The sequence below is a fragment of the Chlorocebus sabaeus genome, chromosome 12, assembly GCF_047675955.1.
Source record: "Chlorocebus sabaeus isolate Y175 chromosome 12, mChlSab1.0.hap1, whole genome shotgun sequence".
Taxonomy (NCBI): domain Eukaryota; kingdom Metazoa; phylum Chordata; class Mammalia; order Primates; family Cercopithecidae; genus Chlorocebus; species Chlorocebus sabaeus.
In genome coordinates, this window is record NC_132915.1 from 69907526 (window position 1) to 70398448 (window position 490923).

Consider the following 490923-nt stretch of genomic DNA (forward strand, 5'->3'; position numbering starts at 1 on the left):
GTTGAATGTTTGTGAATTTCCATGCTGACCTTCACAGATCTGGTCCATCATCTAACCTGAAGACCATAACTCTAACTTCATTCAACTTACTGGCTAAAAGCAATGAGGATAACAGAACTAAGGCGCAACCTCTAGAAAGGTCCATCCTACTTTCTTATTCACAATCTGGTACAATACACTAAAATATACCCCTTATCACCTTATTAACATTTATTATTTTCAATAAAACTATGGAAACTATGGATAAATCATGTATCACTAGGAATTATAAGCTGGTTTTTAAAAAAATCATTAAATATCCATTATAAATATTTTATTTTAAAACAATTGGAAGATGTTACATATATTACATACTACATATAATGGCACATGTCAGCCTTTTAAGCTTAAAAATAATCTTTTCCCAAACTGGGATTGATTTATACCCAAGTATAAAATGACCCTTGGCCTATAGCACCAACCCGGGCCCAGAGGAAAAGCCAATTTTGAGCCTGTCTGTCCTCTGGCATTGGGCTTCCTGATATGACACTGAGGGTCCTCTCCCTCTGGTTTTATTCCCTGGCAGTATTGAGGCCTGGCACAGGGACCCATCTTACTGTATGCTGCAGGCCTGGGAAATCAGGGAATCTAGAGGGGGTAAGGTCCTCTAACCATTTTACAATGGAAAGAAAAGTTAAATATGTTGCTTATTCTGTGTTTTTAATTTACACAACTATAACAAGACTCTACAAGACAGAAGGAGGTTTAAATTACCGAAATACAATTTCTCTGCTGGTTCTTCTCTTTGGAAATTGAAGTCTCATAATAGGAGTAGCGTTAAAACTCATCTAGTTCTGACTGGTAACCTGTTCCACTGTCACCTCCCTTTCCCAGATTTAGGTATAATTCATTCAAAGTTTTAAATGCCATCCATATGCCACATTTTTAGACAAACACAGAAGCTTAATAATACTTTTCATTTTCTTTTTCTTGGTTCATAAGGACAATTCCTGCCAAATGTTCTGTCTTATGACTCTCCTCCGCTTCAAAGTATGTTTAAGTTACACATTAAGAATCCAAAAAAATACCACTATGGAATTTTCATAAGCAATATCCAACCAATCAGTAAAACACAGTACACAGTGTGAAAATTTTAATTTATTCCCCTCCCAAGTATCCAGAATGTATATCTCTTTAGCTTTGAGAAATGAGATACTGAAAATACCAACAGAATTGATCATATGAAAGAAAGAAAAGCACATACGACACAGGAAACATCCCTAAGTCCTCCCTACCGTAGTAGTGCAAGTTCATGGTAAGTTTCTGGCAATGTCACCTTTCTTTACATGACAGATTTAAAGTGGAGATAGGCCTCTGATTTTTATTTTTAAATCCTAGCAGGTTTTTGTTTTTTTTTTTTTTTTTTTTTTTGAGGCTATATTAAATGACAATGCATTTTGAGTCGGGGAGAAAAAAAATTAAAAACCCAAAACTTCTTTCAGTTTATTCAAAATAAAAATACACATAGAATTATGAAAATATAGGTTTACTATTTCCACCACGTAGGTTGATGCTGCTGTTGAAAGGCTTACAAACTGTTTTTCAAGTTTTTAAAGCTCATCTCGATCCCTCAATAGAGTATACCTATATTCACTGGGTGCTAGTTTCTGGAAGGAGCTCTCAGGTGGACTGCTTGCTACATCTTGGGCTTGCTACAAAAGAAAGAATAAAACATTTTTATACCAATATAGTTTATAGTGCTATAATATTTTAATAAGAGTATTTGATGAATGGTAGTTCCCCTATAATTATTTGCTTATTAATCAATAAAAACAACTGTGTGCCAAAGCAAGAGATTTAAATGTGAAATCTTGCTTTCCTCATTTCAAATGCTCTTACTCAGATTCTCCAGGGCAAGGTTGCCACAGGGCCATTAACTGTGGGCTTGTTTTACATTTGCTGAGGTGTGGTGGAAGGGACCAAAATACCTGACACCTGGGTGCTTTCCAGACTAGTCTACAGAGGCAACACAACCCTAGGTTGGCTCAAACCCTTCCTTTGTGCATGACCGCTAAGAGAATTAACAGCATCCACTATGTAGATATTATCTTAGTTATCAATTACCAGGATACCAGAAATTATTACAACTTAGCTGAAATAAAGAGGAAAGCAAACATTTCAATACTGAAAGAAATTAATTTCTGTAGTTTACTTGTGTACCAAGAGTAGACAAAAATACACAGTGAAACAAGAGCTACTTCCAAGAATTTTAAAGAAAAGGCAGTGCAGTCCATTGTCTATTTCCAAACTGTGAGCTCAAGAGCAGGCCTGATTGTTCTCATTTTAATATCCCCTGTAGTTGACATAGGCACACAGTGCATATATTACATACTATATATAATGGCACATTAATTCTAACAGGAAGCAATGTGTCTATAAACTTATCATTTGACTTTATCATGTGCCTCTTTCCCAATACATTTTAAATTTTTTCAGTGAGATATATGTTTGGATTAAGCTGAAATTATATTACTATAAAACAAACATTTATTTGGTGCCCTCTGTTAGTACACAAAGATGAACAAATATAAGTTCACTGTCTAATAAGGAAATTGAAACAAGTCAGGATAATACAATAATGGTAAATGACATCTTTTCCTAATCTGATAAAATACTATGCAGGCCTTCTTTTCTGAGGAAAATAATCACCTTTGGGTTATAGCCGACAAGTTTGCCTCCTATAGTTGCTTAATTATCAAAAATCTGACCTCATTTTTAAAGGAAAAAGCATGTTTTTGGATTCCTATAGGGAATTCTTGCCTCTGAACCTAATCTGACTCTTAAATAAAGAAAAACTCAGTTTTTATTTTCCTTTTATAAATAGAGGTTTTACAGGCAAAATAATGGATTTAAGTTCTGAACATATGAAATAGAGGATTTTGGTACATATCATCTTCCCTCTCGGTATCATGGTAATAGGCATGATAGAAATAATTATCTATCAAAATGCAAATTTAGGGCTGTTTAGTACAATAGGAACATAGAAATTACTTGTAACAGAAGTTACAAGGTGGAAACAGTAAAATTCTCAGGTAGAAAAAAAAATAAGAGAACATAAAATTTTGATAAAACAGTTGTCAAGTATTCTAAATCACAAATGGGAAAGCTGCATTAAACTGTAAAGTTTTGAGCATTATGAATAGTGTATTTGTGAAAGCTCTTAGAATGATTTAGCAGAATAACCAATCATTACTTTCTTTATAGTGTGGTCAATCTTCCAGCCACAGAGGAAGGCTTGGAATTACTGGAATCCACTGATTTCTTCACTGATTTATCTGTTTTAGATTCCTATTTCCTATTTCCATTTGAAGCCAACTGTATTTAAATCTGTTATAGCCATATTCCACAGAGGTCACATTCAGAACACTTTATACAATCAAGAAACTAGGTTATAATATCCTTTCAACTTTTCTGAAGACCTGAAACTAAAAATTAATTTAAAAGGATAATTTCTACTCAGAATTTCTCTACACAAATATTCAGAAGCTGAAGCTCAAGCCGATGCAAGAACTTCAGACTCTCTTTGAGGCTAACTGAAAAACGAAAAAAAAAGAGTTCCCATTGAAAAATAAACAGGAGTCCTACCTCTCCTGGGGCTATATCGGTTGGGTCAGGTCCATGATGGAATTCTCTGTGCAGTTTTCCAGAATGTAAGTCAAATACAAATTGCTTGAGTTTTCCAGGAATTCTGAAACCATAGTCAAATAAAATTTAAACTGTTAAAATGGACTTATCTCTATTTTACCAACTTCACAGTATTAAAAAAGTTTTGCTAACCTACAATCCCACCCTCCTACGACAACTATTGTAGACCAGGTATGTGTCAAACATTTTTACACAATTGTAAGCATAGTACCCAGATACTCAGTTTGGTATTCTAATTCCTGTACTTGTTTCATAGAAAATTTTCCATGCTTATCATTGAGGCACATTATAATCTACCACGACACTGTACCGCAAATTCTTAACCATTTTAAATTAATGGGCACTTTATATATTTTCCTAAATTACATATATGTAACTAAAAATACCTTTGTTCTGCAACATCACACTAAAAATAACAGGGCTCAAAGGAAAAAGAGTTAGGGGCTAACCACTTAAAACTATACAGCTTTGTAACCAAAGCACTATTATCAAGCTGTAATAAAAATATTAGCACCATCCAACATCCACCACCATTTAAACCTAGTGTCAACCAGGTGATCCTCTGCAGCCTTAACATAAAGGTTGTGAGCCCACTTTTGAGGTCCAGGTCCTTGAGGGCATTCACTAGACAGTAAAAACCAATTTCATCAAATTAACCTGAACCAGGACATAGTATTTTCATGTTTTTTTCCCTAAACATAGGGGGAAATGTCTTCATAACTTCTTTAAACCATACATGCAACTTCATTGGATAACTTAACATTATGAAAAGCAAAGCACTTCTCAAGATCATTAAACTAGCTTTTATTTACACTAAGAAAGGCACTTCCTCAGGATTTTCAGCTGTTTAGTTTTGGAGGTCTTCATATACCCCTATGGCATTCTCTTTATGAAAAAGCTTATTCTCGGTGGCTCACGCCTGTAATCCCAGCACTTTGGGAGGCCAAGGCGGGCGGATCACGAGGTCAGGAGATCAAGACCATTCTGGCTAACACGGTGAAACCCCGTCTCTACTAAAAATACAAAAAAATTAGCCTGGTGTGGTGGCGGGCGCCTGTAGTCCCAGCTACTCGGGAGGCTGAGGCAGGAGAATGGTGGGAACCCGGGAGGTGGAGCTTGCAGTGAGCCGAGATCCCGCCACTGCACTCCAGCCTGGGCGACAGAACGAGACTCTGTCCCCCCTCCCCCCCAAAAAAAGAAAAAGAAAAATCTTATTCTGATGGCTTCAGGACATTCTGAGAATAATGATATATGAACCGACACAACTTCATTTTCTATGGACGTTATTCTCTTAATTACCAGTCATGTATGAGCAAATCTGCAGCACAGAAACAATGCACTGTAGCAGATAACACCATATTGAGCTAAGCAAATTTATATATCAAGCTTTCTTCTTTGTAATATTTCCTTGAGTTATATACAATAAAGTAGGATTACTGGGTTAACAAATAAGAGCTTTTGACCAAGTGTGAGCAAATTATACCTATAAAACCTCAGTTGGTTTTTACTGTTTGTTCTTTAAAGTCTTGCCAGCATGTCTGTCTTTTTAAAATTAAAATTGGTTTTGCTAATTTGATAAGTAAAAGATACCTGCATTTTAATTTACATTTCTTCACAAATTAAAAAAAAAATTTTTTTTTTAAAAATTTAAAGCATTTTTTCATTGCTTCTCTGAATTTACATTTCTGCTCATATGAATTGTCTGCCTTCTAGCTGAGATCTTGGTGCTTTAAAAAATTAATTATATATTTTAAATAGAAATACTTTTTCATTCTGTTACAAGAATTAAAATGCAGGTCCACATACACTTTAATTCCTTGGGTAGAACTGATTGACTTTTAAAATCATTATTTTTTTGGTAGCAAACAATAGCTGGCTTGTAGTTAATATTACCAGTTTCTTTTTCTTTTTATCCTCTCCTGAGGTCCTGGAAGTGCTGTTTCTTCCCTTCAATAACTCCCACTGAGCTGTACCAACCAATAACTTCATTGTATACCCATTTTGGCTCCCCACTAGCTCCAATGCAACAGAGACCAGCAGGTGCCAAATGCACAGTTTACAAATACAAATGACTGTCAGGTAGCTATATTGACAGAATGCCTCTGAAAGGTTCTCTGGTGCTGAAGTAATTGCACATGTACCAGAGATAAACATTGAGAGGAGATCAATTTAAATTTAATCTGACATCATCTACTGTCACCCACAGCAAGTGCTAAAATATATCCATTCAATCCATAGCATTGCAAATGGTCTATAATGTTTAAGATAAAGCCTCTGCTAGTTTGTTTTATGAGGTCCAAAGATTATCAAAACTAATACAGTGTGAACTGCTTCTGCTAGTCAAGAAATAATTTATGATTAAATCTTAAATGTGACAAATTCATTGAAAACACTCAAAACACATTTTTCCAAGTTAATTTTTTTCCCTTGTCAACAGATGAAAGAAAAAATTGTGTGCAAAATGAAAAGACGAGAGATAGGATGAATCTGAATTGCTGCAGTAGAAAAACAGATTATAAAAGAGCTTTATCTAGCTTGTGGCCAGAAACTATCCATCATTATTAAGAAGTAACATTCAGTGAATCAACAATAAATTGTCAAGAAAACAGACAACATGCTAATCTCCTAAACAGGAAAATAAATGGGCCCTTGCCATAATAAATAAAATTATATACATCATGCTTTAGGGCAAAATTGTTTTAATTAGAACACCTAAGTGTTTCCCATCCTCCAGTTACTTTTTTGTTTATTTACAATTCTTTATTTTTAGGTGAGACAAAATTTTGACATAGTGAAATGCACAAATGTTAAGTGTATGAACAAACTTTAACAAATGAATACAAGGTAATATGTATTTTTATTATTTCTTAAAATTTAGATACAGCAGAATTCACTTTTTTAGGCTTAACTTTTGAGTTTTAACATGTGCATAGCATTTTGCTACCCGCTCCACAGGTACAGAACAATTCCAACACCCTTTTTAAGTCGGACTCTCCCCTTTCCCACAACCCCTGGCAAACTGTTGACCTTCTATGATTGTCATTTGTACAAAATCATACAACATGTAATTATAAGAATGGCTTTTTTTTCACTTAGCATATTGTATTTGAGATTCATTCATCCATTTTTGTATATATAAAAAGATATGTTCCTGTATCCACTGCAGAATAGTATGTCCCATTGAGTAGATATACAATTAGTTTATCCATTCTTCTATTCAAGGACATTCAAGTTCTTCCCAGATTTTGGTGATTATGCACAATACTGCTACAAACATTTGTGCACAAGTGTTTGTGAATTTTGTCTAGAACAAATACCAGGTTATATGGTAGGTGTATCTCTAACTTTTAAAGAAACTGTAAACTGTTTTCTACAGTGGCTGTATCATGTTGTAACCCACCAGCAATGTATGAAACTTCTAGTTGTTCCACATCCTCATGAACACCTTGTATTATCAGCATTTTAATTTAGGCATTCTAAAATATATATACTGACTAATGATGCTGAGCACCTTGCACATGCGTTTATCTGCTATCCCTATATCTTCTTTACATTCTATCAGTATCTTTCACAGAATAAAAGTTTTTAATTTGATGAAGACCAATTTATACATGATTTCCTTTTATGGATAGTGCTTTTGATACTCTAAGAACTCTCTGTGAAACCCCAGGTCATAAAGAGTTTCTCCTATGTTTGCTTCTAAGAGTTTTCTAGTTTTATCTTACATATAGGTGCATGATAAATTCTAAGTTAATTTTTCATAGAAGGAAATTCTTTTTTGGATGAGTACATTCAGTTGGTCTAGCACCATCTGTTGAAAAGACTATCCTTTCTCCACTGAATTGCCTTAGCACCTTTAAAAAAATCTATTACTGAGATTACCCTTCCAAGATGGCTGAATAGGAACAGCTCCGCTCTGCAGCTCCCAGCATGATCAACACAGAAGATGGGTGATTTCTGCATTTCCAATTGAGGTACCTGGTTCATCTCATTGGGACTGGTTGGACAGTGGGTGGTGCATCCCACAGAGGGTGAGCTGAAGCAGGGTGGGCTATCACCTCACTCAGGAAGCACAAGGGGTTGGAGGATTTCCCTTTCCTAGCCAAGGGAAGCTGTGACAGACGGTACCAGAAAAACGGGACATTTCTGCCCAAATACTGCACTTTTCCAACAATCTTAGCAAACAGCATACCAAGAGATTATATCCCACACCTGGCTCAGCGGCTTCCATGCCCATGCAACCTTACTCACGCTAGCTAGCGCAGCAGTCCAAGATCGAATTGCGAGGTGGCAGTCAGAAGGTGGAGGGGCACCTGCTATTGCTGAGGCTTGACTAGGTAAACAAAGTGGCCAGGAAGCTTGAACTGGGTGGAGCCCTCTGCAGCTCAACAAGGCCTCCTTGCCTCTATATACTCCACCTCTGGGGGCAGGGCATAGCTGAACAAAAGCCAGCAGAAACTTCTGCAGACTTAAATGTCCCTATCTGACAGCTCTGAAGAGAGCAGTGGTTCTCCCAGTACAGTGTTTGAGCTCTGCGAATGGACAGAATGCCTCCTCAAGTGGGTCCCTGAACCCCGTGTAGCCTAACTGGGAGACACCTCCCAGTAGGGGCCAACTGACACCTCATACAGCTGGGTGCCCCTCTGAGACGAAGCTTCCAGAGGAAGGATCAGATAGCAATATTTGTTGTTCTACAATATTTGCTGTTGTGACGCCCAGGCAAACAGGGTCTGGAGTGGACCTCCAGCAAACTCCAACAGACCTGCAGCTGAGGGACCTGACTGTTGGAAGGAAAACTAACAAACAGAAAGGAATAGCATCAAAATCAACAAGAAGGACGTTCACACAAAAACCCCATCTGTAGGTCACCATCATCAAAGACCAAAGGTAGATAAAACCACAAAGATGGGGAGAAACAGAGCAAAAAACCTGAAAATTCGAAAAACCAGAGCACCTCTTCTCCGAAGGATTGCAGCTCCTCGCCAGCAATGGAACAAAGCTGGACGGAGAATAACTTTGACGAGTTGACAGAAGTAGACTTCAGAAGGTAGGTAATAACAAACTTCTCCAAGTTAAAGGAGGATGTTCGAATTCATCACAAGGAAGCCAAAAACTTTGAAAAAAGATGAATGGCTAACTAGAATAAACAGTGTAGAGAAGATCTTAAATGACCTGATGGAGCTGAAAACGATGGCACAAGAACTACGTGATGCATGCACAAGCTTCAGTAGCTGATTTGATCAACTGGAAAAAAGAGTATCAGTGATTGAAGATAAAATTAATGAAATGAAGCGAGAAGTTTAGAGAAAAAAGAGTAAAAAGAAATGAACAAAACCTCCAAGAAATATGGGACTATGTGAAAAGACCAAATGTACGTTTGATTGGTGTACCTGAAACTGACGGGGAGAATGGAACCAGGCTGGAAAACACTCTTCAGGATATTATCCAGGAGAACTTCCCCAACCTAGCAAGGCAGGCCAACATTCAAATTCAGAAAATACAGAGACCACCACAAAGATCTCCTCAAGAAGAGCAACCCCAAGACACATAATTGTCAGTTTCACCAAGGTTGAAATGAAGGAAAAAATGTTAAGTGCAGCCGGAGAGAAAGGTCCGGTTACCCACAAAGAGAAGCCCATCAGACTAACGGTGGATCTCTCAAGCAGAAACGCTATAAGCCAGAAGACAGTGGGGGTCAATATTCAACATTCTCAAAGAAAAGAATTTTCAACCCAGAATTTCATATCCAGCCAAACTAAGCTTCGTAAGTGAAGGAGAAAAAAAATCCTTTACAGACAAGCAAATGCTGAGAGATTTTGTCACCACCAGGCCTGAAGGAAGCACTAAACATGGAAAGGAACAATCAGTACCAGGCACTGCAAAAACATGTCAAATTGTAAAGACCACTGATGCTAGGAAGAAACTGCATCAATTAACAGGCAAAATAACCAGCTAACTTCATAATGACAGGATCAAATTCACACATAACCATATTAACCTTAAATGTAAATGGGCTAAATGCCCCAATTAAAAGACACAGACTGGCAAATTGGATAATGAGTCAAGATGTGCTGTATTCAGAGACCCATCTCACGTGCAGAACACACAAAGACTCAAAATAAAGGGATGGAGGAAGATCTACCAAGCAAATGGAAAGCAAAAAAAAGCAAGGGATGTAATCCTAGTCTCTGATAAAATAGACTTTAAACCAACAAAGATCAAAAGAGACAAGGCCATTACATAATGGTAAAGGGATCAATTCAACAAGAAGAGCTAACCTAAATATATATGCACCCAATACAGGAGCACCCAGATTCATAAAGCAACTCCTTAGAGATCCACAAGGAGACTTAGACTCCCACACAATAATAATGGGAGACTTCAACATCCCACTGTCAACATTAGACAGATCAACAAGACAGAAAGTTAATACGGATATCCAGGACTTGAACTCAGCTCCACACCAAGCAGACCTAATAGACATCTACACAACTCTCCACCCCAAATCAACAGAATATACATTCCTCTCAGCACCACATCACGTTTATTCCAAAATTGACCACATAGTTGGAAGTAAAGCACTCCTCAGCAAATGTAAAAGAACAGAAATCACAACGAGCTGTCTCTCAGACCACAGTGCAATCAAATTAAAACTCAGGATTAAGAAACTCACTCAAACCACACAACTACATGGAAACTGAACAACCTGCTCCTGAATGACTACTGGGTACATAACAAAATGAAGGCAGAAATCAAGATGTTCTTTGAAACCAATGAGAACAAAGATATAACATACCAGAATCTCTGGGACACATTTAAAGCAGTGTGTAGAGGGAAATTTATAGCACTAAATGCCCACAAGAGAAAGCAGAAAAGATCTAAAACTGACACCCTAACATAACAATTAAAAGAACTAGAGAAGCAAGAGCAAACTAATTCAAAAGCAAGCGGAAGGCAAGAAATAACTAAGATCAGAGCAGAACTGAAGGAGATAGAGACACAAAAAACCCTTCAAAAAATCATCCAGGAGCTGTTTATTTGAAAAGATCAACAAAACTGAGAAACCGATAGCAAGACTAATAAAGAAGAAAAGAGAGAAGAATCAAATAGACGCAATAAAAAATGATAAAGGTGATATCACCACCGATCCCACAGAAATACAAACTAACATCACAGAATACTATAAACACTTCTATGCAAATTAACTAGAAAATCTAGAAGAAATAGATAAATTCCTGGACAAATACACCCTCCCAAGACAAAACCAGGAAGATGTTGAATCCCTGAATAGACCAATAACAGACTCTGAAATTGAGGCAATAATTAACAGCCTATCAACCAAAAAAAGTCCAGGACCAGATGGATTCACAGCTGAATTCTACCAGAGGTACAAAGAGGAGCTGGTACCATTCCTTCTGAAACTACTCCAATCAATACAAAAAGAGGGAATCCTCCCTAACTCATTTTATGAGGTCAGCATCATCCTGATACCAAAGCTTGGGCAGAGACACAACAAAAAAAGAGAATTTTAGACCAATATCCCTGATGAACATGGATGCAAAATCCTCAATAAAATACTCGCAAACCAAATCTAGCAGCATATCAAAAAGCTTATCCACCAAGATCAAGCTGGCTTCATACCTGGGATGCAAGGCTGGTTCAACATATGCAAATCAATAAGTGTAATCCATTACATAAACAGAACCAATGACAAAAACCACATGATTATCTCAATAGATGCAGGAGAGGCCTTCGACAAAATTCAGCCCTTCATGCTAAAAACTCTCAATAAACTAGGTATTGCTGGAACGTATCTCAAAATAATAAGAGCTATTTATGACAAACCCACAGCCAGTATCATACTGAATGGGCAAAAACTGGAAGCAGTCCCTTTGAAAACCGGCACAAGACAGGGAGGTCCTCTCTCACCACTCCTATTCAACATAATGTGGAAGTTCTGGCCAGGGCAATCAGGCAAGAGAAGGAAATAAAGGGTATTCAATTAGGAAAAGAGGGAGTCAAATTGTCCCTGTTTGCAGATGACATGATTGTATATTTAGAAAATCCATAGTCTCAGCCCCAAATCTCCTTAAGCTGATAAGCAACTTCAGCAAAGTCTCAGCATACAAAATCAATGTACAAAAATCACAAGCACTCCTATATACCAATAACAGACAGAGAGCCAAATCATGAGTGAACTCCCATTCACAATTGCTACAAAGAGAATAAAATACATAGGAATCCAACTTACAAGGGATGTGAAGGACCTCTTCAAGGAGAACTACAAACCACTGCTCGACGAAATAAAAGAACACAAATAAATGGAAGAACATTCCATGCTCATGGATAGAAAGAATCAATATCATGAAAATGGCCATACTGCCCAAGGTAATTTATAGATTCAATGCCATCCGCATCAAGCTACCAATGACTTTTCTTCACAGAATTGGAAAAAACTACTTTAAACTTCATATGGAACCAAAAAAGAGCCCACATTGCCAAGACAATCCTAAGCAGAAAAAAAAAGCTGGAGGCATCACGCTACCTGACTTCAAACTATACAGGCTACAGTAACCAAAACAGCATGGTACTGGTACCAAAACAGAGATACAGACCAATGGAACAGAACAGAGGCCTCAGAAATAACACCACACATCTACAACCATCTGGTATTTGACAAACCTGACAAAAACAAGAAATGGGGACAGGATTCCCTATTTAATAAACGGTGCTGGGAAAACTGGCTAGCCATATGTAGAAAGCTGAAACTGGATCCCTTCCTTACATTACATACAAAAATTAATTCAAGATGGATTAAAGACTTAAATGCTAGACCTAAAACCATAAATACCCTAGAAGAAAACCTAAGCAATACCATTCAGGACACAGGCATGGGCAAGGACTTCATAGCTAAAACACCAAAAGCAATGGCAACAAAAGCCAAAAATGACAAATGGGATCTAGTTAAACTAAAGAGCTTCTGCACACCAAAAGAAACTACCATCAGAGTGACCAGGCAACCTACAGAATGGGAGAACATTTTTGCAATTTACCCATCTGACAAAGGGCTAATATTGAGAATCTACAAAGAACTTAAATTTACAAGAAAAAATCAAACCCATTAAAAAGTGGGCAAAGGATATGAACAGACACGTCTCAAAATAAGACATTTAAGCAGCCAACAGACACATGAAAAAATGCTCATCATCACTGATCATCAGAGAAATGCAAATCAAAACAACAATGAGATGCCATCTCACACCAGTTAGAATGGCAATCATTAAAAAATCAGGAAACAACAAGTGCTGGAGAGGATGTGGAGAAATATGAACACTTTTACACTGTTGGTGAGAGTGCAAACTAGTTCAACCACTGTGGAAGACAGTGTGGCGATTCCTCAAGGATCTAGAACTAGAAATACCATTTGACCCAGCCATCCCATTACTGGGTATATACCCAAAGGATTATAAATCATGCTGCTATGAAGACACATGCACACATATGTTTATTGCGGCACTATACACAATAGCAAAGACTTGGAACCAACCCAAATGTCCATCAATGATAGACTGAATTAAGAAAATGTGGCATATATACACCATAGAATACTACGCAGCCACAAAAAAAAGATGAGTTCATGTCCTTTATAGGGACATGGATAAAGCTGGAAACCATCATCCTGAGCAAACTATCCCAAGGACAGAAAACCAAACACCGTGTGTTCTCACTCATAGGTGGGAATTGAACAATGAGAACACTTGGACACAGGACAGGGAACATCACACACCGGCACCTGGCGTGGGGTGGGGGGAGGGGGGAGGGATAGCATTAGGAGAAATACCTAATGTAAATGATGAGTTAATGGGTGCAGCAAACCAACATGGCACATATATACATATGTAACAAACCTGCACGTTGTGCACATGTACCCTAGAAGTTAAATTATAATTAAAAAAAAATCTATTACTATATTTGTATGTCTATTTCTGGACTCCCTCTCTTCTCTTCCATGGCTCTATGTACATACTCTTTCACCAAAACTGCACTGTATTAATTACCTTAGATGTATATTGTGTCTTAAAACTAGGTAATGTGAATCCTCCAACTTTCTTTTTCAAAACAGTTTTAGCTATTCTGGTTTAAACTTTCCATATAAATTTTAGAATCTGGTTGTCTATATCAATGAATCTAGCTGAGATTTTGACTGGGATCACATTAAATTTATAGGTCAAGTTGACTGTATTGAGTGTTGTAATCCATGAACACAGTATGCTTCCTTGTTTATTTTGGTTGTCTTGGATTTCCTTCAGCAGCATTTTGTAACTTTCAACATACAGATCCTGCACATGTTTTGTTTGATTTATATCTAGGTAGTTTTTTTTTTTTTTCCTCCTTTTGGAGCTATTATAAATGGAACTTAAAACAAAATCCTGGTTTCCAATTGTTCATTGTCTTTGTATAGAAATATAAGTGATGTTTTAAAAAGTTAACCTGTATACTGCTCAAATCACTTATTAGTTCTAGGAGCTTTTTAACAGATTTGTTGGTAATTTCTACACAGACAATCATGTTATATACAAAGAAAGTTACTTTTATTTCTTTCTTTCAGGTCTGAATGCCTTTCATTTATTTTCTAGTTCTATTGTACTTGCTAGGATTTCCAGTACAATACTAAAAGAAGTGGTGAGATTGAACATCTTTGCCTAGTTCTCTATCATACAGGAAAAGCATTTGGTTCTTTATCATTAGATATGACATTAGCTGTAGGTCCTTTATAGATGCCCTTTAAAAGACTGAAGTTTCCTTTTATAAAAATCTCCCCAATCCCCATAATCCCCAGCCTCTGGTAACAACCATTCTACACTCTACCTCTATGAGTTCAACTTTTAACATTCTGCATATGAGTGAGATCATGCAGTATTTGTCTTTCTGTGCTTGACTTCTTATTCCACTTAATGTACTGTTCACTCCTGGTTCATTCATGTTGTTACAAATGACAGAATCTCATTCTTTTTTAAGGCTAAATAGTATCCCATTGTGTATATATAGCACCTTTTCTTTATCCATGCATCTGTAGACAGACGCTTACATTGATTGCATATCTTGCCTATTGTGAACAATGCTGCAATGAACATAGGAGTGCAGATACTTCTTCAACAGACTGATTTCCTATTTTTTGGATAGATACCCAGTAGTGGGGTTGCTGGATCACAGGGTAGTTCTATTTTTATTTTTTTGAGGAAACTCCATACTGTTTTCCATAATGACTATACTAATCTACATTTCCACCAACAATGTGAAGGATTCCCTTTTTTCACACATCCTCACCACCACTTTTGTCTCTTTTATAATAATCATCTTCTATGCTTTGCATATGGTTGGTTTGTCTCCACCAAATCTTATTTTGAAATTTTATCCCCAACATGGAGGTGCTGGTAGGTGTGGCCTAATGAGAGGTGTTTGGGTCATGGAGGCAGATCCCTCATGAATGGCTTGGTGCCATTCTCATGGTAGCTGAGTTCTTGCTCTAGTGAGATAGGATTAGTTTTGCTGGGATTGAATCAGATCCTGTGAGAATGGGTTGTTACAAAGTCAGGTAGCCCCTCAGGTTTGGTCCCTCTTTGCATGTGCCCACTTCCACTTTGACTTTCTCTGCCACGTTTTAAGGCAGCATAAAAGCCCTCAGCAGAAGCTACACAGATGCAGGTGTCATGCTTCTTGTACAGCCTGTAGAACTATAAGCTAAATAAACCACTTTTCTTTATAAATTACCCAGCCTCAGGTATTCCTTTATAGCAAGACAAAACAAAGACGCCATTATTCTTTTTTTTCCCCATTGGTTATCGGGTTACAGGTGGTATTTGGTTACATTAGTAAGTTCTTTAGTGGTGACTTGTGAGATTTTGGTGCACCCATCACCCGAGCAGTATACACTACACCCTATTTGTAGTCTTTTATCCCTCACCCACCTCCCACCCTTCCCCACAAGTCCCCAAAGTCCACTGTATCATTCTTAAGCCTTTATGTCCTCATAGCACAGCTTAGCTCTCACATATCAGTAAGAACATATAATGTTTGGTTTCCATTCCTGAGTTACTTCACTTAGAATAATAGTCTCCAATCTCATCCAGGTCACTATAAATGCTGTTAATTCATTCCTTTTTATGGCTCAGCAGTATTCCATCATACATACATACACACACACACACACACACACACACACACACACCACAGTTTCTTTATCCACTTGTTGACTGATGGGCATTTGGGTTGGTTCCATGATCTTGCAATTGTGAATTGTGCTGCTATAAACATGCGTGCGAAGTATCTTTTTCATATAATGACTTCCTTTCCTCTGAGTAGATACCCAGTAGTGGGATTGCTGGATCAAATGGTAGTTCTACTTTCAGTTCTTAAAGGAATCTCCACACTGTTTTCCATAGTGGCTGTACTAGTTTACATTCCTACCAGCAATGTGGAAGTGTTCCCTGATCACCACATCCACACCAACATCATTTTTTTTATTATGGCCATTCTTGCAGAAGTAAGGTGGTTATTGCATTGTAGTTTTGATTTGCATTTCCCTGACCATTAGTGATGTTGAGCATTTTAAACAAAATTTTTATTTAATAAATGGTTAAAATCGCAGTGCCAAAAATACATTAACATTTAATAATTTCACTGAAAGGAAGAAATTGTAGAATGCACGGTTTCAGAAAGCTATTTTCAGTTATTTACAAATAAAGTGTCTAAAACTCAAAGACAGGCTCTATATGCTATACCTAGTTTATCCCTTCCCGAACAAAATTTCTGTTATTTGGGCAAATTCTTAAACGATGATTTAAACCATAACGGTTACAAACCACAAATGCATCCTTCCAAAGACTGTGAAACCATTTTCATCTAGTCAGTGGCAAAACTGTTGAAAGGGCAATAGTTGAAGCTGCTGAGTTTTACATAGTGTGAACTGTGGTATATATTCCTACCAGGACTAAAACACAGCACACTTTGCAGGCATGGCTGACTCACAAAGGTTGTAACAAACAACTGCTCTTTACTCGACACCACGGCTTGGAGGCCACAGAGAAGCACAAGAGACTGACAGCTCTTCTGCTTACAAACAAATGAAACCCAAAGTGGATGTCTTTCTCAGAGCACTGAAAGTGCTTCAGGACTCGCACTGATCCAATACTAACTTTCTTCCCTATTTTACACACATTTTTCTACTGTCCAATGGAAATCATTTTCTGGTCTGGCTAAACAACAAATACTAGTTTATAACAGGAATGGTAAAATCCGTGAGAATTCTGTTCAATGTAAGACTTGACACTACTTTCTTTAGAATGGTTTCTGTATGTTTCTATGTCACCCTCTCTATTTTTAGCTTCCAGCTTCCTGGTAAGGAGTAAGTTCTCCTTTCCCGTCACACTCGGGGTCATTTACATGTTTCTGGGATGCCCTCACTAGTTCATGGAGGCCAGGTGCGCGCAGTGACTCACTCTGCCTCTTCCTCCACTCTTCTCAGGACCAGTCCCCGAACCTTCTGCCTTGCAGTTCCTCCCGCTTCCACCACACTCTCGTGCTCGGAAGCAAGCTCCCGGATCATACAGCCGCAAGGCCGGCTGGTCCTTGTTTGCCAGTCGCTCCTTTCTGGGTGCCAGACCGTCCTCACACCTCTGAGCTCTTCCCGGTCTCTCCACAGCCTCCCCAGGAGCCCCGCTGTCCTGGCTCCCCTTCTTCCCTCTGTCTTGGCCAGGTTCTTTACCCCATGTCTGCTCATCTTCACTCCTGCTGGAAAGCCGGTCAGGCTCGTGGTGAGATCTGTGCCTCCTGCTGTCATCCACATGGTGTCTTTGTGCTTCAGATTCTTTTTCTTGAGATGTCTCCACATCCCTGTGCTCTTTATCACTGCCGCCGTGTGACCTTAACCCTTACTTCTTTCTCTGCAATTTTCTTTTTTGTTTTGCATCTTCTTCTTTTTCCTCTTCCCGCAAACGGGAACTTTTCCCGCAAACGCAAACTTTTCTAACTCTCTCCTCCTCCGTTCTTAATCGCTTCTCTTCCCGAATTCTCTGCTTCTCTAATTTTCTATTTTTAATATATTCCAAAACAGGTGTAGTTCTTCTAGCAATGAGCTCTCTTGTCTTCGCCTCCATCTCCCCCAGCAGTCTCAGGGTTGACACTGGTCTTCTCTTTCTCCACACAGTAGGTTTCTAAAAACTTCTTATATTCTGCATCCCAAGTTGGCGGCGAAAAACTCGAAGTAGTTGTGCGCGGGCAGCGGGTGCAGCTGCTCCTCCAGCAGCTCCTTGGGGGAGGCCCATGGACAGGTGGCAAATGACCACCTGCGGGGAGCGCGAGGAAGTTCCCACCGCAGCGTGGCGTGGACATCGAGCTCGGGAGGCACCGCCTACAGTGCTAGAAGGCCCGGGCCCCACCCCTCCAGCCCCCGCCCCTCCCCCTCCGCTCAGGGCCGTCCTCTGGATGTTGAGCATTTTTTCATGTTTGTTGGCCATTTGTGTATCTTTTGAGAATTATCTGTTCATGTCCTTAGCCCACTTTTTGATGGGATTGTTTTTTTCTTACTGATTTGAGTTCATTGTCGATTCTGGATATTAGTCCTTTGTCAGATGTATAGATTGTGAAGATTTTCTCCCACTCTGTGGGTTGTCAAAGACACCATTCTAACATCTCTGATGATTAGTGATGTTCAGCACTTTTTCATATACCTATTGGCTACTTGCATGTCTTATTTTGAGAAATGTTTATTCAGATGCCTTACCCATTTTCAATCAGGTTGTTTTCTTACTATTGACTTGTTTGAATTCTTTATATATTTTTAGTATTAACCCCTCATCAGATGTATGGTTTGCAAATCCTTTTTCCCATTCTGTAGATTGTTTTTTTCACTTTGTAGATTTCCTTCAGTGTGCAGAAGCTTTTTAGTTTGATGTAATCCAATTTTTCTATTTTTGCTTTTGTTGCCTGTGCTTTTGGGGTCATATCCAAAATTTGTGGCCCAGACTAATGTCATGAAGCTTTCCCCTGTTTTCTTCAGTACTCTTAAATAATTTCAGATCTTATGTTAATGTCTTTAATCTATTTTGAGATGATATTTGTATATGGGGTGAGATGAGGGTCTAATTTCATTCTTCTGCATGTGGATATCCAGTTTCCCCCCACTCTTCCTAGCACAATTTATTGAAAAGACTCTCTTTTCTCTCTCTTTTTGATGCTGGGAAAAGTGCACCTTTTGCACCTTTGTCAAAAATCAATTGACCGTAACCAGGGTCTCTAGTTTGCTAGGATTTTGTTGAGGACTTTTGCATCTATGTTCATCAAGGATATTACCCTGTAATTTTCTTTTCTTATAGTGTCCTAGTCTGACTTTGAATGTGTTTAAAAGTGCTCTCCCAGGCTGGTGCAGTGGCTCATGTCTCTAATCCCAGTGTTTTGGAAGGCCATAAGTAGGAGGATCACTTGAGGCCAGGCCAGGAACTTGAAACCAGCCTTGGAAAACAGCAAGAATCTGTCTCTACAAAAGCAAAAACAAATTAGCTGGGCATGGTGGCCCATGTCTGTAATCCCACCTACTCGGGAGGCTTGAGGTGGGATTACTTGAGCCCAGGAATTTGAGGCTGCAGTGAGTTATGATTGCACCACTGCACGCCAGCCTGAGCGATAAAGCAAGATCCCGTATCAAAAAAAAAGAAAAAGAAAAAAAAAAAGGTTTCTCCCTTCTTCAATTTTTTGGTAGTTTTAGAAAGAATGGTCATCAGGTCCTGGGCTTTTCTTTGATGGGAGACTTTTCATTACTGATTCAATTTCTTATTTGTTATTGGTTGCTGTTGGTCTGTTCAGATTTTCTGTTTCATGATTCAGCCTTGGTAGATTGTATGTGTCTAGTATTTTCTTCTAGGTTATTAATTTGTTGACACATAATTATTGATAGTAGCCTCTTATTCTTTTGTATTTCTGTGGTATCACTTGTAATGTCTCCTCTTTCATTTTTTATTTTATTTTTTGAGCCTTCTCTCTTTTCTTCTAGCTACAAGTTTTTAAATTTTATCTTTTTAAAAAACCAACTCATAGTTTTGTTGCTCTTTTCTATTGTTTTTCTAATCTCAATTTCATTTATTTCTTCTGATCTTTATTATTTTCTTCCTTCTACTAAATTTGAGCTTGGTTTGTTCTTTTTCTAGTTCCTTGAGATACAATGTTAGGTTTGAGATCTTTCTTGTTTTCTGATGTAGGTGTTTATTGCTGTAAAACTAACTTCCTAAAACTATTTTTGCTGCTTCCCATAAGTTTTGTTTGGTATGTTGTATTTCCATTTCCATTTTTCACAAGATATTTTAAAATTTCCCTTTTAATTTCTTCTTTGTTCCACTGGTTATTCAGGAACATGTTTGATTTCTATGTATTTGTGAATTTTCCAATTTACTCCCAGTTATTGATTTCTAGCTTCTACCATTGTGGTCAGAAAAGATATTTGATACAATTTTAATCTTCTTAAATTTGATAAGACTTGTTTGTGGCCTAACATATGATCTATCCTGAAGAATGTTCCATGGGCACTTGGAAGAATGTGTATCTTGCTTCAGCTGAATAGAATGTTCTATATAAGTCTGTTAGGTCCATTTGAGCTAAAACTGTGGAAATCCAAACTTTCCCTATTTTTCCATCTGGATGATGTGGCCCTTGCTGAAAGTAGGGTATTGAAGTCCCCTATTATTACTGTATTATAGTCTCCTTTCAGATCTATTAATCTTTTCTTTATATATTTTGGTGTTCCAATGTTGCATGCATATATATTTTAATTATTATATCCTCTTGCTGAATTGACCCCTTTATCATTATATAATGACCTTGTTTTACAGTTTTTGACCTAAATGCTATATAATTATAGCTACCCTGCTCTCTTTTGGTTTCCATGTCCAGAATATCTTTTTACCTCCCTTCACTTTTAGTCTACCTGTGTCCCTTATAGGTGAAGTGAATCTCTTGTAGGCAGTTTATACTAGGGTATTGGTTTTTTATCCATTCAGTCACTCTATGTCTTTTGATTGGAGATTTTAAGCCATTAACATTCAAAATAATTATTGATGGGTAAAGACTTACTACTGCCATTTTGTTCATTGTTCACTGGTTGTTTTGTAGATCCTTTGTTGCTTTCTTCCTCTCTTCTTGTCTGCCTTTGTGCTTAGGTGATTTTCTCTAGTGGTATGCTTTATTCCTTAATTTTTATCTTTTGTGTATTTACTAAAGTTTTTTTGCTTTGTGGTCACCATGAGATTTACATAAAATATAATTATAATAGGGTATTAATTTTTATTTTATTTTGTATATTTCTTCACTATGTCCTGTGCTCATAACAGGCTATTTTAAGCTGATAAAAACTTTATTCACACACACACACAAAAACTACACTTTTACTCTACCCTCCTCACATTTTAAATTTCTGGTGTCATAATTTACATATTTTTATACTGTGTATCCCTAAAATTATTGTAGCTATTACTAATTTTAATAGTTCTTTTATCCTTCATACCAAAGCTATAAGTGATTTATATACCACAATTACAGGCTTAGAGTATTCTGAATTTGACTGTATACTTACTTTCACCATTGAGTTTTATACTTTCATGTTTTCATGTTAGTACTTACTGTCCTTTTCTTTCAGCCTGAAGAACTCCCTTTTAGCATTCCTTTTAAGACAGGTCTGATGAAACTCCCTCAGCTTTTGTTCATCTGGGAAAGTCTTTAGCTCTCTTTCATTTCTGAAGGACAGCTTTGCTAGGTATTAATATAATATTGCTGGTTGGCAGTTTTCTTCCTTAAGTACTTTTGAACATATCATCTCACTCTCTTCTGGTCTATAAGGATTCTGCTGAGAGAACTGCTGCTAGCTGTACTGGAACTCCTTTACATGTCATTTGCTCTTCTCTTACTGCTTTCAGAATCTCTCTTTGTCCTTGATTTTCAACAGTTTATGTGTTGGTGTAGTCTTTGAACTAAAGCTGATTGGAGTTCTTTGACCTTCCTGTACCTAGATACTTATACCTTTCCTCAGATTTGCAAAGCTTTTCTCATTTTAAATAACTTTTCTACCCCTTTGTTTCTCCTTTCTCCTTCATTTACTCCTATAACTTGAATATTTACTCTTTTGGTGCTGTCCCATTAATTCCATAAACTTTCTTCATTCTTTTTTTCTTCTTTCACTGTATGTTTTCAAATAACCTGTATATTCAGGTTTAAATTCTTCTAATTGTTCAATTCTGTTGGCGATGCTGTTACATTTTCTTTTCATTCATTGTGTTCTTCAGCTCTATAATTTGTTTAATTTTTAAGAAATATATAATTTCAATCTCTCTGGTAAACTTCTCATTTTGGTAACTTGTTTTCCTGATTTCATTGAATTCTCAGTATTTTCTTGAAGTTCATAGATGTTACTTTTTAAAACAATGATTTTGAATTCTTTGTCAGGCAGTTCATACATCTCCATTTCTTTGGGTCAGCTTCTGGGAGATTATTGTGCTCTTTGGGTGATGTTATGTTTATGTCTCCTTGGTTTTTCATTTCTTATTGCCTTACATTGATGTCTGGGCATTTGAAGATGTAGAGACTTTAGTCTTTGACTTGCTTTGTCTGGGAAAGCCCTTCACTAGTCAGTCCATTCAGGGATTCTAGTCCAGCTGCCTGGTATGGTTCATTGGTTGGCTTGCTCTTAAGTGTCTTCACACTGGCTGGCCCGGTGCCTGGGTCAGCAAGGGGGTGAGCTCGGTGCCTGGTTCCATGGAGTTAAGCCTGAAACTTGGGTCCACTGGAGTGGAGCTGTTGACTGGTTCTGTGGAATGGGCCTGCATCTAACAGGGTGGGCCTGAAGCCTGGGTCCACTAGAGCTAACCTGGCACTGGGGTGGGCCTTGAGCCTGAGTCTACAGGGGCCAGCCAGGCACCGGGATGAGCCTGGTGCTTAGGTCCACTGGGATAGGCTGAGTCTATGGGAGTGGGTCTGGGTCAAGAGTCCACAGGGGACTGGCCTGGAGCCTGGGTCTGCAGAGGTAGTCCTGGAGCCTCTGTCTGTGGAGACTGGCCTAGAACCAGGGCCTACTAGGGTGAACTTGGACTCTGTATTTACTGGAGCAAACCTAGATCTTAGGTCTTTGGAACCTGCAGTTGACCTAGTGTTGGGGCAGGTGTGGAATCAGGATCTATGGCAGCTTGTCTGGAGTGTAGGATCATGGTTGCTGGCCTGGTATCTGAAGCCACTGAGGCTGGCTGAAAGCCTAGGGCTTTGGAGTCTGGCTAGAGCCTGGGACTATTTGCGTTGGCCTGGAGGCTGAGTGTGCAGGTGCTGGCCTGGAGTCAGGTCTGCAAAATCTAGCCTGGGTCCTGGGGCTTCAGGGGCCAGTCTGAAACCTGGATCCACAAGTATGTTCCTAGAACTTGGGTCCATGGAGGCTGGTGCATCACTGGAGTCTACTAGGATAAGCCTAAACCCTGGGTCTGTGGGTGCTAGCCTGATGATTAGGGCTGTGGGCAGCTTGTCTGGAGCCTGGAGTCACTGGGATTGGCCTGGTGCTGAAGTAGATCCAGAGACTGAGTCTGCTGGGCAGGCCTGGGGCCTGCAGCTTTGGAATCTAACCTGGGGCTTTGAGATCTAGCCTGGCACCACGGTGGGACTAAATGCTCGGTCCATGGGTACCAGCCTGGAGTCTGGGGCTACAGAAGCCTTTCTGGCACTGAGTTTTACCAAGACAAGCCAAGTGTTAGGGTCTGAGGAAAAGTTTAGTGCTAACTTCCTTCTCCTTTCCCCACATGAAGGGTATCTCTCTCCATACTGTGCTGCCTGGGGTTGGGTGAGGGGTGGTGCAAGTAGTATAAAACTGTCCTTTTTAGACTCTTCAATGCATCATTTCTTTACTACACTCAGGTACTATAATCTCTGACCTGGTTTCCTTAGCTCTTGTAAAGGTATTTTTGTGCATGGATGTATGTTCAACTTGATGTTTCTGTGTGAGAGGAACATGGAAAGTCCTTTTCTGTCATTTTGCTGATGTCCACTGAGACTAACTTTCATAATCAACTCTTGACTAGATTACTGAACAGTCACCTAGATTTTATTTTGACCCCCTCTAATCTATTCTCCAGATTGCAGCCAGAGTAATCTTTAAAAAACAATCTGATTATGTCACTCCCTGATTAAAACCTTTCATTAGCTCTTCATGGTTTTCAGGATAAAGTCAAAATTCCTTAACACAGCATGTAAGGACTTCCATGAATTAGTTCTCTTGACCTCATTCCTCAGCATTCACCTTTCCACTTATATTCACCAACAGCGCTTGAACTTGTTCCTGCCAATGTCACCTTTCTCTAAGCCCTGTCTCCTTCTCACCTCCTGGATAAACTTCTACAAAACTTTATACCTACCTTGGGCATCAATATCGCCAGAAATCCTGGATCAGGTACTACTCTGTTGATCTCTGTCAGAGCACTTATCCCTTAATAAAACATAATTGCCTGTTAACATGGTTGTCCCTTTCCTCCACTTGGTTATGAGTTCTCTGAGGGCAGGGACCCAGTCTTAGTAAAAACCCTTGGTTCTTAGCACAATGTCTGTCATACAGAAGAGATAGCTAAATATTTAATGAATTGATAGGTTGAATGGTATCTTTCTGAGCATAGATTAAGAACAACTAAGATTTGTTACTACTTTATGGTTTATAACATAATCATTATCTCTCATCAATTTTTATAACAATCCCATTAGGTAGGTGGTATCATTAACCATTTTTTATATATGAAGAAACAAGAACAGAGAAGTTAAGTGACTTTCCCAAGGTAGGACTCAAATCTAGGCTTCCTAGATAATTTTAGGATTGGGAATCTTCTACCAAACAACCACATCTCCACTGAAATATTTAGAACTGAGTGGGGTAATTCATTCTGCCATAGGACTACAAATCATCCTCTAACTGTGTAATTTAATCTTTTGAGATAAAAATGGCATTTAAATGAATTTTCAAAATAAAATGTCTAATTTGAATACCTGTATTGCTTAAACTTTTCCTATAAAAAAATCTACATTTTTAACCACTGTATTTAACACCTCACAAAGCTGATAAAAATTCAGTATCTGTAGTACCTACAAGGCTTATACATATATTAATACTCTAAATATCTGAGAATTGAGTCAGAAAGCTTACCTATTCTTGGAACAGTTCATAGCTATATGCCATTAGAAATGCCTAGTAATAGCAAGATTCATAAATACTACTAATGTTCTTGCTAGGTGCAGTCACGAATGAACAGCACTATTACACAATTTCCTTTACCCTGCCCGAAGGTTATAAGCTATTTTTCTTGATGTGCTTGGCAAAGACCAAACTCAGTGAAGAGCTAATTTCTCACAAGACAAAAATGTTCTTTGAGAGATTGATTCCCAAGCATTAATCATTAATCATCCAAGCATTCATTATCAATCCTAATCACTTAATGCTGGTATTTCTACAAGGGTATATCATAATGTTCATAATTATACCACACCCTATAGTGAAAAAAAAGCAGCAGTCACCCAAACCTCTCCCATCCAGTTAACAGAGTCCTACTGTTCCAACATAGGATTATTTAAAATATTCAAACAACTATTTTAAGTTCATTTTTGAGACACATCTCAGTAATTTTTAAACAACAAAATGAATACTTACAATACATCTTTGAAGTCTCCAAACACATACATATGCCTAAAGCTGTCAATAGCGATTACAGGACAATCTGCTGGAGTTTTCTGTATGTGCAGAAGAGGATGTCTAAATTTGTCACAATCGGCATGTAAAAAGTTTATTGTACCTTTTAAAAACAAAAGAATTTTGAGAGGTAAATTCAAATTTTCTTGATTATATTTTCATAAGATTGCAAGCTCACAAAAAGTGACATACTAAAAAAGCACCCCAACATTCTTAAGATTAATATAGATCAGAAAAACTAAAACCTAAATATCTAACACTTAAAATAGGTAGGCTTTTAGTTCTTAGGGCACGAAGTATAACTTCTTTAGAAATCATATTGACTTAGCCCAAATTTGAAGGCTATAATGAATGTTTTACTCTCCTTAAATGGGCAATCATTTACTTTGCAGATTACCAGGTTCTAGGCAGGAAGCTCAAATTGATATATGAGCCATTCTCATGGGACCATTTTCATACCAGCCTGGTTGATTTTTAGTGGAATTCAACCTGCAAGATCGTATGTGACTAAAATGGGCAGCTCTATACAGTAACTTTAGTTTATTTTGTTTGACTTTCTTCCCCAACTACAGAGGAAAAGCTGGTGATACCTCAAATTCCATTAAATGCTTTGGAGAAATCCACAGACAACTACTCAACTTTCTTTCATTTAGAAATAAATGCTAATCAGACTGTGTAAGCTCTCTCAGTAATATCTCTGGGAATGTCCATCGGAAAAGGAGTCAGACAAGCAATGAAAGAAAGTGCCCAGAACTAATGCTCATTCATGACCCTGCTTTTCATGAACTTTGATTTTTCTCTCCAAAATAGTAATGGTTAGAAGACAAACAAAAAACACTACTTCATATTATTGCTCTACTAATGCCTCCTTACTGTCACATTTGAATGCACTAAAATAAGGTTTTAACCCAAATATGTTTATGTGATTTGAAAGTAATGGGAGGGGAGACGATGAAAGGGGGAAAAAAAAAGAGAGAAAGAAATGATGAAAATAAACACCTTAATCTGTCTACCTTTTTCACTTATTAATTGCCGAGCTACTTCATTCTGGAATATTTCTAAACTTTCTGTATCTTCTTTCATGTGAAAGAGTATGAGAAAAGGCAGTCCTTCTTCTGTCAATTCCTGTAGAGAGAAGCATTCAATGAGAATTATCAGGCTTCTCCATTCAGTTGTAGCTATTTTCTAGGTAGGAACAATTTTGAACCCGACCCATGTAATAGTTGTAATATCCCAGGGGGGAAAAAAGGCTCAGTGGTGTGAATAAACATTAGCCTGAACAGAAGACTGAATTCACTCCCCTCCCCACCTCAAGTACCCAGGCAGTCAGAGGATCCACATGCCCTGCTTTGCTGCAGAAACTGATCTGCCTTAAAGGAACCACTGTCTGTCAGCCAGTATGGGATACGAGGCCTCAGGGTTAGGCTGTTGAACTCATGACATATAGAGGTGAACTATGCTGGTTCTTTACCAAGGCATTAATTTTAGGTAGGGTAAACATGACCAGTATTATCAGTCTTCACAAGTAACACTAAAAATTGAGTATATCAGCAATAAATAAATATGACTTGCAAAGTTTTTTGTATTCTAAGGTTGCGAAAACCATTACACTTATATATAAAACTTAACCAAAGCTGAAGTGTTTTATCCAGGGTAAAAGACAAAAACTCCATTATTTACTAATTTTCAACCAATACAATTATTAATAAATACCTGCCCCTATATATTTTTACATATCTCTTTATACACATACAAAAGCACCTTGAAAATTATAAAATGCTATTAAAATTTTTATTGTTGTAATTGGAGAATACTACAATGGGTAGTCATGATTAAATGAAATGTGATACGTAGATAGATTTAATCATTTATTCTCCCCAACAAATGCTAAGTTCTGAGTCATCAGAAAAAGTCCAGAAAGGGTTTCAAAACAAAATTATTTTCATCAACTATCCTTTTGAGGATCTCTCCATAAATTTAGGAACTACCTCACCAGAAAGTACAAATGTCCTTTATTTAAAAAAAAAACAAAAAACTGAAACTGGGACCTATTTTACAAGATTAAAAGTTTTCTTCTGGTTCTCATCTCCATATTTAAGCCTGTTTCACTTGTATATAAGATCAATTATTAAGCCTCTTGTTACACTTATTTTTAAAAAAACTGAGATACAATTAGCATACCATAAATTTCACCACTGTTTTTTGGAGACAAGGTCTCACTCTGTCACCCAGGCTGGAGTACAGCCTCAACCTCCCCAGGCTCAGGTGATCCTCCCACCTCAGCCTCCCAAATAGTGAGGACTACAAACATGCATGACCATGCCCAGTTCATTTTTGTTATTTTTTGTAGAGATGGGATTTCGCCATGTTGCCCAGGTTGGTCTCAAACTCCTGGGCTCAAGCAATCTGCCTGCCTCAGCCTCCCAAAGTGCTGGAATTACAGGTATGAGGCCACACACCTAGTCCATCATTTTTAAGTGTACAATTTTGTGGTTTTAACTATATTCACAAGTTGTGCAAACATCACCACTAATTCCAGAGTTCTCTTTTTTTTTTTCGAGACGGCGTCTCACTCTGTAGCCCAAGCTGGAGTGCAGTGGCGCGATCTCAGCTCACTGTAACCTCTGCTTCCCATGTTCAAGTGATTCTCCTGCCTCAGCCTCCTGAGTAGCTGGGACAACAGGCGTACACCACAATGCCCAGCTAATTTTTTTGTATTTTTAGTAGAGAAAGGGTTTCACCATTTTGGCCAGGATGGTCTTGATCTCCTCACCTCATGATCTGTCCCCCTCGGCCTCCCAAAGTGCTAGGATTACAGGCATGAGCCACTGCGCCCACCCTAGAACATTTTTTATCACTTCAAAAATAAACTACATACCCATTAGTACTGATTCCCATTTCCCCTCTCCCCACCCCCTGGCATCACATTAATCTTTTAGTAAGCTGATTTTTTTTTTTTCCTCATCTTTTATCTCTTGGATTCTCATTTTTTATTCCACCATCCATTAACTGATGCTGGTCTCAATGGTTGTCTTTGGACTTCTCTGGTCTAGCATGACAACTTCATGTAGTTCAACAGTTTCGATCACTACTTCTGATCACTTATCTGTGTCTACAAGCCCAGCTCCAGCACAGAATCCAAGCCTAGGTTTCCATCTGCCTGCTTAACATCTCCATTTCAAATTCTAAACAAGTACCTTAAATACTCAAACTACTGCCTAGTCCCCTCCTGTCTAACCTCCTTCTCCTATCTCCCCATTTTCTTTAGTAGTTCTACTTCTCTCTTAGTACTTTTCTTTTCAGGATGTAGTGCCTCTTCTCTAAAGCCATCTCTCATTCCACCCCATCCCTGTCAAAGGAAAATTCTTTTTTCTAAACTCCAAGAGCATTTTAACAGCGCAAAATTCTTTCTTCTAATCTCCAAGAGCATTTTATCAGTGCCCCTCATGTGGAATGGGGCATGACTTTGTGTTATATTATCTGTACATATGAAATATTAAACTGAAAACCCCTTGAAGACAATCTTACTTCATTTCTGTTTTGCTCACAATCAACATATGTCAATAAATAAACAAATGCTTCTAAACACGTGGTAATGTATGCTGCTTAGGCTTCCAAGTTTACCTATGTCCATACAAGCATATTTTTTACCAAACAAATGTTAAAAGATTAAGGAGAAGAATAGTAAGATAACCAGATTTACAGGAAACAGATATTTCCCCCACAGATTAAATGATTAAATGGTTGGTTAAATGGTTAAATGGTTGGTTACCACATAACAAATCTCAAGAAGTATTAAATGTGCTGACAACCACGGGGAAGGGTGCTACCCTGTTTCATTGTTTAAGATTTTCCAGGTCTATACCTTTAAATCTGGTTTTAAAAATTATCCCTGAAAGAACTGCCAGAGCAGGCGAATAGTCATGACAAATTCTTAAATTTTCCTGGGCCTCTGAGGACTAAATGAGTGAATGCAAATTGTCTAAAAAATGTAAGTAATCCAACTAAACATACCTGAGGCCTACAGAAGTAAGAAAACCAGGGACAGGCTGGGCGCGATGGCTCACACCTGTAATCCCAGCACTTTAGGAGGCTGAGGCGAGTGGGTCACCTGAGGTCAGGAGTTCAAGACGAGCCTGACCAACATGGTGAAACCCTGTCTCTACTAAAAATATATATATTAGTTGGGCGTGGTGGCAGGCACCTGTACTACCAGCTACTCCTTCAAGGCTGAGGCAGGAGAATCCCTTGACCCTGGGAGGTGGAGGTTACAGTGAGCCGAGATCGCACCATTGCAGGCTAGCCTGAGTGACAAGAGCGAAACTGGGGGGCTAGGACATTCATTTGATAAACTGTAAGCAGAAAGAGTCTAATCCATGCTCTCTTTCAAAACTAAGTTTAAGATCAAAATGGAAAACACTAACAATTCAAATACAAATAAATATTTTTTAAATGTTTACTTTCTTAAAGTTTGATTTAAAGTACCTCAAACATTCTGCTTTACAATTGCTTGTCTTAACTATTCTATTAATAAATTCTAAGTTGTTTTTTGTTTTTTTTTTAAATTAGTATGAATGTGCGTTAAAAAGCAGAGGGAGCTTAAATCCCAATCTCTTCTAGGCTGCTGGTACTATAAAACTATGACACACCACTGACACCTTGTGGCCAAACACTCAAATTGTAGGAGCAGTATTTTGAATTCCGTGAAATGTCTTACAGTCCACTTTAAAATGCTATTAATGATAGGAAAGAGATGGAAGCAAGACAAGATTATGTGTGCTACATCCAATCTATATATCCAGTATTAAAAAGAAAAGAATACAAAATTGAGTGCATTGCACACAGAAGGGTATTATTCAATGAAAAATAAGAATTATGTATATTCTAGTGAAAATTTTTTACTTTGCCCTGCAATGAGAAATGGTTTGAAAGCCGCTATTTGATCCAAACATTTGAATTCCTGTACCTAAGCATTTAGTGTGTCATGAGGGGTAATGACACATGATTAAAGATTGAAAGACACCCAATCTGAGCATATTTATTCAAACCTTCTCAAAAAACTACAATAACTTAAGATGCGTCTTAACAATATGAATTACTCAGAACCCAGGAAAATACTACTTTGAGAAGAAGGTTCAAAAATAACACTGAAAGAAGCAACAGAACATTACGGAACAAAAAAATACTCTGGTCACTAAGAATGGCCTCCAAGTGCCAAGCTGTCACACAGAAATAAAGATTGAGTATCTCTTATTCAAAATGCCTGGGATTGGAAGTGTTTGGATTTTGAAATATTTGCATTATTCTTAACGCTTCAGCATCCCTAATCTAAAAATATAAAGTGCTCCAAGAGTGTCATGGAGGTACTCAAAAAATTTTGGAATTTGGAGCATTTCAGATTTCAGATTTTCAAAATAGGAATACTCTCTGAAATTCTAAAAAACTAGGGAAAAGGAAGTAGAATCAAAGAATTGCAGGAACAAAAGAAACCAGAAAACTTGGTAAAGCAACTTCTTTAAACCAAAAAAAGAGACTTTGCAAGAAAAGGCTTGTGTTAGAATTTTCACTCAAAAGTCTTCTATAATTCAAAATTCCAAAATATTTTATAATATGGCATTGCATTAAGATAATAACCAGTGCAATAGAGCCTGATAAGTTTATGATATTTAAGCTTGCAGGATTAAAATATATTAATCGCATTTCATTAGAAACCATTTTTAGAACTTTGATTTGAGAAATAGCTATTATAAACAAGTAGGATGTCCCAGTGGGAGTATTCTTACATGTTAAACTGGATCCTGGCAGCACTAATCCTCTTTCTATGAAACACTCAGCAAAGAGCCAATGTAAGATGATTTAGGCTTGCAATGATCTGTCCAAGCAGACACATAGAGAATCTCATACAAACATTCATACATTTGACTTGAAATTGCTACAAACTTAATAAGAATTAAATATTATTTTATGGTGGAAAAGGTACACCAAAAATGTACCATGCTGACATAAAAATACTAACTTATTTTTATGTACTAAAATGCAAAGGCAACATTTAAATCAGGTAAAAAAAAAATCTTATAATGAGTTTTTAAATGCTGTTGGCATAGACTTCTGCTTCCAGAAAGATGAAGTAGACACTTTTCTCTATTTCTCCCAGGAAGTTCAGCTAAAAATCCTGGACATTATATAAACAAACATAAGGCCCTGAAAAGTGAATAAAACAAAGCAGACTGGCTAAGGACTTAAGGACCTAAGAAATGGCACTCAGTTCCTTGAGTTTTCTTTTTGCCTTATACATCTCAGTCTAAGTGTTGGAAATGCCAATGGACACAGATCAGAAATACCCCAAGAATGCATTCTCAAGACGAAGAGGGGGCAAAGAGCATTCTGGTTTGCTCACAATGGCCAGTCCCAAAAGTTAAGTGTTGCTCTCTCTTCCCCAAGAAAAGGGGAAAGAGATACTAAGATCTAAGAGCTGGAAGCCTCTGGAAAGACTCAGGGAGAGTTTCAGGGAATCTTGGAGAGTTCACATATATTATCTCCAAATCTTAAAGCACTTACCAATATACATACACCTTAGTAACAGAAAGCATCAAATCTGAGATTATATTCTTCCTTAAGAACTCCAGGTTTTGTTGTATTACACTTAGGTTAAGCTACAGTGCTAAAAATTACATTCTGAAGTAATAATGGATGTACTTTGGACTAATCTTACTACTGGGAAAATTAGAAAAACCAGGGTAATAATAATAAGAATAAACCACCTTTTTGAAAGCATCTAAAAGTTAAAAAAAAAAAAAAAAAAAGGAAAGAATTATGGGCCAAGACTGGAATAGAAGGAAACCCAGAACATTAAGCATTGCATTTGAAGCTGCTTTTCTGCTAGGACCATCTGTCTTTCCAGAAAAGGCAACTGATAGTGCTCAATCCCACTGATCATCAGGGAAATACAAATTAAAACCACAATGAAACTCTACTACACATACACCAAAATAGATTAAAAATGTAAATAGCTGATACAAATGTGGGTAAGGATGTGGAGCAATGTGAACTTTGATACACTACTGGTAGGAATGTAAACTGCTAAAACCACTTTGGAAAAACTGGTTATCATACACTGAAATTGAATGTATATATGCCCTATGACTTGGCAATTCTATTCATAGGTATATATATCCAGTAGAAATCTGTGCATATATTCACCAAAAGACATAATAAGAATGTTCATAGCAGCATTATTCACAGGAGTCAAAATCTGGAAGCAGTCTAAATGTCCACCAATAGTAGAATGGATACATTGTGTTATATTTATATAGGGAATTATATTCAGCATGAAAATGAATGAACTGCAGCTTCATGCAATATGAATGAATTCCATAAATATAAAGTTGAGTGAAAGAAGCCAGACACAAAAGACATGATTCTATTTTAGGTTCAAAAACAGGAAAAACTTCCTATAGTCCTATTCAAAATAAGTGGTGATTATGAAGATGGTAAATGGGGGTAATGATTGAGAAGGAAGACAAGGGGTTTGGAAATATTTTATTTCTTGACTTAGCTCAGGGATTGACAAATTATAGCCATGGGTCAAATCTGACTCGTTGCCTGATTCTGTTAGGTCCATAAGCTATAACTGGTCTTTAACTGTTTGGTTTGGTTTTTTTTTTTTTTTTGAGGCAGGGTCTCACTCTGTCGCCCAGGCTGGAGTGCAGTGGTGGATCCCAGCTCACTGCAACCTCTGCCTCCCAGATTCAAGTGATTCTCCTGCCTCAGCCTCCCAAGTAGCTGCGATTACAGGCGCCTGCCACTATGGCCGGCTAACTTTGCATTTTTAGTAGAGATAGGGTTTCACCATGTTAGTTAGCCAGGCTGGTCTCGAACTCCTGACCTCAGGTGACCCACCCACCTTGGCTTCCCAAAGTGCTGGGATTACAGGCATGAGCCATGGCACAGGGCCCTCCCTGGTCTTTATATTTTTAAATAATTGGGGAAAATTTTAAAAATATTTCATGGCACGTGAAAAGTATGTGTCCAGAAATAAAGGTTTATTGAAACACAGTCACACACATTTGTTTACGTATTGTCTAAGGTTACTTTTGTGCTACAACCGAAAAGTTGAGTAGCTGCCACAGAGATTATATGAACTGCAAAGCCTAACATACTTATTACCTGACTCTTTGTTGAAAAAAATTGTCTACCCTCTCTTAGTTTGAGCTGCTATATTAAAGTACCATAAACTGGGTGGCTTGTAAATTAACAGAAATTCATTTCTTATCATTCTGGAGGCCGGAAATCGAAAATCAGGGTGCCAGCATGGCCAGTTCTAGTGAGAGCTGTCTTCTAGGTTGCAGACTGCCTACTTCTCATTGTATCCTCACATGGCAGAAAGACAGCTACATAACTCTCTGAGGTCTCTTTTATGAGGTCACTAATCCCGTTCATGAGGACTCCATCTCATGAATGGAGGATTCATTCCCTAATACTATCACATTGGGGATTAGGATTTCAACATATGAATATTAGGACACACAAATATTTGTTCCATACCACTGTAAGTAGTGATTATATGGGTATGTTTACTCTGTGATAATTTTGGGGGACCAGATATTTAAACTGTGATTTATACACTTACAATTCTTTGAAGTGTATATGCATACACAAAGTTTTTAAAAACTGTACCTAATACAAAGTTTTTAAAAACTTGCATTCTTAGGCCATTGATTTTAAAAACAAAAGACCTGGAGTGAAAGATATGTCTTACATAAAGTATAGAAAGGACAGAGGTCCTTACAGACATAACTCTTTGTACTTGTTCCTCCAGCCTCTTAGGTTTTTAAGTTTTGTTTTGGTGGGAGTTGAAAGAATTTTGATGGACTTGATTTCAGACACATGAGATGACTGAGGTCAGTTACATGATCACTGCTAACTGCTTTCATTATTTATAATGAAAAAGACAACATTAACTGCTTTACAAAAAACAGAAGAATCTTTTAATGGCAAAGGATTATTCATTATATAGAAATAATTGTAACTAAAATCTGCAAAGCACTGCTCCTAAAGCAGCAGTCCCCAACCTTTTTAGCACCAGGGCCCAGTTTCCACTGATCGGGGTGGGGGATGATGATTTCGGGATGAAACTGTTCCACCTCAGATCATCAGGCATTAGTTAGATTCTCATAAGGAGAATGCAACCTAGATCCCTCACATGCACAGTTCACAACAGAGTTCACATTCGTATGAGAATCTAATGGTGCCGCTGATCTGACAGGAGGCAGAGCTCAGGCTGTAATGCTCTCTCGCTGGGCAGCCCTCTTCCTAGCAGGCCATGGCTGGGGACCCTTGTTCTAAAGGACATCCACCCAAACAGGGATCCTCAACCAACAGATGGGCATCAGAATCACCTGAAAGGCATTTTCAAACTCATTTTCAAGGTTATGGTGAACTACTACTATTACTGGAAATGTAAGAGGGGTTCTGGGACAGCAAAGGTGAAGAATCACTGGCTTATATTACAGAAACAGCTATGATATAGTTATGTTCACTATATGATTCTCACAACTGATAACTCTGTTAACATAGTAAGACAGGTGGAGGAAGCTTGTGGTTTCAGACATTTGAATTTAAAGTAACAATACACAGTAGAAAGCCCATACCTCTCCATTTTCAAATGTTATTTCTCGGACAAGAGGAACACATTTATCTTGAATCCAATTGTAAGTCACATCAAAATTTGTCATAGCTCCCAAGTACACCATATCCGGAGCAGAATGCTATTACAAAACAGAAAAAAAAAAAAAAAATTAAATCTAAACTGTGCTGGCAAAAGTATATTCTTTTTTTTTTTTTTTTTTTTTTTTTTTTTTTAAAGCAAAGTCTCACTCTGTCACCCACGCTGGAGTACAGTGACATGATCATGGCTCACTGCAGCCTTGACCTCCTGGGCTCAAGCAATTCTCCTACCTCAGCCTCCAGAGTAGCTGGGACTACAGGTGCGTGCCACCATGCCAAGCTAATTATTTTATTTTATGCAGAGATGTGGTCTTGTTCTGTTGCCCAGGCTAAAAAGTACATTCTTAAATCCATCCATGAACCCAGAAAATCTACCGGTGTTAGAAAAGAAACATAAATCATGGAACTTCCAAGAAAGAGGGCCATGGGTGGTAAAAAGCAGGTAATTCTGTGATTACCAGTGAGCTAATAATCTAACCTGTGACACCCAAGCCTATTGCTTTTTCTTGGATTTAGGTCAATTAACTCTTTTTCAGTATCCTCACCAAAGGCAGGAAGGCATTGTGAAAAGAAGAATTCTCCAAATGAATTAATTTAGCTATTCCTTAGAGCTGAAAATTTTAGAAATTACTTCTTTTAGAAGAAAATATGGATAGTGAAAAAGCCTTGAAAAATACAAGATGCTATATGGATGTAAGGCAAGACTATTTCATTTTATTATTATCTCCATATCTGTTTCCACATTAACTCAAAATCAATTATCTATGAAGTGTCTAAAATGATAAAAATAATAGCTAATATTAATCGATAAACTTACTGTGTCTAGGCATGATTGTGAACATTTTATATGTGTTGATTCATTCAATCCTCCCAACATCCCTATAAAGCAAGTACTGCTATTATCATCCCATTTTTACTAATTAAGAAACTGAAGCGTGGGGAAGCGAAGAAACTTTCCCAGAGTAACATACCTAAGAAGGTGGCACATTTGACATTCAAACCCAGTCTGATACCACCAGAGCCCATGCTCTGAACAACCACACTACCACTGGGAGATATGTACTGCATTCTGATAATCTAGGGATGATGATACTAAGTAAGCTACTCAAAGAAATGTACTTGCAAAAAACATAAGCAAACACCTATGTGAATTTAAAATAGAAACTTTCTAAGCAAGAAATTCATTTATCTGCACAAAAATTTAAAATCTCAGTGTAAAAACACTGTAAACAACATTAAAATGAAAACTACAAATTGAAAAAATATCCATAAATTTTTTTTTTTTTTTTTTTTTTGGCCATTGCAATGGCAGGCCCTTGGTGAATTTGGGATAACACATGCTATGATTTTTGCCTCTTAGTTATGGCTACCATCACCTGGTAGGGCCTAAGCAGCTACTTAAAACTTCTTACCCTACAGGTTAAAAACAACCTAGCTGCTCCTTATTACCTGGCAGGTACTGAGTAAATTTATACCCCAGGAGATTTGGGAGTTTGGCTAGTACAATACTAGCCAAATACAACAGGTAGAAATGACAATCACAGGCAACTAGAGCATTTTAAAAATTTGGCTCCCACACTGAATGCCAGAGAGGTAGAAAAGGCCTGAGAGTCAGGGGATCCCTAAGGCCAGCTCTGCTACTCTAATGCCTGTGTGACCTTAGGCTTCTGTGGTCCAATCTTCGTTTTGAAGGGTTTAGATCAGCACAAGATGATGCTTCAAAGTTCCTTTCAATTCTAAAGTTCTATGATTCTATGAACATTAACACATATAAAACTACATTTTATACATGTTATTTAAATTATATCTTATCATACAACATTAAGAAATAGCAACTTACCCCTGGTGGTTTGTAGATTATGTTGTCTCCACTATATCTTTCTGGTTTTGAAACATCCCTATAGGAAGGGAGAAGCAGTAATAAACCTGAATGACAGGATTCTGCAATGTAGGAATTACAGACTTGAAATACATACTTATCCATCATAGTCCCTATTATAAGACTATGCAATACCAAGAAAAGCATATGTTTAAAGAAAACATTTAATATGAGGCAGACTTTTTAAAGGAAAATTTTAGTTGGTTGTTTTTGTGTTTTGTTTAAGTTTAGATTGGGAGTTTTAGCACTAAAAGGTTGTTTTTGACCCCAGACTGTTTTCTAGCAACTAGGGATCAATGTCATCGGTTTGGTCACAAGGACTGGAAAAAACAAAAAAAACAAAAAAAACCCCCGAAGTAACCCACATCACTAAAATATAGTTCCATAAATAAGTAATTTTTTGTTTATGTGTCCATTGTTGTTTCCTGAACCTAGTACAGTATCTGGCACATAAAAGTTGTTCAATAAAAATATGTAGAGTGAATACTACAACAAATTACTTTTGTAATCAATTATTTTTAGATTAATTGAATATTGATTTATCTCTAGTTTCTAATTACAGTAGTCCAGGAGACAGGGGCAAGGGGTGCTAACCTAGACTGATAACAGTGAGAACAGAAAAAATGTGTTCCATTAATTAATTAATTCAATAACTATTTACTATGTGCTTCCTTTATACCAGCTATGCCTTGACATTGGGTAAACAGGAGTGAACAAAACTAACAAAACTCTCTCTCTCTCATGGAGTTTACATTTTGGTGAGTAGAGATAGACTAACAAGTAGATATATTTATCTTTGGTGGTTACAAAAAAATGCTATGAAGAAAATAAGTGGAATAAGTAGATAAACAACGACAAATTAAATGATGGTAGTGCTCCTTTATATAAAGTTATCAGGCAAAGACTTTCTGATGAGATGACATCTGGGAGGAGTACTTTCAGATACAGGCTCTGCTGCAGAAGTGTGCTTGCAGCATTTAATGAATACGGGTTGGGCACAGTGGCTCATGCCTATAATCCCAGCGCTTTTGGAGGCGGAGGCAGGAGGATCACTTGAGGCCAGGAGTTCAAGACCATCCTGGGCAACATGTGAGACCTCATCGCTTAAAAAACAAAAAACAAAAAACTAATAATGCACACAATAAAACATACAAACAAAATCTTACAAAAGCATTAAAGCAAGGACAAACAATAAAGGTCAAAAAATGAAGAGGATGTATTGTGCCAGACATCCAGGCTCCACTCAAGATAGCTACTACAATTGAGCCTAACAGTCATGAGCCAATGAAAAGAAATAATACTGCATGGAAGTCAAAGGATGGTTGAGATAACCTCCAATGAGGAGAGAGGGTCAAGAACAGAACCACAAAAATGATTCCATCTTGAGAAAAAGAAAAAAAAAAGGAGATAAAGTCAGAGAATTCAGACAGGTAGGGGCCAAACCAGGGGGATTCAATGTAAGTGTTGACACAGCAGAAAAAGAAAAAGGTAGTTGAACATCACACCCTTCAGAGGAATTGACAAGGATTAAGAAGTTTAAAAGACCACTCAATCTGGTAATTAAGAAGTCATTTTGTGAATGTGTAGAGACAAGTTTCATTAGAGCAATGGAGGTGAAAGTTAGCTTCCAAAAGGTTAAGTTTTTTACTGGTTAGAATTTGAGAAAATCAAGGTAGCCAGGCATAAACTATTCTTTGAAAAAAAAAAAAAAAAAAAGAATAAAAAGAAAGATGGTATTATATCTTAAGAGAAGAGGCAGGTCAGGAAAGAAAGAAGCATGTTTTCAGAAAAGGAAAGCAGTTCTTGAAAAGGGTCAGGTTGAAAACACAAGAAAGCAGGAACAACTGGTGGATCAAAGCCCCAGAGGAGTTTGAAAGGACAGTTACAAGGATACCAGAGAACAGGTTAGCCTTAGAAAGAATTGTTCCTCTGAGACAGGGAAGATATAAGAAAAGGTGGTGGAGAGATGGAGATGAATGAAGAGATAAAACTCATGCTTCTTAACAAGAAAGACAGTGTGTTGTTTCACTGTGGTAACCCCACAGATTAGCATTTTGTCTAACATAGGATAAGAATTAGTAAATGAGTTCAATAAAAGCATGAATGAGTTAATTGTTAACTTGTCCATTTTTTCCTGCTTGCCCACATTCTGAAACAGATAATACTATAGAAAGAAAAACAGAGTTTTAAAACCTTAAAAAGAATTCAGAGACAGGCATAAACACTGTTTGGTGATTTTAAAAGGACTGAGATCATTTTTGGAGAGATCACCTTCAGAAATTGACCAAATACAACAGGAATTTAACATGGCAGCCAAACCAACCCACTAACACACTTTTAAATAAGATACTTACCCAAATGCAGAAAGAAAGGCACAGTCATCATGCAAAATATTCGCTACTCGTTCAAAAACTCTATAGTTGTCCGAGTCCTTTTGCTCAAAATATCCAATGATATTTCTTTTGCTGCGCTGTAAAATAAAGTATGTAATTATTTTGCAAACAAACATAGTTTTATAAACATGTTATTTCATTTACCCCTTATCTTTGTCTAGTTATTGTTCAAATGAAGTATGACTATAAATGCATATTTAGTTTTTAACACCTAGTCCAAAACTATTAAAGATTACATTGGGTTGAAAACAATCTTAACTATAATAAATATAATCATAAACATTTCCTTCTAGCATTTAAAATTTTTAAGAAATAGATAACTATTTGATCAGTGACAATCTTTTCCTAAGTAAGGGGACTAATACTAAAATGTGCTAAAACAATGTATCAGTCATAACTTGTGACTGCTGGAGAGACTCCTCCATGGCTCTCTCACACTCCTACCCATCTTACTGGGTCTACCAAAAAATGCAAGACTCTGACTACTCTTTATCCAGGCCATTTCTCAGAGTTGTGCTTGCAGCGAGCAACACTGATACGAGGGAATGCCTCCAGCCAGGACAAATGCAGGGTTACTGCTTGCTCTGAAATAGTGAGTTCCCCAAGCCCAGTGTCCCTCTCCTGTGACATAACCCACTGCATGTGCAAGTATCCATCTGGGGAGTCCTCTGTATTGCCTCCATAGGATTTGGAGGGCAAGGAAACAAATGCAAACATGCTCACACTACTTGCTGTGATGTGAGCAATAAAGTCCTTTGTCTCTGACCCAGCAGTCTTGTGTCTTCTAACAGAATCCATGAAATGGTAATTGGTTAGCTTAGCTTGCAAGTAGGATAAAATCAAATCTCAAACCTGACAGTGATGATTGGTGATTGTGATAGAGCCCAAACTCAATTGTTTTTGCTTTTGTTGTTGTTGTCTTTAAAACACTACCCAGTGTACAAAGAAAGGGGTGTGCTAAACTTATTGTTAAGCAGAGGCTATTTTAGAGGACATTAAAACTCATAAAAAGAGCTCACACAAGGGCGATTAGAGCAGACACCCTGAAGGTCTCCACAAGAAAAATACAGAAGCTCTGGTTGTATATACTTGACTTTAACTTCCATTTCTTTATAATTGAGGCTTTCATATGTGCTCAATTCACATTAGTACAGCTTTACTGTATGCTATATTTTTCATCCAGAAGTTCAGTATAACGTATTTCCCGTGAGATTAATTCAAAAAAATTCAACTCATTAAGTATATGTATGTCAAATCCACTGCAATAAACTATAGGAGAATGTCCAGATTTTTTGTTTGCATTAGAATTTGTTTACGTTAATCAGGGAATGTTCATTTAATCTAGCAAAAGTTACAACTTACATCAAGAGTGGTGATTTCTGTTAAGTCCCGAATTTCTTGAATGGGGTTACTTTTTTGTTGCCTGATGTAATCTGCCAGTGCTTTCACTGATCGCTGACCCCTGTATTCTCTCTTCATCATCATCCCATTACGAAACAATTTGAGGGTTGGGTATTTGCTTATCCTGTATCTCTGGGCTATGTCAGCTAAAAGAATGAAAAAAAATTATTTACCCTCATATGTAGTCAGGGTGAGCCCATTAGCCTAATGGTCAAAAATCTTACAATTGCTTAGTGAGAACTTTTTGATTCAAGACATTATTTTTCAGTGAGAGAGAAAAAAATAGTAATAATCAGGACTTGAGTTTACACTAGTTAAGAGACCAGGTTCTGGACTGGGTTTAAATCCTAATTTGCGACTTACTGGCCATGTGAACTTGTAAAATGCATAAACTCTCCATGCCTTAGTTCTCATCTATTATATAAGGATAATCATTTCTGCCACGTAAGATTGTCTTAAGCATCAAATTAAATAATACAACAGATGCCACAGTAAGCATGGCACATGAATAATGACTATAATAATAGCAATAATAATAATGCCTTATGGGGTTCGACAGACGTTAAAATACCTGACAGCAGCATATAAGCTGGGGAGGGAGGGTAAGCAGGAGGAAAATTATGCTAAATATTCTAAAGTCTTTGCATGGTCCAGGAAGAGGCAAAAGTACTTATAATATTTTGTTTAGTCGAGGTTGTACTTTATTCTCTCTACTACAGACAATCAAAAATACTAAAAGTATATTAGAGGTTAAAATGGAATATGAGCTCTCAGAAGGGGGGCTGGAGAAAAGATATAACACTTTGGCAAACTAAGTAACTAAGATTATATAATACTTTGGCAAACTCCACGTGGATTTATGAAGTAGAAATCATGATTGATTACTAAAATTCTTTAAACAGAAGACACATATGAATAAACAACGGGAACAACTGGTCATACTGAGACTGAAAAGAATGCTTTATTCATCAAATCACAGAAATCTGAAGTAAGACATTTTAATTTATACATAATTAACATAGACAATAATCTGTCTGCTTTAGGAGTTGGTACTTCCTTGAAGCAGATGAGTAATAGATACATATCAACTACATGCCCCTTTTCAACCTGATAAACTACAAGGAGAGACTATGTCTTTGGGGTGTTATAAAGATGATGGGTCCTATTACCTGAGCAAGGACTTAATGAGATTAAATTGGTACTACAAATTGAGAAATGAGAGAGCGGTACCATAAACAAGTAGAAGTCTTTTAAATAAAATAAAGACAACTGTAATAAAGTAAAAGCCACAAAGACTTGAGCTTATCCTACTTACAATGATAAATAACCTAAGAAATCATAAAAATAAAAAAAAAAGAAACTTTGATTTTTTTTTTCTTTTTGAAGACAGGGTCTTGCTCCGTCACCCAGGCTGGAGTGCAGTGGCACGATCTCAGCTCACTGCGACCTTAACTTCCTGGACTTAAGCAATCATCCCACTTCAGCCTCCAGAGTAGCTGGGACAACAGGTGTGTGCCACCATGCCTGGCAAATCTTCTTAAATTTTTTTAATTTTTAAATTTTTTTTTTAGAGATGAGGTCTCACTATGTTGCCCAGGTCAGTCTTGAACTCCTGAACTGAAGCAATCCTACCGCCTCAGCCTCCCAAAGCTGGGATTACAGTTGTGAGCCACTGTGCCTGGCTATAAAATGAATTTTTGCATGATGTATAAACAAAAAGTGTTTTAAAAATTAGATCAAATAGTTCTAATGGCCAACACTACAGTGTTGTAGTCTTGAGAATGGAAAATGCCTTTTTAAAAGTTAGTATTTTGGCCAGGCCCAGGGGCTCATGCCTGTAATCCCAGAACTTTGGGAGGCTGAGGTAGGTGGATCACTTGAGGTCAAGATTTTGAGACCAGCCTGGCCAACATGGCAAGACCCTGTCTCTACTAAAAATACAAAAATTAACCAGGCCTGTTGGCGCACGCCTGTAATCCCAGCTACCCGGTGGCCGAGGCACAAGAATCTCTTGAAACTGGGAGGTGGAGGTTGCAGTGAACCAAGTTCGTGCCAGTGCACTTCAGACTGGGCGACAGAGTGAAACCTGTCTCAACAACAACAACAACAAAAAGTTACTATTTCTCCAAATGCTTATCAATAGGAGACTGGCTGAATAAAGTATGGTACCCATATAATGAAGTACTAGGCTGTAATATAAAGAAATAAAAAAGATCTCTGTTTGCTGCTAAGGAGCAATCTTCAAGATAAGTTAAAAAAAAAAAAAAAAAAAAAAAAAAAAAGGCCAGATGCAGAAGAGCATGTACAGGTCAAATATTTTGTATAAGAAATAGGGAGAAGAAACTTGGGGAAGAAATATAAATACATGTGTATATACATGCACACATATTTACATGCCTATATATGCTTGCTTATATAGTTGTCTTTCCTCTACCCACAAAAAAAACACCAATGGGAGAAAATGGATGGAGAGGTCTAGGATAAATTCCCTGACTATACTTTGGTTTTACAGTTTTGACTTTGGAACCATGGAAATGTTTAACATTAAAACAAAATAAAAATTTTTAAAAATTTAGTACTGGCATTGTTATTTTGAAATTAAATACATACACATATATTACCGATAAAGCACATGAGTAATCATGTTAATGCCATTAAGAATCAAGATTTTCAACATAAGGAAAAAATATATAAAACTGAGTAATTAAGTAAAAACCCTATAATAATTTGAATTGGAAGTACTGGTATGACCTCATGTTTTTCTCTTTCAAAAAAAATACTTCTAAGATCCTTCCACTGATAGCTATTATCAGTAAGTTAATTCCAATAAGTTTGATGATTCAAATAACTCCCATGAAAATATAACTTATTGAAACTGACACTAGAAGAAACAGAAGATATAAATTATCCTAAAATTATTGCCAGGTATAGTGACACATGCCCACAGCCCCAAGACAGGAGGTTTGCTTGAGCCCAGGAGTTCAAGACTAGACTGGGCAACACAGCAAGACCCCATCTCAAAAAAGAATCCTACAATTATTAAAGAACCCAAATCTAATTCAAAGCCTTTCCACAAATGAAACTCCATTCCCAGCCATCTTCACCAGTAAATTCTGCCAAACATTTAAGGAGCCAATAATGGCAAGTTTACACAAACTATTCCAGAGAATACAAAAACAGGGAACACTTCCCAACTAGTTTTCGAGGTCAACGTAATCTTTATGGGAATCCTGATAAGAAAATTATGAGGAAAAAAAAGTATTTGTTAATCTTAAGAACACAGATGCAAAACTTGAATAGAAATATTAAAGGCCGGGTGCGGTGGCTCAAGCCTGTAATCCCAGCACTTTGGGAGGCCGAGACGGGCGGATCACGAGGTCAGGAGATCGAGACCATCCTGGCTAACACGGTGAAACCCCGTCTCTACTAAAAAGAATACAAAAACTAGCCGGGTGAGGTGGCGGGCGCCTGTAGTCCCAGCTACTCGGGAGGCTGAGGCAGGAGAACAGCGGGAACCCGGGAGGCAGAGCTTGCAGTGAGCCCAGATCACGCCACTGCACTCCAGCCTGGGCGACAGAGCGAGACTCCGTCTCAAAAAAAAAAAGAAATATTAAGAAACTAAGCACTACATACAAAGGATAATACATCACAAGAAAGCTAGATTTAGTTTAGCACTTCAGTTTAGATAAATATTTGAAAACCAATTAATGTACAGCACACTGACAGAATAAAAGAGAAAAATTTTGTTATCTCTCAAAAGCAGAAAAGCATTTGATAAAAATCTATATCCATTCATGCTTAAACACTTTCAGTAAACTAGGAAGAGAACTTCCTTAACTGAAAAAAGGATAAATAAACAAGTAACAAACAACTGAATGGTGATATACTAAAAGCTTTCAAGTTGAGATCAAAAAAGAAAAAAGATGCCTGCTATCACTTCTATGAAACACTGATTTGGAGTTCTTGATCAAAATAATAATAATTAAAAAAAGACTGGAAAGGAAGAGATGTCATTATTTGCAGATGTTTTTATTGAGTTCACAGAAAATCCAAAAGGGAATCTACAAATGGATTTCCACTTGCAAGCAGGGTGTAGTGGGTAGCAGAAATGTATTGGTCCTACTGCAACAACTAGAAAAAACTTTGTATCATATTTTTAAGATATCAGAAATCATGAAAGCAATGAAGACTAAAGGAACTGACATTCCAGGAAGGGAAGAACCATTCCTAGGGTAAGCAAAGATCACTAGCCATTTTCTTTCCTATAGGTTTCCTGTGTAATTCGTTTTGGAAATTAAGTCTGCAGTTGCAGATTTAGGGCTGAGAATTATACCTGCATAGGCAAAAGAAATGTCTCCAGAGGACATCTGCTAAGTGCTGGGGTGATACAGGAACCTGCAGAGTTGGGTCACAAATATGAAAAATCTCCAACGGCCTCCTGGTACTTAGGAGACAGCATCTACTTTGAAAAGGACCTGCAACCCTGTATCAAGACCACATGCAGCCAAGACAATTGCCAGATTTTGAAGCCAACAAGGCCAGGAAGCATCTAGACATTTTTAAAAAACCATGAATTTTTAAGACAGACAGGAAGAAAGGTACTTGTGACATGTACTAGAGACAACTGATTAGTATTCAGAATATAAAAAGAATGAACTAAAAAAAGATTACCAAAAAGATAAGTGAGCTAAAGCTATCAGTGTATGAAAGAAATACAGATTGCCAATAAACATATTACATATGTTCAGTTGTAATCAGAAAGTTACAAATTAAAACTCCCATATAACATTTTGTCTTTCATACTGGCAAAAAATCAATAATAATAAAAATTTTTAAGACTAAAATTCAATAATATGAAACCCTATGAAAGTAAAATATTCCTAGTAGGTTTCATTTAGGTTCAATATTCAATGTTAATAAAGGTAAACTAGCCTAGCTGGTGCCTACTTTGTCAACAAGAAGTCAAGGAATCTTTTTTAATACCCAAAGACTTTTTAATATCCAAAGGATCTGGCAGAGAGGATATGAGATGGACTCAGAAGCAAAGAAACTAGTCTAATAGAAAACATCTATTTTCCATCTGTGTCCTAAGTATCAGTATGAAAATGGACAGCAAGATGCACTACAGGAGACAATATAATGCTTTTAACTTTCTAAACCTGATGAATTAGTGGGCACAATGAGAAAGCAGTGTGCTAATAGCAAGTTTGCATAAACTAGGAGTAGAATAAATAAGGTTAGAGACAGACTCTAGAGGGTCTTAAGCACTAAGCTGATGGAGTTTGAATTTTATCCTGTTTGTGATAAGCAGCCACTGAGCTGTAGAGCTGGGCTTTCAAAAAATTCACCTGGCAGTAGTAGAGAACCAGGGAGACTAGTAAGGAAGCTGCCATAATAGTTGTGGCAAAAATCACAAGAGTCTATTAACAAAAATTACAACCTTTAGGTTGCTTTAGAATTCTGGTTATAGAGATAAAAAGATTTAAAATATTTGAAAACTATTAGGGGATTAGATACTCATTTGATTCATTCTCAAACATCCTGTGGCAGCAGGCATGCTGCATGATGCTGTGGCGTTTAATTATTAAGAAGCAAAAAACTTAAAATTACATTGATCAATAATCTCAGACATAATGCTGACTTTTTTTTTTTTAACAAGCTTCGGCCAAAAGTGATTTTAAGATAATTAGAATGTGACACTTTGACAATATAACAAAGAATGACTTAAGGAGTATAATAAATGGGTTTTTAAAATTAACTGGATAGAGCAAATGTTAAAATGGATGTCAGAGAAATTATAAATCCCAGAAGGTTAACAGCTCACTGATTGAAAAATTAGCATGTATTTTTGCTCCAATGGTCACTTACTTTTCCTTGATGGGTCCTGCCTGCCTGCCTGCCTCACTAATGCCCAGCAGGGTTCCAAATGGGGAAACTGCCTCATACTCTTGTTTCAGCAACGTCTCTCCCTGCAATGGTTATCCATGGCAGAAAATACAAAGAGGCAGATCATTTCAACAGGAAAGTCTTATTGTTCTTCTGGTCCCAGGAGAAGGACCACTGCTGCCTATATACCTCTTCCCATTCCCAAACTGTACCCCTCAAAACAAACAACAACAAAAAAACCCAGAAAGACAAATATCCTCAAAAAACAAAACAAAACAAAAGACCTCAACAGAAAACTGATAAGCAAAGCCTAGAAGTTGACTCAGAACTCAGGCTTAACTGCTCATCCAAATTCTGTTCTATGCACATAAATTCTTCACTTCATATTTTCTTGTTCTTATTATGGTACTTATACATAGTTCCTATAAAAGAACAGAAAACCAAACACCGCATGCTCTCACTCATAGGCGGGAACTGAACAATGAGATCACTTGGACTCGGGAAGGGGAACATCACACACCGGGGCCTATCATGGGGAGGGGGGAGGGGGGAGAGATTGCATTGGGAGTTATACCTGATGTAAATGACGAGTTGATGGGTGCAGCACACCAACATGGCACAAGTATACATATGTAGCAAATCTGCACGTTGTACACATGTACCCTACAACTTAAAGTTTAATAATAAATAAATTAAAAAAAAAAAAAAAAAAAAAAACAAAAGCATCTCAATTTCCAATAAGTAAGGTCCTAGTTGCACTGGAAGACAGACAGGTAAGAGTAACTCAGGTATATGGGCGCGTGTGCTACCTAATCAAGGTACAATTACAAATTACTTTCCTAAAAACGTGAGTGTGGGTCTGTTCTGCACTGACCAGCAAACATATGAACGCCTCTTGCTTAGTGCCATACAGCCCAAGGCCACCGGAGGTCAGCAGAGAACCTGGTCCCACCAGGGGCTGACTGATGGGACTTTCTACATCCCAGGCAGCAAGCATGACCACCAAGGAGAATAATGAATTCTACTCCTGAATTCCCCAAATGATAAGACTGCAGAAGATGAGACGTGATGATGATCCACAGTTGAAGCAAGGCCATGTTTTAACTGTGTGCATGTGTACATGCATGTGTACACATGTGTCTACGTGTGTTTATAAATTTTGGAAAGCAGAAAATTATAAAGAAGAAAATAAGAACCACTTCCAACCACCACTGGAGAAAACCACTATCAACATTTTTGTTTATATTTTGGTAACTTTGAAGAAAAGTTGCTTAACTAGCAGAGATATATTTCAATTCAGAAAAAATAAACTCTGGGGTTAGTCAAATAGTAAAGTGATAGCATCAATACTTGCAGAATGGGTTTTGGCAGCTTGGAAGAAATTCCCAGAGAGGGTAGAGAATTACCAACACTCTTAATGTCATGAAGGCCAATATTATGTTTAAAAAAAAAAAAAACTCGACTCAGTTGAGAAATGATGCACAAGAGTCAGACTCTGAATGTAAAGTTGTTTCAGAATAACTTGAACAAATTTATTCTCCTTTTAAGGCACACACATTAATGACACAATTTTAAAAATCTATTTCTAACTGAGTCTAAGATAGTTTTTACAATAGGTATAAAAAAATTCTAAGTGCCCTCATCTCTCACCATAAACAAAAATCAACTCAAAATGAATTAAAGGCATAAATCTAAGACCCGAAACTATAAAGCCAATAGAAGAAAACATAGGCGAAATGCTTCTGGACATTGGTCTGGGCAAAAATTTTATGGATACGGCTTTAAATGCACAGGCAAAAAAAAGCAAAAACAGACAAATGGGATTTTATCAAACTAAAAAGCTTCAGGAGGGCAAGGGAAACACAACAGAGTGAAGAGGCAACCTGAGAATTAGTGGAAATATCTGTAAACTAAACATCTGATAACGGATTAACATTCAGAATATACAAGAAACACAAGCAACAACAACAACAAAATCCAATTTTAAAAAGGGCATAGCATCTCAACAGACATTTCTCAAAAGACATACAAATGGCCAAAGGGCATATGAAAAAAAATCGTCAGTTTCACTAATCATGTGGTTATATACAAATCGAAACCACAATAAGGTATCATCTCACCCCAGTTAGAATGGTTATTAACAAAAACATGAAAAAAATTAATACTGAAGAGGATTTGGAGAAAGGGAAACATTCATATGTTGTTGATGAGACAGTAAAGTAGCACAGCCACTATGGAAAACAGAATGGAGGTTCCTCAAAAACTAAAAATAGAACTACCACATGATCCAGCAATTCCATTACTGGGTATTTATCCAAAGAAATGGAAATCAGTATAGCAAGGACATATCACACCCCCGTGTTTACTGCAGCACTATTTACAATAGTCAAAATATGAAATCAACCTAAGTGGCCACCAACAGATGAATGGATAAAGAAAATGTGGGGCCGGGCGCAGTGGCTCACACCTATAATCCCAGCACTTTGGGAGACCAAGGCGGGTGGATCAAGAGATCGAGACCATCCTGGTCAACATGGTGAAACCCCGTCTCTACTAAAAACACAAAAATTAGCTGGGCGTGGTGGTGTGCGCCTGTAGTTCCAGCTACCCGGGAGGCTGAGGCCTCCTTGAACCCCGGAGGCAGAGGTTGCAGTGAGCCAAGATCGTGCCACTGCACTCCAGCCCCTGGTGACAGAGCGAGAGTCCGTCTCAAAAAAATAAAAAAAGCACATATTCAAGCTCTAACAGCCTGGGATTCCCTGGGAAAAACAGAGGAGGCACTACAGACCTGTTTTGGGAAAAACCTCTGTTTTCCTCATAAACCCGAGAAACAATCTAAGGCTCTGTTCTGTTTTGCATTGAGTTATCTGACATTTTTTACTTTGAAAGGTATCAGAAATTACTTTGAATTATGAGAGAACTAGGTAGGAAATGTACCTTTGGGCATGCTTAATGGCAGTTATGGTTAATACTTGACTCTGCACTTTTGGATTAGAGAAACATGCTCTTGGCCCCCTAGAAGGTATGGAAATGTCCCCACACCCCACTGAGAGATAAGACTCCAAGGGAGATGAGCTGGCTCCCTCTTTTTCTGGGATGCAGGATCTGGTATAAAAATAGGACCCTTAATTTGGGGGATCTGTTTTGCATTCCAGCTATGCCTGCTTATTAGGCTGTAGAAACTGCATGCTTTCCTGGTACTGTTCCTCCAATGGCTCCACCCTGAAGCCAGTAATCTAATTAAAAAACTGGGAAGTAAAAAATCTTACAACTACTGGATCTTCTGTCTGTGTATTTACATATGTTGTGTGTGATGTAAAAAAAGCTTCTATTGGTTTAAAACTAATAAGTGCTTAAATCAAGTTATAAATTATATCTTTTCTGACCTAATTAATCTCTTAGATATTAGGTCCCCTGAGTCAAAAAATGACATATTTGGCTTATTTGGTATAAACATCACACAGGAAGCACTGCCAAATATGAGATGGTATTTGGCTTTCTTTGGGCTGTATTTGTATAAATATGTTACTGGTATGTGTTTTAAAATTATGAGAAACTCCTATTATTCTGAAATGACAGTCTATGTTATTAATAATTATAATTGATATGTAAAATTGCTATATGGCACAGAAGCAAAATTAACTTGTCAATTGTGGTGTTAATAGTGGCTGTCCTAAGACTTTTGTCATCCACAGACAATTGTTGTCTTGTATTGATCCTCTTCAGACAGTCGTTTTAAAATCAACTATAGAACTCTAACAGGTATTCTTGAATGCAGGCTTCTGATAACTCTGGAGATTCTGACTTCAGAGGAAAAAGCATTCAGGACTCATGGAGAGCTGAAATGTTCATGACTATTAAGCAAGACAGGCATTAACTGCATGGACCTAACTAATAGAGGACTAAAATAATCTTTTTTTGACTTTTTGCTTAAAATGTTGCTGATCATTTGTTTTGTTTTTAAGAATCAAGGAAACTTTTGAGTGATTAACAGCTTTTAATAATTGAGTAAAGTATACTCCTGTGAACCAAATTTGGAGCATATTTGTTTCTATCTGATTTTTCCAGAATTAGGAAACTATTTGTAAGTATTCTTAACTTATAGCAATACAATTATTTGCATAAGTGGAATAAGAATGTTTTCTTTTGCAACATGACACAATCGGAATAATTTGTTATTTTACCAAGGCTTTGACTAGAATGGTGTGCTTTCCTTTAAGGAATCAATCTTGACTTATAGAGCCAATAAAAGTCCCTTGGGAAAACTGGTCTCACACCTTGTCTACACAGTCCCTGTACATGGTTTCTGACCTCTGGTAAGTAAAAAATGTCACTTTCTGATAGGCCCAAGAGCCCAAGTTATCTTGGGACCTCCAGAGGAAAGGAATTTACTAAACTCATAGGTATTTGAGGATATAAACCCATTGCTGGGCTCGACTTTTTGAAAAAAGTCTAACCTGAGATTCCTTTTATAAAAAAAAGTTCCATCAAAGCCAATTAAGAAAGCCTATGTGAAAAATAATTATTCTTGTTGCACTTTATACAAATAACCAGGCCAAGTATAATAAAGCAAACAGCCTGGGACTCCCATGTCTTACCAATCAGTCTTACCATGATTTGTCATTAGTAAAAATGAGGACTGGAGAGAGAACTATGGTACACCTGTCTCATCAGTTGTTTTTGAGTTTTTTTCTGCAATTGAGACTGACTCTGCTTATTCCTGTGAATCAACCACTCATCTCTGGCTAGTACTCAGAAGAAGCAAGAGGGATGGATATCAACTTTTGTTAGAACTCAGAGTTATGAATGGCCCTTGACATACCAATGCTTTCTGACTCAGCTCCTCTCTACCCTGAATAAAAGAGACCTTAATAGTTAGGCAGGAATATCATTGCCCCTATTCAGGCTCAAGTTACAGAATATGGATCGTTGTCCCTCTACCATCCTTAGGATTAAGGGTTCCCTTGTAAAAGAGAGAGGGGAAATATGCCAGAGGCCACTGAACCAGGGCAACTCTGTCAGAGGCATTCAAACCAGAGTGACTCCATGCTGAATAGGGGCTGGGTAAAATAAGGACTGAGGCTTACTGAGCTGCATTCCCAGGAGGTTAGGCATTCCAAATCATAGGATGAGACAGGAGGTCGGCACAAGATACAGGTCACAAAAACCTTGCAGGTTGCAGTAAAGAAACTGGCCAAAACCCAACAAAGCCAAGATGACAAATCATGAAAGTGACCTCTAGTCATTCTCAGTGCTTATTATGTGCTAATTATCATGCTTAAAAAAAAAAAAAACACTCCTAGCAGCACCATGACAGTTTAGAAATGACATGGCAATGTCAGGAAGTTACCTTACATGATCTGAAAAGGGAAGTTCCAGGAATTGCCCACCACTTCCCTGGAAAACTCATAAATAATCCACCGCTTGTTTAGCATATAATCAAGAAGTAACCATAAAAATAGCCAGCCAGCAGCCCTTGCAGCTGCTCTGCCTATGGAGCAGCCATTTTTTTAATTCCCTTGCTTTCCTAATAAACTTGCTTTAACAAAAAAAAAAAGAAAAGAAAAGAAAAGAAAAGAAAAAGAAAATAAATATGACCCAGCCAGTGAAAAAGAGAATGACAGGAATAGTACTGATCTATAAATTGTTTTGGGCAGTATGGCCACTTTAACGATATAAATTCATTTCCACAGAATTAGAAAAAACTGTTGTAAATTCATACAGAACCAAAAAAGAGCCTGAATAGCCAAAGCAAACCTAAGCAAAAAGAACAAAGCCAGAGGCATCATATTACTGAACTTCAAACTATACTACAAGGCTATGATAACCAGAACAGTATGATACTAGTACAAAAACAGACGCACAGAATAATGAAACAGAACAGAGAACTCAGAAATAAAGCCACACACTTAAAACCACCTGATCTGCCACAAAATCAACAAAAATAAGCAATGGAAGAAGACTCCCTGTTCAATAAGTGGTATTGGAATAGCTGGCTATCCACATGCAAAAGAATGAAACTGGACCTCTACATATCATTATATACAAAACTTAAGTCAAAACGGAATAAAGACTTAAACGTACAACATCAGACGATAAAAATCCTGTAAGAAAACCTAGGAAATACCCTGCTCGACACTGGCCTTGGCAAAAAATGTATGGCTAAGACACCAAAAGCAATTACAACAAAAACAAAAACTGGTAAGTGGGACCTAATTAAACTAAAGAGCCTCTGAACTGCAAGAGAAACTATCAAGGAAGCAAACAGACAACCTACAGTATGGAAGAAAATATTTGCAAATGATGCATTCAACAAAGGTCTACTATATAGAATCCATAAGGAACCTATTAAATCAATAAACAAAACACAAATAACCCCATTAAAAAGTAGGCAAAGGGCCAGGTGCGGTGGCTCAAGCCTGTAATCCCAGCACTTTGGGAGGCCGAGACAGGCGGATCACGAGGTCAGGAGATCGAGACCATCCTGGCTAACACGGTGAAACTCCGTCTCTACTAAAAAATACAAAAAAACTAGCCAGGCGAGGTGGCGGGCGCCTGTAGTCCCAGCTACTCGGGAGGCTGAGGCAGGAGAATGGCGTAAACCCGGGAGGCGGAGCTTGCAGTGAGCTGAGATCCCGCCACTGCACTCCAGCCTGGGCGACAGAGCGAGACTCCGTCTCCAAAAAAAAAAAAAGGAGGCAAAGGCCTGTAATCCCAGCACTTTGGGAGGCTAAAGTGGATGGATTACCTGAGGGGAGGTGTTCGAGACCAGCCTAGGCAACACGGTGAAACCCCATCTCTACTAAAAATACAAAATTAGCCGGGCATGGTGGCGTGTGCCTGTAGTCCCAGCTATTTGGGAGGCTAAGGCAGGAGAATCACTTGAACCCAGTGGCAGAGGTTGCAGTGAGCTGAGAGTGTGCCATTGCACTCGAGCCTGGGCAACAAGAGTGAAACTCTGTCTCAAAAAAATAAAAATAAAAATAAATAAAAAAACAAAAAGTGGACAAATGATGTGAACAGACACTTTTCAAAAGAAGACATACAAGCAGCCAACAAACGTATGAAAAAATGCTCATCATCACTAATCATCAAAGAAATGCAAATCAAAACCACAATGAGATACCACCCCACGCCAGTCAGAATAGCTTTTGTTAAAAACTCTAAAAAGAACAGATGGTGGCAAGGCTGCAGAGAAAATGAAACACTTAAACAACTGTTGATCGGAAAGTAAACTACTCCAACTGTGGAGAGCAGTGTGGAGATTTCACAAAGAACTAAGAGTTGAACTACCATTCAACCCAGCAATCTCATTACTGGGGATATACCCAAGGGAAAATAAATTGTCCTACCAAAAGGACACAAGCATGCATATGTTCCTCGCAGCACTATTCACAACAGCAAAACCACAGAACCAACGTAGGTATCCATCAACAGTGGACTCGATAAAGAAAATGTGGTACATATCCACAACTGATTACTATGCAGCCATAAAAATCAACAAAATCATGTCCTCTGCAGGTGTCCATCAATGGCAGACTGAAAAAGAAAATGTGGTACATATATGCCATGGTACACTATGCAGCCACATATAAGAATGAAATCATGTCCTTTGCAGCAACATAGATGCAGCTGGAGGCCATTATCCTAAGTGAACTAACACAGAAATAGAAAACAAAATACTGCATGTTCTTACTTTTAAATGGGAGCAAAATATCAGGTATACATGGACATAAAGATGTGAACAACAGACACTGTGGACTACTAGAGAGAGGCAAGAGCAAGTGGGACAAGGACTAAAAAGCTACCTATTGGGTACTATGCTTACAGCAGGTTGACAGGTGCAGTTATACCCCAAATCTCAAAACCATGCAATATGCCTCTGTAATAATCCTGCACATGTACCCCCATGTATCCCCTGATTCTAAAATAAAAGCTGATAAATGAACAAAAAAGGATGAAATCCTGTCATTCATGGCAACATAAATGGACTGGAGGACATTACGTTAAGTGAAATAAGCCAGGCACAGAAAAATAAATACTGCATGTTCTCATTCATATGTGGGAGCTAAGAGAGTTGAGCTCATATAAGTAGAGAGTAGAATTGTGGTTATTAGAGGGTGGGAAGGGTAGGGGGAGGGGAGGATAGGGAGAGATTGCTTAACAGATAAAAAAAAAATTACCTCTAGAGAGAGGGGCAGAGCAAGATGGTGGAACAGAAAGCTCCACCAATTGTCCCTCCTGGAAAGACACCAATTTAACAACTATCTACACAAAATAAGCACCCACCTTCATAACAACCAAAAACAGATGAACACTCACACTACTTGTTTTTAACTTCATTTCACTGAAAGAGGAAGTGAGAAGGTAGAAAAAACTCTCTTGAATCACCAACACCACCTCTCACTCAACCCCTGGCAGCAGCTGCACAGTACAATAAACTGTGTTTGGGAGAAGGAGAGCACAGCAATTGTGAGACATTGCCTTGAACTCAGGGCTTCCCTGTTATAGCAGAAAGCAAAATTGAACAGAACTCAGCTGATGCCCACACGTGGAGGGAGTATTTAGCCCAAGCCAGAGGAAAATCACCCATTTCAGCAGTCAGAACTTGAGTTCTGGCAAACATCACCATCTTGGGCTACAGTGCTCTGGGCCTCTAAATAAACTTGAAAGGCAGTGTAGGCCACAAGAACTGCAACTTCTGGGCAAGTCTTAGGGCTGAACTGGGCTCAGAGCCAGACGCCAGGCAGGATGGTTTAAGGGGCTGCTGGCATCACCCCTCCATTAACCCCAGACTGCAAAGCTCACAGCTCCAAAAGAGAATCCTTCCTTCTGCTCAAGGCGAGGAGAGGGAAGAGTGGGGAGGACTTTGTCTTGCATCTGGGATACCAGCTCAGTCACAGCAAGACAGGGCACCAGATAGAGTCGTGAAGCACCCTTTCCAGGCCCTAGCTCCTGGATGACATTTCTAGATACACCCTGGGCTAGAAGAGAACCTGCTGCTTTGAAAAGAAGGACCCACTCTTGACAGGATTCATCACCTGCTTACTGAAGAGTCCTTGGGCCTGAATAACCAGCAGCATGAGAAAAGAAAAAAATAACATATAATGGAGCTCCAATAGGTCTGGCAGCAGACTTTTCAGTGGAAACCTTACAGGCCAGAAGAAGGTGGCATGATATATTCAAACAGCTGAAGGAAAAAGACTTTTATCCCAGAATAGTGTACCCAGCAAAAACATCCTTCAAATATGAAAGAGAAATAAAGACTCCCACACAAACAAAACCTGAGGAACTTCATCAACATCAACATCAGATGTGTCCTACAAGAAATGTTAACGGGAGTACATTAATGAGAAAGAAAAGGACATTAATAAACAATAAATCATCTGAAAGTACTGAAGTCACAGAAAATAGAAAGTACACAGACAAATAGAAAATATTGTAACACTAATTGTGGTGTGTCAACTACTCTTAAGTAGAAAGACTAAATGAGGGACCAATCAAAAAATAATAACCACAACAACTTTTCAAGACATAAAAAGAATAAAAAGACATAAACAGAAACAACAAAAAGTTAAAAAGTAGGGAGATGAAGTTAAAGTGTACAGTTTTTATTGGTTATCTTTTTGCTTGTTCGTTTGTTTATGCAGTGTTGTTATCAGCTTAAAATAATGAGTTATAAGATAGTATTTGGAAGTCACATGGCAACCTCAAGTCAAACACACAACAGATATATAAAAAATAAAAAGAAATGAAATCATATCACCAGCGAAAATCACCTTCACTAAAAAGGAAGACAGCAAGGAAGGAAAGAAGGAAGAGAAGACCACAAAACAACGAGAAAACAAATAACAAAATGGAAGAAATATGCCTTTACTTATCAATAACAACACCGAATATAAATGAACTAAACTCTTCAATCAAAAGACATAGACTGGTGGAATGGATTTAAAAAAAACCAAGACCCAAAGATCTGTTGCTTACAAAAAACACACTCTACCTGTAAAGACATGCATAAAATAAAGAAATGGAAAAAGATATTCCACGCCAGTGGAAACCAAAAAAGAGCAAGATCACTATACTTACATCAGACAAAATAGATTTCAAGACAACTATAAGAGACAAAGAAGGTCACTATATAATGACAAAGGGGTCAATTCAACAAGAGGATATAACAATTGTAAACACAATGCATATACATATGTAATGCATATAATACAACGTAAATACATATGCACCCAACACTGGAACACCCAGATATATAAAACAAGTATTATTATAGCTAAAGAGAGACCCCAACATAGTAATAGCTGGAGACTTAAATACCTGACTTTCAGCCTTGGACAGATCTTCCAGACAGAAAATCAACAAGGAAACATCACAGTTAACCTGCACTATAAACCAAATGGACCTAACAGATATTTACAGAACATTTCATCCAATGGCTGCCGAATACACATTATTTTCCTCATCACATGGCTCATTCTCAAGGACAGACTACATGTTAGGTTACAAAAGTCTTAAAACATTCAAAAAAAATTGAAATTATCTCAAGCATCTTCTCTGATGACAATGGAATAAAACTAGAAATAGATAACAAGAGAAATCTTGGAAATTATACAAGTACATGGAAATTAAACAATATGCTCTTGAATGACCAGTGGTCAATGAACAAGTTCAGAAGGAAATTGAAAATCTTCTTGAAATAAATAATGATGGAAATACAACATACCAAAACATATAGGATTCAGCAAAAGTAGAACTAAGAGAGAAGTTTATGGCTATAAATGCCTACGTCAAAAAATAAGAAAAAACTTCCAATAAACAACCTAATGATACCTCTTAAAGAATTAGAAAAGCAAGATCAAACCAAACCCAACATTAGTAGAAGAAAAGAAATAAAGATCACAGCAGAAATAAATGAAATTGAAATGAAAAAGGCAATACAAAAGCACAAGTAACAAAAAGTTGTTTTTCTGGGAAGTTTTACAAAATTGACAAACCTTTAGCCAGACTATGAAAAAAAGAGAGAAGACTGAAACAAATAAAAACAGAAATGAAAAAGGAGACATTACAACTGATAGCACAGAAATTCTAAGGATCATTAGCAGCAACTGTGTGCAACTATCTGCCAATAAATTGGAAAATCTAGAAGAAACTGACACATTCCTAGACACATACAACCTACCACGATTGAGCCATGAAGAAATTCAAAACCTGAACAGACCAATAACAAATAGTGAGATCGAAGCCATAATAAGAAAGCTTCCAGCAAAGAAAAGTCCAGGACCTGATGGCTTCACTGCTGAATCCTCCCAAACATTTAAGGAAGAACTGATACCAATCCTACTCAAACTACTCCAAAAAACAAAGGAAGAGGGAATACTTCCAGACTGATTCTATGAGAACAGCATTATCCTAACACGAAAACTGGAAAAAGACACATCCACAAAAGGAAAACTACAGGCCAATAACCCAATATTGATGCAAAAATCCTCCACAAAATACTAGCAAACCAAATTCAACAGTACATTAGAAAGATCATTAATCATGACCAAGTGGGATTTATCTCTAGGATGCAAGGATGATGGTTCAACATATGCAAATCAATCAATGTGATACATTGTATCAAGAAAATGAAGGATAAAAAACATATGATCATTTCAATTGATGCTGAAAAAGCATTTGATAAAATTCAACATTCCTTCACGACAAACACCCCCAAGAAACCATGCAGAGAAGGAACACATTTCAACTTAATAAAGACCATGTACAATAAATCCACAGCTAGTATCATACTGAATGGGGAAAAACTGAAAGCCTTTCCTCTAAGATTTGGACTACAAGGATGCCCACTGTCACTATTATTCAACATAGTACTGAAAGTCCTTGCTACAGCAGTCAGATGAGAGAAACATATAACGGACATCCAAATTAGAAAGGAAAAAGTCAAAATATCTTTGTTTGTAAATAATATGATCTTATATTTTGAAAAACCTAAAGACCACCGAAAAACTATAAGAACTGACAAACAAATTCAATAAAGTTGCAGGATACAAAATTAACTTACAAAAATCAGTAGCATTTTTATATGCCAACAGTGAACAATCTAAAAAAGAAATAAAAATGTAATCCCATTTACAATAGCTACAAATAAAATACCTAGGAATCAACCAAAGAAATGAAAGATCTCTACAATGATAATTATAAAAGATCGATGGAAGAAACTGAAAAGGACAAAAAAAGGAAAGAAATTCTATGTTTATGGATTGGAAGAATCGATACTGTGAAAATGTTATTACTACCGAAAGCAATCTACATATTCAATGCAATCCCTATCAAAATACCAATAACATTCTTCACAGAAATAGAAAAACAATCCTAAGGTTTATATGGAACCACAAAAGATGGCAGAATAGCCAAAGTTATCTTAAGCTAAAAGAACAAAACTGGAGGAATCCCATGACCTGACTTCAAATTACACTACAGAGGTACAGTGTTAGGTCGGCACAAAAGTAATTGCGGTTTTTTTGCCATTAAAAAAAAAAAAAAAAAAAAAAACCGGCAAAAATCGCAATTACTTTTGCACCAACCTATAACCAAAACAGCATAATACTGGCATAAAAAACAGACACAGGCTGGGTGCAGTGGCTCACACCTGTAATCTCAACACTTTGGGAGGCCGAGGCCGGCGGATCATGAAGTCAAAAGATCGAGACCATCCTGGCCAACATGGTGAAACCCCATCTCTACCAAAAATACAAGAATTAGTTGGGTACGGTGGCAAGTGCCTATAGTCCCAGTTACTCGGGAGGTTGAGGCAGGAGAATCGCTTGAACCCGGGAAGCGGAGGTTGCAGTGAGCCAAGATCGTGCCACTGCACTCCAGCCTGGCAACAGAGCAAGACTCCATCTCAAAAAAAAAAAAAAAAAAAAAAAACAGACATGTGTATCAGTGCAACAGAAAACCCAGAAATAAATCCATATATCTACAGTGAACACATTTTTGACAAAGGTTCCAAGAACATACATTGGGGAAAGGACAGTCTCTTCAATAAATGGTACTGGAAGAACTGGATATCCATATGCAGAAGAATGAAACTAGACCCCTATCTCTTGCCATACGCAAAAAATCAAATCAAAATGGATTAACCACTTAAATCTCAGACTTCAAACTACGAAACTACTACAAGAGAACATTGGGGAAACTCTCCAGGACACTGGAGTGGGCAAAGACTTCTTTAGCAATCCCCCACAGGCACAGGCAACCAAAGTAAATAAATGGACAAATGGGATCACTTCAAGTTAAACAGCTTTTGCACAGCAAAGGAAACAATCAACAAAGTGAAGAGACAACCCACAGAACAGGAGAAAATATTTGCCAACTATCCATTTGACAAGGGATTAATAACGAAAATATATAAGGAACTCAAACAACTCTATACTCAAAAATGTAATAATCTGATTAAATAATGGGAAAAATATTTGAATAGACATTTCTCAAATGAAAACATACAAATGGGAAACAGGTATATAAAAACGTGCACAACATCACTGATCGTCAAAGAAATGCAAAATCAAAACTGCAGTGAGATACCATCTCACTCCAGTTAAAATAGCTTTTATTCAAAAGACAGGCAATAACAAATGCTGATGAGTATAAGGTGAAAAGGGAACCCTTTTGCCCTGTTGGTAGGAAGGTATATTAGTTCAAATGCTATGGAGAACAGTTTGGAGTGACTCAAAAAAACTAAAAATAGAATGACCATATGATCCAACAAACCCAATGCTAGGTGTACTAAGGAAAGGAAATCAGTATATGCAAGAGACATCTGCACTCCCATGTTCATTGCAGCACTATTCAGAATAAGCTAGATTTGGAAGCAACCTAAGTGTCCACTAACAAACAAATGGATAGAGAAAATATGGTACATACATATAATGGAGTACTACTAATCCATAAAAAAAGAATGAGATCCCGTCACTTGCAACAACATGGATGGAACTGGAGGTTACTAGGTTAAGTGAAATAAGCCAGGCACAGGAAAACATTGCATGTTCTCACTTAAATGTGGGAGCTAAAACAAAACAACTGAAATCATGGAGATAGAGCATAGAAGGATGGTTACCAGAGAGTGGAAAGGGTAGTCGAGGGTCAAGGAGGGATGGTGAATGGGTACAAAAAAGTAGTTAGAATAAATAGGCTGGGCGCGGTGGCTCACACCTGTAATCCCAGCACTTTGGGAGGCCGAGGCAGGAGGTCAGGAGATAGAGACCATCCTGGCTAACATGGTGAAACCCCATCTCTACTAAAAATACAAAAAATTAGCCAGGCGTGGTGGCGGCCGCCTGTAGTCTCAGCTACTCGGGAGGCTGAGGCAGGAGAATGGCGTGAACCCGGGAGGCGAGCTTGCAGTGAGCCGAGATGGCGCCACTGCACTCCAGCCTGGGTGACAGAGCAAGACTCCACCTCAAAAAAAAAAAAAAAAAAAAAAAAAAGAATAAATAAGACATAGTGTTTGCTAGCACAACAGGGTGTTGTGTAAAAAAAAATTTATTTGTACTTTAAAAAATAAACAGTATGATTCGATCTCAATCGTTCTAAAGATAAACAATAAATGCTTGAGGTCATGGATACCCTGATGTAACTATTATGGACTTCAAAATATCTCTTGGCCGGGCACAGTGGCTCACGCCTATAGTCCCAGAACTTTGGGAGGTTGAGATGGGTGGACCACTTGAGGTCAGGAGTTCAAGACCGGCCTGGTCAACATGGTGAGACCGTGTCTCTACTAAATCTACAAAAATTAGCGGCTGCGGTGGCGCACACCTGTAATCCCAGCTACTCAGGTGGCTGAGGCACAAGAATCACTTGAACACTGGAGGCAAAGGTTGCAGTGAGCCGAGAACGTACCAATGTACTCCAGCCTGGGAGACAGACAGCAAGACTCTGTCTCCAGAAAAAAAATTAAACTCTTGTGGTCCATAAAAATGTACACCCTACTATGTATCTACAAAAATTTAATAAAAATAAATTCTCTCTAGACAGGAGAAATAAGTTCTAGTGTTGTTCTACAGCACTGTAGGGTGACTGTAATTAATAATAATTTATTATATACTTTTGAGTACTAGAAGAGAGGATTATCCTCATGTAACCATTAAACACGATATACATGTATTGAAATATTACTCTGTATCTCATAAATATGTTTATCACATGTGAATTTAGAAAAATCTAAGTGATAAGAAAGCTTTGTGTTATAGTTCATTTTTTCTTTTTCAATTGCACATAAAATTTTGCCTTACAATCAGTGATGAGTTAGACTGGGTGAACTATGGCAGTAAATATTTATTCTATTGTTGGGAAAATAATGAGATAACTGTAGTGCCTACAAAACACTTCATAAATGCTGGTACTGTTTATTATTCATTTATCTATCCACCTGTTCAACAATTACAACTGAACACCTACTATGTGCTAGATACCATTCCAGTGCTAGGAACAGAAGGGTAAAAACATAAGGTCTCTACTCTCATGCAGCCATTTTATCATTATTATTGTCATTATTAAGATCACTGCTGCTGCTGCTACTACTTCTACTTGTTTCCACAGGCTAGAATATTAAATGAAATTCTTTTTCTTAATGGACAGAACAGTATGAACATATCAAATGAAATTCTTAAATGAATGAAAATGAAAAACTCAGGACAACCACACAGAGAACTGTGGGTCAGTTTCTAGAAGCCATCAAATAGCTCAGCTCTAAGCATTCCTCAAAATGCTGGCAAAAGCCTATTCAAAGAAAGTTTTTAAAAATTCAATAATTGTGTTGAAGGTCATTTATTACAGTGAAAATAAGCAAATTACAATTAACAGTATCACAATACCCCTGTACAACGCAGTTTTCTAGCTTCTTATCCACATTTTTGCGAAAACTCTAAGGCAGTAAGGTGCTCCTACCTTTTTCCTTAATCAATGACAAACTATAGGTTCAGGACTTTTAAAATACCAAGTTCCTAAAAATTTGTAAAATTTCAACCTTACCAAAAAATTGCAATTGCATTTTGATTTATATAATGTCCCATTGCAGACTATTTAAACAGACTATTTTATAATCTATAATAGGACATTTTAAGTTGTTTGTATTCAGAAATGGGTGAATTCTCCATTTCTATGGTGAATTCAATTTAAACTACCTTATTCTGACTTTCAAATAGCATAGTTAACTGATAAAAGCTGTATCGTCCTGGGTTCCAGTCTGGCTCCCTCCATTTACTATGCAACCTTGGGAAATCACTTAGCCTCTCTGTATCTTTCAGTCTCTTCATCAGTAAAATGGTAACACAGTCCAACTCTCTGAAAGGTCAGTGTTCCTTTCCACCTCAGAAACTTTGTATTTACTGCTACTTCCATCTAAAACACTCTTCTTCCCCTACTTCACTTGAAAATTCCTACTCTTCCTTCACTTTTTATCATTTCCTCAAAAATGTCTTCCCTATCCCTGCAGACTAAGTCAGACTCATCATTTCGTAGCATTCAATACCTTCCCGTTAGAATAGATATCACAATATGTGATCGTGTATTGATCTCTCTTGCCTTTCTAGGTGTGTTTAGTTCATTGCTGTAGTTATAGAACCTTCCACATAGCATTACATAAGGTAGGCATACATTTTTTTTGTTGTTAAATGAATGAATAATACTACTTAACTAGAGGAGTAATGAGTCGCGGTAAAGATAACTAAAATATCTGAAAGAACATGTCTAAATTCAAGTAAGCACTCAATAAGTAGCAGGGTTTTTTCCCAGGCAATGTGACTACAAACTTTTTACAGGAACTTTTCAAGAAATCATACTATGACTTCGGATAAAAGGTCTCAGCGAAAAAGTGAGTCGGAAGCAAGGCAGACAGACTGAAGTACTCAAGGGCAGGACAGAGTAGGTTAACATAATACCAGACAAGTGAACGATATGAACAAGATATATGTGGGCATGATGATATCTTGATTCTGAGGCCATCTTCTGTCCTTGCTAGGAAGCTTCTTACAGATCTTCTGCCTAACAAAAACTAATCCTAATAGCAACAAATAGATACACTTGGTTGGAAAGAATACTGTAACAAAATACAGACCACAAGAAGTAAAGCTTTTTATTTGCAAACAAACCTAATTGTCTAAGTAGAAAATCCTATGGACTCTATTTATAAAACTTATTAGAACTAGTAAGTTTTAGTATACAGGGTCAATATAAGAAATCAATCTTATTTCTATAAACTAGCAACAAAAACACTAAAAATTAAAATTTAACAATCAATGCCATTTATAACAGCACCCCCAAATAAGAAATACTTACTGAGAGATCTCACAACAGATGTCCAAAACATGAGAAAAAAATACCAGGCAAGCCCAAAATGAAGGACATTCTACAAAATTCTTAACGAATACTACTCAAAACTGTCAAGGTTGTGAAAAATGAAGCCTGAGAAACAAACAGATCAAAGGTAATCAGGAAGACATTATGCCTAAAAGTGATATCCTAGAAAAACAACAACAAAAAGACCTAAGTGGAAGAGGGATAAAATCCAAACAAAATCCATAGTTTAATTAATAGTAGTGTACCAATTTTAGTTTCTTAGGCTTTGACAAATGTGCCATAGTAATATAAGATACTGATGTTAAGGTAAAATACATAAGGCATATAAGGGAACTCTCTGTATTATTTTTGCAACTATAATCTATGTATAATCTACAATTATTCCAGAAATGAAGTTTATTCTTAAAATATCATTTAAAATAGCATCAAAAAAATAAATAAATACTTAGGAATAAATCTGACAAAGCTATCCAAGACATGTAGGCTGAAAAACTGCAAAACATTGCTGGAAGAAACTGAAAATGCCTAAATAAATGGACAGATAACAATCTTCGTGGATTCGAAGACTCAGTATCATTAAAATAACAATTTTCCATAAATTGCCCTGAGGATTCAAAGTAACCCCAGTTAAAATCCCAGTAGCCTGGCCAGGCGTGGTGGCTCACGCCTGTAATCCCAGCACTTTGGGAGGCCGAGGCGGGCAGATCACGAGGTCAGGAGATCGAGACCATCCTGGCTAACACGGTGAAACCCCATCTCTACTAAAAATGCAAAAAATTAGCTGGGCTAATTTTGGGCACCTGTAGTCCCAGCTACTCGGGAGACTGAGGCAGGAGAACGGCTTGAACTCGGGAGGCGGAGCTTGCAGTGAGCGGAGATCATGCCACCGCACTCCAGCTTGGGCGACAGAGGAGACTCTGTCTCAAAAAAAAAAACCAAAAAAAAAAAAAAACAACAACTCAGTAGCCTTTTGTCATTAAAAATTAACAAACTGATTCTAAAAGTTAAATGGAAATCTAAATCAACCAGAACTGCCAAACAACTCTGAAAAAAAAGTACAAAGTTGAAAGTTTTACCTGACCAGACTTCAAGACTCGTTATAAGCTATAGTAATCTACAAAGTACTGGTATAAGCACAAACGGATCAACAGTATAGAACAGAGAGAACAGAAATAGACCCACATATACAGTGTCAGTTTATTTCAGCAAAGATGCAACAACAGTGAAGAAAGGATAGTCTTTTCAACAAATAATGCCAGAACCATATGCAAAAAAATGAACTCCAATTCATACACTGTGCCACATGTAAAAATTAATTCCAAATGGATTACAGACATAAGTATAAACCTGCATACTACCACATTTATAAAGAAAACATAGCAGAAAATCTTTGTGATCCTGTGTGAGGCAAATACTTCTTAGATACAACATCAAAAGTGTAATTCATTTTAAAAACTGATAGTAAGACTGCACCAACATTAAGAATATCTGCTCTTCAAAATACACTCTTCAAGCTGGAGGTCTCATACTTCTTGATTTCAAACATACTACAAGACTACAGTAATCAAAAAGTGTGGAACTGGCATAAAAACAGACACACAGACCATGGTACAGACTACAGGGTCCAGAAATAACCCCTCAAATATATAGTAAAATGATTTTCGATGAGGATGCTAAGACCATTCAATGGGGAAAGAACAGTCTATTCAATAAATGATGCTGGAAAACCTAAAAGTACACATGCAAAATAATAAAGCTGGGCCCTTACCTTGTTCCATACACAAAAATTAACTCAAAATAAATGAAAGACCTGAACATAAGACCTAACACTCTTCAACTCTCTAAACACTCTAAGACTCTTAGAAGAAAACATAGGAGAGTAAACCTTCATGACATTAGATTGCAATTATTTCCTGGATATAACACCTAAAGCACAGTCAACCAATGTAAAAATTCATAAGATAGACTACATTACAATTAAAAATTTCTATGAATCAAAAGACACAATCAACAGAGTGAAAAGGCAACCGACAGAACAGGAGAATTTATTTGCAAATCATATATATGAGGGGTGAATATCCAGAATATACAAAGAACTCCTACAACTTAACATCAACAACAAAATCCTAAATAACCTGATTTTAAAATGGGCGAAGGAGTTGAAAAAATATTTCTCCAAGGAAGATATACAAATGACCAATAAACATGTGAAAAAATACTGAACATCACTAATTATTAGGGAAATGCAAACCAACACCACAATGAGATACCATCTCACACCCATTTGTATGGCTGCTATAAATAAACAAACAAACAAACAAAACAGAAAATAGAGCCCACATGATCACACACACCATAGTCCCAGCTACTCAGGAGGCTGGATGGGAGGATCCCTTGAGCCCAGGAGTTCCAGACCAGCCTAAGCAACATAGTGAGACCTTGTCTCTATTAAAACAACAACAATAACAAAGAGAAAATAAGAAGTGTAGGTGAGCGTGTGGAGAAACTGCAACCCTTAGGTACTCCTAATGAAAATGTAAAATGATACAGCTGCTATGAAAGACTGTATGATGTTTCCTCAAAAATTACAAACTACCATATGTTCTAGCAATTCCACTGCTGGATGTATATCAAAAACAAACAAACAAAAAAAATGCGTACTTTCTTTAAAGGTCTCAAAGAGATATTTGTACACTCATGTTCACGGCACCATTATTTACAACAGCCGATGGCAGAATCAACCCGTGTTCTCGATGGATGATAAACAAATCATGGTATACACATACCAAGAAATATTATTCAGCCTTAAAAAGCAGGGAAATTCTGATGCATGCTACAACATGAATGAGCCTTGCAGACATTATGCTAAGTGAAATATGCCAGTCACAAAAAGACAGACACTGTATGATTCCACTTATTTGGAGTACGTAGAGTAATCGCATTCACAGAAAAAGAAGGTAGAAAGGAAGTTGCTAGGGGCTGGGGAGAAGGGGCAATGGGAAGCTATTGTTTAATAGGTGTAGAGTTTCAGTTTTGCAAGATGAAGAACGGGAGACTGGTTGCACAACAATGTGAATACATTTAACAGTATTAAAATGTACAATTTAAAATGGTAAGATAGTAATTGTATGTGTATATTACAATTTTTTTAAAAAAATACAAAGGTAGAATGGGAGAAAATATTTGCAAATTACACGTGAAAAAAGACTTGTACTCAAAATATATAAAAAACTCTCAAAACTCAGTAAGAGGGTAGGGCACAGTGGCTCATGCTTGTAATCCCAGCACTTTCAGAAGCCGAGGCATAACAATCACTTTAGCCCAGGAGTTTCAGACCAGCCTGGGCAACATAGGGAGACCTGTCTCTAAAAAAATTTTTTTAAATTAGCCGCGTGTGGTGGCACATGCTACTTGGGAGGCTGTGGTGGAAAAGTCACTGGGGTCCGAAAGGTCGAGGCTCCAGTGAGCCGAGATTGTGCCACCGCACTACAGCCTAGGCGACACAGTAAGACCCTGTCGCAAATAAATAAATAAACAAATTTCAATAAGAATATAAACAATCTAATAAAAAATGTGTAATATTTGAACAGACACATCATCACAGATACATGAATGTCATATAAACATGTGAGAATATTCTCAACATCATTAATTATTAGAAAAATACAAATTAAACCACAAGGAGATACCACTTTACACATATTGGAATATGTAACATTTAAAATAGACTATCCACTCCAAGTTTTGACAAGAATATGGAACAACTGGAACTCTCATGTACTATTAATGGATATATAAAATAGAACAAATACTTTGGAAAATAGTTTGGCAGTTTCTTAAAAAGTTTAACATAGACCTACCACATGACCTAGCATTTCACATCTAGGTATTTGCTCAGGAAAAATGAAAACATATGCATAAAGATTTATATCTGAATGCTCATAACAGCTTTATTTGTAATAGCCAGCAAGACGAAACAACCCAAATGTCTATCAGGAATTGAACAGACAAACAAATTGTGGTATACAGCCACACAATAGAATGCCACTAAATGATAAGAAATAATATATGCAACATGAAACAACCTCAAAATAAACATACTGAGTCAAAAAAAAAAAACCCAGACCAAAAAAAAACCTCATACTGTATATAAAATTCTAGAACCAACACCACTTATATAAAATTCTAGAAAATGCAAACTAATCTCCAGTGATGGAAAGCAGATGCTCCTTAAGGATAATGGAGGTAGGCGATAGAAGGGACAGACAGGGACCACAAAGGGGCACAAGGAAAATTTTGGGGAATGACAGCTATGCTCAACATCTTGACTGTAGTGATGGTTTCATGGATACACATATGTATCAAAACCTATAAAATTATAAAATTTAAATGTGTATAATGCATTATATGTCACTTATACCTCAATAAATCTCTTTTAAAAACTGCTTTAGGATTGAACAATTTATTTTTTGAAGCACTGATACATATATGAGTATATAAATTAAAATTGTTCAAATGGTTAGGAAAAAAAAAATTCGACCACAGAATAATCTGCCTAAAAGGCATTTCTCTTTAGAACACAGAATTCTTAAGGTTCTTCCAGTTCAAAACCTCTACAATCTAATCGGCATGTAAGAGGTTAACAAAACTACAATTTGTCTTACAATCTCTAAAGACACTGTGGAAAATGTAAATACATTAATCAATAAGGGTTTCATAACATCATTTCTTTAAAAGAATTACATAGAAGAGAAAAAATATTCAGAGAGATGCATAATACCTCATAATATGCATAATACTTCAGATAACTTGCTGGTGGACTGAAAAGCATCTGAACTGTGCTATTTGCTCCCATAAAAAGAAAGCTTACTAGCAATGATGTCAGATTTTCTTCAAAAGTTATCAGTTTAAAAGATGGAATAAATGATATTTATGGTTTAAGGATATAAGTATTAAATTTTCTTCCCAATGAATGTAAGCTTTAGAGCATAATTTCCAATTTTATGGTTCAAATTCAGTAAAAGTAGGAACTCCTATCTGCACTGTAACATCTAATTAAATACATAAAGAATAGAAAGATTTGAAATGAGAACCCACACCAAAAACATCATGCTCTCTGTCAGCGAAAGGTCGGAGAAAAGATCTGGAAAGCAGTGCGAAAATGTAGCCCATGCCTGTGCTGACAACCTTTTATTGCTCCCTTCATCCTATCTAGTTACGAATTTCAGCAGACAGAAATACTGGGTGGGGCTTAGAAGACTGTGAAATGATTTCCTGTTGGAAAATGCCTTGCTGCTTAGCACAAAGCTATATCAATAACTCCCCAAAATGTTTGAACAGAAAAGAGCAAATGAAGGCATTTGGTCAGAAGATCAGGATTCAAATTCCAGCTTGACCAGACATTGAGCTATGTAACATTGATTAAGCCACTTCATATTCATTTCCTCATCAGTAAAATGAAAAGTTAGGTGTGTGTACACACATACTAATTTTAATCAGTAGGTTAAGTATAAAAAGTAGAAAACTTGAAGAATGGGAGACAGTTCTGTATTCACACCAACTTAACCAATAATGCAATAGCTTTTTGTGAGCAGTCTCTGTCTCCCAGAAACTGTCAGATGCTTGAGACAGAGATTAATAAGTGGTTTGGTCTCCTCTTAAAAGCGAGCATTAAAAAAAAGAAAGAAAAAAAAAATTCCTGCCTTGATGAACAGACAATGCAGCTGATAAGACAACTAAGACAAACAGAACTATCAAATACAATGAGTTTAGTACGATGAGAGAAGAAAGTTCAAGTATAATGGGAGCACACAGGAGTGGGAGCACACAGGAGGAAACATCACTAGCTAGATTACTAGTTCAAGTTAGAGAAATCCATCATGTATACGAAAAACCATGGGGATTTCATAGAGAATGCTCCACCAGGACAAGCAAAACGCAAGAGGTGGGATTTTAAGAGCTTAAACTAAGTTTCTTAATACTCTTAATAATTATAATCAGTTGCTACAGCTAATTAGACCTCAAAAATAGTCTAAACCAATCTTCACAGAATCTTTACAAAAACAGAAACACACAAAAATCTCAGACTATCTTATTTGAAATGACTATAAATGGTATTTTCACATGATTCTAAAATAACAGGAATCCATTTTTTCTTCTAATACCATATTTCAATTTTATTTACGATTTTGGTATTTGCTTTGGTAGAAAACACTGCTAATTTTGATCCCTATGCTTGACCTACTGTAATTTTTAAAATAACAACAAAAAAACCTTCACACAAGCCAAATGGAAAGTAGTGTTATAAGTACATAAAAATTAAATAGTAACAATTTAACCAAGGTCACTAGAACCTTTTCGGTTTGTTCTCCACTTAAAAGCAGAGCATTTAAAAAAAAGAAAAGGAAAAAAAAGAAAAGAAAAACTATGCATGTGTGCCTGTGTTTGGGATGGGACAGTTTCTTTTAGACTTCCTATTGAGGTACTTACAGTGCTGATCACAATCAACTCTGGCAAACACTACTTGATTTTCATTTGGAAATTCTTCCTTAATGACATCAGAAGCTTCCTCAAAAATTGGATGCAACATCTGACTGAAACGACACCTATACACAGAGAAGGATGCCAATTAGAAATGAAAAGCAGAAGTAATAAAATCTTATTTCAGTTATTGCCCGTTGACATTTGATATAGGCACAATGAACAACTCTGCGAGATAATCACACACTTAATTTAATCATGGACCCTGACGTTGCTTAATGGAGATGAAGACAATTTTGAATTCAAAGACTGTATAACAATTCTAAGAATGTCTAATAGATTTTGGTTTTATTCATCTTAAGATAATTGCCAGTACTATGGAGCACACAGCTAAGGATCTCTTGCAGAGGTCATAAAACAAGTCTGAAATAAGCCCTCTAAGAAGTACTACTAGGATTTGCAACTACTGAGGCTTGAACATTTATGAAAGAAATTAGCTTTCTCTATTTTATTTAATTTTTTTTGAGACAGGATCTCATTCTGTTGCCCAGGTTGGAGGGCAGGGGCACAATCTCAGCTCACTGCACCCTCCAACTCCAGGGCTCAAGTGATCCTCCCACCTCAAAATAATAAAATTTTAGACTACTGTGTAAAATATTTTAACTGTATTGTAGATATTAGACTGCTCCACCTGGCTAGTTCTATCAAATCTCACAGGCAAGTTAGCATACCAAATAAATAAGTTATATTAAAAGAATATATGGTATATAATGAACTATTTCCCCTCAAAATTCACCCCTTGTTAAAATGGGCTTTTACATCTGTAAACATACTAAATACAGTAAGTCTAGAAGCAAGTATCTTAAATTTCTAACCAAGACTTCCTGTCTATATTTTCTTTTTTCTTTTACTTTAAACACAAGGCACAAACCCCACAACAGTCTATAAACTTGTTACTTCTAACTGTCCCTTAATCAAGTCAAACATTTCACAAATACAGTCATGTGGTGTTTAACAACAGGCATACACTCTGAGAAATACACCATTAGGTGATTTCTTCATTGTGCAAACATCATAAAGTATACTTACACAAACCTAGATGGTATAGCCTAGCATGCACCTACACTATATGGTATACAGCCTCCTATTGCTCCTAGGCTACAAACCTGTACCACATGTTAATATACTAACTACTGTAAGCAACTGTAACACAACAGCACTTGTGTATCTAAACGTATCTAAACATAGAAAAGGTACAGTAAAAATACGGTATTATACATGGGACTTCTGTCATTGACCTAAACATCATTATGTCATGGATGACTTATGTTCTAGGTCATTAAAGGGACCCAATAAGAAGGGGAAGAATCAGAATTAGTAACCAGCTGAGTTTGAATGGTCTTTCTCTTACAGAAGAAGTATTAAGGATATGTAAACAAACTACAGTTGCTACTCTTGCTTCCGGAGCCCTTTTCCACCAAATAATTTACTCAAATGATGTCAGTGAACAGTTTAATCCACATGTAATTAGGTCATACATATTAGCTTTCATACAATAAAAATATTGGAAAGCCTGTGAAAGGATGCAAACAATATACTTCCTCCCTATCTCTTCTTGTGTGTATATATATATCTCTTCTAGCCCACTCACCTGACTTCCTAAGGAGATGTCCTAGAATATACCAAGGAGACACATCTGTATCTTCAATCTCTTGCTTTCAAGTGGCTCTTTCCTCTTTTAGCATTCTTAAATCTCTCCCATCAGGGATAAGTGGGTGGGGTCTGTGGACATCATGGACTGTGTCTTATTTGACTATGTAGTCTAATAAGCATTCAATATATGTGTATTAAATGAATAAATAGACAGAATGGAGTGGCTAGGACCCCAGGTTTGCAGGTTCTTACTGTCTGTAGAAAATAAGGTAGCTGGAGGACAGGGGAGGCAGGGAGTCCCATTAATCAGGGGCTGATTAATGGTTTCTTGAAAAATTTAGATCTGACCTAGTGAAGAAAGAGCGGGCAAGCCTCTTTATGGCTTAAGGGCAACGTAAAAAAACACACCAAGGGCTTCTTTTCTCTAGATTGTCCAGTTTGCCACCCAGTAAGTATTTAAGCATGGTTCATGTTTAAAATAGGACCTGTCTTAATACAGGTTGAATGTCCCTAATCCGAAAATTCAAAATGCTTCAAAATCTAAAACTGTTTGAGCACTGACAAGATGCTCAAAGGAAATGCTCATTAAAGCATTTTGTATTTCATATTTTTGGGGTTAGTGATGTTGAACCAGTAAGTATAATGCAAATATTCCCAAACCTGAAAAAATCCAAAATCTGAAACACTTCTGGTCCCAAGTATTTCAGATAAGGGATACTCAACCTGTACCAAAAGATGAAAAGGGAAAATGAAATAAAATGTTACGTTTATAAAAGGAACATCACAAAAGCAATGGATCTATTAAAAGGGCCTAACGGTCATCTAAACCTAATCTCCAATCTAGTACTTAAATCAATCCTTAACAAATCTACCAAATAGATGAGTCTTTGCAGAGACATTCTGAGGGCACTTACTAATATGATCTAGTTAGAGAAAGAAATAAGCTTTGCAGTCAGGCATACCTGAATTTAAATCCCAGTTCCACCACTTACTAGCCATATGACCTTTCTGAGCCTCAATTCCTCAACCTAAAAGGAAATTATAATACCTACCTGCAGAGTAGTTCTGAGCATTTAAAACAACCTATGTAAAGAGTCTGGATGGGAATGGTTAATGGGTACAAAAATATAGTTAGAATGAATAAGATCTAGTAGGATGACTACAGTAAACAGAAATGTATTGTACATTTTTAAATAAAAGAGTAAAACTGGAATGTTTGTAACATAAATGATGAATCCTTGAAGTGATGAATACTCCATTTACCCTGATGTGTGTTTTTTTTGTTTTTGTTTTGAGACAGAGTCTCACTCTGTCACTCAGGCTGGAGTGCAACAGCGTGATCTCAGCTCACTGCAACCTCCACCTCCTGTGTTCAAGCAATTCTCCTGTCTCAGCCTCCCAAGTAGCTGGGATTACAGGTGCCCACCACATCCGGCTTTTTGTATTTTTAGTAAAGACGGGGTTTCACCATGTTCGTCAGGCTAGTCTTGAACTCCTGACCTCAGGTGATCCGCCCGCCTTGGCCTTCCAAAGTGCTGGGATTACAGGTGTGAGCCACTGCGCCCGGCCATGTGATTATCATACTTTGTACACCTCTATCAAAATATCTCATGTACCCCATAAATATATATACCTACTATGTACCCATAAATATTAGGTAATCTATAATAGTCTGGCACAAAACAGCATTATTAACCACCTACTACAGTATTACTCGAGGAGCTGCAGTATTTTTAAGCACCTCTATTACAGAATTATTAAACTGTGCCACATCCATAACTTCCAGAAGGAACTCAGAGTCTAGACTTTGAGGCCACATAGTATTAAGTCTATGTCCTACAGCCAATTACCCAAGCTTTTTCAGCTGTATAAAAGAGTATTAATTCATTAACAACTTAAGGTATTCTTGAGGTAATGTTTTCCCAAATAACTTAGTCCACGTTTCCAATTCAGTTTTTTTTTTTTTTTTCCAAAAGATCCCAGCAGCATGTTCTATTACTCTTTCTTGCAACATACAAAATCTCTCAGTCAGGAGAAAGTCACTCTAGTTTTTCTTCAGACATCATCTAGTTGGGTAACCTTGGGAAAGTACTTCACTCCCCCGGATTTCAGTTTTCTTATTTTAAAATGGATTAGACTACATAATCTTCTGCCAAATTTTGTGGCTATTAATACATCCTGACAACCCTAATTTACCTTGAAAAATGCTACCTTTGTTACATATTTTATAAATAGCATTTCCTCTGTGTATCTTCAACTTTTTTAAACTGAAGTTTTTAAAATAATCATACCATATATACATTCATTTAGTAGACATTATGTACTTATCAGCCACATATTAAGCAAAGTGCTTGGGGATTAAAGTTGAAAATAAAACTATGGTATGTATTTTCACAGAGCAAACAATGTAGCAGGGAGTCACCAACTGGATTACAGCCTACAAGTGTTATGACTGGGTAAGTATGGGTGTTACGGGAAATAACAGAAGGGCTCCTAATCAGAGTCAAGAGTAGGGGGAGGTGTATTGATCCAGAAGGATAACCTGGAGAAAGTGGCAACTAATCTAAGACTTGAAAGATTAGAAGTTAACTAAGTAAAGAAATGGGTGACAGAAGAATGATCCATCCAGGAAGGGGAAATATCATGCCTAACAGTCCAGTGATGAAATACAGAATTTTACAGGAATTGAAAGCAGCTTAGTTTAACTGGAGCAGAATGTGGAAGTGGAGAGAGGCCAGACATAACAGCCACAGAGGGAATAAGGGACCAGTTCGTAAGGGGCCTTCTGTAAAGGATTTAAATTTTAACCCAAAGGTAATGGAAACATTTTAAGGGTTTTAAGAAGGGGTATATACTAATCTTATTTACACTGTAAGAAAGAGAACTCTGGCTTACATTGTAGAGAACATAACGGAGATACGTAAGCCTAGAGGCACAGAAAAGAAATGAGGAGACTGTAGCATGAATTCTAAGTAAATGACAGGACTGTGACCTGGAGTAGGGCAGTCATAGCTAGTAGGTAGTAAGCCTTAAAGGGTCAGATAATATACAGAGTGTCTAGTGATAAAGATTATGCCAGTGTTTCAGACTCTTTCCAGCTAAATCTCCCTTGTGTTTCAGAATCTTTCTAGCTAAATCTCCCTTCTTCCTGTCTCTATGCCATATTCTGTAACATCTACTATACAACATGTTGTTCTAGATGCTGGGAATACTGAGTATGCCATTATCTCTGCCCTCAAAGTTTGTTTGCTAGGGCACAAACAAATAAGAAAAGACAAAACACTTAGTAAGAAAAAGAAAGTGGTACATAGAGTACTATATAAACACAAAAGACAGGCTCTGATTCAGCCAGGGGAAGGAGTAAAGGTATCCTAGAAGAGGCAGCAGATTGTATAAATTTTAAAATGTCAACATTATTTTTCCTTCTAAACTTGCCATACCCAAATCATGACTTACAAACACTACCCTCCTTCCACAGTCAGGACAAATACAGAATTGCAATATGTGTTCCCTTTGAGTGGGGGGTGGAGAGAGTCATATTTAAGTTATGTGTTACCTGTTTTAAGATATGTGATAACAGAATCAGCTCTATTTCTTTCTTAAAACAGAAATCCTTACCAAATTAAACTACTTCCTTTGTGGATGAAACTTAATTGACTTTATGTATGGAATACTGTCTTGAAATAGTAAAAGCCTTCCCTTCCCCTTTCTAGCAAAGAAAAATTAACCTTTAGCAAGTAAAAACAAACCCAAACCCAAACAATAAGATTACTTACCAGTCAGCATAAAAATTTACTAAAGCAACATCAGCATTGTCTGAAATTGAAAGACAAAACCAAATAAACTAAGTTATTTGTAATAATTTTTACATAATTAAAGATACAGTTTCATTATGATCTTTGTCCAATATAAGGGTCCACTTAAAAAAACACAGTAACTATTATCTCTCACTCAGAAACCTAGAGTCATGGACAGCTTATAGAATTTATGGGAAACTTTGTCTCTTTTCTCTGTATGCCTTATAAGTTCACTGCATCTTTTATTTTAAGGAGACTGGGTCTTACTCTATTGCCCAGGCTGGAGTGCAGTGGCAGGATCAAAACCCAGTGCAGCCTCAAACTCCTGGGTTGACGTGATCCTCCCACCTCACCCTCCCAAGTAGCTAGGACTACAGGCAACCACCACCACACCTGGCTAACTTTTTTTTTTTTTTTTTTTTGAGACGGAGTCTTGCTCTGTCCCCCTGGCTGGAGTGCAGTGGCGCGATCTTGGCTCACTGCAAGCTCCGCCTCCCAGGTTCACGCCATTCTCCTGCCTCAGCCTCCTGAGTAGCTGGGACTACAGGCGCCCGCCACCGCGCCCGGCTAATTTTTTGTATTTTTAGTAGAGATGGGGTTTCACCGCGGTCGCGATCTCCTGACCTTGTGATCCGCCCGCCACAGCCTCCCAAAGTGCTGGGATTACAGGCGTGAGCCACCGCGCCCGGCCTTTTTTTTTTTTTTTTTTTTTTTGAGACAGAGTCTCACTCTGTTGCCCAGGTTGGAGTGCAGTAGCGTGATCTCGGCTCACTGCAAGCTCTGCCTCCCGGGTTCACACCATTCTCCTGCCTCAGCCTCCCGAGTAGCTGGGACTACAAGCGCCTGCCACCACGCTCGGCTAATTTTTTTTGTATTTTTAGTAGAGACGGGGTTTCACCACAATAGCCAGGATGGTCTTGATCTCCTGACCTTGTGATCTGCCCGCCTCGGCCTCACCTGGCTAATTTTCGAATTTTTTTGTAGAGACAGGATCTGGTTATATTGCCCAGGCTGGTCTTGAACTCCTGGCCTCAAGCAACCTCCCACCTTAACCTTCCAAAGTGCTGGGATTACAGACATAAGCCATCACACCGGGCTCCGTTCATTGCATCTTAAATGAATTTAAAGCAAATGGGAAATTAAGCCCAGATAAGGCAAGTAAGCTACTATCATAAAAAGTGGAATGATCTGTATTTTATTTTTTGATCTTCCATATTCACAACTGAGAATTAGTTCTGCAAATAAAATCCCACATCACAGAAAAGACCTGTATAACTAAGTTATTTCTAAACCTCACATATCCCACCTAGTTGCAACAAGTAATCTACAACTGTGTTGCACAAGATGCCAATTTTTTGGTTCCTATCCATTTAACAGTTATTCCCTCCTACAAAAATAACAGCATCATTTGCATATCAGGATGTAAAGACATGAGAAAGATGTAGCGCTTTTTGCCTAACCCTAATTCAGAGAAACTTAAACTCCTCAAGCACTCATGAAAAAAACAAAGATATTCTAGAATTTGAAAGATGACAGAAGTGAGAATGATATGTGAGTTTCAATTCCTTTCTTCCCTTTTTACCATCAAGTTACTTTTTATATACTTGCTTATTTGCTCTAAAGCAACGATTCACAAACTGTGGTTCCTGGACCAGAAACACCAACATCACCTGGGAACTCACAGAAATGCAAATCCTTAGGTAGGGGTCTAGCAGTTTCCTAGCAGTATAGATATTAAAAAGTGTTCCAAGTGATTCTGATACGTGCTAAAGTTTATGGAACCACTCCTCTAAAGAGACTCCATAAGACAGGAGTAGACTTTTAGCATTTAAAGTTCCAGGAACATAATATATTACACTCTATGAATGTTGTAACTCCTTTTGCCTCTATTATATGCGTAAGATGGACGGTTAAAAAAAGAAATTATTTATGCACACTGTACATTTTCTTAAAGCTCCTAAATTATTATTTTCTATCAACCACATCTTCACCTTTCCTTTACTATTTTTAAAAAACAAGAAATGGTTTCTCAAGTTAATTATATCCATAACCACATTGTCAGCAAACAAACCATTCAGCAAAAATCTTATCAGGCCAAGTGTGGTGGTTCATGCCTGTAATCCCAGCACTTTGGGAGGTCAAGATGAGAGGACTGCTTGAGGCCAGGAGTTCGAGACCAGCCTGGGCAACATAGCGAGACCATGTCTCTACAAGAAAAATTTAAAATTAGCTAGGTGCAGTGGAGCACACCTGTAGTCCTAGCTAACTTGGAAGGTTGAGGAAAGAGGATTGCTTGAGCCCAGGAGGTCAAGGCTGAAGAGAGCTATAATATTATCATGCTACTGCACTCCAGTCTGGGTGACAAAGCAAGACCATTTCTCTAAAACAAAAAATAAAAATAGTACTGAACTTAACTGGACCAATAACAATAAAAGAGATCAGAGTAGGCAATCTAATTAAAGAGAAAAAAGAAAAAAGTCTAGACTGTGTCCCAAGGTCATTAACATTTAGTACTATACAGCGAGAACTATTGGTCTCTAAGTAGGATAATCAAAACATTTCATGAATTTGTTAAGAATGGTATCTACATCAAGTCAAAGAAATAAAAAAGACGAAAAGTAACCAAAAGTGCTTTGATAATTCAGAAAGTCATGGAATTAATCAGAATGCCAGCTCTTGATCTGTGCTAGCTGAGATTTTATTGTGTGTTTTTTTTTTAGAGAGAGAGTTGTAAACTAACTCTCTATAGAGAAGAGTACACTTAAAAAATATTGAGGTACTTACTTAAAATTTCATCTATATTCTCTGTATCAAGACTTGTTATTTCAGTTGTTACAGGAGTAAAAACCCAAGTTACCTGAAAATTTAAAAAATGAGAAATTAATAAATGTGTCCACAAAAGGCAAATACGTAAAAGCGGAAAGTCTAAAAATAAATAAAGTTGATTCCACCTGTTCCTTAGAAAATTATATATCAACTGAATTGAATCTTTATTATCTAGTCTAATCTTTCACTAGATAAATGAAATAGAAATACTAGCTTCTCAAACCTAGAAATTGATCAAATAAAACTTTCTATACTTGCAAATATACAAAATAGCTTCTAAAGAATTAGAAAAACTGAGAATATACATATCTTTTCAAATTAATACTTTCAAGAACTTTAGCGCCACAAGAAAAAACGTGTGAGATTATCAGTGTTTCAAGTATAAATATAAAAACCAACGCTAAGTCTGCTGATTCTATCCTGCCATGTTTCCAAGACAGAAGAAAATAATGAAGAATGCAAGAAAGACTTTTGCAAGTTGTAAACCAAAAGCCCTTCCTGTATAATTTTCACTTATTGGTGATAACAATGTGTTACATGAGAGGCTGTTAAAAAGAAAATAAGAATGTTTTTGCACTTTAATGAACCTGAAATCCAAAATTCAAGTTTATCAAAGAAAATCTTAGCCTACCATCTGCAAAACAAAGAAAATATAAAATTTTAAACTAAACTAGCAAACGTTTACTTATTTTAAAAAGTAAAATTTAGTGTATTTTATTTTTAGTTTCTAACTTTAATCACTTGGTGTTTGCTGCCTGGAGAGTTTTTTGTTTGAAATAGAGTTTGTGTATGGAAATTGACTTACTAAATCACTGCTTTTTACTGAATGACAACTAACTAGTCAGGCTCTCATCAAAGTGCTGAAGACTATTCCTTTGCCCACCCATTTCCTGAATACTTCAGCACTTACAACAGACTTAAAACTTTTATAATTCACCAACAATTCAATCTAAATGCTATAAAGAGATACAATGATGCTAGTATATAAATAAGCCCAGCTAAATTTTAAAAATATTTCTGGGCTGGGTGCGGTGGCTCATGCCTGTAATCCCAGAACTTTGTGAGGCCAAGGCAGGCAGATCACGAGGTCAAGAGATTGAGACCATCCTGGCCAACATGGTGAAACCATATATATATGTATATTCTATATAAATTATTATATAATTATATAATTATTATATATAATATATATATAAATTATATAATATAATTATATAATGTATTATATATAATTATATATTATATAGATATTTCTATAGACTTATTCTTTTCTTAGGAAAGGCCTAAGGATAACACTAAGTCTTATTTTTAAATTACTGTAACGGTGTAGCCAATAACTATCATGTCTGTTAGCAACCAATAAATTATACTCTCCTAAAAGTAGGCTAAATAATTGCAAATCTCTAAATATTTGACTTATAAAACTAATTTCATTATTTTCAGTGCCTCAAACATTAACTGTAAAGATCAGACTTCCCTCACTAGTCATTAGTTACTACTGATAGGGTTTAGGACACATTACTCCAAAATACGGCACGTTGGCATTTGAGGAAACAGAAGCAAAAAGGTCTCCCTGACCTTCTCCTGCCCTTCTCCCCTAAACAGGTCATAAAATAATTCTCTGACATTTCTTTAAAGTAGGTCTTAAGACTCCCCCTAAGAGACATATCCTCTAGACCCTGAGAAAAGGAATATCCCAATCTCTGAGGACACAGAGATGCCAAGAAGAATCTGAACTAACAGTTCCCTCAGTTTCTTACTATTAGATCATAACCGCTTTGTCCAGTCGTATGTCTGTACAACTGTTCACTCTTCATCAACCTATGAATTTTTAAAGTTTTCCCCACTTCTTTGGGTTGTAATTTCTGAAGGCTCCCATGTTATGTAAAACTTATATTAAATAAATTTGTATGCTTTTCTCTTGTTAGTCTACCTTTTATTACAGGAGTCTCAGATATGACCTAGAGACGGGTAAGAAATCTTTTCTACTCTACATTATCAATGTCTTCATAACAGATCCTGCCTTCATAGGTATCTGACCAGTTCTACATAACTGTGGATCCCAATAATATTGGTAACAGCAAGATTTTACACTTGTGTGCTAAAGAAAAACTCAAGAAGGCAGAAAAATATTATCATAGAACAATGAAGTTGGCATTATCAAAGTCAAGTCATTAAATAATTCAATAATATTTACAGTGTCTACTAGGTACTGAGGGCACAAATGCATAGAGCATGGTGTGTGCTGCCTCGAATCTGGGTAAGTGGGATATCCATTGCTCAAACATCTATCATTTCTTTGTGTTGGGCTCCAAATCTACTCTTTTGGTTATTCTGAAATATTTTTGAAGAGTTAATTATCATCTATCAAAATATGTAGAGAGAATGAATATACGTTTAAAATCTAAAGTTAATAGTTTTTTACTAGCTGGGCACAGTGGCTCATGCCTATAATCCCAGCACTTCGGGAGGCCAAGGCAGGAGGACCCCTTGAGGCCAGAAGTTCAAGACCAGCCTAGGCAACATAGCAAGACCCTGTCTCTACAAAAAAACTTAAAAAATTAGCCAGGCATGGTGGCACATGCCTGCATTCCTAGCTACTGGGGAGGCTAAGGCCACTGGGTCACTTGAACCCAGAAGTTCGAGTTTGCAGTGAGCTATGATTGTGCCACTGCACTCCAGCCTAGATGACAGAACGGGACCCTGTCTCACAAAAAAAAAAAAAAAAAGAGAGAGAGAGAGAGACAGGGAAATAGTATTTTATCTTGAAACACTTACATGGGAAAAACATTTACATGCTAAGTAATGGCAAAAATGAGGCAATGATCAATTTGGCTGTATTAAATAGATAACTATTACTTTAAACACACTGTGCTAATAAATATGCAAGTGGTAAGATTGGTATTTTGCTAACAGTTGTGTTTGTTAAGAGGGCCCAAAGCAAGAAAACTCTCTGACCCAGTAATCTCTGCTCCCTGTAGGGAGTAAAGGAGGCATTTTCCTGTTAGCTTATCATTAACATTTCTACTAATATGCAGTATGAAGGGAAAGACGTGTTGTTTATTTGAACTGTTAGTAAGCTTCACTAGTCTGACAAATTGTTTCTTTTCATGTCAGCCCTGGGCAGTAACAAGATTCTCCCAGGAAAACATCTTCATGTGTCAAATGCTATAGTGCTTAAGTAAAATAAAGTATAACTCCAGACCATAAAGCTTTTGATAGGGATCATTAATATTTTTTTCAATTTAGACTTGAATAAAACTTCTAAATTTATGTTAAAAACAAAAACATATGGAAATTTTCATAGATCTCAATAGTTATGAAGAATATAGTCTCTAATGATGAAATATTTAGACAACATATACAAATATACAGATATGAACTTAGGAAGTATTTTACAACTTGGTCATTCTTTCCAGTTTATTAGCTCATTTTCTTGCCAAGAAAGCAGAGCAGAGTGGCATCTTTAATCATCTCCCATAATTCATTAGATAAGTCCTCCATGCATTTACTATACCAACTATTACATTTCAGCCTAGTGACGGGATCTTATATAAAAAGGCATACGAGTAAAATGGCAAATACCATACCCAAATGCACTTAAAAGACTAATAAAATTGAAAGGCTAGCTTTCAATAACAGGAGCTTCTTCAGCAAGGAAAGAATATTTTCTTCTGTTAGATGGTTATTAAAAATTTGGATCCCTCCTCGCTCTGAAAACTGAGAGCAGTTTCTATAGGGTGTAATTATTCTGTCTTAAAGAAACACATTAATTCCATCCTTAAATCAGTTATTTGTGCTGGTGTCTTACTTCCTCCAACAGACTGGGAGTACCTTGAAAGTAGAGACCACTTTATTCAATTTTGTATCCCACAGATCACTGTACCCTGTTTGTACACAAGAAACATTCAAATATGTACTAAATGAATAACTAGACGGATGAATAGGTAGATGATGTTAACACACTAAGAATTTAGAGAGACGATATTGGATATGAGAAGTAGGAGGAAAAGGTCCCGAAATGGAAATTGAGAACAAACATTTTAATATGTTTGAGGAAAATGAGGTTATCAAATAAAAATAAAGTCTATACTATAATTTGGTTTTAATTATATAATAGCAAAAAGCACACCACTTGGTGATGACTCACAGACTTAGAAGGAATCTCACAAAGGATCTTCCCACCTATTGCAGAAACCCCTCTTCATCACTACGTAACAGTTGCCATAAACCCCTAGTAATTTCTTCTGGTTCCCCCAGCTGTTCTTTGATATGATTTCCAGACACTTCAGCACATACTGTCACACTGCATAACAATGTTTTGGTTAATGAGAGGCTACATATATGACAGTGGTCTCATAAGATTATAATGAAGCTGAAAAATTCCTGGAGCCTCTTGACGTCTTGATAATCCTGACCCTGTGTAGGTCTAGGCTAATGTGTGTGCTTTTGTCTTGGTTTTCAACAAAAAAGCTAAAAAGAAAAAAATATTTTAATAAAAAAAGCAAACAGAATGAGGTTATAAAGAAAGATGCTTTTGTACAGCTATGTAATGTGCTGGTATTTTAACCTCCATATTATTATAAAAGAGTCAGAAGTTAAAAATTAAAACATATAGTTAAAAAGTTACAGTAAGCTAAAGTTAATTTAGTATTAAAGAAAAAAGATATTTTAAAATAAGTTTAGTATTACCTAAGTTTATGAAGGCTACAGTAACGTACAGTAATAACCTAGGCCTTCTCATTCACTCATCACTCACTGACTCACCCACAGCAACTTCCAGTCCTGCAAGTTTCATTCATGTTAAGTGCCCTATACATGTATATAACTTTTTTTATCTTTTATACTATATTTTTACTGTGTCTTTTCTACATTTAGATACACAAATACCATTGTATTACAATTGTCTACAATATTTAGTAACATACTATACAAGTAGCCTAAGAGTAATAGGCTATTCCATATAGCCCAGATGTGTAGTAGGCCATACCATCTAGGTTTGTGTAAGTATATTCTATAACATTTGCACAATGATGAAATTACCTAATGACACATTTCTCAGAACATATCCCTGTCATCAAGCCATGCGTTACTGTACTATGTACTTGAAAACTGCTAAGAGATTCTATAATAAATATTCTCACAACAAAAAAAAATATGTGAGGTGATAGATATGGTAATTAGCTTGACGTAATCATTTAACAATATATACACATCAAAATATCTCATTGTACATCATAAATATACACAATTTTTGTCAATTATACCCTAATAAAGCTGGGCAGTAGAAGAAAGCAAATCATCCATAAACTACCACAAAACAGAAGAAGAGTTATATTACATTAGTGGATAAAAATTTGACACTTGTATGGTATTATAATTTGAGGTTGTTAATTCAGTCATGAAAATAAATGATTTGAGACTTTCAGGACTAGAAGCTAATAAAACGCCAGGTAAAACAGGTTATCAAATACTACTTCTGTTAATAAGATTTCTAATTCATAGAAGCATTAGCTAGGCGTCAAGTGTAATTTCTTAGAATATCCTAGTAAACGAGTTTAGAAAACAAGAAGTATTTCTAGCGAGTTTGTTTATTTAAAGCTCAATATCTTAAAACCTTGATATTTCAAGTTTGGTCTCTGAAACTGCCACACTGGTATCACCTACGAGCTTGTGAGAAATAGAGAATACTAGGCCCCACTCCAGACCTACTGAATGAGAAGCTCTATTCCAGTAAGATGCCCAGTTGATTCCTATGCACACTAAAGTTCAGGAACACTGTTTTGGAAAGAAATTTTTTTTACTCTAGGAGCAAGCGTGTAAATTCATTTTAAACTCTGTACGATGTTTTTGATCCTCAAATACGAACACAAGTACAAGTAAGACTCATCTGTGACAATGCATTGACATGCAAATTGCTGTGCTTTTAGAAAAATGTAGAATGAATCTATAACCTATCAGAGACGTACATAGATGTTAATTTTTTAAAGTATACTGTCTTCTGCTCAAAAAAAATAGCTTAAACAGATATTTCTGCATGAAATCACTGTCATAAAATAGAAGCTTCGATAGGGGATATTTCTTTCCCTGTGGCATTACTGTTCTCAGTTGGCAGTACATCTGCTAGGCATTCTGCTGCAATAGCTTAGTGTATTTTTGCTAAATCTTTCACTGACTTGCCTTTCTGTTGGGAGATTCTCAGAGCCCTTTCTTTACAAACTATGTCTCTCCTATAGCAAAAAACAAGCAATGGACCAGACAACAGTTATCTTCCATTTCTAATCCAGATTGACAAGTCAGCCTACCATCTGCCAAGTCCCAATGCCCTGAGACCTAGGCTGCTTTTCCTCCCTGGGGGCCACTTCTCTGACTCCAATCAGTCCACTCTTACTTTCAGTTTTGCATTAAGCTGGCAGGCAAGAGAAGTATAAAGGTTTCCAGTTGGCTTCAAGGAGCAGGAGATGTTGAAATGTCCCTGGAGAAAAGAAGTTGAGGCTGACAGGAACTATAAGGGCCTTGAAGTTGGGTATCAATCAAGGCACATCTCACACTATTCACATTCCCAGAAGCATTATAATGAACTAGAAGTTCAAAGAGAGGGGAAAAATAGGACTAAATATAGAATAACACTGGGAAGCTACTTTAACCCTTAAATTGTTCAGCAGTACAACCTTACTATAGCATCGGTGCAACCCATCTTGGTCATGTGAGAACCAATCTGCATTTATAAAGAAACACTAGAAGAATTACAAGATTTCTTCGTTAAATAAGTCAAAATATGATGCAGAAATTTGAGAAAACAAATACCATACCCCCAAAAAGTTCAAATATAGATAATACAAACCCTTAATCTCAAATCCTGCCAATAAAAACAATCATGGACAAATAAAAAGAAACAAAATCTGTTGCAATTCATACTTTTCTTGAATTTTAGTTATTTGATCATGCATGAATTTCCATTAAAAACTGATGTTATCTGTGTTTCGTTCTTCAGTGTATTTAAAATTGAGATTAACTAATTTACCTGGAATAGACAATGTATTTTTCTCTGACCTTCGAAGAGGATATTTTTGTTACAAAAAGCTTTTCAGAGCTGGGGGTGAACTTCTCAATGTGTGGAAAAAATTATTCTCTTAAAATCACCACATTTTGCTCTTCTAAAACTCAAACTTCTAGCAATGGCAGTACTAACAAAGCATGGGAATTGAAGAGAAGTCAAGATAAGAATTGTGACCATTCTACTTTGTGCTGCACTGTAATTCTTACCCAGGATACTTGATGAGAGAATGTTACCTTAAGAGAATCTACATACACGTTGGTACATACATCTTTTGTTCACTTACTCATTCCACAAATATTTCACTGAGTCATCACAGTGTCAACATGCTAGACACTGTGAAAAACGTAATTTGTACATGGTTACATTAATCTTATGAACTTCATTTTCTACATTAAAATTAAGAGAGAGAAAGAAGGTTCTCTCATTCAAATATTTTAAGAGTCATCCACAATTCCTGCAAAGTCATTATATACTCTCTAAAGAAGATAACTGCTGGGCATTAAACCATGAGATTACCTGTATGTCAGTACTCTCTTTTTGCCTGGGCTTTCATGAAGCTTTGAATTAATTTTAGTGCAGAATGAATGTGTATCCACACTGTTACTGAACAATCTTTTAACATCACTAAAAGTGGGACAACCAAGTATTCTGCTTCTTGATGGGATGCAAATATAAAACAGAAAGCACCACTTGTAAATATTCTTAACAACAACCAATTTGAACATTATCTCAATCTAATCGAGTCCAAGAAGCTAGTGCATAAGAAACACTGGCTACGGAGAAACATTTTGTGAAATGACACCATGAGGATGCAAGCTGCCATATCAGATGACAGGAAATTTTACAGAAAACAATGATAGCCTATCTTCATTTGGCCTCCCCACAGAAGTAGACTCTGAGACAAGGAGTTAAGTACAAGGAGTCAAGTATTTGGGAGATAAAGGAGGAATAGAGAAGCAAGACAGGGACAGAAACTCAGGCAATATACTATAGCAGGTGAGCTATAGTATTGGTATACTAAACTTTGGAAATACCAATGTTTTCAATAACTTTTAAACAATTTTTCAAAGTTTATACTCAACAGATTGTGGTACCTCCTAAATTATATAATTTTTTTTTTTTGAGACAAGATCTTGCTTTGTCACCTAGGCTGGAGTGCAGTGGCATGATCTCGGCTCACTGCGACCTCCACCTCCTGGGCTCTAGCAATCCTCCCACCTCAGCCTCCCAAGTAGCTGGGACTACAGGCATGTGCCACCACATCCAGGTAACATATAACAATCTTTAGCCCTTTTACTAGCTGTTGCTGTTGGCACACACATTTCTATACTTCAAAGTATGAGGAAATATCTCCTATATGTCAAAGAATGCCTTTATTTCATTACTAAACATGTGGCCCTGACTGTTTTTGGGTGAGTAAATGGCCTTTAAGGAAAAACTGTCTTCAGTGAAACCTTGGGTTACTTATTTTCCATTCACTTAGTTCCAGAATTACTCTAAGACTTCCTAGTTTCTTATTCTTAAGTAGAGTACTGTACATATTCTTAGGTAAAAATATTTTCATTACCAAATCCCCTAATGATTCTATTACTATATATATCCCAAGTATTAATTCACTGCTGACTTTAAAGATCTGTATTTTTTGGCTGGGCACAGTAGCTCACACCTGTAATCCCAGCACTTTGGGAGGCCGAGGCAGGCAGATCACCTGAGGTCAGGAGTTCGAGAGCAGCCTGGCCAACATGGTGAAAACCTGTCTCTACTAAAAATACAAAACATTAGCCAGGCATGGATGCGGATGCCTGTCATCCTAGCTACTTGGGATGATGAAGCAGGAGAATCACTGGAACCTGGGAGGCGGAGGTTGCTGTGAGCTGAGATTGTGCCATTGCACTCCAGCCTGGGCAACAAGAGTGAAACTCCTGTCTCCAAAAAAAATAATAAACCTCTGTGTGTTAAAAATTACATCGTTACTTCTAACCAAACTAATTCTAAATATCAATCAGAAGTAGTCCTTGAGAGGTCATATACTTGTTGAGGTGCCTATCCTAATTAATGATCATTAGAAGAATCTTTAATGCTGCCCCATCTGCCACATACTGTTTTAACTAGCTTTGTAAAGCAAACAGATTTATCTCTCATTTAGTCTAAAATACCCCCGGTGACAGTTTCAAAGCTTTCTTACATATTAAGGGTCACTAAGGTTGATTTTCATCACTACCACGTAGTAGTTCAGCTTTCTAAGCACTTTTACCAAAAAGCTAATCAGAGAATGACCTTGGTGTGTTAAAAGGAAATCTGAATTTAGGAATCTATCTCCTTTGCTCACATCTGTCCTCACTTTTGTACTTGCTGTGAGATTGAGGTACAGAAAGAAGAAATACGCATTGGCACAATTAGGAATATACTGTTTACTTTAATCCTCAAGACCATTTAGGAGGTAGAGAGATAAGACCAACAAGCAGGGACAAAGGAAGAGAACTCATTTTTCTAAAAAACAGAACTGAAAAACAAAAAAAGTTCTCTTGCTCTCTCTTTTCTTCTTTTGAGATAGAGTTTTGCTCTTGCTGTCCAAGCTGGAGTGCAATGGCGCCATCTTGGCTCACTGCAACCTTCGCCTCCCAGGTTCAAGGGATTCTCCTGCTTTGGCCTCCCAAGTAGCTGGGATTACAAGTGTGCACCACCACGTCTGGCTAATTTTTGTATTTTTAGTACAGACGAGGTTTCACCATGTTGGCCAGGCTAGTCTCAAACTCCTGACCTCAGGTGATCTGCCCACCTCTGCCTCCCAAAGCGCTAGGATTACAAAAAGTTCTCTAACTCTCTATCTTCTGGAGCTTTGAGGCAGTCAATCAACCTTAGAGGTAAGAAGGGGCAATCTTCCAAGTCCCTGAGTCATCCACAGCCTTAAAACCTTGAATCCTTCTGATTTTTAGATTTTTACAACATGTATTAATTAAAGTAATGGGGTATAGGATGTCCTTAATTTCCTAATGTTTGAACTTCATGCTAATTCTTTGAAACTGCCCACTGAATATATGCTCTGTTTGGGCTTTAATGAAGAGGTTGACAAACATTTCAAGCAATTTTAAGTGGTGATTTGGATCTGGTAACAGTTCATTTCAGCCAAGAGGCAAATGATTTAAAAATAAGTCCCCTGTAACAAACTCAAAACTTCCCAAGTATGGTTTCAAAGAGAGTATATGCTTATGTAATTCAAATTAAAAACTTCACATTCTACAGCCAAAGAGAATTTTAAAAGTAATGCATGATCAAGTTTTTTTAAAAAAAAAAAAAAAACAAACTAAACAATTTGTCATTATTTCTGAATGTGAACCCTCATAAAAGCTTGTTTTTATAACTGTTACATACAATTAGCTGAGATTATTGTTAGGCAGGAACCTAGACCCAACATGGCAGTATCACCCAATATGACAGGTCCTTTGTTAGGACTTCCCACCCTTCACTTTCTGCTAAGACTTTCAGCTTACGAAAAAAGCCCGGGCCCGCCAAAAACCCCTCGCTCTGCGCAAACTCCTGGACATGTCATTCCTCAGAAATCGAAACCTAACTCAGGAAACCGAAACCTACAGACTCCGCCTACCTCACCCTATAAAAGGCCCCTGATACCTGCCCCGCACGCGACTTCCTCGGCCCTCCTCCTAGAGGACTGGTGAACCTCGCCCGCGAGCCCAATAAAGGCTACTTCAGCTACCTCAGTTCTCATCTGCCTCGTGTCTTCTTGCTTGGCTCCCCATTACGTTACATTGGTGCCAAAAACCCAGGAGGAGACCCCTTCCCGGACCCCTGCCGGTTCGGGCAGGCTCTCCTCTCCCCGAGCCAGGACCTCCTCTCCGAGCCGGGAGCCCTTTCACCAAATCCAAGACTCAATTCTATCACTGCTGGGTACGTTTTCCCCCATCCTGCAGGCTCTGGGAGTCCGTGCCCGAAAACACAGCCGCGTCAGGGCTTCCCCCGTCTGCCCCCGTCCGTCACTTGTGACCTCAGCACCAGGGACTAGGAGATGTCCAACTTCCCCAGAAGCCACATACCCCACACTTCGCGTGGCAGTGGGAGGATGCTCCCGTTGCCTCCGGACTGCCCGCCTCAGGATCATGGGGGCTGCCCAGTCCAAACCAGACCGAAAATCCCCTCTGGGGTGCCTCTTGGCTAATCTCCAGACTTTAGGTCCTCGGCCCTCCTAGAGGACCAGTGAACCTCACCCACGAGCCCAATAAAGGCTACCTCAGTTCTCATCTGCCTCGTGTCTTCTTGCTCGGCTCCCCATTACAATTATGATTAAACTACAATTGACCTTCTGCAGTCTATGAGTTGGGAGTCAAGAGACCTAAGTTTTGGTACCAGCTCTACCACTCACAGTGTCAACTTAGGCATGCATTTCTCTACCTTCTGACCTCAGATTTCTATTTGTCCATAAATAAGCTGAACTAATAATCTAAGGCTGCTTTTGATTCTGATGTTCTAAGATTCAGGAGAGATGCAGATGTGCCTTCTTTCTGTGGAATTTGTCTTCCATTGAAGAGAAGCATTAAAATCATTACTGGACTTTTTTGACAAATACATAGCAACAGAAATTTTCAATTACATTTTACATAGGTGAGACTACCTATACTAACCTCTAAGAAGTTAATATCCAAATGTGTGTTATCATCTAACAGCAGATGCTTTTCAAACTTTTTTTGACCATGATTCACAGCAAGAAATACACTTTACACCATAGTCTAGTAAACAGAAACACAAATAAAAGTTTCTCAAAACTACCTATCCTTACTACATTCAATGCACAGTAATATTTTCTATTCTTATCCTTTTAATTACTGTTGAATGTAAGCCCAAAATGTATCCCAGTTTGCAGTTCCAAAAATACTGCTCTAAAGACTATTATACACTTATTCAAACAATACTGCTCAAAATATTTTGGAGAGAGAGTCTCCTTTGGAAATCCCTTAAAAAGCCATGATCCATGCTTTTCAACACACTCCATCATTACAAAGCTAAGACTTTCGGGGATTAATCTTTCTGAAAAGGTAAATTGCACTAGAGCTAAATGTACAAAGTGGGTTATCACAGGGGTCCCCAAACCCAAGGCTGCAGACCAGTACTAGTCCGCAGTTTTGTCCTGAAACTATCCTCCCCACCCCCATCAGTCTTCCACAAAACCAGTGCCTGGTGCCAAAAACGTTCAAGACTGCTGGATTATCACACTGAATAACACTATTCAGAATAGTCTGACTCATGTAGAGCTCTGGCATTGGCTAATTAATCACGGTGTTACCAGGAGTGAAAATGATAGGAAGCCTACTGTATTCCTACTTAATTTATATAAGGAAAAAACTTGTAGGTCGAATGGACAAAAGACTAATTTGAATTATAAACCGAGAATCATGGCCCCTCAATCAATTTCCAGACTTGAGCCAGTTTATAGACCCAGAATCCCTTGAATGAAGGGGAGGCTGGGTCCCTTTGAGGAAGGACCCCACTACACCACCAACAATTTATGCAGTGAATCTTTCTCCCATCCTTCCCCAAGGAGACCTCCGGCCTTTTACCAGGGGAACTGTGCACTGGGGAAAGGGAAATGATCAGACATTTTGGGGACTACTGGACACTGGATCTGAGCTGACGTTGATTCCAGGGGACCCAAAATGTCATCATGGTCCGCCAGTTAAAGCAAGGGCTTATGGAGGTCAGGTTAATGGACTTTTAGCTCAGGTCTGACTTATAGTGGGTCCAGTGGGTCCCTGGACTCATCCTGTAGTCATTTTCCAGGTGCCAGAATGCCTAATTGGCAGAGACATACTTAGTAGCTGGCAGAACCCTCACATTGGCTCCCTGACTGGTAGAGTGAGGGCAACGATGGTGGGAAAGGCCAAATGGAAGCCATTAGGGCTGCCTCTACCTAGAAAAATGGTAAGTCAAAAACAATATCGCATCCTTGGAGGGACTACAGAGATTAGTGTCACCATCGAGGACTTGAAAGATGCAGGGGTGGTGATTCCCAGCACATCCCTATCTGGCCTGTGCAGAAGGCAGATGGATCTTGGAGAATGACAGTGGATTATCGTAAGCTTAACCAAGTGGTAACTACAACTGCAGCGGCTGTACCAGATGTGGTTTCATTGCTTGCAAACTAACACATCTCCCGGTACCCAGTATGCAGCCATTGATTTCACAAATGCTTTTTTTCTCTATTCCTGTCCATAAGGCCCACCAGAAGCAATTTGCCTTCAGCTGGCAAGGCCAGCAATATACCTTTACTGTCCCACCTCAGGGGTATATCAACTCTCCAGCTTTGTGTCATAATCTTCTTCGGAGAGACCTTGATCACTTTTCACTTCCACAGATATCACACTGGTCCATCACATTGATGACATTATGTTAACTGGATCCAGAAAGCAAGAAGTAGCAAACACACTGGACTTATTGGTGAGACATTTGCATGCCAGAGGATGAGAAATAAATTCAACTAAAATTCAGGGAACTTCTACCTCAGTAAAATTTCTAGGATTCCAGTGGTGTGGGGCCTGTCAAGATATTCCTTCTAAGGTAAAGGATAAGTTGCTGCATTTGGCCCCTCCTACAATCAAGAAACAGGCACAACGCCTAGTGGGCCTATTTGGATTCTGGAGGCAACACATTCCTCATTTGAGTGTGTTACTCTGGCCCATTTATTGAGTGACTCAAAAGGCTGCCAGTTTTGAGTGGAGTCAAGAACAGAAGACGGCTCTGCAACAGGTCCAGTCTGCTGTGCAAGCTGTTCTGCCACTTGGGCCATGTAACCCAGCAGATCCAATGATGCTTGAGGTCTCAGTGGCAGATAGGGATGCTGTCTGCAGCCTTTGTCAGGCCCCTATAGGTGAATCACAGTGGAGGCCTCTAGGATTTTGGAGCAAGGCCCTGCCATCTTTTGCAGATAACTACTCTCCTTTTGAGAGACAGCTCTTGGCCTGTTACTGAGCTTTGGTGGAAAGTTACGTTTGACTATAGGTCCTCAAGTCACTATGTGACGTGAGCTGCCTATCATGAACTGGGTGCTTTCTGACCCATTTAGCCATAAAGTGGGTGGTGCACAGCAGCATTCCATCATTAAATGGAAGTGGTACATACATCATCAGGCTCAAGCAGGTCCTGAAGGCACAAATAAGTTACATGAGGAAGTGGTTCAAATGTCCATGGTTTCCACTCCTGCCACCCTACCTTCTCGTCCCCAACCTGCACCGATGGCCTCATGGGGAGTTCCCTATGATCAGTTGACAGAGGAAGAGAAGATTAGGGCCTGGTTCACAGATGGTTCTGCACGACATGCAGGCACCACCCAAAAGTAGATAGCTGCAGCACCACAGCCCCTTTCTAGGACATCCCTAAAGGAGAGCATGAAGGGAAATCTTCCCAGCGGGCAGAACTTCAAGCAGTGTAACTGGCTGTGCACTTTGCATGGAAGGTGAAATGGCCAGATATGGGATTATATACTGATTCATGGGCTGTAGCCAATGATTTGGCTGGATGGTCAGTGACTTAGAAGAAGCATGATTGGAAAATTGGTGACAAGGAAATTGGGGGAAGAGGTATGTAGATGGACCTCTCTGAGTGGTCAAAAATTGTGAAGATATTTGTATCCCATGTGAGTGCTCACCAATGGGTGACCTCAGCAGAGGAGGATTTTAATAACCAAGTGGATAGGATGATCCATTCTGTGGATACCACTAAGCCTCTTTCCCCAACCACCCCTATCATTGCCCAGTGGGCCCCATGAACAAAGTAGCCATGGTGGCAGGGATGGAGGTTACACATGGGCTCAGCAACATGGACTTCCACTCACCCAGGCTGACCCACTGCTGAGTGCCCAATTTGCCAGCAGCAGAGACCAACACTGAGCCCTCAATAAGGCACTATTCCTTGGGGTGATCAGCCAGCTACCTGGTGGCAGGTTGATTATACTGGACCTCTTCTATCATGGAAAGGGCAGAGGTTTGTCCTCACTGGAATAGACACTCCAGATATGGGTTTGCCTATCCTGCACACAATGCTTCTGGCTTCTGCCAAGACTACCATCTGTGGACTCATGGAATGCCTTATCCACTGTTACGGTATTCCACACAGCATTGCCTCTGACCAAGGTGCTCACTTTACGACTAAAGAAGTGTGGCAGTGGGCTCTTGCTTATGAAATTCACTGGTGTTAGCATGTTCTCATCATCCTGAAGCAGCTGGATTGACAGAACGGTGGAATGGCCTTTGAAGTCACAATTACAATGTCAACTAGGTGACAATACTTTGCAGGCCTCGGGCAAAGTTCTCCAGAAGGTCATGTATGCTCTGAATCAGCATCCAATATATGGTGCTATTTCTCCCATAGCCAGGATTCACAGGTCCAGGAATCAAGGGGTGGAAGTGGCACCACTCACCATCACCCCTAGTGATCCACTGGCAAAATTTTTGCTTCGTGTTCCTACAACATTACATTCTGCTGGCCTAGAGGTCTAAGTTCCAGAGGGAGGAATGACACAACAACAATTCCATTAAAGTGGAAGTTCAGGTTGCCAGCTGGACACTTTGGGCTCCTCCTACCTTTAAGCCAACAGGCTAAGAAGGGAGGTACAATGTTGGCTGGGGTGACTGACTCAGACTATGAAGATGCAATCGGTCTACTACTCCATAACAGAGGTAAGGAAAAGTATACATGGAATACAGGAGATCTGTTAGGGTATCTCTTAGTATTACTATGCCTTGTGATAAATCACAACAGCCCAATTCAGGCAGGACTACAAATGGCCCAGACACTTCAGGAATGAAGGTTTGGGTCACTCCACCAGGAAAAAAATAAAAAACACAACCACCAGGAAAAAAAACCCATAACCTGCTAAGGTGCTTGTTGAAGGCAAAGGAAATACAGAATGGGTAGAAGAAGGCAGTCATCAATACCAATTACGACCACATGGCCAGTTGCAGAAATGAGGACTGTAATTGTCATGAGTATTTCCTCCTTCTTTTGTTAAAAACATCTTTGTGCATGTATACACTTGTACTAAGAAAATATCTTCAGACCAGGCATGGTGGCTCATGCCTGTAATCCCAGTACTTTGGGAGGCCAAGGCGGGCGGATCATCTGAGATCACGAGTTCAAGACCAGCCTGGCCAACATGGTGAAACCCTGTCTCTACCAAACGTACAAAAACTAGCTGGGCGTGGTGGCGGGCGCCTGTAATCCCAGCTACTAAGGAGGCTGAGGCAGGAGAATGGCTGAAACCTCAGAGGTGGAGGTTGCAGTGAGCTGAGATTGCCCCACTGCACTCCAGCCTGGGTGACAGAGCAAGACTCTATCTAAAAAAAAAAAGAAAAAAAAAAGGCCAGGTGCAGTGGCTCACGCCTATAATGCCAGCACTTTGGGAGGTAGTGGCGGGTGGATCGCCTGAGGTCAGGGGTTTGAGACCAGCCTGACCAACATGGCGAAACCCCGTCTCTACTAAAAATATAAAAATTAGCTGGGTGTGGTGGTGCATGCCTGTAATCCCAGCTACTTGGGAGGCTGAGGCAGGAGAATCCCTTGAACCCAGGAAGCAGAGGCTGCAGTGAGCCAAGATCATGCTATTGCAATCCAGCCTGGGTGACAAGAGCAAGACTTCATCTCAAAAAAAAAAAGAAAAAGAAAAAAAAATCTTCATTTTATTTCCTTTATCACGTGACATAAGATTTATTGACTTCATATCAGCATTTAAGTATTGTTAACTTGATGTAGTAGTATTTGGGTTGGGGACTGGTACGTTTCCGGTTGTATGAAGGATAGTTGTATCATGTTAGGCATAATTATGACCTTATCATTGTCTTTATTTAAAGATTATGTATGATCTCAGGAGATGTATATGGTTCAAGTTGACAAGGGGTGGATTTGTGATGGTTAACACTGACTATCAACTTGATTGGCTTGAAGGATGCAAAGTATTAATCTTGGGTATGTCTGTGAGGGTGCTGCCAAAGGAGATTAACATCTGAGTCAGTGGGCTGGGAAAGGCAGACCCACCCTTAATCTGGGTGGGCACCATTTAATCAGCTGCCAGCATGGCCAGGATATAAAGCAGGCAGAAAAACGTGAAAAAGCTAGACTGGTTTAGCTTCCCTGCCTACATCCTTCTCCAGTGTTGGATGCTTCCTGTCCTCAAACAACTGACTCCAAGTTCTTCAGCTTTGGCATTCAGACTGGTTCTCCTTGCTCCTCAGCTTGCAGACAGCCTATTGTGGGACCTTGTGATTGTATGAGTTAATATTCCTTAATAAACTCCCCTTTACACACACACACAGACAACCCTATTAGTTCTGCTTTTCTAGAGAACCCTAATACAAACATATTGTTCACTGCCACCATGCCTGGCTGACACTCTTCTTAACAGGACTCTTTCAGTAGTCTAAGAAATGATCAAACGTGAAAGTCATAAAAATATATATTATAAGTTTTAATTTTGTTTATATCATGAGATGTAAAGAGAGCACTGGAAAATAGAATCAGGTCAGGCAGTGACTCATGCCTGTAATTCCAGCACTTTGGGAGGCAGAGGCAGGAGGATCTTGAGGCCAGGAGTTAGAGACCAGCCTTGTTAGCATGGCAAGACCCCTCTCTCACTGCAAAAATAAAAAATTAACAGGGCATAGTGGTACATGCCTATAGTCCTAGCTTCTTGGGAGGCTGAGGCAGGAAAATCACTTGAGCCCAGGAGTTCTAGGTTACAGTGTACTATGATCGCACCACTGCACTCTAGCCTGGGTGACAGAGTGAGTGCTGTCTTTAAAACAAACAAACAAACAAAAAACAGAATCATCAACTTCAAAGATTATTCAGTTATATATAAAGCGTATTATTGTTTAATTTCCTATCATATTATCATTGTCAATTCCTCAATTCCCATATTAAATAAATAAATCCTCTATGGTTTCTCCTTTATTTAGGTCAAAATCGTAGGTATTCAGAAATACAAAGATAAAGCGAGCCCTGGTTTACCTAATTTTAGAATACTCTTTCCCTTTCACTTCTCCTTCTCCTTAACAGCACCCCCAGCAGAATGGCCATTTACCCTACAATTGAATGTTTGCTATGACAGAGAGCTTACAGGAAAATCCAATCCATTGTAAAGTAATGCCGCTAGAAGGTTTTCCTTACAGGACTGAACATCTGCTCACCTTTCTCTTCTACACATTGATGAAAATTCTATCATATACAGCTCATCAAGAACATATCCACCTACTCTTCCACAAGCTCATGGCAGTCCTCAGATGAAAACCTATGAAGATGAAAGCACTGCACCAGGTAAGGTCTGCAGGAAATTCAAGATACATTCTGTCCTACAAGAGCCTACAATTCACTTAGGGAGATTTTCATGATCAAGTATAAAAAGTACATAATATGTATGATGCATGTACTGTAAGGCTAATAGAAAGCATACTAGAAAAATTTACAGAGAGGTTCAAAAAAAGGCAGGGAGCACTGCATGGGTTGGATGAACAGAGCAGTTTCTATGGATGAAGAGAGTAGTGAATCCTGCCTATGGAAGTTCATGTAGGGCCTCATTAGAAGATAAAGACGGAAGGTTAGTTTGGGGCAAGACTGTAAAGAGCTATGGACTTGATCCTCCAATGAGCTGCCTTGCAAATGTGGGTATAGGAAACTAACATAATACAGCATCTTAATAAACATAATTATCCTGCCAGTATGTAGAATGGCACACATTGAGGAACATAAGATTTAATTATTGTGATTACCAATATAAGAAAAAAAAGCTTCCTATATATGAAAAGAACTACTTTTCAAAATAAACAAAAAACCTAGATTGCATAGTAAAATATATTTAGAAAAACTGAAAAAATAATATGAAAATCAAGACTAAATACATCTATATCAGTAATTATAAAAGAATTTATATCAGTAATTATAAAAGGTTTAACTGATCTATTAAAAGTTTTCACAGTAGGTCATAAAGTAAAACCCAACTCTATTCTGAAAAATAAGAGATATACCTATAAAAGAAAGTAATTCCAAAAGGTTGGAAACTAAAAAATAAATAAAGTAATACTAGCAAATATAAATAATGGAAAAGCTGGGGGGTACCCATCTCTAGTTACTAAACAAAGTGGAATGGGGCCGAAAAGCATTTACTAAGACAAAAAGGAAAGGGCACTTTCAAAGGCTAACAGCACCATTTGCAATGACAATGTAACAGTTGTAAATATCTATATATGAAATAGCACAGCAGCAACATCGGTAAAGCAGAAATTATGGGAGATACATGTAGAAAAAGAAATGAATCTGTAATATAAATTTTAATTACTTATCTCAGTCCAGTGACAGATCAAGTAAAATAAATAAATATTAACAAAAATGACCTAAGTGACATTTACTAATGTTAAATCTGATATAATCATCTCAATAGATGCTAAAAAGATATTTGACAAAGTCCAACAGCATTCTTGATTTAAAATGCTACTCACTTAACAGAAAAAATATACATCTGTCTTAGCCCAAAGCCATAATCACGTCTATTGGGGAAATACTAAAGGCATTATTACTAAATTTAGAACAAGACAAGGAATGTCATTAAGAACACTATTATTTAACATTCATTTAACATTTTTGGAGGTACAAGACAAAGTAATTAGGAAAAAAGTTGTAGGTATAACAATGAGAAAGGAGGAGATAAAATTGCCACTCACTGCAAATGACATAACTGAATACATGACAACCAAAAACAAATTAACTAAAATAATACCACAAATAATCAGAGACTGTGTAAGATATTAGATATAAGATTAATATACAAAATTAATAATATACACACACACAAAACAATCAAAGTATATAATGGAAGAGGAAAAATGCCTATTTATAATGCAACAAAAAAGGAACCAAAAGTCTAGGAATAAACAAACAAAATGTAAAAACAAAAAAACTTTTAAATTGTCCCAAAGGACCTAAAAGGACACTTGAGTTTGTAGAAATACATACCATCTTCATGAACAGGAAACATCATAGAGCAGTCAAGCCTCCCTCAGTTAAAATATACATGCAATGTAATGAATAAAATACCAAAAGGTTTTTTTAAACCAAAAAAGCCCATTCTAAAATATAAGCAGAAAACCACCATGGCACATGTATACCTATGTAACAAACCTGCACATTCAGCACATGTATCCCAGAACTTAAAGTGAAATATAAAAAAAATATATATATATACATATATATATGCAGAAAAAAGAAACTGAAGATAAAGTCCACTAATAAACCCAAATAAAGAGGTGTTATATACCACAAGTTAGAGAGAAAAGATAGGCACTTCAATAAACTGGTTTGGAACAAACAGGCAGTCACCTGAAAAAATATATACAGTCGTCCCTGGGTACCTACAGGAGATTGGTACCAGGACACTCCACCAAAATCCGTGCATGCTCAAGACCCACAATTAGCCCTGTGGAACCCACAGATACAAAAAGTTGGTCCTCCATATCCTTGGGTTTCACATTCTATGAATACAGTATTTTAGATCTGCATTTGGTTGTAGACATGAAACTTGCCGGATATGGAGGGCCTATGTGAAACTTGCTTGAAACGGAGGGCCTACTGTAGGAAAAAAAAAAAAATCCACGTACAAGTAGATCCATGTAGTTCAAACCTATGTTGTTCAAGGTGTTAACTATATATTTAAAAGCATGCTCTAAATCCTCATGAGAATGTATTTCAAATAAATCTAAAGATTTACATATTTCCAGTGAAACCACAAAAGTAGCCAAAGAAAATACATGAGAATTACTTTCAAATCTTGGAATAGAGAAGGCATTTCTAATTATGAATCATAATCCAAAGCCATAAAAGATTGATTAAACTACAAACACAAGCCCACTTATTACACAAAAGAACCATATAACAAATAATAGAAAGAATGAACCAACAAAAAAAAGAGAAAAGAAACTGAGAAAACATAAAAAGAATTTCCCTAAATTATAAAAAGCTCCTGGAAATGGGTAAGGAAAAGACAACATCCCAATAAAAAAAAAAAAATGAACAAAGATGATGAACATATAATGTTATTCACTGTAATATTATTTGTAATAGCAAAAGATTAGAAACAACCTGAATATTCATCAGAGAGTGGATAAATTACAATGCATCAATACAATGGAATTCTATGCCACTATGAAAATAAAAATGAGGACATTCTTGACGTACTAATGGAAAGATCTCCAAAATACATTATTAAAGGAAAAAAGCAAGGTGTATATAAAATAGACCACAGACAGCCAGATAGGGGGGTTGATATCAGCTATAGCAAAAAATAAAAAGCCATGAGAAGGGTTGAAAGTACAATGAGTCAAAAAGTGTAAGACTTCAAACCTAGGTGACTGAGAACTGAAAGGGAAGACTATTTGAGAGAAAAGAATTTCTGTGCAGTCACAGATCTATTTCAATTTCACTAGTACATGCCTTCCTCTAGTCAATGGGAAAACAGCTGTCAGAAGATGAGTTACCTTCTACCAACTAGCATGGGAAATTTGTAAATTGTGTTTGACTACCTTTTACACCCAGGACTAATGCACCAAGAAAGTAACACTGCCCAAGGCACTAACAGAAGCACTAACAGGCTCCCAGCTACTCCAATCTATAGAGATACAATAATAAAATTGAATAGTGGATAGGAATTAAAATGACTGGATATCAAGATGCAATAGGATGGGAGAAAAGCTCTAAGATAGTACATTAGAGAGTATCCAAGATAGTACATTAGAGAGTATCCACATCTATCTCCTTATGGTCTTCTGTCCCCTAAATGTAGATATTTTTCCCTTTCCACCTAGTGAAAAAGCAAGAGAAAACAGTCAGATACAGACAGAGAGAGAGACAGACAGACAGACAGACAGACAGATGGAACTACTGGAGCATAAAAGAACCAGAGAAAACAGCATAACAGGGAAGAATGGGGTAGTTAATGGTAGGAAATGCTCTAAGAGTCTTCCAGTAGAAGACTTGCCAAAGAATATTACAATTTGTAATTAGGAAGCTACTCCAACCTAGGGAATATACCACAGTCACTTAAAAAAAGTTAAATAATGTATGATAGCCTCCAGTACGTCAGACAACAGGCTCTTCTATTTATAATCTTTCTATCTACAAACTTAAAAGTTTTCACAGATGCAAATCAAGCAAAACCACATTGACTCTGCCTGTCACCAACAGATAAAATTAGCCATCCCTTATATGATGTGCTACACTGGACTTACGCACAAGGGCATTAACAAACACCATTTCAGAAACTAAACATGAAGAGGATGACTGTGTGTACTTTTAAATGATTTCCATCCAAATTTGTTTTGCTTTAATGATACTGGTTTTAATTACCTAAAATATCTGATATGAATTACCTCAGTAACTGACAATGGGTTAATAAACTGATAATAATTCAAGAGTCCATAACTCTCTTTAAAGAAATTGTGCCCTGAAGACACCCTTGTTGCTTCTTTAAACTAAAAACTATTTAAACAACCTGAATAAAAGTGCATTTAAAGCCACTAAGAAAACATCTTTTATCCTATTTTTACAATATTACAGAATATTTATTAACTAATACTTCAAAGTAATATTCAAAAATAAGTCACAGACTATTGGAAAATTGTATCATACGGAACTATGGAAAAGCTTCCTGCTTATTTCCTTAAATACCACAATCCATTTTGCACTAGAAGTAAGAGCTAAAGATAATCCAGAGACACTAGATACAACTGTAGAAAGCGTATTCCCCAAATAAAGTAAGCTAAGAAAGGCATCAACCACAAAAAGCTAAGGCAACAAACATAACAGCCTGACCACAATTAGCTACTTCAGTCATACTAGCCAGGTGGTTTCTCTTGCCTCATGGTACAAATGGAGAAGAAATCAGAACCCTCTGATTATTTTGCTACAGGATAATGGATACTTCTCAGAATTAAAAGTTACAAAATTTATTGAGGGCTAGGTTATTATATATTTTAAAGCACTTTTTTATTCAAGACAATAACTAGTGTGTATCAAGGAAGTCTTTATAATATTACTTATTGTTGTAGAAAGGAAAATACAATTTACCCCTCCTCTTTTAACCAACTCTCCACCTTTCCAATGGTAGGTATAGATCAGAAAAGCAAGACCATATAATGAGCTTTTCTTGATCCCAAATTAAAATATCCATCATAATCTACTTTATCTGCCAACAGGTTCTCACCAAATACCTTCATTATAGTATCTAAATTTAAATAGATTTGTTAAATCCCCAGTTTCATCAAGTCTATAAACAGATTTAGCTTAAGGGCCAAAACTTACTAAAAGTAGTAAATATTACATATGCTTTTGTGTAAAAAACTATATCCCAATGGAAGCAATATTCCAGACCACAGAACTATGGTAACTATGGTGTATGTAAGTTAAGCTTACAGGAGCAAATGAAACTGCATAACTAGCAATTTGAAATCTTCCACACTGGCTGGGTGCAGTGGCTCACGCCTATAATCCCAGCACTTTGGGAGGCCGAGGCAGGTGGATCACCTGAGATCAGCAGTTTGAGACCAGCCTGGCCAACATGGTGAAACCTTACCTCTACTAAAAATATAAAATTAGCTTGGCATGGTGGCACATGCCTGTAATCTCAGCTACTTGGGAGGCTGAGGCAGGAGAACTGCTTGAACCTGGGAGGCAGAAGTTGCAGTGAGTCGAGATCACACCATGGCACTCCAGCCTGGGCAACAAGAGCGAAACTCTGTCTCAAAAACTAAACAAAAAAAACTTCCACTTAAACAGAATTTTTATTTTTTCATATTTTCAGTAATGAGAAATCTGCAGTATAATCTACTCTTGTCTCACTAAATTCAACTAGAGAAAGATTATATATTTCTAAAGAATCATCATCATTTTCCACATACCTAGTTAACTACAAGAGTCAGAGATATATTTTTTGAATGATTTTGAATGTTCAAGGTAATAGAAATGATGTTTTTCTATATAGAGCAAATGATACCTTTCAAACAGCAGGGCATAAAGCATGCTTCCTCACTTTCATTTATACCACTTACAGGAATTTATTTGCTTTTGTATTAAAAGCTGAAATGTATATCAAGTTAGATTTTTTATTTCTATCAATCATATTTGTCACTATTTTGATAAGGCTATGTCATAACTTACCAAAGGAAAGAGATAAGTTAACAAATACTCTAAGAAACCACTAATATCTAGACTTGACTTTTAAAATTAAAAGCCTCCCCCATTTACTCATTTCAGAGGGTCAAAAGATCACATAATCACAGAAAGATGTCAGCACAAGCACTATCCTCTTCTAAGGTGCTTTCTCCATTTCACAACGACTCCATTCACTTAACAACATTTCCTTTTCTACTATTACCTTAGAAACAAGCATCTCCTACATGCCAGACATCATACAATGTCTTTCACATACATTATATCTTAATCTCACAATCTTGCAGAATAATTATTCCCACTTTTAGAAAAAATTGATACTCACAAAGATAAGAAATTTATCTTTAAATTTATCTTTAAAGCCTACTATCACAACAGCTAAAAAGAGAGGGAGCTAGGAATGAAGCAGGTCTTTTTAGCTTTGAAGTCACTCTACCTTCTAGTACTCTCAGTTATCCCAGAAATCCAGACCATAGAACTACTTCCATAATTGATCAACTCTCCCTGAAAGGGAAATAAATTGCACACCTAGCCTTCTGGGGAAAGAATCCACATAACAAACAAATGTTTGAAGCATTCACGAATATTTTAATCTAACAGTATCTTCTGTTTACAGTTTACAAACATGTATAGTATCTCTTTAAATCATCGCAGCAACTCTGAACATGAAATAGGAATTACATTATCCCTATTTTATAAATGAAAAAAAAAAACTTTGCAGTCTCTGGTATACAGTAAAAGGGAAAATATTTATTAAATGAATAAGATTCAAATAAGCTAAGTGATGTGTCCAAATTAATGGCAGAACAGGATTCAAACCCTGATCTCCTTTAATTCTAAAACCAATGGACTATAGAACAAAACACAGCTCCGTCCATAAGCTTTTTTCAAAATAATATAACAAATTTATGTATAATACTAATTAAAATACAGTTATAAAACAGAGCTAAGCTGATAACTTATTCACTCAATAGTCACATTTTTAAGCTGTTTTTGTTGGCATAATGACAATGTAATTATTAGGATAAGAAGACCACAGACCACAGGGGCCGGAAGCTGGTCATATGAACTCATTGCATCAGTGCACACAATTTTAATACCATTGGACAGACAACTTGAAAGTTTCAAAACAAGGGTACCTATTTAGTCATTCATTCATTCACTCAGTCCCTCATCTTAACATTTATTGAGCACCTGTTATGTGGCAAAAACCAGAAGAGTTTAGGTTCGCACTACAAACACATTCAGTCTCATCAGTTATCCCAGAACTAAGGGGGAGAGGTCTTTATCTCTATCTGATATGTAAGAAAATGGAAACTCGGAAAGGTTAAACGACTTTTTGAAGTTACGTGGTCAAGCTAGGAGTTATTTCCAAGTGGTAGAATACATCTACGCATGTGGGTATCTTTTCTTTCTATATTTCTATGAACCAGTAGTCTACCACTCTACACCAGGATTAAACAAAAAGAGTCTAATCTTACATTGTTAAAAATATACATATTACTATTAAAAATCCATACACATATGCACAGAACAAAACTGAAAGGAAATATGCTTAAATGTTATCAGTGGTTGGTGTATGCATTTTTTTCTTCATTATGCTTTTCTGTACCATGAAAGTGTTATCACTTTCAGGAATCAAAAAATATGTCAGGAAATCTTTTGGTTTAACATTTTAAGTTACTACAACAGTATTTTTCACAATGCAAGTTGGGACCACTTCTGTAACACAGAGAGAATCAAAATAATCAAGGTTACTCCCAACAGAGGCAAATGGAGCAAGGCGGGGTCAGCCACCCAGTTAGGAAGTTCTTCCCTACTGAGTGAGATCAGCAATTTTTAAAAAATAAAATAAAGCACAAAATAGAAAAAGAAAAACAATTATCAGTAAAAAACATACATAGTAAGGGTAAGTACAGTTTTGCAAAATATGTTTTTTGCTAAATGACTTCATTTTCTTTTTGAGATGGAGTCTCACTCTGTCACCCAGGCTGGAGTGCACTGGCACGGTCTCGGCTCACTGCAAGCTCCACCTCCAGGGTTCACACCATTCTCCTGCCTCGGCCTCCCGAGTAGCTGGGACTACAGGTGCCTACCACCACGCCCAGCTAACTTTTTGTATTTTTAGTAGAGGCGGGGTTTTACCGTGTTAGCCAGGATGGTCTCGATCTCCTGACCTCGTGATCCACCAGCTTGGGCCTCCCAAAGTGCTGGGATTACACGCGTGAGGCACCGCACCCGGCTGACTTCATTTTCTAATATGCTGTATCTTATTCACTATATGACAACCACACTGCTCTCCTTGCTATTTCTTGAATATGCCTGGGACACTCCCACATTAGGTGCTTTGCACTGACTAATGGCCCTGCCTGGAAGGTTATTCCTCCAGAAAATTCAAATGACTAACTCCCTCACTTGCTTCAAGGCTCACCTGTCCAGTGATGCTTACAAACTACAACTCCTCTAATACACTCCTGATCCTCCTCAGGTAAGCCCTACCTTTTCTTTTCCCACAGTACTTAAATTGTTATTAAACACTTACTCTGTAATAAGGCATTGGACAAGAAACTGAGATCTAAGAATGAGAAAAGGTGATACCTTTCACCACTTTTGTTTCATAAAATCATAATAGTAGCCTGGAATACCATCACCACTTAGGAGTCAGACATAATACCAGTATTATTCCTCAGAAGTTAATAGGAAAATAGAGATGTTAAGAAGAAACAAGGGTGGTGAGTAGCAGATCCAAGATTTGGGCCCAAATCCCTGATCCCTAAACTAAACATTCTTCTAAAAATTTTCTCTTTAGTCTATATACATTCAAGTGATCATTAAGGGAAACAAATGCTTCAACTCTTCCAGAATATATCCTAAAACTAGAGTATAGGTACAAATAAACAAACTGGATGATTTCTGAAACGAATAAGAACACATGCTTTAAAATTGTAGCACAGTCTTTATATTAGTCCCCTTTATCCAATCATGATCTGAAAACATTAAATGGAAAATTCCAGAAATAAACACTTTATAAGTTTTAAATTGCATGCAGTTCTAAGTAGTGTGATGAAATCTCACACCATCTTGCTTCAAATTAGGTGGTATGTGAATCATCCTTTTGTCCAGCATATCCCCACTGCAGACACAACCTGACCCTTATCAACTGTAGTGGTATTGGAATCACGATACTTGTGTTCAAGAAACCCTTACTTTACTTAATAATGTCTCCAAAGCACAAGAGTAGTGATGTTGGCAATTAAGATAGGCCAAAGAGAGGCCAGGCACAGCGGCTCATGCCTGTAATCCGAGCACTTTGGGGGGCAGACGCAGGTGGATCACTTTAGGTCAGGAGTTCGAGACCCACTGAACCAGCATGGCAAAACCCCAACTCTACTAACAATACAAAACTTAGCTGGGTGTAGTGGCGGGCGCCTGTAATCTCAGCTACTTGGGAGGCTGAGGCCGAAGAATCGCTTGAACCCAGGAGGCAGAGGTTGCAATGAACCAATATCACACCACTGCACTCCAGCCTGGGCGACAGAGTGAGACTCCGTCTCAAAAAAAAAAAAAAAAAAAGATATGCCAAAGAGAAGCCATAAAGTGCTTCCTTAAGTGAAAAGATGAAAGCTCTTGACTTTATATGGAAAGAAAATAAATCATATGCTGAGGTGGCTAAGATCTAGATTAAGGATAAATCTTCCGTAAAGAAACTGTGAACAGTATATTTTATTATGAGTTACTATTGTTGATCTCTTACTGTGCCTAACTTATAAAGGAAATTTTATCATAAGCATGTATGAATAAGAAAAAACATAGTATATATAGGGTTCAGTATAATCCACAATTTCAGGCAGACCCTGAGCATCTTGGAACATTATCTCCTGTGGATAAGATGGGAATACTGAAACTCTAAAGCAAAATTAGGGTCTCTGAAACTGTTCATTTCATTCAAAGGTTAAACTAACAAAGAACTAAGTATTTTATGACATTGTAATACTTTTGTTGTTAGCACACTACAAGACTTCCTGTAAGGAAATAATATCCATTCCTATAGTAAAAACTCCTACTATTTAAAAAGTTTGAGGAATGAGTCCATTTGAGTAGCTGTTTTCTAAGAAATCATTTTGACTAGCAAAAAAAAAAAGTAGCTCTTCTTTATTCTCAGCCCTTTCAGAGGTGAAATCATTACAGAAGTGTAAGCTTATCACTGGCTGACATTTTACTGTACTTGGGCCAGAACTCCAGTAATAAGTCAAAGGAACTGAAAATGTGAAGGTTTCTTCTCTCAAGGTAACACCAATGACAATACATATCTTACACTTGCAGCTGTTCTGTAAGCAAAGAGATAGACTTCAGTGATGTGTTGGTAATTTTTAAAAGCTGGCATTTCCCCCTACATTATTTAAAACTTCAAATACAACAAAACAGGCCTGGCAAAGTGGCTCATACCTGTAATCCTAATACTTTGGGAGGCTGAGGTAGGTGGATCAACTGAGGTCAGGAGTTCGAGACCAGCCAGGCCAACATGGTGAAACCCTGTCTCTGCTAAAAATACAAAAATTAGCCGGGCATGGAGGCAGGCGCCTGTAATCCCAGCTAGCTGGGAGGCTGAGGCAGGAGAATCATTAGAACCCGGGAGGCGGAGGCTGCAGTGAGCCGAGACCACGCCACTGCACTCCAGCCTGGGCGACAGAGTGAGACGCTGTTTCAAAAAAAAATACAAGAAAACAGCTAAAGAGCAGGCTTGCAAATATGAGTGCATCTTGTCTATAGGACAAGAAATTTTAACTCTAACATTTTATTTTGTAGATGCATTCATAATCTGTATTCCTAATGACCTCTTTTCTTTCTTAATTTTTTAAAATTTATTTTTCCCTGAAGAATGTCAAGCAAGATCTAACAACCTTTTTCTAAAATCTCTTAAATCCATTCACCAAAGGTCCCACTACCAGACTATAATAAGGAAGAAATGTAAAAAGTATTGGCATTCTACTATTCAGCCTACGGTTTTCTTTAGCTCATATACTACTACGATGTTTTTCTGAGATAGTTTTCTTCTGCTTTTTCATTGCTTTTCTCTACTATATTAGTAATGTTCATGTCTACAAATTCAGGTGACTTAAAATTAGAATCCAATATAATGCTCAAAGTTCTACATAATGATGAAATCTCAGGTTTGTAGGAATTGCAGAGATGAATGTGGTGACCACAACATCATCAAGGACTCCCAAAGCAGTTAGAATTTGATTTCAATATTTACAAGAACCAAGACCCACAGCATTACAGAAGGGACTTCTCCAAAGTGGCATTTGTATTCCTCTTCGCTCTTGAATGGACTAATCTGAATGCCAGTTAGAATCCACTAAAGATCATGATTTTTATTTTTGCTAAGTTGATAACAAACTGTTTTAATGAAGTTGGCCAAAGGGTTTGCCAGCTTCTTTAGGGCCAATTCTGACATTTGGCCACGTCAGCCAACCAGACAACAAGACTTGTTAAAAACAAAACAAAACGATTTAAAAAAAAAAAAAAAAAAAGGTATTCAATGGATAGAAAAGATTTACTACATTATTGAGAGGCACAGCCCTTTTTCTTCATTCCATTCAGGACTGAAAATAAGCTGATCCATTTAACTATTCAAGTCAATATTCAAATTCATCTTTTTCCAAGACTACTCTGATTCCTCCATTGAGAAATAATTTGTTTCTTCCAAACATCCATGGCAGTACTTCTCAAACTTTTATGTGCATATGAATCATCTCGGTATAAGTTCTTAAAGAAAAGGTTCTGATTCAGTAGTTCTGAGGTGAGGTGATGTAAAAGGTCTCATATGATGCTGATGCCTGGGCTCACAACCACACTTCTGAGTAGCAGGATCTATAACCCACCTCTACAAACACCTTTGGCATCCATTACTTTCCTTTTGGTATTCTAATTATTTACATATATATCTTCTCTCCTCATCTGAATTACTAATTTCTTGAAGGCATGATATGCGTCTCAATGATCTTTCTCTCCTCCATAGCAGATTGCAAATAGACTTTCAAATGATAGGCAGAAAAGAAAAATAATAACAAAGACACAGATTAAGTTCCTGCAGCCTGGGCCATAGATGAGTTCCTCTCTATGGAATCAGTTAGGCTAAAAATCAATAAATCTTGCAAAAAGTCAAACTGTTTTTAACCACTCCCTTGGTTAGAAGAAATAGAGTACAGCCAACAGTCAATATCAGAAAAGCTGTGACAAAAGCATGCTAAGCATGCCTCATACACACTTGCAACATGCTGACAAGCTAGCAGATTTTTAAAGGAACTATCCAATCAAATAATAAGTCTATAATCAGTAGGAGCTAAAGGAATACGCTTTTGTAGTGTATCTTGAAAATAAGATAGACTACACAAAGAATCACTAAATCATCAAATCGATGTGCTTACCCTATAGACAAGAAAAATAAGTAATTTAACCAAGGTTATGATGGTTAAGTAAATGGAAGAGTTGGATCTCATATAGATGCCATGACATCTACTTTTGAATTACCCTGCCTTTTGAGTGGAGACTCAAAAGAGTAATGCCTTCCACTGTTCATAAACTCTATCTTGTGAGTACATTTATTCTGAATTACTGGAAGAAGAGTAAGCAATTTTTTGAAAAGAAGACACATAACAAGAACTCATAATACAAACATGCACACACAAAAAACAAATTATCAATAAATATGAAAAAAATTCAACTTTAGTTGTAATCAAAGAAATGTAAATTTAAATTGCGATGCCACTTTTGGTCTACTAAATTAGCACAGATTACAAAAACACCCACTATTGATAAGAGTGTGAGGAAGTGGGCATAGTCACACCCTGTTAGTAAGAATACACATTGGTACAAATTTTCAGTGGGGCAATTTAGTACAACATATCAGAAATTCTAAATATAAGATATACTATATAACCCAAAAAATGTAATTCTAGAAAAGTATCCCGAGGATGTATCTGGACATTTGCAGTGAACATCATTGTATGCATGCCTTTTGTACATTTTTTAATAACTGAAAAACTGGAAATAACCAGTAACCAAAATGTCTTAACAAATAATGAAGTAAGCGAGTGTATTTAAAGGTTGAGCCAGTATAAGGCTATTAAAAATCACAGTATACAGTTTAGAAAAAGTTTTCAATAACTAAGCAATTAAACATCTCCAAGAGTTTTACAAATTTTAACCTATCAGACATATGACTGTATATTCCAGTGCTTCTCAACCCTGTGAGCATCATCACAGAATCAACTAAGGATATAAAGCATTAAGAACTCTGTGTGGGCTGGGCACAGCGGGTCAGGCCTATAATACCAGAACTTTGGGAGGCCAAGGCGGGTGAATCGCTTGAGCCTAGGAGCTCAAGACCAGTCTGGGCAACAAGGCAAAACCCCATCTCTACTAAACATACAAAGATTAACTGGGTGTGGTAGCTTGTGCCTGTAGTCCCAGCTACTTGGGAGGCTAAGGTGGGAGCATCACATGACCTGGGAGGTTGAGGCTACGGTGAGCCAAGATCAGGCCACTGTATTCCAGCCTGGGCTACACTGCAAGACCCTGTCTGGGGGGGGAAAAAAAAAAGAACTCTGTGTTTGTCTATGTCTGTATAGTCTAGAAATAGAAGACCAACAATTCTACAGAAAACCAGGCTAGACAGGAAGACAGTTCACACAAAAAGAAATGCAAATGACTTTTACACATAAGAAGCTTTATCACGCTCATATTAAAGAGAGGCAAATTAAAATACATTGAGATACCATTTCTCACCCATCAGACTGACAAATATCCAATAATTTGACATTATACTTTTTTTTTTTTTTTTTTTTTTTTTTTGAGACGGAGTCTCGCTCTGTCGCCCAGGCTGGAGTGCAGTGGCAGGATCTCAGCTCACTGCAAGCTCCGCCTTCCGGGTTTTCGCCATTCTCCTGCCTCAGCCTCCCGAGTAGCTGGGACTACAGGCGCCCGCCACCTGGCCCGGCTAGTTTTTTGTATTTTTTTTAGTAGAGATGGGGTTTCACCGCGTTAGCCAGGAGACATTATACTTTTTTAACCAAGGCTACAGGGAAACTATTACATTGTTAGTGAGGTCATAAAATGGCCTAACCCCTATAGGGAGAGTAATTTCAAATATATAGCAATACCTACAAAGCTACATATACATTTACCTTTTGCCCTAGCAACTTCATGTACAGAAATCTATCTCAAAGATACACTATCAGAATTATGTAAGCATAAGCTATTGTTTGCAGAGCTATTTGTAATAGCAAAGGAATGGTAACAACAGTGAATTGGTATCTATCCAGTGAAGCACAAGCAGTTAAAAAGAAACAGGCAAAATTTCTATCCCCACCTCCAGAATAAAATTTTAAGTTAATAAAATTTTAAGTTAAAAAAAAGGTGGGGGAAAAGTGTGACTAATATGCTACAATTTAATCCAGGTGGAGGGAGAAACAAATATATACCAAAATAAATACAAATAGCTTGCACATTTGGGAAAAAAAAAAAGGAAGAAAGGAACATAAACTTGAAAACGTTTTTTTAAAAAGTTTTCCAGGCTGGGCGTGGTGGCTCATGCCCATAATCTCAGCACTTTGGGAGGCCAACGCGGATTATCTCAGATCAGGAGTTTGAGACCAGCCTGGCCAACATAGTGAAACCCCATCTCTACTAAAAATATAAAAATTAGCCAGGCACAGTGGCGGGTGCCTATAATCCCAGCTACTGGGGAGGCTGAGGCAGGAGAATCACTTGAACCCAGGAGGCGGAGGTTGCAATGAGTCAAGATGGCGCCATTGTACTGCAGCCTGGGCAACAGAGTGAGACTCTAACTCAAAAAAATTTTTTTTTAAAAATTTTCCTAGGTCTGGCACAGTGGCTCATTCCTATAATCCCAGCACTTTGGAAGGGAGGCGGATCAGTTGAGCCAGGAGTTCAAGACCAACCTGGGAAATATAGTGAGACCCTTGTCTCTACAAAAACTAAAAAAAAATAGCCAGGTGTGGTAGCACACACCTGTAGTCCCAGAGTTCCAGCTACTCAGGAGGCTGAGGTGAGAGGATTGCTTCAGCCTTAGAGGTTGGGGCTGCAGTGAGCTGTGATCAGTCCACTGCACTCCAGCCTAGGTGACAGAGCTAGACTCTGCCTCGAGAAAAAAAAAAAAGGGTTCTTTAATTAGGAGGGGGAGATAAGACAGTAAAAGATACAAATCAGACTTATCCAAATACAGTTAGCTTTATAGATTTAGCTTTGGAAGAGATTTTATATAATTATAAAATAAAAGGTAAATTTTTTAAAACTAAAAATTGAAAGATAAATGAAACAAATGAACCTAGCAATATATATGCAGCTGGTGGTTAAGACCACATAAATTGAATTACAAATGTACAGGAAACACAAGGAACAGAGAAACATAAAACCCTACCACAAGGATGTAATCAGCAATATCCAGAATGTGGCAAATGCTACAGGACAGAGGATCAGTTTCCTAAACAAATTACAAGGAAAACAATGAGATGAAGAGAGAACCTATGGGTTTAAAAAGTTTTATAAGCGACATATGAACCAATTGGAATAGACAGACTTTATATAGCCTTTGCTTTGAACAATGTTGTTTTTTTTTAAAAAAAAAAAAAAAAAAGGGAAACAATCAGGAAAACCCAAACACTGACCAGATATCTGATGATATGAAGGAATTTCTATTTTTCCAGATGTGACAATGGTATTGTGGTTTTTATTTAATTCTTACCTTTTTGAGGGACATACTTTAGTATGTCACCTGGGAAATTTTTTTTTAACTAATTTCTGGGGCTCACAGATATAACTGACCTAGTATAGGGTCCCGATATCATTTCATTAAAACAGCCACAGATGATTCTAATGAGCAGCCAGGCTTTGTAAACTATTGATCTAGGGCAAGTTAAATCAACAAAATAAATAAAACTCACCTAGTTATCAATCAAACTGCATGCCTACAAAAGTACTCTTCCTGAAGACTGAAATCTGCATATATTATTAACACTAAAGGATAAAATTGACATCTCTGAATTCTACTGTGCTTATTTTTAAGGTACTTGTAATGACTAAATAAATGTTTACTTAGCTCTCTAATTTACATAGCTTCCTAAACTAAGTAAACTTTTCTTGGCTTCCTATATATATTGAACAAACCAAGAACAACAATGGCAAAACCCTTAGGTGTTCACGTGCGGGACAATTACGACTAGTAACAATTATGATCTATAAACATACTTATCAAGAGATTAACGAGAATACATCTTCAATAAAACAAATGGACTGGAGTGCTACAAATCTGAACTACAGAAGAGGTTACTTAGGGTGCATGAGACAACTTCTTTCCAATTTAGTCTTATTTCTCTTATCTCGCCTTTTCAAAACTTGTACACAACCAATACAGGAAGAACAGGCAACATTTCTATCCCCCTTGCTGATCATTTTCCCAGGGGAAAACCCTGAATAAACCCACCTTAGATAGGAAGATAAGCAGAAAAGAGCTAATTAAATCTATTGATCGAAATATATGTAAATAAAAATCTATATATATGCAAATAAAAAAATATATATATAATATATATATAAGCTCAGGAAAAAAAGTTATCACATTGAGCTTTTGTGTTTAGTTACCCATCCAGAAAGGTTTTGTGGCACAGTGATATATTCCAAAATGCTTTGAGATCAGGGAAAAGATAGCTGCTTGCCTCCAGAAGTTTGGGATTATGTTTAGGCAGTTATCTTATATGGACACCACTAAATTTGAACAGGTCTAGTTCTTTAGGGTTGAGGTACAAAGTGCCTGAAGGAAATTATTATAGTAAGAGAAGACATAGCTTTTTAGAGGAGGCTATTTAAGGGAAAAATGATGACCTCAGCTAAACAGGAACTTGGCTTTTCTACATCTGTATGTGAGAAGGAATAAACTTGAGGTCTGAGAGAGAAAGTTGGAGGAGTAGGAAAAAAGTACACAGGGGAACAAAGAGGACAAATTATTAGACAGCGAGAATACTGAGTAAGCAGTTTCCATCAGTAGGAGAGAATTACCAATTAAGTAAGCAACTCAAAGTTGTGATTAGACAGGATGGATGTTTTACAAATATTTGCTAACTAGCATATGAGTATTAAAACTAGGTAAACACTGTATTCCAATTAAATCTAGTTTGACCTGTAATTCTAGTTTATTAAACCTTTTCTGGGGCTTTATTTTTCAGCCTTTTCATATCTACAGGTATTCTCTAACATATTTTCCAGATTTTCATGCCTTTACATTTGCTTAGAAAGATAATTATACAAAATGCTTAGATTTTAGTTAAATCTAGATTGTATTTGGGAAAAAACTCACATTTAACAAGATTAGATTTTTCTATAAAAAGCATGAGTTATTCCAAAATAAATTATTTCTTCTTCATAACTTAGCTTTACAACCAAACATACCACTTGAGGAAAGTGCATCTGATATAGTTTGCCTGCTCAGTGTCTCAACTTTCCTTTCCAATGTCTTAAGATTTTGCCCTTTTTTTCTGATACCCTAAAAGTGCACACAATTCATAACTTAAGCCATTTAGTGGATAAGAAAAAGATTAGTATCCAGTCTTAAGGAGAGAGTGGTCTCTAATAATAGTATTATTCCAACACTTCTAGAAGGAAAAATGTATTACAGTGTATAATGAAATCACCAAGAAATAGCACTATACAGAATATTTTCCTCGATACATAAGTCATTTACTATTGTATACTTGTAAGAAGTGGCAATAAGACACTCTATCATTTAATATTACAGTGTTTATATACAACTTTTTGTTCTCAAAAGTACTTTGACATTCCATTTAGTTTTTTACAGTGCTTTTTCTGAAAAGGTGCAAGTGACAAAAGAAAAGAAAGAACTATTTCAAACACAAATATTTAACATTTAATGGGATATGGCGGAATAAGCACTGCAAATCAAGAGACCTGTTTCTAATCCCAGCTTTGCCTGTAACTAGCTATGTGACTTCATATGAGTCACTAAATTGTTTTTTAAACTGTAAAGAAAGTAGTTTAGTGTTTAAATCTGAATTTCTAAAAATCCACTACAATTAAGGTATTTTCAAATATTACATTATAATAACAGCCCAACTAAATGTAAGACATTTTGCCATATGTGTTTAGTCCTTCACTTTTGTCTCAATTTGACCTGAAGCCCGGATCACTTAGCCTGCGCACTCAAGACGCACTCTGGAGCAAGAGGGACTAGGGAAAGATTCTTTTAAGATGGGATGATGCTGAGCAGGTTAGGCAGTTAGGAATGAATGCATATTCAAATAAGGCACAATGAAGAAGAAACCTGCTTCGATGGGGAAATACATTGCAACAAGATTTGAGGGAGACCTTGCGCTCAGACTGTCAGGTAACCACACCTTCCACCCTTCAAACTCTATTCTCCCAGTGGAATCCAAAGGAGTCTCCAGTTCCGGGTTCCCAACCAATCGCATCAAGCCACAACAGAGGGTTCTGCCAACCTGGGCACCGCTTCAGGGATTTAGATAGAGTGAGATTCACACAACCCTAGCACCTGTCGACCTCACACTCTTCCCAAATGGAGAGGGTGGGAAGGAACGCTAGGTCTATGCTTGGTCTTTTCCGATTCAAGCTACCACCAGGTGCACTAGCCGTCGAAACTGAAAACCCTGGACTTTGGGGAGAAGGGGAAGCTCCTACGCCGTGACCCTCCCACATATCACTCCCTCAGGGCTAATTCTCCCGTTCTCCCCTGACCCTGGTTTTTCAGGCCTCGGGGACCCAGTGCCTGGAAGCTGACAGACGGATGGCGAGAGTGAAGGCAGCGGGGGAAGGTGCACTCCAAAACACTGGAGGAAAAAACGGGAAAGCAGGGGCAGGGGTAGCAGTGTTCCCCCCGGGCGAGGGCGGGAGGCCGTTCGTGAGTCTGTCGATGGGTCTGTCATTCCCTCACTCACCAGGAGCAGAAGGGAGCATCTGAGGTCGGGTAAGGATAGGAAGACGGCTGGATGCATGGTAACGCTGGGCTCCGCGGCAGGGACAGGCGCTGGCGGCTGGGACTGGGCTGGGTTGGGTTGGGTTAGGAAAGGGCTGGGCTCCAGGAGCCGGCGGCAGCGGTGGATTCTCCAGGCAGCGGCACCTCGTCCTCTCGACCCGGGCTCCAGCGGCGAACACCCGGGACAACTTCCAGAGAGGCCTCTCACACCCTCACTTCCGGGTCCTGCCCACCTCGGTGCACTCCGGGAAATGTAGTCCTGCACTAGCCTCACCCCGCACGCCGTAGGTCATCTAGAACTTCCTTTCCCATTGGGCTCTCGGCCCAGGTCCACCGAGTCCTCTACGCGCGGGGGCCTGTGGGATAGAAGGGCTGAGGGCGGGTGTACGCAGTGCTTCAGAGGATGGGAACTACAATTCCCAGAAGGGTGTGCGGCCGAAAGCTTTGGGCGGCCTTCTGAGGGGCTCCGCTAGCTTCAGCGCCGTGGGGTCTGACCTGGCTGGGTGTAGTGTCCCGGCCTGGCAGGAGGGGCGGCCCGGTCCGGGTCGCACCTCCTGGAGCCGTCCCCGGGACGTCAGTCCTGGAGGAGGCGAGGGTGAGTAGGAGGGGGCCTGGCTGGGGAGGCTCGGATCGATCGGTCTGCACCGCCTTGGCCTTTGCTGCAGACTCACGGCCTTCCTGGCCTAGGCTGTGGCCTGAGCCTCCATCATTGGCCTCCTCGCCCGCTACCTCTTCTTTCTGCTCTAATTCCTGCATTATAAAGTCAGAGCCACCACTCGGGGCCTCAGTTGAATGAGTCAATGACTTATCCCTAATTGTCTCTGAGGGCTCCTGTAAGGAGTAGGTGTGGTAAGGGATGGGATAGCACGTCGTAAACTGGAAAACTGCGTGAGTGATTGCTGCTAAGGCGTGGATCGCTCCTCCAGTATAATTACGAAATTCCTTAGCAAAGCAGTCGAGGATCTTAACCTGGCCCCAGGTAGCTCTGCGATTCTTCTGCAAACACCTGAGGTCCAGGAGCCCACGCGATCTCTTCTTAGTACCCAGGAGGCACACTGTGCTTTTGTGATTCTACCCACTCCTGCCTTTGCTCCAGCTTTCTTGCTGCCTGGAATTGCCTTACCGCGTTCTCTCTCTGGAATGCTATCTTAAATGTTACCATCTCTGAGAACTTCCCGACCAACCCACCCTTTAGTCCTAATCAAAATTACTGTTCCTATGAATGTGACTACAGTACCTCTAGTTTTGTACGGTTACAATTAGAGCCTTTATTACACGAGCTTGTATAATTAGGCAAGGTTGATGACACTTTTGCATTTGATAGCACTTTAACAGAGTGGTTTTGATTTTTATCTATAAAAAATGATTTATATTTTTTTAAAGGAGCAAAAAATACATTTTTTCTTAAGAAAAAAAAAAAACCTAGATAAGGCTTTCTCAGGGTAACAAAATATAGACAGTGGCAGAACTAATACTCTTACCAAGGTTGCCTGACTCCTAGGCTAGTGCTCCTATCTCTTGTCCACGCCCCTGACAGAGTCCAAAGAATGTTGAAATGGGAAATTTTAAAAGAGCAGAGACTCATAAGTATGAACTCATTATTCAAGAAATTAAACTTTGATCCTGCTCACTTTTTGGACTTAGCACTCAGCCTGTGACCTTTCATCCAACAAACATCTACTGAGTACCTGTTATATACCTGTTACTGTGCTAAGAATTATGAAGTAAAAAGTGTTTATGTATATATATATACACACACACACACACACGTATAGAAAACAGAGATCACATTTTTAGTGTGTTTTTCAAAGGATGTAAAGAAATATTTTTGTGGTTCTGATGTGCCTAAAACTGATCACTTAGAATGAAAAATGACAGGTCTTAGAGTTTAGAACAGTGCCTAGCACATAGTTGTCACTCAGCTTGTGGAATGAACAAATGTGAACGTGGTCCACCCTTATTATTTTTTGCATTTTACAGAAACCCAGAAAGCTGATGTAGCCTGGGGACACACTGCTGATTATCAATATAACTGGGCCTAGAACCCAAGTACGGTTACTCCCCTCCCATGTTTTCACCTCCACCTCTATTTTGTAGCTTCTCTCAAGTACCCTTAATGTAATCCTGGATATGACAGTAGTTCTTCTGACATGACTGTTACATTCATACATGACTGAGGTGTCTCACAACACCCTCTTCCTTCGTATTTTCTGCCAGTACCTTAACTCAAATCGTCAGCAAAATAAAGACATAGAGAGCTGTCCTTTACCATAATTAAGAAAGTATTAATATGTTCTCTCAAGGGCAGAATTTGAACCAATAATCCTTGTCAATGACAGGACAAATACCAGCTCATCCATTATAAATTTATCTTAGAAAACTCCCAGATCCTCAGGAGTAACAGTGATTGGCGTGACCTGCTTTTTGGTGAAACCAGAAAAGCACTTGCATACCCTCATGGCAGCAATTAACTGGAACTGGTTAACAGCTGCTCCCTTTAGATAAGTACATATGCTCGAGTTTACCGTGATTCTGACTGCCTATGTTTCTAACAGTTGTTACCTCTCTGGTCCTTGTAGGCATTCAACTTTGGAACTTTGATAAAGCAGCTTTAGGAGTTTAGGAAGGATGTTTAAGATCACTGATGCAACTATTCCTGTTTCCTATCAGATATTTGAATTCTTGCTGCATTTCTGTCATAGTCCAGTCTCTGCTTTCTTAAACACTCCTGTGATAGGGATCTCACTATCTTCCTATGCAGCTGATACTTTTTTTTGTTGTTGTTGAGACAGGGTGTCCCTCTGTCACCCAGGCTGGAGTTCACTGGCACGATCTTGGCTCACTGCAACCTCCATCCACCTCCCAGGTTCAAGCAATTCTCCCATTTCAGCCTCCTGAGTAGCTAGGATTACAGGTGTGTGCCACCACAGCCCAGCTAATTTTTGTATCTTCAGTAGGCACGGGGTTTCACCATATTGGTCAGGCTGGTTTCTCAAACTCCTGTTATATGTTTTTAAAAGGTTCTTACGAGCTCCATAAGATTACCAGTCAGAACAAAATTGTCCTTATTGAAATGTGGTTCATCTTAGTGATATGATGTTCCAAGCAAGATCTTATGGTTAAGACCTCAATCTAGGTATATTTTCCTGGTGGACCAAGGAGAGAACAAATAAAAATTTCACTTTTTGTGGGAATGAGGGAAAGAACTAGGTACCTTTTAATTTAGTACTCAGCCAGGTGTGATGGCACATCCTTGAAGTCCCAGCTATTCAGGTGGCTAAGGAGGGAGGATTGCTTAACTCAGGAGTTTCAGGCTGTAGTGCGCTATGCCATTCGGGTGTCCACTTTAAGTTTGGCATCAATATAGTGATCTCCCAGGAGTGGAAGACCACCAGGATGCCTAAGAAGGAGTGAACTGGTCCAGGTCAAAACTCCTATGCTGATCGTAGTGGGATTGCGCCTGTGAATAGCCACTGCCCTCCAGCCTAGGTAACATAGCGAGATCCCATCTCTTTAAAAAAATTTTTTTTACTAATTTTTTTTTTTCAGATGGAGCCTTGCTCTGTTGCCCAGGCTGGAGTGCAATGGCACGATCTCGGCTCACTGCAGCCTCCACCTCCGAGGTCCAAGCGATTCTCTTGCCTCAGCCTCCTGAATAGCTGGGATTACGGGCACGCACCACCACGCCCAGCTAATTTTTGTATTTTTAGTAGAGACAGGGTTTTGCCATGTTGGCCACGCTGGTCTCAAACTCCTGACCTCGGGTGATCTGCCTGCCTTGGCCTCCCAAAGTGCTGGGATTACAGGCATGAGCCACCACACCCGGCCTTAGCTAATTTTTTAATTTTTTTCTGAGACAGGGTCTCAACCTGTCGCCCAGTCTGGAGTGCAATGGTGTGATCTCAGCTCACTGCAAACTCTGTTTCTCAGGTTCAAGCGAAACTCCCACCTCAGCCTCCCGAGTAGCTAGGATTACAGTGTGTGCACCATGCTCTGCTGATTTTTAAAAACTTTTGGTAGGCAGGGCATGGTGATCTCATGCCTGTAATTCCAGCACTTTGGGATGCCAAGGTGGGCGGATCACTTGAGGTCAAGAGTTCGAGACCAGCCTGGCCAACATGGTGAAACCCCATCTCTACTAAAAAATACAAAAATTAGCCGGGTGTGGTGGCAGGTGCCTATAATCCCAGCTACTGAGGAGGCTGAGGCAGGAGAATTGCTTAAGCCCTGGAGGCAGAGGGTGCAATGAGCTGACATCGCACCACTGCACTCTAGCCTGGGTGACAGAACAAGACTCTGTCTCGAAAAGACTAGAGGGGAGGAAAGGGGAGGGGAAGAAAGGGGAGGCGAGGGGAGGGAACGGGAGGGGAGGGGTGATGAGGGAAGGGGACGGGATGGGGTTTGTAGAAATGAGGTCTCACTATATTGCCCAGGCTGGTCTCAAACTCCTGGGCTCAAGAAATTCTCCTGTCTTGGCCTCACAAAGTGCTGGGATTACAGGCATGAGTCACCATGCCCAGCCCTAATTAATTTTTTTTAAGTTTATTTAGTGCTTAAATCCAGCTAATTCTGACTTCACAATTAAGTTTATGTTATACTCTTTTTTGTGGATCAGGCTCACTTTTATTCCCAATATCAATTCTAATGTTTAATATTATGTGGCATCATATTACTTGTATTAACTTAGATTGTGTGGCATCATATTGCTTGTGTCACTGTAACCGAGCCCTGTGCCTAATGTTAATTATTGTCTTTGTTTTTTTCCTCAGATAGTCCCTAAGAAGAGTCCTAGAAGCACCTACCCTCTCATTTTACAGATGAGCAGATGAGCAACTTGTACAGAGATCACCTAATTTGCCACCTAATACCAATTCTAGGACTAGGACTGTAGCTTTTTTTCTTTTGAGACAGGTCTCAATAAGATAGACAGCCTCACTATCTTGCCCAGGCTGGTCTCAAACTTCTGGCCTCAAGCAATCCTCCTGTGTTGGCCTCCCAAACCGCTAGTATTAAAGACATGTGCCACTACACCCAGCCAGGACTATAGATTTTTCTAATCCTAGTCAAATATTTCTAGTAAACCATATTTATAAAATATCCACTTGAAACTGATGAGACAGGTTTCAGAAATGTTTGCTCCCTGCGCTCATTGTCTGAATCATTGTTTCAGGTTGCTCCAGTTGCTAAGAAAACTATGAATAAGTCAGAGAACCTGCTGTTTGCTGGTTCCTCATTAGCATCACAAGTCCATGCTGCTGCCGTTAACGGAGATAAGGGTGCTCTACAGAGGCTCATCGCAGGTAAGCAGTCCCCTTAAGTACAGAAACTTTAAAAGCAACTGTTTGTCCTGAGGAAGTTTGTTAATGTTATTTTTAATTTGCAGTGTTCTCATACATTTTAATGGAAATATGTTATTATATATATTTTCTTCCAACACATGAACAAGAAAGAAATTAAGTCCTAAAACTTAAAAATATGGGTTAGGATTAGGTGAAAAGTACTTTAGAAATTTCTATGTATTTAGCACTAAATCTAGATAGGTATTCTAAAGTACTAAGGGAACGAATTCATCTTTATGTTGACAGAGATCTAGAATGAGACAGTGGATAATCTTTTAACATTTAATATATACCCAAAGTATTAAAGTTTAAAAATAATTTAATTTTTAATGATTTAAAATTGATTCAATATTTCCCCTGTCATTTGCGTGTATAAATGATATATAGACAGGTCCAATGTAAGAGTTCTAGAAGAGAGAACAAAGAATGGTTAAGAATTTTCTAGAACTTTAGCTTCCTGCTAAAACAGAGCAAAGATCTGTCTTTCTATCATAAATCCAGATATTCACAAGTTGCAAATCCCAAAGAGAATACAATAAAAATATATTATTTGTAATCTTTATTCACACTAGTGTCTGGTGACATCATGATTGACAACTCGGGCTACCAAATAAAGTCCAAATTACTTGAACTTTCATACCTGTTCCTTCAGACTTTTTTACCCTACATTTGCAGTTTCTCCAGGAACTACTTCTGGTGTACCGTAACCTCTGGCTAAGCTAAAGATTGCTTCTATTTCCCAATAAACCATGAATTTTGTCTCATTTTCTCTATATGTTGTGTTCCTCTACCTCTTTTCTATCTGCCACTCTGTTACCTTCTTCCGTGCTAAACAAACTCCACTCATCTTTAAAGACAAAACTATTTTATCACACGCTCTGTGAAGATTTCTCTTCCTCTGCTTATCCTTACTTTACCTCAGCTATTTACATTCACTCGAACTTGACATTTTCTACCACCTCCAAATCACTCAAACAATTCTACCATTCAACTAAAACTCCTTTATTTTCAGCTCACTTGCTGATGACAAACAACAATTTTCCATGCTCACTGAGACCTCCAATCCACTAGCTTCTCTAGTTTTGACCATCAGTTTTCCTTCTGCCTTTTCCTTCCTCACTACTCAGTCTTGATTCTATGTGTGTTATTAAAATCCTTCTCTTGGAAAAATTACTTTTTTTTTTGCCTTCTGTTGTACTTGACTGTTGCAATCCCAACTCTGGATGTACCAAACCTATCTTGCTAAGAGCAGTTGAATCCAGCTGAAAGACTGATAGCACCCCAAATTCATGATTACCCACTTCAAATAGGTACTCAGCACTTACTGCTTATCATACCACATTTTTTCCGTAATGAATGTTTCATACCTCTCACTCTACCGAATCCTCTGACTGCCAGTTCCCCCTCCTTTCATTCTCTTTAATGCACAAGGCTTACTAGAGGAAATGAAGACATTAAGTAGGAACTCCCTTGTCTTTCAGCATGATATCTACAAATCTACCTCCATCTGTACCCATCTTCTCTCTTCATCTTGCTGCTAAAACAGAGCAAAGATCCGTCTTTCTGTTAAAGGCTAGTTCTTCCACACCTGCTGTGTATTCCATCCCTTCCTGTCTTCTCAGGGACATTGCTTCTTTTTTTCTCCCTCTGACTACTATATCTTCAACCTTTCTTCTATGCTAAATTCTTTCCATCAACACTTAAATGTGCTTAATTGTTTCCATTATTTAAAAATCCCATCTCTGTTTCTTCAACTCCCTCTAGGTACTGCCATTCTCAACTTTCCCTCATGACTGCATTAGTGCACAGGCTAAACTGATACAACCATGACTTAAATAAGATAGAAGTATATTTCATTTTCATAATATTGCAATCCCAACTCTGGATGGACCAAACCTGTCTTCCTGGCAACTACTAAGCAGTTGAACCCAGCTGTGTAATAGTACACAGCTATGTGGGCAGTCTAGGTTAGATAGATATCTCCATTTTACAAAACCATCAGGTATGCTGCTGGTCCTTGGCTCTTCCATTCTCAACATGATGCTTCTATTTCTGGGTCAAAGGCAGATATGTTCATTATAGTGATAGCCCAGTCAGCAGGAAGGGGAAAGAGAGAGCACAGGGAAAGCAATTTGTCATTAAGGAGGTAGACTAGACTTAGACCACAAAGCCACACCTAGAACAAAAGAAGCTGGAAAAAAAAAAAAGTCTTGCCCTGGATGGTATCATGCCCAGCTAAAACTCACAGTGCTCAATTTCTTTTTTTTTGTTTTTTAATTATACTTTAAGTTCTAGGGTACATGTGCACATCTGCAGGTTTGTTACATATGTATACATGTGCCATGTTGGTGTGCTGCACCCTTCAACTCGTCAGCACCCATCAACTTGTCATTTACATCAGGTATAACTCCCAATGCCATCCCTCCCCCCTCCCCTCTCCTCACAATAGGCCCCGGTGTGTGATGTTCCCCTTCCTGTGTCCAAGTGATCTCATTGTTCAATTCCCACCTATGAGTGAGAACATGCGGTGTTTGGTTTTCTGTTCTTGAGATAGTTTGTTGAGAATGATGGTTTCCAGCTGCATCCATGTCCCTACAAAGGACATGAACTCATCCTTTTTTATGGCTGCATAGTATTGCATGGTGTATATGTGTCACATTTTCTTAATCCAGTCTGTCACTGATGGACATTTGGGTTGGTTCCAAGTCTTTGCTATTGTGAATAGTGCTGCAATAAACATACATGTGCATGTGTCTTTATAGCAGCATGATTTATAATCCTTTGGGTATATACCCAGTAATGGGATGGCTGGGTCATATGGTATTTCTAGTTCTAGATCCTTAAGGAATCGCCACACTGTTTTCCACAATGGTTGAAATAGTTTACAGTCCCACCAACAGTGTAAAAGTATTCCTATTTCTCTACATCCTCTCCAGCACCTGTTGTTTCCTGACTTTTTAATGATTGCCATTCTAACTGGTGTGAGGTGGTATCTCATTGTGGTTTTGATTTGCATTTCTCTGATGGCCAGCGATGATGAGCATTTTTTCATGTGTCTGTTGGCTGTATGAATGTCTTCTTTTGAGAAGTGTCTGTTCATATCCTTTGCCCACTTTGTGATGGGATTGTTTGTTTTGTTCTTGTAAATTTGTTTGAGTTCTTTGTAGGTTCTGGATATTAGTCCTTTGTCAGATGAGTAGATTGCAAAAATTTTTTCCCACAGTGCTCAATTTCTAAAAAGAAGAATGAAAGAATGAATGGGGGGCAAATATTGCTGTCTGTCACCAAAGCCAAGATTCTTGGGCCACCTGTACCCATTATCCACACTTATTTACCTTAATTCACTCTTTTATTAAAACAAAATATACTTTCTTATTTTGAAGTATAGATATAGAGAAGTGCATACAACTTATATGTACAATTTAACAAATAACCATAAAGCAAACACCCACTTAAACCACCTAGGTTAAGGAACAGCACATTGTCAGTAACCCCAGAAGCCCCTAATGCATCCTTCTCTCCCCACTAGGGTAATAGGCTATCTTGACTTTTATAGTAATCATTACATTGTGGTTTTACCACGTACATATACATCCCTTAAACACTTTAATTTTGCCATTTTTGACTTTTTGCTAAATGTTCCATGTTCACTTGAACTAAAAAAATGTATGTATATTACACTTTTGTCATTTTCCTGCTCAAAACTCTTTCATTGTTCCCATTATACTTGGAATAAAATGTAACAGATTACTTGTATCTCTTTACCTGTCCATCCTCACGTTTTACCCCTCCCTTACAAGAAAAACTTGCCTTCTTTCAGTGTCTCACACCTGCCAAGCCCTTTTTCATCTCAGGGCTTTTGCCTGAAATGCTGTTCTCCCCATTGTCTGTCTGAATAACTCTTAGTCATCCTTGAGGTTTCAGTTTTAAGGTCACTTCTTTAAAAAGGCCCTCGAACCATCCAGTCTCAATGAAATCTGTTCGTTGTATTCCCTCTTGGCCCTCTGTAGTTTTTCTTCATAGAACTTGTTTCAGATTATCACTGTATATTTATGTGTATGACTATTTTAACATCTCTCTCCTCCATAAGCTAGTGGCCTTCATGAAAGTAGACTGGGTCTGTTTAATTCATCACTAAATCCACAAAATCCAGCACAGTACTTGGCACATAGTAAGCACATAAGAAATACATTTGTTGAAGGAATGAATAAATATTATAATCATTCTTTAAGTATCTTTTCTCCCAAGTAGTCTATAATCATCTTGAGGGCCAGGACTAAAAATGAATTAAGTTGAATGAAATTGAATTGAGGAGCAGGTTGAGACTAAATTCCATGAGAAAAAAAAATTTAAATCAGGATGTATCAAGAAAAAGTACCATGTAAAATGAATTATTTATTGCTTTAATTAAAAGTATAACCTTCAAAGAAAAAAAGTGCAGTATGTTATAAATTAAAAACACTTATATTTTTATGGCTCAGTCATACAGATTAATTAATGTGTTATTATTAAAACTTGAAGCCTTGAAAATCCCCAAAGAGAAAATCCTTAAAAACCAAAAAGTAATCATGATGTGAAGCCAGTATATAGCTAATAAACTTATTTATAAATTGTTTTTCTGTTTTCTATCATCTTGTTTGAGGAACTTCTTATTAATTACTGACTGAGGGTGCCACTCCTCATCTTTTAAGAATTGTGCCATTATGTTTTCTGTGCACCTTTGCTCTGGAGTATTTTCCAGCATTTATATATTTGTACAAAAATAACGTTTCATCTTAAATTTCAATGTAATTTTTTTCTATGCCTATGAATGCCAGGTCATAATTTCAGTGTATTTTAAACATCTTTTTATGTATCACATATTTGATGATCTCTAAATATATGCTATTTCTCTTTTCTAAACTAGTGACATAGTACTACAGATGAATTTTTTTTCTTGCATCTTTGTTCACCAACTGCTCAGTGAATTCATTCACTTTAGCATTTTCTGTTTTCCCCTCTCTGTTTCCATGGAGAAGTATGTCAGTGATGTGTTTGACTCCATGGAAACAGATGAGTGTCTCTTTCTACATACACAACTAATTAAATCGAACACTTTCTGTGCTGCCCATTGTCCTGGAGGAGGACTGAAGAGGCCTTCTCTGAATGAAACATCATTTCAGTAGCAATTCTTAGTGTTTAACCTAATACAGTGGATTAATGTTTTACCATAACTCACCGCTTCCTAGATTCAGATGTATTAGGGCTTACTTCTGAGCCTGAAAAGCATAAACACACATAGTAAAATCTTTATATGCTATGGTTATCATTTATAGATATTTAACTTTTTCTCAACACCGAACGCAAATAATTTGAATGAATACTAGAAATGTAATTGAGAATAGAATTTAGTAGATTCATTTTAATACTATCCAATGTCATATTGGTAGAAAAAGGTATAGATTTTAGAGTCAGATAAACCTGAGTTTTAAATTCTGTTATTTATTAGTAGTATTATCTTGGCTAAGGCATTTAATTTTTTTTTTTTTTTTTTTTTGAGAAGGAGTCTCGCTCTGTCGCCCAGGCTGGAGTGCAGTGGCGCCATCTGGGCTCATTGCAACCTCCGCCTCCCAGGTTCACGCCATTCTCCTGCCTCAGCCTCCCGAGTAGCTAGGACTACAGGCGCCCGCCACCTCGCCCGGCTAATTTTTTGTATTTTTAGTAGAAATGAGGTTTCACTGTGTTAGCCAGGATGGTCTCAATCCCCTGATCTCGTGATCTGCCCGCCTCAGCCTCCCAAAGTGCTGGGATTACAGGCGTGAACTACCGCACCCAGCCAGCCATTTAATTTTTAAGCAACAGTTTCCTCATCCATAAACTATAGATTACAATATTTCACTTGTGTGAGAATTAAATGAAATAACGACAGTAAAATATCCAGCATGATACTTGACACATAGTAGACAGTAAATTAATATCCTATTACTGTTATTATTACATCAGCTTGGACTAAAATAATCAAGTTTTTCATAGCTTCAGAAATGTCTCAAGTTGAAAGAGCACTAAATGCAACAAAGATTAATATTGTGGGTTTTTGTGAAAACTAAACAAAATAATTAGTAAATATGCATGGTGTGTAATGATCAATGTTGTCATTGCTACTGATAATATTTGAGGTTGTGTGCAGTGGTATCCTGACCAGGAAGCACCATTCTGATTCTACTACAACTTCTGTTTCGCTGTCCGTGTTCTGAGCAAGCATAATCTCTCTAAATCATTTCTTCTACTTGTTTATTTATTTATTTGTTTATTTTGAGTCGGAGTTTCACTCTTGTTGCCCAGGCTGGACTGCAATGGCACAATCTCGGCTCACCACAACCTCCGCCTCCCTGGTTTAAGCGATTCTCCTGCCTAAGCCTTCCAAGTAGCTGGGATTACAGGCATGTGCCACCACGCCCAGCTAATTTGTTGTAATTTTAGTAGAGATGGAGTTTCTCTATGTTGGTCAGACTGGTCTCAAACTCCCGACCTCAGGTGATCCGCCCACCTCGGCCTCCCAAAGTGCTGGGACTACAGGGGTGAGCCACCTTGCCTGGCCTCCTCTACTTGTTTTTAACATCTTCTGACACAGTATTTAGATATGGAAGTGAGCCTCATAAATGATAGAGTAGAGGTACTATTTCGGGTAACTTCTTCCCTTACCTCAATCGCTACCTTAAATGTTAGGGTCATTTTTTTTTTTTTTTTTTTTTTTTGAGACGGAGTCTCGCTCTCTCACCCAGGCTGGAGTGCAGTGGCCGGATCTCAGCTCACTACAAGCTCCGCCTCCCGGGTTTACGCCATTCTCCGGCCTCAGCCTCCCTAGTAGCTGGGACTACAGGCGCCCGCCACCTCGCCCGGCTAGTTTTTTGTATTTTTTTTTAATAGAGACGGGGTTTCACCGTGTTAGCCAGAATGGTCTCGATCTCCTGACCTCGTGATCCACCCGTCTCGGCCTCCCAAAGTGCTGGGATTACAGGCTTGAGCCACCGCGCCCGGCCTATGTTAGGGTCATTAAATGTTTTTAAAATGCTTGCCTACATGCAAATGTGTTTATAAATATATTTACATGTTCATACATCCATACTAATAATAGTAATAAAATTAGCTAACATTTATAAAGTTATGTTTTATGTGCCAGCCGCTGTATTGTTTGGCAACTCATTAACTTAACAGTGAAGTAATATGAAGAGTTTGGGGTATTCGTATTACCCTCATTTTTAAATAAGGAAATTGAGATGCAGAGAGGTTAAGTAACTTGTCTAAGAAGTAGCAGAACTGAGATTGAAGCCAAGAAGTCTGATTCCAGAGTCCATTCTTTTAACTGCTAAATTATGGGACCTCAATGTATGGGTAGATTTTTTTGTACACAGGTGCACTTTCCTATGTATAAATAGGAATGAGAAAGATAAGAAAGAACCGATTAGGTCTGAACCTTAAATGATTAAATGAATGATTATCTAGATGGGATTTTTCTTAACATTTTTGTGCTGTAGGCCCTTCTGGCAATCTGGTAAGCTTCTGGACTCCTCAGAAAAAAAATATTTTTAAGAGCTGAAATGCAATATAGAGAATTACAATGGAAACCAGTTGTATTGAAATATCAATTGTTTTTAAATTGAGACATAGCAATATTCTGCCATAATTTTTAATGAACATGTTAAATAGCGAGGTGTAGGGGCAAGTCTTACAGCTATGATAATTTTGAAATAGCAGTGAGTGAAAATGATATTTTAAGATACCTGCACAGATTATAAGTTACAGAAATATTTTATAAAATCTCAAGTCCTCTCAAAATACAATATGTCTCATGTTATTATTCTCATTTTGCATGGTAGGACACTGAGACTCAGAAGTTGAGAAATTTAGTTGCACAGTTAATAACTGGCAAAGTTGAGCCTCAAACCAAGTTATTTGATGATGAATCCTATGTTCTTTCCATTGTTCCCATGTTGTCACTCTATAACAATAAGCAAATATTTTTTAATGACAGAAAAATGCTTTCCCAAGATTATAACAGTATCAAATATATAAAGTAAGAAATGGGTGAAATCAGATGAAATAAATATGTCTTGGATGCCATGCAAATATAACATTTTAGAACAAGCAAATAAGATATAAATAGAGACTGTTCTTGTTACTTGTATTGGGCATTGTGTTGCTGTAGCTATTGTGCAGACTAGCACAACTATAACTGCAAGTGACAGTCATTTCCTCTAACTGCTAGAGTTGGCACTCTGGTTTCTGCACATACCAGCCCATTAACCATACGTACTCTTATGCTTCAACAAGCCTTGAAATAACTGAATGCGGTAGAGCAGTGGCTTTCCAGTCGTGCTTCCAGCTCAGCTTTCTGGACTGTGTTGAGACAGAGCACATGCAGAATGCCAGCCCCAGTTGAGCAGGCACCAACTGGTCATGGATTAGAGGCCATCTCCACAGTTGCCAGAATAATTAGCACAACACAGCACAGTAGCCAGCTGCTTTCTATATTAACTGTTCCTGACAGGAATGCAAATTTAAATGCACTGCCATCCAGTCAATATTAGTTTACATTATAAGCTCTATGTTTCTATAACATGTTACAATTACCAAATATTTCCAAACAATACATTCTTTTATTGGATCATCAAACAAGTTACGGTGTAGATTGGACAAGTATTAGCTGAATGTTATAAGTGAGGAAACTAAGGAAGAGAGTAGGGTGGATAGATAAAGGCACAGACCTCGCTCAGTTACTGGTCAGGAAGCCCAGAACATAATGGTACCCTCATTATTCAGAAACTAGCCATGAAGCCACTGTCCCCCTAGAGCTACTCAAGACAGTACCTAAGTGAGGTTGAATGCTGCTTTTTCTAATCATTTAGGGGATATATACTTTCTTTTTTTTTTTTTTTTTGAGACAGAGTCTCACTTTGTCACCCAGGCTGGATTGCAGCAGTGCGATCTCAGCTCACTGAAACCTCTGCCTTCTGGGTTCAAGTGATTCTCCTGCCTCAGCCTCCCGAGTACCTGGGACTACAAGTACATGCCACTATGCTCAGCTAATTTTTGTATTTTAGTAGAGACAGGGTTTTGCCTTGTTGGCCAGACTGGTCTTGAACTCCTGACCTCAGGTGATCCACCCACATCAGCTTCCCAAAGTGCTGGGATTACAGGCATGAACCACCATGCCCAGCCAGGGGATATATACTTTCAATTTCCTCAAATCGACAAATTTTGCCTTATAGGCACAAAATATTGGATCATGGTGACATAACCCAATAACATCTCTTCTGGGAAATACATATACCAGTTACACAGAAACAATGTATGTCAGGGAGCAAAGAGAAGGCTTGAAGTTTCCCTGTGTCTTACATAAGACTTTGGAAGAGGATAGGATTGGCCTAAAGTTCTGTGTCCTAGAAGGTGCGTTACCTATTAACCCCATGATGCTGACTCTGCTTTGGCCCTGAGGAGTCTAATCAGTTAGGACAGGGGTGTTCAGGCTTTTGGCTGCCCTGGGTATTGCAAGAAGAATTGTCTTGGGCTACACATAAAATACACTAACACTAACAATAGCTGATGAGCTAAAAAAAAAAAAAATCGCAAAAAAAAAAAACTCAATGTTTTAAGAAAAATTATGAATTTGTGTTGTGCAGCATTAAAAGCCTTCTCGGGCCACATGTGGGCCACAGGCCACGGGTTGGACAAGCTCAAGTTAGGATTATCCCAGAATGTGAGATGGCCTCCGTTTCTCAGCACTTATTCTTGTGACCATAGTTCCTAATCTTCTCCCTTACTAAAACTTCCAAGGAGGAATGTCTCTCTAGGCAGAAAGTGTAAATAAATTACTGTTATCTTACTAATACTAGCTACTACTATCTCTGCTTAACCTAACAAGATGCCAGTAGAGACTGTCCTTTAATCATGAAAGACAACTAGAGACTAGTCTTATTATGGCGTATTCTCTGTAAGGATCACTTCGACTCCAGAAGGACTCAAACTGATCAAAGGTTTTGTACTTTGTAGTTCTTGTACTACATATTAGTTCTGTTAATGAGTTTCAGTTTAAATTAATCTTTTTCTATAAATACAGTGATAGAATCTTTGGAATCTTCTAGATTAGATATTGGAGGCTCTAGTACAAAGAATGTACTGTTGTACCACACAGAGCCTTGTGCATAAGGGCTTCTGTTATCAGATGTGTTGAATCCAATGCAAAATTTGCCTCCATCTTCAAAAAAGGTTCTGAAAAAGAATACCTGCCTCCTCTAAGAGTTACACATTACCTGAAAACATCTGTAAGGTTCTTTTACATTTCCAGAGCAATGACCTTTCTTGCTTTTTACCAGTATACATGGAAGCATGGATTAGTGAAGTAAATTGCTGAGAAGCTAGGAAGTCTTTCTGGGTCCCAGCGTGTCCAAGATTAAAATATATGTTGAAGTATTTCAAACTAAAAACAGTAGCTTAGTTTCATGCCCAAAACAACCCAGGCATTTATCTGGGTTTTGTTGTTGTTGTTGTTGTTGTTTTTAGTTTTAATTGATACATACTGATTGTATGTGTTTATGGGGGTGGAGTGTGATGTTATAATATATGTATACATTGTGTAATGACCAAATGATGGTATTTAGCATGTGCATTAACTCAGACATTTACCATTTCTCTGTGGTGAGAGCATTCAAAATTCTAGCTATTTTAAAATATGCAATACAGTATTGTTAACTATAGTCACCCTACTGTGCAATAGAACACCAAAATTTATTCCTTATATCTAACTGTACCCATTGACATTTCTAGCATTTATATTTTCCAAAGAAAACATTTTATTTTGTCAACTCACTTCCTCCATTAGCACAGTTCAGGCCAAAATACCTTAGAAGTAACTGGCTTCCCTCTTGTTCAACCCAGATGTAATTACCCTCAGCTAGTAAGAGATGAATACTTGATGATTACCTGTAACAAAAGTAGCAACATTTTTTTCACTTACGGTACATGGCTGGAGCCATGGCATCTTTTGTAGTTATTGTTTTTAACTAAAATTTATTAAGGTATATAATACAGTAAATTTCACCCTCGTTCATATACAGTTATTTAATTTTGACAAATAAATAATCATGTCATCACCATGACCATCAAGATATAGAACAGTTCTATCATGCCCCAAAATTTTAGAACTGTATCCTTTTATAGCCAGTTTCTCCCCACATTCCACATATTCCAGTCCCTGGTAACCACTGGTCTGTTTTCTGTCTCTATAGTTTTAACTTTTCCATAATCCCATGCCAATGTGTCACATGATATATATACCCTTTGAGGCAGATTTCATTCTTTCTTTTTTTTTTTTTTTTTTTTGAGACAGAGTCTCACTTTGTCTCCCAGGCTGGAGTGCAGTGGTACAATCATGGCTCTCTGCAGCCTTAACCTCCCAGGCTCAAGTGATCCTCCCACCTCAGCCTCCTAAGTAGCTGGGACTACAGGCATGTTCCACCACTCCCAGCTAAGAGAGTGTGTGTGTGTGTGTGTGTGTGTGTGCGCGCGCGCACGCGTGTGTGTGTTTTGTAGAGATGGGGTTTCGCCATGTTGCCCAGGCTGGTCTCAAACTCCAGACTTCAAGGGATCCTCCCCACTCAGCCTCCCAAAGTGCTGGGATTATGGGTGTGAGCCCCTGTGCCTGGTGAAGTGGATTTCTTTCACTTGACATAAGGCATTTGAGAGTTTTCCACGTTGTTGAGTGGATCAGTGGTTCATTCCTTTTTATTAGTGAGCTATATTCCATTGTATGGATGTACTGCAGATTATTTTCTCATTTTCCAGTTGAAGGACAATTGGGATGTTTCCAGTGTTTAGCAATTGTGAATAAAGCTGCTGTAAATATTCACATACAAGTTGTTTTTTTTTTTTTTTTTTTTTTTTTTTTTTTTTTTTTTTTTTTTGAGGCGGAGTCTCGCTCTGTCGCCCAGGCTGGAGTGCAGTGGCCGGATCTCAGCTCACTGCAAGCTCCGCCTCCCGGGTTCACGCCATTCTCCTGCCTCAGCCTCCCGAGTAGCTGGGACTACAGGCGCCGCCACCACGCCCGGCTAATTTTTGTATTTTTTAGTAGAGACGGGGTTTCACCGTGTGAGCCAGGATGGTCTCGATCTCCTGACCTCGTGATCCACCTGTCTCGGCCTCCCAAAGTGCTGGGATTACAGGCTTGAGCCACCGTGCCCGGCCTCACATACAAGTTTTTATATGAACTTAACTTTCATGCTTTTATTTCTCCTGAGTAAACACTTAGGTGAAAAGTTATTAGGCCATATTTATTATGCTACAGTTTTAATAGTAGCTATACCATTTTGCATTTCTACCAACAATGGCTGAGAGTTCTATTAATGTAGTTCTACAACTAGGTTCTACATCCTTAACAGCATTTGGTATTGTGAAGTTTGCTTTTGATTGTTTTCATTTTCGCCATTCTAATAGATGTGCAGTGGTATCGCATTATAGGTTAAGTTTACATTTCCCTGTATATTAATGATGTTGAGAGTCTTTTCATATGCTTATTTAGTGAAATGTCTATTAAAACCTTTTGCCCACCTTTTAATTTCTTTTTTTTCTTTTTTTTTTTTTTTTTTTTTTTTTGAGACAGGGTCATACTCTGTCACCCAGGCTAGAATGCAGTGGTGCAATCTGGGCTCCCTGCAACCTCCGCCTCCCAGGGTTCTCATGCCTCAGCCTCCCAAGTAGCTGGGATTACAGGCATGAGTCCAGCCACTGCACCTGGCTAATTTTTGTATTTTTACTAGAGATGGGGTTTTGCCATGTTGCCTAGGCTGGTCTCAAACTCCTAGACTCAAGCAATCCACCCGCCTCTGCCTCCCAAAGTGCTGGGATTACAGGTGTGAGCCACTGCACACAGCCTGAGTGTCATTATCCATCTAATTATTCTATTGTAAGATTTTTTATTTATTCTAGAATAAAAGGCCTTATCAAATATGTGTTTTGCAAATATTTCCTCCCAATATGTGACTTTTTAAAAATTTTTCTTAATTGTGTTTTCAAATACAATTTCTTTATTTGGATGAAATCTAATTTACTAATTTTTATGGATTATTCTTTTGTACCATATCTAAGAAATCTCTGCCTAACACAAAATCATTAAGATTTTCACCTTCAATTGCTTCTAAAAGTTTTATGTAGTTATAGGTTTTATTTATTTTTTATTTTTTTTGACAGGCTTAATTCACTTTATTTTTCTTGTTTAAAACCCTATGTTGTAGCCACAGCTGGAGCCTGGGTCCGGTGCACGGAAACTCTGGTGTGGGTCTTGACGAGGTGGTCAGTGAATTCCTGTTAGGGAGACTTGGTAAATACAGTCCTTCCAGAGATCAGGGGTCAGGTAGCTGTAGGTCTTAGAGATGGCATCAAAGGCAGCCTTGGCGAAGTTGCCCAGGGTGACAGTGCAGCCCCGGGCTGAGATGTAGCAGTCATCGATACCAGCCATCAAGAGCAACTTCTTGGGCATAGGCGCCAAGACGATGCCAGTGCCCCTGGGTGCAGGGATGAGGCGCACCAGCATAGAGTCACAGCGGCCTGTCACCTTGCAAGGGACGGTGTGGGGCTTGCCAATCTTGTTCCCCCAGTAGCCTCTGTGCATGGGGACAATGGAGAGCTTGGCCAGGATGATGCCCTCATGGATGGCAGTGGCCACCTCCTTGGAGCACTTAACACCCAGACCGACGTGGCCATTGTAGACCCCATAGCAACAAACGCCTTGAATCTGGTGCACCGGCCAGCATGGGTCTGCTTCTGCACCGGCATAATCTTCAAAACCTCGTCCTTGAGAGAGGCCCCCAGGAAAAAGTCAGTCATCTCAGATTCATTAATGGCCAGGGAGAAGAGGTAGATTTCCTCCAGGGACTTGATCTTCATGTTCTTGACCAAGCGGCCCAGCTTGGTGAGAGGCACCCACTCCTTATCCTCAGCTTTGCCTCATGAGCTCTGCGGCCTCAGCCCTGGCCCCATCCGTGGCCACGACCCCGGCCCCGGATGCCACTGCCAAAACCTCGGCGGAAGCCACTGCAGTTCCCCTTCCCAGGGCCACCAGGGCCTCCGGGCCCCCCGCCGGCGCTACACTGGCATCATCCATCATTTGGTGTTTTCTCAAAGAAGCAGTTATAGGTTTTAGATTTAAGTTTATGATTCATTTTGAGGTAATTTTTATATATGGTGCTATTATGGACTGAATATTTGTATTCCTCCAAAATTCATGTTTGAAACCCTAACCGCCAATGTGATGATATTAAGAGGTGGGGCCTTTGGGAGATAATTTAAGTCATGAGGGTTCAGCCTTCCTCAATGGAGTTAGCACACTTATAAAAGGAACCCCAGAAAGCTCTCAAGCCTTCTTTTTCATGTGAGGATATCAGAAGTCAGCAGTCTGCAACTCAGAAGAGAGGCCTCACCAGAACTTTATCATGCTGGCATCCTGATCGCAGACTTCTAGCTTCCAGAACTGCTAGGCACAGGTGCATACCTGTGAGATTTTTTTCTTTCTTTCTTTTTTTAGATACGGAGTCTTGCTATGTTGGCCATGCTGGTCTTGAACCCCTGGCCTCACGTGATCCTCATGCCTCAACCTCCCAAAGTGCTGGGCTTACAGGCAGGAGTCACCATGCCCAGCCAATTTTTGTTTTGTTTTGTTTTGTTTTGTTGAGACAGTCTCACTTCATTGCCCAGGCTGGAGTGCAGTGACGATATCTCAGCTCACTGCAACCTCCACCTCCTGGGTTCAAGCGATTCTCTTGCCTCAACCTCCTGAGTAGCTGGGATTACAGGCTCCCGCCACCACGCCTTGCTAATTTTTGTATTTTTAGTAGAGATGGGGTTTCACCATATTGGCCAGACTGGTCTCGAACTCCTGGCCTCAAGTGATCTGCCCACCTCAGCCGCTCAAAGTGCTGGGATTACAGGCATAAGCCACCACACCCAGCCCCAATTTTTGTGTTTTATAAGCCTCCCAGGCTATATGGTACTTTGTTATAGCAGCTTGAACTGACTAACGTACAAAATATAGGTTGAAGGCTTTGGGTTTGTTTTTGTTTTCATATATGAATGCCAAATTTTTCCAGGACCATTTATTATTATTATTATTCACTCTTGTCGCCCAGAATGGAGTGCAATGGCTTGATCTCGGCTCACTGCAACCTCTGCCTCCCAGGTTCAAGCGATTCTCCTGCCTCAGCCTCCTGAGTAGCTGGAATTACAGGTGTCCACCACACCTGGCTAATTTTTGTACTTTTAGTAGAGATGGGGTTTCATCATGTTGGCCAGGCTGGTCTCGACCTCAGGTGATCCACCCACTTTGGCTTCCCAAAGTGCTCGGATTACTGGCATGAGCCACCGTGCCTGGCCTTTCCAGCACCATTTATTTAAAAGATTATCTATTGGTTTGCCTTGCATCTTTGTCAGAGTCAGTTGATCATGTCTGTGTGTGTCTATGTACACACTCTCAAATCTGTTCTATTGGTCTATGAGTCTATTTATTTGCCATTACCACATTCTCTTCATTACTGTGGGTTTACAATATGCCTTGATATCATACAATGTGAGTTCTCCAACCTTGTTCTTTTTTTCAAAAACTTTTTATTCTTCTACTTCTTTTACCTTTCCATGACAATTTTGAAACTGCACATTCATTTCTACAAAGATTGCTCTGGGAAGTTTTTAACAAATTATTCTTAGTAGTACTTTATAGTGGGGATTAACTATGAATTTAATTTTTTAATAAATAAAGTACTATATTAGGTTTTTATTGCTGTATAACAAATTAACACAAACTTAGCTTACACGCAACAAACATTTATTACTTCACAATTTCCGTATGTCAGGAATCTAGACACTGCTCAAGCTGAGGCTTTTGCTCATGGTGTCACAAGACTGCAGTCAAAGCATCAGCCAGGGCTAAGGTCTCATCTGAGATTTAGGATTCTCTCCCCACCGCACATTGGCAGAATTCTTTTTTTTTTTTTTTTTGAGAGGGAGTCTCGCTCTGTCACCCAGGCTGGAGTGCAGTAGTGCGATCTCGGCCTCACTGCAAGCTCCACCTCCCGGGTTCACGCCATTTTCCTGCCTCAGGCTCTCGAGTAGCTGGGACTACAGGCGCCTGCCACCACACCTGGCTAATTTTTTTGTATTTTTAGTAGAGACAGGGTTTCACCATGTTAGCCAGAATGGTCTCGATCTCCTGATCTGGTGATTTGCCTGCCTCGGCCTCCCAAAGTAAGTGCTGGAATCACAGGCATGAGCCACCGCACCTGGCCCAGAATTCACTTTTTTAAAGGTATTTAAATATGTCAACTTTATTGTTTATATGCATATTTATTTGTTACTGAATATTGAAAAAATAACGTGTTAGAATTTCCTTTTAATATAATTCAAATTTTTAAAAACCAGAAAATCTAATTAGTTATGCTCTAGTCAAACTGCTCAATGTTTTCTTTTCATTCTTTCCATACAAGTTACCTTGCTTCAAATTCTAGATGTTGGGATTCATCTCACTGACTTAGGTTCTAAAACATATGGGAGCCCTGTATGATGGCTTATGCCTGTAATCCCAGCACTTTGGGAGGCGGAGGCAGATAGATCACTTGAGCTTAAGAGTTCGAGACCAGCCCGGACAACATGACAAAACCCTGTCTTTGCAAAAAAAAATGCAAAAATTAGCCAATGCAGTGCATATGCCTGTAGTCCTAGCTACTCAGGAGGCTGAGACAGAAGAACTGCTTCAGCCCAGGAGGCACAGGCTGCAATGAGCCGAGATCACAATATTGCACTCCAGCCTGGGCAACAGGAGTGAAACTCTATCTCAAAAAATTAATTAATTAATTGATAAAAATAAAACACGTGAGAATACTTCAGACTTATTGGTGCTGCTTTGGGTTCAAATCAAAAAGTAGAGCTAAAGTATATTCAAAACATTCAAACTTACACAGATTCCTTATAAATTACTGCTATCAAGAAGGAAAAGATACAAGAAGAAGAAGACATCACTCATCATAGGTTATCAAAATTATTGGTATACAGTCTACCCTAGCATAGACTGCTGCATAAAAATGCCAGCAAGAAAGAAAAGTGCAAGAATAAAGTTTATGACTAAATCAGCTCATTGTCATAATTTCCTATTCTAGCATTCTCAGAAGGCTCCCATCTATGATACATGTGGAAACTGCAGCCACATTTGAATGGTTCAATTCTTGATTCATTCTGAACCCTCTTAGGCCCAATATTTGTTAGCTCTCATTTAAGCTGAGAAAAATCTGTTGAGTAACAGGTATCCCAGTTTTACCATCCTTTCTTTCCACACAGATAACAATGTCCTTATTCCTCTTCTCCTGTAAGGCAAACCATCTCTGATGTCCTAGAAGGTCTTGACTTTTCTTTCCTGTTGTTGGGGTGAACCTTCCAGTGGAGGGGAAGGGAATGTTTTTCTTTCCTGTTGTTGGGGTGAACCTTCCAGTGGAGGGAAAGGGAATTTGGTACCTGGGTGGAGAATCAAGTTATCAAGGTTCTTTATTAACGTTTTGGAGCAGAAGTTATGAGAGGCCTCTGAATTATCCTGGGACTCTTTCGTTGGTGAGCATGTGTGAAGACTCTGGGATCAAGGTGCACATTTGTGATGAGTCAATCAATGGTCTAGTCATAGCTCTAAGCTCCTCCTGGATCTTGAGTCCCAGCAGAATGTGTTGCTGAACTCTCAAATTGCTATAAGGTACCCTGGAAAGAACTATGTAGCCCAGAAAGAGCCTGAAAACCTAAACTCCAACAAATAGAGGTGCACGAGTTGACTACGGTTTTTGTATGTGTATACAATTTTAAAATTCATGGCACTTTGCTTCTCCAAGGCCAGCAGGAAAGTGTCTCTGCTGCTTCAAATCTTTCCAGTTTCTACCTCTGACCTCTAGACGCTCTTTTGAAAGGCTCACCTGGTTAGGTCAAAGCAACCCAAACTAATCTCTCTTGATTAACTTGAAGTTAAATGATTAAGAGACAATTACATCTGCAAAATCCCTTCACATTTGCCACATAACAAAACCTAATCATGGGAGTGACATCGTAGTTCTGCCCACACTCAAGAGGAGGGGGCCATACAGGGCATGTATACCAGGGGCTGGAAGTCTTGGATGCCATCTTAGAATTATCCTACCACAAGTACTGTTGAGAGTATCTACATCTTAAACGGATTTTGAAGGAGTATGTCTTCCAAGGAATTTGTCCATTTCACTTAAATTGTGAGTTTATAGCTTATGACATTCTCTTATTTGCCTTTTAATATCTGCGGGCTTTGTAGTGATATCATTCTTGATATTGGGAATTTATGTCTGCTCTGTTTTTAATGATCAGTCTGATTAGAGATTTATTAATTTAATTTTCCAAGAACCAACTTTTAGCTTCATTGATTTTCTCTGTTTTTTTTTCTGATTTTAATGTAATTGCTCTCTGTTCTTATTTTTCTTATGTACTTCCTTCTGCTTGTTTTGGGTTAAATTTGCTCTTCTGTTTTAGTGTTCTAAGGTACAAGCATAGATAATTGATTTGAAACTATTCTTCTCTTCTAATTAAAAGCATTCATTACTATATATTTCCTTCTAAGCTTCCTTCATGTGTGGTTCAAGAACCTTACAACAATATGTTTTTATTAATCATGCTTTTTAATTTCCCTTGAGATTTTCTCTCTAACCTATGGATTATCTTAAATATTTTCTATTTCCTGTTATCATTCTGTTATTGATTTCTAGTTTAATTACATTGTCATCAGATAATACACTTTGTATGACTTTCGTTCTTTAAATCTGTTGGTATTCATTTATGACCCAGTATATTGTATATTTTGGTGAAGGTCCCATGGGTGTTTTGAAAGACTGTATTCCTGGCTGTCATTAGATGAAGTGTTAAATAAATAACAGTTAGATCCTGTTGCTTTATTTCAGTGTTCAGTTCTTCTGTGTCCTTACTGATTTTCATTTTAGTGATTCTAGCAATTACTGAGAGAAGAGTGTTGAAGTTACCAATTATAATTGTGTTTTCAAGTGTTTCTATTCTATCAGTTTTTGCTGCCTGTGTTTTGAAGCTCCATGATTTAGTACATATACATTTAGGAATTTTATGTATTCTTGGTAAATTGACCCTTTTATTGTTATATAATATCTCTATTTGTTTCTGGTAATTGTCTTTTCTCTAAAGTTTACCTTATTAGCTATTAATATACTTAACTCCAGCTTTCATTTCGTTAATATTTGTTTATTACAGTTTTGCTCATTCTTTTACTTTTAACCTCCTATGTTATTGTATTTTAAGTGACTTTTTTTATAAATAGCATATAATTGAGTCTTCTTTTTTATCTCAGCCTTTTTATTGGTGTGTTTACACCATTTACATTTAATGTAATTATGAATGTTAAGATTTAAGATTTCTAATTTATTGTGTTGAATACTGCATGTTCCTTCTATTTTTCATTCCTGTCCTTTCCATTTCTTGAATATTTTTAGTATTCCATTTTAATTTATATATGGTAGAGTTTTTTGTAATGCTTTATTAAGATATAATTCACATACCCTATAATTCAAAATTTAAAGTGTACAACTGAGTGATTTTGTATATTCAGTGTTGGGCAAACATCACCACAAATGATATTAGAACACTTTCATTACCCCACAAAGAAACCCTTCACCCTTTGGCTGTTACTCTTCAAATTTGTGCCCAACCCCCAGTCCTAGGCAACTACTCGTCTACTTTCTGTCTCTGTAGATATGCCAGTGCCAGATATTTCACATAAATATATAATATGTGGTATTTTTTGACTGGCTTCTTTCACTTAGCATGTTTTCAAGGTTCATCTATGTTGAGCATATATTAGACCTTCATTCCTTTTGCTGAATAATATTCCACTGTAGAGATATACAACATTTTGTTTAGCCATTCGTTAGTTGATGAACAACTTATGGATACTTGCATTATTTCCACCTTTTGGCTGTCATGAATAATACTGCAATGGATATTTGTGTACCAGTTTTTGTGTGGACGTATGTCTTCATTTCTCTTGGGTATATACTTGGGAGTGGAATTGCTGGGTCAAATGGTTACTTAATGTTTTGAGGAACTTCCAGAATATTTTCCAAAGTGACTGCACCATTTTAGATTCCCACCAGTAGTATATGAGGGTTTTGATTTCTCCATATTCTCATTAATACTTGTTATTATGTATCTTTTTTATTATAACCATCCTCGTGTATGTGAAGTGGTATCTTATATTGTGGTTTTTGTTCTGTTATCCAGGCTGGGATGTAGTGGCACAATCTCAGCTCACTGCAACCTCCACCTCCTGGGTTCAAGTGATTCTCATGCCTCAGCCTCCCAAGTAGCTGGTATTATAGGCATGTGCCACCACCACACCCAGCTAATTTTTGTGTTTTTAGTAGAGACCGGTTTTTGGCATGTTGGCCAGGCTGGTCTCCAACTCCAGGCCTCAAGTGAACCACCCATGTCGGCCTCTCAAAATGTTGGAATTATAGGCATGAGACACCCTGCTGGGTCTGTATTGTGTTTTTAAATAAATCTCTTTGTATAGTTTGTCTTTGTTGGAGGTTTTTTGTTTACTTGTTTCTAAGTGTGTGTGTGTGTGTGTGTGTGTGTGTGTATGATCTGGTATTAGAATATGTATAGTTATTTTATCACAGTCTGTGTTTTCCACTTCGAGTGCAATATAGAAGCCTTATCACTAATTAGGTCCCTTTACCCTTCTTTTTAATATAGTTATTTTAAAAATCACCTCTGCATAAACTGAGAACCACGTCATACAGCAAGGTTATTTTTGCTTTCAATCATGGAAACATAATTCTAAAAATTAAAGAGGGTAAGCCAGGCATGCATTGTAGCCCCAACTACTCAGGAGGCTGAGGCAGAGAGGATTGCTTGAGCCGAGTCCAGGAGTTCAAGACCAGCCTGGGCAACACAGTGGGACTCTCATTAAAAAAAAAAACAAAGCTAAAGAGGATAAAAACACTGTATTATTTTTCTCAGATATTTACATTCTGCTGCTCTTTTTTCATTCCTAATGTTCTATTTGTTTCATGAGTGTTCATAGTTGATTGTTGGAGCATTTTTATGAGAGTTGTTTTAAAATTCTTGTCACATAATTCTAATATATCTGTGTCATTACAGTGTCAGTGCCTGTTGATTGTCTTTTCTTGTTTACATTAATATTTTCCAAACTTTTGAGTTGTTTCATAATTTGGTATTATATCTTTGACATTTTCTGTATTATGAGACTCTGGATCTTATTTTAGTAAATGGACAATCTGTCAAGGTTTAGAATGAACATTCTCTTTCGAATTTGTGGTTTCATTTTCAAGTTCGTTTTCAGAGATCTTGCAGGGCTCTTCTGGTTTGCCCCACCTCTGGGCTGCTCAGGCCCATTTAGAACCAAGGCAGTAATCTAACTATAGTTCAATTCTCAGAGCTTTTGCTATCTTGATTCTTACCAGTTTCACACATGGGCTGCTCAAAAGTGTCCTGACTTTTTATACCAAAGTGTCCTGACTTTTTATACCAATTTAAAGAGTTACTTCCTCCAACTTTGTCCTCTCTATACTCCTACTCTCCTACTCTCTAGTTGGAAAGGGGTAAAATACTACCTCATTGATATCCTTTGCTTAATTCGGGGCATGGTAATTTGACAGGGCTCCTCCCAACAGTCTCTATAGTGTCCAGTGGGGAAAAGAGGTACAGTTTCTTTTATTGTATGTGTTTTGAGTACAGCGTAGTCAAATGGTTCACTCGGCAGAGTTACCTGCCTGCCAGTCTTTTTACTAGAGAGAGTAGACTTCTCTCGAGACATTTGGCATCTGCATGCTTTGGTGCTTCTGGATTATAGGCTACTCTAGCCTATAATTTACTATAGATTGGAGGCAAAAGCAAACGAGCAAACAAAAAATGCTTCAGGGAACTTACCACAGGTTGTCTCTCAAATTTCAAAGTTCCTAGTCAAGGCTGCCTTCCCTTCTCCGCCTGTCATTTATTTTGCCTTTTGCCCTAGGGATTTTAGTTGTAATTAGTAGGAGGATGAGGATACTGTGTACTTGCTCTAGCTTGTCATCTTGACTAGAAAGGGAAATCAACCGTGACTTTTTTTTTTTTCTCTGAGATGGAGTTTTGCTCTCGTTGTCTAGGCTGGAGTTCAACGGCACGATCTTGGTTCACTACAACCTCCACCTCCTGGGTTTAAGCAATTCTCCTGCCTCAGCCTCCTGAATAGCTGGGATTACAGGCATCTGCCACCACGCCTGGCTAATTTTTGTATTTTTAGTAGAGACAGGGTTTCACCATGTTGGTCAGACTGGTCTCGAACTCCTGACCTCAGGTGATCTGCCCACCTCGGCCTCCCAGAGTGCTGGGATTACAGGTGTGAGCCACCATGCCTGGCCTATGATTCATTTTTGTATCACTCATAAAGCATACCACAATGCCTAGTGTACAGTTGGCATTAATTAAATATTTGTTTCAAAAGACAAGAGTGAGTGAGGGAGGAACATAAGTAGCTCTGTATCTCAAAATGTTCGTTCAGCATAATATGATTGAGTCATCAGTTTAAATTCTAGCCCCACCTGCTTTCAGTGTGAACATAGACTGGTTACTTAACTACTTTGAGCCTCAGTTTCATATAATATGACAATGGTAATATCTACTTCATAGGATAAGTAAAAATAAGATGATATATTTAATGCATTTAGCACAATGCTTGATAATAAACAGCAAATATAGTTCCTACTTATATTAGTAATAACAATTATCAAATATCACTATCTGTTTCTTGTCCTCATAGGAAACTCTGCTCTTAAAGACAAAGAAGATCAATTTGGGAGAACACCACTTATGTATTGCGTGTTGGCTGACAGATTGGATTGTGCAGATGCTCTCCTGAAGGCAGGAGCAGATGTGAATAAAACTGACCATAGCCAGAGAACAGCCCTCCATCTTGCAGCCCAGAAGGTGAGAAGTAAAATTTCTTTGAAGAGTAAATGTTTTGTGTGATGTCTGCTAGTTGATTAGTGGAACTATGCAATGGACAGATAATAAAGTCTCAAGTGCATGACTCATAGATTTTATATATTTTCTCTAAAAGCTGTCGTTAAGCTACAGAGAGTAAAAGCACAGATAACCATCAGCAGCTGCATTCCAGGTTCCTTGAACAGTAGAATTTATTCTATGATCTAAAGTTTATTGGAAAAAAAGTGATCAAATTTATATAGACAATGTGATCAAACTATGTTACCAGTCTGTGTATAGGGAAAAAATAGAGACCAAAAAGAAGTACTCAAAGATATTAATAGTGGTTAGGTTTAAATTTGGGGAACATATGTGGAATTTTTTTCCTTTTCACGGTTTAAAATTTTTTCCTTAATGAGTGTTACTTTTACTGTAAAAAGTCGAAATCCCAGCCTGGGCAACATAGCGAGACCACATCCCTACAAAAAATTTAAAAATTAGCTAGGCATGGTGGCACACACCTGCAGTCCCAGCTACTTGTGGAGCTCAGGTGGGAGGATCACTTGAACCTGGAAGGTTGAGGCTGCAGTGAACTGAGTTCACATCACTGTACTCCATCCTCAATGACAGGGCAAGACCCTGTCTCTAATTAATTTAATTTAATTTAATTTAATTTAATTTAATTTAATTTAATTTAAAAGATTGAAATGTCTCTTGAAATATGTGGCATTAAGAGGCATAAAATAAATTTATTTTCTGAATGTATTTTCAACTTTTAAAAATCTAAAACTATGTTGCCAATATCAATGATTTCACACTTTTAAATGTATTATTAAGAGCTCAGATTTTTAAGATTAAAGCCATCAAACAGATAAAATAGGAAGCTTCTACATTTATTTAAAGACTTATTCACCTAAAAACTGTTTTTCCTCCATAAAATTTTGTTCTATAAAATAGATTTCCAGTCCTGGTATTTTTCTTTTTGTTATTTTAGATTTCTGAATTGTTTGAATAAAAAGCAATTAAAATGAGTTAGATCCAGCAGGAACTGTTAGAGTTATTTTCTATTTAAAAATGTGAATCAGATATAGCTAATTAATTAAGGGGTTAGAAAAATACCTTTCATTAGTTGAATGCATAAAAAGAGGCTGACATTGAGTTATACTACTGAATATGCTAGTTATATGCGCTTCTGAGGTCTGCAGGTTATTTCCAAAGTTACTTCTCTTGAATTTGGTTTTTATTATAGTAATTTTAAAAAAATCTCCCTCATTTTCAATCTCAGTTTTAACTACTGCTCGGATATTTATAACCTTTCATTTGGGCTCGTCAGCTGATGAAATTATTCACTCGAGAAAGGTTAACTCCATTTAACTTGTTATCATAAAAGAGCAAACAGTTCAGATTGGGAATAGCCACAAAATTAAGACTTTGATACCCTTCAGATTTTTCATTATGATTGATTTAGGTGTAAAACTCAGCTTCAAAAATGTGAAGTGAAGGAACCTAGCTTAACAGCAAGCAGATTACATGGAACAAGTGAGGATTTCAGTTGATGATCCAACAGTATAACATCCTGTAGAAGTATTATATGACCAAGATGGTTGAAAGAAGAGCAATGTAAAACCAGACTTGTTAGCTGTAATCTTTTCATCAGATACCATGCATTGTTTTCTTTTGTTTTTTTGTTTCTACTTTGATTTTTTTAATTATGTTTTTCATAGTATCAAAGAATTAATAGAACTATGATTTATATGGCAGTATTTGCATAGTTGATTTCATAACAGATTTCACGTTCTTTCAAGTATCTGATAATTACGCATTTTCTTCCTTTCTCTGTGTTGCTGTTTGTTTTTACATGCTTGCCAAAAGCAGTAATGGATCTGAATTTCCAGCAAAGGATAGTAATAATTCTTTAGTATTCTCCTGTGTCCAATTAAATCTGGGCATTGTGTTCGTTCATTTGTGCTTTATACAAAGCACCAGCATTCAGAAATCAAAGATAGTATGTACTATCTTTGATTAAGGAATAAGATAGTAAATGATCTACAAATAATTTTCAAAGAATAATTGGAGATAATATGTCCCAAGGCTGTAATACTCCTTGCCTCCAAACAGACGCAAGCACAAATTCTCTTTAGAGAAAACATCTTCACCTTAAACTTCCAGGATTTTCCCATATTAAATAAACCAAACATGAACTGACAATGAAAGATCACCAAACACATAAGGGAGCAATCTACTATGAATAAGAGTCAGCAGAAACAACAAACAGATTTAGTCTATGAAAAACATCAGTGATTGGCATCATTAGAGACACAATATAAAATAATCACTGATGGAATGTTTAAAGATATGAAAGAAGAAATCAGCCAATCACAGTGGCTCACACCTGTAATTTCAGCACTTTAGAAAGGCCAGGCAAAAAGGCTGTCTTGAGGCTAGGAGTTTGAGCCCAGCCAGGGCAACATAGAGGGACTCTATTTATTTAAAACAAAAAAATATTAGCTGGGTGTAGTGGTACACACCTGTAGTCCTAGCTCCTTGGGAGGCTGAGGTGGAAGGATTGCTTGAGCCCTGGAGTTTCAGACCAGCCAGGACAACAAAGTGAGACCCCATCTCAAAAAATATCTATTTTATTTAACATTATAATTAAAAGAAGGAATCTGGCAGGGCGTGGTGGCTCACACCTGTAATCCTAGGACCTTAGGGGGTCAAGATGGGTGGATCACTTGAGGGCAGGAGTTTGAGACCAGCCTGGGCAACATGACAAAGCCCTGTCTCTACTAAATACACACACACACACACGCAAATTAGTTGGGCATGGTAGTGAGCACGTGTACTAGCTACTTAGGAGGCTGAGGTGGGAGGATCGCTTGAGCCCAGGAAGTCTGCAGCGGGGAGAGATCACACCACTGCACTTCAGCCTGGGGGACTGGAGTGAGACCCTGCCTCAAAAAAAAAATGTAAATACATTAAAAAAAAATTTAAAAAACAAGGAATCAGAAAAATGAGAAACCAACAAGACAGTTTCATAACTAGGCATCAATTCTGGCCATAATGGCTTATTTTAAACTAACTTGCCTATCAAAAAAAATCTGTAAAAACTGAATAAAATACTGTATACACTGTTTGAAGGCATTGAGAACAATCAGCACAGGCAGGATCTAAGAGACTATAATCATTCAAAGACAAGAAACACATGAAGTGAGCACCACATTCATCCTGGCCTTTTCTTTATGGCATTTTCCAAATTGGAATGCAAAAGAATACAACCCTAACAGGATGCAGCAGTCTTACTGGGCTGAAGAAACTGAGGCAGAGTTTGGAGATAATAGTGGCTATAACTTGAAGGTCAAAATCCTGGAGAGGAGGGAATTGCAGAGAAGGAATGCAAGAATCTGGATACAAATTCCTCGCAAGTTTTTAGCAGATTGCTAAACTGTGCTTGTATACGGTGGTGCTCTAAGAAACCTAGTATTAAACAACAGCTGGGAGACTAGAGAGCTGAGTAGAGATTATTTTAAATTATCCTATATTTTCTTTTATGTTTAAATCTCTTACTATATAACATTGATTTTTGTATAGGGATCCATTCTCACTTTAAAGCATATGGATAACTAATTTTCCCAACACAACCTAGTTCATTAATTTTTGGCCATTTAGCATCTGCTCTGTGTCAGTTCCAGGCTTTTGTACTATGAACTGCCTATGCATTTCTTTTTTTTTTTTTTTTTTTTTTTTAATGAGGGATCCTGAATACTAGGGAGCCTTTTGGGAAATTTGAAAATAAAAGTTACATGATCAGTGTATTTTAGGGGGACTAATATGGCAACTAAAGCTACTTTGGAAGCGAAAGAGTGGAGATCCATAGATTGCTATAATAGTTCAGGCCAATAGAGAGGAGTTGAGTTTAAGAGATATATTATGGAGATAGAAGTGTTCATTCAACAAGCATTTGTTGAATATCTACTATGTAGTCATAATTATACAACTAGAGAGAATATGAAAAAAATGAATCACATATGTTAACTTATAGATAGGTGCTCTCAGTACCCATCCCTATTAAACTTCATTTCCCTTTGCTTAGTGAACCTTCTGATATATTGGATATCAAATATCCTTTCCAAATATTGTCTGTCCCACTCAATTCTGGTATCCATGAATGCAGAAGTGTGCTATTTTTGTCATTATGAACACTCATGTATATGTGTATACATTCATTCATTCAACATGTGTTAAAACTATTATGTAACAGGCATCGTGTTGGGCCTTGGAACACAAAGGTGGACAACATGATTCCTGCTCTTAAGTTGCTTACAAAGATCATGGGTGAAGATATTAAATGATAATTAAAGCTGATTGATCTACCTTGTAATACATAAGTGTTTTATAAAATATCTATACCCATAATATATAGTCATTGTTATTACTGACGTGAGAAGACCAAACATTCTCATACATTATTTATTATGTTTTTAGTATTTGTGTGTGTGTGATAGTGAACTATATTATGTTATCCTTTCTTGGGTTCATTAGTGGGAAAAGCTCATATTTCCAAAGTGTTTTGCTCCCATCTCTATTTGAGCCCCATTACCTTATATTGTAATTATTGCTTATTGGTCTCTTTTCTACTAGGCTGGAGCCCCAGGCAAGTAGCTCTTTTTGTTTGTTTTTGAATCTGTCTGAATCTAGTAGGTTCTGACATGTCTTGGTTGAATGGATTTTATTTTACTTTTATAGAAAGTCATTACTAATACAAATGCGGGACCTTTTGTTTATTGGAAACATTTATCTACTTTATATATATGTGTGTGGAAAAACTTATTGAACTGTGCTGCTTGGCTTAGTTATTTTGGCACATGTTCACTTCTCTGGAAACAAATTACTGTTAGTCCAAGAAACTGAAGAAATGGTTTACCCATGAGAATAAAATTAATCTCAATATACTGAACATCTGCACCTAATTTGTTTTTCATTTAGAACCATCAGTTTAATCCAAGAAAGCAATTGATCATGGCTTTTCTGGGCTTCTCACAAAAGATATCTAATTGTTAGAAATGTTTTGCTCCAGGGAGGCTGCTATTTCTCTGACTTCTACAGATACATTTGTTAATAAGGATAAAAAAACTTTAGAAATATTATTATATGTTAATAGTTATGCATGTTTAATCTTCCAATAGGTTATTCATTTGGCTTCAAGAAGATTAACCCTACCCACTTTGAAAAATTATATCACAGTAAACACAAAAATTAAAGAACCTTCTGGTTGTGGCTGCATTGTCCTTTTTTAAAATTCATAAACAATTCTCAGTTCATCTATGAAAATTGAATGTTAATTTTCAGTTTTCAAGATATGCTATTTCCATATTAATGATTTACAAAAAGGAAAAAGAATACCTCTGAAACTTTTCAGGAACACTTATACCAGGTAACACTATTAGGTTTTCTTATTTTGCACATGCACACACAAACACAACAAACAATCCACACCCCAGTCCCCTTCAACTCTATATTCCCCCTCAGTACATATATAGCTCTACCGTAACTCATCACCACAGTTTATTGGAGATTTTGCTTATCTAGATCTCACCCCCAGTAAAACTATTTGAAGGCAGTGACCATGTCTTATTTGATTTCATAGTTACAGTCCTAGCATAACTTCTGCCACTTAATAAAGACATTAATTTGTTTAGGGAATACATTAATGAATGAATGAATGAATGAGTAAATGTGAATATCAAATAGTTTTAATATGAAGGGCATGGCCTTCAAAACTGTTGAAATTTAAATGAGTAATTATATTTATTCTTTTTCAGTATCTACTCCCCGCCTTTACAATTTTGCAATCAGGAATTTTAAAGATTTTCTGTGAGCTTAATTTCTCCATAAATAATACTCTTGTATGCTTCAATTTCTTCATCTATAAAATGGAATAATACATCCTATCATTCTATGTAAGGATGATGAGTCCTTAGCTATAAAGCATTCTGTTTGTTGGAGAAATTTATTCTCAAGGACTATATTATCAATATTGTTGCTATTAGTCACACTACAATATAGGTGCAAACATCAAATTACTATTTAGAGATCATTAGATGTCAGAGATAGAAAGGCTCTTTGGGATCTTCTTGTCCAGTTTGTCCTTGGATGAGGAAACTGAACTCTACTCCTTTTACATCTCTTCTTTTTATAAATTACTGTACTCACTTTCTCTTTGCCTTTGCGTATGCCTGGATTTTTTTTTTTTTTTTAAATTATCTTAAGCATAGAGATAAGAAAGGAGAACAGGGCCTGGTGCAGTGGCTCACGCCTGTAATCTCAGCACATTGGGAGGATGAGGCAGGGGGATCACCTGAGGTCAGGAATTTGAGACCAGCCTGGCCAACATGGTGAAACCCCATCTCTACTAAAAATACAAAAATTAGCTGGGCGTGATGGCGCACCTGTAATCCCAGCTACTCGGGAGGCTGAGGCAGAAGAATCGCTTGAACCTAGGAGGTGGAAGTTGCAGTGAGCTGATGATATTGCACCACTGCTCTCCAGCCTGGGCAACAGAGTGAGACTCCATCTCAAAAAAATAAAAACAAACAAAAAACAATGGAGAACAGAAAAAACGTTAGGTACCTAATAGCTAGAAGAGATCAAACTGAGCATTTCTTATTTTTGCTTCAGAATTTTTAAACGAAACTATAGATTCACTTGAAAGCTTCCATTTATCTTCCAATACCCTTCTTTCCCTGTCTCCTCAGTCTGCCTTGATTTTGGTGGTTTCAATTCCCATGCATATGTTTCTACCTTTGTGTGTGTGTGTATGTGTACATGTGCACATACACTATTATGCATAAACCATATTATTTTACATCTTTAAATTAATAGTATTATACTGTGTGCCATTTACCAGCTTGCTTTTTCAACTTAATATTATGTATTTGAAACTTATTCATGTTGAAACATGTAGCCCTAGTTCGTAAAAGATTATATCCAGATGCCTAAAAGACACATGAGAAGGTATACAACATCATTACTAATCAGAAGCAAATTAAAACTACAATGAGATACCACTACATGACCAGTGGAATGTGTAAAGTAAAAAAGTCTGGCAATCAGTATTGATTGGTGGTGAAGATATGGAACAACTGGAGCTCTCCAACATTTTTGTTGAGAATGTAAATTGGTACATTCACTCTCACAAATTATCTGACTATATCTGCCAAAGCTGAACACACACACACATACACACACCCCTCATCTCAATTCATGCTCCCAGCCTGGTTGTAATACCTAAGAAAAATAAGTGCCTCCTTCTACCAGAAGACATGTATGAGAATTACATGATAGTTTTATTTAGAAAAGCAGACATTCCTTTTTTTAAATTCTATTTTTCCATAAGTTATTGGGGGTAAAAGTAGTATTTGGTTGCATGAGTAAGTTCTCTAGTGAAGATTTGTGAGAACCTGGTGCACCCATTTGTGAGAACCATGGTGCAGCCTATGGTATACTGCACCATATTTGTTGTCTTTTATCCCTTGCCCCCCTCCCACTTTTCCCCCCAAGTCCCCAAAGTCCATTGTGTCATTCTTATGCCTTTGCATCCTCATAGCTTAGCTCCCACATATCAGTGAGAACATATGATGTTTGATTTTCCATTCCTGAGTTACTTTACTTAGAATAATAGTTTCTAGTCTCATCCAGGTCATTGCAAATGCTGTTAATTCATTCCTTTTTAAGGCTGAGTAGTATTCCATTGTGTATATCTATACACCAGAGTTTCTTTATCCACTGGTTGATTGATGGGCATTTGGGTTGGTTCCACAATTTTGCTATTGTGAATTGTGCTGCTATAAACATGTATGAGCAAGTATCTTTTTCGTATAATGACTTCTTTTCCTCTGGGTAGATACCCAGTAGTGGGATTGCTGGATCAAATTGTAGTTCTACTTTTAGTTCCTTAAGGAATCTCCACACTGTTTTCCATAGCGGCTGTACTAGTTTACATTCCCACCAGCATTGTAGAAGTGTTCCCTGATCACCACATCCACACCAACATCTACTGTTTTTTTATTCTTTGATTACGGCCATTCTTAAAGGAGTAAGATGGTATTGCATTGTGGTTTTGATTTGCATTTCCCTGATTATTAGTGATGCTGAGCATTTTTTCATGTTTGTTGGCCATTTGTGTCTCTTCTTTATAGAAGCAAATATTCTTAATAATGCAAACAACCCAAATACGTACCAACAGGTGAATGGGTAGCTAAATTGTGATGTATTCCTACAATGGAACACTACATGAATGAATTGCTGACATGTTCAGCCACATAAGTGAATTTCATAGACATTATGTTGAGTGGAACAAGTCAGACACTTATAAAAAATTTATTTGCTGTTCATATGAATCTCAGGAGCAAGAAAAACTAATCTATGGTGATTCAAATCAGATTTGTGGTTACCTAAAAGATGGGTAATGACTGAGAAGAATATGACTAAGCTTTCAGGGGTGCTGAAAATGTTCTATATGTGTGTGTGTGTTGGTTACATTAAAAGGTATCAGTCTGTGTGTTTAAGATTTATGCACTTTACTATATATGTTATATTCTCAATGTTTAAAGTGTTATTTAAAAAATGATAAAATGTTCAGAACTTGGTAGACATTATTTGTAGGGTAGGTAAGGGAGGATGGAGTCAAGAATGGTTCCTGACCTAGACAGTTAAGCACTCAGGTCAAATTTCCCCCATCCTTAGCCTCAGGAGCTACATGAAAGCCCTGTGTCTATGCTCTTTTCCAGGGGTTCTCAGATAAACATGCAGCAGAATCACTTGGAGGACTTGTTAAAACATAGACGTCTGGGCCCCACCACCAGTGTTTTTAATTCAGCAGGGCTGGTGTGGGGCCAGAGAATTTGCTTATCTTAACAAGTTCCCAGGTGATGATGATGATGTAGGCAACACATTTTGAGAATCACTGCTCTATTCTGCTTATACCATTTGTCTTTGCTGCATTTTCAATACTATTGGCTCCATAACCTCTAGATATCTATCCTGTTTTACTACTGAACCTTTTGATTGGTATTCCTAGCTCTTAATGACATGACTCATAGAGGTAGGATATACTAGTCAAGGTAGAATTTTGAGAGGAAATTATCGAGTTCAGTTGTGAAAAATGGAATTTTAGGCTTCGGTGGTAATGACTAGCATGAATTGTGATATACTCATTTGCATCTCCAAAGTGAGGTCTTGGCTGGAGTTATTAGTATACATATAGAAACCATAGAAGTAGGTGAAGTGCTCAGGTGTGGTTTATAGATGGGAAGAGGATCAGAAATAGAAAGCACCAATATTTAAGGTTTATTTACAGAAAATAAACTTACAAAGGAGACAGTAAAAGATAAGAGAACTAGATCAGAGTGGTGTTATGGGGCCAGAGGAACAGGTTTCAAGCAGAAGAGGATCCATTTGTTTCATCTTTTTTACTATGATGCTAAGATTTGAATAGTTCCTTTTCCAGTAAATGACTCAATAAATGGATGGATATAAATATGATAAAAATTAAAAGGCTTTCATTGGATTTTTCAGTTAGAAAGTGACCTTAGGAAGAGCAATGGTATTTAGTGGACATACAAGCTGGCTATATATCACTGTTGATTAAACAGGAAATGAGGATATGGAGACAGTATGAGTGATTGATTAATGGGGTTATTGATCAGGAAAAGTATTAACAGAAGAAATTGTGGTGGGAAAATTTTTAATAAATAATAATGAATCTCTCCTAGTATAATCATCACCCACTTTCTATAAATATTAATTCATAAACTTCTTTCTGTAGACTCCAACCAAACTGTTTTATTATATATTCTATTATTTCATCCATAAATATTTCAGTTTATATTCAGTATATATATAATTCATATATCCCCACAATATCATTGTACCAAAAAAAATTAGTGATAATTCTGTAATATTATTACTAATCAGTGTTCAAATTTTCCTGATTATATCTTAAACTTTTTTTTACAGTTGATTTATTCAAATCAGGACCTAAACAAGGTCTGTACATTGCATTTGGTTGATAGGTCTTTTAAGTCTCTTGTAATCTAATAGATGAGAGGTATTTGAACATGTTTAAATGTTAAGGAAAAGGAGACACCAAAAATTTAGGAGAAAGAATGGATTATTGATGGATCAAAGTCACTGGGGAGATGGGAACAGAAAGGACAGTTGGGTCTGGGCGCGGTAGCTCAGGCGTGTAATCCCAGTGCTTTGGGAGGCTGAGGTGGGCAGATCACCTGAGGTCAGAAGTTCAAGACCAGCCTGGCCAACATGGTGAAACCCCATCTCTACTAAAAATACAAAAATTGGCCAGGCATGGTGGCACGCGCGTGTAATCCCAGCTGCACGGGAGGCTGAGGCAGGAGAATCACTTGAAGTCGGGAGGCAGTAGTTGCAGTGAGTCGTGATCACGCCACTGCACTACAGCCTGGTCAGCAGAGGGAGATTCCATCTCAAAAAAAAAAAAAAAAAAAAAAAGCAAAAGGACAGTTGGAAAATTTAGATATACACAGTAGGAAGGTTTCTTCAATGAATGAATATGCCATGAACTTAGAATGTATGTGAATATTCTTGACAATCACTTATAAAATATGAAAATTGGAAGGGCCCTTGGAAATTACTCTTATTTTACAGATGGGAAAACAAGGATCTGTAGGTTTTCTTTTGATTAGAGGGAGATGTTTTGGCCCTAAAGTAGGGGAGACTGGATAGGAAAGGACACCTGAGGGATATAGGGGACTACTGCTGCTCCTCTCACACCTCCCCAGACCAGTACTTTGGGAGACTGAGGCAGGTGGATCACCTGAGGTCAGAAGTTCGAGACCAGCCTGGCCAACATGGTGAAACCCCATTTCTACTAAAATATAAAAATTAGCTTGGTGTGGTGGCATGTGCCTGTAATCCCAGCTACTCAGGAGGCTGAGGCAGGAGATTCGCTTGAACCCAAAGGGTGGAGGTTACAGTGAGCCGAGATCATGCCATTGCACTGCAGCCTGGGTGACAAGAGTAACATTACGTCTAAAAGAAAAACATATATATATATATCCTTATACATTTAACCCTCAGAGCAACATCTTTTTATTCTTTAATTGGAAATATTATATTTCAGTTGAAGAAACATTATCATATACTTCAACCATTAATGTTTCTGTACCCAGTTCCTACCCTTTCCAGCTCTGTCATTTGCTCAAACAAATCTGTTTTATTTAAATCAAAAGGGATGCATATAGGCCTAGATCCTAGTTAGATACTTTTGATAAAGAGTCTTTAACCTTGTAATTTTATTGATTTCAACTTTTGTTTTTAAATTACTTTTATTAATGGTTTGCTTTTTTTTTTTTTTTTTTTTGAGACAGAGTCTCGTGCTGTTGCCCAGGCTGGAGTGCAGTGGCCAGATCTCAGCTCACTGCAAGCTCCACCTCCCGGGTTTGCGCCATTCTCCTGCCTCAGCCTCCCGAGTAGCTGGGACTACAGGCGCCCACCACCTCGCCTGGCTATGTTTTTGTATTTTTTAGTAGAGACGGGGTTTCACCGTGTTAGCCAGGATGGACTCGATCTCCTGACCTCGTGATCCGCCCGTCTCAGCCTCCCAAAGTGCTGGGATTACAGGCTTGAGCCACCGCGCCTGGCCAATGGTTTGCTTTTTTTTTTTTTTCTTTCGAGACAGAGTCTTGCTCTGTCGCCCAGGCTGGAGTGCAGCAGCGTGATCTCGGCTCCCTGCAACCTCCGCCTCCTGGGTTCAAGCGATTCTCCTGCCTCAGCCTCCAGAGTAGCAGGGATTACAGGGGCCTGCTACCACGCCTGGCTAATTTTTGTATTTTTAGTAGAGACGGGGTTTCATCATGTTGGTCAGGCTGGTCTTAAACACCTGACCTCAAGCAATCCACCCACCTCAGCCTCCCAAAGTGCTGGGATTACAGGCGTGAGCACCATGCCCAGGCTTATTGATAGTTTTCCTTGTCGAAACATTATTTAATCAAAACAGATGAAAATATGTAGGGAGAGATTTCTTTTACAAACATATTTTGTGCTGCTTTGTTTTATATTATAGGGTACAGAAATTTGTTGTTGTTTTCATGATGCGCAATGTGACCTAATTTACCAAGGCTTACTCCTTTCTTAGTTCTTGTACTTCTGTATTTCTCTGATTCATTGATATATTGACCACTTGTTCATTTCAGAATTTTCTCTGGACTTTGATACTGCAGTAACTTATTTTTCTCCTACTCATTTGATAGTTCATTGTTTTCTTTATTAACTCTTTTCCTTTAGCTCCCATTTCTGCACCAAGATAAAAGTCTTTCTATATATTCTACCTGTCAGAGGTCTCATCTACTTCTGTAACTTTCAGCCATTTTCCCTCAAATATTTGTCTCTACCCCTAGCCTCTCCCGTAATTCCAGACTTATATTTCCAGCTATCTTCTAGAAATCTCTGCCTGGATATCTTCCCAAAATCTCAATTTCAACATATCTGAAACAAGACCTTACGTTTTTACCTGTAATCAGTCCCGTCATCTGATTTTAAAAAAAAATTTATTGAGGTGAAATACACATAGTATAAAATTAACCCCTTTTTTGGGGGGAGGGGGGAGATAGAGTCTCACTTTGTCACCCAGGCTGGAGTGCAGTGGCGTGATCAGGGCTCACTACAGCCTCAACCTCCCGGGTTCAAGTGATCCTCCTGCCTCAGCCCCCCAAGTAGCTGGAACTACAGGCACGTGCCACTATGCCCGGCTGATTTTTGTATTTTTTGTAGAGACGGGTTCTGCCTTATTGCCCAGGCTGGTCTCAAACTCCTGAGCTCAAGCTATCAGCCTGCCTTGGCCCACTAAAATGCTAGGATTACAGGCGTGAGCCACTACACCCAGCCAAAATAACCATTTTAAAGTGAGCAATTCGGGGAAATTTTGTACATTCATAATGTTGTGCAACCACTACCTCTATCTAGTTCCAAAGCATTTCCATCACTCTAAAGTAAAACCTCTTATCCATTAAACAGTTTGTCTCCATTGCCCTGTCTTCCTAGCCCCTGGCAACCACCAACATGCATTCTGTTTCTATGGATTTATAGATATTTCATGTAAGAAGGAATCATATATGACCTTTGTGTCTGGCTTTTTTTCACTTAGGATAATGTTTTTGAGGTTCATCCAAGCTGTCACATGTATCAGTACTTCATTCATTTTTATGGATGAATAGTATTTTCTGTCTTTTATAAAACCAATGACACTGTATTTATTAACTTTTTTAAATGAGTCTAGAGTTTAAAAGACAGTTTCTTAGGTGAAATCAAGTGATTTAGAAGGGAAAGAGAAAATAACAGAGATAGTGTCTTAGAATAAGCTTCCAGTTGACAGTATATAGCTAACTTATTGATGAATAATATTTTCTATTCATCGATAATAAATAATAAATAAACTGTGGTATATACACTATTGTGTGTATATACCACAGTTTATTTATTCATTCATGTAAGTGCTGTTTCCACTATTGTGAATAGTGCTTCTGTGAACATAGGTGTACATGTACTTGTTTGAGTACCTGTTTTCAATTCCTTCCTTTGATTGTCCTTCATCAGTTTATGATACTGTGTTCTTTTAGTCACTTGGGTTTAAAAACTGCATGGCACATAGTAGGTGCTAAATATATGTTAGTTGAATGGATTTGTTAAATTATTGTGTTGAATTAGTTATCATTCTATTCTTTCCCCTTTACCTCTTCTGTCTAATCACATATTAACTCAATTATAGACTTAACTCTGCCACGAATTGTATGACATTGGGCAAAACACAACTATATGCTTAGTTTTATATGCCTAGTCTTCTGTAGACCTGTACAGGACCTCTACTTACTCAGTCTTCTGTAAAATGACTTTCTTGAACCACAAACATAAAGCCAAAGACAACCTGGAAAATACATCTTCACTTACAACAGTGGGCAAATATGAATTGCTCCTTGGAATTGATAAGCAGCCTAGAGAAAAATCAGCGGTCTGTTTACATTAAAAGAAATTAAAATGACTCTCAAGCATATGAAAATATGTTCAAATATACATATAAAAGTCATGCAAATTAAAACTATGTTAAGATTTTTTTCCCACCTATCGCCTCATTTTGTTGGTGAGGCCGTGGATAAATAAGTTTTTTCATACTCTGCTCCTAGGATAGTTATCTAAATTGCAAATGCATATACCCTTTGACCAGGCAATTCCATTTCTGGTAATTTATCCTAAAGATAAGCCTGCACAAGTAAGAAGTGATATATGTGGAAGTTTTTTATGGCAGCAATATTTACAAAAACAAGGTTGGAAGCAACCCAAATGCCCATCAATAGGAATCTGGTTTAAAAAATGTGGTACATTTATACAATGGAAAACTAGGAAACTGTGAAAAGAATGGCGATGGTGTCTGTCTATTAAAATGGAAATACCTTCAAGATGTATTAAGTGAATAAGAGATGGGTTAAAAATAAGACTATGTAAAATTAAGACTATAAATTGCAAAGAAAATTAAAAAATAAAATAAACAATACCAGGTGTCGTGGCTTATGCCTATAATCCCAGCACTTTGGGAGACCAAAACAGGAGGATTGTTTGCATTAGCCAGGAGTTTGAGACCAGTCTGGGCAACGAAGCAAGACCCTGTCTCTAAAAAAAAAAAAAAAATTTAAATTAGCTGGGCAAGGCCACGTGCACCTGTAATCCCAGCTTCTCAAGAGGTCAAGTCTGGAGAATCAGCTTGAGCCCAGGCGTTTGAGGCTGTAGTAAGCTATGATTGTGCCACTACACTCTAGCCTGGACAACAGAGTGAGTCCTTGTCTCTAAAAAAAAAAAAAAAAAAGAAACAAACAAACAAAAAAACACCAAAAAGATTAAGAATGTAAAACCTTTCTAAAGACATATAAGAAACTAGTAAAATGATTTATCCAGAGTGAGGGTAGAGGAAGGAATGGGGCAGATTAGAGCAGAGGTGGGAGAAAGCTTTTATTATGTACCTTTTTGTATTATTTTTTGAACCATCTGAATGCAGTTTATGCAAAAATTTTAAGGTAAAAGTAAGTTATTTCTAAAATGATGACAGCAAAAAGGTTAATAGAAATAGATATGTTTGAGCAGACTGGGAAATGGCAGAAAATTCCAAGGGAAAGAGATAGACATAAGGTAACTGCAAGTTTACAAAGGATATAATGCCATAGGCAACAAGCACCAGACAAATTACTCTAGTGCAAAGAAAAGTAATTAAACTGTGCAGCAACATTTAAACAGCTGAAGCATAAGTAAAATATTAGCACAGGAAAAGAGGCAGTAGAAGAATTAGATTTTATGTTTAACACATTAAAATGAAAAGATTTTAATTAAAGCTGTTATTTAAAGCTGCAAAATATTTTAAATGAAGAATCTATATTATAAATCGCCTCCATTCTTTATACATTCTCAACCTCTATTTCAGTCCTTCTATAAACCCAACACATATACATTCCATCCATGTCAAGAAAAGTCATTTTTTATCTTGGTGACTTACATGGTACAGCATATGTATGAAAACAACTTTAGATCTGGGATTTGACTGTGTTATGTAAATGAACTAATATTGTTAAAGTGACAGTAGAACTCCCATAATCTTGTCTGAAGGTAACAGACTGCCATGTTTCAAATATTGTCATTGTTTTTCTTCAACTCTTTTTGTTATATGGATAAGACATGTTCATTGCAGCCAAAAAAAAAAAAAAAAAAAAAAAATTTGGGTTTTGTGCCATTACTCATACCTTTTGCTTTAGTTAGTTAAACATTTTCAGTGGATACTACTAGGCATCTCTGTGGCTGTATCCACTCATTAGTCCATTTTAAAACGATTTAATAAGTGCCCATTCTACCACAAGCTATGTAGCAAATGGGTATCTGAAGAGTAAGCAATTAGTGATAGTTTGTGAGTTTTTGGCTGTTGGTATGCTTCCGAAAAAAGGCACCAAAAGACATTTGTAATGTGATGCCCACATTACTTAGAAATGTAGGAAAATCTTAGTATTTGAAACTCTTATGTCCTAGAATCTTTTTTTTTTTTTTTGAGACGGAGTGTCGCTCTGTCGCCCAGGCTGGAGTGCAGTGGCGCGATCTCCACTCACTGCGAGCTCCGCCTCCCGAGTTCACGCCATTCTCCTGCCTCAGACTCCCGTGTAGCTGGGACTACAGGTGCCCGCCACCGCGCCCGGCTAATTTTGGTATTTTTAGTAGAGACGGCGTTTCACCGTGTTAGTCAGGATGGTCTCGATCTCCTGACCTCGTGATCCTCCCATCTCGGCCTCCCAAAGTGCTGGGATTACAGGCGTGAGCCGAGATCACGCCACTGCACTCCAGCCTGGGCGACAGAGCGGGACTCCGACTCAAAAAAACAAAAAAACAAAAAAACAAAAAGAAACAAAACAAAAAAAACCAGAGTTGAAATAAAAACCTGTCTGTCCTTTAACACTTTGATTATAGTTTATCTACTTCTGTTTACATGGGTAAAATTTAGTCACAAGGAATAACATGTCAGCACATTCTGACTGAAATCGCAACTTTGAATTTTTCTAACGGGGTTCTAGTATGAAAAAAAAAACTTCATTTAGCTTCATAGTAGCTTCATAGCAGTTGGAATAGTTGTATATTATGTGTTTTCTATATAAATAAACTGAGGTATAGTTTGAAAAAGTTCTTCAAGGTCACCTTGTCACTTGCAGAGTGACGAATTATCCTGATTTTCTGATTCTCATCTTAATGTTCCTGATACTGCTGCACTGGGAGAAAATTTACATACTTTGCTAAAGGTTCCTTTCTCAGACTTCTTGTTCTTCTGGTCATGAGTAATTCCCAGATCCAGTTTTCCTGTCAAATCTCCAAAGAAGTACTGAAGGGTTTCTTTCTCATAGGTCAGAACTCAGGATTTGAACCCAAAGCTTCTTTCTTTAAATCCAGTGTTTTTTTTTTCTTGATAGCTCTCAAACACAGTAGAGCAGCCTTGAAGATTTCGTTTTAAAATCTACATGGCTGTGGAATTTTGTTTTAAATATGATTATGTTTCCTACAATCATATTCATTTTCTAATCATATTCATCTCTTCTCTGACTCCCATTTTTACCAAGTCATGAAAATACAAGCATCTGCTTTCCATGAATAGATTCAGAGATCTAACAAGCCTAGATTCCCATGGAAACCAATCAAAAACTAAAAGGAAAAGAAAGAGTATATATTGAATTTCCATGAAACCTACAGCTTGTTTTTCATTAGACTCATGCTGGTTTCTTTTAAACTCTGGGCACAGGGCCAGCGAATATTTTTATGACTGGTAAAAAGGGACTTCACATCCATTTACTTTCATTTAACCTTTTAAAAATTAATTTTGTATATGCCATAAATTCTAAAGAAAATTTGAGCATTAATTTTCTAATTACCTTATGTCATGGGGCCATATTTGTTTACATAATTTCCTCTTGTTTTTTTTTTTCCTACTCATAGTTTATAACTCAAAAAAAGGATGAGAGGGAATCCGGATGATTATTATTCCTATAGTATTAATATTGTCAACTCTTAGGCACAACATTTTTCCTATGACAAATCACAGGACCAATAAAGGAGGTCTCTTTGTACCTCCTTTAGCTGTTAAGCTTTTACAAGGTGCAGATGATCATTTACAAATATGACAACAGATTATAACTAAAATGCCAAAGTGAGGGGGATTAAGAGAACCAGGGAGGGGGTAGCTGGGGAGGAAAGGTTGTAATTTTAGGTTAAGCAATCAAAATAGTATTCATTGAGATGGTGACATTTGAAGCAAGACTTAAAGGAGGTGAGAATGTTAGCCATGTGAACAGCTGAGGGAAGAGCATTCATTCCAGGCAGAAGGAGCAGTCAGAATAAAGGCCTTCAGATGGGAGCATGCATAGAATTTTTTCAAAATAACAAGAAAATTAGTATAAATTAGTCTTCATGCCTGTAATCTCGGCACTTTGGGAGACCAAGGCGGGAGATCACTTGAGCCCAGGAGTTTGAGACCAGCCTGGGCAACATAGGGAGACTCCATCGCTACAAAAAAAAAAATGTTTTAAATTGGCCAGTCATGGTGGTGCATGCCTGTGGTCCTAGCCACTTGGGGGACTGAGATGGGAGTATCACTTGAGCCCAGGAGGTTGAGGCTGCAGTAAGCCATGATCACACCACTGCATTCCAGCCTGGACAACAGAGTGAGACACTGTCTGAAATAATAATAATAAATATATATATGCCTTATAATGAATGACCAAAAGGAAAGCGGTAGGAGATGAGGAAAGAGAAAGAACAGTAGCCTGATCCTGTAGGCCTTATAGGCCATTGTCAAGAATGTATTTTCACTCTGAATGAGATGAGAAGGTTTTGAGGAAAGGAGTGACATCGTCTGACTTATGTATTTATAAAAGAATCATTCTGGCCAAGTGAAGAAATTTTCTTCCAGTTTTAGTACTATCTGTTCCTTCACCCATTCTTCATATAATATGCTTTCAAGTCTCCTTCTCATCCTGATCGCTTTCACCAGATATGCACATATTTGTCTAAATTCCCTTGAAAATGTGGTACTTACAACAGAATACAATGCCAGTCTGATGAGCTCAGAGTGTTACATGACTATCACTGTTGACATTTTAGCAATGAAATACAGTTGATTCATATTTAAGATTTTTCAAATAAAAGCTCTAAATCTGCTTTATACTTAAAACTGCCTAAACTACATCCTATATTAATATGGCTGTGATTTTTGGACCCAAATGCAGCATCTTATTGTATCCACATTTTGAACTTTCCCAGGCATACTTAGGTAAAATTGACCATTCTATCCTTTGTTCCTCCAGTACCTTGTGTACTCAACCACTGTTATACCACCTATGATACTGAAATATATTTATTTGTTTACACATTTTATTTCTCCGCAGATGATGAGCATCTTAATATGGAAGAGTGTCTTAGTCATCTTTTTTATTTCCAATGTCTAGTAGTACTTAACGACACTCAATCAATGCTTGCTGAATTGAATTGGGTTCATCATGTAACCTACCCAGGTCCTCTTGATTCTTAGTTGGCCATTCAGTATAGTTGTCATCTCTCCCACTTATGAGTCACCAGGATTCTCATCCTAATCCTTGGTATTAAAATAGATCCTGCTCATAGAAAACCTTAATCATTGAAACACTAGTACTAAATAAACTTCACTAATTTAAAAAGTTGTTTTATTCTTTTACTATACTTGTCTAAATTATGTCATCAGTATTAACTCAGCCTCTTGAAAAATGTTATATAATCTATCAGAATCCACTTGTTCACCTTTCCAATTCTGATGGGTATGTCATTCATTTATTTTTTCATTTATTTGTTCAACAGATAAATTTTTAGTATTTAATATGTATCAGGCATTACACTATATCTCAAAGTATTTTAAATTCAACCTGTGTCTAAATATGTGGTGTTTTAGATTTTATAATAGTAAAATTAACATTTCACCAACATAACTACTCATTTTCAGGCAGTTTATTAGACATATACTCATAGTTTATCTTAATTATAGATTTCAGAAGACATGGTTTGGGTCCTTTTATTCAAGTCTTTCCTGTCACTTTGTCATTCATCTCTTTTCAAGTCATTTTCTTTTAAGGAATTTGGGCTAAAATATTAGACTGTAGTTTGAAGTAATGACTGTAAACTTCATGTATGTAACTTTGGTTATTTCAATGTTGTATAGATTGTAAACTAAGTGTGTGTGTGTGTGTGTATTCAGGTGCACACAGGTGCATGCTTTAAATTGTTATTTAATTGAATTGTAAGGCTTATACATATTATAAAATGTTAAAGACACCAAGAAGGTTTGCAGTGAAGAATCTGGGTGTAAGGAAAACTTTCTATCTGTGAGTCAAAATATAGAAGTGATAGGAAAAAGATTAATAAATATGACTACATAGTGATAAGAAAGACTTTTTCCTTCCAGAAAATGTGGCAAGCAAAGTTTAAAAAAAAAGACAAATTGGAAACAATATTTGCAAATTATATCATTATCAAAGGTTTAATACTCCTCATATATAAAGTAGAGAAGAAAAAGACCAATGACCCTATAAAAATGAGCAAGAGTATATCTAGATAGTTCACAGAAAATATGCTCAATGTTGTTCATCATAAAAGAAATAAAAATTAAAATCACAAAGACATAACATGCTTTATGTCTCAGATTGACGAAACTCCGAAAGTTTGACAACATGTTCTGATGGCAAAACTGTAGGGAAATGAGCATTCACATATTCCTGAATCAAATGGAAATGGTTTCCTTAGCCTGTTTTGTGTTGCAACAACAGAATACCACAGACTGGGTAATTTATAAGGAAGGAAATTTATTTCCCCCAATTCTGGAGACTGGGAAGTCCAATATCAAGGTATCAGCATCTGCTGAGGGACTTCAAGCTGTGTCATTCCACAGTGGAAAGTAGAAGGGCAAAAGAGGGCAAGAACAAGTGAAGGAAAAGGGGGACCAAACTCACTTTTATCAGGAACTCACTCCCATGAAAACAGCAGTAATCCATTCATAAGGGCAGAGCCCCTATGGCCAAATCACCTGTTAGGGATCCCACCTCGATACTGACATAACGACGATTAAATTTCAACGTGAATTTTGGAGGGACATTCAAACCATAGCATTGGTACAACCCTTATGGAGGGAAACATAACAATATCCAGCAAAATTAACCAGAATATGCATTTACCTTTGATCTAACATTGTCACTTCTGGGAATCTATTCTATACACGTGGTAAAAATAAGAAATGTATGCACAAGGTTATTTAATTGCAGCATTATTTGTAGTAGAGAAAGCTTGAAAGCAAATGCACTTTTTTTGTTGTTGTTGTTTTGAGACAGGATCTCACTGTGTGACCCAGACTGAAGTGCAGTGGCACAATCATGGCTCACTGCAGCCTCGACCTTTTTAGGCTTAGGGAATCCTCCTACCTCAGGCTCCTGAGTAGCTGGGATTATAGATGTGTGCCACCGCAACTGGCTAATTTTTTTTTTTTTTTTTTTTTGGTGGAGATGGGGTTTCACCAAGTTGCCCAGGCTAGTCTCAAACTTGGGCTCAAGCCATCTGCTCTCTTCAGCCTCCCAAAGTGCTGGGATTACAGGTGTGACCATCGTGCCCTGCCTGCAAATACACTTTTAGAGGGCTGGCTACATAAACAAGAGTATATTCACACAATGGAATGCTATGCATCTGTAGGAAGTAATGATAAATATTTTTATATAATGTTATAAAATGATCTGGAATAAAAAAAGCAAGCGCAGAATATTGTGTATGATATTCTCTATTTTATATATAGCTATGAAGTGGCCGCCAGGTTTATTGTTAAGAGAAAAAAGTAAAGTGCTAAAGAGTATAGGTAACCTTTTTTCTGGGAAAGAGGAGAAAAATATTTTCTTATATTTTTAAAATATAGAAGAGTAAATGAAAAATGAATAAAGACTCTTACATAAAGGGAGAAGGAGATAATGTAGAGGAGACAGGGATGGAAGCTAGTCTTATCTGAGTATATCTTGTTCTATAGTTTTGATTTTGAAACTTCATAAATTATTTCCATAATTATAAAAAATTTAAGTGTCTATAGGCTGGGCGCAGTGGCTCATGCCTGTAATCCCAGCACTTTGGGAGGTCAAGGTAGGAGGATCACTTGAGGTAAGAGTTCAAGACCAGCCTGGCCAACATGGTAAAACCCCATCTCTACTAAAAATACAAAAATTAGCAACCAGGCCTGGTGGCACACGCCTGTAATCCTAGCTACTCAGGAGGCTGAGGCATGAAAATCGCTTGAACCTGGGGGGCAGAGGTTACAGAGAGCCGAGATAGTGCCATTGCACTCCAGCCTGGGCGACAGAGTGAGACGCTATCTCAAAAAAAAAAAAAAAAAATTTAAGTGTCTACAATGAGCAGTCCTTAAAGATTGATAGCCAAATTAAACAAAGACACCTGTGTATTAAGTTGGTAGCTTAACTGCAGAGTGAATTTTTCAAGTGACTTTATTATTTTTTATTTATATTTTTTATATTTTGAGATGGAGTCTCGCTCTCTCATCCCGGCTGGAGTGCAGTGGTGCAATCTTGGCTCACCACAACCTCCACCTCCCAGGATCAAGTGATTTTCCTGCCTGTACCTCCCAAGTAGCTGGAATTACAGGCACGCACCACCGCTCCTGGCTAATTTTTTGTATTTTTAGTAGAGATGGGGTTTTACCATGTTGGCCAGGCTGGTCTCAAACTCTTGACCTCAAGTGATCCTCCTACCTTGACCTCCCAAAGTGCTGGGATTATAGGCGTCAGCCACTGCGCCCAGCCCAACTGACTTTAAAGCATAGTAATTTTGACTCTGCAGTCATAGTAGGATACATCCTAAGGACAAAGAGAGCTACAAAGAAATCCTAAACTGTATTCAGTAAACATACTGTTATTATTAATACTGTTACTGTTATTTTGACACAACACAAATAAATGGATCACTATGTAAAGGTAAGATGAAGCAAGTGAATATGTCAATTTCATTAGTAACTAAGATTTTCAGTATAAGAAGTATACAAATATAAACTGGTGGTATACTTGTCTGCTAAAAATTTATATTTCTGAATTTCATAGCACTGTCTACTGAAAAAGCCTAAAAGTAATGACTAACCCCATGAAGGATCACCTTCATCACCCAGATTGTGTCTCTCAATACCACTAAAAGGAACCAGAACTCCTTAGAGAAGTGGCAGCTTAGAAATTGGGACAAGTAATATACGAAATGAGTCTGGCTCATCTGGTCGTGCTGGATGGCAAGGTGTCTAACAAAGCATACTGGAGTCATGTCAAAGGGCCACAGAAGCCGTGTTAAAGGAGCTTCCAAAGATGGACAATTTGAGTAGCAAAAAGACAGTTACTTCAATGGAAACAAACATGTTAAAACTCCATGAGTTACGAATACTTTTTTTTTTTTTTTTTTGAGACAGGATCTCACTCTGTCTCCCAGTCTGGAGTGCAGTGGTGCGATTTCGGCTCACTACTACCTCCATCTCCTGGGTTCAAGCAATTCTCGAGCCTAAGCCTCCCAAAGTAGCTGGGGTTAAAGGCCTGAGCCATTGCACCTGGCTGTTTTTGTTTTTGTTTTTTGTTTTTTTGTGTTATTTTTAATGGAGATGGGGTTTTGCCATGTTGCCCAGCTGGTCTCTAACTCCTGGCCTCAAGTGATCTGCCTGCCTCAGCCTCCCAAGGTGCTGGTGTATTTAAAATACAGTTGTTTTTATATGTTTCAGTTTAATTTCCCTTCCTTCCCATCCTTATTGAGTTAACTTTTTCAAATGTTGAAACTACATGGAAAAGTAGGTTTAGACAAATTTCAGTCAGTCCCATGTCCTTTCTGTCTTATTTTCCCTGCTTTTGATGACAATCAACTATATTGATTTCTGGTTTACCCTTCATATGTTTCATATATGTATGTTTCCTTATTTCCTCTTTTTCTTCTAATATGTGCTCTTTTGTGCTTCAGATAGTATTAAGATTTTTAAACCAAACAAAAAGGTAGAAAAAAAGCAGTAAAAATTTACATGTTCTTTAACTCTAGATTCTGCAACTATAAATGTGCCTTATAAAACACTCAAACTAATACATATATATTTATATATACACACACACAGGGGATATTCATTCATCATTGTTTATAATGGCAAAATACAGGTAAATTAATCATTAGTTGTTAAATATAATCTATTTTTCATACAGTAGAATACTTTTTAGCCTCTTTAAAACATGTAATTAATCTATATGTACTGTCATGGAAAGATGTCCAGGGCATACTGTTAACTGAAAAAAAAGTAGCTGCAGAAGGATATGTGTAGTAGAAACCGTTTTTATAAATAAATAATTTAAAAAATAACCACAGTTATACATATGTATCATATACGTTGCAAAGATTTAAAGAAATAGTAGAAATTTCTTTTTTTTTTTTTTTTTTTTTTTGAGACGGAGTCTCGCACTGTTTCCCAGGCTGGAGTGCAGTGGCGCGATCTTGGCTCACTGCAAGCTCCGCCTCCTGGGTTCATGCCATTCTTCCGCCTCAGCCTCCTAAGTAGCTGGGGCTATAGGCGCCCGCCACCACGTCCGGCTAATTTTTTGTATTTTTAGTGGAGACGGGGTTTCACCGTGTTAACCAGGATGGTCTTGATCTCCTGACCTCGTGATCCACCCGCGTTGGCCTCCCAGAGTGCTGGGATTAAGGCATGAGCCACCGTGCCCGGCCAAGAGATAGTAGAAATTTCTTATAGTGGTATTATGAGAACACTCATGGTTTAAATTATGGGAAAACATTTTCACAAGAGGCATGCATTATTATTGTCTGAAAAAAGTTCAAAAACAGACTTTCAAAAAATTCTAAATTTTATTTTGAGCCAGACTTTTTGCCAACCTTTAATGGTGACAATTCCTTGCAATTCCTGCAGTTCCTTAAATGTTTTATTTTCTTTGTAATTTAACTGAGTTTCAGATCTTTGACTTCAAAAAGGGTACTAAATCCTGTTTTCCTTCATTTCCCAAATCATTTTTCATTATCTCCTACAATAAAATGCTACCTTTTCTGGCACTTTTATGGTCTCCTTTTAAATGTTTCTAATGCAGAAGAAGCTTACTTGTTCTCACCTCCCATTTTTAAAATTTATTTTCATATTTCTTAGTATTTCTTAACATGGTATATATCACAGAGCATTTGTCACTCAATAAGGGCATAGCATATCCAATTTTTCATTCCAGTTTGTATTATTCTGCCATCTGTATTGCTTTTATTTGGGAAGTTTCCTATCTATTTGTAAAGAATGATAGCTTTTCTTTCATCTTAGTAGATCTATCTTGTTATATTCTTATATTTAGTGAAGACCTCATAGGATATATTTTAGCTGATCCAGGGGAATCCTTTCATGTCTTTTCTGTACCATAACTATTGCATTCCGTTCTTAAAATATTGATTTGACTGGTAATGCAAAAAGCTTTAGCACTTCAGAAAAAAAATCTTTATATTTCCACTTATAACTTTCAATGACAACAGAGTTCTTATTACACTTCAATTCTCTAAGTATATTGAATAAAGAGTAGAGAATAGTTCTTGGAGTTGGACCTATATTGATTCTAGTCCCTGTTCATTTATTTATTAACTCTGTGACATCTCTTTAATTCTGAGTTTCCTCATCTGAAAAATGGGGATAATAATGATACCTAAACTACCACATTCCTATGAGAATGAAATGAACTGATGCCCACAAACTTCTTACTTAGTTCAGTTCCTGGCACCAAAATAGTGCCCAATGAATATTAACTATTATAATTATCATCTGGTCCATGCTCTGGACTAAATACTGTGGGGAATACAAAGGTAAGCAAAATTAACTCTAATGGAGTAGATGAGCTGTATTTATGCTATAGTTTGAATATTTGTCCCCTCCAAATCTTGTGTTGAAATTTGATCCCCGGTGGTTGGAAGAGGGGCCTAATGGGAGGTGTTTAGGTCGTAGGAGCAGATCCCTCATGAATGGCTTGATGCCAGAGGTAATGACTGAATTCTCACTCTATTAGTTCATGTGATAGCTGTTTAGAAGAGCCCGGCACCCTTCCCCACTCTCTCTCTCTCTCTTGCCCTCTCTCTCGCCCTCTCTCTGGCCTTGTGACATAGCTGCTGCTCCTTCACCATCCCCCATGATTAGAAGCTTCCTGAGGTCCTTATTAGAAGCAGATACTGGCACCATGCATTTAGTAGAGCCTGCAGAACCATGAGCCAAATAAACCTGTTTTTTAAATAAATTGCCCAGCCTCAGGTATTCCTTTGTAAAAACACAAATGGGCTAAGATAATCTACAAAAAAATCAAGTATAAGGTAGAATGCATATGTACTAGAAAAGAATACAAACAAAATGGTATGGAAAGATAGAGGAAGGGAATATTCAATGAGGAGAAGTTTTAGGGAAGGTTTCATGAAGGAGAGATAATTTGAACTAGATATTGAAAAATCAGAATTAATTTTCCAAAACTTGGAGATAAATGGTATATTCTGCAGAGATAACCAAGTAAATGACATACTGACATACAGATAGTCGGCCCAGAGTGGCTCTACTAGCTACATTCTTTTATGTTAATAGGTTTTTTACTTTTTTCAGAGAAAATTATATCCAGCGTTTTTAATCTTTGGACTAGTAACACCAGATAGACACAAAGCTATTCCTGGAACATTATTATAGATAGGAATTCCATAAGAATTACCTCCTATTTGCTAGAACACACTAACACAAATACATAAAAAATACAGACTAAACTATAACAGAAGGCAGTTTTCTCTGGTATTCATAGCACCCCTCTTCTGGTAATATCTTCATCAGTAATATCTTCATCTAGAAAATATCTTCATCACTGAGGATGCCTCCTATTAAAATGTTATATCTGAGTTATACTAATAACTATGAAATTGCCCAGTGTCTCTGCTTGAGTAGTTGGAATTAATTTTTTTGCCTCATAACTCTGGAGCCTTCTCAGAAGTGTAGCTAAAGGTTTATTCATCAAAATCCCCTTCTAATGAATCGAAGCTAATGATTCTGCTGTTGTCAGAATGGATGTGCTAGGAGGATGTCATCACACTTGACCACAATGAACGTGCTACCATGGATCATCTCCCCAAACTATGTGTCCTCAGTATTGTGGGAGGAACCCACTTCATGATTTCTAACCAGGGTAGCCTCTGGAAGTACAAATGATTGCTGTAAAATTATGAACAGAGCAGCATCAGGCTTTGCTCTGATGTATCTTATGAAGCCTTTGCTACTTCCAAATGAAGATGGTCAAGAGAACCTTGAAACAATGCCCTTCTGGGAGCTCATTCAGCAAGCATATTCTGAGGGCATATTCTGTTCCACTCTCTATAAGCTGAGGGCATATTCTGTTCCACTCTCTATGCACGGAGGATTCTTGAGGTGAGAAAGATATTTTTCATTGATTTTAAAGATCTCGCCATTTAGCACAGTCAACCACTGAGGCAGGACTGCTAGATAACTATACAGGTTATGCATTGCACCATTTGTACACCTTTACAACCCTATGAGGTAGTCCTCAGGGTTCAAAAGGGATGCATCTGTATCTTGAATACAGAGTGATATATATAATAACAAGAAATCCTGGATGTCTAATTGACTGTCTTTCCAAACAGCATAGCAGATTACCTTTTTGGTCTCATCATTTATGTGCAGATTATGAAACACACACATTTATCAGTCAATAGAGTCCTTTCCTGCATTTATATTTTCTCCCCAGAACTCAGTTGTTCTACTTCACTTCGATAAGACTGACTTGCAAGTCTGAATTTACAGTTGTGCTCTCTTTCCTAAATTTAGTTCAGTTAGTTATCTCCCTCCATAATTTACATTTAAATATCCCACTGTAACCTAAAACATAGCTTCCTTTGTCAATTTCCCCATTGTTATGAAGAAAAGTATTATTCCTCAGTAATTTGGACTCAAAATATTACCCTAATCTTTAACTCCTTCTGACTTCCTCAGTCCCAAGACACATCAAATTCTATTGATCAAAATTAGCTGGGCATGGTGGCGGGCACCTGTAATCCCAGCTACTCAGGAGGCTGAGGCAGGAAAATCGCTTGAACCCTAAAGGCAGAGGTTGCAGTGAGCTGAGATCATGCCACTACACTCCAGCCTCGGTGACAGAGTGAGACTCTGTCTCAAAAAAAAAAAAAAAAAAAAAAAAAAAAAAAAAAAAAAAAGGTTCTGTTGATCTTGTTTGTCAATCATCCCATATTTATCCTTTTCTTCTCATTCCCTCTACTACCATTTAGTCTAGGCAGTTGTCTTCTTATGACAAAAATTTCATAAATTGGCTGGGCATGGTGGCTTATGCCTGTGAACCCAGCACTTTGGGAGGCTGAGTTGGGCGGATCACCTGCAATAGAGTTTGAGACCAGTCTGACCAACATGGTGAAACTATCTGTACCCAAAATACAAAAATTAGCTGTGTGTTGTGGCGGGCTCATGTAGTCCCAGCTACTCAGGAGACTGAGGCAAGATAATTGCTTAAACTCAGGAGACGGAGGTTGCATTAGCCAAGATTGCACCACTGCATTCCATCCCAGCCTGGGTAACAAGGTGAGACTCCCATTCCAAAAAAAAAAGAAAAAAAAAAAAAAAAACTCGTAAATTGAGTGTTGTACTCCAAAAGAATTTGAATATGATCTACTTTAATTTTGTCAGTCTGCCAGAAGTGAGCCTTATAATTCATTCCTTAGGAGAACTCACAAAAGGAAGGAAATTGAGGTGCTAGGAAATTGAGGAAATTTGGGTGTTAGGAAGGTTTTGAAGTTAGTTTACAAAGAACATAATTGGAGCTCCAGTGACTAAGACCATAATGCTGTTGAATGGCTGGGTGGATGGATGGATGGATGGATGGGTGGATGGACATCAATTTTCCAGACCTTAGGGCGCAAGGTTAGGATTGGTTTGCAGGAGCAAGACAGAAAACTGAATTACATTATCTGGTCAGGCTTCGCTTAGGTTGATTTGACTCTTGCTAATCTCACTAATGAGTTAGACTTAAATCTTGCCTTGATTAGAGTCAAGGTAAGCCCCAAAACTGAGGGAAGGAGAGCATAACCTACAGATAGAGAACTTCAACTGGCAAAATTGGAAGGTCACAAGGACCCCAGAAGATAATTAGTAATCCCATTCATTGTTTGTCAACTAAAAAAACTTCAAACTAAAACTTCCAGAGTAATAAACAGTTAGACTTCCTGCAAAGATCATCTCACACAGCAAATAGAGCCTGGAAGAAAAGGCTGGGAACTGACATGAAGCACCATGTAGGCCTCAAAAAGGAGCCGGAAATAATAGACTAAATGGTATAATAAGAAGTAATGGGCCGGTAGCACAATCAACTAGAGTTCAGAAATGCAGTCTGTGCTTTAACTGATTTCCTTTCCTGAAATATTTCATATTTGCTTGGGTGGCTCTATAGTCATTTGGGTCCATCATGGAAATTTATATCATTAATGCACATTTTCTGTTAATACAAATAACATAAAAGTGGCTTAGATGACAAGCACATCTGTTATTTTACACATCAAGCAGTCTTACATAACAAGAGGTAATATCCAGGGTTGGTTAACTCAGTGGCTCAATGATGTTAGCAAGGACCTGGGTTTTTATATCTTTATCCTCTGCTATAATCAGGATGTTGGCTTGTACTTTAGGCTAGCTTTCCTTGGAGTTAATTTCAAGGTGGCTGCCTAAATTTCAGGCATTGCATGTAGACCACAATATCGAGAAGCAGAAAAATTGAATGCCCATATCTTATTTACCTTTTGAACGTGGAAAATCTTCTCAGGAGCCCTGTGGCAGATGCTCTTTCCATTCCTTTGATTCACAGGCCTAATCCCATCCCTTGGCAAGGAAAATGAAAACTTCCCGATTGCTATGTCATTCAGAGTCACCTTGGTGGGCACCAGTAATCCCAGCTATTCAGGAGGCTGAGGCAGAGAATTGCTTGAACCTGGGAAGTGGAGGTTGCAGTGAGCCGAGATCATGCCACTGCACTTCAGCCTGGATGACAGAGCGAGATGCCGTCTCAAAACAAAAACAAAAACAAAAACAGAAAAACAAAGTCACCTTCTGAGTTTGGCAAGGACCCAGTCTTCTCTGAAGTACGTATTTACTTAAAAGGAGAACAACCAAAATCAGGGTTCTGTTGGCCTAGAAGCCTAGAAGAGGATGGGCATATATATTAGCCAGGCAATCCATGGTGTCAGCCACAATTTCTATTGGACACTTACAGAACCTTGTGAACCTAACTACTTTCAAAAGCAATGGCCATAGGCTGTAGGTCACCTTCATGGAATTCCATCTAGTGGCATTGCCTTTTAGCTCTAGGCTACAAGAAAACCAGCTCTACATACTCTTCTTGCCACTGGGGTGACCCTAACCTTTACCCTACCTTGATGTCCTTTGTTTTTTGGTTGTTTTTTTTTTTTTTCAGCGAATGTGGATATTTCCTCCCAAAGGCTCCCAAATGAGGAAATGGTCAAATCACTTAGCTGTTTCAGTAACAAACACAGGCACCACCTCACATGTTGTTACCCCACAAACTTAATTGAGAAGTGTAGTGATAAAAAGCAATGATCTAGTCTCTGAATTCAGAATTTAAAAAGCAATGATCTGAAAATTGAAAGAATTCATTTAATAACAGATATTTAGCACCTACTAATCATGAGGTACTGCTCTATATATGTGGGATATAGCAGTGAACAACAAAACAAAAATCCCTGACTTCAAGGATCTTACATTTTGTGGGTGGGAAACAAACCAATAAACAAGTGAATACATTTTTGAAGTATATATAGTATTATGTCAGATAGGGATACATGCTATGGAAAAAAAATAAGACAGGTGAGGGTGATAGGGAGTGTAGAGGTTTGCAAATGTAAATAGGGTGATCAGGGTAGACCTCACTTAAGAAAGTAATATTTAAGCAAATACTTAAAGATTATGAAGGAACAAACCTTTCTGGGAGAGAATATGCCAAGTGCAAGGTCCAGAAATGGGCACATGCTTTGTATTTACAAGAAACATTTAGCAAGGAGGCCACTGTGGCTCTAGTTGAGTAAGGACTGCAGGCCTGTATACTATTTAATGATTCTACTTTTACATTGCACAAGAGGGTAAAGTTATTGAAGTGTTTGGGCACGGAAAATATGATCTAGCTTATATTTTGAAAGATTCATTCTAACTGCTGTGTTGAGGATAGACTGTCAAAGGATGAAAGCAGAAGAGAGATTAATTAAGAAGCTGAGAGTTGATGTTGGCTTGGACCAGAGTGGTAGTGGCAGAGGTGGTAAGAAGTCCAATTTTATTTTTTTCCAATGTATATATTTTAATTGACAAAAATTGTATATATTTATGGTGTACAACATGATGTTTTGAAATATGTATACATTGTGAATTGGCTAAATTAATTACGAGGTAGTACATAACATCTTTACTACCTCATGTTTATACATGGTGTCAACACTTAAAATCTACTCTGTTAGCAATTTTCAAGCATATAATACATTATTATTAACTATAGTCACCGTGTTGTAGCCAATATTAAATATATCTTGAATTTTCTGCAAATTACAGATGGGAAAGAAAGAGTCAGTGACTTTGACACTAAGTTTTTTTTTAAGCCTCATTTTTTAAAATGTTTTCTTAAGGAGAACTGCAAACATATTCAAAAATAGAATAGTAAAATGACCCTCTATGTGTCATCACTCAGCTTCAGTAATTACCAGGTCATGCTAATCTTATTTCCTGTATTCCTTCATTAACTTCTCCCCTTCCCATGTTGAAGCAAATCTCAGATATTGCAGTGATATCATTATATCAATATGTATTTCTTTTTTTTTTTTATGCTTTAAGTTCTAGGTATATCAATATGTATTTCTAAGAGGAAATGACCTTTTAAAATAGAATCATGATAATACTTTTCAAAAAATGTAGCAAGAATCACTTAATATCATAGTATCATAAAGCGGCCCATTGATGTTCAAATTTCCATTGTCTCATAAATGTCATAAATGTTTTTGTTTATTTACACATGTTTGAAATGGATTCCAAATAAGGGCTATATATTGTGATTGGCTGGTATGTCAAGTCTTTTTTAATCTATAGATTCACTCTCCATCTCTCTTTGTTTCTTTTGGCTTTTTTTGTTTGTTTGTTTATAATTTTTTGGCTATTGTGGCTTAACCCCTGACCTAACTTGATGTCTTAGTCTAGACTGATTATCTCAGTAAGATGATTCTCCCTTCAGGTGGGATAAACCTATTCCTCAGACCTGTGTATTTCCTGTAAGTTAGCTGTTGGATCTAAAGACTTGATCTGATTATTGTTCATTTTTTTTTCTTTTTTCTTTTTTAAAATTTCTCATTTTTATGGGTATTTAGTAGGTATATATATTTATGGGGTACATGTAATGTTTCAATACAGACATACAATGTGTCATAGTCATATCAGGGTAAGTGGAGTATTCATCACCTCAAGCATTTATCATTTGTGTTAGAATTACAGTTCAATTTTTGGCAAACTGTTTTATTATTATGGTACATTCATTCTTAGGAGGGACATAATGTTTCATTGTGTCTATTTTTATGATGTTAACACTTAGTGATGCTCAGTGCCTAGAGCCCATTGTTCATTAGGAGTTGCAAAATGATGATATTCTAATTCTAACATCTATCCTACCGTTATTACCTGGAATAATTCATTAAAGAGAAACTTCCCCTTGTCTACTATTAGATTACTGAATGGTACAGTTCATATAGGAAAGGAAGGATGAATGCTTGATTCTCCCTCTTTATTTACCAATTTTTAAAATAATAAATTGGTTTCCTGGCATCCTCCTAGAATTATCAATTAATTTTTTCATTTTTAGCATCATTATGAACAAGGCCTAGAATTTTTTAGTATGATTTTAATATATTTGCTATATCAATCCATTGGAGTTATTATCCTTAATTAGTATTCAAATTACTCTATTTCTGGCCTGTGGGCGGCCCTTCAAGTAGACTTCTGGATCCATTTGACATGAGCCTAGTATTTGATAGCTCACTTGCTATCTGCTATGTCCAAATATTCCAGATTCATTTCTATATTTTTTGCTTCAGACCTGGAATCAGCTATTTCACCAATAGCTTTACTTTTAGTAGGAAAAAGTATTTGGAGAACACAATCTAGGATCTAGGGTGCTTACTACTACCAGGTTGGTGATTGTTTCTAGGCTTTTATAGTGGACAGAGCTTGGGGATTTTTTAAGCAATAAAAATATTATTTGATCACCTCCTATTCTAATTCTGGGCTAAAAGGAAACTTAACCTCTTCTTACATCTCTACTCCTTTTGCTCACCCAGTCAAGAATGATAGAATATCACATTGTCTAGATGAAAAACCTGAGACTCAAGAGCTTTAGTAATTTGTCATTAAGTGGCAGAACCAGGCTTCAAACACATATCTGTTTGACTCCAAAGTCTGTGCTTAAAGTCAAAGTCATCTTTAGAAAATTTGTGTTTCACCAGAGCTCCTTTGGGAAACCTAGGCAGGATGATTGGGTTGAACCCAGGAGTTCAATACCAGCCCTGGCAACATAGCAAGACCCCATCTCCACAAATAACAACAAAAACAAAACAAGACGAAAACTAGCCAGGCATGGTGGCACATGCTTGTAGTCCCAGCTACTCAGGAAGCTGAGGTGGAAGGATCACTTGAGCCTGGGAGGTCACGGCTGCTGGGAGCCATGCTCACACCACTGTACTCCAGCCTGGGCAACAGAGTAAGACCCTGTCTAAGAAAAAAGAAGCCACAGATCCCTTACTGCAAGGCATAGCATTTTAAACAGAACTGCCAGGTAGAGAATTCAATTCAACTAACACACGTTGAGCACCTATTAATATTTTTATACAAAGTCCTTTTCACCTGTATGATACTGGTGTCTATAAACAAATTTGATTTGTTGATTTATCTACAAATCTATATTTATCCAGAATGCAACCACTTTTCTCAACATTCCCTCTACCACCACTTTGGTCCTAGCCACCATCACGTTGGCTTAGATTATTATAGTAATCTTGCTTGGATAATTATAATAGTGTCCTAACTGGTCTCCTGGTTTCTGCTCTTGCCCCCTGCAGTCTGTGCCCAACATATCAACCAGAATTATCCTTTAAAACTTAAATCAAAGCGTGTCACTCCTCTGCTCCAGATCCTTTAAAGGATTTTACAGTCGAGCACAGTGGCTTACACCAGAACTTTGGGAAACCAAGGCAGTCAGATCACTTGAGGTTAGGAGTTCAAAACCAGCCTGGCCAACATGGCAAAACCCCATCTCTGCTAAAAATACAAAACTTAGCCAGGCATGGTGTTACGTGCCTGTAGTCCCAGCTACACCGGAGGCCGGGGTACAAGAATCATTTGAACCCAGGAGTCGGAGTTTGCAGTGAGCCAAGATCACGCCACTGCACTCCAGCCTGGGTGGTAGAGGGAGACTCTGTCTCAAAAAAAAAAAAAAAAAAAGATTTTCCATCTCAGAGTAAAAGACTAAGTATTTCCTGTGACCTATCAAGCCTTTTATTTCATGTTCTGAATTCTGTTGTTTGTATGACCTTATTTCTAATCTTTCCCGTATTTCCTCCACGTACACCACTCTGACCTCAGTGCTGTTCCTCTAGTAGGTGAGTCAAACTCTCACCACAGGTTTTTGCATTTGTTCTTCCCTCTCCTAGGAATGCCGTTCCAGTAGGAATCTCTGTGTTGAACTCCCTTGCTTTCATCAGTTTCTTATTCAAAAGTCACTGTCTCAGTGAACCCTTTTCTGGCAATCCTGTCTAATACCTGCCTCACCTCACACATTGTATTCTCCCTATTCTGCTTTATGTCTTTTCTTAGCAGTTAACACTATCTAAAATACTATATATTTTACTTATTTATCTTGCTTATTATCTTTTGCCCCACTAGAATATAAACTCCATGAAGTTAGGGATTTATTTTTGGTCTGTCTATTCACTAATTTATCCCCATTGCCTAGGACAAGTAGTTGGTGCTCAAAAAATATTTGTTGAATGAATGAGTGTACTTCTAAAGTTATAGCTTTATTAATTCTCCCAAGTGATCCAGGATTTCTTACATGAGGCATATATTGTGGGCAAAAACATATTATGAGATTCCAGTTGTCTAATATTAGAATATTTTTAAAGGAAGAATAGTCCTGTTTTGCTATCTTTCTTTTTCTCATACAATCCTTCTTCCCCACCCCAGCGACTCCTGCTTGTACTTCATAGAATACTTCCTCTCTTGGGACTAGATATTTCTTTCTCTTTTCTTTATTTTTTTTCTTCTGGCCAAATAGCCACAGATTGTCCATTTGGGCTGACTCTTGCTGGAAAGTGAGTCAGTGCAGCCTAGTGGAGAGCAGAGGCCGGAGCATTTGCATCTCCAGAATGTTTGTATTGACAAATGGCAGTCAGTTATTGACATTTTTGTCCCTTGGTGATACTTCAATTGGCTTATCTTTGCTGGTCAAATGCCTTAATTGTTCTGGCCTTTAATTCAGTCAAAGTTGGAGCTAGAGCAGAGGGGAAAGAGAAGGAGCCAGACTAACAGAACATCAAGCTTGAGCTTGGAGGCTGCTGGCAACGATCAGCCTGTCATAATGTTATGATTTGTTCATTTTTATACCATTTATTAGCCTTTACTTGTTGTGCCATTTGGCCTCCAGGGCAGATAAAGTGCTGTCTAATTTGGTAGGTTTGCTTCTGTCAGAGCAGCCTCGACAGGGAAGGTGTTAGCTGCAGTGACAAATAATCAATAGCTGTCGTTGTCATGAGGAACGTGAGCAGTTGGGCCTTTCATCTGGAGGATTAGAGGTCTAATTGGATTGAGAATAGGGAGGGTGGGCTGTTGGGTAACCCTGTCAGCCTTGTGAAGCTGTCAAATGTCGGCCTTATTCATGGTGAAGGGAATAAGGAACCTTGTGCTTTCAGAATTGAGGAGAAAGGAATGTGAAAGCCCTTTATACAAAGGAATAGATCCTAAAGTTGATTCAGCTAACATATGCTCCCTTTTAAACTTAATTAAATATCCCTTTAGATAATAAATCTATGGAACTTTAAATGATATTTTTAAGGTTGAATGTGTAATATACACACACATTCACACATACGCTATACAAATCCAGGTTGGTTCTTTTGTCTTTGGTCATGCCAGAAGATAAACCACTTGAATGAAGGTGAAAAATGAAACTTTATGAGAGAAATTGCATAAGTTGTCATCTCATTGTCAGAATTAACAAGTGATAAGTATTTTTAATACTATTAATAGAAAAAATAAGTGAGACATTAAATTAAAAGGATAGATGAGTTAATAATAAAGTATGGATATGTGACAGTTATTTTTCTCCCCTGCTCATTTAGAAGTGTGGTTTCTTATAAAACAAAATCTTTCATTTATTGCAACCTGAACTAATCCAAAAAATGAAGAATTATGCATTGGCTAAATTGCTTCTTCAACGGAATGCCTAATTTTTTCTTCCTTAGCAAGTGACAGGATTGCATTTAAGTGATACCAATGGTATCATATCCAGTTCAGTCCCAAAATGTTTTTTGTATATCCCTACGTACTTATGCTGTACTCCTTTATATTTATGCTATAATGCCATCATTTGGAGTATGAATGGAGAAGATATTTGAGAAAAATCAGTTAGCTTGTTCTCTAATCTATAGAGCTCTTAATACTACCTCTGCAAGGCCAAGTAAGTGACTTTAAATTCCACTAAATTTCATAGAAAATGAACAAATTTAATAATGATAAATGTTAAACACAATTTTATTTAAAAAGTTTATAAACTTGTTTTTGAATCCATTCTCTATGTACAAATTAAATTCAGTGCATTGCTGTTGTCCAAAAGCATGCATAATTTTTTTTAAATGTTTTTATAATATGGTAGGTACTAAGAGCATTTGTAAGCATCATCCCTACAGTATATCTTTATGAAAGCCTTGAATAAAGGTGGATTGACAGTAATGCCAAGAGTGTGTGAATAGGCATTTCTCACTTACAGATTATATACTTAGTCCATCTCTATAACCCCATGGTCCCTTTTCTATAGTCATTCAAAGCCCAGCTAACCAATTTGAAATAACTCCAAAAAATACTCCAAAAGAACTAGATGCATATACAAAAGACACTAGATGGATGAACCTGGTTATCTCATTGGGCCCTTCAAATCCTGAGGTCCATACTATTTATTACCATTACAAATATTTCATTAAGTTCTTCCTATATCAGTGCTGGCTTGAAAATTCTATGATTTTTTTTAAAATTTATTTATTATTATTATACTTTAAGTTGTAGGGTACATGTGCACAACGTGCAGGTTTGTTACATATGTATACTTGTGCCATGTTGGTGTGCTGCACCCATCAACTCGTCATTTACATCAGGTATAACTCCCAATGCAATCCCTCCCCCCTCCCCCCTCCCCATGATAGGCCCCGGTGTGTGATGTTCCCCTTCCCGAGTCCAAGTGATCTCATTGTTCAGTTCCCACCTATGAGTGAGAACATGCGGTGTTTGGTTTTCTGTTCTTGTGATAGTTTGCTAAGAATGATGGTTTCCAGCTACATCCATGTCCCTATAAAGGACAACAAACTCATCCTTTTTTATGCCTGCATAGTATTCCATGGTGTATATGTGCCACATTTTCTTAATCCAATCTGTCACTGATGGACATTTGGGTTGATTCCAAGTCTTTGCTATTGTGAATAGTGCTGCAATAAACATACGTGTGCATGTGTCTTTATAGCAGCATAATTTATAATCCTTTGGGTATATACCCAGTAATGGGATGGCTGGGTCATATGGTACATCTAGTTCTAGATCCTTGAGGAATCGCCATACTGTTTTCGAAAATTCTATGATTTTACTCACTTGTGTAATCCACAGTGAAGATCAGCAAAATTCTCAATACTAAGAATTTAGAATTATGGTTATCTAAAGTACTTGCTTTGCTTGATCTAAGCTAGAAGTATTTAAAATTTCAAACAATTATTCATGATTACAGAAATCTCTCAGATTTCATGCAGTTCTTCTAAAACTGTAGCTATGGAACTATAATTGTGAGTACATTTATACTTAAGCAGAATTACTCATAGGAAATGGTAAGGTCAGCCAAACACAGTGGCTCACATCTGTAATTCCAGCACTCTGGGAGACCAAGGCCAGAGGATCACTTGAGCCCAGGAGTTTGAGACTAGCCTGAGAAACATAGTGAGACCCTGTCTGTATAAATAAATAAATAAATAAATAAATAAATAAATAAAATTTAATTAACAGTCATGGTAGCTCACAGCTGTGGTCCCAGCTACTCGGGAAGCTGAGAGGAAGGATTGCTTGAGCCCAGGAGGTCGAGGCTGCAGTAAGCTGTCATCACACCACTGCCCTCCAGCTTGGGTGACAGAACAAGACTCTGTCTCAAAAAATAAAAATAAAAAAGGAAATGGTAAGATCAGATTTGATATCCTTGCAAAAGAAGTTCAAAGTTTAAATAGGTTTATTTAGTTTTGTGTTTGGGGTTTTGATCAGAATACGCTTTCTATGACCTATAAACAAAATTGTTGCTCTTGAGGTTAGATTAGAGTATTTTGTTGCTTTGAAACTCCTTATAATCCTTATTATTCACTCAACAAATATTTGTGCAAAAGCTACTGTGCTAAGTTATGGAAACACAACCATGACAGGGACTATCCTGCCCTCAAAGAAGCTAAATTGGTAATTAACATATAATATTTCTGTATTAAATGCTAGAAAAGGAGTAAGCTTAGGTATATCATGGGAAAAATGTAAGAGGGGCATTTAAGCCATCCTGGGGTGTTGTAGTCAAGAATGGCTTCCTTCAATAGATAGCAACTATGCTAAGTAGAGAGGAGAAAAGAGATGGGAAGCCCATTCTCTCCATTCTCTTGGAGTATTCTCAAGGTGGGAAAGAATATGTACAGTCACGTGCCACATAATGACATTTTGTTTAACTTCAGACCACATATACAATGGTGGTCCCATGAGCCATCACACCCAGCCTATTTTTTATCTTTCATAGCATGTTTTTACTGTACTTTTTCTATGTTTAGATATGTTTAGATTCATGAATACTTACCATTATGTTATATTTACCTAGAGTATTCAATACAGTAATATACTATACAGGTTTGTAGTCTAGGAGCAACAGGTTATACCATATAGCCTAGGTGTGTAATAAGTTGTAACATCTGGGTTTGTGTATACTATGATGTTCACACAATGACAAAATCACCTAATGACACATTTTGCAGAACATGTTCCCACTGTTAAGCAACATGTAACTATAGCTCAATATGTATGGATTATTGACTATGAGGTAGAAAATATGGAGAGATGATATTGGACAAGTAAAGTGGGATCAGACCATGAAGTGTCTGTCCTACATGGAGGACAATAAATAAATTTGAATATTTACTGAAGAGTTAGATTTAAAACTTGAATATTGATTAATTGGACTAAATGAAAGAGATTTGCAACTAACTCACCACTGCCCTTATGATGACCAAATTCATACACCTTTCCTACTTCCTCATACCTCTTGACAAAATTGGTACATTTTACCTTCTTTATAACTTTCTCCATGCATCTCTTTCTTTTCTCTGATGTATATCAGGTATAACATTAGCAAAAGCATTGGGCTGATAAAAATCAGAAGACCTAGAGTCATGATTTAGGCTCTGCTTCTTTCTAACAGAGTGATTTTAGGCAAGTATTAAGTTTAAACACTCCAGACTTCTGTTTCCTATTTTTTAAATTTGTGGCAATGCTTAGGTTCTTACAGGAGTTATCTAAATTAATAGATTTGAAAGGACTCTAAAACTTTTGATTATGTTAAAGAACACATAGTCTAAAGAGTCCTGACTTAGATCACAAAATGATAAGGCCCTTGAGCATGTAAAAAAAAAAAAAAATGTATTAAAACAGATTGATGTTAAAATTAAGAAATGTCAACCAAAACACTTAGGTAACAATTCTAGGAATAACGTTGGACCCTTACTTATGAATCTTAACCCCTTTTATCCCATAATTATTCATGAACAAATTTACCCCTGTTATTCTATGAGTTTCTAGAATACAGAATCCTATCAAATTTATCTTTGTATCTTCCTACAATGCCTTGCACAAAATAGGTACTAAATAAATATCTTCAAGGAATGAAACAATGAATTCTTGTAGTGTCAGAATTTGTTCTGGATACAGTTTAATATCTAACAGCCTTGGATCATTTTGTTTTCTATTTTTCAGTTTTGCAGAGATGTTTAAAAAGACCACTAGTTCTCTAAAATCTTTTATTGTTCCAACTTTGGAATCTATTAATGAGATATAGCATTTAACTCAGTGAGAAAAGACAGAAGCTTGGTACTGGTCTCATCTATTTGGACAAGGAAAGCTCTAAGAGAAGCTGGTTACAGAGGTTCAGCAGGAGGGGACATTGAGCTGCATAAATATTACAGTTTATCTGTAATCAAGGGCAGCTATTGTTAGCACAAGATTTAAAAACAAGTAGATAGAGAGTCAGATAATACTTGTGAATCCACTACAGGTAGGCAGTGGGCAACTTGAAATTCTGTCCAAGAGTAGGAGGGTTCCAATCACCAGCCAGAATAGAGCTTAAGATTGAGTGGCTGTTCCACCCAGTGAGTCAAATTATTAGTTCAATAGAGTGAATTGGCTGCTTGGGGGAAAATATGAAAGCCCAGTGATGATCACTAGATTTGAAATCACTAGATACCAAGTCCCAGGTTATAATAGTTGAATGAGTGGCTCAAGATATATGCTTTCTTAGTGGTCAGTGCAGGGCTACCATTGTCTTAGATTAACTTAGAAGGATAAGGATGATTGAGATGGCCTAAGTACTTCTCACATCATTGAGATTGATAGAGCAGTACTCAACCATCTAGAAAGCCTTTCGAAGTAGCAATGGCTTTTGAAAATGGCATAGTAGCTCCTATTGGATCAGCCCTCCAGTAGATAACATTTATAAATTCTGAACAAAATATAAAAGCAACTATCTGGAGGAATTGAAGAGTGACCAAGGAGGCAGAAATTGTAGTGTAATCAGCCCTTGGAAGACTGTGAGAGTAACACTGGGTGAGTTTCCACTTTTATAACAGGGCCTACTCAGTTCTTCAAAGAGAATGAAGACTGAAAAGAAATCTGCATTCTTACTTTTTGAAGAATCAAAGGACAGCATTTGGGGCAATGGCTGTAAGTCAGAAGAGATGTTTCAGGCTGGGCGCAGTTGCTCACGCCTGTAATCCCAGCACTTTGGGAGGCCAAGGCAGGTGGACCAGTTGAGGTACGGAGTTCAAGACTGGCTTGGCCAACATGGTGAAACTCCATCTCTACTAAAAATACAAAAAATTACCCGGGTGTGGTGGTGCATGCCTGTAGTCCCAGCTACTCAGGAGGCTGAGACAGGAGAATCACTTGAACCCAGGAGGCAGAGGTTGCAGTGAGCCACGATTGTGCCATTGCACTCCAGCCCGGGTGACAGAGTGAGACTTCGTCTCAAAAAAAAGAAAAAAGAAAAAAAGAAAAAAGGAAGAGATGTTCCAGAACAGAGAAAATCATATAAAGGAAGGCCTAACCTCTACATATAAACTGCCAAAATCTCTGACTAACCCCTAACCTAAACATAGATGGGGAAAACTTCAGGCAACCAAACTAAGGCTAAAATAGTTCATCAGCGATTTAGCTGCTGCCTGCCTATGCAGGCAAAACATAATTTGGAGTTTGGGTTCAGCCAAGATATCTGCCTGCTAAAACAAAAATTGAATAGTCTTCAGCATAACATAACAGAATCCAGAATCTCTACAACACATCATTTTCAATGTTTAAGATTTTCTCAACTATTGCTAGACATGAGGACAAACAGTAAACTGTGTTCCATACTCAAGAGAAAAAGTAACAATGGAGAACAACCATCATTGTTGTTCCAGATTTTTATGAGCAGACAAGGAATTTAAAGCAAGTCTTTTAACTCTGCTTAATGATGCAAAGAAAAATATGTTCATAATGAATAAACAGATAGGATGTTTTGCAGAAAAATAGAAACTCTATAAAAAGAACTAAATGGAAGTTCTAGAACTGAAAAATACAGTATCTAAAGATTCACTAGAAGGGCTTATCAGCAGATTGGAGATAAAGAAGAGTCAGTGAACTTGAAGATAGATCAATAAAAATTAAGCAATCTTAAAAAAAAAAGAAGAAGCAAATATACTAAGAAAAAAATGAGTCTTACTGATTTGTAGGACAATATTGAAAGACCAAACTGTTTGTAATTACAAAGATAGGAGAGAGAAATGGGGCAGAACAATAATTAAGAAAATGATGGCCAAAAATTGCCCAAACTTGGTGAAAGACATACGTTTAAATATTCAAGAAACGTAATGAACTCCAATAAGATAAATACAAAGAAAATCTTGGCCCAGCGTGGTGGCTCATGCCTGTAATCCTGCACTTTGGGAGGCCACGGCGGGCAGACCACCTGATGTCTGGAGTTGGAGATCAGCCTGGCTAACATGGTGTAACCCCGTCTCTACTAAAAATACAAAAGTAACTGGGCATGGTGGTGTGCACCTGTAATCCCAGCTATGCAGGAGGCTCAGGCAGGAGAATCGCTTGAACCCAGGAGGCAGAGGTTGCAGTGAGCCAGAATCGCACCACTGCACTCTGGCCTGGGTGACAGAGTGAGACGCTATCTTCAAAAAAAAGAAAATCTCACCTGAAAATACTATAATCAAATTGCTGAAAACCAAAGATGAAGAGAAACTTAAAAGCAGCCAAAGGGCTGAACTGAGCTGGTTGCCTTCTGTTACTGTGGGGGAACTCACTTCATCCTAACTTCTTCATACTTTCACTTCTGGAGGTCATATTCCTCTGACATCTTCCAGGAAAAAAAGTCTTAAAGCATTAGCCTTTTTTACAGTCCAGCTCTTAAGTTTTTTCCTTCCCTTTTTCAATAATAACATGAGTGTGCATCCAGCTTGTCCCCAAAGCCTGCCTTGCTCTGAAGCATCCAACTGTAAAGACTCTTCACCAATGTCTGTGGTTTGTGGGCCTGAAACAAACTATCCGTCCTTGCATATATCTTCTGCTGAGATGCCTCACACAGAGTCTGGACAGCCCTAATTCTTTCACTAGTCCCAAAGGCAGACAACTCACTTCTACAGAGAAGAGCACTGCAAAAAAGGAAGACAAAGTCCTGGTCAAGAAACAGATGACCAGAGCTGTGTTCTCTTCCACCCAGCTATGTGTACTCAGTGATAGATTTCAGAGACAGAAATACCTCAGTCTCCAGCAGATGCAAGAACTTTACAACATCCTGAATCTTAGCTACAAATAGGTTAAGACTTGGTTCCAGAACCAGAGAATAAAATATAAGAGGTGGCAGAAAAACAACTGCCCAAAGAGTGGTGTGACTCCAAAGGCCTGAGCACCTACCTACCCCAGCCTCTATTCTTCCTGCCCCCAAGGATGCTTGGCGAGCACATCTGGGAACTTTCAATGCGGAGCAACTAAACCTGGAGCAATTCAGCCTGGAGCAGCAGACCTGGAACAGCCAGTCCTAGAGCAGCCATTCCTGGAACACTCAGACCTGGTGCACCCAATCCTGGAACATTCAGGCCTGAAACAATCGCTTCTATAGCTATGGAGAGGAATCTCTGCAAGTCCTGCATGCAGTTCCAGCAAAATTCTTCTCTCAGTTACTTGGAGACTGCCTTGGAAACTGCTGAGGAAAGCTACAGTGGAATACAGGAGACCACTAGGTATTTTAGTACTCCACAAACCATGAATTTATTCCTAACCTATTCCAAGAACATGCAGCCTGAAGATATGTAAAGATGAGTGAAATTGATATTACTCAATTTCAGTCTGGGCACTGGCTGAATCATTCCTCTCCCCTCCTGCCTCCCTCATAGGATTTTTCTTGTTTGGAAACCACGTGTTCTGCCTTCATATCTTTGTTTCCTTTATGCCTATCAAGTCGATGTTGTGGAGGGTGGGGTATGATTGGAGCCAAATCAGAGAGGTTTCTTTTTTTCCTATGGGATCATTCTGGAGAAAAAAGGTTTTAATAACCTTGGCTGCTAAGGACAACGTGATAGAAGCTGTCTCTGGCTATAGATAAGTAGATATAATACTAGTTTGAACATCTTTAGGATTTAGAACCTAGCCTCAAGAATAGGAAGTAAAAGTACAAATTGGTGTGGTGAAGGTATATTCCTATTTTCTGTGATTGGGAGGCTTTACTTATTTTTATATTTATTTATTTAATTAATTTATTTATTTAGAGATGGAGTCTCACACTGCCGCCCGGGCTATAGTGCAGTGGCATAATCTCGGGTCACTGCAACCTCCGCCTCCCAGGTTGACGTGATTCTCCTGCCTCAGCCTCCCAAGTAGCTGGGATTACAGGCGCACACCACCACACACCCAGCTATTTTGCTGTATTTTCAGTAGAGACTGGGTTTCACTATGTTGGCCAGACTGGTCTTAAACTCCTGACCTTGAGATCCACCCGCCTCCGCCTCCCAAGGTGCTTGGATTACAGGCCTGAGCCACCATGCCTGGACTTACTTATTGTTAAAAACCCAATTATTAAGGTAAAGGATTAAGCTGTAACATACTTCATTAATTTCGTCAGCCCCTCTGGCTCTGTGTTTTACTATAGCCCCTAATTGGTTGATTATGCTAATATTTATAGACAGTGGTCTTCTATTTGCTGCATCATAGTGACATCAGTACTAGTTTGCTTGGTTTAAGTAGAAATGAATAAAACAACCATACCACCTTTAAAAAAAAAAAAAAAGTAGCCAAAGAAAAAGACATGATGATCCCCTAACCAAGGGAAGCTGCGAGGGACTGTGCTGTGAGGGACTGTGCCGTAAGGGACTGTGCCATGAGGGACTGTGCCATGAGGAATAGTGCATTCTGGTCCAGATACTATGCTTTTCCCACAATCTTTGCAACCCACAGACCAGGAGATTCCCTTGGGTGCCTACACCACCAGGGCCCTGGGTTTCAAGCAAAAAAAATGAGTGGCCATTTAGGCAGACACCAACCAAGCTAGCTGTGGGAGTTTTTTTTTTTTTCATACTCCAGTGGTGCCTGGAATGTCAACGAGAGAGAACTGTTCACTCCCCTGGAAAGGAGGCTGAAGCCAGGGGCCAAGTGGTCTAGCTCAGCGGATCCCACTCCCATGGAGCCCAGCAAGCTAAGATCCACTGACTCGAAATTCTTGCAGCCAGCACAGCAGTCTGAAGTCGAACTGGGAAACTCTAGCTTGCTGGAGGGAGGGACGTCCCCCATTACTGAGGCTTCAGTAGGCAGTTTTCCCCTCACAATGTAAACAGCTACCAGGAAGTTTGAACTGGGCAAAGCTCACCACAATGCAGCAAAGCTGCTGTAGCCAGACTGCCTCTCTAGATTCCTCCTCTCTGGGCAGGGCATCTCTGAAAGAAAGTCAGAAGCCCCAGTCAGGGGCTTATAGATAAAATTCCCATCTGCCTCGGACAGAGCACCTGGGGGAAGGGGCAGCAGTGGATGCAGCTTCAGCATACTTAAATGTTGCTGCCTGCTGGCTCTGAAGAGAGCAGCAGATCTCCCAGCAGAGCACTCGAGCTCTGCTAAGGGAAAGACTGCCTCTTCAAGTGGGTCCCTGATTCCCTTGCCTCCTGACTGGGAGACACCTCCCAGCAGGGGCCAACAGACACCTCATACAGGACAGCTCTGGCTGGCATCTGGCAAGTGCCCCTCTGGAATGAAGCTTCCAGAGGAAGGAACAGGCAGCAACCTTTGCTGTTCTGCAGCCTCTGCTGATGATACCCAGGCAAGCAGGGTCTGGAGTAGACCTCCATCAAACTCCAGCAGACCTATAGAATAGGGGCCTGACTGTTAGAAGGAAAACTAACAAAAATAAAAGAATAACATCAACATCAACAAAAAGGCTGTCCACACAGAAACCCCATCCAAAGGTCACCAACATAGACCAAAGGTAGATAAATCCACGAAGATGAGGAAAAACCAGAGCAAAAAGGCTGAAAATTCCAAAAACCAGAACACCTCTTCTTCTGCAAAGGATCACAACTCCTCACCAGCAAGGGAACAAAACTGGACAGAGAATAAGTTTGATGAATTGACAGAAGTAGGGTTAGGGTTAGAAAGTGGGCAATAACAAACTCCTCTGAGCTTGTTCTGTAAAGGAGCATGTTCTAACCCAATGCAAGAAAGCTAAGAACCTTGGGAAAAGGTTAGAGGAATTGCTAACTAGAATAACCAGTTTAGAGAAGAACATAAATAACCTGATGGAGCTGAAAAACACAGAGGAGAATTTCGTGAAGCATACAGAAGTATCAATAGCTGAATCGATCAAGTGGAAAAAATATCAGAGATTGAAGATCAACTTAATGAAATAAAGTGTGAAGACAAGATTAGAGGAAAAAAAAGAATGAAAAGGAATGAACGAAGACTCCAAGAAATATCGGACTATATGAAAAGACCAAATCTATGTTTGATTGGTGTACCTGAAAGTGACGGAGAGAATGGAACCAAGCTGGAAAACACACTTGAAGATATTATCCAGGAGAACTTCCCCAACCTGGCAAGAGACCAACATTCAAATTCAGGAAATACTGAGAACACCACTACGATACTCCTCAAGAAGAGCAACTCCAAGACACATAATCAGATTCACCAAAGTGAAATGAAGGGAAAAATGTTAAGTGCACTAATAAAGAAGAAAAGAGAGAATTAAATAGACACAATAAAAAATGGTATAGGGGATATTACCACTGACCCCACAGAAATACAAACTACCATCAGAGAATACTATAAACACTTCCACGCAAATAAACTAGAAAATCTAGAAGAAATGGATAAATTCCTGGACACATACACCCTCCCAAGACTAAACCAGGAAGAAGTTGAATCCCTGAATAGACCAATAACAAGTTCTGAAATTGAGGCAGTAATTAATAGCCTAGCAACCTCCAAAAGCCCAGGACCAGACAGATTCATAGCCGAATCCTACCATAGGTACAAAAAGGAGCTGGTACCATTCCTTCTGAAACTATTCCAAACAACAGAAAAAGAGGGACTCCTCCCTAACTCATTTTATGAGGCCAGCATCATCCTAACACCAAAACCTGGCAGAGACACAACAAAAAAAGAAAATTTCAGGCCAATATCCCTGATGAACATCGATGCAAAAATCCTCAATAGAATACTGGCAAACCGAATCCAGCAGCACATCAAAAAGCTTATGCACCATGATCAAGTGAGCTTCACCCCTGAGATGTAAGGCTGGTTCAACATACACAAATCAATAAATGTAACCCATCACATAAACAGAACCAATGAGAAAAAACACATGATTATCTCAGTAGATGCAGAAAAGGCCTTCAATAAAATTCAGCACCCTTCATACTAAAAACTCTCAAACTAGGTATTGATGGAATGTATCTCAAAATAATAAGAGCTATTTATGACAAACCCACAGCCAATATCATATTGAATGGGTGAAAGCTGGAAGCATTCCCTTTGAAAACTGGCACATGACAAAGATGCCCTCTCTCACCACTCCTGTTCAACATAGTATTGGAAGTTCTGGCCAGGGCAATCAGGCAAAAGAAAGAAATAAAGGGTATTCAAATAGGAAGAGAGGAAGCCAAATTGTTTCTGTTTGCAGATGACATGATTGTATATTTAGAAAATCCCGTCATCTCAACCCAAAATCTCCTTAAGCTGATAAGAAGCTTCAGCAAAGTCTCAGGATGCAAAATCAATGTGCAAAACTCCCAAGCATTCCTATACACCAGTAATAGACAAAACAGAGAGCCAAATCATGAGTGAACTCCCATTCACAATTGCTACAAAGAGAATAAAATACCTAGGAATACAACTAACAAGGGATGTGAAAGACCTCTTCAAGGAGAACTCAAACCACTGCTCAAGGAAATAAGAGATGACACAAACAAATAGAAAAACATTCCATGGTCATAGATAGGAAGAATCAATATGATGAAAATGGCCATACTGCCCAAAGCAATTTATAGATTCAATGCTATCCCCATCCAGCTACCATTGACTTTCTTCACAGAATTTGAAAAAACCACTTTAAATTTCATATGAAACCAAAAAAGAGCCCATATAACCAAGACAATCCTAAGCCAAAAGAACAAAGCTGGAGACATCATGCTACCTGACTTCAAACTATACTGCAAGGCTACAGTAACCAAAACAGCATGATACTGGTACCAAAACAGAGAGATAGACCAATAGAACAGAACAGAGGCCTCAGAAATAACCCAACACATCTACAACCATCTAATCTTTCACAAACCTGACAGAAATAAGCAATGGGGATAGGATTCCCTATTTAGTAAATGGTGTTGGGAAAACTGGCTAGCCATATGCAGAAAACTGAAATTGGACCCCTTCCTTATACCTTACACAAAAATTAACTCAAGATGGATTAAATACTTAAACGTAAGACCTAAAACCATAAAAACGCTAGAAGAAAACCTAGACAATACCATTCAGGACAGAGGCATGGGCAAAGACTTCATGACTAAAACACCAAAAGCAATGGCAACAAAAGCCAAAATTGACAAGTGGGATCTAATTAAACTAAAGAGCTTCTGCACAGCAAAGGAAACTACCAGCAGAGTGAACAAGCAACCTACAGAATGGGAGAAAATGTTTGCAATCTATCCATCTGACAAGGCGCTAATATCCAGAATGTACAAGGAACTTAAACTTACAAGAAAAAAACAACCCCATCAAAAAGTGAACAAAGTATATAAACAGACACTTCTCAAAAAACAGACACTGTCTTCAAAAGAAGACATTTATGCGGCCAACAAACACATGAAACAAAGCTCATCATCACTGGTCATTAGAGAAATGCAAATCAAAACCACAATGAGATACCATCTCACTCCAGTTAGAATGGCGATCATTAAAAAGTCAGGAAACAACAGGTGCTGGAGAGGATGTGGAGAAATGGGAACACTTTTACACTGTTGGTGGAGTGTAAATTAGTTCAACCATTGTGAAGACAGTGTGGCGATTCCTCAAGGATCTAGAACCAGAAATACCATTTGACCCAGTAATCCCATTACTGGGCATATGCCCAAAGGATTATAAATCACTCTACGATAAAGACACATGCACACATATGTTTATTGCAGCACTATTCACAATAGCAAAGACTTGGAACCAACCCAAATGCCCATCAATGATAGACTGGATAAAGAAAATGTTGCACATATACACCATGGAATACTATGCAGCCATAAAAAATGATGAGTTCATATCCTTTCCAGGGACATGGATGAAACTGGAAACCATCATTCTCAGCAAACTAACACAGGAACAGAAAACCAAACACCGCATGTTCTCACTCATAAGTGGGAGTTGAACAGGGAGAACACATGGACAAAGGGAGGGGAACATCACACACCAGGGCCTGTCAGGGGTTGGGGGCTAGGGAAGGCATAGCATTAGGAGAAATACCTAATGTAGATGACAGGTTGATGGGTGCACCAAACCACCATGGCACATGTATACCTGTGTAACCAACCTGCATGTTCTACACGTGTATCTCAAAACTTTAATAAAAAAAGAAAAAGAAAAAAAGTGATCCAATATAGTAAAGCATGAATACGGGTGACAGCATACTTTTCAGTAACAATAGGCACAAGCAGACAGTAAAATAATCGCTTTAAAATGCTGAAAGGAAAAACTGTCAATCTAGAATTCTGTATCTGGTCGAACTATCTTTCCATAATAAAACTGAAATAAGGACAAACAAAACTAAGAGAATTTATCCCAAACAAACCTATATTACAAGAAATAATGGTCGGGCGCAGTGGCTTACACCTGTAATCCCAGCACTTTGGGAGGCTGAGGAGGGCAGATAACCTGAGCTTAGCAGTTCGAGACTGCCCTGGGAAACATGGTGAAACTTCGTCTCTACTAAAATACAAAACATTAGCTGGGTATGGTGATGCGCCTGTAGTCCCAGCTACTCGGGAGGCTGAGGCATGAGAATTGCTTGAGTCCAGGAGGCAGAGGTTGCAGTGAGCCGAGATCGCACCACTGCACTCCAGCCTGGGCAACAGAGTGAAACTCTGTCTCAGAAATAAAAAAAAAAAAAAAAAAAGTGCACCAGAAAAGATAAATAGGTAGCTAAAGATAAACAATTAGTTTTTCTTACTTTAAAATTAATATTAATTATAAAACTGTATTGTGGTATGGTAAATGTAGGTATAATACATATATGATATCTACAGCATAAAGTATGGGGTGGGGATTATACGACTATACAATTGCAAGGGTCTTGCATTTTGTATAAAGTGATACAACATTAACTCTAAATTGACTTTGTAAAGTTATGCATATGAACTGTAATACTTGGAGGAAATACTGAAATAATAATGCAATGAAGTGTTGCTTATTTTTAATTCAAGAGAAAAAAGTTTAAAGGAATTCGTAAAAATTGCTTGGGTTTCACTTCCCAAGATTCTAACTCAATTGGTCTGAGGTAGAAACCAGACAGTAATACTTTTTAAAAGCTCCTCACCTGATTCTAATATGTTTAAAACGCCAGTGTGGGGAATGTTTCTAACAGTGCTAAATCAAAGTTATTGGATGTAGTTGTATAAGAGAGAAGAGTCCTTGCGTTAACAGAGAGTATGTGTTGCTGGAAGAACCATGCAGATCACCAGAGCAGTTTTACCCCATTGAAAAGCATTAGTTCCTGTGTATCCGCAGACCACTTGCTTCCTGTTGATGACATAAAGTCTTCACCATTTTGTAAAAAAAGGAAGACAAGATCATTGTAGTATTTAACATATATAGATTTGTGTAGTATTTAACATATATAGGTTTGTGTATGTCTGTGCACCTATAGTCTGTATGTAATAAGTCTGTCTTCCTGTTACTGCAGTTCTTGAAAATAGTTGGGTGGCCTTTTGCTACATAGGAAAGACATATTTAGAATAATATGACTTCATATATAGGCTACATGGTGTACAAAAAAATGCATGTGGGGGAAAGTAAGGGGAGCACTCAAAGATCTTCCAGAGCATCTCAAACAGAGATTCAATAAGAGGCCTATTTAAGAGGTCATTGGAAGGGAGATGCCATAATTCTTAAAGACATGCAGAAAAAAACAGTGATTTTAAGTATTTGCCACAAATGGAAAATGATCGGAGTAGATACTCAAGTTACAATTAATTTGTGATCACTTGCTATAAAGCTGCTTTTTACCTGGGTGATTCTGTGTAATGCATGCCATAGATTTATCGATTGTCAATTATTAATGATTTTCCTCAGGCACAAAAGATGTAAATAGATATTGGTGAAAAGCTACCAGCTGTCCTTTCAGGAAGGACAGTCCTTTATTTCTTTTTTGAGGGCTTACACTTTTTTATGAAATAATATTCGTAATAGATTTACTTTCTAAAATAAACTTAGATTGCAAAAATGTAAACTTTATACTGTCATCTTTATATTCATTCCAATAATATTTTTAATGATTATTATTATTGAGTTAAAATGTGCATACAAGAATGTACAGAAAAATATACAATAGATACGTATAATAAATGTACCCACTCACATCACCACCACCACAATCAGGACGTAAAACATTTTGGCAACACCAGAAAGTTCCTATTTTCCCCACTTTCAGCCAGTCTCCACCTCCATGGTTAACCACCGTTATGATTTTTAACACAAAAGATTAGTTTTGCCTGTTCTTGAACTTTTTATAAATAGAATTTTTTTTGCTGTCCACAAGAGACACACTTTATTTTGTATATGCATAGAAATATATATATATTCATTTTAATAGTTTTTATAGTGCAAATAGTTTTTGGTTACGTGGATGAATTGTGTAGTGCTGAAGTCTAAGATTTTAGCGCACTCGTCACCTGAATAGTGTATGTTGTACCCAATATGTAGCTTTTTATTCCTCTGCCCACTCTCACCCTTCTCCTTTCTGAGTCCCCAAAGTACATTATACCCCTCTGTATGCCTTTGCATAACCATAGCTTACCTTCCATTTATAAGTGAGAACATGTGGTATTTGATGTTCCATTCCTGAGTTGCTTCACTTAGAATAATGGCCTCCAGCTCCATCCAAGTTGCTACAGGGACATTATTTCCTCCTTTTTATGGCTGAGTAGTATTCCATTGTATATATGTACCACATTTTCTTTATCACTCATCAGTTGATGGGCACTTAGGTTGATTGCACATCTATGCAATTGTGAATTGTGCTGCAATATACGTATGCACGTGGATGTCTTTTTAATGACTTACGTTCATTTGGGCAAATACCCAGTAGTGGAATTGCTGGATCAAATGGATCAAATGGTAGATCTACTTTTCGTGCCTTGAGAAATTTTCACATTGTTTTCCATACGGGTTGTACTAATTTTTTTTTTTTTTTTTTTTTTTTGAGATGCAGTTTTGCTCTCTCGTCCAGGCTGGAGTGCAGTAGTGCAATCTTGGCTCACTGCATCCTCCGCCTCCTGGGTTTTAAGCAATTCTCTGCCTCAGCCTCCTGAGTAGCTGGGATTATAGGCACCCATCACCATGCCCGGCTAATTTTTTTTTTTTTTTTTTTTTTTGTAAAGACAGGGTTTCACCAACTTGACCAGGCTGATCTTGAACTCATGACCTCATGATCCACCCACCTTGGCCTCCCAAAGTGCTGAGATTACAGGTGTGAACCACCGCACCCGGCCAGGTTGTACTAACTTACATTCCCACAGCAGCGTATAAAGTGTTCCCCTTTCACCCCATTCATGCCAACATCTATTGTTTTTTGACTGTTTAATAATGGCTGTTCTGGCTGGGCTATGGTGATACTATCTCATTGTGGTTTTAATTTACATTTCCTGATGATTAGTGATGTTTAGCATTTTTTTCAGATGTTGGCCATTTGTATATCTTTTTTCAAAAATATCTATTCATGTCATTTGCCTACTTTTTAATGGGATTATTTGGGTTTTTTTCTTCCTGATTTGAGTTTCTCGTAGATTCTGGTTATTAGTTCTTTGTCAGATGCATAGTTTGGAAATATTTTCTTCCATTTTGTGGGTTGTCTGTTTACTCTGATAATTATTTCTTCCACTGCACAGAATCTTTTTAGTTTTATTAGGTCTCATTTATTTTTGTTTTTGTTAAATTTGCTTTGGGGTCTAAATCATAAATTTTTGCCTAGACCATTGTCCGAAAGAGTTTTTCCTAGGTTTTCTTCTATAATTTTTATGGTTTCAGGTCTTAGATTTCAGGCATTCATCCATCTTGAGTTGATTTTTGTATATGGTGAGAAATAGGGATCCAGTTTCTTTTCTCTACACGTGCATATCCATTTTTCCCAGCATTTTATTGAATAGGGTGTTTTTTCCCCAATTTATGTTTTGGTATGCTTTGTCAAAGATCAGTTGTAAGTATTTGACTTTATTTCTGGGTTCTCTGTTCTGTTCCATTGGTCTATACATCTACTTTTATACCAGTACCATGCTGTATTAATTACTATAGCCTTGTAGTATAATTTGAAGTCAGGTAATTGTGATGCCTCCAGATTTGTTCTTTTTGCTGAGGGTTACTTTGGCTGTCCAGGCTCTTTTTTGGTTCCATATGAATTTCAGGATTGTTTCTTATTCTGTGAAAAATGATGTTTGTATTTTTATTGGAATTACATTGAATCTGTAGATTGCTTTGGGCAGTATGGTCGTTTTTACAATACTGATTCTTCCAGTCAATGAGCGTGGGATGTGTTTCCATTTGTTTGTATCATCTATGATTTCTTTTTTTTTTGAGACGGAGTCTCACTCTGTCGCCCAGGCTGGAGGGCAGTGGTGTGATCTCAGCTCACTGCAACCTCCACCTCCCAGGTTCAAGTGATTCTCCTGCCTCAACCTCCCGAGTAGCTGGGATTACAGGTGTGTGCCACCATGCCCAGCTAATTTTTGTATTTTTAGTAGAGATGAGGTTTCACCATGTTGTCCAGGCTGGTCTCAAACTCCTGAACTCAGGTGATCCACCCGCCTCAGCCTCCCAAAGTGCTGGGATTACAGGCATGAGTCACTGCAACCAGCCTCATCTATGATTTCTTTAAGCAGTGTTTTATAGTTCATCTTGTAGAGATCTTTCATCTTTCTAGTTAAGTGTATTCCTAGGTTTTTGTTTGGTTTTGTTGTTTTTGTTGTTTTGCAGCTATTTTAAAAGGGACTGAGTTCATGATTTGATTCTCTGCATGGTCACTGTTGGTGTATAGCAGTGCTACTAATTTGTGTACATTGATTTTGTAACCTGAGACTTAATTGGATTCATTTATCAAATCTAGGATTCTTTTGGAGGAGTCTTCAGGGTTTTCTAGGTGTATAATCATGTCATTGGCAAAGAGAGATAGTTTAACCTTCTCATTTCCAATTTGGATGTCCTTTCTTTCTTTCTCTTGCTGATTGCTCTGGTTAGGACTTCCAGTACTATGCTGAATAGAAATGATGAAAGTAGGCATCCTTGTCTTGTTCCAGTTCTTACAGGGAATGCTTTCTACTTTTTCTGATTTGTTAAAATATACGTTGTGGGTTTGTCATATGTGGCTTCCTTCTATACTTAGATGGAACGTACCTCAAAATAATAATGTGTTGAGGGTTTTTATTATAAAGGAATGCTGGATTTTATTAAATGCTTGTTCTGTGTCTACTGAGATGATCGTATGGTTTTTATTTTTAATTCCATTTATGTGATGAATTGTACTTATTGACTTGCATATGTTAAAGCATCCCTGCAGCCCTGGATGAAACCCAGGGTGAATTATCTTTTTGATATGCTGTTGGATTCAGTTTGCTTTTATTTTGCTGAGGATTTTTGCATCTATGTTCTTCAGGGTGATTGGTCTGTAGTTTCTTTCTTTTGTTTTTTGTTTTTTTCTGTTAGATCCTTTCCTGGTCTTGGTATCAGGGTGATACTGGCTTCATAGAATGAGTTAGGGAGGATTACCTCTTTCTCAATCTTTTGGAATAGTTTCAGTAATATTGATACCAATTTTTCTTTGAATATCTGGTAGAATTTGGCTGTGACTCCATCTGACCTTAGGCATTTTTTTTTGTTATTGGCAATTTTTTAAATTACTGAGTCAATCTCACTGCTTGTTATTGGTTTGTTCAGGATTTCTGTTTCTTCCTAGTCGAAGATGGGGGGCTGTATATTTCCAGGAATTTATCCATTTCCTCTAGATTTTCTACTTTGTGTGCAGAGAGGTGTTCAAAGTAGTCTCAAATGATCTTTTGTATATCTGTGATGTCCTTTTGTATTTCTGTGTTACAGACATTGCTGTTGTAATGTCTCCATGTTCATTTTTAATTGAACTTATTTGAATCTTCTTTATTTTTTTCTTGGTTAATATAGCTAATGGTCTATCAATCTTGTCTACCTTGTCAAAAACTCAGCTTTTTGTTTCATTGGTCTTTTATATTGTTTATGTTTGTTTGTTTCAGTTTCATTTGATTCTGCTCTGATCTTTGTTATTTCTTTTCTTTTACTAGTTTGGAGTTTTGTTTGTTCTTGTTTCTTTACTTCCTTGAAGTGTGACAATAGGTTGTCAATTTGTGATCTTTCAGACTTTTTGATATAGGCATTTAGCACTATAAAGTTTCCTCTTACTACTGCTTTTGCTGTATCTTGCAGGTTTTAATAACTGTCACTGTTATCATTCATTTCAAATAATTTTTAAATTTCCATCTTGATTTCATTGCTAACTCAAAAATAATTCAGGAGAAGATTGTTTAATTTTCATTACTTGTATAATTCTGAAAGGTCCTTTTGGAGTTGATTTCTAGTTTTTCTCCACTATGGTCTGAAAAGATAACTGTTTACCTTATTGATAGTTGATTACCTTTGATATGATTTTGATTTTTAAAAATTTATTGAGACTTATTTTGTTGCCTATCATATGTTCTATCTTGGAGAATGTTCTATTTGCTGATAAGAAATGTGTGTATTCTTTTTTCTTTTATTTATTTATTTATTTATTTATTTATTTATTTATTTATTTATTTTTTTAATAGACGGGGTCTTGCCATGTCAGCCAGGTTGGTCTTGAACTCCTGGTTTCAAGCAATCTGCCTGCCTCACCCTCCCAAAGTGCTAGGATTACAGGTGTGAGCCACTGTGCCCAGCAAAGTATGTATATTCTATAGTTTTGGGGTAGAATTTTCTGTATTGGTTAGGTCCATTTGTGGTAGAGTGCAGTTTAAGTCCAGTGTTTCTTTGTTGACTTTCTGCCTTGATGATCTGTCTAACACTGTCAGTGGAGTGTTCTAGATTCCCACTATTATTGTGTTTCTGCCCATCTCTGGGATCTCCAGAGTTAGGTGCATATGTATTTAGGATTGTAATATCTTCTTGTTGAATTGATCCTTTTATCATTATATAATGACTTTCTTTGTCTTTTTTTTTTTAACCATTGTTGCTTTAAAGTCTGTTTTGTTAACATCAGAATAGCTACTCTTGCCTGCTTTTGGTTTCCATTTGCTTGGAATATCTTTTTCCATCGTTTACCTTGAGTCTATAAGAATCTTTATATGTTAAATGAGTCTCTTGAATACAGCAGATATTTAGTTTGTAATTTTTCAACCATTCTGTCAGTAGAGGATATAGACCATTTACATTTAACATTAAATGTAACATTAAATGAGATGTGAAGTACTATTTCAGTCATCATTGTTGACTGTTACCTACTTTGTTTTCTTCATGTGTTATTGTTTTATAGGCTTTGTGAGTTTTATGCTTTCAAGATGTTCTATTCTGGTGCATATCGACCATTTGTTTCAAGATTTAGAGCTCCTTTTAGCATTTCTTATAGAGTTGGTCTGGTAGTGACAAATTCTCTCAGTATTTGCTCATCTGAAAAAAAAAAACAACTTTTTTTCTCCTTCATTTATGAAACGTAGTTTTGCTGGATACAAAATTCTTGGCCGACAATTATTCTGTTGAAGGAGACTAAAGATAGGACGCTAATTCTTTCTGGCTTGTAAGGTTTCTGCCAAGAAAGCTGTTGTTAGTCTAGTAAGTTTTCCTTTATAGGTTACCTGATGCTTTTGTCTTACTGCTTTTATAATTCTTTCCTTCATGTTGATTTTAGATAGCCTGATAATTATATGCCTTGGTGATGTCCTTTTTGTTTTCTTTTTTTTTTTCTTCTGAGACAGAGTCTCACTCTTGTCACCCATGCTGGAATGCAGTGGCATGATCTTGGCTTACTGCAGCCTTGACCTCCTGGGCTCAAGCAATCCTCCCACCTTACCCTCCCAAGTAACTGGGACTATAGGCATATGCCACCACATCAGGCTAATTTTTAAATTTTTTTGTAGAGATAGGCTCTCTCTATGTTGCCCAGGCTGGTCTCAAACTCCTAGTCTCAAGTAGTCCTCCCACCTCGGCCTCCCAAAGTGGTATTACAGGCATTAGCTACTGTATCCAGCTGGTGATATCCTTTTTCTAATGAATCTCCAAGGAGTTATTTCAGTTTCTCGTGTTTGGTTATCTAAATCTCTAGCAAGGTCAGGGAAGTTTTCCTCAATTATTCCCTCAGATAACTTTTCCAAATTTTTTGTTTCTCTTCTCCCTCAGGAACACTAGTGATTCTTTGGTTTGGCGATTTTACATAATCCCATACTTCTTGGAGACTTTGTTCATTTCTTTTAATTATATTTTCTTTATTCTTGTCTGATTGGGTTAATTCAAAAGCTTTGTCTCCAAGCTCTGAAATTTTTTCTTCTGCTTGGTCTAGTCTATTGTTAAAACTTTCCAGTGCATTTTTAAATTCTCTAAATGTGTCTTTCATTTTCAAAAGTTCTGATTGGTTTTTCTTTAAAATAACTATCTCTAGAAAATTTATCATTCATATCCTGAATTTTTTTTTTTTAACTTCACTATGTTGGTTTTCACCTTCCTCTTGCATCTCCTTGAGTAGCTTAACAATCGACCTTTTGGATTCTTCATCTGGTATTTCAAAGATTTCACCTTGGTTTGGATCCATTGCTGGAGAGTTAGTGTGATCTTTTGTGGGTACTGTAGAACCCTGTTTTGTCATATTTTCAGAATTATTTTTCTGGTTCCTTCTCACTTGGGTAGACTATTTCTTCTAGTATTTTTGAGTTTATTTTTCATTCAACTGTGTTTTTTAATTTTTTAATTCCCCCTTAAGGATGTAACTTTAATGTTTACAGTTTATTATAGCCTAATTTGACTCTTGATGATTTCCGGTGTGAAGACTCTGAGTTCCTTGGTTATAGAGAATCTTTGTATGATGGCTTTCTCAGATGCTGTTTGTAATAGCAGTGTGCTTGGTATCTGAGCAGGTTCACTGTCTAAGTTTTCCATCTGGCTCACAGTGTAGACTGCAGCCCACCATTTCTTTCAGAGGGTCTGTGGGTTCTTTCAGTTTTCCTGTTAAGTTCCTGTGTTGCTTCTTGAACAAAAAGTTCACAGTAATCTCTACACACTCTTTTGTCTTTTCAAGTGGGGGAGGCATGCTAACAATGATTTCAGTCCACCATCTTGGAGAAAAAAGTGAGAGAGAGAGAGAGAGAGACAGAGAGAGAGACAGAGAAAATGGAATAATGCAGTAAGTATTCTTCTGTGTCTAGGATCTTTCACTCAACATAATATTTTCGAGATTTATCCATATTGTTGCACATATCATAGCTTATTCTTTCTCTGCTGCTGAATTGTATTCTATTGCACAAGTATATCATAATTTGTTTGTACATTCATGTGATGAAGAACATTTGGGTTGGTTACAGCCTTTAGCTGTTATGAGAGAATCTTATGAATAAATTGAAAAAATTAACATTCTTGTACAGGTCTTTTTGTGGACATTTGTAGTCATCAAATAAATACCTAAAAGTGCAATGTTCTTTAATAGTTCCTACATATTTTTTGCTTTAGTAGATACTGCCTAATGGTTTTCCAAAATGTTGCTACCACTTTACACTCTGACCAACAACACAGTATGTGAGAGTTTCAGATGCCATACATCTTGGGCAGTATTTGGTTTTGTCAGTCCTTTTACTTTTAGCATTTCTAGTTTGTATCTCATTTTTGTTTTAATTTGCATTTACCTAATCACTAATGAAGTTGAGTACTTTTCATAAGCTTAATAGTCATTTGTATATTTTCTTTTGTGAAGTTGTGTGCTCAAGTCCTTTACTCATTTTTTTCTGTATTATTTTTAGATGCTACTACAATAAGACACTATCCAAAGTTTTTAAATAAGATTTCAGATTAGATTACCTATGATAGCAATGTCTTTTTTATTTTTATTTTTTTGATACAGAGTTTTACTCTGTCACCCACACTGAAGTGCAGTGGTACAAGCCTAGCTCACTGCAGCCTTGAATTCCTGAGTTCAAGCATTCCTCCCACCTCAGCCTCCTGAGTAGCTGGGACTACAGGCATATGCCACCATACCCAGCTAATTTTTAAAATTTTTTTGTAGAGATGAGGTGTCGCTGTGTTGCCCAGGCTGGTCTCATATTGCTGGCCATGAACAATCCTCCCACCTTGGCTGGCCAAAGTGGATTACATGCATCAGCCATTGCGCCCAGCCAGCAATATATTTTGATTGATTTTTTAAATCTCTTTTGCATAGATTCTTTATAAAAATTTTGCCAGAATATACATAACATAAAATTTGCCACTTTAACCATTTTTGAGTGTACTATTCAGTGGCATTAAGCACATTCACAATGTTGTGCCACCATCCCCACTATTCCTTCTGTATATTTAGTAATTTCTTGAATGTAATTGACATGTAACAAATTACGTATATCTCAGATGTGTAATTTGATAAGTTGTGCCATATTTACAAATCTTCAAAAGTTTCCTAATGACCATTTGTTATCCCTTCTCCCAACCACTCTCTGCCTCCACCCTCCCTCCCCAAGCAACCAGTGATCTATTTTCTCTCACGAGAGATTGATTTGCATTTTCAAGAATTTTATATAAGTGAAATCATATAAAACTATTCTTTTTGCCTAGCTTCTTTCACTTAGTGTAATTATTTTGAAATTCATTTATGTTATTATTGCATATATCAATGATTTATATATTGTCATTATTCAGTATTATTCTATTGTATGGATATATTACAAATTATTTTCAAGCTCCTGGTCTCAAGTGATCCTCCTGACTCAGCCTCCTAAAGTGCTGGGATTGCAAGCATGTACAAGGTAAAAGTTTAAAGTTTATAGGCGTAAGCCATAGCACCTAGCCTTGCATATACTACAGATTGTTTAGCCATTTCCCTGTTGGTGGACATTTGGGTTGTTTTCTGTTTTGGACTGTTACTAATGAAGATGGTAAGAACATTCATCTGTAAGCATATGCTTTCATTTCTCTTGGGCAAATCATTAGAAATGGAATGGCTGGGTCATATAGCAGTTGTACGTTTAACTTTTAAGAAAATGCTGAACAGTTTTCCAAAGTGCTTGTACTATTTTACTTTCCCAGTGATAGTGAATGAACGTTCCATTTCCTTCATGCCCTCACTTGCTTATGAGGATACTTTGTATAGTCAGTCTTTTTCATTTGAGCCATTCTAAATATAGCCATTTATTCCATTTAAGTGTGTAGTGGTATTAATTTGCATTTCTCTAATGACAAATGACGCTGAGATCTTTTCATGTGCTTGTCATTTGTAGGTCTTTGATCTTTTTGCATTGATCTTGTTTCTGCAAACTTGCTAAAGTTCCTTATTCATTTTATTAGTTGTTTCATAGATTTTTTAGACTCCTACATAAACAACCATGTCATATGTGAATTAAAATGAGGTTTTTTTTTTTTTTTCAAATCTTTATGCCTTCCCTTCCTCCCTTCTTTCCTTTCTTCCTTCTTTCCTTTTTTTCAGCCTTATTTTACTGGCTAACACCTCCATTACAAATTTAAATAGAAGTGATTAGAGTAGACATCCTTGCCTTATTTCTGATCTTAGGAAGAAAGCATGTAGTATTTCACCACTAAACATGAAATTAATTTCAATTTTTAAAAGACGTCCTTGAGCTAAAGAATACAGGAATAACAAATGTAGGGGGAAGCTACTACTTCTGAGGCTTAGAGAGAGTATCCAAGACAGGAACAAACTTGGAAGCTGAGATTCAGGCCTTATAGGAATGAGTGTGGCTGTGCCCCTGGATGGTGAAGTTCACTGATATGCCAAGGGCCAGAGCTAGAGAGCTGGGGCTGATGAGCAGAAAGTTGCCCACTGAGGTAGTGGTGAAACTTACTGGAGTGTGAGACCCACTGAGTCTCCTGTAGACCTCCGACATCTGCATCATAGGAGCAAGAAGAGCACATTGGAACCAGTGTGAAGAGCCCCTTCCTCTGCTATTACTTGCAGTGTCCCTGCTGCACCCACTACAGATAAAGTCAAATATTGTGGCAACTGGCAAAGGAGAAATGTTCACAGGGTCTAGTCTCACAAAACAGGGTAAAGAAGCTAATTTGGAGCTGAGAGGCAAAAAACCGATAAATAATACACTGATCGAGGAAACTTTCTTTTGATTCTAGTTTGCTGACAATTTAAACCAAGAGTTGGTGTTGAATATTGTCAAATGCCTTTTCTACATCTATTGGAATTATCATATAGTTGTTGTTCTTTATTTATTTTGCTCGTTATATCAATTGTTTAAAAAAAATTTTAGAGATGAAGTCTCACTGTGTTGCCCAGGCTAGACTTGAACTCCTAGGCTCAAGCAATCCTCCCACCTCAATCTCCCGAGTACCTGGGACTACAGGCACGCCCTACCACATGCAACACATCAATTGATTTTTTTTTTTTTTTTTGAGACAGAGTCTCGCTTTGTTGCTCGAGCTGGAGTGCAGTGGTGTGATCTCGGCTCACTGCAGCCTCCACCTTCCAGGTTCAAGCAATTCTCCTGCCTCAGCCTCCTGAGTGGTTGGGACTACAGCTGTGCACCACCACACCTGGCTAATTTTTATATTTTTAGTAGATACAGCATTCCACCATGTTGGCCAGGCTAGTCTCGAGCTCCTAACCTCAAGTGATCTGCCCTCCTTGGCCTCCCAAAGTGCTGGGATTACAGGCGTGAGCCACCATACCCGGCCACATCAATTGATTTTAAAATATGAAACTAACCTTGCACTTCTGGGATTAAGTCCTACTTTTTATGTATTGCTCAATTTAATTTGCTAATACATTAAGGATTTTTACAACAGTGTTAAAAGGAATATTAGTCTATAGTTTAAGGTTTTTTTTTTCCTTGTAATGTCTTTGTCAGGTTTTCCTATCAGGATTTGCAGACTTCGTAAAATAAGCTGGGAAACTGTCTCATCTTCTTCTATTATTTATAAAGTTGAGTAAGATTGGTAAATTGGAATTATTTCTTTCTTAAGTTTTTTATAGAATTTACCAGTGAAACTACCTAGTCCTGCTGGAGTTTTTTCTTTTCAATTCAGTAAGAAGGTTTTTTGGCAACAAACCTACTTTCTTTTATGTATTTAGACTTTTCAGATTTTATTTCTTCTTATCTCCATTTTAGTATGTTGTTTTTTTCAATGATTTCTCCAAGGCCCCTCAGGAAGGAATTTAGAACAAAAAATGATGGTCAGAATTCAATCCTCAGTTCTCCTTTATCTGAGGCCTGTGTGATAGCTTTTGGCATTTTTCATCTGGTGGGAGTTTCTGACAAACAACTCAAGAACATATGTTAAGATGTTATCTTTTACTTTCCATGGGACACCAAAATACCTTGTGTCTCTGGCTTGCTTGGGAAACTGTTTTTACTATCTTCTTGCTTATCAGGTAACTCATTTACTTTTCAAGGCTAGCTGGGTGCCTGGACCTTCCCTCAAAGGGACTCAAAATGGTTCCTTTATTTCCATGTTGAGGGGAGCCCAGCAGGCCCTTGAAAGGGGTCGCTGTTCTATCTCAATCTTTTTCTAGCTTCTTATGCTAGAATCTTAGGTCAATGATTTTATAAATCATTATTATGATAAAATTGTTATAAAATATTATATATTTGTATGTAATATATAAATATATTATTTATAATTACCTAATTGTATATGTAGTTTTCTTAAATACATATAATTATTTAAGTCTGTGAAATTTTCCTAACCACTGCTTTAGCTGCAACTCACAAGTTTTGTTATGTTGCATTTTCTTCAAGTTTGAAATTCTGAGGGGAGAAAACACACTCCACATGTTTGGGTTTTTTTCTGTTCTCTCATTCAACACAGCAATCGACACAGAAGACTTCAGTGACCAAATATATGGAGACCTCTCCACCAGCAAGCAAGCAGTCAGTTCTGTAGCAGATACCCAGCTGGATATCCCCTAATTCAATTCTAACACTATCTACCCAGAGATGGTATCAGATCCCACAGATTGAGGGCTCAGTCTCCAGACTGCCTCATGCTTCAGACACCAGTTACAAGTCAAGGTCCCCTGAACTTCTGACCAAACTGGCTTCAAGTTGGGGTTCCTATGACTCCCTGTTTAGTTTCAATTACTTTGCTAGAGTGGCTCACAGAACTCAGGGAAACATGTTTACTAGTTTATTACAAAGGATATATTAAAAGATACAAACAAACAGCCAGTTGAAGAGATACATGGGCTGGGTACCATAGCTCATGCCTGTAATCCCAGCACTTTGCGAAGTTGAGGCAAGAGGATCTCTTGATCCCAGGAGTTAGAGACCAGCCTGGGCAATATTGAGAAACCTGACTCTATCAAAATAAATAAATAAAATAGAAAAAAGAAAAGATAAGCTACATAATGCAAGGTATAGAAGGGTCCCAAGCACAGAGCTTCTATCTCTGTGGAGTGGGGTGCACCACTCTCCCAGCATGTGGATGAATTTCTTGTTCACCTTCCTATAAGCCTCCACATGTTCAGCTATCCTGTACCGCATCCTTTTGGGCCTTTTATGGAGACTTCATTGGATAGGCATGATTAACAACCATGTAGAAATGTGATTGAGCCAAAAAGGTGTGATCTAATTGTAACAGACTGAGGGGGGAAACCCATTAAGGCCTGTCTGTTCAGATTCATGTTGGCCTCTCTGTGCAGCATTCCTTCCTCCAGGGTATGGGGCAAAAACTCTTTTGAAACAGAGGTCTTGTAACATACAGTCAGACAAGGTAGGTCAGAGAATTTCTTTATGACCAGAGGCGGAGGAAGAGTAGAGTATATTTTTAGTTTCTGAGGTCTGCCTTGGAGAGAAAAGGGAGCAGATGAAAGGAAAGCAGGAGAAGGTCAGAGAGAGATTGTTTTCTGAGGCCTGTTTCTGAGGCCTAAAGCACCCAACATTTTAACAAAAGACCGTAACAAGGTCCGTGGGAGTTAAGAGCCAGAAACCATGGACAAAAATCTGTATCTATATCTATATCACCATCAAAATCAGATAATTAACTTTTATACAATACTATCCTCAGACCCTATTATTATCCCAAAAATATCCTTAGGTGTTAAGTTCGAATCACACATTGCCTTTGTCAAACCTATTTAGTCTCCTTCAATCTAGAAAAGTTTCTTAATCTTTCCTCAACTTTAATGGTGTTGACACATTTGAAGATTAAGGGCTAGATTTTTTTTTTTTTTTGAGATAGAGTTTTGCTCTTCTTATCCAGGCTGGAGTGCAATGGTGCAATCTCGGCTCACCGCAATCTTTGCCTCCCAGGTTCAAGCGATTTTCCTGCCTCCAGAGTAGCTGGGATTACAGGCATGCACCACCACGTCCCGCTAATTTGGTATTTTTAGTAGAGACAGGGTTTCTCCATGTTGGTCAGGCTGGTCTTGAACTCCCGACTTCAGGTGATCCACCCTCCTCAGCCTCCCAAAGTACTGGGATTAGACGTGAAGATGTGAGCCACCGCCGCCCGGCCATTTTTTTTTTTTTTGGAGACAGAGTCTTGCTTTGTCACCAGGCTGGAGTACAGTGGCACAATCTCGGCTCACTGCAACCTCCACCTCTGGGGTTCAAGCAATTCTTCTCCCTTAGCCTCCCAAGTAGCTGGGACTACAGGCGTGTACCATCACGCCCAGATAATTTTTGTGTTTTTAGTAGAGACAGGGTTTCACCATGTTAGCCAGGATGGTCTCGATCTCCTGACCTCGTGAGCTGCCTGCCTCGGCCTCCCAAAGTGCTGGGATTACAGGTGGAAGCCACCACGCCTGGCCCTGGCTACATATTTTATATAATGTCCCTCAATCTGGGTTTGTTAGGTATCTTCTCATGATTAGATTTGTGTTATTCATATTGGCAGAGACATCATAGAAGTAATGCTGTGTTCTTCTTATTGAATCCTATTTTGTGTCACAAAATTTTGATGTTTTTCATCACTAATTACGTTCACTTGCTCAATTAAGGTACTTGTCGGCTTTTTATCTTTATAATCAGTAAATATTTTGAGGGACAGTACTTTGAAACTATGTAAATATCTTATTGTTTACTTTATCTGCTGCTAATGTAGCCACTCCAACTTTCTTATCACTCATTTCAGGCAAATGTTTTTCTATTATTACTTTCAACCTGTCTGTGTCTTTATATTTAAAGTGTATCTCTTGTAGCCAACATAAGCATCTCTAATAGACTTTCTTTTTTATCTAGTCAGACAATATATGCATTTTAATTGAAATATTAGTCCATTTACATTTATTGAATTCTTGATATGGTTGATTTTAAGTTTTTCATCTTACTATTTTTATTTTGAGCCAACTGTTATTGTTCCTTTCAATCTGTTTTCTTTTTCTCGTTTGGATTAATCAAATTTTTAGTTTTTAATTTTAGTTCTTCAATTGGCTCTTTCCCTATACCTATGTATTATTTTTAAGAGGTTGCTTTAGGGTTTACAGTATGCATCTTTCACTTACTGCATTGGAATATTATCCTCTGCCTCATAAACCTTAACTAGATCATGTTATTGTTTTCCGGTAGCCATCGGTTCCGATGAGAAGTACACCATCATCCCTGTTGTTCCTATGTGTATAATGGTGGTGGTTGTTTTTCTGACTTCTTTCAATGTTTTCTTTTTTAGCTTTGATTTTCAACAATTTCCCTGTCATGTGCATAGAGGTAGTTTTCTTTATATTAACCATGCTTTGGATTCACTGAGATTCTTGGACATAAAAGTTGATATTTTTACCAAATTTAAATCATTTCTCAAATACTCTTATCTGTTCCATTCTCTCTTCTTCTGGGACAAAATTACACATAATGTTAGATTTTTCTATATTGTCCTACAAGTCATTGAGGTTTTATTGATTTTTGAAAAATCTCTTCCTTGTCCTCACATTTAATTATTTCTATTGATCTAAACTGAAATTTATTGGCCTGTTCTTCTGTTTTTCAGTCTACTATTAAGTCTATGCTATGATTTTTACATTTCTGATATAGTAGTTTCCAATTCTAGAATTTCCAGTTGGTTCTTTTTGTGTAATTTTTCTCTGCTGAGATTCCCTCATTTGCTTGGTAATTATGACCATCTTTTTCTGTTAAGTCTTTTACCGTATTTATAAAGCTATTGTAAATTCTTTGTGTGCTAATTCCAACATCTGGGTTATCTTAAGATCTATTTATTTTGTTTTATCTCTTAAAATTGAGTCCTGTTTTTCTGTTTGTTTGCACATGTAGTAATTTTTTATAGTTTACTCAGAATTGTGGATGATACCTTGTAGGGACTCTTGATTCTGTTATCTTCCTCTAAAGAATGTTGACTTTTTGTTTTGTAAAAGTTAAAGCTGACTAATTACACTGAACTTGTTGAATGTCTCGGTTTTTCCCTTAGTCTAGTTGAATCTATTAGACCAGGTCCACAGTCCTGGTACATAGTTGATACTTCTAAGGCATGGCCCTTCTGAGATTTCAGTGGGAAATCTGAACTCCAAATTCTACCCCTGTGCTTTGGGTAGTAGCTGAAATCTCTGATCAGCTCTTCAACTTTCCTTTTGTGGGTTTCTGCAGACATCTTGGAGTCTCCCATACATTGTCAATTCAGGGATCAGCCAAGGATTTTAAGGGAGTCTATATGCATATATGGGGCTTCACCTCTTTGGCTCTTTTTTTTTTTTTTTTTTTTTTTTTTTGAGACGGAGTCTCACTCTGTTGCCCAGGCTGGAGTGCAGTGGCCGGATCTCAGCTCACTGCAAGCTCCACCTCCCGGATTTATGCCATTCTCCTGCCTCAGCCTCCCGAGTAGCTGGGACTATAGGCGCCCGCCACCTCACCCGGCTAATTTTTTGTAATTTTTAGTAGAGACGGGGTTTCACCGTGTTAGCCAAGATGGTCTCGATCTCCTGACCTCGTGATCCGCCCGTCTCGGCCTCCCAAAGTGCTGGGATTACAGGCTTGAGCCACCGCGCCCGGCCCCCTCTTTGACTCTTTTACCCATCTCTTTTATTCCATCATTCTAATCTGATTTACCACATCTAATGTCTAATCAACTGAAGTAACCTACCAATCTTCCTGATTCAAGCCTTTGCCCTCTTCAAACCATTCTTCACACTGCCGCCAGAGTTCATTCACTCATTTATTCATTTAACAAATAGTCAATGAGTGCTTTCCTAAAAGATAATACTGTCAAGCAGTCAAGCTACTGCAGCTGCTAGGCTGGCTTGCCACATAGATTCAGCTGGTAAAAAGACCATAAGTCCAAATTGATTTAGACAGTTTATTGCTTATGGCACAGCAGGCAGCATGAGCTTCATGTTTGCATTGGTTCTCCTTGCCCCCAAGTCCCATAAGGGTGGTATGGACCCTTTGCAGGTCCAGATAGATGCTGCAAAGGCAGAGGGTCAGTGTCATACCTGAGGAAACTTGAACTTAAAAAACCTCCAATCTTACATCAAGGCTGTGAGCAAACCTGCCTATCCTTTGCCACCAAATGAAACATTATCTTTATTATCCTGGTTAGCAAACAAATCTGTCCTCTAACCTGAAGGGAGGTACCATTTCTAGCTTCCAAAGCAACTAGTTATGCAGACATCTTTGAAAAGATAGTCCAAATTACCAGATATGCAGAAACGTGATGGAGAGTTGCTTCCAAACAAGTACAAGGAGAAAGCAAACCACTTAGGTCAAGTTTTGAGATTGATTTAAGAGATATCAGAAATGCGTGCATCTGCTCCCCAACCCCAGTTATCATTCTCCTTTCCATCTGCAAAGGTAAAAGAATCTCAACCACTTGCTAATTATAGACATAAATTTCCACGAAAGATTTTAAATATTTCATCCCACAACAAGATATAAGACTGGAAACCAGAATTACCTTGGAAGTGTTGGGCTAGCACTCCTTTACACTAAACTGGAAAGGTATAGACTGCAAAAGCAGGCATTACCTGTTTATAATTAGCAATTTATGTGTGCTTTAAACAACTATCCAAAGGAATTGAGTTAGGTATAATCAGAAGAGGAAGAGACTAGAGATATGCACTACTATGGTTCTAGCTACAAGGGCCTTACACCCAAGATAAGGAGAATGGGCACATATACTTAAAGAGGGCATAATCTTTCATGCCAGTGTTAGTATGCTGAGTGTCCCACACAAGCGAGTCTGGCCATAGTGCTCATATTCAGAGGTGGGAACAATCATTAGGGGATGCTTTTCTAGAACATTTCAGTTTCCATTATTCTTCTGACTGGGTGTTGAAAAGCAGTTATTACAATAGTTTTTTTTTTTTTATTTTGACTTCCTGATGCATCTGCAGATGTGCACTGAACTTAATACTGTAGTCACAATGATGGCTTTACATCATTCAAGGAGTCATTCCTTAAGCCTAGCTAGAGTCCTTCCACTTACTTTATAAGTACATAATTCCCTGTATTAAAGTCTTTCCTGCCTAAAATACCTAAATGGCTTCTGTTTCCTGTACTGAACCTGCCTAATACATGGAGGAATTGAAATTTCAGGTGGGTCTTAAAGAAATGGTCAACTTTTGACATAGAATGAGAACCCAGAGAGAACTTCAGGCAGAGGGAATAGAGTGAGCAAAGATTAAAAGGCAGAAATGGCCATGACATTTTTGAGAACCATTGAGGAAGCTGATTACAGAAGAGAATGATAGAGTTTCCTATTATACAAATTACTTTATTTCCTATTGAATCCTAAATTTTTTCATCTCTTTTCCTTTTCCACTTCCTTTTTTTCTTTCTCTCTTCCCTCTCCTTTCTTTCCGTGTATCACTTGTCTACCCCTTTAACCTTCCATGTCACACAGTAGCATTCATAGACATTGCTTACTTATTTTGGTGGTTAAGTTGCTGTACCTCCAAAGTTTTTGTTCTTTCCACTGAATATTCCACTATTAGGTCAGAAGGCTCATTCTTGAACTTGGCTCTATTACTAAGCAGACTCATTCATAAATTTAGTCTCCTTAGACTAACTAGATTTATTGTGGGCTACCAGAAATCCTAGATGTGCATGACTGCACTTGGAAGCTTTGAGCTTTACAGCCCTGTTTACTGCCACCTGATTCTAACCAGAGCAATATCTCTTATCCATTGGCAGAAAAGAGTTAAGGATGTGATAGGGAATTTGAGTTAGTGGTGGGCATGAAAGTAATGTGATGGGCTTGTAGAAGATGAGTGCAAGGCATGTTGGAGGCAATAACATAGATATTTCACCGTAGCTCTCAGAAAATTGTATCTCCTGAGGTACAAAACATAAAATCCAACATACATTTGATGTTTAGCATCTATAGCATTTGGTGAGCCATTGTGAAGCACATGCCAGTTACTTTTGATAAAGTAGCTTGAAAGAAGTCTTGATTTTTTTAAAAATTCTTGCTTCACACATACCATGTAATTTTGTTTTCCTGCCCCATTTTCTGTTATTCATTCTCAATGTTTTATATTGCCTGTTACTCAGTAGCTTAACTTCTTGTTGTTAATAACTGTAGTCTCAGGTAACTTTTTCTTTGGCTTTGTGAACATTTTTTTCTCAAGTTTATTTTATCCAGGCTAGGTATTTAGCAGCTCTGTGTTTCTTATAAAAAGAAATACAAATTATAAAAGCTAAAATGAACCTTGAAAAGCATTTAGTGCAGCATTTCCCAAAGCTTACCTTTTTTTTTTTTTTTTTTTTTTTTTTGGGACAAGTCTCACTCTGTCATCTAGGCTGGAGTGCATTGGCACGGTCTGGGCTCACTGTAACCTCCGCTTCCCAGTTCAAGCGATTCTCCTGCCTCAGCCTCCCAAGTAGCTGGGATTACAGGCATGCACCACCATGCCCAGCTAATTTTTGTATTTTTAGTAGAGACAGGGTTTTACCATGTTGGCCAGGTTGGTCTTAACTCCTGACCTCAGGTGATCTGCCCGCCTCAGCCTCCCAAAGTGCTGGGATTACAGGTGTGAGCCACTGCGCCCAGCCCCAAAACTTTTTTCTTAAAGTAATATTCCCATGTATGTTGTGTAAAAAAAGAAAAGGGTTCCATGGTCAGAGAAGTGTAGGAAATACTGCATGGTTCCTCCTTGAAAATTTAGCATGTATAAGCATTCTAGAAACTCTGAGAAGTTGCACAGTAACGAAACCCATTAATTTTTTAAGTCTAAAATTTCTCATAATCATTTGATCCCAATACCTTTTTTTTCAGCATAAACTAACAGTACTTAAGGAAACAGTGATCTGTAAAACACTTTGATAAATAAAATACTAGTTTATAACTTAATTGAATTTCCTCATTTCACAATTGAGGAAACTGAGGCCCAGAAAGTTGTTACTCATCACATCTAAAAACAATGCCTTACACAAAGTAGGTACTCTGTAATTGTTTGATAAATTGAATGATATATTTATGTTTAGATAACTAGTTAGAGCCAGGACAAAAACCCAGCTGTCCTGACAAGTTAGACCTATAGCATTTAATAATGATAATGCAGTTCATTTCTATTCACTGCTATTTAAGCTGATGACAAAAACATTTTATAATTGCTATTTTTAAAAAGCATCATATGCTGGTTTAAAAGGCAAACTAAAGTTGAATAGTTGGCTGATGTTTTAAATCGATGTAGACAACAGTTATCTATCTCTTTAGTTTTTAACAGTGTCAAATACTGGTCTCTTGATATTGTTCAGAGCACTCTGGGTTTTGAAAAACCAGTTCAAGTATGTGCTAAGGCATCTGAAAGGGGAATTTTCTGAAGCTTTTTCTATTCCCATGATTCTCACAAAATTCTTCAATTCATTCTAGTCTAGAAAGTAATGGATCTTCCATAAAGATGTGCTAATCCCAAGGTGATCACAAAAAAACAGATTTTCCCACCTCTGAACAGGTTTCCTTTTTTGTTGTTGTTTCGCTACTTTTTTTTAAAGTATGCTTTATGCGTTATACCCAAAATAATGTTTCTTTTTTATATAAAATATTGTGCTATATATAAGAAATACTTCAGGATTTCTGTGTTTTGGGACTCCATTTTGGCATGATATTTTTTGGTCGTTACCTACTTAGCTATGTCATATTTTAATATCACCAAAGAAAATATCTTAAAATGAAATTCTTGAATTGCGCTTGACCTTTCTGGTTGACAGTCAGCTTAAATTATATAGTGTCTCCCATTATCTCACAACAGATGTCATCTCTTAGGAATGCTTCCTTTCGTTGAAGAAGACACTGTGACAATAGGAAAGGGATGTGGGGTGAAAAAAAAAAGTCCTGTATCTTTTGTTTATCTGCAAGTCTGTGCATAGTTTTTATTGCTGAAAATAAACATGTATCATGATTGGTGTATGGGGGTTCACATTAGTATCAGAAGTTTTTATGGCCACTCTGCTGGTGACCCAGTATATTGTGCTGTGTTTTCTCAACTGCCTTTGTAAACACAGTAGCCTTAATAGATCATTTTGAAAGAAGCTGCCATCCTGCTGCATCTGTTGGTAGCCTTTCTCAGGTTTCTGACATATCCTTAATCTGATGCTCAGCCTTGTCATTTGGATCAATAGTAAACTAGATAAGATGTCTTCTACTTGCAGGCTATGGCTATAAAAGGTATTTGAAAAATAAATTCACTTTTTATGTCCATGCCACAAACCTGGGGAGTACTAATTTGTCATTTGTCTCTCCATCTGTCTGTAAACAGTCAGTTAAATTGGTTATTGATGAGAATAAGGTGAATTATACTTGAAACAAGAGTAATATAGAAATAAACTTCATAGTAAATGTCTTAGATTCGTACAAAAATGTGACATATTTTGGCTGTTGTCTTAACTTTAATCTCTAATTTAGAATAATGAGCAATTTGTTTTATATTTTCTATTCCAAATCATCAATAATAATAATAATGAATTATAATTATAAATTATACTTTACAAACCACTCACATATAGTATTTAATCCTGATAACCTCTATAACTATCCATTTTACAATTTGTAAAGCATTTGTTATTTATTCAAAAATGTTTATCTAGTGCCTACTATAAATGAGGCACTGTGCTAGGCACTACAAATTCTCTGTACAAAAAAAAATTGTGATGATAGAACATGTTAGAATTGTAGCATTTTAATGTTAGAAGGAATCCTAGAAATCATCTACTATTAACTTCTCGTTTTACAGGAAGCTAGATCATAGACAGTTTGTGAATCATGCTCAACCAGCTATTTAGTGACTTTTTTTCTATTATAGGATATAAACAGATAATCTTTTAAAAGTAAACCCATAGTTTAATCTTTTTGAATTTATATTTCCTCATCTAAGTAGTGAGAATAATTCTGGCTTTCACAACAAGAATACTGTGAATATTAAGTAAGGCATAATTAGGGAGCATTTTGAAATGTAAATGTAATCTAAGGATAAGAAACAACTCCTAGACAAGAGACAGGAAAAGAGTATGTAGAAATGTAAACTGCAGTTACCTCAGGTTTAAGAGGTGCAGGCTGATCATTGTTTTCTTCTTTATACTTTATTTTTGAAATTGCTTTAATGGACATGTTATTATTTTTATAATAAAAATTTAAAGTTATTTTTCTTTTTTTCTAACTTTATGTTTTGACATAATCTCAAATTTACAGAGAAGTTTCAAGAACGGTGCAAAGAATTTTCATATACTCTCAAATTCCCCAAAAAGTGCACATTTTGACACGTGTGCTTTATCCTTCTCTCTACTTTCCCTTGATATATGGGAATGTGTAGATATTGCCTTCTGAATCATTTGGGGTAAGTTGCAGGTACGATACTTCTTTGCCTCTAAATCTTCAGTGCATAGTTCCTAAAAACAAGGATGTTCTCTTATATAACCACAGCTCAATTATCACAATCAGGCAGTTAACATAAATAACATTATGTCATCCAAAAATCTTACTTAGATTTTGCCCATTGTCCCAACAATGTCGTCTATTACAAAAAAAAAATCCAGGATCAGGCATTGCATTCAATCATTATGTCTTTTTAATCTTCATTAATCTGCAACAGTTTCTCAGTTTTTTGTGTATGTACATGTATATATGATATTCACATGTTCTAAGTATACAGGCCAATTAAATTGTACAGTAGCCTTCCTTTTTAATTTATCTGATATTTCCTTATAATTAGGTTCAGTTTATGCACTTTTGGTAAGAATACCACAAGAGTGATGTTGTGTTCCTCTCAATGCCTCTTATCAGGAAGCATGTGTCATCAATTTGTCCCAGTAATGGTGTTAACTTTGGATTATTCACTTGAATAAAGCAGCTCTTGCCAGGTTCCTCTGCTGTGACATCACTATTTTTTCCGTTGTAACTATAAATAATAGGTATCTTGTGGGAGCTAATTTGAAACTATGTAAATATCCTGGGACCCCTCAAACCCACTCTATTGTTAGCATCGTTTGACCACTCGCACCTGAGTTGGTTATTATGATGATGGCTGCCACATGAGTTATTTATTTATTTATTCATTCATTCATTCTTTTTTTATTTTTTGTTTATTTATTTATTTTTGAGGCAGAGTCTCACTCTGTCACCCAGGCTGGAATGCAGTGACACAATCTCGGCTCACTGCAACTGCTGCCTCCTAGATTCAAGCGACTCTCATGCCTCAGCCTCCTGAGTAGCTGGGAATACAGGCATGCACCACCATGCCTGCTAATATTTTTCTTTTTAGTGGAAACGGGGTTTCATCATGTTGGCCAGGCTAATTTCAAACTCCTGACCTCAGGTGATTCACCCGCCTCAGCCTCCCAAAGTGCTGGGATTATTGGCGTGACCCACTGTGCACAGCACACAACTTATTTTTAAAACCACTGCTTATTTAAGATATACAGTTAGATGTATACTTTGATGAAAACTATAAAAATCCCCTCTCTTGTTAAACAAAAAAACTAAAAAGGGTTAGAAGAGTTTTCACAGAAGTGCTAGCAGAGCTTGTGTTAGGCTTAGGGTAATAAAATTGCCGGTAAACTTTTTTCTTACTTTGTTTTCCCAAATTTTAATAGCTTTTCGAAATTTTCAATATATGCAAAATGTATAATTTCTAATTTTTGATTGGGTTTCTAAAATGTATGTTTGTTTATTTCCATTTGGTCCACAAAGAGTTTGAGGGAGATACTAAAACTTTGATTTCAGAATTGTAGTGTGCTTGCACTTGGAAGAACAGTTAGATTAGAGTTAAAACATAGCTATACCAAACAGGACATCTACCCTGGCATAAATTACAAATTGACACACCTAAAATAGTCTTTCATCTGCAAATCTTTATTTTTCACTTCAGCCACTAAGCTGTAGCATTATGCTTTCTCAACTCAGTTGCTTCTCTTAGTTTCAAATAAAAAGGTCTAGAATGGTGGCAGACAGATGAGGAGCAGTATAGAGTTCAGGGATTGATTTGCAGATGGAGGTATGTTTTGATATAATTTTTTAAAGATGGCTAAATTGGAGACTAGAAGATAACAGTTTTGAATTCAAGCATCATCACTGTGAGGATTTAGGCTACCATTTTGAAAATGGATAATAGTTACTAAGTCAGATTACTAGTTATGCTCAGCATTTGATTAAACCCTTTAATGAATGGCCTGAATGAGGTTCAGTAAAGGTTTTTTCGTATAATTGAATTTACTTATACATTTGTCTGTATATTTGTCTCTTTCCACCATCTAAGAAATCCCATCCATAGTATGGAACTGAAGTAGAGAATGCAACAGATGGATTCAATCAGTTGTTTGAAACAGTTCCCCCAAAGGCACACATCTTCACAGAGTAGGTGAATTGATTTTTCTAAACTGCATGCTAGGATCAATAAAACTAAGGTACATTGTTGGAAAACTAAAGATGGAGCCTACAAGACTTGGGGTGCTTCAAAGGAACCAGGAATTAGAAAAGATTTATTGCATTTAGCTTCTGAGTTTAATATTAAAACATGATATTTTAATAACTTGCTTGCAGTGTTACTGAGAAGGCTGGTCAGGGTCAGTAAAGAGAACAGGCTACACAGATTATCATGCACATCAAACAATGAGAACATTAGGAGCAAATGAAAGCTATTTTGTTTACAGAGACTACTTTATGATGAGAGGAGAGCAATTACGGTATCTGAGAAAGAAACCAATATTTGTTGAGTACTCGTTGTGCACTAGTCACTTTTTTTCTTTTTTGCCAATGGGAAATCTGAGGCTTTGAGAAGTAGATTGCTCACAGTTATTAATAATATAGCCAATGAAGTACCCAGATCTGACTGGTTCCAAAATCTATTCTCTTTTTATCACACCATACTGCCTCCCTATGGGGTAGCATTTCTGGATCTCCTAAAGCGAACATCAATATGCTAGGAAAATGAATTACTTGTACAGTATTGGGGAAAAGGAAATGGATGTAAAAACTATTACCCTGTGGTTAAGGAAAATAAAAACTATTAGAAATTAAGTCATTGTTGTGTCAGTTAGAATAAAAAACATTTAGTTTTGAAGTAACTATAGGAGTGGATCTTCTGCCTTTTAGAATCATAAAGTCAAAGAACATTAAGCTGGGTGGGCTTTAGATCATAATCCACCCTCCTTATTTTTCATGTGGGAGGAAACGGAGGCTAGGAAAAATTCAGTGATTTGCCTTTGGGTGTGGAGGTGTTCTGGCTGAGACCTCTCTCATGTCACTCCCTTGCTTAAATCCTTCAGTACTACTTCAGAAGACTGAAAGGAAAACCCAAACTCCTTGACCCTGCACTTCTCATCATCGAGTTCTTGCTTATCTTTTTGGCTTCAGCGTCCTGTGTCCCCAGTTCTACTCTATCCTCAGACATACTGTGTATTTAAAGCTTTCATTCTAGTCACCTTTTTTTCATCCTCCACACACAATATTCTTGCACATTCAGCTTCCTTCCTACTTTAAGCTGACTTAATTGCATATACTTTCAACATGCAGCTCAGGCACTGTTTTCTCCAAGAAGCTTCTACTGACCCCTCAAAGCTGGGTTAGGTGCCCCTCTAAAGAGTTCTTACGACCATGTGTCTTTACCTCTATCATAGAACTGATCTCATTGTACAACAGCAGTGAATAGCATTGCATATGGTTTCACTTTCTATTATGGTCAAAGTGAGGGATAGTGTGGGAGTTATTGGAGCGTGTAATAAGTGGATCTAAGAGACGTGATATACACAACTTACTAATGTTGGCTTCAGAATATCCATATAGGAGGAGCTTATGGGGACAAATTGATTGGAAGGGGTGGGAGTAACATTTGAAGCTGTCTTTATATAGCACTTTATATAAAATTCAGAAAATACTTATTGCCCTCCATATCAAAGAAATTGGGAGCAGGAACAAGATGGAGACATCGAGGAGTGCCAAAGTGTTAGTGATCCTAAGTTAAGATCCTGTTCAACTGCCATCTCTTTCATGAAGTCATCCTGTTCTAACCCCTTCCCTTCTTCACAAGGACATCTTGGGGAGTTCACAAGGAATGACTTTTAAGTGCATCCTCTATCCTGTCTCTGTGGTCTGTTTTTGTACCCTTTTTATGCATTCACCCTTCCTTGCTTATAATATTGCATTGCATACGAGCATACATCTGTATAAAGCTTCCCCAACCCTTAGCATAGAGTCTGATACAGACTAATTACATCAAAAATAACCATTGAATGTTGAATTAATGGTTTAATTAGGTCAGTGCTTCTCAATGCCAGTTGCATTTTTTAATCACCTACTGAAAATTTAAGAAATATTAATTCCAAAGTCCCAGAAATTCTGATTTTATTGATCTAGCATGGGAACAGACTTTTTTATTTTAAGCTCCTAAGGACTGAGAACTCCTAGATTAGGTTCTTTGTTTCAATAGTGGTTCTCAAAGTTTAGGATTCTAGACCAGCGACACCAGAAACTTGCTACAAATGCAGATTCTTGGTCCCCCCACCAGGCCTAGTGAATGAGAAACTCTGGGGGAGGGCCTCTGTATTTTCAAGGCCTCCAGATGATCTTGATGCATGCTAGAGTTTGAGAACTACTTTTGCTAGAGTTTAAGACCAAAAAAAAAGTTGTCCTTAAATAAAATACCAACTGTGAGAAACCAAATATACTTTATAATCATCCCAAAAGGTTGTACCAATTTAAAGCACCACTCTAAATAAATGAGAGCACCTCACAAGCACAACAGAATTATCCTTGTGGAAATAAGCATCCCAGCATTTTATAACTTTTTTCAGTATGTATTTTTGGTTAGTTTCCTATATGTAAAAGGCTCTCCAATGAAGGGATTAATTTTCATAATAATCTAAATAGGCTATATTAGGAAGAGCACATGAAAAATCTGGCATTGGATAAGGAAGCCTCAGAGTCAAGAATACCTTTCCATAATTTCCTCTCATAGAGAAAAGCCTTTTTTTGACAGTAACAGTTTCTCCTCCTTTCATTTGTGCTGTTTGACTACGTGCCACTTGATAGCTCTGTCTATTCCTATGGAAACCAAGTTAGTGGATGGAGCCAAGGCTTGGAGAAGGCATTGGGGGAAAATATTAGAAGAGTTCAGCCACAGAGCAACTAAAGATGTTGCCTTTCCCTCAGTCAAATCTTCTTTGAGAGCCAGAACCTATTTCAAGCCAGAGAGATGTTCTTGGCTGAGGTATTGTCTAGCTGCTCTGCCAGATGGATGAACATCTTAAACTTGGAAAATAGCAAATAAAGCTCCTATTCTGTCTTTGGAGCACATTCTTAGCCTTTGCTTAGAGAATTATCAAATAACTAAAAAATATATTTTTAAAGGTTCGCTTAAGATGGCAGGTTAGTGATGTAGTTCTCATCATATTTGTTAAGTACTTAGAAATTTTAGCAATAAAACACAGAATTAAGCCTTGACAATCAGAAGTTTAAGTAAAGAGGAAGAATGCCAGTCACTGGAAAAAGCAATGCAGATTTCGTTTCATTTCTGTAGCTCAGTGAATTTATGTCTTTCATGAGTTGATTGCTGTAATTGTTTGCTTCCCTATAAAATCACTTTAAAGACTAAGAAACCAGAGTACAAACAGACATCTAAATCAACTGAGATAAGAAAATTATCTAAGCATACAAGAAGGCACTCTCCTTTCTAATCCATTTCTACTCCACATTTTATATGGCAGTGGTAACTAACTCATGATCGCATTGTACTGAGCCATTTATGTGGATATTTATATTATGTTTGTATTTCAAGAAGGGTGTAGAGATTCATATTTCCAGTTTATATTCTTTGATTTATGTCACAAAATTAATGTCTTCTGAGAAAACAATGGAGGCAACTATTAATATAGATGCCTCATAAATCTATATCTTGAATCTAGCCATCTCTTCTAATCTTCAGATCTATATATATCTGCCCCCTACTCCCAACCTTTTCTTTTTGCTAGACCTCTCTGCATAGATTCCCTTCAGGTGCCTCAAACTCCACTTTAGGAAAAAAAAAAAAAAAAAAAAAAAAAAAACAGAACTCAAAAATTTTCATCCCTAACCCTATTTTTTCTTCCATCTCTTCAGTTGTTGGCAACACTCTCCATCTGGTAGCCATTCAGGAATCTTCTTATGTATTTCACTGATCTGTTCCCTTATTTCTATTTAACTCTCAACATTTCTATTTTGGATTGCTGTAATAACCCACTTACTGCTCTGCTTGGCCTAAAGATTTGTTCCCCTCAAATCAGTGCTTCACATAACCTCCAGTGTCTTTTCTAAAAACCCAAATCAAGTCATGTCATTTCCTTCATAAATCTTCCCTTTTTCCTGTCTTAATTTGCTTGGGCTTCTATAACAAAAATACTTTAGACTGGATAGCTGGAACAACAGACATTTATTTCTCACAGTTCTGGAGGCTGGAGAGTCCAAGATCAAGGCACCAGCAGATTCTGTGTCTTGTGAGTGCCTGCTTCCTGCTTCATAGATGGCTGTCTTCTTGCTGTATCCTCATATGACAGAAGGGAGTGAAAGAACTCTCTGAGGTCTCTTTTTAGGGGTACTAATCCCATTTATGAGCTCCACCCTCATGATGTAATCATCTTCCAAATGTCCTGTATCCTAATACCATCACATTGACAGTTAGAATTTCAACACATGAATTGGTGGGGTGGGGGTTGAGGGGACATATATTCAGTCTATAGCACTCCTTTTCACCAATATGATCAACTTTAGGCTCCTTATCATAACATATTAGACTATCCATTTTATAACCCCTGCTCACCTCTTCGATCTTACTTTTTACTTCTTCTTACAGTGCATTTCTTTTCTTTTTTCTTTTTTTGAATTAGAGAAAGGGTCTCACTATGTGGCTCAGGCTGGTTTCTAACTCCTGGGCTCAAGCAATCTGCCCACCTCGGCCTCCCAGAGTGCTGGTTTACAGGCATGAGCCACCATACCTGGCCCTTACAATGCATTTCATATTACAATGATATTGAATTATTTGCAGAGTTTGAGGTGTGATTTTACCCTAAATATAAGCTAAGAAGTTAGTCTGTTACTGTTTCATGGATGCTGACAATAGATATGAGACTCTGGGGTCAGAGACAAAGTTGTTTATTACTTACAACACAGCAAAAAGAATGAGCACCACCTCTATGCTTCCCTTGCCCCCAGAGAACATGTGGAAGTTGCAGAGGCTGCACACAGTGGGTTTTATTCACAAATGAGGAACACCAAGCTTCAGGAAGCTGCCACTTTTATAGTAAGCACTTAGTAAACCCAGAGGAAGACATTATCTCCTCTCTCCAGTTGCTTGTTGCAAACACAACCCTGAAAAATTACCTAAGTAAAGAGTGGCCAAGACTTTGCATTCTTGGCATGCCCAGTAAGAACATTTAGGAATGCTTCAGGCCCATGGTAGATTGACTTTTCCAACAACTCACCCCTCAGCCCAGCATTGTCTTGACATGAATATGCCACTACATCAGCTACTCTTATTAATCTTACCAAGAGAGACAAGGACCATCACTTTAATTTGTCTCATACAGCACTTAACAAGACTCCAAGTAGCAAGATAAAAACATCCTGTAATACTGGCTTCAACTATGTCCCTCAGTATCTTGGACTAAATCAACTGTAAATAAGCCCCAGAGGAGAAAGTAGATCTTACTTTATACAACTAGGATGTAATCTAAGGCTGGTCTATCATTTATTGTGACCCATACAAGGGAATTTAGACTGACATGCTAATCTTTGGCCTCACTGCAGATAGTTACAGGAGGTGCTATATTACAGGGGCCAAAAAGCAACCCCCAAACTCAAAGGTGGAATATACCATGGCCTACTCTTTCCTACATACAAACATACAGCCTGAAGAGGCACAATTCACTTTATTTCAGGATTTGACATTAAACTGGGATCACCATTACATTGATTTGTCTAAGCCACATGGGCAATATCACCAATAGTTGTTGCTTCAGTTGCCATGCATGGCATAATCCAAAGCTTCTTGCATGTCAGAAGAAGCGTATGGATTTGTATACATCAGGTTAAAATAAGGTTGTGCCAGTCCCTCTACTTCCATGTATACAAGAGGGTCCACATTCAGGAGCTATCATTGATGGTATCAAGCACAACAAAAGAATTAAGAACCACCAATGCCCATGTGAATTTTTCTGTTTCATAGCAAGCACATGGTCAGAGATGACATAGGAGCAGGTCAGATGGCTGGCCTCAGCTGCTGTTTGATTCAGGTAGCTAACTGTATCTTTGTTTTGCCAGGATGCACTTGTGGATCCAGAGGACAAAGAAAGTATTAATTGTCCTCCCCATCCCTGTACCTCTGAGGTCTCACATGTTCCCTTCCTAGGGAATGAAGTTGTTGCTTTCCTTCTTTGGCCACAGAGTTAATGTGTCCCATTCCCTTAGATATAACTTCGCCTTTTCTCCAACTGCCCTTACTTGCGCCCATACCTTGTAGAAGGGTAAGACTGCATATGGGACAAATGTAGAAACCTATTATGTCTTCCATTTTGGCCTATGTGGACCACTATAGAAGGACTCAGTGAGCAGGGCACTCAATCAGATGATCATTATGGATATGTATGATCTGGGACCATATCAGTTGAACAAAATGAATCCAGGTGGGTAAACCAGAATTAGGCTTGAATCTCTAAGCCCCCTTTTGGCTGGCTGCCACCCAAGGGATATATGAAACAAACCAGCCTAAGATTGCTTTTGGGAAAATGAAAGAAGCATGATGACCAGGGTTGGGACAGGTAGAATCCCAAATTTTCAAAATAGATGTATATAATCCCCCACTCCTTTTGTACTGATTATTTCCCAGGAGGCTACAAGGATGAAATGAACCCTTTCTGAAGGTGGCCACAGTTAGTAAGCAAACTGCTTCATACAAGAGTGTTGGACCAGGAGGAGGTAAGAGAGGTGGAACCAGAAATCTTTTTGAGTTGATTTTCAAGAAGACCATTCCAAGCGCTCAACAATTCCAAATACCTGAGGATGGTAGGGAGCATGGAATGTCCGTTAAATACATAACTATTGGCTCATTGTTAGGCATATCATGGTCAGACTATAGAAGATCTAGGAACCCCGAAACATGGTCCTCAGTGCTATGGCTTGAATAGGCTAATCAGACTGGAGCAGTGACTCCATGTGGTGCAGCAGCAACACCATAACCTGAAAAATGTCTATGGTGGAAAGGCACGAGGTGAGCCCAAGAGGAGGTGACAGAGGTCCCTGCTGGGAAGGGGCAAGGGCAATCCTCCATGTAATGTGGACTCCTTCACCACAAGAAAACTAGGCCAGCTTAGCAAGATACATAAGTCTGGTATGCAGTGGTATCTTCTGCATGAAAAACATACCTTTTACTTTGTATCCAGTCTATTGTGGTGGATTCATTGCCTTTTCTAGTGCGATGATGGATCCTAGTGGCAAATTCCAGTGACCAGGCAATGCAGACTTGTTCAGCAACTTGATTCCAGTTGGTCTTATCAGAAAGCAGGCCCTTACTGTTACTGTGGGTATCTACGTGAGTGACCCAAAGTGTCTGACTGGCCACAATTTGTTTCTAGTTTGTGGCCCCAAACAGGAATATCTTTAATTTACCAACTGTAGTCTTCCAAGTGGCAGACTAGGTAACTACAGTACTGTTAGCAGACCAAGAATCAGTAAAAATATGGCTAGTCTTTGGGAGTATTGCCTAAGGTAAGGGTGATGGCTTTTCATTTCAGCCCACTGGGCTAACTGGTCATTACCACTCTGTCTCCTGGAGCTGTCGTTGATGTTGGACAGCTACTGCCCCCTACTGGACACCATCAGGTTTTAACTTAGCCAAAGCATCAGTAAACCAGGCCGAGGCATTTAAGGGACCATTAAGCAGCCAGCAGCTTTGCTTCAGACAGTGGCCACCTCTATACCCAGTGTTTTGTCCTCACTGCCAAATAAGTCAGGCTGCAGTGGGAATCAGATACATAGGACAGTTGACTCTGTCCTATTAGGCAAGGTTTTGCATTCACATTCACTTTTGAGCAGCTGCTCACTCATGTCTCAACCAAATGAACTTCTGATATTTTCAGCCCACCTAAAGTTCCATGTCAAATAGCAAGATCTTCATTGTTCTCTCCATTTATTTCTGTTTTGGAGATTTCTTGACCCAGCAGCCACAACCACATGGTCTTTCAGCTTGCTGCCCCCATGGTCATGTACTATTCCTTCTTTTGCCTGCCCAGAGGAATGTGAGCAAAGACAAAGGCAGTATTTGGGTGGCTTGCTTTAATCCCACCTCTCACCATTCAGACTCATTAACAGAGAGAATATTGGGGTCACTTGCCCCTTAACCTTGCCCACCACCTGGGCATGGTCTCAGGGGTTCTTCTCATCCTTGAACCTGAGTATACCTGAGAATGGGCCTCTAGGGTTCTTGTCCTTACTCCTCAAGAAAACTGTGTCTCTCCAGCCAGGCACAGTGGCTCACGCCTGTAATCCCAGCACTTTGAGAGGCCGAGATGAGTAGATCACTTGAGGTCAGGAGTTCGTGACCAGCCTGGCCAACATGGTGAAACCCCATCTCTACTAAAAATACAAAAATTAGCCAGGTGTGAGGGCACACACCTATAATCACAGCTACTTAGGAGGCTGAGGCACAAGAATTGCTTGAACCCGGGAGGCAGAAGTTGCAGTGAGCTGAGATCGCGCCACTGCATTCCAGCCTGGGCGACAGAGTGAGACTCTGTCTCAAAAAAAAAAAAAGAAAAAGAAAAAAGAAAGGAAAACTATGTCCCTGTCAGCATCCTATCATCTTTTACTGTCTTGTCAGTTCTGGCATTTAATTAACCCTATTTACAAGGTAATAAGTTAGCTGCAGATGCTGGCAGAAGACACAAGAGACTCCCATCAGAGACAAAAAGTATTATTACTAATGGCATAGCTAGGAGTACTTATCTGTTTGCATCAGTTTCCCTCCCCTCCAAGGATTATGGGGGCAATATAGAGGACTCGGATGGGCCCAGCACACAGTGGGTTTGCATGACATCTAAAGACTGCTAAATTTTGGGAATCTCCAGCTTTTAGTAAATAGAGTAGTAAGCAAGCCTGCTTCTTCTCTGCCCCAGTGGGTGACATTACCTCATCACTCAAGATTGCTCACTGCAAACCCCACTCTGAAAAATGGTCCCAGTAAAGAAGAGTCAAGCTTTTGCTTCATTGGCATACCCAATTAGTACGTTCAGGGACACTCAAGGCTCAGGGCAGATTGCCTCTCCCAACACTATTGTGGTATTTCCAAAACTCATTTGTGTCTGCAACCACTACAGAAAAGTTTGATATAATGAAATTACTGATATTTGTGACCTATATACTTCCTAGGGATAGTAATTGTTTTTAAAAATTAATACAGTAAATGCCTTGAGTTTATAAATACATAATTATATAGCTATCATTAGAATTAATATCAAATCATGTTTCTATTTTTCCATTTCAATTTTAAGTAATGTATTTTGGGTATATAATATAGTTAGGATTTAAAATGAACTATGACAGAGTACCTACTTTAAATTTGTGTGTGCCATTATAAATATAGTTATTTTTCTAGGCCAAAATTATATACCAATTTGTAAATGAACAAAAAAATATGGTGAACATTTGTATACATAGTGAGCATTTCTTTTTCTCTCCAAGTACAGTGACAGAAAATATAAGCACTGGGGACACAGAGAGAACAAGAATGCAAAGAAATTAATTGGAAAACATGTAGGTCTCAAAGTATTGGTTTTGGGAAAACATCTGGCCTTTTCAGTACTCCAGTGGGGAGAGAGGTCACTGTAGGCAGTTTTAGTCAAGTCTTGGGCATTGAAGTCTGCTAAAGTAATTATCTCAGCTGAAGAGGAAGCAAATAGCAAAGGCCCCAGGGAGATAGATATAGAAAATATGGTAGCCATTTTGGGAAAAAATGTAGAGGTAGGATCCAGAATATTTTGAGGATCAGCTGCCAATTGTCTAGAAGTTAATAATAAAAGCACTTACTGGGAATAACATCAGTCCTGTAGAATATGATTTCGGAATAGGGTTCAGGAAGATGCCTCCTTCCTTTTCACTGATTAAAAGGTGGTCATTTTTGTGCAAAGGGCAAGAAAATTCTTAGAATTTTGGGATATTCTTTCCCTCACTATGAGGCTACAACCTTAGAGGAGGCTGTTTGTCTAGAGAAATGGCAGAAACAAGACACCATCCAAGCCTCAGGTCAGGAAGCTACTCACTAGCTCACTGATAGTAATTGTGACATCCCTAATATCACTGGAGACAGGGCTCCAGGAGATCCGTGTAAGACCAGATTATTATAATAGACTAGGAGCTGGGTGGAAGATGCTGTATGTGTCAACAAGGAGAAAAAAGGAAAACAAAGCAAACAAATGAAAAGCAAAAATGAACCTGCAGACACAATTTCAAAATATTTGAAGAAATCTAATGCTAACAAAGCAAACAATATTATTCAGATTATGAATTCATTGCTAGTAGGAGAGCATAAAGAAAGCAAAAAGATAAGCCACACAGAGAAAATATTTGCAAAACCAACCAAGAATTAGTATCCAGAATACATAAAGAACTCCTGTAGATCAGTAAGAAAAAAACAAATAGCCGGCTGGGCGCGGTGGCTCAAGCCTGTAATCCCAGCACTTTGGGAGGCCGAGACGGGCAGATCACAAGGTCAGGAGATCGAGACCATACTGGCTAACACGGTGAAACCCCGTCTCTACTAAAAAAATACAAAAAACTAGGCGGGCAAGGTGGCGGGCGCCTGTAGTCCCAGCTACTCGGGAGGCTGAGGCAGGAGAATGGTGTAAACCTGGGAGGCAGAGCTTGCAGTGAGCTGAGATCCGGCCACTGCACTCCAGTCCGGGCGACAGAGCGAGACTCCGTCTCAAAAAAAAAAAAAAAAAAAAAAAAAATAGCCAAGTTCAGAAATGAGTTAGAACACAAGAAGGCTATTTACAAAAGAAACAAATATCCAACGAACATATAAAAACGTTCCACCTCAATTCGGGAAATGCACATCAAAACCCAACTGTAAGCCAGGCACAGAGTGGTGCACACCTGTAGCCCCAGCTACTTGAGAGGCTGAGGTGGTAGGATCGCTTGAGCCCAAGAGTTGAGTCCAGCCTGGGCAAGCTATAGCAAGAACCCTTCTATTAAAACACAAAACAAAAAACTATAACCATCAGATTGGCAAAAATTAGCAAGTTTGACAAAACAAAGTATGCTGAGGATGTGGAGAAACAGGAACTCATACATTATTGTTACGAATGTTAACTTGGAGTAGCTATTTTAGAGAGCAATCTCAACCCAGAAGTTTCAGAAATTCTTATGTACTTACCAGGAGATATGTATGAGGATATTCGTTACAATATTGTTTATAATTGTGAAAAATGAGAAACATGCTAAATATTCCTCTAGAAAAGGATAAATATATTATTTTCATATGATAGCATACTTATTCCAGTGAAAATGTATGAACCCAGGCAACATGAATAAATCTGAAAAATACTGCCTTGAGTAAAAAATGACACAATTCTTGCAATACCATTTATACAAAGATTGAAAATATGTAAAACAATACTATGTCATTTATGGATATATATGTGTTTGTATTAAATAGAAGTGGAAAAACATTCATTGGAATGATAAACACCCAATTCAGGATAGTAGTCTCCAAAGAGGGAGAGAAGATAATGGAATTGGGGACACAAAAGAAGTATTAACTTTATCTGTTAGATTTTATTACTTAAAAATGAAAAATCTAAAGCAAAATACCAAAATATTTTGCTCAAAATCTCCATGTCATTGTTATTACCATTAGATAACTATATGCTTTTTAAAAAAAAAAAAAAAAAAAAAAGGAGTTCATCTTAAGAGAACTGGACAGACACAAATATAAAGTTAAAATTCACATTTTGGGCTAATTTGTTTCCCAGATTCATTTCAAGTGCTATTCTCTGGGTCGGAGAACTTTTCATTCTCTTTCACCCTTTTCATACATTTGGAGAATGTCATTTGGAAAGTGTCATAATCTTTCTGTGACCGACAAAAGAAGCTCTTGGTGTTAATTACAGGAAGATTTAGATGAAAATTATGACCACCTAATGAAAAAAAAAAATTATTCACTGTTTCAGAGATATTAGGAAATGTTTTCACATTTCAGAAGCATGATGGACCTGATCATAGCAGCGTAATATCCTTTTAAATGACTAAATCAAGACCGTCCTGTAACTTCAGCTCCCTTACTTCTGCTTACCTACCATCAGAATTTTCTTAAGCATATATACTCTTTTGATCTATGATTTCCTTCACCCTATACTATTTCCACTCCAAAATTATAAAAGCAGACCCTAAAGCAAACAGTCCTCCCAACAGGATCAGTTTCTGTATAGCTCTAACAGGTTATATTAAATGATTAACTTCCAGGCCAGGCTCAGTGGCTCACACCTGTAATCCCAGCACTTTCGGAGGCCAAGGCAGGCACATCACCTGAGGTCAGGAGTTTGAGACCAGCCTGGCCAACATGACGAAACCCTGATTTACCAGGCATGGTGGCAGGCACCTGTAATCTCAGCTATTCAGGAAACTGAGGCAGGAGAATTGCTTCAACTCTGGAGGCATAGGTTGCAGTGAGCTGAGATTGTGCTACTGCACTCCAGCTAGGCGACAGAGCGAGACTCTGTCCCCCCCACCCAAAAAAATAGATTAACTTCCAAATCCTCCAGAAAGTATTCGCATTATAAGAATATTCTCAAAAAACATGAGAATTCCTCAGTTCAAGAAATATTGAGGAAGTATTTAGACTTTCTATAATGAGTAGGTTTTACAGGAAGCAAAGTAGCCTGTAACATGGGTCTGAAGGGTCACACAACCTTCAGAGCGTTGTCAAATTAGCGTGCTGCCTCAAACTAGTATCTTCCTCTGTTCCACTGATACTAGAAATATTCTCCTGATTTTAGCACTTAAAGTTCTCTGTCCCTTCTGCTCATTCCCAAAGACTGAATTTGCATACAATGGGCTTTTTTTTTTCTTTCTTTTTTTGAGACAAGGTCTTCTCTGATACCCAGGCCAGGGCGCAGTGGCGTAATTATGGCTCACTGCAGCTTTGACCTCCTGGGCAGAAGTGATCTTCCCACTCCGGCCTCCCAAAGTGCTAGGATTACAGGTGTGAGCCACTGTGTCCAACCAGTTGCTTGTTTAGGAGAACAAACAGGTTGGCCTTGGTCCAGGTAAATTATATTGTTTCTAGTCCAGTCTTCATAGGTAATATCTGATGGGTCTCTGTCATTTGAAATAGGAGATGCTGGCCTTATCATATAGCTGACTCCTCCCCAGGGTACCTGCTAAATTCCTATTGGCTATGCCTTTGTTGGTCCTGTATCATCATTATCTGTAAGCGGAATATAGACATCTTTCTCAGTGTAAAAAAAAATCAGAAAAACCAGTACTGTGATTCCCCATTATCCATGGTTTTGCTTTCTGTGATTTCATTTACTGTGGTCAACCACGGTCTAAAAATACTATGGTATTTTGAGAAAAAGAGACCACATTCACATAACTTTTCTTACAGTATATTATTATAATTGTTCTATTTTATTATTATTGTTAATCTTTTACTGTGCCTAATTTATAAATTAAACTTTACCATAGATATGTGTGTATAGGAAAAAAAAATAGTGTATATAGAGGGTTTGGTGCTATCTGCAGTTTCATATATTCACTGGGGATCTTGGAATGTATCCCCAGCAGATAAAGGGGAACTACTCTATTTATAACCTTCTAACTATTTTTACTTTTACCTTTTCATAATCTTGGTTCTTAATCACCAGCTGAACTGTGTATATTACAATCAGATCTTTCTATCTGCATGCCCTTTATCATGGGCTATTCTTGGTTCTATCTGACCATCTATGTTTTGTTGAATACTCCACACTGGAAAACTATTTATAATAATAGCAAACATCTGAGCATTTGCTTTGTGCACTGTTCTAAGAACTTTTACAAATATCATTTATCTCATTTCATATGCATAATAATTTCAGGTACCATTATTACCCCTGTTTTATATATAAGAAAATAGAGGCATAGGAGGATAGTTTATTTAATCTGTGAAAATTTTCGATGATACTTCTGTGAGAAACAAAGATGAAATTATGTTAAAGAGCTTCGTAGTAAGTAAAACGAAGTACAAACATTGTACTGTTATCTGCTTCATAACAAGGCTCAATGAATGTTTGTTGAATGAATGAATGGATAAATATCATTACTGGGTTGCACTGTGTCTTGTGAGGGTAGAGTCCTCAGAATAATGTAAAGTGTAAATACGCCAAGTACTGTGTCTGTAACTCAGTCGTTACCCCCACCAACATATACTAGTTTCCTCCTTCTCCTTCCCTTTTCCTGTAATTTCACAATCAAAATGACTGTCTGATTGAGTATCTTTAAAAGGTCGTGATGAATTATTCTGTAATATTTGAAATGTTATGTTCAGAAAGGTCAAACTTTATTTTTCAGTATGAAGTGTCACACGGATTTGTTTTTCCTGGACACTTTTTTTTCAAAGAAAAGATGGCAAGAAATTTAGAGCAGGGTGCCCTCTTGAGGAAATTTTAGCATCTTCCTTCTCAAGAACTGACATCAAATGAAATGAGAAGTCCAGATAAATGATGTACACTATTAATGAAGCTCAGAAAAATGAAACATTAAAAAGTAAGAATAACCAAATACCAGGTATTTGAGAATTAAGATTCTTAACTGTTATGATCTAATATAGCAACTGTAAATAAGAATTTTTATTATTATTTATTTATTTATTTTTAATTCTTTTTTTGAGACAGAGTGTCACTCTGTCACCCAGGCTGGAGTGCAGTGGTGCAATCTCAGCTCACTGGAACCTCCACTTCCTGGGTTCAAGATTCTCATGCCTCACCCTCTCGAGTAGCTGGGACCACAGGCTTGCACCACCACACACAGCTAATTTTTTTTGTATTTTTAGTAGAGACAGGATTTCACCATATTGGCCAGGCTGGTCTGAAACTCCTGTGATCTGCTCGTCTCGGCCACCCAAAGTGCCGGAATTACAGGCATGAGCCACCATGACCAGGCTTGTAAATAAGAATTTTTAAATGAAAACAAAAACCTCTAGAAGATATTTCATTTCTTCTTATTTACTCATTTCTTCAAGTAATATTTATTAGGCACCTATTCTGTGCCAGGAACTATGCTGGGCACAGGGATCAATAAAAGATGATCTCTGCCTTCATGGAGCTTACAGTTTGTGAGGGAGCTCACACAGAAGAGAAACAAACAAATATATATGTAGTTACAAACTGAGAAAAGTACTGTGAAGGAAATGAATAGGTACTAGAATAAAGAATAACAAAGTATTTAGGGTCGTCAAGGGAAGCCTCTCTGAGAGGAAATATCCAGTAGAGTCCGTTGGCTTTTCCACCTATTCTAAGTCTTCCCATCTAATATAGACAGTCTACAGATCCTCTTTCCTAGCCATGGTCTTTCTTATCTTCTCTTATCTCTGCCCCTGTGGTGGACTGAGTCAGTCCCATCTCTGCCCCTGTGGGCAAGCAGTTAGTTCTCAGTAGTCCTTGTGCACCTCACTGTCACTCTAGTAATCTTGCCTTACAGCAGGGATGTCCAATCTTTTGGCTTCCCTGGGCCACACTGGAAGAAGAATTGTCTTTGGCTACACATAAAATACACTAGCACTAACAATAACTGATGAGGGAAAAAAAAAAAAAAACGCAAAAAATCTTATAATGTTTTAAGAAACTTTACGAATTTTTTTGGGCCACATTCAAAGCCATTCTGGGCCGCATGCAACGCGGGTGCCACGGTTTGGACAAGCTTGCTGTAGAGCTGCACATTCTTCACAGTGGGTGGTCTGCTTGATTAAAAAATGTCTTCCAGGCCGGGCGCGGTGGCTCACGCCTGTAATCCCAGCACTTTGGGAGGCTGAGGCGGGCAGATCATGAGGTCAGGAGATCGAGACCATCCTGGCTAACACAGTGAAACCCCGCCTCTACTAAAAAATACAAAAAATTAGCCGGGCATGGTAGCGGGCACCTGTAGTCCCAGCTACTCGGGAGGCTGAGGCAGGAGAATGGCGTGAACCTGGGAGGCTGAGCTTGCAGTAAACCGAGATCACGCCCCTGCCCTCCAGCCTGGGCGACAGAGCGAGACTCCGTCTCAAAAAAAAAAAAAGTCTTCCTTACTGATATTGATAGTCCCTCATAGGAGAACATCAATGCATTATCATGCTAAAAGGGCCCACTTCTAACAAGGTTAAGGATGACAAATGGACAAATAATCCTGCCTGCCATTATCCTCTGAATAGGGAGAGATAAATAGGCACGAAGTAGGCCGAGAACTTGATCAAGCAATACTGTTTGGTCCCACTGCCCTTGAAATATCTGAGGTACCAAGCACATAGAAACCTCCAACTGGAAGTAAAAATGAGGAACTAGACTTGAGAAAAGAGCCCAGAAGAACAATTTTTAGAGTCTTACTTTGTTCAAAGCTCCCATGTTACACAAACTTACTATGTAACGGTTGGCCTGGCTCATTAACACTCTTGCTGTGGCCCTTGTAGCTAAGCTTCTTTCTTTCTTTCTTTCTTTTTTTTTTTTTTTGAGACGGAGTCCGCTCTGTCACCCAGGCTGGAGTACAGTGGTGCGCTCGACTCACTGCAACCTCTGCCTCCTGGGTTCAAGCAATTCTCTGCCTCAGCCTCTGGAGTAGCTGGGATTACAGGGGCCTGCCACCACTCCTGGCTAATTTTTATATTTTTAGTAGAGACAGGGTTTCACCATGTTGTCCAGGCTAGTCTTGAACTCCTGACCTCGTGATCCACTCACCTCAGCCTCCCAAAGTGCTGGGATTACAGGCATGAGCCACCGCGCCTGGCCTGCTTCTTTCTTGAGGTGGGTTGATTCTACCAGATTGGAGGCTTTAACTGACGTAGAGAGTACTGCCTGCAAGTGGATGGGCCTGCCATGACTTCTGAGTTGGCATTTAGGTGACCATATGAGTCTGGTATCCAAACTTTGAATAAGCTGCTTCTACCTTAGTTGTACCCATAAATAGCTCTCTTTAAGAAAACTAATCATCCTTCCCTTATTAACCAGAGGGCCCTGAACAAAACATTTAACTTCTTTGAATCTCAATTTCCTCACCTGTAAATTGGGATTTAACATCTCTGCTTATTTCACATTGTTATATTTTGAGTATAAATAATAGGTAGTATGTTGGTCAAAATGTGCTGAAACTAATACACCTACACATTGCTGCTGTTAGATAGCAATTTGGAAAATACACCAAATGCTGTAAAATGTGCAAACGTCTTTGACCCAACAATTTGGTTCCTGATAATTTATTCTTGTGAAAAAATTAAGAAAAAAAATATGAAAAAAGATGTACATTGAAGCATTTTCTACAAAATAAAATATTAAAATATTCTAGATGTTAACAATAATAGACTGGTTAAATAAAACATGTTGCTTTTGTTTGCAATAAAATGTTGACCGGCCACTATGTGAATTATATTCATGAAGAAAGTTCTTGGAAGGAAAATGAAAAAAATAAAACAATTGATATCTGAGTATAGTGGAATTACAAGCATTTTTCTTTATCAATTTCTCTGAATGATATTACTCTAGGAGATTAATTAACATACTTAAAACATTTTAAAATCAAAAAAAAAAAATTTTGACCCCATAGTACATTTGTTTCTTATCATATCTTGTTTTTTATTTAGGGAAATTATCGTTTCGTGAAACTCTTACTTACACGCAGAGCAAATTGGATGCAAAAGGATCTGGAAGAGATGACTCCTTTGCACTTGACTACCCGGCACAGGAGCCCTAAGTGTTTGGCACTTCTGCTGAAGTTTATGGCACCAGGAGAAGTGGATACACAGGATAAAAACAAGGTAATGGATACTCAAAATTGAACACTAATAAGACCAGAAAGCAAATGCTTCCTTTTATGATGTGAAATTTCAAGGAAGAAGGCCTAAATTACCACATATATACATGGTAGAACAATTCCAAATCTCCATACATCTCAGGGAAGTGTTTCACTTCAATTCTGTCGTTTAATCCTCTCAGCAACCATGTGTGTTAGGTAGTATCATCTCCTTTTTACAGATGGAAAAACTGAAGCTCAGGAAGATTAAAATTTTTCCCAAGATGTGAGTGGCAGAACTAGACTTCAGATCTAGTCCTGTCAGCCAGGCACATTGGCTCATGCCTGTAATCACAGCACTCTGGGAGGCCAAGGCAAGTGGATCACCTGAGGTCAGGAGTTCAAGACTGGCCTGGCCAACATAGTGAAACCTTGTCTCTACTAAAACTACAAAAATTAGCCGGGCATGGTGGTGTGCACTTGTAATCCCAGCTACTCAGGAAGCTGAGGAATGAGAATCACTTGAACCTGGGAGGCAGAGGTTGCAGTGAGCCCAGATAGCGCCACTGAATTCCAGCCTGGGTGACAGAGTGAGACTCTGTCTCAAGAAAAAAAAAAGTCCAGTCCTGCCTTAACTCCAAAACCCAACATTTGACAGGGAGTCATAATAGTTACTATAAGTGGTTAGACTCATGATGGCCAAATGCCCATGGCAATGTCCTAAGTGCATAATGGTTTAGTGGCCTACACTTTGGTATCAAACTTCCTGGATTTCAACCCAGAATCCACCACTTAACTTGTTCTGTATCCTTGGGCAAATTGCTTAACTCCTCTGTGCCCCAGTTTTTATATGAATGGAAAAAGGATAATAGGATTACTGTTAGGTTCAGCATAGTATTAAATTTTAGTAAATAGAATCAACAAGTATAACATAGGAAAAGAAAGGAATTACATGTTGTTTATTGAAGATGTGGTTATAGGCAGGTAGTACATGCTATTATACTTGCGGCTTTTTAAAAATCTGCAGTTGTTAGTAAGCAAAAGTAATAGGTTAAATAGTGACTGTTCATATTAAATGCCTATAGGTACATCTTGAAGGAATACCAGGTATGTCAGTTTCTAAAGTTTTTAATGTGACATGTGGGCTTGGTTCCTGCTCATTAAATTATCTAATTGTAGATTGGATTGCTGACAGTGCTACTCATGAGGGCTGATAAAAATTTAAACAGTTCTTACATTTTTTCTTAATAATTCCTCTAATAGGGAAGCCAGTCTTATAGAAGTATGTTGATGAGAACAGCAGAAGAGATTTTAAAGCAACTTCAACAAGTTCAAGATGATCATTTTTAACTTTTATCTGAAATAAAGTGTGAACATTGTCAAAATCAAAATGGAGTTCTTTCTGTTTAAAACAACAACAACAAAACCTGACAGAGCCAGGGAAGGCCATAAAGAGAGGATTCTCGTGCTTGTAAGTCTGATTAAAAAAAAAAAAAAAAAAAATCACACACTGTGCAAAAACCACAGCCTTGCACAAAGGCCATCATAACCTTACACAAAAATTAATTCTTCAAAGACATTTGCCCAGCAACTGCCCTTCCAACCTTGCACTGGCATTATCTTTGTGATTGATCTTTGTAGCCAAGGATCATCATTTGAAAACAATTATGTAATCCTCCTCCTTTTTCTTTTAAAAACTTTTGTCTTCCTTTACTTGAGTACACAGTTTAACAACGTCCTACTACCAGATACCAAATAAACGTGATTTTCTTTCTTTTTTTTCTTTTTCTATCGCCCAGGCTGGTATGTAGTGTTATGATCTCAGCTTACTGAAACCTCCACCTCCTGGGTTCAAGCGATTCTCATGCTTCAGCCTCCTGAGTAGCTGGAATTACAGGCGTGCACCACCACACCCGACTAATTTTTGTATTTTTAGTAGAGAAGGGGTTTCACCATGTTGACCCGGCTGGTCTCGAACTCCTGACCTCAAGTGATCCACCCGCCTCGATCTCCCAAAGTGCTGAGATTATAGGCATGAGCCACTGCACCTGGCCAAACATTATTTTCTTTTAGAGAGACGTTGTTATTTAGGTTGACAAAAGCAAGTACTGCTGTATTTTCAAAATGTATCTTTTCAGCAATAATTTATCCTCTAAAATTGTAGTTAAATTAAAATGTATCTTCTGATATATGGAATGGGTTCCAGATGCATATGCATGGATTTTTTATAGATATTAAAATTCAAAACATCCTATCAAGTTCTTAAGGTCCTTGGTGATAACCAGATGTACATTATCAAGATCATCACTTACTTTGTTGATGATTATTTCTAAATGACTGGGCCGCTTTCTCTTTCTCTGTGTTATCAGTACCAGATGAACTAAATAACTGTCATGACTAAGAGGTCAGATTCTGGAGTCAGACTGCCAGGGTTAAAATCTCAGTTCAGCCACTTACTTCCTTTATGTCCCTGAGCAGATTACTTAGGTTCCATGTGCTGCTTCCTCATCAATCACATGCAAATTTAAAAACATACTTGTCTCCCAGGAATAGTAAGATGACTGCATGCAATTAAATAGACAATAGTCTCCCTTGTTCAAAGGAAATATATTCCAACACCCCCAATGGATACTTGAAACTGCAGATAGTGTCAAACCCAATTCCTGTCAATAGGAACACATTTCTGTTCATGTCTTCCACCCACAAATTTAGTACTTTTTCCATCTTAACTAAGCACTTATCAGACACTATGGCCATAATTTTTGCAGTTTGGTATGCAACAGCAAAATCATGAATTTCTCCTTCCTTCTTTACAGTTTCACAGATAAATTTGTTCTTACCACAGAGCTTAGCAAACTCAACAAATTTTTCTTATGGAGAGCTTTAACCTTTTCACTTAAAGGAAACACTTTATAGCTGCTCTTTGGCATATCTGAATCACCAGTATCAATAATTGTGAGCTTTGGGGCCATTAAGTAAAAGAAGGATGACTTGAACACAAGCACTGTGAATCTAGTATCGTGACAATGAATGGGATACCTGAGTTGGCTGCTAGGTGACTAACTGGCAGGGAATGTCTACAGTGGGGATGTGCTGAACAAGGAAAGATTTGTGTCCCAGGTAGAATGGGATGGGATGAAGCACTCTTTCATCATGTTATTTAGAATGGCACACAATGTAAAACTTATAAATTGTTTATTTCTGGAATGTTCTATTTAATATTTTTAGACTTTGGTTGAACACAGAGACCTGAAATCATGAAAAGTGAAACCAAAGATACAGGGGAACTACTGTATAAAACTCTTGTAACAGTGCCTGTCCCATAGTAAAAGCTTGGGGAAAGTTAGTTGTTGTTACTGTTGTTATTCTGAGAACCTCTCGATTTTGCAGCAAACAGCTCTGCATTGGAGTGCCTACTACAATAACCCTGAGCACGTGAAACTGCTCATCAAGCATGATTCTAACATTGGAATTCCTGATGTTGAAGGCAAGATCCCACTTCACTGGGCAGCCAACCATAAAGATCCAAGTGCTGTTCACACAGTGAGATGCATTCTGGTGAGTTGAATGGTACTGCTAGACCTGAATGGCCTTTTTAAGAAAAATTTTTATTATGAATTATTCAATATATACAAAAGCATGTATTTGACATACAAGTAAATTATTAAGCAAAAGAATACAACAGACATATGGACCCATCCCCCAAGAAGTAGAACATTTCAGTACCACTATTTAAGACCACATAGAGGTTTCCTATGTCCCACTTTTTAAATGCATTCATTCCACCTATGCCATGCTCATTCCTGTACCCCAGCAACTACTTCCCTGAATTTATAGTTATTTCCTTACTTCGTTTCATACTGTTTTTATTAAACGGTGAATAGATATAAGTATCAGCAAAATACATGTAAAATATAAATAATAATGAAACAACAAATACTTATGTACTCACTATCAAGTTTAAGAAAAAGTATATTACCAGGCTGGGTGTGGTGGCTCATGCCTGTAATCCTAGCACTTTGGGAGGCCGAGGCAGGTGGATCACAAGGTCAGGAGATTGAGACCATCCTGGCTAACACGGTGAAACCCCGTCTCTACTAAAAATACAAAAAATTAGCCGGGCGTGGTGGCGGGCGCCTGTAGTCCCAGCTACTCGGGAGGCTGAGGCAGGAGAATGGCGTGAACCCGGGAGGTGGAGCTTGCAGTGAGCCAAGATCGTGCCACTGCACTCCAGCCTAGGCGACAGAGCAAGACTCCATCTCAAAAAAAAAAAAAAAAAAAAAAAGAAAAAGTATATTACCATTACCTTTTAGGTCCTCTGAGTGGAGTACCTCTCAGTCTCATTCTACTCTCTCCTTTCACAGAGGCAACAACTGTCTTCAGTCTTGTGTTTATCATTCCCCTGATTTCCATTACCACGTTTATTTGTATCCTTAAACAATATATTGCTCAGTTTTTAACGTTTTTGAATTTGATATACAAGGAATTATGTTGCATGTTTTTGTTTTTGTTTTGTTTTGTTTTTTGCAATACCCTTTTGTCGCTCAACCTTATGCTGGTGAATTTTTTTTTTTTTTTTTTTTTTTTTGAGACGGAGTCTTGCTCTGTCACCCAGGCTGGAGTACAATGGCATGATCTTGGCTCACTGCAGCCTCTGTCTCCCAGGTTTAAGCAATTCTCCTGCCTCAACATCCTAGGTAGCTGGGACTGCAGGCGTGCGCCACCATGCCTGGCTCATTTCTGTATTTTTAGTAGAGATGGGGTTTCACCATGTTGGCAAGGATGGTCTCGACCTCCTGACCTTGTGATCCACCTGCCTCGGCCTCCCAAAGTGTTGGGATTACAGGCGTGAGCCACCGTGCCTGACCACTGATGATTTTATCTATGTTGCTGCATGTAAAAGTGATATTTTAATTTTTACTGCTATATAGGATTCCATCTTATGAATAAGCCACACAATATTCATTCTGTTATTGACAGATACTTTGTTTCCAGTTTTTTGTTATTTACAAACAGTGCTGCACTGACATTTTTGAACATATCTAGGATATATATTTAACTGGTTGTTATAGGTGTATAGGAATGCAGTTGATATTTTTTATCATTGATTATGTATCTAACTAATTCGCTAAACTCCTTATTTATTTTGAATATTTATCAGTTGATTCTTTGAGATTTTCTACTTCTTCTGTCTCAGCTTCTAAGTTACATGTTTTTGTAGTCCAATAGTTAGTCATATTTGTTTTTAACACACAAACTATACTTTAAAGTATTTTTTAATCGTTTTTTACAACCTCTGATGCTAAAAGTATTATTATTTTGTATATGCAATGCTTAACTCTGCATTTTTTTGTGTCTGAAATTTTCCTTCTAAAGCTATTATTTTACATCCTGAAATATAGTTCTTAGATTCTTTTTTAAAATTATTCTATAAGTTCTGGGATACAGGTACAAAACATTCAGGTTGGTTACATAGGTATACATATACCATGGTGGTTCGCTGCACCCATCAACCTGTCATTTACATTAGATATTTCTCCTAATGCTATCCCTCCCCTTGTCCCCCACCCCCCAACAGACCCAGTGTGTGATGTTCCCCTCCCTGTGTCCATGTGTTCTCATTGTTTAACTCCCACTTATGAGTGAGAACATGCAGTGTTTGGTTTTCTGTTCTTGTGTTAGTTTGCTGAGAATGATGGTTTCCAGCTTCATCCATGAGTTCTGCAAAGAACATGAACTCCTTCTTTTTTATGGCTGCATAGTATTCGATGGTATATATGTGCCACATTTTCTTTATCCAGTCTATCATTGATGGGCATTTGGGTTGGTTCCATGACTTCGTTATTGTAAATAATACTGCAATAGACATATGTGTGTTTGTGTCTTTATAGTAGAATGATTTATAATCCTTTGGGTATATACCCAGTAATAGGATTCCTGGGTCAAATGGTATTTCTCGTTCTAGATCCTTGAGGAATCGCCACACTGTCTTCCACAATGGTTGAACTAATTTACACTCCACCAACAGTATGAAAGCATTCGTATTTCTCCACATCCTCTCCAGCATCTGTTGTTTCCTGACTTTTTAATGATTGCCATTCTAACTGGCATGAGATGGTATCTCATTGTGGTTTTGATTTGCATTTCTCTAATGATCGGTGATGATGAGCTTTTGTTCATATGTTTATTGGCTGCATAAATGTCTTCTTTTGAGAAGTACCTGTTCATATCCTTTGCCCACTTTTTGATGGAGTTGTTTTTTCTCTTGTAAATTTGTTTAAGTACCTTGTACATTCTGGATGTTAGTCCTTTATCAGATGGATAGGTTGCAAAAAATATTCTCCCATTCTGTAGGTTGCGTGTTCTGTCTATAGTTCCTGTAGGTCCCATTCTGTCTGTCTGTAGGTCCCTGTAGGTCCCATGTCTATAGGGACCTGTAAGTCCCATTCTGTAGGTTGCCTCTTCTATCACTCTGATGATAGTTTCTTTTGCTGTGCAGAAGCTCTTTAGTTGAATTAGATCCCATTTGCCAATTTTGGCTTTTGTTACCATTGCTTTTGGTGTTTTAGTCATGAAGTCTTTGCCCATGCCTATGTCCTGAATGGTATTGCCTAGGTTTTCTTCTAGTGTTTTTATGGTTTTAGGTCTTATGTTTAAGTTTTTAATCCATCTTGAGTTAATTTTTGTATAAGATATAAGGAAGGGGTCCCGTTTCAGTTTTCCAAACACCATTTATGAAATAGGGAATCCTTTCCCCATTGCTTGTTTTTCAAGTTTGTCAAAGATCAAATGGTTGTAGATGTGTGGCATTATTTCTGAGGCCTCTGTTCTGTTCCATTGGTCTATATATCTGTTTTGGTACAAGTACCATGCTGTTTTGGTTACTGTAGCCTTGTATTATAGTTTGAAGTCAGGTAGCATGATGCCTCCACCTTTGTTCTTTTTGCTTAGGATTGTCTTGGCTATACGGTCTCTTTTTTGGTTACATACGAAATTTAAAATAGTTTTTTTCTAATTCTGTGAAGAAAGTCAATGGTAGCTTGATGGAAATAGCATTGAATCTATATATTACTTTGGGCCGTATGGCCATTTTCACAATATTGATTCTTCCTGTCCATGAGCGTGGAATGTTTTTCCGTTTGTTTGTGTCCTCTCTTATTTCTTTGAGCAGTAGTTTGTAGTTCTCCTTCAGGGAACTACAACATGAAGAAGTCCTTTACATCCCTTGTAAGTTGTATTCCTAGATATTTTATTTCTCTTTGTGGCAATTGTGAATGGGAGTTCACTCATGATTTGCTCTCTGTCTGCTATTGGTGTATAGGAATGCTTGTGATGTTTGCACATTGATTTTGTATCCTGAGACTTTACTCAAGCTGCTTATCAGCTTAAGGAGTTTCTGGGCTGAGATGATGGGGTTATTTAAATATACAATCATGTCATCTACAAACAGAGACAATTTGACTTTCTCTCTTCCTATTCGAATAACCTTTATTTCTCTTACCTGATTGCCCTGGCCAGAACTTCCAATACTATATTGAATAGGAGTGGTGAGAGAGGGTATCCTTGTCATGTGCCAGTTTTAAAAGGGAATGCTTCCAGCTTTTGCCCATTCATTATGATATTGGCTGTGGATTTGTCATGAATAGCTCTTATTATTTTTAGATATGTTCCTTCAATACCTAATTTATTGAGTGGTTTTAGCATGAAGGGGTGTTGAATGTTATCGAAGGCCTTTTCTGCATCTATTGAGATAATGTGGTTTTTGTCATGGGTTCTGTTTATGTGATGGATTACATTTATTGATTTGCATATGTTGAACCAGCCTTGTATCCCAGGGATGAAGCCAACTTGATCGTGGTAGATAAGCTTTTTGATATGCTGCTGGTTTCGGTTTACCAGTATTTTATTGAGGATTTTTGCATTGACGTTCACAAGGGATATTGGCCTGAAATTTCCTTTTTTTCTTGTGTATCTGCCGGTTTTGGTTTCAGGATGATGCTGTCCTCATAAAATGAGTTAGGGAGGAGTCCCTCTTTTTCTATTGATTGGAATAGTTTCAGAAGGAATGGTACCAGCTCCTCTTTGTACCTCTGGTAAAATTCAGCTGTGAATCTGTCTGGTCCTGGACTTTTATTGGTTGGTAGGCTATTAATTACTGCCTCAATTTCAGAACCTGTTATTGGTCTATTCAGGGATTCAACTTCTTCCTGGTTTAGTCTTGGGAGAGTGTATGTGTCCAGGAATTTATCCATTTCTTCAAGATTTTCCAGTTTATTTGTGTGGAAGTGTTTATAGTATTCTCTGATGGTAGTTTGTATTTCTGTGGGGTCAGTGATGATATCCCCTATACCATTTTTTATTGTGTCTATTTAATTCTCTTTTCTTCTTTATTAGTGGTCTATTTTGTTAGTCTTTTCAAAAAACCAGCTCCTGAATTCATTGATTTTTTGAAGGGTTTTTCGTGTTTCTATCTCCTTCAGTACTGCTCTGATCTTAGTTAGCTCTTGGTTTTTGTTAGATTTTGAATGTGTTTGCTCTTGTTTCTCTACTTATTTTAATTGTGATGTTAGGGTGTCAATTTTAGATCTTTCCCATTTTGTCCTGTGGGCATTTAGTGCTGTAAATTTCCCTCTAACCACTTCTTTAGCTGTGTCCCACAGATTCTGGTACCTTGTGTCTTTTTTCTCATTGGTTTCAAAGAAGTTATTTATTTCTGCTTTAATTTCATTATTTGCTCAGTAGTCATTCAGGAGCAGGTTGTTCAGTTTCCATGTAGTCGTGTGGTTTTGAGTGAGTTTCTTAATCCTGAGTTCTAATTTGATTGAACTGTGGTCTAAGAGACTATTTGTTATGATTTCCATTATTTTACATTTGCTGAGGAGGTTTTACTTCCAATTATGTGGTCAATTTTAGAAAAAGTGTGATGTGGTGCTGAGAAGAATGTATATTCTGTTGATTTGGGGTGGAGAGTTCTGTAGATGTTTATTAGGTCCACTTGATCCATAGTGGAGTTCAAGTGCTGAATATCCTCATTAATTTTATGTTGCGTTGATCTGTCTAATATTGTCAGTGGAGTGTTAAAGTGTCCCGCTATTATTGTGTGGGAGTGTAAGTCTTTTTGTAGGTCTCGAAGAACTTACTTTATGAATCTGGGTGCTCCTATATTGGATGCATATAAATTTAGGATAGTTAGCTCTTCTTGTTATATTGGTCCCTTTACCTTTATGGAATTCCCTTCTTTGTCTTTTTGATCTTTGTTGGTTGAAAGTCTGTTTTATCAGAGATTAGGATTGCAACCCCTGCTTTTTTTTTTTTCTTTCCATTTGCTTGGTAAATCTTCCTTCATCCCTTTATTTTAAGCCTATGTGTGTCTTTGCACACACGTGTGTCTTTGCACATGAGATGGGTCTCCTGAATACAGCACACCAGTGGGTCTTGACTTTTTATCCAGTTTGCCAGCCTTTGTCTTTTAATTGGAGCATTTAGCCCATTTACATTTATGGTTAATATTGTTATGTATGAATTTGATCCTGTCATCATGATGCTAGCTGCTTATTTTGTATATTAGTTGATAGTTTCTTCATAATATTGTTGGTCTTTATATTTTGGTATCTCTTTGCAGTGGCTGGTACCAGGTTTTCCTTCCCATATTTAGTGCTTCCTTCAGGAGCTCTTGTGAGGCAGACCTGGTGGTGACAAAAATCCCTCAGCATGTGCTTATCTGTATAGGATTTTATTTCTCCTGCACTTATGAAACTTAGTTTGGCTGGATATGAAATTCTGAGTTGAAAATTCTTTTCTTTAAGAATGTTGAATATTGACCCCTACTCTCTTCTGGCTTGTAGGGTTTCTGCAGAGAGATCTGCTGTTAGTCTGATGAGTTTCCCTTTCAAGGTAACCTGATTTTTCTCTCTGGCTGCGCTTAACATTTTTTTTCTTCATTTGAACCTTGGTGAATCTGATGATTATGTATCTTGGGGTTGCTCTTCTTGAGGAGTATCTTAGTGGTGTTCTCTGTGTTTCCTGAATTTGGATGTTGGCCTGTCTTGCTAGATTGGGGAAGTTCTCCTGTATAATATCCTCAATTGTGTTTTCCAACTTGGTTCCATTCTCCTCGTCACTTTCAGGTACACCAACATAGGTTTGGTCTTTTCACATAGTCCCATATTTCTTGGAGGCTTTGTTCATTCCTTTTCATTCTTTTTTCTCTAACCTTGTCTTCATGCTTTATTTCATTAAGTTGATCTTCAATTTCTGATATCCTTTCCTCCACTTGATCGATTCGGCTATTGATACTTGTGTATGCTTCATGAAGTACTCGTGCTGTGTTTTTCAGTTCCATCAGGTCATTTATGTTCTTATACAAAATAGATATTCTAGTTAGCAGTTCCTATAATCTTTTATCAAGGTTCTTAGCTTGCTTGCATTGGGTTAGAACATGCTCCTTTAGCTTGGAGGAGTTTGTTATTACCCACCTTCTGAAGCCTGCTTCTGTCAATTCCTCAAACTCATTCTCTGGCCATTTTTGTTCCCTTGCTGGCAAGGACTTGTGATCTTTTGGAGGAGAAGAGGCATTCTGGTTTTTGGAATTTTCAGCATTTTTGCACAGGTTTCCCCTCATCTTCATGGATTTATCTACCTTTGATCTTTGATGCTGATGACCTTTGGATGGGATTTTTGTGTGGGTATGCTTTTTGTTGATGTTAATGTTATTGCTTTCTGTTTGTTAGTTTTCCTCTCTTCTAGAGGTCTGCTGGAGTTCACTGGAAGTCCACTCCAGACCCTGTTTGCATGGGTATCACTAGCAGAGGCTGCAGAACAGTAAAGATTGCTGCCTGTTCTTTCCTCTGGAAGCTTCGTCCCAGAGGGGCACCTGCTGGATTCCAGCCAGGGCTTTCCTCTCTGAGGTGTCTGCTGACCCATGCTGGGAGGTGTCTCCCAGAGAGGAGGCACAGGGGTCAGGGACCCACTTGAGGAGGCAGTCTTTCCCTTAGCAGAGCTTGAGCACTCTGTTGGGAGATCTGCTGCTTTCTTCAGAGCAGGCAGGCAGGAACATTTAAGTCTGCTGAAGCTGTGCCCACAGCCACCCCTTCCCTGGTGCTCTGTCCCAGGGAGATGGGAGTTTTATCTCTAAGCCCCTAACTGGAACTGCTGCCTTTCTTTCAGAGATGCCCTGCCCAGAAAGGAAGAATCTAGAGAGCCAGTCTGGCTATAGTGGTTTGCCGTGCTGTGGTGGGCTTTGCCCAGTTCAAACTTCCTGGAGGCTTTGTTTACCCTGTGAGGGGAAAACAGCCTACTCAAGCCTCAGTAATGGTGACGCCCCTCCGCCCACCAAGCTCAGGCATCCCAGGTTGACTTCACACTGCTGTGCTGGCAGTGAGAATTTCAAGCTAGTGGATCTTAGCTTTCTGGGCTCCGGGGAGATGGGACCTGCTGAGCAAAACCACTTGGCTCCCTGGCTTCAGCCCCCTTTCCAGAGGAGTGAACAGTTTTATCTCCCTGGGGTTCCAGGCGCCACTGGGGTATGAAAAAGAACTCCTGAAGCTAGCTCAGTGTCTGCCCAAACGGCCACCCAGTTTGGTGCTTGAAACCCAGGGCCCTGGTGCTGTAGGCACCCTAGGGAATCTCCTAGTCTGCTGGTTCCAAACACCATGAAAAAAGTGTAGTATCTGGGCTGGATAGCACAGTCCTTTATGGCACTGTCCTTCACGGCTTCCCTTGACTAGGGGAGGGAGTTCCCTGATACTTTGCACTTCCCAGGTGAGGCAATGCCCTACCCTGCTTCTGCTCACTATCTGTGGGCTGCACCCACTGTCTAACCAGTCCCAATGAGATGAACTGGACACCACAGTTAGAAATGCAGAAATCACCCGCCTTCTGCATTGGCCTCACTGGGAGCTGCAGACCAGAGCTGTTCCTATTCAGCCATCTTGCTGAGTTATCCTCTTGACTCTCTTTAGTATAGATCTTTCGGTGGTCAGCTGTCTCTGGTTTTGTTTGTTTGTTTGTTTTTAGTTTTTTGTTTTTTTGGGACAGAGTCTTGTGCTGTCACAGGCTGGAGTGCAGTGGTGTGATCTCAGCTCACTGCAACCTCCGCATCCTGGATTCAAGTGATTCTCCTGCCTCATCCTCCTGAGTAGCTGGGACTACAGGCGCACGCCACACTGCACAGATAATTTTTATATTTTTAGTAGAGACAGAGTTTCACCATGTTGGCCAGACTGGTTTCGAACTCTTGTCCTCAAGTGATCCACCTGCCTCAGCCTCCCAAAGTGCTGGGATTACAGGCGTGAGCCACAACTCCCAGCCAACTCTCTCTTTTTAATTGTTAAGAATGTATGCCTCTTGAAAAAAAAAATGATTATCCTGTATACATAGTCCTGGGAATCTATTTTTCTCAGCTCTTTCAGCATAGTATTTTGCTACTTTCTGCCTTTTATTATTGTTCTTAAGGAGTCTGTTATTGGTATGTCATTTCTTTATGCATGATGTATCTTTTCTCTCAGGCTGCTTTTACATTTTACTCTTTGTTTGGCATTCTACAGTTTTACTACAGTGTGTCTAGGTGTGACCTTTTAAAAAATCCTGTTTGGTATGCATTCTAATTATTGTATCTCAGTTCTGTCAAACATTTATAGCTGTTATCCTTAAATATCACCTCTCCTTCATTCTCTTTACTCTTGCCTTTAGGGTCTCCAATTATATATATTTTAAGGCATTTTATCTAATCCTCCATGTCTTTTAACTTCTCTTTTATGTTCTCATCTCCTTGTCTCTTTCTGCTGCATTCTGGGTAATAACATCAGATCTGCCTTCCAGTTTTCTAAGTCTTCAAATAAGTCCAAATAAGTCCTGTTGTTTACCCTATCCATTGAACCTTTAATCTTAGTGATTAAATTTTTCACTTCTAAAAGTTCTATTTGGTTCCTTTTCAAATCTGCCTGGTAATTTTCATAATGCCTGCTACAGAGATCCAGTTGAAAAATTAATTAACGTTTTGAACTGTCCATTTACAGACATATCAAACTGAATCACTAATAAACACATGATTGAAAAATCTCAACCCCATTCATAAATGAACTGCAAGTTAAAATAGCAGTGAAATGTCTTTCATAACCATAAGGGAAAAATGCAATAGGCTTGATAATACCAAATGATTAATTTGTGCCAGCATGTAGGGAAATAAAAACTTTTACATATTGTCATGGCAGTGTTAATTGGTAAGACCATTTGGAGAGTGATGTGACAATTTGAAGGTATTTGAAGATATCCTTCACCCCAGCAGTTCCCCTTCTAGGTATCTAGCCTGTGGGAAAATCTCACACATGTGCTACAAGTGACATGTAAAGGAAACATTAATTGCAGCATTATCTGTAGTAGTGAAAAAAATGGGAATAGTCTAAATGTCCCTCAATAGGAAAATAGATAACTAAATCGTGGTTTATTCAAGCACCTCAGTAACTAAACTAGTACCAACATAGATATCCAAAGTATAGTGTTGAAAGAAAGAATTTCCAAAGGATACAGGTCCATTGCCATAATGTGAATATTGAAAACACGCATACAAAATTTATGTATTGTTTATGGATACATACATATATACAAAAGTATAAAACATACATCTCTAGTTGAACCATAACAGAAGCAAAAGCATATCAGGCAAAATGTTGACACCTTTTTAATCTAGATAATCAGTATGTAATGGTTATATTCTTTTCTGTACTTTTTATAATTAAATACGAAAATAATTTTTTAAAGATTTAGACTTTGTACTTTTTCCATGATTTATCACTTGTGCTGAGAGAGAATGTAGAGATCTTATTTTGAAAATTCCTCAGTTAATTCTTGTGCCAGGCTGGGCACAGTGACTCACACCATAATCCCAGCATTTTAGGAGGCTGAGGTAGGAGAATTGCTTGAGCCCAGGAATTAAAGACCAGCCTGAGCAACATGGCAAAACCCCATCTCTACAAAAAACACAAAAATTAGCCAGGTGTGGTGGGGTGTGCCTGTAGTCCCAGCTACTTGGGAAGCTGAGACAGGAGGATTGCTTGAGCCCAGGAGTTTGAGGGTGCAGTGAGCTGTGATCATGCCACTGTACTCCAACCTGGGTGACAGAATGAGACCCTGTCTCTAAAAAAGAAAGAAAGAAAAAAATACTTACACCAAATGTGATTTATTGAGGATTCCATGTATGTCTGAAGTCTCTGGTTCCTTCAAATCAGGATGCTGCTCCAACGGAGTCTTTACTGAACTGGCAAGACTACGAGGGTCGAACTCCTCTTCACTTTGCAGTTGCTGATGGGAATGTGACCGTGGTTGATGTCTTGACCTCATATGAAAGCTGCAATATAACGTCTTATGATAACTTATTTCGAACCCCACTGCACTGGGCAGCTTTATTAGGTATGTGACTCAAAGGATCAACAGTAGATGAAACTGCATGAGTATAGGAATATTTCTAAGCCTTCCCTTCCACTGTTCGCTCCCAACTCGTAGTTAATTATTTTGATTTCTAACTGATATGTTGCATTGTTTTATAAACTAAATTATAGTAATATAAATTTATTTTCTGTTAAATATTAGTTTGAATTTCAACATGTCTTAACTTTAAATTTTTGTTATAAAAGTAATTCATGTTTATTGACAACATGTAAATGTAACATAAACCTCTTTTCATATTCAGCGCCTATATTTTTGGGGAGGAGGGCTTTAATTTTATGTTTGTGCTAATACTATGATATTTGAGTTTTTTTCTTTATATTTTCCTGAAATGCCTTTTACTTAACCTTTTTGAAGATCACTTTTATAGATGAGAGAGGGTATATATGTGTATGTTTTATGTGTATGTTGGATTTTTGTGTGTGTGGAGTCAATCTGAGAGTCTTTCTCTTTCAGTGAAGGAGTTTTACCCATTAGTAGTCATTGTTATAAGATAAATAATCAGGACTTTTTTTTTCCTGCTATCCTGGTATTATTAGTGTTTTCAGTTTAACATTTTTTATTTGTTTGTTTGTTTTGTTTTGTTTCCTGTTTCCTTTACTTTCTACTCTTTGGTATATGGATTAGATTTGTTGTTGCTATTTGGTTTTGAATTGCCTAATGTTTTAGAAGGATTTAGGTTCTATTAGTGGTTACTTTTAAATTTATCAAAAACTTTTTAAAGCCTGAATCAGAGTCAAGAGCAAAAATGCGTCTATTGACTCCCACCTATTTGAGGCAGAAAATTTAGCACAGATACTCATCACTCTTTTAGTACTTGTTAATATAATCTGAGATTTCCCCCTAATTATTATAATCTTGATCTTAATTTTTAAATTACACATTATCTTTTTTTAAAAAATGGCGTTTATGTGTGCACCCACTTTTATTGCCAGATTTATAATTATTAGTCAGATTTCATCTTACATCCCTTTTTCTTTTTCCTCTGGATTCTGGGCTTACTTGGCAAATTTGTCTCCACATAACTAAATTGACTTTTTGTTCTGTAAGTTTTGCTTTCTTTCTGCCTCCTATATAGATTGTATTTTGGGTTATATTTTTATTTCCTTGTCTTACCTATATTTATTTTTATCTCATTTCATTTCCTTTTAACTTCCTTCCATTACTTTTTCATTTCACTCTGTTTTCTTCTTAGAATACCCTGTTTCTGTTTCGTAGAAGCCATCTCTTTTTGCACTAAGTCGAGGATACCAGTTTCCTGAAATTTTCCTCTGGATCCTTCTCTAGATCATTTTCAGAGGTATGCTGTTTATCTTTCTGACAGTGCTTCTTTTTCACTTTCCTGTAGTATGTTTTTATGTAGTCTTTACTGAATTTTTCCCTTTATTTCTCAAACAAAATGAAATGTGTTTAGAGTAACTATGTGGTACAGATTGTCTTTGATCCCACATTTATATTATGGAGAACTCCATCTTAGACCACTTCTGGAGAGCAGATAGATGAGCACAACTTCCACTCAAATTACTTTTTTCTGCCTGGCTTTTATGCAGTATATCCTTGCTCTGCTAATGGGGCATCTTCTTCATTCTCCAATATCTGAAAGCAATAGAGTATATAAAATTTCAGGTTTCCTATATATACTACTACCAGGTTTGTTCATTTTTTAGTATTTTCTATAGCTCTTCACTTGTGGAGATCACATCCACCAGAATGCACTATATTATCTTCATTGCTGCCTCATCATGCCTGCCCACTTGTTTTCTGAGATTTGAAATCACTGCCTAGATGTTATAAAATATAAATATAATAAAAGATTGTGGGAAGGAGAATATAGGGATGGGAGGCCTCAGAGATAGAAGAGGTTGTATTATAGTTTGTCCACCTGAATAGAAGACAACAGCTATGCAGTTCTGTTTGGTTGGGCAATGGAACCTTGAGAGTAGGAGCAGTGAAGGCTAAGAGAGCTTGGTTCTAAAGCACCTTCCCCTCTTTTGCTTTAGGCAGCTTTATAAAGTGAAGGGAATGCGATGAGGTGATGCCTAATATAGTTTTTTCTCAGTCTGATAAGTATACTTAATTCATTCCTACCTGATTGAAGCATTAAGTTTTTAGTAAGTTTTCATTCTGTTCTACCTCATATTAATATGTTAGTGAGAAGTTAGAAGAGGCTGCATTGGGGGCTGCTGTTCAGAAACCATTGTGAATGCTGTATTGTGTGTCAGTGAATTTTCTTACCTTTTTCATTTAAATAGATTATAAATTAATTAACGTCCTTTATAAGTGATAATTACCTTTTTGTGTCTTTTCTCAGGCCATGCACAGATTGTCCATCTCCTTTTAGAAAGAAATAAGTCTGGAACTATCCCATCTGACAGCCAAGGAGCCACACCTTTGCACTATGCTGCTCAGAGTAACTTTGCTGTGAGTAAAACAAGACAATGCTCTTTTTTTCTTAGTGAAAATTTTTATTTTTATATAATCACAGATTCATATGTAGTTGTAGGAAATAATACAACAAGATTTCATGTACCCTTCACCTAGTTCACTCTTTTTTTTTTTCTTTATTTTTCCAATAAGCTTTTTGCACTCCTACACCTAATTCACTCTAACAGTAACATCCAATACAATATCATAAACAGGAAATTGACAGTGATACAATCCACTGATCTTATTCAGCTTTTCCCAGATTTACTTAGACTCATTTGTCTGTTTTTATGTATCAGTTACCTTTTAACAATGGTTCATGCTGTTCACTCTGTGATGCAAGTGATAGTCTAAGGTTTTTTTTGTTTTTTTTGTTGTTAGTCACATCTGAAGTTTTATACAGTTTTTATTTTAATGTTAAGCGTAACATTTTACTTTACAGTAAGAGTACTTCATCTTTGTATTACTTTTATAGCACTAAGAACATCTTAGTGTTCAGCCATGTGTAATTGTCCTTAAAGCAGTGTGGCAAGGCTTTGGAACTAGAACAATCTCAGCTAGAATCCTGTCTGTGCAGTTTGCTAAACTGCATTATTACCTTACACAAGTTTCTTAATCTTAGTTTCTTCATATGTAAGATGAGGATAATTATACCTTTTCTTTCAGGATTGTTGTAAAGATTAGAGAAAATTTATGACAAGTGCCTGCTGTATACCTTGGCATAGAGCACGTACTCAAGAAATAGAATGTACTCTCATTACTGTTAGTGTAGATAATTATGTATATTATACATCTGAGAATGCAAAAATGAATTATTTCCAAAAATACTTAATATTATTCATAGTTCTTCCCCTCCCCTTTCTCATCCATTATGTCCCCAGTCCACCCCGCAACATGATAGTGTCTAGGCTACTTCAGCTTCCTGAGTATGAATGGCCATCAAGAACCAGATTCATCCAAGAATGCACACGTTAAAACAGATTTTGCTGCCTTCTACATGGATATGCATAGTGAAACCCTTAGTTTCATTAAATTATAATAATACTATCAGGTCAGGCATGGTAGCTCACACCTGTAATCCCAGCACTTTGGGAGGCCGAGATGGGCAGATCGCCTAAGGTCTGGAGTTGGAGAACAACCTGGCCAACATGGTGGAAACACTGTTTCTACTAAACATACAAAAATTAGCCAGGCAAGGTGGCTGGTGCCTGTAGTCCCAGCTACTTGGGAGGCTGAGGGAGGAGAATCGCTTGAACCTGGGAGGCGGAGGTTGCAGTGAGCCAAGATAGTGCCACTGCACTCCAGCCTGGGTGACAGAGCAAGACTTCATCTCAAAAATAAATAAATAAATAAATAAATAATACTATCATCAAGCATAGTATAATTTCATCTTCGTGACCTCTCCAAATGCTCTGTTAAATACTCAGATCTCTAAAATATCTTATCTTCACACTCTTCCCGACTCTGGTATCCAGAACAACTATTCCTCTAATCCTTGCTTCTTGGTATTCCTAACAACTTATTCAATTTACCACCTAGAGGTTTGACAAATCATTATCTGTTATCACCTAACAAAGCAGTATTTTTGGAGAAGGTTTTTTTTTTATTACAAATAGGTAGGAAATTAACTTGACCCAGCCTAGTCAATCTATGGAAATCACAGCTCAACCCATAAATCAACACAAGGCTATTAGATGTGTTATCCCCTGTTTATAGAAAACAAAACAAAACAAAGCAAGGTTCCATGAGATTAAATGACTTGCTCATGGGCTTTAACCCAAAACTTAGACTCCAAATTTAATATATATACAGACACCAATAATTAAATAGGTATGCTAATGGAAACAAGAAAGAATGGTAGAACATTATTCTTTATGATGATTCAATAATATGATATAATAATTTTATTCAAAGAAATATTTTGTTGGATAATCTGCCAATTCCAGAGTTGATTTTTAATAATTATATAAATTATGTAAGCTCAGTTTCAAGTCCCTTGATCTCATTGTCGTCTAATAACTGACGAGAAATTACAACTTGCTCCTTGAAAAATATGGACACATTCCCCTACACATACAGAGCCCTGTAAACATTCATCATTAAGTAAAAACATACTCAGCAAAGAAATGTTTGCAAATTAGTAAAAGAAAACAAAGCAAAAAATCACAAACTTTTAAAATTCATTTCTTGACTCAAATATATTTAATATGCTTAATAAACATATACATTAGACTTTAGGAACAGTAAGTTATTATACCTCAGTAACTCAACAAATAGTCTTAAAAGTAGAAAGCAGTGTGTGATGCTGTGGAAGGAGTGCTGTTATTTAACCCTGGATTCTTCCTTTATCTGCCACCAATATTTATATGACCTTGGAACCTAAATTTCTTCATCTGTAAAATAAGGAACTGGATTAGATGAGCTCTTGAATTCTTCTTTCTGTAAAATACTGAGAGTCAACATTTTATACATTTTTCATCAGCTCATAGCCTCCAGCATTTTTTGTCTGAAACTCTTTTACTTCAATTCAATCAAAAGTTTCTATGGTCTTTCTAAAAGTTTATATGAGTCTGAGTTCTGAGGAAAGAAGCAATTTTTTTTTTTTTTTTTTTTTTTTTTTTGAGACGGAGTCTCGCTCTGTCGCCCAGGCTGGAGTGCAGTGGCCGGATCTCAGCTCACTGCAAGCTCCGCCTCCCGGGTTTACGCCATTCTCCTGCCTCAGCCTTCCCGAGTAGCTGGGACTACAAGCGCCCGCCACCGCGCCCGGCTAGTTTTTTGTATTTTTTAGTAGAGACGGGGTTTCACCGTGTTAGCCAGGATGGTCTCGATCTCCTGACCTCGTGATCCGCCCGTCTCGGCCTCCCAAAGTGCTGGGATTACAGGCTTGAGCCACCGCGCCCGGCCTGGAAAGAAGCAATTTAAAATGCTGGAATATTAACCCCCATTAAAATTGTGAGGCACCAATAGAATTGTCAAAGGTCCTAATTTTTGTTGTTGTTGTTGTTTTTGGTTTTTTTTGGTTTTGTTTTTGTTTTTATTTGAGATGGAGTCTCACTCTGTTGCCTAGGCTGGAGTGCAAGGATGTGATCTCGGCTCACTGCAACCTCCGTCTCCCAAGTTCAATCAATTCCCCTGCCTCAACCTCCCAAGTAGCTGGGACTACAGGCACGTGCCACCGTGCCTGGCTAATTTTGTTATATTTTAGTAGAGACAGGGTTTCACCATGTTGGCCAGGATGCTTTCAATCTCCTGACCTTGTGATCCGCCCGCCTCAGCCTCCCAAAGTGCAGGGATTACAGGTGTGAGCCACTGCATACGGGCCAGTCCTAATTTTTGTGTGATTCCATAGAAGAAGGACAATTCAGTAATAAAGGAATTGCTGAATAAATATTTGTTTTAATGAATTGAGCACTGCATTTCTCAGTAACCATCAATCACTATTCAATAAATGCATTAACTATTTAAAAAATGTTTAGTAACTAATCACATAATTCCAGTTTGTTCCTGGATTTAAGGCAAAAGCAAACAAACAAAAAACAGTGAGAGAATGCAGAACCTTCTCTGGAGGCATGCCTGAATAGATGGGTCTCATGTAAAATGTCCAAGAAAACATGTGTTTTATGGCCGAGTACAGTGGTTCATGCCTGTAATTCCAGCACTTTGGGAGGCCAAGATGGACGGACCACTTGAGGTCAGAAGTTCAAGACCAGCTGGGCCAACATGGTAAAACCCCATCTCTACTAATAATACAAAAATTAACCAGGTGCGGTGACACTCAGCTACTCAGGAGGCTAAGGCAGGAGAGTTGCTTGAATGCAAGAGGCGGAGGTTGCAGTGAGCCGAGATTGCACCACTGCACTCCAACCTGGGCAACAGAGTGAGACTCCCTCAAGAAAGAAAGAAAGAAACAAAGAAAGAAAGAAACAATGAAAGAACAAAAGAAGGAAGGAAGGAAGGGAGGGAGGGAGGGAAGAGAAGAGAAGAGAAGGGAAGAGAGAAGAGAGAAATAGAAAGAAAGAAAATATTTAAATTTTGTTCATTAATAAATAAAACACTGAATAATTCTGAGTTTTGCAACTGTCACTCAAACAATGACCTATAAAGTTTCCAAGCTTGATTGAAGATGATTACTTTCCATTTTGAGGATGTTGAATGGGAGAGAGAGGTTATGTTTGTGAAGTGTTACAGACACTACAACTAATTTGTAAGGACAGAGGTTATCTTCGATGAAAATTGTAGTTCTGTCATTAATAAAAAGATAATTTAATTTAATTCAAAAGCAAGGGGAAAATGCTTTGCTTCTTAATGGAAGTCACATATTATTATATGACTTTATTACCATAGAAAATACTACTGTTTTGTCTCCATTTTTTAAATCAAGTTTTCTTACAGGAAACAGTTAAAGTGTTTTTAAAACACCCTTCAGTGAAAGATGATTCAGACCTAGAAGGAAGAACATCCTTTATGTGGGCAGCTGGCAAAGGCAGTGATGATGTCCTTAGGACTATGCTGAGTTTAAAATCGGACATTGATATTAACATGGCTGACAAATATGGAGGTACAGGTGAGAACTGGTAGACACATTCAATTTGCTTTCATTCAGGTTCCAAAGTGTAGATGTTGCTATAAAACTTGTAAAATAGCAACTTGAAATCTTTGTTCCTAATCTAATATTGTTTGACTTTGGTCTTCAGTTTTAAGTTTGGGTTTGCCAGAATATCACTCCAAAGACTTTATTTCTTCAGTATTATGGCTAAGATTAAAATATGTTTCTACCAAATGAATGGTTGCATTTGGTTGCTCCTTAGACATGATTATGGGGACTCTTCTGATCATTTATCTTTTTGTAAAAAAAACAAAACCTATACTTTAAAACTATCCATATTTCATTGTCATTAATTATATTTTCAAAAATTTAGAATTATATTTAAGGAATGCACACATCTAAGTGTATTCTCAGCAGTCTCCTTTACTGTGCTCTTTTCTCAGGTTTGAATAGCATTACCACATCCTGAATCTCCCATTTTTAGAGATTACCCTCCATGGCTCTAGAAGCTTCAAAGCTTCAAATCAACCTTGCTTGAAAAACTCTTACTAGATGCTTATTTTAATTTCTTTCTCTAATAGGAGAGGCCTTTACCTATGTGTTGGTTAATGAAAGGTAAAGTTTTTCAGCCTCAGTGTCAACTTGGAGGTCTCTTCCTTGTGTACTGTATCCTACTTACAACTCAGAAAGAGAAGGAGAAATTACATACTACTACAATAGCACTGAATAGAATAAAAAATCAGTGATGGGCTTCTCCACGTTATGTTTTTTTATTTGTAGAAACATGCTACAGCCATTTGCATCTACTGTTATCCTGAATAAGATTTTTCTTGGCCACCAAAACTACTGATGCAACAGTAGGGAGAGAGAAGGGAGGGGAGTTGCTTTACTTAAAATCTCCCTCCCTGTACGAAGACAACCGCAGCCTCAAAAAAAATATTTTAAGAAGACAATTCAATTTTATGATAAAGACTTTAACTTTCAAAAGTATTTCTCTATCAAAGCCTTACAGCAGATCTTAAATTTCTTTTTTTTTTTAATGGAGTTTCACTCTGTCACCCAGGCTGGAGTGCAGTGGCATGATCTTGGCTCACTGCAACCTCTGCCTCCCAAGTTCAAGCAAGTCTCCTGCCTCAGCCTCCCAACTAGCTGGGACTATAGGCACATGCCACCAAACCTGGCTAATTTTTTTTTCTTTTTGTATTTTAGTAGAAACGAGGTTTCACTGTGTTGCCCAGGCTGGTCTCGAACTTCTGAGCTCAAGCAATCTACCTGCCTCAGCCTCCCAAAGTGCTGGGATTACGGGTGTGAGCCACCATGCCCGGCCAGCAGATCTTAAATTTCTTAAGGGGCATAGTGCAGACACATAGGATGTTGACTTTATAAATGATCTGAACATTTAATTTTTTGTCAGATTTCCATTATATATTCTTCCACTTTATCACTAGCTTTGATTTTAGTTTAACTTTTTCAGGTATTTGAATAAGGTATGGGCAAGGATACTTGCACTCTTTGACCAAAAGTATCTTTCTCATTATGCACCATGGTTGAAGTTCAGACATAAATTCTTCTCAGATTCATTAATTTGCTGGTTTCTTTCTTCTGTGGGGATTTTATTATATCAGAGATGCCTTCCTGACATTTCTTTTCTGTGAAAGTGAGTTCTTCTCTATCATCCCTCTACAAGGATTTTTTTTTCCTTCCCATTAAAAAGAGGTGTTACCAATAGCAATATATGGACATTATTTGGATCCTGACTCAAATAAATAAACTATAAAAAATGTTACAGCCATCAGGAAAATGTCAATATTATTGAACATTACAGAATTTCTGTTAGTATTTTTTAGGTGTGATAACAGCATTATGGTTTTACCAGTGATCAAGCTATTGTCTCTCAGCTTTGTGTTTATCCTTTTGTCCTTTCTTTGCAGCGCTGGGCCTGGGGCTCTGCAAATCACATTTCCCCTTTGCCACAGGTACTCTTTTAGAGTCCACCAATAGGGAGCATTGGAGGGAGACTGGAAGACTGGAAAAGGGACAAGGGATTACATCTTTCTGTTTGCGTCCTGCTCTTTTTTCTTGTTTTCTTTTTTTAGGGAAAAAAAAAAAAATAATAATAATAATAATAATAGATGGGATCTCACTATGTTGCCCAGGCTGGTCTCAAACTCCTGGGCTCAAGCAATCCTCCCACCTCAGCTTCCCAAAGTGCTTGGATTACAGGTGTGAGCCACTCGTCCGGCCTGTTGTTGTTTTTATTTCCTGCTATGGTCAGCATCACCCTAGTAATGCTTCTTCAACACAGCAATACTTTATTTCAGCAAAAACAGTTAATTTCACTCTGCAGGTTTCCAACATTCACAGTGTCAGCCTCAGCACACCCTTGTCAGACACAACAGCACCAGCCAAGCAGAGCCATTCCTCAGAGGTTGAGTTTTCATTCTTCAGGGCTCTTCTAAGCTTTTAGGTTTCAGTAATTTCATCCTCTTCTTTATGTACTCCCAGTGCCAGGATTGGTAGCTATTTCTTGCATTTGCTACCCCCGTGGTACCTTAGTGTTTTCTTTCTGCCTTTTCATTTCTTCAATACAAAGCCAGCAATTATTTATACTGAATTCCATCTATTGTATCTGGTATGGTTTCCGTCTTCTGACTGGATCCTAACTGATACAGTGAGGTGTTTAAAAAAAGAATCCTTGTTTTTCAAAGATACTAAAATATTTACAGATGAAAGGATATGACTCTAGAATTTTTTTCAAAACAGTCAGAAGTAGAGGAAATGAATCGTGGTTAAATAAAACAAGATTAGCCACGTACTGATAATTGTTGAAGCTGGGTGATAGCTATATTGAGTTCACTGGACAATTGTCTGCTTTTGAATATGTTTGAAGGTTTCCGTAATATAAAGTTACATTTTAAAAAAATTAAGTTTCTATATAAACTTGCAGTACTTTTCAAAGAAGGAGTAATGCTTGACCTAAGGTTATTTTTAAATAAAGAAAATTCAGGCCAGGTGCAGTGGCTCACATCTGTAATCCCAGCACTTTGGGAGGCCGAGGTGGGTAGATCATTTGAGGTCAGGAGTTCGAGACTAGCCTGGCCAACATGGTGAAACCCCACCTGTACTAAAAATACAAAAACTAGCTGGGCATAGTGGTGGGCATCTGTAGTCCCAGCTACTCGGGAGGCTGAGACAGGAGAATCACTTGAACCCGGGAGGTGGAGGTTGCAGTGAGCCAAGATCATGCCACTACACTCCAGCTTGGGCAACAGAGTAAGACTCTGTCTCAAATAAATAAATAAATATAAAGTAAATTCAAATAGTTATAAATGGGGATTTCTTTTAATATGATCATTAATTTTAACTGTTACTTAACTGAAATTTTATCTTTTTAAAAAATTTGATATTGATGTTATCTATAGAGTATATTTCATACTGGATGCCACATCACAGAATTGTAGCATTTCAGAATTAGAAGTCACCTTAAAACTAAATCTAGCCCAGGGTTTTCCAAACCATGTTCTTCATAACAACGGTTTTCTATAGAGGTACCTGAAATACTTAGCTGAGGGAATAGACAGTCGAGTGGGTAATGCTCCACTTCTGATTTAGTCAGAACCACTCAACTCTTACTTGTTTTATATATTAGGTGTTTTATAAATTTTCATTTGGGGGAAAAGGGTTCTTATGCTCTTAAAATGTGAAATCACTGAAATATCACAGATATTATATGTTGCTTTCATCTGCTTTATGATATTCTCAGCAGTGGTCTTTCAGCCTCTTGTTGAACAGCTCCAATATAGAAAACCCACTACTGCCATCTTAACTCTATTAGAATGTTCTTCCTTATACTGAGCCAAAATTTGTCAAACTGAATGTTCTACCCTGTGCTGTCTTCCATGTGATAGCACTTCAGATATTTGAAGTTACTCATGCCTGTCTGAATCTTGTCTAGGTCAAACTAACATTTAGCCATTTAGGTCAATGGTTCCCAAATTCAAGAATGGCATAAGAATTACTAGAGGTGTTTGTTTAAATTCAGATTCCCAGGCTACATGGACAGAGATTCTATGTCAAATCCTGTAGCAAGTCCTGTTGACTCCACCTCCAAAACATGTTCTAAATCATTCTGTTTCTCTCCATCTCCATTCCAACCACCCTAGTCAGACCACTATCATTTTTCACTCAGTCTACTGCCGAAATGTTTACTGGTCTCCCTGCTTATATTTTAATCTACTACAAATACATTCTCCTTAGAACAGCTAGAGTCATCTGTTTAAAGCATAAATCAGATAATATCACTCCACTACATAAAGCCCTTCAAATGTCTTCCATCACTGGCCAATAGGACCATTTGTGATCTGGCCTTTTCTACCTTTCTGACTTACTCCACTGTCACTTACTGTGCTGCAACTACCCTTCCTTCCTTAAACACACACAGTCGTTCCTGTCCTGTACTAACTCTTCCTTTGCTCAATAAATAAATAAAACAAGATTAGCCATGTATTGATAATTGTTGAAGCTGGGTGATAGCTATATTGAGTTCACTGGACCATTGTCTACTTTTGAATATGTTTGAAGGTTTCCGTAATATAAAATTACATTAAAAAATTAAGTTTCTATAGAAACTTGCACCACTTTTCAAAGTGGGAGTAACAATAGTTAAGTTCAAGGTTATTTTTATTTTATTTTATATTTTATTTTATTTTTTGAGACGGAGTCTCACTCTGTCTTTTTCATGGTTCAGGTCTCAGCTTAAACATCCACTCTTATGCAAAGCTATCTGTAACCACCAATCAAAAGTAGTCCCTCAGTGATTCTACATATCAAAACAGTTTTTATTACTTTAATTATACCAATTTTCATTATATAATACTTTATTGATGGAGAATTGTTTTGTTTTGCTTTCCTTCCTAGAATGTAACCTTATCTATTGTATTCTATGCTAAACATCCAGCATTATAATACTACTCAGCCCAAAAATCTGCATCCCAGGTTTGCTCCATGGATCACCCTTTATGAAAAAGACACTGTTCTAGGCCTTATAGAGCCGTAATACTTCGAACTGGCCCAGGCATCTGAAGTGTTATTTTGGCTAATTCAAACCTATAGAGGGATGACATAAGCCAAGCATTACAGTGGAGTAACATAGGCAGGAGTCAGTGTAACATGAAACACATTTAATCAAAATTACTCTTTAACATAGGTAGGAGTCAGTGTAACATGAAACACATTTAATCAAAATTACTCTTTAAAACCTCTGGAAGGCACAAGAGAGGAGGCCATATTCCATCTCAGTTTTTCTCCAGTGAAGCAAATTCCTGTTTCTTTTCTTTTTTTGAGATGAGGTCTTCCTATTTTCTCCAGACTGGTCTGGACCTCTTGGGTTCCAGCAGTCCTCCTGCCTCAGCCTCCCAAGTAGCTGGGACTATAGACATGTGCCACCTCGCTGTTTCTTAAATTGAGCCCTGGGGAAGTAGCTGGCTTGTATTTGGAGTGATATTGTATTAAAAATGCACTCAATGCAGCAAGATGTACATGCTTTTCAGTACCACTGGGGTACGCAAGCCAATTGAAGGAACAGCACATTTAACCAATGGAAGGAACAGTCTATTGATGTCTCCAGTCACATGATCCCTTAGGGACATGTGCTTATTGAGTGGGTTGTTGGGCAGAATTGTGTACATCATTTAAATCATTTATCTTTGCATTGTTTTCTTGCTGTCTTGAAAGAGAAAAAGAGAAAACCAATAGCTGAAAAGAGAAAACTAGTAGCTTAGAAGGGGATACCATTTCAGACCAACAGGACGGAAAGGAAGAAAATAGCAAGAAGAGAAAGGTAGAAGGAAAGGGGAAAGTGTGAGTGATACATATACATAGGGAGGAAGGCACAATCTAAAAAAGCAAAAAATAAATTAGGGAATCCTTAAAATTGAGATTGCATTTATTCAAAATGATGGGGAAATCAAGAGAAGAAAGGACATATAATAATTTAAAAGGTGAAGTTGTTATTGACTAATTCATCACTTTCTTTTGGTTCCCTTTTAGCTTTGCATGCTGCTGCCCTTTCTGGCCATGTCAGCACCGTGAAGTTATTACTGGAAAATAACGCTCAAGTGGATGCTACTGACGTTATGAAACATACTCCACTTTTCCGAGCCTGTGAGATGGGACACAAAGATGTGATTCAGACACTCATTAAAGGTGGGTTAATAACAGTACTCCTAATAAGTCTCTCTTAATAGGTAGGAATTCTTGCATACTCTGTTTGAGATAAAGCTTTCCTTACCAGAAAGCTGCACAAGTACAAGGATGAAGGGATGATCACCCAACATGGCGTGAGGAACCTCAAGTTCTACTCCTAGCTCCACTTGTTGGGAGTTGCTTGATATAGGAAAAGTCACTTCACCTGCCTGATCCTCAATTTTATTTTATATAAAGCGGGAGTGATTCCTAGCCAGTCCAATTTACAAGCTTATTGTGAAAATCTGAAGTAGACAATGTATGTGGAAGCATTTCCACAAGAATAAAGCATTTAAGGAACAATTCTTATTATTTTACTCTATTCATTTTAATAAATGCATTTAAGGAAGAATTGTGGTTTTTTTACTTCTATTCATTTTAATAAATGCTATTTCTATTAGACATTTTCATTATATTTGTGCTTTTCTAGGTGGAGCAAGAGTAGATCTAGTTGACCAAGATGGACATTCTCTTCTACATTGGGCAGCACTGGGAGGAAATGCTGATGTTTGCCAAATATTAATAGAAAATAAGATCAATCCAAATGTTCAGGATTATGCAGGAAGAACCCCTCTGCAGTGTGCTGCATATGGAGGCTATATCAACTGCATGGCAGTTCTCATGGAAAATAATGCAGACCCTAATATTCAAGACAAAGAGGTAGAAATTCTATGTCTTTTCTATATTAAGTTTGCTCCAAAGAATTTAGAGTATTTCTTCTTTGTTGTAAACATAAGTAAAACAACAGTTTACAAGATGAAGAGATCACCCACAAATCCATCTGTTAATCAAGACTATTATTTGTCCATGTTCTCGTCCAGTATTTTTATATATATATAATTTAACATAGTTATAATATACACTTGAAATAATTTTATGACTTTTATAAAAGATTGCATGGTATACACATGTATGCATGTATAAAAATAAATATATTACATGATTTTCTTTTTCTTTTTTTTAATTATACTTTAAGTTCCAGGGTACATGTGCACAATTTGCAGGTTTGTTACATATGTATACATGTGCCATGTGGGTGTGCTGCACCCATCAACTCATCATTTACATTAGGTGTGTATCTCCTAATGCTATCCCTCCCTGCTCCCCACATCGTGTGTCCAAGTGTTCTCATTGTTCAATTCCCACCTATGAGTGAGAACACACGGTGTTTGGTTTTCTGTCCTTGCAATAGTTTGCTGAGAATGATGGTTTCCAGCTGCATTCCCTACGAAGAACATGAACTCATCCTTTTTTATGGCTGCATAGTATTCCATGGTGTATACGTGCCACATTTTCTTGATCCAGTCTATCATTGATGGACATTTGGGTTGGTTCCAGGTCTTTGTTATTGTGCATAATGCCACAATAAACATACATGTGCATGTGTCTTTATAGCAGCATGATTTATAATCCTTTGGGTATATACCCAGTAATGGGATGGCTGGGTCAAATGGTATTTCTAGTTCTAGATCCTTGAGGAATCGCCACACTGTCTTCCACAATGGTTGAACTAGTTTACAGTCCCACCAACAGTGTAAAAATGTTCCTATTTCTCCACATCCTCTCCAGCATCTGTTGTTTCCTGACTTTTTAATGATTGCCATTCTAACTGCTGTGAGATGGTATCTCATTGTGGTTTTGATTTGCATTTCTCTGATGGCCAGTGATGATGAGCATGTTTTCATGTGTCTGTTGGCTGCATACATGTCTTCTTTTAAGAAGTGTCTTTTCGTATCCTTCACCCACTTTTTGATGGGGTTGTTTGATTTTTTTCTTGTAAATTTATGTAAGTTCTTTGTAGATTCTGGATATTATCCCTTTTGTCAGATGGGTAGGCTGTAAAAATTTTCTCTCCCATTTTGTAGGTTGCCTGTTCACTCTGATGGTAGTTTATTTTGCTGTGCAGAAGCTCTTTAGTTTAATTAGATCCCATTTCTCTATTTTGGCTTTTGTTGCCATTGCTTTTGGGTTTTAGTCATGAAGTCCTTGCCCATGCCTATGTCTTGAATGGAATTGCCTAGGTTTTCTTCTAGGGTTTTTATGGTTTTAGGTCTAACATTTAAGTCCCTAATCCATCTTGAATTAATTTTTGTATAAGGTGTAAGGAAGGGATCCAGTTTCAGCTTTCTACATATGGCTAGCCAGTTTTCCCAGCACCATTTGTTAAATAGGGAATCCTTTCCCCATTTCTTGTTTTTGTCAGGTTTGTCAAATATCAGATGATTGTAGATGTGTGGTATTATTTCTGAGGGCTGTGTTCTGTTCCATTGGTCTATGTCTCTGTTTTGGTACCAGTACCATGCTGTTTTGGTTACTGTAGCCTTATAGTATAGTTTGAAGTCAGGTAGCATGATGCCTCCAGATTTGTTCTTTTGACTTAGAATTGTCTTGGCAGTGTGGGCTCTTTTCTGGTTCCATATGAACTTTAAAGTAGTTTTTTCCAATTCTGTGAAGAAAATCATTGGTAACTTGCTGGGGATGGCATTGAATCTATAAATTACCTTGGACAGTATGACCATTTTCACGATATTAATTCTTCCTATCCATGAGCAAGGACGGTTCTTCCATTTGTTTGTGTCCTCTTTTAGTTCATTGAGCAGTGGTTTGTAGTTCTTGAAGAGGTCCTTCACGTCCCTTGTAAGTTGGATTCCTAGGTATTTTATTCTATTTGGAGCAATTGTGAATGGGAGTTCATTCATAATTTGGCTCTCTGTTTGTCTGTTATTGGTGTATAGGAATGATTGTGATTTTTGCCCATGGATTTTGTATCCTGAGACTTTACTGAAGTTGTTTATCAGCTTAAGGAGATTTGGGGCTGAGATGATGGGGTTTTCTAAATATACAATCATGTCATCTGCAAACAGAGACAATTTGACTTCCTCTTTTCCTAATTGAATACCCTTTCTTTCTTTCTCCTGCCTGATTGCCCTGGTCAGAAGTATATTGAATAGGAGTGGTGAGAGAGGGCATCCCTGTCTTGTGCCAGTTTTCAAAAGGAATGCTTCCACTTTTTGCCCATTCAGTATGATATTGGCTGTGGGATTGTTATAAATAGCTCTTATTATTTTGAGATACATTCCATCAATACCTAGTTTATTAAGATGTTTTAGCATGAAGGGGTGTTGAATTTTATTGAAGGCCTTTTGTACATCTACTGAGATAATCATGTGATTTTTCTCATTGGTTCTGTTTATATGATGGATTACGTTTATTGATTTGCATATGTTGAACCAGCCTTGCATCCCAGGGATGAAGCCAACTTGATCGTGGTAGATAAACTTTTTGATATGCTACCGGATTCGGTTTGCCAGTATTTTATTGAGGATTTTCGCATTGACGTTCATCAGGGATATTGGTCTAAAATTCTCTGTTTTTGTTGTGTCTCTGCCAGGCTTTGGTATCAGGATGATGCTGGCCTCATAAAATGAGTTAGGGAGGATTCACTCTTTTTCTATTGATTGTAATAGTTTCAGAAGGAATGGTACCAGCTCCTCTTTGTACCTCCAGTAGAATTCAGCTGTGAATCCATCAGGTCCTGGACTTTTTTTGGTTGGTAGGCTATTAATTATTGCCTCAATTTCAGAACCTGTTATTGATCTATTCAGGGATTCAATTTCTTCCTGGTTTAGTCTTGGGAGGGTGTATGTGTCCAGGAATTTATCCATTTCTTCTAGATTTTCTAGTTTATTTGTGTAGAGGTGTTTATGGTATTCTCTGATGGTAGTTTGTATTTCTGTGGGATCGGTGATAATATCCCCTTTATCATTTTTTATTGCATCTATTTGATTCTTCTCTCTTTTCTTCTTTATTAGTCTTGCTAGCGGTCTGTCAATTTTGTTGATCTTTTCAAAAAACCAGCTCGTGGATTCATTTATTTTTTGAAGGGTTTTTTGTGTCTCTATCTCCTTCAGTACTGCTCTGATCTTAGTTATTTCTTGTCTTCTGCTAGCTTTTGAATGTGTTTGCTCTTGCTTCTCCAGTTCTTTTAATTGTGATGTTAGGGTTTCAATTTTACATCTTTCCTGCTTTCTCTTGTGGGCATTTAGTGCTATAAATTCCCTCTACACACTGCTTTAAACGTATGCCAGAGACTCTAGTATGTTGTGTCTTTGTTCTCATTGGTTTCAAAGAACATCTTTGTTTCTGCCTTCTTTTCATTATGTACCCAGTAGTCATTCAGGAGCAGGTTGTTCAGTTTCCGTGTAGTTGAGCGGTTTGGAGTGAGTTTCTTAATCCTGAGTTCTAATTTGATTGCACTGTGGTCTGAGAGAGAGTTTGATGTAATTTCTGTTCTTTTAGATTTGCTAAGGAGTGTTTTACTTCCAACTATGTGGTCAGTTTTGGAATAAGTGTGATGTGGTGCTGAGGGGGTGGAGAGTTCTGTAGATGTCTTTTAGGTCTGCTTGGTGAAGAGCTGAGTTCAATTCCTGGATTTCTTTGTTGACTTTCAGTCTCGTTGATCTAATATTGACAGTGGGGTGTTGAAGTCTCCCATTATTATTGTGTGGGAGTCTAAGTCTCTTTGTAGGTCTCTAAGGACTTGCTTCATGAACCTGGGTGCTCCTGTATTGGGTGCATATATATTTAGGATAGTTAGCTCTTCCTGTTGAATTGATCCCTTTACCATTATGTAATGGCCTTGTCTCTTTTGATCTATATTTGTTTAAAATCTGTTTTATCAGAGGCTAGGACTGCAACCCTGCTTTTTTGTCATTGTTGTTTTCCATTTGCTTGGCAGATCTTCCTCTGTCCCTTTATTTTGAGCTTGTGTGTGTCTCTGCATGTGAGATGGGTCTCCTGAATACAGCACACTGATGAGTTTTGACTCTTCATCCAGTTTGCCAGTCTGTGTCTTTTAATTGGAGCATTTAGCCCATTTACATTTAAGGTTAATATTGTTATGTGTGAACTTGATCCTATCATTATGATGTTAGCTGGTTATTTTGCTCGTTAGTTGATGCAGTTTCTTCCTAGCATTGATGATCTTTACATTTTGGCATGTTTTTGCAATGGCTGGTACCAATTGTTCCTTTCCATGTTTAGTGCTTCCTTCGGGATCTCTTGTAGGGCAGGCCTGATGGTGACAAAATCTCTAAACATTTGCTTGTCTGTAAAGGATTTTATTTCTTCTTCACTTGTGAAACTTAGTTGGGCTGGATATGAATTTCTGGGTTGAAAATTCTTTTCTTTCAGAATGTTGAATATTGGCCCCCACTCTCTTCTGGCTTGTAGAGTTTCTGCCGAGAAATCTGCTGTTAGTCTGATGGGCTTCCCTTTGTGGGTAACCCGACCTTTCTCTCTGGCTGCCCTTAACAGTTTTTTCTTCATTTCAACTTTGGTGAATCTGACTTATGTGTCTTGGAGTTGTACTTCTCGAGGAGTATCTTTGTGGTGTTCTCTGTATTTCCTGAATTTGAATGTTGGCCTGCCTTGCTAGATTGGGGAAGTTCTCCTGGATAATATCCTGAAGAGTGTTTTCCAACTTGGTTCCATTCTCCCCATCACTTTTAGGTATACCAATCAGATGTAGATTTGGTCTTTTCACATAGTCCCATATTTCTTGGAGGCTTTGTTCGTTTCTTTCTACTCTTTTTTCTCTAAACTTCTCTTCTCGCTTCATTTCATTCATTTGATCTTCGATCACTGATACCCTTTCTTCCACTTGATTGAATCAGCTACTGAAGCTTGTGAATGTGTCACGTAGTTCTCATGCCATGGTTTTCAGCTCCATCAGGTCATTTAAGGTCTTCTCTATGCTGGTTATTCTAGCTAGCCATTCGTCTAATCTTTTTTCAAAGTTTTTAGCTTCTTTGCAATGGGTTCAAACATCCTCCTTTAGCTCAGAGAAGTTTGTTATTACCGATCGTCTGAAGCCTACTTCTGTCAGCTCGTCAAAGTCAATCTCCATCCAGCTTTGTTCCATTGCTAGCGAGGAGCTGCATTCCTTTGGAGGAAAAGAGATGCTCTGATTTTTAGAATTTTCAGCTTTTCTGCTCTGGTTTCTCCCTATCTTTGAGGTTTTATGTACCCTTGGTCTTTGATGATGGTGACATACAGATGGGGTTTTAGTGTGGATGTCCTTTCTGTTTGTTAATTTTCCTTCTAACAGTCAGGACCCTCAGCTGCAGAGCTGTTGGAGTTTGCTGGAGGTCCACTCCAGACCCTGTTTGCCTGGGTATCGCCAGTGGAGGCTGCAGAACAGTAAATGTTGCTCCGTGATCCTTCCTCTGGAAGCTTTGTCTCAGAGGGGCACCCAGCTGTATGAGGTGTCAGTCGGTCCCCACTGGGAGGTGTTTCCCAGGTAGGCTATCGGGGATCAGGGACCCACTTGAGGAGGCAGTCTGTCCGTTCTCAGATCTCAAACTCCGTGCTGGGAGAACCACTACTCTCTTCAAAGCTGTCAGACAGGGATGTTTAAGTCTGCAGAAGTTTCTGCTGCCTTTTGTTCAGCTATGCCCTGCCCCCAGAGGTAGAGTATACAGAGGCAGGCAGGCCTCCTTGAGCTGCGGTGGGCTCCACCTAGTTCAAGCTTCCTGGCTGCTGTGTTTACCTACTCAAGCCTCAGCAATGGTGGACTCCCCTCCCCCAGCCTCGCTGTTGCCTGCAGTTCGATCTCAGACTGCTGTGCTAGCAATGAGCGAGGCTCCCTGGGTGTGGGACCCTCCAAGCCAGGTGCAGGATATAATCTGCTGGTCAGCCATTTGCTAAGACCATTGGAAGAGCACAGTATTAGGGTGGAAGTGTCCCAATTTTCCAGGTACCGTCTGTTATGGCTTCCCTTGGCTAGGAAAGGGAATCCCGGGTGAGATGATGCCCTACCCTGCTTAGGCTCACACTCTGTGGCCTGTACCCACTGTCCAACAAGCCCCAGTGAGATGAACCCGGTACCTCAGTTGGAAATGCAGAAATCACCCGTCTTCTGTGTCGCTGAGGCTGGGAGCTGTAGGCTGGAGCTGTTCCTATTTGGCCATTTTGGAACCAGGGCCTTTTTGTTTTTTTGTTTTTTGTTTTTTTTTGGAGACAGACTCTCCCTCTGTCTCTCAGGCTGGAGTGCAGTGGCGCGATCTCAGCTCACTGCAACCTCCACCTCCTGGGTGTAAGCGATTCTCTTGCCTCAGCCTCCCAGGTAGCTGAGATTACAGGCATCCACCACCATGCCTGGCTAATTTTTGTATTTTTAGTATTTTGTATTTTGTGTTTTTAGTATTGGGTTTTGCCATGTTGGCTGGGCTGGTCTCGAACTCCTAACTTCAGGTAATCTGCCCACCTCGGCCTCCCAAAGTGCTGGGATTACAGGCATGAGCCACCACACCTGACCCTATTACATGATTTTCTTTTCTTCTTTTTTTTTTGTTGAGATGGAGTCTCGCTTCATTGCCCAGGCTGGAGTGCAGTGGCACAATCTCAGCTCACTGCAACTTCTGCCTCCTGGGTTCAAGTGATTCTCCTGCCTCAGCCTCTCGAGTAGCTGGGATTACAGGCGCACGCCACCACACCTGGCTAATGTTTGTGTTTTTAGTAGAGATGGAGTTTCACCATGTTGGCCAGGCTGGTCTCAAACTCCTGACCTTGTGAGCTGCCTACCTCAGCCTCCCAAAGTGCTAGGATTATAGGTATGAGGTACCACATCTGGCCTATTACATGATTTTCTTCCCCTTTTTTTTTTTTTTTTTTTTTTTTTTTGAGACAAGAGTCTTATTCTGTCACCCAGGCTGGAGTGCAGTGGCACAATCTCAGCTTACTGCAACCTCCACCTCCCGGGTTCAAGCAATTCTTCTGCCTCAGCCTACTGAGTAGCTGAGATTACAGACATGCACCACCACACCTGGCTAATTTTTGTATTGTTTTTAGTAGACATGGGATTTCACCATGTTGGTCAGTCTGGTCTCAAACTCCTGACCTCGTGATCCACCTACCTCAGCCTCCCAAAGTGCTGGGATTACAGGCGTGAGCCACCGCACCCGGCCTATTACATGATTTTCAAACCACATTTTGTGTACTTAAAATTGTCACCATTTTCTCATGTGATATATAATCTTCTTAATAATCATGAATGCTTAAAATTCCAGAGTTCTAAGAACTTTATGTTTAATAGTTTATTCAATCCTTACAATAATCTTATAAAGTAGTTACTATTATTCTCATTTTACAGATGAGGAAATTGAAGCTCATGTAGTTTAAGTAGTTAGCCTAAGATAACAACAGTTGGGGGAGCTTGGGGGGAGATTTAGTATCCAAAGTATGCTCTTAACCCAAATATTAGGTTAAATAAGTAACTTCCTATTGCTGGTCACTTTTTCATTATTATAGGTAAAGTTTCAGTAATTATCTTTGTGCATTTAACTTTTTTCCTTTAGGATCATTTCCTTAGAATAATTCCCCCTAAGTGAGATTATCAAATCAAACCAACCAATCATGTATTAATATGATTAGGCTGCCAAATCATATATATACTGCCAAACTGATTTCTAAAAGATTCTGGTTAATCTATACGTTCCCCAGCTGTGTAGTCTTAACTTCTCTCAGTTTAGCCAGTATTAACTTTTTTTGCTAATTAAATTATTTTAACTCTTTAAAAATATTTGCATGTTAATTATGTTCTCCAAGTCAGAAAATTAGCTATACCTATTAACTCAAGTCCCTATCAACTCATTGAACAAGTATTTATCAAGATTGTTACTGTATGTAAAAGTAACATAAAGAAAAGTATGTAAAATATGGTCCATGTCCTTATGATACTAGGAATGCATCTTTTATAATTTGTAGTACTTTTAATGCTTTACCAAGTTGCCAGTTTTTTACATAAGTAGCATATTAAGTATCTTTCCAGTTCTATTAGCTGCTATGTGTATTGCTTTGGATTGTCTACATAAGCAATCATGCATGCTATCTGTGAATAATAACATTTTTATTTTTTCATTTCCAATCTTTATGCCTTTCATTTCTTTGATGTGCCATATTGAATTAGAACCTTCAATACAATATTGAATAGAATTGGTGATAATTGGCATCCTTGATTCATTCTGGTTTGTCAGATGGCAAGCTTTCAACATTTTACCATTGAGTAAGACGTTGCTATGGGTTTCGTTATATTCCCACTTGCCAAGAGTTTTTTAAAATCATAGTTGGGTTTTTGTCAAATACTATTTATGCATTTATCAACAGGATTTTTTTTTCCTTTTTTCTGTTAATAGGGCAAATTACATTGATTGATTTTTTTTTTTTTTTTAGATGTTTTGCATCTATGTTTATGAGAGAGATTGGCCTATAATTTTCCTTTCTTGTATTATAGTCGCAAGGTTTTGGTAGCAAGGTAAGGCTAACCTTGTCAAAAAAAAAAAAGTTAGAAAATAGTCCCTTATTTTTATTCTCTTGGAGAATAAAATTGGTATTACTTCTTCCTTAAATGTTTGGAAGAACTTCCTCTTGAAGTTATCTGGTGTTGGCGTTTTCTTTGTGTAAAAGTTTTAAATAACCAATTCAATTCCATTAATTATTCAAATTTTCTAATAATTTTTCTTTCAGCTTTGGTAAGTTGTACTTTTTGAGGAATTTATTCATTTTATTCAAAATGTCAAATGTATTTGCATAAATTTTGTCACACACATATTCCCTTATCTTTTTTATGTCTGTAGGATCTCTAGTGAGTTCCTCTTGTTTATTTCATATATTAGTAATGTGTGCTTTCTCTTTTTTTTTTTTTAATTTTCTTCATTCCTTACCTGGAGCACTAAAAAAACAAAACAAAACAAAAAAACAAAAACAAACAAAAAAACTTGATATTCATCTCTTCAAAGGACTTACTTCTTTGTGGATTTTATATATTTTGAGATTTGGGGTTTTTTTTTTGTTGTTGTTGTTGTTGTTTGGTTGTTTGTTTCTTAAGACAGTATCTCACTCTGCCACACAGGCTGGAGTGCAGTGGCATGATCGTGGCTCATGGTAGCCTCAACCTTCCCAGGCTTGGGTGATCCTCCCACCTCAGCCCTCTGAGTAGCTGGGACTATACAGGTGCACACCACCACGACTGGCTAAATTTTTTTTTTTTTCTTTTTTTTTGAGACGCAGTCTCATTTTGTCACGCAGGCTGGAGTGCAGTGGCGTGATCTCGGCTCACTGCAAGCTCCACCTCCCAGGTTCACACCATTCTCCTGCCTCAGCCCCCCGACTAGCTGGGACTGCAGGCGCCCGCCACCACACCTGGCTAATTTTTTTGTATTTTTAGTAGAGATGGGGTTTCACTGTGTTAGGATGGTCTCGGTTTCCTGACCTCGTGATCCGCCCGCCTGGACCTCCCAAAGTGCTGGGATTACAGATGTGAGCCACCACGCCCACCCTGCCCGGCTAAATTTTTTGTAGTTTTAGTAAGAAAGGGTTTCACCATGTTGCCCACGACTGGTCTTGAACTCCTGAGCTCGAGCAATCTACCTGCCTCAGCCTCCCAAAGTGCTAGGATTACAGGCATGAGCCACCGCACCTGGCCTGTATTTTGAGTTTGTTTACTATTTCATTAGTCTTGCTCCTGTCTTTTCTATTTTCTAACTTCTAATTTCTATTTTGGTTTATTCTCTGACACATAGATTATTTAGAAGTGTACTGTTTAATTTTTAGTCAGTTAAGTGTTTTCTCATTTTTTAAATTGATTTTATTAGTTTTTTTAATTGCTGCTGTAACAAATTACCACAGGTTTAGTGGCTTAGAACAACACAGATTTATTATCTTACCATTCTAGATGTCAGAAATTCAAAATGGGTCTTACTGGGTTAAAAATCAAGGTGTCACCAGGGCTGCTTTTCTTTTGGTGGATCTAGGAGAGAATCCATTTTTTTACTTTTTCAGTTTCTGAAGGCTGCCCACATTCGTTGGCTGATGACCCCATTCCTCCATCTTCAAAGCCCCATTGGCTGGTTGAGCCTTTCTCTGTATCACTTATCTGTATAACTCTTACACTCACCCTCCTGACTCCCTCTTTCCCTTATAAAGACCCTTGTGATTACATCAGGCCCACCCAGATAATCTTCCTATCTCAAGATCAGCTGATTAGCAATCTGAATTCCATCTACAACCTTAATTCTTCCTTCTCATGTAACAACATATTCACAGGTACCAGGCACTAGGATATGGACATCTTTGTGATGGAGTGCATTATTTTTTTGGAACCTTATGGCCCAGCATATGATCGATTTTGGTAAATGTTCTGTGTACATGTGAAAAGAGCACCAACCCTGTCCTTGTTGGATGCAGTGTTTTTTTTAATATATATATATATGTGTGTATATATATATCTCAGGGCCCTTTTTTTAGGCCTGTTGTTTAGGTCTTATATATCTTTACTGCTCTTTTGTCTGTTCTATCAGCTGTTTTAAAAGATGGGTTAAAATCCCACTATGACTGTGGATTTGACTATCTTCCTTTTTAATTTTGTCAGTTTTTCCCTTGTATATTTGGAAGCTTTGTTATTAGATGCATACAAATTTAGCATTGTGATATCTTCCTTTTTGACTCCTTTAACACTATGAAGTATCCCCTCTTTATGTCTACCAATGCTTCATCTCTTATCTTTCATGACATTGAAATTTTTAAAGAATATAAGCCATTTATTTTACAGAATTTGACTCAATTTGTGTTAGTCTTACGTTCCCTCATAATTAGATTCAGGTTTCACATTTTTGGTTGGAATATTACATAAGTAATATGAATCCTTCTCAGAGTATTACCTCTGGAGATACATGATGCCCCTTAACATAGTGTTAATTGGCCAGGTGCGTTGGCTCATGCCTGTAATCCCAGCACTTTGGGAGGCTGAGGTGGGCAGATCACCTGAGGTCAGGAGTTTGAGACCAGCCTGGTCAACATGACAAAACCCCGTCTCTACTAAAACTATAAAAATTAGTTGGGCGTGGTGGCAGGCACCTGTAATCCCAGCTACTCAAGAGGCTGAGGCAGGAGAATCACTTGGACCTTGGAGGTGGAGGTTGCAGTGAGCTGAGATCTCACCATTGCACTACAGCCTGAGAGACAAGAGCAAATCTACATCTCCAAAAAAAAAAAAAAAAGCGTTAATTACAAGCGCTTGGGTCAAATGTCATTTGCTTTCTCCACTGTATATTTAATATTTTCCCTTTTTGTAAATAAGCAATTTGGAAAAATGATTGCTTATATTAATTTTGAGTTAGCATAAATAACCACATGTCCAAAAATACTCCAGATGTACTTGATTTTTGTTTATGCTTATAGGGAAGAACAGCTTTGCATTGGTCCTGCAACAATGGATACCTTGATGCCATTAAATTACTGCTAGACTTTGCTGCGTTCCCTAATCAGATGGAAAACAATGAAGAGAGGTAAGTTGTTGTTGACTTCTTTTTTTTTTTTTTTTGAGTTGGAGTCTCGCCCTGTCACTCAGGCTGGGGTACAGTGGCGCGATCTTGGCTCACTGCAACTTCCACCTTCTGGGTTCAAGCAATTCTCCTGCTTCAGCCTCCTGAGTAGCTGGGATTACAGGCATGCACCATCACACCCAGCCAATTTTTTTGTATTTTTAGTAGAGATGGGGTTTCACCATGTTAGCCAGGCTGGTCTCGAACTCCTCACCCCGTGATCCACCCACCTCGGCCTCCCAAAGTGCTGGGATTATAGGCGTGAGCCACCTCGCCCAGCCAAGTTGCTGACTTTTTTTTTAAAAAGTGCTCTTTGTTTATCATACATCCTTTCTACCAGATTTTTTAAATCTCAAGGTTAGATGTTGTTCAGAAATAATAGCTGTACTCATAAGAAAACATTACACTAAGAAATACTGAGCCAGAATAGAAGAGCAAAACTTCCATGTGACATTGATTTAGAATCATGGGATTTTATAGCTCTTCAGAATTTTATCTATTGCCTAGGGCAAGCACCCATTTTGCAGATGAGAAAATTTTAGTCCTGCTTCTGACTTCTGGCTAACATAAGGTCAGTGAAATCCTGATTGACTGGGCCCAGGAGTTCATTTAGGCCAGCAGAATGTGTTACATATTCCAGAGGTTTCTCTTGATGAAGAGGATATTATCAGTCAGTGGACAAAGAGATGCCACCATGTAGCATGAAAACATAAGGAGAAGTTAAGATGAAAGTTCAGGGTTTAATCTAAATGCAGATTGCATGAATAATATAAGGTGTGGAGACTTATGTTAGGGTTATTGCCCAAGAATCCAGGCCCAATAAAAAGGACCAAACAGGCCAGGCGCGGTGGCTCACGCCTATAATCCCAACACTTTGGGAGGCTGAGGTGAGCAGATCACCTGAGGTCAGGAGTTCGAGACCAGCCTGGTCAACATGGTGAAACCCCATCTCTACTAAAAATACAAAAAAATTAGCCGAGCATGGTGGTACATGCCTGTAATCCCAGCTACTCGGGAGGCTGAAGCAGGAGAATTGCTTGAACCCAGGAGGTGGAGGTTGCAGTGAGCTGAGATCATGCCATTGCACTCCAGCCTTGGCAACAGAGTGAGACTCAGTCTCAAAAAAAAAAAAAAAAAAAAAAAAAGGAGCAAACAGAATGTGAAGTCTAAGGAAGAGCGATTCTTGGTAGTCTTAGATCTAGGAAGATTCTCATAATTTGTAGGTAACAACTGAGTTTGTGATCACCCTTCCATACCTGAGGTCCTGTTACAGGAAAGGGGTCCCAATCCAGACCCCACTAGAGAGTTCTTGGTCTCACACAAGAAAGAATTCAGGGCAAGTCTGCAGTGCAAAGTGAAAGCAAGTTTATTAAGACAGTAAAGGAATAAAAGAATGGCTACTCCAGAGACAGAGCAGCCCCGGGGACTGCTGGTTGCCTGTTTTTTTATGGTTATTTTTTGATGATATGCTAAACAAGGAATGGATTATTCATGCCTCCCCTTTTCAGACCTTATAGGGTAACTTCCCGACTTTGCCATGGCATTTGTAAAATGTCAGGGCGCTGGTGGGAGTGTAGCAGTGAGGACGACCAGAGGTCACTCTGGTCACCATCTTGGTTTTGGTGAGTTTTGGCCGGCTCCTTTACTGCAACCTGTTTTCATCAACAATGTCTTTATGACCTGTATTTTGTGCTGACCTCCTATCTCATCCTGTGACTTAGAATGCCTTAACCTTCTGGGAATGCAGCCCAACAGTTTTCAGCCTCATTTTACCAGATCCTCTTTAAGATGGACTTCACACGCCTCTGACAGTCCCTCTGACCTAGGTCTTTGTGTTAGTTTCCATGTTTCATGGATGCTCTAACTAAAATGGCTCCTGCTATAATACCATTCTCATCTTCTTAGCCACCACCCATTCTTTCTTTCTATTAGTTGGTGGGAAACTTTGTTGAGAAGGGACTTCTCTAGGTCCATCTCAGAGGAAACATGTTCCTGTTTGCTAGAACCAACCCCTTTACCACTTCTTTCAGAAACTTCCCTCATTAGAGGGACAGTTGAAGATGTCTCCCTTTGAAACTCTAAAAAAAAAAAAAAGAAAGTTTAAGAATCCTCAGACTTAGTGATGACTTGTTTTTTTTCTATAAAAATTTATTCTGTGTAACAGTACCACCTGTCTGCTATATTTTTAAGGAAACAATGAAATTTTTTTAATCCAATTTCCATTTATATGCTAAACCTTGAATATGAGACCTAAGTAACTGCATGAATTAAGGTGTTTACTGTCTCCCAGAATAAGCATATGTTAATTACAGACCAAAAGACCAAAGGAAAAATCCTCATAACTGTACTTGCCAAACTATAGATAAAAAGAGACAGTGGCAATAACCCAATCTCTGTTAATGTTTCATCAGCAATGTACTTTGATGTACAAATGTCAGAACTTGGCACTGCCTTTTACATTTATTGACATTCCAGTTTAAGCATTCTACTCATCCCATCAGACCATTCCCTGCCACATGGCAGGTCCAATTGTATCTTGTCTGTTGTCTATATCCACATTGTTTCTTGGTTGGTTACCATCAGTGTAGGGCTAATTTTTACTTCTCATACATTGACACTAGTCAGTTGATGAACACCGTATAGACATAATTTTTGCCAGCTTCTGCTGACTTTCAGTCAATAACTGTCTGACACACTCACCCCAACACTGATGGGAATAGTCACAGCACTTGAATTTTTCTAAGTTGAATTTGGGATAAAGAAAGACTCAGTAGTAATAATCACAATGTGTTTTATGATCACACTTGTTTTAAATGCTAGGTATAGACTTCAATCTTAAAATGATGCTAGATATTTGGATTGTGTCTCTGAATAAAATATTGCGAATACTGATTTGAATAAACCAATTACAAAAATGCATTTTTTGAGAAAATTGGGTAAATTTGATTATGAAGTGGTCCTTAGATTTTACTAAGGAATTCCTGTTAATTTTGTTAGTATAATAATGACATTGTGGCTATGCCCATATTATTTACTGATGAATACTTAAACACATAGAGATGAAGATGTTACAGGAAAGTGGTCCCAATCCCAACCCAAAGAGAGGGTTCTTGGATCTCTCGCAAGAAACAATTCAGGGCAAGTCCGCAGTGCAAAGCAAAAGCAAGTTTATTAACAAAGTAAAGTGGTGAAAGTACAGCTACTCCATAGACAGAGTAGGGCATTCCCGAAAGTAAGAGGAGAAACGAGTCCACCCTAGGTATAATATTTGTTTATATACAGGATAAAAAAAAGAGATTATGGGGAGATGTGCTATGCTACAAGGGTTTGTGATAAAGAATTCATTTTCTTAATTACTACATTTTGCAAGAATCAATATTATTATCTTTAAAGCAAAATTAGGAATGCCTTTGTTCTCCAGATATCAGGATATTAGGACTCCCTCAAGTCTGGGTTTGTTTAGTAAACATTATCAGTCTGTTCCCTTAACTGTAAACATCTAGGAATACCTTTCTGGGAATGCAACCTAGCAAGCCCCAGCCTCATTTTCCTAGCCCTCACTCAAGGTAGAGTCCTCTGGTTCCAACACCTCTGACAAAATGATGGAAGTTCCGAGATTAGCTGTAAAATACTCTAGCAAAGGCCAGGCATGGTGGCTTACGCGTATAATCCCAGCACTTTGGGAGGCCGAGACGGGCAGATCACAAGGTCAGGAGATTGAGACCATCCTGGCTGACACGGACACCCCGTCTCTACTAAAAATACAAAAAATTAGCCAGGCATGGTGGTGGGTGCCTGTAGTCCCAGCTACTTGGGAGGCTGAGGCAGGAGAATGGCATGAACCTGGGAGGCAGAGCTTGCAGTGAACCAAGACTGACCCACTACACTCCAGCCTGGATGACAGAATGAGACTGTCTCAAGAAAAAAAAAATACTCTAGCAAAAATAAAAAGGAAGGGGCTAGATGAAGCAAATGTAGCAAAAAAATGTTAAATTTAGGTATTGAGTGTGTAAAGGTTTATTGTGTTATTCTCTCTACATTTTTTATGCTTAAAATTTTTCATAATAAAAATACAATTTTTTACAGTAAAAATATTTAAGATATAATTTTCAATCCAGAAGCAGCCTAAGAAGTCTAGTTCTTTTCTTCCTTTCCCCTTTTACAGATAAGGAAACAAAAGACCAGAGAAGTGAAGAGAATGCCCAGGGTCACACAGGTCCCCTGACTCCCAGATTAGCATTCTTTAGGATATATTAAGCTACATGTTATTTTCTTTTGTAATATTTGTAGGTAAAGAAATAATTTGGGCCCTACATTTTATAAACTAAATTTTGTTAATCCTGCTTATATATTATGTGGAGGATACTACCTATTAATAATTATAGAAAAAATGATCAAACTTACCAAATACATATGTTGTTTGCACATTGATTTAAGAAACAGTTTTATTCGATAGGAAACATACTAAATAATTGATATACGTGTTGTGGAAGGATTACTGAACTGGGAGACATGTTATCTTAGTTCTAGTCTGCATTCTATAGAAACAATTTACATAACCTTTGGTAAGTTGCTTAACCTCTCTGAATCTGTTCATCCATTTATAAAATGAAGGTACTGAACTAAATGACCTTTAAAATTCAGTTTAGCTCTATTACTGCATGGTTTAATGACTCTATGGTAATTTTTTCCATTAGAGAAAGCACAATCAAGAAAGGCATTTTAGAACTTGTAGCAAGAATTTTTTTAATTCTCCTGAATTTAAAAAATGCTATCCACTTATAAATAATGTTTTAAAGTTTATATAGATGCCTTTTTACTTACAGCCTTCTGGTCCCTGAACAGTAAGTGGCAAATGAAGCTGTCCTAAAATGGAAGTTCCTTAATTTCAGTGTTTGGGGTTTCCTCCCAAACTCAATTTCCTTACTAAAGTGATCAAAATACTCCTAAAATGAAAAACCTCTTTTTTTTATGTCTTAACTGAGACTGTTATGTAAGTTTTGAAGAGAAATCATTTTTTTTCTATAATCGGATGATTTTCTATGTCTAGTCATGCATCCATATAATCATCCTTTTTTCTGCCTCATAAATCATCTGATGTTTTCTCCCAAGACCTTTGATGGCATTGGGCTGGTCAAAGTCATCCTGAGAGGAATCAGCATCAGTGATGGTCATGGGATGGTCATAGATACTAGTTTGGGTCCTATGGAGATAATATTTTTGATAAGGTGCTATGGTATTGCAAACCATACAGCAGTGAATGTCCTGTAATAACAACAATCAGAGCTGACATTTATTAACTGCTTCCTTTGGGCCAGGAACATTGCTATCCTCTTTATACTTATTTTTCCATTTTCTCCTCGTGCCAGGTCTGCAGCGTATTACATTGTTTATCAGATGAGGAAAACTGAGGCTTAGAAATGTAAAGTAAGTTGTTTAAAAAGTGATAGTCATCATTACCATTGTTGGCTGGTAGAATTAGGGGAATTTTTTTACTTCAATTTTCTTTTTTTGCAGTGTTTGAGTTCATAAAATCTATATCATTTTGACAAAGTAATTTTTCTTTAAAAAAAGAAATCATATCTCCCAGATATGAACAGTGGTTAATTCTCAAGGTGGGAATATGGATGATAGCTATTTTCCTCTGTGTATTAACCCAATTTTTTATGTTTCCAAAATTTAAAAAGAAATTTTTTTTTAAAGAATGGGCTCGATGCAGTGGCTCACGCCCGTAATTCCAACATTTTGGTAGGCCAAGGCAGAAGAATTGCTTGAGCTCAGGAGTTCAAGACCAGCCTGGAGAACATGGCGAAATCCCATCTCTACAAAAAATACAAAAATTGGCCGGGTGCAGTGGCTCATGTCTGTAATCCCAGCACTTTGGGAGGCCGAGGTGGGTGGATCACCTGAGGTCAGGAGTTAGAGACCAGCCTGACCAATATGATGAAACCCTGTCTCTACTAAAAATACAAAAAAAATTAGCCGGGTGTGGTGGCATGCACCTGTAATCCCAGCTACTCGGGAGGCTGAGACAGGAGAATTGCTTGAACCTGGGAAGCAGAGGTTGCAGTTAGCTGAGATTGCGCCATGGCACTCCAGCCTGGGCAACAAGAGCAAAACTCTGTCTCAAAAAAACAAAAAAACAAAAATTAGCCAGTTTTGGTGGTACATGCCCGTAGTCCCAGTTACTTGGGGGGGTGAGGCAGGAGGACTACTTGAGCCCAGAAGGGGTTGAGGCTGCAGTAAGCTGTGTTCGCACCATTGCACTCCAGCCTGGGCAACAGAGTGAGACCCTGTCTCAAAAAAAAAAAAGAAAAAAAATGTGCCAAAAATAACACATCTAGAAAGCTGCCATTTGAGATTTAAATATATAACAATATGACAATAATATTCATCCCTTATAGTCAAAACAGTGATGTATATACACTGTACGAAATTTAAAAGGACGTTCACTGAAGACTCAATGTTCCTCCTACCCCTGCCTCTGAGACAGCTAGTTTTCCTACCCCAGAGGCATCACTGTTAGCAGTTTCTTGGAAAACTTCTGGAAATACATTTTTATAGATAAACATACAAGGATTTTTTTTTAATATACAAACGGAACATGCCATAACAACTCCTGTTTCTTGCTTTTTTCTTTGTCTTCATTTAACAAGACATCCTGGAGATTGTTCTTTATTTATTCATATACAGCAGTAATGACTGCATATACAGATGTCTTCATTATATGGATGGCCTGTGCATTGTTTAAGCAGTCCTCTGTTGATAGACATTGAGGTTGTTTCTATTCTTTTGCTATGACTAACTGTACTTCCATGAGTAGCTTTGTACATAAAGCATTTCACATGAGAGCAGATCTGTAAGATAAATTCCTAAGAGTGAAACGGCTATGTCAGATGGCATATATATGTGAATAATTTTGATAAATATTGCCAAATTATCCTCCCTAAACGTTAAAATAGTATATGAGAGAGCCTGACTCTCTCTATCCTTGCCAGTGCAGTGTGTTACTAAGTTTTCTGATTTTTGCCAAACTGATCATCATTGAAAGGTACTTTCTCATGTTAGTCTAATTCATATTTCTCTTAAATGAGTGAGGTTGAACGTATTTTTTATATGTTAAGAGCTATTAGTATTTACTCTTCTGAGAACTGTTATCTTTGTCTTTGGTGGTTTTTTTACCCTGTAAAATTTTGTTATTTTTATGTGGTTAGATTTGTCAGTCTTCTCTATGGTTTCTGAATTTTTTTTTTTTTTTTTTTTTTTTTTTGGAGGCAGCATCTCACTCTGTTGCCCAAGTTAGAGTGCAGTGGCGTGATCTCTGCTCACTACTGCCTCTACCTCCTGGGTTCAAGCAACTCTCCTGCCTTAGCCTTCTGAGTAGCTGGGACTACAGTTATATGCCACCATGCCTGGCTAATTTCAGTAGAAACAGGGTTTCACCATGTTGGCTAGACTGTCTCGAACTCCTAAGCTCAAGTGATCACCCGCGTCAGCCTCCCAAAGTGCTGAGATTACAGGCATAAGCCACTGCACCCAGGCCTTTTGTATCTTTTTTTTAGAAAAGACTTCCAACATCATTTTGTTTTTAATCTTCCTGGTTTCTTCTGGTACTTTCATGGTTCCTTTTTAAAATATTTAGATATTTGCTCTATCCAGAATTTATTTTGGTATAAAATGTGGTATAAGAATCTCTTTTTTTCCCCCAGTTGGCTACCTGGTTGTCCCATCAGTATTTACTTAGTAATCCATCTTTTCTGCAGAAATGTAAAGGGCCATTCTTATCATATACCGAATTTCTCCATTTGGAGCTTTGTTTTTTTACTTCATAAGCATTAACTGTCAGTAATCATGGGCTCAAATTCACAAATCTCACAATTAATATCTTCACTACCTTTTTAGATAGGGGCAGGGAATTATTTGGCACATGGGAAAGAAGGGAAGTGATCATGTGTTTCCAATAGGCCCCTATTTGTTTGCCAGGGAGTAAAACTCAGGAACTGCCATGGTTAGCAGCACAAAGCACCTGACCCACAGTAGTCAACCTTGTTTTGTGCCCCTTGGAGAAAAAAAGAACAGCCCTGTTATAGAGAAGGTGGCTTTGCCTAGGGAATATTCCACATCTTAGAATGAAGTTTCCTTCTGCTGCATGATAATATTTTCAGTTTAATTGTGCCTTGAATTACATTCTAAAATTTAAAAAAAAAAAAAAAAAGAAATCTTCCTCCCACTTCAGATACACACCCCTTGATTATGCTTTGCTTGGTGAGCGCCATGAAGTGATCCAGTTCATGTTGGAGCACGGTGCCCTGTCCATCGCAGCCATTCAAGACATCGCCGCCTTCAAAATCCAAGCTGTCTACAAAGGGTACAAGGTCAGAAAAGCCTTCCGAGACAGGAAAAATCTCCTCATGAAGCATGAACAGTTGAGAAAAGATGCTGCTGCCAAGTAAGTGTGAGCTATGCAGATTGCACTCTCGCCACCCAGAATCAGGGTGGAAGTGGGGGTGTGGGGGGTGCTGGGGTGTCCAGGAGAGGGAAGCAGATGAGAATGTGAATTACTGTTGGTCCCTGCAACCGGTCACCTTCCCTCTTCTCAGCACTCCGTCTTCTGGGACCGAGGCTGCAGTGAAGGACAAAGGCCTAACCTTTGCTGGGTGGTGATTCCTCTAGATTAGTCCCAATATTTCAGCCCAGGGACAAAGCACTCCCACTCATGGCAGGGAGTTGGGGATGGGATTGCTTCCTAGAATAAGCTGTAAAGAAATAACTGCCCTTCTTGCCCTTCCTCTTTCTCTTTCCAAAAGAAACATGCCAGTATCTAGCCTACTTTCACTAGATCAATCTAAGTCTGATTTTAATTTGATTAAAGCAACCAACTTGTATAAATAGCTTACTGTCCTTCACCCATTTCCTAAAACATCTATACTAAATAATTTACTCAAGAAATATTGATTGAATGCTTACTGTACAGACAAAACGCTTGGCTAGCGCCTAGGGAGAAAATGGCAACTAAAAAAGCAAAATCCCCCCTGCCTCAAGGACTTCGCATTTTTTTTTTTTGGACAATGATACAAAATGACTGTGCCTATTACACATTCTCATTATTTCACATAAATGATTGATTTTAAAGCTGGGTGCAGTGGCTCACACCCGTAATCGCAGCACTTTGGGAGGCCAAGGCAAGCAGATCACTTGAGGTCAGGAGTTCAAGACCAGACTGGCCAAAATGGTGAAACTCCGTCTCTACTAAAAATACAAAAATTAGCTGGACGTGGTGGTTAGCGCCTGTAATCCCAGCTACTCGGGAGGCTGAGGCAGGAGAATTGTCTGAACCTGGGAGGCAAAGGTTGCAGTGAGCCCAGGTGGCACCACTGCACTCCAGCCTGGGCAATAGAGTGAGATTACATCTCAAAAAAAAAAAAAAAAAAGATTTATTTTATATTATACTTTGGTTTGCCTTTTCTTTGATAGATATGTTGGGTAGAAGTATTTTAAATAGCAGCAGTGTATCACATTAGCAAATACAGACACCATAAACTCTGATGATAAAGATGTGGGCAAGCAGATTGTTTTTTTTGAGACAGTCTCTCACTGCACTCAGGCTGGAGTACAGTGGCATGATCTCCACTCACTGCAGCCTCCACCTCCCGGGTTCAAGTGATTCTTGTAACTCAGCCTCCCAAGTAGCTGAGATTATAGGCGTGCACCGCCACACCCAGCTAATTTTTGTACTTTTAGTAGAGATGAGGTTTTGCCATGTTGGCCAAGCTGGTGTTGAACTCCTGACCTCAAGTGATCTGCCCATCTTGACCTCCCAAAGTGCTGGGACTATAGGCATGAGCCACTGTGCCCAGTCTGTGCAGATTCTTGAAAGATAACTTCCTGGCTGTATCTTGAATGTTTCTAAATCTAAATCTTCAGTCCTTCTAACTCTTAAATCCTTCTACATCTTACCCTCAAGGGGGAAGCATAAGTGTACTAAATAATCATTAAAAGTAATAATAAGAGGCAAGATAAGTCATTTTAATGAGAAGTTAAATACCACTATGTACTGGAATGTTAATTATCATGTCGGCCTTCAGTAAATAAGATTTATAGAAACACACCATTTTCTGTGACTCTGAAGCTACTGAAGTAGATGGTATCCCAGGAAATACTATGTTGCTCTCTTCTCTTAATGATGCCCTCTTCCTTTCACTTTTGCCAAAGAATCCAGTATCAACCTAAAAGCCTCTATATACCTCTCTTTCCAGCCTTCTTATAAAAGTTCTCTGCTTGTGAGTGGCAACCATAAGTAGATAATACATATGACCAATTATCCTGAGTTGCAAGTAAATGATCTCTGTAAAGGGATGGAATGTTGTGTTTCATTCTACTGATGTTTCCATAAGCTCCAGTTTAATGTGTGAGAATCTATTTTCAAAATTGGCAGTCATATCTGCTTGAATATAAGATGAGACTCAACAAAGGCTACACAACTGACTTTGTTTGTCCCCTAAAGGGAGGCTATAGATCTCCAAGAGATATACTTAAATGGTAGAGAAACTGATTTCATTTGTTCTGTTTCTCAAAAGTTATTTGTTAAGATCTGAGTCAGTGTTTAATTTTGCTTTTAATTCTTGCTTGAAGAAACAAACATCGGGATGCTAAACTCAGTCCTTGCTGCTGCTGCCTCATTGACTAAGCTGGCCCAGGCACAGCATGTCACCTTGGTGTACCTTTCCCAGTTTATTATGTTAGGATGGCAGAAATCATCTTCCTTAAAATGAGGATGTGAAAGGCACTTATTAAACTTAAGTAAAGTAATTTCTAATTTACTGAAAGAGAAACTGGGACAGAAAAAAGTTGTAGTGATATTTACTAAGGCAGGTAATGTTAGAAAATGCTATTTAACATATATCTATAATCAATTTAAAAGCACTTTATAATTCACACTGCACTGCCTATGTTGTTGCCAAAATGAACATTACTATAATTTACCTGCCAAAGCACACAGTTGAGTGTACACTAAAATAAAACCATATTTCTGTTGATCACCCTTCTACCCTGAAGCTTGCTTTTTGCCAGGTTCTTATTTCACTCGAATCTCAGATCTCCTGTAACTCTCTGACTCTCCCTTCTCACATCTTTTAAATTATTCCATCTCCACACTGCAGTCAGCCTTGAAGGCGAACTTCTTAGACTTCTACTCATGCTATACTTTTTTCCATTGAAAATGTATCTACTCTTAAATTTTAAATTAATTCATGTCTATAGATAGCCCCCTAATCTGTCTCACACCCTGACCTCCTGGAACTCTAATCTCATATCTTCAGTTGCCTAGTGGGCATTTCTGCTATGCTTTTGTCACTTGCCAACACTTTAGATCATTGGATGTTTCCATTTGCATGTCCTGTTTTCACTATAACTTCAGACTCTGCAACACACAGACATGCAGATGGAAACAGCTCATCACCACAGTCTGTCTCTGTTCTGGCCTTTTTAGGTGCTTGCTAGGGCTGCTACCATTGATTGTGTGCATTCCCCCTTTGATAGCCTTTGCTTTCATGCTTCTGTGCTACCACCACTCTATACAAGCCCTCATTCTTTTTTTCTTTTTTTTTTGAGATGGAGTCTCACTCTGTGGCCCAGGCTGGAGTGTAGTGACTTGATCTCGGCTCACTGCAACCTCCACCTTCTGGGTTCAAGCCATTCTCCTGCCTCAGCCTCTCAAGTAGCTGTGATTACAGGTGTGCACCACCACAACCAGCTAATTTTTGTATTTTTAGTAGAGATGGGGTTTCACCATGTTGGCTAGGCTGGTCTCAAACTCCTGACCTCAATCCACCCACCTTGGCCTCCCAAAGCACTGGGATTACAGGCATGAGCCACCGCGCCCAGCCCCCTCTTTCTTAAATACCAGCCATGGTGCTCTGTAAGATCCTTCAACATTTCTTTCACTTCCACTTACATTTCTAAGTCTCATTTCTCTCCACTACCACCACCCTCCCACCTGATATCTCAGCCAACCTGAACTTTCTTCACTTCACTTACCATGCTGTCTGGGAGACCTGAGCTTCTTCCTAGCTAGTATATGTGATTATGTTTCTAAGAGTTACATCATCATGTCCAGTTTTGGTCACCCAGTTCAAACTCTTGTGATGCTTAAGTCCCTTCTACGAGAGGTGGTTCTGTGTCCCCAAAAAGTCAAGAGCAAGAAGTCCTGTATCTCTCAAGATAACATATTCCATTAGTGGAGGGCTCTGTCTAGCAAAAGTTCTTTTCTACCCTTTGGACTTGAATCTACCCCTGGAAGCCAAAGAGAAAAATCTAAATCCCCTTTTCATAAACCAACGTTCAGATTTTTAAAAAACTGCTCATAACACTTCCATTGCTACTGCTCGTCTCCTTTTCACTTGGTAATTAGTCAATGCTTCCCTGAACATCACCAGATTGTTAATGGTTGGCCCATGTGTCTGACTCATCTGCTCACAAAGTCATCTGGCCCATGGGGAATTACTTCCATTGTTCTCTTTCATGCCATTCCACTTCTCTGAGCCTCAGATTTTCGTCAGTAAAATGGAAAGAAGGTTTCTTAATTCAAGATGGGCTTCAGGGATCCATGAATACCTGAAACTGTACACAGCATTTTGTGTCAGAAGCACACATGCGTTTTGCGGGAGAGCATCTATAGACTTTCTTTATACATTCTCCAAATGGGTCCATGAGTCACACACAAAAAGACAAAAACCACTGGACTAAATGATCTCTCACGTCCCTCCAAGCTCTAACATTCTGTAAGTCAAAGGTCCTAAGACACACGACATTTTCTTATTCCCTCAAGAGGGAGTTAAAGATCAGCTATTTCTATGCCTGTTATTCAGTGACAATGAAGAGATAAAAATCTGACAAACTCCTAGACACCATGCAACACCAACTGAAAAGGTGAGAGCTAAATCTTTTTGTCTCATGAGGTAATATTTTCCTCTCACTGGAAATGATCCAACAGAAGTGGAATTATCATCTCTCCATGATAGTGTATAAGGAATTTTTTAAATTATGTAAAGATGCCTATAATCACAGCACTTTGGGAGGCCAAGGCAAGAGGATCGCTTGAGCCCAGGAGTTTGAGACCAGCCCAGGAGTTCAAGACATAGTGAGACCCTGTCTCTACAAAAAAATTTAAAAACTAGCCAGTCTGGTGGCTTATACCTGTAGTCCCAGCTACTAGGGAGGTGGGATGATCACTTGAGCTAGGGAGGTGAAGGCTGCAATGAGCTACATCACACTATTGCACTCCAGCCTGGAAGACAGACAGAGACCCTGTCTCAAAAAAAAAAAAAAAAAAAAAAATTATGTGAGGAGCTGGTCTTTGAGATCTCTTCTGAGTCTCTGCTCATGCGTGCTTCTCCCTCTGCCTGAAGTAACCTCTCAGTTTACTCCCCTCTCATTCTTCATATGTAGCATGTTTCTCCCCCTGTTTAATTAGTGAGTGCCTCCCACATCCTCCCATAGCTCTGTGTAGTTACCTCTCCTTTAGCACTCATCACATCTAGAACTCACTATTGGCAGGAGCGTATGGGTCTGATTCCCCAACTCGATTGTCAGTTTCTTGAGAACAAGGACTATGTGTTATTTACCTCCACATCTCTAGTACCTTAGAATGTTTGGTATATAGTAAGCATTCAATAAATAAATGTTCAGTAAATTCCCCTACAAAGGGTCTAAAACGTTACATAAGCCATTGATCACTGTAGACCTTAGTTTCCCCATCAGTCAAATGGAAAGGTTGGACCAAATCCTCTCTTAGGTCTCTTTCAGTTCTTATACTGTGACTCTCTATAAGTGTACAACTTTAACTTGTTTGTCTTGTTCAAGGCAGCAAACACATTATATACCACTTCTCCTCACAACACTCTTTGACACTTATATATTCATTTGGTTTCCAACTCCCTGAATATTGGTCATGAGAAAATTATCATTTGACAGATTATAACAGTCTGTGTTCTGATTTTAAAAAGAAAGACCAGAGCAAAGGGGCTGACCGCTGTCTGTACTTGAACATGAAACCATGATTCTGTAAACTTTTTAGACTCACACTGTTTACAAGTCTTATCCCTGCCAGATTTAGAGAATATTGGGAAGGGCTGGGTACGGTGGCTCATGCCTGTAATCCCAGCACTTTGGGAGGCCGAGGTGGGCGGATCAAGAGGTCAGAAGATCGAGACCATCCTGGCTAACACAGTGAAACCCTGTCTCTACTAAAAATACAAAAAATTAGCCAGGTATGGTGGCAGGCACCTGTAGTCCCAGCTACTTGGGAGGCTAAGGTAGGAGAATGGCAGTAAACCTGGGAGGCATAGCTTGCAGTGAGCCAAGATCACGCCACTGCACTCCAGCCTGGGCAACAGAGCGAGACTCCATCTCAAAAACAAAAAAAGAGAATATTGGGAAGAACAACTACAGGTAAATACCCTGTTTCTTGTTTAGAAGATATAAGGAAGCTTAGCCAAATAGTTGATGTTAATTTGTCTCTAGGAACCAAAAACATACCCATAAGAAATGGAAGCCCGATTGAATAATGTGGATTTTAGATATTACAAATATAGATAAATATTAAAAAGTAGACATGACAGCTGTCCTTAATCTCATTTTATAAATGCAGAGATGGGCACAAAAAGGTTAGCCTGCCTGAAGTCACACAGCTAGTAAGGAAGAGAGATGGCACATGGATCTAAGTCTCAAGGCCAAGCTACCTACCATTACTTGGTTCAAGGGAATCCTCCTACCAGCCAAGCCCATGCTAGAGGCTGTCCCCAGATGCTAGCAACCATCTGATTGAATAACCATCTGGCTCATTCAGTTATGCCACTGTTGATCCCATTCGTTGTTAAGAGAGTGGTGCCAAGCTACCATTATCAATTCTATAATGTAATTCAATAACACTCTTCCTATTAGCCTCAAAACTAACAGAACAGAGCACACCAATATTCTCCTAAATCCTTGAGAAAGTTACAAATATCGATTGGTCCCTAGCCTACACCAGGACAAGTAATTAGAATGGCAGCATTTAGGCAAAGCTGGGTTAAATCAGTACAACTGGACACACTAAGTAGACTTCTCTTTTCTGTAGAAGCATTTTAATCACTTCTCTCAGACCTCACTAGGTCTTGTATTCATGGCAATGGAAACCTGAATATTCATGGGATGGGAAAGAGCCTGCCTGTTTCTGCAGTGTCTGATAGAATTAATTTATTCGTGTCAAAAGTGGGCAAATAGAACTCTCTTATGGGTCGCAGTATTTAGAAGGCACATAGTGGGGTAGAAAAAATACCAACTTCCATAACTCCAACTATGCAGGGCCAGAGTCAAGAGTTTGCCATACTGCACAAATAGATATATCCACTCCTGAGATGCTGAAGCCGTCGTACATTCAAGTCATTTAACTTACTGCCCTTGATCAGCTTTTGTTAAAATTTGTTAAAATTTCTGATCACTCAGCTTCTTTTTAGCCCTTTTCTTGCCAGATTTCCATCCAGGCTAGTAATTTGTAAAAATTTCTATCTGTGAGTGTTAGATTTGGTTTTAGGGGGCTTTGGGGGAATATCTCTGCCCCACAATAGCCCTTGAGCAATGTGAAGCAGCGTTGTGTCCTGTAAATCTTTTATTCCTGGGTAGACAGCCCCAGTCCCATCAGCTGAGAATCTGGAAACCCCTCTTCACCCTGTGGAGCACAGGACCTGAAACAGATGTTGTCAAAGATTTGATCCCCAGTTGACTTTCTCACTTTCTTATCCTGTGAGCCTCTGAAGAGCTACAACAATTGTTCTAAAAGAGACAGTACAAACCAGACTAAATTAGCAGCCCATTAGAAGCTATCGTCTACCCAATTTCTCTTCACATAGTAGGAAAAAGAGAGAGAGAAAGGTGGGACTATTTTATCCACTAATATTCTGCCATGTTAATAATTTTCCTGCAGAAATGTTGTTTGCTGTGTCATAGAACTTTTAAAAATTTTTCATATCAACTAGAATAATATTGGTTCTTTTTCTGATATTTGTTCTAAGCTTTACAAGTAAAATAGACCTTTATAACATAGTGTACCTTCATGATTAAATTTTGTTTTTGTTTTGTTTTGTTTTGTTTTTTTGAGACAGAGCCTCGCTCTGTCGCCCAGGCTGGAGTGCAGTGGCACAATCTCGGGTCACTGCAAGCTCCACCTCCCAGGTTCACGCCATTCTCCTGCCTCAGCCTCCTGAGTAGCTGGGACTACAGGCGCCCGCCACCATGCCCAGCTAATTTTTTGTATTTTTAGTAGAGATGGGGTTTCACCATGTTAGTCAAGATGGTCTCACTCTCCTGACCTCATGATCCACCCGCCTCAGCCTCCCAAAGTGCTGGGATTACAGGCGTGAGCCACCGTGCCCGGCCCTGATTAAAGATCTTTGACATTTCTTTATAACTTAAGAAAAAAACATTTAAATTTCAGGACAATTATTGAATCTAAGAGCTAAGGACTAAACACTACATTGAAAGCTAGGTATGGCTGAGTGCAGTGGCTCACACCTGTAATCCCAGCCCTTTGAGAGGCTGAGGTGGGAGGATCACTTGAGGCCAGGAGTTGAGGACAAGCCTGGGCAACATAGGGAGACCTTGTCTCTACAAAATATTTTTTTAAAAATTAGCCTAAAAGTTCAAGGTTACAGTGAGCTATGATTGCACCACTGCATTCCAGCCTAGGTGACAGAGTGAGACCCTGTCTCTAAAAATAAAAATAAAAAAGAAAGCTCATTTTTAAATACTGTGAATGATTAGTTTGAAGTGGCATCCCCAGCTTCTTCATATGACCCAATTAATTTTTTAAATAATGGAAGAAGTTAGGTGAAATTTTTAAAAACAACTCTGTCATGGGGATGAATTTTACCAGGAGATAAAGCAGCTGAGTTCTATCTTGGCTCTGTCTGTAGTTTACCATGTAGCCTTGGGTAGGTCACTTACCTCTCTGCCTGTTTTCTTATCTACCAAATGAGGGTGTCACCCTCAATATACTGTGTTTTTTTCAAATTCTTACACTATGAGCAATGGTTCTGGACCTTTTCCCCAGGGAGACACATACATGTGGGGTCACGTTCAACTCTCAGAAGCTGAATTGTTTGTGTTGTTGTTGTTACTGCTGCTGCTTTAGTTTTAAGGCAGCAATATAGATAAAATAGGATATAGGTTATGCATAATTTCCAGTTTTAATCCCACTCCATTTTTCCCCAATTGTTGCGGGAAGTCAGGGACCCCAAACAGAGGGACCTGCTGAAGCCGTGACAGAAGAACATAAATTGTGGAGATTTCATGGACATTTATCACTTCCCCAATCGATACTCATATAATTTCCTATGCCTGTCTTTACTTTAATCTTTTAATCCTGTCATCTTTGTAAGCTGAGGATATATTTCACCTCTGGATGCTGTGATGATTGCGTTAACTGCACAAATTGTTCATAAAGCATGTGTGGTTGAACAATATGAAATCTGGGCACCTTAAGAACAGGATAGCAGTGATTTTCAGGGAACAAGGGATATAACCTTAAAGTCTGGCTGCCTGGGAGCCAGGCGGAACAGAGCCATATTTCTCTTATTACTGAAAATGGGTAAGAGAAATATCGCTGAATTCTTTCACCAATAAGGAATATTAATAATTAACAGCCCTGGGAAAAGAATGCATTCTTGGGGAGGCCTCTAAAATGGCTGCTCTGGGGGTGTCTGCCTTATGCAGTTGCAGATCAGGGATGAAACACGCCCTGGCCTCCTGCAGCGCCCCCAGACTTGCTAGGATTAGGAAATTCCAGCCTGGCAAATTCTGTCAGACCAGTTCAAGGCTCTTGAATCCTGTTAAGATGTTTATCAATGACAATGCATGCACAGCGGGACATGGAAGTTCATTAGTGATTCTAGTTTCGCCCTGACCTTCTGCCTTGTGATCTTTTGTTGCCCTTGAAGCATGTGATCTCTGTGACCCACACCCTATGCGTACACTCCCTCCCCTTTGAAAATTGCTAATAAAAACTTGCTGGTTTTGTGGCTCAGGGGGCATCACAAAACCTGCTGACATATGTCTCTCCCGGACACCCAGCTTTAAAATTCCTCTCTTTTGTACTCTTTCCCTTTATTTCTCAGACCAGCTGACACTTAGGGAAAATAGAAAGGAACCTACATTGAATTATCGGGGGTGGGTTCCCCCAATATCCAGTGATCACTGCTATTACATCAAGAACCACTGCTCTGAAGAACTTCACAATTGTGGGCCATGTGCCACCTGGAAGATTTTTTTAATGTAAAATGCATCAATTAAAAAAAATTAATTATATTTATAAGACCAGGGGCTAATTATTCATTCAGATGACTGCATTCTGTCTCCTAATTCTGCTTACTTAGTTCTACCAAAATGAAAAATCACTCCCCTGTATCTCCCCTCCAAAGCAATCTCCAGAAGTCAAAGCCCTCTTGCTTTCTGGATGTCCTGACCACTTTAAAATGCTGGATCCCCTGTTCCTCATGTGACTGCCTTTGTTTAAAGGCCCAGAAAGGTCTGCAGTGATAAGGTTTGCCCCGGGACTGGCTACAGAGAGGCTTCTTGGAATTGAATAAGGAGCTGTTTGGTTTCCTAAAAAGAAAGAGGAGACTGCTCAAATAACAAAGTCTAATTTGTCACCTCAGAGTCCCCCTTAATGGCAGTGAGATCCATATAGGTGCCAACCCAGACAGACACCCACATGTGTCTGTCTAATGAGCCAATATCATTCCCTTAAAACAGCCCTGCTCATCGGTGCTGATAAAAAGCACAGCCCTTCCTCTGCCTTCCTGGAGCAAGGCTATTAAATCTATTAGCAGCACTTCAGCCACCCAGATGCTTCCACCTTCTTCTGAAAAGCAGCCTTGTCCCAGACAGATCACACTGAAATGGCGCCTACTCGCATCTGTATGAATCTCAAGTTCTGAGATGACAGGCTGTCCAGCTGGCCTGTAGACCGCAGTCATTAGCAGGTGGCAAAGATGTCACAAAACCAGAGTCGAATAAAAACACCAGAGCTGTACAGGAGTTAGCACAACCCATCTGGCCATGTTCTTGGTAATGGGACTCAGTAGAAAACTGTTAGATAAGCAAGCTTGGACCCCACATCAGGGGCTACTCCATACAGGAGGAAAGAGCTTCAGAAGGAGAATTTAACAAGTTGACAAGGTTTTAAATCAAAGTGTAACCCAGGTATCTGTCAGCTGGGACTTTCCTGTCCCTTGAGATCTAAATAAGCTTTGCTTCAAATGCCGTAGTCCGTGGCAGTCTGGATTCTATGACTGCTTGTCAGCTTAGGGTCTCCACCTTGTCTCATGCTTCTGTGTCTGATCCTTAGCCCTGCACCTTGTCAGGTTGCCTATCAAGATGGCATGCTCATGTGTGAACAAGGTGGACTTTACAAAAAGTTGGTGTCAATGTGGAGAATCACATTTCATATTGTATGTTTCATTCCACCTAGTGGTATAGTGAGCAGTCCATGTTAGACTTTCCTTTGCTCTTAAGCCTGGCTACTCAAGGTGTGGCCAGAGGGCCAGCAACACCTGGATCACCTGGGCGCTTGTTAGAAATGCAGAATCTTGAGTTCTCCCCAGCCTTTCTAAGTCAGAATCCATAATTACCAAGATACCAGGTGATTCAGCCCAATAAAGTGTGAGGAGCACACAACTAAAGTCCTTTTCAGCTGGGCGTGGTGGTGCACGCCTATAATCCCAACCCTTTGGGAGGCCAAAGCTGGGGGATGGCTTGAGCCCAGGAGTTCAAAACCAGCCTGGACAACAAAGTGAGACCACCGCCCCCCCCGCAACCCTGCCCACCGATCTCTACAAAAAATTTAAAAATTATCCAGGTGTGGTGGCGCATGCTACTCAGGAGGCTGAGGTGGGAGGATCGCTTAAGCCTGGGAGTTCAAGGCTGCGGGGAGCTAAGAAGGCACCACTGCACACTGCACTCTAGCCTAGGTAAAAGACCCTGTCTTTAAAAAGATAAATAGATACAAAATATAACATTTCTTCCATCATAAATTAGGTCTTTGTTTTCCTGGCTGTCCCCTTCTGGGTAGAAGATTCCTTAAGGGAAGGACCTGAAATCTGTGGTCATCATTTCTGTATCTTCAGTGCCCAGCAGAGAGAGAGACTCAGAAATTGTGTTTTTCCTCCTGTCTTTGCCTTGGGAATCCCTACAAATTAACAGCAGTGGTCAAATGAATCCTGCCCCTAACTCAGCCCCTTCCTTTGTCCTTAGTTAGGGGCCTGGGCTACCTTTCTGAGCCACGTCAGACCCACCTGCGTCACCCTGCTACTCATCTTTAGATGGGTCCCTCCTCCCCAGCCCTTGTCTGTTCTCTTGCTACCCAAGGGTTCCAGCTTTGCCACCAGCTACTCATGTGTGACTTTTTGAAAATCACCCTACCTTCTGGGTCTCATCTGTAAAATGAGTGGATTTGACTCATTAGCTAGAGCTCTTAACGGCAGCATTTGCAACTCACAGGTGTGTTTTAATCACTGGCAAGGTACTTTGCAAGTGACTTTTTATATGATCATTAAGGTTTGCCAATGGGCTTTTTTAAATGAATAGAGCAGATTCAAGGTTATCCCTTTGACTGTCATTCTCAGTTGCATTCTGGTGTGCCTTCTGAAACAGGAGAAAAACGGGTGGTGGTACAGGTAGCTCCAGGGATCACACACAAGCTTGGGGCATACACACCGTTGGGAATGTGTTATGTTTCACATTCAGAAAAGTTGCCTGGTTATCTCTCATGTGTCTCAACAGCACAAAGACTGATCTATAAACTTTTCAGCTCCATCATCTTTTGGGCTATAAGGCCTGGTGTAAAAGAGGTGGTTTTTATTTTATCTGGAGAAAAGACTGCTCTTGGAAAATGCAAATTTCCAAATATCTCCTCTTAAAATTTAAATCTCACACAGAGACACTTGAGCAGGTGATACTCTTTACATTTTTTTCCTTTTCCTCTTTGACTTTGCTTCCAGAAAGCGAGAGGAAGAAAACAAACGAAAAGAGGCAGAACAGCAAAAAGGAAGGCAAAGCCCAGATTCCTGCAGACCCCAGGCCCTTCCCTGTCTGCCCAGCACCCAGGATGCACCCAGCAGGCAGAGCCGGGCCCCCAGCAAGCAGCCTCCTGCTGGCAACGTGGCCCAAGGCCCTGAGCCAAGAGACAGCAGAGGATCTCCAGGAGGGTCTCTAGGCAGAGCCCTCCAGAAGGAGCAGTATACTTCCTTGGATTTGCAGGGAACAAACTCCAGAAGGCCAAATGGTAGGTGTATTGCCTTTGTCATCTCCTGCTGGCCCACAGACTGTGGGCTTTTTTCTTTGGTGTATTTAGACCAATTACACTTAAGATAATTGTTGTATTAGCACTTAGGTCCACCACTTTATGATTTGTGTTCTGCTTGTTTCCTCTGGTTCTCATTTCTCTTTTTTTCCCTTCCTGTAGGTTACTTCAGCATTTTTAAGCATTCCATCTTGATTGATTTATGGTTTTTTGTTTTCTTTTCTTTTTTAGAGTGAAGCGTGAAAACCTTACTTCCATTTATCTTGTGCACTTTTAAGTATTATTGCTTAGGTATCAGATGGTGTCATAAATTTTGTTTCAGTCATGAGATACAATTTATAAAACTCACAAAGGAAATAACATTTTATGCACCCGTATTTCTGCTCTTCTGTTGTTTCTTCTTCCTTCCTGATGCTCTAAGATTCTTGTAGCCTTTCCTTTCTGTATGAAGAGCTTTCTTTGGCCAATCTTTAAGGGTATGTCTGCTAGCAACAAATTCTTTCAGTTTTCCTTTGTCTGAGAATGTTTTTATTTGATTCCTGAAGAATCATTAAGACAGATGTAGAATTCGTGGTTGGCAGTTCTTTTCTTTTAGCACTTGAAAAATATTGTGCCATTTCCTTTTGACTTCCATGGTTTCAGATGAGAAATCCACTGTCCTTCAAATTGGTGTTTCTCAGTAACAGTCCTAGGTAATATGTCATTTCTCTCTGGCTGCTTTCAAGATTTTAAAATTTATCATTAGCTTTCAGGAGTTTAATATGATGTGTCTTGGCATGGGTTTTTGCAGTTTATCCTATTTAGAGTTTACCTGTATGTCAGGGGTCCCCATGATCCCCATCCCCAAGACTACCACCAGGTTTGGTGATGTTGGAGGATTTACTAGGGAGACTCAGCATATAGTTGTACTCCCAGTTAGGATTTATTATATCAAAGGGACACAAAGCAAAATGAGCAAAGAGAAAAGGTGTATGGAGCAATGTCCAGAGGAAATTAGGCACGAGCTTCCAGTGGCTCTCCCCCAGTGGAGTCACACGCAACACGTTTAATTCCTTCTGCAATAAATTTAACAACCAGTCAGACAAACTTTTGTTGACAAAGAAAGCTCACATGAACCTAGGACTCCAGGATTTTTATCTGGAGTCAGTCACATAGATACCCTCTGCCTAGCATATGCCAAAATTCCAGACTCCCAGAAGGAACAGTGTGCAGCACGAACCCTATTGTTTGCATGAAGCAATTTAAACACATTGAGCTACTCTTAGAAGTTAGAAAATGGTAGGAGCTTTCTCAAAATCTAAGTGCAAATGCCAACACAGTGAAAAGGGCAAATTATGTCTTCGTATTATTATGAAAATAGCCCTGACCTTATGGACTTTCTCAGAAGGTGGCTCTGGAACTTCATGATTACTGAATTCAGGGCTTGGACAGTTCAACCTGTTTCTTTGAACCTTAACTTCCTTAGCTATGAAGTGAGGGTATACTTTCTACACCACGAGGTAGCTATGGATAGAAATAATTCATGTAGAGTACTTGTTACAGCCCATAACTCATCGTAGGTTTTCAGTAACTATTATTATTGAGCCACACATTAATCCAGCCAAGAACAACTACAGAAAAGTATACATAAAATGATTACAGGCTGGGTGCAGTGACTCACACCTGTAATCCCAACACTTTGGGAGGCCGGGGCAGGCAGATTACTCGAGGCCAGAAGTTCAAGACCAGCCTGGCCAACTTGGCAAAACTCCATCTCTACTAAAAATATAAAAATTAGCCAGGCATGGTGGTACATGCAACTCAGGAGGCTGAAGCACAAGAGCTGCTTGAACCTGAGAGGCGTTAGTTGCATTGGGCTGAGATTGTGTCTTTGCACTCCAGCCTGGGCAACAGTGAGACTCTGTCTCCAAATATATATATATATGTAAAATGACTATAAACATTTTTGGAATATAATTCCATAATCAACTTTACAGTGTAATCCTTAAGGATTATATACTCATGATGCTTTGCTACATATTCATTCATTTATTCATCCAACCAGCTTTAATTAAGCTCCCATAATGTGACAGTCATGTTGAACTTCCTTGAGTTTTTTCTTAGCTTGGGGCCTTTGCAGATGCCACTCCCTTTACCTTATTTTTGAGATATCAGGGATAATGTTGCTTCTTCTGTTCAACCCTTATCTCCCCACTAAAGGAGGCTATAGTTTCCTGCTATATGCTCCCATACTTCTCCTATACTTCCCTCTTATAAAGATCATCACTTTTTACTGTTATTACTGGTTTACTTGTCATTTTTTCCACTAAACTGCAAGATCTGTGAGAGCAGGGTTGCTTCCATTGTCTACTGCTGTAAACAAACCACACAAAGACGAAGTGACTTTGAACAATAACGATTTAATTATTATGATTCTATTTGGGTTGGAAAGTTTCTTTACAGGCTTCATCTGGTCTCACTCATGTGTCTACATTCAGGTGGAGAGTCAGTGGAATTCCATGTCTAAGATATACTGACTTGAATGTCTAGCAATTGATGCAAGCTATCAGATGGGATTCTTTGACTCTGTTTTACATGGTTTTCATCCTCCAGTAGACTAGACTGGCTTCCTTACATCATGGTCTCAGGACAGCATTCTCAGAAAGCAAAGATAAGGCCGGGCGCGGTGGCTGACGCCTGTAATTCCAGCACTTTGGGAGGCCGAGGCGGGCGGATCACAAGGTCAGGAGATCGAGACCACGGTGAAACCCCGTCTCTACTAAAAATACAAAAAATTAGCCGGGCGCAGTAGTGGGCGCCTGTAGTCCCAGCTACTCGGGAGGCTGAGGCAGGAGAATGGCGTGAACCCGGGAGGCGAAGCTTGCAGTGAGCCGAGGTCGCCGCGCCACTGCACTCCAGCCTGGGGGACACAGCGAGACTCCGTCTCCAAAAAAAAAAAAAAAAAAAAAAAAAAAAAAAAAAAAAAAAAGAAAGCAAAGATAAAAGCCACAAGACCTCTTGAGAAATAGACTCTAGAATTTGCACACATTGTATTGATCAAAGCAAGTTACAAGACCATCCAAGACCAAATGATGTGGAGAAATAGATTCCACCTTTGTGCATACGAAGATGGGAGGAATTTTTGGCTATTAAACAACCTGTCATAGTTCCTATTTGGTCACAGATTATTCACATTCCTCCCACATGCAAGATATTCTTACCCCTTGATATGGATTGGCTCTGTGTCCCCATCCAAATCTCATTGCAATTCCCAATGTTCGGGGAGGGACTTGGTGGGAGGTGATTGGATCATGGGGGCAGATTTCTCCCATGCTGTTCTCATGATAGTGAGTTCTCACAAGATCTGATGGTTTAAATGTGTGTGGCACTTACCCCCTCGCTCACGCTCTCTCCTGCTACCATGTGAAGAAGGTGCTTGCTTCCCCTTTGCCTTCCACCATGATTGTAGGTTTCCTGAGGCCTGCCAGTCATGCTTCCTGTTAAGCCTGTGGAACTGTGAGTCGATTAAACCTCTTTTCTTTATAAATTACCCAGTCTCAGGTAGTTCTTTATAGCAGTGTAGGAATAGACTGATACATCCCTATCTCAGTACCCCAAAATCTCAACCTGATTATCTCATCACACTTGAAGTCTAGGATTTTAAGACATGAATCAGATGTGGTTCAGGTTCACCAGCTGGGACTCTTTGTGATTCAGAGATCAATCAGCCAAAAAGATACATTATCAACACCACTCCCCCACACCCAACAAACAGTGGTGAGATAGGAACAGAATAACCACAGTAGACAAAAGGGGGTAGAATAGGAGGCGCATAGCAGCCATTAGTCCATAGCAATTCTGAAAGCCAGCTGGTCACATTTTACCAGGGCCCCTACTCTGAGGTAAAATTCCTTGATTAGGGTCTCATTTTACTCCTGGTGCCTTCCTATTCCATTGTTCTCCATGGCTCTTGGCTCTGCTACCTGAATTCTTGACTCTGCTCTCTGAGAAGTCCTTCCTTTTCCAAAGAAATGCCCGTTTGCAGCTGAGTAGCTTTCTCAGCCTAGCTCCTGACTATAGGATACTGGGGCCCCAGAGGCTTCTTTTTGATTTGAACTATGTCACCAGTTCAAGCTTGTGGTACTCTCAATAATACAATTATCTAAAAAGCTGCATGGGCTTCCTGTGAATCTGATTGGATTCATTTCATATTTCAAAAGCCACATCCATAATTTTTCAAACAAGCTTTTCTCTCATTTGAGTGGCTCAGATTTCTGTGGGAAAATGCCCTTGAGATTCTTAGAAATTCTTTTGTCGAGCTGAGAAGGCCTATTATATACCACCTTAAATATTTTTTAATCTTAATAAAGGGTGTACAGCCATACTTTGTTTTGTTTTTTGAGACAGGGTCTCACCCTGTCACCCAGGCTGGAGTGCAGTGGTGCAATCACAGCTCACTGCAACTTCTGCCTCCCAGGCTCAAGTGATCCCCCCACCTCAGCCTCCCGGGTAGCTGGGACCATAGGTGTGTGCTACCATGCCTGGCTAATTTTTTGCATTTCTTTTTCGTAGAGACGAGATTTCATCATATTGCCGAGGCTGGTCTCAAACTCCTGGGCTCAAGCAATCTACCTGCCTTGGCCTCCCAAAGTGCTGGGATTTTATAAGTGTTAGTCACTGTGTCCGGCCTGATTTGATCTTTATGCTGAGGCCTATGAGATTTTTGCTGGCTGGAAAGAATAAAAATGTTAAAATAGTTTTATTTTCTAACCCAGCACATCCTGGGATCTTTACATTATCTCTAAATTTTGCTTGCAAATGGAACAGTTTTTTCTTCATTTTATTTGCTTTCTCCCCATATCTTGTCATATGTAGGTTAAAAAGCAGTTGACATTTTGTTCTACATTCCATCTGGAAACCTCCTGAACTGTATCTACAGCTTCATTAGGTATATTTTCTATCTTCTACGTTACTGCAGGTGACAATTTTGCCAGTTAATTCTGCCACTGAATAACAAGGTTCACTTCTCTCTAGATTCCCACAGCAATTTCTTCTCTGCTCTTCCAGACTTCACCAGTACTCTCTTCATTGCCTTCCCAGCTTCTGCTCACCAACCAGTCCAAAGTCAATACCATGGATTTTATATTTTAAGACAGCACCTCTCTTTTATAGATATAAATATCTGTGTTGGTTATCTCCTGTAGCATAATAAACCACTCCCAAAACTAAGTGGCTTAAAACAACAGAAGTTTATTATTTCTCACAGTCCTGTCAGCTACCTGGGCAGTTCCTCTTCTCGATCACCTGGGCTCACTCATGAGGTATATCTTCTTATATCCCTTTCTTTGTTTTTTCTTTTTTGAGACAGAGTTTTGCTCTTGTTGCCCAGGCTGGAGTGCAGTGGCGTGAGCTTGGCTCACCGCCACCTCCGCCTCCTGGGTTCAAGCGATTCTCCTGCCTCAGCCTCCTGAGTCACTGGGATGAAGGCATGCACCACCACACCCAACTAGTTTTTTTGTATTTTTAGTAGAGACGGGGTTTCTCCATGTTGGTCAGGCTGGTCTTGAACTCCTGACGTCAGGGGATCTGCCCGCCACGACCTCCCAAAATGCTGGGATTACAGGCGTGAGCCACCGTGCCCGGCCCATTCCTTTCTTTCTTACATGAAGAGTAGCATAGTTTAGATAGCTCTTTGGCACTTAAGAATATTTTATTTTACATTATTGAGACATAGTCTCACTTTGTTGCTCAGGCTGGAGTGCAGTGGCACAAACAGCTCACTGCACCCTCAACCTCCCAGGCTCAAGCGACCTTTCACCTCAGCCTTCTGAGTAGCTGGGACTACAGGCATGCACTACAATGTCTGGATAATTGTTTTTTTTTATTTTTAGAAGTGGGGTCTCACTGTGTTACCAGGCTTGTCTCAGACTTGGCTCAAGCAATCCTCTTGCCTCAGCCTCCCAAGGTGCTGGGCCACTGCACCCAGCCAGAACAGTTATTTTAAAGTCTGTTTCTGAAAACACATTATCTGGATAATCTATGTGCCTGTTTTGGTAAGATTTTTTTTCTTTTTCTTTGAGACAGAGTCTCGCTGTCACCCAGGCTGGAGTGCAGTGGCGCGATCTCAGCTCACTGCAACCTGTGCCTCCTGGGTTCAAGCGATTCTCCTGCCTCAGCCTCCCAAGTAGCTGGGACTACAGGCACACACCACCATGCCCAGCTAATTTTTGTATTTTTAGTAGAGACAAGGTTTCACCATGTTGGCCAGGCTGGTCTCAAACTCCTGACCTCATGATTCCCATCTCGGCCTCCCAAAGTGCTAGGATTACAGGCGTGAGCCACTGTGCCTGGCATATTTTTCATTTTAGATGTTAGTCATTTTCAGAGGACCCCTTTGTGCAGCCTGAGTTGAGAGCATGTCACACTAAAGCAATATTGTGTTTGCTTCTGTGAGGCATCGTGGGATATCTCCATCCTGAGAACGGTTTTTATGTTACTGTCTCCTATGGATTGAGAATAAATGAATACCAAGCCCATGTGAGGAAGAAGACTTTGGTTTTAAATTCTTATAGGAGACTCCTTACCCTATCCAGAACCTGAGCTGAAACAAACTTCCTTGTCATCTCCAAGTGCTGGAGAGCAGATTTTAAAATCTGGATTATTTCCAAAAGGTATATCCCTTCAAGAGTGCTGGCTTCAGGTAGAGTCTTGTTCCAGTTAACTTTCTTCCTGCAAGGCCTCATTTTCTGTTCTTATGTAGATGTTAAAAAACAGCCAGATATTTAATAAGACCATCTGTTGCCCACTCCACCACCATTACCTGCCTAAACAGTCACTGGATCAGCTCACACACTTAATTGCTTTGATTTTCAATTTTCTCTTTGTTTTTGGCCTCCAGAGTTCCTTTATTTTCTTAAAGGCATGACAGTGCTTTCCAAAGGATATCCATTATTTTTGTTAAGGTGAGAAGGGCTTCAGGTTATCTAACCTACCATATTGCTGGAAATAGAAGTTAAAGTTTTTTCCTAGTCGTATTTGCCACTATTATGGTAATGATATAGTCTAAGTCTGAATATCTTATGTGAACATATTAGCAAAATTATCCTACTATGCAAGTTTTGGACATATTTTTTCTTTGTTTCCCCAAGAAACAGCCAGAGAACATTCTAAAGGCCAATCTGCCTGTGTCCACTTCAGACCCAATGAAGGCAGTGATGGAAACAGGCATCCAGGAGTTCCCTCTGTTGAGAAGTCCAGAGGTGAGACAGCTGGTGATCAGCGGTGTGCAAAGGGGAAAGGCTTTGTGAAGCAGCCCTCCTGTATCAGGGTGGCTGGGCCTGATGAGAAAGGAGAGGACTCCAGGCGGGCAGCTGCAAGCCTTCCACCACACGATAGCCACTGGAAGCCCAGCAGGCGGCATGACACAGAACCCAAGGCCAAATGTGCCCCCCAGAAAAGGCGCACTCAAGAGCTCAAAGGAGGAAGGTGCTCCCCGGCTGGTTCTAGCCGGCCTGGCAGTGCCCGGGGGGAGGCAGTCCATGCTGGGCAGAATCCTCCTCACCATCGTACACCAAGAAACAAAGTGACACAAACCAAGCTCGCAGGAGGGCTCTATTCAGATTTGCCACAGAGCACAGAGGAGTTGAGGTCAGGAGCCAGGAGGCTGGGGACATCCACCCTGTCCGAGGACTTTCAGGTATCTAAGGAGACTGATCCAGTACCTGGTCTCTCTGGGCAGAGTGTGAATATTGACCTTCTCCCTGTAGAGCTCCGACTGCAGATAATTCAGAGAGAACGAAGGAGGAAAGAGCTGTTTCGCAAAAAGAACAAGGCAGCGGCAGTCATCCAGCGTGCCTGGCGAAGGTAGGAAAATGGGGTGCTGCCACATCTGTGGTTCTTTGGTTGTTACTGGTATTCTCAACATGACATCTGTGCTCTTTGATGTTTTCCCAATGAGTTCCATTTGGTGGCATGATAAGGCCAATTTTATGGAGCCTACCCATGAAATTCACACAAGATCCTAGTAATTTACATTGTGTAAACCATTTGGAAGATGTTTTTGCCTAGAAAGATGGGAAAGTGCTCCCAGCACAGCATGGGGTAAAGGAAAAAGTCCTGGGTTTGTAACCATGAAATGTCAGATTCAGGTAAGCTCAAACAGGTTATGTGACTTTGGGCAAATCTCGTGGCCCCCCGACCCTCTGCTTCTTCATCTGTAAAACAGGATTTAATAATTGTTGCACATGTCCTATTAATACGACAGGTTACTGGAATGAGATAATGCACACTTCATTAATTCTAAATTACCACACATAGGAGATACTTTTATTCTTATGTCTTTACTACCCAGAAACTAGTCATACTCAAAAAACCTAAACCAGGGTCTGGATATAACAGATTGAGTGACTAAACCGTATTATGTAAACCTCTCTGAGCATCTACCAAGCTCAGAATACGTAGTAGGCACTGGGAGTGGGGGGTGAAGGCTGTCCTAAAAGCCTGAAACAGTGTCCCAATATACTAGAGACAAATGCTGCTGGGGGGTGATTATGGGAGGACTTGAGCGGTCTTCTTGCTACAAATGTTCACGTCTCATAATCTCTTTCATCCTGAAAGCCTCACTAGAGCCTAAATCTAAATTAGGCCTTACAGTGATGAGTGTCCAGAGAGGAGCTGGACCCATCACCAATAGGTGGGAGCTGGCCAGGCACAGTGGCTTAGACCTGTAACTCCAGCACTTTGGGAGGCTGAGGTGGGAGGATCACTTCAACCCAGGGTTATGAGACGAGATCACCCCGGGAAACATGGCCAAACCCCGTCTCAACAAAAAAATACAAAAATTACCCAGGCATGGTGGCATACGCCTGTAGTCCTAGCTAGTTGTGAGGCTGAGGCAGGAGGATCGCTTGACCCCAGGAGGTCAAGGCCAGTGAGCCATCACCATGCCACAGAACTCCAGCCTGGGCGACAGAGTGAGACCCTGTCTCAAGAAAAGAGATAGGTGGAAGTTATTTTGCCTCCGTCACTGGAGAGAGAGGAAGATGGATGGGGAGACAAGGCAAGGAAATAATGCGGGCACAGGTGTGCCAGATATCAAGGTTCCTGTCAGGAGAAAATGGAAGACGTTCTCTCCTTAACATTGGCAGGGAGAAAACAAGATGGATTCCCGGGAGGTCCAGGGAGAGGCTTCCGTTGGCATCATACCAGAGACTGCCTAACCCAGAGCCAGGTGATCTGGTTTGTGCTTGCACAGGCTTTGCAATGTGTTCTCCCTCATGTCTGTTTCAGCTCTTGGCCATTAACAAAGTCCTCCCATGCCTGACCCCATGTGATCTCCCAACCACACCAGGAAGCCACCACGACAGGGAGCAGTATCCCCATTTTTCAGACGAGAGGCAAAATTGACTTGTCCTTTTTGTCCAGATCCAGCACTTGAACCTCTGGCTAACTCGAATCCAAGGGCCTTCCCCTTACATTAGTGAAGTTAGTTTTTGCTGTGGTCAAGCTAATGGAGGTGGAGATGGGCCCCATGCACTTTGCCTGAAAACAGGATGGAGAAGACTGCCTGGTTGGTGTCATACACATCAGGGTAACCAGGAGAAGGGTGGTATTACTATTACCAATTGTTAACATACTAGTAGTTTTTATCGGACACTTGTGCCAGACACTGTTCAAACTAGTTTTACCTGGATTAATTCATGTAATCATCACCAATAACCCTGCAAGGTAGATATTGTTCTTATCCCCGTTCCACAGATGAGGAAACTGAAGCACAGAGAGGTTCATCAACTCACCAACATTACAGAGCAAGTGCCAGGGCTGGCTTTGAGCCAAGACAGTCAGCCTCTAAAGCCACAGGTGGAAATGGCCATTGCACCCCCTCGTTGGGGCAGTTATGCTGGTACATGCACTGGCTACCATCCAGATGAACTTTTTAAGTATTTTGGTTGAAATCTAGGATCTAAACAAGCTAGCAAGGTTACCACGCCAGACCTCACAGCTGCTCCCTACCTGAAATGTCTCCTTCTTCGACTGTCTGTTTGACTCCTTTGAAGAGTCAGAAGCTGACAGGTCCTGTCAAGAAGTGACCAGAGTAGCAAATGAGCCTTCAGTCATTCCCCCAAGAACAGTGGGCTTATGGTCTAACATGCCCACCTGGGTAGACAACTACACAGGCTCCCTCTGGATGTGCCATTGTGCAATTCTGATGCCCAAAGGACTTCTGGGATTGTTGCACATTGCAGAAAGCCAAGTCTGGTGACAGTAAAAACACTTTTATTAGTTCTATTATAACTACTTTTTCTATTGTAAATACAAGAGCCCGAAGTGCTGTCCTGAAAATGTGTCTGATAGCAAACCTATGCAGTGAGGGCTGGGGCAGGGGTCAGGGCTGGACACGTAAGTGCTCAGTGCAGGCTGTGGTTAGAGGGGACAGGTGCAGGATAGAGAAAAGGAGCTGGAAAACAGGCAGGGAAGGAGGGGGCAAAATGAACCTTGGGTCCTGAGAAAATGAAACTTGATCTTAAAATTGTCAGTTTAATAACCAAGTAAGGTGACATTTTAAAGAACTGAAACAGGATCCTAGACAAGCTGAACAGGAAAGGTGCTGCTGGGCCCACTGAGGGCTGACACCATTAACAGCTTCAGCCACTACCCAGGCTTCCCCACAAGTTCTGTGCCCACAGGAGCAGAAGGTATAGAAGACAGCATTTCAAATAGGAGAAACTGAATTATAGAGTGGTAGTGCCATACTTTTGTCTAGACTTGGCTTTTTGGAAATGTGGTAGGTATTCTAGTAGAGGGATGCCATGGTGTTACTCTCCAGGAAAGAAGGAAGAGTCATGTAGGCTGACTGAAATCAGCCTTTGGGGAAGGAGGGAGGGGCTAAACCACGCACTGCAAGGAGCTTTTAGCAGACTTAGGAAAAAGATTACTTCCCATTTGGTGCAGCCCAAATGGAATCACTGTAAAATCAGACATGAAGCCTGTTGCTCTCTGCAGCTACCTATAGGCTCACTGGGAATAAAGACAGATACAGATAATAAACATTGCTGCAGCTTTCCTTTGGAGGCCTCAAAGTAGTTGTGCTCAGTAAGTTTGGGAGTGCATGTAGGATAGAAAGCATCAAATAAACCCTAGATGTCAATACAGCCATCATCCCCCATCCCTCACCCACTCCAAACCCACCTCCAACACTTACCTTAGTAAAATGCAGCTCATACCTTTACCACTCTAAAGCCCCCTTTCCTCACCAAATACACAGTGCTTCCAACACATTGTGTTACTGACTTTCTGGCACAAATGCCCGTATCTCTGCTGATGCCAGTTCTGCTGCATAGAATGCCCTTCTCTGTCTGGTAAGCTCCTATTCATCTTTTAAAATCCAGCACAAACATTAGCCTTGTGAAACCTTACCAATCCATCAGTCAGTCCTGCATCTGTTTGCACAACCAGCTCCTTGCTCTTGCATGGTACTCTCATGCCACACGTCCCTCTTTACACAGCAGCCTGTCCCACTAGTCTGTGAGCTCCTTGAAGGCAAGGAATCATGATTGAATCCTAGTTCAGGAGGTGTTTGATGATGGAAAAAGAATTCCACATTCAACATGCTGCTGCCGAAATTAGGAATGGGAGCTTGAATGAACCTACCAGGAATTCAGCAAATACTACTACTATAGTTTCTAGGAATCTTAAGGAAATTTAGTTTTCTCAGTACTGTGATCTTAAAGCCTCTCTTCTCCTCTGACCCCACCAGTTACCAGCTCAGGAAGCACCTGTCCCACCTTCGACATACGAAGCAGCTTGGAGCTGGAGATGTGGACAGATGGAGGCAAAAGTGTACAGCATTACTCCTCCAGATTTGGAGGAAGGAACTAGAACTAAAACTCCCCCAAACTACTGCAGTAAGCAAGACCCCCAAGAATCCATCCAAGGGCACCTCAGGCACAAAGTCCACTAAGCACTCAGTGCTTAAGCAAATCTATGGTAACTGTCCTTCTGCCTACTTTGTAGTTCACAAGTACCCCCAGAGTGCCACATCAGAATCTGAAATGGGATTTAATTACATTGGGTAAACTTCCATTCAGATAAATTAGGTTGGTGCAAAATTAACTGTATAATTCAAAATGGTCAAAACTGCAATTAATTTTGCACCAACCTAGTATTTTTCAAGCACCAAGAGAACAGCACCATTTCGTGCCTGCCTTCCAGTGATACTGGGTCAGAATTGTTTGGTTTCATGAGGTGTTCTAGCATCTCAGCCCAGAGCACCCTCAAGCTTTACTGTTTAAACCTCTCCAGACCCCTGCTTGAGTCTCCCCCTTGCATTACCCATTTGGAGCATTCAAGACTTAGCTAGACCCTGACTTTTCCTATGCTAAGATGTTATAGGGTTGCCCACTATGAGAATGCTCAACACCCATGCACTACAGTAAATATTTGTTCAGCAGATTAACTTCTACAAATCGAAACATTTTCAGCTCTGCAAAGAGCCCATCCAAGTAGACCCAGTGGAGTTCAAGAAGCCTTGCTGGCTCAAGAGAAAAAAAGATAGCCGGGCGCGGTGGCTCACGCCTGTAATCCCAGCACTTTGGGAGGCGGAGGCGGAGGCGGAGGCGGGCGGATCACGAGGTCAGGAGATCAAGACCACGGTGAAACCCCGTCTCTACTAAAAATACAAAAAAATTAGCCGGGCACGGTGGCGGGTGCCTGTAGTCCCAGCTACTCAGGAGGCTGAGGCAGGAGAATTGCGTGAACCCGGGAGGCGGAGCTTGCAGTGAGCCGAGATCGTGCCAACTGCACTCCAGCCTGGGCAGCAGAGAGAGACTCTGTCTCAAAAAAAAAAAAAAAAAAAGAGAGAGAGAAAAAAAGATAAGCAAGGGCACCTTTAGAAAGATCTCCTACAGCATAAACTTTAACATTCTTTTAGCAAAATCTCAGAACTTTGCCCTGGGCCTACATGGTTCCACACCATACCTAACTTATCTTGACACACGCCTGCAAGCTCAAGCCTTTACCACAATAAGGAATTCAGAAGTTGGTCAGGCCAAAGCTATCCCTGGCCAAAGAAAAGTAACAGTTATTGGTTCATTTCAGGTTGTTCTCAAGAAGGGAAAATACATCATCCTACAAGATCTGTAAAAGCCTCTTCCGTGCTGCGTCTCAACTCAGGTAAGGCAGTCACTGCAAAGCAGACGGTGGGGGAGAACATGGGGAAGCGTTTTCCTTCATTTCATCCCCAAAGACAGAAGACATTAGAACAGAGATGGCCAGGGTTTTCCAATGGTCATTTGATTTCATGGGATTATTACTGTAGCCAACATCTGTCTCCCTAAGAGGCAAATTATTTTCACAACTAAAAGCTATTATTAACATTAACTCCAATAGAAACAATAAATGGGAGCTATTATTGATCACTTTTATACAGTTTTTCACATAAAGGAGAAAATAAATGAAAATACTGTCATTTTTCAAAGGAATACCTTGGGAATCCTTTATAATCCTTATGATCCCCCGTTTCCTTCTCCAAGATGGGAAGAACACCATGAAGAGGACACTGAGAGCATGTACAGCCCAGGCTCAGCTGTGCGTGATTTCCCTCATACTAGAGAAGCTCAGGGAACTTTCTTTTCAGCCGCAAGACAAGAGTTTTACTTAGTGCCCCCTCTTTCACGCCAGCATTAAATATGGGTGATAAGTTCATTGCTGTCAGCAGCTAATGCCAGGTCCAGTGTTTCTCATAGGTGGCTATGGCAACACGCTCCCCGCTGCCTCCCCGATCCACACAGTCATCCTGGAGGAACAGAGTGCAGCTGGGAAGGTGAACAATGACTGTCAGCATGAACTTTAACATTCATTTAGTTTTTGATGGGGGGCAAAAACCTGGAGGTGGGGGACAGAGTAATTACTGCCAAATCTTTAATAAGAGTTGGACAACTCAGGTAATACAGACAGACTGATCAGGGAGTGGTGGGTGGGGTAGTTAGAAACTTTGAAAGCCATCAAGGCCTACAGTCTGTTTAAAAACAACCAAAAAACACCCTTTCGTTATACCTGAGCAAATTGAAGAATCATTTCAAAAACAGAATTGTCAGATATCACTACCAGAGAAGTGGCATTTAGACAATCAAATACTAGCATAAATTAGATAACTGGATCATTTTTCACTGTCTTAAGAGAAAAACAAATCCAAGATTACCAGAAATCTTTTAAAATGGTGTTTAGCAGCATATAAATTTTTTAGTTAAGGGACCCAGAAGGGACAGAGTAAATCAATTCAAATCAAAACTTAATGGTTTCATAGGACTTCATATGAACAAGCAACTTATTTGTCCTACACATATATTTGACTGGTTTAAAATCAGACAAGGATAAAATGATCTTTTCCTAACCCCAAATTTGGGAGAACACACGGTTTTGTTAGGTTCAAGCCCACCCACATTAAGCATTAACCAGTTAACATTATTGCTCTCACCCTCCAACTTGGAGAGAGACCCCCAAGAGGTTTTAGTAGTGCCTTTACCACTTAGGAAGAAACAGAAAGGTGGATATAGCAAAATGCCAGCCTCCTTGGGCTGTTTCTCCACATGTATTTGGGAGGCAGCAAAACAATCCCTGCTCACTTCAGTCTTCTACACCCAGCCTTGCAGACCACCCACCAAGAATCTCAGCAGAGCCTTTTACTGATACACACACACACCTGGGCCTATCTCTTTAACAATAAAAGAAAACAACTCCCTTTAAAATTCCATTCCAGTGAATGGAATAACTGTGATTATTAGTATTGGTACCCCCTGTATAAATCCAGTTTATTCTTGCTCACCTACAGAGGGGTACACAGATGACAACTCCATTCAAGATACAGTGAAGACAGCCAAAAACAATAGTTCCCATTAAAATAATTTTGTGGAAGTTATAAAACCAAGAGAGAAAAATTGAGACATACGTTTGCTACTTTTTAAAACTACTAAACTTTTAATGTATTTGCTTGTATGCTCCAGAAAAAGTTAGAAGCAAAATATAGCAATATCTTCAGCAAGGTCTCTCAACCATATGGGGCCTCAGTATCATTTGTCAAAGTGTATCACTAACGTTTTCTGACTGTGGCATCCTATACATTTGTTAATTCAAAGTCATAAAAAGGCCTCAAAAATCCATTTTAAGTTTGATATTCCCATCAGCTTATCATTCATGAGGATCTGAATATTTCCTAACCTATTTCCTAGAACAGACTATTCAAAGTATAATAGGATAGTTAAAAGAGGTTACGTGTTTATGTAATGTGTTATGTGAGAGACACAGAGGGAGAATATATTTGTTATTTCAGGCAGACTGAAGACCGAGCTTCCGGTATCAGCTCCCCACGTGCCTGCTCTCTCTTGGTCAAGTCTCCCTTGAAGAGATGTCCCATATCTTGAGACTGCAGAAAATATAAAGCTATTATATTAATTCATCCTGCCTCTACAGTAAACTGGCCCATCATCCCAGGGATGGCCTAAACCTAAGTCCTTCTTCCTCAACACCAATGAACTGTTCCCTTCAGCCTTAAAATTAATAACCTTAATATCTGGTATTTGTTTTTAACAGTGAGCAACCTACAGTGCATACATCTCCTTGATAACAGTGGAAGATCAAAGAACTTTTCTTATAACCTGCAATCAGCTACTCAGCCAAAAAACAAAACAAAACCTTGACTGCCTAAGGAGGAAGACTGTGTTCGGGTGAGCTGGCATAGCTAGTGCAGAGTTCAAATTTTGTGCTGATAATCTTTTACACTTTGGGAAAACTTTACTATCTGTACCTGAAGGCTTATTCACCTAAAAATGTGTTAACTCAAAGAAAATGTCAGAATGTTTCCTTTCTGCTCTTACACAGCATTGTTTTGTCAATCGATGCAGCCTGCACTGAAAGGACCTGCATAGACTCTGTCTGTGCAAAGTGCCCAGGTGTCTGCTTTCACTGCAGTCTGTATGGTTGGAAATGGGAATTCATAATTAACAGTAAAATCTAAGGCAAACTAAGGCTGCTGGGTTGGGATTTCTGCCAGCTAGCTGGTACTGGCTTCCTGACTCAAGAGATGAACCTAAATGAGATAGGAAGCCTGTCCCATAGCAGCCTTCTTCTCACTACTTTCCTGGAATCTAATGCAACAAACTTATCACACACACCACATTCACATCCCACTGTTACTTCAAAATTAATCAGGTTTAAATTTTAGATCAGAATCATGACCCACTGTTTGCATTTAGAAATTGTACAAAAGACCATAGATACATTCTGGTGATTCCTTACATTTTACAGTTCCTACGTTAGCCTCTCAAGGCCACAAGTTGCCGCCACGTCTTCTCTGAATGGCTTTCTCAGTGCTGAATACCAACAGCCATATTACAGTATCAAGGATTCTGTCAGGTAGGGTTTACAGACCAGACTGTTCATGCAGCAGGGTGCCAACTCAGGCTTCAATGTTCTACTTGTATTTTCTGACCAACTTGCAGAAATGAGCAATCTTCTTAAAATGCCATTCCTGTTGGCAGGGAAGAATGAAACGGCACACATCCTAGCATTCTAAGAACACCTGGTTTAAATAAAATCCAGTGATCATGGACTCTTTCACATTGTTTAAGGGGAAAGCTGCTGTGGGAATATAGACAGTAGGCATAAACAGTGATATATTTTACAAGTATTTTGGGGGATGCTTTCATTTTCTACACATCAGTGCCACTTCTGTGCTAAAGTTAAGAGACAGGCAATGAAGTGTTCGCTTAAGTTAACTACCTTGGTTTTTAGTTTGCTAATTACTATAAGTCATCGTTTTTGTGATCACAAAAACACAAAGAATGAGGTCTGCCTAGATGGGATTACAAAGATTTAGCCAATTTCTTGGTACATAACAGAAGGTACCACAGGATCACTCTCTGTTTTGTAAATATTTCGCTCCTATGAAATGCACAATGCACAACACCTGTGACCATGTATCGTGTGCTAGTCCAGGAAGCCAGCATACACATTAATAGGAACTCCCAAGCATTATTTTCCTACATCAGTGCAAAGAAGGTTCGTAAACTTCTTTAAAAGTTCAGCTTTAATGACAAAAGATCTATTACATCAGTCTTTCTTCAAAATAAGATAGACGTGAATAAACAACTTCAAACAGGAGGTACCACAGCCTCTTCAATACACTGTAGCCAGTGCGCTGGGCCCTTGGGGATGCCCAGTGATATACACGTTGAAGCAGTAATGTAAGTCTGTGAGCCACTGTTCCTGAACACTTCCACTCTTCAATGTCTGGAGAGAAAAACAAGAGTAATTTGAGAATTGTACCCAAATCTCTATGCTACCTGACCGTACTTTTCACACCCAAACACAATTTCCCAGAGCTGTGGCAACTGCATCCCCGTCTATAAATTACCATAGGAAGTCTTCCAGGAAACAGGGAACTATTAATCGGGCATTACCACAGGCAGTGGAAATTCCTAGTTATATCCTCAAATGCCAACGGTTTCTTACTGAGTGTGTTCCCTCCTGCACATGCTAGAGACTAATGAAATTTCACCACCAACCGTCCCTTCACCCTTGCCTCCCCCTCTTGCCATTCTAGTGTCTCATGATCTTTACCCCAATGCCAACTGAGAATAACTCTACAGGGCCAACCAACAATTTCTGTCAATCTCTTCTTTACAGAAATGGGCTGATTCTCCAGTCTGGGAATAATCCAAGCTCTTGATTTTCTTCCCTTCACTATTTCTGAATTATTCCACTGCCACTTCCATTACCCCTACAAAGGCTACTGAGAAAATTCTAATGAGCACCTGTGTTATATGCATGTAAAAGCACTATTACTTCAAAGTATTACTACAAATCTCAAGGGACAACCTGCAAATCAAACTATACAAAACACCTTTTTAACCCCCCCAAACTAAAATCACCAAAGGAATCCTAAACAACAGAGCTGTCCCTGCCAGACACAGCTGAAGGCAGAGAGCCAACCATTAGACAAAGCTGAAGTCTGCAACTACTTCTGATTTTCTTACTTTCCAGTGAACTAAGTGACTAGAAATTGGCCTGAAGTTTATTCCTGCTAATTTCCTTAATGACAACATTTACTGAACACTTTACAAATGTCAGGTATACTAAAAAATTTACTTTGGTTATCTCCTTTAATGATCACCAAAACACAATAAAGTTGGCATTATTCCCATTTTTCTAGATAGGAAAACAAGCTTGGATAGGTAAGAAAGAAAGAAAAAAACTTGCCCAGCTGTCACAGTTCATTAATAGAGTCTGTATTACAGTCTAGGTAGGAATGACTCTGATGCCCTTACCTTTTCAAACTAAACTAAGCTTTGTCACCTTCATTTAGTTTGATTATTTTAAGACTTTTATTACCAGTTCTGGAATAACAGACACACACCCCCCGTTAAGTTACAGTCAGGTGCTGGACAGCACAGGAGACCCTGAGAAACTACCACACTGGGATTAATTCCTGGACTCAATATATGGGATCTCTTTCCTCCCTCAAAACACACTTCCCTCCCATGCCCCTGTCATAAATTCATTCTTATGCTAATATTGCAAAGCCTCTGGTACCATGCTTCTTACCGTGATATTCTTGATGATCTGCTGCACCAAGATCGCATTGGTCAACATATGAGTCCTGAGAGGTGCATGCTGAAGCAGCAGTCGAAGCAGCTGGCCCACAACAGGCAGCTCCTCAGGCCCAACTCTGTTCACCCGCAGGCTCTGCAGCATCAACCTGAGGACTCGAGGCAAGAGAGCCAGGATGGAGACACAGACCCCCCACAGCTTGTCCCTAAAATAACAGCGACAGAAATGAGTCAGTGAGCAAATGCACACAGGAAAAGCCCCCACTTTCCATGTCCCCCCAAACTGAAATGTCCCTTTAAGAAACATGTTTTCCAATAACATTTAAGCTGAGAGCCAACCTAGGAATACATCTAACCAAGGAGGTGAAAGATCTCTACAAGAAAGACTACAGAACACTGCTGAAAGAAATCACAGATGACACAGATAAATGGAAAAACATTGCATGCTCATGAATTGGAATAATCAGTATTGTTAAAATGGCCACACTGCTCAAAGCAATCTACAGATTCAACTGTATTCCTATCAAACTACCAACATCATTCTTCACACAATTAGAAAAAAATATTCTAAAATTCATATGAAACCAAAACAAGAGTCAGAATGGCCAAAGCAATCCTAAGCAAAAACAACCTGACTTCACACTATACTACAAGGCTACAGTAACTAAAACAGCATGGTAATGGTAGAAAACAACAGACACATAGACCAGTGGAACAGAAAAGAGAACCCAGAAATAAAGCCACATACCTACAACTATCTCATCTTCAACTCAGCTGACAAAAACAAGCAAAAGGGCAAGGATTCCCTATTCAATAAATGGTGCTGGGACAACTGGCTATCCTTTTGTAGAAGAATAAAAATGGATCTCTATCTTTCATCATATACAAAAAATTAACTTGGCCAGGCATGGTGACTCACACCTGTAATCCCAGCACTTTGGGAGGCTGAGGCAGGTGGATCATGAGGTCAAGAGATAGAGACCATCCTGGCCAACATGGAGAAACCCTGTCTCTACTAAAGATACAAAATTAGCTGGGCATGGTGGCATGCGCCTATAGTCCCAGCTACTTGGGAGGCTGAGGCAAGAGAATTCTTGAACCCGGGAGGCGGAGGTTGCAGTGAGCCAAGATCACACCACTGCACTTCAGCCTAGCAAAGAGCAAGACTCTGTCTCAAAAAAAAAATTAACTCAAGATAGATTAAGAATTCATTACTAAGTCCTCAAAAGCAATTGCAAAAAAAAAAAAAAAAAAAAAAAAAAAGACAGGTGGGACCTAATTAAACTGAAGAACAAGAGAAACTCTCCACATTTCAGTAAACATGGTGTTTTTCACTAACATTTAGGCTAAGAGCCAAATCAAGAACAATGAACATCATTCTCTTGGTATCTTTATAGAGCAAAATGTTTATGGTAGAGACAGGTGACCCTGCAGCTAGCCTAACCACATTCTACAAGTGTTAATTAGATAGTGCAATATTTATATGGACCTAGAGTCCACTGACTATGAAAGGCTCTGACTTTGTTGCAGCTTCTTTACCAGGAGCGTATAATCCTCCTAGTTCCCAAATCTTTCTAAGAGAACCTCACTACCTCCAGGTCTAGAGGGAGCAGCCCTTTCACCATATAACCAATTTCCCTGACTCCACATATGGTAATTCCATCTATGGTGAATAGTGAATCCATTCTAGGCCAAATAGATACTCTTATGCAGAGCCCAGCAGGGACAGTCATGTGCAAGGAGAAAAGAGAAAGCCGGGCCGGGCGCAGTGGCTCAAGCCTGTAATCCCAGCACTTTGGGAGGCCGAGACGGGCAGATCACGAGGTCAGGAGATAGAGACCATCCTGGCTAACACGGTGAAACCCCATCTCTAATAAAAAAAAAAAATACAAAAAACTAGCCGGGCGAGGTGGCGGGTGCCTGTAGTCCCAGCTACTCGGGAGGCTGAGGCAGGAGAATGGCATGAACCCGGGAGGCGGAGCTTGCAGTGAGCTGAGATCTGGCCACTGCACTCCAGCCTGGGCTACAGGCTCCAAAAAAAAAAAAGAGAGAAAGCCGGACTGCAGACGTAGCTAACGCAAAGGCACAGAGATACAGACTACACAAACTAGAAGAAAAATAGAGTAAGCTGCTTTGTCCGTTGCTAAATTTCTAATTCCTAGCCCTTGAGTTTTACAAGTTACTCCTGTAATAATCAATATTTTCATTTTCTACTTTTCTTAATTTGAGTGGATTTCAAATAACCACAGACCTTTAAAAAAAAGATAGCCAACCTCAAGGCCAGATGGGTGAAACCTCTAGGTGACAGAAACTATAACAAAATTCATATAAAGATACCCAGTCATACAAAACTGTATGTGGGATTTTAGGGCTAGGATTTTCAACAGTCAAGAGTACTGGAAGCTGAGGCTTCAAAACCCAGGTATGGAAGGCAGGGAGTTTGAACTATGATCCTTGCATAAAATGGGAAGCCAGGAAAACGCAAATGTCAAACTATCCTACAGGGAGGTCTACAAACCTCCACAGAACTCCCACAAAAGACACCTTAGGGAAAAGGTATGCAGCCCAAAATATACAAGTCTGTTCAACTTGCTCCCTAAAATAAGGGAGAATGCCCACACCGGAGAAAAAAGGAGCTAATGGAACTAACAAGAACTTTAAAGAAACACCAGTAAACCAAGAACAAGCAAGAATGACAAAATACCAAATGAAAATCCAAAACAGAAACAAATCCAAAAGAACACAAAACAATAATTGATGAAATAAAATCTCAGTAGGAGGATTAAGTAAAAGAATTAGCAAATTAAAAGATTTTTAAGAGATAAAGAAGACAGAATAAAAAGCTCCCTATGTTTAAAAGGAGTTTTTACAAGAAAATAGAAACAATGGGGGAAGATGGTTAGAAATTAATAACAACTTTCCAGACTTGAAGAAAAAAAATTGAATCTTTGTATTATGGAAGCACACTATGTCTCGGGCAGGATAAATAACAAACCTACACTAGGACACATCCTGATCTGCAACACACTGAAGATGAAGAGAAAACAGTAAAAATATAGATTACTACCTATAAGATTACTGCCTACAAACTAAGAGGGCTCAGACTAATAGCAGATTTTTCATCAGTAACACTGAGGCAAGGAGACAATAGAACAGTATCTTCAAGGCACAGCAGACACAGTACTAAACAACTCAATTTGGTCAAACCTAACTTTCTGGCCAGCATTTGTGAAATCAAAGGCTCCCCAGTAATTTGACTAGCACTCTCATCATTTTGTAATCTTATAAACACCTTCTCCAGTGGGGAAGAAATAACCCAAATGGGAATTTTAGTACCTAAGACTTTGGCTGCCAACTGTGCCTAATATCCTAGTAATGTCAACCTTTCCAGTACCCAGTATAGAACACCTCTAAAACTGGGCATTTTAAACAGGCAAACAAGTATTACACACACTTAATTTTGTTCATTCCAGCCACATGAAGTCAAAGGATGTTTCTCTATAAGAGACTATAATAGATCTTTGAAACTTTGCATGAAGTTGTTTTAGGAGCCGTACTTCAAGTGACAGGAAATAACAAATAGCAATACACACATTTCATTAAGTGGGGATTTTATAAAATCTCTAGAACCCTAAGAAGTTCCTTGCTACTTATAAAGCCTTTTCTTGACCTGTCAGACCTAAAGTTTGATGATGTATAAGAAAACTATCATCAAATTTATGTTATGCATAAATTTTATAGTATATTTAAAGTGAAATACACAATTTTTTCTATACACATACTCTTACTGGAAAAAATTTGAATGCTGACAATAAAATGGCTAAGTTATAGTACATGCATGTAACAGAATACTACAGAGCAGACTGAGCAAACTATGGCGACAGGCCAAATCCAGCCCATGACAAGTATTTGTAAATAGTTTTACTGGAACACAATCATACTCATTTATTTACATATTATCGATTGATGCTTTCACACTACCATGGTAGTGTTGAGTAGCCATGACAGAGACCTTAATGGTCTGCAAAACCTAAAATATTTACTAACTGACCCTTTATAGAAAGAAGTTTGCTGAACCCTGGTATGGAGAAATAAAAATGAATGAAATACAACTAAATGAATCAACTTCAACCAATCTCAAAAGCAATGCTGAGAGAATCAAATCACAAAATATACATGCAGTGTAATTCCCATTACAAAAAATCCACAAATAATGCAAAACAAATATGATACTGTTTAAAAATGCACATAAAACCATTTTTTTATAAAGGTAATGAAGTTGATCAACACCAAAGTGATCTGGGGCAGAGGGGTACGTAAAAGACATTTAACTATGCAGGGTACATTAACAGTATATGTGCTGATGATATTCTATATCGGAACCTTGGGGTTGGTTAAAAATGGAGGCTCAGTTTATAATTACCTTTTAAACTACATACATGTTTTTAATACATTCAGTATATGTATTTTCATGTCATTTGAAAGTTCAAAAAAGGCACACATCAAAACATTAACAGCAGGTGACAGAATATTTGCCAACCTGTTAGCAGGTTTTAAAACCTTCTACAATGAACTTTTAATGGGCACACCAATAAGAATACAAACATAAAATACTTTTTAAAATGAAAGTAAAATCTTCCCAACTATGCTAAAAGCTCTAGCCTGAATATTATATACAAGCAAAAGTACTAATTAAAAACATTAGCATCTTAGAAACATTTCCTTAAATCCAAGATTTTAAAATTCCCACTCTGGCTAGCTCTAATGAAGCTCAAAACAAAATACAAAGGTTTGTACTAATAGCCCATCCTCCTAAGGGTAGAATTATTTTTCTTGCTAAACTTACAGCAATGTTAATAAAAGAAACCTCACAAAAAATTTTATAATGCCATCTAACTTTTCAAATTTGTAACTTAAAGGGGAAAAAAACGAAAAACAAAATTTTCACAACAACACAAAGGGGATTCGTGAAGGAACAAAGAAAAAGCTAGCCAGGCTGACACAAACTCTCTGAAAGAGACTTTAAGGTATTTGTATAACCTAATTATCTTTAACTGTCTCTATTATTATTTGGTTGGGGGAGGGAGAACAGTAGGAAAATTAAGGTTGAAGAATAAAAAATAATTACCTTTTTCTTAGATGTTCTGCTTCCCCCTTCTCTATAGTGAGCAGAAAATAAAGAAGACTGTAGCAACAAGAAGCCAGAAATGGCAGCAGAGTCTCACTAACTACACAAGTATGATCCAGAAGCTTACAGATAACACCAAAAACACAGCCAGCCGTGCTGTCAGGAATTACAGTCAACCCAACCTAAGCAGAGAAAAACAAGATTAATTACCTCTTCAAAACAGCCCCCCTCCTGCAAATAAAACCAAAACCTATTAATTCACGATTAACTGTACATCATTTCTACTGAAAACTTATATATACCTAACACATGCCACCTGCCACACCTTAAGGTCCTGTTTTTCTTTGAGAATTTAATCTCTAAATTAAATGACTTTGAAAACATGCAAACACAAGAAGTGCTATTAACCCAATCCACTGTCTGCCCTTCATGACAAAGTCTTCTGAATTTTCTATAAAATGTCTACTGCTGGTTAGAAATAACTATTTAAAGGGATTATTTCATGTACTCAAAATCTGAGTACCAACAATCACACTTAAAAATTTTTTAATTATTCAGGCTGGAAAACTTGCATGTGGCACCACTCCTATGCCAGGTAATTAAATGTATAAATAGCTCATTTTAAAATTAGCCTTCCTCTGCACTTTGATTTAGTCATTCAGACATGAATAAACATACCTCTACTGGAGTCAGTAAAAGATATTACTATAGTTAACATCTGACTGCTTCACTGCCAAGAAACCCAGGAAAGGTCATTAGGGTTTGTTAATTCATCTAGAATGTACTGTATGCATTGTCATTAAGGTACAGTCTAACTTGTTACTATATATATTATACATGGTTTCAATCTCCTGGAGACTACTGTTGGGTAATGATTTTAGAAAGTCTGCAAACTCTGATGTCTTAACCTCCTCCACAGGCTGTGTGAAAATAGTGGCCAAGACTGTCTGGCATATCGATCTTTTACTAGAATAATGAATGTAGTCAAAGGAGAGTCTAATTCTCCAGAGTGGAGGTAGAGAAAAAAAAAGTGGGCATTGTTGATGACACAGGGATAAGGATTGGAAGTTGGACATCAGGGAGAAGGTACCAGGAATTCAAAGCAGTACTCTCTTCCAACTCAAGGGAAATAACATTTTAAAAGAGAAAAAGGAGTCTGGATGTGCCTGTATTTTATCCAAACAAGTGTGTTTCTCAAAGATATAATTTGGGAGCCCTGCTTTATACTATTATACATTACAATAAAAAGCCAAAGAGAAAGAGTATAAACACTGGAGGAAGTTAAAAGCAACTACAGAGGTATATCTAATGTGGATTTAATACCAATGGAAATGAGACATCCAATATCAAGTAACAGGCCAGTCTCAGGGTTGAGTCTACAGCTTCCAGGGATCACACCTTGTGCCAGGTTAGATATGTGCCTACTTTGGACCCCAAACCTTCTAGGTGGAACCCAGACTGCAGTCTAGATGTGTAATTCTCAATACACTGAGGCCAAGTACATGCGAATTACAGAAGCTGGAAAGGATTTGAAGTTTAATTTTCAGGTCCCTTATTTCACTGATTTAGAAAAGTGAGGCCCTAAGAAGAGATTTTTCCCAAGGTCACTCAGAATTAAATTAATAACAGCCAGGAAAAATACCAAGATTCCTCAGTTCTTGCCAATGCATCATGCTGCAAGAGGCTATGGTATCATTAAGCTTAGAATTCCAGATACACTATTTCTGGGGCTATGGTAAACTCTATTCTAACCAATGCATCTTGTGTTCATTCTTAAGAGAAAAAGTTGAAGGATACTTACCAAATGCTTACTGATGGCACTTTGCAGGATGTCAAAGTTCTGACTTCGGGCAGGAATAACCAATAAACTGTGAAAAACTGCCTGTCAGAAAAGGAGAAAACCAGTAACCAAATCAGAACATTTTAGGTCAGAAACAAGTTCAACAGATTTTTTTTTTTCTCTGAGACAGATTTTCACTCTGTCACCCAGGCTGGAGTGCAGTGATGCAATCTCAGCTCACTGCAACCCCCATGACCTGGCTCAAGCAATCCTCTGGCCTCAGCCTCCCAAGTAGCTGGGACTACAGGCGCACACCACCACGCCCGGCTAATTTTTGTATTCTTAGCAGAGATGGGGTTTCACCATTTTGCCCAGGCTCGCCTTAAACTCCTGGATTCAAGCAACCCACCTACCTCAAGACTCCCAAAGTGCTAGGATTACAGGTGTGAGCCACTGTGCCCAGCAACAGATTCTTTTAATACTTACTTGCTCTACATATTTATAGGAAACATGTAACAAATTACTCTGAAGATGTAAATGTCAAAGATCAAACAAATAGACCTTAATATTAGGCCTAATTTTCCAAATAATTCATCTACTAATCATTTATTGAATACTGAGCTAGCCCCTATTAGGTGCCATGCACAGGAATAAAAGAATGAGAAACCTTGTCTTCTTTCTCATACCCCTCAAGTGGCTTACAGTCTACCAACATGGAGACTGTACAGTAAGTCCTCACTTAACAACTTTAGCAGGTTCTTGTAAGCTATGACTTTAAGCAAAACAATGTATAATGCAATCATTTTTCCCCCCAATCAACATTATTAAAAAATAATAAGCCAGCCTGGTGGCTCATGACTGTAATTCTAGCACTTTGGGAGGCCAAGGTAGGAGGACTGCTTGAGCCCAGGAGTTTGAAACCAGCCTGGTCAACATAGTGGTACCTCATCTAGAAGAAAAAAAAAAAAAGTTGGGCCAGATGTGGTAGCACGTGCTTGTGGTACCAGTTACTCAGGAGGTTTAGACAGGAGGATCGCCTGAGCCCAAGTGGTTGAGGCTGCAGTAAGCCATGATGGTGTCACTGCACTGTAGCCTGGATGACAGAGTGAGACACTGTCTCCAAAAAATATGTTATTCAAGGACCTGCTGTATATGTCATTTCCGTTTCCTAAAGAACCTACTGAGGATATTAAGTAAAGGCATACTGTATTTCTATTGAGTGCTACAACAGAAAGATCTGAGTGATATGAACAAAAGGGCTAACAAAAGCTCTTTTTGCCCACCTGATAGAGAAATGTATCACAGAAAAATATTTATGACCCAGAAAATACAAATATCCTGTTCAATTTATTCATGACACTGCCTCCTATTCTCTAAAGGTAAAAAAGAAATCTGCACAAAAAGTAGAGTTAGAAGTAAAACCCCTAGTATTTTTAATTTCCTAAGTTCTCAGATAAACAAGAGGAGTCAAGAACAGTACTAAGTCCTTCACAGATACCAGTCACAGCACAAACTCCCAGAATCTGATACAGTATACTATCAAAAATGAAATATTTAAAAACATCATATGAAAAAAGAATGGGGGAAGGAAGAATATCACTCTAGGAAGAGATCAGTCAATTAAGTTCAAGAGAGCTGTCATCTAGCCCTGAAAAATCAAGACTTTTTGTACTTTGTTATTTACAGATTTGAGAGTGGGGGCAGGGATCAACAGATCTATACATTATTTCTCTGTAAAGTATCTTATAGATATTCCCCAGATAATTTATTTGGTAACTTTTTCTTTTATACCTATAAGTAACAATCAGAAAAAACTCATTTCCAAGGCCATCTTCCTACTTCAAAACAAACATGGTGAATATTTTTATTAATCAAAGGTAAACCACATTTGAAAAGTGCACATTCAATAATAACCACTTCATCACTTCCCTTCTGCCTCCCCTTGCTGCCCTAAACGATTCAGTTCTAAAGCCAATGGGTGGGGCCAAACTAGGTAAACTTTGGCACTGGATTTGGCAGGAGTGCTGAGATGGCCCAGAGTAGACAGCCTGCAAGAACCAGAGTCCAAATGGAGTGACATGAGAGGGGTGGGAGCAAAGGAAGACTAATTACAGAGAAGCTGATCAAGTAAATATATTAAGTATAACTGGAGCCAGCTTTCTATCAGAGAAAGCAGGTACAAAAAAGAAACAGGATATAACTAGAATAAACTCTGTGGTGTTGAATGATTACTTTATGTCCAGTAAGAAGATACGGGAGAAGCAACACCCAACAGCAATAAGCACACCTAAATTCCACATGTTGGTTTCTAAATTCCATTCTCCACTGTTCTTTGCAGAAAACTGGTCTGCCATAACTACTCTAATATAATCTTCTCTTTCACAAATAGGAGACCACCTGAACTCTCCCCAAGTATCATACCAAGAAAGTTACATGTGCTACCATACCCATAAGAAGCTGAGCTTTCCCTGAGAACTTACAAGTCACCATACAGACCCTGAGGGATAAAAGCAAGCTGAAAACCTAAAATAAATGTAAGATTTCAAGACCTATAAGTAAATACAGTACCAGGCACTATGGGTAATAAAATGAGGATGTCATTGGCATGACCCTAGCATTGTGACCAGAGTCAAACAAAGCCATGAGAGAAATAAGTTAAATAACTATAAAAGATATAGTCCCTAGAGATAGGAAGAACATGAAGAGAATTCAAAATAAAATGAAAATATCAAGTTAATAAATTAATTGACACACCACCAACAATAAAAAAATAATTAGGTTGTAACTTGAACTGAGAGACTACCCTGTTGAGAACACTGTCAAAACCGGCTAACAAAAAATAAAATCAGCCAGGAGAGAATATTACTTCAGATTTTGCATGAAAAAAATGAAACCAATATTACTTAGGATGGCATAATTTTGCATTCTCACTGGACAAGCACCTTTGAATGTTAAGAAATAGCAGCCAGGCACAGTGGCTCATGCCTGTAATCCCAGCACTTTGGGAGGCCAAAGCAGGTGCATCACCTGAGGTCAGAAGTTCAAGACCAGCCTGGCCAACATGGTGAAACCCCGTCTCTACTAAATATAAAAAATTAGCCGGGCATGGTGGCAGGCGCCCGTAATCCCAGCTAGTCGGGAGGCTAAGGCAGGAGAATCGCTTGAACCCAGGAGGCAGAAGCTGCAGTGAGCTGAGATTGTGCCATTGCACATCAGCCTGGGCAACAAGAGTGAAACTTGGTCTCAAAAGAAAAGGAAAGAAATTTAAGAAATAAAGAATAGGCTCAAGCACGGTGGGTCACGCCTGTAATCCCAGCACTTTGGGAGGCCAAGGCAGGCAGATCACTTGAAGTCAGGAGTTCAAGACGAGCCTGGCCAACACGGTGAAACCCTGTCTCTACTAAAAATACAAAATTAGCCAGGTGTGTGGGCTCATACCTGTTAATCCCAGCTACTCAAGAGGCTGAGGCAAGAGAATCGCTTGAACCCAGGAGGCGGAGGCTGGCAGTGAGCTGAGACTGCACCACTGCACTCCGGCTTGGGCAACAGACAGAGTGAAACGATGTTTCCGGAAAAAAAAGAGAAAAAGGAGAAACAAATAGGTATGTAATGTAGTCTTCTTTTCTCTGCTGTGTCCCTGTATAGTTTTGGTATCATGTGATACTGGTATCACAGAATGAATTAAGGAGAATTCCCTCTTCCCTCCTTGATTTTTGGAAACAATTTCACGAGAATGGGTATTAGTTCTTCTTTGTACATTTGGCAGAATTCACCTGTGAATCCATCTGGTCCTGGGCTTTTCATTCTTTGGAGATCTTTTTTTTGAGATGGAGTCTCGCTCTGTCACCCAGGCTGGAGTGCAGTGGCACGATCTCGGCTCACTGCAACCTCTACCTCCTGGGTTCAAGCGATTCTCCTGCCTCAGCCTCCCAGGTAGCGGGGACTACAGACGCATGCCACCACACCTGACTAACTTTTGTATATTTAGTAGAGACAGGGTTTCACCATAGGTGAGGCTGGTCTTGAACTCCTGACCTCGTGATCCTCCCGCCTCAGCCTCCCAAAGTGCTGGGATTACAGGCATGAGCCACTGTGCCCAGCCTGGAGATTTTTTTATTACCAATTTAACCATACTACTCATTATTGGTCTGTTCAGATATTCTGTTTCATCCTGGTTCAACTTGGGGGAGTTGTATGTTTCCAGGAATTTATCCATTTCCTCTAGATTTTTCAGTTTGTAGGTGTATAGTTGTTTGTAATAGTCCCTGTGGTATCAGTTGTTATGTCTCCTTTTCATTTCTGTTTTTGTCTATTTGGATCTTCACTATTCTTGCTTAGTCCAGCTACTGGCTATCAATCTTATCTTTTTGAAGAACCAACTTTGCATTTTGTTGACCCTTTGTATTGTTTTTTGATCTCTATTTCATTTAGTTCTGCTCTAATCTTTGTTATTTCAAGTCTTCTGCTAATTTTGGGCTTGGTTTGTTCTTACTTTTCGTTCCTTAAGGTACAATGTTAGGTTGTTGATTAGTAATCTTTCTACTTTTTTGATGTAGACATTTAATGCTACAAATTTCCCTCTCAGCACTGCTTTTCCTGTATCTCACGGGTTTTAGTATGATTTGTTTCCATTTTCAATTGTTTCTAAAATGTTCTGTATTTCTATTTTAATTTCTTCAGTGACTCAATAATTGCTCAGGAGCATGTCATCGTTCAGGTGTATGTTTTTTAATTTTGCAATATTTCTATGCAAAGTGATGTATTTGCATCATTTGTAAAGTTCCTCTTGGTACTGATTTCTTATTTTATTCCACTGTGGTCTGAGAAGATACTTGGTATAATTTTGATTTTTTAAAATTTGTTGGGACTTGTGACCTACCATATGGTCTATCTGGGAGATCGATAGTTGTATGTGATGATGAGAAGAATGCATATTCTGCAGTTTGTTGAGTAGAATGTTCTATAAATGTCTGTAAGGTCCACTTGGTCTAAAGTTCAACTTAAATCCAATGTTTCTTTGTATTTTCTTTCTCAATGATCTAATGCTGAGAGTGGGGTGTTACAGCACCCCACTATTATTGTATTGCCATGTATTTCTTCCGTTAGATCTAGTAATACTTATGGAATCTGGATGCTCTGGTGTTGGGTGCATATATATTTAGAATTGTTGTATCCTCTTGCTGAATTGATCCCTTCATCATTATATAATGATTTTCTTTGTATTTTTTAAACCTGTTTCTGATTTGAAGTCTGTTTTACCTGTAAAAGTATAGCTACTCCTGCTCACTCTTGGTTTCTGTTTGTATGAGTATCTTTTACCACCTCTCCAATCCCAACTTTCAGCCAATAAATTGCTATTTGGCTTTCAGAGTTTTTTTGCTTTTTCCTTTCAGCACTTTGATTATGCCATCCCATTCTCTTTTGGCCTGTAAGGTTTCTGCTAAAAAGTCTGCTGTTAGTCTGATGGGATTTTCTTTATAAATGACTAGACACGATTCTCTTGCTGATTTTAGAATTCTCTCTTTCATTTTGACTTTAGACAGTCTGATTATAATATGTCATGATGAAGTCCTTTCTGCAATGTATTCTCCTGAGGACTGCTGGGCCTTCTGAATCTGGATGTCTAAATCTCCTGCTAGGCTTGGAAAGTTTTCACCAATTACTTGGTTGGCTAGGTTTTCTAAACTTTAAATCTTTCTTCCCCTTGGGAATACCAATAATTCATAAGCTTAGTCACTTTACATAAGTCCCAAATGTCCTGGAGGCTTTGTTCATTCTTTTACTCCCTTATGAACACAGACACAAAATTCCTCCACAAGATACTTGCAAATCAAATCTAAAAGTACATCAAAGATAATATACCATGATGCAGGGTTTCTATCTCAGGGGTGCAAGAATGGTTCAATATACACAAATCAATAAATGTGATACTTCACATGAACCAAATTAAGGACAAAAACCATATGATCATTTCAAAATACACAAAAAATGCATTTGATAAAATTCAGCATCCCTTCATGATAAAAACCCTCAACAAACTCGGCACAGAAGAAACATACCTCAAAAGTAATAAAGGCCATCCATATATGACAAACCCACAGCCAACATCACACTGAATGAGGAAAAGTTGGAAAGATTTCTTGTAAGAAATGGAACAAGACAAGGATGCCCACTTTCATCATCCTATTCAACACAGTACATGACATCCTAGCCAGAGCAATCAGGCAAGAGAAAAAAAAGACATCTAAATTGGAAAAGAGGAAGTTGAATTATCCCTGTTTGCTGATACGATTATTTTTTAAGACATGGGGTCTCGCTCTATTGCCCCAACTGGAGTGCAGTGGCACAGTCATAGTTCACTGCATCCTCAAACTCCTGGGCTCCAGCTATCCTACTGCCCCAGCCTTCCAAGTAGAGGTATTACAGGTGCATGCCACCATATCCAACTAGATGGTATGATCTTATATCTAGAAATGAATTCAAGATACAAGATCAACATACAAAAATCAGTAATTTCTATATACCAATAACTAGTTCAGAACAAAATCAAGAAGGCAATCCCACTTATAATAGCTACAAAAACAAACAAACCTAGGAATATATTTAACCAAGGAGGTAAAAGAGCTCTACAAAGAGAACTAGAAAACACTGATAAAAGAAAATGTAGATGACACAAATGAAAAAACATTCAATGTTCAGATAGGAAAATTGACATCATTAAAATGACAACACTATCCAAATTAATCTTTAGAGTAAATGAAACTGCTATCAAAATACCAATGTCATTTTTCACAAAATTAGAAAAAAAAATCCTAAAATTAATATGGAACCAAAACAAGAGCCTGAATAGCCAAAGCAATACTAAGCAAAAAGAGCAAAGCTGGAAGTATCACATTCCCTGTGATACTTTACATTACCTACAAGGCTGTAGTAAACACAACAACATGGTACTGGTATAAAAACAGATGCACACATCAAGGGAACAGAGTAGAGAACCCAAAAATAATGGCACATATTTATAACCAACTCAGCTTTGACAAAGTCAACAAGAACTACTGTGGAGTCAGGACAACTTTTACCATAGGTGCTGGGAAAACTGGAATGTCATGCAGAAAAATGAAACTGGATCTCTCTTACAATATACAAAAATCAACTCGAGATGGATTAAACACTTAAATGTAAGATATGAAACTACAGAAATACTAAGAACCTAGAGAAAACTCTTCTGGACATTGATCTAGACAAATAATTCATGACTAACAGCCCAAAAGCACAAGCAACAAAAACAAAAATAGACAAATAGGACTTCATTACACTAAAAAATTTCTACACAGAAAAATAATTACCTAAGCAAACAGAAAACCTGCAGAATGGGAGAAAATATAGGCAAACCATGCATCCAACAGGAGACTAATACCAAAAATTTACAATGCAAGGAACTTAAGCAACAGCAAAAAATCAAATAACCACATTAAAAAGTAGACAGGATATGAATGGGTATTTTTCAAGATGACAAATTGGCCAAAAAGGCACACATGAAAAAATGCTCAACATCATTAATCATCAGAGAAATACAAATTAAAATCACAAAGAGATATCATCTTACACTAGTCAGAATGGCTATTAAGAAGACAAAGGGAACACTTATACACTGTTGGTTGAGAATGTCAATTAGTACAACCCCTGTGGAAATCAGTGGAAAGATTTCTCGAATAACTGAAAATAGAACTACCACTCGATCCAGCACGCCTGTTACCGTGTATGTACCCAAAGGAAAAGAAATAATTACATCAAAAAGATACCTATGTTTATTGCAGGACTATTCACAATTCACAATAGCAAACATATGGAATTGACCTAAATGTTCCAACATATGCGTGGATAAAGAAAATGTGATATTTACACACAATGAAATACTATTTAGCCATAGAAAAGAATAAAATCATGCCTTCTGCAGCAACATGGATGTAACTGAAGGCCATTATCTTAAGTGAAACAAGTCAGACACAGACAAGTAGTGCATATTCTTCCTTGTAAGTGGGAGCTAAAAATAATGTCTCCTCATGGACATAGAGTGTGAAATGACAGACAACAGAGACTCAAAAGGGTGAATGGGTGGGAGTGGGGTGAATGACGGGAGATTACTTAATGGGTACAGTGTACGTTGTTGGGTGATACTCTCAGATACCTGATTCACCACTGTACAGTCTTATGCATGTAACAAAACTGTATTTGTACCCCTAAATTTACACGCACACACAAAAAAATAAAAATAAACTTAAAAACTTAGAAATTAAATAAACCCTTAGTATTAATGTTTGTGATATTGTTTGTGTATTTAGTGTAAGTATTTGTAACATTTAAGACAATTTTGCCTATTAGGGCAAAAGATCAGCCTTGTAATTCCAATTTAAAATATGTCAGCCGCTGGGCATGATGCCATATGCCCACAGCCCCAGCTACTCAGATGGCTGAGGCAGGAGGATCACTTGAGCCCAGGAATTCAAGGCCAGCCTGGGCAAAACAGCAAAATCTCTTAAAAAGAAAACACCAGGCCGGGAGCAGTGGCTCACGCCTATAATCTCAGCACTTTGGGAGGCCAAGGTGGGAGGATCTCCTGAGGTCAGGAGTTCAGCAGCCCAAAATGGCAAAACTGTCTCTACTAAAAACACAAAAAACTAGCCGGGAGTAGTGGCGGGTGCCTGTAATCCCAGCTACTCTGTAGGCTAAGGCAGGAGAAGCGCTTGAACCCGGGAGGCGGAGGGTGCAGTGAGCCGAGATAGCACCACTGTACTCTAGCCTGGGTGACAAGAGCGAGACTCCGTCTCAAAAAAACAAAATCAAAAAACACCAAACCAAACCCCAAAACAGTAACAAAAAATACTTTTTAAAGTCAGTAGTTAATTAATTTTGACCTCTGGTTTTAATCTGAAGTTTCATTAAGTAGTACTAAAACATAAGATTTCCGATATTTATATGTTCAATTTATTAGCTATCTCTAAGATTTACTTCAATTATTTGTGACGGTTTGTCAGAAAACTGAAGTATTTGACAAATACTATTACGGTTATTTAAGAAAGTAAAAAAAATTTGGTTTGTAAAAGGAATAAAATTAAATCAAAGTCCTCCTTTAAATGTTTAAATTTACTTAAAAAATAAGACTTGTAGGCCAGGTGTGGTGGCTCATGCCTGTAATCCCAGCATTTTGGGAGGCCGAGGTGGGTGGATCACCTGAGGTCAGGAGTTCAAGACCAGCCTGGCCAAGATGGTGAAACCCACCTCTACTAAAAATACAAAAAATTAGCAAGGTGTGGTGGCGCATGCCTATAATCCCAGCTACTTGGGAGGCTGAGGCAGGAGAATCACTTAAACCTGGGAGGCGGAGGTTGTAGTGAGCCAAGATTGTACCACTGCACTCCAACCTGGGTGACAAGAGCAAAACTCTTGTCTGAAAAAAATAAAATAAAATAAAATAAAATAAAATAAAATAAAATAAAAAAGACTTGTAAACTAAACTTCAAAACTTAAAGAATTTGGGTTTTAAATTTAATTTTAATAAGCTACATAGTAATTCTTAAAACCAAAGGAACTGGTGAATAATCTTCCATTTAAAAAGTCACTTTCAAGGATACCAACTCTTTCTTAAGTCTTATCCTTCAAAACCTCAATTCTTCCTCTTACATAATGCTTTCCTCTTTTAAAAAGACAGATCTATCATTCAAATTGCTGATTTGTTCTGTTCTAGTGGCATAATTTATAAAGAATGTTTCCCTTTTCAAACTTACTTCTCCTATCCAAGATTATAAGCACTTTAAACAAGTATCTTTGAAAAGCTCTCACACAAGGCAATTCACATATAGTAACTATTGCTGGCTGATGAACTGAATTTTAATAATTATCGGTTTCTTTTTAAATGAACTATTACCTCTGTTACATCCCAATGGTGTAAAAATTGATCCAAATCTGTAAGGTAGAGAAGCACAGGGGAAAGCTGTGTCTGGATGACATGAGGAACTCCTCGAAGGCTCTGAAGCCAAGTCAGCTCCTCTTTCGAAAACCCTAATACAGGTAAACAAAGAAAGCCAATTTTAAAAAAAAGGCAGTGACATTTTTCATAATTTTTTAAAAAACAGATGACGTATGTCTTCAAGTGAACATTCTTTAAGCTACCTTGTTTTCTCTGAGCTTCTGCATTTCATGCAATATTTTAAAAAATGCTAGCAATGAAGACAGTTAAATTCATATAATTACAGAAAAGATGTGATCAGACCCAATCTATAATATAGCAAGAAACCGGTTTTACCACTTCTACTAGGGTTTTGACACTTAGAGTGAAAGGCATAATCTTTCCAATTAATAGTAGGTTTAAAAAAGCAAATGAGCAAGTAAAAGCAATAATATACTTCTACATATATATCAAATGCTTTAGGTTCTTAGATAATAGCCCTTCAAATGTTTTAAAACTACTCCATCGCCCTAAGTGTTTTTACTTTGACAATACGTGTATAGTTCATTCAACAATTTCTAATTTCCCTTACCACCTCTATTACACTTGGCCTAACCTACACAAACAACCTGCCAAAATCACTCCTGAAAGGTAGTTCTCAGAAAGATCAGAATACCACTGATGTGGCCCAACCCTATCTACCTTGATGTTCAAATCACTATACTTCTGTAAGCACAACCTAAAGAGGCAGCATCTAGTTTGATAGCCATGTCATAGTACTGACTCCCAATGAGCTTTCTAAAACCACTAAAATCTTTTTGACAACTACTATTATTAAAACACACAGCCTCCCCCACCTCAAATGTACACATTCAAAAGTATACAATAAACATATAGGAGCTTACGTTTATCTTCTGAAATATTTATCTTGCTAGATTCAGCATAGTATTGGAACTGTCAAGTTCTTTTTGGACTCTGACACTATATTAACTCTCCTAATTTCAAGTCTTCAGAAAATTTCAAAGAATCCCATCATTATCCAAGTATAAAATGAAAATATTTAAATAATGCATTTAAAATAATAGTAACAGTACATCAAACTTAAAAATACAATAACATGACATTCAAATAATGCTCAGGGTTTTGATACTCATACTATGAGATTTAAAGATAAATCATCCATCCTCCTGCCTCAGGAGCCTAACAATGTAGGTTAGAAATATTCTTTCAATTTCCACTTACTAATCACAAAAATCACTCCAAGACAGAATATTTATCATCTTCAAAACTGAACCAAACTGATAAAATGGCAAATCTTAGAAGGAAAATTGTGATTCACATTAGGTTTTTTCTTTTTTAATCTGGCAAGTGAATGTGGTTACCTGTAAGTGTGGAAAATAAGAAGCTGAAATAGTCCACATCACTCATCAACCAGTCTTTAGCCGAATACTTCCACCCAGAAAATGATGATCTATAAAAAACAAAGGGAGAAGTATTACCAGAAGTGACCAACTTGACAGACTTTTCAAACGTAGCACAGTATATAACCATTTTTCTTTACTGAAAACAAGTTTGATTTCATAGCTTAAAACCCATATATGCCTTGTATTAATTTCATATCCAAGGGCTCATGTACCATAGTAGAAAAGTTTGAAATTCAAACATATTAATATAAACTTTCATTAAAAAGCATACTTGACCAACATATATAGTATAACAGAAAATTTCCATCCCACTTGAAAATCAGACTCTAAGGAGCCAAGATGAAGTTTTGCTTTTCAGTGGTAGGTTCAGCTGCTATGTATTTACTATTTGATTTTTATAGTCTTACCCTCAGCAAATATGTTTAAACAAGCTTCAGCTTCCTACATAACTAAGCAAAAGTATCTTAATTAGGCAAAGAAAACTTATCTTTAAAGCCACTGTAAGGCAACTGTGTGTTCTTATTCTTAGTAAAGTTGTAACTAGGTCTATTTCACAATAGTGCAGCTAAGGTATTGGCAGAGGACTCAAAAGGAATAGCTAAATGTAAAGCAGCTTCTCATTAAATGAGGATTATTTGGTTCCTCCTATGAGATCAGTTTCTAGCGTCTCCCTTAAAAATTCCCTTCAAGGTAAAGCTAGGAAGAAAACAAATGTCAACCATGGGTGTTACAGAAAGGCTCAGAATAATCAGACAAGCTGATACTAAAAATTTTTTATCACAGACATCTGAATAAATATCAAACAAAATTAGGAACTTCTAATTCACCTATAAGCACTTAGTAATTTTTTTACTGTTATAATAATTGGACTTATATTTATTAATATATATATTTTTTGAGATGGAGTTTCACTCTCGTTGCCCAGGCTGGAGTGCAATGGCATGATCTCAGCTCACTGCAACCTCCACCTCCTGGGTTCAAACGATTCTCCTGCCTCAGCCTCCTGAGTAGCTGGGATTATAGGCGTGCACCAACATGCTTAATTTTTGTATTTTTAGTAGAGATGGGGTTTCGCCATGTTGACCAGCCTGGTCTCAAACTCTTGACTTCAGGTGATCCACCTGCCTTGGTCTCCCAAAGTTCTGGGATTACAGGCGTGAGCCACTGCACCCTGCCTTATTAATATTCTTACGAGGGGACGGGCATAAAATAATGAAAACACTCTTCTTGGGTGTCATTCCCAGGTGATAAGCAAACGTCTATGGGGCAAGAGCACAAGCTAAGGGGGTTATAAAAAGTACAGATGCTCAACAGAAAGAAGTACAAAATAGTGGTTGGAAAACAAACTATTATCTTCTTGAACTCAATGAAAACAGGAAGCCACTGTGCCATCCAGTGGCCAAAAGGGGCAGCAAATTTATTTAACAGCCTATTTAAAATTCTGACCCTGTGAAAAGTGATAAATGACAAGCAATATAGCACACTGTCTTTAAAACTAAACTATGAAAACCATATATACTTTCCAAGCCTGAACACTTCTGTGAGCAAAAGAGGGTGCTGGTGCTGATTATGCTGGGCCAAAAGGAGTAAAATGGAACTGTTCCTGGCAGACCAGGTCATATGTTCACCCTATTTGAAACCCGAGCCAAACTTCCTGGTGCAAGCCAATTTCTCCTTCCTCAGAGATTTTTATCTAACACCATGGAGCATCTTTCCATATTTATACTTTCTGTTCCCCCAATCTGGCTATAAATAAATTGGGGTAGTGGGGTAAGAACTGAGAAAAGGCCACTGGATATTACGATGAAACACCAGAAGTAGAATGGTATGAGGAAAACATCAGATTATAAAAAAACTATAACTAACTGGTAAAAAGGTAGAGACAGCAATTCCAAACACATTTTTTAAAAGCTGAGAGAAAATAAACATGAATGATTTCTAGCTGATGGGTTTTTAACACATGGAATCCCTGCTTAGGTGGTACATGTCCTGCCATTAGACAAATGCTTTAATACAGATGGCAAGGTATCAGAACTACAAAAATTGAGCTAAACTTGATCTCACAGACCAATTAATGTGACAAGATAAAAATCAGAATTGAGTAAAGGAGTACTGCAGAAAAATCAATCTGGCAACAGTGCACAGGATGCATGGGACTGAGAAGCAATATTTTAAGAGTGTAAGTGGCAAATAATTTAAAAGTTCACTTTTATAGTCATGGTCAAGAAGAGGAGTTATTTTGAATAAAAAACTAAAGATATGAAGTAACCCAACATATATATGTCTGAATGAACTAACCTTCAGTCCTTGTTTTAAGATGGAGTCTCCCTCTGTCACCCAGGGTGAAGTGCAGTGGCACTATCTCAGCTCACTACAACCTCCGCCTCCTGGATTCAAGCAATTCTCCTGCCTCAGCCTCCTTAGTAGCTGGGGTTACATGCACGAGCTGCCATGCCCAGCTAATTTTTGTATTTTTAATAGAGATGGGGTTTCACCACGTTGGCCAGGCTGCTCTCAAACTCCTGACCTCAAGTGATCGCCTGCCTCAGCCTCCCAAAGTGCTGGGATTTACAGGCGTGAGCCACTGCACCCAGCTAGTCTTATTATGACCCTATGAAAAGTGATAAAATGATAGTGCCATGGGCTCAACAAGGCTAAAATGTCCTAATTTTGTATTCTTTTTAAAAAGGGACTACTTTAGATGGGAATAATACACCTATATAGAGAGAAGTCTACTAATGGACTCTGTACAAATACTAAAAAGCAAAATTTAATTTGGCAGACTTTAACTACAATGACAATCGTTTAAATATGAGTCCGTATTATCAGTATTTGTAAAATTAATATATTTTCCCAATTCTCGCCACTCATCGCCACAAAAAGATAAAAGGAAAAAAAAAAAAAAAAACCCCAAGATTTTAAAAAACATCCTTGACAAAAGTTACTAAACATAAGTGAACAGATGTTGAGGAAGACATTAAATGCATCTTCCAAGGAGAATCAATTTCAAGAAACATTCAAGGGGTGATTGAACTGAACTGAATCTAAGTTATATCTAAGAACAGAGTGCCCTCTACTGGAAGTCAAATAAAAAACAAGCACTTAAGTTACAGAAAAAAATTTAAAAAATTTAACTTTTAAAAGGCCTAGCACTTTGCTTACACAAAACAAAGTGCAATTTTTTAATATCTAAAAAGAAAAAACATGGAAAACTAATCTAACATTTAAAATTCTTAAAAAATATGTCCAGGCCCCTTTAATGGGCATATACAAGGAAGAAATAAACCTAGAATTTTTAAATACAAACAATATTTTATTTATGTTTTGTTCTCTGTTTTGGTAAAAGGCGAATTTACTGTCCGTTTTGAAGCACACTTCCAGTGACCAGAGTTAAATATCTGTCCTATACTGGTATGAAGAAAGTCTATTAAAAGCAAGCTACTCTTATCTACCTGAGATAGGGGATCTATACAAGAAAACTTTTCAACTACAGCCTAGATTTCTATTTCTGCCTAAAACCACATCAGACCCTTCCCACAACCAGTAATACTGCTGAATACTAAAATACTATGACTGAAGATATACACATGAGGATACTTCCAACACGAGCAGTATAAAACCTTTCAGAGTTTCAGAGTAAAATGGCTATGGAAAATGGCATGTAGTGTTAGCTACTTTGGAGGCCAAGGCGGGAGGATCTCTTGAGCCCAAGAGTTCAAAGCTGCAGTGAGCTATGATCATGCTACTTGCACTCCAATCTGGGTAAGAGTGAGAACTTGTCTCTTGAAATATTAAAACTTTTTTTTTGAGACGGAGTCTCGCTCTGTCACCCAGGCTGGAGTGCAGTGGCACCATCTCAGCTCACTGCAACCTCCGCCTCCTGGGTTCAAGCAATTCTTCTGCCTCAGCCTCCTGAGTAGCTGAGACTACAGGCACGTATCACCATGCCCAGCTAAGTTTTGTATTTTTGGTAGAGATGGCGTTTCACCATGCTGGCCAGGCTGGTCTCAAACTCCTGACCTCGTGATCTGCCCACCTTGGCCTCCCAAAGTGCTGGGATTACAGGCGTGAGCCACCGCGCCTGGCAAAACTTTTTAAGAAAGGTTAAAATGGTAAATTTTATGTTATGTTTATTATACCACCAGGAAAACAAAAGTGAGAGATTACAAGTAATTCCTGGTCTCAGTCCACGAGCTTATTTAATTCACCAGCTACATTAAATTCTGAGCTCTCTGAAGAAAAGGGCTATATTGCAATTCCATAACAACAAAGGTTTGAAGTATGACACCCTCACCTACCAATAAATCCCTTACTACACACTTTTGTTAATTCTATTTCAACTCTTATTCCAACCTATCTATAAAAATTATTAACCAAGTAATTTGAAACAGTCTTACTCTTGTAAACTTACTCTACCTAGTGATATCAACAGTTTTAACTGTTGCATTAAGAGTAAATGAAGGTAATATATGCGACTTCAAAAGCCTTCCATAATTCACAAACTACCAGTAAAAGGGGGAAAAGATTATACACTTAAAATACAGCTCACTTCAGCATGCTACCTCATGTGCAGTATCCCGATAAGCATGGCAGCCAAACTTGAACTGAGTCTTCCCATAATACAGCAACGACTTAACCGAGAAAGCAGATCAGCAGGCAGACTGGGTAGGAAATACACAAGCTGAACCAAACGCTGCTGAGAGTCTGCAGGGAGAACCACCACAGCACCTTCTTGTGGATCTAGTGAGGTGGATAGACATATTAACATCAACTATGAAAGACAAGCAAACCAGAGATTAATAAAGCAGATCAATTACTTCCAGTGAATTATAGGCTAACATTTTATGCTGAATTTTATGCTGAATATCAATTACATAAAAGCATAATTATATTAATATCATCAAACACTTATGTATGGCTTGTTAAGCTACTGCATAAAATAAAATACCAAACATAATTTATTTAAAGATTTAATATCCAAGTGTCTTGTTAGAAATAAAAACTTTCATGGGGGTAAAGAGGAAAAGAGATTGGGCACAAAGTAAACAAGCAATTTTGCTAAACAGTGACAATTACAACATCAACCTGACTTCAAGCAAAAGACTTGGTTTGCTGTGTGTATATTACACCTACATATATATGACCAATATTGAAAAATACATATTTAAAACTATAACCCACAAAAGGTGGAAACCACTCAAATGTTCATCACTAGACAAATGGATAAATACCAGTGACATATCCATACAATGAAATACTACTCAACAATAAAAAGGAATAAAGTATTGAAAATATTATGCTAAGTGAAACAAGCCAGACACAAAAGGCCCCATGTTATGTAATTCCATTTATAAGAAATATCCATGATAGGCAAATCCATATAGACAGAAAGTAGATGAGTGATTTCCAGGGGCTGGGGGAAGGAAGGAGTAAGGATGAACTTTCAATCAGTACAAGTTTCTTTCTGGGATGATAAAAATGTTTTAGAATTAGACAGTGGTGATAGTTAGTTGCACAACCTTAGGAATATAGTTTTTAAAATTCATTGAACTGTATACTGTAAAATGGTGAATTTCATAGTATGTGAATATTTCGATAATGATATGTATACATACATCTCAGTTATGTTTTAATAATTCTGCTTAAAATATTAGTTAAGTCAGTTCCAGATGAATAAAGAATATATGAAAGTCATACAAGATATTCATTATAATTAAATAATAAAGATACGTCTTGCCATCAGAGCAAAAGAATTTTTAAGTATCAGATTAGTTTTGAATTTATGAATAGCAAGTGGTTTGAAAGACAATTTAAGAATGCAATAAGAATGCAATAAGCATCAACAATCATTAATCTTCTATATCCTAATAAATACTGAAAATGAATTTGCTGTCTGATGTTTTGTTTTGGCAATTTAACCATGGTATTACTAATTTAGACTAAGGGAAAGGCAAAACTACAGAGCTCCCCTTAAAAACTTCTTTTGTGTATCAGGGTGGACAAATGACTACCTACGCCATTAAACAAATGAACTCTTACCATAAATTCGGAGGGCAGTAGCTTGCAAACTTTTTAGTAATTCTTTATTTGCTCGTGCTGCAGCGGTATGAATGATATCAATAAGCTGTGTAGAAAGCTCAGGATTTCGGGAGCCAAGATGAGCAAGTTGCAATGGTAAACCAGCCAGCCAACGGGACAGCACTTTACTACGGTATCTTAGAAAGGCCAAAGACACCTTTGTAATTCTCAAAGACAAGGGAAATAAATTTAAACCAAAAAAAAAAAAAATTTAAATATATCACAAAGTGACTAATTATGTAGCAATAATACCAAATTTATTCATTTAAACATTTGAGAACCCACAAGATGCCAGCATCATTTTCCAAGGCTTTACCCACTAAATTAACGTTAACTGGGGCAGTATCTAAATTGTATTCTTATTTTGAAGGATAAAGACACTTAACTATTTATCCTAATTGGTGGTGTTATACTATATTAACAAATGTACACATTCACCGTAAGTTGCTCCCATACAAAATGGCTTCAAACTTGTGCTATTTTTATTTCTTTAGAATACTTGCTGGAGTGCAAATGTCTTGAATAACAGTGAACATTTTTACTGGGTCCCCTGAAAGGTTGGTGATTCTATCATGGACTTTGCTGTCAAGACAGACCTGAACTTAAGTCTCAGCTCTGCTACACATTAGCTACATAACACTCACCAATTTATTTATTTTCTGCTTCCTTCTGTAAAATAGAAGCTAACAGTATTCACCTCACAGTAGCAGTATGAAGATTACTGAGATTATGTAAAGTACTTGGCTTAAAGTAAATACCCAAATACGTTACAACTACTACCTATATATGTTGAGGTCTCCCAAATCTGTATCTTCCTCTCAAACATTTCTGACTATGCCATATAAACCTCAAACTTACCTTACTGAAAAATTCCTTAGTCCACTCTTTTGTCTCTCTCTGATAGCACCAAACTAAGCCAGAAACTTTCTCATCTTCTATTGCCCTCACTCTTATCCCATATGCCTCAGTATGTCACTAATGGCTAGAGATTCAACCTCCATAATTTTTATGGGAAGGGAAGAGAAAGGGCTAAGATGGTTCCAACTGTCCCTTAGCTATAAGTGGACAGGTGGAAATGCACGCCTAAGCAGTCTTTTATCTGTTCAGATATGGGTATAAAGTTTACTGGCACTTTATGTATGCTTCTTTTAAAATTTTGTATCATTTCCTAAATGCAAACAAGTAGGATTAAAAAGAATGAACTTCTCCAAAGATTTAATCTCGCTAAAATTATTTAAATATTTAAACAGACTACAGAAAAACTCAGCAAGAGAAAAAGAAAGGAAAAATAACAAGATTTTACCTGAATCTACAAGATCTCAGTTCTTCTGTCTGATAGATTTTACTGAAAAACTTCAATAACAAAGTCCGAACTGGAAGGATAAGGCCCCTCTGCTGATATAATGTATAAACTGCCTTAATAAGAGTCTCTGTGTCCTCTACAAACAGAAAGAAAACAACTTGCATATGAATCAAAAAATGTTTAACAGCCCCCAAATTCCTCTGAATGCACCGAAATACTTTACTTTGTTCCTATGGCAAAGCCAATTTTAGCCACAAACTGACAACTACCATTGAAGTCCTATAGCAATGGCCTAATAAAAAAGTCAAACCAATTAGTAGTTACAGTATAAATTTTCTTAACAACAAACCTAGGAATGACAAAAACCGGAATATCAGAAAGGCGATTTAGATGGGAACTACATAGGAAAACTTTGTTTTTAAATCAAAGAATAAGTAAGCCACTCTAAAACTGACTTAATATAACTTAACATCAAGCTAGAAGAAAGGTAAAGAGACAGGGAAGATCCATGCCATATGAGTCAAGGGATAAAGTTCTCAAATTCTAGTCAAACTAGATCAGAAGAGGGTAGAGTCTTTATCAATTTGCTTCAGAGTGGACCTACCCACTTACAGATACTCTGAGCCATAAACAATTTCAGTGTTCAAGTAGACAGTAGCTACCTTTTAGGGCTTGAATATAATTAGCCTGACTACATGGAATGATTACAAGCCATCATTTCAAAGCTAGACCTTAAGATAGCACATGTAAGAGCTCCACTCTTAAATAAGGGCGAAGTAGCATCACCTACCTCTGTTTGGTTGTATTTGCATTAACCTCCAGGATACTCCCAGCAATCTGTTCAGTTGCTTACTATTTAGCCTAGAGCCATCTTCAAGGGTCTCTGTTACAAATTTCCTTATCATTTCTATCCAACTGCAATCCTTCTGCAAAGTTGACGCATTTGCCAGGGAGACCATGATATCAGACAGTGTTAAATTCAGTAAGAGATGATCTATGTTATTGGAGAGAACTGTGCAATGCTTGATGCTAGAAACAAAGACACACACATCTATAAAGCGTTACGTCTACCATGACTGCTTCATTAGAATACTTAAAATAATCTATCAGTGGAGTTTTAAAAAATTCCCTTCTAGAATTAATAGACGGCCAAGAAGATAGGTGCATAGGCAAGACTTAGGCCACAGTTCTACAAATAAACCATTTCATTATGGAATCAGAGTTGTTAAGAAGGTACAGAGTGTATACAGCTCAATTCATTACTCAAGGTGCTATTCACACAAAACGTAAATGCCCTTTTAATATTGCCTGGGAACTTGAAAGATAAAACTTAAAAACTCTGACACACCTGATTTAAGGCAGATAATTACATTTGGATGGAAATCACAGCAGATCTTGGCTCTGCTTTTAACTAATCATCTGACTTAAAAGAATCACTAGTCTTTCCTGGCCATAACTTTCTCATATGTGAAATAAGGAGACATATCCAGGTAAGCACTGATTTGAAACAATTCTATAATTCACATATTAATATCGGTTTATTCACTGTAGCCAAACAAAACACAATTTCAAAAAACCTCAAATAAAATATTTTAATAAAAACAAAATTTGCAACTTGGAACACACTCATTTCAGACTGTGGTATATTCAACAGCAGAGCTTATTGCTTTCATGTTTAGAAAAACATAAAGCTGGCTGGATGTGGTGGCCCATGCCTGTAATCCCAGTGTTTTGGGAGGATGAACTGGGAAGACTGCTTGAGGCCAGGAGTTGGAGACTAGCCTGGAAAACACAGCAAGATCCCATCTCTACACAAAATAAAAGTAAAATTAAGGCTGGGCACGGGAGCTCATGCCTGTAATCCCAGCACTTTGGGAAGCCGAAGCGGGTGGATCACCTGAGGTGAGGAGTTCAAGACCACCCTGACCAACATGGTGAAACCCTTGTCTCCACTAAACACAAAAAAAAATTAGCCGGGTGTGGTGGCACATGCCTGTAATCCCAGCTACTTGGGAGGCTGAGGCAGGAGAATCACTTGAACCCAGGAGGCGGAGGTTGCAGTGAGCCGAGATTGCGCCGTTGCACTCCAGCCTGGGCAACAAGAGGGAAAACTCCATCTCAAAAAATAAATAAATCAAAATAAAATAAGCCAGGCATGCTGGCAAGTGCCTGTAGTCCTAGCTACTCAGGAGGCCGAGGCAGGAGCATCATTTAAGCCCAGGAGTTTGAGGTTACAGTGAGCTATGATCACACAACTGCACTCCAACCTGGGCAACAAAGAAAGACCCTATCATTAAAAAAACAGAAAAGAAAAATGTAAATTTGAATGAACCCATAAATATCTCAAGTCAATCAATTTTAAAGGAAAAGATTAATCCTAGTTAGTCTTGAGCAAGGGCACAGCAGTGAGGAACCACAAATACATGAGAAGGGAAATAAAAGAAATCTGGCATTATCAAGCATCAAATGTAAGACCAGGAATGACAAATGAGCCTGGAAAGGTAAAATGGAACCAGGTTACAAAGAGCCAGAGGCTAAAGACATCAAAATTAATTCTGTAAGCAAAGGAATAACATGGTTGCAAGCTTCTTTCAGAGACATGATTGTGTGGCTACAAAAGGGAAAATCAGAGTTACAAACTACAAACAAAGAAGCAGTTGTGGGGCTACTACAGCACTCCAAGCAAGAGATGGCAAGTCCAAGAACCAGGGTCAATGCTGGTATGAACTGGGAGAAGGAGGGCATTTAGAAAGAACAAAAATTAGCCAGATTTGAAATATGCTTAAATATATACAAATATATGAGTCTGAAGATGGTGGAGACAGGAGGAGTAGTCATCAAGGGTTCTAACAGTACTGACTAAATTGATAGAGATGATGAACAAAAAGGAGCAGAGAGATCTAGAAATTAATTCTCCGTTGGATATGTTGAGCCTAAAGGATCATAATCAAATCCAGATGGAGATGGGGCCAACAGACAACTCAGTGTACAAGTCTGACACTGGAAGAAGTCTGAGCTATTTAATAGAAATTACCCACGTGACTGCTCCTAGCTTCAAAGAAAGCTGGGAAATCTGTTTTTTATTTTGTGTAGTGACACGTTCAGATGAAAATCAGGAATCCTATCATTAAGAAAAGAGACAGTAAACACTGGGATAGACTTGAAACATTTCTTCCCCACAGGCAGAGCTTTGGAAAATTTACCCTAACTTTATCTCAGGCAGCATAATCTATTACGATCCAGAAAGTCTCAATGGACATCTGCAAACTTGGGAGAGTTCCTTCTGCTCCTCCAATAACATATACAGAAATTTCAAAGACTAAATATACCAACCAACAATTCTAGGAGGAAGGCAGATCTCTGATGAAACTTCAATTTCCAGTAAAAGTAGTATAGGTAATTACAATATTGCTGAAAATAACTAGAAGTGCAAGATTCCAGCACTCAAGGTTTAGTCCTGAGGGCAACTGCCAGTGCAAAAGAAAAAAGCTGCAAAACTAAGGCAACCTTTTAGTGGCTCCACAAGAAAAGGAAGTCAAAAGTCAAAGCCTAGGGCCTACCAAGACATCCCTACCTTTTTTTTTTTTTTTTGGAGACAGTGTTGCTCTGTCGCCCAGGCTGGAGTGCAGTGGCACGATCCTCCCACCTCAGCCTCCTGGGTAGCTGGGGTTACAGGAACATGCCACCACACCCCGCTAATTTTGTATTTTTAGTAGAGATGGGGCCTTCACCATGTTGGCCAGGCTGGTCTCGAACTCCTGACCTCAAGCGATCCGCCCACCTTGGCCTCCAAAAAGGCTGAGATTACAGGTGTGAGACACTGTGCTCGGACAACATCCCTTCCTTGAGCTTGGCCCTTTAAGGTTTCTCTCCCAGGAAAGTAAAAGTAAGTCTTAAGATAAACTTGAATCCTAGTTCTGCATCATTCTAGCAGTTTAAAGAATAATTCTTCCTAAACTAATCTATAGATAGATTCAACACAATCCAAATCAAAGTTCTAGCAAGCTATTTTGTAACTGTTGACAAACTGATTCTGAAGTCTACATGGTAACGTCAAAGACCCAGAATACCAAACATAAGACTAAAGCAAAACAAGCGGGGCATGGTGGCTCATGCCTGTAATCCCAACACTTTGAGAGGCCAAGGTGGGAGGATCCCTTGAGCCCAGTTGAAAATCAGCCTAGGCAACATAAGGAGACCCCATTAAAAAAAAAAACTCTAAAGCAAAACAAAGCGGGAAGACTCACATGCCCTATTTTCAAGACTCACAATAAAGCTACAATAAGCAAGACAAGATGGTATTGATGAAACAACAAACATACATAAATTAATGGAACACAGTCCCAAAACAAACCCATGAAAATACAGTCAACTGAATTTTGACAAATGAGCAAAGGAAATTTAATGGATAAAGTATAGTCTTTCCAATGAGTGGTGATTGAACAATTGGAAAGAATTCTAGAGCTGAAAAATAAAAAATGAAAATTCCGTGGACTTATGTTTGACTACAACTGAATAAAACTAAATAATTAAAAACTGGAAGGGATAAAGAAAAGATTAAAAAATAGGTGGAGGATTCAATAAGTAGATGTAACATGCATTAAATTAGTCTTGAAAGAAGAGAAATTGGCAAATGTTTAAAAGATAATACGTTTTTCAGAACTGATGAAGACATTTCATTCAAGATTCAAGATATCAGTTAAGTCCACTGAATCCCAAGCAGAATAAACAGAAAAGAAAACCACACCTGGATACATCACTGTGAAATTGCAGAAAATGAAAGACAAGGAGAAAAACTTTAGGGGAAAAAAAAAAAAACACAGGTAAATCCTACAGTATCAACAGTTAAGACTCATAGCTGACTTCTTAACGTAACAATGGAAACCAGGAGACAGTAAAATATCGTCAGTGTGCTCAAAGAAAATAACTGCCAAACCTTTATTAACCCTGCTAAAACATTCTTCAGAAATGCGAGAGAAATACATTTTTATGGGGGGAGAAAAAATGAACTAAATAAGACTCTAAATGATCCCAGGCAGGACTGAGATAACATGAAAAACATGAAGAACAAAAAGGTAGTAAATATAATGACAGAATTCATAGTGGTAGACAGAAGTTTACTAAAGTATCAATTTTTGCTTGAAAGCTCAAATTTTATCAGTGGCAACAAATGCCATTTGTTTTTCTGGAACTAATAGCCTCACTTTGTTCTTTTTTTTTTTTTTTTTTCCTGAGATGGAGTCTCACTTTGTCACCCAGGCTGGAGCACAGTGGCACTGTCTTGGCTCACTGCAACCTCTGCCTCTGGGCTTCAAGTGATTCTGCCACCTCAGCCTCCCAAGTATCAGGAGTTACAGGCGTGCGCCATGACACTTGGCTTATTTTTGTATTTTTAATAAAGACAGGGTTTCACCATGTTGGCCAGGCTGGTCTCGAACCCTTGACCTCAGGTGATCTGCCTGCCTTTGCCTCCCAAAGTGCTGGGATTACAGGTGTGAGCCACTGCGCCTGGCCAGTCACTTTGTTTTTTGTGAAAGCATGTGCCAAATACCCAAATCTGAATAACCACTGTTTGTCAGTCATTTTCTTCAAGTTAAAATCTAGTCCATTCCAGGAAAATACAAGTAGGAAAATCCCACAGGGCTATTTCCTTGAGACAATCATAGTTCTTTGATATGCAGCAGAAATGCTTTATGTACACTTCCCATTCATCACACAGAATATTAAAAATATGCATTCTCAAGGGTCATGACTTTTTTATTCTTTTTGGAGGAGTCTCACTCTGCCACCCAGGCTGGAGCGCAGTGGTGTGACCTCGGCTTACGGCAATGTCCATCTCCAGGGATCAAGCGATTCTCCTGCCTCAGCCTCCCGAGTAGCTGGGACTACAGGCGCCTGCCACCACACCTGGCTAATTTTTTGTATTTTTGGTAGAGACGGGGTTTCACCGTGTTAGCCAGGATGGTCTCAGTCTCCTAACCTCGTGGTCCGCCCGCCTCAGCCTCCCAAAGTGCTGGGATTACAGACGTGAGCCACCGCACCAGGACAAGGGTCATGACTTAATACAATCACTTATGTTTACTGCTTATTAAGGACCTTCTTAAGTGAAACTGGCGTGTTGTTTTTTTAAACTGTGAGTCTCTGGTGGTGAAGAATATAATGTCTACTAGTATAGTTTGGTGCCACTGTCTTAATTCATCCTAAGATACTAACAGTTTTACCCACCATTGCTTTTGTATCATTAGTGCAAATGTCAAAACAATGAAAAATGCAAAGAATGTCTTTTTTTGAGATAGATGGTGATGATCACACAATGTGAAAGTACTTAATGCCACTGAACTGTACACTTAAAAAGTGGTTTAAATGGTTAATGTTATATATATTTTACCCCAATAAAAATTAATTATATCATTTTTAACTTTGTATTTCAACTTGAGATTTAAAAATGTAGACATCAGGTTAAAAATACAGGCTGGGCACGGTGGCTCGCCTGAGGTCAGGAGTTGGAAACCAGCCTGACCAAGATGGTGAAACCCTGTCTCTACTAGATACAAAAAATTAGCCAGGTGTGGTGGCGCATGCCTATAATCCCTGCTACTTGGGAGGCTGAGGCAGAAGAATTGCTTGAACCCAGGAGGTAGAGGTCGCAGTGAGCCAGGATCGTGCCACCGCACTCCAGCCTGGACGACAAGAATGAAACTGTCTCAAAAAATAAAATAAAATAAATAAATAATAAAAATACATTGGGGGTACATGAATAAGAAGTGCGAACAACACTGGCCTAGATCAGGGGTCCCCAACCCCAGACCACAGACTGGCACCGGTCCATGGCCTGTTAGGAACCAGGCCACACAGCAGGAGGGGAGCGGCAGGCGAATTAAGATTGTTCTGTATTTACAGCCGCTCCCCATTGCTCACATTACTGCCTGAGCTCTGCCTCCTGTCATATCAGTAGTGGCATTAGATTCTCATAGGAGCATGAACCCTATTGTGAACTGTGCATGCATGCAAGGGATCTACACTGCATGCTTCTTATAAGAATCTAACGCCTTAAGATCTGTCACTGTCTCCCATTACCCCCAGATAGGACTGTCTAGTTGCAGGAAAACAAGCTCAGAGCTCCCACTGATTCTACATTATGGTGAATTATATAACTGTTTCATTACATATTACAATGTAATAATAATAGAAATAAAGCGCACAATAAATGTAATGCACTTGAATCATCCCAAAAACCAATCGTCCCACCTCAAGTCCGTGGAAACATTGTTTTCCATGAAGCCAGTCCCTCATTAGCAAAATGGTTGGGGACCATTGGTCTAGACCACTGTTGACTTCCCTAACTTTGATTTGTGCTGCTGTTCATAGGCTATTTGCTAAGCATTTAATGCACTTACTTAAAAGCAGCCTGTAGGCTCCCCAAAAATCAATCATGGGGGGGAATCTTTTGAAAAGCAGGTTATACTGGCAATCCATCTTTGCTAAAAATCCCTCCATTTCATCATCTCCATCTCCTCATAAAGTTAATTCCTTTTCTTTTTTTCTCATTTATATCTCAGCACACTGTCGCTTCCATCAGGGCAGCCTTGCTAAGATGGTCCTCCCCTCGTGAAAGATCAGGACCAACACCTTACTACATACTCCTGTATTAACCTAAGCTCTTTCTTCACTTATTTATCACAGTCAGTCACTGATTAAAGAATCAAGTAAAATAAATGTCTTTTTCATTAGACCGTGCTCCACGAGAACTGGTACTCTACCTATTTCCTTTACCATGAAATGCTCAGCAACTAGTACAATAAGTGCCTTGCACATAAGAGTCCAATAAGTTTCTTTTTTTTTTTTTTTTTTTTTTGAGACGGAGTCTCGCTCTGTGGCCCAGGCTGGAGTGCAGTGGCCGGATCTCAGCTCACTGCAAGCTCCGCCTCCCGGGTTTACGCCATTCTCCTGCCTCAGCCTCCCGAGTAGCTGGGACTACAGGCGCCCGCCATCTCGCCCAGCTAGTTTTTTGTTTTAGTAGAGACGGGGTTTCACCGTGTTAGCCAGGATGGTCTCGATCTCCTGACCTCGTGATCTGCCCGTCTCGGCCTCCCAAAGTGCTGGGATTACAGGCTTGAGCCACCGCGCCCGGCCAAGAGTCCAATAAGTTTCTTGAATGACGATACACCGATACATTCTTCAGTAATTTATTTACACTGAAGTCTACTACATCCTAAACATCTAAACCACAATTTAATCACATTTTGATGAAAATTATATACAGAATGCCTTATCTGAAAAAATACACGTACATGTAATTCTCCATCAATACTTCAAGAGTTCATGGATTTTTCTGAAGCTTACCTATGAATCCCAGAATAAAAACTCTGGTAAGAAAATTGTATGGAGGAAAAAATCTAACATCTTGCTCAATAAAGTGTGTCTTTGATTCTGTCCCCTCAACTCCAGAAGCTCCCTAGAACAGTTCTGACTGAACCAAAAGTCTTCAATGCCAAAAGGATCTGAAGATGAACTCCTGAGTCAAGAAACGGCTTCCCCATCAAGGCCAGGGAAGAGCAGAAATCAGACTAGACCCAGATCCATGCTCTCCATCCATTTCCTAATCCTGTAGCTTTCTTGTATGCTATCTCCTCTAGTTACAATAGTCTCATCCCTTGCATTTCCGCCTCCTGAAACCATATCGACGTTCATACCCAGTTGAAATACTATGCTTCAATTTAGCTTTGTTTATCCTAACAAGCAGTGATCTGTCTCTTCCTATGAATTCCTATAGCACTTAGTTGTACAGTTCTAATAATACTTTTATACTGCTTTGTGTTACATATGTAAATTTACATATGTAAATATTAGTTACTGAGCTACTGTTTCGCAGCTTCAAAGTCACCCTCTATACTCTGCTTTGTGACCCTAGGGTTGGGACTCTGGGACCCAGATTTTTTCCTTTGTAGATGGTTTATTAGGCTCTGCCAATAAAGGGGTGATACAAAAGGCCTAGAAAGCTGTAAGAGGAAGACAGGACACTCTTCTGTTTACTTGCTAGCTTTGTTTTTGTTTCCTATTGCTGCCAGTGTCAATCAGCAGCTCTTCTTCAGGTCATTTGCAGTTCGTTATAGTAGCCATGGCAGACTCCAGTTTGTAGTTTTACTGACACAGAACCAGAATCATCATGCCTCTCAGAAACGTCAGCACCAGCCAGCTACACCCCCTTTTCAGAGTACTGGACCCCAGCCCTATGGGATTCTTGCTCTCAGCTCAAGATATCAGTACCTGCTGAGGAGCATCCCCTTCTGAGAGGTTACAGTTTTGGCTCCCTTCCTCCACGCTTCTTCCCTTCTTTGTTCTCCCAGTTCTACAGGTACTATCTGCTTCCCGCAGTTGGTACCTCCATAATACCTAACTTCCTTTGTATACATAGTTAACAATTATTTATATTAAATTCTCTTGTTAAAAAATCATTGCACTCCAGCATGGGTGACAGAGCGAGACTCTGTCTCAAAAAAAAAAAAAAAAAAAAAAATCATTGTCACAGTTTCTGTCTCATGACTGGACCCTGACACACACTCTTTTATGATTTAGAATATATCTGCTTAAGGCTGGGTGCAATGGCTCATGCCTATAATCACAGCACTTTGGGAGGCTGAGGTGGGCAGATCACCTGAGGTCAGGAGTTCCAGACCAGCCTGGCCAATGATGAAACCCTGTCTCTACTAAAAATACAAAAATTACCCAGGCATGGTGGTGCATACTTGTAATCCCAGCTACTTGGGAGGCTGAGGCAGCAGGATCACTTGAACCCGGGAGGCGGAGGTTGCAGTAAGCTGAGATGGTGCCACAGCCTGGGAAACAGAGACTCCATCTCACCAAAAAAAAAAAAAAAAAAAAAAAAAAAAAACCATATATACACACACACACACACACACACATATATATATACACCTATGTACCTATATACATATATAAGTATATATATGTATACACATACACACACACACACATATAACTGCTCAAGAGAGAAAGGTACAAGGCTTAAAAAATCTCTTCCAATCACAATACTTTGTTCTACCTTGTTCACAATAAGCAACAAAACAAATATTTAGTGAATGAAAGAAAAGCTCTTATGCCTGAAATAGCTATATTGCTTCCAAGCATATCCTCTGAACCCTGCTCAAAAAACCTCAAGGATTCTCTAGCTAGTGTATTCCTTTTGATATATTTAAGAGCCTTTGACAGACTTTAAGATCCCTTGCAAGTGTTTGCTCATTTACAGGAACCACAGTATTAGTGTTTTAGCTTGTACCTGCTTGTCAAATTTCATTACATAACTTGTTCTCACATTTATTTGCTCTTACTTGAGGCAGACATTTTAAATAATTTCTAGGCTTACTTTTTTTTTTTTTTAACCTTCATCTTCTAATCAATTACCTTTTATTTCTGATTTTTCTCCAATTGCCCTCCTTCCTTAGAGATACTAACATTAGTTTCACTACCAGGTTCCTCATGTATAAATGAGAGCAGAACTAGATGATCATCAAGATGTTCTCCTGCTTAAGAGGTTCGATAATCACACAGTGCCTCACCCAAATAAACCATACACCTTCGTCACTTCTATTAAGTTCGTATTTACGTAAATTGATACATTCATCTAGCACAAAAAAAAATCATTTTACACACTTAAAAAAAAGAAACTGTTAATCCCAAGGCTCAAACTGACTTGTCCAAAAATCAGCCTTACTACTACTTTTATTTTCACAAAATCTAGACATAAACACGCAATAGTGTAGAAAGTTCCATATTAAGGCTAATTATCTCCCGATAATTTCAGGTTAAACAGCTTTTCAAGGTTATATAGTGAAAAAGAATCATAATACCTTTTATTTGGCTCTTTCCTTTTGTGCTTGGTTATTTCTTTTAAGGCATATGGAAAACGACTCATAAAATGGTGTTTGAAATCAATAAGGTAGTTCTTTCGAAGCCATGATTCCTATTGAAATAGCAAAGATTAGAAAAATCTACAAGAAAAAATGTAAAATAACCAATAAAACTTGAAGAAAATTGACAACTTGTCAAATGTCCCATCATAATTCACTATCTACCAGTAATATAATCTGTAAATAAATTTTAAATTCAGAATTAACTGTTAAAGCACCCAGTTTTCATCTATAGATCCTTTTGGTGCTTAATAATTACTTCTATTTGCATTCTGTCTGCTGCTTAAGAGAGAAAAAGTGAAAGTATCTGAGATTAAAATTCTGAATTTGGACCACTAATGCAATGTTTATAAAATATACAAGAAAGTCTTTTTCCATGATGTCCTATCTACACCATAACTCTATTCTCCAGCAATTCCATTATTTAACAGTTTCACAAAGCAACGCATTTCCTTAAAATGCTTCAGTAGTATTGGTGAATTTATCATTTCCCTCCTATGGAAGCACTGTCTTTCTAATTCCAAATTAGAATATTCTTTATTTCCTCTTATCCAGGGTAACCAACCATTCCATTTTGTCAGAGACTGAGAAGTTTCCTAGATGTGGGACTTGAGGTGCTAAAAGAGCTGGTCACCCTACAGCTCAATTTGTTTTTTTTTTTTGTTTGTTTGTTTTTTGTTTTTAGAGACAAACTCTCGCTCTATCGCCCAGGCTGGAGTACAGTGGCACCATCTCAGGTTACTGCAACCTCTGCCTCCCAGATTCAAGCGATTCTCATGCCTTAATCTCCTGAGTAGCTGGGATTACAGGTGCCCACCACCACGCTCGGCTAATTTTTGTATTTTTAGTAGAGCTGGGGTTTCACCATGTTGACCCGGCTGGTCTTGAATTGCTGACCTCAAGTGATCCGCCTACCTTGGCCTCCCAAAGTGCTGAGATTACAGGCGTGAGCCACTGCGCCTGGCCTTACAGCTCAATTATTGTTCCTCCTTAGTATCTTTACTGGGTTCTCTTCTTCCTGACTTCTAAATGTTTGGATTTGCCCAGTAATAATACTTGAATCGTTTCTGCCTGAGCTCCAGATTTTATATACAAATATATACTTGACATTTCCTCTTCAACTTCTGACAAGTATCTTAAAACCAAACATGAATAAAACCAAATTCTCCCTGCCAAATGACCTTCTTTCTCATTTAGGCGATGTAACACTGGCCTCATCCTTGACTCCTCTTTCCATCATTATACATACCAGCAGTCTCGCTGGCTTTACCTGGATCCAGCTACTTATCATTTCAAACACTAGACACCAGGTCACCATCATCTTTTATTTGGATTACTGCAATAGCCTCCTAACCAGTCTCCCTGTTTCTCCTCTTATCCTCCAAAAGTCAACTTCCCCACACAACAGGCAGGGTGATCTTTTAAAACATAAATCGTGTTTCAAAATAATACAGGAAGGGGGAAAGGAAACAAATATATACACATGTAGGACAGGACTGGTCATCCAAGAGATGATGGTTGCTAGAGTTAGACTGTGAGCAATATTAAATTTAAATTAAATTTAAATTAAAATATTAAAGTTAAATAAATATAATGCAGATCATGCCACTCCTCTGCTCAAAACCCTCCAGTGGTCTTTTCGCCACACTCAGGTTAAAATCCAGACTCCTTACCAGCGACTACAGAGTCCCACATGATCTGGCCACTATCACTCTTCTTCGCCCCCATCTTCTACCATTCTCCCAGTACCTCATTTGCACAGGCCTTCCTGCCATTCTTCAAATATGCAGAGTCTATTCTCACCTCGGAGCCTTTGTACTTGCTGTTTCCTATGCCTGAATGTTCTTCCCACAGATGTTGACAAGACTTGCTCCTTCACTTCAATGACATTCAAGTATCTTATTCTCAGAGAGCATTTGACAACCTACCTAAAATAGCTCCCCCTCACTGTTCCTGCCCATGCTCTCTTTATACCCCATTTAACTTTCATCTTTCTTCCTAGTACTGACATTATATATTTGTTTACTGTCTACAGACCCCACCAGAAGGTACACACCATAAGGGCAAGCACCTTATCAACCACGTTTATCTCTGTAGCTCCAGAGTCTAGAATAGTACTATTCAAAAGACCTTTCTGTAATGATCAAACTGTTCTATATCTGCACTGTCCAATATAGTAACCACTACCCACATGTAGCTGTTGAGCACTTGAAATGCGGCTAGCATTACTGAGGAATTGAATTTTAAATTTTAATTAAGTAGCCATTATTTATTGATAACCAATAAAGCTTTGAATAAATGCCTTAAAAAGCATGACTGCATTAGTGTTTGGTTACAAACTAACCCTCATAGGAAAACGATAAAAGGAATGAGACACACACATTGAGAAAAAGTAGCAAGCAAGCCAAGCATTAAATGCAAAGCTAAGACAATTTTTATAACATAATACTGAACCTGACACTACTAATACAGTACACTAAAAACCACAGTAAATCAAAAAGTTAATTTTAAACTTTACTCTCATTTTAAAAACTAGCTATATCGGCCGGGCACGGTGGCTTGTGCCTGTAATCCCAGCACTTTGTGAGGCCAAGACGGGCAGATCACGAGGTCAGGAGATCGAGACCATCCTGGCTAACACGGTGAAACCCCGTCTCTACTAAAAATACAAAAAAAATTAGCTGGGCCTGGTGGTGGGCACCCAGCTACTTGGGAGGCTGAGGCAGGAGAAAGGCGTGAACTTGGGAGGTGGAGCTTGCAGTGAGCTAAGATCGCGCCACTACACTCCAGCCTGGGTGATTGAGCGAGACTCCCTCTCCAAAAAACATAAAGTAAATAAATAAAATCTAGCTATATCAAGGATATAGAAAAAAGAAAAATAGTGCCAAGGTAATCAAATATAAAAGAACAATCTCTTCAACAAATAGTGCTGGAATAAATGGCTGTTTATATGAACAGGAAAAAAAAAAACAAAGGATACCACAGTATTTCAGAAATAAACAACTTTGGTTGATTATTACAGAATCTGACTATTCAACCATTGCATGTAAGACTTAACGTACCTTGAGACTTCTTTTCAAAGCAAGGATCAAAGCTTCAAATTACTAAAAAGTTTTTTTTAAAAAAACTACTTGAATACAAGTGAAATTTCTCAACTGTGTTGCATATACTAGCAAACTAAATGCATCAAGCTGCAGCGCCAACATGCAAAAGCAAACAGTCAATAGTCCTAAGACTATATCTAACCCAGACACCAATTTACCAATAGAAAAATCTATACAGTTTCTGAGAGAAGAGGGTTACAATTCAGCTTATGGTGTGTGATTTGAGTTTAATACCAAGGAATGCTATTTGGTTCCTCCTAAAGATTAGGCTGTGGCCAGACAAAGAGGCTCATGCCTGTAATCTCAACACTTTGGGAAGCCAAGGTGCAAGGATCATTTAAGGCCAGAAGTTTAAGACCAGAACGTGCATTTTAATGTCATTTTGTACAGAATGTTACTCACAACCTATCATTTTGTATAGATTGTACCAACAATCTACATTTTTATACTCTGTCTCTAAGATAATGGTTCCTTTAAAAAAAAAAAAGATAATGGTTCTTACCAAGTTATTACAAATCTACCAAGGTGAATTAGAGAATTCTACCAGTGGATGTTTTTAAATATTATTCCTATCTGAATTTATTTATTTCAGCTTTATACAGTATCTCAATTTAGTATTCTGATCTTCAACAGTCTATGTAGTCTTTTAAACTTACCATTCTGTATTAATAAGCTGCTAATAAGCCTAGCCATGTTATAATAGCACAAAATAGTTTTAAAGCATACTATTTTAAATATCCATAAAATTAAAGCAGTATTTAGATCCTTTGTTAGTGTTATCCAGATGATAAGATGACCCAAAACTAGCATAATTAATAAATTTTCAGATTTTGTATTTTGGTCCTACTAGTCTGTCTAAATACAAATGCTACTAACAAAGCAGTAACAAAAGTTTACTAGTGCTTATATGCAACCAAACACCAGAGCAGCTTGGAATTTTTACTTCTTGGCTCTCTAAAAATGAAAAAACTAGGCCGGGCACGGTGGCTCACACCTGTAATCCCAACACTTTGGAAGGCCGAGGCGGGCAGATCACCTAAGGTCAGGAGTTCGAAACCAGCCTGCCCAACATGGTGAAACCCCATCTCTACTAAAAATACAAAAAATTAGCCAGGCATGGTGGCGAGCGCCGGTAATCCTAGCTACTCAGGAGGTTGAGGCAGGAGAATTGCTTGAACCCAGGGGGTGGAGGTCTCAGTGAGCCAAGATCGTGCCACTGTACTCCGGCCTGGGCAACAAGAGTAAAACTCGGTCTCAAAAATAAAAAAAAAAGAAAAAACTAGCGCTCAAAGTCCATGTTGAATATTACTTTTTCATTTTTATAGGACATCTTAAGGACTTTAGCATTACTTTCATTTTCTATCTGAACCTTTCAGATGATCATAGATCAAGACTGTAAGCAATATATACTTTAAGGAGCTATATACATTCTTACTGTCTTTAGCCTACATCACAAATTAACCGCCATATGAGAAGCTTTGCTTTCTCAAAATCATACATTATAGACCTATGATTAATTTTTTCTCAATGTATGCAATGAATCATAAAATACAAAGTCTCAAAACTGTAATCAGTAAAATGCCATCTTATTTGAAAACGCAATTCACAAAACATCCCTACAGATGATGGGTTAACAGCAGTAGAATACGCTCTTAAAATACACACCATACTACAACTCTATAATGCTTTTCAAGACTGTCAAATACTACTTAATTTATCCCATCTTACGCAGCATAGTGACTCATTCTAAACTTCAACTTGAAATAAAAAGAACAAAAACAAGAAAACTACCTTCTCAGTTTTATATAAACTTCAAGGATTCACACCTGCCTTATCAAAAGTCCCTACAGCAATTCTTCTGAAAACCAGATGCTTCTAGCTTTGAAGTCTTGCTTCTGCAGCTACCCTTTTTAAGTGTGTTATCGTATTAATTTAGCACCAACTTAATCTCGTGGCTTGTTCCTCCTTGGTTGCACAGAAAAACTATAGCATACACTATGCACTACATTCACTATAGCACAACACTTAAAACAATGCAAGTGTTTATGAGCTCTTCAGTTTTGTCCATTTCTACTAAACCTGGCAATGTGGAATTGAGACCACTTAATAAGCAACTTTTTAAATCATGTAAGAGATCTTCAGAAACTAGAATGTTCCTACACAATCTGCCATAAACAAAACACTGTAACACTACTGTGAATTATAGCCAATAAAAACTAACGGAATCAAGCATGAGTTATGCATTTCACTTAAAAATATACATATATTCACAAATAATAACTTCAGAAAACTAATTTGTAGTTTTGTGCAAAACAAACAAGTTTACAGTTAAACCCAAGATACTTTTTAGAAAAATACATAACCAATTAGTAATAATGAGCTGATTTCGAATCTTCCCATTTATGATAAAAGGCAACACTAAGAAAATACAGAATCATTCGTTCTCACCAATTTATGGGTTTCATCCTGTTGTTTAGAGAGTTTCCACAGAAGGGAAATAATATTAAGAACTTGCTGCATAACCTGTAGAGGTTCTCGTTCTATACCATTTCCAACAGGAGTAGCTAGTTGTGGAGGTACAGCTTCAACCCAGCACTCAATTAGCAAAGGAATTATTATCTCAATAAATCCTTTCAGGTTTTCAGTAGATGATAGGCCTTCATCCACACCACTCAGTCCTCCAACCAGATACCTAACAAGGGTAAGAAAGAAAAAAATTAAGTGATTAAAAAATGTTTATTATCCATTGCTAATTTAAATCTTAAATATAAAGTACTAGTAAAATGAAGCACCATGAATTGAAAATTACATCAATCAAAACGAGTAAGAAAAATGAAATTCTAAGATGACAAAGCCAATAGATATTATCAAGTTTTATTTCTCAAAGGCTTTGCTATAAATAAATTAACATACAAATGACTCTTCCCATGAGTAAATAAAATCAAATCATGAGTAACTATATGAAAACTATGAAAGACAACTGCATGTCTTTCCACCAATAGTCATCAATGGTCAGCAGTTATAATTCAATACAGGAAAACTGTGTGGACATAACTGAAATCCTTCTTACCGTAGCCTGAACTGTGAACTGACATTTGGCTGTGAACCCCCATTTTCATAAACCTGGATGTGTTGCTGGTCGTTGGCATGTTCCTTCCAGTTGATAAAAATGGAGTTGCTAGTGGCATGGGGATTTTCTTTCTGTTCCTGAAGTCCTTCACTTTCTCTCAACCTACTGGATCCATCTGCCAAGGCCTGAAGGAATTTACTGAGTCTCACTAAGACTTTCAGCCTCCATTGCTGAGAAGTGAGTCTCCGATTAGGATTTACAGAAAGTATCCAGGACTGGGATCTGTCTCTATTTATCAGTCCTTTGGACAGCTGCTGATGAGAAATAAGTTCTACAAAATTCTTAAGCAATATGCTGCTACGGCCAGTAATTAGAGCTGGGTACTGTTCCAGCAGAATGTCCAAAACTTTTAAAGAGTCCTCCTGAATTCCTTCAGTAATGTGAGTCATGGCACTAGAGAGATGGGCACTTACCAAAGGAAAAAATGGAGAAATTTGTTCAGCTCGTATTTTGGGGGCCAGGAATTGAAGAAGTTGAACTGCTGCTAATCGTACATTAGCATCTTTATCTGTAAACACAGCAGTCACTTCACTTAATATGTTTGAAAGGTGTGCATCAATTATAAATGGGTATTGAGACAAAAGGTCTTTAAGTCCAAGAAGAGCACTTTGTTTAACCCCAGCATTGTAGTGATGCATCTGTGACAGCAAATCCTATAAATAAAAATACAAATTTTAGATGTATACTTATATACATATATCAATTTCAAATAAACATGCTAGCTAACACTACACTAGTAAACTGACACTCTGTGGGGAAACTACTTCAATAAGTACTCTTTAAATGTTATTTAGCTTTTGTTAGGATCAGAAACAGAAAAATACTTTCAGCTTAATAAAAACACTGCATAATTTTCAGGTGGAATTTTCTCACTTTACATTAACCTACACGCAAGCTTAGACACTCTTACGATATAAAGTGAGAGCAATCACACCATCATTTATTGAAAATATACTATGTACCAAACATCATGAAAGGCGTATTGATATACTCTCAATTTGACAGGCCTATTTATTCTGCCCATTTCAAATGGGCTTTCGCAGGGTGTTTGTGTTTTATTCAGAGTATACTACTGGACAATTTTATTTGTGGAATACTTTATGTAACCTTTGAAAAAAATAACTTTAAATAACTCTTTAGTATTATTTAACCTTCAGACCTTAAAAAACAAAAATAGAAAAATGTATATCCTCCCAAAGACCTATACACAAATATTCATAACAGCATTATTCATAAGAGCCAAAAACCAGAAACAAACTAAATGTTCATCAACTGCTGAGTTATCAACAAAACGTGACCTCATCATGCAATGAAATACAATTCAACAATACAAAGGAATGCACCACTGTTCTGATACATGCTACAAGCTACACACAACCTGGAGGAACCTCCAAAACACTGTGCTAAGTAAAAGGCCAGTAACAAAAGACCATATATTGTATGATTTCATTTATATACACTTTCCAGAATAAGCAAATCTATAGATATCAGAAGTAGATTAGTGATTGCCAAGGGCTGGAAGAAATGAGAAGTGATTCCTAATGGGTACAGATTTTCTTCTTGGAGTGATAAAAATGTTCTAAAATTAGATTAAGGTGACAGTAGCATAACTCTGTAAATATACTAAAAGCAATGAATTGTATACTTTAAATGGGTGATTTTAATTATGTGTAAATTATGTATCCATAAAGCTGTTAAATTCTTAAGCAACACTTGCTCAAGCTTAATTGACTTCAAGTATTTACTATGAACCTATAATAAGTTATGTGCTGTATGGGTTCAAAAATGAATGACAGGATTGTATCTTAGCTAAAAAACAGCTAGAAAACTGTTCAAAAATCTGACACATCAAAAACATGTAAGAATTATATTTCCAGATATAACCAGGCGCCATGGCTCACACCTACAATCCCAGCACCTCAGGAGGCCTTGGTTGGAGGATTGCTTACATCCAAGAGTTTGAGACCAGCCTGGGAAACATTGCAACCTTGTATCTACAAAAAACTAAATCAGCCAGGCATGGCGAGCTCGCTTGTAGCCCCAGCTACTTGGCAGGTTGAAGTAGGAGGATCACTCGAGCTCAGGAGGTCATGGCTGCAGCGAGCCATGATAGCACACCATTGTGCTCAACCTGGTGTAAGAGTGAGAACTATCTCAAAAAAAAAAAAAAATAAATTAAATCATCAAATAAGTATACCAGGGAGAAACAACTGTGCATTTAGTTTAGCAAACCTTTCTGGAGGACGTGGAAAGACACAAGTATATGAAGAGAGATCAGATTTGGGTAAAAGAGAAACTCCAAACATCAATAAACCCTATGACCCTAGGCAAACTATTTAAGACTTTAGACAAATTTTCACAAAAATATAACATTCTACATGATTCCAAAGAAAATCTTATTTCATCAAAACAACATTTACGATTTACCTTTATGTTAAGTTTTCTATTGTTTGTTGGAAGTGTTCCATCTTCTTTGAGTTGCTCAGGCAGATGTATAGTCTTTGTTTTAAAGTTTGTAGGAGTAGCATTTTGTAACTTGGGCTTCTTTTTACCAACTTTCAATTTTACTTTTTGAAAATCATCTTGGCGTTTTCTTTTTTTGGTCATTCTCGACTACTATAATAAAAAGAATTAATTAAAAGCATTGGATAGAGACAAGAATAAATGATAAAAGAAGAAAAAGGGCGCTTTCCAACACATATTACTGTAACATTTATTTCAATCATAAGAATCAGTGATTACGCTGAAAGATCAAAATATTAAAAAATGCTGTTAAGAACTATTAAAAACTCAGTTTAGTGATAAAATACTGTAACAAGGCAACAGTCTTGTCACGGTTTTGCAAAGTTTTTTGGGTCACGGAACCTTCTGTCAAGCTATGTGCTAAACGGAAACCTTTTGAAATGTGTTTTTTTCTTTTCCTTTGTTTGAATGTAGAAGAGCAGCACAAACTTGTTAGAGACATAACTTGTATCTGCTGGTGAGCTCCTGGTCTTCGTAAACACCTCGGAGGAACTTCTCTAGCAATACCAAGCAAAGTTGGAAAATCAATGTTATTATTTAATGCAGCCTGTAACAGTTAGAAAAAGATTTACGAACCTAGGCTGAGCATCTGAAAAATGGGTAATATTCAAATACACAGCAAGGAGAATAATGGGCCTTTCAAGAGCAAGGAGAAGAAGGTAAAGATCAGGCGTAGGGGATAAACCTAGTATAGCAAAAGTGAATAAAGTTCAGACTAAATAGAAAACAGTATTCCCCCTTGGTCCCCAAAAAGGACAAAAAGCAGCATAGAAAAAATATATAATGTAACACGGGCATAAGGAACAAAGACCAGCTAAGCCACTATTATAATAAATAACTCAGGCATAACACCATGCCATCTTGTACTTCCTCCCCCTCTATACCACATTCCAAACCTTGTACTTACACATGAAATCTCTGATCTGTGTCTTACCTATTTCCACGCCACTACTTTCAAGAAGTCCTTTATTTTTACCATTCAATACCTTCCTCACTGGTGCTCTTGGCTACTATCTAGTGTCTACTCTCTAGTCCACCGGCCCTTTACCAGAGAGCTCTCTCTAAACACAGATCTCATGACCAAGACTCAAGAGCTCTCAGTTGTTCTACTCCTCATACACAGTAAAACCTCCTTAGCAGGACATAAGAGGTCCTTCCTAACGTGGCCCCATCCATCCTCTCCAGCTTTATCTTCCCACAAACTAACTTCTATCTAAAACAATAGCCTCTTCTACCTGGAACCAGCTAAATTCTTCTTGAAGCCTTTTCCACAACCGAGAACAATGAACTCTGCGTTCCACTGTACACGACTTGAATAGGGTAAGTACCTCTGGAATATATAAAACTTCCCCTAATTGCCTGGTTTATCATAATTATCCTGTGCCTGGCCATAAAAAGCGACAATGCTACACACGAGGGTATGAAAAAAATGGGTAAAATGAAAATTTCCATTATTACAATATTAATAAAATGGCCAGTGCAATAATGAGCAGCTCAAGTTCAAGGAATTCAGAAGCTAATCAGCTATCACAATATATCCAAATTCACTTAATTACAGGGTTATATTAGATCGCCATGAGGTAGGATTTCCCACAGGTGAAGAACCAATTCTACAACCAAATTGATTAGGTTCTTATCCAGACTCCGACGCTTTCTAGCTGTACACTGTCCCAATTTCTATCTACAAAATAGGGATAATCATACACAACTGTAAAACACTCAGAACTGTGCCTGGTACACGGTTAAATATGTATGCTCTAAGCATAAACATGTGCGTGTCCCTCAAGTCTCAGGATCAGTACGTACCAAGCCCAGTACTAGATGCATTGTGTACCTCAGTATACAATCTGCATAGAACCATGCAAGGTAGGTGGTACTAAACACGTTTTAGCAAGGCACCTCAGAAAAGTTTGGAAGTCACGCCTTTATCAAGAAGTTGAAAATGGATTCATTCACAGAACTGAGCTCTGCAAAACCACCTTGAACACCCCAGAATTAACCTGAAGACTGGAAGTCTTCGTGGCAAAACCGTTTGGCTTATTTCATTCGTCCCTATTCCCAAATTTTCATCTCACCCACACCCCTAGTTACCTTAGTCTGAAAAAAAAAAGCTGGGGGTGGGTGGGTGGGTATAAGGCCTAAAAAGAAGGCCATGATACTCACCTGGCCTCTTTTAATATAAAAATGGTTTTCATTAATTAAGCAAGGACACTTTGTGAGCTTTTCCTACAATTTTATTACTAGCTGGTACCGGAGACTAAAGTAAATAATACAGGACATTCAGAAAAATTAACTCCCTTCCTCCCCGAGTCCTGTGGGTTCTATTTAGCCATTAACAACCTGATGGATCTTCGACAGTCTACTGTCAACTTTATGCCATATTATCTATCGCTTTGTATTAGTCACATTAATGCTTTCTCTACTAGGAAAATTAAGAGGGCTGATTTTTCAAACCTAGTGGTATTATTATGGGACACAAAGCATTTCTATGCGAAGAATTCTCAAAGTTCTACTAGTAATTGACTTTAACTTACAACAAAGATTTTCGTAACACAGCAAATCAAAAAGTCCCACTAAGCCACTTTTACAGTAGCCGATTTTTAGCAAAAGGTAAGAATGCCAGGAACTCACATCACTAGTCCTTAAGTTTGCGATCCCCGATAGTTTCAAAGCTGAATGTCACACATTACTACTTTAGGTCTTTTCTAATTCCAACAAAAGGCAGATCCTAGCGTTTTTAGGATTTCAATCGAACTAAATTCCAACTATTAATAGTTTGCCTGCCACTTTCTTACCTTTCCTCATTTCCAACTTCTTTTCCAAAAAAAAAAAAAAAAAAACTAGAGAGAAGGATCGTACTGCACTCGGCCTTTGATAATTTCCTTCCCAATCCCTTAAACTCACGAGTTCCTTCAAACTCCACTGAGGGGCCAACCAGAGGCGACAGATTTCCCAAAAAGCAAATGGTCCGGGCAGGGGCGACCCGAGAAAACTGGTGGTCCCCTTCCACTCGCTTAACTCTCCCGCCTGGGCGACCAGAGGGCGGAACAGGGGACGCCAGCTCATCCCCACTCCGTATTCGGTTCTGCATCCATCCCAGAGGTGAAAACACCGTGGGTTTTAGGAAACCATCGTTGCTTCTATTCCAAGGGACGCTGGTCAGGACCAGAGTCGGGGAAGTGGGGCCCGATTCACACACCCCGGCCTAAAACTCTCTCGGACCCGAAACCGGGCGAACCCGCCCAATCATCTGAAGCTCCACAACCGCCGAGGGGGTCCCGCCCCCGCAGTGCCGGCCGCACACCCAGGCCCAGCTCCAAGGGACGCTGCGGCCCAGACCCGGTGGGCGCACATCGTCCACGGCCGACCCTGCCCGCTTGGGCCGCGGATCGGGGGGCGACGGCCCCACCACGCTCAGTCCCGCGCCCGGGGAGGACCCGGCCCGACGTGCGACTGCCGCTCACCTGAGGACCCGGCCGCGGCCGGGGCGCGGAGCCCGAGGGGAAAGCGAGCGAGCAGAAGCCCACAGGGCGACAGCGTGCGCCGCCGGCCTCAGACTCTGGCTCCTGGAGCGTGTTTTCAAATAGCCTCGTCCTCACGCGGCCGCGTCTCCTTCCGCCGCCCGGAAATCAGGGCCCCTCCCCCTCCCCCTTGTGCTCACGTGATCACAGCCCGCAGCCGCGCGCAGCCAGGGAGGCGGGAGCGGGAGCAGTGGGCCCCGCCCACAGAGGAGGGGACCGCGCCGGAAGCCCCCTGCGTAGTGGGAACCGGAGGGAGGACAGCGCAAGGTCCCGGGACAAAGGGTGGCGCATAAGTCCAGCTCATAACTTCATGGGCAAGCAACTTAGGGGACGTGGGCCTGGTTATAGCTGAGCATGCCTTTTATCTTCCCCCCAGACCACAGTTCTTCAGACCTGGAGCCACTTTCAGAGAAGAGTATAAATTGAACTGAATTGAAAAAGGGAAAAGTTTTGGACTGCTGAAGATGGAATTCTTGGGGACATTAAACTGGGCTGAGATGGAACAGATAAGATTTCCTTAATTAGAGCAAGACACACCTAGTATCTAGAGCCTGAAAGTCTTGGTCAAGGATTCTCCCTAACATTTCAGTTTCTGAGCACTAACATTCCTGCTACTAAAGTGAAGTGCGAGATTAATTTCTGAAGTAAAGAAATAAACTAAAATTTCTAGAAAAGAGATAAGAAGAATGAGCCTTTGAAAAAACAGCCTTCACAAAGACTGGCATGATGGCATGGAAGAAAGAGCCCCAGGTAAGGACTTCAGACCTTGATTCAAATTTGTCTCTGCACCTCACCAGATATAAGAATTAGTAAAGCTGGCGAAGATAGTGACCCTCATTATATTGGGTAGAAATTCAAAGGAATGATGTCTAAATCCAGGGAGACCCAAGCACTGGAACTAAAACCATGCTTGTTCCATAATTCGAGATAAAGAGGCTGCGCGAGAAACCTTGCCCTCCCTTTGCTGGCAATATGGCCACATCACCACAATCTGCCTAGAATCCACCATAACCATAAATATTTGGGAGTCATTGACATTATGTGGCATTATATTCTATTTAAAGCTATGAGAAAGATCAGAAGAAGAAAGATTTATTGCCAACCAGACATGTCCCCGGAACTCCAAACTTGTATCTAACAGTTTATTCAATGTTTCCTTCAGATATCCAATATACATCTCAAGGTCAACTTGTCCAAAACAGAACTATTGATGATATTCCCCTTGAAATCTACTCTTCATACAGCTTATTCATCTCAAATAGTAAGACCATCCTTGCAGTTACTCAAGCTGAAACCTTTGGGTTTTTGGTTTGGCCTCACATCTAATCCATCTGGAGATTGACTCTACCTTTAAAGACATCCTAACTTTTACCAGTTAACACACCTCTCCTGCTACCATTCTGGTCCAAGCCACTTCTTGATCACTCCAAAAAGCTTCCAAACACATCTCCCTGTTTCCCTCATTGTCCCTCTTCCCCCTACAGTCTGGTATCAGCAGAGCAGTTGTGTGATTATTTTAAGATCTAGGTTAGATCAGATCACTCTTCTGCTCAAAACCCTTTAATGGCTCCCTATTTCATTTAGAGTAAAAGCCAGAGTCCTTTCTAGGGCCTTCTCTTAGGCTGCTCTTGCATGGCTGTAAAGAAAAACCTGAGACTGAGTAATTTATAAAGAAAAGAGGTTTAATTGGCTCATGGTTCTGCTGGCTTTACAGGAAGCATTATGTTGGCATCTGCCAGCTTTTGGTGAAGTCTCAGGTAGCTTTCAATGATAGCAGAAGGTGAAGGGGGAACAGGCATGTCACATGTTGAAAGCAGGGCGAGAGAGAGCAAGAGAGAAAGAGACAGAGAGAGAGAGAGGTGCCACACACTTTTAAACAGCCAGGTCTCATGAGAACTATCACTAAAAAAAGCACCAAGCCATGAGGGATCCACTCTCATGACCCAAGCATGTCCCACCAGGCCCCACCTCCAGCATTGGGGATTACAACTCAACATGAGATTTGAGCAGGGACAAATATCCAAACCATATCAGTTCTCAAGCTCTTCCATGTTCTGACAGAGCCCATTACTCTCTAAGCACTACTCCTTCCACTCCCCTTTTTTACTCTGCTCCAGTCACACTTGCATCTTTACCTTCCTCAAACACCAGTGACACACTCCTGACTTTGGACTTTTCCTTTAGTTTTTCTGTCTGCCTGAAACACTCTTCCCCAGTAAGTCCATGTGGCTAACTCTCTCTCCTGCCCTGAGTCCACTCAAATATCTTCTCAGGGAGGCCTACCCTGACCACCTCATTTAAAATCACAAATGACCTTCCCAGGACTTGCAATTCCTTTAGAACATATCACCTTCTAATATACCATGTGGTTTACTTACTTATCATAACCATTATTTGATTCTGTCTTTCATCCACCACTAATATGTAAGTTTTACGTGGGTCGTTTGTTTTATTCTCTGGTATATTCCAAGTAGCTAGAGCAGTGTCTGGCACCTAGTAGGCCCTCAATAAATATTTGTTGAATAAATGTCTAGGAAGCACCTGCTACATAGTGGTGCTGAGCAAACACTAGCTCTTATTGTTTCCCTACTTTGCTGCAGGACAGGGTTTATAGACTCAGCCCATTAAGTGGGCCAGGTGGCTATGGAAGTACTCTTGGCCTGACTGAAGGAAGCAGCAGATCTTCAGCAACAGTTGTCATGAGGAAATGCAAATCCTCTCATTTTTCAAGCAAAACCAGAAATGCAGTGTGTAAGTCCATTCTCTGGCAAATCTTCTCGTTTTTCAAGCAAAACCAGAAATCCAGTGTTTAAGTCCATTCTCTGGCAAATCTCATTTTTCAAGCAAAACCAGAAATCCAGTGTTTAAGTCCATTCTCTGCTGCTATAACAGAATACCACAGCCTGGGTAATTTACAATGAACAGAAGTTTATTTGGCTAATGCTTCTGCAGCTGGGAAGTCCAAGAGTGTGGCATCAGCATCTGGTGAGGGTCATCCATACCATGACAGAAGGGCAGAAGGCAGAAGTGAGCTCTAGAGACAGAAAGAACAAATCAGGCTGAATTCATCCTGTTTGTCAGGAGCTCACACCCAGGATAACTAACCCACTCCCACAATAACAATTGATCTATTCATGAGGGCAGAGCCCTTATAATCTAATCACCTCTTAAAGGTCCTGCTTCTCAATACTGTTAGAATGGCAATTAAATTTCAAAATGAGTTTTGGAGGGGACATTCAAACCTTAGCATCCAGAAATGTTTATAAGAAATCTACTCTTTCAATATTAGCGAGTACATTTTTCTCCCTGTTTTTGAAACACTGTGTAGGCCAAACAAAATACTTATGAACAAGTTGGTAGTTTACTGTCTCTGGTTTAGGACATAAAAAGTTTGTACATAAAGATAGGCTTTTTCCACCTCTAAGTGATGAACTCAACAATTATAAGAATTGATCACTTCCTGAGTTTGAAGAGATCTTTAATAACAAGCATATAATTAATCAAGGTCCTTCACCCATGCCAGAAAAACATTATTTACAATGAACATACATTCTGGAATGTGTAGGACACTCCACTTCCAAAACTCTTTCCAATTGGCCACATAGGTGCTCTGTTTAGTTTCTGCAACCATAACCAAGTACCACAAACTGGGTAACTTAAATAACAGAAATTTGTTGGGTCTCAGTTCTGGAGACCATGGAATCTGAAATCAAGGTATCAGCAAGATTGGTTCCCTCTGAGGATTCTGAGGAAGATTCTGTTCCATACATCTCTCCTAGCTTCTGTAGCTTTAGACATTCCTTGTAGACATTCCTTCTGTGTCTTCACATTGTCTTCCCTTGTGCATATCTGTCTGTGTTCAAATTTACTCCTTTTATAAGAACTCCAGTCATAGGGGCTGCACTGATTTCTGATTTGTTTTATGCGACCACCAGAGCAGGCACCAGAGAAAAGACAACTAGGCAAGGTAAAAAGAAACTTTATTAGCTGGCCAATGTGAAGGAAGAAAGGGCAAGGTTCACCAGTCTCCGGTGGTGGAGGCCGAGGAAGTCACTCCGGCGTTCTCGGGCGAGGTTCCTAGGTCCGCATATGAGGAGGGGCTGAGGAAGTTCACGCTGCGTGCCTGCCGGGAGCAGCTTTTCTGTCTAAGGCTTGGGAGTGGGAGGGCAATAGGCGGGACACAGGCATGTTGGGGGCGTTCTGTAGGTACGGCCAGGTAAGTTTCAGTTTCCTTGATCAGACGCCATGTTGCGCCTGCGCAGTCGGTCTGTATTTTTCCCAGGCGTGGGCTGCATTTTCCCGTGTGTGGGTAAGTTGGTGATGAAGAACCCGGAAATGCGCCATCTTAGTCATCTTTGTCCTCTCCCCTCATCCGGACAGTCCAACCTTTTATTGATTATAGTGATTGGGGGCGTTGTCATCTGTCTGGCTGCTTCCTGCTGTTAAGGGGCATAGTTAGGGTCTGTGGTTGGTATCTGGACATAGGGATATAGGAGCATCTGGTTGAAGGCGACGTGGGTGATCTCTTGAACTTTGGCTCGGAGAAATTTTATTAAAATGGGAGCAAAGCACAGTATAAGACATACGATTAAGATAGGAATGAGGAATGGGAGCATTTGTTGTATCACTGGTAATAACCATATAGGTGGACCGGGGTTAAGGGAGTGTTGTAGTTTTTGAGTTCTGTTTTAATCCTGTTTAGGGTTTGGATGTTGGTGTCAACTAGACCTGACTCATTTATGTAATAGCAACATTCTTCTCCTAAGAAAAGGCATGTTTCTCCTTTTTCAGCTGTAAGAAGATCTAATGCCTGTCTATTTTGTGCTGCTACCTGGGCCACTGAGGTGATTTGACGTTGTAAAGAGGCTAAGCTTTCAGCTGAAGCCTCTATGGCTGCCTGGACCTGAGTAGAGAGGGTCTGTGTGGATTGAATCGAGTGGGTGAGGGCCCCTGTTCCAAGTCCTGAGGCTACTAGGGACGATGCTAGGGAAACTTCGATAATTAAGGGAAGAAAAACGGCCTGCTTTTGGATGTTATTGCTGGGGCTGAGCTGGGAAACTAGTTCAGACAATTCTCCTTCGCTATATAGGGTTAAGCTAGGCACTAAAGATACCGGAATGCAAAGGGATTGGGTGATGGGGGTATGGTTAAGAGTTTTAGATAGAGTTTGGTTACACTAAAAGTAGCCTCCAACGGGGGCCATCTGGGTCTTGCTGGGAACTTGAGTGCAATTACACCATGAAGAGTTTGGCCTGGGGATACTGGTTTGCCCAGTGTCCTGGGTCTCTGCATTTATAGCAGGAGCCCTTAAGAGACTTATCTTTGGTTTTCCCTGCCAGCAAAGTGGGCAACATGGGTTGGAGGGCAGCCACTAAACCTTGCGCCTGAAGCGCAGCCTTTTTTTTCTCCTTGTCTAGCTCTGCGGCCTCAGCTGCTTCCTCTCTGGAGTTAAAACTTTGAAGGCCAATTTTACTAAGTCCTGTATGGGAGTCTGAGGCCCATCTTCAACCTTTTTTTGCTTTTTTCAAATATCTGAGGCTAACTGGGAAAGAAAATAGGAGGCTAGGACAGCTGCCCCGGCTGGGGAAGTGGGGTCTAGCCGGGTAAATTGGGCCAGTGCCTCTGTAAGGCGATTTAGGAAGGAAGCCAGGTTCTCATCTGGGTGTTGGATAATTTCCTTTAATTTATCAAAATTGACCACTTTGTTAGAGGCTGCCTGCATACTGGCTAAGAGACATTGAATCATAATGTCCCTCCTATGGCGGCCAAGCTGCTGCAGTTGGTAATCCTAATCTGGTTCTATAGACGGGACAGCCATCTCTCCTAATGGGATGGTGGCGTCGGTTAAATGCCATTGATCTGCATGTTGCCTGGCGGCTACGAGAATGCACTCTCTTTCCTCTGGGTTAAGAGTGGAAGTAAGAATGACATGTAAGTCATGCCAGGTAAGGTCATATGCCTGGCCTAGGTATCGAAACTCTTTGGAATATTAGGTGGGGTTGGCTGAGAAGTCGCCGAGTCGTTCTTCAATTTTGGAAAGGTCAGCCAGGGAAAAGGGGACGTGGACTCTAACCACACCTTTGGCTCTGGCAGCTTCTCGGAGGGAGGGGGGCCAACAAACTAGCAGGGGAGGTTGGAACAGACTGACCAGTAGGGTAGGTTAAGACAGGCTGACTGGTAGAGGGGGTTGGGGCAGGCTGACTGGTAGAGGGCTGACTAATGGGGGCTGCTACCGTGGTCTTGGAGTGAGTGTGGACGGAAATGGGAGAGGTAAGAGGAGTGACTGAGGGAGGAGCATTGGGCGGGGTGGTGGGAGGTCCATAGGGAGGGGTGAGAGGAGTGGCTGAAGGAGGAGCGTTGGGAGGGGCGGTGGGAGGTCCATAGGGAGGGGTGTTGGAAGGTCAGAAGGGAGGTGCCCCGCCTCAGCCCCATCTAAAATGGGGGTGGAGTCCTCCTCTGATGTTGAGGTGGGGGCTGAGGGCCGGGTTTTGGCTAACAAGACCTGGGCCATCGAACACTGGGCACACAGGTCTGGGCGAGAACGCAAGTCTTAAAAGGAAAAAAAATCTTCTTTTGTATATAGTTAATTTTGGACTACTTGCCTAGGTGCCGGCAGAAACTGCCAAGATCAAGTAGAATATTGCGGTCTAGAGTGCCTTCAGGTGGCCACTGAGATTGATTGTTTAATTTATATTGGGGCCATGCCACAGTGGAGAGGAAAATCAGTCGCTTTCGTTTAAGATCTTGCTCTAATTGTAGAGTTTTGAGATTAGTTAGAAGACACCCTAAGGGGGTGTCTCTAGGTATTTTGGATTGGGGATTTCCCATTGCCTTTCTCTCGCCTATAGGCAGAAACCGAACTCTACCTGGCTACAAAGCATCCTTTGGAGCCACTAGAGACGGGGAGGCTCCTGGAGCCGGAATGGAGATTACCTCCAGGCAGACGTCTCCGTTCTGGACGGGTCTCACATGGACTGGAGTGGAGTTCCTTTGGGCAGACGTCTCTACCTTTGGGAACTCTCCTGTGGGTCACCTGGTGACCAAAAAAACCTTGGGCCTGCGCAGGGCTTCTGGCCAAGGAGTATGAGAGGGAGGCAAGAGGTACTCACCCCTAGGAGACATGGAGGTGTGGAAAGTGATGTCTAGGTCCTGGTCCGTCCGCGGCGTGGAAGGAGGAGGCTCCTCGGACCTTGGGGGGGCCCTGAGGAGAGGGGTCTCCTCCCGAGTTTCAGCACCACCTGATATGTTTTATGCGACTACCAGAGCAGGTGCCAGAGAAAAGACAAGTAGGCAAGGTAAAAAGAAACTTTATTAGCTAGCCAATGTGAAGGAAGAAAGGGCGAGGTTCACCGGTCTCCGGCAGTGGAGGCCGAGGAAGTCGCTCCAGGGTTCTCGGGCGAGGTTCCTAGGTCCACACATGAGGAGGGGCTGGGGAAGTTCGTGCTGCGCGCCTGCCGGGAGCGGCTTTTCTGTCTAAGGCTTGGGAGTGGGAGGGCAATAGGCAGGACACGGGCATGTTGGGGGCGTTCCATAGGTGTGGCCAGGTAAGTTTCAGTTTCCTTGATCAGACGCCATGTTGCGCCTGCGCAGTCGGTCTGTATTTTTCCTGGGCGTGGGCTGCATTTTACCGTGCGCAGGTAAGTTGGTGATGAAGAACCCGAAAATGCGCCATCTTAGTCGTCTTTGTCCTCTCCCCCCGTCCAGACAATTTCCTCACTGGATCACCACTCTAAAGACCTTATTTCCAAATAAGGTCACCTTCTGAGGTAATAGGGGGTAGAACTTCAACATATATTTTTGGAGGACACAATTCAACCGATAAGAGCCACCAGGATCTGTGTCCAGAAATGTCTGTATTTCATCATCCAAACAATTTGTCCTTTTTGTCTATGCTCAGACATGTCACGATATTCTAGGTTAAGTAGCTTCCTTCTATGTTATCTACCTAACCTTCGCAACTTCCCTTTAAAATGTGTTTCATACTGGGCTTCAAGCATTTGCTTTGGGAATAAGGTATCACTGCATTAAAGAAAGCCTGAAACACTGTTAGCCTAATAAAAATTGACTTTATAATGTCAAAGCAAACAAAAGTATACAAATATTAAACTGGCTATTACCTTACATGTTAGAGCTACTACTAACACAAAAAGCAGTCTCTTTGAAGAAGCTAAAATCAGTTCAAACTTGATACTATAACCAGGGGCACATTCTCTAGGAATTGATTGATATTATACATATGAATGACTTGGCACACTGCCTCAATAGCCCCTCAATAAATGGCAACAGATATCACTATTGATAATGCATCATTGGGCATTATTTGCACTATTTGCACTATTTGTGCAAAATCAACTTTTAGTTGGGCTTCTTAGATAAAGTAACAGAAAACTGGTTCTGACATTAAGTGAAAAGGAATTTGTTGAAAGTATATTGAATAACACACAGAATGGCCCAGGAAGCTGCCGATTCAGGCTTAGAAAAAAGACAGGAAGGAAAAGACCAGCAAGGCCAGGAGTACAAAGACCATTACACCACAAAATCAGTCTAAGACAAAAGGATTAGAAATGAGGAAGTTAAATTATCTTCATTTGCAGGTATAATTGTATATCCAAAAAAAAAAAAAAAATCAACTGAAATCTTGCTGTAAACAATAAAAGAATTCAGAAAGGGGCCAGGCATGGTGGCTCACACCTGTAATCCTAACACTTTGGGAGGTCAAGGTGGGTGGATCACGAGGTCAGGAGTTCGAGACCAGCCTGGCCAATATGGTGAAACCCTGTCTGTACTACAAATACAAAATTTAGATGGGTGTGGTGTCATGTGTCTGTAATCTCAGCTACTCAGGAGGCTGAGGCAGGAGAATCACTTGAACCCGGGAGGCAGAGGTGGCAGTAAGTCGAGATCACACCACTGCACTCCAACCCGAGTGACAGAATGAGACTCCATCTCAAAAAAAAGAAAAAAAGAATTCAGAAAGGGCAAGGAGGTAAAAATTAACATTCAGAAATCAATACAGTGTTCTTTACATATACAAACAATAACCATGTAGGAGATAGGATGGAAAAGGAGGCCCCATTTAAAATAGCAATCGAAGCAGATCCTGGGAGTGAATTCAAATATTCAGCCTATTACTATAGGTATCAATTCTCTCTAAATTAACTGGTAAATTGAATGAGATTCCAATAAACATATTAACAGGGTTTTTTCTACACCTATGCAGATTTAAAATTGTATATAAAAAGTTAAACAAGCAAGACTATCCAAGAAAACATTGACAAAGAAAAGCAGTGAGAGAGAACCAGTGCTGTTAGATACAGAAAGATATTATAAAACATCAGTAGGCCCGGCACAGTGGCTCACACCTGTAATCCCAGCACTTTGGGAGGCCGAGGCAGGCAGATCATGAGGTCAGGTGATCGAGACCATCCTAGCTAACAAGATGAAACCCCATCTGTACTGAAAAATACAAAAAATTAGCTGGGCGTGGTGGCACACGCCTCTAGTCCCAGCTACTCTGGAGGCTGAAGCAGGAGAATTGCTTGAGCCTGGGAGGCGGAGGTTGCAGTGAGCCGAGATCACGCCACTGCACTCCAGCCTGGGTGACAGAGCACGACTCCATCTTAAAAAAAAAAAAAAAAAAAAAAAAAAAAAAAAAAAATCAATAATTTGGCATTTGAGTAGATAAACCAATGAAACAAAATACAAAGTATAGAAAAAGACCCAAATAAATACAAACACCTCATTAGAAATGCAACATCTCATATCAGTGAATAAAGATAAATGGTTTGCACAAATAGGGAGCCATTTGGAAAAAGATAAAGTTGGATCCATACTTACATATCACATTCAAAGACATCCATTTAAAATACAAATCCATAAAAGTATCAGAAAACAAAATGAATGAATTATTGTATGATTTTGAACTTCTACTAAGACTTAAATCTAAATGCTAGAGAAAAAATGTTTTAAAAACTTGATTATAAGATTTTCCCAGGCCAGACATGGTGGTTCACACCTGTAATCCCAGAATTTTGGGAGGCTGAGGCAAGAGGATCACGTGAGCTCAGGAGTTTGAGACCAGCCTAGGCAACATAGCAAGACTTCATCTTTACTGAAAAACAAAAAAATTAGCTGGGCACAGTGGCACACACCTATAGTCCCAGCTACTCAGAGGCTAAGGTGGGAGAATCACTTGAGCCCACAAGGCTGCAGTAAGCTATGATCACACCACTGCAATCCAGCCTGGGCAATAGAGCAAGACCCTATCTCAAAAAAATGAGATATTTGCAAAATTTCAAAAAAATTTTTTGCATAACCAAAGCTAAACAAAACGAATAAAGGTAAAGTCAAAAGACAAATGACAAACTTGAAAAAATTGTTTGAAACTCATATTAGATAAAGGAATAATTTTCTATATTTTTTCACCAGTGTTTAGTCCTATTGTAAGTTTGGCATGAAGATTTTTTGGACATAGTTTTCTGTAACCTAACTGAATGTGTAAATGGACTGTAATCTACTCTTGTAACAAGTAGTCAAGTCTTGATAATCATAGAAGCCATATTTTAATCATTCACAGGTGACCAACTGATCAAAAAGTGTTTTTAAAAGGCGAACTTTGAACTGTAACTGATTTGGCTGTTTTTATATTTTATTTTTGTTTTTTATATGTCACTTTTTTTTTCTATAAAATTTTTTGGACCATGCAGTAGTGCCAGTCTCTCTCAACCTATTTTGGTTTGGGAAGCTGTGAATTGTTTTTTGTTTAATTTAACTGTGTTAAATTTAATCTGTCTACATTTTGTTTTATTTTTGAAAGCTGGCAAATGAGAATTCCTGATGAAAGCTATAAGACCTGGTGTGTCTATGTGTCTGTATTTCTCTAACTCAATATGTATTACATGTATGTGATAATATTTGGGAAATGAAGCTAGTTTTAAAATATTTGGTAAAATAAGAATGACTTCAGAATTGTCAGTTACATATAATTCAGACATTTTTGCCTAGATATATTCATCAGACTGGTTTATAATGTGTCTACTACATGTTTTAAGGTCATAAAATGTGGCTTCTTTAATTTTTGATACTTATTTGTTTGTCTGTAAGCTTTTAGTTTTGGTTTTGAACCTCTGGATTCTGGTGTCTGGACCAGGTAGCTGCGGTGAGGGCTGGGGACATGTTCTCAGCACCTTGACCACCAGCTGTAAGGCAGTCAAGCCCGCTATACCCACTTCCTACCTGTCCCAGTTTTGGCCCCTGGCTATATTAGAAGGAGTTGGATCCTCCAGGCATTGTGTTCACAGTTATCTTCTATCCTGAGCCTACCCCTGGTATGTAAGTTCAGGAACCAGATGGGCCCTGCCCTTCACAGCCCTTCTGAGTACCACATGGCTACTTAAGACCCAGGAAAGACATTAGGGGGGATACCTGTGTCATAGTTTCAGTAATTAAAAATCTTAAAGTCCATGTTAAGTAAAGTAATAGATAATCATAAAATGGCTGAGTCATTTCTAAATCAGTTAAAATATTAAACAGTAATTATTAAACATAAATTTAAATTTATATACTTTGACATCTTATGGTATTTAAAAGCTAAATATATTTAGAACTGGTAAACAAAAATGTGAGAAAACAAATCTTTCTAAAAATTATAAAATGTTTTCATCTATAAATACTGATATAAAACAGCTCAAACTTCGTAAGTTTTCACTAGAAGTTAAGGTTACTAAGATAAGCACAGAAGACGTACACATGGCCAACATCAATAATCAGTATAGAAATGCAAATCAAAACCACAATGAGATTACATCTCACATCAGGTAGAATGGCTACTACAAAGTAAACAACTAACGGATGCTGATGAGGTTGTGGAAAAAAGAGAGTGCTTATAAATTACTGGTGGGAATGTAAATTAGTTCAGCCACCATGGAAAGCAGTGTTTAGATAGCTCAAAGAACTTAAAATAGAGCTACCATTCAACCTAGCAATCCCATCACTGGGTATATACCCAAAGGAAAATGAATCATTCTACCAAAGTGATATATACTTACATATGTTCATCACAGTACTATTCGTAATAGCAAAGACATGGAATCAACCTAGATGCCCATCAACAGTGGATTGAATAAAGAAAATGTGGTACATAAACACTATGAAATACTATGCAACCATTAAAAATAATGAAATCACATTCGTTTCAGCAACATGGATGCAGCTGGAGACCATTATCTTAAGCAAATTAACCCAGGAGCAGAAAATTGAATCCTGCATATACTCACAAGTGGGAGATAAACATTGAGTACACGTGGATACAAAAAGGGGAACAATAGATACTGGGGCTTACTAGAGGGTGGAGGGTGGAAGATTGGAAAACTACCTACTGGGCACCATGCTCACTACCTGGGTGACAAAATCATTTCTACACCAAACCCTAGTGACATGCAATTTAACCATGTAATAAACCTGAACATGTACCCTCTAAAATGAGGAAAGTTGGAAGCAGAAATAAAAGAAATTAAGGTTACTAAGAGTATACTAATTTTGTATACAGTGTATAAGGAAAAGTAAGCCTAGGTGTGGTGGCTCATGCCTATAATCCCAGTGCTTTGGGAGGCTGAGGTAGGAGGAGTGCTTGAACCCTGGAATTCAAGACCAGCCTGAGCAACATGGCAAAACCCTGTCTCTACAAAAAATACAAAAGTTAGCCTGGTATGGTGGCATGTGCCTTTAGTTCCAGCTACTCCAGAGGCTGAGGTGGAAGGACTGCTTGAGCCTAGGAGGTTGAGGTCACAGTGCACCATGATCATGCCGCTACCCTTCAGCCTGGGTGGCACAGCAAGACTGTCTCAAAAATAAAAATAATGATAATAATAAAGGAAAAGATGGATGGGCTTTTAGTGAAAAACTTTGTAAAAACATGAAAATGGCCTTGGATGATGGGTACTACGAAAGTCCAGACTTCACCACTGTATAATTCATCCATGTACCCCAAAAACACTTGTACCCCTAAAGCTATTGAAATAATAGAGACATAAAAATATATGTTTATTGAGAAAAAGATAATTTCATCTCATTTAAAAGTTACTTAAAGATTATTTCAAGTTAAAAAAATGTTAAAGATATTGATAAAGCTAAATAAATATAAAAAGTGAAAAAAATTAATTGCAATATGTTATAAAAGGTTTATAAAAATATTGTGTAGTCAAAGATGACTGAGATGAGATAATTTGGTTTATAATGTTTTAGTGAAATTAGATTTAGTATTTATAATACACAAATGCAAAAGTAAAATATGGCTTTCTCTTTTAAACAAAAATTTTCATGTGGTATTAATAGATAGTAAATATTTTTGTTCATTTTTTGAGTAAATGACAAGAAAAGACAAGAAGAGAAAAAGAGAGATTCTGTCTTATGCTGTTTCTTAGATCTGTTACTTGTTTGGAAAACTGAATCTCTTCTCAAAGAATAATGTTTTTTGCTTTTTAAAACATTTTATTGGCCAGGCACGGTGGCTCAAGCCTGTAATCCCAGCACTTTGGGAGGTCGAGGCGGGTGGATCATGAGATCAGGAGATTGAGACCATCCTGGCTAACATGGTGAAACCCCGTCTCTACTAAAAATACAAAAAAATTAGCTGGGCGTGGTGGCAGGTGCCTATAGTCCCAGCTACTTAGGAGGCTGAGGCAGGAGAATGGTGTGAACCCAGGAGGCAGAGCTTGCAGTGAGCTGAGATCGTGCCACTGCACTACAGCCTGGGCAACAAGCAAGACTCCATCTCAAAAAAAAAAAAAAAAAAAAGAACCTTTTATCATTTTGGCTAAATGAATGACTATTATGTTACAGTAAGTTGTGATCCTATTTGGATTGTTTTAAACCTTTGACCTATTTGATGTTTTTCAAAATTAAGTCTTTTTGACCTGCAACTAACTTTGAGATACTACATAGGGCTCTTAAAACATCCAATAGAGACATAAATGGTTTATTTGATATGTTAAATTATATGAAAAGTATTGTGAATTAAAAAATAAGGTTTAACCTTCTTCAAGTTATATTTTAATAGATATGTTATTAATATATGTTCCAAAATTACATGAGATTCCTAACATTCTGTTATGTCTTGTTATGTTGTCAGTCACAATTATGGTTATTATGTTAAATTATTATAGGCCACAGAAATAACCAAATTTCCTTGTCAGTTGTGTCTTTACAACCATTTGAAGTCATTTCCACAGTTGATTACTTAGTTCTGAAACAGTTTCTAAAAACTCTTCAAAAGCAAGTAAAATTCTAGTGTATTGTGTCTTCAAAGAAGTTCATGGAAAAGATAAAAAGGACCCTGACAAACTTGCTTGAATACAGGTTTCTGATGACTTTGGAATCATATCATTTGGACTGGGTAAGAATTGCCAAAAACCCTAATAAAGAGACAGACTGGTTTATAAAACTGGTAACCCGAGCAGGACAAAAATTAGTTGAATACCAAAAAAATACTTTGCCGGATTTTCGTGCTAAAGCAGCTGGTCCTGAAATTGTTTCGATATGCAAGTTGAATGAACTCCATGATCCACATCAAATTACATATGATAACCCATCTAATAAACAATGATAAGCACCTGAACTAGAAAAACAATATTAGACCATCCTGGCTAACCCGGTGAAACCCAATCTCTACTAAAAAATACAAAACAACTAGCCGGGCGATGTGGCGGGCGCCTGTAGTCCCAGCTACTCAGGAGGCTGAGGCAGGAGAATGGCGTGAACCTGGGAGGCGGAGCTTGCAGTGAGCTGAGATCTGGCCACTGCACTCCAGCCTGGACGACAGAGCAAGACTCCACCTCAAAAAAAAAAAAAATAGAAAAACAATATTAGAATTTAGGAAGATGTAAATCCAATGTTAAGCATAGACTCAGAACCTAGATGGTTGCCTAATTATTCCTGAGTCTTTGCTTTCATTATTAAAAGCTATGCATTCTATGACTCTTCAAGGAAGAAATAAGATGATCCAAATAGAATATGTATTGGCAGCCAGGCACAGTGGCTCACGCCTGTAATCTCAACACTTTGGGAGGCTGAGGTGGGCGGATCCCGAGGTCAGGAGTTCAAGACCAACCTGACCAATATGGTGAAGCCCTGTCTCTACTAAAAATACAAAAATTAGCTGGGCATGGTGGTGCACGACTATAATCCCAGCTATTCAGGAGGCTGAGGCAGGAGAATCACTTGAACCCGGGAGGTGGAGGTTGCAGTGAGCTGAGATTGTGCCACTGAACTCCAGCCTGGGTGACAGACTGGGACTCTGTCTCAAAAAGAAAAGAAAGAAAAGAATACATATTGGCGTAGTGACTATTCTAAATTGCTAAAATTGTTTGTGACTAATGTTTGGTTTCTTAAATTCATAATCCTGGAAATATAATCAGAATTTCGGGTACATTTTTTCTACCTGATGGACCATTTAAACAGTTATAGAGGAATTTTACTCACTTGTCATTTTCATTGCATCTTTTCTGGTGATATAAAAGCTTTCCCGTGCAAGGGGGCTCATGTTATAACAATAGATAAAAGTTATTTTTAAAATGTGTTTCCCTCCTGGGTCATTCCTGAAGAAATCCCCAGCAAAAAAAGATACTTGTTTCACTGGACAAGTTGTAAAATAGTTAAATAAGGTATTACAGATACCATAACATTTGACAAAGCTAACTGAGTTGACTAGATTGCATTGGTCAAAGATATTACAGTTTAATGACAATCAAATCTACTTCTAGTGAAGACATAAGTTGACCTCTTACACAATAGTCACTAAAAGGCCTATGCTTCTAATGGTAAAACTTCAAATATTTTCTGTTTCGAAATCCTTACATAACTAAATGCTACAAGGCTTTAATGCTCATGTGGTTTGGATATTTGTATCCTCCAAATCTCATGTTGAAATATGATTCCCAATGTTGGAGGTGGGGCCTGGTGACAGGTGATTGGCTCATGGGGGTGGATCCCTCATGAATGGTTTAGCACAATCTCCTTGGTGATAAGTGAGTTCTTGCTTAGTTGGTTCACATGCAATCTGATTGTTTAAAAGTCTGGGACCTCCCTCTCACCTTGTTCTTCTTTACTCCCTCTGTTGCCATGTATTACCCTGGCTTCCCACTTTGCTTTCCACAACTGTAAGTTTCCTGAGGTCCTCACCAGAAGCCAGGCAGATGTTGGCATCGTGCTTGTACAGCCAGCCTGTAGAACCATGAGCCAATTAAACTACCTTTCTTTAAAAATTACCTAGTCTCAGGTATTCTGTTATAGTAATGCAAATGGATTAATGCAAAGGCATTATCCCTAATATGGTTTGGATATTTTTCTCCTCCAAATCTCATGTTAAAATGTAATTCCCAGTTGGAGGTGGGCCTGGTGGAAGGCGTTTGAATCATAGGAGTGGATCCCTCATGAATGGTTTTGCACCAGCCCTTTGGTGATAAGCGAGTTCATGCAGTATCTGGTTGTTTAAAAGTGTGTGACAACACCCCTGCTTGCCCCTACCCTTGCCATGTGATGTGTCTGCTCTGCCTTTGCCTATCACCATGATAGTAAGATTCCTGAGGCCCTCACCAGAAGCTGATACTGGCACCACACTACCTGCACACCCTGCAGGAACCATGAGTCAATTAAATCTCTTTTCTTTATAAATTACCCAGTTTCAGGTATTCCTTTCCTTTATAGCTACACAAGAACAACCTAACACAATGCTGAAGTGTATTTTCACCAGCTAAAGAAAGCTTTTCATGGTCCATGGACTGAGGACAATCTAACCCTTCATGAATCTAAAACCCAGAGATTAGGTCTTCTGAAAATGATCAGAGAAAGACTGCCTTTGCCACTCACACTACAGCAAAACTTTGGAACCCTGAAACTTGGGTTTGTAATCTCACAACTCAGAAAGGCCCCTTCCCACTCTGGGAACTATACACCCACTAGACACCTTAATGCAAAGCTAACCTTCTGGGTCCAGCCCAAAGACCCTGATCCAGCAATGGATGAAAGACGTACACTGACACAGATATTTCGCCCATCAGCATGGCTAAGGGGCTCTGCTGCCTGAGTCCGCAGCTTCAGCCTTGATAAGCCAGCAAAGTTCACATTTATTTAGTGCAGATTTAATGACAAAGGCTTTGAGTTAACACACTTGTGGATAATTAACATGGTTGCCCTCCCAGGAGAGAGCAGTCCTACGGATGATCAAAGGTGGGTCTTAGGACCACATGAGTAAACAAGCTCTTTAGGTAAACTCCTTTACATTCCTTTGTACCTACTCTAAGCTGTTAACTCAAGGTAAGAGGATTAGGCTGCCTTCAGCCATAACCCTATCCTGAGGCTTTTGCAAAACCTTTTGGCCTTCAAAGGTTTGTATCTATTTTACAATTTCTCCCACCACCCTGACTGAACTCCTACATCTCCCCCATTTCTGTTTTTAGCATCAGGTTTTGTTGATTGGAGAGTACAGATGTGTACAGCAACAGGTCTGTCAGGCGTGGTGGTTACTGCTCATATTCTGGCTTTGCATTCTAGAATTAGTAAATAACATAAGACAAACATGAGTAAAATTAGCAACATTCTTTTCTAATCAAGGAGTGACCTGTAATATTACTTGGCACTTCAGTTCAATGTGTGCCATTACTAAGGAACCCCACTGGGGGTATGTTAATCCCTCTTAGTTAAGCAGTCACATTGTTAGAAGCTGGGAAGAGGGTGTTTGTCAAAGTAACAGGGCAGAAGAAAGGCATATTTAAGAGATGAGCCCAATAGAGTGTAGCAGGTACTGGTTGCAGGTAAAGTGAGAAAATTAAAAAAGGAATAAATTATTTGGTTGTGAATGGTGTTTGTGTTTGGAGCAAGATTCGCTTAGCCTTCTGAATTGTTCTGTTCAGCATCCTGTTCAGGGCCTGTGTTGTCTAAGGAAGCCACATTGTCCAGGGCTGTGGGTCCTGTAGGGTCATTTTCTTTATTTCTGGTACTGGGTTGGGTCCTAGCCACGCCATGGTATGGTTTGATGCATTGTGCTGGAATCCAAAGAGGACCTGAGGGGGTGTGAACACAAGCATATCCTCTTCCCCAGGTTAGCAAATCATTTGGACCACACTATTCATTACTATTTACATCCTTCCATAAAACTGAGGGTTTTATGTCTTGAGAGGTTTTAGCAAAATGCTTTTCTATAGCTGATTGAAATTTGTCATCTAAATTTAAAAAATTAAGGGTAAATAAGGCTTGTGCTAGTTGTGTTGCAGGGTCCTTACCCATACTCTCCCTTTTTGGTTTTCTGAGGATATTTTTAAGGGTGGAGTAGGCCTGTTCTACTATGACCTGTCCTTGGGGGGTTATACAGGATGCCTGTGGAATACTGGATGTGCTGTGTGTGACAAAATTGTTGAAATTGTGAGCTGGCATAAGCTGTACCATTATCAGTTTTAATTTTTGTGGGCCACCCCATAAATGCAAACGTTAAAAGAAGATGTTTAATGACATATCCGGTGGACTCTCCAGGAAGAACATGTGCCCTAATTAGATGAGTGTTGGTATCAACGGATACATGTACATATCTTAGTTTTCCAAATTCAGGGACGTGTGTAACATCTATTTACCATAAATGATCAGGTTCTAGTTCTCTAAGAGTTAACACCTGTAGAAGGAGGGGATGTGCCTGTGAGCTGGCAATCATGGCATTGCGGGATAATTTGTTTAGCTAGTCTTTGGGTAGGTTGAAATTGTTTAGTTAAGTTTCTCCAATTTTGGTGGAAAAATTGATGTGATTGGGTGGCTTGGTCAAGCAGTGATGTCATAACTTGTAGATCTGCTTGATCATTGCTGTAAGCCAATGGGCCAGGCAGTGAGCTGTGGGCCTGAATGTGTGTAATAAAAATAGGATGCATACGTTGATCTCGCAATTGCTGAAGCTGGAGAAAAGTGCACACAGGATGGGCTCCACTAATTTTAAGCAGCTGTTCCAATACTTTTATATACTGTTGCTGTTGAGCTGATAACTGTTGTCCCATGATGAAACCCTAGCCTGAACAATTCCCTCGAACTTGGAAATCCCAAGCAGGCACCAGTGACTTACTGATTTACTAACTGCGCAGTCTTCTTCACCTTCGTTTTCGGGGGTTCCATCACAATTTGTGGCAGCCTTCCTCACTCGGGGCACCACCTGCTGGGTCTGACCCGCAGACCCTTACCCAGAAACGGATGAAAGATGTACACTGACACAGGTATTTTATTCATCAGCACAGCTAAGGGGATCTGCTGCCTGAGTCCACAGCGTCGGCCTTGATAAGCCGGCGAAGTTCACATTTATTTAGTACAGATTTAATGACAAAGGCTTTGAGTTAACACACTTGTGGATAATTAAGATAGTCACCCTCCCAGGAGTGAGCAGTCCCATGAATGATCCAGGTCAGTCTTAGCACCACATGAGTAAACAAGCTCTTTAGATAAACTCCTTTACATTCCTTTGTACATGAGTAAACAAGCTCTTTAGATAAACTCCTTTACATTCCTTTGTACCTACTCTCAGCTATTAACTTAAGGTAAGAGGATTAGGCTGCCTTCAGCCATAACCCTATCCTGAGGCTTTTGCAAAACCTTCCAGCCTCCCAATAAGGTTTATGTCTATTTTACAATTTCTCCCACCACCCTGACTGAACTCCTACACTAACCAGCAAGTTTCTTCTCAGAAACAGACAACATCCTAGATGTGGACAGCTTTTGCAGGATGTCAGATTAATGATCAAGGCTTCTCTACTATCATGAAGCTCTTACCTGTCAATTTTTTCCTTACACCTCCAAGAACAATAAAACTAGGCGGGGGCAGTGGCTTATGTCAGTAATCCCAGTGTCTTGGGATGCCAAGTCAGGAAGACTGCTTGAGGCCAGGAGTTCAAGACCCGGCTGGACAACACAGTGAGACACTTAAATTATGGGTTGACTCCCTACTCCAAATATATAAAAAATAATTTGCTAGACTTGGTGGCATTCACCAATAGACCCAGCTACTTAGCAGGCTGAAGTAATATGATCACTTGAGCTCAAGAGTTCGAGGCTGCAGTGTGCTATAATCACACCACTGCACTCCAGCCTGGGCAACAGAGCAAAACCCTGTCTCAAAAGAAACATCCACAATAAAACCAGAAAATGGGTCTCTTATGTGCACTTCTGGAGTATACTTTTATTTGTAGAGGATTTTTTAAGCAACCTTATAAACTTATACATGGACAACATTATGCATTGATAAAAGATAAAGGACCAACATGCGTGAAAAATTTTAATATACATTTGTTGCTTCATAATGAATCAAAACCAAAATATTGGTCCACTCCTCTTAGCTTCTGTCATAGGTTAAAGAGAACATATCCAGGAGGCCTTCATCTTGGATGGATATCATTTGCTAGGTCTCTTTTTACATGATTTGGAGTAAATGAGACAATGACTAAACATTTATTCCTCATAATAGACCTTATAGCAGATTCTACCACAAAGTCCGTGGTTGCACAACAAACTTCTTTAAATTCTCTTGCAGCCATGCATAGAATGTCAAATGGGCCCTGTATTAGTTCGTTCTCACACTGCTATGAAGAAATACATGAGATTGGGTAATTTATAAAGGAAGGAGGTTTAATTGATTCACAGTTTCACATGGCTGGGAAGGCCTCAAAAGCATAGCAGAAGGCTAATGAGGAGCAAAGTCTCATCTTACATGGCAGCAGGCAAGAGAGCTTGTAGAGGGCATCTCCCATTTATAAAACCATCAGCTCTCATAAGACTTATTCACTACCACAAGAACAATATGGGAGAAACTGCCCCCATGATTCAATTATCTCTACCTGGCCCCACCCTTGACACATGGGGATTATTACAATTCAAGGTGAGAGTTGGGCGGAGACACAGCCAAACCATATCAGCCCCTCTCTGACTAGGATGACACAAACTCAAAAAAAAGTATGACTGTGAAGGTGCCATAACCTATGAATGATATGCTGAAGCCAGAAACCCAACGTGATGGTAACTGAGAGTGATACTAAAGCCCTACATTTTCGTCTTACCTAAGTGAGAACCTGACCAAAAGGGGGAAATTTTTTAACAAAATTATGGGAGGCCATTGTTTAGGACTGAGCTCATACACTAGGCGCCAACAGATTAGGCCAAACCAAAATGAAGTCACTCATACTAAATAAAACAGAATTAAACTAAAACTTTAAGGAAACAAATAGATCCTAAAATAGATTAGGTTTTGTTTTCTGCTGAAAACAAGAGATTCCAGCACAAGGAGGTCCTCTCTGCTATAACCCTTATAAAAAAAAAAAAAAAGTGGCCATGTGCAGTGGCTCACTCCTGTAATCCCAGCACTTTAGGAGACTAAGGCAGGTGGATCACCTGAGGTCAGGAGTTCAAGACCAGTCTGGCCAATATGGCAAAACCCTGTCTCTACTAAGACTACAAAAATTAGCTGGGCATAATGGTGGGCGCCTGTAATCTCAGCTACTCAGGAGGCTGAGGCAGGAGAATTGCTTGAATCCAGGAGGTGGAGGTTGCATTGAGCCAAGATCATGCTACTGCACTCCAGCCTGGGTGACAGAGTGAGACTCTGTCTCAAAAAAAAAAAAAATAACCTGAAGCTGCAGTCCATGTTCTCATCTTACAAAGCCCGCTGTTCTACTATCTCTCAGAGGGATTTGAGACCATATTAGAACATCACAATGGTGACAGAGTGACATCAATGCCTAAAATTTTGGTCAACCTCTCAAAATTGAGAAGTTGACTAAGAGGTGAAGAGGTTAACCAAAAGGTGGCAATTATTAACTTAAATTTAGACTAAAGCTGCTTCCTTCTAATTTCAGCCTAAAGGTTTTTCTGTACATATTGAACCGTAACCTAAGTGGACACGTAAACAGACTGAAACCGACTTTTGTAACAAGTAGCCAAGTCTCAACCAATCACAGAAGCCATATTTTAACCACTCACAGATAGCCAACTGTTCAGTATTCAAATAAGTCAAGTGCCAAGCTGTAACCAATCTGGTTGTTTTTGTACCTCACTTCTATTTTCTGTACATTGCTTTCCTTTTTCTGTCCATAAATCCTTTCTGGCCATGTGGCACCATTGGAGTGTCTCTAAATCTATTCTGGTTCAAGAGGCTCCCCAATTCACAAATTATTATTTGCCCAATTAAACTCTGTTAAATTTAACCCATCTAAAGTTACTTCAAACAACAGAAAAAGAGATATAAAGAATGACCCTTCCACTTACTAAAAGCTGTTTAACCTGACTCATATGAGAAATGCAAATTAAAAGATATTTTTTCTCACTTTCAAGATTATCAAAATTCAAAAGTTTGACAACATACCTGTAGTGAAGTTATGGAGAAATAGTACGCATACATTATTGATGGAAGTGTAAATTGGCATAAACGCTACAGAAAATGTATTTGTAAGCATTAACTTTGGCTGGGAGTAACAGTAAAACACAAAACAACAAATTGATTTTCCATGTTAAACTTCAGATGTAGGCAGACTAAACATCAAGTGGCTCCATTCCACAAAGTCCTCACTCAGACTGCTTCTTTCTTATTGTTCCATTCTCAAGGTCATCTCATGCTTCAAAGTGGCAATTCTAGCTCAAGCCATCATGCCCACATTTCAGTCAGTAAGTAAAAGAAAGGAAAGGAAAAGGAAAATTGAAACCTCTATTTAAGGAGGCTTCTTGGAAGTTGTAAGTAGTAAAAATCTCTGCCACAAATACTACTTTATGAAATTTTTGTTTCAATTTTATAGAAATTTGTATGTATACTCATTGACAGAGCAAAATATATTCCTTTTTTGTGTGTGACAGAGTCTTGCTCTATTGCCCAGACTGGAGTGCAATGGCGTGATCTCGGTTCACCACAACCTCTGCCTCTCAAGTTCAAGCAATTCTCCTGCCTCAGCCTCCCGAGTAGCTGGGATTACAGGCACGTGCCACCACGCCCAGCTAATTTTGGTATTTTTAGTGGAGATGGGGTTTCACCATGTTGACCAGGCTGGTCTTGAACTCCTGACCTCAGGTGATGATCTGCCCGCCTTGGCCTCCCAAAGTGCCAGGATTACAGGCGTGAGCCACCACACCCGGCCGCAAAATATATTCTTACAGTGGATCTCAATTTTTAAAATATTGAAAACTACTATTTTAAGTGAGGCAGTATAATATAGTAGAAGAACACAGAAAGAAAACAGGCATGATTATTGTCTGAACTCCAGAGTGTCTTAGTTCACTGTCTGCTGCTATAACAGACTATCATACACTGGGTAATTTGTAATGAACAGAAGTTTACTTGGCTCACAGTTCTTGAGGTTGGGAAGTCCAAGAGCATGGTGCCAAGATGTAGCAAGGGTCATTTCATGGTGGAAGGTAAGAGAGGGCATGACACAGATAAATGGTACTGAACTTATCCTTTTTATCGGTAACACCAAAACAACAACAAAAAAAACATAAAGGATGAATTGATAAGTTCGACTATACAAAAATTTTAAAGTTCTTGTATCAAAATATATTTTAAAATCAGTAGGGAAAGACGAAGTAGACAATAAATGCTGTTGGGACACTTAATTAGCCATTTAAAGAGAAAAAAAAAACTGGTATCTGTGAAATTCCCAACATCAAAAACATGTCACAACATGCAAAAATCCTAAAGGAAAAGACTGACAAATTCAACAGTAACACTCAAGGCCCAGGCAGGAAACAGAAACCATACCAGCTATTTTAACAGAGAGGATTTAATTTAAAGAATTGTTAACTAGGTACTCAGGGAATAAAAAGGCAGAAAAAGGATACTGAGATATCATAGGGAAAATGTAGAAAGCAGCTACTACCCATAGGACTGGGGAACAAAGGGAAGGAGTGGGGATTATTAAAATTTAGAAGGTTGGAGATGCGGCTCATTGAACCAGAGGTCAGATCGCTGAAAGCATGGACAGGTGGGGTGCCCATTGGCTGGCATTTCTGAGGGAGTGCAATGAGGATGTTTCTGCAAGAGTTGGAAAACCCACAAACTGAAACCCATTGCCACTCTAGAACCAAGTTACTACTGTGTGAAGATTCTTTGCTTAAGTGATGCTGACAGGAACAAAGAAAAGACAAAAAAGATCAAGCCCTGTATTCCTCCTTTATCCATCCAGTCTCCCTCTCCTGCCTCCCATTGGCAGGGCTTAGCAGGGAACCAGCTGGCAAAGCAGAAATGTGGTTTGCAGAGTCCCAGACCCACAGCACAAAGCAGAATACAGATGGGTGGATTTGAAGCTGCATGATGATAGCTTAATAATCAGTACATCAGCTCTATATGAATGTAAAACAACTAAATAAAGTAACAAAAGCATCAGAAAAAAATTACATAATACATGTGTAATTTGGGAGTTGGAAAGCCTAAAAAAAAAGAGGAAACTAAGACGACAATAAAGAAAAATATAGACATATTTCACAACTTAAAAAAATTAAAGATGGTATAGCAAAAGATATCATAAACATAGACAAAAGGCCAAAAGTAACTTAGAGGAAATACTAGCAATACATATGAAAGATACATAATATATGTAATATATTAGGAGCTCTTACAAATTATCAAGAAAATGACAAAAACAATCTAGTAGAAAAAGGGCAAAAGTTATGAATAACAATTTACAAAAATCCAAAGGATCAATAAACATTGCAAGGCTGCTGCATCTCACTGTTTGTCAGGGAAACATAAATTAATATATTAGCAAAATATAACTTCTAACTATGAACACACAAAGTGTGGATTGGATATAACACCTACTTGTGGTAGGGATGCAGGAAAAAGTGTGCTCTATTTCACTGCTGAAAATGTGAAATAGTGAAGCCATTTAGGAAAGAAGTCTGAAAATATCTTTAAAAATATTTAAATCATATTATTTCAATCTGGTAATCCCACAGATAAATCCCTGAGAATTTATCCAACAGATATAAAAGCATCAGTCCAAAATATACACTTGTAAAATATTTAGTATAAAAATATTTGAGTAGCAAAACATTGTAAAGGAAATAAACATCAATTAGTAGGGGAATGGTTGAATAAGCTGTGTGATTCATTGACTACAATGAAGCCATTGAAAGGACAGAGTTCCATCTATACCAAGTAAATTGAAGAGATTTTTCACAATGTATTTTCAAGTAAGAAAAACAATCTGCAGGGAAGTATATACAATTTAATCACATGATTATGAAATAAATGAAAATGTAAACATCAATATATGAATTAATTATTTGTATACTATTATATAAGCATAGAGAAAAGTGTGAAAAATAACAGGTCAGAAAGTTATTAGTGACCTGGAAGGATCAGAAGGAAAGAGGAACATGAAAATAGCATAAAGAGATGATTAAAAGTCTGGTTAACAGTCTGGGCACAGTGGCTCATGCCTGTAAACCCAGAACTTTGGGAGGCCAAGGTGGGTGGATCACTTGAGGTCAGGAGTTTGAGACCAGCCTGGTCAACATGGCGAAACCTTATCTCTATGAAAAATACAAAAATTAGCCAGGTGTGATGGTGCTCACCTGTAATCCCAGCTACTCGGGAGGCTGAGGCGTGATGATTGCTTGAACCCAGGAGGTGGAGGTTGCAATGAGCTGAGATTATGCCACTGCACTCCAGCCTGGGCAACAGAGTGAGACTCTGTCTCAACAAATAAATAAATAAATGGTTAACAAAATGTAAAAGAAAATAATATTTAACACCTTCATGTCAAGCATTGGTTGTTGTTTTTTAAATATTATATTATTAAACAGTTTGAGTCACAAGAATTTGAAAAAATAGTACAGTGAGTTCCCTTGTACTCTTCATCCAGCTTTTCCTAATATGTTACAAAACCATAGTTATGCAGGATTTTTTGCTCCTTAGTTCAGCTAAATCCGGTTTCTTGTCTCATGACTAGGAAAAATTAGGCATGCAAACATATTGAAGGGTGAGGAGGGTGGAATTTTTCAAGTGAAAAGAAAACTCTCAGCAAAAAGAGAAGGTCCCGCCAGCAGGCTCCCACCTCACAGACTGAATACCAGGCTGCCACACATGAGCTGAAGAGGACAGGCTGCTCCCCTGCATAAGGTGTGAACTCCTGGTGGCTCCACCCCATTTCCCCAGTGCATGTGGGCCTCCAGTCCATTGTGGGCATGCCCTGGCAAGACGTTGTGCAGGTTCCCTTATCTGCACAAAAATATGTGGTGTAAACACTTGTGAGGCAGGTGAGATATTCTCCAGAGACCCTTTTTTATCTGCCTAGGCATTTGTCAATATCAATAGTATATTGATATTGCCTCTATCAATAATATATTGTCAAACAAGAAAATTGTAGTTGGTATAATACTATTAACTCAGGTACCGGTCTTATTTGGATTTCACCAGTTTTTTACAATGAGAATTTATTTTTATTTTTATTTATTTATTTATTTTTGAGATGGAGTCTCACTCTGTCTCGCACAGGCTAGAGTGCAGTGGTGCAGTCTCGTCTCACTGCAGCCTCTGCCTCCTGGATTCAAGCAATTCTCCTCTCTCAGCCTCCTGAATAGCTGGGACTACAGGCATGTGCCAACATACCCAAGTAATTTTGTATTTTTAGTAGAGACGGGGTTTCATCATGTTGATCAGGCTGGTCTTGAACTCCTGACCTTAGGTGATTCACCCGCCTCGGCTTCCCAAAGTGCTGGGTTACAGGCATGAGCCACTGCATCCAGCCCAATAATTCATATTTAAATCCATATTTTATCATTTCCCAGAACTTGAGACAATAGTAAACCCATAAGTCCCATTAAAAGTTCTGTAGAAGACTCATCTTAAGTAGTAAACTTCCCAGTTTTCTCTTCTGAAAAGCTAAAAAGCAAATAGACCACTTAAGTAAGGAAGCACATCCTTTTACAGCTCTTTTTGTAAAAGTCATGTAATCATCAGAGGTTAAATTGCTACCTTCCAGATCTTACACAGACTTTATTAGGATTTAGATAGGCATCCTTGAACCCACAACAAAAGTAAGAAGCTGCAAACTACCAGACTGATATTCGTATCAGAAGGATGATACTCAAAAGGTTTAACAGCTAGTGTGGCCCAGCAACAATGAGCATTGAGGCCAGCTTTAAGCTAGCGAAATAGCTGTCCTGGTGCCTCCCAGTTGAATTTCAGTCCTGAGGAAAGTAAGTCACAGGGACGTACATATTTATTAATTTGTAAAGTTAGATTCTGATCCAGATTTCAAAACTCCTAAATTTTTCAGCAAAGAAATAGGATAACTGATATGGTTTAGCTCTGTGTCCCCACCCAAATGTCAGCTTGAATTGTAATCCCCATGTGTTGAGGCAGGGAAGTGATTGGATCATGGGGGGGTGTTTTCCCCCTTGCTGTTTTCATGATAGTGAGTGAGTTCTCATGAGATCTGGTGATTTTATAAGTGTTTGACAGTTCCTCCTTCACACACTAACACTCTCTCCTGCCACCTTGTGAAGAAGGTGTCTGCTTCCCCTTCCACCACAATTGTAAGTTTCCTGAGTCCTCCCCAGCCACATGAAACTGTGAGTCAGTTGAACCTCCTTTGTTTATAAATTACCGAGTGTCAAGTGGTATCTTTATAGCAGTGTGAAAATGAACTAATACAATAACCTTCCTTATTATAGTCAACTAAAGAAAACTTTTCAATTACAAAGTGACAATTGCGAGCCTGAAGCATTATTTCTAAAATGCTGTTCCTCAGAGCAGTATTTTGCTATTAGCATATTACAGTTATAGTCTGAAATTTACATTTTAAAAACATTACTTCAAAATTTTTAGAAAAATAAGTCACACACACACACACTCTATAATTACCATTAGTTCCTGAAAACAATAGATGAATAAACATGAGACCTACCAAGTAGCTCAATAGTTCTTTATGGTTTTGAAATTCTACAGATTATTTTTTTATTTTCTCATATGTGAGCCATTGCTTTGTGTTATTTCTCTGTACTCTATAACATAAAATACCAAGCCTTAAATTTTCTCACTGTGTAGTAGATACGTTCCTAATTCACTTGTTACCATTTACAGTTAACATAAAACACGGAACATAAACACATTAAATATGTGAGAATGGTAAGGATTTAGGGAAACAGGAACTCTCACTGGTAGAGGGAGTCAACTGGCACTTTTCAGGAAGAAACATTTTAATATTTAGTAAGAAGCTACAAAACTGTTTATCCCTTGGACTTCCACTGCTAGGATTCTGTTCTAATTGAATAACCAGATATCTAAAAAAGATTTATATATACGAAATATATAAGAATGTTTATCCCATCAATGTTTACAGAGTGAAAAATCAGAAACATTATACATTTCCAGCAGTTAGGGAATGGGTGCATAAAATATGGTACATGCTTAAGAAAGAAAACACTACAACTTTTTTTTTTTGAGACCGTCTCACTCTGTTCTCCAGGGTGGAGTACAAGTAGTATGATCATGGCTCACTGCAACCTTGACCTCTCAGGCTCAAGTGATCCTCCTACTTCAGCCTCCCAAGTAGTTGGTACTTTACAGGTATGTGCCACCATACTCCACTAATTTTATATTTTATTTTTCGTAGAGACAGGTCTCACTCTATTGCCCAGCCTGGTCTTGAACCTTTGGACTCAAGCAATCCTCCCACCTGGGCCTTCCAGAGGCATGCAATTACAGGTGTGAGTCACCGTGCCTGGCCTACAACTTTTAAAAACAGTGTTTTTAAAGAATATTTGAGGATATGGGGAAATCTTCAGTGGAAAAAGTTAATAAGGGCAATTTTCTTTTTGTAGAAATATTCCAGCTAATACATGAAGAGGGAATGATAGAATTAAAATATCACCGCTTTGCAACCCTTAGTAAACCAAATGGGTCTGGGCAATGACCATCAATAGCTTCTTAAATCACAAAGAGGCAAGCAGACATTATGAACCTTCTTATTAAAGTACACAATATACTTTTTTAAAAGCCTTGCCCCCCCCCCCACCAAAAAATAAAAATCAAAACTGAACCTAATCAAGCTGAGATCTAACTACAATTTATGGAAATTAAGGGCAGGAGAGCATATTAAACTACACTGTGGCAAAGCAGCCAGTAAAATCTGGATGTAGGAAACTCAACAAGACAACCTGATTTCTGTTAAAAAGTCATTTTGAAGGAATAAAAAGAGATTGAGTAGGAAGCAACAGATGAAGAGAATCTTAAGTGATTGATATATCAATGAATTATTAATATAATGTATGAACTTTCTAAGAATTCTGATTCAAACAAAGAAATTGTAAATATATGTATTTATACAGAAAAAATTATTCATGACACTTTTTTTTTTTTAAGACAGAGTCTTGCTCTGTCGCCCAGGCTGGAGTGCAGTCGTGCAATCTCAGCTCACTGCAACCTCCACCCCCTGGGTTCAAGTGATTCTCCTGCCTCAACCTCCGGAGTAACTGGGACTACAGGCACGTGCCATCACCCCCAACTAATTTTTTGTATTTTTAGTAGAGACAGGATTTCACCATGTTAGCCAGGATGGTCTTGATCTCCTGACCTCATGATCCGCTGGCCTTGGCCTCCCAAAGTTCTGGGATTACAAGCATAAGCCACCATGTCCAGCCCATGACACTTATTAAAGATGATAAGGCAAACTTTATTCAAGGATGACCATGGCGATAGGTATAGGGTCCACTGCGGCAAGATCTTGCATTGGAGGAGAGAGATTACACTTGACTCTGACTGCAGCAAGGACAAGTGGGGATTTATAACCAAAGATCAGGGTGGGGTCAGTGATGGAAAATTACTAAGAAGAAACAGCGAGGATAAGAAGTTTCTGGCTAAACAGACTTTACAGGATTTTTGCTGAAGGCTGTCCACGGTGATATCAAGAGTGGTCACATACCAAGGGTGAGGAATTTTTGATGAACTGACTTTGTAGGATTCTTGCTCCAACTGGCTTCTACATGGAGGGAGAGGGAAGCCCAAGTTTAGGCTTGGGAAGGCCAGAAAGGACTCAGGAGGCTGACTGAAGTTTTAGTCAAAGAGAGAGTCTTTGTCTATATGTAAACCTGGGAAATATGAACACTGGATATTTGATAATATTAAGAGATCATGGATAACGATAAAGGTAATTATTTTTTAAAAAGAGCTCCTATCTGTTAGAGATACATAGTGAAATATTTCTGGATGAAATAATAATATGAAGTGATGGTTTGAAATGTGCTTCAAATATCCCTGAGGGGAAGGGAACTAGGAGGGGTTTTTAATAATTTCAGGCTTCTATGACAAAGTTCCACAGACTGGGTGACTCAAACAACAAACATTTACTTTCTCACAGCTCTGGAGGATGGGAAGTGAAAGCTCAAGGTGCCAGAAGATTTCGTGTCTTGTGAGGGTCTTCTTCCAGTTTACGGACAGCCTCCTTCTTACTGTATCCTCACATGGCGCACACACACACACACACACACACAGAGAGAGAGAGAGAGAGAGAGAGAGAAACTCTAGTCTCCTCCTCTTCTTATAAGGACATTGATCCCATCATGAAGGCCTCACCATCAAGACCTCAGCTAAACCCAATCACCTCCCAAAGGCCCCACCTCCTGATACTGTCACATTGGGAGCTAGAGCTTCCACATATGAATCTGGGGGAGACACAAACATTCAGTCCTTAGCAGTGGAATGGAGATAAAACACATTTGTCCATAAGCTAGTAATTGCCAAAGCTGGAGGATAGGAATATGAGGGTTCATCCTCTATTTTGTGTGTGGAATTTTCCATAATATAATTTTTTTAATACAAGTAGACTCACAAGAGACTAAGGACATTTCCGGGGCCATATAGATATAGATATAGATATACTTTTTTTTTTTTTTTTTTGAGACGGAGTGTAGTGACGTGATCTCAGCTCACGGCAACCTCTGCCTCCCAGGTTCAAGCAATTCTCCCACCTCAGCCTCCTGAGCAGCTAGGATTATAGGCACTCGCCATCATGCCCGGCTTATTTTTTTGTACTTTAAGTAGAGACAGGGTTTCACCATGTTGGCCAAGCTGGTCTTGAACTCCTGACCTCACGTGATCCACCTGGGCCATATTTTTTATGCCTTGTAGTGAATAAACAAATAACCATATGTAATTCTTGTGCTATTGTAAATACCAATATCAACAAATTGTTGAAACTAAAATTCCCTTGATATGGGAATTTGTTGATACTGGTATTTACAATAGCACAAGAATTACAATTATTTAGAATTATTTACAATATGACTTATAAACTGAAGTTCCTTTTCAGGTTATAAGCCCTAAATTTGGATTTGGAAAATATAGCAATCATGCCCTTGGTCCAGAGAAAATATTCATCTATGCATCTAAGTCTTTGCTGCCAAGGCCAGTGAGACTTAGGATATAGGGCAAATCTTCCCTCAATCATTGGCACTAACCCCAGAGGTGTCACATCTAGAGCCTTAAGCAAGGTCTTCATCCAGAGATTAGATATGGTCATGTCAAGGAGGAAATATAATTTCTCCTGAACGTCATAAGTTTGTAATTGGACAGATTATCAAGAGAAAACAAGCAAGTTTATTAACACCTGCAGTGCACATCACGCAGGGGAAATATCATCAGAAGGTGACTCAAAGCAGTGGCTTAGAATTCTGGCATATATGTAAGTTTTAACAACAACATCAACAACAACAACAAAAAACCAATAAATTCAAAAGAAGAGGCAAGACAAAAGAAATCAGTTTAGGCTTCCAAAGGCAGGAAACTATGGGAAGGTAAATATATGAGGAAACTAATGGTAGGTAATGGGTCGTTATTAAGTTTGTTTGAAGATTCCTCTGGTGCTATCTCTAAGCTGGTAAGAGTTATTTCCAGTGAAGGAGAATGTATATCCTGTTTTTTAGGTGGAAAAGCCAGGAGGATAGAAAGAGCTCTTCCTCTGTTTGCTTAATTGCCTTTAGCTCAAAAATATTGGTGTCAAAGCGGCATGTTTTGGGGCCAATATTCTGGTTTCTTTCCATTTTTATTTCGTTCTAGTCCATCTTTGAGACAGAGTCTCGCTCTGTCGCCCAGGCTGGAGTGCAGTGACACAATCTCGGCTCACTGCAATCTCTGCCTCCCAGGTTCAAGCGATTCTCCTACCTCAGCCTCCCGAGTAGCTTAGAATTCTGGCATATATACATAAGTTTTAACAACAACAACAACAACAACAAACCAAAAAAATAAAAATGAATAAATTCAAGAGAAGTGACAAGAATTTTTCTTCTAAGTAACTTAAGTCCAAGAAGAGAATTGCAGGGACATTCTGGATTTGTTTAGAGTCACCTGGATAAACTTATTTATTCTTTCCTCAATGTACATTTATTAAACCCCTACTTTTCAACAACATTTAATAATTTAATGCCAAGTTTCTGTGTTAGGACTTAATGACACAGCCCTCGACCACTAATTGTCTACTGAGAGAGATAAAAAGTAAAAAGGCAAATCCTGACTACATTGGTTTTTTTTTTTTTTTTCTTTTTGAAGACAGGGTCTCACTCTGTCACCCAGAGTGAAATACAGTGGCGTGATCATGGCTCACTGCAGCCTCAACCTCTTGGCCTCAAGCTATCCTCCCACCTCCACCTCTTAAAGTGCGGGAGGTCAGTTTTATGTGAAGCAGGAAACTGGTTTATGGTAATCCCTTTTCTACTGATCGCCAGGTTACCTAATTGCTTTAAAAGACAACTAACTCCTCTCCTTCAGGTGTTTATCAAGAAATAGTGAACATATTTGTGAGAAAATATATATATATACATATATAGTCAATTAGGGAATTGGTTACAAATTCCTACTCTGAGGATCACCAGATATTTTTTAGTAGAACAATTCCTAGAGTGATGGAATGGGTTTAAACAGTGAAGAGTAGTTAGCCTACAAGTAGAAGTCAATCCTGAAACCAATTATTTGGAAAGTAGATTTGGGGGTCATAAAATTAGCTCAAATGATAGAGATTAGATTTGCTTAGATTTTTTTACAATTGGTGTGGGTGTCAATAGATTCAGAAAACACATTGCTATTGTCTGAATGTTTGTGTCCCCCCAAAATTCCTATAATTGAAACCTAATCTCCAATGCAATTGTATTAAGAGACAGGGCATTTGGGAGGTGATTAGGTCATAAGGTTGGAGTCTCATCAACAAGACTAGTGCTCTTATAAAAGAAGTTAGAGGGAGCCATTTTCTCCTTCTACCATGTGAGGACACATAGAAGTTACCATCTATAAAGCAGATAGAGCTCTCATCAGACACTGAATCTGCTGGCATCTTGATCCTGGACTTCCCAACCTCCAGAACTGTTAGTAATACATTTCTGTTGCTTATAAGTTATCTAGTCTAAAGTATTTTGTTATAGCAGGGGGAATGGACTAAGATATGCCTAGAAGGCAAGAGCATTATGGGACTCTTACCCTTATTATGAGGATCTTACTACCTTCCATAAGGAAATTTAATCATTTGTCTTGGGGTGGTGGGGATGGAAGGTAATGTTTTACATTTTTGCTTCTATGTGCATAAAATATCTCTGAATGGATACACATGAGCCTTGAAACATTGCTTTCAGGAAGGGGGATTAGGTGGCTGGGAGAAAGGGGTAGAAAGGAGATTTTCCTTTATGAATACTTTGTGCCTTTAAAAGTTTGAACCATATGAATGTATTACCTTGTAAAATTAATTGGTTGGGTGCCGTGGCTCACGCCTGTAATCTAGCACCTTGGGAGGCCGAGGCAGGCTGATTACCTGAGGTCAGGAGTTCGAGACCAGCCTGGCCAACATGGTGAAACCCCATCTCTACTAAAAATACAAAAATTAGCCAGGCATGGTGGTGGGTGCCAGTAATCCCAGCTACTCGGGAGGCTGAGGCAGGAGATTTGCTTGAACCCGGGAGGCAGAGGTTGCCGTGAGCCAAGATTGCACCATTGCACTCCAGCCTGGGCAACAAGAGCAAAACTCTGTCTCAAAAAATAATAATAACAATTAATTAATTAAGACTAAAATGGGGATAATATGCTTAAAAAGAGGTGGTAAGGAGATTAGCACCACAAAAATAATTTGCCCTAATAAAAAATGAAAACTAAGGCAAACCACTTTGTTAAGAATCCAAAGAGCCATTATAAGTGAATATAACACGTTCCAGATTTTATTTTGCTACAAAGAACTTTACGGGTAAAATTGGTGAGTTCTGAATACAGTCTATAGGTTAGATGATAGTATTTTAATGTTAATTTTCTGATTTTAATAATTATACTGTGGTTATATAAAAGTCCATTTTTAATAAATATACACAAAAATATTTAGAGGCAAAGGAGTTTCATGCTTGTAACTTACTCAAAAAGTAAGTTTGTGGGGGAATATCTAGAGAGACAGAGAAAAATAATAACAAAAGCAAATGTGGTAAAATGCTAACATTTGCTAACAAGGAGGAGAAGAACCTACATCAGTGGTAGCAGTAAAAATATATATCATTATGATTATTTTTAAAAGCAGGCAATTTCCTATAATTAAATGCATTGCTACCAAGTGACCTAGCAATTATACTTCTAGGTATTTACCCAAGATAAATGAAAGCATATATACAGTGTTCTCAGTGCTAATGACTCTCAGCTTTTGGTGTACATAATAATCACCTGGAGTTATGTTAAAAATGTAAACTTGGATGGACATGGTGGCTCACACTTATAATCTTAGCACTTTGAGAGGCTGAGGCAGGAGGATTGCTTGAGTCTGGAATGTCAAGGCAGCAGTGAGCCATGATAGCACCACTGAAGTCCAGCCTGGGCAACAGAGCAAGACCTTGTCTTCAAAAAAAAAAAAAAGCAAACTCTGGTTCAGCAGGTTTGAATTAAGTCCCCCCAAATCTTCATTTTTAACAAGAACTTCAGGTGGTTCTGATGCAATTAGCTCATAGACCAGATTTTGGAAAGATTGTTTTAGGATGTGGATATTTCTCCTCCACCCTCCCATAATTTCACACCATCTACCACATTGCTTTAGGACCCAAATTAGGGTAACTGATGTTATCTGTTCCTCCAACATTTCCCAATGTGTGTCTAATAATGTCTAAAGATCTTTAAGATAATTCAGCATAACAAAAATAAAAATTGACAAGTTGACCTAATTAAAGAGCACAACAAAAGAAACTATTAACAGAGTAAACAGACAACCTATAGAATAGGAGAAAATATTACCAAGCTATGCATTTGACAAAGATCTAATATCCAGAATCTAGAGGAAATTTAAATAATTCAGCCAGGCACCGTATCTCACGCCTGTTATCTCAGCACTTTGTGAGGCTGAGGTGGGTGGATCATTGAGCCCAGGAATCTGAGAGCTTCCTGGGCAACATGGTGAAATCTCACCTCTACCAAAAAAAAAAAAAAAAAAAAAAAATTCAAAAATTAGCTGAGGGCCAGGCGCGGTGGCTCAAGCTTGTAATCCCAGCACTTGGGAAGGTCAAGGCAGGCAGATCACCTGAGGGCAGGAGTTCAAAACCAGCCTGACCAACATGGTGAAACCCTATCTCTACTAAAAACACAAAAAATTAGCTGGGCATGGTGGTGCACACCTGTAGTCCCAGCTACTTGAGAGGCTAAGGCGGGACAATCACTTGAACCCGGGAGGTGGAGGTTGCCAGGAGTTCAAGACCAGCTTGGGCAGCATAGCAAGACCCCATCTTTGCAAAAAAGAAAAAAAAAATTAGCTGAGCGTAGTGATATACGCCTGTAGTCCTAGCTCCTTGGGAGGTGGAGGCAGGAGTATCACTTGAGCCCAGGAGTTTGAGGCTGCAGTGAGCTATGACTGCACCACTGCACTCTAGCCTAAGTGAAAGAGTCAGACTCTGTCTCTAAAAAATAATGAACAAACAAATACATCAATGAATAAATTCAATTTACCTTCAGTCTTAAAATCCTAAAGTCTTAAAATCCTGTATTCAGCTTTACAATCCTTTCTTTTTAACTGTCATATCCCTACTTGAAACCAGTACATGTTGTTTTTGTACTTTTTTAAAAAAAAACCTTATTTCCCTTATTTACAATTTGTAATTGGTCCCTCCATCACTGCCACCGCTTACACACATGTAAATTCAACCTCACAATGTGATCATCTCCATTAATTATACAATTGTACAAAACCAGAATTAGGAATAAAAACATTTCCTTTTGAATACTCAGACAAAATATTGATTATATTGTGAGATAGAAGATTTTCTCGGAACTGCCAAGGTTTTATAAAAAGATCATATTTCTAATTTATGAACCTTAATAGCTTTTTTATTTTACTATCACCAAACCTAAATTTTATATTTTGATTCTATTTTTAGTGTGGACCTCAGAGAACAGAAAGCCCAAATGCCCTCATTTGTCATCACTGTATATAGGAAAGGACAAATAAAAACTTCTAGCAAAATATATTTTTAAGTTTAGTAAATATATATATATACTATATGTATTATATTTACTATATATACACTATATGGTATGTATTTACTAAACTTAAAAAATATATAACTATGTATTATATATTTATATACTATATATAGTATACATGTATTTATCTACTATGTATTTAGTATATATATGCACTAAATATACTATATATAGCAAATATATAGTATATATAGTATATATACACTACTACATATAAATATATATTTACTAAAGTGTTTTTGTTTTTGTTTTTTTTGAAATGGAGTTTTTTGCTCTTGTTGCACAGGCTGGAGTGCAGTGGCATGATCTTCGCTCACCACAACCTCCGCCTCTTGAGTTCAATCTATTCTCCTGCCTCAGCCTCCCGAGTAGCTGGGATTACAGGCATATGCCACCACACCTGGCTAATTTTGTATTTTTAGTAGAGGCGGGGTTTCTCCATGTTGGTCAAGCTGGTCTGAAACTCCCAAACTCAGGTGATCTGCCCACCCCAGGTTCCCAAAGTGCTGGGATTACAGGCGTGAGCCACCGTGCCCAGCCTATATTTACTAAACTTAAAAATATATAACATATGCTATATATAATATATAATATGTAATATGTATATTATATACATTATAGCATAACATATTTATATACCATATATTTAGTGCATTATATATAATATATAATATTAATAATATATTAATATGTATAATTTATATATTATATAATATATAATTATATATAATATATATAAAAATATAATATATATTATATATAATTTATATTATATATATAATATAAATATATATAATATATATAGTTAATATAATGTATATTAATATTATATAATAATATATATTACATATTATATCATGCACTAAATATATGGTATATAATATATTATGCTCTATGTAGTATAAATATATAGTACATACATATTTCATATATAAATATATTTATACTATATATAGTATGATATATATTTTACTATAAGTATATAGTAAATATATAATTTAGTATATATTTACCATATATATACACATAAACATAAATACTTATACACACATTCACACACTCACAAGTACATGCACATTTATATCAGTTGTGATCTAAAGCCAGAAAAAAAATTTCAAACAGGGAATTTCAAAAATTCCTTGGCCCACCAAACTATCCTTGAAAAACCCTAGCTTCTGAATTTTTGGGGAGACTGACTGGAGTGATAATAAACTGTGGTCCCCATTCAACCAGCTCTGTGTCAATTAAACTTTTTCTCTATTGCAATTCCCCAGGCTTGATAAATCAGCTCTTTCTGGGCAGTGGGCAAAATGAACCCATCAGGTGGTTACAGATTAATGGGTTAATAGATTAATAGGCTTTATAGGAAGAAGAAGAGAGACCTGGGCTAGCATGTTAACACACTCAGCCCCCTCCCCATATAATGCCTTGCCTTGCCTCAGGACTCTTCAGAGAGTCTCCACCAGTAAGAAGGCTTTCACCAGATGTTTTCCTTCCTGCTTGGACTTCCCAGTCTCCAGACCTGTAAGAAATACACTTCATTTCTTATAGATTACCCACTTTCAGGTATTTTGTTATAAGCAACAGAAAATGGACTAAGGCAAGCAGTAAACCAGATGTTTGAAGTTTAGAGAAGACCTAAGAGTACTGTTATCCTACTCTATGCAACAGCTGTTCTTCAGTTATCCTTTCTCCTTTGGAATCATCCATGACTCAGGATGGAAATAGACACCTAAGCATCCAAAGCTCTGAAAAATAACCAGGAAATTTAGGAAGAGCAAAGGGCACAAGTGCCAAATTAATAAAATTATCTATTTAGGGCAATTATTTTCGTTTATACAGTAGAGTGAAGTAACTAGATTATATAAAATATATAAATAATATAGTTAAAATATATACTCTCTATAAGTAAAAGCTTTACCTGAAGAGGTAGTATGTAATGAATGAAAGTGTCTCAGAGGCGTTCGAACCAGAGCAACTCCACCTTAATTAGGAGCTGGGTAAAATGAGGCTGAAACCTACTGGGCTCCATTCCCAGATGGTTAAGGCATTCTAAGTCACAGGATGAAATAGGAGGTCAGCACAAAATACAGGTCATAAAGACCTTGCTGATAAAACAGTTGCAGTAAAGAAGTCAGCCCAAACCCACCAAAACCAAGATGGCGACGAGAGTGACCTCTGGTCGTCCTCACTGCTACACTCCCACCAGCACCGTGACAGTTTACAAATGCCATGACAATGTCAGGAAGTTACCCTATATGGTCTAAAAAGGGGAAGCATGAATAATCGACCCCTAGTTTAGCATAGCATCAAGAAAAAAACTGTTAAAATGGGCAATCAGCAGCTCTCGGGGCTGCTCTGTTTATGGAGTAGCCATTCTTTTATTTCCTTTACTTTCTTAATAAACTTGCTTTCACTTTACTGTATGGACTCACTCTGAATTCTTTCTTGCATGAAATCCAAGTACCCTCTGGTGGGGTCTGGATTGGTACCCCTTTCCTGTAACAAAAGCAGTACTAGTGGAAGACTACCAGATAAAATTCCCTGAATCGTAGTTTGAAAGTTGTGTGATCTTGGGCAAATTATTTCATATTTCTGTACTTTCGTTTTCTCATTTATAAAATTTGGGTGATACTAATGCCTATTTTATTGGGTCCTGGTGAGGATGACAGGGGAGAGAAAAAGAGAGAATTATTAGGCACAGCCTCTGTCATGTAATATGACACCAAATGGTAGCAAGGAGGAAGAGTAACAGGAACTCTGATAATCTTATATTTTGCTTACATTTTATAGCTAGGACTATAAAATGGTATGTACACTTTTGACAGCTGTTCTTCAGTTTCTAATCAACTGGATCCAGCAATCCACTACTAGGCATTTACCCAAGATAGATAAAAAATTAAATTTACAAGTTCTGTTCAGAAGTATTCATAGCATCTTTGTTCATAACCAGAAACAACCCAAATGTTCATCAACAGGAAAACTAATCAACAAATTGTGGTATGTTCACACAGTAGAATACTACTCAGCAATATAAAAGAATGAACAACTGAAACACACAACAATGTGGAAAAATATCACAGACATGATTTTGATCAAAAGAAATGAGATACTAAAGAACACATACTGTATGTTTCCATTTATATGAATTTAAAGAATACGCAAAACTAATTTTTTTTTTTTTTTTTGAGATGGAATCTCACACTGTCACCCGGGCTGGAGTGCAGTGGCGCGATCTCGGCTCACTGCTACCCCTGCCTCCTGGGCTCAAGTGATTCTCCTGCCTCAGCCTCCCAAGTAGCTGGGACTACAGGCATGCATCACCACGCCTGGCTAATTTTTTGTATTTATGATAGAGACAGGGTTTCGCCGTGTTGGCCAGGCTGGTCTCAAACTCCTGACCTCAGGTGATCCACCCGCCTCGGCCTCCCGAAGTGCTGAGATTACAGGCATGAGCCACCATGCCCGGCCCATCTCATTTATGGTTAAATTTACTTATTTGGTGTTTATTGATCATTTAGTTTATGCCAACAATTTTTTTACATATATTTTGCTGCATGCACTTTCATATATTCTTATAATGATTCTATGATTTAGGCATTATTATTATACAGCAATATATGATACATGGCTAAAGAGTTTAAGTATCTTAACCAAGACCACACAACTAGTAAGTGATGTTGCTGGTTTTGGGGTCTTTTCACTTACAATGCTATCTTGTCCTTACTGAAGACTGAGTTTGCAAATCAATCTCATAACTAGAACAAATAATGTTAATTGGAGTTTATTATTATTATGTACTTAAGCAAACTTTTTAACATAATTTCAGATTTGTGACCTACACAACTGTGAGAGAATAAATGAGTATTGCTTTAAGCCACTATGTTTGTGGTATCTTGTTACACCAGCAGTAGGAAAATAATACAGGTATCTTGCTCTTTTCCAAACTAGGCACCAGCCACTGCCAAAGCATTTTCCATGAAGGATGCTATGGGCACCCCCAAATATGTAATACTATACGATGCCCACATTAGATGTTAAATATGCTTTTCAAAAATAAAATTAATGTTTTACTGAAGGATAGATAGGTGACTAGGAGTAGAAAGCCATTCAAGCAACTGAAGCTACAGGAAGTTTGTTTTGAGGATAAAGAGGGAAATCTCATGGACCACCAAGCACAGACAATGAACTTAGCCACTAAATGAAAGAAAAGGGATCAGATAGCATTTACAGAAAAGGTTTCACACAGCTTCAAGCAGGAACTGAATGAGAATAAATATAAAAATAGATAATACCAACAAACTAGTTAAAATTAAATGCTCCATTTCCCCCCACACACACTACACATTTATGGGTTATTTGATAACGTCTTCTAAACATCTGGTTATGTAAAAACTATGCCATTTAGGATTTTAAATGTAAAACTTTTTACTTGGAAGAGGAAGACAAAGCAAGTGAGGTTGCCGTTGAGGAAGAAAAAGAGGAAGAGGATGAAAAAAGTGAAGAAGATTCATCAGACCACGACGAAAATGAAGATGAGTTTAGTGATGAAGAAGACTTACTAAATAGCACAAAGGCTAAACTTCTAAAGTTGACAAGCAGCAGCATAGACCCTGGTCTGAGTATCAAGCAGTTGGGTGGTTTGTGTATACATTTCAATGCAGATAAACTACAGTCTAACAAGAAAACCCTAACACAGATCAAGGAGAAAAAGAAAAATGAGCTTCTGCAGAAAGCCGTCATTACACCTGATTTTGAAAAACACTACTGTGTTCCACCATATAGTGAATCAAAGTATCAACTTCAGAAAAAACGTAAAAAATGACAAAAAACAGCAGGGGATGGCTGGTTTGGTATGAAAACTCCAGAAATGACAAATGAACTGAAAAATGATCTCAAAGCACTGAAGATGAGAGCCAGCATGGACCCAAAAAGATTTTACAAGAAAAATGATAGAGATGGCTTCCCCAAGTAATTCTAAATTGGAACCATTGTTGACAATCCAGGTGATTTCTACCATTCACGAATTCCCAAGAAGCAAAGGAAAAGAACTATTACGGAAGAACTGCTGGATGATTCTGAGTTCAGAAGATACAACCAAAGGAAGTACTCAGAGATCATGGCTGAAAAAGCAGCAAATGCAGCAGGAAAAAAGTTCTGAAAGAAGAAGAAATTTCGCAATTAAGATTTACCAAGCAAACTGCAACATTTTACATCACCCCTTTATTTACTTATTAAAGACGTTTTGAAAAGTAAAAAAAAGAAAAAAGAAAAAAGAAATATCTAGAGTGGCCACACTTGGGGGAAACAGGGAGAAGGGGTACAGAGAAGTACTTTTTGTTTTTGTTTTTGTTTTTTGAGGTAAAGTGTCACTGTCTCCTGGCTGGAGAGCAGTGGCATGATCTCGGCTCACAGCAACCTCTGCCTCCCGGGTTCAAGTGATTCTGCTACCTCAGCCTCCCAAGTAGCTGGGATTACAGGTGCGTGCCACCACACACAGCTAATTTTTAATTTTTAGTAGAGATGGGGTTTCACCATGTTGGCCAGGCTGGTCTCGAACTCCTGACCTCAGGTGATCCACCTGCCTCTGCCTCCCAAATTGCTGGGATTACAGGCGTGAGTCACCATGCCCGGTGCAGAGTAGTACTTTGAATGAAAGGAAAATTCACAGGTCTTTATGATGGCTTGGGTATAGGGGTGAGAGACAATGAGGAATTACATATGATTCCCAGAATTCTAGCTCCTCTATAAGCTTCAAGAGGACAAATGCAGAATCTTTCTTTCTGTTTGCATTGTATCTACAGTGTTCAGCACACAGTAGCTGCTCAAGAAAAGTGTTAGTTATTCAGTTATAGAAACCACTGAATTTTGTTCTTTTTTAACAGGGAAATGACATGGTCAGATTGGGGAATCAGGTAGCTAGCCTGTCAGCAGCGTGGAGGATGAACAAGGCCCAGAGAGTATGGCAGATACTGAGAGCTGTCTATCAAAATCCAGCCTCCTTTCCTTCCTGAGCATATAGCTAAGTGACATTTCCCAGCATCCTCTTAAGTTAGGTGTGGCCATGTGAGCATGTTCTAGCCAACAGAATGTGAGATGGAAGTGATGGAAGTGATGTACACCACTTCCACACCAGCACCTTAAGACCAGGCTGACCCTTTTCCTGCTTTCCCTTTCCACCAACTGAATTCTGGCCTTGGTGACCCTGCCTCAATCTTGCAAATGAGACGAATGTCCTTGCAAATGGCAAAGGCCCAGGATGGAAGGAGTTTGCATCTGTGAATCACTACATGGAGAAAAGTCACCTGCTGACCTAGAAACTTACTCTGGAATGAGATGAGAAATTAATTTATTGTTCTTTAAGATGCTGAATTTTGGAGGTTTATTTTTTCTATCAACATAGCCACCCTTATTAATATGGGGTGGGAGTCAGAGAGTGACACTAGAAATGGGACTATTTTAATAAACCAGGTAAGAGATGATGAATACTGGCCAGGCACAGTGGCTCACGCCTGTAATCTCAGCACTTTGGGAGGTCGAGGTGGCTGGATCACTTGAGGTCAGGAGTTGGAGACCAGCCTGACCAATATGGTGAAACCCTGTTTCTACTGAAAATATAAAAGATCAGTCGGGCATGGTTGCCTGTGCCTGTAGTCCCAGCTCCTTGGGAGGCTGAGGCAGGAGAATCGCTTGAACCCAGGAGGCGGAGGTTGCAGTGAGCCAAGATTGCGCCATTGCATTCCAGCCTGGGTGACAGAGTGAGACTCTGTCTCAAAAAAAAAAAGAATGACGATGAATACCCGTGATGGGATTGGTGGGGGTAGGTGAAGAAAAGATATGAACAAATTTATAAAATACACTCAACATGACTGCTTTACCTTCAAATTTCTTAAAATCTTGACATGCTGTAGCTTACTACATGATTTTCTGCAAGGAGACTTTATTCCCACCAGTCAACTAAAACTTTTCTTTCCAAATTTATTAGAGGCCTAAAAGCAGCAAATCCAATCTGGCCTTTTCTCAGTCTTTATAGTTTTCTCCTCTCTACAGCATATGACACTGTTGATTACCCCACCCACCCTACAGCTTTTTACATGCTGACTCTAATACCTTCCACTCTTTCTCTATTTTTTTTTTCATCAGCTTATTCTTGTTCCATGCCCTTCTAAATATAGGTGTTCCTCAAGGTCTTGCCTTTAAATGCATTCTCTCTCTTTTTTTTTTTTTTTATCTAGACACATTCACTGTCACATCTTCAACTAGGCAGAGTGTGGCTGACCAACGGTGTGGCTCATCCTTGTGGAGGAGAACAGATGCCAATTAATTTGACATGACCATATCCAACCCAGAAAGTGGGTGGGTGGTAGGAAGGCAAATGAGCATATTTCTCTTCCTATTTCAGATATGAATAGGTTATTTCTTCTGATGGAAGAAAAAAAAACATGCAGAACTTTCTGTAAGTGAAGGAGTGGACTGTGGAGAATAAGCAGGATTGTCCAATAAATGACCTGAGAACACTTTCTGTGTTGCCTGCCTATGAACAGTTGGTTCCCTGTCCCCCAGGTGGAAAGGTCTATGTCTGAACTCAACTTCCCAAGAGACCTGGTGGTTGAGCTGCTAATGTTTTCCTGAATCTGCATGAACAGGCGGTGTCTAACCTCACACTTGCAAATACTAAAGCCTAGATGGTTTACTTCTCACCTTCTAGGTCACTGTCACATCCATTTGTAAAAATGGAGAGGACTGGTGGAGCAGGGTCTGACTGCTGGAGCACCGCCCAGCTGCTGAAACGGCCTGCTGCAACCTGAAATCAGTTTTATGTAACAGATACGGAAACAACCTACTTGACTCTAGACTCCTTTTACCCACTGCTATCACTCACCAATCAGAACCTGTCAGCTCCTCAAAACTTTATTAGTGCCTATGAATTTTCTTTCAAAGTAATTCATAACATTTCTCCTTTTTTAAAACCTCCAACCTTCCCTTCGTTCTTCAGACATACCCAAAACCACCATGCCTGTGTTTATGGCCTGAATTGCAATTCTTGTGTCCCAAATAAAACATTTTAAAATTAGTCTATTTTATTTGACTTTGACAGTTTCCTGCAGTTTATTGAATACTGTGCTGACAGTTTTCTGAGCACATTTAAAGTAGGCTAGGTTAAGCTATAATGTTTGGTATGTTAGGTATATTAAACATATTTTCAACTTATGATGTTTTCAATTTACAATTAGTTTATTGGGATGTAACCGAATCATAAGTCAAGGAGCATCTGTAGTTTGAAATAGTAAGATTACATTATGAAGAAAGGCTTAAATCCCTGATCTGCCTGCAATTTGTCTGAGGCTTGGTTGAGACAATTGCCTGTACCTATTACACCGTAGTTCACTTTCCTACCCTTCCTAGGCGTTAAATTGTGTCCCCTTTAGCCTACACCATCCAGGAGAGTTGGGAGACTGGGTGGTAATTGTATGTGTGATCAGTGCTTGCTGAAATTTTGTTTCTTTAGAGAAACCAAAAATATACCACATTTAATAAGAGAAAGTCAATATATTAATATAGAGGAGAGAAGAGAAAGGGAAGGAAATTGACATTTGCCAAGAGCTTACTTTGTGCCAAACCCTATGTGAGAGTCTACTTTAATATCAAGGGTTATTTGTTACATAATGTGCCTAGCCTTTCTATTATAATGCTTGTGTCCTTGTTTGATACAGAGAAATGAATCTATTTATTATATATTTATTAAGGGAAATTAAATTTACTCATCAATTTTATGATATTTAACTAGCTACTTATAACTTTACAAATATTGTTATAACTAACACAACCAAATATATGAGACTATTTAGACTATCTTTCATTAAGGTAGAAAGTACTTATACTCCTTTTAAAGTCAATTATGGTACATGTGAAAATAATAATGATTTTAGCAGAAATGCATATTGAAACAGAATCTCACTCTATTGCCCAAGCTGGAGTGCAGTGGCATGATCATAGCTCACTGCAACTTCTACCTCCTGGGCTCAAGCAATCCTCTTACCTCAGCCTCCCAAGTAGTTGGGACTACAGGTAGGTGCCACCATGCCTGGATAATTTTTGTATTTTTTATGTGTACAGATAGGGTTTTGCCATGTTGCCAAGGCTGGTGTCAAAACTCCTGGGCTCAAGTGATCCCCCACCTTGGCATCCCAAAGTGCTGGTATTACAGGTGTGAGTCACCACACCTTGCCCCCAAAATATTTTTAAAATACATTATACAACTAGATTTTTCTGTGACTGTTTTCTGAACTCACACCCACCCCCAGTACAAGACATTTATCTATTACCTTTTTTTAGTTGTATATATTTAAGGTGTATCATGTAATTTTGAGACACATATACATAGTGAAATGAATACTACAATCAAGCAAATTAACATATTCATCATCTCACATGGTTACCTTTTATGTATATGGTTCTATAAACTCTCACTTGAAATTTATTTAATTATTTCACCACAGGATTCTTGTAAAAAGTTAATGAGTAGAAGGCCAGGCGTGGTGGCTCATGTCTGTAATCCCAGCACATTGGGCGGCCAAGGTGGGCAGATCACCTGAGGTCAGGAGTTTCAGACCAGTCTGGCCAACGTGGTGAAACCCCATCTCTACCCCCAAAAAAGAAAAAAACTACAAAAATTAGCCAGGCGTGTTGGTGCACACCTGTAGTCCCAGCTAGTGGGGAGGCTGAGGTGGGAGGATTGCTTGAGCCTGGGAGGCAGAGGTTGCAGTGAACTTAGATTGCCCCACTGCACTCCAGTCTGGGTGACAGAGTGAGACTCTTTCTCAAAGAAAAAAAGAAAGTAAGTTAATGAGTAGGAATATTGCCTTCCTCTGGAATTTGTGTGCCAATGAGGTATCATCTAGGGTAGGCTAATGCAAATGTAGCCTATTTTTTGTTACAGTTAAATATTCACCACAATGGACTTTTTTTTTTTTTTTTTGAGACATGGTCTCGCTCTGTTGCCCAGGCTAGAGTGTAGTGGTGCCATCTCGGCTCACTGCAAGCTTCACCTCCCAGGTTCACGACATTCTCCTGCCTCAGCCTCCCGAGTAGGTGGGACTACAGGCACCCGCTACCATGCCTGGCTAATTTTTTTTGTATTTTTAGTAGAGAGAGGGTTTCACCGTGTTAGCCAGGATGGTCTCGATCTCCTGACCTTGTGATCTGCCCCCTCAGCCTCCCAAAGTGCTGGCATTACAGGCATAAGCCACCACGCCCGGCCCATAATTGAATTTTAAACGTAGCTTGAAAAAAAGCACTGCTAAATGTAAACCATTCATGCAATACCTCATTCTTCCACCTCAGACTGATAACAGCTGCATTAGCACGTCTAAGACAGCAGCAGTTCAAATTCTTTCTGGTTTCTCTTAAGAACCATACAATTTAATTTTTCACTTAGAAACTCCATTAACCCAACTTTGTTACCGTTATTTCAAGTGGCTTGCACACTACACAAACATGTCCACAAAATAAACAGAGTATATCTATCCTTAAATTACATGCTTTTGCTATTCACAAAGCAATCATACCGATACCAGATATGAAGCCATTTAAAAAATACTTTTTGATGAGTAGATGTTGTTCAACTTGTGTCAGACATAGTGAAATAAGTAAATCAACATTGGAAATGACTTTCAAAGGTGAAAAGAACTTCCATTAAAAAGTTATTTCTTCTAATCAATATTTCCAAGAGTTTCAACCTCTAATTTTAAATCTCTTTTAGTTTGATTTCCTCTTTTACTGTCTTCCCTAAGGTTATTAGCATTTGTAATTGTCAGAAGGAATTAAGCACCCCAAATCTTAACCTGATGAATCACAGATAATAAGGTCAATCGCCAGCCTTATTAACTATTCACTTAAAAGTTTAAGTAGTTGTATTTCATCACCTAAAAGTTGTAATTCTACAGTACAAAAGACTTTTTCTTAAATTAACATGAATAACCAGTTATATGATGATAAATAAACTTTTTAAATAAGGAATAATCACTCACTGGCCAAGACTACTATTTTGAAATCATTAAATGAAAATAATAAAAGCCTACAGTCGTCAAATAATTAATATGTACCAGGCACTGTTCTACCTTTACAGGAATCAACTTACTTCATTCTCATAAAAATTCTGTAGTGAACCTTTATACTGCTATTGTAGTTTTATAGACCTGGAATTTGAGATTAAGTAACTTGTTCAAGGTCATATAATTTGTAAATGGAGGAGCCAGAATTCCATCCCAGGCCATTTAACTTTGAGCCTGTGGCCTGGGATGGAATTTTGTTCTTAACCACTACAGTATAGTGCCTTTGAAATGTCGTATCTACACTCGTTTTGAAATTGAGTTACTGAGGAATTTATCACCTTGTGTTTGGCACCAAAAATATGCCTGAAATGTTAAGAAAATAGAAGGGTTTTTTTCAACAGCAAAATTACAATGAAATTATCCTCCACCCCACCTCCTCCTGCACACCTCTATCTCCTGCCTGAAGCAAGTATCTCATGTCAACCAGCACTCTTGCACACTGAGCCCAGGCTGGGTCTCAGAATCCTTCTCAGCACAACATATAATAGTCAACAGTTGGCATGCAAGAGGAAATCTGCACACTATGTCTAGCAGTACACTAAAATGTGCAGTTTCATATAGCATATATGTATGTGTAAGTCTTTTCCCTTTCTTTTTGTAATGTCTCTTAGGGAGACATTGCAAGTTGGGAAGAGTTACTTCCCTTACTGACAATCCCATTTCACAATGTAACGGCTTAGGTCAAATTCTGTAGAAGTACTGCCTGAGACAGGAAATAGCATGCATGTGGTTTATTGAAGAAATGCTTTCAGGAGACAAGGAGTAAGGAAAACTGGATAAAGTAGAAGTTGCTAAGCAAGGCTATTGTCTCAGAGTGTTACTTCAACCTGATCATACTGTAAAAGCAGGAGCACAAATTACCGCAAAGAGTTGATTTCTACTTGAGAAAAGCGAGTTGGCCTTTGTACCCCTACATTGGATCAATCACTGGCTGTGAGCGCCCTCTTGGGGTGAGGGGTAACTTTGGCCAGAGCAAATCTCTAAAGGAGGGTGTAGCTTTATGTCTTAGTGAAGCAGTGTCATTCTCTGGAGTAAATACCAGAGGTTTGTTGTCTCACACCAAGAAGATTAAGGACACAGACACATACAAGGAGTGAGTTTAGGAGTGGAGGTTTAATTGGCAAAAGAAAGAGAAAGGAGAACAGCTCTCTCTCTTAAGAGAGAGAGGGGTCCCCCAATGGGAATCCTGGCCTGCAGCAGAGTGCACCGGATTTTATAGACAGGCTTGAGGAGGTGGTGTCTGATTTACGTAGGGCCCACAGATTGGTTAGACCAGGTGTGACATTTACACAGTGCTTGGGGAAGGCTGGCCACTCCACCCTAATCTTATTATGCAAATGAGCCTTCCATTTGGCTGGGCACCATGTTGTCTGCTCCTTACTGCTCCTTACTCCTGGCTGGCAAAGAGAAGGGAACATGGAGCCACTATTTTGAACGTGCCTAGTCCCAGGTAGCCTTTTCCTATTGGCACAACTGCCAGCATTCACCCATGCAAGCTTCCAGCTTGCTTGTCTATGTCTGCTGCTCGATTTTATAGACTGCTCTTTGTTGAAAAAGAGAATGACTTTGGGGCTGCTTTTCATTAAAAAAAACCTTACCAAGGACTTCCTTACCCTCACTACGTGCCTAAATAATTTATTTTTAACTCCTGTACCATCAGGGGACAGCATTTAGCACCTGGGAATGGGTGTACTGGCGTGGTAAAGAGGATCTGGATGGGCATGAATAGTGCTGACTACAGTGTCCTTTAATATTGTTTGAAATTTTGTCCGTGTACACATATAACCTATTTGAAATAGTAAGTATTCTATACACTAGCAACAATCAACCAGAAAAGCCATGTAAAATATGGCCTCTGAGCTCCTCTGTGTCAAGATGTTGGAAGGACAAATAATATGAAGAATCACTAGAGGGACATTTTTATGGCAAGGTCTGCTGGAGGAAGTGCACATCACTTTTGCTCACGTAAGGGTAAATACAAATTACATTATATTATTGTTCCTTAACATCCTTGGGAATTGGTTTCAGGCCCTTGCAGATACCAAAATCCTTAGATGCTTAAATCCCTCATACAAAATGGTGTAGTATTTGCATATAATCTACTAGCACCATCCTGTGTACTTTAATTATCTCTGAGTTATTTATAATACCTCATAGAAGATAAATGCTATGTAAATAGTTGTATACTCCATTGTTTTAAAATTTATATTATTTTTATTGTTGTATTGTTTTTATTTATTTTTTAAATATTTTTAATCTGAGGTTGATTGAATCTGAAGATGCAGAACCCACAGATATCAAAGGCTGAATATATATATATATGTTTGTGTGTGTGTTTGTGTGTGTTTTTTAATTAAAATAAAGTTAATTAGCTTTTAATATAAACATGAGAAATAAAAATCGCATAAATTATAGCATTCTTTTCAAAATAAAACTGCAATCAATACTTGAATCTCCAAGCTCTGAACTCCATAAACAGTGAGTTTTTTTTGAGGTGGTAGATTGTAATATTTTTATACCACTATTTATCGTTTATGTCTCTGTCCTTTAAAAATGATGGAAACTGCAGCACAATATGATGTGAAGCATTGCTATAGTAGAGGAAGTATTCCTGGCCCAAATGCTTTGTTTATGAGCAAGATTCCTAGGATTATATTTGAGAAAGTAGGAGAAATAGATTTCACATAGTTAAGAACACTAATCTCTTTTTAGTATTTCAAATTTAGGTGACATTATCAGTCTCCTAAAATTATTTGCTCCTTGCCTTTTAAAGCCTGAAGTAAGAGTTCCTAAGGGTTATGTAAGTTATTTCTTAAATAGCAGGACTTAATGGGACAACTACAGCTTGGTAGCACATAGGATGATCAAACAGCAGTTCATATCACCTTCTATCATTAGGGTCCAATTCCTTTTATCACATGTTAATTAACAGTGCTCTTCAAAAATCTTCCTTTACATTAAAGAAACTTCGGTGATCAAAGCATATAGAGCACAGCTCTGCAAGTAACTACTTTTAAAAAGAGGAGGGCATTTTACGATGTATTCCAAAAATTTAGTGTAATTTTAAGCTTTGATACTTGTGGAAGTATAAATGCTACAAACCTTCACAAAACCTTGTTTGAACGTTTTTCTTTTCTTTTTTTCTTTTTTTTTTTGAGACAGAGTCTGGATGTCACCCAGGCTGGAGTGCGGTGGCATGATCATGGCCCACTGCAGCCTTGACCCTTGACCTCCTGGGCTCAAGTGATCCTCCCACCTCAGCTTCCAGAGTATCTGGGACTACAGACACATGCCACCATATCCAGCTAATTACTTTTATGTATTATTTTTCTTTATAGACAGGGTCTCACTATGTTGCCTAGCCTGGTCTTGAACTCCTGCACTCAAGCAGTCCTCCCACCTCAGCCTCCCAAAGTACTGAGATTATAGGCATGAATCACTATGCCCAGCCCATTTCTTTTGCATTTAATTTTGCATTTTTCTGAAAGATGCTGTCCAGGTTGGAGTGCAGTAGTTATTCCTATAGGTACCATCATAGTACACTGCAACTTCCAATATTTGACCTCAAGCAATCCTCCAGCCTCAGCCCCACAAGTAGCCAGGATTACAAGTGTGCATCACCATACCTAGCTTCATTTTGCAAATTTTGAATATGAAGTTTTTAATTTTTTGTTTCAATCTGAGGTTGATTGAATCTGAGGATGCAGAACCCATAGATATCAAAGGCTGAATATGTGTGTGTGTGTATGTGTGTGTGTATGTGTTATTTCTTTAAAATTTTCCCTGGTGCTGGAAGGAAAAAGAATTTTTCCCATCTCCATTCTATTTAACATTTCCTTTAGAAAACTTGAAAATGTAAATGCTTTATCTTCCCCTTCTTAAAAGGCTACTGTCCTATAGGACTTAGGGTCCCATGCTTATGATCTCATTTAATCTTAATTTCTTCCTAAACAGCCTATCTCTGGATACAGTCACATTGGACATTAGGGCTTCAATATATGAATTTGAGGGTGACATAATTTGGTGTATAGCTGGTGTATAGTTTTGTGTATAGTTCTTTTAGAACTTCAGCTAAAAGAACTAAGAAGACTCTGCCCTTGAAATTCTTGAACTGCCTCACTAGTTCAGATAAAAATTTCTTCTGGACTTTCTTATTTAAGCCACCATTACTTGGTTTTTCTAGGCCATGACACAAAACCTGACTCCTAACTGATAGTTAGGTCATTCATAGTACCTGTATTAGTCTGTTCTCACACTGCTATAAAGAACTACCGAGACTGGGTAATTAATGAAGAAAAGAGATTTAATTAATTCACAGTTCCACAAGCTTAACCGGACGCATGACTGGGAGACCAGGAGACCTCAGGAAACTTACAATCATGGCAGAAGTGAAGGAGAAGCAACCACGTCTTACCATGGCAGAGCAGAAGAGAGAGCAAAGGGGAAAATGCCACACACTTTCAAACAACCAGATCGTTTGAGAGCTCGCTCACTATTACGAGAACAGCAAGGGGGATGTCCGCACCCATGATTCAATCACCTCCCACCAGGCCCCTCCCCTGACACATGGGGACTACAATTTGAGATGAGATTTGGGTGAGGACACAGACCCAAACCATATCTGTTCCTTAATGAATTGCACATTCAGACTGGGCTGTTCTCTCTGTCGCTGATCTCCAGCCTACATCAGTATTGGATTAAGTTAATATAACACTGTTTTGGCCAGGCATGGTGGCTCACACCTGTAATCCTAGCACTTTGGGAGGCTGAGGTAGGCAGATCATCTGAGGTCAGGAGTTCAAGACTAGCCTGGCCAACCTGGTCAAACCCCATCTCTACTAAAAATACAAAAACTAGCCAGGCATGGTGGTGGACACCTGTAATCCCAGCTATTCGGAGTCTGAGGCAGGAGAATCACTTGAACCCAGGACGTGGAGGTTGCAGTGAGCCAAGATTGTGAAATTGCACCCCGGCCTGGGCGACAAGAGCAAGACTCTGTCTCAAAAAAAAATAAATAGGCCAGGCATAGTGGCTCACGCTTATAATCCGAGCACTTTGGGAGGCCAGAGCCGGTGGATCACGAGGTCAGGAGGTCGAGACTATCTTGGCTAACACGGTGAAACCACGTCTCTACTAAAAATATAAAAAAAGTAGCTGGATGTGGTGGTGGACACCTGCAGTCCCAGCTACTTGGGAGGCTGAGGCAGGAGAATGGAGTAAACCTGGGAGGCAGAGTTTGCAGTAAGCTGAGATCACGCCACTGCACTCCAGCCTGAGTGACAGAGCAAGACTCTGTCTCAAAAAATAAAAATAAAAAAATAAAATAAACAAACAAAAAATACACACTGTTTTGTAGAAGTCAGTGTTTTCTACAAAAAAAAAAAAAAAAAGAAAAACTTTATGAGTCCTAGCTGTCTAAAAAATAATATTACTTGGTTTTAATTCACCTATTCACCAAACTCATCTCTTACTAATTCTTTCTTGAATGTCATAATATGATTTTCCTTCTTGCTAACCTCTTTGCCTAGAATACCTCTCACCTTCTGTTCCACATCTAAGAACTACCTATCCTTCAGGTTCATGTTCAAACTTTGTTCTTCAGGAAAGCCTTTCTCTGCTCCTCCAGCAAATAGTGTTTTTTTCCTCTTTGAACTTGGTAACATTTATTATTTTCTTTCCCTCCCTCCCTCCCTCCCTCCCTCCCTCCCTCCCTCCCTTCCTTCCTTCCTTCCTTCCTTCCTTCCTTCCTTCCTTCCTTCCTTCCTTCCTTCCTTCCTTCCTTCCTTCCGCAGATTGAGTCTCGCTCTGTCACCCAGGCTGGAATACAGTGGTGCGATTTCAGCTCACTGAAACCTCCACCCCCTGGGTTCAAGCAATTCTCCTGCCTCAGCTTCCCTAGTAGCTGGGATTACAGCTGTGTGCTACCACACCCGACTAGTTTTTGTATTTTTAGTAGAGACAGGGTTTCACCATGTTGGCCATGCTGGTCTCGAATTCCTGACCTCAGGTGATCCACCCACCTCAGCCTCCCAAAGTGCTGAGATTATAGGTGTAAGCCACCACACCCCGCCAGTGACATTTATTTCCTATGCTTCTAATCTTCCATTTACATCACATTTACCTCCAACATTTCCTATCATCCTGGAAAAGAATGTAAATATTCTGAAACTTGGATCTGAGTCTTATATGCATAGCAGGTTCCTAACAAGTGTTTGCTGATGGTTATGATCGTGAAAGTTGTACTACAGACATATATTATGCACGCTGATAGTGGAAGTGGGGCTCAATTTGCTGTCAGTCTGCTCTTTAATGGGTCACCACTGACTGGAGAATAAGGTCCAGCCTACATCGCATAGCATCCAAGTTTTGAGCAAAAGTCACCTGTCAGAGGAATTATTTGTCTTCCAAGAAAGTCTTGCTTTCATGTCTCTTCTATGCTGAATCACTGAGTGGGGTCAGCCCATGAGAAGTAAGGCCTTACAGTGAAAACAATGATGGATTTCAGAGTGCAAGAAGTGGAGCCGTTGGTAATTACTCTCCTGGCAGGAGGAAATCTGAGATCTCCACATATGGCATGCATAGATATACAAATATATGTATATTTAGTACATGATGAATGTGACATTTCAAGTCAGTGAAGGAAAATATGATTCAATAGATGGTGTTGAGATGATTAGCTATGGGTTTGGATATAAAAATTTTATTCATATTCCAACCTAACATCTAAATGTTAAAAAAACTGTAGAAAGAAAATACAAAATGATATTTTGGGGGGCATATAGAAGGCCTTTACAAGCAAATTACTAAACCCCAAATCCATAGACCATTAGATTTTATAAAAATGTCAAGCTTTGGCATGTTAAAAAATATATATAATGATAGATAAAAGACAAGTATTAGACTGTACACACACACACACACACACACACACACATCATGCATTCAAAAACTAACCCCCAGAAAAGTGGACTTGAAGAAAAATTCAGATTCAAATTAATGAAATATCCTGGCGGGGCGCAGTGGCTCACGCCTGTAATCCCAGCACTTTGGGAGGCCCGAGGCGGGCGGATCACGAGGTCAGGAGATCGAGACCATCCTGGCTAACTCAGTGAAACCCCATCTCTACTAAAAATACAAAAAATTAGCTGGGTGTGGTGGCGGGCAACTGTAGTCCCAGCTACTCAGGAAGGTGAGGCAGGAGAATGGCGTGAACCCGGGAGGCGGAGCTTGCGGTGAGCCGAGATCGTGCCATTGCACTCCAGCCTGGGCGACAGAGTGAGACTCCGTCTCAAAAAAAAAAAAGAAAAAAGAAAAAAAAGAAATATCCTTCTTACCACTAAGTAGAAAAATGTAATTTAAAATAATAAAATATCACTTTTAGTTATCCATGACGCAGGAAAACTTTTTTTTTTTTTTTTTTTTTTTTTTTGAGACAGAGTCTGACTCCATCCCCTAGGCTGGAGTGCAGTGGTGCAATCTCAACTCACTGCAGCCTCCACCTCTCAGGCTCAAGCGATCCTCCCACCTCAGTCTCCTGAGTAGTTGGGACTACAGGCATGTGCAATCACACCCGGATGATTTTTGGTTTTTTTGTAGAGATAGGCTTTTGCCATGTTGTCCAGGCTGGTCTCAAAGTCCTGAGCTCAAGAGATCCACCCATCTTGGCCTCCTGTAGTGCTAGAATTACAGGCATGAGCTACAACCACCGCACCTAGCTGCAAACATTTTAAAAATTGCTAACAGCCAGTATTGATGAAAGATAGAGAAAAAAGCACTCAGATACACTGTTAGAAGGGTAAACTGGTGCAGGTTTTTGAGAGGGAAACTGAATTGGAAATTGAGGGGGGAAGTGGTAATCAAAATTTGAAGTGCCCATGTGCCTTTACTCAGAAATTCCAAATCTAGAAATCTGTCCAACAAAAAGCTTCAGAGATGTACAGAGGTGTATGAACAAGGATGTTTACTGTGAGTACTGCTTCAGAGCAAAACACTGGAAACAACTTAAAATTTGTTTTTAGAGAAATATAAAAGGAACTTCAGAGGACATCATTGATTGTGGTTATATACAATGTATCTCCTATATAGTAAATGGTTGTCATTACATACAGCATATTGCATGTTATGAAATATTATGGATCCATAAAAAAGCAAAGAACACTATCATTTTAAATGGGCTAATATGGAAAGATCTCCAAGCTATATTACTAAGGTAAAAGTCAACATGTGGAACAATGTTATAATGATTCCTTTTGTTTTAAAACTTTAAAAAACGTTTTAAAACAAAAGAAAAATTCATATAAATAACATATGTCAATAAATGTATAAACAGAGGCCTGGAATAATAAATAAGCAGAGCTCTGAACAAAAAATCGTGTATCTTTAAAATTTTTGTTTTTCTAAACTGTAAAAAAGTTTCCTAGCTGTGAATGTTTATCTCTTTTATTATTTTAAAAAAATCAACAAGTAGTATCTAGACAATGAGATTATGAGTTTCTCTTTATTTTTCTCTGACATTGAAAAAAATTAAATATTATTTTTAAATAGCATTTTAAAAAAAGGAAAATGTTGCGATAACAAAACAGATTCTTACAGAGTCCTAAAGATCCCCATGGTTTATTGCTACATGAAAAGAGAACATTGCACAGAAGTTATATTGTATGATCCTTTTATCAATTCAAACAAAGCCAAAACGCATGCATCACAATTGCATAATATATTTGCATAAATACAAAGTTATATATGTGCACCCATACACCAAACTTTTACTAGTGATTTGTGGAGCAGGACATGAGATTAAGGGAATAGATAAAGAAGGACTTCCAATTCATGAATTCTCTCCTTCTGTGTTATAGTTTCTAATCGTTTCTCATTTATTTTGCAGATTCACTAGAGTGTATCTAGAGCTTTCTCTCAGAGAACCTGGACTTTATTCAGTTCTAGAAATGATCAGCTGCTGTTTCTTCAGTATCACTTTTCCATCATTCCCTTTATTCTCTTCTGGAACTCACAGACAGATGACAGATAGATAGGTAGGTAGGTAGGTAGGTAGGTAGATAAGATAGATAGATAGATAGATAGATAATAGATATTTTTAAAACAGCTTTATTGAGGTGTAATTCACATAATGTACACTTTATTCACTATTAAATATATTTTGAAATGTCTCCAATTACTCTCTGTGTTTCTTAACTGCTTTTTTATATGTTTAAAAGAATCTCTGTGTGTGTGTATGTGGATGCTCTCAACAAATTCATCAGAACTGTTTCCCAAGTCCTTGTTTTTAAGAATTCAGTCTAGAGTTTATCATTTTTTGAGATTTTATTTCACTATAGTTTTCATTTCCAATAGTTTCATTTTATTATTTCATTTTCTCTCTCTCTCTTTTCTCTTTTTTGTTTTGTTTTGTTTTGTTTTGTTTTTGGAGACAGGGTCTCGCTCTGTTCCAGGCTGGAGTGCAGTGGCAAGTCTATAGCCTTGACCTCCTAGGCACAAGCAATTCTCCCACCTCAGCCTCCCAAGTAGCTGGGACTATAGGCAAGCACTCAACACCCAGCTAATTTTTGTATTTTTCATAGAGACAAGATCTCACCCTGTTGTCCAGGCTGGTCTCAAACTCCTGGGCTCAAGTGACCCTCCTGGCTCAGCCTCCCAAAATGCTGGGATTACAAGTGTGAGCTGCCACACAAGGGATATTTTGTTTTCTTTTATGGATTTTTTCTTCAATCCTTTGAGAATATTAAATATTTTTATTTGCTCTATCATCCATTTTCTCAGGAGTGGATTTGTACTTTGGTTTTTGGTTTGCAGACTCTTTTTGTGGGAAGTTTCTTGTTGCTGTTGTTGTTTTCCATTGTTTGGTCCTACCTCTCCATGTTTGGTGATTTTGCAGTGTTATCTCTGTGACTGGCCAGGATATATCATCAACAGAAGCACCCAATTCGTAGGATTTTTTTTTTGTAAACAGTGTTTTGCTTTGTTACCCAGACTGGTGTGCAGGTGGCATAATCCCAGCTCACTGCAGCCTTGAATTCCTGACTCAAGCTATCTTCCTGCCTCAGGCTAAAAGAGTGTTTGGATTATAGGCATGAGTTATCACACCTGGCCCCAATCCCTAGTTTATCCCCTTTCTAATATTGCCTCAGAAACAGCAGCCAATCCCAAACTGACCCGCCTTCCATTAGACGTCCTCAGGATTTTCCATGTAACTACAACCTTACAAAAGATGCTGCCTTCTCCCTCTTGTTGAGTGAAGTTTCAAGTTCCTCTGGGGTCCTCTCCCTCACTGAAGCGAATGAATACTCTGACCATAGCCTTTAGCTGATTAGGCTTTAGCAACCATACCTTCCATACCACAGTTTTGTTTTTCTTAGATTATGGGCATCCTAAGGCAGAGGCTACCACTTTCTTACATTTCCTGTATATCCTGAGGATTATTAATTTGGGACAGCAGTGATACTCCTAGGGCCTAGTATGGGGATTAGCAGTTTTATCTTTTGCAGGCCCATCCCTGGTTATCTGCCCCGCTGTTTAGCGCTCCTTTTCTCAACTTATTTTATTGTGGGTAATCTGCCTTCTACTCCCACTAGGGAGTAAGATGCAAGAAACTAGGACTGAGGTCTCATTCATCTTCATACACTAGACATTATGCAACCCTTAGCACAAAGGGTAGAGTGATTCATCTTATTTTTATGGAGATGGGCCCTACTCTGTGCCAGGAATTGTGTTCGAGCTAGGGGTTTAATTACGGGCAAGATTCAGTCTGTGCCCTCAGTGAGCCTGCAGTCTAATGGAGATTACCAGCAACCAAACTGGCAGTTACAATACATTTTAAGAGCTGATGGGTTTAGTACAGAATGGGGTGGAACACAGTGGAGGAGAGCACATAAAAATATGTGGGCTCAAAGGACATGCGTGGCTTAGAGTCTGCCCTGAGTGCCATTTCCCTGGTAAGTGCATTTTTGTTCCATGACCTACACCACCTCATTCTGTAATCCCCTTCCCCACCTCCCTTCCCCACCCTGACTCCTACCAGCATTTTCCTCTGTTGTATTCACTGCAGTACATTGTAATGCTGTCCCTATTATACTTTCAAATATAGGGGCAAAGGGAAGGTAGCCCTCTTGCTTGGTGGGAGCCTGCACATTTTAGACAGTAATGCAGATTTCTTGAATGATAAAATGAAAGGAAATCTGTATGGAATTGAAGCTTTATGCCATTCCTTCAACATAGAAACTGCTCCCAGCCATTCCACAAGCCCAAGGCTACTCTGCAGTCTTAGCCAGAACCCTGATCACTTCCTGGTGCTTTCTCTAACCACCTATGGAGATGGAAGTGCTTTTAAACTGGATTATGGTGATGGTTGCACAATAGAATATATTTACTAAAAATCATTGAATTATACACTTAAAATGTATGAACTGCATGGTACCCAAATTACATCTCAATAAAGCTGTTGGAAGTTAAAAAGAAGAGAGGATCATAAATGGCTCTGGGAGGTCAACCTAGAGTGTCTGCCACAGAAACTCTTTAGTTTTTTCTTTCATAACTGGAATCATAATTGTATGTATTTTATGCAAGTTTATATTTTCTTTTAATATGTACTAGAAGAGATATTTCTGTATAACACATTTATTTCATCAATTTTTAACATACAATTTTTCGCATCTTAATGTGAAAACCTCTGATATGGTTTGGATCTGTGTCCCTACACAAATCTCAAATCTCATGTTCAGTTGTAATCCCCAGTGTTGGATGTGGGGCCTGGTAGGAGGTGATTGGATCATGGATACAGTTTCTCATGAGTGGTTTAGCACTGACCCCTCGATGCTATTCTGGTGATAGTGAGTGTGTGAGTTATCGTGAGTTTTGGTTGTTTAACAGTGTGTAGCACCTCCACCCTCTTCCTCTTCCTCCTGCTCCAGTCGTGTAAAATGCTGGCTCCCTCTTCACCCTGTACCATGATTGTAAGTTTCCTGAGGCAGATGCCACCATGCTTCCAGTATAGCCTGTGGAATCATGAATCAATTAAATCTCTTTTCTTCATAAATTACCCATTTTCAGGTATTTTACTATTTCTTTATAGTAATGTGAGAATGAATTAATACAGTCTCTTATCACAGACTTCATATGTGCATCAAAACCTGAGAATGGGTGTCAGTTTGCTAGAAAATCCAATAGAAACTAAAACAGAGGAACATTTTTAAAGAAATGCTGTATCACCAATACTTGGATGGCACATGGGATGAATTCGGGAGAAAAAGCACATCATTGATGACTCTGACTCAAAAGGGATTCAGAAGAGTGGGACTTGCTGACCTAATGTGAAGTTTTTTTGTTTGTTCGTTTGTTTGTTGTTTGTTTTTTGAGATAGGGTCTTGCTCTGTTGCCTGGGCTGGGGTGCAGTGGCAAGATCTTGGCTCACTGCAACCTCTACCTCCTGGGCTCTGGTGATCCTCCCACCTCAGCCTCCTGAGTAGCTGGGACCACATGCACGTCCCCATGCCCAGCTAATTTTTTGTATTTTTTGTAGAGATGGGGTTTCACCATGTTGCACAGGTTGGTCTCAAACTCCTAAGTTCAGGCAATCCACTGGCCTCAGCCTTCCGAAGTGCTAGGATTACAGGTGTAAGCCACTGCACCTGGCCTGTGAAGTTGTTTTAAAAATACCTTAACTCATTTATTTCCTTTATATTTTCCATTTTATTAGTGCAAAAAAAGTGATATGTGACTTATAAATCTAGGTTAAATAAGTCTAAAATATCTCTTTCATTAAATATAAATGTATATTCTACATAATAAAGTATTGTGCCACAGTTCAATTGGCAGCATTATTTGTTTTTCTTATTGGTATACAAAATAATGGTGGGTCTTACAGTTGATGTCACATTAGAGTCAATGAAATACAGTATTATATAGTGTGTTTACTACTTTTTTTTACTATTTTTAAAAATACAGATGGAGCCTTACCATATTGCCCAGGCTGGTCTGGAACTCCTGGGCTCAAGCAATCATCCCACCTTGGTCTCTCAAAGTGCTGGGATTAAAGGAGTGAGCCACTCCAGGCCAGGAGTGTGCCTGGCCTACTTTATGACTTTTAAACACCATTTATCAAAATTAATGTTCTAGTGAACTCCCTCATACATGCCTCTTTGTGTACATGTGTATCTCTAGAATATATATATATATATAGGTGTGGAATTTCTAAATTGAAAGGATTGCACATTTAAAATTCTAACTACTATCCTCCAAAAAGATTATACCCATATAAATGTGCACTAATAATGTACCAGGGTTTCCATGAAGTCACACAAAGCGTGTTTTTTATTAATAAATTTTTCCTAATCTGATCCTGAAAAATGATATCTCATTTGTTTTAATTTGCTTCTCATTTATTTTTACCTATTATCTCAAGCAGAAGACAATTCCTACAGTTAGTTTGTCATTATTTTGCATTTGCATAAGGTATCCATTAAGATTATAAGTAATTTTCATTTTTGCTTTTAATACTTGTATGATGTCCTAATGTTAAGCTCCATCTGGAATTTATTTTTGCCTTAATGTAAGGTAAGGATTTGATTTCTTTTCCCTATCAATAAATAGTTGTTTCAATATCATTTATGGGCTTGTACATCCTTGTTCATGGGCTTAGAAATATCTGTTTATATTTGAACTCTATTCTGTTTCTTTGCTAAAAATTTCTATTACTCTGGAGTAACATACATTTAAAATTACTTATCTTTATATAATTTTTTTTTTCTGAGATGGAGTCACACTTTGTCACCCAGGCTGGAGTGCAGTGGCGCTATCTCGGCTCACTGCAACCTCTGCCTCCCAGGTTCAAGCAATTCTCCTGCCTCAGCCTCTGGAGTAGCTGGAATTACAGGCACCTGCCACCATGCCTGGCTAATTTTTGTATTTTTTTAGTAGAGACAGGGTTTCACCATGTTGGACAGGTTGGTCTCGAACTCCTGAGCTTAAGTGATCCACCCGCCTCAGCCTCCCAAAGTGTTGGGATTACAGGCATGAGCCACTGCACCGGGCCTCTTTATACAATATTTTAATATCTGATAGAGCAAACTGCATCGTTCTTTGCAAAAGTCTCTGGACTATTCTTTTTGGGGGGATTATTGGAGTCATGCTCTGTTACCCAGGCTGGAGTGCAGTGCTGTGAACACAGCTCACTGCAACCTCCACCTCCTGGGCTCAAACAATCCTCCCACCTCAGCCTCCCAAGTAGCTGGGACTAGAAGCATCTGCCACCATGCCCAGCTAATTTTTGTATTTTTGATAGAGACAGGGTTTTACCATGTTGCCCAGGCTGGTCTTGAACACCTGGCTTCAAGTGATCTGCTTGCCTCAGCCTCCCAAAGTGCTGGAATTACAGGCCCGAGCCACTCTGCTGGGCCAGATAACTGTTTCCTATAACACAATTCACTAACTGGACAAAAAAACAGTCAATAAATTGGACTTCATACAAATTGAAAAATTTTGTTTATTAAATGACATTTTAAAGAAGTGAAACAGCAAGCTACAGATTGGAAAAGATGAAGGACAGGTAAACAATATGTAAAGAACTCTTACAAATCAATAATAAAAAGACAAGCAACCCAAGTTTTTAAATGGGCAAAATGAACAGATATTTCACACACAAAAAGATACCTGGTAAATGTATGAAAAGTTTTTCAACAAGTTAAAATCATAATGAGAGACTAACACATATTCACCAAAATTGCTAAAATTTAAAAGACTGGTAATTCTAAGTATTGGTGAGGATGTGGGGTAATGGGAAAAAGCATAAAACAAAACAACCATTTTGGAAAACTGTTTGGTAGTTTCTTTTTTTTTTTTTTTTGAGATGGAGTCTTGCTCTGTCGCCCAGGCTGGAGTGCAGTCGCATGATCTCAGCTCACTGCAAGCTCCGCCTCCCGGGTTCAGGCCATTCTCTTGCCTCAGCCTCCCAAGTAACTGGGACTACAGGCACCCACCACCACGCCCATCTAACTTTTTGTATTTTTAGTAGAGACGGGGTTTCACTGTATTAGCCAGGATGGTCTCTATCTCTTGACCTCGTTATCTGCCCACCTCGGCCTCCCAAAGTGCTGGGATTACAGGTGTGAGCCACCTTGCCCGGCCACTGTTTGGTAGTTTCTTAAAAAGTGAAACATGTACTTACCTCATAATGGAGCAATTCTACTCCTAGGCATATCCAGGGGTGTCCCATTTTTGGTTTCCCTGGGCCACATTGGAAGAAGAAGAATTGTCTTGGGCCACATATAAAATACAATAACAATAGCTGATGAGCTAAAAAAAAAAAAAAAAAAAAAAAGCAAGAAACCCCTCATGTTTTACTGTTTTAAGAAAGTTTTGTATGTCCAAAAAAGACTTGTGCAGTAATGTTTATGGTAGCTTTATTCATAATAGCCCACATTGGAAATAACCCAATTGTCTATCGACAGAACAGATAAATAAATTGAGGTGTATTCACACAGTAGAATACTATATGGCAATATAAAGAAATGAACAGCTCCTACACACAGTGAAAGAGCACACACTGCATGATTCCTTATAAGAAGGTCAAGAACAGACAAAACCAAGACATGGTGATAGAAATCAGAATAGTGGTATATCTCATGGGGCCTGGGGGCAAGATGACAGGAAGGAGACATAAGGGAGTTTCCCGAAGTTAAGGAAATTTCTTTTTTTTTTTTTTTTTTTTTTTTTTTTTGAGATGGAGTCTGGCTCTGTCGCCCAGGCTGGAGTGCAGTGGCCGGATCTCAGCTCACTGCAAGCTCCGCCTCCCGGGTTTACGCCATTCTCCTGCCTCAGCCTCCGGAGTAGCTGGGACTACAGGCGCCCGCCACCTCGCCCGGCTAGTTTTTTGTACTTTTTAGTAGAGACGGGGCTTCACCGTGTTAGCCAGGATGGTCTTGATCTCCTGACCTCGTGATCCGCCCGTCTCGGCCTCCCAAAGTGCTGGGATTACAGGCTTGAGCCACCGCGCCCGGCAGGAAATTTCTTTACCTTAATCTGGATGATGATTGCACAAGTGTATATATTTGTCAAAATTTATCAAGCTTTACACTTAAATGTATTCATTTTAATACATAAATTATACCTCACCAAAGTACTGTTAGTATAAGGTGGAGAAAGGTGATGGTAGGCATTTGTGTGATTTCTGAAGGGGAGTACAAGGCATGTTAATTGGCTCTAAAAGTTGATGGCATTCATGTGGAGTCCTAATTAAGGAAAATGATTCAGGCTGGTGGGAGCAGGGCAAAGCAAAAAGAAAAAGCAGATAAACTGTGAGTCTGCCTTTCTTCATGGTCCAGGACACATAGCCCTCTTGTGCAAATAACTCACAATCTTCCTGCACCCAGCTATCACCAGTCCCTCAGCTGACAGAAAAATGCAAGTTAGTTCACTGCAACCAAGGCATTATCAATACTGCACATAGCCCTCTCCAGTACAAGCATCATCCTATAAAACCCCAGCAAGCCTTTGTCTCTTTGCAGTCAGCTCCTCTGTTGCTGATCTGCCCATTGCCTTCTTGCAATGCATTTTTACTACTTTCTCTCATAAACTGCCTTGGTAAATTCTTTTTTTTTTTTTTTTTTTTTGAGATTGAGTCTCACTTATTCTGTCACCCAGGCTAGAGTGCACTGGCATGAACTCGGCTCACTACAACCACTACCTGCCTGGTTCAAGGGATCCTCCCTCCTCAGCCTCCCAAGTAGATGGAATTACAAGCATGTGCCCCCACACCCAGCTAATTTTTGTATTTTTAGTAGAGATGGGGTTTCACCATGTTGGCCAGGCTGGTTTCAAACTCCTGAGCTCAACTGATCTGCCCACCTTGGCCTCCCAAAGTGCAGGGATTACAGGAGTGAACCACAGTGCCCAACCTGCCTTGGTAAATTCTTGTTATCAACCGCATCACCAGCCTCAGATAGTTGCTACCTGCAACAACTCATTCTTAAATCTAAGTTTATTCTGAATCTATTTTATTTTCTTTCACTGTTATCTATTATTAGTATTCCTTTCACTTGATAACATCTATTTCCAGAATCAAAGTAGAACTGAGACAAGGAGAGAGAAGGAAAAATATATATAATGTAGTATTACAGAATTAGAAATAGGGTTAATTACTAAAAAAAAAAAAGTTTGCAATAGAATTAAATAAGTTGCGGGTAGTGACAAATATAGAAAAAGAAGTATTTCTCTAGAGGAAAGGAAGTAGATCTTGGAGGAAGTCTTTAGAGAGAAAAAAATGAGCTGAGAGCCCTAATTAGCTGTATATGACCTCAGGGAAGTCACTTAACCTCTCTGGGGATGATTCTACTTTACAGATTTTTTTGGTATGTTAAATGAAAGAATTGAATTAAATGAGCTCAGAGCATTCTATAAAAGTACAATATAATAATTAATATTCCCAGGTCATCCAGAAAAGTCTAATTTGTGTTCTCTGTATTTTAACAAAACTGAGAAGTTTGGAAAACATTTGTCATGATAAATCATTATTGATATATTGAGTGTCCACCTTGTGCAAGTAGTGTCCTAGGCAGAACTAGTGTCTTGTTTAATTCATACTTTAATTAATTAATGGATTTTATAACTTGAATAATTGGATCAATTAAAAATGTCTTAACATGTGTGTTATTTTATATCTTATATATGTATCTTTATATATGGATATATAGAAAATATATAGATATATTATATATCTTTATTATTATCATAATAATGTAATATTATTGCAGAAAACCAGGAAAATAGAGAAAATTACACACAAAAAAGTAATCTTACCACTCTGAAAGCAACTATTAACATTTTGAAGCATATCTGTTGAATATAGACACATATTAGCTATGATTTTTTAAATAAAATTGAGACCAAATTCAACATATTTCTCTCCTGTTTCTATTTTCAAAAATGTGCTTTTTCAGTAACCATATAGTATTCCATTTTATAAATATAAAGGACTAGATAATCCTTTTTTGTTGGCCATAAATAAAAGTTTGACACCAATGATGTAAACTTTAGTTACACCAAAAATTCCTCAGGGCAATGTCCCCAGAGGAAACAGATGGCACATAGTCAGGGTCCCCAGAGGAAACAGATGGCACATAGGAAGAGGGTAATTTGAGAAGTGTTGAATACAAGAACTATTTACAAAGGAGTGGGCAGTGATTAGGGGAACCAGAAGTAATAATGTGGTATGTGACAGCACTGTTGATGGCACTCCTTAGCCTGGAGGAGCAAGAGGAGGGAGCAGTTCCTAGAACTTGGAGACAAAGAAACCTCCATGGAGACAGCTGCCTGACAAAAGCTGTAGCTGGTACTTGGTTGAGGGAGTAGCCAGCCTGCAGTGACCCAGCTTGGAGGTGCAGGGGATAAACACCTTGACACTCTCATTTGCTCTGAGGGCCAGGGAGGCCAGGGAGATATTGGTGTAGTCCACACAGATCAGCCTCCTTGGCCATAAGGCATGGCAGAGAAAAGTGAAGAGTGTACCAGAAGGAGCAAATGGAGTTCTGAACACACACTTTTGCTTTGATCACGCTTACTTGATAGAATTCATCTTTGTAATGACTTGATCTGGGAGTCAGAGATAGTTTCTCTTTAAGAAGTGATGTTAAACCTGAGACCTAGAGTATGTGTAGGTGCTAAGAATATGAAGAACAAGGAAAATAATACATGAAGTGGGGGAATAGCATGTGCAAAGTCCCTGAGGTAGAAGGGTGTTTTTAAGGAACTGAAAGAAGCCCAGTGGGTAAGACAGAAAGACAAAGGGGAGAGAACAAAGTAAAATAGAGTGAAGATTTTGGCAGGGCAATCTTGTAGGTCCCACTAAGGATTCTGGCCTTTATCTTTGAAACAAAAGTAAATCAATGACAGGTATTAGGATCAGATAACAGATTAGATTTGCATATTAAGAATATTATTATTCTGCTCTGGGGAGAATGGCTTGACAGACAAACAAAAATGAAATTGAGGTGGGTATAGCATTAATCCAGGTAAAAATTTGGATTAAGGTGCTGGTGGAGATGGTGTGACACAGACAGGTTGGAGAACTGTGGGGAACATAAAATTGACAAAAATTGATAATATATTGGATATGGGAATGTAAGGGTGGGGATAGTGTCAAAGAATCTACCAGAATACTCTGCTTGCTTATAAAACTGGGTGGATGGAGCCAGGCATAGTGGTTCAGGCCTGTAATCCCAGCACTTCGGAAGGTCGAGGCAGGTGGATCATCTGAGGTCAGGAGTTTGAGACCAGCCTGGCCAACATGGTGAAACCCCATTTCTACTAAAAATACAAAAATCAGCTGGGTGTGGTGGCATGTGCCTGTAATCCCAGCTGCTCAGAAGGCTGAGGCAAGAGAATCGCTTGAACTCGGGAGGAGGAGGTTGCAGTGAGCTGAGATCATGCCACTGCACTCCAGCCTGAGTGACAGAGTGAGACTCCATTTCAAAAAAAAAAAAAAAAAAAACCAAAACTGGATGGATGAAAAGCTTTTTGGAACTGGGAAAGTATAAAATAGTGTATATAGATAGATAGTTTAGCTATTTTTTTCTTTTCTTTTCTTTTTTCTTTTTTTTTTTTTTTTTGAGACGGAGTCTCGCTCTGTCGCCCAGGCTGGAGTGCAGTGGCGCAGTCTCGGCTCACTGCAAGCTGCGCCTCCCCGGTTCACGCCATTCTCCTGCCTCAGCCTCCCGAGTAGCTGGGACTACAGGTGCCCGCCACCACGTCCGGCTAGTTTTTTGTATTTTTAGTAGAGACGGAGTTTCACCGTGTTAGCAAGGATGGTCTGCATCTCCTGACCTCGTGATTCGCCCGACTGGGCCTCCCAAAATGCTGGGATTACAGGCATGAGCTACTGCGCGGGACCAGTTTGGCTATTTCTTAATGAGTTAAAGACCGTATATTCTAGAAATAAAGTGGTGTGAAGCTGAACAATGGGAACGGAAACCATTTCTACAATTTAAACAATCAGAGAAGTGGTAGGTGTCGGTAGGAAGAACTGGGAGAGAGGGTAGAGGACTGACATGAAGCAGATATTGAGGAAAGAGGAGTTCATGCGATAATGGCCCAGGTTGCTGCAGATGTGAGAAACTATTCAACTTTTGATAAAACATAATGGAAAAAAAAATAGTTTGGCACAAAAATACAAATAAGAAAGCAAAACAAAATTACTACTTTTCTTCCTTTCTTTCCCTCCCTCCCCCTCCCTGTTCTCTCTCTCTCTATCCCTGGGGACCGGCGTCAGGATCAAAGATCTGCCTTGGACAGTCCCCAATCCCTAGCTATTTGCTCCTTTGTTGAGTGCCCCCTTTCCTCACCTTATCTTATGAAAAGCGTCCCAACCCTCCTAGAGTGTGAGCTCCTAGAAAGCGGACTTAGCATATTTTTGTATGCTATATATCGCATAGCCCACTGTACAGAGGAGCTGCTCATTTATGTATCTTATTTTGAGGTAAATCTGAATCTTACCTGGGCCAGACTCCGTGTTAGGATCTGGGTATTCAACTGTGAGGGGACTCAATTGTGAGCAAGACCTTGTCTCTACCTCCTAGATCATACAGTCTTAGAAGTACATTGACACTAAAAAAAAAAAGGCCATTACATGACCCTGAGATGAATGCAGGTGGGGTAAGTACTGGTCCTCAGGAGAACAGAGGAGCATGGAATGGTAACTCTAGAGATAACCTGGTGCCATTCCTGCTGGGCGCTGACATCTCCTCTATGAATTTTGGCAGTGGGGGTGAGAGGATAGGGAAGTGAGGGTTGTGAGCAAGGAGGGAGGTTCAAGGAACCTCTTTCACATCCCCTAGTCCCCTTTTCCGGCATGAACGGCTGTATCTATCCAATGCGGGTACGCAGGGAGCAGAGTCTTTGTGCTAGGTGGGTGCCAGCACACAGCAGTCACTGATATTGTACAGACTTCGGGAGTAAATGGATGGATGGATGAAACACTTGGGAAATCGAAACTTTTTGCGATTCCTTCCCATTTGACAAGTGAGGGTCACGCCATTCATTCCGCAACCCAAAGCCCGCGAAGCCCTGCGGCTTACACAGAGGCCCCGCCCCTCCCGCCCCGATCCGCGCTCCCACCGCGGCCGCACCGCCGCTCTGGGAGACACGCGGAAAGGTGGTCAAATTCCGGGTCACAGTGCGCTTGCGTAGGAGGAGCCAGTGGCTAAGAAGGGGAGGAGCCCGCGAAGCTTAGACTGCGGTGACAAGGAAAACACGGAAGGGATATGAGCAGGAGTCCGCTAGGGCTCTGTGGGGTTAGTGCTCTTGGGGCCGTTTAGTGGGTGTCCGAGGAGTACTCAAAGAGAACCCGTCAGAGACTGACCTGAGTTTACACACAATGCGTCTTTTACTGCTCACATCAAGTCTATTGATTTTGCTTTTTTTTTTTTTTTTTTTTTTTTTTTATTAACGTTAGTGGTCAAGAACTGGTGCTTTGCAGTAAGACAGATCAAGATTCCAGTGTCTAGTGTGACTATGGGTGTCCTTGGGCAAGTTATCTGTCCAAGTTTCAATCGCTACTTGTATAAAATGGAGTTGATTATAGTTGTGTACATCACAGGGATTTTGTGAAGATTAAATGACGTCGTATGTATCGAGGGCTTAGCGCAGTGCCTGGTACACAGAAAAAGCCCAGTAAATGGCAAGTGCTATTATAACTGTTATCATGAGGTTGGAGGATCGCTTGAGCCTGGGAGGCTGAGGCTTCAGTGAACCGTGATCGCGCCACTGCCCTCCAGCCTGGGCAAAAGAGCAAAACCCTGTCCAAAAAAAAAAAAAAAGAAAGAAAGGAAAAGAAAAAATGCCCGGGGGAAACAAACCAAATGTCCCTGTATAAATGATAAACAAAATGTGGTATATACGGAATCTTATTCAACCTTTAAAAAGAGTGAACTTCTGGTGCAAGTTGCAACATGAATAAACCTTGAAGACACTATGCTAAGTGAAATAAACCATACACAAAAGAACACCTGTTGTATGATTCCAGTTCCATGAAGTATCTGGAATAGTCAAATATCATACACAAAGACAGAACATAGAATAATGGTTACCTAAGGCTGAAGGTAGGGCAGAAATGAGGAGTTAGTGTTTAACGGGTGCAGAGTTTAGGATGATGAAAACGTCTGGATGGATGGTGAAAATGGTTGCACAGCCATGTGAATGCACTTAATGACACTGAACTGTACACTTAAAAATGGTTAAAATGGGCCGGGCGCGGTGTCTCAGGCCTGTAATCCTAGCACTTTGGGAGACCGAGGCGGGCGAATCACGAGGTCAGGAGTTCGAAATCAGTCTGACCAACATGGTGAAACGCTGTCTCTACTAAAAATACAGAAATTAGCTGGGCGTGGTGGCGCGCACCTGTAATCCCAGCTACTCAGGAGGCTGAGGCAAGAGAATCGCTTGAACGCAGGAGGCGGAGGTTGCAGTCAGCCGAGATAGCGCCACTGCACGCCAGCCTGCGCGACAGAGCAAGACTCCGCCTCAAAACCAAACCAAAACAAAAAAATTGTTAAAATGGTAAATTTTATGTATATTTTACCACATAAAGAAAAGGAAAGGAAAGAAGCCCAGGAGAAGGCAGTGCACAGTGGGAGTGGATGGCAGCTCAGCTCAACAATGCCGACCGGCGCTTAGGGTCCTTCTATCTTTCAGTTCACCACTCCCAGCATGTGACTTTTGTCCTTATGGTCATAAGATGATTGCTGCTTCTCGAGGAATTGTGTACATGTATTAGATAAGAAAAGCCAAAAGTCATCTTCTTGTGAAGTTTTATATTTTCATTCAAAAGGAGGAGTCTAAAGGAATGTCCGCCTACTACTCGTTGACAAGAAGTTATCATGTGACCTCTTAACAGGAAAGTTACTTTTCAAGTGTCTAAAATATAGAATGACACAATAAGGGGGAGCTGTGAGGTCCCCCTTATTGTGCCATTCAATAAATACTTGAAAGGTAATTTCAAGTATCTAAAGTATAGAATTTTCAAGTATAGAAAATTTGAGGCCGGATGTGGTGGCTCACGCCTGTAATCCCAGCACTCTGTGAGGCCAGAGTGAATGGATCACCTGAAGTCAGGAGTTTGATACCTACTTAGCCAATATGGTGAAACCCCATCTCCATTAAAAATACAAAAAAATTAGCCGGGCATGGTGGTACGCGCCTGTGGTCCCAGCTGCTTGGGCGGCTGAGGCAGGAGAATCGCTTGAACCTGGGAGGCAGAGGTTGCAGTGAGCCGACATCGCTCCACTGCGCTCCAGCCTGGGAGACAGAGCGAGACTTTGTCTTTTTTTTAAAAAAAAAAAAGGAAGAAAGTTTGAGTAGCCAGATTTTCAGTGAATGTCCCACAAACATAGAGGTTTGTTTTACTTTTTTCCATAAATGTGCTTATACTGCATATTATTTTTTGCAACTTGCTATTTTTTCTTAGCAATATGATTTACAATTCCTCAGTTCCTTTAGCAGCTGCAAAATACTCTTGTTTCTAAGGCACGCTTTTTAATTCACATTTTATGATCTCTCAAATTGGTATGCATCTTACAGTTGCTGACAGCTAGCTAGGCAGCAATAGTGATGTAATTGTCATTGCCTGCTGGGTATGCATCAGAACTTGCAGCATGGAGGTTAGTAGCCTGGCATATTGATGATTCTGAGTCTAAACATTATACAGAAGGGTCAGACTCTGAGAAGAGGATTTAGCTATATGGTAATCAATTTATTTCATGAATCCTTTTAATTTATGCATAAGGATTATATGGCATTAAATATGTCTTTTTTTTTTTTTTTTTTTTTTTTTGAGACGGAGTCTTGCTCTGTCACCCGGGCTGGAGTGCAGTGGCTGGATCTCAGCTCACTGCAAGCTCCGCCTCCCGGGTTTACGCCATTCTCCTGCCTCAGCCTCCCGAGTAGCGGGGACTACAGGCGCCCGCCACCTCGCCCGGCTAGTTTTTTTTATGTGTTTTTAGTAGAGACGGGGTTTCACTGTGTTAGCCAGGATGGTCTCGATCTCCTGACCTCGTGATCCGCCCGTCTCGGCCTCCCAAAGTGCTGGGATTACAGGCTTGAGCCACCGCGCCCGGCCGGAATTAAATATGTCTTAAGCCTTAATTAGCTTATTCAATAAGTATAAAATAAAAATTATAAATGGCAAGAAAGCTTTGTGTCATAGCTTAATTAGGATCATTTTTCTTTCTTGATGTGTAAAATAACGAAGGCTGTAGCGGGTCACATCCTCGAGTCAATGAAATACAGTGGGTTTTTATTATTATTATTATTATTTTTTATTTTTTGGAGACGGAATCTCGCTCTGTCAACCAGACTGGAGTGCAGTGACGCGATCTCGGCTCACTGCAAGCTCTGCCTCCCGGGTTCATGCCATTCTCCTGCCTCAGCCTCCCGAGTAGCTGGGACTACAAGCGCCCGCCACCATGCCCGGCTAATTTTTTGTATTTTTAGTAGAGACGGGGTTTCACCGTGTTAGTCAGGATGGTCTTGATCTCGTGACCTCGCAATCCGCCCGCTTCGGCCTCCCAAAGTGTTGGGATTACAGGCGTGAGCCACTGCGCCTGGCCGAAATACAGTGTTCTAAATGACTATTCCATAGCTTATTTAATCATTTCCTTTTGGATAGATGTTAGGTTTTACTTTTTTTTTTTTTTTTTTTTTTAGTGATGCTTTAGGAAACCCTTGTGAATGCCCTTTTTTCCATATGTGAAAGTAGTAGTTCGTTAGATACCTAGGAATACACATTTTAACATTTTGAGAGAAACTGCCCTTTAAAAAGGTCCTATCAATTTACACTTCCACGAAAGAATCCATTTTTTTAAAAAATTTATTTACTATTATTAAACTTTAAGTTGTAGGGTACATATGCACAACGTGCAGGTTTGCTACATATGTATACTTGTGCCATGTTGGTGTGCTGCACCCATCAACTCGTCATTTACATCAGGTATAACTCCCAATGCAATCCCTCTCCCCTCGCCCCTCCCCATGATAGGCCCCGGTGTGTGATGTTCCCCTTCCCGAGTCCAAGTGATCTCATTGTTCAGTTCCCGCCTATGAGTGAGAACATGTGGTGTTTGGTTTTCTGTTCTTGTGATACTTTGCTAAGAATGATGGTTTCCAGCTGCATCCATGTCCCTACAAAGGACACAAACTCATCCTTTTTTATGGCTGCATAGTATTCCATGGTGTATATGTGCCACATTTTCTTAATCCAATCTGTCACTGATGGACATTTGGGTTGATTCCAAGTCTTTGCTATTGTGAATAGTGCTGCAATAAACATACGTGTGCATGTGTCTTTATAGCAGCATAATTTATAATCCTTTGGGTATATACCCAGTAATGGGATGGCTGGGTCATATGGTACATCTAGTTCTAGATCCTTGAGGAATCACCATATTGTTTTCCATAATGGTTGAACTAGTTTACAATCCCACCAACAGTGTAAAAGTGTTCCTATTTCTCCACATCCTCTCCAGCACCTGTTGTTTCCTGACTTTTGAATGATTGCCATTCTAACTGGTGTGAGATGGTATCTCATTGTGGTTTTGATTTGCATTTATCTGATGGCCAGTGATGATGAGCATTTTTTCATGTGTCTGTTGGCTGTATGAATGTCTTCTTTTGAGAAATGTCTGTTCATATCCTTTGCCCACTTTTTGATGGTGTTGTTTGTTTTTTTCTTATAAATTTGTTTGAGTTCTTTGTAGGTTCTGGATATTAGCCCTTTGTCAGATGAGTAGATTGCAAAAATTTTCTCCCATTCTGTAGGTTGCCTGTTCACTCTGATGGTAGTTTCTTTTGCTGTGCAGAAGCTCTTTAGTTTAATGAGATCCCATTTGTCAATTTTGGCTTTTGCTGCCGTTGCTTTTGGTGTTTTAGACATGAAGTCCTTGCCCATGCCTATGTCCTGAATGGTACTACCTAGGTTTTCCTCTAGGATTTTTATGGTATTAGGTCTAACATTTAAGTCTCTAATCCATCTTGAATTAATTAAGAATCCATTTTTTCCAACCAGTTTTAAATTTTGGTGAATCTAGTATCTGAAAATAGTACCTCATTGTTTTGATTTTGTCTTTTAGTGTTGTTAAGGGTGTCTATAACATATAAGCCAATTTTTAAAAATCAACTTTTTATTTTTGTGTAGTTTTAGATTTATAGAAAAACTATGTAGAACAGAGTACTCCTATATATCCCACACCTAGTTTCTCTATTGTTAATATCTTACATTAGAATGGTATCTTTGTCAGAATCAATGAACCAATACTGATACATTATTATTAACTAAAGCCCATATTTTGTTCAGATTTTCTTCATTTTTGCCTAATGTCCTTTTTCTGTTGGACAGTCCCATTTGAAATAGCACATGAAATATAATCATCATGTCTTCTGTGCCCCTCTTGGTTGTGAAAATTTCTCAGACTTTTATTGTTTTTGATAGCCTTGATGTTTTCAGGAGTACTAATTAGTATTTTGTAGAATGTTTCTCAGTTGGGATTTGTTTGGTGTTTTTCTAATCACTGGACTGGAGTTTGGGTTTGGGGGCGGAAACCTGAAGAGGTAAGTAATATCACTCTGATCATACCATTTCAAGGGTACAACCTGTTAACATGACTTGTCACTAGTGGTATTAACCTTGATCATCTGACTGAAATAGCATTTGTCAGATTTCTCCATGGTAAAGTTACTCTTCCTTTTTCCCCCTTTTCTATACTATATCCTTTCAAAGGAAGTCACTGCACAATCCATACTTAAGGGGTGGGGTGTTATGCTCCATCACCTTACGGATGGAATAGCTTCACATATTATTTGGAATTCTTCTGCATGGAAGATTTGCTTACTCTTCCCTATTATTTAATTAATTAATATATTTATTCGATCATTTATTTGTACAGTATGGACTCATGGTTATTTATTGTATACTTTGAGTTACATTAAGAATTCAATGATACTTCGGCCAGGTGCGGTGGCTCATGCTTGTAATCCCAGCACTTTGGGAGGCTGAGGCAGGTGGATCACAAGGTCAAGAGTTCCAGACCAGCCTGGCCAACACAGTGAAACCCTGTCTCTACTGAAAATACAAAAATTAGCTGGGTGTGGTGGTGCGCACCTGTAATCCCAGCTACTTGGGAGGCTGAGGCAGGAGAATCTCTTGAATCCGGGAGGTGGAGGTGGCAGTGAGCCAAAAGCATGCCACTGCACTCCAGCCTGGGCAACGAGAGTGAAACTGTCTCAAAAAAAAAAAAAAAAACAAAAACAAAAACGAATTCAATGCTACTTTCTTTTGTTGCTCAGATGGTTCTAGTTTTGGCCATTGGGACTACCTTCAGTTAACTCCTATGTCCCTTCAACACATCTCCATAATTGTGTACATATTTTAGCTCTTCTTTACTTTTGTTTTTGTTTTTTTGTTTGTTTGAGATGAAGCCTCACTCTTGTACCCCAGGCTGGAGTGCAGTGGTGTGATCTCAGCTCACTGCAACCTCTGCCTCCTGGGTTCAATCAATTCTCCTACCTCCCAAGTAGCTGGGATTACAAGCGCCTACCACCATGCCTGGATAATTTTTGTACTTTTAATAGAGACGGGGCTTCACCATGTTGACCATGCTAGTCTCGAACTCCTGACCTCACGTGATCCAACCGCCTCGGTCTCCCAAAGTGCTGGGATTACAGGCGTGAGCCAATGCACCCGGCCGGCTCTTCCTTACTTTCTAACATTACAAAATGCACAATGTTTATCTTATGTATTTCCTACCCTAGCCCTTGAATCAGCCATTTTCTCAAATAATCCTGGTCCCTTTTATTGCAGAATGGTATTAGAAATCAGTATCTGGGCACTATGTGTATAGAAATGAATTTTTACATAGTTATATTTATGAACCTTGTCCTGTATGGCTTTGCTTTTAGTATTTTACATAAGAAAGTACAGTAAGTCCTCACTTAATGTTTTCAATAGGCCCTTGGAAACTGCAACTTTCAGCAAAACAGCGTATAAGAAAACACATTTTTTTCTCATCAAAATTAGAAGAAAATGATGTTGAAAGACACGTTATTCAAGGATCTGCTGTCTGTATTTCCTTTTCTGATAACACAAAGAAGTGCTGTATTTTATTTTAATACTTAGCTAATGTTTTTTACATGCAGCTTTAAAATGCATCTGGAATCTTTCTTTTTATGTGATGCAGAGTAGGAATGTTATTTCTCTGTAAACAGGTAATTAATTATCTCAACTCCATTTGCGGACTGATCAGTCTTTTCCTGTGTGGTCTAAATGTATGATATTTCTACATGTCCAAGTCTTTTCAGGGCTTTATTTTATTCTTTGAGTTTAATTGTCTAATCTTGTATAGAGACATGTAGATTTAATTTCTATAAGTTTGTAGGATACTATCTGATAGAATGAGTGCCATCTTGAATCTTTTGCAAAATTTCTTCACTATTTTTTTTTTTTTTTTTTGAGACGGAGTCTCGCTTTGTCGCCCAGACTGGAGTGCGGTGGCCGGATCTCAGCTCACTGCAAGCTCCGCCTCCCAGGTTTACGCCATTCTCCTGGCTCAGCCTCCCGAGTAGCTGGGACTACAGGCGCCCGCCACCTCGCCCGGCTAGTTTTTGTATTTTTTTTAGTAGAGACGGGGTTTCACTGTGTTAGCCAGGATGGTCTCGATCTCCTGACCTCATGATCCGCCCGTCTCGGCCTCCCAAAGTGCTGGGATTACAGGTACTATTCTTGAATATTTTCTCTTGGAGATAAATTTTAGAATCAACTTGTCAAATTGCACATTTACCATGTGCAGTTTTAGCCATTGTCAATTTTATTTTGGATTAATTCTTTCTACCAGAAATATTTATTATAAATTGGACATAATACTGATAGTTTATATTTATATATTTAATTCTTAACTTATGAAAACACTGTAAGCAAACACTTTCAGATGCCCCAGAAGAATAACATCATCTTGTCATCCTCCATTGGTCTCTTGCTTTTTTAGCTTTGTCTATATATACTAATTGCTCATTTTGTGGTAGAGTTAAGAACAATAGGTTAAATTAAAACATCCTTCGCTGGTCAGGCACAGTGACTTATGACTGTAATCCCAATGCTTTGAGAGGCAAAGGCAGGAAGATTGGGAGGCCAAGGTAGGAGGATTGCTTGAGGCCAGGAGTTTGATACCAGCCTGGGCAACATAGCAAGACCCCATCTCTAAATTTTTTTTTTAAATTAGCTAAGCTCAGTGGTACTCTCCTGCAGTCCCAGCTACTTGAGAGGCTTGAGCCTAAGAGTTTGAGGCTTCAGTGAGCTATGATCATGCCATGTGCCACTGTACTCCATCCTGGGTAACAGAGCGATACCCTGTCTCTAATAAATAAATAAATAAAAGTCCAACATGTCCTTGTGTGGGAATGCGCCCAGGACTAAAATGTTTACCAGGTTTAAAACTGTGGAGTCAAAATGGCTTGCCCAAACCAAACCAAACCAAAAATCATCAAACCAACAAAAATGCACATTAATGTAATGCTTTATCAGTCTTATGAAATGCTTCAGCTTATTGATGCATTTTTCTGTTGATGAACTTTAAGTTGTTTTCAATGTTTCTCTCTCTCTCTCTCTCTCTCTCTCTCCTTGCTTTCTTTCTCTCTCTCTTTCTTGCTTTCCTTCTCTATCTCTCTCCCTCCCTCCCTCTTTTCTCTCTCCCTTCCTCCTGCCTTCCTCTATTGTCCATAATCAAAGCTGCAATGAACATGGCTCTTGGTAATCACAGGCAAGTCTTTTTCTAGAAAAGACACCGAGAAGTTCAATGGCTGAGTTAGAAATTTGAGTGAAAAGATGAGGGTAGTAGCAACTGATGTTGAAACAGCTGTTAGGGATCAAAACTAAACTCTTTGTTTTTCAGACATCAATCCTCTTCCCCAAGGATTCACAGCCTCTTCGTGGCAGAACGGCTCTAGAAATAAAGAACAGTTTCGATCAAATTTATAGAAAGTAACATGGGTTTGCATCAGCAGTGGTGGCAATCTGTGCAGGCTGCTGTTGCCTCTGAGTCTAATGCTGAACCTGAAGTCGCTGTAGGTCGGCCAGATTGACAGACGGGAAGGAAACTGAATATGGACAAGGTCAAGGACAAACTAAAACCTGTGAGGACAAACTGTGGCCCACAAGGAACACTGGAACCTGCCTCTGTCTCTCACCAACTCTAACCTTGACACTCATGCTTTCATCATGAGTCAGGACTCAGGGAAGCTAAAGGAGCTGTAGGACCCAGTGCTGCCCCATGGCATAAGGTTAGCCAGTTATCATGACACGATGTCCCACTGCCTACTGCCCAGGAAGACCTTCAGAGTGTAAAAGATATGTCTCCAGCTTCCAAATCTCCACCTTCCAAATCTCACCCAGAATGTCTCTTAGGTTCATGGCTAAGCCAGAACTATACAAGGAACAGAATTCTGGGAAACAGTACCAGGTTAGTTTAGCCAACCTGACATAGTACAAAGTTGCTGCATCTGGTGTGGAGGAGGTTTTAGAATATGTCTATGAATACTTTGCTATGGGGAAAGACAGTCACCCCTTTGTGAGGTTATTCAAACAGTCTATGGGGAAGCTCACGCGGATGATTGACGTCTGAAAAACAAAGTTTGCTTTTGATCCCTCACAGCTGTTTCAACATTAGTCGCTACTACCCTCATCTTTTCACTCAAGTTTCTAATTCAGCAACAGACAGATGGAGAGCAACTGAGCCCTCTTACCAAAAACCAGCAGTAACTTGACAGCTCTGTGTGTGTGGAGCCACCGTGGAAGTCTATTCTCCAACCCCAGGCAAGACTTCAAATGACTCTTACCCCAGGTGACATCTTGTTGGCTACCTTAGGAGAGACCTCGAGGCATAACTGTTTAGTTAAGCTACTTTCTGATCTTCAGAGCCTGTGAGATAATAAATGTTGGTTGAGTTAAGCCTCTAAATATTAGAGTAATTTGCTGTATGGCAATAAGTAATTATACACCGAGGTACCAATTATTTAGAGTAATCAAGTACTCCAAAAACAAGTAGTAAAAGCTTCAGAGGCTGAGCGCAGTGGCTCACGTCTGTAATTCCAGCACTTTGGGAGGCTGAGGCGGGTGGATTACAAGATCAGGAGTTTGAGACCAGCCTGGCCAAGATGGTGAAACCCCGTCTCTACTACAAATACAAAAATTCACCGGGCGTGGTAGCATGCGCCTGTAATCCCAGCTACTTGGGAGACTGAGGCAGGAGAATCTCTTGAACCTGGGAGGTGGAAGTTGCCTCCTCCACCTTGAAGGATCTTGGAGTGAGCCAAGATCACGCCACTGCACTCTAGCCTGGGTGACAGAGCAAGACTCTGTCTCAAAAAAGAAAAAAAAGAAAAGAAAAGGAAAGAAAAACAAACAAACAAAAACTTCAGAGTCCATGTATTACAGACTTGAAATGTGTGCACCAAAACCACCTCAACATCACATTGTTTTGGCACCAGCAAGTCCAGGGGCACTACCTTGTAAGTCTAGTCATTTTAAAATCGACAAAGTGGCCCTCAGGAAAAGATGGGGTGTAGATATTTGAAATGTACGAGTCCTGGAATTTTCATGCAGCCTGGATTTCATTCTGACTCTGCCCCCATGACTTCCTGGCCCGCCACTCCTCTAGGTTGCTTTTCAGCTCTGGCTTTTGGGCTTCTCAACAGTTCTAACTGTAGCCTCTTATTCAGTGCTCCAAGCTCCTCCTCTCATTTGCTCCCTGAACAGCTGGATTCTGCAGGCTGAGGTATTTCCATTTCTCTCAATAACCATTTATTATAAAAGATATTTGGGTATATCTGGCAATCTGAAGAATAGTTTCCATCTTATGGAAGGGGATGTTGAGATAGAAAATCAACTCTATGTGTGCATTGGTAAGATCATAGAGGGCATCACTGCTACTTCCTGAAGCTTCCTAAAAGCTATCCTTCTGCTTGGCTGTTGTTTGATGTATTTAAGAGAAATCTGCAAAAAGACAGATTGGCAGTCAGAAATTGCCTAACAGGATAACTGCACCTTGGTGGGTTCAGCACAGATCAAAAGATCAAATAGTATCCAGTTCTCCAATATGTGATGATAATAGTTAATATTTATATAGAAAACATCAAATTGATTTACATATATAAATTCATTTCGTCCTCTCAACAATTCTGTGATGTAGGTACTCTGCTTTATAAGATCACTTACTTTTTTTTTTTTTTTGAGACAAAGTCTCGGTCTGTAGCCTAGTTGGAGTGCAGTGGCGTGATCTGGGCTCACTGCAACCTCTGCCTCCCGGGTTTAAGCAATTCTCCTGCCTCAGCCTCTTGAGTATCTGGGACTACAGGCACGCACCAACACACCTGGCTAATTTTTGTATTTTTAGTAGAGACAGGGTTTCACCATGTTGGCCACTCTGGTCTTGAACTCCTGACCTCAAGTGATCCGCCCACTTCGGCCTCCCAAAGTGCTGGGATTATAGGCATGAGCCACTGCACCTGGCAGGTCACCTACCATTTTATAGTAACAGATTTTCCAGGAAAGTCTCAATTTCAAAGGTCTTGTTTCATTATTCTCATTAGCTATCAAAATACTTGAGAAATTGCAATATTTTAGCACCTGAACTGCATCGTTCAGACTGCCTCTACCATCAGAGAGTGGATCCCAAATACATTTTATATTACTTATCCTAATTTTTGGCTCAGAAAATATGGTCATATTAATAGAATGGTTTCAATGTAGTTACCTACCCACGCCAACTTCTGGCGAATACCCTCACTTACAACCCTTGTTTGTACCAGGTGGCTATTTTCGTACCAGGTGATACTGCCCCTCCATCCCATAACAGCTGATTGGATTGGAAGTGGACTTCTAATCTGAAACTAGTCAATTCATAGATTGCCATCTTGTGTCCCAGCTTGAAACGATGGATTGAGCCCATAGGTTTTGTCTGGGTAAATATGAACCAAGAAACAAGGAGGAGGTTTCCTCGTTGACCTTGGGCTGCAGTGTCTATGATGACCAAGTACAGCACCAGTAAGCAGAGGGAGAGCGGTAAAACAATACAAAAAGACTGAGAAACAGCTGGGCGCAGTGGCTCACACCTGTAATCCCAGCACTTTGAGAGGCCAAGGCAGGTGGATCTAAGGTCAGGAGTTTGAGACCAGCCTGATCAACATGGTGAAAGCCCGTCTCTACTAAAAATACAAAAATTTTCTGGGCATGGTGGCACAAGCCCATAGTCCCAGCTACTTGGGAGGCTGAGGAAGGAGAATGGCTTGAACCTGGGAGCGGAGGTTGCAGTGAGTCGAGACCATGCCACTGCACTCCAGCCTGGGCAAAATAGTGAGACTCCATCTAAAAAAAAAAAACTGAGATAAAAAGAAAGTTGGAGAGAGGCAGAGACGTAGAAAGACACACTAACTTCAAATGAGAGAGAGAGGAAAATCTGTTTCCAGTAGCTTTTTTTTCTTTTTCTTTTTGAAAAAGGGCCTGTTTCTGTGGCCCAGGCTGAAGTACTGTGGCACAATCACAGTTAACTGCAGTCTCCACCTCCCTGGGCTCAGATGATCCTCCCAACTCAGCCTCCCACCTCAGCCTCCCACCACGCCTAGCTCATTTTTGTATTTTTTGTCGAGACGGGATTTTGCTATGTTGCCCAGTCTGGTCTCAAACTCCTGGGGTCAAGAGATCCACCTGCCTCTGCCTCCCAAAGTGTGGGGATTACAGGTGTAAGCCACTGCACGAAGCCCTCAGTGGCTTTTAAGTTCCTTAAAGTCCTTCTCAATTTGGGTTCCTATCTTTCAACACCTAAGATTCAATAAACAGCCTTCTCCTGTAGCAAGTTTGGATGAGTCTCTGTTCCTTGCCACCAAAAGAGCCTGATGAAAAAAACCTCTAATATCCATACATAATTAGACTTTGGGGAGACTGGATTTGCCAGTTAAAATCATAACAGACAGATAGATAAGCTAAACACCAATGGATTAATTTTAAAAGAGATCTGTACTTTCATCACAGAACTATAAAGTATTTGGAGTTGGATGTTCAGGGCATCTTCCCTCATTTAAGAAAATTTTGTCCTGCAGGGTGCATTGGCTCACGCCCGTAATCACAGCACATTGGGAGGCCAAGGCGGGCAGATCATGAGGTCAGGAATTCGAGACCAGCCTGGGCAACATGGTGAAACCCCGTCTCTACTAAAAGTACAAAAAATTAGCTGGGTGTGGTGGCCTGTAATCCCAGCTACTCAGGAGGCTGAGGCAGGAGAATTGCTTAAACCCAGGAGGCAGAGGTTGCGGTGAGCTGAGATCACACCATTGCACTCTAGCCTGGGTGACAGAGCAAGACTCTGTCTTGAGAAAAGAAAAGAAAAAAAGGCAAGGCAGGGCAGGGCAGGGCAGGGCAGGGCAAGGCAGGGCAAGGCAGGGCAAGGCAGGGCAAGGCAGGGCAAGGCAAGGCAAGGCAAGGCAGGGCAAATTTTGTTGAAACCAGGCTGGGTGCAGTGGCTCATGCCTGTAATTTCAGCACTTTGGAAGCCCAAGGTAGGAGGATTACTTGAAGCTTAGGAGTTCAAGACCAGCCTAGACAACAAAAAACCCCCCTCTCTACAAAAACAAAAATTTAAAAAATGAGTTGGGCATGGTGATATGCTCCTGTAGTGTCAGCTACTAGGGAGGCTGAGGTGGGAGGATCGCTTGAACCCAGGAATTTGAGGCTGCAGTGAGCTATGATCACAACCTGCATTCTGACCTTGGTGACAGAGCAAGACCCTGTCTCTAAAAGGAATAAAAAAGGAAAAAAAAAAAAAAGTCGTTGAAATCAACTGCTATATCAAGACTGTTTGGTGAGCCTGGATCCTAGCAAAAAAGATACCATATGTAGAGTTAGTCTCAGCAACCTGTGGAGTGCAATGCATCACTCATCTCCATCGCGGGATCCCCAGAAGGGACCCTCCAGCATTTAAAAAAGGGACAAGTCACATGGATGAGTTCTTTGTGGTTTTCTTTTCCTAGACTCTGTGTAGACGCTGACCTTGTTAACACTTTCTACAAAGAAACTATAATTGCTTTATTATTGATAAAATAGCTCACATTTATTGTTTTCTATGTGTTTTCAAGAAACCTATTTAATTTGATGTAAGTGATCTAAAGTGAAGAAGAAGAGGAGGAGGAGGAGGAGGAGGAGTAGGAGGAGTAGGAGGAGGAGGAAGAAAGTTGTCCAAGGTAGCATGCAGAACTAAGTCAGGGATCAAGGAGAGAGCTGGGAAGGCAGCCACCACATTGAAGGCCTGAGTAGTTACCCTGCCACATTAGTTTTTAAGATAGTCTGCTCTCTTAATTTGAGGAGAGACGCATGACTAAATACGAGTTTCCCACGTCTCCTTAGCAGCACTTGTACATGTGGCTTATGTCAATCACCATTATTTACTTATTTATTACAGCATTAAATTTTTTATTTTTAAATTTTTATCTATTTATTTATTTTGAGACCAGGTTATGAGACTGGCTAATTTTTGTATTTTTGGTAGAGATGGGGTTTTGCCACATTGCCCAGGCTGGTCTTCAACTCCTAGGCTCAAGCTATCCACATGCTTCAGCCCCCCAAAGTGCTGGGATTACAGGCATGTGCCACAATCATCGTTATTTAAATCCATAAAATAACACTGACCATTTGTTGAAGTTAAGACTAGAAGCTTTTATCTACCCAGGCAGGTAGGCATCATATTCCCATCCTAGAAATGAGAAAACTGAGATTCAGGAGCTTAGTTCACGTTTATCTAGTGCTTTTTCCACACTGTATCACTTTATCAATCAAATTTCCAATCTGAATTGACCTTCTAATTTCACACTCCAATAGTTTTCCCTTGACTGTATCTGCATTTAAGATGGGAATCTTCATAGACTTATAACATGGCACTAAGTGGAAAACAAGTGGAAATGATGCACAGCCTTGGCTTTCAGTGTGGTATCACAGTTTGTTTGCTAGTACGTTGTAGCAACTCCCCTGGCATAATTTTAGTTTCCAGGCTCTCTGGACAATTTCAAGGCCTCCTGGACATCAGACAAATTATTATTAAAATAATGAATGAAGACATCTGTAATCCCAGCACTTTGGGAGGCTGAGGTGGGTGGACTACTTGAGGTCAGGAGTTCGAGACCAGCCTGGCCAACATGGCGAAACCTTGTCTCTACTAAAATTACAAAAGTTATCTGGGCGTCGTGGCACATGCCTATAGTCCCATCTACTCAGGAGGCTGAGGCAGGAGAATTGCTTGAACCCAGGAGGCAGAGGTTGCAGTGAGCCGAGATTGCACCATTGCACTCCAGCCTGGGTGAGAGTGCGACTCTGTCTCAAAAAAAAAAAAAAAAAAAAAAAAAGAAAAAAAAAAGAAAGAAAAGAAAAGAAATAAAGAATGAGGACCAGTATAGCTCTTAGTTTAAGGTCTTTATTTTTATTGGCGTTTCTGTCCCGGTTTGTTTTTTGAGGGAAGAAAGGGTTGCGTGATTCTTTGAACATAGTGAAGACCTAGATCAGCTTTTATTTTAGGGCTATGGATAGTGGGAGTTGGGAGGGCAAGCAACAGTCTCAAAAATGTTCAAGGAATTAAAACACAAAAACGGAAAACTGCAAGTGTTGGCAAGGTTGTGGAAACTTGGAACCCTCAAACATTGCTGGTGGAAATGTAAAATGATTCATTCAGCTGCTGTGGAAAACTTTTTGGCAGTTCCTGGAAAAGTTAAACATAGAATTACCCTATGACCTAGAAAGTCCACTCCTAGGTACATATCCAAAAGAACTGGGAACAGGTACTGAAATATGTGTACAGGCATGTTCAGAGCAGCACTAATCACAATGGCCAAAAGGTGGAAATAACCCAAATATCTATCAAGGGATGAATGAATAAACAAATTTTAATATACACATACAATGGGATATTAATCAGTCATAAAAACGAATGAAGTACTGATGCACGCCTCAACATGGGTGAATCTTAAATACAGGCTAAGTCAAAGAAACGACACAAAAGGCCGCATATTGTATGGTTCCATTTATATGAAATATCCAGAAAAAGTAAACTCACAGAGACAGAAAATAGCTGAGTGGTTGCCAGGGTCTGGAGGAAGGAGGGACTGGGGAATTACTGCTTAATGGAGTGATCCATGTTTCAGAACTAGATAGAAGTAGCGGTTGCTCAACATTATGAATGTAATAAATGCCACTGAATCGTTCGCTTTTAAATGGTTTATGTCTTGTGAATTTCACCTCAAAAAAAAAAAAGTTAAAAAGCCCTCTCTGCCTTTCTCTGGGCTTGGAATCGTCCCATTGGATCCAGGGCAAAAGAAACATTCAGCCAACTCTGTTTGCGGAAGGGGCAAAGGGTGGCTTGTCCCGACAGTTTGAGCTGTTGTGCATGCATTTACACACGCATTAATTCCAACTGAGTCAGCACAGTGTCCAAGACAGGTCCTGGGCTCCAGTGAGCACAGTCGCTGTCCTGGGGGAGGCACATTCCGCAAATTAACAGAAGTCTGTGATAAACTCAGCATAGGGGGATTGGCTGTCCCAAGTATCAAGGAGCCCTAAAAGAAAAGGGCCTATTTCAGTCGGGGGACCTGGACTGAACTAACTCGTGTCCATGGCCGCCGAATCCCGTGTGACAAATGTATTCTTCTGTTGTTAATAGAAATAAAACAGTTTTTCGGGCCCCTTCAGGAGCGCCTCTGCAAAGGTGGGGGAAAAAGGCAACTAAATCAGTACGGGGACTTCAGCCCGAGGATGTCAGGAGCAGGGTCGGTGCGGACGGGCAGGTGGGCGGGGGGCACCCTGCGCCCCGCCCCAGTCCGCGGGAGGCCGGCGGCCGCAGCTCGGGGACGTGGGGACTGGCGCGGGGCCGCGCTCCCGCCGTCCTCGGCGGCGCCTACGGACCGGCAAGCGGCGGGTGGTCCGCGAGGGGGCGGCGGCGTCCGGGCTTTGTGGCCGCCGCGCGCGCGGCGGGGCCAGGCCGGCCGGGGGCGCGCCGCCGCCGCCCGGCGCTCGGGAGCCCGCGGCCCTCCTGGCCGCCCTGCTTGCCAGAGGAGCCCAGGCCGGCCGCGCTCGCGCCTCGCCGGCCCCTCCCCCGGTCGCCGCGGCCGCCGCGCCGCCGCTGCAGGTAGGAGGCTCCCCTTCCAGGCGGGCAGCAGCGGGGCGGGGGCGCGGGTGGTGGGCGCGGGACTGGCGTGCAGGGGCCGGGGGCCGGCATGGCGAGTTTTCGGGCCGAGCCGCTGCGACCCCTGCCTTGCAGGCTGGGCGCCAGGCGGCCGCCTCCGCGCGCCGCGATGGGACTCGGTGAGTAGGGCCGGCCTGCTGCCTACAAAGCCCCGGGGCGCGGGCCTCCGGGGGACTCAGTGGCGCGCCCATGGCAGGGAGTGGGGTGGGCTCTGGACTCCCGGGCTGGGGGAGCTCTTTGGGGGGAATCCAGATGACCCGCAATACCGCGGTCTTCCCATCCCGGCGTCCCCACTGTGTGCTGATCACTGTGCTCGGCGCTTTTCCATACTTGGCTCCTTTAAGACCCCCAGTGCTCCGCCCGTCCAGAGTGTAACGGGAGGGGTCCCTCACTTGCAGGGTGAAGGCCAAGCATCACATCCTTGCTCGACTGACCTTGGGAAAGCTCCTTTACTCAGAGCCGGGGCTACTGTTTCTGTAAATTAGAGGTGGGGGTCGGGTGGGGGGAGTGATATTATATCTACCCTCAGGTGCTATTGTGAAAGATAATGTATATAAATGATAACAGCTACGTTTTGAGCACTTTCTATGTACCAGGCCCAAGGTACTGAACAGTTGGCATGAATTATCATTGAATCATCACACTGGCGCTGTGAGGTAGTTACTGTAAATTGCATGAATAATCTTTATTTAGGAATACTAAACAGTGAAAAATTTAGTCTCCCTATTCCGATTCAGGAGATTGGGTATTAGGTGTGATAACATTTAAGATTACAGACGTTCCTGCAATATTGAGGACAGTAGTTGTAGGATGCAGGGATATATTTGTCATACATTTAAAACTGGAGGTAGGATAATATCAAGGCCAGAGAGTGTGCCTTTCAGCATGTCAGAGAAGATGGTTGTATTCCAAGGAAATTGCTGAATACTAATTCAAAAACATAGTTTATGAGTTAGGATTGAGGACGGCTGTGGAAGTCTGGGGCCAGAGAGAGACATGGGATGGACTACGGGGGAGAAGAAGGATTCTAAAGTCCTGGAAGAAGATGTAGAGGAAGGTACCAGGGTTCACCATCCCTCTCCTGCAGAATTCTGGACCAGGATTGCTGGGCCAGATTTCAGCCCTCCCTTGGAGACCCGGGATCAGGGACGAAGGCTGCTGGGTCAGGAGGTGGGGAGGGATGTTATAGGATGTCTCTTTTTACTCCCAGGCAAGGCCAAAAATATTCAGATTGATGGAGGGTGGGGTGGTTGGGCCTCCTAACATGCCATTATCCCTTCTCACAGAATTCTTGTGTTTCAGGGCATGGGGATGCTTGCCAGCCCTAATGCTTGATGAGATGCTTAAAATACAAAAATCTCACTGGTATAATGGAGGAGAGCATTTTCAACACCATTCATTGGGTTAGAGAAGTAATGGGCCTGAGGAGATTATTTTGGGTTTCAGTTTAGAATGGGGAGGACTAAAAAGGCTTTGGATCCTAAAGAAGGAAGTGAGGCAGGAAGGGCCCAGGCACTGCACCTGTGGGGAAAGGCAGGAGAAGGAGGAGCTGAGGACTTCACCCCACCATCTGCAGAATACCCAAGAGGCTGTTCAGTTCTCAGCTACCAAGAGGGCACCCTCTCCTCTCCCGGTTTGTGATGATTTGTTACTTAACGTATTGTGGAAGATCAAGGGCTGGACTCAGGCACTCCTGTCCTGAGTGAGTAGGAAAGAATTCTGGGAGAAGGGTGTTTTGTTTTTAACCAGGCATTGAAGCAGAGAGTAGGTGGGTATGTAGCGATGGTGAAGGTAGGGAACACCATGCATAGTTGGAAGAGCAATTGCTTTGGAGAGAGAGAGTGTTTGGGGTTTGAATCCTAGCTCTGCCATTTCTTAGCTTTGTACATTTTTTTGTGAGGATAAAATAATGTTTTTTCACATACCTGGCGTGCAGTTCAACAAGCACTAGTGCCGCTTTTCCCTGTCCGTGGTAACATCCATTCAACAAATGTCTGCTGAGCACCAGTCGCGTGCTGAGTCATATGTTACATTCTGGGGATACAGCGATGAGTCAGAAATTATGTATTCCCTAGGAATTTCCCAGTCCAGTGTGGGAGATGGACGCAAAGAGCAAATTGAAAAAAAAAATATGGGAAGTGTTACAGTACAGTCATGTACAACTGGCAGCGAGCTCATAGAAGAGTAACTCATTCTGAGCCAGTGGGAACTCAGGGCCAATCTATATCTAACAAGATAAGTATGAGACATTATGACACAGGTTTTTGTTTTGTGGGGTTTGTTTGTTTGTTTGTTTGTTTTTTGAGACAGAGTCTCGCTCTGTCATCCAGGCTGGAGTGCAGTGGCATGATCTCAGCTCACTGCAGTCTCCACCTCTTGGGTTCAAGCGAGTCTTTTGTCTCAGCCTCCCGAGTAGCTGAGATTACAGGTGCCCATCACCACACCCAGCTAATTTTTGTAGTTTTAGTAGGGATGGGGTTTCACCATGTTGGCCAGGCTGGTCTTGAACTCCTGACCTCAGGTGATCCGCCCACCTTGGCCTCCCAAGGGATTAGGATTATAAGTGTGAGCCACTGCGCCCGGCCATGACACAGGTTTTGAATGCTCCTTTACCACCTAGCTTTGATCTCTTTTGACTTTGTCTTATCTTTGCCCTGATAGTCTCTTCTCAATCTCTCTCAAAAAAACAAAACAAAACAAAACAAAACAACCAGTTGAAGTGTGTGTATAATTCGTAAGCTGCTTCAACCCCATTTTAGAAGGTAGCCATTATAAAGAAAATAAACATAACAGACTGGGTATTAATTGAGGAAGGCTTAACAAAAATTGCATGAGAGTTGGGCTTTGAAGATTGAAAATGGGCTGGGCACGGTGGTTCACGCCTGTAATGCCAGCACTTTGGGAGCGAGACTTGGTTTCCAAAAAAAAAAAAAACAAAAAAAGATTGAAAATGGGCCCTTGGTGGCCTTGGGGTGAAGGATTCCAGCCAAAGGAAGCTGCATGTTGAGTTTGGTCTGGTTAGGGTGAAAAATACATGGAGAGGATGAGGGGCTGGTGAGGGTGCTATAATCAGGGCCAGATCCAGAAAGGCCATGAATGCCATGTGAGGAGTTGGGACTTTTATCCTTTAGGCAGTGGGAGAGACGTCTGAGGTTTACAAGGAAGCCTGTGGCTTGATCACTGTGTTTTAGGAAGATCCCTGTAGTTGTGTGGAAGAGAGACCGGAAGTTTGGGAGACCGTTTTAGAGATTAGGTCTGACCACAGACATGGGCAGTGAGAATGGGAGAGGAGGGAACAGATGTTGGGGTAAAATGTACCATAGGTCTTGTTAATTAGTCGCATGTGATTGAAGATTACATTGATGTTTCTGCTTTGGGAAGCCAAATTGATGTGGCTGACATCATCAGAAATCAGAAGATTTTGGTGTAGGGGAATAATTAGTTTGTTTTTAGCCATGGAGAACTGGAGTTTTCTGAGGTGCCCATGATGGGGTGCAGAGGTGGCTGATAGATAATTGGAAATGTATTTGATGCTAAGGAGAGAGGTTGAGGCTTGGAAGAGAGGTTCTTCCATCACTGCCACTTTCTTCTTTTTCTTTTTTTTTTTTTTTTTGAGACAGAGTTTTGCTCTTGTTGCCCAGGCTGGAGTGCAGCGGCATGATCTCGGCTCACCACAACCTCTGCCTCCTGGGTTCAAGCAATTCTCCTGCCTCAGCCTCCTGAATAGCTGGGATTACAGGCATATGCCACCATACCTGGCTAATTTTGTATTTTTAGTAGACGGGGTTTTTCCATGTTGGTCAGGCTGGTCTCGAACTCCCGACCTCAGGTGATTCTTCTGCCTCGGCCTCCCAAAGTGCTGGGATTACAGGCGTGAGCCACCATGCCTGGCCTTTTTTTTAAAATTTTTTAATTTTTTATTTTTTTTAAAGAGACAGGGTTGTGCTCTTTTACCTAGGTTGGAGTACAGTGGTGCAATCATTGTTCGCTGCAGCCTCAAACTCCTGGGCTCAGGTGATCCTCCCACCTCAGCCTTCCAAGTAGCTGGGATTACAGATGCTCATGCCTGGCTAATTTTTAATTTTTATTTTTAGAGATGGAGTATCACTGTGTTGCCCAGGCTGGTCTCAAACTTCTGGCATCAAGCAGTACTCCCCCCTCTGCCTTCCAAAGTGCTGGGATTACAGGTGTGAGCCACTGTGCCTGCATCCCCCCTCCCAACTTTTTTTTTTTTTTTTAAACAAACACTGCGAATCTACTATGTGCTAAAGATACAAATAAAATGTAGTTCAATGCCTCAGAGCTCACCATCAGATAGGGAGAGCCTTCAGGATATGGATAGATCTCAGTGCAGAGTAATTCTGAGTGCTGCAAGAGGAAAATACTTGGTACCCTTCTCCTGTTGAGAGCTGATGGTTGTAGCTGAAGTGGTGGGAGTGGAGGAGAGTGTACTCAGTAGACGAGAAGTAGGTTGGAGTGGGAACACCTACAGAAGGGGACTTTCTGTTTTTCAATACTGCTTTCTGTGGAAGATACCTTAATAATGATTCCAAAGGCATTTCAGGGAAGCCGTGGGTGGGGATGGTTTAAGATGGAGTGTGGAGAAGGGGAAGGAAGGGGTTAGGACTTTTAAGAACTCTCATCTGGTTTATAGAGGGGACTGTGAGGGTGGGAAAGTGGGGGAGCCCTGGCTTTCAACACAAGGCTGGTTCTGCATGCATACAGTCACACTCAGGCACAGATGATGAAAATAAACACTTCCAAGTTACATGGCTGCCTGGAGTGGGTGGAAAAGTGGTAGAGAGGGAATGCATTAGAGAAAGCAAGTTCGGTGCTAGGTTTGACTGGAAAGCTCCCGAAAAGGAAAGAAAGAAGGTGGAGAGGCAGAGAGAGCTTGGGTGAGTGGCCATCCTGGGCACACAGGTATGTACATGTGCAGGCAGGTAAGAGTACTGTCTGATTACTCTCACCTCTGGATAAAATGAAATCCTGAAGGCATCATAGTGGTATTGAGGCTCTTAAAACGTTGCCATTTCTACCTCCTTTGAACTGTAATGATATTTGCAAGAAGGAAATGATTATTTTATGATAAATCCTTTGTAAGAGGAGAAATTTAAAATAATAAAACATCTAGTGGCCAGGTGCGGTGGCTCACACCTGTAATCCCAGCACTTTGGGAGGCCAAGGCGGGCAGATCGGGAGATCGAGACCATCGTGGCTAGCATGGTGAAACCCCGTCTCTACTAAAAATACAAAAAAAATTAGCTATACCTCATGTAAATGACGAGTTGATGGGTGCTAACGAGTTGATGGGTGCAGCACGCCAACATGGCACAGGTATAGATATGTAACAAACCTGCACGTTATCCACATGTACCCTAGAACTTAAAGTATAAAAAAAAAAAAAATTAGCTCGGTGTGGTGGTGGGCTCCTGTAGTCCCAGCTACTTGGAAGGCTGAGGCAGGAGAATGGCGTGAACCCGGGAGGGTGAGCTTGCAGTGAGCTGAGATCGCGCCACTGCACTCCAGCCTGGGTGACAGAGCGAGACTCCGTCTCAAAAAACAAAAAACAAAACAAAACAAAAATCTAGCAATAATTAGCTTTAAAAAATGCAAATGGTAAGCAGGTTGGTTATGGCATTTAATTCCACAAATATTTATTGAGTGCTTGATGTACACCAGGCTCTCTGTAAGGAGCTGTAGTGAACAGATCAGATCACCTGCTTTTGCCATTTCACCTGGAACTGCTTAACTTGCATAGTTAAACCTGTGTATGGGCCTGAAGCAAAATAACAAGGTCATCTAAAGTGCTGAGATCACTTCATTCTGCTGTAATGCTCTCTTTCATTGGCTGGTAGCTCCACCATCCTCATAAATAATCAGAAAATACCAACTATGTGTCTTTGGCAGTGAACTGTGGAAATTAGGTTGCAGAAAAATCATTTTAATGGCAGTAATAGATGACCAGTACTGGAGAGGACTTTAGAGAATACCCCCTTGAGCTTTATAATTTAGAGATGAGGAATTAACAGCAAGTAAAGAAGGCGTGCCAAGACAGATGTCACAAAATGAATGACAGAGTTGAGAGAGTTTTCAAACGGTACAGTCGGGGAGGCTTGAGAGTACCTAGCCAAAACGGCATCTTGATGGTGAGGGGGTTCTGAAGTGGGAAAGGGGTTGGAAAGCAAACGAAGAAGCCTTGATTTCAGACCCTCCCTTGTAACTAGGGCCTCGGGAAGCCCTGTTTTGCTCTGAGCCTCAGTTTCCTCAACTGTAAAGTGAGAGGATTGGATTGAGGTCCTTCTTTAAAATTTATTTATATTTTTTCTTTTTCTAAAGCTCCACTCTCAGGAGCAGCGGTAGGGTTGGGATTTGAGGCCATAGGTCCAAGCCTGTGTCCTTAACCTCTATATTATACTACCTTTTTTTTTGGAGATAGGGTCTTGCTCTGTCACCCTGGCTGGCGTGCAGTGGCATGATTATATCTCACTGCAACCTCAAACTCCTGGGCTCAAGGGATCCTCCTCTCCTAGCCTCCCTAGTAGCTGGGGCTGTAGGCACATGCCACCTTGCCCGGCTAATACTTTTAATTTTCATTTTCATAGCAATAGAGGTCTCTCCTTGTTGCCTAGGCTGGTCTTGAACCCCTGGGCTCAAGCAATCCTCCTGCCTTAGCCTCCCAAAGTTCTGGGATTACAGATGGGAATCACCACACCTGGCCAATGTGCTTTGTAGTTTAAAAGAAAGGTTATTTTTGAGGTGTTGAGTCAGGAGACAGGCGAGATACCAGGGTACGAAATAGCCTTTCTACCTTTAGAGCCAGTGGATTGCCCATTACTTGCCAGGCCTTGCTTGTGGGGAGGGCTGCCACGTGTCCTTCAGTTCACTCACCACTTCTGAATATGTTCTTTAAGTCTTTCCCTCCCGAGCTGTGGCCCTGCTTTGTTCTCAAGTTCATCTAATTTCAGTCTATTCAAGTAGGAATTAAGTTTCCTGTTTTAGATCCCCCCAATTTTGGAATATGTCCCTGGGCTCATCTCTGTCACTGTGCTTATCACACTGCCTTGTCACCAGCCTATCCCACAATACATATGCATTATGTCTTCATGGGACTGTGATGTCCTCATTGGTCTGTGATCTCCTTGATCTTAAGGAATACCATTCTCTCTGATGCCTGCACAGAGTAGGTGTTCGGTTAATCCTCGTATATCCTCCCTGCCTCTGCTTTCTGTTGATCCCCTACCCTATTGTGGACACATATACATCCTGCTCATTTCTTCCTTTGAAACAGTCTTTGGCTGGGTGTGGTAGCTCACTCCTGTAATCCTAATCTCAACACTTTGAGAGGCCGAGGCAGGCGGATCATCTGAGGTCAGGAGTTCAAGACCAGCCTGGCCAATATATAGTGAAACCCCATCTTTTTAAAAAATACAAAAATCAACTGAGTGTGGTGATGGGTGCCTGTAATCCTAGCTACTTGGGAAACTGAAGCTGGAGAATTGTTTGAACCTGGGAGGCGGAGGTTGCAGTGAGCTGAGATCGTGCTACTCTACTCCAGCCTGGGAGACAGAGCTAGACTCTGTCTCTCAAAAAAGAAAGAGACAGTCTTTGGTGTGTGCTTCCTCCTTTCCAATAACATTGTCTCCAATCAGAGTCCAGGCCTTTTCTTGTCAATTATTTATCTGATGATCTTCAACTCTCTCCATTCATATCCTATACATTCTTAAAGATCTAGCTCAAATGTCCTCTTATTCATGAGAATGCAAGTGAACCTCTTCCCTCCTCTGCACACTCAAGACGCTTTGTCCTCTCTTCTGGTGTCTGTTTCAGCGTGCCTCTCATTTTAGTTGTCAGTTTGTGCATGTCAGCGCTCTTTCTAGGCTGGAGGGTTCAGCCTGCCCCTGTATCTCCCACATACTCTAGAACAGTGCTGAGCCTTTGGCAGGAGTTCATTACATATTTGTTGAATTGTGTGTGTATGAAATAAAGAGCCAATAACTATATATACACACACACCCTATACACACACACACACACACACACACCCTATATATATATGCGCGCGCACACACACACAGCACTATTCTATTTTTGGAAGCAGTTTAATATGGGTGGGAAGAGTAGAAAGAACTAAAATTGATTGAAGCTGTAGTCTGTGTTTCTTTATTCACGTTGCAGGACTGTTGTGCAGAGGGAATGAGGCAGGGCTGGGGTAGCGGGGGAGTAACTCCATTTTACAGATGAAGCATTAGAGGTTGATTGACTTGCCCGAAGTCACACGGTTGGGTGACAGGTAAAGTCAGGATTTGAGCCCAGGTTTTCTGCATCCACTGTCTTGGTTGATTTCACCTCACTTTAAGATCAGCAGTCTATTAATGTCCTGAAGTCTGATTTTCCAGTGCCACAGCTCTTCAGTCATGGTACCCATTCTGAGTATTAACTTCAAAGAACTCCACTTTCCACAAAGAGCAAGAGATGGGAAGTCTTGACAAGTTTCTCTAGTCTTTGCTCAAACTTTAGGACTTAGTTTCACCTTTGGTGGACTTAAAAATCACTAGATGGTATATTAGTCTTCTCAGGCTGCCATAATAAAATACCACAGATTGTGTGGTTGAAACAACAGAAATTGGATTCTCACAGTTCTAGAGGCTGAGAATGCCAAGATCAAGGTGTTGGCAAGTTAGGTTTCATCCTGAGGTCTCTTCTTATGGCTTGTAGGTGGTGGCCATCTTGCTGTGTGCCATCTTGCTGTGTTCTTACATGACCTCCTCTTTATAAGCCATTGAGGATAACGGGGCACACCAGCTTCCTGGTGTCTCTACTTATCAAGGCACTAACCCCACTGGACCAGGGCCCCATACTTATGTCCTTATTTAACCTTAGTTGCTTCCTCAGATGTCCAGTCCCCAAATACAAACACTAGGGAATTAGGGCTTCAACATATGGATCTTGGGAGGACACAGACATTCAGTCCATAAACAGATGAATTTTTGTTTTAAGTTGGATATTAAATGTATGCATTACAGTATTTTGCTGGTTTAGTCAATGTTAGTGTTTTGGAAATTGTGCTAATTGTTTCCTTCTTGTTCTTCTATGGGTATGGGAATGGTGCCTTTTTATTTAGGCCTATCTGGGTCTTTGCCTAGTCCAAGGGGAACTTCCATTGCATTTGAATTTTGCTATTTTATTTGACCATTTCTACTTTAACGCAGCTTTTTTTTTCCATTAAGAGATGGGGTCTCACTATGTTGTACAGGCTGACGTGGGGTGACTGTTGACAGGCACAATCATAGCTCACTATTGCCTCTGACTCCTGGGCCCAAATGATCACCCTGCCTCAGCCTCCCAAGAAGCTGGGACTACAGGCACCACCCTACCCAGCCAATGTAACCTTTAGTGTACTGTTCTGTCATGTATGATACTGTGTGCATGGTGGCCTGTTTTATGCCTATATCAAAATATCTGCATTTATAAAATGTTTACTGAGAGCCCACTTTGTGAGGGTCACTGGGCTGCTTGTTGCCCTGCAACCATGCGTAAGAATGGATCGTATACTGTCTACCTGAACAGCAGACAGAAGAGATAATGGCTCCTGAGCAGAATTGGGGGACAGGGAAGGCCAGTCCATCCCTAATAAAAGTTGATGCAGCAGAGAAGGCTTGTTATGTTGTCATTTATAACCAATTATGGACATTGCTGAATAGTTTTAAACAAGAGTATCCTTTCTAGCCTCAAAGTTTCTATTAATAAGCATTAATAAGCTTTGCTGGAGAGACCTCTTTGAGAAGTATTTGTTTATGTGCTCAAGTGTAATGCCAGCATTCCCCTGAGGCATGGACCATGTTAAAGCTCCAAAAGATCTCCACAGTTACCTTTCAAACGTACAGTCTTTTTTTTTTTTTTTTTTTTTTTTTGAGACAGAGTCTTACTCTGTTACCCAGGCTGGAGTGCAGTGGCTTGACCTTGGCTCACTGCAACCTCCGCTTCCCAGGTTTAAGTGATTCTCCTGCCTCAGCCTCCTGAGTAGCTGGGATTACGGGTGCATGCTGCCACACCTGGCTAATTTTTTTATTTTTAGCAGACACGGAGTTTCACCTTATTGGCCAGGCTGGTCTTAAGCCCCTGACCTCAGGTGATCCACCTGCCTCGGCCTCCCAAAGTGCTGGGATTACAGGCATGAACCCCCATGCCTGGCCCAAACATAGTCTTACTGGTTCAACTGCAGAAATCAGAGCTCTGGTTAGAGTGAGGAAGGTACACGTGGGAGGATTATGGGCCCTAAGTTTGAAATCAGGAGGAGGTAATGGAGGGAGGGAGATGAGTGGGGGAACAGCCAACAGATGGAGACACACTCCACCTAAATTGCCCTATCCTGGGCCCTTTCCTGGCTGATGATTAGAGTGTTAATGGCCATGCTTTGAGCAGGGGAATAGAGGCTATCACTAGGTCTGAAACAACAGAGCTAAGCAGAGCAGAGAGGAGCATGGGCACTGGAGTAAGTCAGACCACTTACTATTTGTGTGACCAGAGTAAGTTACTGAGCCACAGTTTTCTTATCTGGGAAATGGGAATAGTAATTGGTTAAGGGAGATAAACAGCCTATTTCACAAGGCTGTTGAAAATCCGTAAGGAACCTTTGGGGTACATTGCCTTGTATCAGAATCCCTTTATAGCCAGGCAGAATGAACCACAAGGCCCAAGGAGGCCTGCTGTTCTACAAAATTAAGCAAAGTAAATTGGTAACTTTGGATTTACTTAGCTAGTGATTAAATAACAGTTTAGTTAATAGGCTATTAATGGTCCCCAGGTGTTGGTAATTCTGAGTATTTGCTTTTGAGGCAGTCGTATAATTTCTGCTGATACTTTATATATATATGCATGTATATATATTTACATATATAAAGTATCAGGAGAAATGCACATGTATATACATATATACATATTACACATGTATATATATAGTATATATACATATTACACATGTATATACAATATATAGCTCTCAGAGGCTATTTTTGGGAGGGTTAAATGATATTGTGCATATTAAACATTTGTTACACCTACAATACAGGCTCAATAAAAGTTATCTGCTATTATTGCTATCATTATTACTCTGAGACACAACTGGCCACATATAAGGCAAGAAACTTTGTGAAATTTAGACTCCCCACAAGTCCACCACCACCTGGTTGCAGCTAGAGGTGCTGCACACATCTTGAGAAAAAGTGAAATTGCTTGGAATTAATTCCATGTAATTTCAGTCCCACTAAGGATCACAAGACCTTTGTTGAGAGTGTGGCTTACTTACCTCAGAACTGAAATTCATATATCATTAATCAATGAAGTGACTTTTTTACCTCCACAGTTGGCACAGAATAAAAAAACAAAATAGGGAAATGGACATGCTTATGTGCCATTAATAGAAATGTAATTGGTGCAACATTTTACAAGGACAAGTTGGGGATGTAACAGAAGTCTTAAGTGTTTTTATCTTTTGATGCAACAGTCCTAGGAATTTATCTTGAAGAAATAAAATAGAAAAAAGAGATTTATTCAGAAAGTATGCGTGTGTATACACATATATAATGTATATGTAAAATAGCATTACATATAACAACAAAATAGGTAGTAATCCTTTTTTCATTTGTGAATCAGAGTTCTTAATCCTTACAGCAGCAATTCTTAGGAGTGGGGAAAGTTGGCATATTGACATCTCCTGGAGCAGAGGCATTGAGAATGGGGAATTGGATCAGAATCTGCTGTGTAAGCTGTGTAATTCAAGAACAGGCTGTGTACCTGTTGATTTCATAACAAAAACTACAGAAAGTAAAGCTGGACATAGACATCTTGGCAGATAGAGATACTACAGAAGAGAGATATTGTACAGGGTGTATGTTAATAAATTTCAGTTTGGGGAACATTGATTTATAGGGAATAAAAGTATGGGTGAAGGTAAAAAATTAATTTGAGACCTTTGAGGAAGAAAGAGCCTGGGTTGGGTATCATTGTATGGATATTAGAGCAACATGATCAAAACATGAGCATGGGAAATTAGCATTATAGGGACACATCCCCAAAGATAAATGTCCACTTATTTAGCTTTGCTCAGGATATGAGGGCCAAACCATCTTTGACATGTGTCTGAACCGCCCAGTGTCTGATACCTGATGCATCCAGTATGAATGTAGAGCGGGGTACCTGGCATTTGGAGACACAGATTACCCTCATACTTCATTCTATTAATAACAACTTCTAGGATGAGGCAGTGCGTAGTGAGAGACCTTGATCAGGTTCTGTCACCCTCATGTAAAGCCCACACTCCTTGGCCTCAATTTGAAGGGTCTCTGATCCGGCCCAGTCCTCTCCAGCCTCAGTCAAACAGATTTCAGGCATTCACAACTACAGAAACTCCTTCCCAGGCATAGTGTGTGAGTAGCTGGCTTGAAATAATGTGATTTAAAATTAATGTACCATAAACTTAAAAGTCACAGCCTCCCCTGCCTAATTTTTTATTATGGAATTTAAAAACATAACAAAGGTTGAGAAAATAACTTAATGAATCCTTGTGTACCTATGACCTTTGATTTCAAATTATTCCATTTTCGGCTAGTGGGACTCTTTTCAAGATGGTTCCTAATTTTCTTTCTTTTTTTTTTTTTTTTTGAGATGGAGTCTTGCTCTGTCGCCCAGGCTGGAGTGCAGCGGCATGATCTCGGCTCACTGCAAGCTCTGCCTCCCAGGGTCAAGCAATTCTCCTGCCTCAGCCTCCCAAATAGCTGGGACTACAGGCGCCCGCCACCACGCCTGGCTAGTTTTTTTTTTTTTTTTTTTTTTTTTGTAGCAGTTTTAGTAGAGACAGGGTTTCACTGTGTTAGCCAGGATGGTTGCGATCTCCTGACTTTGTGATCCACCCGCCTCAGCCTCCCAAAGTGTTGGGATTACAGGCGTGAGCCACCACGCCTGTGCAGTTCTAATTTTTTGATGTGATTGGTCAGTTTTAAATGGACTGCCTCATCGGTATCTTGATGCATGCCTATTACTCTGAGAAATCAGAGGCTTGGAGAATGTAAGAAGGACTGGGAATACGTTGGCCCTTTCCAACAAGGGGAATGATAATGCTTTCTTTATTGCCGCAGTCAGTGTTGCTTAGCTACATTTTTGCCGTAACATATTTGAGAGGTTAATTTTATAAGAAGCTTTCTGTGATTAAAAGATGTAGGGAAAGTGTGTGGTCCTAAAACACACATAGGTTTCATACACTTCATTGGAATAAGACATTCACTAAGCACCTGTTGTGTGAAACATGCTGACTCAGCACTGTGGAGGATGACAAGGTGACTTATGGGAATCATGGTTTAATCATTTGGAGTGACCCAAGGCAAGAGGCTGAGAGACAGTTGTGGAATGATTCTAAGAATACTAGACTCCTAGGGCAGTCCAAGTTCTGGACTTTCCGTGTCACCATATTTGTGATCTTGTGCAATCCACTTCACCTTTCTGACCCTTATTTCTCTCAGCCGGAAAGAGACTTGAGGAATGTAAAGAGGAACATTGAACTCAGTCTCTTAAGTGCCTAGGCCCTTTCACATCTGAAATTACATACATTGTTTACTTAGGATTTTAAAAAGTAGCCCTCATACCTGAAGGATCACAGACTCCAACCCCTCATTTTAAAGATGAAAAAACTGAGGTTGCCATTGCTTCAGGTATATGCCACAGAGTGACGAAAACATTTATTTTTTTTTTTTTTTGAGACAGTGTCTCCTTTGTCATCCAGGCTGGAGTGCAGTGGTATGAACATGGCTCACTGTAGCCTCGACCTCCCGGGCGCTGGGATTACAGGTGCGTACCACCACACCTGGCTAATTTTTTTTTCTTCTTTTACTTTTTTTTTTTCTTTCTTTCTTTTTTTTTTTTTGTAGAGACAGGGTTTTGCCATGTTGCCCATGCTAGTTTCGAACTCCTGGGCTCAAGCAGTCTACCTGCCTCAGCCTCCCAAAGTGCTGGGATTACAGGTGTGAGCCACCGTGCCTGGCTGTACATCATATGTGTGTGTGTGTATATATATATATATATATATATTTTTTTTTTTTTTTTGAGATGGAGTCTCACTCTGTTGCCCAGGCTGGATTACAATGGCATGATCTCGGCTCACTGCAACCTCCACCTCCCGGGTTCAAGCAATTCTCCTGCCTCAGCCTCCTGAGTAGCTGGAATTACAGGCACATGCTACCACATCCAGCTAATTTTTGTATTTTTAGTAGAGATGGGGTTTCACCAGGTTGGTCAGGCTGGTCTCGAACTCCTGAGCTCGTGATTCGCCCACCTCGGCCTCCCACATCATGTTATATATTTGATTACACAGTGGCTTCTCTTGTCCTCAGCTGTAACAAAACTTCTAGAAAGCTGTTTAGTTCTAAAACTGGCTAACATGATTTGGGGGAAAAATCAGTTGCCTAACATGAAAGAAAACTCAATTAAGACATCAGAGTCTAGACCGGGCACGGTGGCTCACGCCTGTAATCCCAGCACTTTGGGAGGCCGAGGCGGGCAGATCACTTAGGGTCAGGAGTTCGAGACCAGCCTGGCCAACATGGTGAAACCCTGTCTCTACCGAAACTAAAAAAAAAAAAAAAAAAAAAAAAATTAGCTGGGCGTGGTGACAGGTGCCTGTAATCCCAGCTATTCAGGAGGCTGAGGCAGGAGAATTGCCTGAACCCAGGAGGTGGAGGTTGCTGTGAGCTCAGATCATGCCACTGCACTCCAGCCTGGGCGACAAGAGCGAGACTCCATTTCCAAAAAAAAAAAAAAAAAAGTTCAACTTTTCTTTTTTTGCTGTTATATACCAGATAGTCACAGTATAGCTAGCAATCCAGTTTGAAGTAAAACCCCATTCCTAGTACATTTCTAAATATTCTCCAGAGTCCTGAATATCATAATTCAACATGAATGAAAAAGAAAGTACTGTATTTCAGACAAGGGAATCAAGTCAGGAATTAAGCTTCAGTGATTCGTAGGCATTGTTTTTGCTGGAGTTGGTAATCATTGCTTCAAACTTCCTTTTACAGGATAGCTAGCGGCCAGGAGAAATATAGTGGAAAATGCAAAACAACGAAATTATAAAGCCTGCCAAATACTTCTCAGAATTGGAAAAGAGCATCCTGCTGGCTTTAGTAGAAAAGTATAAATATGTGCTGGAATGTAAGAAAAGCGATGCGCGAACTATTGCCCTTAAGCAGCGTACCTGGCAGGCGCTGGCCCACGAATACAACTCTCAGCCCAGCGTGTCCCTGCGGGATTTCAAACAGCTGAAGAAGTGCTGGGAGAACATCAAGGCTCGGACCAAAAAAATTATGGCCCATGAAAGGAGGGAGAAAGTGAAACGGAGCGTCAGCCCTCTCCTGAGTACCCACGTCCTAGGGAAGGAGAAGATCGCCAGCATGCTGCCGGAGCAGCTCTACTTCCTGCAGAGCCCCCCGGAGGAGGAGCCCGAATACCACCCCGACGCCTCGGCCCAAGGTATCCGTTCCTGATGCCAGTGTGCACGCTCTCACTGGGTACCTGTTTGACATTTTAATTTTAAAATCCTCCATTTTGAGGGAACTTCTGAAAATGAAACTTTTGTATCAAACTCGTTTTTCCTAATTCAAGATCTCAGGCTTATATAGGACATTCAAAGTCATATAGAGGTGGGCGCAGTGGCACGCCTGTAATCCCAGCACTTTGGGAGGCTGAGGCAGGAGGATGGCTTGAGCCCAGGAATTTGAGACCACCCTGGGCAACAAAGTGAGACCCCCATTTCTACAAAAAATAGAAAAAATTAGCCGGGTGTGGTAGCATGCACCTGTAATTCCAGATACTTGGGAGGCTGAGACTGCAGGATCACTTGAGCCTGGGAGGTGGCGGCTACAGTGAACTGCACCACTGCACTCCAGCCTGGGTGACAGAGTGAGACCCCGTCTCAAAAAAAAAAAAAAAAGTATCTAAAAACAAAAGTACTTGTTTACATCATTGTGCTAACTCTCTTCGAGACTTTATTATTACTTAAACATAAAGAAAAATAAGGAACTGCATTAATGGAGTTCTCATTCGTGAGGTGCTGCAGTTGCCTATCAACCTATCTCAAATATGTTAAAGAGAATTTTATGAAGATTTATATTCATCCACTCCATTTCACTTTTTTCAAAAAATATTTTTGGAGGTCCTTATTATTTGCAAAGCATTGCAGTAGGCCACTCAAAAGGCCATATTAAAAGAGCCAACTGGCTGGGTGCTGTGGCTCACGCCTGTAATCCCAGCACTTTGGGAGTCTGAGGCAGGCGGATCACCTGAGGTTGGGAGTTTGAGACCAGCTTGACCAACATGGAGAAACCCCGTCTCTACTAAAAATACAAAATTAACTGAGCATGGTGGTGCATGCCTGTAATCCCAGCTACTTGGGAGGCTGAGGCAGGAGAATCGCTTGAACCTGGGAGGTGGAGGTTGTGGTGAGCCAAGATAGTGCCATTGCATTCCAGCCTAGGCAACAAGAGCAAAACTCCATGTCAAAAAAAAAAAAACAACTATTTCAAACTTTAAAAAAAGTGTGGAGACTAATATGATGAACGCCCTGTAGCATTCACCCAGATTAAAAGCCAGCATTTTTAGCCATTATACTATTGTGATCCACAGTTTTGGTTTGTGGCACCCCGGGGATCTTGAAAAACTCCCCAAAAATTAACTTTTAAGTTTAATATACTTCCATTAAAAAGAGAAAAATATGTCATACGTAATTCTTAGGGAAAAAAACACTGTCATACAATGAAGGATGCAGTGATAGTGTGTCATGGCTTCAGAAGGTTGGAATTAAGGGACTATTGAAATGTCTCTAGGCAAGGGGAGGGTGGAAATGCACACAGATAAATTTCCAGCAATTCCTGCTTCTTTTCAGACAGGAAGTGGCCAGTTTATATAAAAATTTACTGCAGTTTTCTGAAAACAGACATTGAAGCAGAGGATGTTTCCTGGTGGGGGACAGAGGGTTGTTCATAAGGTGTTTCAGGGACCCAGCAAGCACTTCCCCAGGATAGTCGGGTTCTCAGCTTGCAGGATGGGAAATTCACTTGTCAGTGTCTCCAGAGTAGACTGAGCTCGGAGGGACTGGCTCCTGTTAATTAAGAGTAACAAGAAGCAGTCCAAAGCCAGGCATGTTATCTGTGTAGAGTGGAAAAGATAATTGCCAAGTGAATCAAATACATGTTTTTGATTAGCACCTTTTTTTCTGTCCTGTAGGCAGACGATCCTGGAGAAGCAAATTGTGATCAAAAGTTTGCTTACTGATCATTTGACCAAGGTTAAGTCCAGGAAGCCAGTTGGGTAACCATAGTGGTTTATGTTATGAACTTCATGCATCGATTTCCAGTGTAGGAACCTTGTGTCTGGGTTTTGATCCCTGAGTTCCCAAGCCAGGGTACCTCCTAGCAGACAGTTTATGGGGGCACTGTCAGCTCTCTTTCTTATGCCTCCTCATTGCTGCTTCTGTCGTGCATGGACTGGCACTGCTAATTAATGGTGTCCTTGTTTTGGAGATGTTTATAGCTTTAGCCAGTTACTCTCTGTTCCTCTCCATCTTGCTGGCTTCAGAGCCATTTAGCTTCTGTGAGGCTGTGGAGGAGTGTGCTGGGGGAGGAGGGAATGGATCAGCAGAGCTGCTCTTTATATTGCATATGTTCCCTGGGAGATACTGCTGAGGACCATGCTGGTGTGAGCTGCTTTCTGTTCATTTTGCAAACCTGTGATCCAGATTATTGTGTATTGATTTCATAGGGTTATTCTTAGGGGGCCTGGACAGTCTTATTTTTCAAATTCTGGGGTGGGATCTAGGAAAGTTCTTCCCACAAATTTTTTTCTCTTTCTTTTGGAAGAAATGATGTAATTCATTTACTCATAAACATAATTTATAAATTTTCAGCAGAAGGGAATAAAGGTACATTCTCAGTGTTTTCCTTGTAGTGATGTTTAATAGTGACTCAAGTGTAAAGGGATTTATTTTAAATTGGATGTTTGTATATAGATGATGCTGGGGACTTCCCTTTTTGCTGGTGATTATTAAAGATAGCCAAATGCTCCTTGCTCCTGTGTCCAGATCCTATCTGGACGGTGGTGGAGAACCTAGTGTGTCCAAAGGTAATCTGTTAATACTAATAGGTAGGGTACTGGAACTCTTTCTATACAGTAAAACAACTTTGAGTTCATTTCACTCATTTTGCATTTCAATTTTTTTTCAAAAAAGAAAAAGAAGCCTGGAATTGTCAGTCATTGTTTCTGGGAGTTGGTGGGAAAAAGGTGGAAAATCTGCTATAGAGTTATGGCCCTCATTACATCTTGTGTATTTGACATAAGGAATGTGTGTGTGTGTGATCTTTCTAACACTGTGCTGTCTAATACAGTTGTCACAAGCCACATGAGGCTCATAAGCACTTGAAATGTGGGTAGACCACATTAGGATGTGCTATAATTGCGCACACCACATTTTGAAGACTTAGTACCAAAAAATGTAAAAAAACCTCATTAAATAATTTTTATATTGTTACATGTTGAAACGATAATATTTTAGATATATCGGATTAAAAAATACGTTACCAAAATAATTTCATCTTTTTTTTTTACTTTTCTAATGTTACTCTGAGGATATTTTAAATTATATATAAATAGTTTATATTGTCTTTCTGTTGGACAGAACTGTTCCAACACCTTACAGGGTACCTGTTACAGAATTAGGTACTCAGAAATTTGTTGGAATTTATGATAAAACTGTTAAACAGGATGGACTCTAGTAGTATTCCACTAGAGGCCTCTCTGCAACTACTTTTTGGTATGAGATAGTTTCAACTGTGTCATCTTGATCACTGTCCCTTGGATATACTTAGCTTTGTCAATGACTTTCTGAAAATGTCCATCGTATTCCAACACACTAGTCTTAAAATTTAAGTATAACACTTAGGTATATATTAATATTTGCAAAAAAACCCAATGTCTCCTCTTTAAATATATTAAAACAATTTACACCCAGCAGATTTCATGATGTGTGATAATTTGGCTTTGACACTTATCTTCCATTATTTTGAGGGAAACTGTGTACAGAACCAACTAAGGGAGCCAACAAAATTTGCTAGGAGTGGCTGGGAGGCTAGGATAACCAAAAGTCAAATACATTTAAGAAAACTTAGCTTTGGAGTAGCACCCAAATGTCTTAGGATAATTTATATTTAATTTCACATTCTATGCTATAAAGTGATACTTGATAACTGTGAACATTTCTTAATAAATGCCATTATTATTACTGTTCAATCCTAATCTTTGGGGGTGAGATCTCTGGTACCAGAGGGCTGAGTTACATTTCCAGTCATGGCACACCAGCCTCACTGGTCTGTGAAAAGCCTTTCTTTTGTTAGTTAGGTGTTTGCTCCATTTTTATTCCATTCTTTCATTCTCTTCTCCTGCACCTGAATCATTCTAACATGCTTACATATTCTTTTACATGTGTTTTGTGTGCATCTATTCTAAATTTATATAGATTTAAATTTGTGCTAGAGATACCATTTTCTCTGCTTTTTTCACTTAGAAGAGTCTTTTTAAGATCAGTTCCTAGGCTGGGCACAGCGGTTCATGCCTGTAATCCCAGCACTTTGGGAGGCCAAGGCAGACAGATCACCAGAGGTCAGGAGTTCAAGACCGTCGTGGCCAACATGGCAAAACTCCCATCTTTACTAAAATTACAAAAATTAGCCGGGCATGGTGGCGCACACCTGTAATCCCAGCTACTTGGGAGGCTGAGACAGGAGAATTGCTTGAACCCTGGAGGTGGAGATTGCAGTGAGCCAATATTACACTACTGCACTCCAGCCTGGGTGCCAGAGCCAGACTTCGTCTAAAAAAAAAAAAAGATCAATTCATTGCAATGTCTAGTTTCTTTCTTTTAGTTAATGTGTTATACTCCATAACATGCATCCACTCATCTTATTTATCCACTTTCCCAGGCAGCCTTATTTCCTGTATCTGGGGTTTGGCCTGTTTATAGTTTCCTTCCCATCCTTTTGCTGTCATGGTAGGTTTTTCCTGCTGATATTAAACTTACTCCAGTTGTCCAAGTGAAAGAACATCCCCATGGCTTTCCTGGTCCCAGGAAAGCTGTTGGGATTTCCTAACCTTTTTTTTTCCTACCCTTTTGGCATAAGATTGAGTTGTTTTCTCCTTCAGGTGGCTTTGTTTTGCCTCTGAGAGAGATTACATGGTGGGTATTTGCAGCACAGTGCCATTCCTAGGCTAGTCTTTTTCCAATTGAGAGAGGATTCTTCACATCTGAACAGTAGTTTCTATTCATTGGAGCAAATATGTGTGTGAAAGTTAATTAACTATACCATCGGGCCTCTTTAGTTTAAAGCCCCATCTTCTGCCAGAGTCTTCTTAAGAGGCCTGGCTTTTTTTCCTTTAAAATTTGGATGTTAGCACACATTTAAACTAAAAAGAATGGTTTTAAAGAAGAGTCATTTTTCTGCTCCCAGACACAAACATACTGCCTTTTTATGTTCACAGCTCTAGAAATTTAGAGATCGAAATGCATGATACATACCCATATTCTTAATAAGAGATGGTTTTATAGTGGATACAATTTGGAGGCTGCATTTTAAGATATGTAAGTGATCAGCTGAGCAAGTGGAAGAGTGGGAGGCTGATTATTGTAGTGATTGAGTTTGGATTTTAGAGTCCTACAGACTTAGATTAGAATCCTGGTTCTTTCAACTAGCCATGTGACCTTGGATATTATATTTGGTTTTCTATAATAATACCTCCCTCATAGGGTAAGGATTAGATGAGGTAATGCTATAAAGCGCTAGCCTAGGACCTGGTTAGCGGCTCAAAAAACAGTAGGTGCTATCATCATCATCATCATCATCACTGTCATCATCAGGTCTCTAAAGCCTGGAATTGTTGAGATGAAAGTGAACATTTAGAAATTGGAAGAGGCCGGCGCAGTGGCTCATGCCTATAATTCCAGCATTCTGGGAGCCAAGGCGGGTAGATCACTTGAACTCAGGAGTTTGAGACCAGCCTGGGCAACCTGGCGAAGCCCTGTCTCTACCAAAAAATGCAAAAAATTAACCAGGCTTGGTGGTGCATGCCTGTAGTCCCAGCTAGTTGGAGGCTGAAATGGGAGGGTCACTTGAGCCTGGAAGCTGGAGATTGCAGTGAGTTGAGATTGCGCCACTGCACTCCAGCCTGGGTGACACAGTGAGACCCCATCTCACCAAAAAAAAAAAGAGGAAGAAGAAGAAGAAGAAATTAAAGAAATTGGGTGAGACAGCAGCATTGTGAGGGGATGAACTTTAAGGACTCAGAGGAGTATCCAGAACTATCCCATGGAATGAAATCAAAGAGAAAAGAGACTAGAGGTACTACAAAATGTCTAATGTGTCCAGTCTTTAAAGAAGACATTTTCCAGAATGTCTTCCTTTCTAGATCCAGAACTAGAAAGGAAACAGGTGAGGTAATGCTCTTTACAGTTGAAGCTCACACCTGAGGGCCCTATTCTCAGTGTTAACCCTCTCCCATTCCTTTGTCCTGTGCCTTGGATACCCACACAGAGCACTGTTCCCTCTCTGTGGTTGGGCGTGTTAGGAGGTATGTGACCCACTGCAGGTAATTCATCCCTACACATTTCTTACATGCCCAGCACTATACCAGGCCCTGTGCCGGGTTCTACATGAGGATGAGCAGAAGCAATCTCTGTCTTCAAAGTTCTCAGAGACTTGAAAGGGAGGTAAACTGCCAGTTTTAACAAGTGTTCTGCCAGAGGTAGGCCCAGGAGGCAGTGGGAGCATGAAGGAAGAGCTGTCTTTGAGGCCAGAGCTGTCTCCAGGAAAGATTTCCAAGAGACATTTTCATTATTTCTGAATGGCACAGAAGTGCTTTTTTTTTTTTTTTTTAAACCTTCTCTTCCAGAAGTAAGATTTTTACCTTTTCTTTAATCATAATTACGGACTAGTTATGGTTGTTACTTTACCTCTTGGAGTGGAATAATTAAACAGTAGCCATTTTCCTTTTATTAACAGGGTATTATGAATTAGGTTTCCCCCAGTAGCCGTTTGCATTCCCAGCATCTCATCTTCCAGAATAATGGAGTGGACGTAATAATGTAATCAACTCTGTTAATAAATTGGCATTGTTTTTCTCCAAGGAGAAGATTCTCATTATTGGAAATGTCAAGCTTCTCAAGAAAGCCTTAGAGTCACAACTAGAAGACTCCATGGGTTAGTGGAGTTAGTGGTTTCTTTATTGCAACTCCCTTAATTGACACTGATGTTACTGCTCTATTAAATCAGGGCAAACATAGCACCTACCAAACATGGTATCCTTTTGCATCCATATACTCTTCGCTTTATATTCGGGGATTCAGCCAATAAACATTTACTAGGCATCCATTGTGTACCAAACAAAATTAGTACCCAAGGATTAAAAAAAGAGAATGTCATGGTGCCAATACAATACTAGTGTGTGTTAAGTGCTGTAACAGAAGAGTACATATAAAGGAGAGACCTGAGGTTTCACAGAGCAAGCAGCATTGGTTTTGAATGAGTAGGAGTTGGGGGGAGGTTAAAAAAGCGAGACTACAGTAAGTGGAGGGACAGATAGCCTAACTTTAAGCAGAAGGAACAGTGAAACAGAATTATGAAAAAAAGCATGACCTTATAAAGGATGTGAGTAGCTTGTGGTAGGACTGAAAGGTACACAGGGCATTTGGAAGAGTCAGACAAGAAAGGAAGGTCAGCATCAGGTTATGAGTTTACTTAGGGTAGATTAAGAACAGAGCCACGGATGGGAACCCCCAGGAGAATATGAAAAGGTAACAGGTGAGTACAGCAAGAGTCTCTGTACATCAAGAAGACTTGAGAAGGAGCAATCAGAGAGGAAGGCGTCTTAGAAATTAGGCGAGTCATGGATCAAAAGCTAATGGAGGAAAGAAATTTCAAGGATAGTCAAGTACCAGAGATAGGTTGAATAAGAGGGACATTGAAAACTCCCCAGATGGCAGTGCTGGAGAGTAAAGGGAAAATGTATGTGAGGGAGTTAAGCCAGGGAATGTAGGCTCATCTTTCAAGGAACAGCATTTACAAGATGGCTCTCCAGGGTAAGGGCTAACACCTGTGACCAGGAAACAGCAATAGCACTCTTGCAAAGATTACACATATGTGTTCATAGCTGAATGAGAAGTTGGCAAAGGGTGATCAGACTGATACAGAACTTACTTTGAAGATCCACACTGGCCTTGCATTGTGGTACTACGCTCATCAGAGTTGGGCACATTTCAGTTTAGAATATCAACATAACAAGGTCTCCGATTCTTGATAAGCATGGTTTCTGACAACGGATCCTATACTTCGAAGTTCTAGGAAATAACCTAACAAAACCCCTTGTCATTATTTCTTAAGAAAAAATTGCTTTTGATTTGTGGGTTTTTAAAAAGTCAGGTGTTGCTAGGGTCCCTGTAGACATGAAGGCCAAAGCAGACATGGTTTTAGATACATCCTGTAATGAAGGACCCTATCATTTGAAATAGGATTGGTTTTTTTCTCTGCCTGTAAAATCTTTGAACATATGTTTTCTGCTACTGTTTTTCAGAATCATTTGCTGTTTCAAATAGAGAACTGTGCGATGATGAGAAAGAGTTCATACATTTTCCAGTATGTGAGGGGACCTCTCAACCTGAACCCTCGTGTTCAGCTGTCAGAATAACAGCCAATAAAAACTACAGGAGCAAAACCTCTCAGGAAGGTGCTTTAAAAAAGATGCATGAGGAAGAACACCATCAACAAATGTCCATCTTACAACTGCAACTGATACAAATGAATGAGGTGCATGTGGCCAAAATCCAGCAGATAGAGCGAGAGTGTGAGATGGCAGAGGAGGAACACAGGATAAAAATGGAAGTTCTCAATAAAAAGAAGATGTATTGGGAAAGAAAACTACAAACTTTTACCAAGGAATGGCCTGTTTCCTCATTTAACCGGCCCTTTCCCAATTCACCCTAAGACTTTGGGGGTGGCTCTCTTGTAATTAATCTGTGTTGGCAAAGAATGTTTGGAACATGGACTTGCGGTCAGTAACCTGTAACAGAGCTACAACTAGGAAAATTAGAGTGGTAGTAGTCACTTATTTAAGAATTCATTCAGGTAAACAGCTGCACCCTCTGTACCCCTTAAGTGGCAAAGAAGCTGTTATAGTCTTCTGAAAATTATCACTATGAGTGCTATAATTCTGAATGTAATGTCTCTTAATTAGAATTCATACAAGAACCATGTGTGAGTGTTGTTGTTGTTGTTGTTTTTTTTTAAATCAAATGCAAGTGTGACTATAAAGGAGTGTGGCTGTTTTTTGTTTGTTTGTTTGTTTTCTTTTTAAACAGACAGCAGAACTTTTCTATCCAAATGAATGCCCTCCCATCGAAAGTGACTGTTCTGGGAGGCTACACGTTTCTCCAGTGGTGATGCTGTTGCTCAAACTTGCTAGAGGTCTTTAGGGAACCTCCATGAGAGCTGCCACACTTTTTAAATTTTCTCAGTATCATCCTCTGAGTATGGATTTTCTGTTTTTAAACAGCCCAGTGCTTAGAAGCGTATTTTCTAATGTGGTCATAAACCACCTTTTAAGGCCTTTTCTTTTCTAAATAATTCTCCAGCAATGGTAGTTCTTTTGGAACTAAGGATGTAACTACTTTGAGGGAGAAATGTTCGTTTAGATTTCTACATTCTGGTATGTGGGTTTTATTAAAAAAGGAAAGACTTGCAATTTTATAGTCACACTGTGTATGTTTTTTAAAGGTGCTGCCTTCCCAGCTGTGCTCCACTTTTTGTCTTCTCTCTGTAGTTTCCTCCCAGCTTTGTACTACTGGGTTGATGGTTGCCCTTGCTTTTAGTCTTTAGCTACCAAAGGAAAGGCCCTTCCCTCGCCATGCTCATGGTGCTAGCCAGTAGTAATGCTTTGTAGCTGGCATTACATAGTTAGCATTGGGCCTTTTGAGAACCCATTACCAACATATTCGGAAATATGGATTGATAAATGGATATTTTGACTGAGCTATGGTATAGCTTCTCCTGTAGCCTCCTGTTAAAAACAGCCCTGGGAGTTGGAGACAGCAGTAGTTGGAAGCAGCAAAGTGACACTTAAGTACCAAGGCAGATCAGCAGTTTCCGACAATGAGAGTTCAAGGCCATGTGGTGGGGAAGGAGGAGTATACGTGGCAGAGTCCACATAAGTGATACAGGCCTTGGAGTCGGGGCCTGAATTCTAAGCTCAACTCTCCCTCAAGTTGCTGTATGAATGTGGGTAACTCCTTTTAACCCTTGGTGTGGTGTTTCCTGTCCACAGAACAAGGGAGTTGGGCTAGATAATGTTCCGAGTCTGTTACAACTTCTTGGCTATGGAGTGGTCTGTATAGTCTTGGATGGGTATTGCCCACATCATGATCAGCTGGAGAGCATGGGTCAATAGGGAGAAATTGTTTACTGCAATGGCTAAGCTTCCCTCCTGCATAATTTTGGAATTTGGGGGCTGGGGACCGTAAGTTTGGTAAGGTACACATATACTTGCTATTTATGCATAGCACACAAAACAGATATGAATTTATTTTTAACACTGAATTATATTTTCAATGTCTCAAAGGAACTGGTTATTTGAAGAAAGCCTATGAAGACTAGTCTTCTTTGAGAGAAAAGATCCTTTTGTAAGGATTTATGTTCTTAATTTAGTTTTTACCAAATGGACCCTTTTAGAGAAAGAAGCATCGGGATAAAGTCCCAATCTTCAGTGGTTTCTGGAAGACAGAACCAGATGCTTCATGCCCTCCTACCCTTTTAGGATTAGGACAGGGAACAGCAGACCCTAAACACACATGTGAACTGAGCAAAGATTGCCTTTGCTTTGCCTATTGACACAGCTAAGAACCTCATTAATACAGAGAGTACAGAGTGGAGTCTGAGATTCTACATTTCTTACAAGTTCCTGGTTTATGCCAGTTATACTTGTCTGGTTATCACACTTCTGAATAGCAAGGTTTCAGAGGACTCTATGAAGTTTTTATTTCTCAGAAATTTGGCTTAAGTACATCTTTACATACAGTGGTGCTAGATATTATTCTCTCAGAACTTACAACTTAACCACACAACAATGCAGAAGAACACAAAAAATGCTTGCACACAGTAGTGTATTTTAATGGAACTATAAAAGCATTGAACTGATTCCTAACTTTACATATAAAGGATAAACCAGCAGCCTAAAGCACCTTGCTCTACTGTTAATGGTACTTATGAGTTTCTAACAGTAGCTTCCAACCTTGGCTATGCATTAGAAACAGCATTTTATAAATAATTAGTCCCACTGCATCCCACTTCCAGAGGATTCTGATTCAATTTACCTGGGCTGGGGCCTTGTCCTCTGTATTTTTCAGAAGCTTTACAGGAGATTATGATGCATAATTGGGATTGAGAATCACTGATACAGCATTCACAAATGTGTCTCATTTTATTCTTCATCCCATGAGGCCATGCAGAAGGAAGGAAATGACACTCAAAGAATAACTACCTGGTGTCAAGCCCATGGCTAGCGAATGGCAAAGCAGAACCTCAATCCCAGATTTCTTGACTCCAAAATATATAGCCCAAACTGCCTGCCCTTGTCCCATTCCTTGAGCTCTATCATGGGATTGGTTTTATCCTGAGTCAGATCACATTACAGGGTACTTGTTGCAGTGTCTCCATTTTTGGAGTATATCACAATTATATATCACAAGTATATCACAATTCATTTCACTTTTGAGCAGTTTCTTACCTGAGGTAGAAATGCAATAACCGTTTCTTGGTAGGTGCTGTAGGGGATAGACAGGTAAATATTAAGACACAGTTAATCATCCCCCACCTTGGCAAATCATGGACACAGCCCAGTAGGGAATATAAGGGTTGTACACAGCTATCATGTGCGTGATCACTGCATGTCTTCAAAGTGCGTTTGTACCTCAGCAGAGAACTAAGAAGCATGAAGGAAGTCCTCATGAAGAAGATGGCAGTGGAGCTAAGTCTTCAGAGTTGGCATTTTGGCAGGTGGAGATTTGGAAACAGAAGAACTTCACTAGATGCAAGGTCCTGTTGAAGATTCAAGATAATGAGACACATAATTGAGAGGGAGTGAGAGCATGGGGAATTTCCGAGTTTGGGCGGTAACATGATCAGAACTGTACTACAGGAAGAAAAGTAGAAGAAGAACTGAGTGAAGACTGGAGTAGGGGATACCAGGTAGGAGGGTTTGTCCCTGGTTAGGATGAGATGACAGCAGGACCCAGAAGAGGTTGCAGTAAAAACCAGAGAGAGAGCCGGGTGCAGTGGCTCACGCCTGTAATCCCAGCACATTGGGAGGCTGAGGCGGCTGGATCACCTGAGGTCAGGAGTTCACAACCAGCCTGGCCAACATGGTGAAACCCTGTCTCTACTAAACATACAAAAAAATAGCTGGACGTGGTGGCGGGTGCCTGTAATCCTAGCTACTACCATGGTAGGCTGAGGCAAGAGAATCGCTTGAACCCAGGAGGTGGAGGTTGCAGTGAGCCAAGATTGCACCATTGCACTCCAGCCTGGGTAACGAGCGAAACTCCGTCTCAAAAACAAAACAAAACAAAACTAAAACCAAAAAACCACGAGGGAGACCAGTGCGAAGGGCATTGCCAAAGTGGAATCAGTAAGGCTTGGCAGTTGACCTTGTTTGTTGGAGAGAAGGGATAAGATTTTAAAGCTACATGTCTGAAAGAATGATGCTGCTGATCGAAATAAATGAAGAAAGGATGTATTTCTGGCTCCAACCTGTCCTAGGAAGGCCTAGACACAGATCAGTGCTATGCCTCCCTCTCAACCTCAAACACCAACACCTCTATGCATTTCCTCTTTGGCTACTATGTCTTTTCCCTGACTTCTGCTTCTTCAACTCTCTGGGCTGCCACTTCCACCTGTTCATCTGACTTAGACCCTCCCTGCTGGGTCCTTGGTCATCTACTCATTTGGTGCTTCCTCTGCCATCAGTACCTCCATTGCAGCTGGTGGGATGTCAATCACCATCTCTTATATTTGCTTCCCACTAGAAAGATCAGGAGAAGTTATTTCTTTCCCTTGTGCTCCAATTTTTCTCTAGACAGTTGGTATCCATAATTTAAAAAAATGTTCCTTGTTGTATAAACAAGCATTGGCTGAGAGGGGCTGTTAATCCACATCATGTCCCTTTTATAAAAATTAATGCATGGAATCCTACATTGTTATGTATCAAAATCTCCAGAAATGTCTTAGGATTTTTGCAGTGAGAATATTAAATGCATTGTTTTGTTTTGTTTTGAAGAGACTAGACATGCAGAGGAAGAGAGGTGGCATGGTGGGAGGGTACATTTGAGTTGTCAACAGCCTCTGCAGTGTCAGATCAATTACATCAGCACTTGGACTGGACCATGGGAAAGGAATGATTCTGCCTCCTGGGAATGTCAGAAGGACCTGATGATTATAGTTGGCAAAGCAATGAGGAGTGGCTTTGAATGTCATTGCTAAGAATTACCCTTTGAGTAGCATTTCTGGATGTCTGAGCTTTTCAAATGACACTTCTTTTCTGCTGTGGCTTTCCTTTCTATTGGACTGGTTCCCAGAGGGTCGTCTTGTTTGTCCTTGCCCTTGCTTTTATATCAGTTCATGTTTTCTCTTCTGTCATCTTCCTTCCCAGCCCTATTTCTCTGCCTCCTCCTTCTGCACTCACAACAGCTTCCCCTCTCCCCCGTTTAGAGGTGGAAGCATGTAAGAATGCGTGTGAGGGGGATGCTTGCCAAAGGACAGCATATTCAACATCTGGTATCAACAAGGTAACATTTAGCCTTAGATTAGTCAAACTACTGATGACCTGCTTCAGTGCTGCATCTGCTGCTTTTTGTGTTGATGGTACTCAGAAATCATGGGAAAGGTCTTCAGTGATCCATGACTGCAACAAATTATTTTCCTAATTGTGCCGTATATTATGCCCCTCAACACAACTTACTAATCTCTGCCTCAGTTCCTCCATCTGTGAAAGTGGTGTAATACTTATCTACCTCCCTTTAATGTTGTGAAGATTAGTATATGTTGGTAAAGCACTTTTAAAATAAAGAATGATATAAAGCATTTTAATATTATTGTTGTCTTTGGGATGTGGGTGCCCTCCTGTAGAGAGGCTGCCTTGTCGGGGAAGTATCCCAGGTATACCATGGTTTAGGAACACCCAGTGTATAAAACTTCCAGTGTAACAAAAACAAGAGTGTGATTGTTTCCTTTCTTTCTTTTTTAACCTCATCTCAGGCTCTACTTTCAGATTACTTTCTTTATGAAAATTTCAACATGGCATTTCTTTAAATAGGCTTTTGGTGCATTTAGCATGAGATTCAATTTATAGAAGTGATTTATGCAAGATTTAAAAGAACACATCTATTGAACCTCTATTACCCAATATAACTGTTGGGTTTGCAAGCTAATTATTAATCTAACAGTGAAGTTTATCATCATTAGGTGGAAATTTTTGGTTTCTGCATTATCCAGATGTCCAGATTGTATATGAAAGTTCTCTCACTGTAGGTACTGATTGGAATGGACAGAATGGTGATCTTGTTACTTCCGAATGAGAGGATCTGCAGTTCCACTACTAAAATGCCCTTACAGCACAGCCAGTTTTGGGGGAAAAGACTAACCACATATGCTCACTAAAGGGCTGACAGTCAGTCCATGAGATAGGAAAATGGAATATAGGTTCTCTTTCTTGACTCCTGGTGACTGCTAAGAGATTTAAGTCAGCTCTGGTCTGTTTTCTTTTCTATGGGTTTGTTGGGAGGAAAATTCAAAATCCTGTTATTTAAGAGATTGGTTTTTTTATGACTGGGCATGGTGGCTCACGCCTGTAATCCCAGCACTTTGAGAGGCCGAGGCCGATGGATCACGAGGTCAGGAGTTTGAGACCAGCCTGGCCAACATGGTGAAACTCTATCTCGACTAAAAATACAAAAACTAGCCAGGTATGATGGCGTGTGCCTGTAATCCCAGGTACTCGGGAGCCTGAGGCAGGAGAATCGCTTGAACCTGGGAGGCAGAGGTTGCAGTGAGCAGAGATTGTGCCATTGTACTCCAGCCTGGGGTAACAAGAGCGAGACACTGTCTCCAAAAAAAAAAAAATTGATTTTTTTAAATCAAAAGACTACCTGCTATGGGGGAAATAGTCTAAGTAGCAGTGGAAGGTAAGGCTCTAGTTCTTTTCCTGTCCCATCATCTTGTTCAACTTCCAGCATAACCAAAAAGGAAATTCAGAGGCTGGTGCTGTGCATATAGATTTAGATTCTTATCTATGAGTCTCCAAAGAGTTTCTTGAAATGGGCTGGTTGTTCTTCAACATTCTGTGGGACTGGAGGCAGTTGCTCCAGTCACTCAGGCATTGAGAAATCTGGGGTATGACTGGGGCAAATGTCTCATGTGGTCACCTTTATTTCCAGGCTGAAGGGGCAGGAGCTATCCAAGGGAAGCTCTTCTCAGGGCAGAAGTAGAAAAGGGCAAGCCCAACTGTAGAAGAACATTTTATGATTCAGTGTTATATCTGCTAACATCTCCTTGGCCAAAGCATGAAGCTCTAAGGAGGAGGGAAGTAGACTCTTCCTAAGAAGGTGAGGAGAGGACGAACAGTAATCTAACCTACCACAGAATCACAAGTGGGAAGGGAACTAGGGGGATACCAAGGAGTTGAGATTATATTATAAATCAAGGAACGGGGAACCCAGGGAACAAATGAGTCCTCATTCCTCTGATTTTCTACTGAGACACTTCTTCATTACTTCTTTCCTTCCTCTAAATTTGTTTTTCATTTAGTGGGGGAGACTTTAAAATGGTGATAATAATAGAATACCCTTCATAGGGTTGTTGGATTAAATGAGTGACATATGTATTTAGAATACTGCCTGGTATATAATAAACATTATACGTTTTAGCCATTTTTTTTTTTAAGGTCATATGGCTTCTACATGGGGATGGAGAGATTTGAACCCAAGTGGTCTGGCTCCAGAGTTCATGCTTTTAAGAATGACAATACAGACCAGGCACGGTGACTCACGCCTGTAATCCCAGCACTTTGGGAGGCCAAGGCAGGTTGATCACCAGAGGTCAGGAGCTTGAGACCAGCCTGGCCAACATGGCGAAAACCCATCTCTACTAAAAATACAAAAATTAGCCAGGCGTGGTGGTGCACGCCTGTAATCCCAGCTACTCAGGAGGCTGAGGTAGGAGAATGTCTTGAACCTGGGAGGCAGAGGTTTCAGTAAGCCTAGATTGTGCCACCTGACTCCAGCCTGTGTGACAGAGTGAGACTCCATCTCAAAAAAAGAAAAAAAGAAAAAGAAAAAACAAGAATAACAATACATCTGGGTGTGGTGGCTCATGCCTGTCTGGAATCCCAGCACTTTGGGAGGCGAAGGTGGGAGGATCACTTGAGCCCAGTAGTTCGAAGACAGTCTGGGTAACATAGTGAGACTCTGCTTAAAAAAAAAATTAAAATATTAATAAGAAAGAATTATAATATACAGCCTTTGTATTCAGCATCTGACTTCAAATCTTAGCTTTGCAAAGATGTGACCTCCTGAGTATTAGACCATCATCAGCAAAATACCTACTTCTCAGGATTGCTGTGATCTCATGAGAGTACAAATATGGAAGAGCCTTGAAAATTGTAAAATCGAATCCCCCAAAGTTCCACAAAAACAACCCCCCCAAAACCTCTAACCCTCTATTCTGATCTTTTGTGTTTGCAAGAGTCTAAGACTATCTCTTCTCCCATCACAAAACCTCATCTTCAATTGCCTTCCAGCCTCCTCACTCTGATACTTCTGTAACACAATCATCAGTCTCTCAGTTTCAGAGCCAGGCTCTGTGCAATTTCTTCTGTTGATCCCTCTACCTGGAATACTCCCAGCTTCTCTGCAATCCCTTCCCATCACCTATGCTGCTGAAATGTTACCCAGTCTTCAAGGTCAAGTGAACAACAGGACACACTCCTAGAATCTGGGCTCTGGTTCTAGTTTTGTGGGCAAGTTACTAGGTCTCTCTGGATACTAATTTCTTTGTGAGAGAAAGGTGTTGGAGATGAGGATCTCTAAATTCATGTTCTAATTAGTCTAATTCTGAAATTAAACTAACTTTTTCAATTTACTGCATGTAACCCAAGTTATCAATTTTACCTTCTCCTTAAAAGATAATGTGTGCATAAATGGAATTCAAATACTAAATGCAAGTGGATCAGCCCCCAAGGTTGAAAGCACCATTCATGAATGTTATTGATTATTGTATTACACTTAAACTGTTTATAAATGCAATCTAAATATAGGCAATACAAGAATTTCTACATAATGGGAACAAAAAGGTTGTTGCTGCTCCAAATGTAATTTTCCCGACAAAATGTAATTGACTACTGTTTATTTCAAACTGCCCAATTCTACAGATTATAGGCCACTTCTATTTTATAAATTTTCCCATTCTAAGGCAATCATGTGCCCAGAATATGTAGATTTTTGTATATCCTTTAAAAATTCTAGTCAATTGATTATGGTAGATGATTTCCATTGTAAAACCAGGGCTATGTGAAAATCAAAGGGAAAGAGGTCAGCATTTATTGAACACCTTCTGTGGGTTTTAGGCATATTTATGTATTATTTCATTTAATTCTTAAAATAGTCTGCAGATGTAAGTAATAATATTCATATTTTATAGAGGAAGTGAAGCCTGGAGAGATTAAAGTGACTTGTTCAAAATTATATACCAACAGATCTAGAGATGGATAGTGGTGATTTGTACAATAATGTGAATGTACTTAATGCCACTGAACTGACACTTAAAAGTGGTTAAAATGGTAAATTTTGTGTTATGTTTCACCACAAGAAAGAAAAGGAACTCACATAGCTAGTAAATAGCTTAACTAGATTTAGATTCCAAGTCAGTAGGCTTTGATTGGTCTGTTTATGACGTTGGAGAAATTCAGCACGCTGATTGGGTGGTTATGTTCATCAAAGATCTGCCAGGAGACTGAAGAGCCTGAAGCAAAAAAAGCAGAGAGAAGTGCTAAGTGAGGTTGTAAGTGTCAGCAAGAGCTAAGATGGCAACCCCAATTCTGTCTGATAGTAAGCTGAGAACCAGTGACCAAGGCAAAAAAGAGATCATCAATCAGGTTTGCCGTTTAGATTAGCGTTTCTGCAATGTTAGTATGCATAGGAATCACCTGGCTGTCTCATTACAATGCAGATTTTGATTTAGAAAATCTGTGATGGGGTGAATTTTGCATTCCTAACAAGCTCCCAGGTGATGGTGATATTGCTTGTCCATGGACTAACTGATGTATAGCAAGGATTTAGATCACTCTAAACTCCTCCAAGGCAGTTTTCTAAGTGTGGCTTTCAGATCACTTGCACCAGAGAATCTGGGGTGCTTTCACAAAGCAAATTCTGGACCCCGTCCTGGACCTAATGAATCAGGATCTCTGAGGTGGGATTGGAATGTACACTTGTAACAAGCTGCCCATTTGCTTGTTATGTGTATGATGTTTGAGAACCACTGCTAATAGGACATCAACATGTCATGATAATTATAAACCCTTTCACTTGCATATCCATTTCCAGTTTATAAATCCTTCTCACATCCTGTTTTTCCTGTACCTGTACAGCAGGCTGATGAAACTTATACCATTAGCCCTGCTCTGCAAATAAGGAGAATGACATCTCTAGTCTTAAGTGCTAGACTCAAAGGGTTTCTGACTCCCAGGAAAGCATTCTTATTATTTTGTGGCTTGCTCTCCCACTTTACCGTATCTTTACTTATACCCCTACACAAATTAGAAGTTCTTTTATGTCTAAAAAGCTTTGCAGAGCAATTTTCTTGCTATGATGCTTTTAAAGATTTCAATCTAATTTAGCACATTAAGCAGCACAGTTTATGCTTATAAGCATAAAGTTATCGAAGGTCATGGCAAAAAATGTTTGGTGAAGTAATTAAGAAATAGTTTGCACTGAGGGTTTTTTTTAAAATCTTTTTTTTAATCCTTTACCTACATTTATCAGTTGTTAATGGTTCATTTTCCTCTCTTTTAACCATTTGAAAGGAAGTTACAGACATCATGACACTTCACCCCTAAATACTTCAGCATGTATCTACCAAAAATAAGAAAATTCTCTTAGATTACTATAATCCCATCATCACACCTAAGAAAATTAACATTAATTCAGTATCATCTAATAGATAGTGTACACTCAAATTTCTGCAGTTATCTTAATATCTTTTATTGCTGTTTATTTTTTCAGATCCAGTTAAGGTTTATTGCCTTTGGTTGTTTTGTCTCTTTAGTCTTAATAATCTAGAACGAAACTCTCTCCTTATTTATTTTTTTTTTTTGTGACATTAAATTTATTTTCAAGTCCAGGCCTTGTAAAGTACCCTCACATTCTGAATTTATTTGGTTACTTCCTCATGATTAGATGCAGGTTCAACTTTGTCAGCAAGGGTATCATGTAGATAAATGTCACGAACCTCTCATTGCATCATTTTAGGAGGCACATAGTGGCAAACTGTCCCTAAATTTGATCACCTGGTGGAGGCGGTAGCAGTCATTATAAAGTTACTTTCACTCCATTATAAAGTTACTTTCACTCATAGCTAATAAGTTATCTGTGGGGTGATGCTTTAAGATCATGAATATTGTCTCCTTGTAACCTTTCACCCAACGGTTTTGGCATACATTGATGATCCTTATCTGATTCCATTATCTTGTTGAAGATTGCAAAACGGTGATTAAATCAGTCTTGACCATTTGTCAGCATTCATATGGAAAGAAGGCATGCTGGGTTTAAGAAAATCTGAATTTAGGTTACCTCAAGTCATGCTGGCTACTCAGAAAGCAAAGGCTCCACTTCGCCACATGTTTCTTAAGAGATCATCTCCCTTAGAACTCCTTGGCTGGGGTGGGGAGGACAGGGGATAGTTTTTTCCCTGTGCCAAGGAACATCTACCTGAGAGAAAAGACTCCTAACTTCCTCCTCCTAAGCATCACGGCTTTAGGTTGCCTCTCTGGTGTCTGCCTCTGGTGCTATCCATCTCTCCTAAGCTCTGCTGGGAGAACACAGAAGGAATTTCCTTAATATCTCAAAATCCTAACTAGAAACCACCTGCAACAGCCCCCATTCTTTCTACCTTCCTTCTTGTTACAAAGAAGAAAGTGTCTTCTTTTAATAGCCATTTCTTCTATCGGTACTCTGAATGCCACTCCTTCCTGTTTTCTCAAGAATCTCATGCAGGGCAGGCGTGGCGGCTCACGCCTGTAATCCCAGCACTTTGGGAGGCTGAGGCTGGTGGATCATGAGGTCAGGAATTCGAGATCAGCCTGGCCAACATGGTGAAACCCCATCTCTACTAAAAACACAAACATAAGCTGGGCGTGGTGGCGGGCGCCCGTAATCCCAGCTACTCTGGAGGCTGAGGCAGAAGAATCATTTGAACCTGGGAAGCAGAGGTTGCAGTGAGCCGAGATTGCACCATTGCACTCCAGCCTGGGTGATAGGGTGAGACTCTGTCTCAAAAAAAAAAAAAAAACAAACAACTTATGCAACTGATTATCATTTTTCCTGTGTTATTATGCTCAAGTCTCCCCTTGCCCCCTGATTGGATTTTTATCATCATCATTTAAATGTGTTATAGTCTTGTCTTAAAAAGTACTTTCTTTACCCACAGTCCCCTTTAGCTTTGTTTCTCTTCTTCCCTTAACAGCTGAGCTGTCTAAACGTTCTGTCTCTACTTCCCACTTCTTTCTTTCTTTTTTTTTTTTTTTTGAGATGGAGTTTCCCTCTTGTTGCCCAGCCTGGAGTGCAGTGCTGTGATGCCAGTTCACAGAAACCTCCAACTCCTGGGTTCAAGCGATTCTCCTGCCTCAGCCTCCCGAATAGCTGGGATTACAGGTGCCCGCCACCATGCCCAGCTAATTTTTGTATTTTTAGTAGAGATGAGGTTTCACCATGTTGGCCAGGCTGGTCTCGAACTCCTGACCTCAAGTGATTCACCTGCCTTGACTTCCAAAAGTGCTGGGATTATAGGTGTGAGCCACTGCGCCCGGCCTCTATTTCCTACTTATTAGTCAGTTTCAATAAACTCTTTTCTGGATTCTACTCCTACCACTTTACCAAATGGCTTTACTAAGATCACTGATGACTTATAAATGACTGTATCCATTGGACTCATTTTGCTTTACCTATCAGCAGCATTCGACCAGTTGACCATGTCCTGCTTTTTGAAACATTTTGTTCCTTGGTCACTATGACACTGCTCTTTCCTAGTTTCCTTCTGAATTTTCTGAGAATTCTGTCACAGTTAGTTACCTCTTATCAGTGTTCCTCAGCTTCAGCCTAGTCCTCTTCTTTCATTTTACAAAATCTCATTAAATCATCACACTCACTTTCATGACTTCAATTAATTTACCCTCTGATGCCTTCCACCTTTATATGCCAAGTATAAATCTCTCCTCTAAGCACCAGGCTTATAAATTCAACTGCTACTGGACACCTCCATCCAGAAGCCTCACTGGCCCTTCAAATTCAGTGTGCCTAGAACTAACTAAACTCATCATTTTCTCTCCAAACCTGTTTTTTGTCCAGAGTTTCTATTTTAGTAAATGCCACTGAATCTGGAGTTAACCCTTGCTTGACATTTTTTCTTCCTCACCTCCCACATCTAGTCAGTTACCAAGTTCTGCTGATTTTACCTCCTAAATTCCATTAATTTACTTGTCCCCATCTTCCCTAGTCCGAGCCACCATCCTCACTCACCTGGACCGCAGTGATAGCCCCCTCATGATTTCCCTGCATATATTTTGCCTTTCCAATCCATTCTGCACACTGCATCCCAAATGATTTGTAACAGCTTTGATAAGATGTAATTAACATAACTTACAGTTCACCCATTTAACCAAGTGACCTTTTAAAAACACAAATCTGAGCAGGTTATTCCCTGCTTATAATTTTGAAATCAAGTCTGAATCCTTATTCTAGCTTATTTTATTAAATTAATTAATTTATTTTTTTGAGACAGTCTTGCTCTGTTGCCCAGGCTGAAGTGCAGTGGCACAATCTTGGCTCACTGCAACCTTCACCTCCCGGGTTCAAGTGATTCTCTTGCCTCAGCCTCCCGAGTAGCTGGGATTACAGGCCCATGCCACCACGCCCGGCTAATTTTTTTCGTATTTTTAGTAGAGACGGGGTTTCACCGTGTTAGCCAGGATGGTCTCGATCTCCTGTGATCTGCCCACCTCGGCCTCCCAAAGTGCTGGGATCACAGGCATGAGCCACTGCACCTGGCCCCTTATTCTAGCTTAAAAGGTCAACATGATCTGTCCCTTGCTTTCTAAAGTTCCCCAACTTCATTCTCTGTCATTCATTCTCCAGACTTCATCCACGGTTGCGTTTTCTCTATTTCTTGAACTTGCCATATTCTTTATTCCATTTTTGCATGTTGATCTTTCTTCATAGAATACTGTTCCCTCTCTACCACTTTCTAACTCATCAGTCTTCCCGCCTCAGCTTAAATATCACTTCTTCTGGGAAGCTTTCCTTGATACCCCCAGTGCCTGCTATGGTAGGAGTCTGATACATTCTGATCATCTGCTAAAGCCTTTACATTTAAAATTTGACTTCTTTGTTAGACTATAGGACAGGGATGGTGTTTATCTTGTTCACCTTTGTGTCCTCACTGCCTAACATGGTTGCTTAGCAGATAATGGGCAATCTCTAAATACTGCTGGATGAATGCTGGGTGAATGGGGCTATTGTTACCAAGATCCATGCCCTGCCCTGACCCCTGCTCTCATCGTTGTTGAAGTCACCACTACCAAAGCTGCCTTATGTACTATTACTATTGTTCTATGCTGAGAGAAATAGCTTCAGAATGCAGTCTTGCTGTTTTACTTTTATATCTCCCTCAATTAGGAAACTAGACTAAGTGCTGAATCCAACAATATTGACCCTTATGCTGAACCCCCAGGCCATTAGACTTTAGGGAATAATTTTTAACTGGGAGGAAGGGAGAATAATTAAAAGTCTGTTGATTCAAGTTCGCATGTATATATACAGATGAGTTGATAAATACAGTAATGGATGTGTGGATACACACATGTAAATGTGCATGTGCAAACACAGGGTCCAGCTGTCATACTCCAATATGCATGCATATACACTCTCACAGAGGCAACCTGATATATACTCACTCCTTACATATGTACACAGAGTAAAATGACATATGCTTGGCACTTATGCATATGTACAGAGGCAAGCTGATACACTCATTACATATGTACACACAGGCAAATGGCATATGGTCAATACATATGTATACATACAGAGGCAAGCTGACATACTTAAACGCACACAGTGGTAAAATGTAATTATTTAGTTCCATTTGACTCACTGTAATTCCTCCAGGTACCTAGCTCCTTGCTTTATCTCTCTTTCATGATTCTTGGCTCAGTGGATGCCATTCTCAAGTTCCCAGGCTCTTGGCTGAAACATCTTGTCCTTCCCTTTGACCCACCTGGCTTTTTGTCAGAACTTTTCCTCCCAGCAGCTTGGCTGCCTCTGCCAGTTACCAGGCTGCGTCCTGCAGGCCTCTCTAGTACCCAGCCAGCTCAGATGAGCTCTTTTCACTGTTGACTTTAACCTTTTGGGTTTTGATTCAAAGTACAGGCTTTTGAGATAGACAGACCTGGCCCCAGCTTTGTTGCCCATTAACTATGTACCTTGGGCAAATTACCTAACCTCTCCAAACCTCAGCTTTCTCATCTATATGATTAAGATAATACTAGTACCTTCTCAGGCCAGGCATAGTGGCTTACACCTGTAATCCTAGCACTCTGCGAGGATGAGATGGGAGGCTCACTTGAGGCCAAGCGTTCAAAACCAGCCTGGGCAACATAGTGAGACCCTCATCTCTTAAAAAAAAATTTAAAAATTATCCAGGCATGGTGGTGCACACCTATAGTCATAGCTATTCAAAAGGCTGAGGCTGGAGCATTGCTTGAGCCCAGG

The 490923-nt window shown here is 39.1% G+C and overlaps 4 protein-coding genes and 2 pseudogenes across 21 annotated transcripts; 4 read left to right on the forward strand and 2 right to left on the reverse strand.

Annotated features, from left to right (window-relative positions):
• Positions 1 to 1457: 1457 nt before the first annotated feature.
• Positions 1458 to 116355, reverse strand: ERP44 (endoplasmic reticulum protein 44). The gene is made up of 12 exons (XM_007968590.3): positions 116107 to 116355; positions 78802 to 78874; positions 75997 to 76036; positions 70577 to 70692; positions 40793 to 40977; positions 39392 to 39507; positions 36999 to 37056; positions 35083 to 35199; positions 26446 to 26557; positions 25394 to 25535; positions 3625 to 3727; positions 1458 to 1691 (listed from the first exon to the last, which is right to left on the reverse strand). The coding sequence occupies exons 1-12, from the start codon at positions 116161 to 116163 to the stop codon at positions 1590 to 1592; spliced, it is 1221 nt and encodes a 406-aa protein (XP_007966781.1). The 5' UTR covers positions 116164 to 116355; the 3' UTR covers positions 1458 to 1589.
• Positions 116356 to 116549: 194 nt separating this feature from the next.
• Positions 116550 to 351290, forward strand: INVS (inversin). Of its 7 annotated transcripts, none has more exons than XM_073021807.1 (18): positions 116552 to 116739; positions 121315 to 121444; positions 144348 to 144514; positions 236944 to 237117; positions 240483 to 240650; positions 251318 to 251498; positions 253846 to 253955; positions 258351 to 258522; positions 264553 to 264708; positions 265178 to 265407; positions 276985 to 277091; positions 285364 to 285576; positions 298160 to 298443; positions 305589 to 306303; positions 310196 to 310425; positions 311536 to 311610; positions 314026 to 314159; positions 351150 to 351290. In XM_073021807.1, exons 2-17 carry the CDS (start codon positions 121339 to 121341, stop codon positions 314130 to 314132), a joined length of 3195 nt encoding a protein of 1064 aa, XP_072877908.1. In that variant the 5' UTR covers positions 116552 to 116739; positions 121315 to 121338; the 3' UTR covers positions 314133 to 314159; positions 351150 to 351290. The 7 variants fall into 7 exon arrangements, with proteins under 7 accessions (XP_072877906.1, XP_007966775.2, XP_072877908.1 ...); XM_073021806.1 differs by lacking the exon at positions 351150 to 351290 and adding an exon at positions 314740 to 315043; XM_007968589.3 differs by lacking the exon at positions 351150 to 351290 and having other exon boundaries at positions 116555 to 116739; positions 305589 to 305699; positions 306207 to 306303; positions 314026 to 314308.
• On the forward strand, positions 182532 to 189809 carry LOC140712971 (homeobox protein NANOG pseudogene; annotated as a pseudogene).
• On the reverse strand, positions 315503 to 366032 carry TEX10 (testis expressed 10). 8 transcript variants are annotated; one of them, XM_073021809.1, is made up of 16 exons: positions 365851 to 366032; positions 362291 to 362479; positions 360277 to 360516; positions 359804 to 359988; positions 359182 to 359425; positions 353570 to 353682; positions 343492 to 343730; positions 342702 to 342837; positions 341360 to 341535; positions 339883 to 340060; positions 335279 to 335367; positions 333876 to 334009; positions 323972 to 324052; positions 322171 to 322352; positions 317038 to 317248; positions 315503 to 315723 (listed from the first exon to the last, which is right to left on the reverse strand). In XM_073021809.1, the coding sequence occupies exons 2-16, from the start codon at positions 362468 to 362470 to the stop codon at positions 315610 to 315612; spliced, it is 2502 nt and encodes an 833-aa protein (XP_072877910.1). In that variant the 5' UTR covers positions 362471 to 362479; positions 365851 to 366032; the 3' UTR covers positions 315503 to 315609. The 8 variants fall into 8 exon arrangements, with proteins under 8 accessions (XP_072877910.1, XP_072877909.1, XP_037838759.1 ...); XM_073021808.1 differs by having other exon boundaries at positions 341360 to 341565; XM_037982831.2 differs by having other exon boundaries at positions 359804 to 360516; positions 362291 to 362476.
• Positions 366033 to 405355: 39323 nt separating this feature from the next.
• On the forward strand, positions 405356 to 407576 carry LOC103219866 (deoxynucleotidyltransferase terminal-interacting protein 2 pseudogene; annotated as a pseudogene).
• A 43842-nt stretch (positions 407577 to 451418) lies between these two features.
• On the forward strand, positions 451419 to 476092 carry MSANTD3 (Myb/SANT DNA binding domain containing 3). 5 transcript variants are annotated; one of them, XM_037982854.2, is made up of 4 exons: positions 451579 to 451700; positions 465516 to 465599; positions 466826 to 467276; positions 475416 to 476092. In XM_037982854.2, exons 3-4 carry the CDS (start codon positions 466859 to 466861, stop codon positions 475823 to 475825), a joined length of 828 nt encoding a protein of 275 aa, XP_037838782.1. In that variant the 5' UTR covers positions 451579 to 451700; positions 465516 to 465599; positions 466826 to 466858; the 3' UTR covers positions 475826 to 476092. The 5 variants fall into 5 exon arrangements, with proteins under 5 accessions (XP_007966772.1, XP_037838782.1, XP_037838794.1 ...); XM_037982866.2 differs by having other exon boundaries at positions 451594 to 451700; positions 465535 to 465599; XM_037982858.2 differs by lacking the exon at positions 451579 to 451700 and adding an exon at positions 451763 to 451876.
• Positions 476093 to 490923: the final 14831 nt, after the last annotated feature.

Excerpts from the sequence above, each read along its gene's own strand:
- INVS (XM_073021805.1), top strand. The coding sequence starts at position 121,339 with ATGAATAAGTCAGAGAACCTGCTGTTTGCTGGTTCCTCATTAGCATCA. Across the intron at positions 144,515-236,943 it reads TCCATCTTGCAGCCCAGAAG|GGAAATTATCGTTTCGTGAA; the intron begins GTGAGAAGTAAA and ends TTTTTTATTTAG. Across the intron at positions 277,092-285,363 it reads ATGGAAAACAATGAAGAGAG|ATACACACCCCTTGATTATG; the intron begins GTAAGTTGTTGT and ends CTCCCACTTCAG.
- ERP44 (XM_007968590.3), bottom strand. The coding sequence starts at position 116,163 with ATGCATCCAGCCGTCTTCCTATCCTTACCCGACCTCAGATGCTCCCTT. Across the intron at positions 76,037-78,801 it reads GAATATAGATGAAATTTTAA|ACAATGCTGATGTTGCTTTA; the intron begins GTAAGTACCTCA and ends TTTCAATTTCAG. Across the intron at positions 40,978-70,576 it reads AGTTGATTGTGATCAGCACT|CTGACATAGCCCAGAGATAC; the intron begins GTAAGTACCTCA and ends TCATTCTTTTAG.
- MSANTD3 (XM_007968581.3), top strand. The coding sequence starts at position 466,859 with ATGCAAAACAACGAAATTATAAAGCCTGCCAAATACTTCTCAGAATTG. Across the intron at positions 467,277-475,415 it reads CCCCGACGCCTCGGCCCAAG|AATCATTTGCTGTTTCAAAT; the intron begins GTATCCGTTCCT and ends ACTGTTTTTCAG.
- TEX10 (XM_007968576.3), bottom strand. The coding sequence starts at position 362,470 with ATGACCAAAAAAAGAAAACGCCAAGATGATTTTCAAAAAGTAAAATTG. Across the intron at positions 341,566-342,701 it reads CTGAGATCTTGTAGATTCAG|AATTACAAAGGTGTCTTTGG; the intron begins GTAAAATCTTGT and ends CTTGTCTTTGAG. Across the intron at positions 317,249-322,170 it reads GCAGAACATCTAAGAAAAAG|GGACAAGCTGTGGGGGGTCT; the intron begins GTAATTATTTTT and ends CTGTTATTTTAG.